General features: G+C 38.2%; 1 protein-coding gene across 1 annotated transcript; it reads left to right on the top strand.

The window, feature by feature from the left end:
* Positions 1–66,126: 66,126 nt before the first annotated feature.
* On the top strand, positions 66,127–405,604 carry PDZRN4 (PDZ domain containing ring finger 4; the record flags this gene model as incomplete). Its single annotated transcript, XM_084876634.1, is given in 14 exon segments — positions 66,127–66,298; positions 66,301–66,600; positions 66,603–66,689; positions 66,692–66,759; positions 69,140–69,226; positions 71,079–71,186; positions 107,954–107,989; positions 338,987–339,243; positions 342,514–342,616; positions 379,171–379,269; positions 382,661–382,723; positions 392,996–393,097; positions 397,575–397,691; positions 401,163–405,604. Coding segments are annotated over 14 exon segments (3,123 nt in total). The 3' UTR covers positions 402,687–405,604.
* Positions 405,605–447,731: the final 42,127 nt, after the last annotated feature.

Genomic DNA, 447,731 nt, shown 5'->3' with positions numbered 1-447,731 from the left:
CACAATAACAAATTTGAGAGAGATCACATTCACATAAATTTTAATACAATATATTACTATAATTGTTCATTTTACTATTAGCTATTAATATCTTACTGTGCCCCATTTATAAACTAGATTTTATCATAGGTATGTATGTATAGGAAAAGCAGTATATCTCTAGGGTTCAATACTATCCATGGTTTCAGGCATCCAACAGGGGTCTTGGAATGTATTACCCATGAATATGGGGAGGACAACTGTACAGTGGTGCCTCGCATAACGAACGCCTCGCACAGCGAACTTTGGACAGGTTTTTCATGAAACCATCGGCCAAAAAGCAGAAAATGGATGAAGATGTGCAAGATTCGGTAGACTCTACTTAGTCTGTCTTAAAATTAAAAAAATGTGTGTTTTTTTTAAAAAAAAAAATTATGTTTTTAGATGTATCTAAATAAAAATATGTCATCTTAGCATATTTTTTTTATGTCATCTTAGCATATTTTATGCTACAGAACGAATTATTTTTTTTAACATGTATTGTTATGGGAAAACGCGTTTCACATAACGAACTTTTCTCATAACAAGCTTGCTCCTGGAACGAATTAAGTTCGTTGTGTGAGGCACCACTGTATATGGTTAGCATAAAACGAAGACTCTTAAATGATTTCCTGACAAGAATTTTAAGCAAATGAAGTTGTCACATCTGGCCAACAGGAATAACTAATGTATCCCTGTGTGTCTAGATGCTCTATTTCCATGAATTCCTGTACATAATACGTGTTTGTCTCAATGATGAATCAGAAGACATTTAAAAACAATTAAACTTAACATGTGTTTTCCTCAAAATACTTCTAAGCTAATTGAAGTAATGATAAAATAAATAGCTATGGCGAAGGTCACATATGTGCAGGCAATGACAACTAAGTCATAGTTGTCTCCTGGCTGAGAGCAATTGAAAGATGCCATTGGCCCAGCCAGCATGGCTCAGTCCTTGAGCATTGACCTGTAAACAAGGAGGTCATGGTTCCATTCCTGATCAGGGCACATGCCAGGGTTGCGATCCCCAGTGTGGGACATGCAGGCCGCAGCTGATCAATGATTCCCTCTCATCACTGATGTTTCTATCTCTCTTTCCCCTCTCCCTTTCTCTCTGAAATTAATAAAAATATATATTACAAGAAAAGAAAGATGCCAGTGATTATAAGATGTATCCCATTTTCAGAAATGTTAAGATGTAAAAGCATTGGGTTTGCTAAAAATGATAAAATATGGCATTTAATAGCTCTTGTGGACCAAATTTGGGTTAAAGAAAGTGAGAGTTATGCTTAGGTTAGGACATTAAATGATATTTGTTTATTTTCTGAGGAAGCAGGACTCTCACTTAGCTGGCTTGAATCCCAACAGTGAGCTCAGATGAGCATGGATGCCAAGGGAAATAGTTTCTACTTTTACATTTGCCATAAAGATAGTAGTCCAAAGGACTCCATCAGACTGGACTACGTTTCTTTTCATATTCACAGAGCGGCACAAGGCTTAGTATGTAATAAGGACTCAGTATGTACATATTGAATGAATTATTGAACGGGAAACAAGTTCTTAAGTTTTAAGTGTTTTAGAACACTTTTCTGTGAGTACTTTTCATATTACTTGATTGAAAATGTGCTTATTCCACATATTTTAATATGAGAGACCTTTAATAAAAGAGAGCAATAAGCTTTTGCCAATGTTGTGTTAGCAGACTGAGTTGGTGAAAACATCTGGGTGGGAATAGGTTAAATGAAGGGTCATCCTTGAAGAGGTAGATGTTATTCAACACGTGTATTCTCAGGAACTGGCCAGTACCTCCTTCTCTGAACATCATTTCTGGAAATCTTTATTTCCAAATGTGTGTACCTCAGGATCAGGTTGACAGCATCAATAATACTCTGCAATCTGTGGCGTACACTAATTGCACTGTCTAGGCACAATGTCTCTTATTATTATCATTTATTTATTTATGTTTTATTGTCTTTTTCTCTTCTGAAATCCAATTCCATTTCTGACATGCCTTTACTGTAACGTATTAAATGCTTGTCCCTTCAGTTCATCTTCTTTATCTTACTTACATATGTGCTATTCTACGAATGATAAATAGTATCATTATATTTGTTTTTTATTTACATAACTTATACTTTGCTGTATATATTATCTATAATAGTTTCCCATCTCTTTTCAATTAATGTTATCCCCCCCCACTAATTTATGCTGCTTTATGTAGGACTCATTTATTCCATGACTACTTTTTAAAAATAAATATTTTTATTTATTTCAGAGAGAAAGGGAGAAGGAGAGACAGAAAGAGGGAGAGAGAATTAGTGGTTGGCTGCCTCCCACTAGCTCCCGAATGGGGATCAAGCATGCAACCCAGTCATGTGCCCCGAGCTAGAATGGAACCGTGACCTCCTGGTTCATAGGTTGACACTCAACCACTGAGCCACTCCACCAGAGCTCCCTGGCTACTTTTATTTCATTTCTTCACTCCCATTCTGTTTTAAAATCTCCTTACTAGAGACAGTTTTATAGTGAACATCATTTTACATGTCTCTTTATAAACCTCAGTAAGAAGTTTCCTGAGTATATATTCAGTAATGAAAGTTTACTAGGTCATAGAATATATGCATAACATATTGTTTTACTCATACATATTCATTCAACAAGGATTTCTTCTTAGGGTTGGGATATAGCAATAAACAATATAAAGCCAGATATGTTTAAAAAGATTACTGCATTTTTCACTTCTTCCAGCACCTGAGGGCTTCCATTTCACTGTCTGAAATCAATGTTATGTAGATACTAGGGGCCCAGTGCACAGATTTGCGTACATTGAAAGGAACTGCAAGAGGTGGCTGCTGGCCCCAATCACTCCTCAGGAACAGCAGGAGGTAGAGAAGCCTGAGGGGTGATCAGGGCTGGCGCCAGGTGTCAGCAGCGGGTTTCAGCACCAGCGGGACCACAGTGCGTGGGAACAAAGAATTTCCAGTAACCACCAGAGCTCACCTCAATGACAGTGACCAGCACCCCACCTTGGTCTGGTGCCTCCACTCACCTGCTCCACCATCCCACCATGGCTGATGCCCGCCATGTTCCGCACTCTGCTGTCGATGTCCACCGTGTTCTATGTGTTCCCCCTGGTGGTCAGTGCACATCATAGCGACCGGTTATTCAGTTATTTGGTTGTTCTGCTGTTCAGTCCATTTGCATATTAAGGTTTTATATAGAGAGAGATAAGGTATAGCCAATCTGGTCATGTATGAAGTGTTTTAATTTATATTTCTCTGCTTACTAACTATCCTGAGCATCTCTTTGTATGATTACTGTTTGTATTTTCCTCTTTGATGAATTTCCTATTTATATATAATTATTTTAATATTCTATAGAAACCTTGAAGATATGCATTTCCTGTGAAGAAGAAATTTCACTCTTGGGTGTATATGACAGAAAAATGTGAGCCTGCAGATACTCAGTATCAGGGTGTTCATGTTAGCATTGTTAACATACCATATTTTCCGGCGTATAAGACGACCCCCTAATTTTACAGTTAAAACATAGGTTTAGGACTATATTCGCTGTATAAGACTACCCCCCACTTCAAAGAAAAGACTTACTTTGCCATCAAGATCTGCAGGTAATTTTTGTGCAATTTTGGTCTTTTGCCCCCAATTTTCGGTTGACTTTTTTTCGGTTCAAAAGTTGTCTTATACGCCGGAAAATACGGGTATATTAAATTTAGAATCAACTCAAGTGTCCATCAATATTATCAATAAACCTCTATGTTATTTTTATGTATAATGGAATATTACACAGTAATTCACATGAATATCCTACTGCTACATAACAAGAATAGATCTCACATGCATTTGTCAAATGAAAGAGCTAGGTGCAAAAGAGAAGTTCAAGATTAACAAGTTCAAAACCAACCTATTTCATTAGGAGTCAGGATATTGATTACCTTTGGGAGGATGGGTGAAGGTAGTAACTGGCAGGAAGTATGAAGAGACTTCTGGGGAGATAGTTTTTCTGATGTGGGTGAAAATCCATTAAACTATACACTTATGACTTGTGTGCTTTTCAATATGCATATTATACTTCAATAAATAAATTAGGTTAAAAAGTTCAATAATCCTATTGGTGCATAAGGCTAATTTCTAATTATGTCCTAAAGTAACACTGTAGGCAAGGAACTGACTATCACACTCATCTCCCACACAGATTTATAAAGTTTAGTGTCTTTGATAAATAAAAAAGACTGATTATTAAAAAAGAAATTATAATCAGGTAGGTACTGTAAGTCCCATGAGAGGGAGAATTCAAGATGCTGGCAGACCAGAGTGGGCTTGGCAATAGCCCAGGAATCAAGGGCAGCTCTGAGGAATTATGTTTAAGATGCTGCCTGGAAAAGGAAGAGGAAAAAGAAAAAAAAGAAAAAAAAAGGTCTGGGCCTTGCCCAGGGAACAATGAGGAGAAGAACTTGCCTGTCAAAGGGAAAGACCCTGTGAAGGAGTCTAGTTGAGAGAGACCAGGTGAGATTCAGAAATTGAAAGGACAGCAGCTGGAACATGAGGATCAAGGCTGGAATAGCACAAATGGATCCTGAGGACTTTGTGAGCCATGTTAACAAAATTGAGCTTTATCTTACCATAGCAGAGGGAAAATAAATGGTGAAATGGCAAGGTTTGCCTTTTAGATCTACTTCAGACTACATTGTAGAGAGTGGTTTAGAAATGAGCAGTATTGGTATGAGTGCAATTAGCCAAAGAGGGGACAGTAGCAATAATCCAGGTGAAAAAAGACTGTGGCCTGAAGTCCTCCTGTGATAGTGGAAAATAAAGAAAGTGGACAGACTTTAGAGATACCTAACAGGCCAGATGAAAAGAACTAATAATTTTATTGGATATGCTGAGTAGAAGAAATGAAAGAAGTTGGGAATAATTTATTGATTTAGCTATTTTTCTTAGAAATTAATGACTTTAGAAATGATACGGAGTACTTTTAAGTATTTACACTTAAAATTATAGCATTTATACTGTTCAAAGACATGGCTAGGAAAATAATAGAAAATCTGAGGACAGCTTAATGTCTGTTGTAGAAAAAGTCTATAATATCTTCATGAGACTAAAAATGCTTAGGCAAGCAGAAATAAATTAGTGTGTTTAAAAGTTCTCTAATTTCTTTTTATGACTTAAAAATAATGAAATTTCAGATTCTTTTTGAGAACATGGCAATATAGATATTTTAAAATAGGCTCACTTAATATTCCCCTCCTCGCTTTATCTGCTGTGCTTAGAAATACTGACTGATTGACTGCTTACATGTTTGCTATTTCCAAAGCCAAATATTGGGAAGACACTGCTGGTACTGTGTGATTTGAGAATTGCCAAAAGGACCATCTGTCTGATAGATTATAGACTTTTCTATTATCTCCTTTGGCTTTGTATCCCTTAAACTTAAGGAAAGCACAGCTGGAACCAGTCAAATGAACCCAACAATCACAAGCTATCTGTATTTACAGAAATTATGTATTAAAATGTTATATAAATATATACAACAAAAAATTAGTTATAAACTCCTGTACTTACAACTCTTACCAAAGCAAAGTTAAACATTATACAAAACTACAAGGCTAGTAATGTTGAAATTAAAAATTTATTTAATATGATCAATGATGTTGTTTTGCCAAAATTAATTTATTGCTCACAACTCTGGGTCAGATGATCAAATTATCCTCCCATTTCTCAATCCTAATTATTATAAAACCTTTTGGCAAGCAATGCTGACATTTGGGCACCCCTTAGTGCAACCTCATCATTTACCATTAAGTGCATGTCTGCTTATTATTTGTTAGTCTGAGCCAGTCAAGCCGTGCTACTTGCCACCAATAGAAATGTAAACACAAACTCCAGGGCTAGAAATTTAGAAAATAGTAAGCTACCCAGTAGCCATTGAGAAGATCCAGAACACACTATTTAAGATATCATCCGAAGATAATCATCAAATAATGAAAAGTTTTAAATTCTCCCTGAGAACTCTCCGAATCAGTGAGAAGCAGGCTCTTTGACTAGAGCCAGCTTGAGAAACTGTGGATTAAGACTCGATAGGGAAGAGTTAATGCAGATATTAACTGTATAGAATAGCATGCCACAGCTTTTCACAGTCTAACTTAAAACAATTTGAAAAGAGAAGGGAATGACCTTGAAGAAAAAGAAAGACGATCATTGTTGGCTGGAGTTAAGGGGTTAAGAAGTAAAGCATTTGTGCATAATGCATTTCTCATAATGCCAAGCTTTGGAAATGTACTAGATGACACTAGGTACAATTCAAAGTGTCTGTCATACAGAAGAATGATGATTAAAAAGGGTCTGAAGAAGAATCTAAAGCATAATATAAGCATTTAAAATATTGTTCATGATTTTAGGATAGATACAGTTTTATCATTCTATTCGCTTTAGCCATTCTCATGTAGAATTACAGTACTCTGGGAAGTTAAGATGCAGAGTTCTAAAACATACCATTTCAATCCCCGAGGAGTTATTTACACTGCTGAATGAGGAAAACAGCTTTCAGAAAAGAGTTACTGATTGGCCTTTTTGGCACAGGAGGTACTATTGATTCTGTATATTCATGTCGCTCTCTGATTTGAGTAGAATGCCTGTTTTTAAAATATTTATATTATGGACAGAGAGATTGTATACTTTAGAAATGGTTAATCTAGTATGAAATGGAATACTCTAAGCCAGTGGTCGGCAAACTCATTAGTCAACAGAGCCAAATATCAACAGTACAAGGATTAAAATTTCTTTTGAGAGCCAAAGTTTTAAACTTAAACTTCTTCTAATGCCACTTCTTCAAAATAGACTTGCCCAGGCCATGGTATTTTGTGGAAGAGCCACACTCAAGGGGCCAAAGAGCTGCATGTGGCTCACGAGCCGCAGTTTGCCAATCACAGCTCTAAGCAATCCAGTTGAGGGAGGATTTTAACATTTGAAAAATCTTGAAAAATACAGCAGCGTTGTGAAAAAAAAAGTTTACTAGGAGACTTAAACCATAGATTAGGCTCATATCTAGCAATATTGAGTTAGCTATATAATTCCTTTGGGTTTAAATTTTGTTCACTGTTATAGAAGGGAGTTAGTACCAATAATCATGCTAAAACTCTGTATCATTAAAACCTGCAGCTGAAGAAATTTCCTTCAAGCGCACCCTAAACCTCTGCAATATTAAACAAAAAAATAATTTCTTCCTCTAATTATTGAATTGGATCTCACATATAAAACAAGACTTTTTATATCACCCTAAATATGAAGTTGCTTCTAAAAGCCCGTGTGCTAAATCTTAAATGACAAAATATTTCTGTGCTTTAATTTCAAAAAGGACAATAATTACACCATATTTTTATAATACTGTTGTCATTATCTCAAACTTAGGGGAAAAAAATCATTCTGGGTCTTTCTTTGGTCACCCCCCGGGAAAAGAATATATCCCTAGGTCTTTACATTTAATTTAGTTTTTGTTTTTTTAGTATAATCAATCCCTTTTTAGTCAGAGAAGTGGTGCCTCGAGGCTTCTGCAGAACTATACAAAACCTTGGTCCATTAATGATCAAAGAAAGAATGTGACCTTTCTGAGTTCCCAAAATATTTTTTTACTAAGAATCTGTTTTTACTTTCTGTTTTGCTCTTTCTTTCTTCATTCCTCTTTAATCCTTTTTTTTTTTTTTTTACTTTTAATTAATGTAAAAATGTTTTTCCTAGTGATGAATCTACAAGGCAAGCAAAACCACGTTGGTTAGACCTTTTCTTTCCATGACATATTCAGTTGTCTGGCACTCAGCAAAGCTCAGTTTGGGTGGCCATTCTAGAGAGGCATAATATGCCATGTGGGTGGGCAAGCCCAAAAATCAAAGCATTGCCTCAGACTTCTGTCCCAGAATAGCCACAGGAAGCCCTTTGATCTCCAGCTTGTCCCATCTGCCTCTACCTACTGCAATAGGCTCTCCTTAACATTGGGTTCCTGAGCAGCTGATCGTTTGCTATTGACTCTTTAGACTCTGTTAAGGAAAGTGTCATCTTATCAGTCATTCCTTAGATTCTTTCATTTACCTGGATCTTCTGATAATACTTCTGAAGCACCTACAAAGGTTCTAGAAAATTCCTAGGAGGTTTCTATAATTTCGAATATAGTATTTAAATAAGCAGCCACTTGAAAAACTAAACCACAGACAATCTGGCAATTGCTATTTAAAAAAAGAGATTTTGAAAGATGGGAGGCTGAACTATTCTGGCTTTGAAAAAGTAGACTCACAAAATCAGGGAAGGGTGGCAAGTGAGTAAAGGAAACTATCTGCTTCTCCTGAGCTCACGGCATCCTGGTGACATGTTTAAATATTACAATGCAGACCCTTTTAAAGTCATCAAGATTATTTTCTCATTAATAATTTAAAGAATCTACTAGATTTGGTTTGATTAGGTTGGATTTTTAGTTATTGTATCCGGGAAGTTGATTCAAAAGGTTTGTAACAGGTATGAAGATAATGATAGACTTTCAGAGTGAATAAATTTAAAACCTTGGGAAATAGAGAGAAAACATTTTAGAGAAGCATTTCAAGAAAAAACTTCCTTCATGGAACAAACTAACTCCAGACCAGCACAATCCTTTAGAGCAGCAACTTTTAATATTTTCCATCTCAGGGTACACATAATTACTAAAATTCATCAGCACACCAAAAATATATTACTTTTTTGCCAATCTGACAAGAAAAAAAAGGTATCATTTTCATTCATTCACATGGGATAGCTATTGTATTGGCTGTTGTCATTTGTTAATTTGACAATTTAAGGGAAAAGCATTCAATGCCTCTGCCTAGTCAAGTCAAGTATTGCATGTTTTAAAAAATCTTGCCACACACCTTTGAAACTCATGGCATTAGACCATTCTGAGATGATGGAAATGTTCTATAACTGCACTGTCCCAAATGGTACCCTCTAGTTATTGAGCACTTGAAATGTGGCCAGTGTAAGGAGAAGCTGAATTTTAAGTTTGATTTTATTTTAATAAATTTAGATTTAAATAACCTAATGAGACTAGAGTTACTATGTTGGGCATTGCAGCTCGAGGCTGCAGAACACCTATTCTAATAACCAACTATCCTATATAGTAAAAGCTTAATGTGCTAAGTGTCAGGTCATCCATTCAACCAACCAAAGAGTAATATGTTAATGACATACTAAGACTGCTCAACCTCTCACTATGACTACTGCACTGACCACCAGGGGGCAGACACTTGCTGCTGGGGTCAGCTGATCAGGCCTAAACAAGACGAGCCAGACATGCCCTGGAGCCCTCCTGCAGTCCTTCCCCAGCTGGCCAACCTCCTGTGTCCCTCCCCAACCTCAATCATGCGCCAGTGGGGTCCCTCAGTCTGGTCTGTACCCTCTTTGCAATCTGGGACCCCCAAGGGATGTTGGAGAGCCAGTTTCAGCCAGATCCTGCAGGCCAGACTGAGAGAACCCACTGGTGCAAGATGTTGTGCACCAGGCCTCTAGTATGATAATCATAAGAGAAGAGAAACAGTGAAACTGAAGCAACTCAGCCCTTCTCAGTCAGAATAAATAAAGATGCTGGATTATGTGACCCCAAAATGGACAAACCAGCTGGTCATTTTACACCTTATCTTACATCAGACATTCTGCTAATGAATAATTCAGTCTCACTATTTATATGTGATAAACTACTACTGGTCCACCAAAGTAATTATGTTCACTTCTCACTTTCTCAAACAAAATACTTGTTAACACATTAGGCAGAGGTGTTTAAAAGGTTACCAACATCAACATGGTAAATATAGACATGAATAATCATGGGTCTGGCTTGGAGATGGATTTCCCAGACATACTCTTAGGTAATTGCTTACTCTAGAGCAATTGTTAACATTAAAGACTTAGAAAACATTTTGTAATTTGTATTTCATTACTCTTAAGTATAGTAATTCACATATATTTATTTGATTATAAAATGTGCAAGTTTAAAATATCTAAGCTATTCAGCATAAATTAAAAATATCATTCCATCACCTAGAAATAATTGTTGCTTAATTAATCACCTTAATGTCAGACATTTCTCTATTTTTACATAAACACAGAGGTATAGATATCTAGATTAAGAGACCAAATATTACTATTAAAATGGAACTGTACTTGCTTTTTATAATTTTCAAAATTATTACATGCCATTTTATGCTAATTGAAAAAGAGAAAAAAGCTAAATTGAAACTAAATGAATTATTAAAGTTTTGGTAATTGTTTCTCCATCAAAAAGCACACCATGACTGGCTTATGTGCCCAGAGTATCACAAGCTGAAATGAAGGTATTTGGATAGGCTGAATTCTCATCGAGAAGCTCTGAAGAAAAAAACAAAAACAAAAAACCCCAGCTTCCAAGCATTCTAACTGTTGGCAGAATTCGGACTTGGGTCCCTGTTCATTGGCTGAATGTTAGCTGGGGGCTGTTCACAACAACTAGAAGCTGCTCACTTTCCTTGCTACATGGAGGCTGCTCACCCTCCATCCTGAAGTCAACAGTGTTGCACCCAATCTTTCTCATGCTATCTCTGGTTTTAAACTTGCTACTAGTTTGAGAAAATGCTCTGTTTTTAAAGGTTCACATGATTAGATCCGGCCCACCTGGGTAATCTCCCTACTTTAAGATCAACTCATCAGGAATCTTAATAAGTCTGTAGAAACTCTTCACAGCAGTGCCTAAGTCAGTGTTTATTTGAGGAGAGGGGAGCAGGTGTGTATATAGTCAAGGCTGGGACTCTTAAGGATTCCGCTTACCACAGGTTTCCATAATAAGATTCTTTTTTCTCACAAGAAAAGGTCAGAAGATCTGTATTCCTGATTTCTGCAAACTTGAGGCACTTCTCTCATAACTTAGTAAACAATTCTTGATTTATACTTTTTTCTGCCAGAAAGCTGTAGACCTTGCCCTTCTGTGTCCTGCTTTAGGTCTTGCATTGCTCTTTTTGCTACTAATGCTCTAGTCATTTTCTGATTTCCGGGATTTAACCATCGATTGTTGGGTTTTCCTTCAAAAAGGAATCATGAGGGCCATATTTCCTTTGGTTTTAGCATGCCTGGAAAATCCTTACTCATTGAATGGAAAAATGGCTGGATGTCATATTCTTTGCTTTAAGACTTGGTAAACATGATCTGTTATCTCCTGATACTGATTATTGCTGACAATATTTTTTTCCTTTATTGATTAAAGTATTACATATGTGTCCTTATCCCCTCATTGCCCTCCCCACCCCCACCCATGCCCTCATCCCCCTGTTGTCTGTGACCACTGATTAGGCTTATATGCATGCATACAAGTCCTTTGGTTGATCTCTCCCCCTTACCCCCAGCCTCCCCTACCTTCCCTCTGAGGTTTGAGGTTCTGATTGCTGGCAGGATCTTAAAGACCAGTATGGTCTCTCCTATTTGTTGGTCTCTTGCTCTTTCCACTTTCATGACCGAAATAAATCTTTTTCTTTGAGGTTCAATAGCTTAGCCAGAACATATCTCAAGATTTTCATTTGGCCCTAACCGGTTTGGCTCAATGGATAGAGCATCAGCCTATGGACTCAAGGGTCCCAGGTTCAGTTCCGGTCAAGGACATGTATCTTGGTTGTGGGCCCATACCCAGTGTAGGATACAGCTGATCAATTTTTCTCTCTCATGGATGTTTCTAACTATCCCTTTTCCTTCCTTTCTGTAAAAAATCAATTATATATATATATATATATATATATATATATATATATATATATATATATATAAATTTTCATTTGTTTATACAAATTTATAAGAAGTAAATTCAGCTCTTTTATTAAAAAGTTTTTCTATCATTTCCTCAACTAGCTACCTTTTATTTTAGAGGGTTTCTGCTTAAAGAGTATCAATTGCTGTTCGGAAGCATACTTGTCTTTTTTCCATTCAGGACATTCTGGAGTCTTCTTAGGTTATGAATTGAATTTTTCCTTTCTGTGTTCTCTCTTTTTCCTCAAATTCAGAATGAAGCTCTGGAGACTGCTGAGCCCTGGTGATAGCTTTCTGTGGCTGCTGGCATGCAGCAATGGTGAGTATGGACTTGCACGCTGTTTCTTCTTGGTTTTCCTTCAGGCTGCCTATTTGCCCCTGGGTCCACTTCTCTTCAAACTGTAGAATATGAGAAACAATTCTCAGAATTTTCCAAATTTCTGATACCACATTCAGGGGTGGTATGTGGATGTGTTTAGGGTCTGTACTAAGTCGAGTGAGAACACAATGGGTTTTTTCCTTTCTATTAGATTTTGGAAAATGATATTAAATGTACCCTTTCGTTATTTGGTTTCTTCTGTTGACATTTTTTTTCTAACTTTGTTTTGTTGGTTAGTTTGTTCGCATTTTTGCTTTTTGTTGATCATATGAGACATGAAGAACAATCAAAATGTAGCTTTACAACTCATTGGATTATTACAATATGAATGGTTTTGCTGGGTTGGTATGGCTCAGTGGTTGGGCATTGACCTATGAACCAGGTGGTCACAGTTAAGTTCCCAGTCAGGGCACATGCCTGGGTTGTGGAGGACTTAAACCCCAATGGGGGTGTGCAGGAGGCAGTTGATCTATGATTTTCTTTTATCATCCCTCTCCCTTCCTCTCTGAAATCTATAAAAATATATTTTAAAAAAACAATATGAATAATTTTCGCAAGAAACAGATGATGTTAGGTGACAGGAAGTACTCCTCCCCTGATTCCTACCCTTGCTTCTCACTGAGGATAACCAGTATTCTGATTCAACATAATGGTATCCCTGGACTGATTTTAAACATTATTATGAATGAAATAATAGGATATGTACGTTTCTTCTTTCTATCAGACAACATAATCTTTCCTAATTTAACAAAGCATAACATTTGTGAAATTCATCCTGTTGCTGTGTATAGTTATAATTTATTTATTTTACTCCACATAATATTCTAGAGTTTGAGTAGTCCACAATGAAGTCATTGTACTATCTATGGGCAATGAGATTTTTTTTTCCAGACTGTCTATCATAAATAATACAACTGTGAACATGATCCTTTGTACATGGTTTCACACATTTTTGTTTGTGAAAACTCATTCCAATTAGGAGTGGAATGAATCATAGAATTATATACTCAACTTCACAAACAATGCCAAATGATTTTCCTACGTGATTTTACCAATTTACACTTCTATCCACAATGAATAAGAATTGCTACCATTCCAAATATTAAAATACACTTAGAATTGCCAGGTTTTTTTGTTTTTTTGTGTTTTTTTTATATCTGGTCATCTGATGTGTCTGTAGGACACCAGTTTGCAGGTTTACTTTGATTACCAATTGATTACCAATGAGGTTGGACATTGTATTATCTGTTGTCATCCTGGCATCCCAGCCAAGATATTTTCTACCTCACAGAGGAGAAGTCAGAGGTTACATTTCCAAGAACTTTCTGTCTGTCTGATTCTGTATGGAAGTCCAGAAAAGGTTATTTCTCCAGAGGTTGCTGTAGCCACATTAACAGGCGGCCATGAGATTGTCAGCATTGTCTCGATGGTCTCTTGAGCACTGCTCTCCTTACTGAATTAGACAGGTGGGAGCCCTCCTGAGCTTTATACCCTTGCTCTTTAAATGTTTATAGAAGCTCCTAATTCTCTGTACTAAAACTCTTTGTATCTGATATACATAATGCGGCTTTTATTTTTCTATCCAATACTCTGATGGTAAGGATACCCTTACACATATGTAACAGAATTAACCCTTGAAATTTTTTTGTGAAGTGTTTGTTCTAGTCTCTTGCATTTTCCCATGTTGGGCTGTCTGTCTTTTAGTTATGGATTGGTAATAGTCTTTTATATTATTTTGGGGCTCAGTTATAGGTAATGTAAATACTTTCCCAGTTTTGTAGCCTGCTTTTTTACTCTCTCACATGGTGTTTTTTGATAAAACATACTTACTTTTAAAGTAGTCAGTTTAATCAATTATGACTAATGAGAGGCCCGATGCACAAGATCCATGCAAGAGGCTCTGAGGGCTGAAGCAGTAGCCCCAGCTTTGAAGGTCATCTGGAAGGATGTACAGGAGGACATCGGTCTAATTAGCATAATACTCTTTTATTATAATATTACAGATGTGTTTAAGTTTTATTTTTTAAAAAAAAAACTATTTTATACCAATAATCTTGAAGATAGTCTATGTTATCTCTATTTTTAGATATATAGAGATATATGGGTCTCCTTCTGGGTTAATCTGTTTTGTTGCTTCAGCCTATTTGTCTATTCTTCACTTAACCTAACTCTCTCTTAATTATTTACCTTTATAACAAGCCTTAAAATCCCTTAAAGCAAGCTTACCCTTTCTTCTTTTTCAACACTTTCTTAACTACATGGTCTTTTGCATTTTCATTTACATTTTAGAATCAGATTCTCAATTTCCATTTTGAAACACTGTGAATCAATTTGTTTTATTCTGAATTGTTCTGTTTTGAATTGGTTTTATTTGTGTGTGTATGTGAGTTGCAAGGGGGAGGAGGTTATGCTGTGTTAAATCTGTATTACCTGCTGCCAGAGCTAACTAATGAACTAATATAATCTCACCCTTTCAATTTTGATTTTTAAAGTCACCCTGAAAATAAACTATAAAATACTTAGACTGTTACACTGTTATATAAGACCCTAAATTGACTTGTTCTTGCCTTCATTTTTAGCCATGACATTGGCCACACTCATCCATCATATGACATTTTAAAAATTTATTATACACCAAGAATAGAGCTTGAGAACTTCAAGAACAACCCATCCAGCCAGTTCCTTTATTTATAATGTGTGTGTGTGTGTGTGTGCATGCGTGTGCGCGCATGCTCCTGAGGATTAGAGGCCTGGTGCACAAAATTCATGCAGGTGTATGGTCCCAACGTCTGGCCTGCAATCAGGGCCGTTTTCTCCAGCTGCCCACAGTGGGACACACCCCCAGCGAAATCCACTCCCACTTCCCCATTTGCCATTGGGTGATCTGTGCCTGCTGGCCAGGGGAAGGGACAGAGAGGTCAGCTGTTCCCACCTGTTCTCTGGCCCCACCCCTGATGTGGGTGGCCATGAGGTGATCGGAGCCCGCCAGCTGGGAAAAGGGACCAAGAGGTGATCAGTGCGCCTCATAGTGACTGGTCCAGTGGTCATTCTGCTGTTAGGGTCAATTTGCATATTACCCTTTTATTATATAGGATAGAAGCCTGGTGCCCGGCTTGAAGGGGGCCCCGAATCAGGGTGGGGGACCCAACTGGGAGGTGGGGCCAGCTGGGGCAAGGGGCTGTGGGGTTTGCAGGCAGGCCATGCCCCCAGCTTTGTTAGGAAAGATGTCCAGAATGACGTTTGGTATATCCAGCCTAATTAGAATATTACACTTTTATGAGTATAGATTTTTAATCTTAGAGGATGTTCAGTAAAGCTTGGAACAGTGAAACAAGAAAGGACCAGGGAAATGAGCCTAGGCTTCTTTGGCTCACTAAGAAGTCAGAGATAAAGGGAGCCTTGAGGACAGGTTCAGGAGGTTTGTCTGGGATAAACTGCTGCTGCACTTTGCTGACCTGGTTGCAAGTCTCTGGGGATCCCAGATGCAGTTTAGTAGATGCAAGCCTGTTGGGGAAGCGGTCTGGGGAGGTAAGGGTTTGCTGCTGGGAAACAGAGCTCATGATGGGTCCTTTGTCCTAAGGCTTTTATTTTTCTCTTGCAGAGAGAATCTTAGGGGAAGTCTCAGGGGAGAGTTTCCACAGAATATTCATCAGTTTTCTAGGTGTGCTCCTTCAGGGTCAATCTCCACTGATTGGTCAGCTTCACGGCAGGGAGTCTTTAGTCATTGCTGCTGGTCCTGGCATCTCCCAGATGGAGCTGAAATATAACTGAGGCCTAGATGGTATCTCTTGGGAGATGACCTTCTATATCTGCTGTAAATTGCTCTGCCAGTTTGTTCAGCTCTCTGTCTCAGTTTCCCTCTTCCACTTGTCCTGGCTTATTGGCCTATCTTAGATATTTCCATCCCTTTGATTTTTCAGAGGTGATGAGAGAGGAGAGTCTGTCTTCAGTAACTGCTTCCTGCTGACAAGGGCCATGGTCCCTGCCTGTGCAGGTTATGAAAGTCTCTCCCTGACTGATCTAAAGGAGATAAGGGGATGGGAACAGAGACTGGACCTAAGCTGCTAGCTGATTCATCCAAAGTAAGGACAGGCTGGAATCTTGGAAGCATCATTGTATGTATGGAATTGTATCATTCCAAAAGTGAAGCCGACAGATTGCTTCATATTTCATTGACTCAATTATTTACTCTTGAAAATAAGTCAGTTCAGTTAAATTGTGAGTCTCATTTCAGGAGGTGGTGATGCATCTGGACCTTTAAAGTGATTCTCGTATTGTGTAAATAAGTTATCATGTATTTAATAAGGAGTATGCCTGTGAAAATAGCAGAAAAAACAAAGGTTAATGATTATAAGAAATTATAAACCAGTCTCTGAGTCTGTAAGACTATCAACCAAGTAGGCATTGAGTTTCTTTTGCTGAAATAAAAGCAAGCAGGGACAATCTGACAGATCCTCTTTATCTTCAGTTTAAATATCTCTGGTGATGCTATCAGATGCTCAGGTAAATTCTTTATGGTTGACATTGAATCAGTTGTTCTCAATAACCCCAAGTGAAAGGATGGGAGAAAAATAAATCATCCGTTTGGAGGACTTCCTTTAGATATTAACCTGGGTGTCCTGTTTTTCCACAAGTCTCTCCTGAGTCCCTCAAGCAAACTAGGGACTCTTTTCTCTGTAATTGTACAAACCTCTATACTCTACTGCCTGTATATTACTCTGTAGCCTTACAATTATTTGTATATTATTCCCATCTCCCTAATAAGAGAACAGAACAGAACTTAATTTAATCATATGGAATAACAAACATTTCAGGGAAATTATATATAATATACTAGTATGTACATGTGTATGTATTTGGAGAGAAAGATTTGGCATTTCAGCCTGATATATTAGTTCACACTATTTTTCATGGTCTGGGGATTCCATAGGGAAGTGGTTCTGCCATGGTGTCTGGTGATCTCCCACATCTGTACATAAGCCCTGCAACCATCCTTGGCCATTGTCTAATCCAAGTTTTGGTGAACAGTCCTGTGACTCTTTTGGAGCAAGAAGAAGTAAGTCTCTTAAAAAATAGTCATGAGGCCCTAGGCAGTTTGACTCAGGGATAGAGCATTGGCCTGCAGACCAAAGGATCCCAGATTCTATTCCAGTCAAGGGCACTTACCTTGGTTGCAGGCTCCTCCCCAGCCTGGGCCCTGGTTGGGATTGTGCAGGAGACAAACAATTGATATGTGTCTCTCACATCAATGTTTCTCTGTCTTTCCCTCTCTCTGCCACTCTCTTAAAAATCAATGAAAAACTATCCTTGGGTGAGGATTAACAACAAAAACAAAAAAGGAATAGTCATGAGGCTGTTTCTCATCCTAGTCTGGTGGAAGACTGCTGCAAAGCCGATTCCCATCCATATCCCCAGTTTCATTTGAGCACAGGATATTTTCCCTCTGGTCATCCCTCAGAGTACAGCTGCAGGCTTTAATGTAAATTTATGAAACTGGCTGGCTGCCAGTTAGAGGCTGCTGTGCAAGGCAGAGTGATCCTTCACCTGTGTCATCTGCCACCTGAAACCTCTGATGAGATCAGGGACATGGTGAGCTGGCACCATGCTGACCTTACTTTGCGTTTGTATATGTGCTAAGCCATGCTGCTGAAATCTAGGGAAGATGTCAAGGCAACCTAACAATTACAGTAGTCATACTTGTGGCCCTGTTACCACCATGCTGCTGCCTTTGGGAATGCTTGCCCACTTGATCAGTTCTTCTTAAAATATCAGCTGGTTAGCAAATCCTGCAGTAAATTCTACCACCTGTCCAAAACCTACTTATAAATATGCTGTTAAAGACAGAAAGCTCGCCGAAACCGGTTTGGCTCAGTGGTAGAGCGTCGGTCTGCAGACTGAAGGGTCCCAGGTTCGATTCCGGTCAAGGGCATGCACCTTGGTTGCGGGCACATCCCCAGTAGGGGGTGTGCAAGAGGCAGCTGGTCGATGTTACTCTCTCATCGACGTTTCTAGCTCTCTATCTCTCTCCCTTCCTCTCTGTAAAAAATCAATAAAAATATATTTGTTAAAAAAAGACAGAAAGCTCATGATATTAAAAAGAAGAACCTATGATTTCCCTGTTGAAACAGAAGCCACAAAATAAACAGCAGTAAAAAGTACAGTGGCCTCTGTGTATCAGGTTCACTTGTAGGGAAAATCATGCTTCATGTCTACTTCACTGCATGGTTTCCCTTACATAGATTTGAGATCTATGTGTCAAGTAGTTCTTCTCTCGTTTAGGGCATTGAGCAGACTGCATTCCTTTTGGTCTGTTCACCATGCTGCTCTCACCCAACAATCACATATACATACATCACAGTTATTACTGCATAAACTACAAAAAGTACTAGAAAATAATACAAAATCTCATCTTGAAAAATTCTAAAAGCATCTTTTTCTTAAGAAAGATAATATAAATCTTCAAAAAAAAAAAACCACAAAAGTATTTTGAGACAAATGGTTGGAAGAAAAAATTTGCTTCATAACAAAAAAATTACAATCAGTATTTTTATTAAACCAATAAAATAGAAAAGAATAAACCTATATAGCACATACCAGACATCCATCTAGAAAAATAAAAGACTGTGGACCTAACTAAACTCAAGTAATAGGATCCCAAACTGGAGGAATTTATTAATATATGTGCATCAAACATACCTTTTTAAAATCTACTCTATTTTTAATCTTCTATCTAAAAATGTTATAGTTATATTTTTCCATTACTCATAAAACACCATTTTATGACCAAGCTAAAAAAAAAAGTGTTTTTTAAAAATATATATTTTATTGATTTTTTACAGAGAGGAAGGGAGAGGGATAGAGAGCCAAAAACATCAGATGAGAGAGAAACATCTATCAGCTGCCTCCTACACACCCCTCACTGGGGATGTGCCCGAAACCAAGGTATATACCCTTGACTGAAATCGAACCTGGGACCCTTCAATCTTTAGGCTGACACTCTATTAACTGAGCCAAACTCAGTTTTTTAAAAAAAAGTGTTTTAAATACCCCAGATATCATTAAGGAAATGGAAGCAGCCCAGTGTAAGCAAAATTAAAAAATAAGAATAGAAAATGGAAAATCATTTTCAAAGAAGTTACAATAATATTGTGTAATGCTAGTATATACCTTAAGGAAACATGTTTTTAAACTGTATTCTGAACTATTTCAGAGGAGATTTGCTAAAAATTACCTTGATAGTTTTTTGAGAAATTAATTATTGGCAGTTTGTCTAAGAGTTAAATAAATACATTATAGAAAATAATTAAAGGATAAAAGAGTAAAGCAGCTGTTTTGCAAGTAGCATAAAGCCCAAAATAAACAGAATAGAATGTTGTCTAATTTTGCCCACCAGATTATAATTATAGTCAACTTTTAATCTATTTAATAATATAGGCACACTTTATTATGTGTTCAAGTTAAGTCATGTCAGTTCAGAGGTCATAAATCATTAGGTATTTTTCCTGGACAAAAAAAATGGATATTGTAAGAGAACAGCATGATCTCACCACCAAGCAAAACAAACTACTATGATTATTTTGTTATAATGCCATCCAATAATTTTTCAAAGATTACTTCACTTATTTGTAATCATTGTTATTTTTACATTAAATAATGAGTATTTTTTCATGCACCAACATTGTCTTCATAATTATTTTAATAGTTACTTAATATATCATTGAATAGGTGTGTCATAATTTTCTCATATATCTTCATTTTAATATTCAAGTTGCTTTTTATTTTTGACAACAGTAGGAAACATATCATGCACATTGTTATTACTTTATTATTTTTTAAAATATTTTTAATGAATGTCACTATATTATCAAAATGTATGAATTGTGAGTCTTGATTTACATTGCCAACTAAAGTATGGTTTTGCCAATATGCATGTATGAAGAATACCAATTTTGCTTCAGGTTTATGATCGCTTATTAATTTTTTTAAATTTGAAATATGTGTGTATTATTTTTTAAATATCTTTAAAAACTATCAAAATTGAAAATTATCCTTATATTTGCTTATTAGTTGTATTAAGTACCTATATCTGAAATCTAGGAGAAGGATGCATCAAATAACACGACCTAAATGAAGCAGTGACATAGTAAAGTCAGAGATGACCTAAATATTGGAGTTTGGAAATCTTCAAACTGTTGTTAAGAAAGGGCAGAGCCTTTGTTCAAACTATCGCCTACTGTACTTTGGAAGGCAGATTGCATGCCAACCAAGACTATGGCCTCAGGTAAATAAGTGGGAAAAAGCAGAATGTTGTCTGATGTTGGTTGCCTATTGTTTACTGACAATTCTATTGTAGCAAACAGTTTGGTTAAAACATGTTCTGCATTAAATTCATGTTGCAGTGAACCAGTCTGCACACAGAGACAAAGGCAATGCAGTTTGGTAAAAAAGTAAATAAATAAAATATGGCCTGTGGTCTATAATCTAAACAAACTGAGAATCCTGGAATTTGAAATCTTGTTGCATAAAAATATCAATTATACCAAATCCAAATTGAACCTGTTAGACAAGCTACCCTAAAAACTTGGTGATACTGCAGATGAAAGCAGGATTAGGGTGGTTGTCTTACTACTCCCATCCATTATCTCAGAGTTGGGGGGGGGGGGGGGGGGGTAAAGAGAAGAGAAGAGAAGCCAGACAGGAAAATACCGGGTCTCTGCCTAAATAAAAGATTTAATGTGGTTATCTCTGTCTTAATCAGTTCTGGCTTCTATAACAAATAACCTGAGAGAATTCTGAACAGGAGTTTATTTCTCACAATTCTGGAAGCTGTAAATTCATGACCAGCATTCTGGTATGGTCAAGTTCCTGTGAGATCTTTGTTCCTGGTTTCAGACTGCCAACTTCTCATTGTATCTTTACCTGGCAAGAGCAGAGAAAGGAAGCAAGAGCACTCATGATTCTTAAAAGGCCACTAATTCCACCCATAAAGTCACTCTCTAGACCTAATCTAATCCTAATTACTTCCTAAAGGATTCCTAGGTGTCCTAATACCATCACATTGGAAGGTAGGATTTCAACATATAAATTGGGGAGTGGGAGAGGGGGATGGAGGTGGTAAGGAGAGGGCGGGGGTCACAAACATTTAATGTACAATAAAACTTGTCCCTGAAATGTTTGTGTCCCTCCAAAATTCAGGTTCATCTCACATGCAAACACATTCATTCCATCCCCACAATTCCAGAAGCTCAACTCATTTCAACATCAACTTTAAAGTCAGTCCGAAGTCTCACTTAAATTTCACCTAGATCAGGTGTGGGTGAGACTTGGAAGTACTATTCATCCTGAGGCAAAATTCCTCTCCAACTGAGGACCTGTGAAGCCAAATAAATTACGTTTTCCCAAAATCCAGTGGTAGGACAGGAATAGAAGAGATATTTTCATTCAAAAACGAACAAACAAATAAACAAAAAAACAGGAAAGGAGGATGGGGGGTGACACGTGCCAAGCAAGTCCAAAACATAACAGGGCAAACTACTTTAGACCTTAAGGTCCGAGAATAAATCTCCTTTGGCTTTGATGATCTGCCTTCCAGGCCCATGAAGTGTTGATTCTACCCCAACAGCCCTACATCTCCAGGGCTCTGCCACACAGTCCCACCCCAAAGACTTGGGCAGAGGCCATCTGACCTCTTGAAATCAAGGTGATGGTCCCCCCTTTTGAGATCAAGGAAGCAGCATTAATGATCTCTGGATAGCCTTCAGGGTCATTCTTTCCTTGTCTTGAAGATAATACAAGTTCAGAGCCAAATAGCTCTATGAACCTGTCCTTTAAAATTCAAAAAGTCTGACTACCTTCATTCCTTCCTGTCTCCTTACTCTTCACTTCAAACTGGAAGTTTCCTGTTTGAGCTGGCTGATTGAGTTCCTGATTCAAATATGTACTAATCTACGTATCAAATAAATGCTTTGTCACATCTTTTGTGTCCTCTTCTGGACAAGATTTCTTTTTTGCAATATGGACAGCCTGAGAAGTTCTCAGATTTTTGAGTTTGACTTTTTGCTTAACAATTTCATCTGTAAGTCACTTCTCACTTCTTGCATTTTTTAAATATATTTTTATTGATTTCAGAGAGGAAAGGAGAGAGGGAGAGAGATAGAAATATTAATTATAAGAAAGAATTATTGATCAGCTGCCTTCCGCACACTCCACACTGGGGATCGAGCCTGCAACCCTGCCATGTGACCTGACCAGGAATTGAACCATGGCCTCCTGGTTCATAGATCAATGCTCAACCACTGAGCCACACTAATCAGGCTTTCTTCTTATATTTATTTTACCATAAGCAGTCAGAAGCCAAGATGCAGCTTCAGCATTTTGCTTAGAAATTTCCTCAGCTAAGGATCCAATTTCATCATTCACAAGTTCTAACTTCCACAAAACATGAGAAGACAAAGGCAATCAGACAAGTCGTTTGCCACTTTGTAATAAAGATCATCTTTCCTCCAACTTCCCATAACATGCTCCTCATTTCCATCTGAGATCTCAATCAAATGGCCTTTATGGTCCATATTCCTCCCAACATTCTGTCGGGGATTACTTGACTATTCTCTAAGATGAAGACTTTCCCGGACACTTCCCACTTTCCTCTCATCTTTCTGAGCTCTCACCAGAATTGCATTTCAAAGTCTGTTCATGGCAACATTGTGTGTGTGTGTGTGTGTGTGTGTGTGTGTGTGTGTGTGTGTATGTGTGTGTGTTTGTTTGATTTTGTTTTTTGTTTTGTTTTCTAGCGCACACCTTAAAACTCTTCCAGCCCCTACCCATTACCCAGTTCCATGGCTGCTTCCACATCTTTGGGTATTTGCTACAGCAGTATTCCCACGTTTTGGAACCAATTTCTGCCTCTCTCACTAATCCTATTCATAAGAGTTCCAACCTCATGACCTCTTCTAATTTTAATCGCCTCCCTGAAGCCCACCTCCTATTAAGATTACATTTCAGAGTAAGGTTTCAACAAATAAATGTGGGAGGGACACAAACACTCAATTCATCATACCCTCTCATGAAAGTAACCAGCAAATTCTGATTTTTGGAGCAACATACAATGTTACCTTGTCTTTACCTGCTTTATCAGTTTCATCCATCACTGCCATCTTTCCATTCCCCACTATCTTATACAAGCACAAGACACCTTTTATTTCCTAGTGTGTCTTGCTTTAATAAAAGTCCACTTATCTTCATAGGTAGCTCACTGTGACTGTCAGTTTCTTATCCTTTTGTCCTGATTAAATTTCAATTTATCTTGACATCTATAGTAGTATCTCACAGTGCCATAAATAAATAACATTTTATAAGATTTAATTAAAACAAATCACCAGAGAAATGTACCTCCTTCTAGTGATTGATAATAGTAAAGGGGGCTCCTTAATCTAAGTGAGACTGTTTCATGATATTTTCCCTTTTAAGTGAAGACTCAATACATATTTTTATCTTGCTAATTTATGCTCACCTATGGAAAAAATAAGGGATTTTTTTCTCTTTCTCTCCCCTACCATCTATTTTCCCTCCTCTCTCTTACACACACACACACACACACACACACACACACACACACAACATCACACACACACACACACAAATTATACTTTATGCCCATTATTACATGAATCATGTTAGCTCATTGTAAATCGCATGCCCAAAATTCCACTACCAACAAATTATTTTAAAATCACTTGAAATAAAGCCCAGTAAATAACTGGTATATAATGGTATATGATTTCTTGCCCATACATCTGATTTTTCTCTCCTCTTCCCCCATATTTTTATTTTCTCAAGGTATTTTCAAGACAACATGAGGGAATCTCATAAAAGCTCCTTTCCTTGGATAGGCATATAAATTTCATGTAAGCAAACAAATGACACAGCATAAAGGGTTCAGAATTACAAATTTTATCCCATTGCCAATATAGATCTATTCCCTGTTCTTAAATGACACTGTCCCTTTCACAGAATAGCAGCCAAATGTGATTATTAGCAGCAGGATAAAGAGCATGTGGAATGCTAAACAAATAATAAACAAAAATGTAAATGACACTGGGCCCTCTGCCTGCAAAACAGAATCTGTGTGCAAACAACACATATTCATGCCAAGTGTTAGACCCTTTGAGAGGCCGTTCACTTGGCTTCTAAGTATACAGCCAAAGAGAAAATGGGAGAATTCTCCATCAATATACAGTGGGGATGTATAAGATCCAAAGATCATAAATCTGTTCTAAGAAAGCCTGAACAAAAAGAATGAAAAACCAGCCAACCTTCATCCCTAATTTGACAGCATGACATGTCAACATAGGAATAATCACCATCACCCAACAGCAAGTCCCAGGAATCATTTCATAGCTGAGCTTCATATTTTGTAGTTCCTTTTGTTTCTTCAAAGTCTGTTTTGTGTTTTTTTTGTGTGTGTGTGTTTTTGGTGTGTGTGTGTGTGTGTGTGTGTGTGTGTGTGTGTGTGTTTTAATGGTCTGAGAGACCTCAAAGGTTATAATTGGTTTTAAATGATGTGTCTGATTTCAGGTTATTTGATTGGATAAAAGACTTTCTTCTTGTCCCATCTTTAAAATAAAGTAACCATTTCACAAAGTCATAGGTATAAAACACTATGGACGGATATTGTTTGAGTTATTAAGGAAGAGAAAGTGCATTCCAGGCAGAATGATCTCAATCAGGTTGCAGATCCTAAGAGTGGCAGGAGAGAGTAGCCTGGCCCACGCAGAGAGACAAATAGAGCATCTCCCTCTGGCTGGTCCAATGAACTTCTCAACTCTTTTTTTATGCTTCCTGTAGCTATGAGTTGAGAATAACCATCTCTTCTCCATTTTGATGGCTTCTCCAACATTACCTCTTCATAGGCAGCTAACTTATTGCTATAATTTTTATCTTAAGATTAGGAAAACCAACCTTCTACCTGATCTGAGGTCCTCTGACCTCAGTTTCTCCCATTTCAATCAATCGTGTCAACATTTTTCACATAAAGTTTTCATGTGCCTGCTGTAAAATGCTACAAAAGTTCACTACAAGAAGCTCACTGTTTGAGAACTATTCACTACCAGGATTTCAAAATCCTTTCTCATCTACCCCCACTCAAATAACCTAAGTGTATTTTCTATTAAAATCTGGTCAAAGCAATGCCTTCATTTCTGGAGAACATTCTCAACCAGCCCCACTCCTCCAAGGCTCAGTCTCTTTCTCATCCTGAAATTTCTTTCTTCTCTTCCTGCCTCTTCATTCTTTGCCCACACATCAAGGGCTGGTAGTCTTCAATTCTCTGCCAACTTTTACTACTCCTGTGAGTTCACCTAACCTTATCCAATGATTTCACACCACTTAACACTTGATTATATTTTGTCACATTTAAGACGACCCAATTAGATTTAAATTTGGTGCAGGGAATTTTGCTTTTTTTTCATGCATAGTAGATGCCTTTACATGCAACCTGGTTGGTGTGTTTTAACTGATTGAAAGGGAATCTGGAAGGTGACTCAGAGGTCTGAAGATACAACAAAGCCACTCCAATTTCACATTCAAATTCACAGACTTGCCCACTATCTCCTTTGACAAAAGCCTATTGGTTTAGGACTAAACCTCAAAAATGACAGACTATCAGTGGAGATAAAGAAACTTCTCTGGGATAAAATCTGTAATCTTGAGCCACCCCTGTAAAGGAAATAACCTTGAGAAAAATGAATTGTCTCTTTTGAGTTTCATGACAGCATATGCAACAACTTTCCTCTGAGGGTTAAGATCTGACTTAAATGTATTAGTGATCCACAGGGGGCTCCTCTGAAATCAGAAAGATGGCTTTCTTCCTAAAATTGAAACTACCATCTGTTTCAGTATAAATGATGTGGTAAGTGCATGGTAAGCATGACTTATTTTTAGTATTTAGGCTTTACAAGGACTGAAAAAAAGTCATGTCACACCTAGAAAGGGTGTGAACACTGAATGCAATAAATACCTCGGGAACAGTCTGTGCCTTTACAGTCTTTTTCATTGTCCTAAGCTACTGCATTTTTTGACGTTACCTGGCTAGTGAAATATAAAGCTCATGTAAAGCCAAATGATTATTTAGAATTTTTGCTAAGTATATATTTAAAAGTAAAGCAGCCACATCTATTATGCTTTCTCTGTTAATGGAACGACATGTCGTTTCATGCAATTGAATCTTTTGGAAATAGATGTTGCTGACTATGTTCAGAGAAAGTGTTCCTTCTAAAGGCCCTGATTTGAGGGACTGTATTTATTATTAATATTTGACTTCACTATTAACCTTGTAAGTTCAATAACCCTGTGTTTAATAAAAATAAATCCTTTCTGTGGATATGCAGAACACTGTTTACTGAAAGTATTTACCATCTCTTTCTAAAATAACCTTAGGCCTGACCAGTATGGCTCTGTAGAGTGAGCATCATTCCATGCACCTGGGTTGTGGGCTTGATCCCCAGTAGGGGGCGTGCAGGAGGTAGCCAATTAATGTTTCTCTAACATAGATGTTTCTATCTTCTCCTTCTCTTTCTCAAAAAATAAAATAAAAAATAAAAAAACTTTTAAATAACCTTAGGCCTGGTTTTTATGGAGAAATATAGGGAAAGTTGAGGAATAGAGGCTTCAGCCGCTGAAAAGGGCATCACGCTGTTCCTTCTGACAATTTCCAGTTTTACAGCTCTAATTTGATTTATTTTAAAGGTCTGCTACATAGTATCTGGCAAAAAAGATTTATTATGCAGCTAAAATACTGCATGCCTGTGCCTTGAAACATGGGGGATTCCTTTCTTAGATAAAATAATCCAAGCAGCCATTTGGAGGAGTGTAACAGCCTGGATTAGAGCAGGTGATATAGGAAGATTTGCAGAGGCTAGGCTGAAAGTGTTGGGTGAAGGAAGGACAAGATGGAAGGGAGGGCAGAGGGAGAAGGAGCTCAGAGGATGTATTCTCCCTGTAGCACCCCATTTCCTGGCAAGAAGCTCCATTGGGGAAACCAGAAGCTTAAAGCCCAGAAATAAAGGGAATGGTGAGCAGTCCACTGGATTAGAGTTTCCGCAGTGCTCGCCTCCTACAAAGAACATTTGTTCCCATTAGAGAAACAAAAGCACATTTATATCCACCAACTTGCATTGCTTAAACTCCCCTGCATTCTATCGATGGACTACATATTTACAGATTAAATATGATGGGTGCGGATATCAGTAAATGGCTGCAAAGTTGAAATAGCAGTGGCGGTGTGATATAAGGTAACACTAACTTGATCTGATCCACCTGTCCATGCCAAGAACCCGGGAGTAATTACCACATTACAATCCCTGCACCTGGATGCTGTATTGAATTTCAGGGGACTTTTATATAAATTTCACTTTCATTTAATACCAAGACCATGAGATGAAGTCACCCCGAATGCACTGTGTCGACTCAGGCAGGTTAGATTCTTTGATCTGATACTTACAGTTATGTACATTATCAAGAGTAATTCAGAGCGCTTGTATTTCTGTGCTTATTCTCCAGTTAGTCATACAAAATCCTGATGTTCATAATCTTCCCAAAGGAAACTCCCATTTCATGGCATCATTTAAAAACTAATGGTCGTCGTACCTGTGATTTATGAATTTGGGCGAGCCGTGTGATATATGTGACATTAATTAAGCTGGATGAAAGCCAGAAGCAGTCAAATACTCATCTTTCCATCTCGACACAAAAGTTCTGAATTCTGGCCTGCCAGAAATATTATTTATTAGCGCATTAGATGCTTCATGCTCTGAACTGCTCAAAGGTCTGTCAGCACTTTCTGCTTAAACCTTTGCATGCTCTTCTCAACGTTCCCCCTTTCCTTTATTGTTGCTCTGTCTGCTTTTCTCTCTCACACACACAGAGAGACACACCTTATGCCTTGGTTTGCAATGCACTTGCTTTTGTAAATTTGAATGCTCAAGGCAGTTTGGGTTACATTAATTTTTTTATTGTGATTTAAAAAGTTTGAATAAACAAGCTCCCCATCAATACTTTGCCTTTTTACAGAGCCCAGTTTGCATCTCGTAATGTCTTTTAACTCCAAGGGAGAATATAGTTAGCTAGTCTCTGTTATGAGACAAGCACTGTTGTCAATACCGTTTGGTATGACTTACACAGATCCTTTTAGAGGCGTTCAACTTTCTTTCCTCAAGCTCTAACAAAGGGCACAGTCCTTCCCACAGTTCCACAGGTCGGGAACTGCTAACTTTTCGTTGACGAGGGCGCAGAGAATGACTAAGGGAGATTCAACTTAGTAAGTATTCTGTATACTTTGCATTAAAAAGAATTAAACTAGCTTGGATCCCTAGCTTTGTGGGCATTTGTAATTACAAATCTGACTGAGTGATCAGTAGCTACAGTCTCACACAGATCACCTTTGGCTTGAATTAGAGCTAATTAATAGTATTTTGTTGTTGTTGTTTATTTTATTACAAAACCAGCTCCATTCACTGCTTGGCTTCACTTCAGATCCCTCTGCTGCCATGCCATCCATCATAAAGCCTGTGGGCTGTGACAGGAGTTTTTCAGGGGTTTGTAATAGTACACCCATGAAATACTTCCTTCTCTAGGTTCTTGAGGAATGTCTTTGGTTCATCCCTCCTAGGACTTGCTATATACCAACTGTACCCTATTGGCTATTCTCCCAATTGAGTATAGTATTATTAAAATGAAAATGGTACCTAATGTATTTTGAACACTCAATATGCTAGGCACTGTGCTATCCCTATTTTACAGATGTGGAAACTGAGAAAAATAAGGAAACTTTTCCATGGTTAATATTAGCTAATTAGTGTCAAAACTGGGAGTTAAGTTTAGATCCAATGCCAAAGCTCATTTTGTTAATATTTTGATTATCTGTTGCCTCTATATACCCAAACTGTGCTATTACGTTAGTTCCATGGTCAGCAAACTGCAGCTCGAGAGCCATATGCGGCTGTTTGGCCCCTTGAATGTGGCTCTTCCACAAAGTACCATGGTCTGGACGAGTCTATTTTGAAGAAGTAGCGTTAGAAGAAGTTTAAGCTTAAAAAATTTGGCTCTAAAATGAAATTTCAATCATTGTACTATTGATATTTGGCTCTGTTGACTAATGAGTTTGCCGACCACTGCATTAGTTCATTCATTTGTTTGACAAGCATTAAGTACCTACAATGAGGCATTGAAACATAAAAATGCATGGAACAGAGTATCTGTCCTCTTGGGCCTTTCCATATGGTAAGAGAGAGAAAAATAAAATAAACAAATATAAATTGATTAATTAATTAAATGGGTAGGGGGAAAACTCGATTCAACCAGGATCTAAGGATAAACTTCTCAAATGAGAGTGACATTGAAATTAATTCTTAAAAGGATGAATAAGAACTTGGGATATGAAAAAGCATGTTGGCTTTGAAGAAGAACATCAAGGCTGGATCACAAAACTGGCAAAGCTTGAGAGGTAGGCAAGATTATATTTTGGTTAGCATTCTAATAAGAATACATTTCATTTCAGATGTTGCTAAAGTGTAAACATGGAAGTATTTTAAGGATAAAATGTTCATAAGATTGAACTTTTATGAAGATTGCTATACATAAAACTGGGAAGAGAATTAGTAAGCCTCCTTAAAACTGGTTGAATTCTGGATCTCAGTTTTGGAAATCCCCTTTCTTCTAGAAAACAAATAAGTTATTTTTGGAATAACTATAATCTTAAAGTGCTGATATTTGTTTATTTCTTTGATCCCATTTATTTCTTTAGAGTTGGTTAGGAAGTTTAAAGAAATTGAAGAATCAACAAACTTCTGAAGATAAGTTTTCTCTAGGATATTTGTGAGTTCTAAGAAATACTGGGAATGTAATTAGAGAAAGGGATCTGATTTTTGCTTCCATTAATTAGGAAAGTTCTTTATTCTTTGTAAAAATGGGGATATTTTCCTCTATCTATCTCATAGGAATAATTTGAGTTTCAAATGATCATATCTGCAAAAGTGCTTTGCGAATTATACAAATATCGTAGAAGGTGTGAACTTGAGTGTATAGTGTGTGCAGATGTTTGAAGTGGCATTCTCTTTGACTCTGTCAGACAGCTTTAAAATTCTAGTGTGGTTGCCATGTGGTACTTGTCATGAATTAACACTGATCAAAATAGGTAACTCTACTTATAGCTAGGAAATGTCTTCCATGGTGGTGGTAGAAACATCTATTAAAATAAGAAATAACTCATAAAGTAAAGGAGAGTTTAACAAAGGAAATTCTAACAGCTTTTCCTCTCACATGTATGATTGGTTGTCAGTCTTCTCAATAATAAGATAAGGGTCCCAATTGATTTTGGGACCTCAATTCTATACAAAGGATTTTCCAATATAAAGCTTTGCCTTTGGAATTCTCTTTCCTCTTGAATGTGGCAGAACAGACTACAGCCATCTGACCTTTACAATGGAGAGACAAATTAATATAAGCTCATTTCAATTTATTTGGTGCTATTACTTTCATCCTTTATGTTAAAGGCTGAATTGTGCCCCCTTTCATATATTGAAGCTCCAATCCCCAATGTGACTACATTTGGAGAGAGGGTCTTTAAAGAGGGAATTAAGGTTAAATCAGGTTGTAAGGTGGGTCCCTAATATCTGGTGGGACTGGTACCATTATGATAAGAGGAAGAGACACCAGAGGTGCAGAGGTCAGCCTGGCCCTCACCCTCGCCCTCAATCTCCTTCCCTCTTTCTCCTCTCTCTCCCCTTCCTTCACTCTCCTTCCCTTTCTCTCCCCAGAATAAAGGTCACCTGAGATACAACAAGAAGCTGGCCTTTTTTGCATCCTGAACTCATATCCCATTCTTCCCATAGAAAGAACCTATATATTTTCTCCCCAGCTACTGTCCCAATCAACTTGCAAGTACTTCAAAGAATAACACCTTTCTCTGCCTTCCCCTGCTGTTTTATATCTTAAGAAACTCCTTGCTGATTATTCAAAATACACAGAACATATATCTAACAGAGAAGACAATTTCCCATGTAACATCTTATGTTATTAAAAAAGACTTACTTTATGAGTATTACATTCAAAATATATCTACGAACAATGAAAACAATGCACTTCAAGTGTTGGAAGGAATGTAGACTTCATTGAAAATGGAAAAACAGGAAGGACATTTTTAAATCTACCTTAGAGGGCTTTTGTGAAGGTCAATGAGCTCATGTTTGTAAAACACGATGAGAATCTGATTTTAAAAGTACATTACAAGCAAAACATTTTAACAATATCACTTCACAAAGATTTAAAATTACAGATTTAAGTGTGCACAATGGAAAATTTATGGCTCAATTTGAAGAGTTCTCAATTAATACTCCATCGCCTAGGATCAACATTCAAGGTGCCTAGCTCAATTCAAACAGTGTGCTGTTAAACCAGTAAGAAGAGAGCAAAAGTCTATTCCCACTTTGCTTATTTTTATCTTGGACTCATTAATGTCTAAATATTTTAAAGGAAACAAACTGGTTTAATGTTTTGCCACCTGGCTGCTGCATTAAAGTAGAAATATTTGCAAATGTTAACACTAAGACTCCTGTGAGGAGGAATTATGTTTATTAAACTTGACTTGTTTGGCTTCTACAAATAAATTTCTGTGTATGTTTGCACAATACAAAGATGAAAATGCACCACAGAAATATATCACACCACTTAACTTCATAACTAGAGTCAGCCTAAAGTTTCAGCCAAGATTTCACTTATCAAAACTTTGCCACAGGGAGATAAAAAGATTTCTAAGTAAAATACAGTTCTACTCAACTAATCTAAATCTTTGATGACTAGACAAAGAGAAGAAAGGAGAGAGGAGAAAGAATGGTAGCATTTATTGCCTATTTGATATACATCCTCTCCTACAAGCCTTTTTTCCTTATAGATAAGGCAATTTACCTATACTTTTTCTACCTTATCCCTTCCTACAGGGAACCCTTTTCTATCTCCATGTGTTCTTATTGGGACTGTCAATTATGATGCTTCTCCCAATTGTAGAGATGTGTGTGAGACTAACCAGCAGTTATGTAGTCTTGCAGGATATAGTCACTACTTACTAAATGGAAGGTATGTGATTAGGCTAATCAGAGTCTTTCTAAAAAGTAATAGAGAGGATCTTAACTCCTATGGACTATAAGATATAAGAATGCAAGTTGGAGTCTGCCAGCATCCTTCTTTTTGTCCACATAGAAAGAGGATACCTAAGATTTAAGCCCATAAACAAACCTCTGTAATATTGTTCAAGTCTCTGGTACTAATTCTCATTGGACTAGACATTTACATGAATAAATATCTTTTCTGTTTTTTTTTTTATTTTTAAACTTGGCTAATTTTTGTTGAGTTTCTTGCAATGTAAGGTATTTTATTAATAATTTTTCTCAATGAATCCCTCAAAAATCTAATTTTATAGATGAAAAGTTAGAGAGGTTAAATAAATTATCCAGGTTACATCTAGGATATGTCACAGCTAGAATTAAATCCATATAATTCCTTGAACAAAATGCCAATGGTGTTAAAAAGTCTGGACCTTGTGGGCCTGGCATTCAGGAGAATCCCACTGTTTTTCGTTTTTCTTTTCATTCATTCTGTTGCTTATTTTGACTAAGATTTTTTTATTTTTCATTTTAATCTTTCATTTTAATCTTTCATAGAAATCCACATGATTCAGTTTGTCTCTCAGTAGGAAAAATTCACCTTCAGTGAATATAAGGACAATGTTGCATATATAATTTGATCAATTGAATTATTTGCACTGATAAAGAACAATGGCATAGTTATCAACTTATATCACTGATATCATGCAATTTTTAAGGACTAATCACAATTCTGGAATTTTTTTCTAAGTTATTTTAGGGAGATGTTGAAATTGCTAATCAGAAAATGATTTTCATGTGCCCAATATGCCCCATTGTCCTGTCACTAAATCCAGTTTGTTTGTTCTCTATTCTACCCATGAACTCCCTGTTCCAATGTCATGATCACTAAATCTCTGCATATATAAAACAGAAACTTTCTTTTCCTAACTCTCTCTTGTTCTTCCTCTTTGGTCCTATTGTTTCTATTCACTGCTCCCAAACTTATTAAATGGAATGTAATTTTCTGCCTGCTTATGAACTCATTAGGGCCTTCTACTCCGGTCAGCATGGATATGTAAAAATTATGACATGATCCATTGCTTTAAAAAGCAATATGTTGAAAAGGCAGACATGTTAATAAAATTCTATAGAGAATTCATTAGCTTTATAATATAGTTACATAACATTTACAAAGGGAGCCCAGATATAGAAACAAATAACACAGATAAGGCCTGCAAAGTCATTGTTGGAGAGGGAGCAGTTATGTCAAACAGAGGCATGCCAGACAGATGAAACAACAGGGACAAAGTCATGAGTCATAAAGGAACTTAGTTTGGGTCACAAAGATATTTTTGGAAAGTCTACCCTGATTATCAGCATCACCATCCCTTGAAAGTTTTCATCCACAGTAGTTGATCCCCCAGTGGCCATATTTGCACCATATGTCTATAACTAAACACTTCTGATTATGATTCAGTAGACTAGAGTACTTCCTGATCCAATTTGAATGAATAAGCATCTCTTCCACCAGAATTTAGAATTTGGCATTAAAGCAAGTTATAAAGAGAGATGTTGAGATAATGCAGATATAATTTGTGAGTATTTCTAGTGCACTTGCTATATGAAAGAAAGAAGCAAAGAAAGCCATGAAGCCAAGAAGAGAAAAATGGAGCAGAGAGTCCTGAACCATATATATATAATTTATTTTAAATGGAGAGTAAGGGAGAAGGAAAGATAGAAACATGGATGAGAGAGAAACATCCATCAGCTGCCTTCTGCACACTCCCTATTGGGATTGAGCTCACAACCCTGGCATGTGTCCTGACTGGGAATCAAACCGGTGACTTGTTGGTGCATAGGTCAATGCTCAGCCAATGAACTACAAGGCTGGGCTGAACCATTCATTCTTATGTTGTGAAGGTTCAGAGAACAAAAGGGTAAGAAAATAAAATGTAGGACCTGCTCTTCTGAAACCAGTAGTCTAAGACATAGGATAAACAATAAACAAAGAACAGATAGTGAGTGATTAAAGCTACAGAGAATTAAATCAGGCAGTGTGTTAAAGAATGTCTTTGGGACTAATTTGGATTGGGCATTCAGAGAAGGTTTCTATAAGGAAGTATCATATAAACTAAGATCTTAGTGATAAGAAACACTGGTGAAAATATGAAGAGAAACTTTCTTCACTGAGGATATAGGTGGAGTAATATGGAGAAACACTTTCCTAGCTGGGAGTATAGGTGGAGTAAATTTAGCGCATTAATTTACAGAAAGAAGGTCAGAATAATTGCAGCTTAGTGAGTGAAGTCAAGAATAGCAAGAGGTAAGCTAGATAAGAAACAGGGACCAGATGAGGTAAGACATTTACGCCATGTTAAGGATTTGAGATTTTATTTTAAAATCATAGTCATTAAATTATAGTAAGTAGGCCAGTGATATGCACTGATTTAAGTGTTGGGAAATAACTTTAACTTGCAAAATGGATTTTTATAAGGAAAGAGGGAAGCAAAGGAAACCAGGTCACAGATAACCCAAAATAGCTTAAGTTAGAGATGAACATTCTTATCACCAGACAGACTGATAATGATATAGATAGAAGGACATTTGGAATAAAGGGTTTGTTAATAGATTAAATATAGAAGATGAAGTAAAAAGAGATAGCTAGGATGATTCCTAGGTTTTGGCTTAAGCAGTTAGGTAGAGGAAGATAGATAAGACTGAGAAAACAAGTTTTGGGTTGAGAGGTATGAATTAAGACTTCTGTTTTGTTTAGTAAAAATTTGAGATGCCTCTTAGACATCCAGGTAAATATATTAAGTGGGAAGTTAGATATTTTAATCTGAAGTCCAAGAGAATAGTCTGAGGTAGATATATAAATTTGCTGTTCATCATCATGGAGATAGTTTTTAAAATCCTGAGTTGGAGGATAATACCTAGACAAAAAACATAGATAAAGAGCTCCAGCCAATTAGGGATTAGGATCAGAAGAAAAGTTAACAAAGAAAACTAAAAAATGCCAGAGTGGTAGAATGAAAAGGCTAGAATTTGATATTTCAGAAGCCACAAAAAGTAGCAGTATCTAGAAAGTGAGAGTATTTAACTATATTGAATAGTTTATGAACTTGAGTAAGATAAGGATGTAAGTTTAACCACTTGGTGTGGAAATGTGCAAGACTCACACATTGACAATGTCAGTATCAGGACAGTGATAGAGATAGAGTAAGTTGAGGAGTGAATAGGAAATGAGTTAGCGGAGAAATTAAATTGGTATCATTTCAGAGAAAGGGAAATGGAGAGAGATAGAAACATCAGTGATGAGAGAGAAGCATTGATTAGCTGCCTCCTTCATGTCCCCTACTAGGTAGGGACTGAGCCTGCAACCTAGGCATGTGCCTTAACAGGGAATAGATCTGACAACCACATTCCTCTCTCTCTCTAAAATAGCAATAAAAACACATTTTAAAAAAAGTTATCTCTTATAAAAAGCATAATAACTAAAGAATTAAGAAGCCAAGGATTTAGATAGTTCATATAAGCAGCTAATGAGTCAGCAAGAACTGTGCCAGAGTAAACGCGGTGAAGAAAGGTAGCAACTACTGAAGTCATCATGAATGAAAGGGGTGTGGCCGGGAGGGTGGCAGATGAAACTCAGAAGGAGGGGTGGCAGCTGATAAAGTCTGTTGGCATAGACTTCAAAGAACCTGGAGTACTTGAATATGAAGGATGGAGACAGGTTGAAAGCAGCACTGGTGAATGAGAGACACTCGTGCCTTTCCCTTTTCTGAGCCTGGAGGTATATGGAGGAAAAGCAAATAAAAAAAAGCTCTCCACTCCAGAGCTTTTTGAGAAGTGCAGCATCAGCAGGAGATGGCAGAATTCATTTAGGACAAGAAAGGAGAAGGGATGTTCAGAAAAGAAGTTATTGAAAAGGGGCAAATGGCTGATAATCAACTCTATGTTCCAAAGGGTCCAACAGAAGAGATTGGGAGGTGGAGACTGATGACAGATTGGGTCACACTAGCCTCTGCAGCATTAGATTGTGATCCACTTCAGGAGCATATTTTACTAAATATTTTGCAGCTCCCATAAACATATGTAACTGAAAGCAGTTTCACAAAACTACATTCCCTTACTTAGTATGTGTGATGTACTACTATGACCAGGTATAATCACTTATATACAAAGAAAAGGCCATTTTGAACCCACTGTATCACTTTACCAGTCTTGAAACTCCTATAAACCACACAGTGTTTGAAAAAACCGGATTGATTCCTGCTTTTTCTTCAGGTGTCAGAGGTTTCCCTATCCTTGTCTAAAGTGGCCTGCTCAGGTCATATTGATCGTCTTTCATTTTTAATTATCTTTGTGATATGTGGAGTCTATAATTATACAGATTATCTGCCTCATTAGTATTGCCCACCTCCTCTCTAAAATGTAAACTTGAGGAGGGCAGGGGCCTCTCTGTCTTACCTGTCATTTCACTCCCAGCAGAACACTTAGCGCACAGCACACTCCAAATAGTGACTGGATGAATTCTTTAAAGAATACCAATTTTAGATGTTCTAGGTTAGAAAATATCATGAAAATATTCCATTATCACCACACCAATGTTATCCCTTCAATAGATAAACACTTGCCAACTATCTACTATGTGCCAGGCTATGTTAAGCACAAAGTCAAACAGGTCACAGGGCCTGCTGTCAGGGAACTTATAATGTTCTTGTGGAACTCTTAACCTATGTTTGGTACTCAGAGTAAAATAAAGTTTGAAAGCCATATAATAAAATACAAATATTTAAGTTGGGAGCACTAAAAAGCTAATTGGAAGTTTTGTGTATGTAGTGGTAAAACTTAACAACTGGTAAGTATCTCAGAGAGTGGTCTGGTGGTGACCTACTTCAGTGGGAAACTACCATATATTGGGAGAGTAAGGAGGTAAGTAGGTGTACTGATGTATATGCTTAGCTGTGCTTTTCTTCAAGCCTCCCCATTATTTGTTGACTTCTACCCAATTTTTCTGTTTAAGGACAAGATTTGAGCTTCCCAATTAAATACTGTGAATGGATTTCAGATTGACCATGATATTTTAATTTCCTAAGCCCTTGAAATGGCCAGATGGAGCCTGGATGGGGCCAGGGTGGTATAATCACATTTGCAATTAGACCCAACAGCCTTTGTTGACACCAGTTGCCCCAATGTAATTAGTCCACCCTTTTACTGTTAAAGGAGTCCTGGTTTGGATGATAAATTATCTGGTCACCCATCTGTCACCTGTAATAGCAGCAAACAGCCCTGGCTCAGGGCCTTTTAAAAGGCTCCCTCTAATCCTTCCAAGTAGCAAGCATGATGAACAAATTCAGCACCGGTTGACTTCCTGGGATGCATCTTATTTCTTTGACAGTTTCAGCAGCCAGCTGCAGAGTGTCCTACTGACCACTGTAGATGAGAACCCCATGGAGCTGATGGAGGAGTTTGTGTTCTGTTCACCAGGGGGTATCCTGGCAGGGACTGGAGAATAGGGACACCAGAAAGAGACTCCCAGCAGACACAGCTGCAGGAGGTAGTCAGACTTTTTATGTTTATTTATTGAAGACTTTATGTGCAGTTAATGTACTTGTATGCATGTTTTCAGGTATTAGGACTTCGCAATGCTTTTCAAGCTAGCTGATGGTTCTAGGAGTTCATGTATCTTCTACAAATTAGAGCTTCATTATTTTGTTAAAATACTTCGTATGAAAAGTTAAATTATAAATCAATTTTATTCAAAATATCATAAGTAACTAGCATTGCACTTGGTAATGAAAGAAAAGGAAAGTGTGATTAATTATTTCAACTTCTAATTTTTGAATGGTTGCAAAAAAAAATATGGTTTTATTTTAGCAAACACAAAATGATCTCTTATGATAATGGCAGGTTATGTAAGTTGAATCAACCAAGGAAGTTGAAATACATTTTTTTAATTTAAAATATTTTAAAATTTTGTTTTAAATGCCTCAAAGAACAAACTAGTAAATTAGCGTTTTTTTCTAATACTATATTTTACTTTTATTTTTATAATATATTTTTTATTGATTTCAGAAAGGAAAGAAGAGGGAGAGAGAAACATCAGAGAATTATTGATTGGATACTTTTTGCACACCCCCATCTGGGGATGGAACCCTTTACCCGGGAATGTGCTCTCGACTGGAATTGAACGTGGGACTCCTCAGTCCACAGGCCAATGCTTTATCCACTGAGCCAAACTGACTAGGGCCCTAAAATTACATTCTAAGTCAAGAATATAATAAAGCCATTTTAATACACATTGATTAAAAAAACATGAATATTCAAAATGGCAACCTTATTCATATTAAAAATTAAGATATTTTTCATGCAAGTCTTATGTAAAGTTAACATTTAATATTTTCCCTAATACTTTGTATTTTTTCTTATGATTAATAAATATAAGTAAAAATATTGAATGATTTATCAGACTATCAGATTCATATAGATACTTGCCAACTGTCCTGTAGGCCTTATATCTATGTTTATTTTATATTTGCAGCATGATATGTTAAAAATACAGGGTTCAATCTTTCCACATGACAAATCTGGAATTTTCCCCTATTTTATCCCTACATTTATGAGCCTTTCCACAGTTCCATGGTGTTAATTAATTTGCTCTTATTTGATATTTATATCAACTTTCTCCTCTCTGGCAACAATTTCATCTTTTTTTTTATATTCTAAAATGTGTTGACATCTTTATATCACCATTTCACCATACCATTCTCTCTTTACTGCATGTTTTTGCATTTTTATTACTTTATCCTAATTTTGGTAAAGTACTTTATGGGAAAAGATGTAAAAATCTATAGTCATTATGTGATGCTTGACTGGATGTCCAAGGTTTATTTTTAAGTCTCTATACATTACATTCAAGAAAATGACATAGCACTTGAGATCATTGTTAGGAATCATACATTTTGTTTGGTATTCTAGCTCTTTCTTCTGTTGGATGATTCTAGGAATGTTGTTTCACATTTCTAAACCTGTCTCCTTATTTGTAAATATTAGTTCTCATCTCCTAAAGATATCATGGTAATGAAACAGTATAGTGTATGTAACATACTTAGCACAGTGTTTGATAGCATAATAGGAACTTCATATGTGCAGACATGCTAGTGAATTTGTACAACTTCACACTATATCTTATACCAGATGAGTTGCTATTTACCTTATGTTTTTTAGATGCTTTATATTAAAACAAGAAGCCCAGCACATGAAATTTGTGCACAGGGGCGGGTGTCCCTCAGCCTGGCCTGAACCCTCTCACAATCCAGGATCCCTGTGGGATAGGGCCAAAACTGGAAGTCAGATATCCCTCTTGCAATCCTGGACCTCTAACTCCTAAAGGCTCTCCTGCCTACCTGATTGCCCCTAACCACTCACCTGACTGCCTGATCCCCCTTAACTACCTCCACCTCGTCCTAGCTGCCATGGCTTTATCCTGTAGGATGTCCACGATGACATCTGGAAGTTCATTCGGCTGTCTGGTCTAATTAGCATATTATACTTTTATTACTATAGATGTTTAGTCACCTGGTGACAAGTTAAATACACAACTAACTTTTTGATTAAAATCTCAAGTAGCCTATAGCATTACTTTTCGCTAAGCAAAATGCTGCTTTCTTTCCACGTGCACGTTTGAAGGCCAATGAGAAAAATTATGGAGAGATAATATAAGAATACATAAAAAGTAATATGACAAAAGATAAGAGCAAGCATGAGAAAGTATATCAAATAATCTATGTCAGTGGTTCTCAAATCTTAATATGCTTTGTTCAACTTTCAATATGCTTATAAAAACAATTTATTTCCTGCCTCATAGGTGTGGCTCAGTGGTTGAGTGTTGACCCATGAACCAGGAGGTCAGAGTTCAATTCCCAGTCAGGGCAAATGCCCAGGCTGTGGGCTCAATCTTCAATGCGGGGCATGCAGGAAGCAACTGATCAATGACTTTCATTACTGATGTTTCTGTCTCTCTCCTTTCCTCTTCCTCTCTGAAATCAATAAAAATATATTTAATAATAATAATAATAATAATAATAATAATAATTCCTGGATCTAACTCCAATAGATTTTGATTCAGTAGTTCTGTGTTAGGATCCAGGGACACATATATTTAATAAGCACCCTATTTGGGCATCAGGTGGCTAGCAGACTATATTTTGAGACACACCAATCTTTCAAGGGCAGGACATGAAAACTGAAGACAAAACGCTCTGGCTTTTATTCTTTGAAGATGTAGAGTGTGTGTTTCCAGCTGTGAATGAGAGATCAGAGCTCCATAATATAAATACTGAAAGATAAAGAAATGCAAAACAGTACATTGCAGTCGGAGTGTGGGAGGGGGGCTGGCACTGTCAGCTCATGAAAGCAGAGGCTGCAGGAGCAGGACTGCCTTGAGACGGGGCTGGGAGCCACAGTGGGAGGGGCAGGTGGGGCACGGAGGATGGGCCAAGACCCACCTCTGTGCCCACCGCAGTCTTATGGTCACAGTTCCTTTCAAGGGGCTCAAATGGGCCCCTAGTATTCTAATAGCTATGTAAGATGCCACGTGTGTACTGGAAATACTAAAGGGAAAACTTTGTAAGGTATATGATTATCTAACTACTATGCTGTACCCCTTAAACTAATACAAAATAATCTTATATAATAAAGAGGTAATATACAAATTGACCCTCATGCCCTCGCACAAGATTGCTGCCCCTTTGTAGTCAAAGAGGGCCACCACAAGGTGGCCAGCAGGGAAAGGCAGTTGGGGGCAACCAGGCCTGCTGGGAAGGGCTGTTGGGGGCAAATGAGCCGGCAGGGGAGCAGTTACGTGTCAATCAGGTCAGCAGGTGAGTGATTATGGGGTGATCAGGCTGACAGGCAGAAGCAGTTAGGTGCTAACAGGCAGGCAGGCAGGCAGGTGAGCAGTTAGGAGTCAGCAGTCCCAGATTGTGAGAAGGATCAGGCCTAAATCATCAGTCAGACATCCCCAAAGGACACTCCATGAATTTCGTGCACCGAGCCACTAGTATTGAATGTAACTGTAATTGAAAAATTAAGAAAAAAAGATTTTTAAAAGTTTTAAAGAAACACATGGCAAGAAAAATGGCAAACACTTTCACCTTTCAGTTTGTGCCAGTAACTGATTTAAAAATTTATATGAGTTCATCCTCACATGGACCCTAAAATCTGGGTGCTTTTAACAGTCTAAAGATGAAGAAACTAAGGCATGGGAACATTATGTAATTATCCGGAGGACATACAACTACTAAGTAGCAAATGTAGCCAATCTGTCTCCAGAGACATGGTCATGATTTTCATATGTAATTTGTTTTCTAAAAGGAATAAGATGAATTGACTCCAATTTTAATAATTATTCTTGGTAATGACCATGTGGCTTCATGTATCATAATGAAACTAAGGCTTATGTTTTCTTTTAAACATATCTTGTCTTGTTTCCAGTTTCTTTTTCCCCACTTTTCAAGTTAGCATTTTTTAGTTAGTGATGAATACCAAAGAACAAGTTGAACCCAGGTTTTCTGGGAGAATGAGCAATGTTTGGCTGCTAATATGTTACAGAAAAACAAACATGATATTCTAAGTACTTTCTAAGATTGATGAAGTGCTCTGTTCTAACAAACTGGGTTAGCCTTCCATCACACTATGTCATGTTATGATCACACACCATCAGAACCTGTATTGTTAGTCTGTGGAATGCTGAATAGCCAGTGTATGGTGTTCACATTTAGCACTCGACTTTACTTTTTTATGGGAGAAAAACATAATTCTTATTTTTTGAAGCTGAAGCTGTTTTTCTTTATGATATACCAAAACGGTCACCAAAACAATGACTTTTGCAATGATCATTTTTGTTTTTGAATGAATATGATTGCTGTTTCCAGAATGTTTAGATTAACGTGCAAATTCTCTTTTTCCTTTTTCCACTATCCAACTTTTCCTAAGATTGATGATGTTTTTTGATTCAACAAATCTACTTATTCTTGTCTTTGTTTCCTTTCCTCATATGGCACCAATGAATGACTATCTGTTGAGCCAATATTATTTCCTATCTCACTCAAACTGCCTTGATATTGTTAACTTCTTACTACTTTTAGAGCCTAAAATGAATAATTTTCCTGCATCTGTCAAAGCCTATCATTGTATTTCACATAGCATTCCTTACTTGGTTCTTTGTTTGCTCAAGTTTGTATATATTCATAATTTCAACTATAATTTTAGTGCTAATAGCTACAAAATGATGACTACATATATACTTTTGCATTGCATTAAACTTTTGTGCCCTAAACATTTGGAGTACACAGTTGCCTTTTTATGTACTTGCTTAGCTAAGTTTTTATGTGCTCATTTAGGAAGTCAGTTTTAGGGACAAGAGGGACCCCTGAAATGCCTTCCATTCATATATCCTCTAAGTTTACCTTCTATGCAATGTTACCCTATATAATAAAATCCTAATATGCAAACCAACTGAATGACAAAACAACCAGCAGAACAACTGGTCACTATGATGCACACTGACCACCAGGAGGCAGATGCTCAATGCAGGAGCTGCCCCCAGCCGCAGGCCCCAGGCTAGCCAGGCTAGCCAGTGGGGGCCCCGCTGGTCACCCTACAGATCAGCCCAGATTGCTGACCAGGTCTAGGAACCCTACCCGTGCACGAATTTCATGCATTGGGTCTCTAGTTTTCTAGTAATTTCAGCTCACGTAGTTCTCCTGTCTTTAGATATCATACATACTAGTTGTATGTATCTCCTGTTTTTAGTATTTCATTTTTAGCCATTAAGCTTTTGCTTTTTGTTTTAAATATGCTCATTTTCTTTACCCAAATATATTATAAATACATGAGGAATGTAGATTATGTCCTCTACCATTATATCCCCTTGAGTGCCCTTCTCTGGGCACTGGCTAAGTACTCATTAAATACTCATTGAAAGCATTTAAATCATATTGGTGGGATTTTTCCCATACTTTTGATTCAACTCAAACATAATTTAATACCTATTTTTTCTTACTAAAAAAATTACAAACTTAGACATTTTAATCTGGTTACTAGCCTTTAATTATGCTAACTGCCACTATTAAGTTGCACTGCTGATCCAAAGAAAATACTGACTGTTGGTTATTTTCTGACTTGTGATTGATGAAATGTTATTGAGTAACATTAGGTCATATTCTTTGTCAGAATGTGAGTTGGTATTTGGCAGCTACACCATCAATTAGCAATACTGCTGATAACATCTATTTTATATAGCAAGTAATTTGTTTTTCCATATGAGCTGGGAGAAGGAAATGATAGTTGCTCATTGCCACAAGTCATCGGTAGTAAAAATATTATATTTTAAAAATATTCTTTAAAGATTTTATAAAAATATCTTTAAATCTTTATGTGGTTAAGTACATATATAGACACCCATATATGGCATCTTGTTAGGATTTCTGATCTCCCATTAACTATTAGTTAATTTTTATTGCCCACTTTTAATCTAGCTATTTGGTACTTCATTTCTTACCTAAATGTTTGGATCAGAGTTAAATACTCCATATCTCCATAACAAAGTTCCAGGAGCATTCACATTGTCATACTGAAAAGTGACAAACAACTTATTTTCCCCTCTTTTCTGAAATGCATTTCACTGAAACAAACTCAGACCTCAATGCTTTTACTCCACATTCTAAAGAAAATGAGGAAAAGCACATATTTAATGTCTACTATGTGTCAAACAATGTGCTTGGCATTACTCATAAATTTATAGATGAGAAGAAAAAATAAACCCTGAATAACAGACCAAAATAATACATAGTGTATAGGTACCAATCAGGTTTTTAATTTTTCAATCTTTTTCTCTTCCAAGTCCAATTTCCAGCTATTGCTCTACCACTCAGACAGGCATAAACTTCCTTCTGTACAATTCTGCAATAATAATTGACATTGATATTCTAGTATATACATTAAATAGCCATTCTTATGAATGTGTACTAGTACAAGATCATCCTGTGTAATGTTGACTAAAAAATATTGCATTGGTATAGAATTACTTAAAAAGCCTAAGAAAGAAAACTCCATTTCAGTTGTTCTACGTAACTTATAATTTTTATGCAATCCAAAAGAATCATCTAGTTCAGAATTAGTTTTCAAAATTATCTGCATTAGTGGCATAAGCTCAGTTTCATTTTTTTCCTAAAAATAAGAATTTGAGATTTTTCACTTATGCAACCTCTCTTTTATATTTTCCAAGACTATGAGTTGATGTGGAGAAATATAAATTTAATATGAATTTCTAAAAAGTAGAAAAAATATACTCCAAGATCAACAAACAATAGCATATAGAAGTAGGCAGGATGAGGAAAGTTTGTGCGTTGTTTTATGAGAACCGAAGCACTTTGGGTAAGTAGTAAAATACAGCAGTTTTTATCTAAGAAGTCATTATTTCAAAAATGTCTAAACTGATGAGAGAATAAAGGATTGATGGCTTACAGTCAGATTTACAAAATCTAAGATGCTTCTATAACTTGTTTAATGCCTCTATATACAACTTAATATATTTTAAAGATAAAATTAGCATTATTCTCAGTCACTTTTACTTCTTAATGCACAGTAGCCAATGAATAAATATTGACCAACCATTCTAAAACCCATACTTTTCAGTATTCGCCTCCTGCCATGCCTATAGACCCATGTGCATTTTTATTGGTAATCTAGGCATACAACCAAAGCATGGTGAGGTATATGTAGGCAGACATGAACTTACAGAATATACTAGTAAGTGCCGTCTACAAGGAGTAATGAGTATAAAGTGCAATGGGAACAAACACACTCCATGTAATTTGATGGTGGAGGTGGGGAGTGGGAGTGTGCTTTTTTCTGAATAATAACTGTGTTCAAATTCTAAGTTATAATTGTTCTAAACAGTTATTATGAATGACAGTGAAAAAATCACAGCCAAGCAGTAAGTTTAAGAATGAGGTAAACACTTTTTCTGCATTTATTTCCAAGTGACCCTTTATACAAGTACACCTATCTCTTGTTAATAATTTTTGTTTCTGAAAACTCTTCTGCTAAGTGGAATATTAGTGAATGAAAAATCACTTCCATTAGTTCTAATGGGGAAAACTATTAGCATTCCATCTCATCCAAGATACCCAAACAATTGTTTATAGATAAGGCATCTGTTAAATAAAACTGGTTTACATAAGATAGAAAAATTTGAAAGTAAATAAATACATTTTTACATTGAAATCTAATAATAAAGTTTTATTGTATTCATCAAAAACTGCTGGGTAATCAATAGTAGATTAAGACTGGTGGAATTAGTGGAAGAAAGGTACAAAGGAGTCATTCTTTGGAAAATGGTACAAATTCCAGCAATTGCCTTGTGGACAAGTTTTCAACATGAGAGTCACATGTTCTTAATGATAACCATACATTAAAATCAACACCCTTTTCAGCACGTTGAAATAGCATGTAATTAAACAGATTGAAGAGTTTAGAGGGTACTATCTCTTCCTCTCCCTACTGGCATACATTTGCAAAATAAAACATTTTAGGTTCATCCAAATATGACATACAATCTAAATTTGTTCCAAATGACTGTCTTTGACTAAAAAAAATTGTTTCATATTAGATGGTATTTGAGTGGGAAAAAAGTATATGAAATAATTGTCCAAAAGATGTTATATTTTTCAAGCATGATTAGGCAAATAAAACTAATTAACTGAATAGCCCTTGTGTGGAATAAGTCTATATAATCCTATCTATTGTAATAAAAGAATAATATGCAAATCAACTGTCACTAAAACACACAAGATGGCTGCCCCCGTGTGGTCAAAGATGACCACCCCCATGTGGACACAAGATGGCCTGCAGGGGAAGGAAGCTGGAAGTGACCAGGCCAGCAGGGGAGGGCAGTTAGGGGTGACCAGACTGGCAGAGGAGGGCAGTTGGGGGAGACCAGGCCTGCAGGGGAGGGCAGTTGGGGGTGACAAGGCCTGCAAGGGAGAACAGTTAGGGGCAATCTGGCTGACACGGGAGCAGTTAGGCGTCGATCAGGCTAGCAGGGGGCATGGCTAGTCTGCAAACCACCACAAGCCCCTTACCCAAGCCACCCCATGTCCCAAGGAAACCCCCACCCTGATCCGGGACACTCTTCAGGGCAAATCAGCTGGCCTCACCCATGCACCAGGCCTCTGTCCTATCTAATAGAAGAGTAATATGCAGATTGACCATCACTCTAATGCACAAGATGACTGCCGCCATGTGCTCAAAGATCCTGCCCCCATGTGGATGCAAGATGGCCACCACAAGATGGCCTGTAGGGGAGGGCAGTTGAGAGGTACCAGGCCTGCAAGAGAGGGCAGTTGCGGGGTGATAAAGCCTGCAAAGGATGGCAGTTAGGGATGACCAGGTCAGCAGAGGAGGAAAGTTAAGGGCAAACAGGCTGGCCGGGGAGCAGTTAGACATCAATCAAACTAACAGGGAGTGGTTAGGGGGTGATCAGGCTGGCAGGCAGAAACAGTTAGGGGCAATCAGGAAGGCAGGCAGGCAAGCAGTTGGGGGCCAGAAACCCTGGATTGTATTAGAGATATCCAACTGCCCATTTATGTCCTGATCCCATCAGGATCAGGTCTAAATGGGCAGTTGGACATCCTTCGAGGGGTCCCAGATTAGAGAGGGTGCAGGCTGGGCTGAGGGATACATCCTCCCCCCATACACAAATTTTGTGCACTGGGCCTCTAGTCTACAATAATAATCTGCTTCATGTTGATATTTATTGCTGTGCTGTTGACAATTAAGTTGGGGTGCTTCAATGGGCTGGAAAAGTTTAGCTTAAACAGAAAGCAGGTCCAATTAAGCAAGTTCATTCTATATCTTAAAAGGCTAAATTGACTCATGCATGCATGATACATATAAAGCTCTCGCTGGCACCAATTGCATGTGTGTGTTTTGATCTGTCATTGTCAATCGTGAATTTAGTTGATATTTCTATTATAGAGAAAGGGTGAATAGAGATATTAAAATATTTCTTCTAATTAATTTCCTTTCAATGTCCCTGAATCAGTCTACTGTAACTTTACTAAATCTCTATAGTCACGAGTAGTGATGGAACCTCATTCTATTATAGAAGGTCATTTTACAATATAAATAAAGTTCTATTAAAATATATTTTGATTTTTCACAAATTCCTGTTTGCATACTGAAAACTTAACTAGTTATAGAAACATGTAAAAATGTTAGACTGAATTTATTAAAATGGCTTACCTAATTCTTTCTTGTGATTAATACTTTACAAATGTATGGTTAATTTGTATTTAATTCTACTTTGAAAACATTTTTAATATTTTAGTAAAAAATATAAACTCCTATTTATAACGCTAGCCTTTTCATTGTCCAATTTCTTTAATTTGATCCAAACACATATTCTTTTTCTGTTTTATTTTTTTCTACTATTCTAGGTCTGAGATATAATTGAAATTCTGTTTTCTGCTATGTGATATATCATGAACACTGTGCTGAATTTATTTTTAAAAAACATTGTTGCCTCCTTTTTAAAAATATGATTGTAATATTTAAGTTTCTTTATTAAGGTATTTCATATGTGTCTTTATCCCCCCATTGCCACTCACCCAACCCCTCATGCCCTCACTCCCCTGTTGTCTGTGTCCATTGGTTAGGCTTATATGCATGCATACAAGTCCTTTAATTGATCTTTTTCCCTTACCCCCACGCTCCCTTACCTTCCTTCTGAGGTTTGATGGTCTGATGGATGCTTCTCTGTCTCTAGATCTGTTTTTGTTCATCAGTTTATTTTGTTCATTATATTCGTAGATGAGGGAGATCATGTGATATTTATCTTTCTCTGACTGGTTTATTTCACTTTGCATAATGCTCTGCAGTTCCATCCATGCTTTTGCAAATGGTAAGAATTCCTTCTTTTTTACCACAGTGTAGTATTCCATTGTGTAGATGTACAACAGTTTTTTTTTAAATCAACTCATCTGCTGATGGGCACTTAGGCTGTTTCCAAATCTTAGATATGGTGAATTGTGCCACTATGAATATAGGGGTGCATATATCCTTTCTGATTGCTGTTTCTAGTTTCTTGGGATATATTCATAGAAGTGGGATCACTGGGACCAATGGGAGTTCCATTTTTAACTTTTTGAGGAAAAGTCATACTGTTCTCCACAGTCTCTGCACCAGTCTGCATTCCTCCCAGCAATGCACAAGAGTTCCTTTTTCTCCCCATCCTCACCAGCACTTGTTTGTTGATTTGTTGATGATAGCCATTTTGACAGGTGTGAAGTGGTACCTCATTGTCATTTTGAGTTGCATCTCTCAGATAATTATTGACTTTGAGCATGTTTTCATATGTCTCTTGGCCTTGCTTCTGTCTTCTTTCAAAAAGTGTCTATTTAAGTCCTTTGCCCATTTTTTGATTGGATTGTTTATCTTCCTTTTGTTAAGTTGTATGAGTTTCCTTTAAATGGTGGAGATTAAACTTTTATCAGTGATAACATTTGCAAATATGTTCTCCCATACAGTGGGCTTTTTTGTTGTTTTCTTTATGGTTTCTTTTGCTGTATAAAAGCTTTTTATATTGATGTAGTCCCATTTGTTTATTTTCTATTTAGTTTCCATTGCCCTAGGAGTGGTATTGGTGAAGAAATTGCTTCGGCATATGTCTGAGATTTTCCTGCCTGTGATCCCTCTAGTATTTTTATGATTTCCTGTATTATGTTTAAGTCCTTTATCCATTTTGAGTTTATTTTTGTGTATGGTGTAAGTTGGTGGTCTAGTTTTGTTTTTTTTGCATGTATCTGTCCAATTTTCCCAACATCATTTTGTAACATTTTAATGTGTACTATTTATTTTTTCTAAGCTGTATGACTAACAAAAATATTATAATCAAATTGATTTGAAGAGTATCAGTGGATTATATAAGGATTTGAACTCAGAAATACTCTTCCCACAGGGACAATGGGGTGTATGGCAGTCCTGTTGTAATTATACAATGTTCCAGAGTTTTTTCTGTAAAGGCCTATAGATAGTAATATTTTACACCTGGGATGCCAGACAGTCCCTGTCCCCATGCAGTGTGAAATCATCACAAACAATACATACACAAACAAGCTATGCTCTATTCCATTAAAACTGCGTTTTTAACTTAGTGTCAGGTCAGATTTGGCCACAGGCCATAACGTGGCAACCCTTCTCGAGAGAACCTGACTCTCAGCTCTGCTATGACCTTCACATTAGCTTGTGGCACCTGTAATGATACTTGCTCTTTATCATTAACAGGGTCAGAACTGACAGAGGAACACAGGAGTTTATTCAATCTTATCCTCTAAGTGCATGCTTTAGATTACCTCAGGAGTGTGAAACTCTCTTTGTAAAAGTTGTTTTGGCAATTCTACTCATTTAAAAGTGATTCAAGAAATGTTTGCATGTAGAGAATTCTGTAAGGGCAATATTTAAAGCTTTACATCACTAAGAACCAGCTAAGTTTAAGTTCATGAATGAGTATCTTTTATTTTAAATATTGGCAGAAAATAACCTGTGATTTTTTTGGTCTTTTTCTAAATATGCTTTTATTATCGACTTCAGAGAGGAAGGAGAGGGAGAGAGAGATAGAAACATCAATGATAAGAGAGAATCTGCCTCCTGTACGCCCCACATTGAGGGGTAGAGCCCACAACCTCGGCATGTGCCCTGTCTGGGAGTCAAACTGTGACCTTCTGGTTCAAAGGTAGATGCTCAACCACTGAGCCACACTGGCCAGGCTCTATGATTATTTTAAATTCAGGAGATATGTAGGAAGAAAAAGGTATCATGCAGAATTTTGAAATTTTGTAGATATGACTTATTCAGGGATGTTAGTGAGGTTTATAAAAAACATAATTTTAAAATGAAAATTAAAAATATATAAAAATAATGACTATCTTTAAAATAAATTTTCTTCTCAAATGTCAGAAATAATGACCCCTTTTAAAAAGTAAAAGTAAAGGGAGACCGTCTTGCCCTGCTTCCTCCCAGTCTGCTTCACTGTCCTTAATCCTCTGTTCCCACTTGCCTTCATCACTGAGTTATGTGAACAGTAGGAATTATGCCAAATAAGTGGAGGCATTGGAGTTGAAGAAAAGTGTGAAGAACCGGGAGGAAATAGATTTTATAAACTATGTTAATGACCCAAATCCTGCCTACATATCCCTGTTATTTAACAGTAGATAGGAAGCCAATTTCTTTACTAAACCTTGGCTTACAAACTTCCTTCCTTCATTCAACAAATATTTGTAGAGCATCTGCCATGAGCCAGATGCTGTTTTAGACATCAGACTTAGAGGAATGAATAAAGCTAGACAAAAATCTCAACCTTCATGTGGGCTCCTATAGGGTGTATTGAATTAGCAAACAAAACAAAAAAATAGTAAAGGTTAATATTCTGATGGACCAGAAGATAAAATTGTGTTAAGTAGAAAACTATGCCCCTTGTTTACTTCCCTATGAAGTAGAATTTCTACAGAGAGAGCCTAAGAGCAACTGGTATAAAAACAAACAGAAAAACAAAATCAAAACAAAACAAAAACAAACAATTGCAGTTATCTTGTTTCTTAATTAAGCTCAGTGATCCAGCTTATTATTCTGGATGAAACTTTATATCCTATTGAGTTGACTTAATTTTTCTGTATAACACTGATATTAAGAGAGACCTGGATGTTTTCTGGTCTTTCCTGCCTGATAGGGACTTTAAAAACAAATACTATGGTGGCGGGAAGGAATAGTACAGTTGTCACTATCTCAAAACAGGTTTTGTGAAAAATATAGGTTTAGTGGATAATACAAATATAACTTATTTTTTGTATAATTTCAACTTTGAGAAGATACTGAAGAAGCAAAAAGTTAATAATTCTTGGTGTCAGGCTTCTTAAAACTAAGAAGGATAAAAACTAGTTTAAATATGGGTGGGTGGGGAGAATCACTAATCCTAAAATTAGTTTATCAAGATTCAAATTCTAGCATGTGATTTTTAACAGTTAATTTCAAGGTCTGAGACTCACTTTTTTCCTGTGAACAACAATGATAATAATACCTGTCCTCAAAGTCCATGGTAAAGAAAATCAAAGATTCTAATGGATGCGAATGTGTTTTATAAATACTAAAGTACTGCCTAAATTAGAAGAATCGTGTCCTTAATGTTTATAATGTGACTAGAAGCCCGGTGCACGAAATTCATACAGGGGGATGTGTGTGTGTGTGTGTGTGTGTGTGTGTGTGTGTGTCCCTCAGCCCAGCCTGAACCCTCTCCAATCTAGGACTCCTCCAGGGATGTCCGACTGACTATTTGGGATTGGGTCTAATGGGCACTCAGATATCCCTCTCACAATCCAGGACTGCTGGCTCCCAACTGCTTGCCTGCCTGCCTTCCTGATTGCCTCTAACCACTTCTGCCTGCCAGCCTGATCACCCCCTAATCACTGCCCTGCCAGCCTGATTGATGCCTAACTGCTCCCCTGCTGGCCTGATTGCCCCTGACCGCCCTCCCTTGCCAGCCTAGTCACCCCTAACTGCCCTCCTTTGCCAGCCTGGTCTCCCCTAACTGTCATCCCTTGCAGTCCTGGTCACCCCCAACTGCCCTCCCCTGCTGGACCAGTCACCCCTAACTTCCCTCCTTTGCCAGCCTGGTTGCCTCTAACTGCCCTCCCCTGCAGGTCTGGTGCCCCAAAACTACCCTCCCCTGCAGGCCTGCCCCCAAAAACACTGCCCTCCTCTGCCAGCCCAGTCACCCCTACCTGCCCTCCCTGCTGGCATGATTGCCCACAACTGCCCTTCCCTGCAAGCCATCTTGTGGCAGCCATCTTGTGTCTACATGGGGGCTGCCATCTTGTGTGTTGGAGTGATGGTCAATTTGCATATTACTATTTTATTAGATAGGATGAGGGCAATTTTAATTTATTCATAGTAAGAGTCAGATATTAAATGTATTTGTTTCTTAACCTCCTTCACTTGTTCATTTCTTATTTCTAACTCCTGTCCAGATAAAAGACAAAAATAATAGGAAATGAAATAAAACTAGTTTGTTTTCCAGACATGTTTATTGATTTTTACTACATTTTCTATTTTGCTTTTAAAAAGACATGAGGGATCTTTTTTTTTTTTTTTTTTTTTTTTTTTACTTTTAGAAAGACATCTTGTATCTATGTCAAGCAGTAACACTTATATTCTCTTCACAGATCTTTAAGGATGCTTGACTTAGCTTGGGGTGAGCCAATTATATTCTAATGGAATGATATTTAAGCTACATTTCAAAATCTTAATTCCAAGATTAAAGTAGACATTCTGGAAATCTTCCAACATGCTATTTTCCCTTCATTTCTTTGCTTTGTGTTTGTAGCTGGCTTCTTTATATATCACACTTTGCTTTTCCTTCCTGTTAATAATGTTAGATTTTTATTCTTAAAGATATAATATTTAAAAATTAATGATAATTAAACAGGTTTCCTGAATGGTCTGACAGAAAGCCACTAAACAAAAATCTTAGTGTGGCTGCAAAGTTTCCTGTGGACACTTGAGGAATATCCAACAATCCACAATTTAAGTAACTAGGCCATTCTCCTGAAATTTCACTGTCCTGAATCTTACTTTAGTGGTTAATAATAATGGTGGTTTCAATATTCAATTACTCAAAACATTTTTATTAGCAATTTAATGTCTTGTAAAAGTGTAAGATTGATAAGTAAACCAAAGAAAGTCATTAAGTTTTGCTTTGTTGTCTATTTCCTGTGTCATTTATTTATTTATTTATTTATTTATTTATTTATTTATTTATTTTTATTTCTGGGATGTGCTATTAACAAAACTGTGAGGTAGAAAATGCTAGTGTTCTGGGAAGCCCTAACTCCTCTAACAAAACAGCACTGCTTTGTGGTGCCTACTCCACTTTGTTCAGGAAATCCAACTTGATGGCCAACCATCTGAGTTTGAATTCTGGCTGTAAGCCAACTGATTGAGCAATCTTGTCCATCTGTAAGGTTGGATTAATAATAAAGCCGGCTTCTTACAGTTGCTCTAAGGATTACATGATTTAGTAAGTGTAAAGCACTTAGGAAAAGTCTGACATGGGGTGTTATTATCATAGTAAGTGTTAGGCCTTTCAAACTCAGGCAACCAGAACTTGCTCTGCATGGCTTTCTAGGTGCCCTGCCCACCCCAGAGGCAGCCATTCTCCACTCTACTGAGTTCCCTGCCCTCTTTTTGATGCTGCCAGAGTTCTTATAGGCAATGACTGACACGATAGAATGATATCCCAGGGACAGGCACCACTGAGGATAAGCCAACTTGGAAAGAGAGAGGGCTGGAGAGCTTGAGAAAGATGGGTTCAAACCAGAGCTTGTCACTTATGAGCAATATGATTTGATGTCAATTACTTGATCTTTCAGTTATAGGGCCTTCATCGGAAAAATTAATATATTAATAGAGTCGTTAATATCTATTGGGAATGCTATAAATTCCATCAAAGAAGCAGAACCACTCTGAGGGAAGTGACACATTTATTATAGGGATCAGAACTTGCGTGATTATGGAAGCTGGTTAGTCTAAGTGTGTTACTATTGGACCTGAAGTTGTGCCTGATGTAGGCAAGGGCCAGCAGCAAGGAAGGAAAGATGGGTGTGAAGTGGGGGAAGCAAGGACAAACAGGAGCCTGTGAATAAGCTGGAGTTCACGAGGACACACTGGGCCCTGTCTCTCTCTTTCACTGGCCCCTGCATCCACCTCTCACTGCCTCTAAGCCTCCAACTTTGAAGACATTGGTAATGGAAACTGGCCCAACATTAGGAGGAGCTGCAGAAGGATCAATGGAAGCTGCAGGAGCTGCTGATCTGTGATGACAAGGAGAACCAGTAGATCCAGGACACCGGAGTGAGCCTCACAGCCTCTGACCCTACCCAAACTTCCCAGCCTAACAGCTGCAGTATCACTCCCCCTTCCAAACCTTGCACACATTACATTCAGGGCCTAATATAATCCAAACCATGCAGGAAAGGGAATCATCAAAGCAACAATCCAGCTTAACTAAGCCACCACAGAGGTGAAATAATGTCTAACGGTACCCACTCCATCTAAGATGCATTAATGGCAGCTCCTTTGTGTTCTATAACAGACATCTTCCTGTTCCTGAGCCTGGATCCCACAGCACTGAAAGGAGGAAGTATAGAAGCTTATCCATGAAAAGGATCTCAAACTATCTTTTGTGGGTAAAATAAATCTCTTTCAGATAAATGCCTAGTGGTTAAGAGTTTCTTCACCAACCCATTCCCACCGAGGACTTGTTCCCTTTACCCTGTTCTTCTGGCTGAGATGGCATCTCCCTATGGTGTTGAGTTTATAAGATCCTGTCAAGATAGAGTAGGGTGTAGGCCTCAGATCCATAGGTGCCCATGGTGTCCTGCTGGTACCTGCGACTGAATTATGAGTCTGTGGCATTGAATCCTAATTTTGGCACAGGTGAAACCTGAGAAGGTGACCAAATCACTCTTGTTTTCCTGGGGCTGTCCCAGTTTTAAAACTGAAAGTATAATGTTCCTGGGCTACCTCAGTCTGAGGCAAAACTAGCTGATTGGTCAGCTGGGGCTTGATGTTCCATCCCTGACTTCCCATCTGACTCTGCCATTGCTCAGCTCTTTTTAGTGCTACAAATAGGCAAACCTGAGACCATATGAATTATCTGGATGGGCCTTCTATGGCTGTTGGCAAGAATGAGTTTCCCTGGAGCTGTTATAGGGTGAGATTCAGTTTCTTGCTGGCTATTGGACAGAATCCATCCTCAGATTCTTGCCACAAGAGTCTCTCCCCAATATGGCTGCTTGCTTTAGCAAAGCCAGAGAGAGTCTGCTGGTAAAACAGAAATTACAATCTCACATAATCTAATCATGTACATGACAACCCATCACTTTTACCACATTCTGCTTCTTAGAGGCAATTTGTGAAGCCAGCCAACGCTCAAGGTTAGGGCATGAATACACACTCCTTCAATGCCTTCTTCCTCCGATATCATAACATTCTCCTTCTCTGATGGATCACACTAACCAACATGTAAACATGATTTAGACTATCTAATTTGAAGCAAAACCTGTGAATCCACATCCCCTTCCAGTTTCCAGCCTATTTCTCCTTTTTAAATTTTATCGGTAGCACTTTATACATCTTGCTTAAGAAATTTCAGTCTACTCTAATTTTTATGAGATGTTCTATGCTTTTTCCTATGATAATTATTTTTTTGTGTATCACATGTATCTTTCACCTTTAGAAATGTCACACTTAGAACATTGCATATGGCATGAAAGAGATATCATATCTTTTCATATTATTATCAAATTGGCCCATTAATGATCTAAGAAGTAAAGACCACCCTTTCACATTGTGTTGTAGTGAAACCTTTGTGATAACACATGTGTAGGCTGATAGATTCTTTTTTTTATTGAGTAGTCCAAATAAAACTATGGATACAAATTAAACTTTGTTTTGTTTTTTGTGTTAATCCACACCTGAGGATATTTTTTCCATTGAGTTTTTTAGAGAGAGTGGAAGGACGGGAAGAAACAGAGAGAGAGAGAAACTTCTATGTGAGAGAGAATCATTGGTTGGTTGTCTCCTGCATGATCAAGGTCAGGAATTGAGCCTGTAACCCAGGCATTTGTCTTCACCAGAATTGAACCCGGGGCCTTTAAGTCCATGAGCTAACACTCTGAGCCAAACTGGCTAGAGCTAAAACTTAAATTTTTAAAGTGATTTTTATATCCTCAAAGAGGTTATATTTACCCATAACAGGGCTTATGAAAGCCAGGAAATGTCACAAATGAACTCTCAGACACATGATAGACATAAAGACCTTCACACATACAAACACAGACACGTTCCTAGACATCTATATTCTCTCAATTATAAATTAACCTTTGCTAATTTATTAGACAAATAGTATTCTCTTATTGCTTCTATAGTTAGTATGTCTCTAACTTAAGTTAACCTTTTGTTTGTTTGTTTCTTACTTATCCATTTCTTTCCTATAAATGCTCTCTGCTAATTTCTATGTTGGGGTTTTAATAACTTTCTTATAAATATAAACCTGCATGTTCATTGCTTGATTTTGCTTTTGCTGTTAATATCCAGAAGGTAACATAGCCAAACCTACTGATAGTTTCATCTATTTTCTTCAGATTTATTTCTAGAAACTTTAATATTTAATTCTAAAAATTTATATTTAATACTTACGGAACTTATCTGCACAAAGGGAGATTGGCCAAAATTGAAACAGATTTTGTTCCATATAGCACGTGATTTTCCTAAAACTATTTACTGAATCATCTACTTCTTTCCCAATTCCTGTGCTAGATACTAACATCAGATAATTTAAGAAGTCTTGATTCATAGTTAACTCCTGTAGTGTTTGCGTGGAAGCCAATTCTCTACCCTGCCAATCGTCTCCCTTTCATTCTCTCCCCTGAACCCTCCAGGTCCTGCCCTATATCTTGGCAACTTCCTGTATCTCCATAGCACAGAGGGATGTTCTGTGTGTTCTGCGTGCCAGTGCTCTGTCTTTGCCTCTCAGCTTCTCTTACTTTTTACATCTGTCTTTAATTTAGCTATGCTCCCCCATAGTAGAACAAATAACTGAAAATATAATTTATATAATATCTGTGCACCAATTCAAGCATGCACACACAAACATATTCTACCCTTTTATTATTTAGGAGCTCACTCTGGCTGTGAAAAATAAGACTCATAAATTGCTGTAGCAACCATCCTGTTACAGCAAATGTTCAGCAGACTTAGTGGAGGACGCAGCCAGGTACAAAGGCAATTTGCTTTCCTTGTTTTTAATTTAAATATGGATTAAGTCCATCAATTTAATATCTCAATGTCCCTGTAGTCATGAAATGAGCCTACTAAAAGTGGGTATAATTAATGCATTCATCTTCAGGAAATATGTTTTGGTGATATGCAGGGATACAAATTGAATTAAAACCACGATGAACAAATTAAATAAGGGGAAGTTCTTAAATGGATATGCATGAAGTCAATCTGATTGTAGTTTTTTCCTTTTCTCCCCTTCCCTTCACTTCTTCTCACCCACTCTCTATTTTTCTCTTTTGTTTTTATGAGATCTTAAAAACAGAGAATTGAATGAATCATAATCCTCAGTTCATGATATACCATCACCCTTAGTCTGTGCAATTTATTTTCTCCCTTTCCCCGCTATTCCCACTCCCCACTCCCACTTCCTTCCTTTCATAGTCACCTATTCTAATGCATTTAACATGTGTCCTTGGATATGTATGTATCCTTGAAAAATGTGCATTTTTGTTTTATGAATATATCTGTTTTTAATTTACAAAAACGCTATTCTGCTACAGACATGCTTATGATTATTTTTAACTCAGTATGGTGGCTCTGAGTGCAGCTGCATGCTGGATGTGTATGTTGATCTTTGCTTTTGACCACTGCATAGCCTGTAGGCTATTTTGACCGCAAGTTAAATCTCTTCTCCTTTCGATGCACACCTAGGTTTCCCAGAATTCCCTGGTCCCCAGACAAAGCTTCGGCAAACCTCCAGAATCAACCTGTGGAAGAGGCTCCCCGGAGAATGCTGCTGGGTCATAGGGGTGCACATTCTTGACGTCACTAAGTGCTGCCAGATTGTTCTCCAGATTCCTTGGCTTATATTTCTTAAGTATTTTGGCAAGATTCACATTTAGTTGAAAATCTGGTTTTGTGCCAACATTTAGGGGGCAGGTTGAATTTTATAATTGTGTGCAAAATAAAAAAGAAATTGAATGTTTATAGTATTTCAACATGCACCTCTCTTTTCAATTATTTAACTGAAAATAAAAACAAAAAACCACAGCATTTTTGAGAGAGGGCACATGCAATATTTAGTTTTAGCCATATTTATCAATGTGGATCAGATTCTAGAAAAACAATCTGAATAAAATTATATTTTGTATCATTTTGAACAAGGGATAATATGTTGGATAATGTGACTTACAGGATAACTAAATTTTTTAATGATCATTGCATATATTTTACAGTTAAAAATGCCCTAATCTAAATTAGGTTTGCCCAGAGGAAGAACAAGAGCAGCCATTTAGTAAACACCACCTCTGTGTCAGAGATATAAGCACTAATTAGCCGAAACTGGTTTGGCTCAGTGGATAGAGCGTCAGCCTGCGGACTGAAGGGTCCCGGGTTCGATTCCAGTCAAGGGCATGTACCTTGGTTGCAGTAGGGGATATGCAAGAGGCAGCTGGTCAATGATTCTCTCTCATTGATGTTTCAAACTCTCTATCCCTCTCTCTTCCTCTCTGTAAAAAGTCAATAAAATATATATATATTTTTTAAAAAAGATATAAGCACCAATTTATTATTCTTCCCACAATCATTGTGTAATAGTTGTTGTTTTGCTCATTTAATATGTAATGAAATTAATATTCAGAAAGGTTAATTCCTTTACCACAAGGTTGCACAGCCAGTATCAAAGGAACAAGGATTCAATTCAAGGACTGCAGTAATTACAATGTCTAAGTCTTTACCATCGACTTAAAAAAAAAGACTCATATCTATAAACATACCATGAATAAATACTGTCCTTTCCCCTACCTTTGAGATTATGGTGATTAGAAGAATGAACTATTTCATACTTTCAGTTTCTTCTAGGAGAATTCAGTTACCAGAGGAAAATCAGGTTAAGTTAGAATAGTAGATACTAAAAGAGTAAAACAGAAAAACAGAAAAGTTTGAATATATGAGAAAAAATTATTGGAAATAAGATTACATTGGAAGGCATTGTGAAACAATATGAAAATGGGTTTAAAAAGATAAGTAACTGCTTTAAAAATTTGGAGAAAAGACAAGACTGAAATGAGTCAGAAAGAGATGGGGGAGACAGTTAACTCAAAGGGCTTGTAAATTGGATGATGATTATGGACCTGATGGGAGTAAACAGCATGGAGCTAGAAGGCAGGCAAGAAATACATGAATGGAATTAATCAGTCTCCCTATTACAATCAGAAATCTAGTGTGCAGTGGTGGGATGCCTCTGCAAATGAATACTGTAGACTCTGCAAATGAATACTGTAATCATAACCTTAAGTAGGAACTAAAATTGCACATAATTTAAACTATCATGTTTATTTAACATTAAACAAACATTTACCAAACACTGCATTGTGCATATGAAGTTTCTTTAAAAAATGAGGTCTTCATAAAAAAAAATAAAAAAAATGTTAGCATACCACATACCAAATAAAGGTAAATGATATCACAAAACTGGTGAACAAGATTTGTAACATTGATAAGATTTTTTGAGTGGTTTCTATCATCTAGTTGGAAGAATCCAGGAAGAAAGTGGTTTCCCTAACTCGTGTTCAAGGTTGCATTGAGGGGCACACTCTTCCTTTATGTAACGAGGCATACATATCTCTTCAGTGGATGTGGTGAGACATATACTAATACTACAAAGCAAAACCCCGCATTCTCTCCTCTTAACAAGGCAGTGATGATTGATAGTCTATGTTTTAAGATTCTTTCACAAGAATAATACATGCTCTTCCTTCTTCAACTTTCAAAGACAGATAATTCGAAACAGAATTTAACCATGTTATACAGGCTGATAAAAAGGTAGTATTCTGAATATATAAAAGACTCATATCAATTATTAAAAGACAAATATTATTATAGAAAAATGTAAAGAGTAAATCCCAGAAAGAAATACCTATGGTCAATAAACATTACAAATAATCTATGGTAAAAAAGAAAACAAAAAAAAAAAAGTGCAAATGAAAATGACATAGTAAGATTTTGGGGGGAGAAGGGGGGAGCACAGGCATTTAGGGTTTTGGGACATATACTCATACACTATTCTTTATGTGTAATTTGATAAAATATTTCTGGGGTGCAGTGATGAGGGCAAATACATAATCAGAACTATGCTGTATTTACTAACTCAATTACACAATAACCCAATAAGGTGGGTGAAATTATTATTCTCATTTTATAGATGATAAAAAATTAAGTCAGAAAAAGGCTAACTAAATTGGTCAAGACTAAATTGACCAGTTAGTGACAACACTTAGATTTGCTTTATGTTAATAAACATTGGGTACCCTGAATTTGGGAGTTTGTAATTTAAACTGGTGTCACATGTGATACTGTAGTATATGATCATTTTGTCTATAATTATAAATGGTCATTAAAGTATCCTAAACAAACAATAGATATTTTGTTTTATTCTTTAAAGATGTCAATTATTTTATTTTACAGGTGAAATTATACTGAGAGTAAATAATTCATGCCCAGACCCATGATGTAGTGCAACAAATAATGGCAGAAAAATCTCTCTGCTTCTTAGACCTTATAATAGTCAACAGAGTTTTCATGTGGAATTCCTATTCCTCTTATTTTTAAAATGCATGTTATCATGTAATAAATTACTAATAAATAACATTAACTATTAATAAATTCCTTCTGAGTTGCAAAAAAAAAAAAAAAAAGAGCAAAGTGGCTTCTGAAACTCCAAAGAATATTAAAATCTGATTAGTGACATTTTTTCAAGTTTTGTCTTCAAACCCTACTTACAACATTAGTTTTAGGCTGTGATTCTAACAATATTACAAATAGTAAAAAAAAAAAGTCATTCAACAAAATGCAACATGTTTATTTAATGAACTTAAAATATCTCAAAATTTTATGGAAATCTCTGAAATTTTGGAGAGACGTCTAAAAGATATTAAGTTACCAAAAATCTTCATTGAAGAACTAAACACAAAATAAAGTTTCAACCAAAATTTATTAAACCAGGATTTAAGGAATAGAGACAACTTATTTATCATATAGGAAGTTCCCAGTTATGTGGACAGAATGACCTAAACTTTTAACCACCTTGGTGTTACATAAAATAATTAATAAGGTCCAAATTCTCATTCAAATCAATTACTCAAAGTCCTCTAATAAATGTGACCCTGGAATTTTCCTCCTTAGAGAAAGGGCAGGGAGTAGGGGGAGTGGTATCTTTTACACAATGGAATTAAATAGACAGTTATAACTTCCATTCACATATCACAGGGTAATAGTGCATTAATCCTAAAATAACTCTTTAATAGAAGTGGAGGAAAGCCATTAGAGTGATAGTTGAATGAGGTAGACATTGGTTTAATCCCAAATTTTGCAACTTTCTGTTTGTATAAACTTGAGCGAGTTGTGGGAACAGTAATAGTATCTACCACATTGATCATTGGGAAAATGGGATAAGCTAGTGTAGAGTATATGCTATGCCTGTCACAGAGTGAATAATTATGGCATATTAGCTTTTGTAATTGTTTCTGATATTTTCCCTCTTTGTTAGTGACTGTGGCCCAAAAGTGATAGCACAAAATCAAGGTTAACTTAATACAGGATTTAATCTATTTTCTCATATAAACCATCTCTCACAACATTTCTCTCTTAAACGGATAATAAAGTTATCCTAATGTCTCAGTGAATTTAGAAGTCAGCTTATCATTGAATTGAAAGTTGCCACAATTTTTAATCTAATCTTCCACTTTAACTTGGCCTCCTTCCAGTGCTTCATTCTGTGCTGTCTGATACTTCATCCCACAGACACTGCATAATTACTGGAAATCATTTACTGTATTTTGCTGTACACAATAGTTTTGATTATATCATCGCATTCTTCTTGAAAATGGCATTCTGTACTGTCACGATGCCCCTTTAAATTCTTCATTTTGCCAAAGATAGTTGAAAAGGAAGGTAATAGAAAATAACTTCTGGTGGAGTACATGTTGACAATCAGAACTTACAATGACATAATGACGGATATTGCTCTATGTTCTCTGGGCTCGACCAGTTCTGTAATTTTCAGAGTGAAATGCACATCTAAAAGTGTTTCTTCCCTGACACAGAATGTTATCAGCCTATGTTGTAAAAATAGCTTCCTCATTATTAGTGAGCTTTCCAATAGCTCAACTTGAAGGCATCTTTTATTGTTTTAATCAAGTTTAGAATTTTTAAATAGTTCCAAGTTGATCTTATTATCTCATGCTTTATAAACCCATTTATTTATGCTACTAAGTGTAAATAATATAAAGATAAGAACAGAAATGAATGTTAACTTCAATAATACAAATAAATGTATCCATGGGAACTTTTTGACCTCAAGTAGCTGAGTATTTTTACCTCACCTACCAGGGTAATCTTATATAGATAGTTACAGCTTAAATTTGGGGCACTTTGGAGAAATGTGTATGATTAGTACTATCATGAAATGTGTCATGATAGTAATTCATGATTTCTGGCCAGGGATTCAGGGTAAAGGAAATATAAGTGATGAGATTTTAAGGTCTTATAATAGAAGATTTTAAAATTACTGTTTTGTTGAAAGTGCCAAAATGTATGAATTAAAGAAGTGCTTTATTTGTTTCTTTGAAGAATTTCTTCAAGCTTCCTGACTTCACAATTCTCAATCAAATGCATGAGACAACATTTAAAAAATCGCAAATGAGTTGACTTAAGGTATTATCTATGCATGGGGTGGAAAAAAAAGTATCTCTTTTTCCTATTCACCTCTCCATTCATCATTTCTGAGTCTTTGAATATAGTATTTCAGTATTAGGTCTTTTAGTGTTTGACTTAACAATCAGCAACTCTCAGATTCCCTATTCATCCTTGGAAGTAGGGATGACTCACACTTCTCACTGGAAACACTCACAGACATGCCCACGGTTCATTCCTGCTCTAGAAACTGGCCCAAAGAATATATCAAGTAAGTAAATTCTTTACCTGTTTTCTTGGGTATATGACCCCTGACAGTGGATTAAAACAAAAACTAGTTCCTATGCTGAAAATACCCAACCAAACAAAGGTTACCTTAAAATACTTTGAGTCCAGCCATGTTCCTTTGGCTTGCAGATGAAAGAAGCATATTTATTGTCTTCCCATTGAATCTCAGCTGGCAAAGCAAAGTCTCAGGTTCAGTCTGAATGGAAGGTTATGAGAAAGGTGACAGGCCTGGTCTTGGCCACAACCCGAAGCAAGAAGAAAGACAATGTTGCTTTTGAGCCTGAAGCTTGCACTAACCAAGGCTTCTTAACAGATAATTCTGATCAGTGAAGACATATGGACATGCCCAAGCTATTGATGCAAGGTGGTAATTTTTCTTATTTGGCAAAAGATATCTCTATGTTACTGAATCTATTTTGCTGATATATTCATGCATAATTTAAACTTATTTCAAATGCTTTCTTTGTTTACCCAGTTCCAGATTTCCAGCTCACCTAAGCTTTTCTGAGATACTACAGTTTTCCTAATATGAGAATAATCTTTTATAGTCTGAGAAGGGACATCAGACTAGTTAGTTCAACTGATGTTACAGGTTTATTATGCTGCCATGTTTTCAGATGGGAAGATTTCATGGGCTTCATGTAGGTGTGTCCATTCCCTTAGTGTTCGCCTCATGATGTTTTTGTCCTGGCAACTAACTCTCTTGGAAGCTCTCACGCTTGCCTTTTCTCAGGTAAAAGATTTTCCTAAGCTCCCTTTTGGCCTACTTTATTACTTGGCTTCACTTCACATGTTCTCATGTTTAACTCGTGATTCTCTGTGGACAAGGTTTTTGACATCCATCTTCTTTTCAACAATCAAAATGATATACATCCCAGAATTACTCATAATAAGATCTACTCATGACCCTAGTTTTGCTACAAGAATTACATAGGTTAACCTAACTCATCATAGAACCATTGTGATATATAGGTGTGTGTTTTTTTTTAATTTTTAACTAACTGCATATCTAAGTTTTATAATATCTCAACTGAACATTTTCAGATTTCACCTCTTCTCTCTCCTTTCTTAAAAACATTCTCTATCATCATGCTTAATGTGAAATAAATGTCAAGCCCTAGCTATAATCTCACAGCTATAAGTCACAGCTTTTTCTGTAACTAAAAAAGAAGATGGAACAGAACCCTGTGGCCCAGATTATTTGAATATATTCTATAGTATTTTCCTTTGTATAGCCTATGCAATTCAGAAGCATATGCTCATGCTACTAATGTTAAATGATTTCTTAATTACTTGGGAATTATTGTTTGTTTGTGAAAGGCCAAAGGGAAGGGGGAAATCTACAGCATTGTGGCAAATGGTACTTTATCATGATCTGCTAGTATATGTAGAAAATGTGGACTATAGCATCTTATTTTGAAACAGGTTTAGAAGCATATAAAATATCTGGCAAGTCAATCCAGGATCCCCTCTGCTGTTGAACTACTCTAATAAAATCTCATCTTTCAAACAGAAAGAAGGCCCAGAAGGTTCTTAATTAGCCTCTATTATTAGCCATTGCTAATGCTTCCCTTAGCTCCAAGGATTTAAAGGGCAAAGACTGGATGGAGCCTTGTTCCTGTGTTTCAACTGCTAGCTACTGGTGCTATCCATAAAGACACAGCTTTCCCTGCAAAACTCTCAGCTGGCGATGAGGAATCATCACAGATTAACTCAGGGAGCCCGTCCTGGGCCTCTGGAAATAGCTGCAGCGTAAGGGCAGGAAGTGGTATGTATTCAGGTGATAAGGTGGCTTTAAGTTCAAGTTTAGAAGATGGTGAAGGAAGCTGGGGAAGGAGAGCTTGGAGGCACTCCTTGCTGCATTTTTCAGTAAGGCCTGGCATGCTACCCACTTTGAAGAGTCAAACTAGGGGAGGAAGCACTTTGGACCTAAACTGCATATACAGGGTAAGTCGAGGGAAGCAACTAGTAAGATCTTATTTCTGATCTCACTGCTTCCTTTCATAATTCTTCTCTTTCATTCACCTTTCCAGGTGCCCAAAAAGGTCGCATTCCCTTCCCAGTGTAAATGCCTGGGGAAGTATCGATAGAAGAGGGATGGTGTGGTGATTGAACCTGGAATCCCAGTGCTTACTAACAGAGGGTGGAGGCCTTGAATGGTGGTTCAAGTTGTCCCTAAGAGCCAGGTTTCCTAAGGCGAGCACCTGACCTTTTCCCCATCCTGGCTGCCAGTCATCCTCCTGCCTCAGCCATCTATCTCACTGACTTCCCCATTGTGATTTGAGAAACCTGGCTCTGGAGGTGCCTTGCAGTGATTTTCCTAAGCTGGCAGACAAACCAGGCTGGTGATTTGGTAGTCGATTGCTTTGAAAGAACAAAAGTGCATCTAATTCAAACACATTGATTGCAGACCCACCTGACTCGGAGTGATGAGGAGTGGATGGAATGGGCAACCTCAGGGACAAAGATTCTGCTTCCCGGGGGAGCTTATAGAGTTCAGGTGGAACTGGAAGCTATTCCTGCTGGAAGACTGCCTGAAGTCCACCCTGCAGGCGAGGTGGAGCACCCTTCCCCTAGGTCTGTTGAGACCTGGCCTCGGCCCTCCGCGGACACAATTTGAAAGAATATACATTGCAGAGCAGCTAAGGGGGGGGGGGGGGGGGGGTCGTGGGGCATCACTTGAGGTGGCTTCTATTAGCGTCAATACGGCGGAGCCAGGGAACTTAGCTGGAGCCTGAAAACTTCACGCCAAACTCTGCAATCCCCCCCCCCCCCAAAAAAAAAAAACCACCTTCTCCTCCTGCCCCCCTCAGGGGCCACAGCGGGAGTGCTGTCCCAGGGGTACCCCGGGGAGACAGGGGTGCTCAGAGGAAGTGGACTCCGCACTCCTGTCCCCTGACCCCCCCCTCCCCCACCAGCCATGGGCTTTGCCCTGGAGCGCTTCGCCCAGGCCCTGGGCCCGGGTCTGGCGTGCGGGCTGTGCCGCGGGGTGCTGCAGGAGCCCCTGTGCACGCCGGGCGGGCACGTCTTCTGCGCCAGCTGCCTGCTGCCCTGGGCGGCGCGGCGGCGCCGGTGCCCGCTGCAGTGCCAGCCGCGGCGCCCGGCGAGCGGGACCGGGCGCTGCCTCTGCGCAGCCTCCTGCACCAGCTGCGCATCCAGCTCGGTCCCTGCAGCTGCGGCTGCTGCGGCCGCTCGGTCGGGCGGCGGGAGCTGGAGGCGCACGCCCAGCGCTGGGGGAGCTCCGGCCGTGCCCGCCGCCGGGGCTGCGTCTCGGGGCCGGTGGGCGGCGGGGACGTGCCCGCGCGGGGGGGCTACGGAGGAGCGGCGCCCGGGGCCGGCGGGGGCGGGGGGCTGCGGGGCGGCCGCGGCGGGCGCGGGCGGGGGCCCGGGCGCCAGGGCTCGCCGGGAGGCGGCGCGAGCGGGCGCTGCCGGCGCAGCTCTGGGCGCCGCAGGACGAGGCGCAGCCGGCGGCCCGCAGGTACCGCACAAGTTCGCCCCGTACATGGCTCACGCCCGCAACTTCGCCAGGGACCTGGGCGGCGGCCGCGGCCCGGTAAGCGCTGGGGGCTGGGCCCCCCGGGAATGGTCGGTTGGGGTGGACAGAGGAAGGCTCTTTTTGAGGTTCGGGACTCCCCGGGGAAGGGGATGCCCTCCTGATCCTGCGGTAGGAGGCATCCACCAGCCCGCCCGATGTTACTGCTGTTCCTATACTATTACTCGTCTCCCGGATGTCCTGGTATTGCAGTGAGCAAGGACTGCTCCCTTTCCGTTTATAGGAGGATTGGAAAGAGTTAACCAGTTTCTATGCCAACTTTTCCACGAAGAAGGGGGCTATCAGGAAAACTCGTTTTCTCACCCAGAAACCGTGTTCCCCCTCTTTCTGACGCCTGCCCTTACCCCCTCTGCCTCTATTTTTGTACCGTTGGCCCTTACCTGAGACCAGGAGGCAGGGACCTTGCCACCCTGACCTCCCTCTCCCACTGCACCAGCATCCCTGCCGCCTGCTGAGCCCCCTCCATGGGCTCCCAATGATTTGGTTTTCCTGTCGCACTGCCCTCATCAGCCACCTTCTGCTCAGTGCAGGGAAAGTCAGGGATGTGGGGAACTAGAGTTAAGAGATGATATATGTTTTTTTAGACATGAAGAGTTCTTTGCATCACTCCTACCTTCCCTAAATCACCCTTACCTGCCTTCTTGTTTCAGTGTTGTTGTTGGTGGTGGTGGTGGTGGTGATTGTGTGTGTGGTGTGCATGTGGTGTGTGTGTGTGTGTGTGTGTGTGTGTGTGTGTGTGTGTGACTTGGGGAACAGCTACATCCATCTGGGGTCAAAGCAGCCCTCCCTCCTCTCGCTTCCTCCCCGCTCTGCAGCGGCTGTTTCTCTTTGTGGAAGCTGCTGGCCCCAACTGAGCTCCGTGCTCGCGGGCTGCCCGCTTTTAGGCCGAATAAACAAGCCTCTTTGCAGCACCCCTTGTTTATAAAGCTGTCACTTTGCTTCTGGAGGACTTCTGCACAGTGTTTGACATTGTTGGTCGCTGCCATGGTGAGCAGGGGTTTAGGAGAACTTGCACTCCATTCAAGGAGCTGTTTCCATTCTTCAGTGTCTTGGGGAGGGGCAACCTGGGGTGCTTCCCATCTGGGACTCTCTCCAACTCAGGCATGGACTCAAGACGCTTCTGTCCTTGCACCTAAAAAAAGAAAGAAAGAAAGAAAGAAAGAAAGAAATGTGAAGGGCTACAGTGTTTCTACTCTGATAAACGAAAGCACACTGCTTAATTAAAAGACTGGATGCGACCTATTACTCTTTCTCTATCCTAGTTATATCCAGATACATTTACAAAATGAGAAGAGCTAGAGAGAAGCCAGAAATATGCTTTGTAGTGCCAACGCAGGTCTCAAGGTCTTAGGGAAGCAATAGTTGATGGAAAGGAGTAACAGCCAGAATTATGTGACAGGGAAGTCCATTCAAAAAGTCACGCTGTGGTTCTCAGAAGTGAGGGAAAACTGCCCATGATCTGCAGACTTCATTACCAGAAGGCTTCTCTGTGCTCCTCAGAAATGTTTTCCCACCACCAGTAGGGGCTGCTGTGCGCACTGACTGGGGAAAGCTCCTGGGGAAAGGGGTTGATGATGGTAGTAGCCTTAAAAGATGCTTATGGAATTTTTATCATTCTGAAGGAATTGCCCACTGCCAAATATATGATATCTTAGGATAGTGAACATCCATAACCATAAACAAAACAAACACCTCTAGTCTGGCACTACTTCATTTTATTTTTAAAATAGTCTCTACTAATAAACAGGTTGTACATATAATTCCTACTATGTGTTTAACTCTCCTCTGTTTTTTTTTTTTTTTAATTTAATCTTCAGGAGTTATGCAAAACCCAATAATAATAATAATATTTAAAATTAGGATTACTGTAACCTGTTATACTCTGCATGACAATGATAATCCAAATAGTACAGTGGAAAGAAATTTTTAAATAGTTCACGATTTTTTCAGACTTTCTGAGGTGAAATTTTTCACAGAGTAATTCTCAGATCCTGTAACAATTTATGTTACTCCTTTGTAATAGAGGGGGAAAATAAGAACACTTGCAAGGCTAAACCAGAATTCTGTTTTAAATTACAGTGAAGCCAGAATTAAACACTGAATGCGTTAGAATAAAAGCTGCTTGATGTGTACAAATGCAATGCCATTTAGTTGAAAATAGTTATTTTTCTCACATGTATGGTTGTTCCCTTCAAACACATACTTTCAAAGTGAATTTAGGAATAAATTAACCTTCTCTCAAATTCAGCCAGCCTTCATTGTAAGTTTTTCCCCTTTTTGAATGGTAATTTACTTACAGTGGGGAAAAAGCTTTACTCTAGAATTATTTAATTTTATGTATCTTTTTACAGAGTTTGCTATTTTATCTCCTTTCTTCCAGGGTGGAGAACATAAGCCATTCACCATCCTATTAGAACGAGAAAATGACACTTTGGGATTCAATATTATCGGAGGCCGGCCAAATCAGGTAACCCACCTTGCTAATTCACAGCTCTCAGTCTTTGCTTATAAAATAACAAATTAGTTTTCATTTATGGACTTTTAGTACAAAAGCATCTGGTTTGATCTTTAAAGTTATGCTTGTGATTAAATAGTTTCCTTGAGATAGATAGATAGATATATGTATTGGAAAAGCAAAGAAAAACAGCTAAAAACTTCGTTCTCTTTACTACTTAAAAAGAAAAGAGTACATTTCATATTTTATCTACCTTCTATGGATCCACTGGCAAATTTCTTAAATAAACCTATTTCATAGTAATGTGTATAGGCAATTTTTATTTAATAATATTAGGCAATTTTATTGCCTGCTTGCGCCTCCTATTGATTATGTTAAGTTGGTCAGTTTTCAGATGCTTACACAGAACAGGCAGTATATGCTGAGTGAATGAATGAGTCATTAAAATCAGTTTTGAAATAAGGGATATTGTTTTCACAGTTACATAGGAAATGACATGTTAAAGGACAAGAGCGGGTTTGAAATATTTTTGACTCCCCAAGTCAATTCTTTTATTTAATTGAATGAATAATACTTTCTACACTGATGCCAACTGTTTTCAAAACATGTGGGTTATAATCTTTTACTGCATACTGTGCTGTAGTTGCAAAGTTCTGTTGTATCCTTTAAATACTACATCAACTTAATCTTCTCTATAACTAGAAAAAGGTGGTGAAGCTTTAAAAGAAATCATGTTCTTTAATTTCCTCAATAAACTGCCATGAAATTTTTGCATCCTGCAATGCAGATGTTGTCCAGGGAACTGTCTTCGAGTTGTTGGCCATATGCTCTATTTAGGTCAGGATGGCAATGGCATATTTCCTCTTTGTGTTTAGCATCTGAAAAACCCAACAACTAATGACTGCTTTGCTTCTGTCTCTAGGACAGTCCCATTTATTATGGAAAAAAATACACGTCTTTTCATCATATCATTTTTGTTTCATTTTCCCCTGAGGTATATTGTTATGAATGCTAGTTAGGTGTTTGACATTTAGGTGACATTGGCCATTTTTTAGAGCCTCTTAAAATTCATGTTAAGGAAGACTAATTAAGGAGAAAAAATGTTATTTAACCTGCCAAGAAGTGAAATGGCATTTAAAATTATATAATGTATTATTATAAGATATCGGGCATTTTCCCTAAATAAGTTTTGCACTGTCGTTGGTTTCCTGGGACTGGCTAACATGTACCACTTGTACCATATCAGCTACATGTTTGAGGTTCACCCGATCATTAGCCTCATTACACCTGAAGTGTGTACCGATTAGCTTTGAATGGTTCTCTTGCAACTTAGAGTTGATCCTTTGGGATTTCACACCTCAGCAAGCTCCCAGTCTTCGCTGTGACTAGAAACAGCCAGAGCTACATCCCAAATCTGTCACTTCACGAGGTTAAATTATATTTTGAAGACTATGACCACCTCTCAAACCAGTTATATAGTAAGACTGGATATGCTTCTTGTTTTAGTTAACTTACAACCTTTTTCAGTTACACCCTCTCTTTAGAAATGGGATGCTTTATAAATCACATGGAGGAGCCTGTTGATATCGCCTTGTACATGCCCTTTCCCCATAGATTCTTATGCATACTTGAAAACAGAGGTAGATAGATAATCTGGCCAGAGATGCTAGACTCATTCATTAAAGCTGACATCTTGATGAATGACTGGTGTTAAGTAAGTTAAAATTCAGTGTCAAATCCCTAGCTAAGAAAAAGAGTTGCATGTTAAGGAGGGTTGGCAGTGAGACATTTACCAAATTGTCTTTGATCCAACTAAAAACTTTGTTTGCATCTTTCTTACTGCTAATGGTTATATTTTTAATAGAATGGTCAAGAAGAAATATCAAGAGAAGGAATTTATGTTTCAAAAATTTTGAAAAACGGACCTGCTGACAGAGCAGAAGGCTTGGAGGTTCATGACAAAATCATTGAGGTAAGACAATAATAAAACACAAATATGGTTCTTGGCAGAAACATTTGACATTTGAAATTTCCAAACTTACTGCTTTACCTTGGCGTAGTACTTATTAGAATGTATATTAAACTAGAGTATATAGTACACATCTCATCTATATTAATTATTAGATATTGGGATAAAAATAACCTAAATATGTTAATGTAGTTTCTAAATGTGTTAATGAATATCTCTGTTTTAATAATTGTCTCTCCCCATTAACTGTGAAGGTGATAATTAAATGCTATAATTAATTTTTATAACATTTCAAAATTAGGATGATAGATATCTGTTGAAGGACATTTTGTTGAGGAACTATTGCTATTTTTAAACTTGAGATTAGTACATTATGTAGAGTGTGATATAATTTATAAATGTCTTTTAATACTTCTTAGTTAATATGGTTATTTTCTTCCTTCCTCTTTTTTTACATAAAAATGAAAGAAAGCACTTTTTTTCCTATTGTGAAAACCTGCTGGGAACTCTTCATTTCCTGTAGTGTGCGTTGTAGCTGTATTGTTGTATTTGGGGTTGGCAAAGTGGGGTTGGCAAGTTATTGAAATTTGGGCTATTGATAATGGAATTTTGAGTCACACTGCCCTTCACCAACCCAGTGCTTTTGGAATTTTAACTGGTTGAGATAGTATTACTTAGTGTTGCTGAAAATGTTTAGGGTACTTTTGTCAATGGGGTTATTCCCAACGTATTAGTAAAGGCTAAAAAGAAATTTGGAAGGTGTATTTGACTCTGTCATTCTTTTGGGGAAATTCTATTTATTCTAGATTATATAATCACTAATGATATCTTTATGAATGCTTGTATAAAACTATCTTGATGAGGACTGTTTTTCTTTATTATATTTTGAATAGAATTTTAGATCTTCATTATTTTTTCATTAAACACTTGAATTTTGAATAATTTGACCTAGGATAAGGGTAAACAGTATAGAAGAGCCAATTGTTTTCACTTTTTGAAGGAAAAAAAAAAGATCTCATAGCATTTAGAAATCAACTGACTAGGCACTTTGAGGAAGAGAGAAGTTTCTTTGGCTGAAAAACTGGTTTTTATCTGAAGAGGCCTCTGGTAACAAGGTTTTCTCCTTCCAGTTTTATAGCCAAGAAAGGACAGACCTACTTTCACTGACGCTATCCAGGTTGTCTTGACAGTTTGCCTAGAGGAGACATTTATATGCTGCAGTTTCTAAAGTTAGAATTGTTCTATTTCTACTTGTACTTGTGCAGTATAATTTAAAGGGCAACATAATTCAAACAAAAACATTTGTCCTTTTTGCTTTCTGTCTTATGTCTAAAGCCTTTTGGTTTTTCCAGTTAAATGAAAAAGGAAGGCTTGCATTTGACACTATTTGAAGGGCTGGTGGAATTGAATACATATATTGAAGTAACACACAAAGTTACAGATACACACAATAGAAACATGCACTAGGGATTTAGAAAATAATTTATACTAAGTGACAGTGTTATGCATGCTTCATTAATGTTGCCTTCAAAAAGAGGAAGAATAATTTGTCTTATGTTTTGGTATAGTATTTTTATTAAAAATTTATTGGTTTTGCCAAAACCGGTATGGCTCAGTGGATAGAGTGTCGGCATGTGGACTGAATGGTCTCGGGTTCGATTCCGGTTAAGGGCATATACCTTGGTTGGGGGGAATATCCCTAGTGGGGGGTGTGCAAGGGGTGACTGATCGATGATTCTCTCTCATCGATGTTTCTAACTCTCTATCCCTCTCTCTTCCTCTCTGTAAAAAATCAATAAAATATATTTATTAAAAAAAAATTATTGGTTTTGTTAATGTAAAGAAGTAATTCTATAAAAACTATAGCTGATAAATGAAGTTCATCTAGAAATCTATCTCATATAATTACTAATATATATCAAAATAACCTTATATAAATCATCTATACTAATAATAGACAAATATGTAAATTGATCATACCTCCATGATGCCCACAGCCAATCAGGAATGAGTATGCAAATTAACCCAACAAAAATGGCACCTGGACACTGAACAGCTGGAGGTGGGGTTGGACGCCCCCCTCCGTGTAGCCTGGGCAACACAGTGGGCGTCCCCAGGACCCTGCCCACTCTGAGCCTATGGCCAGTGTGTGTGTGCCAGCTCTGAGAGGCGGGGGTCCCAGGGACACCACTGGAGTGTCTGGTCCTGTCAGCCTGGCCTGGGGGTGGCTGGACTTCAAAGTCCTTTTGGTTTCTGCAGCCCTGTACCTAAAATGGAAACCAAGAGCAAAGGGAGCACCAGGAATTTTGGGAATTGTAGTTCTGGTGCAGACCTGTTGTGGGATCTCCTAGACCTAGAGCAAAATGAGCCTCGAGCAAGTTACTGTTGTGGATGGGGGATGGAGGGAAAGAAAAGGTGAGAGACATAAATAAAGTCAGAATGTCAAGGAAAAATTCAAGGGAAGATATTCTGCAACTTCTAGGAAATCTCCACCAATGGAACAAAATTAAAAAAAAGATTTCTATTATTCTGTGAGCACCAAACCAAACTGGGTTGGGATGTCAGAAAATTTGCTATATGATTGCAAAGACAGACAGAAACTCCTAGTTTGGAGAGAGCTGCTCTGAGGTCTCCCAGAGTGGAGAGGTTTCAGGTCAGGCTGAGGGAACCCACCCTCCATGCACAAATCTTCATGCACTGGGCCCCTAGTACAAGATAAAGATAAAAGACATCAACCATGGGAATCTAAACTATGATTTAGAACCTGCTGTAGTAATGTAATATCACCTCAACATGCACATATTAACAGCAAGTGACAAGAGGTGAAATTTGCCTCATTGATAAGATTTATCAATGGTTCTTTTATTCAAGGTATATTAATAATATGCATATGTGTTATAGTTCTAGCATAGACTCATGTGACCGAATTTTCAGTTAAGAAATAAGTTAGACAATATGTATATTTCTGGAATGTTGTCTGTTAAATAGCATGAAATAGTTTAGGAGGGGGATTATTATAATAAATCTTTCATATTTAGTTGTCCAGTGATGCCATCATGTTTTCAGTGTAAATAGACATTTGTGTGACTTTATTTATATATATACTTTTAAACAAGTAGCATGTTTGTTCTTGTGCATATATGTGTGTGTGTAAAAGATCCCTATATACCAATTAAAAATATTTGATGCTTTTCAGTTATTTTAGTTCATCTGCCATTGTGGGGCCAGTCAACTTTTCACATTTTTTAGCAGTGGGAAACTGATAAGAAATATATTGATTTATTTTAAAATGTGCAGCTGCAGAAAAACAGATTTAAAATAGGGTTTTTTGTTTTGTTTTGTTTTGTTTTGTGCTCAGTGATGTGTTTACTGAATTAATGTGAATTTCAAATAGCCATGCTGATTTAACTCTAGTTCAACAAATAAATTTGTTAGCAGTATAAAGTGTACCAATAGTGCATAAATTTGTTAGCAGTATAAAGTGCACCAATAGTTCATATACTATGAAACTACTCATATGACCTACCTGCCACAGTCTGACATATGGCCAAGTGCTTTGAATTCAGTGATATATGACTGAAATTTAAAAAAAAAGAAACTGTTAGACAATTTATTTTTCCTTACAGTGAAGACATGCTGAAAATATTTGGGCAAATTAATTGCTTAAAGCACACATTACAACAGGTTATGAATTGTTCTTATAAAATAAAATAAAATTTAAGTCATTCAATTGAAGGAGAAAGGAGATATATTGTTAAAGATTTGTATCTATTGGTTAAAGATATTTTACTAATTCTAATAAAAATATTAGATATAATAATTTTGCCAAACTCTAACAAAGGCTAACAGATTCCAAAATAATATTTTTTAATAATCTGCATTCCATGGAAGCTGATCAAATAAATTCAAGAATCACAAAAGTAAGACAATCATAGTCATAAGGTAAATATATGTCTTATTTTTCACATAATACAAGGCAAATTTAATTTTGGAGTCAGTTCCATGAGAAACCACATTTACCACTTTCTAGTGGTAACAGAGGTTTACTTAGACCTGGAATTCACCAGAGCGCATATCTTTTTTTTTTTTTTTTTAAGTGTATTTTTCATGCTGTTTTCCACCCCTTCCTGACTCAAAGGACCCACTATCAGAGGCTCAGGCACAGTTCTCTAAGAAGGCAGTACCATTACTGAAGTATCATCATGTTAGATGCCCAAGGGGCTTGTGGGAGGGAGTTGAGAATCAAAGTTCACTGCTGCTGTCAGCAACTCTTCCATTATTGCTAGCACAGGTAGCTGGATGTTAATAGAGAAAGGAAGCAAAAGGAACCGCCCATCAAGACTGTTCATTGGCTGGCATTTCTGAGGGAGAGAGAAAACAGGGGGAAAGTCCTCTGCTGAGAGCATGCTCAGTAGAAGCCAGGGTGGCAGCCCTCAAGGGGAGGTGGCTAGCCTGGGAAAAGGGTTGGATTAGGTGAGATCTAGGAAAGGGATTGGTTAGAAGGAGGGCTGAGCACATACCTGCAAAGGACTGGAAAACTGATTGGTTATTTTGGAAAAGTGCCTGATCATTCTCAAGCCCAGATCCTGTAATCCAAGCTCAACAAAGCTCTGGAACTCTCTTTCTGCTAACACTCACATTTGCACATTAACATCCTCATTCTCTCTCCATTAAAACCATGTGGGACTAGCAGCTTCCTGGGACACCGCCCCCCACCCCCACCCCCCAGGAGCTGCGCTCCAAGCGCAGGCCTGGCACTGTTGAGGTGCAGCCAACAACAGACTAAGCTAGCCAGATGGGGGCAAAGACTACACTGGACTACCTTGACATGGTACGGGATTTTTGGACACTGGCTCTGTTTCTGGGCCTGATGAAGACAAGGCTGGGCTTTGGCCCCAGAGGGACAAGAGCTGAAGCCAGGCCGGGCCTTTGCATTTGCTGCAGTTTCAGAAATCCTTACCACTGCACCACAACCTCCCATGGGGCTCCCCTGAAATGCTTTCCTCATGATTCTGTGAAAGGACCCCATTTCTACCGGCCACATTATTTTTTCTGTGATGCTGAAAGCAGGCCGTGCCATCATAACCCCAGAGTGGGAAAGTGAATAGAAGGTTAGATGGTCATTCCTGGGTCTTTGTTCACACTTTCTTCTCCTTACACCTCCTCCAGCTCCTTGCTAAGTCTGTGTGATGTCTCTCAGCTACTGGAGGCCAGGGAGTGGGAGTGGAGGTCTGTACGGTCTGTTGGAAGAACAATTTGGAATAGAAAGCAGACTTCTTATTAATGAACATATTAAAATCTTTCCTCTGTATTGAGCTTGAAATCATGATGAAATGGCATTTTCATTTACTTTAGAAACTGTTCCCACATTGAACAATGTCAGGGTAGCACTTTCTAGAAAGTGCTGAGTTTAATACTTGCAGAAAGAACTTGACAAATGCAATGTCTCAACAGGGATTTCTTAACTATTCCAGATTGCCAGCTACACTTTCCCCCCCCCCCCACCCCTGTAATGTTCTCTCTTCTGCATTTTATGTGACTACTCTGTACGGCTAAAGTCAAAATCGTTGGTGGTTATCATGTTTATTCGCCTAAGGCTCTGCACAGTTCCATGACAGCTGTTAATGCAGGAAATTTAAATGCGGATCGGAGCTGAACAGGGAGGAGTGCTGTGGAAGCAGATCTGTGATGTGCCACAGCTGTATGTGCCTGATGGCACAATGCACCCTACTGCCTCTGAGCGGCCATGCTAATCTGTGCACGCATCAATAGCATTTGCGAGTTTCGTAGATCACTTGTAAATCTGGTGGAACATTAGTTGCTGTTGTTGTTATTTTTGACAAATTGCTGTTTAATTCGAACACATCATGAAACTCATCAATAACATGTTGTCAGTCCGTATTTTAAAAGTGTATTTTAACTGTTCAAACAACATTGACTGATTAGCTGAGAGACTTAAGAAAGAACCAACGGCAGTCATGTTAGTGCAAGTAAAGAATTACATTTTAATGAGATTTGTAATCATGACTAAATGTTACTTGCATGGAGTATATTTTTAACATCGTGATCTAGTTATTATATAATTATATGTTTAACGTCTCTTGAAAATTACTGTGGTGAAGTGGGAAGAGGATGAATACTGAAATTGAGACGATCTGGCTGGAGTTCCCATTCAGCCTCTCTCTGGAAATGTGTGTGGCCTTGAGCAAGCCAGCTGTGTCTGAGTTTGTGCCGTTCATAGTTACTGTGTGTGTGCAAAGTGCCTGGCACACGGCAGGGTTTTGGAAGCCACTGTTGTGAGCCTGATGTGTCTCATTCGATTTACGCAAGGTCGTTTGTTCTCCAGGGCACGGAGCCAATTCAGGGGTGGGTGTTTTTCCTTTTGTGGAGAATCCAGGCCACTCTCCCCCAGCCTTCAGTGAGTCCCATTTCCGTCGACACCACAATGTGGATGCGTAAGTGTAGGAAGTTTTAGGTTGTACAGTTGTCACATATTCATATGGACAGTCAGATGTAAAAAGGGCTGTTGAGAGAAAAACCATACACTCATGATTTAGCTCAGTTACTCAACAACTATTTGCTAAGTCCCTGAAGATGCCAGATGGCATACTCAGCGTTGTGAAGGAGCAATAAGACGTTTTCTGCTCCCAAGTAACTCATGTGGTAGAAGTCCTGTTTTCTGCCCCTGCAAGGCCAAGCAGGCTCTCCTGTGAAGCTCTTCTTCAGTTGTTCTGAACGTAAATGGTCATCACCATCTAGTTTTAGTGGAATGACACTGGAGGTTTGTTTGTTTATTTATTTATTTATTTATTTATTTATTTATTTATTTATTTATTTTGACACTGGAGGTTTAATCTAGTGTTCCTGTTCTCCACATAGTAGATCAATTTTTTAAAATATATTTTATTATTATTATTATTATTTTTATAGAGAAGAAGGAAGAGGGATAGAGAGTTAGAAACATGGATGAAAAAGAAACATCGATCAGCTGCCTCCTGCACACCCCCTGTGGGGATGTGCCCGCAACCAAGGTACATGTCCTTGACCGAAATCAAATCTGAGACCTTTCAGTCTGCAGGCCAACGCTCTACCCTCTGAGCCAAACCGGTTAGGGCTAGATCCATTCTTTTGAGAAAGCATGACAGGGGTAATTTAGGAAGATAGTAGAATATGTGGATATAAGATAGTATCGTCTTCTGTCAACTGTCCAAGTATGGTATTTTATGTTTAATATAGGGTGTGCCAAGACCTGTCAGTATCTCAGTCATTACCTAGATTCAGGCTAATGGGAAGCCAGATCCTTAACTAGGAGCCTTTAAGGTATGCAAATATATACAGTCCATGGGACAGCAAGTAGAAGTCCTGCTGACCACCAGGGCCAGGCGATCTATACAATTTCCCTGGGTGGCAGGTATGAAAATCCAGATGAGTATATACGTTCCTTTCTGGGAGACACTGAGGAGCTGCATCGAAGCAGAGAGAGCGTACAAAGATGGGCTCTCTGGCCTATGTCCCCTGACATAGCCTCTGGGTGTGTCCCAACCCAAGGCCTTCCCCTAAGTCCGAAACTCCAGGACAAGCAAGTAGGCCTCTCTCTTGGCAAGGCTGGGGGTGTTTCATCCTGCTTTCTGTGTAATGTCCTCGGGGTGGTAGCCTTCCAAGAACTCTCTCTCCATTGTTACAATCCCAGGAGACCCAAAAAGCATCCTCTGGACAGCAGCCACCCAAACTGGGGTACCTCACACACAGAAGAGTCACACTCGGAGAGATGCTGGAGCTCTGAGTACTGCAGAGCGAGAACATGAAGACAGTGCCTGCCCTCCAGGTCCCAGGAAAGGTTATATCAGCCCTCAGAGGTGTGTTCCATGAGAAGCTTCCCCTCAGGCTGCCCCTGGTGATAAGCCAATAGGCCTCTTTCACGGGAAGACTAATCTCCGGGTCCTGTTGCCTCTGGCTGTTTCCCCCAGGGAGGGGTGGAAGCTTAAGCACTCTTTCTCCACAGTTAGGGTCCTATGGGACTGGGAGCACAAGCCGCTCAGGCCATCAGACCCAGGCAATGGAGAGGTGTCCTCTGGGAGCAGCAGCAAAAATCGGGGTCCTCGGCAAGGGTTCCTTTCTGGAGGATGCCGGTGAGCTGGAACGAGGCAGAGAGAGGGAGCAGAGGTGGTGTCTCCTGGCCTCTGTCTCCCGAGAGCCCTTCTATGGTGGTGAGGTGCGGCTACAGTGTTTGGACAGGTTCACGCCTTGGACTGATAAGAGGGCACAATCCTCATGTGCAAGTCGAAGCTTGGGCTGGGCCTTTCCAGCATAATCATAGCCAACAGCTGTAGTTGTAAGCTTGAACCTATAGTCCTAACACTGGCCCCAACACTGGCCCCACGTGACTTAGTGATATAGGCTGCAAGGAACCAAAGCTTGATCAGGTGCATGCAACTGAGTAGGACTGAAACACAGGAGAATGTTGTAAACATCTTGACCACGCCCTTACTTTGCCCAGTGGCATCTGCTATAAAATAAAGGCACGGCTTGTGGGCGCTGGCGCTGTCTCAGCAAGCAGCATCCCCCTGAGATATTCTCTTTGCTTTCATTCTCTTGCCTGTCTTTTCTAAGCGTTTCGGCCGCCCCACTCAGGTTCACCTTGGCTGTGCTGGTGTGGCACAGATGGTCTCTAGCTGTGTACCCAACCAGCAGAATCCTTACCCTCAGGCCAAAGCTCCTGGACAAGCGACTGGGCCTCTTCTGTCTGCGCCCTGCGCAGTGCCCTGGGAGCAGTTATTCGCTAAGAACTACCTCTTGGATTCCGATCCCATGGGGCCCGGGAACATAAGCCTGCCTGGCCTCCAGAATCAAGCCATCAAGGGGCAGAGCCTCATAACAGCTACAGCAACCGAGTCAGCAGATGTAAAATCAGGCCGCCAGATGTGTGCACAGCTCCTCTCCGGGAGCCCCTGGTGCTTGGAGTGAGGCAGAGGGAGAGTGCAAAGATACTGCCCTCCGGGGAAATAAAGGGGAAGAAAAAAGAGAGAATAAAGGAAAACAAATAAAAAAGAGAAAGATGGTGTTTGCCAGCTTCTATAAGGCAGAGGGAGAGCGTGGCGGACGCCGCCCACCTGCAGGGCTGCTTCCCTGCTAAGGCCTGGGTGGGCACATCTGCATTCAAGCCATTTGTCAGCTCTTTCTCGTTTGCCAAGCCTTGCCTGTCGGTCTCATGAGCGTGTGCCACTTTGGTCTTCACAGCCAGGTGTTTTGGGGACTAGCCTCTCAGGTGCCAGTCTTAATAGTTGGGGTGCCCAAAGTGGGGTACAGACACTCACTGCTCAGGGAGAAGATCCAGGATTTGAGTTTCCAGTTGAGGGTCACTGTGCCATGGATGGAGTTTGTGGTAAAAAAAAAAATGTATCTCTGCCTTTGCTTCCCACTTCTTTGTGGTCCCCTTTCACTTACCCGATGCCTAGGGGTCTCTCCGCCATTTTTAATTTCTTGGATTTTTTCCCCCAGAGGAAATTGTTTCATATTCAAGTGTAGATTTAATATTTCTGTGGGAGGAGGTGAGTTCAGCCTCTTCCTACATTGACATCTTCAAGTGGAACTTCTCTAATACATTGCTGAGATTTATTTTAAAATGAGCTCTGAGTTGATTTTAGGGCAAATTCCAAAATAAGCATGCCTTAATGTCTTTGGCCCTCCTGTTTCCTTCAATTATCATAGTCATCTGGCATCTTCTTTCTTATTTTCTTATTTCTCTGTAGCATTCATCTTTAGGAATATATCAATAGATAGATGTTTGAGTAATAGATCTGCCCCACTCTGGGTATCTCAACTTGAACTGGAGAAAGTGCCTCAATGACTCTCAAGTTTTGATCATTTTCACCTTGACTAGCACAGTGGCTTTTGGAATAAACTTGCCTTTCACCCAGTCTCAGCCATTTGCAACTCAAGTTGCCTACTACTGTCAGGGTTGTCTTTTCTTTTTCTTCTTTTTTTCTTCTTCTTTTTTTTTATATATATATATATTTTATTGATTTTGTACAGAGAGGAAGGGAGAGAGATAGAGAGTTAGAAACATCGATGAGAGAGTCATCAATCAGCTGTCTCTGGCACACCCCCTACTGGGGATATGCCCGCAACCAAGATACATGCCCTTGACCGGAATCGAACCCGGGACCCTTCAGTCCCCAAGCCGATGCTGTATCCATTGAGCCAAACCGGTTTTGGCAGGGTTGTCTTTTCTTAGTTTTTCTTTCCCCTGCTTTCCTTAAGGACGTCATTAACATTAAATTGTCAACAGGATAAAATCAAATTTATTAAAGAAGTAAAAATGGCCCTTCAAAACCTTTATTCTTTAAAAAAAAAAAGGTTTTCCCTTTCAGACTCCCCTCAAGTATATTAACATGAAACTCCTCCCCTTTCTTATCTTCACGCCTGCCTGCCTTTATTCCTTTTTTTCTTTTTACCTGGTGTTCTCCCACTCCCATGTCTGTTCAGGAACTGGCAAGTTTCTGAGTAGCCTCAAAAATCCTCCACTCCCTGATGCCCCGCCCCTCAAATCCACCAATGGGAATTATTCTCTTATCTCTGTCGCCAATAGGTTTTTATACCTCTCACTTTTATTTCACTTTTCATATGCTATGTTGTGTATTTATTCTTTGATATGCTTGTCCTCCCACAAATGTAGAGGTTTCTTAAATGTGGTTTAAAATTTTATTGAACTTAATAGCTCCAGCACCCCTCCTACTCTTCGCATTGTGTCTGGCAAACTACAGGCATTCTGTTCATTTTCTTTGATGGAATAAGTGAATGCATGGACTTAGAGCTCGAAATTTTAGGCATTATGGTTAAATACAAATGCTTTTTAGGTGCCAGGTGGGCAGTTCTTGAAGGCTAACCCTGTTACATCCTATTCCTTCTCTTTGCATCTTTATCACCACGGAAGACTTACTGTGTATGTTTCAAAATCTCTGTGATCTAGTGATAATAGACTAAAACAATTGTATTTCTCCACAGTTGTTTCTTCTAGCTTGTAAATAAGAACTAGCCCAATTCTACAATATGTGTTTAATAATCTGCTTATGTAAATTCTTGAATGGGCTCTGAATACATGTGTGTTCACCTTCACCCTCATGCATAGTTTTGTTATTGAAATTGAACACTGGTAAAGCTGACTGAATTCACATGCTTGCCTGCAAAGCAGATTTGTAGAAAATGGCATTGGACCGAATCTGGAATTGAACAAAAACACGATTAACCACAGAGGAATGGGAAAGATGAAAGATGTTTTCAGTGGTTCCAAGTTTTGTAAATGGTTTGGTGAAAAGACACTTAGAAGCTTCCTAGATCACTGAGAAGAAGCCAAGGGAAATCTTTGAAGTTCTCTTGCTGAGAGCTGCTTGGAATAATTAACAGTAGCCCCAGTGTGAGGCTTTCTGAGGAAGAACTCAGCAAGCTTGTTGCTTGGAACTCTTTAAGCCAAGTTTAAGAAGACTGTCCTATTGTAGACTACAAGATGTTTTAGTGCTAGTAGATTGGGATGTGTTTCCATAGACAGGAATACAGACTTCTCCATTCTTTCTTAGAGGTTGTTCTTTCTACTCCAATGTGAAAGCATCACAAAGGAGAAAAGGGCATGGATTCGGTGCCTGGTTCTCTCCACCCTGTGAATTATTGTGGCCACTTCACAGTTCAGTGGCTTTATGGACAGTGCCTTTCAGCTTCCCTCTTTTTTAGCAGTTAATAGTGAGGGTTCTTAAGAAGCTTATCCTTTCATAATCAGCACCTCGGGTAATTCATTATTATCTTCAAGTAAAAAAACACCCCAGAGAATAAACATTATTCATTATATGATTTAAAATATTTTAAACAATTTTATTTTGCCCTAAGGGTATAGTAATACATCTTCAACTCATATGATTAGATGAGCAATTGACTGTGCTGCTTACTTGATAGGGAAGTAGTTATGTTTTATAATATAGATTAGAATAAAATTTAGCACTGAATAGCTAGAGAATACATAATATTAAAATAAATTTTATGGTATTGTTGCGTAAAATCAGGTAATTTGATAATTTACCCACATAATGTTTTATATTGAAGTAAAGGAAACAATATATTTACTTTATGAAATCATAATTAAAAAAGAAATCATTAATAAAATGTTAGTCAAATAAAACAATCCATTTTCTACTCTCTGTTTCTGTGAGTTTTATTTTTTTTGTTCTGAAGGGAAGTGATGCCATGAAGTATTTACCTTTTTCTGGCTAATTTTACTTAGCATAATGCTCTCCAGGTTTATCCATGTTGTGTCAAATGACAGGGTTTTTCTTTTTCATGACTGAATAGTATTCCATTATATATAGTATATGGTAGTTCCATTTTTAATTTTTTGAGGAACTGCCCTATTTTTCATAGTGGCCGCACCAATTTATAGTCCCACCAACAGCACACAAGAGTTCCCTTTTCTCCACATTCTCACCAGCATTTGTTATCTCTTATCTTTTTAGTGGCAGTCATTCTAACAGGTGTGAGGTTGTGTCTCATCCTAGTTTTGATTCGCATTTCCCTCAGGATTAATGAAGTTGAGTAAGAATTCTAGGGTCTATACCCTTAACTATCACCTGACACTACCCATTATTAAGACTTATATATATAGTGATTCAGGGTAGATAATGTATAATTAGTTAAAGTCACATTTGATGAAATTAATGGAAGGCATTTTATGTTTGGCTAAGGAGTTAGGTTCTTACAATATAGGCAATGAGGAGTCAGTGATCACTTTTGAGCAGGGGAATGACATGGGTAATGCAGTGATTAAAAGAGTAATCAAAACTTGACTTCACTGATGTTTAAATAGATTGGAAAGTGAAGGTACTAGAGATAGGGAGTAGTGGGTGAATACCCCTATATATGCAATAATAAGGGCCTGTAGCAAATACATAGAAAACTGCCCAAAGGTAGTGGCAACCCTGATACTTGATTCATCATACTTATATTAAATATTTTCCCATGTCTTCACTTTTCTACAATATGCTCATCTTAAATCAAGAGTGCTGCTGGATGCTTATGCATAAGTAGATTTTTACAGAAGAATCCCAAATCCTAAGTATCTAGGGCAATCAATGAGCATGAAGTGAAGTCACCCATGTAGCTGGCATTCAGATCAAGAAATATCATTACAGGCACTTCAGGAGTCTCCTGTATTCCTCCAAGTTTTGCCTATTTTTAAATTTTGTATAAATAGAATCACACAAGAGGTATTCTTTAGAATGTGACTTCTTTATTTAAAATTATGTTGGTCAAGTTCACCAATGTTACATCTGACTGTAGTTTCTTCATTCTTATACTTGTGTGACTATATGACTACAGCACATTTTAGTTATCAATTTTATCATCAGTGGCATCACTAGTTCTAGATTATTATAATAACATTTTAAACATTCTTGTATGCATGTTTTGGTATATATATATATATAGTTTTATATATATATATATATATATATATATATATATATATATGCATTTCACACACACACACACAAGTAGGGGTACATTTGTACAATGCAGAATCATGGGATATGTACATGTTCAGCTTTGGTTATTGCTGCCAAACAGATTTGTTAAATAGTTGTAGAAATTTACATTCTTACCAGCAGTGTCAAAGTATCAGTTACTCCACATACTTGTAAAGTCATGGTATTGTCTCTGTTTGAAATATTTAAGTCATCTAGTAAAGTGGTGTATGCACAATCCCTTGATGTCTAATGAAGGTAAACATATTTTGTGAACTACCTCTTCATGCATGTTAAACACAGAAATTCTAGCTTTTTATGCACCTTCAACACCTAATATACTTCCCAACACACAGTGGCACTCAGTTGTTTGATGAATGAATTAATACAGACATGATTATAAGAATAAAGCAAAGCTATTTGCATTGCTAGTAAATGTTATGCTTCTACTGTAAAAAAATGTTGAATGTAAATGAATAAAATTAAAAAAAAACTCTATGCCTCACATATGTGAGATGTGCAATAAATATGTACTAAATGGATGAAAAAAAGCCTTCCTAGGTTTCTTTTAAACGTAGATCTATCACAAAGCGATTATACCCTTCCTACCTTACCCAGTTTTTCTAAAAAAAGTAGTTTTGTGTTTCTTGTGACATTAGCACACACATCATCTTAGTGTACAATTTTTAATGTTACTGTTTTTGTAGGGTCAGTCTTATGATGTATATATCCCTTCCGAAGCCTTTGTTACAACGTCAAAAAGATTAATATGATCCCTAAACAAATACTTTTGGCCTAGATATACTGGGTTATTACAAACCTGTCACCTTACTGAATGTGTGCGTGTTATTTTTTCAGAAGCATAATTCTTTCCAACAGATAAGAATGATCAAAGAAAAATTCTTTTCTTTCCTAACCTGAGCTTTTATTTAGAGAAGATTTATTTTCATAAGCCAGAATTTTAAAATGCATATGTCTTCTTGGAGAGGCATAATTTCTCTTGGTCCACATTAGCACTCCAAGGGTGTCAAGTCCCCCTGGTTCAGAATTAGGTCATGGAGGCATACTAAGGCAGCCTTAAGACAAAAGTAAATCCCCAGGCACACACCTGATGAGATATATCAGAAGAAATGATGATGATTATTACCTTAGTAAGCAATTAAACATGATTTTCACATAAAAGTTAAAAGAAATGCTGAATACTCTAGCAACCTTTTACATAGCTAAAGGTTTTATATAATGTGGAACCATGAGTTATCAAATAAATTATCAAACTTTAATTTTTACATATATATCTGATACAGAGAGAACTCATAAAATGTATCTTAGCATAGAATAAAAATTACATACCAAATTGCTGTTTATTTTAATCATAATAATGATGACAATAATGATTTTAAAGACTAATAATAGTCTTTAACATTTATGGCTTCCTATTGTGAGTAAATGCTATACTAAAAGCAATATGTAATTAATATTTTGGTGCAGTTATAGGATACCATGAACAGCAAGTTAAACTTGTTAAGGTTCAATTTTATCGTAATAAACTTGTTTATGCCCAAGGAGAAAATATGGGTTGGTTTATTTGGAGGAAGAATGACCATGAATTGACATATAATAGAGACATATGGAGTTGATGATTCCAACAACTTTTTAAGCCAGGAGGTAGAGTTTAAATTAATTATAGTATTAACCACATGTACTGCTTACCAAAATACCAAGGAAATACAGTGATCATTATGTCTTTCTTGTAGCATTTAGATTTTGCAATAACTTTATTGTTAAAATACTCCAAATACATTTAGTGGAGCAAGTTATTAGACAGGTTCATTCTTTTCTTCTTTTAATATTTTTATTGAATTTATTGGGGTTACATTGGTTAATAAAATTATATGTAGGTTTCAGATGTACAATTATATAATTCATCATCTGTATATTGTATTGTGTGTTCACCTCTCAAAGCCTAGTCTCCTTCCATCACCATGTATCTCCCCTTTACCCTCATTTACCTGCCCCCATTTCCCATTCTATCTGGAAATCATACTGTGGTCTGTCTCAATTAGTGGATTTTTCTTAATCCCTGCACCTATTTCACCCAGCCCCCATCCCACCCCCAACTGTCAGTCTTTTCTCTGTATCTATGAGTCTGTCTCTATTTTGTTTGTTTATTAATTTGGTTCATTAGATCCCACATATATGAAATCATATGGTATTTGACTGATTTATTTTGCTTAGCACAATACGCTCTAGGTCCATTCATGTTGTCACAAAAGGTAAAATTTCCTTCCTTTTTTAATAGCTGAGTAATATTACATTGTGTAAATTTACCAAAGATTTTTTATTTACTCATCTGCTGATGGGCCCTTGGGCTGCTTCCAAATTTTGACTATTGTAAATAGTGCTGCAGTGCACATGGGGGTGGATATAGTCTTTCAAATCAGTGTTTGGAATCTCTTTGGATATATTCCCAGAAGTGGAATCACTGTGTCATAAGGCAGTTCCATTTTTCTTTTTTCCTTTCTTTATTGATTAAGGTATTACGTATGTGTCCTCATCCTCCATTGATTCCCAGAGTTTTTATATTCCTGATGTCTTTCCATATGAAACTTCTTAGCTAAATAAATTTCTATTCCAATCTTCGTAGGGTTAATTACTTTTTTAAAAATATACATTTTATTGATTTTTCACAGAGAGGAAGGGAGAGAGATAGAGAGCTAGAAACGTCGATGAGATAGAAACATCGACCAGTTGCCTCTTCCACATCCCCTACTGGGGATGTGCCCGCAACCAAGGTACATGCCCTTGACCGGGATCAAACCCGGGACCTTTCAGTCCGCAGACCGACGCTCTACCACTGAGCCAAACCGGTTTCGGCGGGTTAATTACTTTTTCTAAGAGATTTGTACTGCACATATTGGTAATATTTTTTGCATCACTTTATGGATTTAGCTTCTGGTATTAGTCACTTTTTAACCAGTAGTAACTGACAACACTTTAGCTTTTAGAATGACTACAATCTAATGTGGTTGCTTATTATCTTTTACCATATTCCAATTAATTTTTAGTACAGGGTGGCTTTGTAATATAAACATCTACAAAGGATATGTGAATTTTTTTGTTTAATAAAAACTTGAACCTCATATCTATAGGAAACATGCTCTATAGTCTTTTTTACTCTGAAAAGGATTCATAGTAATATGCTTGTTATTTATTTTCTTAAAAAGATGACATATTATGGGAAAAAAAGTGAAAATGGTTACTTTTTCCAAAGATATTTTTTTTATTCTTTGTGGGTTTCAATATTTAAAAAAATATTTTTTTCAGACAGTTTACATATAGAAGATAATGAATTCCTCACCTTCATCTTTTTATGCTCTAGGAGTTTGAAAGTATGCAGGTTGTTTCATGGGGTTAAGAAGGTGTGCAAACCTAGTGCATTTCTCTAATTGTGTGTATTTGTGCATGCATGTGTATGTGTGTTTACTCTCCCTTTGCCAAATCAGAAAGTAATGTGTCAGCACTTTGATTTCGATAAGGATAGTTTGTTGTTGTTGTTGTTTTTTAATATATTTTATTGATTTTTCACAGAGAGGAAGGGAGAGAGATAGAGAGCTAGAAACGTCGATGAGAGAGAAACATCGACCAGCTGCCTCTTGCACACCCCCTACTGGGGATGTGCCCGCAACCAACGTACATGCCCTTGACCGGAATCGAACCTGGGACCTTTCAGTCCGCAGACTGATGCTCTACCGCTGAGCCAAACTGGTTTCGGCTTGTTTTGTTTTTTAATTCTTACTTTGGAAGGAGCTCTGAGGACACAAATGTGTAGCTAAGGTAATGAACCATGTGATTTATTTTGAGTGAAAGTAAGCTAAAAAATCAACAGTTACTTTGTTAGGTTTCTAAGAGGAGATATGGATACTGATGAAGACATCTTAAAATTGGACATCACTTTATTTATCAGCAAGCACAGCATTAGTATTAAGTTTTCTATTGACAGTGTACAGAAAACAATATAAGAAGTACTCATTGTTTCACATTATTATTGATACCTTTTGGAATGGAAGTGTTACCATATATTTAAAATCTTACAACATTCTTTAAAAACGCAATAAAAGCATTGCATTTTGTATCTATTGCTCATTTTCAATGATTAGTGGATATTTTTAAAAATGTGGAAAATAGATGTTTTAATCTATTGTTTTTGTGTACGGTTATTCAAAAATTATGCCATAGTGTCATAATGTCATTTATCTGTTTTTTCTTTTTTGGGGGGTGTTTTCTTGGAAATTCTGAAGGCCAAGTATAAATGTGAACTTGTCCAATGCTCAAAATGTAAGCTCTGACTTGCCATGTTCTTTGTGTAGTTTCTGGTATTAGTTGATACATATGGATTTAAGGTCCCAGAATTGATTAAACATTTCTAAGATTTCTATTTTTTTCCCAAAAGTCCAAAAATTGTTAACTCCTTTTTATTCTCAAACATTGAAATCTATTTTTGCTAATTATATATAGCTCTTTTGTCTATGCCAAGCTGTTATTCAGATATAATCTCTAAAACATTGCTAGTTTTATAAATTATGTCTACAAAATGCCAGGGAGTACAAATAATTCTTAACTGAAAACAATAAAAATTCAATACTTTATTTCTTTTTTTAAAAAAAAATATTTTTGTTGATTTCAGAGAAGAAGGGAGAGGGAGAGAGAAATAGAAACATCAGTGATGAGAGAAACTCGTTGCCCAGCTGCCTCCTGCATGCCCCCACTGGGGACCGAACCTGCAACCCGGGCATGTGCCCTTGACTGGAATCGAACTTGGGACCCTTCAGTCCACAGGCTAACTCTATCCCCTGAGCCAAACTGGCTAGGGGAAATTTTTTGGCAAACACTATGGACCCTTGAACAACATGGGATTGAACTGTGTGAACCCACATATACTCAGGATTTTTCCCCCCAATAAATTCTATAAATACCGTATTTTTCGGACCATAAGACGCACTTTTTTCCCCCCAGAAGTGGGGGGAAAAAGTCCCTGCGTCTTATGGTCCAAATATAGCCTACACATATACTTTAAAAAAAAAGTTTTTTTACTTGCCCGGCTCTGTGTGGTCTCTGTGTGCTTGCCCGACTCTGTGTGTTTGCTGCAGCCACTGTCCATTCCTCCGTGCCCAGAGTGTCTGCCCCGCTCTGTAAACCCCGAGTGGTAGAGGAGTTCCCATGTATGGTAGTCAGCCTCCATGCCCTCGCTGCAGCCATATCTCCATGTCAGCCCAGGTGCGGTGTATGGTAGCTGCGTAATCGAAACCGTAATCATCGCCTGTACCCCTTGCTGGCCCGTATTCCGTGCCCGGAAGAATGCCGCGTCTATTCCCCAATCATTCCTCTCCGCCCTCTGTTGCCATGCTTGACTACTGGGTAGGCGTACTGTAGATCTCAGCAGAACCTTTACCATAAATCTTCAACTTTATTCTAATTTATTACTGAAGTCTCTCGTTATTGTGTTTTACAGTACATTTTGTCTTTTGCTGACTGTATTTGTTAATAATGGTTCTAAATGGTTCTAAATGCTGCTGTTTACTTTACAGGGTTGATTACATGTGTTTATGACTGTGATGTTGGGTTTTAGTGCACATAAAATATTTTAGGACACTATTTGTTTCAGAATCTTTTTTTCTTCATTTCCCTTCTCTAAAAACTGGTGCGTCTTATGGTCCGGTGTGTCTTATGGTCTGAAAAATACGGTATGTTTTCGTTATGATTTTTCTGAATAACATTTTTTCTCTAGCATACCTTATTGTCGGAATGCAATATTATACATACAACACACAAAATCTGTTCTAATGAACTGTTTTTGTTATCTATTGGGCTTCCAGTCAATAATAGGCTGTTAATAGTTAAGTTTTTGGGAAGTCAGAAGTTATATGGGTATTTTCAACTGTGCAGGGGGTTGATGGCCCTAATCCCTGTGTTGATTAAGGGTCAAATATATAATTGAAGATAAGTTATGTTGTCAATAATCTCAATTCCCAGATTTGTATTTTACACTAAAGTGTAAAATACCAGGGTATTTTACACTTTAGTAGCCTTATTGAAATAATTACTAGTATCCATTTATTCCTTGAGAGGAAAAATAGCAGAATGTAGGAAGATTCATAGATTATAGATGAGGGTTTTAATTTTCAGAAGCCAACCTGTCCTGGGATTATTCTTAGGCAATACCTTCTTTTTTATTTTATTTTATTTTATTTTATTTTATTTTATTTTATTTTATTTTATTTTATTTTGCTTTGGTATGTTTTAGGGACAAAATCCATTGAAGAATGTAAGGGAAGATTCTTATCTCTTTCCTATGTGTCTTTTTATTTCTGATACTCCATTTGCTTACAGAAAGTTGGTTAGGTTCTTTTTTCACTGGTTATTCTCTGAGGTGCTTATATAGTACTAGAGGCCAGATGCACAAAAATTCGTGCAAGAATAGGCCTTCCTTCCCCAGCTGCTGGCACTGGCTTGGACCTGGCTTCCCTCCTCTGGCTGCCAGGGCCCGGACTGGCTTCCCTTGGACTGCCCGCAGGCACCTGAGCTCTGGCTTCATCAGGAAAGACGTCCGGAAGGACATCCAGTCTAATTTGCATAGAACCCTTTTATTATTATAGATGATTGGCATAGGAGTGCAAATCATTTAAACAGACGGATATGATCTTAATCGGAAAACTATTATTCTGAAACTGCAACCCTAAAAAAATCAGAAGAAAAACAGGAAGAAGGCCACCTGTAGATACTTCTGATGATTCGATAATTGGATGCTTTAGGCAGCAGGCCCAGAAACCTGTATGTGTGAAAATATTTTTTTTGGGTAAACTGTCTGAAGATCAACATAGGCAGAGTAAAAGCCACCTATGTTAGCCATAATTGATACAAAAAAAATAGTTTAAGGGGTGATAGTTTTTAATGGGACCAGAGACTCATAATGACTTTAATGGTTTATTCGCCTCTGGATGTTTTCCTGTCAGGGCCTCTTTTTTTCTTAGTCCTTTTAAATACCAGTTTCCTTTATACACAGCTCCTAACACAGGCACATATGCCTTAAGTCGAATTTAAAGAAAATGTCGCTTGCACTTTTTCTCCCACATTACTGTACCCTAGAATAGAATAAACCTTTGACTGGCACCGTGTCAGTGGGCCCCACAGTGAGAGAAGCCCACTGCCACGGTCAGGTGATCTTGCCTCATACAGTATACATTCCAAAATCTCCCTCAGCTGTGATGAGACTGTATAGTTACTATAGGAGCATAAATTCCTATATAGATATTTAAGGATTTATTTTGCCCACACCAAAAAATTGCTTGCTATCATGTAGACTTACACTGATATCAGTGCAATTAATTATATTTTTCTTCCAACTATTTCCCCTAATTTGTTTGTCTTTTGTGAACTAGCAGTTTATAGAACAAGGTTTTTGTTTAGGTAAGTGGGGTTTTTCTTACCTCATTTATTTTATTTATTTATTATAATTTATTGATTTTAGAGAGAGAAAGGAAAGGAGAGAAAGAGAGAGGAGGAAAAAGCATAATTTGTTGTTTCACTTAGTTATCCTTTAATTTATTTGCAAAGGTTGACACCCCTCTGTTGTTTTATATGAGTTGTCTGGAGTCAAATCAGCACTCTCTATGGTGGGGGTGTCGAACTCAATCAGAGAAGGGGCCAAAATCTAAAATCCAGCCTAAATCGCGGGCCGAATGGTTTACTGAACAGTCATAAACTGACAATGTCATAAACTGACAGCGGAGTGCAGTGATGACAGCGCGGTGCGGGCCACATTGCAAGGCCTGGCGGGCTGGATTTGGCCCGCGGGCCTTGTGTTTGACTCATGTGCTCTATGGCATACTACTTGTCCTCTGTTTCTTGTTTTAAAAGATATTTATTCTCATTCATTCAAAGAACATTTACCCAGCTTCTCCAATAAGCAGCTAATGTGGTAGGAACTAGTTATACTATAACTTAAGAACTGTACTGTGGAAAAGTAATCAAAGCATTAATTAAACAAATGGAAAATTAATAATTGTAGCAAATGTCTTAAAGAAAAGTTTTAGATGTTGTTTGAGGGAATAAGGGGAGTGAGGTGAGGGTGGTTTTTATTTGGGGGGCTGGGGATGTCTTCTTTGCAGAGTGATTTTTATAGCACATCTTGAAACAAGAACAGGTATGTGTTAGGCAAAGATTTGTGGACAGAACTTTTTAAACAGACATAGAATTATGCCTATAAGCTCTGAGGTGGGGGAAATCAGTGTACTATAGGAACTGAAAGAAAGTTGGGTAGAAGAATGGCTCTCATCCAGGACTTGGGCATTTGAAGGGGCTAATTCATGCAATATCTAACAAGCAGACTGACCACACATCTGGGTTGCCCTGGGCAGCCTTGTTGATCTGACAAAATGATTAATAATGGCCCTACTATGAAAAGTACCCCAGTTTGATATTAAATTTATGGTCACCCAACCAAAATTAGGGTTTTTGTTTTTTTTAATCCTATGAAAAATAGGAACCCAATAAAGTTTTTAAGCAATGAAGTAACATAATCAAGTTAACATTTTATGAAAACTACGGTGGCTGAAAAGTAGTGAGTAGATTTGAAGAGTCAGGCTGGAGATAGGGAGACCACTTAGCCAGCCAGTGGTTCACATGTCAGATGGCAGATTGGATTATGGGTTTAGTAGTGGTGAGAAAGAAAATTTATAATTCAACATTGATTTTAAGAACAGGATGGTCATAAACAAAAGTCATCTCTATTGTTCTAACCAAACAGCACTCCCTTTCTTTGTTTCAGTAAAAGTCACAAAGGCATGCAATGCCCACATTGAAATTACATTTTAAGTGACTTCCTGTTTACATATAAGGGACTATTTCATCAAAATCCTATTTCCTGATTAACCTGCAGCAAGCTTTTGTCAGGAGTTGATCCAGGGAAACAGCATCCAACATTGATGTGGACCCCAGTCTCTGGAGTTAAGGGGCCGGGGTTGGAATCTCAGCTTTTCTACCTTTTGGTTATAGCATGGGAGCGCCACTGGTCTTCCCTGAATCCTCCTCTTTAAAATGAGCAAAATAACAGTGCCTACTCCATAAACTCATAATCAAGACTAAATGAGTTAATATTTGTAAAAAGCTTAAAGAAGTTTCTGGTACACAGTAATCCCTGTATAAATGTTGTTAAACATTAAAAATGGGTTACTCTGTGATTTATAATTTGTTCAGAGGGTTAGTGGGATAATTATTGTTCTAAATATCTTATATAATCTACTGATTATATATATATATATATATATATATATATATATATATATATATATAATCTATTAATAACTGCTTAGTCCCTTAAACATAAATAATAGATGGTCATCATGACTTGAACTTGATTAGGATTCTGGCTAGAATTAATAGGAATAACATTAAAGAAATAGTTTCATTTTTAAAAAGAAAACAATGTAGGCTTAATAATGTTTTTAGGATTAATTTCTTCAGGTTCAAGCATGGTTTTCTACTTCAACCTAAAATTAGATAGGTATTTATAGAAGTTTATAGTTAAAGGCCATTATAGATTACTTTTACGTGTCTTGTTTTGTTTTTACACATTCTTTTATGGTAGAGATGTAGAAACCAGGGCTTAAAAAACTAAGTGACTTGCCATTTTGAGAGAAAAAGAATGTCTGAAGAGCTTTAAGTGTTCAAGGAAGAGTGTTATAGTCAGAAAAGTCTAATATTCTCACTTTATAGATGGTTCTCAGTATTTTAAAAAGTTATGAGATGTATTTGTGAATTTAAAAAGACTCCTTGGAGATGCATGTGTTTTTCTAGGATGGAGAAACCGCCTTTAAACACAGCTATTTGGAAATACTATAGACTGTGATATCGAGAATAATGGCCCCGCTTCCCCAACCAAAATATTTCCCTTAACACCTATTGCCTGCATGGAGCTTCCACCATTAGCAATGCATTTCAGATCTTGAGGATTTCTTAGTGTTTAGGAACACCTTAGTAAAATGAACACTGTATATTGGGAAGTTTGTATCTAAGAGAGTGTTATCTAAGGACTTGTAGAAGTTTCTAAAATGAGAGTATAGAAATTACTATATAAGCTTCTTGAGGAATTTGTTCAAAATGCAGACTCCAGAGCTCAACCCCAGACCTACTCTTGAATCTATCTCTGAGCTGTAGACTCCTCGGATCTTTTACTATTCTCTATTTAGGTATCTCGAAAAAAAAAACCTAAATCTATGCCATAAGCTCTTCAAGTTAGACTTCTGTATGCTCAAGTTTGAGAACCACGATGCCAGTGTTGAACTCATGAAATGAGGGTGCAGAGAACTAGCGTCGCCTGCTTGAGGGTGCTGTTCACATCCTTTTTTAATATCACAGGTGTTACCAGTGGTGTATAGAGAGTTTGGAAACAAAACCGTGCACTCTTATTTCTATTCTTAGCATAGGAAAGCAAGTTAAATCAGCGATTTTTTTTGTGTTATGGCTACTAGTTCAAAGGCCATTTGGCTGATATTCATTGGAGTCTCAACAGATTGTCATTATGACAATATAAATATGTTAGGGAATTTTTTTGCAGATACTTAACATATTAATTTGAAGTATAACTTGTAAGTTTTTCACCTTATGCAAAGACGAGGATCCAGGGAAGACCAGTGGCACTCCCATGCTATAACCAGAAGGTAGCAAAGTTGAGATTCCAACCCCTACCCCTTAACTCCAGAGCCTGGGCTCCACATCAATGCTGGATGCTGTTTCCCTGGGTCAACTCCTGACAAAAGCTTGCTGCAGGTTAATCAGGAAATAGGATTTTGATGAAAGAGTCCCTTATATATTATGCCCCTTAGTCTAATTTTATTTTTCCCACTGTTCTCCCTTAGTGGTCTAATGCAATCTGAGTCTACAACATGCCTTCTCTGAACAAGTCTTATAACCATTCTAAGCCTCTATTTTTTTTCTCTCTCACGCTCTCCTAAATTTCATGTTGTTGTGAGGGTTTAATTTGATAGTTTTCATGAAAGCATTTTGTAATTGTAAAACACTGTAGAAATATAAACTATTCTTACTGGTTAAGGACCTGAAAATTCCTGTTACTCCAATGATCCTGTTGCATTCCTTCCTTCAGCCTTTTCTCTATCTCAAACTGTGATCTCAGTTATACTAGGTGACAAACTTATCAGGTAATGCTGGCCTCATAAAATGAGTTTGGAAGTGTTCCCTCCTCTTTTGGAAAAGTTATAAAAGAATTGGTATTAATTCTTCTGTGAATGTTTGGGAGAATTCATCAGTAAAACCTCTTTTGTTTGTTAGGAGAGTTTTGATTACTGATTCAATCTCCTTGCTAGCAATCAGTCTGTTCAGATTTTCTATTTCTTCATGATTCAGTCTTGCCAGGTTGTGTGTTTTTAGAAATTTATCCATTTTTTTCTAGGTTGTCAATTTTGTTGGTGTAACAAATTTAATTATTTTAAATAAAATTTCATCTCTAGTACTAGTCAGTAAGATCCTTGATACTGTTATAGAGATTTTTCTGAAAGAGAATATGAGAAGAAATACAAACAACTATAAAGCAAGATACCACATAATCAGTGCCATGAATGCGATAGAAAGTGCTGATTTGAAGGACTCACACATGATTCCATATGGACCTTGAAAAATTGGTAGGATTTTAGGAATTTGTTATCAGAAAGAGTCTGATGTGAATGTAAGGTAGAAATCATGTCTTAAGTCAATTTTAGCAGCAAAATTTTGAGATTTGAAACCCAGAAAAAATGGAGTATATTTTTCATTTATTATATGTTCTTTTAAAAGACATACATTTTGCTACAATAGATCTGAAACTTGCATATTCAGAATATAGAATTCATGTTCTACTTTCCATTGGGTTTTTCTATAGTAGTTAATATTTGAGTAATTATTACGGGCCTGTTGGTCTCATCTGCTCAATTTATAAATTATCTCAGAGCACAGAACCAGATATTTGTTGTGTGTTTTTGTGTTGTTGTTTTTTTTAGAGAATATATAATGATAAAGTTTTATTTTTAAGTCATTGGGTCAACATGCTAAGTTTAAATTAATGGATTTTTATGATTAAAAAGAAGTTGCCTGCCTTAGTAACATTTATAGCAAATGCATTGCATAGAAGAGCCCTGCTCATATAGAAATCCATATTTATTTGTCTCAGGAGGAAACCAAATCCCCAACAGCATAACCTTCTCCAAACAAATATGATAATTCAGTTTCTTCCCTGTGTGAAGAATGATCCTTTCAGCCTCCTTTCTCAAACACGGGCCATACCTGCAGTTTGGAAGCGAGTTTAAGTAGCAGATGAAGCAAAGGTGTTTCTCAAAGCTGGCACTGTGCCCCGACTTTCAGTTTAGAGTCAAGAGGCTCCTGAAGTAGGGGTCATTGACCCAAATCAGAGCAATCCAGCTAATCCTTTTCTGTCTTTGTTAAAGTCCACACAGAGTTCAAAAGGCCTCTCTGGCAGGGCTGGCTTCATTGAAGTCCAATTGTGCAGTCACACTTAGAAGGGCACTGTGCTCATTTTATTTTATTTATTTTTTATTTAAAAAAATACATTTTTATTTCAAAGAGGAAGAGAAAGGGAGAGAGAGAGAGAAACATCGATGATCTGAATCATTGGTAGGCTATCTCCTACATGCCCCCTACTGGGGATCAAGCCCACAAACCAGGCATGTACCCTGACTGGTTCATAGGTCAACACATGACCTCCTGGTTCATAAGTCAGGTCAATGCTCAATCACTGAGCCCTGCCGGCTGGGACCCTGTGATTGTTTTAATGCTCTGCTGTCACCACCTTGATATCCTTAGTAATTTCTTAACAAGGAGCCCCACATCTTTCCTTACTATGGTGTCATTTCAAAACGGGATGAAGGTATCAAACAAGTGCGTCATTAAATTTTTTTTTTTCATCACTGCAGGTGTGTCATTTTTTAACATGAAAATAATAGCAGGCTCTTGGAGATCCTCTCAGTTACAATGCTGAATGTTCCCTAGCACATTCTAATGAAAAGGAAACAGTTTACATTCGAAATACTCAAGGAAGATATGGACTTTTTTTTTTTAATTCAGTGCAGCAAGGGCTTCTGACGGCCTGAAGGAACTGTTCTCTGTGTGAGCAGACCATTTTGTCAGCCCACGTCCGTGTCCCCTTTTCCATTTTGCTGGTTTGTTTGCTTCTCTCTAGTGACAGGCAGGCACCATCTATCCCAGGTCTGCTCAGTGTGGACTGCCACTAAGATAGACAGTGCAGCATGCTGAGCCTGTTTCCCAGTGTGCGGGGGCCTCTCTGAATTCCACCCGTAACTTCAGGGAAGAAATAGCAGAGACCCAATTATTCACATACATTTCCCACAGCCACCCCCTTCCCAGTCCAGATGGGAAAGGACGTGGACAAGTCAAAGAGCAAAGCACTGAAACGCTATGAAAAAGAATTAATTCCCCAAATCGACACTTTTCTATAGGGGCGATTTTCGAAAAGCAGCTGCCACATCTCCCACAATTCAATTTGCTTCTCTGCCATAATGAACTGTTGAAAGGGGGAAGTCTGTTTTAGAAAAAGCACCTGACTTTTGCCTGAATTTTAGGGATGATTAAAGTAAAAGGCCATTTTCCATTTTGGTGTTGTATGAATCTACAGGACTCTGTTAGCTCATGGCTTCATTTGACTTGTGCTTCAATGGACGCCTTTCCCCTTCGCCCGGGGAGTGTAGGGTAAAGTAGCTGGGACAGTTGAAGGGAAATATCTTCTAAGAGAATTAAAAAAATGTCAAAGGCTGAAAAATAGGAGTAGTATTTTATAGCAGATCTGCTCACTAGTTTTGAAAATATTAAAGATGAAAAAGTTCTGTAGTATAACTTGGCTATGGTCACAGGTCTGACACTCACTTAGGGCATACATCTTGCATTCAGGTGCATTTGTTTAAGACTGTTTTCAAAGTGCTAGGAAACTATTTACAATATAATAATCTGATAATGGGCTTGGAAGAACCGGCACACTCTCTGTGGGGAGCACTGTGTTCTTTCAGGAATGGTCCTAGGAAGTGGAAAGTGACTCCCAAAGGAGGACTCTCAACCCAGCTGTGTCTGCTAAAGTAAAGTAATATAAAATAAATTTACTTTCGCCATTAACTATAGCTCATTTCAAGCAAATATGTATCACTTATGAAGGTTGAAGTATGTTCAAATATTTCCCATCCATGGCTCCTTGCACATTTTTAATTTAATTTTCTCCTTCTATGGTAAGTTCAAATATTTGGCTAAAAGTGAATAAGCCTTAAACTATCTATACAAATAGTTCTCAAATCATAAGCAGGTATCTAGGAATAGTCAAGTTTATTCTGTTGGGTGCATTCAGTGCTGCTTCACTCAGCATACATGAGCAGGGGTTCTTTATAAGTATACAGATACAGCCCCCATCTTTCAGGAGTCCAGGCCATCAGGGAACTGTAGCCCTGACTCCTAAATGCCAGAAGGGAGACAGAGAGAGGATGGAAGCATGCATGCCCCAGTTCTAGCTGGAGGTGGTGGTAAGAAAACAGGGGAAAAGCAGGAGGATGTGACCTCTGACCTGCATTTTGATGATTGAATAAGGAGTTGAGTAAGGTTAGAGGTGAGGATTGGCAAGGAGAAGAAAACTGGGTAGTCTCAAAGCTCAGATCATATTTATAGGTTTGAACAAGAGTAGGTTTATAGTTGTTTGTATTGAAAATTATGAACTAATAAATAATAATACAAGAATAAACTCTGTGTTTCATGTACTCACAACTGTAAATTTGGTTTTGCCCCACCCTGTATTTAAAATATTTTCTTTTAAAAAATATATAGTTTTATTAATTTCAGAGAGTAAAGGAGAATGAGAGAGAGATAGAAACATTATTAATGATGAGAGAGAATAATCCATTGGCTACCTCCTGCAGTTCCCCTACTGGGGATCAAGCCTGCAACCCAGCTGTGTGCCCTAACTGGGAATTGAACCATGACCTCCTGGTTCATGGGTCGATGCTCAACCATTATATTTTTATAGATATTTTACTATTATGGTAGAGATCAAGGAGAAGGAAAAATCCAATGATATGCTCTAGAAATTGAAACTTGGCTTTCTTTGCATAACTTTTTTTCTAATCTATTGTAGCCTTGGCAAAGTCCTTGAGAATCTGAAATTTAAATAACACAAATGCTTAAAAGAAATTGGGTTAGCCTAACTGATGTGGTTCAGTGGTTGAGTGTTGACCTATGAACCAGGAGGTCACAGTTTAATTCCTGGTTAGGGCACAAGTCCAGATTGCTGGCTTAATCCCCAGTAGGGTTCCTGCAAGAGGCAACCAATCAACGAGTCTCTCTCATCATTGATGTTTCTATCTCTCTCTCTCTCTCCTTCTCCTTTTCTTTCTGAAATCAATTTAAATATATATTTTTTTAAGGAAACTGGATTATATGTTAGGTGAAGTGTTAAAGCTACTAACTGACAAAACTGAACTTTCCTTGAGAGACGAAGTTTACTGTTAGACAATACTTAAAGTAGTGCCTCATGAGTGTACTAGTCAAAACCAGAATCCTTGACATGATATTGAAAAATAAGCTATAGCTATTTCCTGCTTTTGTGAAAAATTGAATCTTCTTTAATGAATATTTTATGTCTATAGTATGCTTTCCAAAAATGTTATTAGGAATTCCATCTGTTTTAGCACATTTTTAGATACGTGTAGCTTGCTACTAAAATAACCTACAATATTGCAAAGATTTTAGAGGTTCTTCTATGTCAGTTTTTTGGAGGATCTGTCTGACTCTGGTGTCAGAGGATGAACTAGTGTGGGCACTGTCCATAAAGGCTGCCAATGCACATAGGATCCTGAGGGACAGGACTAGCTGGGAGTGGTGTGCTAAGTGAAGGAGTATAATAGAGAAGAGCTGAGAAGCCAAGCACAAAAAGTACACAAGGATTTTTATCTGTTTTTGTGTTTTGTTTTTCCCCTATGTGATATCTAAATTAGTTTATTATGGCTACCATAGCGAAGTACCACATATTTGGAGGCTTAAGCAACAGAGATATTTTTTCTCATGGTTCTGGAGGCTAGAAGTCCAATATCAAGGTGTTGGCAGGGTTGGATTTTTCTGAGAGTCTTTCCTTTGGCTTTTGAATGGCCATCATCCTTTTTTGTGTGTGTGTCTTCACATGGTCTTCTGTGTTTGTTTGTGTCTTCACCTCCTCTTCTAGAACACCAGTCACATTGAATTAGGGCCCACACTAATGACCTCATTTAACCTCAGTTATCTATCTAATAAAAAAGTTATATGCAAATTAACCATCACTCTGCTACACCACACAACCCATCCAAAATGGCTGTGGCCACAGTGAGAGCAGGAAGGAGGCTTGCGTTTCCCCAGCGATGGAGGAAGCCAAGCTTTCCACACACCCTGACTGGCCCAAGCTTCCACTTAAGGCTACGAAGTTTCAATGATTGAAGATAAATAAATTCCAACAGAAATGGCTGCTACCACAAAGGGAGCAGAAGGCTTGACTGTGCTCCAGGCTACAAAGTTTCAATTGTAGAAGGTAAATAAATTCCAGATACCAGGGCCTCCCCTTGGGTTGCCAAGAGGCAGGGCCAGCTTGCAAACAAACTCAGGCCCCTTGCCCAGGCCACCCCACACCCTAAGGGGATCTCCACCCTGATCTGGGACAAGCCTTCAGGGCAAACCAGCCGACCCCTACCTATGCACCAGGCCTCTATCCTATCTAATAAAAGAGTAATATGCAGATTCACCATCACTCCAACACATAAGATAACTGTGCTCATGTGGTCAAAGATTCTGCCCCCATGTGGATACAAGATGGCCACCACAGATGGCCAGCAAGGGAGGGCAGTTGGGAGGGACCAGGCCTGCAAGGGAGGGCAGTTGTGGGTGATCAGGCCAGCAGGGGAGGGTAGTTAGGAGTGACCAGGCCAGCAGAGGAGGGAAGTTGGGGCAAACAGGCTAGCAGGGGAGCAGTTATACATCAATCAGGCTGGCAGGGGAGTGTTTAGGGGGTGATCAGGTTGGCAGGAAGAAGCAGTTAGGGGCAATCAGGAAGGCAGACAGGTGAGCAGTTGGGAGCCAGTAGTCCTGGATTGTGAGAGGGATGTCTGACTGCCCGTTTAGGCCTGATCCCACTGGGATTTAAACGGGCAGTCGGGCATCCATCGAGGAATCCGATTGGAGAAGGTGCAGGCTGGGCTGAGGGACACCCCACATGCACGAATTTTGTGCACCAGGCCTCTAATCTCTTTATAGACACTATCACAAATACAGTCACATCTGATTTACAGGGTTATATATACATTTGAGGGGGACACAGTTTAGCCCACAACAGAATCCTCAGTGCTTAGAGTGAGTATCAGACATATAGTAGGTCTCAGTAAACTATTTTTTTAAATGTTTGAGAGAATAAATAAAGATCCAGAGAGAAACTGATGTCAAAAGCTGTCTTGGATTGCATATAAAAGTAGTCTATGGCAGGAAATAAATGCTATTTTGTCAGTCAGTTCTGTAGCTCCCAAAGGTAAGAGAATGGAATGAACAAGAGAAAATGGAATAGACCAGACAAATCAGAAAAAAACTGGGGCACTGAGCTACAGAATGTGAAATATTCGGGAAAATGCTGTGTGTTGTATGCTGTTATATAAGCATTAATAAAATGAAGACCTTTCTATGGCCCACTCACTAACTTCATGGCTTTGCTCAGATAGTAGGTCCTTGGTGTGCACTTGTCTGACCACCTCTTAATTGCATCCCTGTCTCCCCCTTACCTACTGTGTCTCCCCAGAGCACAGCACTTTCTATAAAAATAGAAAAGCAACCATGCCCTCAAGGAATTTTTATCTAAAAGGGAGTACACAAAAAATAAGTAGCTAAGTGCTACATAATGTACTTAGCTACTTATTTTTTGTGTACTCCCTTTTAGATAAAAATTCCTTGAGGGCATGGTTGCTTTTCTATTTTTATTTTTATCTTGTTTGTTTTTGCTTCTTTGTTTGTTTGGTTTTTTGCCTTTGCTAAGAACTCCATAAAGTGGAATGGGACTGATACCTAGTAACTGTTCAATACATTTTGTTGAAGTAACAATGAATTAGGGGGCACATGGCTTCGTTAGATTCTACAAAGGACCCAGGACCTTAAAATAAAGGTAAAGAAATTCTGGTTAACCTGTTAACTCATAAAGTAAAGCATAAAACCTCCTGATATTAGATATTGCTTCAATGTATAAAATGGTATAGATCATAAAAATTTTGTCTGTGGCTTAATATTGGCCATGAGATTTCAGTTTGCAACCTATAGCTTAAGATATTACTCTTGCTAGTCACATTAGCATTTTAATAATGTTGAGGTTGAAAAAATTTTTAAGATCCAAAGAAAATACCAAATCATTAGAAGCTGGATACCATAATATCATGCACTGCGACTGCAGGGAAAAGATCTTTGCCCTCCCTCACCCTTGTCCTCTCTCCCCCACTCCCTTGTGGTGAAATCATCTCCTGCCTTTCAGATCACACCATCTACTCTCTAAAGGCCTATCAATAGCATTCTTGTGGCAGTCAAACCAACCTTCTCTTGACCATTTTGTATTTGCTATTTTTGCTGTTTATACTCAAGTAGTTTGCAGGTATAATATATCCCAATCGCAGATGGGCTTATGCAACTTTTTCTTAACTAAATTTATCGGGGTGACATTGGTTAATAAAATGATGTCTATTTCAAGTGTAAAATTCTATGTCATATCATCTGTTTATTGCATTGGGTGATGTGCTTACCACCCAAAGTCAGATCTTCTTTTGTCACCTTATATTTAACTCCCTTTATCCTTTACTCTCCCCACCCACTTTCCCCTCTTGTAACCATTGTACTCTGTGTGTATGAGTTTTTGCTTGTTCTACTTGTTTGTTGATTTCAGTTTTATATCCCGCATATGAGCAAAATCATATGGTATTTTACTTTCCCTGTCTGACTTAATTTGCTTAGCATGTTACTCAAGAGCCATCCATGTTGTCCACATGGCAATAATGCATCTTAAGTAGATAACGTTTCTCTACCCAAATTTGTGGATTCAAAACCTATAGACAAGTCATACATTTAGAACAAGAGCTATTATTTATACTAATGTTATATTATTTCTCACATATGGTAAATAAAATATACAAAACAGGGATTTAAAGGATATTTATGAGAAATTTAGAGTATGAGAACTTTGTTCCATCAAATGGTGGGCAGATTTAGCTCAAGGTTTGCTCTGTTTATCTCAGGATCAAAGAGCTAGGACCCTGATTTTGAATAACCCCATTGGTTCTCCTTATCTTGTCTGGATCAATATGATATTTGTGAATGACCTATTCAGCAGCAAAGTAGGATATCACAATCATCAGGGTCTAGAGTATGAACATATACTGTAAATGAGATGTATGCAGTGTGCTGTTTAATGAACTATATCCTACTTATCTTCTATGCAAAATATGATAATGAGAAACAAAATTGTCAGGAGTAGAGATTGAAGGGAAAAGCAAAAACCACATCTTTAAACAAACAATAATTGTCTTAAACAAGCAAGCAGACAAAAATGTACACACACAAACACACACCAATACACAATACACATCCCACATATCACAAGGTTGATTCTGTGTATGATCATACACTATACATATAATATTTTTTTTGAGAATATATTTGTTAGTATTATTTAGGCGGCCAGTTAAACTATAGAAGAAAAGGTCTTTGGTACTATTCATGATATAAATACAATAATATAAGGAAAGACAGTCACTTATGTGGAACTAATGTGGAGCCAGAAAGACTGCATTCTGTATCCACTTATTACCAAAAGCTGTATCAACCCTCTTCAGCACTGCCAGAGCCCAGCGGAGATGTTTCCTAGTGTTTCTCCAATCAGATGAACAGTGGTGGCCATTCATCAGCACATCGCCATTTATGTCATCATAATTATCTTAAGTCACAGAAGGAAATTTTATTAGGGTGTCTTTAGGCTGAAGGTTAACTGTAATTAAGTTCTGGGGCATAAGTCAGACTTACTGACTGCAGATTAATTTTTGTACTATGCTGAGAATTTGTGAGTATTCAGGAAAGTTCACAACAGTGTGAGTGTTATATGAGTCGTCTGTTTAACTTGGATATAATAGATAAAAAAAAAAAAAAAAGAAAGAATGAATGAAAAGAAAACCTTCAAAAAGCCCCAAACAAAAACTTCTGTCTTGAATTATGAAAGGCCTTTTGCCAGAAAAAGAGAATGTGCAATGGGTTAGAGTGTTAATTGGGGTAAAAAAAAATTCCCAGGAGAGTTGTATTATCTTCCTAAATAAAAAGGCTTCCTTGTTCAGGATCTGTCATCTTCAAGGGGCTATAAGGCACTGATTTTTATGAATTAGACAACTGTAATGCCATTGACAAGTATAAGTTCAGGTTGAGCTTTCTTTGAGTACTTCAAGGTAATGATGTTACTTTACCTGTCACTGAACTGTTTCTGTGAAAATCAATATATAAAATGAGACACAGTGCTTTTCTTAATGTTTTTGTGATTGTATGTAGAGCAAATGAATTATTTTCGTGAAAATAATTTTATAAAGTTTAGAAATTAGACAGAAGGAACATTATGCTGCAGTATCAGCCTCGGAGGGATTTAACACTTGGTTCCTAAAGAATTATGAACAATTCAGTTTGACATTCTTCTTCTCACCAATAAAATACTCCCCCCACTGAAATGGAATTAAACCCATGACCTCAAGTTCTGCATCATGGAGTGTTTGATGATTCCCCTAACATTAAATCATCTGACGTTTATCCTGGCAAACTGAGTCAGGTATGTGGGTTATTATGTCTGTTTAACTCACTGAAGAATGGTGCAGCGTGTGAACCTGAAGATGATCACTATGGCAGGCACTTGGAAGTCGGTTCAATGGAAAAATGAAAAGTTCACTATGACAAATGAAACATGGAGCACCAAACCAGATTTGTCAAAGTGTCATTATCAGCAATGTCAGGTTCAAGATCAGAAGCTGAATTTCTGCTGCTTTACTATTTCTATCACTTCTGTTTTCTTATTTCAGAGGATAATTTTTTTGGACTTTAAAAAAATTATTTAAAATTTTTAATTATAGTTGACATAAAGTATTATATTAGTTTCAGCTATATGACAGTGATTAGACATTTATATAATTTACTACATGATAAACATAACAAATCTGATACCCATCTGAACCATTGAAAGATATTACAGTATTATCAACTATATCCCCTATATTGTATTTTACATGCCTGTGACTATTTTGTAACTTCCTATTTATACTTCTTCATCCCTTTACCTTTTCACAAAGCTCCTCCCCCCCAACTGAGATATATTTTTCAAGTGAGTGTGTGGAGCTTGTTAAACTTGTACACTAACTATGTTAATATTGGTAGAACTAGGCTCTAGTCTCTCCGAATTTGACCTTTCCCTTGTCCTTTTTTCCATTCCCTATATCAACAATTTTCAACTGGTGAGCTGCAAAAAATTTAAAAGATGCAATACCTGACTATGTAGTAAGGACACTGTCTTTTCCCTTACATTGTCCAATGAAAAATGACAACAGCCAACATAACAATCACCATCCAGAGTGAATAAATAAAAATTATACCTATTTTTTTTTACCAGCAAAAATTATAGTTTGGGGCATGCTGCAGAATTTTAGTAATTACTTTATATGGGCCATAAGATGTTAAAAAAAAAAAAAAGGTTAAAAATTGATGTTCTATATTAAAGTGTAGGAATAGATACATTTCTGTATCTTTTCATTTAAGTTCATATTATTCTTAAAAAACAAGGGTAGGGAACATCCAACCCCTGAGCCTTCTAAAACCCTTGAAATCATTTGGTCTGGCCCTGCCAAGGTATTAGGGGTGAAATCATATTCTGGCCCTGCCAGGGCATTAGAGATGAGTTAATTAAATGTTTGACCAAATATAACAGACTCATTTTTAAGTTAATAATTTTGTATGGCCCACGAATGATGTTATACATATCCAAATGGCCCTGGGCAGAAAAAAGGTTCACCACCCCTGCTTTATAAGAACCCCATGACCTCAAGCAACCATTGCTGTCATTGAATTTCCACGTGTAACCCTTCTCATGCTGGGCTCCAGGAGCCTTGAGAACACTGAGACTCTCCATTTTGTTAACAACCTCCCTTTTCCTCAGGGGCCTGGGAGAATTGCCTCTTTGCTTGGGCTGGAAGCCCAGGCATGGCCCAACTTGACATTTTTTTTTAAAGGTATAATAATTTTGGTTGTGCATAAGGATGGTGCTCCTAGTGATTTCCCCCAAGTTTCTACAAGTGGTTCTTAACAAAAGCAGTTTGCTTTCATTGCTGTGTTAGGGGTTCCCTAGAATTCAAGTGTAATTGATTTTCACAATCATCCCTGTCTCTCATGGAACCCAGAAATCACAGAACCGACAATGTTTCCAGCGGAGTAGACACTGCTGCTTGGGAGAGCACTGTGTTAGCACAGGGAGAACCATCTGCGTTAAGTTGGTCTGGTAACGTGCATATCCTAGTCCAGTTCTGGGTAGAGGAGAGTATGGCCCATGTATATAGTAGAGTGCTTTCTGTCTCTTGTATTATAGGACACATACATCTATGATTTCATCAATTGCAGAATTTTTACCCCCACCTTCCTTTTCAAATCCTCTCTCATTACTGGATTTAGTCCAGACAAAAGGACTTTATTGAACATTAATTAGTGTGAAGAAAGTATGAGTGGTCGTCTTCTAATAAAATAGAAAATTGAAATCATACAGTTTATTCCAAAAGAATTATTTTTGATTTCTGGGATACCAGTTTACTGGGTTATTTTTACTTCTGCTTCTCTCTGTTGGCATATAGCCAAAAAGATTTACTGTCTCCTTAATAACAAGTTATAAATGTAGGCTGTTATGAACAAGGATGACTTGTTATAATAATAGGGTGAAATAAATAATGTCCTATTTGGCAATCCTTGGGAATGTTTGATTCCAAGTAATGTGGACTTGGAAACTCATCTTTTTTTAAGTGATTGTTGTTGTTTTTTTAAATGGTGTTTTTATTTTAGACATTGTCTTTCATTTTTAACTCTTCTGCCGTTTTGTTTTTGTAATAGTCACATATATGATAGTTCTTTTAACACATAGCTATATTTTTTTTTACCCAGGAGACAGGAAAATCTGTATTTCAGCCACATTCAAAAGTTAGAATATACTCTGTTTTGTCTTTGAGTTGTCTAGTTCTCCCTAGGTAAGATTGATTTAGAGTAGTTTCTGTCACTTCCCTCTATGGTTTAATGGAATGTTTAGGTACGTGTGTGTGTGTGTATGTGTGTGTGTGTGTGTGTGTGTGTGTGTGTGTGTGTGTGTGTGTGTGTGTTTTCAAAAAGAAAATCAAAGAGATATGGAACAGGAGTCCATTCATGAACTCACATTGCTTCCATTAGTTGCACATTCATCTTAAAGGAGAAACACTGACTAGAGCTAAGAAGATTGGAGCTGATTTGTACTTGATAAGCCCTTGCTTGAGCAACCAGACTGCTGCTCTACTGTCATAAATGGGTTTTGAAAAAATTTCAATTGCTTTTTTCAGTGTTTTTATTAGGGAAATAATATGGATGTTGAAATTGCCTCTGTGTCATCAGCTTTCAAAACCCATTTGTTGGCATTTATATTATCTTATTTCCCAATGACGTTGATCATTGAAGAAAGGATTAGACTTGTTCTGTTATAATCTAAATAAAATAGCAAAAAAAAAAACCTGCACTATAAGATAACTAACTTGCTGATCTGTTTAATTTTACTCCCCTGATGATTGCACCCCTAGCTTTGCTATATGACTATGAGCAATTCTCACACTGTCTGAGCTGTGATTTCTATATTTGTTGGTTGTGGTTGCTGAATTATGACCAGTTCTAGTATCAAACATTTATGATTCCATAAAAGCAAATTGAAAAGTCTTAATACTGAAGTTATTCTGAAAAAGGCAGCATAATTGTATGGAAACATTTTCAAAATACTGCTGTATTGCTTAAAATTGAGTTAAAGAAGTTTATTAAATGTAAAAAAAATCATAAAATTATAATTGTTTTAGTGAATTATTTAAAGAAGTATTTATACTTTTTCTTTACTTCTTAACATAGAAACATTTGCCCTATTTCTAAAGGGCCATTTTAGAAAAAGCAGAGGTTATGGAATGCCATCTGCAGCCCAAAGCCACTCGGCTCACTAATCTGTTAGGGAACTGCACATTAAGAAACACGTACTCACTGAAATCGGTTTGGCTCAGTGGATAGAGCATTGGTCTGTGGACTGAAAGGTCCCGGGTTTGATTCCGGTCAAGGGCATGTACATTGGTTGCAGACACATCCCCTAAGAGGCAGCTGGTCGATGTTTCTAGCTCTCTATCCCTCTCCCTTCCTCTCTGTAAAAAATCAATAAAATATATTTTTTAATAAAGAAAGAAAAAAACACGTGCTCAAATTTGAATTTCTAGGTTTTGATGAAGTGCTATATTCATGTACTGTTGCTGAATATTCACTTTTATCATGAGGCAGATATGGATTGATGTCCAGGTAACCGCACATACCCTTCTGCATAGGGAGATAGAGAGAGTACATTGTCGTGCACTTCTTGACTCACTATGCCATGAATGTACAGGTGACAACACACATATACGGGTTTCCATAGGCTGGTACTGTATATGCAAGGGAATGTTTATCATCTGTGTTAACAAGACCTAGAATTTGACAACACATTGTACTGTTTACTTAGCTTCTGGATAAAGGTGCTCCTATCCTTACACGTATGGCATATGAGGAGATGAATAGCAAAGCAACATCTTTTCAGATCCAGCAGAGACCCCCCTCTCCAATTGGACTAAAATATAGAGCAATGTTGTCCCTACAAAGACTATTTATTTTAGTGAGTTTACTGATCCTTCATTAATGGAATTCCAAAAAAATTAAATAAAGTGTAGAATTTGCTTGGCAATATATCTTGACATTTTCCTTTTAAAATTCCAAAAGTATAGGGTTGTCTATAATTTTACCATATGATAAAACAAATATTTTGAAATAAAATGAAAATTTTGCTGAATTATATCAACATATGATGTAATATAAATATATTAATATGCTTTTATAATTCAGATTATTAATATTCTCACTCTATTTTACAAAATTATTTTGGCAAGCATTGAGACCTGTGATTTTTATTTACTTCCACAGGATGTATCATTTCTTTGCATGCATACAGATAGAATTCTCATGTAGATTATGAATATGAGCAGTCAGGATTAGGGCAGAAACTCCAAAACTTTGATCAGAAAAACCATCATAGAAAAATTCAGATATATTTTTCAGAGTTGCAAAACAGAAAATTCCAGGTCCTCGGGTTTGGGTGGATATCATTTATGAAGAGGGACATGTATCATTGCAGTGTGGATGATATTAAGAGGGGTCAGAGCCACACATGAGTAGCAGGAAGTCTCTGAGGTTCATCTTCCCGTGCTTTTGTGTCTTGTAGGAGATGGAATAATGGCATTCACAAAAACCCGAGTGGGACAGTATTTTCTAGGTTGCTCTTAGTTGTTATAGAAATGTGCTGTTTAAAAGTTGATTGGATCAGAGCTGTATTTTCTAGCTCACTGAATCTCCTGAAATTGGAGATGGTTATTTAGCCTTATGACAGATGGAGACAGCCTGTCTCAGCCTTCAAAAATGAAAAGTGAATGAGCACAAGAAAGTAAATGTGAGACTAATTGAGGTGGACTGCCCGAGAAACTGGGAAGGATGCATTCCTGGCACTCCCCAGACCCCAGCTTTGAAGCCAGCCACCAGTCTGTGTAAATGACCCTCCTCACCTCCACTGGAAGGGGTTAGAGGTTACTTAAACACACAGTCCTTTATAAATCTATTGGAAACACCTTTCAGGGCATTAGCATTCCTAAATGTGTCTGGTCTGCCTTATCAACTATAAAGTAAGGCTTAAGGAGGACTGGTTTTCAGATGACCACTATAACTTTACGTTGTCCAGATATGAACATTTAGTGTAGTAGAATCAAATATTAACTCTTTATGTGACAACAAAAGTGACACTTCAAACTCTGCCATCTTCTCACCTGACCGATTCATATGCCATTTTGTTCATTTTGCAATATAACATTCATCTTCTGAAAGAAATAAGGAAAAGGCCAAGCAATGACATGAAGTTGAACACAATGTGGCTTCAAAGTCCAGCTTTATGAATTATAGCATTTAATAAAAATGTTAAACCAAGGAAGAAGAAAAACAATTATGTTAACCAGGGCCACCGATTCCAAATGTATAGAAGGGCCGGGAAAATTCTATACCGGGAGTAAGTTCATTTGTATACAATGTGCATCTGAATGGTGAGGATTTTGGAAAATTAATCACACATGTTACTTTATAAGCATGTAGGCCCAGAAGTGCAGGATTTTTTTTTCAAGAATGGTAGAAATCTAAATCTGTATGTAAAATATATCAATGTTTAAGTGTTGGTTCAAAAATTAAAAAAAAAAAAATTTCTATGGGCCAAACCGCATACATGTGTGGTTTCAAGGGCCATTTGGCGCATGGGCCACCAGCTTGCAACCTCTGATGACATGTATTAATATGCCCCAAATTAAAGCTTTGTGTAGAATAGAAAGTGCAAATATAGTTTTTTTTTAATCAGGTAGAGAATGATGAGGTATCAGAATTACAGAATTTCACTTTCAAGTATAACATGTTTATTTACTCATTATTCAATTTCCAAATTAAACCTATGTTAAATGTATTCAATTATGTAAGTAACTTAGTCATTTCAGGAGTCAGTATTAATTCTTCAGAAATAAACAAACACACCTCTAAATTAATTTGAAATGTTTTTTCACAATCCCATTAACCCACATGTATTGAGTATTCAGATGAAACTGCATTGAAAAGATTACTGAAATACAGATCCTAACCAAAGTGGTTTGCAAGCCATGGGATGAGAAGAACTAGCTTTATATAGCACAGACCAAAGCAGATGTACAAATGTCATGAGAGAGAGAGAAAAAATGATCTCCTTTGTGCCTTCATAGTACAAAGGGAGAAAAGATTGATTCTTTGTAGAGATCAAAGATCTCAAGGAAAGCATCCTGAAGGAAGTGGCACTTCAAATGTGTCTGAGGGAGTGAGCCATTGCAGAATTCGGAGGAGGGAGGAGGGAGGAGGGAGGAGGGAGGAGGGAGGAGGGAGGAGGGAGGAGGGAGGAGGGAGGAGGGAGGAGGGAGGAGGGAGGAGGTTCCAAATTCTTAGCCTGAGTAATAGTTAATGGTCTGGTGTGGCTGGAGCACAGAGAGACCAGAGTGGAGGTGGGGTGGGGAGCTAACTTGAGTAGCATACTGGCATGTTTTGGGATTTTATTCTGCAGAAGTGATTGCTCTAGGGATTTTTTTAATAACCATGGTGTCTGTTTTAGAGGCTAATGCTGGTGCATTGTAAAACACGGACTTGATATAAAGGAAAAGAAACTTAAAACAGAAAGAACAGGTCGGAGATTATTTCAATAGTGCAGACTACAGATAATGAGGACTTGAGCTGGTGTGGGGGCAGTAGAATTTGAATGTCGTACTATATTACAGTCCAGGGAGTGTGAGTGAAATAGTTTGACCTAGATCTCAGCTTTTTTCCTTCTCCCACTTATCAGCTCACCATTCTCTTTGAATTTCAGCATAACCAAAAGAATGAAAAAGAAATGATAAGACAATGGGTATTTGGTATTTGGTACATAGTTAATGACAATTCCTATTTTTAGCTTCTGGGTGTGTTTTCTTTCATAAATGAAATTCATTGAGGGGGAAACAGAGAAGGTAGAAGATATTCTGTTCTGTTTTTACTTTATGCTCTGAAGGTGGAAGGCTGCTAACATTTCAAATGTGCACAGAAGTAACAGTTAAAATAAATGATATTAGAGATTACAACACAAAGGCAAGAAGGATTAGAATTCCCAAAACTAACGTGCAACATTGGAAAAATGAAAGGTGAAAATGAAAACACAGTCAGGCAATAGCATCTTCACATCATCACACCTTCTTGGTGATGGTGTCCCCCTTGTAGGAGCTTCTTAGAAAAGAAGGGAAATCAATACCTTTCAACTGAACAGAGTCTGCAGTAGCGAGACAAATGATGAAACGAGTCACTCATAATACTTCAAAAGAAACCTAGTCCCTGCTTTTTCTTTATTAAATGGAAGTATAAACATCTGGTGAAATCAAGATAATGGAATACATTTAGAGCAAATATTGTTTTAGGATCATATTTTCATTTGGCCACGTTAATTGCTATAGATGTTCAACTAAATTGTTCCATAATTGTATCACTGTTACTAGCATGTGTTGCTGTGCAAAGTAGAGTAAAATAATTTCATTTAATGATTCAGGGCATGAAACTATCACCTGTTCTGCTTCCCAATTTTAAAATAGTTAATGACATACATAGGGAAATGGGAACCTTTTCTCATCTGCTGTGTTCAACTCATTTACCAAGAAATTGACCTAGCACCTTCTAAGTAAAAGGTACCCCATGCTGCTGGGGTTATAAAGGTGACAGAAACACTGAATAAGCCATTTTCAAGATTATTTTCAAGCTTTGGAAACTCTTGTTAGCCTCACTTACAGCTTTCCTGCCAATTCACTGGGAAACAGGTATACTGGAGAACTTAGAAGAGTGAAAATAAAAAAGTTACCTAACTATTTTGAGGAACATTCAAGACATTTAAAAAAGACAAATCTTAAAAATAAGAACAAAAAACAACAACATACAGAGGAGTGAATTTAAAAGTTTCCAGAGGAAGAGATATCCAAATGATGTTTTAATCTCAATATATCCATTATAGGAATCATCTTTCCCTTTTAAAGAATTCTAATATGAATATTTGGGAAAAGACACATATTGCACACTTGGGGAAGATGGAAAAATCACTGAAGCAGGCAGCAGCTCATACTGCTGAAATGGTGGCCAATTGTATTACTCATTTCCTATTCTGCCCTTGCTAGTTGCTTTAAAAAGCTGTCATTGCATTATTATTATAGTTGAATTCAAATTAATTGTAAGCACCGGATACATTTCTAGCTGGTGGTTGCCAGAATTACTTCTGTGGGTGATCATTCATAAATATTTGTCTCTTGTTATCTCCATCAATTACATAATCCAGATGGGAGGCTCACATGTGCATCTAAAGGTCACACTAAAGGCCCTTTCTTAGAACATAAGGAGTATGATACCTGTACTTTTGTCAGCACCATACTAAAAGGTAAAAGCTAAAAGCTAAATTTTGGAAGTACATTAAATGGAAGTAGCTGAAGAGCCAACTAAATGCACATGTTGGTTGTAGCTGCCTTAGGCTGCCAGGCGGATGGATTTATTTGAAAACCAGTGGAAACATCAACAAATGGCTCAAACTGGCTGCCAAGTCAACTGTTTGCTGATCTGCTAATTCTGTATAGATTAGGCCAGTGGTCAGCAAACTCATTTGTCAGCAGAGCTAAATATCAACAGCACAATAATTGAAATTTCTTTCGAGAGCCAAATTTTTTAAACTTAAACTTCTTCTAATGCCACTTCTTCAAAATAGACTCATCCAGGCCATGATATTTTGTGGAAGAGCCACACTCAAGGGGCCAAAGAGCCGCATGTGGCTCGCTAGCCACAGTTTGCCGACCACGGAAATAGGCAATCCTAAAACAGACTAAATTTGGTATCTAGACACCCTACTCCCTCTTCATTGCTTTTAACTCTTTCCTTTATGTTACACAGAGAGATGCCAGCAGGGATAGTAACCTGGAGCTATCATCTGCTCTTCTGGGTTGTTCTGACCTGCTTTTATTCACAACGCTTCTGACACAGAATATATGGGTTTTCCCCTCCCATAACCAATTCTTTAACTCTCTGAGCATAAGCTGGGCATTGTCCCCAACCTGAAAAGTCATTGGTTCAATTCCTGGTCTGGGCACATACCTGGGTTGCAAGCTGCCTCCCCAGCAGCGATTGTGCAGGAGGCAGTCAATCAATGTTTCTCTCTCTTACCAATGTTTCTCTCCCTCTCCCTCTTTATATAAGTCATTAAGAAAAATATTTTAAAGACAACAACAGCCCTAACCGGTTTGGCTCAGTGGATAGAGCATTGGCCTGCAGATAGAAGGGTCCCAGGTTCAATTCCGGGCAAAGGCATGTACCTTGGTTGCGGACACATCCCCAGTAAGGAGTGTGCAAGAGGCAGCTGAATCGATGTTTCTCTCTCATCGATGTTTTTAACTCTCTATCCCCTTCCTTTTCTCTCTGTAAAAAATCAATAAAAATATATATTTAAAAATAAATAAAAATAAAAAATAGAAACAACAACTATGCTGCAATATTGTGAGGATTAAAATGATATAATAGTAAAGCACGAAGTGTAGTTCAAAACAGAAAAAGTTTTCTACTCTTGCCTTATAAGCCCTGGTATGACCTTATGCCTCTTAAGGCAAATGAAAATAGGATTTATTAACATTTACTCTTTTATTGCGGTTACTCTGAGCACTTCCTGGGACCATCCTGCATTGATGATATAGTCTCAGTCACTCTTCAAATTTTACAATACCACTGTTAAGCTCAATTAAACTGGAACTACATCTCTCCATGGGGGTCCAGGAATTCTTAAAAGTTATTATTATTTTAAAATTATTTGCTTCATCTCTAATATCTCTTATAGTTCTTTTTGTCTTGCTTCATGTAGAAAGTACATTAGATAAAACTCTGCAGGAAAGATCCTTGAGGGTGGAGAGCAGCTGTCACTTGCTCTCAGCCTCCAATGCTGTGGAGTAAATACACTTGGCAAGGCCCTCAGTGCCATGCTCATCACACTCAGTGTAGCCCTTGTCCGGAGTAAATGAGGTTGTCAGAGCTTCTGTTTCTTAATAGATTCCTGGCTCCTCATTTCCACCTAATTGCAGTGCTTGTTCTAAACGTGTTTTCCATATCTGATTCTAAATAAGAGTCTTTTCAGTATTTTACCTTGCTGCCTATTCTTCTGTTACATTACTTCTGCCCCAAATATATATTTGAGTCAAAAAATTTTAAATGTAGAATGAAGAAGAGTTTCCCCCTAAATACTTCCATCTCTTTACCTTACCTATAGAAAGTTCTTGCTGCCACCAGCAGATTATAATGGAGTAGAAAGCATAGTGAGATATAGAGACATAGTCAAAGTCAGATTTTTATAAGAAATATTTTTTTTATTTAACCATTTGAACAGATATTACTCCCTAGATTTGTTTTAATTGTTAACATCTGGCTCAGTTTGGTTTATGGTTTTGGTACTACAGTGAATAAGTACAAATGTAAAAGTTAATAAAGTGCAGTTTTTGGTAAAACAAGGAGAAATGTAGATCGTGAAATGTTCTAAATTTATAACCATGTCTCATGAGTTGAGACAATATAATGGCAAAGCTACTAGTTGAAAAAACAAACAAACAAAAAACATTATCTAGGTAAGTTATCTGATAGCATATGAGCAAATTAAAATTTTTAAATTTTGATTTATTGACATAATTACAGATGTTCCCATTTGACCCCATTTGTCTCTCTTCGTCCAAACACCCCCATCTAGCCTCCATCCAGTCTTCACCACATTGTTGTCTGTGTCCATGGGCTATGCACATGTGCATATATGTTTTTGACTAATCTCTTCCAGTCCCCTCACCCCCACCCTCTGAGATCTATCAGTCTATTCCATGTATCCATGCCTCTGGTCCTATTTTGTTCATCAGCTCATTTTGTCAATTAGATTACACATATGGTATTTGTCTTTCTCTGACTGGCTTATTTCGCTTGGCATGATAATCTTTAGGTCCTTCCATGCTGTCAAAAGGACTATAATTTATTTTTTTACTACTGCATACTATTCCATTGTGTAAATGTACAGCTGTTTTATCCAGTCATCAACTGGTGGAAATTTAGGCTGTTTCCAGATCTTGGCTATCTTATATAATAAGAGGCTATAATGCAAATTGCCCTCTCTCCTAGATGTTCAACCAAGGGACTGGACCAGCCAAAAGGCCCACAGCCCCTCCCCCCAGCCTACCCCGCCCCTGATCATCCTCCACCCCAATTGGGGGCGGGGCCAGCCTGTCAACCAAGTGTGACTCCTCCATCCTTCCCTCTGCTGCCTGACCCCACTTGTGTACGAACGGGGTCTCTAGTTGTAAATAAACTGATGTGGGTATAGTAGTGCATATAATCTTTTGGGATTCTTAGGCTATAATCCCAGAAGTGGGATCACTGGGTCAAAAGGCAGTCAGTCCCACTTTTAATTTTTTGAGGAAACTCCACTGTTTTCTACTGCACTGTAGAGTCTGAACAGCAGTGCAAAATTTTTGACTGAATTCACATTTAAAGCTTGAATAGATTTATTGAAGTAATTTTATATTTATAACTCTGATAAAGTAAAATTATTTTTCAGATTTTAATTTTGGGGGATGCTTTTTTTTTACTATCTATAGCAGATTTAGTACTTTTTAATTTCTATATAGGATAGTGTTGCCTCGTGTTCAATTAACAGCAATAGAATATATTCCTATTTACAATACATGAGATATAGGATTTCACATGTAGAGAAAATATCTCTACAACTAACAGAATATGTATCTAATGTTCCTATCTTGTAACCTTAGCTAAAATATTCACTCACACAGCACCATTATCTTCTCTTATTCCCTACCTCACCTCTTTTATATTATCTATCTAATGTGAGATGATCTAAGCCAAACCCAAGGCTGAACAGCCTTAATGGCTCCTAACATGTTATATGTATTCTGACCTCCAACCTAAACTCCATCAGCTTTCCCAGCATTTCCAATGGGACATCTCATAGGCATCACATTTTTCATGTCCCAAAACAAACCTTTGATTTCTAACTCCCGGCCTCCCAGCCAAGTCACTGAATGGAATTCTGTCCTTCTGGTTGCTGAGGTCAAATCCTAGAGTCAGCCATGTCACCCTTTCTCCTACATGGCCTTCTCTCTCCCCATCTGCACTAACCCACTGTCTCTCCTGTCCAGAGTACTGCAGCAGTCTTCCAACTGGTGTCCTTCCTCTGCTGCCCCTCTACAGTGCATTGCCCATGCTGTAGTCAGAGAGTGTCTTGATGTCAGAGGGTCATGATATTCCTCTGCTCCAAAGTAAATTGTATCTCATTTAGGAAAATCTGGGGTCCTTCCCATGGCCTTAGCTCTGCATGATTCCCCCTTTCTGACCTCATCTGCTTCACCTCTCCCCGTTGCTCACTCTGCCCTTACCAAACCAGCACCCTTCCTGTTTCTTGAGCAGGTCCAATTGACTCTCATCTCAAAGCTGTGTGGGTCCCTCCCAGGAAGTCCTTTTCCTCGATGTACTCTTTTTTTTTTTTTAATCCTTACCTGAGGATATATTTTTTAAAATATATTTTATTGATTTTACACAGAGGGGAATTGATAGGGACAGAGAGTTAGAAATGTTGATGAGAGAGAAACATCGACCAGCTGCCTCTTGCACACCCCCCACAGGGGATGTGCCAGCAACCAAGGTACATGCCCTTGACCAGAATCAAACCCGGGACCTTTCAGTCCGCAGGCCAACACTCTATCCACTGAGCCAAACCGGTCCCGGCCTGAGGATATTTTTTTAATTGATTTTTAGAGAGAGTGGAAGAGAGAGAGAAAGACAGAGAGAAACGCATTGATTGGTTGCCTTCCACATGGGCTCCTTGGCTGGAATCAAACCCAGGACCCTTCAGTTTACAGATTGGTGCTCTATCCACTGAGCCTAACCAGCCAAGGCTTCCTAGATGAACTCTTGACTTGATCCTCACTTCACACTGGTCAATCAAATGTCTCCTTATCAGAGAAGTGTTTCTGGGTCATCCCATCCAAAACCGCATCCCCACTTCACACCTCAGGTACTTTCTAGCCTTGTCTTAGACGTTATTATATTTCAAAGTATCCTCACCACCTTCCTTGTTGTATATTGATCAATTTATTATTTCCCCACATTAGAAGAGAAGGTTCTGAGCTCAGGAACTTTGCCTGTGTTGTTTCTGACTATTCCCAGGACCCAGAACAGTGCTGCCTCCTATTAGGTGTTTAATAAATATATGTGGAATGAATGAACAAATGTGTTGCCAACAAACACATTTTGACTATATATCTCTGACATTATTTCAATTGTCGGGAACTCAAATAGGAATAAAACATGAATTTTGCCTTCAAGTGGAAGAAAAAGACATGCAAAAAGTTAACATAATGTGTTGTGACTACTGATAGAGTGAAGCATTATAAGAAGTTCCATGCACACTGCAATATTTATGCTTGACATGATATGATATCTAGGATTAATTTCAAAATGGTATGGATGGGAGCATGTGATTTATGCAGGATGTCTCAAAAGTGTATACACACTTTGGATAGTTATAAAGGCAGTGTTTATTAAAATACATTTCACATTTTCAAAATGTAACAGCTATCAGCTGTTAAAGTGTGTATACATTTTGGGGGGACACCCCGTATATGAAGAATGTGTTAAAGCTGGGTTATGGTTACATAGGGATTCATTTATTCTCTATACTTTTAAAAGTATTTGACATTTTCCAGAACAAAACATTTGTTTTTAGATCCTAGGATAACACAGTGGAAGCAGTAACCTTTCCTCGGGGGCCAGGGAGTCTTTATAGGGAACACAGTATTTAAGCCGGCTCCTATAGGAGATGAAGCAAGAACTCATTGGGCTGGTGAGTTGAGAGGGAACTGCACCCCACTGCCACCTTCTGCCATGCAAAAGAAATGACGAGTGCAAGGACTTGGTATATTTTTTTAGTATATTTTTGTTTATTTTGGAGAAGAAGGTAGAGGGAGACAGAAATAGAAACATCAATGATGAGAGAGAATCCTTGTTTGGCTACCTCCTGCTCACCCTGCACCGGGGATTGAGCTTGGGTATGTACCCTGATTGAGAATCAAACCATGACCTCCTGGTTCATAGGTCAACCCTCAGTCACTGAGCCATGCCGGCCAGGCAGAACTTGATATTTTAGGTGTTACTCAAATCACACAAACTAATGAAGTGATTCAGAGGGGTAACTTGGGGGGAAATAGTCAAGAACCTTGTTTGGAATAAGAAGAGGTACGGAATTATTCTACAGGGAGTCAAAAGAAGCCAGATTTCAATACTTCAGAATTTAGGGTGGTAACTCATAGCATGCACATTGAGCAGCAATTGGTAGCCAGGAGACATGTACCAACTGCAGAGAGATTTCTCTAATAGCATGTCTTTTTGACAATTTGTTCTGAGTGTTATTTGCTTGTTTTATCACAATAGTTGATACGCATTCTGCCTGCAGATCAGTTTTTAAAGATAATAACTGTTTTGTCATACTGTACTTGTCTAAGTTTTTAAAGACTATAATTGTCAGTGTATTTCAAAACACACTCTAGATGGAAGAGCTGTGATTACACGATACATTTTTGCAAAAAGATTAGCTGTGTGTATACATATAAATGGACACATATTTAAATCTGACCCTCCTGAGGAAACATTTTATATTATATTATTGGGTTCTTTTCTTTTCATAGGAAATTTTCATCCCAGATGTTTGGAGCATGTTGTCTTGCTACACTTGATATCGTGACTATAGCTAAGCTTTGCAGTTTGTTTGTGTATGGTTGGCTAAAGGGGTAGATTAAGTAACAAGATGCAGGCACTAAGATGACATCATCTTCACATCTGATTTCACTATGGCACTTGATTTTATTCTTATCTTCTTTATCCTCTAAGGCTAGGCCAGTGATTGGCAAACTCATAAGTTAAGAGCCAAATATCAACACTACAACAATTAAAATTTCTTTTGAGAGCCAAATTTTTAAAACTTAAACTTCTCCTAATGCCACTTCTTCAAAATAGACTTGCCCAGGCCGTGGTATTTTGTAGAAGAGCCACACTCAAGGGGCCAGAGAGCTGCATGTGGCTCGAGAGCCACAGTTTGCCTACCATGGGGCTAGGCCATCTCACTCTGTGGGAGTTGGAAAGCAGCCAGCTTCAGTTCAACCCCTTAGTCTTTATTCTCTAGGAACTTGGCATAATGGGCCCTGTTATACCATAGAATGTGAAATATAGTGTACAGTTCTAAATTGCTTAAGAAGCTAAAAGCATGACTTTGCATAGAGAGGTTATACAATCTCTTCCCCTTTTATTCTGCAACATAAGTTGACAATTCTATAGGGAGTCTTCAGTTAGAATATGTTACTCACTCTTTTAAGGTCTCCAGAATTCATACATCCTACATTCCTATATTTTTAAACTGAACAAACATATTGAGATCTAACATATCTAACATTCTGACGTCATGAGAAATACAATGCTGGTGAAACTGTAGCCCCAAAGAATTTATAATTTAGTAAAGGGATTTATAGATACCCAAATCATTATGGTCCAAGGTAGAATATGGTCAAGTAAGGAAAGTTTTGGGAGTATGTAGGAATGATGCATCATGTCTAGTTGAGAGCTATAGAAAGAAGATGCTAATCATATTACCTAAGACTTTATCTTCTGAGTGTGGTATGTGTACTGGCAGAATCAGCATTCTGTGAGAACCTGCTCAATATGCCAATTCTCAGACCCCAAATCAACTCACTGAATCAAACACAGTCTTTGGAAGTACGGCCTCCCAACCTGTTTCAACGTGCTGGTTTTTATGCATGTTACTATAGGCCACTGACCATTGCAGTGACTCAATCGCAGTGGATTTCTGGTTTGGGGGTAGGGAGTGGGGATTCCTTTTAAATATTTTACATAATGAGCACATGTCCCTACTCTGTGTGCGGTAGAGTTCACTGAGTACACCATTTGCCTCACTATTGCCTTGGGCTTGGCTTTGTTTATGACTAGTTTGGGAAATATGATAAATCGTTAACATACTGATTGTTACATGTTTCTTGACATAGTAGGCTGGATGAAAGACAGAAAGTAAATTGACAGAACAAAAATGTTAAAAGTGTTCCCTCATTATAAAAGATACATATTTTTAAAGATTTTTTTAAAAGGACTCAAAATAGCTTTTTTTTTGCTTAGAGCAGCCAGTTTAAAATTCTGATATTTAGAAATTGTTTTGGAAGACCTAGGCTCAAACTAAGACTTTATATGATTCAGGTTTATGTTAAGATTATTAGGGCATGGGCACAGGCATTTCAGCTACAGAAAGCACTGGCATTAGGCCACGTGCTGGGAGAGTTCATGGATGTGGAATTTTCCCGCATGTTGTTGTAGGCAGTGAGGGTCAAACAGGAAATGGCCCACAGGCAGCAGGCTGCAGTGAACTGAAATGATGCTAGTTGTTGCAGGCTTTCTTCACCAACTCCTTATGATATTTAAAGGGATGTTGTCCAGAGGGCTTGCAACTAATTTGTTTTGCCTTTTGCTTCAGCAAATAATAATTTGTGAAAATTATGGATATGATTCCAGAGACACGTTGTTGAGTACTCTTTTAGTCAAATGAGACAAAACCCAAGCGCTAGATACAATTTTTAAACCTAATTCATGCATTATCGAGGTTTTCTGTAAGTGAATCCGACATTGTTTGGCTCACTTCATTTTGTCACCATGAACATGTACCATTGGTCTTATGAATTGCGAATGATATGCTGAAAATAGGACTTAATGCAAATGACAAGAAAAGTAATATTTAAATTGCTTGAAAAAAGTTTTCTTAACATCAAATAGCTAAATCCAGTAAGTTAGTGTATAAGGGACAGTCATAACTGAGATTTTTATCCTCCTTCCCAGGAAATCCAGTGTGAAATTGTGGTTTGAGAATGGCAGCAATTAATCATTATGGTAGACTGTCAAAAAAGAGCTCAGGTCATTTATGTTAATGATTGCAGTGTGCAGTGTTTGACATTTACTGTGAGCCCTAACATATTTCATATATAACAATTAACCAAAACGGCAAACATCTGGAAAACGGTCTGCCTGAATGCTTGGGAGAAGTGGTATAAATTAGTTTGTACATTTAAAAATATTAAAAATTATACAATGTTATATTTTCAAAACATATTTTAATAAAATACATGTTTTATTAAAATGCATGTATTAGAAGATATGTTAGTGTTGAATAATTGCATTATAAAACAGCATTTTTAATTGGAATTTGCACACAGGTAATTTATGTAACATGAGGTGATTTTCCACAGAGAAATTTATGTAATATCACCAATAACCACAACCTGGATTACACGGTGATATTTGTTTGGTAATAACCAAAAGCCATTTAGATGCCATGGTTATATGAACCACGTATGCATCTCACTTAGGCCGATTGGTGGACATTTCCACTTTACCACTATTTGCTTTAAATTGCTTTGAAGTAAAGTTTTGATCATTAACAAATGAAAATGACTATAAAATCCAGATTGTACATGCATATACACGCGCGCACACACACACACACACACACACACACAAATCAATTCCAAAGAGGTATAATTATTTCCTAAGATTCAATTCCTGAACATGCAAATGGAGTGAAAAGGGTATTGTGAAATATGTCCTACCACAGAAAGTACAAGTTCATTGTTAGTACTGTGGATACTAGACATATTCCTCAAGGAATTACTTTGTTACCAATTAGGAAAGATTTCTATGTTGAGGGTGACTTTTACAGATTGTACATACATAGCATGTCAAAATAAGTTGTTTTAGACAAACCAAATTTGTAACTAGGAATTTTCACACCCATTGAATCCTCCTGGCAGTATGGCATATCTATACTAATAGAAGCCTATATGGTCGACCTCACACCATAACAATCCATCACCAGGAGGCTGTGTGCACAGTGGACGCACAGGTGGGCAGGCTGCATGTGCAGCAAGGTGCAAGGGGTGGGTGGGGACTTGATGCTTCATGTGCAGTGCAGAGGTGAGTCCCGTTGGCTCTGTGTGGTGATGCTGGGGGTCCCACAGCTCCACATGGCACAGAGGTGGGACCCCCAGCTCCAGCTTACCTCTGTGGGGCAATCCATCGAGGAGCCCTAGATGGGTGGGTGGGGCCTACCTCTTTAGGGAGATCAATAGTAGGGCTCCCGGACTGTGAGAGGGCACAGGCCATGCTGGGAACCCCTCCTCACTGAGTACATAAATTTCACGCACCGGGCTTCTAGTCTCTTATATAAAAGCCCAGCAACCAAACAGTGGAATGACCAGAATGACCGGTTGACCAGTTGCTATGATGTGCACTGACCACCAGGGAGCAGCTACTTAGAGGGTAGGTCCACAGTCACTTGGCTGACCAGGATGAGTGGCACTCCCACAGTGGGCCAATCCCTACAGGCCCTGACCCCCACCAGTGCATGAATCCATGCACCGGGCCTCTAGTACTAGTATGAAACATGTGGTCTGGTTTTATAACTGAATTGTGGGGATTTGGGTGAAAAAGGCAGCTGAATGAGTGTCTTTGGAGATAAGTCAGAAGTAGAGTGAGGAAGCAATCATGATGTTCTGAACACATTATTTCCTTGCTAATCCAGGTTCCATTAAGCCTCAGTTATTTAAGAAGCATAGCAATGGACTCACCACCATCCAAGAGTGCTTTGAAGATGATTTGCCTGAATTAGTACGTAGCCTTCCTCTACTCTTAAAGACTTCTCACTTTTTGAAAAAATATCCTGTTGACTTATTTTACACAAAGCTGAGAATAACACAAGATAGTAGGGAAATAAAGTGGAAGTAGAGATGACTCAGAGATACAGTATCTGGATTTGGTAACTGAAGCCTTGTTTTTATATAGGAAAGGTGTGTGTGTGTGTGTGTGTGTGTGTGTGTGTGTGTGTATGTATGTGTAAATGTGTCTGTTTATATCAAGTATCCTGGGAATCAATCAAATTTCCCCACAATTTACTTCAGCAAGCATGGATGGAAGACATAAATCTCATTTTTTATTTAGACTAATCTTTTTATAAAGATTTCTAGATGATATCGATTATGATGGAGACAATGGGTAGGATAACTTGTGTACTTTACTTATTTGCTTTCAAGCTTTTGATTTAGGTGTGCAGACAAGTTATCATACTGGTAGATACATTACAAAACAGCCTTCTAGCCACCTCAGACCCACAAAGCATTTTTGTAACTAGCTTCTATTAATTCCATTTTCCAGCAAAAATGAGCTATTGATTTTCACTGACATAGTTCAGTAAAATAGGAAAGGCAGTTGCTACTGGTATAGACTTGGCCATATGCTCACCCCAGAAAACATTTTAGGAAAACTGGAAGACTCTGTTTGAAATCCCCTAAACTTAGAAAATACTAAGAAGTTTATTGATTACTCTACCATCTTCTTGTTTTATTTTTATATAAATGCTCTCTGATAACACAGTCAGATCTCCATCTTCTCTTACCCGAGCTATTCATAACTGTCTTGTATGGCCAAATTACAATACAGATCAACACATCCTTAAACAAAACTGTAAAATTTAAGAAGCAAAGTAATTATGTGTTAGATTTAAAATAAGCATTATAGTAATACTAATTTGAAAAATTTGGGCAATATCTTAAAAAGTTATACATTCTTTATTATATAATCAGTCTTCCACCTCAAGTTATTTTTTAGAAAGAAATGAAAACACAAATGTATGCACTCTTTTCATAATAGTGCAATCTTGAAGTAATTCAAATGTCCACCAACAGATAAAAGGAAAATCAAATTTTAGTATGTCCAAACAATTAAATACTACTCAACAATAACAAAGAATGAGCCACTAATATGGGCAAATTATAAATACTGCCCTGAGTGAAAGAAGGCAGACACAGAAGTTTTGTTTATTTAGAATACTTAAGCAAAACAAATCTATAATAATGACAGCAGATTAGTGATTTCCTGGGGCTAGGAAAAGAATAGGAGGGATTTACCCCAAAGAAGCATAAAGAAATTATTTGAAATACTGGACATGTTTCAGATCTTGATTGTGGGGATGGGTTATAGGGGTGTATATATGTGACAGACTCATCAAACTCTATACTTAATGATGGTGTATTTATTCTATATAAATTTTACCTCAATAAAATTTATTTTGAAAGAAAAATGAAACAAGTTTGTAGGAACAAATGAATATATAGTGAAAATTATGTTGCAATCTAAAATGGTAGGAAATACCCCTAAGAGAATGAGACTTTAATTTGTTTTTAATTGAAAAATTATTGAATTGAGATAAAATTGTAGAAGTCAGCATTTTCTTCTACACTGCCAGAGAAATCAGAAGCCGCCGAAATTTGTTATATAGCACAGTGCAGACAATATACTAACTACTTTACAAACCTAATATCATTTAATCCTTTTCAAACCTCCATGAGATAGGTTGTAAAAAACAAAGCTTACGGGGACAAAAGTACTCAAGGCAACATGGCTCACGAGTGACAGGGCTGGGATTTGAATTAGATTGACTCAAAATTATAAATGCTTAAGAGTTATACTCAACTAATCCTTTAGGAATCATAGTTTCTTGCATCATTATGGAGATGCTAATATTTAGAGTTGTTCAAATAAAATATATATATAGAAGCATTTTTGCAAACTAGAAAGTAAACCATGGAACCTAGGCTCACTTATTTAATAAATATTTGACTGTTTACTATGTACCAGAAATTGTGCTAAGTACAGGGAATATGACAGAGCTCCTGCCATTGTGAGTTTAAAGCTGTGGGTAGTAAAGCAGAGAAGTTGAAGTACTGAGCAAAGAGGGAGGCACGGTGCTGTAAGACCATGTTGCATCAGCAACTGCGCTATTGCCAGTGGTGATGTCTAAGTGGGAGCGGATGGATTAATAAGAGTTTGCTCCCTGGATGTGGGAACTGGGAGGAGTGTGGAAGGGAGAAAAGTTAAGAAAAACATGTTCAGTGGGGCTGGAGGATAAAGTGCAATTTGTAAGAGGGGTGGGTGGTAAGAGAGAATTCTTGAATAGGTTTTTGTTTTTTAAATTCTGACACTATGTCTTCATTCGAATATTCGACAAATATGGAATGCCTAAAATATGCTCTAGGAGAGCTCTTAGTAACACACTGATCTCCCTACACCCAATAGAGATAAGCTTAAACATTATTTGTTAAGGAGTAAACATAAAAATCTTCACAAAGAGAATATTTTGGCCAGACTGAATACTTTATAATTTTGTAATTATTTCACAAATAAGTTTCAATCTAGAAAGCTACCTTTTTTTTTTTTTTAACTAATCAGCTTAGTCTTAGCTATTTCTGTTGATATCCTTATCAATGACTATATCACTTACTAGGATTATAAATTTAATTTACTTTGCAAGTAAATCTACAGAAATTGACGTGTCAGTTATATAAGCCTTTTTTAAATCTATAGTTCGGATAAGGTTCAGAAAAATCTGACCTTGAAGAAATAGATTAGACTTGTATTAGGCCATTTTTCACTTTATTCAGACTACAGCTTGTGAACTGGCTTGTTCAGAATATTTGAAATTGTTTTTATATTCAATTGATGAAAACAAATTAGATGCATTTTCTTTCAAAATATTAAAAGCAATTAAATATGAATTTTAAAAGGATCTTTTGGACAGCCTGTTTTTTGTTTTGTTTTTATTTGGCAAACTCTGAATAATATTTTTGGAAAGATTTACTTGTCACATTTTGTTTTGATGTATACGTGTAGGAATGCTAGTATTCTGTATGCAACGCTTTCTAACAGCACTGTCATGTGATTTCCAGGATGACAGCAGAAATGGGTTGAGTGTATCCATTTTGGTACAATTTCTATGAAAAATGTGATTTTGATTTTGATTCCCTTTTAAGCAAAGGTTCTAAGAAGTGTCATATTCTGGGTGGTCTCTAATTAAACAAGCTAGTGCTATTGAGTGCAAGTGTCATAGTTTATTTTAATCTGAGAATAAGATAAACCCAAGGCTTAAGGAAATTCAGATTGTAGCAGATCCAAGTTACCATCAAAACTGTGTATGAGTTCATAAAAAATTGTTTCCATTTTTATATAATAGAATTTATGTAGCCAGTGTTATCTTATGTAACTGTTAGTAATAAACACATTACTTGATAGTATAACATTGCTATATACTACATTATGAACAAACAGGAAGGAAAATCCCAGTGCATTAGTTCCATCAAAATTTAATTGAGGCTAGTTTATATCCACCATGAGGCTAGGCAAAGTGAGGTTGTTTCATTAAAAAGGAAGTAGAAAGAAGCCTGCATAACCTTGTGATTCATTGAAGTCAGAACATGGATCTTCTATAGTTTGCATTTCCTTTCCTTTGTTTCACTCACAGAGAAGCTTTAGTATTTCTCACACTTTTCCACTTGACATATCTCTAATGACAGAAAATAAGAGATCCTGCTGATTGACTTCAAAGTAATCCCCGTAATCAAGCTTTTTTTTTTTTTTTTTTTTTTTTTTTTTTTTTTTTTTTTTAAATCTTGGGCTTGTTTTTTTAATTACAAACGTAATCAGTCCTGTGAATTGAGTAAAACTGATGATCCAGAAAGATGCACTGTCTTTATTTTGTTGCTTCATTAATTCATGGTACATCTTAGTTTGAAAAGATAAAGAACTCTATATCCTGTTAATTCAATAGGGGATGTACAAAAATGTCCAGAGGGTCCAAATTTCCTGTAATTCCTCATGCTCACAGTATAGATTTTTATCACAAACTAATGTTAGATATTTTAAAAATGTATTGAGCATACTTGTGAAGCATGTAAATTGCATAACTTAGGAAGGAACAGTTACTGCTTTCTTTAGGAAACACGGGCAAATGGGCAAATTCCATTCTACATGGTTTGTTGAAAATCTAATAACTTCTGATAAATAAATTACGCTGCATCAGAAGTCACAAGATTGGTCAAGATTTAGGAATTAGAGGACTCAGATCCCTTTCTTCTACAAAAGTAATCAGATTAGTTACATTTTCTTTTTATTGTGTGGGACCTTCTGAATTTGAGCAAAATAACAGTTTATAAGGAAGTGTGATGCTCCAGCAGATCCACGGCGGAGAACTTGGGAATGAGAAGGGCAGTATTCATGGTGGTAAGCAAGGCTGGTAGAGCAGAGTGATAAGGCAAGGGCAGACTTCAGTGTGAAGATGGACCTAATGGCCCCCACTGAAATCTGGACATTTATCCTGTGATTACAGCCATCTTCTCCCTTCTCCATCCTCTCATTGCCTCATCCAATGATTCCATTAGGACTCCTTCAAGTCTCCCGGATGCTTGATCCACTTCCCTAAATTAGTGTCACCTTCAACATCAGGACTCTGGAACTCTATATTTCCAGGGTGGTGATGACACAGTGCTGTAAGGTGTAGCAACTATTACAGCTTTGCCTGCTGAAGGATTATCATCACACTCCATTGTATGGTATAGTTTTGAGCTAAGCAGTCACCCATGTGTGCACAGAGCCAATTTGCAGGTCCTTGTCTGATGTGCTGGCATGCATTGGGTTCTTTTTAAGATGAGTGTCTTTATGATATGTAATACCTTTGGGCTGGGTACACAAAATAAGTAAGACAAGCTTTGTGATCTTTAGAAATTTTTAATTTAGTGAGAGAAATGGATAAAAACATTTTCAGTTCATTGTAACATGTACAGTTCTTACAATAATTTTTTATGCAATAGAATTACCCTGGTCTTAAAAGTGCTGTCTAGAAAAGAAAGTAAAATGGTGGTTGCCAAGAACTGAAGAAATGGAGAGATATTGATCAAAGAGTATAAACTCCCACCTATAAGCTGAATACATTTGGAAATCTAAAGCACCGCATGGTCAATTATATATAATAAAGAGCTAATATGCTAATTAGACCGAACAGCAGAACAACCGTCCGGACAACTATCCGGACAACTGTCCAGATGAAGCCGGGGCTGTGAAGGTGAGCCCTTTGCACAAATTTCATGCATCGGGCCTCTAGTATTTAATAATACTACAGTATATACTTAAAAGTTGTAGAAAAAGATTAGATTTTAAATGTTATCACCATACACCCACCCCCACACACAAAAGATGGTGATTATGTGAGAGGATTTATAACTAACCTAATATGTTAATCATTTCTCAGTATAGACTAGTACATGTATCAAATTATCACATTGTGTACCTTAAACTTTTATGTGTCAATAATATCTCAATAAAACTGGAAAACTGTTAAGTGCTTGCTAGAAGACACTGGAGACACAGCGTTCCTTGAGGAAGTGACATTTGAGATGCTCTTGTAGATTGCACTAGATTCTGAAAGGATGACATTGCTGTTGGTTACTAGCCACCAGGGTCATCATTGGCAGAAGACACACCAAGGGAAGCTGGTCATAGACTGAATACTATTTGTCCAGATTTAACACAAGTGAATTTGGAAAAATATGAGCACAGTGAGAATAGAGATTAACTTCCATGCTAACTTCAATCAATTGATAGTAGCTGCTCAAATAATCGTACTAAAGAAGCTCAGGATCTTCCAGACTCTGCAGAAAGAAGGATCCCAATAATTATTGATTCCTGCCTTACGTTTGAGAATTGAGAGGAATTGGGTGTTCATTTAATGAATGATTAATCCATGGTTTAGGGTTAATTTATCTACCTTTGCAAAGCATTCCTGACATGTGCTATATTTTTACTAATTATATCTCATTTTAGATTGATTCTAGTTGAAACAGGTTACAAGATAAATGTATATCACTAAAGTAAGGTAAGGGGTCTGCATTTTTAGAATTAAATGGAAGGCAAGGCTTAAAGATTAATAAATATATCATTTGATTTGCTATTTTAGCCTGACGTTTTTTTAATAAGGGATTAAAAAAAAAAGCACAAATACATATTGACATTCTAGGCCACATTGTATATACTATTTAGTTAAAATACTCATAGCATCTGTCTATGTATATAAAAACCCAGTGACCATTATGGTGGAATGACCAGAATGACTGGTTGATGTGCACTGACCACCAGGGGGCAGGCACTCAAGCAGGAGATACTGTCTGGTGGTCAGTGTGCTCCCACAGGAGTGCAGCTCATCCAGAAGCCAGGCTCATGGCTGGTGAGTGCAGCTGCGGTGGCGGGAGCCTCTTCTACCTCTGTGGCAGTGCTAAAAAGCAGCCAGCCAAGCAGTAAGTAGCGAGCAGGCAGGCAGTTAGGAGAGAGCAGGCATGCTGTAAGGAGCAAGGGGTCCCACTTTGCGAGAGAGATGTCCAACTGCTGGTTTAGTCCACATCAGCCTAAACCAGCAATCGGACATCCACTGAGGAATCCTGGATTGCCCCCCCCCGCCCCTCCACCATGCACAAATTTCATGCCTCAGGCCTCTAGTTAGAATATAATCTCATGCTTCCAATGATAAACCACAAGGGACTGTGGTCATTTGTGTTTATTAGGTAAAGGAAGTCATGAAAGGGGCTAATATACTCACTTTAATAATCCCTTAACATTATTGCTGAATCCCATAGTGACTCCCAAAGGCAAAAAGAATATCTGCATGTGTGTGTTTACACATGTATGTATATCAATAAGACATATGAAGTGGGCTATTCAGCCATACTAATTTTATTTTATTTATTTATTTTTTTAATATATTTTATTGATTTTTCACAGAGAGGAAGAGAGAGGAATAGAGAGTTAGAAACATCGATGAGAGAGAATCATCGGTCAGCTGCCTCTTGCACACCCCCTACTGGGGACGTGCCCGCAACCAAGGCACGTGCCCTTGCCCGGAATCGAACCCTGGACCTTTCAGTCCGCAGGTTGACTCTCTATCCACTGAGCCAAACTGGTCCGGGCCAGCCATACTAATTTTAAAGCTGAAGGATTAAGAAGTACAAATTGTTTTTTAAAAATACATTAATATAGCCATCTTTAGTGAATTATATCTATATCAATTTGAAGAAAATTAAAATAGTTCATCAACTAGGTAAAGGTAAAATGCTGCTGGGGATGAAAAATTAGCAATTATATTAATTTTGTGCCTATATTAAATTTTAAAAGACTTATTAGATTACATTATGCAACAAAATTACTTGCCAAATGTAATCCCATAGCTTAAAATACAGGAAGAAGCCTCCTCCCTTTCCCCTAGATTGGTAATATCCTTATAGGTAATTAACATTTGTATTGGTAATTAATACTTACTTTTACATGTGTGATCAAGGACTACCTCTGATGACAAGTCAAGCTGTGGCCAAAGAAACTAATTGCCCCTATAAACCCACACCTTTGACCTAATATCTTAATCTTTCCTATTCTCAGAACTATTTAAAAGTATAGAAATATAGTTAGGAATATGTGCATATTTACAAATACCCTTATTTAAGGAAAGGGGAAAAAAATTTTAATATATATTTTATTGATTTTCCACAGAGAGGAAGGGAGAGGGATAGAGAGCTAGAAACATCGATGAGAAAGAAACATTGACCAGCTGTCTCTTGCACACCCCCCACTGGGGATGTGCCTGCAACCAATGTACATGCCCTTGACCTGAATCGAACCTGGGACCTTTCAGTCCGCAGACCGACGCTCTATCCACTGAGCCAAACTGGTTTTGGAGGGGAAAAATTTTTTAAATATATTATTTTCCTGCTATATAACTAAACAAAGCTCTAGGCATAATGAGTACATTGTTTCTATATAATAAAATAATGAAAGGATTTCATTGGCAGAACTGAGAATGATATCTAATTGCAGAGAGGATCAAGTGACTGTGGCTGTACAAGAGTAAATCTTAAACTGATCATATACAATTTACAAGGTGACTTATCGTAATTATTTTACAATCATGAATTAAGTACCATAACAATAGGAATTAAGACTGCCCTTATATTAGTTATAGCTCTTTGAAATTTGCTTATCATCACTAAAAGACATTATTTTTGCCATTTTCTTGTGATCTACATAGTAGTTTGTAGTGGTTCAAAAATTCCATTAGAGGGCAATATAATATTGCTTTGAAGCCGAGAAAAGGTGCCTGCGAAGGATGTAGGTTCTCCCTGCCTCACTGTGTGAGTTTTGAAAATAGGCTCCTTAATAACAAAAACAAATTATTTACTGTTGGCCTTCTTTTATTGCTGTTTTATATTTCTGAAAAGCAAAACCTCCACTGCATTTTAAGCTTTTTAAAATAATTTACAGTTATAAACGAAAATAAATTACACTAAATTTGGATTTCTAGCTTGCATCTGTTTTCAATTTGGTAGCTGCAAATAGCACAGTAAATGTCTTCAAATTTTATTTTGAAGGATTATTTAACATAATAAAATGTAAATTCTTTAAAAATAAATAATTCCTTTGAAATTTAAAAGTTTAGGGAGTATATGTATAGGAAGAAATCCTGGGCTTCTTTTTAAAGTTGATTATTTATATTGAAGGATATATTTTACATATATGATTTATAAATAGAGGCAAGCCTTGTACTCAATCATCAACCCAATTTATATTTGTAAACTAAAAATACATCTTAATTCATATAACCAAGTGGTTTATATAATTTAATATATCCTTAAGTTTTATTAATTTAAAATGAATATGTCATGAATATGGTTTTACTTTAAGAAATGGTTCTATGTGACATCAGAGCACAGCAGGTGCCTATCTCAAATCCCGTCTTAAATCCCATGGATTAGGTTTATGTTACCTAAAAAAAAAATTTTGAACATTTTAGGTACACACTAAGCATTAAGGAATTACATTAGGATTTCTGTTTTCTTCCAGAACTATAATGGGTCCGGTCTAGATTCTTCTTTGCATAAGGATAGCTGCTGACTGGACCAAAGATGGGCATCTGAATGACACAGATAGCCCTTTCATTTAAGAACTAGTGAGGGTCTGAACTCTCCAGGAGGATGGTAGTTACTAATCCATTAGATTTACGCTGTTTGGAACTTGCACCAATGCTTCTCAAACTTCTGGCCATATCCTTATACCGCTTGTACTATTATTTTCTTCTTTGGTCCACTTTTTAAACTTAAACCAACATATTATAAAGGATGCTATTACCATAAATGGACATCCAAAATGATGTGCCATAAATATTAGGGAACAATAAAAATAAATAAAAGAAAGATATTTTTAATGAAATTAAATGATCGAAAGAAACTATAATAAGTCTACTATCTATACAAAAATGCATAGGAAATAAAATATTTAATGCAACACTTTTTTATTATCAGTCATAATAAAGGGATTTGCTTTGGCCCATTGTTACTTAGTTTATGATTTAAGATGAGCTTTTGAAATGAATGAGATAATTCCCTTTTTTCCCTTCCTGTTGATATTAACTGGAACATAGAATCTCATTTCCCATGTGCATTAGTTAGATATTATGAGCCAGTCCACAGCTTACATTTTTAATTATGGGAAGTGGTCCTTTAAGCAGAGGGAAGAAGGTAGGAAGCAGAAAGCTAGCTCTCGGGTTACTATTTGACTCAGTGAGGTACCCACCTCAGGCAAAGATACTTAAAAGACTGTGAAATTATAGAGTCTCACTCTTCCTCTGCTCCTACCATCTATACTTTGCAAGCAGCATTTCTGTGCCCGAAGTAGAAGAGCCCCAGCGTGGGAAGGGCCTGTGGCTCACCCCGCACTTCTTTGTTCTCTGCTTGGTCCCTGACCCAATACATCATAAAAATCTGCATGCCGCCAATACCTTGCATGTGTGAATCAGCCACATGTAAGGCTGCTAGGCTGAGATTCAAGGAGAGAAAAGTTCACAGCAGCCTCCTCATCAATCTCATAGAAGGACAATTATTTATCCTTATACAATCAAAAAGTATTTTATTGGCTTACATGATCCACATTTGGAGAAACCCCGAGCCATAGAATGCAGAGAACATTAGAAACGTAAGAGTCGCCAAAGAACGGTGCAGAGACCAGTGCCGGTGAGATTGGAAATGTAGCTGGTAGCTGGTCCCTGTGAGGTTTCAGCTTCCTAGGTGCAGTCCGCTCTTATGCTTAGACTTACCCGACCCTTACATCAGTACTCAGAGCTACTTAGTAAACACGCAGAACTTTGCTTGTTTATTTGTTGGAAAAGGAAAGCTATTTGTTTAAAAATAGTAAAATGCTTTGGGGGAATGTATCCAAATATCCTATCACTCATAAATGTTGTTGTCTTTTAATTACAACATGTCTGTTAGGAGTTTAAGAATAGTTTTTAATATAATACCAAAATGCACAGTGCTCTTTCAAGTATATTCACGGATTTTGTATTATGTACTCCCAGAATCCTGTCAGTCTCTCTGTCCATCTGTCTATCCAGAGAGTTAGACAACAACCCTGCAATCTCAATGCATCAAAGCATCATTTGCTCCTGTAACACTTCAGCTTGGGTGCCAAACAAGCTGTTAATTAAAAACAATTCAGTGCTGGTCTATGAACTCTTGGAAACAAACCTGCATAGCCTTTGGCTCTCATCTTGTGTGGGTATTGTAAAAACTGCTTGTGACTCTCAGCTTATAATGAAGCAGGCATGTAGATGTGGTGGGACATGGGTAGGGATGGCAAATACTTGGCACATATAATTCATTTGCACCCTCCTGTGCCTATGGCAAGCATTGCTAATTGATCCTTCCTACTGAACCTGATCAGAATCCATCCCTAGACATCTATTACCAACCAATTGGAGCAAGTATGTTACTTGAAATCTCCATGCCATTCTTTTATTTGGAGAATGAAAAAGAAAAAGGCACAGGTAAGGATATGGTACAAAAGAAACAGGAAGAAGTACCAGTGTTTCCCAGTGAATCAGAAGTTAGAAATGTCTTTTCTGTGTTCTAATAGAAATTGGAGTTCAAACAAAGGGAAGAAAGTTATTCTGATAATTCCCTTCACCATAGATAAGAATCCTGCACAAAATAGCCAGTTACCAAAGCTATCGTTGCTACCATGGTGACCTGAGAGAAAGCTAAAAACCTCTACCCTTGACTGTTTCAACTTTATTAACTTGTATTGCCTCACATGACCAATAAGATAGTTGCAGTTGTTTTTGTTTTTTATTTTTTATTTTTTTTATTTTTTTTAAATATATTTTATTGATTTTTTTACAGAGAAGAAGGGAGAGAGATAGAGAGCTAGAAACGTCGACGAGAGAGAAACATCGACCAGCTGCCTCTTGCACACCCCCTACCAGGGATGTGCCCGCAATCAATGTACATGCCCTTGACCGGAATCGAACCTGGGACCTTTCAGTCCGCAGACCGACACTCTACCACTGAGCCAAACCGGTTTCGGCTGTTTTTGTTTTTTTAAAGGCATGGGCAAAAGTAGGTATTCAGCTTAAGTACACAAAACACAAGTTTATTTTTATATTAATATGTGTTAATTATTGTATTATTTTCCATAAGAACAACTGTAACCCTATTTTTACCCACCCAGGATATCTCTGGGTTTATTGAAACAGCAAAAGAGCAGAGATGGTTTTGCCTCCTGTTCATACAAATCATTTCTTTAGAAAAACCATAGAGTCTCCAAAGGACAAGGATTTTAAAAAAATATATCAGTGACCAACTCTTGACCACCTATTCTGATCTCACTACTTATATACTCTTTAAAAAAAAAAATACATGTCTTTATTGATTTTAGAAAGTAAGAGGAAAGGAGAGGGAGAAAGAGAGAAACATCCATGAGTTGTCTCCCCCATTCTCCTACTGGGGATCAAGCCAGCAACCTGGGCATGTGCCCTGATTGGGAATCGAACTGTCCACCTCTGGGTGCATGGGAGAGCGCTCAACCAATTTAGCCACATTGGCCAAGGTACTCCTTATACTCTTGAATTAGTTTCAGATATGAGAAACTTCTACCTTTTTCCCCTCAAAAATAGTTTAGCTAATTAGACTTTATTGTAAATATACCGGTAGTTTTAGACACTTAGAGCCAACATATGGGAAAATAATGTTGTACTTGCCATTTAAGCATATCATTCTTTTCCAATACAGTGTAAAGAAATTTGGATATTTTGGAAACTCTATATTTTTTTTAGCAATGTTAATATTATTTTAATTGAGCCACCCTTTATTCAAAGAGACTGGGGTATTTTTTTAATTCAAATTAAAATGGTGGAATGGACCTAAGAGGAACATGATAAATGAATTATTGAAGGATAAAAACATGGAAAACTGCATGACTGAAACAAAGGCACTCCACTTTGTACCCTGCCTTATAACTTATCAAATGGATAATATGATTTGGTATGGTAAGCCTCTGTCATTAATTTTTCACTTCAAATGAATTACCTGCTTCACCTACCTGCTTGCCTTGAGCTTGGAGAGTGCAAACAAGGATATTTGGTTTAGCCTAAAGGAACATAAAATGAAATGGAGTAAAATCTTCTCCAGATCTCTGTCTAGCTGGTGGCCTACAGCAATCCTAGTTGGGGTTATAATGGTTCTAAAGCTAAGACTGGTATTGCTCTTGTCCATGAAAATGGAAAGCAGCTATAAAAATGATTGACGCATCCTCTAAAGTAGACTTTTGCTGCCAATCTTCTCTATATGATTCATTAATCATTCTATAAGCATTTGGCAGCTGACTGACAGTAACATATTCTCCCCAGAGAAAGCTCTATGGAAACTTAAGGGCGCCTTATTAATGTTGATGCTTATTTAAGCCGGATGTTATGCAATGCACAGGAAGCAGATAGCTCTTTGCCACCCATCATAATTGATTCCAGCAGAACTTCTCTTACCAGTGTGTGCATTACACAGCTTCTGACGCATTCCCAATTAGAGAAGGGCTAATTGGTTTTATGAAAATCTTTTTCACAAGAGGGAAAAAAGACGGTCTAAACCACCTCTGATCTAAATAGAACAAATGATTTAAAATAGACTTTTTCTTAAAAATGTGTTTTCAATTTATTTTAGCATTGGAGAACCTTGCTATTATAAAACAAACCTTATGTGAGGCCAGTATCTTTTCCTCTGTGTGCCATCACAATGTGTCGTGTCCAAGGTCTCTGAAATATATATATATATATATATATATATATATATATATATATATATATATATATTTCAGAGAGGAAGGGAGAGGGAGAGAGAGAAATACCAATGATGAGAGAGAATCACTGACCAGTTCATCCTGCACACCACACATTGTAGATTGAGCCCACAACCTGGCTATGTACCCTGCCAGGGAATCGAAGTATGACCTCCTGCTTTATAGGTTGACACTCAATCACTGAGCCATGCTTGCCAGATAGGAACCAGTGCCTCCATGTCCCACTGTTGTTGTTTTTCCCCCCAGAGGATTCCAAAGAAAGATGCATGGTCAAATTTTAAATAAAGCCCAATATTAGAGGGTTAAGGATGTAATAATAAAGACTTATTTTTTTTTTTTTTAGTTTTATTGTTAACACTATGACAGATGTCTCCCATTTTACTTCATTTGCCCCTCTCCACCCAGCTCCCACCGCATTGTTTTCTGTGTCTGTGGGATATGCATATATGTTCTTTGGCTAATTTCTTCCAGCCCCCCAGCAACCCCTCACCTCTGAAATACTTGTTTTGCCTAGGCCCATGGGTTATCCTTGGCAAAGTTATCAGTCAACATTAAGTTTTGAACTGTAGTAAACATTCTGCTACACACACACACATACACACACACACACACTCACTCACATATGCACATGCACATGCAACATTGCTGTAAAATTTCTTGAAAGTTAAATACCCCATGCTCTCTTCCCTCCCCTTCTTTTTCTCAGGGTGTTTTATGTGTGTGTGTGTGTGTGTGTGTGTGTGTTTCATAACTTGTAGTTGAATATTGTTGCAGAGTGGAGTTAGATATCTATACAGACCTGGATTGAATCCAGGTTTCAAGTTTTGCTCATTTAATAGCTATGGGTGAGTCAGTTATTTATCTCTAAAGTAGTGATAATTATTTCTCCATCCCAAGATTGTTATAAATTAAATTAGCTCATAGCTGGAAGAGTGCCTGCTGCTCAGTTAACATTAATCCAGGTTCATTTTTGGATCATAACTATTGTTTGTGTGCACATGTGTGTGTTTAAAATTAGATTTTCAATTATATAACCTGTTTGTAATTTAAATGATTTATCGAAATTTAGACTCGATAAATGTTGCAGCTGGTATGGGTTAAAGATAGTCTAATTCTCCAATTTAATTGTAAGGAGACTAAGTCACAAAACATTTAAATGGCTTGCCTAAAAATGGGTTATTTCTTCAAATTTTCAAAGAAATTTTGTCCTGGAATTTTTATTGTTAAAAGTATTATAGATGTCCCCAGTTTTCCCCCCATTGACTGTCTCCACCCAGTCACCCCCCATTTACCCCCAGGCCTTCACCATACTATTATTGTCAGTGTCCATGGCTTATGCATACAAGTTGACCTAGAATTTTGGATTTTCTCAAAATTGCTGCTTGTTTTCAATAAATATACAAGGTTAGAATCTTTTCATTTGCTTTTTTAAAAAAAATATATTTTATTGATTTTTTTATAGAGAGGAAGGGAAAGGGATAGAGAGTTAGGAACATCTATGAAACAGAAACATTGATCAGCTGCCTCCTGCACACTCCCTACTGGGGATATGCCTGCAAGCAAGGTACATGCACTTGACTGGAATCGAACCTGGGACCCTTTGGTCTGCAGGCCGATGCTCTATCCACTGAGCCAAACTGGTTAGGGCTCTTTTCATTTGCTTTTATCTTGCCATCATTGCAGTTTAAGAACCCATGATTCTAAACTAATTGATTAACTTCATAATAAATTTATTCACTTTTGTAGTAATTATTTATTAATGTTTTATATCCTAATAATATAGAATAGAGATTCATCCAAGTGGAAACTGTGATAACAGATTTCATACAAAACTCATTCATTTCTTTATTCAATGGTTCAGTGAATCAGAAATCTCAAAATATTTCTTGCATGGGTACTATATTGAAAGTATAAAATCTCAATATATGCAGTTGGGGAGTAATATTTTGAATGAGAAGAGCTTTTTCCTATAGTATGTCTTATATTTATTTTTAGATTATGTGACAACTTTGTATTTAAAATAATAACAGTATAATAAAATCAATTATTAAAAGATGAGAACCTTGTTAATTAATGCAGGATAAATTATGAAATTATTATTATTACTAGAGGCCCGTTGCACAAAATTCATGCACAGAGTGGGGGGGGGGGTGTCCCTCATCCCAGCCTGCACCCTCTCCAATCTGGGACCCCTCAAGGGATGTCCACTGGGATCGGTTCTAAACGGGCAGCCGGACATCCCTCTCACAATCCAGGACTACTGGCTCCCAACTGTTCGCCTGCCTGCCTTCCTGATTGCCCCTAACCACTTCTGCCTTCCAACCTGATCACCCCGAACCACTCCCATGCCAGCCTTATTGATGTCTAACTGCTCCCCTGCCAGTCTATTTGCCCGCAACTTCCCTCCTCTGCCGGCCTGGTCACTCCTAACTGCCCTTCCCTGCAGGGTTGATTACCTCCAACTGCCCTCCCTTGCAGGCCTGGTGCCTCCCAACTGCTCTTCCCTGCTGGCCATCTTGTGGTGTCCATCTTGTGTCCACATAGGGGCAGGATCTTTAAGCACATGGGGGCAGCCATCTTGTGTGTTGGAGTGATGGTCAATCTGCATATTACTCTTTTATTAGATAGGATAGAAGCCTGGTGCATGGGTGAGGGCCAGCTAGTTCGCCCTGAAGGGTGTCCTGGATCAGGGTGGGGGTTCCCTTGGGGTGTGGGTTGGTCTGGGCGAGGAGCTTGTGGTAGGTTGCAGGCCAGCCACGCCTCCTGGCAACTCAAGCAGAGGCCCTGGTATCTGGAATTTATTTACCTTCTACAATTGAAACTTTGTAGCCTGGAAGTCCTAGGCTGGCCAGGGTGTGTGGAAAGCTTGGCCTCCTCTATTGCTGGGCAAACCCAAGCCTTTCTCCTGTTCTCTGTGGCTGCAGCCATATTGGTTGGGGTTAATTTTCATACTTGCTCTGATTGGCTGGTGGGTGTGGCTGGTGGATATAGTGGAGTGATGGTTAATTTGCATATTACTCTTTTATTAAGTAAGATTATTTGAGAAATCCTTAAATGAAGTCTTTATAGAATCATATCTAGTTTTCTAGAACTATAATAATCTTATTTGACTTTAAAATGTGCTTTAATATCATGTTTGCTCCTGTGTTTTATATTATTTTAACTCAAGGAATAAGGTACATTCTCATCTCATCAGATTATAATAAAATAGCTATTTGTTCTTCAATGACTATATGTAGATTTTTTTAAAAGAGATTCATTTAATAAATTTACCCTACCACCCACCTTCACCAATAAGCAGAACATAGAGACAGGATACATTAAATACTTTCTAAGTTTATTGTTTTATGAAGAACTGATTATCATTATACTTAGCTACTGTCCCTTAGGAATATAAGATGTGGGTCAAGTTCTATTTTCATGGCCTTATTTTCACTACTGCAGGGAGCATATTTAAGTATCCATGGCATTGTTTTAAAGATATCTTTTACATAAATGCATGCCTTTTTACATCACTTTTCTTTGCATTTTGCATAATTGTTTTCTTACAAAACTCAGATTTTATTTAGTCTTTTCTATTGTAAACATTTTACATCTTGCCAATTAAAATGCTAGCCTCTTGGCCCTAACTTCCTTTCCCTCATCCTCAGCAAGCATCTGTTTTCCACATTCTTATATCATTTAACTCAAAATGCCAATCAGTGATGATTGATCACATTTTCAGACAACAGCCTGGACCCTGATTCTGCACTCCACATGCATTTGCCATTTTGATTAATGAACATAAATCAGGTGTGACTATTCACATTTGCAAGTGGATGGGAAGAATGATCAGAAATGCAGTGTGTTAGAAAGCTGGAGGTCTCCTTCCTTCTAGTACAGATGCACTGAAAGCAAATACATGCCCCTTGAAAACCTGTGGTTATCACTGGGGAATATCTGAAGTAAGGAAACAAAACACATGCTGCCCAGGCCTGCTTTTATTATTTTGATCTCAAAAAAGATGTTTATATTTCACTGTGGCATAATCACCAACTGATTTTGAAACATCATTTCGGTGTCTACATAAGCCTGTAATACATGGACATTCTCAAAAAGATGGCTTCTTTATCTACCAATAAAGGGTTCTTAATTTTTTTTATATAAAATAGGAGAGTAAGCAGACATTTAAACTTGTTTTCTCAATTCAAATAAGAAATAAATGATAATTCAATGAATTATTTGCTTCTTTCCTCTCTACCAATGTTAACTTTAGGAACACAAAATTCATAATAAATAATATATTTTAAAAGCAAAGTGCTAATATATATAAAATAAAATTATCGAGTGAAAATACTATGAAATATTTTGTTTTCTTTGATAAGAAAATGTCTCACCTAATTGGAACCCAATCTGGAGTTTCACATAAAATATTCCTAAGTGGCATCCATATAAAATGCAATTCACAGACCATATGTATTGATTCTAACAGTGACCTGCTTGACATATTAATTTTAAAGCATCGTAACTATAATGTTCCATTCATTGTATTAAATGAGGGTTAAATCTTTACAAGTACTTAAAACTGTTTTTAAAGGATCATGGATCTAATTGCCCCACAAATATATTCCTATGCCAGCAGTTACTCCCATCTCCTTCAGAAGGCTAAAGCACTACAGTGTTCAGTAAGTGTGACCCAATCTCCTGGTAAAACTTGAATGTGCTTTTAAAGCATGTGTATCAATACTAGCAGGAAAATGTTTACAAACTTCATCACCATTTGGAAAGTTCCGAAAATATTGGTCCTACTTGGATTAAGTTTCTAACTTTATTTTATCACTAGTAGCCCTGCACACAAATCTGTGCACCAGTAGCTCGCCAGTAGTTCGCTGCTGCCCTCCAGTAGCTCCCTGCCCATTGCCCTGCCCTCCTGTAGGCCCCCCGTCCCCCTCATAGCTTTCTGTCCTGCCTCTTCCTGTAGCTCTCCGAAGCCCACTTGTGGTTTGCTGCCCTACCTTCCTGCTGATCCGTGATCTGGTTGTTATGTGGTCGGTCCTTACGCTTCATGGCGTAACGACCATTTGAATATTACATCTTTATTATATAGGATAACATAGTTACTTAGGGAATACTTTCTTCTCATTCTCATTTGTGGCAGTCAAATTGTCCCTGAAGGCATCTAGAATGGGCATGGGAAGAGTTAGTTAAGTTGTTACACATGTGAAAGAACAGCAAACGAGGTGCTGTTCAGTTCATCTTAATTTCCAGAAGTTACGTTAAAGTCCTACTAATCAAAACATGTCGAGGAAATTAACTTCTGCAACTGCTGCGAACTTGATGATCTCGGGCATTCCTGAAAGCCCACTTTCTTGGTATCTTGCTTGAACTTTTCTGGATCTTATTTAGTAGGCTTTTCATGTTAAAAGAAAGCACTAATGGGCATGGAAAGTGAACAAAGTGTTGAATGTTCGTTTGGATTCTTTTTATTCATGCAGAAAATATATTTCAATACGCAATGTATTAAATGTTGCAGATAGAGATAACACAGAGTCTTAGTTTCTGCTTTCAAAGATTTCTTAATTTAAGGAGGTAAATACTCATGTAAGGAAAGTTAGTTATAATCCAATTTGATAAGTACAAGGTAGGCAAAAGTAGGTCAACAGTTGTTCATATGAAAACAATATAATATTTAAAAATAATTACATAAGAATAAACTCTATGTTTTATGAACTCCAACTGTAAACCTATTTCGCCCACCCTGTATAATAATGGAAGTGTGCATGAGACAAAGTTTTAACAGGAGGAAGAGTGGTCACACCTGATTGGTGGTAGCGGGGACTAGATGTCATAAAAGACATTATAACTAAACCCTGAAAATACAGTTCCCCTGGCATGTAAAGAAGGAAAGCGTATTATGAAAAACAAGAAATAAGGAATTCAGAACGAAGAAGAATGAAATAGAGTGGTGTAATATAAAACTACAATTGGCTTTAACTGCAAATATACATAGGCCATAAAGTAGAGATGGGGGAGCCCTGACTGGTTTGGCTCAGTGGATAGAGCATTGGCCTGAAGATTCAAGGGTCCCAGGTTCGATTCTGGTCAAGGGCATGTACATTGGTTGCGGGCACATACCCAGTGGGGAGTGTGCAGGAGGCAGCTGATTGGTGTTTCTCTCTCATCCATGTTTCTAGCTCTCTATCCCTCTCCTTTCCTCTCTGTAAAAAAATCAATAAAATATATATTTTTTTAAAAAGCAGAGATGGAGGAAATGAAAAGAGACATTAATAAGGAGCTTCAGAGAATAGACATTTTTCTAAAAGTGATACAAAAATAAATGAGCATATTTCACTGAAGAAAATGTTTGCTTTCCACAAGAAGTAATTTAAGGAATTTTTGGAATATCTAACAATAACAGAATCTTAAATCATATTTTTAATTACTAAAATATTGTTTCAATTTATCAGCAAAAACTATGGTTGATTTTAAGACATAACTTATTGTACTGAAAAACCCCCAAATGCATGCAATTTATCATTAAATTTACCTTCACTGCAGCAGATGCCAAAGAACTAGTTCAGCAATTATGCCTTAATGTCATCCCATTATCATTTATCATTTTTCTCAATGCATCAAGCCTTAAAGTGTAAATCCATGAAGGCAAGCTTGGTCAGCAACCATAGAAATATGGGGTTCATACTGCTGTTCCTTTCCTTTGTCATAAAAGGGGTCTTGCCTTCTTATATGTAGGACATGGCATTTAAAGTTAAGTTCAGATAACCTTTTAAGTGAATACATTTTTTCCCCCATTTTGGACTTGGATAACTAACTATATCACCAGTAAGTGGTAGAATAAATTGTAACCACATGTCAAAAGTAGGTCATCCTAATGAGTGTGGGTAGAGCTGGCATTTTCCTTTAGGAAATATCAGTGTGTGTGTGAGTGTGTGTGTATGTGTGTGTTTTCATAGAACAGTAATATATTTCTAAAATAACTTCTCTGTGTATTGTGCAGTTAAAATTATTGACTTTATAACTTCTTTAATACCAAACATTATTTAAAATAATCAATGCTTTCAAAGTTAAATTTTCATGGCATCAGGGTGCAGTTTAAATTGAAGTATGTTGATTTGATGCCTATAAATGAAAAACCTTTGAAGTGCTAAGCTTGTTTGATTTAGCTGGCACTTTAGTTGAAACTGGAAAGAAAGAAAAAAAATCACCTCGATTTAGTAAATGACCTGAATTACAGAATACACTGGAAGCAAATATGGACCCATGGACTCCCAGGGACATGAGAAGTGACCCTTCAACCACCACTTGACATCTGTATGACATTCACAGCTTCTCTGCCTATTGGCTCCCTAGATCTCATCAGCCTTTCCTTTATACGAGATCCCTAGATGGACTAGCCACCAGGGAGTTGTGGTAGACAAAAATACTTGGGATTCAGCCAAATACTTGCAGAATCTCTCACTGAATTATTATAGACAGAAAATGTTGGCTGATGTACAATATATTGAACTAAATGCATAAGCAGAGGTTAATTAATGGGTCAGCACGTGGCTTGGATGCTGTGTGGGTCAGTGCTTTAGACTGAGATGCCCAACATTTGATTTCATGACTGAGCTGAGGACCTTGATTGACATAGGATCAAATTCACATTAGAGGCAACTTGAGAGAGAGAGAAGGGGGTAAGGGAGGGGAGGATACACTTAAGGACGTTTATACTAGAGAATTGTGTGTCTCATTTTCTCATTTGTATTCAAATCTCTTATAAGTTTTTTTTTTCTAGATAGGCCCTAGTCACCTCAGACAAATGAGTATTCTCCCCATATCCTAGGTCTCTACCTGCTTCATTTTTTTCATAGTTCATGTCATTACTTGGTATGTTGTATATTTATCAGTTTACTGGAAATATCCCTCTACTAGAATGTAAGTCACAATATTTTTTTTTATTTTTCATTGTGAAAAATGCAAACATTTATTTTTTCCCATTAAATGATTTAATGTCCAATAGTATGAACTTTTCAATAGATTGAACAATTAAATTCGAAAAGCTCATAGAATGACATGGTAGAGAGGCAGGAAATAGATCCCCTCTGATACTCTTCCTTACCTACTACATGCTAGGGTCTATTCTAGATGTTTTATGTTATTTTTCACCTCTAAAATTGTATGATAATGTGTTATAGACATACAAATACAGAAACTGAGAGATTTTTTATTTTACATACAAGTGACCCGGTGCACGGATTCGTGCACATAGAAAAGAAATTAGTTAAAAGGTGGCTGGCAGGGCAGGACTGGGTAGGATGGGCCAGACATGCCCTGGAGCCAATCTCCTGCAGTACCTCCCCAGCCAGCTGCACCTAGAGTGGCACCCTAGCGGAGTGAGCAGGGTCCCTTTGGCAGGTGGGGTCCCTCAGCCTGGCCTGTGAGGATCAGGCCAAAACTGGCTCTCCGACATTCCCCAAGGAGTCCTGGAGTGTGAGAGGGCACACTGCAATGTTGCTGATGTACAGGTGTGGAACGCAAATGCAAGTGTGCAGTAAGCCAGATTCGGGGCCAACAGTGCAACCCAACCCATGGCAGAAGGTGGAATTGCAAGGCCCTATGAGGAATCAGGCTTCCTTCTCTATAGTTTCGGGGTGCATCAATGAGAACCATCGCTGCCAAGTCACTGCTGCTCAGCAGCTCCTACATTGAGCATCTACCCCCTGGTGGTCAGTGTGCCAAATCGGCAGAGGGACACTTAGCATATTAGCCTTATATTGATAAATAGAAAGATGGTAGGTAGGTAGATAAATAGATAGATAGATAGACAGATAGACAGACAAGGTTATAGAGAGCAACTGAAGGAGATAGGGTTCAAACTCAGATGTGACTGTCCTCAAGAGTAAGAGGGATCTTTATAATATCTGAGCTTTTTTAAAAATAAAATTTTTATTAATTTCAGAGAGGAAGGGAGAGACAGAAACATCAGTGATGAGAGAGAATCATTGATTGGCGGCCTCCTGCATGCCCCCTGCTGAGGATAGAGCACATTACCCAGGCATGTGACCTGACTGGAAATTGAACTGTGACCTCCTGGTTCATAGACTGATGCTCAACCACTGAGCCAAACCCACGGGCTCTGAGCTTTTGAATCAGGAGCACTGTGATATGTATAAGGCAGACTTTATTGTAAGAAAAAATGGAGCATAATTGAGCCTAAGGAAATCATTTAGAGAAAAGGTAAGGCTTTATGAGAAGAATGAAGGTGATTCAGAGGGATGTGAGTTTGGGTACTTGTGAGTTTCAGAGCTGGGTAATGGTTACAGGCACAGGAAGTCCACATTTACATATTTCTATCTTGGTGAGTGTGGTTGGCAAGCAGCACTTCCATGGGTTATTAAGAGGAAGGGTGAATGGTGTGATAAGCCTGCAGTACTCTCAATAGGAATGATTATCAGCCCTAAATGGATAAAAATGGTCTTGAAGGGCACCCCCCCCAAAAAAAACAACAACAACAAAAACACCTAGATATTACAATCATCTGTGGCCCTCCAAAGGACCTTGATATAAAAAAAGCTGTAACATTATATCTGTGGTATTAGGATTTCATAGGAAAAGTGTGTGTGTGGGGGGGGGGGGGGGGTGATGATAATGAGAAAGAGAGAGAGACCTAATACAACAGAGTAGGAGAATAGACACCATAAAAGAAAAGAGTTTACGTGAAGTAAGTAGGCTGTTCCACAGTGTTTCAGGAACTATCCTTAGTATATTATAGTGGCTTAAGAAGTATACTCTGTCTTTAGCTAGACCTGGTTATTATTTTCTGTTTAATATGTGCCATGGACTCTTCTAAATGTTTTCCATGTATTCATTGATTAAAACCTTGCCATACATTTATGAGTGGTTATTTGAACGCAGCTTTCCCAAGGTCACACAGCTCTCAATGTTAGGGTCAGCATCACTCAGAGTTTTATTTGCTTGATTGGTAAAACGGGAGGACACTGTAATACCTATTTCATTGGTTGCTGCGAGAATTGCCTGGGATAATGTATGTAAAGCAGGTGTCACAGTGCCGGGTAGGGATGTCAGTGACTGCCATCACCCACCTTTGGTCCATCACCTACATTTGTGCAGGTAACCAGAGTCAGCAGCATTTGCTATTCTTAAAGATCCATTTCTACTTTAGTTAATAATAACGCATCGATATTGTCCATGTGCTAAATGCATACACTCATGTAAGATGCAAACAATGGGGGAAACTGGGCGTGAGTAAGCAGGGACTCCCTGTACTTACATTCACAACTTTTCTCGAGATCTAAATCTGCTCTCTCTCTTTTTTTTTTTTTTAAAGATTCATTTCTAGCAATGAATTGAGTGTTTCCTTTTAAGTTGCAGTGTTTAAAAATTCAAACTTTGTAAATCCAGCTGAACAATGAAAATGTCAGAACATCCCAATCCTGAGAGCCACGGAGATGCTACATATCCCATAGTTAAGCCAGCAGATGGCAGAGTCCCCAAGCCTCTGAATCTGCACCTGAAATCCTGCTTTCCATCAAAGGAAGCCTTTTCCTTTTTCATGGAGTTTTGGTTAATTAACAATACCCAAAATATAAAATCTTCTTGTCTCTAAACAGGGTGTTAGTGGTGAAAATAAAACGGGCATGCCTCAGGGTGGGTCCTCAGCTCGGAAGCTCTGTAGCTGTGAATGTGTGAATGCCCGCGGTGGGAAGAGGCAGCTTTGATTCAGGACGTTGTGAGCTCAGGTGCTTATTCACAGTGCAGGTATAGTGGCCATAGACAAACAGCAAGCCCTCTCAGCTTAGTTTCTTCTTCACCTTCTGCTCACCGTGGTGATTTCTCACCTGGTTCAGGTGGGTGGGTAGTAACTCCGTGGACCAGAGTAGCTGGGCCAATCAGTGGTCTCCAGCTGTAGCGACCCTAGTCCAGGCTTGCTGCTGGGATGGAAGTGAAATAGGTTGGGAAGTGGCTCTTGTTGCACCCACTGAGGACACGCTGCTGCTCTTTGGTGTGAAGGGACAGCCATGTGCGGTAGAGGAAATCAATTCCTCTTCTTCCATAGATTAGCAGCCACAGACAGAATTCACACAAGAGGTTTTTTATAGATGAAGATATTTTTCCCCCTATGTCCAGGAGAGGAAGATAATTTACATGAACAAGTGAAAGGTAATGTAGAATAAAAGGGATATTAGTTAGACATTTTAGTCCTCAGCGAAGAATTTAAAGCTAATGGCCTCCATCTGATCCACAAGCCAATTATGCTAATGGTGCTCTTAGATGTTAAAGCTGTGGCCTTCAGTCTGCACAGACCTTTGGCACGTAATATGTTTGCCTGGACACTTGGGCGATTCTTTTCCTCCTGTTCCCTGGTTGCACTCAGAGTTATAATTATTTTTACCCTTTGATATATGCATTACCTGTGAGGCAAAAGGACTGAGTGGAGGGCAGACTCGTTATAAAGCCACTATTGGGTACATCTTCTCAGCTGAGTCTTTTGGTATCTTCAAAAGTGATGAAGACAAAAAGACACACAAGATGCAGTGAAAAGTTGTCATCTTTCCATCCAGGATGATGTTTTTACCAGTTTCCGGTTTCTTTTGTGCAGAAAGTCAACCGTGGAGATGGGTTCATGTCCAGGTATCAGTTCTTCTTAGCCTTGGGTAAAGGAGCAGGTGTACTGACTTCACAAAGGTTACTTTGTGGGACAATTACCCTAAAGAGCACAACTCAGTGGAGCGCAAGGAAAAGCAGCATTTTTCCTTCCAGGGTCCCTAAAACTCTGCTAGGCAGGCCCGCTGTTTCTGCGAAATGTCAAAGCAGTCCCGCAGCTTCAGTGATGTCTAATTATAAAAAAGGTCTCTTAATAAGCAACCCCCCACCCCATGTCACTCAAAGTTAAACCTTCTTCAGCATTTCTCCTAAAACTCGTACTAATTGAGAAGTGAGGGAACAGTGAGAAAATGGTGCAACACACCAAAAACTCTCACCAAAGAAACCCTATCCCAAATTGTCCATTTCTTGACTCCTCTGATTTCTTTTAATTAATTTAAAATTTTTATCACCATTTATCCCCTCTATGCCCTTTTCCACCTCTACCCATCCCCCTCTTCCTTCCGCCACCACCACACCTTTGTCCATGTCCATGAGAATCCTCTACTTTCTAAATGTCTTCAGAGTATGGATTGAGTGAAAGAACAGATTGAGTTAAAGTAAGGGTTGAGTTGAGGGTCTGGCTGTTTGGTTTTGGACATCATTTCTTCAAGCCCTGCCCAGAGAGCTGGCATTCACTCAGGCTGTGGAGATAATGGCTCCTAACTCAGCCTTCCTGCCTTCCCTCAAACCTGAAGTGAGAATGGAGCCATTTAAATATCCTGTCCTATTGGCGAGCCTGGGGGATTTCTGGACACTAAAAACAAGGCAGTGTAATATGAAGGTGCAATGTTCTAGGATTCTGTTTAGCAGGTAAGGGTTAATTCCCAGTAATAGACAGCTTATTTTATTTTTGTGGATTTTTTTGTTTGTCTGTTTTTGTTTTTTGTTTTGTTTTGTTTTGTTTTGTTGGGGGGGGGGCAATGGTGGTGTTTACTTAAGACTCTATGTTTCCATATGAAACAGTTAACTGACCCTGGGTTCAGTGTGTGGGGAATGTTTACTTCTAAAACTGAAAAATCTGGAAATGAAACATATTACCATTTACATGTGGATGCTAATGCTTTTGATGGAGGAAAATGAGACTTGTTGAAACAAGGTAATAGAGTTTAAGATAATTACATTAGTATTTAAGATGGGATAAAAGCGACTGTAATGATTAACACTATAATGATTCATGGAAAGGACCCCTGCAAAGCACACACAAAGATTTCTCTAAAATCTGAAGACTCCTTTCTCCTTTACTCTGAAGGACTATCCTATTAAGTCGAAAACAGCAATATGAATTCTGACTTAGGTTCTAAAGTCGATGCTAATTAAGGATGCTGATAGCTCAGGAGGTCCCATTTCTCCTTCACAGGTAGTGTTTTGCCTGGTGGGAGCTCGCTGGGAACTTCAGCAGCCATGGGAGAATGGCCGTGCCCCACCCCAGCCCTCTTAGAGACTCTTAACAAAAATTCACCGGCTTATCCCTGACCTGGTCTGCAGGATAACCTGGGCACAAATTCTAAGATCTATGAGGGGGGTTAATGTACAGTGGTGGTTCTGCAAACTCATCTCATTGAACCAAGGCAGGCTCTCTCTAAATTAAGTTCCTGGTCTCTCACTGCTCTTGGAGGCGCAGGCAGCTGCCTGATGCGTCCATGGGTGTGTCCACACCAGGCCCACAGAGTAAATGCTGGGTGCTCAAGGGAGGTCTTTGTCCTGGGCACTGCTGTTTGCAGAAGACCCACAGGCAGTGAGAGAGCACTGTACGAGCATGACTTTTATCCCAGCAGGTGAGGGTTTCATCGTGGCAAACGGTCCGGTAACATGATGAGACAACCCCCCCCCCCCCCACACACACACACACATGATGACCATTTATATATTTTTATATACGGCATATTGTGTCATATTGATCTTTTAACATGGTGGCCTTCTTTTAGTAGTCTTCATGTTATTTAGGTTTTGAAATGATGTCTCTTTTATCCAGATCAGTAAGTTCTCTTTACTTAGACATAAAGGCACATCTGCCGAAACTGGTTTGGCTCAGTGGATAGAGCGTCGGCCTGCGGACCGAAAGGTCCCGGGTTCGATTCCGGTCAAGGGCATGTACCTTGGTTGCGGGCACATCCCCAGTAGTGGGTGTGCAAGAGGCAGCTGATCGATGATTCTCTCTCATCGATGTTTCTAACTCTCTATCCCTCTCTCTTCCTCTCTGTAAAAATTCAATAAAATATATTAAAAAAAAAAAAAAAAAGGCACATCCCAGGGAGCTTTTGCAGTCTTCTCCTTCTAGCTAGCCTCTGCGGAGGACCCAGGCGGCAGTGCCTTTTGAAGTTGCAATATGCAGAAATAGATTAATGGATTCAAATGTTATTTAAATCACTTAATTATATGTATAAACATTATTAAAGTCATCTAATCATTACATACATACATATAAATAAAATAGCATTTTTAACTCTAAAAGGCTACTTGGAATAATAGAAAGCCTGGATTAGAAGACAAACCTGTTTCTCCCTGTGACTGCTGGAGGCATAATCCAGAACAGATCACCTGCTGTACAAGCTCAGATTTCTAATTTGTGAAATGAGGTAGTTAGACTGATGCGATCTAAGATCTTCTCCAGTTCAAAACTTCATCAATTCTTGATGTCTAAAAGAAATTTGCCCTTATTAAAAGTATCAATTACCCCAAATTAACTTTTAGTCATTACATTTAAACTCATCCTTGGTACATGGGGGGGGGGGGGGGGGGAAGGGAGAGAAAGGAAGTGGCTAGATTTATTTGCAAAGATCCAAACACCATTTGGCTATGCAGTCTAATGAGAAAATAACTTGAAAAACTGCAAAGGAAGTCTAAGTTTAGGAAAAACCTTGATTTTTTTGTTAAGGGCCTTCTCAGAATGTCTTTAGCAAGAGGCACTCACCATTTGAGGCAAGGAAAAAAAAGAGAAAGAGACCAAATAAAATAATAGCTAACTCTGACAGAAACTGTCCATTAATTAGGATTTCTGCTCATGGCTTAGGCCCCATATCGCCTGCAGAAGCCCTCCTGTTTCAGACCACCCCCGTGAATTCGGGTAGGAAAGGATCTCCCCGGGCTTTGGCCAAAGTTTCTCCCTTAAGTCGCTCTGACATTTCTGCAAATCCCCTCTAAATATTATGAGAGACAGAAGTGGCTTTTTATTTGAAATGCTCATTGTGACTTAGGATTATTGGTGAAGCCCCTTTGTTTGGGCTTTATTGAAGCATGTCAACAGCTGTCAGCCATAACACTTGCTCCGCCTGCCGCAGTGTGATGTATTGATATGTATACAACAATACGTTATAAATTGAAGTAAAATATGCATTTTTTCATAATTTATCAGCATTATGATGGCACAAAAAAGGCAGTCTTATGAATAATACAGAGCTCTTCAGCGGGCATTATGTACTGGAGGTAATAAACGCAGCCTCTCCCCCGGACTGCCAGGAGAGTTGTAAAGCAGAATGCATTAGTTCAGCCCTGTGATAATAAATCATTCCGGTGTGTCAGGAGGCGCTGGCTAACTTTTACTCCTGAGGTCTGAAAGAATAGTGTGCCATACGGCCCTGGATGGCTTCTGAAGTGTTTAGACTGGCTCCGGTCCTCCTGGGTGATGTTTTGAGTGAGTGATATGGTTAGATAACAAGTGGCAGTATTTCTCAGGTATCGATATCGTGATGCCTCCTGTTGTTTTATTGCCTGGAGTGCCTGATTTTGTCCTAATTGGAACTGTAGTTCTTCTTTGTGTCTCTATTTGCAAGATGGTGCAGTGTTTCTTTTAAGAATAAAAGTTGTTCTGTGATACTGTGCCGCCGCTCTAAGAGATATCTCCCTGCCTCTTGGTTATCTTTGCATGGATGAGAAATCAATAAGTCATTTCTGTTCTTACTTATACTCTTAAAGAACACAGATAGCCTGTAGGAACTATTTTTCTGGGAGCTTTAATGACCCTTAGCTCAGCATTACTTCATAGGTTTTGCAAGATGACACCCCAGCCTAGTTCATAGCAAATCTCAACTGATTGTATATGATTTAAAGAAGCATATTTACATAAATGTTGTTAGCATCTCCAAGGCTTCTGTAGATATTAATTTCTCCTAGAATAACAGCAGGGATAATGGTTGGTATATATGTAGAAGAGGCCCAATTTAAAACCATTCTTTTGGCTGAGAGTACTAGTATACACTTCTTTAAAAAACATGTTATGGTTTTCTCTTATGGTAACAAATATCTGAAATATTTCTAAGAAACACTAGGTGGAAATTGACAGCTGTTCTGAAGGAGTTGAGACATATATTTGATTTTACCCTGGTTTCCTTATGTCACAACTATGCAAATGAATTCTGAAAATAACTTTAGCTCTTTTTAATGCATAAGGTTGCTTACCAAGCCTCTATTGTCTTGACCTAAGTATCCATACTTGAACTTCACACTGATCTCTGAACAGTTAAGAAAACAGTGATTAGATGCATCCAACCAGTATCATAGTGCTGTTTGTAACTTCAGTGCATTTTAAACTTTCTAACTAATTAAAATCATCTATATATATAAAAGGCTGATATGCTAAGTTTCTGATGGCTAATATGCTAAGTGTTTGTCCAGGTACTGATGTCACGTAGCAACACTTGGCTTCCTCTCCCTTATGAACAGCCTCCTTGGAGTTTCTTCAGCTCAGGAACATGACTTGCAAACATTTTATACTTTAACCAAATGTCAGTGAAGCATTTTCCCGGTCCTCGTCACATTTGATCCTCATGGAAGTCCTGGAGTAGGTAGATAGGAGACTCAGTAGAGTCCTATTTTCTTTTCATTAGCCAGAATATGGAGATTTAGAAAGTTTAGAAATGAGCCAACTGAAAAGAAGAAATGGTGGACCTTGAAAACGACTTCAGGTTTTCTCACTGTGCAGAATATAGTCAAACACTGATGCAGTTAAATATTTTTTTCTTTTGCCCTGACTCATTTGGCTCAGCAGATAAAGCATTGGCCTGAGGACTGATGGGTCTTGGTTTTGATTCCAGTCAAGGGCATGTACTTTGGTTACAGGTGCATCCCCAGAAGGGGGTGTGCAGGAGGCAGCTGATCAATGTTTCTCTCTCACTGATGTTTCTTAATTCTCTACCCATCTCCCTTCCTCTCTGTAGAAAATCAATAAAATATATTTAAAAAATATTTTACCCTTTGTTCTCCCTGTGTGATCTGCAATAACAATCTGCATCATGTTTATATTTACTGCTGTGTTGCTGACAATTATCTGAAAGAGAAGTTGGGGTGCTTCACTGGGCTAGAGAAAGTTTAGCTAAATCAGAAAACAGGTCTAATTAAGCAAATTTATTCTATATCTCTAAAAGGCTAAGTTGACTTGCTCATGCACAATACACATAAAGCTCTCCCTGGTGCCAATTGCACGCATGTGTTTCGATCTGTCATTGTCGATCATGAATTTGGTTGATGCTTCTATTTTAAAGGGCGAATAGCAATATTAAAATATTTCTTCTAATTAATTTCCTTTCAATGTGCATGAATAGGTGCACCAGGGCACTAGTACAACTCTAATAAAAGTGTAGTTTAATCCCCTGGTATCTAAACCAATGTGGGAGGAGTCGTGCTTTTCATACAAAAGGTTCTGAGCGAGTGTTGAAGACTATTTGGGTTGAAACAGGTGAGAAATGACAGTTTAGGCCACTGCTCCTTCATGTCCCTGAGATATAAATGTAGGGACGATTAGCAGCAGCACACCAGCTGAGCTGCATAAATATGGCCAATTTCTAAGGGAACCAGAATTTATAACACATCAACCCAACTTCATCTGGAAGCCAATATGTGGCTGGTACAGCTCACGAGGCACAGCATGGCTCTCTCACATTTCCAATGGCTTGTGCGGCCTCTGTTCTGCCCCAGCGGGTCCTCAAAACTCACTGTCCCAGAAGAGATTGCTACCGTCCAATATAGGAATTAGAAAAGCACACAACACTTGTGGCTGCAGCAGTTCTGAAGACAGATACCTGCTCTCTGTCTCCAGATTGGAGATAGTGAATGAAAAAGCCATGCCAAGCTTTTTTCCCGTCAGCTTACCTCTTCCTTTGGCTCTGTGAGTGTACCTTGAGAAGAAAATGGAATTCTGATGGCACCAGGGAAGCTGGATTTCCAAGGATTCTGATGAAAGAGTTGGAAATGTTGATGCCAAATAAGGCATGCCTTCCAGTACTGAGCTTAAGAGGATCTACTTATCTGTGAAAAGCCACAGTGGTGCATAGGAAATGCTGGTGATGGGGCTTTCCTTTGGGTTCATGTGTAGCTAGAGATTTATTTGATGTTTGAGATCCATTGTGCTTTGCAATAGAATCCTCTTAGCATCCTTACCATAAGCTCAGATGAAAGATGACTTAAGTGCTGTGGTTGGCTAAAGCATGCATTGCTTTTACTTATGGGAGACATTTTTTTTTTAAATAAAACAATTTCAAAGCACAATAGCAAATATGCTTTAGTAGGAGATTTTGTATATCACCGAGTGTAGGCTTTTCTTAAAATTCTTTTATTCAAAGATATCTTTTGTTTAGAAAATAGAAATTCTGAAGCTGGTTGCTCTGTGTCATGACACTTAAAAATAAAAGTAAATAGCTCACTCACTGATTTATCACATTTTCTATAAAATTCCTCTAGCCATTTTTTAGAAAAGTATAAAAGAAACAAAGTCCCTTCACATAGATGTGAAAAAAAAATCATCCTTTTAGAAAAGCATACACATTCATACACATGTGTTCCATAGCATACATACATTCTGACATCTATAAAAGCACTTTAACTTGGAGGAAAGATCTAGAAAGTAGAAAATCCAGGATTGATATCACTTAATGAACTTCAATGGAATAATAATGCTAGAATTGATTATGATTAAATCTATGCAGGATAATTTCATATATTTATCTTAATCCCAGGAAAATAGGTATTCAAAACCTTTCGCAGAAAAAAAATAACCTGTCATTCTTCACAGGCTTATCAGAAATTCATTATTTTTCTTGGGTCTAGCAAGGATAGTTCCTCTCTTTCAGCCTTTTCAGCTTCATTTCTAAAAATGTATAATGTTCTAATTCTAAATAATATGAATTATTCCATTAAGTATTTTTTGAATTTTATGTTTATAGTTTTCTAAATTGGACACAGCATAAATTTCAGTGAGAGAATTAAAGCTGGTTTTTTGTTTTGTTTTGGTTTTTTTCTTTGTTTTTTAAGAATTGGGATATGTTTTGTTTGTTTTCAAAGTTGTTGTTTTTTTGTCTTTTTATTACATGCAAAATTAACCTGGGATAATGTAAATTGTGACATAGGATTTACAAAATATTTCTAATATATCTAAATATTGATATCCACTTGCTTATAAATTTTTTAGAGATCTAATCTAAAGAAAGACATTGGTATCTATTTTACTTGGTTACTAGGAACATTATGGATGTTAAAAGTATTGAATACTTTCTGATATGTTGGTGATCAGCAACACTGTAATTTGTTCTAATAAAAAACGCTTTTAAAGTATACAATTTAAGTGGAAAAAAACAAGAAAGTTATACCCTACTATATCTTTGCTTTGATAAGCTTTGTCAACACTGCAGCATTTCTTGGATGTAGGTTGAACTACCTCTAACCCTCAATTTTATCATTTACCTGCTATGTAAACTTGGATATATTACTTAAATTTTCTGAATCTCAGTTGAATCATCTGTAATTGAGAATTATAGTTCTCAGTTTCTGTAAGATTTGAAAGTGCTCAATAAATACCATTTTCTTTAGTTGTTGTATAGTTTAAGATATAATTTAGCCTGATTCTGCCAAAGCCAAAAGTAAGTCCTCAATATAGCAGGTGCTCAATTTACTGTAGTCACGTGATGTGCATAGTTATTAAGACCAGGACTCTATGAGTCTTGATTTGTATGAACAGATCTTGCAAGTGAAATAAGGAGATAGACAACTTCTTGTACATCTTGAGATCATGAGGAATGTCTATTGCAGGGTAGGCAAATATTGTAATTTCTTCTTCTCCATGAACTCCCTTGCCCCCATTATGTCAAACCTGGTACATTAGATGCAGCCTCACTAAGAGTCTCTTCATAGGGACCTTGAGCACAAAAAAATGAGAGGAAGCAGGAGGGGACAGCCAGAAATCTGCTGGCATTGGGGAAATAGTCAGAGTGGTTTACCTATGTGTTCCCACAGTCTTCAGGATGTGTGAAGTCATTAGCAGTAGGCAGACAAGCAGAAATTAAAGCATGAGTATTGAGGGTTAGAGAAAAATTAGGGCGGGCATGAAGGTTCTTAGACAAGAAAGAGATGTTACTCATAGTTGCGACTATGCTGTTATGAATTACAACAACATAGGGACAGAGAAAAATGGGCCGACCAACAGATTTCAGGAACCAGCTCTGAAAAATGGTTAATTTCCACCACAATGCTCAGAAATTCTTACCAAAGGAGTAAAACTGTTCTGCAGCTTGGCCTTCCCAGGGGTCATGTGTGCAAAGAGCTAGATTCATGTTGCAGATCATGCATGTGCAGGAAGCACAGACCATGAGAATAGCAAATATACATGAGTCAGCCAGGGAGGTGGTAAATAGCCTAGTAAGAGAGTGCACTTACAATTTTCAGTACATTTCAGAAGCTGTCGTTTGGGACTTTTTCCCTCATTTGATTGCTCTATCTCAGGATGCCTTCTCTCTGTGTTTTCTTCCTTCCGCTGCTACTTTGAAAAGAATTAGTGCTTCAAACCTCAAATGGCTCAGAAATACACATTTTTAAGGATACACTATAGGGCCTTAGATACCACTGAAAGCATTTTAACCTTTTTAATGGTTAAAATGACTTTGTAAGTATGATGCCAGCCTGTTTCCCTTTGCCCTTAAGGAATTGGAGAAGAATGTGGCACTTAGTGTGCATTGAATAGGATTCAGGAACCACTGTAGATAGAGCCCAGAGGGTTGTACGTCTGCCCAGTCTGAGGAATGCTTGAGACTCTGTTTTTGACACGATTGGGTATGGGTGATAATAAGCAATGGTCTCTGTGGCCTAATCCAATAAATGTTTACTTCTCATGAATCATCCGGTGTGAATGTTCCCTGTCAGGCAGCCTTCCTGGGTTGCTCTTGCATGGGCTGTTCTTAGGGTTCTCATCAAAGCAAAGTATTAACTTATTTATTTAATACTAGATTCCCGGTGCACAAAATTCATGCATGGGTGGCTGCCCCTCAGCCCAGCCTGCAAACCTCTCCAATCTGGGACCTCTTGAGGGATGTTCTGCTGCCCGGTTAGGCCCGATCCCGGTGGGCAGTTGGACATCCCTCTCACAATCCAGGACTGCTGGCTCCCAACCGCTCACCTGCCTCTGCCTGATTGCCCCTAACCACTTCTGCCTGCCAGCCTGATCACGGGGTCCTTGTGTTTTGTGGCTGTCCTGACACCTGGGTGTCCTTTGCTTCCAGAGGCTCAATCTGGATGGCGTGGAGGTGATTAGTAGGTGGGAGAGGCCGTGGGAGATGCAGTTCCCTCAGACTCTTTTGTGGGCAGGCCTGAGAAAAGGCATTCGTAACTGCCATCCACATTCCATCAGCCGGAAGTTGTCACGAGGTCCTGCCTCGATGGACAATGTCCTGGTGCTGTCCAGAAAATAAGCTGGTTGGGGCAAACATACTAGTGTACATGCCACAACCTCTGTAAAGTTTAGCCACTGCCTCTGAAGTGACTGGACTGTGGGTTTTTTCCCCCTTTCCCATCCCCTACATTTTCTCCCCTTCTGTCTATGCGTTTGCTTAAAGGAAGTCTTTACACCCAGATGCCTACAAAGCCAGGGGCCCCCACCCCCACTCTCTGCTACTATTTAGAATAAATGCCATGGCATGGTGCTGGCATCAGGAGGATCTCCTTAAAATCCTTAACTGCTCCCCTCCTCTTTTGAAAAAGTAAACTCACCATCAGTGCATATCCTGGGTATATTGTACTCCAAGTAGTGGCAGACATAACTCATCCTGGCAACAGGAAATCATCCTGGAAATGACCAGAGGGTGTGACATGGGTTATTTAGTGTAATGACTGAAGGTGTTTTCAGTAAAATGCAGTGCGTGCACCCGTGTTCCCTGATCCCATTTGTCCTCTTAAAATTAATTTCTGTGGTGTTTCACAGTTACCTGTTTAATTATTCATTCTGAATGTCACATGGAATGACACAGTGCTGCAAAATAAAGCCAATAAAACAAGTTTCTAATGCTAAGTACCGAAGCTGGAAAATATGACCATTACAAATAAATAAGGATCTGTTTTCCCTTTACATAAGTATTCTGCAATAGTCATGCTCTGCAATAAACAATAGTGTTGCTTGGATTAATTTGAAGATGTTTGCATAAATATGCTCTGAGTTTTATAGTTTTGTTTTCACTACCTTTATTTGTATCCCAAGAGTATGTGTTTCCCAGGCAAAACATTCACCTCACTCTTTCACGCCATTGAAACTTACACTTCTCTTTGCAGAGTTGTGTTACAGAGAAATGTAGCTTGTTGAGTCAGATAGATATGTGTACAACTCCTGGTTTTTATCACACTTGATGTGCAAGGAACTTGCCATCTCTCAAGCTGTTTGTAATGTTATTGTGTGTATTAAACTAAATGGTATTAAGCAAAACCTAAGTTTAACCTACTGAATTGCCTTTATCTTAAAAGTGATTAATTTCTACTAATAATTTTATATGAATTATAAATAACAAGATTTGATTTCAAAGGAAAATATAAATAATAATAGTGTGATAATTGTTATGACTTTATGAAGATTATTAAGTGATATAAAGGAATTAATTCATTTTAACTATTTTACATTTGAAATTATTACATTAAAAATAGTATAAATCAAGTAGGTTGACCTAGAAACTAAATTTCTTTATTAAATTAGAGATGACCCAAATTTGATTAACTTACATATAATCTCTTTTCAAATCTGAGCTCAAGGAATCACACATGCTCTACCAGAAAGAATACTCAGAAATTAAGGCAGAGCCATTGTATATTAAAAACAGTAGAACAAAAACAATTTTTGAAAAGTTTATTATAAGATAGGGAAGATAAAGTTGAAGAGGTCCTTAGAGAAAAAAGACAGTGAAACATAATTCATCTCAGGAAGTAAAATAATCTATTCTTTTAAAAAATTCTTACTCAAGGATATGTTTATTGATTTTTTCAGAGAGAAGAGAGAAACAACAATGTGACAGAGGAGCATTGATCAGTTTCCTACTATGTATATATCCCAACTGAGGATGGAACCTGTAATCTGAATATGTGCTTTGACAGGGAATCAAACCCGCAAACTTTCAGTGTATGGGACAATGCTACAAACAACTGAGCCACACAGGCTTAGGGCAGAAAGTCAAATATTCTTAACATAAATTCTGAAAATAAAGAAATGAGTATATGAAATGGAGGGAATGTTCAAAGAAATCCTAGAAGAAAATTTCCTATAACCATATAGAGACATGAACTTTTTTCAATGAGCCTAAATTCTTTCAGAAGGGTAGCCATAACAAATATATAGAAATTATTCTAGCGTCTGTTTTCCATTTAGTAACCCTACAAAGAGAATGAAGCAATCCTTTCAAATTTTGAGGGATAATGATTTTCAAATGAGAATTTTATACTCAAAATATCCTGAAACTGTGAGGTCAAAGTCAATACAGTTGTAGAAATGTAAAAACTCAAAAAGTTTACCTTCTACTCACCATTCTGAGGAAGGTCTTTCAAGGTGTACTCCAGACAAATAGTCATGAAAACCAAGAGGATGGAAAATTCGTGATATAAGAAATATCGGAACCTATCTATTGATTTCAGACATGAACAATTCCCATATTGTCATCTGTAAATTAAAAAGAGTCCTAAGGTCAAACAGAATACATAGAATTGAGGGTTTACAGAGTAGAAAATTGGTCCAATTCAAAGATAAAATGACTAAGGGGCTAGAAACTATTAACTGTGAAGACATATGTGTATTTTTCCTGAACAAGACAAATGAACAGAAATATACTACCGATACAACCCTGCAAAACAAAAACAACCTAAACCCCATAACACAAGTATGGCCCAAAATACATTAAAACAAAATATATTTTGCTTTTGAGTAGATGATGTAATATAACAAAAATTTTGATCATATTTGAATATTTGAATTTTAAATAGTATATAGGTAATAATATTAAACTAAAAGGGAAAAAGAAGGAAAAAAATGAAATTCTAAACCCAGGAGATGACATGTCCCTGTGGCCCTGGTTGTGGCCCTGGCGTGGCCCTCCACTCCAGCAAAGTCCATAATTAATGCCTTTGATTGTTCCTGTGACTTTTCATCAACTATTATGCAAACTAAAGCCTGTTCCCTGAAGCTTATTTTAAACTAGTCCTCACATCCTTCAAAGTTGGGGCAGACAGTAAATTAGTGCTGGCTGGCCTAAACGTGCTAGGACACTAAAGAAAATGGTTTGTTACACTCCAGGTTGCTTACCTGGTGTCATTGGTGGGACACATAAAATATTCCTCTTCAAAGGGGAGAGGAGAGTCCTTCCTTTCCCTCTTTCTCCAGCCAGCCTCTGTGGAAAACTGTGTCTCTGTAATGTGTGTCCTAATCCACATACATGGGACACCTAAACAGTCATTTATTGGAATAAAATAATACAATGGTTTTGACTAAATTCACTATTAGTTAGGTTAAAAAGAACATGTGATGTTTAATTATAGACAATTTTTAAGAGACACAGGGATCCAGGATGGGGGAGAAAATCTAAAAATCTATGAAGCAACTTAGAGCAGCCTAGAGAATGGCCCAGGTTAGATTTATTGCCATGTAGTGACAACTTTGTAGTCTTCTAAAGTAGTTGTCAGTTTTTCACTATCCCTTTCAGGCTCCATTCCTAGTCTGCCCTATAGAGTAGAGAAACCAATGCATATTTCCTATTTTAAATACATTTTTTAACTTTAATGATCATTTTTAAGTTGTAAAAATAATGGGTACTAAAATTCCCAATTATCCCACCCTAGAGAAAAATGAAATTAACAAATATAAGTATTTAAAAACAATTTTAAGAATTGAATTTCAAGCCTTGGCCGGGTGTCTCAGTTAGTTGGGTCTTTGTCCCATACACCAAAGAAAGGTTGTGGGTTCATTCTCTGGTCAGGATGAATGCGGGAGGCAGCCATTCAGTTTTTAACTCTTTTACATTGATCATTCTCTCTCTCCCTTCCTCTCTCTCTAGAAAACACACTGAATATATCCCCTGGTGAGATTAAAAAAGATAAAAAGTTTAAAAAAGAATTTAATTTCAAGATTGTTCCTGTTATGGGCGACCCGCGAATGAGGACCACCAGTTAGCCAAATTGGAATTTAGGAAGCCTTTATTACGAACTCGAGTCCGGGCTCACGTCTCAACTGACACAGCAGCGAGCAACGAGAGCCCCGACCCACTCTAAGCATGCTACTTTTATCCCCGTCTTAGGGATGCCTGGCAGATTATGATTGGCTAAAAGTTTTAACAAAGAAACGCCAGTTATAAGTTATAGAAAAATTCCACTAGTACAGTAACATTTAAAGTTTATACAACACCTGGGGTGGGGGTTTATTTTCAGCTTAAGCAGTCTCTGTTTGACCTGGTTTGGTCTGTTGGTCCTGCCTTGCGGCTACTGGAAACAGGACGGGCCTGCCTGGAGGTTGAGCCTTGCAACAGAACTATTTTATGACTAACAGTTATGCTACATTCTTTGTTGTGGGTCTGGTTGCTCTTTCCTTCCCTGGCCTGCAGGCCTACCTCGACAGGGCCTTGCTAGCCATCTGGAGCCCCACCTCCACCGGGTCTTGCCGGCCACAACAGTTCCCAGTGACAGTTTAGAGTTTAGGATTCTTTTTGTGTATTTACAAACTTCACTCTTTGCATATTGTCTCTTCTTTTCTTGTTTCTGTAGCTAAGAATGTGCTGATGGAATAATCCCAAATTTATAAATTTGAAGATTTAATGATGCCATAGCTGCATTGCCACTCAAGTGTACTTTCTGCTTTAATTTGAAGTTTGCATAGACCTGCTAATCCATGTTCCTATTGTACATATTTATAAGCTTAATTGTATTTGTTGCCTTCTGAATTTTTTCAATTAGGGTACACTTTTCATTATAGATTTCCTCACAAATTACCTGTTCAGAATTGGATGAAAAAATGGCATATACTGGAGCTAGGATATAAAGAAGAATATAGTTAAGTTGCATTAAAATGAACCAAACTATTGAAATACAATCTTTCAAAAAGGGACATAAGTGTGTCAGACTTCAATGAACATTTGAATTTCTGTTATTTATTGACTAAAAAGATTAATTTTGGGGGAAAGTATTTCTTTTTTTCTTTGAGAAGGCAGTCTATGCCCCTCTGTCCTTTGAACTGGTTTTGTGGAACTCAGTTCTCTGAGGAGCAATTCCTCATTGCTGTTCCAGCCCTAAGCCCTACCAGTGTGCTTAAGTGACCATGCAGCTTCTCACCTCCCCCCAGTCGTGCCCCCCCCCCCTCCACACACACACCTCTGGCCTTGTTTTCTCACTCCTATTGTTCTGCTGCCCCTTTTTCCTGCCAACTTCTAAACAGCAGCCTCTCAGAGGCTAGTGCCAGATGCTCCATGCATCCTTCAGTAAAAGCAGTAATTGGCAGTGACCCTGGGTTCTCAGAGGAATTCTTCATTTTATAGAACATTCTAAGGCAAACGAATCTTAAAAGATAGATAAGCAGAGCCAACCATCTTCTCTAGTTGCTTTAACCGCTAACTAGCATAAATCAGAACCTTTCTATGAAATGCTCTTGTACTTGGTTTTACAGTAGAAAGTCAGAGAGGGAGCCAGGGAGGGAGAAAAGAGAGAAATTTTCTGCAGTTAGAAAACTGTTCTGGACATTCATTTCTCAAGCTTCCTCTTGGACTGCCAATTTTTCTCCTCTTCTGTAATTTGTTAAATCATCAAGATTTGTTCAATCTCAGAATGCTCTTATTGGACACAACACTTCTGAAGTTATTATAATTATTGATTCTGACTTCAGAGACTAATTGAGTCTACATATTTTCTTTCCCAGAATTTATTTATTTATAACCCTCAGGTTTTCTAGGCTTAGATGATATCTTTATAATCTTTTAATAGTGAATTATACTTCATTATTCAGTGACAGGATCACTAGTATTAATTGGTTCTTAGAGAGTAGACCTTACAGAGTATATATCCAGGTAGTAAAATTATTTAATATAATGTTATGGGAAAACACCTGTAAATAATCCTCCTGTGCTTTTACGTTTTCACATTGAGTTCATTTTCAAAGCATATTTCACAGTATATTTGTGTTTCACAATAACAGACTCAGCATATTCAGCCACAAAATGCCATTTAAGTATATTTATATATTGAGATCGTGTACAATTTATATTTTTCATCTCTATAAAACAAGAATCATATTTTATAGATAATGATATTTTATGGTACTTTCATGAGCAAAAGTATTTTTCAAAAGCAGGTGCATGTCACCATACCCTATTAAAAACGGACTTAATGCATATATTTTTATTTAATTTCTTATCTATCTTGACCTCTGAATAACCTCTACCAGTATTGAAAGCAAAACATATTCATTCACCTATATGTTTATTTATTTGTATCATATTTTACTAGTATATATTAAATTATTATATCATCTTTATGTATACATTATTAATAAATATGTTCTAAAAAGAAAAATACTACTCACAATAATAACAATGCCACATTACTCTTGCATAGCTCTTTTAACTACTCTTTTAATACGTATTTTCTTCTATCTACATAAAGCTTTGGAAATAGATTTATAATCATGTACACTCATTTTAAGAAACTGGGATACTGTATCAACAAATAATATGCCAGCATTACAAAGCCTGATAAACTCAGAACTAGAATAGTTTTTCTGAATCAATTTAATGTTTCAAGTACAGAGAGTCCATAGTGCAGATTAAAATAACTTTAATAGTTTTCATTCAAATGTGTGTGTGTGTGTGTGTGTGTGTGTGTGTGTATTTATGTCAAACAGTTCAATAAGCTTTCTGGCACACCAAAAATGCCCTCAATTAAAATTGAACATACATTAGAAATATTTCATAATATGTAGGTTTTATTTTTTCCCTTGTGATCATTATCTCTTCTTTGAGAAATGGCCTCTAATAAAGATATTCATTTGACCCCAGGATATGTGTACATTAAGGAAATAAAAGCCTCGGAGAGTTCCCCCTTCCCTATTATATCTGTAAGATATTTGTCAAATATCCCTGGGGCCTCTCACACACTGGTCAGCCGGCAGTGCACAGAGACCATTATGAAAACTTGGCGTAGCTTTGCAGTATAACTTTGTGATCCTTCAGAGCTATTATATCTTCTAAGACTTCCTGTACTTTATTGAAAGCTTCGGGGGAAATAAATATGTCTTCCTAGACCCAGAACTTGAAATGACAGCAGTCTCAAGAGATCAAGGTTATCAAAACACGAGTTCTGTGTTATGGCCTCTGTTTATCAGCAGCAAAGCTGCCAAGGTGAAAGGGGTTGTTGTTATTTTTAAAGCATAGAATTATCTGGATGAGGGATTTCTTATCGGGATAGATTTTTTTGTTTCCAATTCTAAATGTTGACCTTATTTTTGATATTATCTCTGTCCTTTGACAGTTATTAGCTGATAGATGATCGCTGGATTTCTGCAGAATAACTCACAGACCTGCACACCCAGGGGGTTATTGGGGATGTGTGCCAGCTGTTTGCTGTCAAAGGGGTTAAAAAAAGAGAGAGAGAGAGGTTGAAAAGATGAGAAAAGAAACAGGACAGACATCATACCCTTTAGAATATACTGTCTCGCTTTCCAGGTTCCCACTTCCAGGATCGCCTGTGTTTTATATTTAACACAGTTAGCTTTCTCCAAGCTCTGGTCTTTGAGGAGTTCCCTTTGTCTTCAGTACAGCAGTGGAATATCTGTATTTGTGCCACGGTGAGGATTGCTGTTTTTGTTTTGGCTATGATAAAAGAAAATCTGACCATATGCAGGCTTTATGACCTTTCCGTCATTCTTAAAAAAAAGGGAAGTCGCATGATTGGGGCTCTATCTCCTACAGAACATAATTCTGAAGTTTTAAATATCTCACTTAATTCAAGGGCCTTTTGTAAGGATTCATTCTACATAGTATCTTAACCCAAATAAGAGATAATGCTAACTATAATATCTGGGCTATAAGTGATGGTTATCAAAGTTTTTCCTTTCTTTTCATTGCAACAAAATAAAATAATAATAAAAAAAAAAGGTTAGATAATGGTTAGCAGAGTTTAGGTATTAGGAGTCCTAACACCAAACTGTGGGTGGAAAGAGCTGGTATTTGTTTGGGGGCCTCAAAAATCAAGGTGTAAAATCAAACCTTGAAAATGCTTAGCCGTGTGGTCTTAGGCAAGTTATGTAACTCCCTCAAAAATCTCTAAAAGCCATCTAATACTAATTTTCAAATTTGTTGACATCATGATTAGTTAGTATATGGATATGCATGCACATATCTTATTCAGAATTTGTTTACTGACCTCAAAGATGCTATTTCTTTGAAGTTTTTTTTTTTTATTTACATACATTTTGGATTCCTCACCTTGTTATGTATTTTAATATTAAAATACTATCTTCATACTCAACCACATTTTAAAGTAAAATTGTTTACTTCAAAAGATGCATGATATTGATTTTGAGGTTTCTTGCGCCTTTTATTCACGGGTGCTTATTCAAGGAAAAGGGTATATACCCGTTTTCAAAGCACAACATTAGGTGATATTTTGAGAATTTGTGGACAGAGGTTTTTTTAAAAGACGTGAGGATACTTTTAAGAGCTATGTAACCTATATATTTCGTCATAGACACTTAAACTATCCAGTAGGCAGTGAGTTTTTATAGAATCAGTTTCATAATCCAAAAGGAATTAAGTCAGTTTCACTTATGCCAACTTTTATAAAACAGTGAATTCTGGGAAAAAGTTACTTTATGAAGTGAAAAGTTTTCTATGTATTCAATGCAGTATCACAGCCTTGTAGGAATATTTTCCCATTATGATTGTTCATAACCCTTAGTTTATCAGTTGTTCATTTTTCCCCTCCTGCCCTCTCCATATGGCTGACATCCCAACATCGGGTGCAGCTAATCCCAGCAAACCTTCCTGTGTATCCCAAAGGGTAAGTCACATGGTTAGAATTTTGGCCTTGGACTAATTTAATTGCAGGCCTTGACTTATTTATGTGAATCAGTGTACTACGTATATAACTTGGTTAGTTGAAAATTTCAAAGCTGCAAGTATTTAGTTCATGACAGTGATAGGCATCGAGCGGTGAAACACTCGCACTGAGGAATTACCCAGAGGGAGCAAGGGAGCGCAGGGCAGGATAAAGATGGCCTCCAGGGAGGCCTCCATGGCAGTTACAATTATTGCTCCAAGTCTTCCATTTTCATAATGTTGTGGATGGCCAGTAAATCAGCGAAACCACCAGCCAGACCATGCCCTTGGCAAAATATGATGCAGCATAATTACAGAGATTTTTACACCAAAATCCCCAGAGTCCTTTGTGCTAAGTGCCTCAGGGGTTTTTCTGCTGGTCTATGATTAGATCCCCGGCATGCACACATCTCCTGCCTCTGGGCTTCCTAGAAGTTCTCTCTACCCATAAACTACACTCCAAAATGTTTATATCTTCAAGGTATCCCACAATAATGTATACATGCTTTAAAAGCTGATAGATCAATGTTAAATGGAATGTATTCAACTAAATACAGCCTGTGAAATTATTCAAAGTATGTATATACATTTCTGGGACACCCTATATATATAAGACGAAAGGCTTCAGGCATTCAATTATAAACAAACACTGCTTATAAATAAAAATAGTGAAGAACCTGCCTGTTTCTTCTGCACATCTCACATGCAATTAGGTTCCAACAAGATTCAATCTGGTTAAGCACTGAATGTATTTTTTTTAATTTTATTTAAATGTAGAGTAGCCACATCGAATCTTGGTTCCTTGAGAACAATGTGAATACTGAAATTATTTCATGATATGATTTGAAAGGTTTTTGCAGAATTGTGGCACGCATCTAGGGCAATGCACATCCACCAAAGGCAGGTTTCATTAGAGTAGTGGTTCTCAACCTTCCTAATGCCTCGACCCTTTAATACAGTTCCTCATGTTGTGGTGACCCCCAACCACAAAATTATTTTCATTGCTACTTCATCACTGTAATTTTGCTACTGTTATGAGCAGTAATGTAAATATATGTATTTTCTGACCGTCTCAGGCGATGCTGCTAATGGTTCTCAACCTGTGGGCCACGACATGAGGAACTGTATTAAAGGGTTGCAGCATTAGAAAGGTTGAGAACTCTGCATTAGAGGATGTTATTTTGCTTTTCCAGATCAGCTCTTAGTTCTGGGTAAGTTAGGTGGCAGCTTCGTCATTGCCACTTTTCTGTACCAATGACAGCAGCACTGGGGAGGCTATATTGTCACAAATATGAAAGCGTTTGACCTCACATTCTTCCATCAGCTTTTAGAATTCATTTGGTTCTCATTTCATTACCTACTATCCTATATAATAAGAGGCTAATATGCAAATCGACTGAACATTGGTCGCTATGATATGTATTGACCACCAAGCGGCAGACACTCAACGCAGGAGATGCCCCCTGGTGGCCAGTGCACTAAAACAGGGGGAGCACCACTTAGCCAGAAGCCAAAGCTAATGGCTGGTGAATGCAATGGTGGTGATGGGAGCCTCTCCTGCCTCCACAGCAGCATTAAAGATGTCATCAGTTGGACATCCCCAGAGGGCTCCTGGGCTGTGAGAGGATGCAGGCTGGGCTGAGGGACCAGCCCCTCTCCCTGGAGTGCATGAATTCGTGCACCAGGCCTTTAATATAGACTAAGGCACAAATTCTGCACTCAAAATTCTATGCTCCAGGTAAGGACATATAAAGACATTATTAGAGTAGAGATATATGCAGTAGAACAGTTTGCCATTAAAAGATCAGGATATTATTTTACACAAATGAATGAACAGTTGTGTGGTAAGAAGTTGCAGAGTAGAGATGAAGAAAGGAATTTCAGTGGTATAGTCCTGAAGCATGAAAGAGTATGCTATTTAGTATGTTTGAGTTTATAGTGTTTTCAAATACTATATGGTATGCTTCCATCTCTCACCAGTCTAGTATAGTCAGTATTACATCAAGAGAAGTTAAATGCCAAGTGCCCATATAATAAATGTCAGTAGTAGTTTGAATTAATAAATTATTTTCTTAAAAATATGTATGATTAATCCTAACCAGTTTGGTTCAGTGAATAGAGCATTGGCCTGCGGACTCAAAGATCCCAGGTTCTATTCCAGTCAAGAGCATGTACATTGGTTGCGGGCATATCTCCAGTAGGAGGCGTGCAGGAGGCAGATGATCGATATTTCTTTCTCATAGATGTTTCTAATTCACTATCCCTCTCCCTTAACATATGTATGATTAAAAATAATAAATAAACCTTAATTTTTTACTTCAAAGTAATGTTCACAAACATTTTTTTCTCCCATTCTCACTCTACCTAAGGTAGCTTTTGAGACTTTTTTTTTTAACCTAATTACCTTCCCCCTTGAAATTTTTGATATCTCAGCCTGTAAATCTACCTCTCTTATACTGCAGCTCTTTGGAAGACCATAACCATTATAAGAGCTGAGATTCTTTTCACTCCCTTCCCAAGAACCATGTTTTGCTCCCTTGGGTGATATCCACCTCATTGAGAAAACATGCCTTAGAGACATTCTGTTAAATGCTAAAATATATATAAATTGATAAGATATGGCCCTTTTCCTTAGTCAGTTTTTGATGTCTATGTTAACATTTCAATTTGTTATTTCTATTTAAAACTATACATAAAAGTAAATTCCAAATGGATTAAAGGTCTACATTAAAATGCAACATACCTCTTAAATACAATACTGAAAGAAAATATAGGATATGTTGTTTTATATTCTTTGAGTATAGAAGGCATCCTTAAGCACCAATAGGAACAAAAGTTAACAATTGAAAATGAGAAAAAGTTATTATAAGCAAAATTGAAGTTACAATTATGACTGAAAAAATTATTTGGTTAATGTCCATAATATGCAAAGAGCTGATACAAATAAATAAGGGAATGTTAAATAATCACCCCCTAAAAAATAATCAAAAGGTTAGGATCAGGTAATAGTGAATAATGGTAAACATATTTTTCAAAATTATCTCATACTAATGATCCCATAAATGCAAATTATCATTTATCAAAATAACAAAATTGAAAAAATGACAATATCTAGTAATGTTGAAAATATAAAGAAAAAGCAAATTCTCCCTTCTCATTACCTGAGACTGAGGAACTTTTGTGTGTTTGTGTGTGTGCACTTAAAGTGTTATTAAAATTTGAATATCATAAATGTCTATTTATGGATTAAAAATAATAAAGTGATGGATTTTACATGCTAACAATATCTAGAATTTTTTAAAGATTATGTCATGCTCTTAACCTCATCCTCCTTTTTCTCACCTTGTGACTTGCCGTATTAAAGAGTTCTACTCAGTCTCTCTTAACCCCTTCCAGAATTGGATCATAGTCCGTTATAACTGCATTGTGGCTCCATTACTGCAGCTTGACCACTCTATGCTTCAGATGGTTGCTAAGTAGTCAGCGTCAACTGTTGCTCTTGAGAACAAAGGACAAATATTTCTTAATCAGAAAGCTTTATGAAAAGGCAAATGGTACCTTTCCTGCAGTATTCTATTTCTAAATCCTTTTCTAAATATTCATGAGACAAGTTCTTACACATTTTCTGTCACTTTCTTTAGTAACCTTACCTTGGAAACCATTTACATTTAAGGCAAGTGGTTCTAGCAAACATAAAAGCATTCTGTGCATGTTCACAAAGTTTATAAAGGTTTATGGGAAATATAGTTCTAGTGTTGAATCTCATGAGTATATAACTATTAGACTACCAACTCTATCTGATCTGGAATGTAAATTAGGCCTCCTGCTAATAATATATTTTCTTCAGCATACATAACAACGATTAAAAATGTTTTTCACACATCTGCAAAATTTTTTATTGCACTGAATCATCAAAAATAGATGAAAGCAATGAACAGTTTGAATATTCTTGTCAACAATTTAATATGCTATATGTTCTTGCTCAAAAACTAACACTACTAACACATCATTGGATAGCTTAATTTGGTCTCAGTAAATATTTTAAAATTCATATCAGTCTAACAAATATGTATTCTGAGTCTGATGCCATAGTCAGAGAGGGATTTATTTAAAAAAACAAAAAAAAACAAAAAAAACAAAAAAAAAAACAACAACAACAAAACACACGAGGGCAAGACTCTTGTTATGTGGGGAAATTACACCCTTGCCTATGGAAAGTATAAATTATCAATACACGAGACATTATAATTGGGGGGCAGTGTTGTGTGCTGGAATTTTCAGGATGTAACAATACCTCTTTGGTTTCAGCAAATTCAAGTGGATCTCAATATCTATAATTTTAAAGGTCCACAAGGTGAGGAAGAAAAGTGGCTGGTTCGATTCCAGGTCAGGGCACATCCCAGGTTGCAGGTTCAATCCTGGTCCAGAGTTTGCAGGAGGTGCCAATTAACATTTCTCTCTCACATCGATGTCACTTCCTTCCTTTCTCTAAACTAAAGAAAATAAAATAAAAGAATAAAAATGTCCACAAGATGATTTTGATATGCCTCTTGGATTGAGAAATACTTCATTCCAGCATGTGAAGGCTGAAATATTAGGTATTGTTGTGCAGAAATTTCTGCACTTCAGCAACTACTCTCCAATATATTGCCTGGTCTTATAGTACACAAGATATCCTAATAAAAATGTCAAAATTCAGCCTCATCAGGAAATGCATACACCAACATTTAGATTTAATAATATGAATGAATCATTTCTCAATTTGTTTTCCTTGTTACATGGGATATTGGTTACCTATACAAATGGAAATAAATTTGTAGTAGGTATAAAAGAATACTCATTTGACAAAGACTCAAAAGGTATAAAGTGGATTTTAAAATAAGATATATTAGAAAATGATTATGGTCATTACAAAGGATTTCTTAGCTTTATAAAATGTTAATGCAATTCCTTTTACACAGTCAACATAAAAATATTTGATTTTCAAAACTGAGCAGTTTATATTTAGAGAAGACAATCACTGAGTATGATTTGGCATTGTGCTTTTTACAGCTACCAGCCAGATGGAAAGCTGGGATGTTCCCGATGCTAAAATCAGATTTCCCTCAATCAGCATCAGGTGGTTTTATTCCCTTCCCTGTTCAAACACCAGAAACTTAAATAGAATAACTTTAAACACATTTTCACTGTGTGTTTAGTTTTGTCCAGTATCCTCATAAACCTGACATTTTATTTGTTCTTTTTAACTTTTTCTGAGTATTTTCATGTTGATGTACAGTCTTTTCTCTTTGCCAAATGCTTTCATGAGGGTGGGCGGTGAGAAGCAAGCACACACATTTTACATTCCTCTGTAGCCACAAACAAACAAAACAACAAACAAAAACTTCCAGAAGCATTCCATTGAAATGAGAGCTTGGCAAAGGTTGGTTTTATTCTTTTAACAGATTCATCTGCCTACCTGGAGACAGGCAAGTAAGCTCCTTCCTCCTTTTTTTTTTTTTTTTTTTTTTTTTTTTTTCTTCCTCTACATTCTGCCCCTGGGCAGGTTTATTCTCTCTACATTTGGGGAAGATTGGAAAATTTGTGTGACTAAAAAGCCATACTTCGTAAAGGGTTATTATTTGTAAGTTAGTTGGTCTTTGTCTTATTTTGGTTATCTTTAGTAAGATTTTTTTTTTTTTTAATGTTTTCCCCATTCAATTTCTCTTAATATTGTGATTCCCAGATTCTTCACTGTGTCGGTTTCCCTCCTACACACAAACATTTTATCGCAGTTTCCTATGTGCCTGGGCCAACCTAAGTCTTCACAAAGAAACAAAGTGCTTCCTGGGAGATTTTAGAGTTTAGATATTCATTAAAAATAATTGAAAACTAACCTTAAGTCACTCAGAATGGTAGCTCATGCAGGCCAAGATCATGTGGGAGAAACTATGGCTCTCAGTGATCTCGTTCTCTTGGGTTAGGGAGTGTGCACCAAACCATAGGCAAGCTCCTGAGCCTTCAGGAGAATGCGTCTGCATGCAGTTTGTCACCCCATTCTGAACTCTTCTCTGTTCTATTATCAACATTTTCAACCTAAAAGCATAGGAAGCCAAACCTAAGGAAACGAGTGAGCATATATGCCACTGTGAAGGGACATTTTGTGAACTGTCTGTGTCCATGAAAATGCATGCCTACTTCATAACAATGAAAACCTCTCTGCCTGCCAGTATATAAAATTCCGTTTAGTTTATTCTTACTACTGTCATGGTCATGATAGTGAAAAAGCCAAATGACATTTGATTTTTCCACTTTTGTTTATTACATCTGATCCACACCACTGGCATTTGACCTTTGGATTAATGAAGATGTATATGAAAGGTGTGAGAAGAAATGAGCATTATAATCCCTTTGTTTGAAGTAAAATATAAACAGTGAAATAAACATAGACATAAATATTTTTATGTCATTATCATTATCATTTGACTTTCAATCTTGGTTAATAAAAATCCATAATTCTTTTGTTTATTTAATAAATTGTAAATGAAATTTTGATGTGAATACATTTTCAACTTTGGAAAAATTAAGGATCATCTGGCCATAGGATTTGTAACAATACTATACAGGGGTGGTAAAATACAGTAATTGTCCTGGAACCATATAAAATACTATTTAGGAGCACTGCCCTTATACTAAGTTATTGTACTCATTTATATTGCATTGCAAGTTATTTTTCTTTTGTTGTCGTTCATGTTTTTTTTGTATTGGGAAGGTAGGAAAGTCCTGGTGAGAACTTAAATTTGCAACCCAACATAAATCAAAGCTCCATTCTCCCGTTTGAAAGCTCCTGCCCCCACCTTCACTCCCAGTGACCCTGTGAATGTAATCTTTTCAGAGTGAACCTTGAATGCGGTATAGACAGCATGTGACTTATGAACTGAGGTAAGGTGAGGTGTCCAGGGAGAGAGGCAAATCCTTCAGAAATGAGCCTCAAAATAATGGATTTTTCTTTCTTGGAACCCTAAAATACGTAGAACTGTAACCCATTTTCCTTTTTTATAGGAAAGCTGCTTATTCAGATTGGACTGCTTTATCTGCCTTTCACTATACAGGCCTACTGATCAGGGTCCACTATTACATTGTTTCTGCTTTTCATTTACTGAACCCTCTGGTATAGAGGACAAGTCAATATAAATACTTAATCTTGGGTAGGAGAGACATGTATATTAAAATCAAGACAAGGTAGCAAGGAGTAAGAATCTGCTTTTTCCTTCTTAATTATTCAAATGGTGCTTTTGTTGAATACATGGTAGTCACCAGAATGAAATAGTAGAGGCAACATTTCTCATAAGAACTTCTGAGGCTGGTATAATTACTACGAAAAAAAGTAAAACATGTAAACGGTAGTCCAAGACAGTGAGTTCTCTACAAGAATAGATTATACCTAGATAGTATTTACTTTAACTCATGAAAGTCATACAAAGGTCCGTTTCAAGAGTATTCCAACTACATGGCATCATTGAAACTGATTGAGTCACAAGAGCACCTGTTTGTATGCCTCATAAGATCGCTAACATTCTGCCTTTAATTAATCTGTTAGTATTTTAAAACAATTTAATGCAATTGGTTTCTGCAAGAGATTGGAATCGTATTCCACTTGGCATTCAGGAGTCCAGTTTGGTAGTGTCATTTTCATCCCTAATTCTGTCAGTCAGTCATTCAGGTTCACGCATTGTCTCAGCCTTTGCCAGAAACACTGGGCTCCATCTCACTAACCTTCCTCGGGGCCTCTGTTAACTCTGCTCTCCTACCTCATAGCGTAAAGGGGCCAACACAGAAGCAGTAATCATCTCACTGTGGTGGAAAAGTTTTAAATCATCTAATGCCCAATATCATTTATTCACTTTTTATTGTTTGGGGACTGGGAGGATATAGAACAAGGGGAGCGGAGCTTGCCCTTTGAGAAGCAAAAGCAAAGCGGAGCAAACAGATTATACATAGTATCCCTCTTTGGCCAATGAAACATTTCTCTAGGGTTTTCAATGTGATGTTTTTGGACAGCTCACACAGGGTCTCAGCCGGGCTGTACCATTTCCCAAATTCCCACACCGGCAGAACTGAACACAGTGTGACATCAGAAACACTGATTCCCTGTCAGGCTGCTTTTCAGCCATGTTTCCCATTTTCAGCCGCTGGTGTACCTGAAGCTGGGAGAAGATAGCAGCAGTGAGTGCAAGATGTTTATGCAGGCTCATAGGTTAATAAAAAACCTCCTCAGATAATTTTGATGTTCCCCATAGAGGCAGAATAGTATAGCTATTCACCCTTCTCGTGGCCCTGTGCCTTAAAACAGTACGTCATTTATTTATTAATGTATATTTTATGAAATTGCTAATTTAATAAATATTTATTATCACATTACAAAACCACATAAAAAGTTAATATCGCAGCAAGAAAACTGTTGTTTTGATGGCTTGTTATTACCTAGATTTGGGTACTGGGAGCAGTTCTCAAAGGACAATCAAAATGAACTGAGATTTAGTGTATTTTTTCTATCGCTATGTTTATTTAATTACCTGCATATACTTCTATTTACAACCTCCAACTAAGACCACTCAATCTGAAATGATTTCCGTATTACCGTAAACATGAAATCTCAAAATAGAATCAGCAATTAATAACTATTTTTATGATTAGGAAAGATGCAGGTTTATTGTGGAAACAAAGAAGGGAGTAAAAATTGTCCATGATCCCAGCACCCAGAGAGAAATAAAAATTAACATTTTGATGTCCTCATTGAGCTGCTCTGTCTGCTGCCCCTCCTCATTGCCCATATCTGCTGTCTTCCCATAACACCTTAACACAAACCTCTTTCTTCCTCCTTCTGCCCAAAGGCAAAAGCCCACAAGCATTCAGACCCTGCCCTGGATAACCAGCTCATCAATGTCAGGGTCAGCGGGAGTTTAAATTCCTCTGGGTTTCTTTGTTTTGTTTAGTTTTGTTTTTATCTCTCAGGCCATTTTGATAGGACATTTTGGTTCATTCAGAGAAGGAAACAAAGGTTGAAAATAACTATTAAATATGCATAAAGTAAAAATGACTTATTCATTTCACCTTCAACCCTGTGATTCATTTGCTGAAGTGCATAGTCGGCCCCTGCTTTTTTTTTTTTTTTTTTTCCTCAGCAAAATATTTTATTTTATTTTTATCTCAGCAAATGTTCTTATTTGGCACCTGACTGGTACCAAACCACAGACCTCAGGCCAACAGATGGGAGCTGAGACCATCGGCAAACTTCCTGCTTCCAGGTCTCAATGACTCTGAGGATCAGGGCACCTCTTCCCCTCTCTAATCCCTTAGTGAGGCCTAAATCCCTCAGTGAGGTCTTGGGTGCGCTAACAGCAGCCCCTGCTTCTTAATCTTAGGGTTGTCCTACCCTTTTCTGCAAAAAGGAGCTACTCTGTCTCTGACTCTGCTCTCACGTTGACCCCGGGCTCTGGCTCCCCAACAGTGGCAACTGTGCAGCCTGGCTTTAGACTGTGCGTCTGCACATCCTTAGGCATTTATTCTGCTTCCTGGGCTTGCAAGCACCCTGCTCTCCCCTGTTGTGCAGGTGCCATAGAGTGCCCACTGTTAAGCCATCTTCAGCACAGTCCCACAGGCCAGCAGGGGAGAGCAGTTGGGGGGTGAGATCAGGCCAGCAGGGGAAGGCAATTGTGGGTGATCAGGCAGGCAGAGGAAGTTAGGGATGATCAAGCCAGCAGGGGAGAGCAGTTGGGAGCAAGATAGGCCAGCAAGGGAGAGCACTTGGGGGTGAGATCAGTTCGGCAGGGGCAGGCTGTTAGGGGCTATCAGGCAGGTAGGCAGAGACAGGGGCGATCAGGCAGGCAGGCAGAGGGTTTAGGGGCAATCAGGCATGCAGGCAGAAGCAGTTAACAGTGATGAGGCAGGCAGGCCGGCAAGTGAGTGGTTAGGAGCCAGTAGTCCCAGATTGTGAGAGGGATGCCCCTATCCAGCCTAAATTGGCATTTGGATATTCCCCCAAGAAGTTCCCAATTGGAGAGGGTGCAGGCAGGGCTGAGGGATAGCCCTTCCTGCCCCGTGCACAAATTTCATGCATCAGGCCTATAGTTTTATATAATAGATGCATGAGTTTAACTTTGGAAATACTGACTTTACTAGATCCATTTGAAACATTCTTATTGTAAGGAATCTGGAATCTGATCATTTTCTTTTGCTTTTTTTGGTAAACATTGAGGGGGAAAAGGTTATTCTTTATATGTTGAAAATAGTTACCTACTGTATTGCTAGGATAATGAAAAACATGGCAGAAGGCAAATCAGGCCAATGCATTAAAGAACTGTGTTTTCCATTCCACTCTGTCTGACTAGTGATGAAGGTGGCTAGATTAGTTGCTGTATTACTTTTGTTTAGGACTTTCTGGATCTTATCAAAATATTGCATTTCTTTTAAGCCCCGAAGGATAAAGCACTCTACCCCATGGTTTGCATCTCAGTTGCAGCCTCAAATTCACAGGAGAACTATGCTGGAACAATCTTCTAGGGATAGAGTATGCCTTAAAGGAAACATCTAAATAAAATAATTCCTCATTCTTATTGGAATGAAAAATCAAAGTCAATGTTCAAAATATAAATATTTTAGCTTCTTAGTCTGATATGAAAACATTGACTTCATCCTGGAAATTTACATAAGACCTTTAGTTGAATTTGATATAGGCATCTAAAAAGTTATATGATAAAAGAACAATAAAATAGAATAAAGTATAAAAGTAATGAAGCTATTGAAATTGAATATTCTTCAGGTAAACAGAAGATGAAAAGGTAATATTTTTGCTAGATGAAAAGATAGGTCTTCTTATTGTATTGTTGAGGCAAATAAAAGCAAGAAATAATCAGAACCAAGTTATAGAATAATAAGATTAAGATACATTTTCATATATATTGAAATGAGAGTATACTTTAAATCAGTCATAAAATTATGTTATTCAAAGTATATCAATAACACCGTAACAAATGCTATAGTTTAAATATTTAAATTTATCTTTACTTATTATGAGTTATAAAATATCTATATACTAAACACTGTATATTTTTATAGTGATACACATTAATTTTGTTATTAATACTTTATAGTGATACAGTTTCATTTCATTAATAAATCTGGCTGTACAATTTCTCATAGAGATGTGATTCATATCAATTTTCTAAAACGTTAAAGATACTTCACTAAATACAAGTTAACCTGGGTTAGTATATTATAACATAGTATTAATCTCAAACAGAAAGCATGTTAAAAAACATTGGCCATAAATTTAGCTGTAGAGTTCTTTTAGAAAAACTGCTTAGGGTTTTTTGAATTCTGGGTATTTAGCTATATTAGACATTCATATTCTTGTAATTTAACTTCCATGAATCATTTATTTATGACTATATTTTCAGGAATACATAAAAAATGATTTTTTTTCTCACAGCTAATGTTTTTACTGTGTCATAATACACTATGCCATAGAAAGATTGTTTGAATAAAAGTATTGTCTAAATAAAAGTGACTTAATTTTTCCTTTTTGTATTACTCTGCAGGGGATTTTGCAAGAACCAGCAAGTTCTTAAATATTTATTTAACCATTATACTATTTATATCTCACTTTAAAGATACATTTCATTTAAAAACCTGCAAACTTATAAATAAAACAAATTTTGAAAAGTAGGCCATATTTTTTTTTTATATATTTTATTGATTTTTCACAGAGAGGAAAGGAGAGAGATAGAAAGCTAGAAACGCTGATGAGAGAGAAACATCGACCAACTGCCTCTGGCACACCCCCTACTGGGGATGTGCCCGCAACCAAGGTACATGCCCCTGACCGGAATCGAACCTGGGACCTTTCAGTCCGCAGACCGATGCTCTACCGCTGAGCCAAACCAGTTTCGGCGAAAAGTAGGCCATATTTTAAAATCAGAAAAGAAGTCACTGTTTTAATCAGTTATTATGCAGCTTGTTGACTATTGAAACAATTGAATATTAGAGTGCTTTCTGTGAAACATTATGAAAGAGCAGAAATTTTACAAATTATATGAACACATTGAGAAATAGCCCATCCATTAACAGTTTTTTGTTGTTGTTTTTTGACTTTGGAAAAATACCATTATTTTTTCATGGTAGACCCAGATTATTATAATCCAGATACTGGTTTTCACAGATGCATCCATTCCTAACCATTTTGGCTCAGTGAATAAAGCGTACGTCTGCGGACGAAAGAGTCCCAGGTGTGTTTCCAATCAAGGGCATGTACCTTGGTTGCGGGCACATCCCCAGTGTGGTGTGTGCAGGAGGCAGCTGATCAATCTTTCTCTCTCATCGATGTTTCTGGCTCTCTATCCCTCTCCTTTTCTCTCCGTAAATTATCGATAAAATAATTTTTTAAAAAAAGAATAACTGGTTTAAAGGAGTTGCACAGAAAATATTCCTACAATTCCAAATAGCAACCTTTCAAATCTGTGCTTCCCAATACAGTAACCATTAACCACAGATGGCTATTTGACTAATTAAAACAGTGCAAGTCAGAATTGAGATTTGTGGGATTTCAAAAACTTAATATAAAGACACCTTATTAGTTTTTATATTGATTACATGTTGATATAATAATATTTTGGGTTAAGTAAAATGTATTCTTAGAATTAATTACATGTGTTATTTTTTACTTTTTACAATGTAGAAATTAGAAGATTTAACATTTGAAATTACATATGTGGCTGTCATCTGTGTTCATATGATTTCCTTTGGACAGTGCTAATCTAGATACCTCTAACATATCTATTTTATAAACTAATATAGGAGAGCAAATACCTTTCTTTAAAGTGAGGACCAGCTATCAAGATCCTTAAATGTACTTTATTGATATTATATAATAATCTTTAAAATATTATAAAGTAAGCTTAAAAATAAATATCCCCATGCTTGGGGTTTTATTTATATGCCATATTATTATGTGATGGCATTTGAATTCATACTTTCAAATATTAGAAAACCTTATGTTAGAAATGTCTCCTAGGAATTAACATCTCTATGGGCGCTGTTTGTACCAATTTATTTAGCATAATGTAACTTGGAGATATTTCTGAAAATAGGATGAATCAAAACTAGTTTGTATGCACCAATTATTACAGTATCTTCATGCATACTATTTTAACTGAATTCTCAGAAACAGTATAATCACTGATTTTAAAATGTCCTAACAATGAGTCTCTGAGGAAATAAAATGAGATGGGCTCTACTCTGGAGGACACCAGGACTTGGTAATTTGTAAAAACTGGTATCAGTAGGAAGAAGGCTGACTGTGATAGTAAGCCAGAGAGGTCAAGGCCCTTTTCTAGAGAAATCAGTTCTGTTTAGCTGGGGAGCAATACTAAGACCCACAACTTAGAGTTTCTGCCAAAGATGACTTGTTAGAGAGCTTGACTTGCCTCAGTTAATTGTTATTTCTGAAGGTCAGATATTGTGAATACAGAAAGTAAAAGTGATCCAAAAAAAAAGAGACATGTAGCGAATGTTTTCATTCCTAATTTAGAACATAGAGTACCATAAGAAATAAGCAGGTTTAAAGCTTATATGTTTTAGAGAAATTGAATATAACAAACATCAAATAAATTGTGAACACTCTCTAGGCTAATTCCATTTGGAATGTTTTTGACTTTTTAGTTTCATGGATATGTCCTTCTGCAGTAGTGACTGTCAAAGTTTTTGGACCTTGACCAGCAGTAATAACATTGACTTCACAACCTACACACACAGAGTTTACCTCACCACATTTACCATTTTTTTCAGCTGATGGATTTTGATATGTTCTCTCTACTCTATTCCATTTCATTTTCTAGTTATGAGCTACTAAATTGACCTCAGAACACAACTCACAGACATTAGATCAAAACACTCCTCTATTTGAAAAAAACATACAAAAAACTGTTCTATGTACATGTTAGGCAACAGGAGTTACAAGTGAACAGCAAAGGATTAAAGAGCTGTAGGAGAGCTTGGGATTGACACACCCCCTCCACCGCACGGGCAAGGGGGTCATAAGGCTCCACCCGCCAAACACCTGTGATCAGGGCCAAGTATGAACCTGGTGCAGTGATTTTCTCCCCAGCACGTTTTCCCGCGGGAAACCAAAACAGCCCTCACTAGGTGCACAAGGCAATACACCTCCGTGCCCAGAGGTGGGAGATGGGGATGCAAGTAATTTCTCACAAATGCAGATCATAATTGAAATTTTTAAAGAAAGGAAATAAAGTATCACTTGCTAAACTCAATAGTTTTATATAATATACAACTTAGGATATCCAGATACTAATAAAATACATGAACAAATTAAATTTTTAATTAAATTCTAAATTGAAGCAGGAAAATGAAAGCAAACAAGACTGAATGATGTATTTTTTGTCCTACGTGTCGGAATTGAATTATTTCTCTCCCCATCTTTTTAATCAGGTTTCTCTCCAAGGGAATATGGTCATTTATAATTTCTATTTCTCTTGAAGGTACAATCCACATTAATTTTATTTCCCTCACTCTCCTCCTGTTAAGAAGGCATTTTTCTTCCTAATTTTAGTACACACGCTCCTTTGCTAAATTGGGGTATGGGTGCAGCATTGCTCTTTTCATGCCATTTTAAAATTTCTCTCTATTCCTACCATTTCCTCCCTTCCCCCCATTCCCCGCCCCCCCCCCCTTTTTTTCTTTTCTTTTTAGCTGGTAGTGATTGGCAGAATCATCCACCTGTGTGTTGTTCCTCAAGAGACTTTTCTTTTGCAGTTAATCCATGGGACTAAAGCACAGGCCCTTCTGTACACTTCTGATGTTACTTCTTTGCTAAATCCTTTCCCTCCGTACCTGAGATACCTGAACTGCATAGCACATTTGTTGGAATTTAAAGGGCAACGCTCATCCCTGTTGGAGTGTGCAACTTCATTTCTGCTGCTGTAATTTGGGGGAAATGGTTGTAGCTGTGAACATCCACCAAGCTGAAAAACCTGTTGAATTTGAATAAAACTTTGTGTAGTTTGTGATGGCACAGGGTGAACAGGCCCCGTGAGTTTCATCATATTCCTGAGCCAGTGGGTAAGTTCAGGGGATTATGATTGAAATGGCTACTGTCTCTGTTAGCCCCCTGTCGGTACAGAGCTCAAAATTACTTCAGTAACCACTGTCTCTCCAGTGTTGTCATCTTTAAAAGTGATAATTATATGATATATAACTGAGGTATTAGGTAGTGTTAAACTGCTCTATGTTGGTGTGTGAGTGTGTGTATACAACATGAAAATTGTATGCCTATATATGTGAGATCCCTGACATACCCATTTTTCTACATATAGATATACAATCAGATATATTTGTTTAAACTTACTGAAATAATCAAAATGCATATTATTTTCTGTGTATGCTGAGGCATGTTTCCATGATATTCACACAACTACACTAAATGAGACAAATATGAAAAAAGGGTAAATATAATTATGAATTTAAACTGTATTTAATCTCACTTAGAGGACAGGAAGAGGATTTATGCAACTGTATTCACTATGCACTTCAAAAGAACAGTGGGAAATATAAAAGCAAGATCTAAATTCCAATTATAAAGATAGTTGTTTTTAAGCTTTTATCCCAGCTATTAGTATTGTATAAAATGCAAAAATTGTAATGTGTTCCTTGTATTTGATGGTAATACACTAATTGAAATGTGTTCAGAAAAATATATATATTTTTTTTTAAATATATACATAACATTTAAAAACATATAACTACAAATTTTGGAAATTTGTTATAAAGCAGCTCAACTTTTGACAAAGGTTATTTGGTGTATACTTGCCTGGATTGCCTTTAAAAAGATGTGTCCAAGTTGTTTTAAGAGCTCACCAGCCTAGAGAATGGTGCCGCTTGCATGGATGAGACTTACCCTTTCCACAGAGCAATGTTCTTTCCAGGGCAGGATAAAATGTACCCTGGGACTCAAAGCAGACACATCCAATGAGTCTTATGAGACCCAGGAAGCCAGTACACCAGCACAAGGAGCATTTAGGCAGAGGCAAGTGGGTTTTATTTTGTGACTGGGAGTGAAGTTTCTCTGATTTTCTACCTTCTTCAGCCAGAGGTGAAGACTTAGAGTATTATCAACAACACTCCAAGGAGCAGTTTCATGGGGAGTTCACTAATGGATTTTGAAGCTTGAGTAAATTTGGACACAGTGAAGCAGAATGTGAACCAACCTGATGAACTTGAGATGATTGACTTCCTTTTAGATGGCAGACTTGCTCCTCAATTCCATTTCAGCTTTGAAGGTCTTCATCCCTAAGTAAATGTGTGGAATTATTCTGTGTATTCTTTTTTTTTTTTAATATATATTTTATTGATTTTTTTTACAGAGAGGAAGAGAGAGGGTTAGAGAGTTAGAAACATCGATGAGAGAGAGTCATTGATCAGCTGCCTCTTGCACACCCCCTACTGGAAATGTGCCCACAACCAATGTACATGCCCTTGACCGGAATCGAACCAGGGACCTTTCAGTCTGCAGGCTGACACTCTATCCACTGAGCCAAACCGGTTTTGGCTATTCTGTGTATTCTTTTTTTTTTTTTTTTTTTTAATATATTTTATTGATTTTTTACAGAGAGGAAGGGAGAGAGATAGAGAGAGTTAGAAACATCGATGAGAGAGAGTCATCGATCAGCTGCCTCTTGCACACCCCCTACTGGGGATATGCCCGCAACCAAGGTACATGCCCTTGACCGGAATCGAACCGGGGACCTTTCAGTCCGCAGACCGACGCTCTACCACTGAGCCAAACCGGTTTCGGCTATCCTGTGTATTCTTGATGGCATCATCTGCTAGTTATTTGGTGGTTCCTGCATTTGGGAGCCATTGGAGACGGGAACCTCCCTGGAGTTAATCCTGGTTGCCTATATTTTTAAACACATTCATCCAAAGTAGTTGGGATTATACTTAATAGAGGGATGTGTTTTCAATCTGTTCATCCATGGCTGAAACCAACATTAATATCCTACACATTCTATCCTAATACTTTATTATGCTAACACATGAATAAGTTTTTTTTTCTACATTGTGCTTTTAAAAAAGTAAACTGATCTAATAGCATATATTTTTTTTTCAGAAAATGTGTTTTAATATCCCATGGTCACGAGTGAAATTTTTCTTTTGCTTAGTTATGTCATTTTAGTCACCTCTAATCAATCACTGAATCATGTTTTTAAAAGTCAGTTCAGCATGCTGTTCAAGACAATAAATATTAGATATATGTTGTCATATTTAGGGTGAGTGTGTGTTGTAGTGTAGTGTTGTGTTGATGGGCATTTTTCTTTAATACAACCACAGAATAATGCTAAAATAATGACTGTTAAGAAGAGCAAAATGAGCCGAAACCGGTTTGGCTCAATGGATAGAGTGTCCGCCTGCCGACTGGAAGGTCCCAGGTTCGATTTCCCTCAAAGGCATGTAGTACCTTGGTTGCGGGCACATCCCCAGTAGGGGGTGTGCAAGAGGCAGCTGATTAATGATTCTCTCTCATCGATGTTTCTAACTCTCTATCCCTCTCTCTTCCTCTCTGTAAAAAATCAATAAAAATACATATAAAAAAAAAAAGAAGAGCAAAATGAGTTTTAATTGCTGACTAAATCTCTTTTCTAGCTTCTTTAAGTAAGAACTGTTTTATCTGCCATTTTTTTACAAATTCAACTCCATTAAACATATGAGAAAATATAATATATAAAATTATCATGCAAAGAAAGTACTTTTGTAGATTGAACTATCTCTCAAGTCAAACACTGTTTTTACTCTAGTTACTAACACCTGACCCCTAAAGATGAACCACAATCCTCCCCTATAATCTTTTAATCCTGGTACTCTCATGATAACACAGGCCAGTCTTTGTCTGAAGGCCAAACTTTGATTAATGTTGGACTTAAGGCATTAAATGATATAATGTGCTTTTTCAAGTTTCCTTAGGAGATAAGCTTGACTATTTAAGAAGTTTTTGTTAGGTGATTATAATAAAATGACTAATTTAGGATTATTATATAATGTTTAAAGAACTGTTTTCTCTTCATGCATCTAAGCTAGCAGAATGAGTTATTCAGGATGACAAAGTACAAAGAATTATCTGATAAAATCTGAATGAGTTGAACTATTGATAACCCAGTGATGCAGAACTCAAAAGTTATCATTGATCAAAGTCTCCCATTTTAAGGGAAAAAATATTTCTCTTGATATTCCATGTTGCTAAGATGCCACTGGGATTTTAGATTCTCTAGTTCTTGAGTCTTACCAACCTGGGTATGACACAAGCTTTGAGTAATCAACTTCTCTCTGTACCTCAGTAACCTCATCTGTAAAATGGGGGTATTAAAATTATATTAAATTATATAAAATTGCAAGTCAACAGATGAAATATGATTTTAAAAATTGTAGAAACAATTTTCTATGGTTTCCCCTCAAAGCACCACAATGCCAAATAAGCTAGAGTGAGCTTCTATAAAATGTAGTTATTATTATTAGAATTTAAAAATCCAAGAATTATTTGATCATTCTGTGAGCGAAAGAAATATATTCTAAGTGATACCATCAAGCAATGCAAAGTAATTTATAAAAAAATAAATTATTTGCTTATATTTGTCAAAGTCAGAATAATTAAAGTATTTGCATATTTAGAAAGGAAGTGTTTTTGCAAAGTATGCATCCACATGATTTGATATGCATTCAGCGCAAGAATCTTTGAAGAAATCACCTCCCAAACATTTTTGCTACTATATTTGCTCAAGCATCAAAAAGTTTTCAGTATCCAGCTTTAAGTTATAGCATATTGTACAGTCTTAATGTAGCTATTTTTATCATTACCATTGAGACCAAAAAAAAAAAAAACCTGAAAATTACTGAGATGCATTCAAACCCAAAACATCTAAAAAAATAAATAGGCTTCAGGAAAAAAAACAATTAACATTGCAAATTGCAAATTACCCCAACTTATTTGAGAAAAGTAACCATCCAATGAACCCAATAAAGTGAGACTAGGGGATTTTTAGACTTTGAGAACTTCAATTTGATGACTATGAAAAGCAGAGAAACTGCTGGTATATTTGGACCATCCGTATTCCATTTATTTTTCTTTAAGAAGACCTGTCTCATGACTTTAAATTGTTAAATATTTTTAATTATTTCTTACTAGAGGCCCAGTGCACAAAATGTGTGCACTGGTAAGGTCCCTAAAAGCTGCTGGCTGCCTGCCTGGTACTCCCTCCCTTCCCCAGTCAACCCGGTCCCCTGGTCAAACTCTGGGACAAACTCCCTGTTGAGGGGACAATTTGCATACTATGCTTTTATTATATAGGATACTTTAGTATATTACCTGGTCATTTACAGATGAGTATGCCTAAGTACAAATATATCAATAGTCACATAAACCCAGAAATAATTAGACCTTCAAAATGTTTGTGGACTTGATGAGCTAAAACTATTGGGTCAAAGAAACTAGATTAAAAAGCTTTCAAGAGAAGCCAAAAGGAATCAAAGCAACTGTGAAGGGATGAAGGGATTGGCATTTACATTTCTTAGATATAAAAGGAGGGCAAAAGAGAAGATCTGTAAGTTTGTAGATCTGGTTTATAAGGATCTTGGCATCTGGTAATGTCAATTTTTACAATAGAATGTGAGGTAGGACCAGTAGCTAAGAGTGACCCAGAGTTGGGATAGGAAAGAAGAGAGAATGATACATGAAATAGTCATCTCAGAACTGAGCTTAATTGAGAAACATGGAGGAATCACTGAGGAGCATTACGAGCCCAGTTGAGATGGCAGGTCATGACATTAAAGTAAAAACTGTATGCCTGGTTGTGTAATTTTCTCAAACTACTTTCAGCTACAGGGGGAAGAGCATTAAGAAAACAAACAGTTGTAACGTTCACCAGGCATTGAGTTTTGCAAGGAAAATACAGTGGAGGACGAGAGAAGCAATGTAGTAGATGTTATGATTATAATGTTAGACTCTTGCTTGTAAAGTTGCAGAAGTGAAAACAGAAGATGAAAGAAGGTAAAAACTCAGTGGGCCCAATGCCCTGTGGACCATAATGTTATAAGGAGAATGCTATTTGAAGAAGGAAGAAAAGGGATAGGAGTGTTCGCATTTCAGAGTTGGAAGATTCTGATGATGCTGGAGTCCTTGCTGTGATCAGGAGAAAGGGTACTTGCGATGTTGGGAAGGACAAGATCATCTGAGATCAGGAAGTTAAGAACCTGAGGGTCTGCTAAATTGGAAGGATCATCCCTATTAATGATGAAATGACATTTTCAAGACTGGCTAGGGTTTGTATGACAAGGAGGACTTTTAGCCCAGAGGTAAAACAATTTGTGAATCAAGAGAAATGACCAACAATAGCTTTGAAGAAGTAGTGAGGGAAGAATGGCAGAGACAGATAAAGAAATCTTCTGGAAGTGGAAATGGAGAGTAGGGAAACCAAGGACAGTTTCTCCACCTCCTTTCCCTGAAGTACACAAAATAATAGTGGTAGTAGTAGTAATAATACTGACAGCAATGAAACAGTGATTGAGAACTTACTGTGAGCCAAGATACTATTTTAAAATGCTTCACATTGATTAACTCATTTAAATATTACTATATCCCTTTGAGAAGTAAAAGCCATTTACAATATCCCTGTTTTAGTGAACCGAGGCTTCAAAAGTTTAGGTAACTTTGCCAAAGTCACATAATTAGTAAGAGATGCACTCAGAGTTTAAAACCTGGCTGCTGGACTTCAAAGCCTGTGCCTCAGAACCCTCCATGACTGCCTTAGTCTTTGGCCAGAAACGAAGAGAATCAACACTTCTGTAGGAGAATGTGTTCATGGGGTTTCAGGTTGCTTTGCCACGATTGGCGACCAGTGGGCTATGACAGTGGTCGGCAAACTCATTAGTCCACAGAGCCAAATATCAACAGTACAACAATTGAAATTTCTTTTGAGAGCCCAATTTTTTAAACTTGAACTTCTACTAATGCCACTTCTTTAAAATAGACTCACCCAGGCCTTGGCGTTTTGTGGAAGAGCCACACTCAAGGGACCAAAGAGCTGCATGTGGCTCGTGAGCCGCAGTTTGCCGACCATGGGGCTAAGGCTCCTAGATAGGAAAGTATGAATCTCAGGGTTTCCTGCTGCAGGTACAGAGAGGCAGAACAGGGCTTTGTAAGCCAGTCTTTCTCTGCTGCCACATGTTCCAGCACAGCAGCTTCTCACTGCCACCCCATGAGGGACCTATGTAGAACCCCATCTAGCACTCTGCATTGTGTGCTCTGTGACTGGGGAGAGTGTTGCTCTCAGGGGTCTGATAGCAGGTTCTGCACTTGGTTCTCTCACTATAGCTTATTGTTTGTATACTGGATCCTGAGTTTCAGTCTCTGACTCTGCCTGTTATAGTCTTCAGCCAGTCCAGATCTTAGAGAGGTGGGGGAGAGAGAGAGAAACATTGATGTGAGAGGGAAATATCAATTGGTTGCGCCCACATGCACCCCATCTGTTCTGACTGGGAATTGAACTGGTGACCTTTCAGTGCATGAGACAAGGCTCAAACAACTGATCCACACAAGCCAGGGCTTTGGACTCTGTCTTATTCTGCCTTCATTCCATTCCTCCAGGGGAAATCTTAGTATGGGTGGGTAGTGATTTAACAAAACATCCTTTATGCCTAAAGCATACCACCAAAAAATTCTACAGTTTACATTGACTATGGCAGTGGTTGGCAAATTGTTGCTCGCGAGCCACATGTGGTTCTTTGGCCCCTTGAGTGTGGCTCTTCCACAAAATACCAAGTGCGGGCGCACACTTACAGTGTGATTGAAACTTCGTGGCCCATGCGCAGAAGTCGGTTTTTGGCTCTCAGAAGAAATTTCAATCATTGTACTGTTGATATTTGGCTTTGTTGACTAATGAGTTTGCTGACCACTGGACTACGGAGCATTTCCTGTTTCCAAATCCTATTAAAAAAAATACATATTTGTGAAGAGATAAGTGAAGGAAAGAACATCATGGTTTATGTGGTTTATCCTATTTTGCTTTGCTTTTATCTGAGTATCAGGATTCTCAGAGAATTTTTATTGGCTCAATCAGGATCCGCTTTTCATACCTACTTATCTTTGTGTGAGGCAGGAACAAACTGAACATTTGGGCAATTAACCATTCCAAAATCCTTGTCCAAAGAGGAATTTCCCTCTTCCTAATTCCACTTGGCTCTCAAGTTTCTGACAGGGACCCCTCTTGCTAGCTGAGTAGCTACCATCACTCCATTGGTAGTTTTTTTGTTATTGTTATTACTTATGCACACCTCCTGGGCAAAGGCCATCCTCTTCTCTGGAAGACTCCATTAAACCTTTGCCTCCCAATTAGCATTTGAATCTCTGTGAGCCTATAAGGAACATCTCACCAATCCCAGCCATCAGAATTCAGACTTTCACAGGCCCTCTTTTTGCTGCCCTTGCATTATTCTCAGTGCTTTCTGGTGTTTTTGTTTTGTTTGCTCTTGAACACCAAGAGTCTGTCTTTAGTAGCACACTAAATGAAATGAAGCTTTGGAAGTATTCAGTGAAAAGTTGGCGGGGGGCGGGGAAGAGAGAGAGAGAGAGAGAGAGAGAGAGAGAGAGAGAGAGAGAAATTCGAAGGAAGAAGTCAAAAAAATTGATGACTGTTGTTCTAAATGCAGATGGCACTGATTAGTTTGCCAAGAGATCCTTCTCAGAAATAAGCTCAGCACTATCACCTTCTTATCTCAGCATCAGCCTTCCTGCCAGCAGTGATAGCTGGAACAATGCAGATGGCTCTCAAGTGGGAGCTTCCCTCGGAGCCCAGCCCTTATCATGGCTGCCACTGGCAAAGGCTGTCACTCAGGCTGTCACTCACAGTGGGTACACAATGGATCATGTCTGCCTTGCACATCATAGATAACTAGACCAACTGGGGCTGGATTTAATTCCTTGGTTAAAGAAGAGGAGAAGAGATAAATCATTGATTATAGAGTATCTGATTTTCCTTTAATTCACTTGTCACTGAAACGGTAACCTTGCGTTCTAGATCAGTTCAATTTGTCAGCGCCCCAAATAGAAATTGCCACTGAATACGATTTTTTTTCAAGCTACCATATACTTAAAAATCTATGCGTGTGACTCTTTCAACCCTGTGTCTATGTGGCAATCTTTTCTTTGAAAAACAGCAAAGTGGTTTTGATGTGCTTTGGCATTTTTATCCTAATATTTTAAAATAAAATGAGCATGAATGATCTTGATAGAGCATTCTTGAAAAATAATTGGCTAGGTAAAAATGGAAATAATAACTATAATGGCATTTTGAATGAAAGGCTACAGTTTCTACAGTATCTGACATGGTGACAGCAGAGGGTTCATTTACACATCTAAAGTAGCTTTGTATATTGACAAAGCAGCTGTTCAAGACAGCACCACCACAATAATCACTGTGCCTATTCACCACCATTGTATGTTATGCATGTCACAAACATTGTGCTTTTTATATAGAAATAATCTGATAAAAGGAGAAATAATTCTTAGCTATGTTAATTATTGCATTTTTAAAGCTGATTAATGATTTCTGACTTGATTTATTTTCCTCTTGAAGGGATGTGTTGAAGATGTTAAGATATGCAAATACTCATCTATATTAATAAAAGGCCTGTGGCCATAACACCATAATGACCAATGACCGGACTCACCATGAGGTGCATTGCTGGGTCCCATGGTGCTGGCAGGGCTTGACACTGGTTTCCACAGTGCACCAGGTCTGAGTGTCTCACAATTTTGTGCGCTGGTCCTCTAGTTATATAATAAAATATATTTCTAATGTCTGCCAGGATATTAGTTATTTCACTAGGTTACAACACTGAGAATAAAGAGACTAATATTACTTTATGAATCTTTTTCTTGATCAGTGGTGGGAAAATAGCCACAATGTTCAGAAAAACACATGCAATTGATATGTTCAACATGCATACTTATGAATTTTCTGGAGCAGGAAACTATGAACTTGACTCTTCATATCCTAATCAAATCAATGTAATAGCTTTACCTAGGCTTCTAATTTCTAGTGATTTTTAAAATATTATTGCTCATATTTATTTATATTAACTATAAAAGAACAGTGTATAATTTAAAATGTTAGCTAGAATAAAAAGAGTTCCTTTCAGAAATAGCACCTTGTCCTCTATAACAACTACTTTTAGGATAAAGCATAAGAAAAAGTATTCTTTTAGAAAGACTCATAGCTCTTTCTAATGTTTATATCTGCATGCAAATTAATGAGATAATCCTCATCCTTTAATAATTCTCATTCTTTGCCTATGCAAAGATACGATCTGGAGCCCTTATTATTCAACAAATGTGGATAATAATATGCCAAGTTACATAAAGTATCCCCTGGAATAATGTATGTGTCAGCTAAGGACTGGTTCATCTTGGCATGCAAAGAACAGAGAGAGGGGAAAGGAGGAGCAGATAGATTAAAGCTTTGGGAAAAGAGAATAATGCACTGCTTTCGTAGTGACAATAATAGGTGGCTGTCCAGCTTAGAGATTGATTACCCTTGAGTCAGATAGCACCCCTATCCAATCCTCTCAGTCCAATAAGTGGCCAACTTTGTGTAAAAATTACCCTAGAATTCTTTCCCAGAAAACCATGCTATGCACAGGGAAGTGTCAGCCAAAAGAAGAGGATGAGCATGACAGTCATGTGACTGATGTGTTTAGAACATAATTTCTCTTTATATTTGCAAATAAGACTCTGGAAGAATTTGAGAATTTGTAAATTTGTATTCATACTTTCAAGTTCCTTATCCAGTACTCAATGTAGACGCTGTCCAGGTCAGAGCTATGTCCTTCAAAGAAGAATGGCAGTGCCACCTGAATGCCAAATACAGGATATAGCAAAAGTAGGCTTACAGTTGTGAGTGTGTGAAACACAGGGTTTATTCTTGTATTATTATTTATTAATTGTATTATTTCCCATATGAACAACTATGACCCTCTTTTTGTCTCACCCTATAGCATTAGGCCTCCAACTTTGCCCTAGGTGAGCTCTAATCAGGGATAACACACAGCATTCAGAACTCCAAGGGTGGACAAGCTAGAGGAGCAATAAAGACGTCCCTGGATTTTATTACATATGGAAGTAGATTCTTCAGAAAAAGCTCAGAGGAGTTTCAGAGCCTGTCCAGGTGTCATGCAATAATTGTCATCACCTGAGTTTTCTTGGTCTCTACTCTTTCTTGTTTTAACCATGCCTTTGTTATCATGAGCACTTATCAGATGGCATTGGTCCCAGGGTTCAGTTTCCCTTGCCACCTGTCAGGGTGAGAATGAAATCATTCCTTGGAATCCAATAGGGTTAAGCCATCTTTCACCCAGTCCACTCCTGGAACAGACCAAGACTATAAGGGATGCAGGGCTACTACTCTAGATGACTTGATAAAGGCCTCTTGATTAATTGTCTTCCCATGGTATGTCTTTATAGTTTCTTGCTAATATGTAAAATTAAAAAATAAATCAAGAGTAGATATCTATAACCTTGTGGGTTTTTTAAATTATTTTAGAGAATATACCATTTCTAGATATGTGGTTATAATATATAATTCAGTTATTTATAAAAGATTAATTGATATTTGTTTTAATTTTTATTTTGACACTAGAGGCTCAGTGCATGAAAAATCTGTGCACTCAGGGGGCAGGGAGGTGGTCCCTCAGCCTGGCCTGTGCTTTCTTGCAGTCCAGAACCCCTCTGGGGATGTCTATCTACCAGCTTAAGGTCACGCCCCAGAGGATCAAGCCTAAGCTGGTAGTCAGATATCCCTATGGCAGCCTGGGAGCCCTTGGGGGATGTCCAACTGATGACTTAGGCCCGCTCCTTGCACGGAGTAGGCTTAAGCCACAGTCGGACAACCTTAGTGCTGCCAAGGAGTCAGGAGAGGCTCCTACCACTAGCACTTGCAGCCATCACCCTAGCTTGTAGCTGAGTGGAGCTCACCCTGTGGGAATGCACTGACCACCAGGGGGAAGCTCCTGCATTGAGCATCTGCCCCCTGGTGGTCAGTGCATGTCATAGTGACCTGTTCATTCCTCCATTTGGGTCAATTTGCATATTAACCTTTTGTTATATAAGATACCATATACTCAGAAGTGAAATATAGCCTAGTAATACAGTGAATTAATTTATTCATTCACCTGGTATTTGTTCAGTGCTAACTAGTCCAAGTCTCCTGAATCTCAAAATTAGTGAAGTCTGCAAGCAATGCATGAAGACTAGCATTATGAACTTATTTTAATGGAATATAAATGTTCCAGTAAAAGTCTTATACCCTTAATTTTTCAATTTTGAATAGATTTCAAAGGATTCTTTATAAAGTAATGCAGCAAAAATGCCATGCATCACAATAGATCAGTCACTTTGGTTTGTTTGGCTTTGGGTATTTAGCTTATATAGGCATAGCCCTGCATTGGGGAAAGGAAGCAATTACCCATAGCCGTGGTTAGATAATGGCTGAATTAACCATGGCCCAGTCCCATTACCCAAGACAAATAAAATGTTTAATGGCAATGGAAATTGGGCCCTCTCTTTAGCACTATACCAATTCATCTTGGTTACAGCAGGAACTGTGTAGTTATCATTCACTGCATATCTTAGCAACTTGAAACAACAAACACATTCTCTCACACAGTTTCTTGGGGCCATGGACCTGGGAGCAGTTTAGCTGGGTAAGGCTGGTTCAGTCTCATAAAGTTGCAGTCAAGATGTAGGCCACGCTTGATCATCCGAAGGCTTCATTGGAGCTGGAGAATCTGCTTTCTACCTCACTCACATGGCTCCTGACAAGAAGCTGCAGTGTCTTGCCGGCTGTTGCTTTGAGGCCTCAGTTCCTTGCCACATGGGCTTCTGCATAGCGCTACTCAGTACTAGGAGGCTGGGTTGTTTCAGAGTAAATGATCCAAAAGAGAGTGAGCAAACCACTAAGAGCTACAATTTTTTTTGTTTGTTTTAATCCTCACCCTAGCATATGTTTATTGATGAGAGAGAGAGAGAGAGAGAGAGAGAGAGAGAGAGAGAGAGAGAGAGAGAGAGAGAGAGAGAGAGAGAGAAACATGGATGTGAGAGAGAAACATCAATTGGTTGCCTTCCATGTGCACCCTGACCTGGGATCAAACCTGCAACCTAGGTATGTTCCCTGACTTCAAATCAAACCCACAACCCGACCAGGGCCTACAATGTTTTTATAAACTCTTCTCTGAAGTGACATATCACCACGTCTGCCATATTCTGTTATTAACACAGACAACCCTGTTACCGTGTGGGATGAGATTACACAGGAGCACAAATACCAGGAGGCAGGGATCGTTGCAGGCCATAGTGGAGGCTGAGATCAAAGTCTTCTGATCCAATTCCCGGCTGTTTTCTGGAGAAGCCTGACCCAATTAGTCCTCCCTTTAAAGCTCTGACTCTCAAAAGAGGATGAAAAGGTATAGAGTTGGAAAAGCATGTTCAGTATTATAGTGTAATTTTACATTTTGAAGTGATAAAACACTGTTTCTTGAATAGGAGCTACAGAAAATTAAACCTAACCATTGTTTCTTTTCTTATAAGGATGTATATTAGTGATTCTTTAAGGGAAAATTATCTTACAATCTTGGTGTGTGTGTGTGTTTCTTTTTTTCCCCCAAGGAGTACAGTATTTTTAATACTGAAACTACTTTAAAACAAAATTAGAACCTTGTGGTGAAAATATAGACCAGTTATTAGACTCATTATCAATTTTTCTGTTTAAACCTCAATGAGGTCAGGCCACATGTTTCCTAATTCTTTGATTAACAGGTTTTCTTCAGGGTTAAGAAAAAAATTAGTTTAAATATTTTTGACATTTCATGTAAAGATATTGAGGACCTCTGTCAGCCTTAAGGTGTATGGATCTAAAAATGAATCAAAAATTACATTCCACAATTACTTCAGCCCTAAAAACAGCACGACAAACATTGTAAACTACTGTACTGCTCCTCCTTATGAACACAGGCATCTTATATTTCATTTCTCCACATTGAAGCAGCTTCCCTGGGTGGGAATCTGCACCAGAGATCAAGGCAGCTGATTATATCATTCTGCTGTGGCGGAACAGCAGGCAGAGTTCAATGAGGCTTTTTATCTTTAAATTATATTTTCAACTTGACCTCATTAAATTCTTTCCCTTCTGTTTGTCATTGTTAGACTTACTATTTTTCATATTTCCTCTCGGCCCCTTTGCCATTTTAAAATTGTCCTTTAGAAATAGCTCTGGCATGGAGAGTTCATTATTTCTGATGGTGACAACAAACTGAATGCCCCAATGCACTGATTTCATTGTGCCGCCTGACCTTCATTTAGAAAAATTCAGGTAGATTTCCTTTTCCTAGTTGCTGATCATTTTCTTAGAAAATCATTAACATCAAAAGCGATTTTCATGTTTATTCATGTGCATTTTCAAATTTATCTTTGAACCATCTTTAGGAGTGAAGTTAGTATAGTCCAACAAATGAAAACAAATACCCCACTTTTCTGCCTAGTTTTGTTTTGTAGAATGAAGAAATAAATGGGAAATGGGAAAATGTTTTTATTCTCTCTAGCATATGACCTAAATTTCTGTTGCAATGAAGCTGATCTATTTTTTAAATATAATGCCTGTTTCTGTGAATTCTTGTAGTAGGTAATCTATTCCTTAACTACATATTGTGTGCGTCATGTGTACGTAAATATATACTTTACCTATTTTACATACGTGTCAATATGGGTGTAATTTTGATTTGAGTATAAAGTAAGTTATTCTGGCCCTTACCGGTTTGGCTCAGTGGATAGAGTGTCAGCCTGCAGACTAAAGGGTCCCATGTTCAATTCCAGTCAAGGGCATGTACCCTGATTGTGGGCACATCCCCAGTAGAAGGTGTTCAGGGGACAGCTAATGGATGTTTCTCTCTCATCGATGTTTCTAACTCTCTATCCCTCTCCCTTCCTCTCTGTAAAAAAATCAATGAAATGCACATTTTTAAAAAAGTAAGTTATTTGGAATAAAGTGCAGCTTCCCAAGCATCCTTTAAACATGGGTGGGGGCTGTAACCAGAGGCACTAGCATGAGTAGACACAACCACTGTAAAGACGAAAGCAAGTCATGATGAATTAAAAAAGAAAAGGGCCATTAAACTGGAGAATCCCAACAATCAAGGGGCGGCATTTCAGGCTCCTTAGCCCTCGCTGCTGGAATAAATATGTTATCCCACTCGCCTCTTCTGAAAGGCTGTTACATTTTTACTAACTTTAATCTGTTTCCTTTTTTGTGTTTAAAGGATGGGAGTTGCATTAAAATAAAAATTCCATTTGGGTTATTATCTCCCCAGCTGTCTGTACAGATCATGGGGCTGGCCAGAGAATATTCTCATTATGTGTGTCAAGCAGTTACTCCGTGATTGATGCTGCATCAATGCAGGGCACAGACGCCTTCCTTTTGTTACTGAATATTAGACAAATTAGCTCTTACAAATTCATGACCCACCCTCCCCCTCCCAGTTGGTGTGTCTTCCTCCTCCCTCTCTCTCAGCTCCCTACCTGCCCCCACGCCTTCTGCTGGGCACCTGGCTTGAAGAGAGTTCACATGGCTCGTAACCCTCCATGAAAATAAACCAATGCCCTAGGAGGAGGAGTTTGACAGAGGAAGAGGCAGAAACAGACACAGGTCCTTCCAGTCAGACACTGTTTAATGAGGTTCTAGTCATTTTCCAGGACACCGCCATGCGGTGATGACAAATGAATGTTTTTTGTCACAGTCCCAAATTAGTTTCCCCTCCCCCCACTTTATTCAGGGAACCATTTATCTTCTCAATTACTTTAAAATTTACTTTTATCAGGATAAGGAGAGATGAGTCATAATTTTTTTGTTTTTTATTTAGACAGGTTTTTGTAATCCATGAGACAAAATATGGGAATGGATATATGCCTTTATTCCTTAGGCCCAAAATGTTTGTATTGGAATTCTTCCTGAAAACCTTTGAAAGGCAGTTCATATATGAAAACTAAAAAGTGGATTTCTGAGCATGCCCAATGGTTTCTAATTGAATGATGCATCATGTCTCTGTGTTTTGTTGTGAAAAGGGATGCCAGCAATTACCAAATGTTTAGAGTTGAAAAAAAAAATATCATTACATGTGTATTACTGAGAGAAAATGTTCTGTGTGAAACTGTACTGTTTTTACATTGAGTTTTGAAAATGGCAAATTTCTAATGATCCAGAAAAGGAAATTGAAGCCCAGGTTAAGTAACTTGTCTGATGTTACCTAATTAACATAGATCTTGAACCTATCTCTTGTAAAGTGTTATATAGATGATATTTGGTTTGCTAATGAAAATGAATTAAAATTTATTTTGTTTAGCTATCCTAAGGATTACTTTATATAATTTCTTTAATATTCTTTTTTAATTCTTTATTATTTAAAGTATTACATATGTTTCCTTTTCCCCCCATTGACCTCTCCCCAGCTACTCCCACCCCCAACATATTCTCTCACCCCTCTAGTGCCTGTGTCCATTGGTTATGGGTATATGCATGCATACAAGTCCTTTGGTTGATCTCTTAAATGCCCCCTCATCACCCCTGCCTTCCCTCGAAGGTTTGACAGTGTGTTCCATGCTTCTGTGTCTCTGGATCTATTTTTGGTCATCAGTTTATGTTGTTGATTATATTCCACAAATGAGTGATATCATGTGATATTTATCTTTTTCCAACTGGCTTTTTTAGCTGAGCATAATACTCTCCTTATCAATCCATGTTGTTGTAAATGGTAAGAGTTCTTTTTTACAGCAGCATATACAACCATTGTGTAGATATATCACTGGTTTTTTTTTTAATCCACTCATTTGCTGATGGGCACTTAGGCTGTTTCCAGATCTTAGCTATTGTACATTGTGCTTCTATAAACATAGAGATGCATATATCCTTTCTGATTGGTGTTTCTGATTTCTTGGGATATATTCTAGAAGTAGGAGTACTGGATCAAATGGGAGTTCCATTTTTACTTTTGAGGGAACTCCAAACTATTTTCTACAATGGCTGTACAAATCTGCATTCCCACCAGCAGCACATGAGGGTTCCTTTTTCTCCACAACCTCACCAGCTCTTGTTCTTGTTGATTTGTTGATGATAGCCATTCTGACAGGTGTGAGATGGTACCTCATTGTTGTTTTGATTTGCATCTCTCAGATGACATGGGACTTTGAGCATGTTTTCATATGCCTCTTGGCCTTTTGTATGTCCACTTTTGAAGAGTGTTTATTTAGGTCTGTTGCCTATTGTTTTTATTCTATTGTTTATTTTCCTTTTGTTAAAATGTATGAGTTTCCTGTAAATTTTGGAGAGTAAACCCTTATCAAATATAACATTGGCAATGTTCTCCCATGCAGTGGGCTTTCTTATTCTTTGGTTGATGGTTTCTTTTTCTGTCCAGAAGCTTTTTATTTTGATGTAGTCCCATTTGTTTATTTTCTCCTTAGTTTCCATTGCCATAGGAGCTGTTTTGGTAAAAATATTGCTAGAACATATGTCTGATATTTTGCTTCCTATGGGTTCTTCTAAGATTTTTATTGTTTCCCATCTTACATGTAAGTCCTTTATCCATTTTGAGTTTATTTTTTTGTTTGGTGTTAGTTCATTTCATTGTTTGCATGTATCTACCCAATTTTCCCAACACCATTTATTGAAGAGACTATCTTTACTCTATTCTATGATCTTGCCTCCTTTGTCAAATATTAATTGAGCATAATTGCTTGGGTCAATTTCTCAGTTTTCAGTTCTGTTTTGTTGGTTTATATGTCTGTTTTTGTGCCAGTACCAAGCAGCTGTAAGAACCATGGCTTGATAATATAGCTTGTTATTTGGTACTGTGATCCCTACAACTTTGTTTGCAATGGTTATTTGGGTCTTTTTTATATTATTATTATTACATATGAATTTTTGGAGAGTTGTTTTCGGTCTGTGAAATATGCCATTGGTATTTTAATGAAGACTGCATTGAATCTATTGATTGCTTTTGGTAGTGTGGACATTTTAATGATTTGATTCAACCAATCCATGAGCATGGTATTTTCTCCCATTTGTTTATGTCCTCCTCTACCTCTTTTTTCAATGTCCTGTAGTTTTCCGAGTATAGATCTTTTACTTTTTTAAGTTTATTCCTAGGTATCTTATACTTTTTGTTGCAATTGTAAATGGGATTTTTTAAAATTCTTTATTGTTTAAAGTATTACATATGTCTCTTTAATATTCTAAGCTTTTATAATACAGTAAGTACCGGTTTATAAATATTGATATAGTCCATCTAACTAAAAGCTTGATGGGATCCTGAATATTTTTAAATACATAAATTAAATTGTTTAACAACCACTGCAATGTAATTATAGGACATTTGTGCCCCCCTTAGAGAAACCTTATGCCAACAGCAGTCACTTCCCATTTCCTTTCAGTATCTTCCTACTAACCTACTTTCTGTCTCTATAGATTTGCTTATTCTAGATGTTTTATATAAATGGAATCATAAAACTCATACAGTGTGCATGTCTCTGTTTGTGATCTCCTCACTTGGCATAATACTTTCAAGGTTCATCTATATTCTTGCACATATTAGCACTTCATTTTTTAAATTGTTGCATACTATTCTATCACATAAATATATCATGTTTTGCTTACTCATTTATCATCTTGTTTATCAGTTGATGAACATTTAAGTGGTTCCTGCCATTTGGCTAGTATGTATTATGCTACAGGGAATATTTGTGCACAGGTACTTGTGTGGACCTCATTTGATTTCATTCCTCTTGGGTTTATACACCTAGGAGTGGAATTCCTGGATCATATTGGTGCAACTGCAAGGCTGTTTTCCATAGCAGCTGTAGGACTTCCCATTCTGACCAGCAATGTATAAGGGTTCCAATTTCTCTACATCTTTCCAACACTTATTATTGTGTTTGTTTGTTTTATTTTAGCCATCTGAGTGGGTGTGAAGTGGTATCTCATAATTGTTTGATTTGCATTTTCCTAATAATGCTGAGCATTTTTTCATGTTCTTATTTGCCATTTGTATATGTTCTTTGGAGAAATGTCTATTCAAATCCTTAGCTTATTTTAAAATTAGGTTATTTGTTTTTTTAGTGTTCAGATGTAAAAGTCTTTACACATTTTGGGTAAGTCTTTTATCAGATATGTGCTTTGCAATCATTTTCTCTCATTCTGTGGATTGTCTTGCATTTTCTTGATGGTATTGTTTCCAGTAACATTTTTAATTTTGATGTAGCCCAATGATATTTTGCTGCTTGTGTTTTAAGTGTCATATTTAAGAAACTGTTGCCTAACTCAAAGTCACAAAGATATATTCCTATGTTTTCTTTAGCTCTTATATATACATATATTGTTAAATTATATCTGAAACACCCTATAAAGGACACCTTGTGATATAGACCAGTTCCTTTTGGTTTTGCCAATTACAAAGGCCAATTCAGAGGATATTTATTAGTGACTATTATATATTGAAGATATATATTCTAAATGATTTCTTGGAATTTGATAAGTTCTATACTGAAGGAATTTTGCTTAATAATGAGTAAAAGACATAACACAAATAACTAAAATATAAGGTAGAAATGTGACAATATGTGTACTCCATTCCTAGATGAAAAGGAATGGAGTACACATCTTGAGAGTTCGGGGAAGAAAGATTATCCGTGGTTGTGGGAAGGGATATTAATGCTTGATTTGATTCTTTGAAATAAAAATCAAGGCAAAGTTTTTACAGATTTTCCCTGCTGTAATAAAGACTAGGGGCATCCCTGATTAATCCCACTTGCCTCACAGTTTCTGGAGTGACCAGTATCACTGACCTTGACCATCCTGTATCAAAGAGCAGCAGTTATAAAAGTATGGTTGGTAGAGCCCTGAGAGTCCCTGAGACGCTTACAGGTGGACTGCTAGGTTGCAACAATTTTCCTAATAATATTCAGACATTATTTCCATTTTTCATTGCATTGACATTGTGCTGATTATGCAGAAGCGATGGTGGGTAAAACTGCTGTGCATTAATGCGCATGAAGGCAGTGGCACCAAATTGTGCCAGTCATCATTACATTCTCGCTGGCACGGATTTGCAGAAAAGGTGGAAATGAACTAGCTGAATAAAATGCCAGTTTCACTGAAGAATATCTCTTGTGAAATAGTATAATTATTAATTTTATTATATTTTGACCTTGGATTCCATGTCTCCTTGGAAAGTCACACCAAGCACTCGGCTGTGTACTTCGATGACCAGGTGGGCTCTCATGAGTTGTTGAAACAGTTATTTTACTTCCTAACGGTACAGAGAACAAGCAGTTCCAGAACTAGTGTCAATGAATCTGTAACTGCTGTGACTTTGGTGCCTACCCAAGATGGCACAGGGCAGAAGAGTTGTTCACAGTACATCCTGATAAATCCCTGTAGGCAAACTAGATAAACGGTCCTTAAAGAGCTCAAAATAGATTAAATAAAAAAGATGCTCCTGAAGGTTCAAAATAACCTTAATATTTATAAAAGCCTACAAACTGAATACATTGAATTGGAAAAAAAAATGCTAGAATTCTGGAACAAAGACAAATACATTTTAGCTTAAATCGTGTGTTAAATGCCTGGTTCCTGCCTTAATAAGCATTCCTCAAAAGGAGATTCAGATAAAACATAGTTTCCTGCAAAACATTTAGGAAACAAAAACAACTTTCTGAAATCCTATCTAATAGAGTAATATGTAAATTAACCACCACTCCATCACAAAAAGATGGTGGTGCCCATAGCCACAAGAGGGCGGCACCCAGTCCCCTCAGCCCCGCCGCTGGAGTGTCCAGGCCTATTGGCCAGGCAGGGGGTGAAGGTGGAGGGCTGCTCCACTGCTGCTGGAGTGTCCGAGCCTGTCTGCCTGGCCAGAGGCCACAGGGGCTGAGCAGTGAGGCTAGATCTGCTGCCAGAGGGGGCAGATCCAGCCTCACCTTTCTGTTGCTGCTGGAGTGTCCAGGCTGACAGGAGAAGGCAGTTAGGGACAATCGGGCTGGCAGGAGAGGGCAGTTAGGGGTGACCAGACTGTCAAGGAAGGGAAATTAGAGGTGACCAGGCCAACAGAGGAGGGCAGTTGGGGGTGACCAGGCCTGCAGGGGAGCAGTTAGGTGTCAATAAGCCTGGCAGCAGAGTAGTTAGTGGTTGATCAGGCTTGCAGGCAGAAGCAGTTAGGGGCAATCAGGCAGGCAGGAAGATGAACAGTTGGGACCCAGGAGTCCTGGATTATGAGAGGGATGTCTGACTGCCTGTTTAGGCCTTACCAGGATCTGGCCTAAATGGGCAGTCAGACATCCCTCTAGGGGTCCCAGATTGGAGAGGGTACAGGCTGAGCTGAGGGACACCACACACCCCCCATGCACGAATTTCAAGCACCAGGCCTCTAGTATAGTAATAGTAGCTTAGAGTTTTATATAAATTTTTGAATATATCCCCCAAGTCATGTTAGATATGTTATTATCAGATAGACTTTTCAAATGTTATTATAGCTATATTGTGAATGCTATTATGTCTACTTTATTTGCAAATGTGGGAACTGAGGAACTGAAACCAATCCAAACTGGGTCTGGATTTGTCTGACCCGGAAGCAGGTTTTCTGTCAGGTAGAAGCAGCAGCGCCGCCATCAGACCCGCATCTGGAGGTACCTGAAGGGTGCATCCTTCACAACCAAACTTCGACTGCGAGTATCAAAGCTTTATTCTAATTCCAGGCAGGATTCAATAAGTTATCGATACAAAAGTCTGATCTGAAGGAGGTGAAATGGGTATATTTCTTTTAGGGTGTGGGGTGATAGACAAGATTCTGGTAGTTAGGAGCACATTAAGTTTTTAATGACAAAAAGTTATCAGTTGAATATGTGACTTGGGCTCTAGAGAGAAATCCAGGATGAAGATATAGATTTGAGTCATTGCCTTACAGGCGTAGTACCTCTATGACATGACATTATATAAGACATTCAGGAGGGAAATTGTGATCAACTTCATTTTAACGAAACAGCTGAGGAGTACTCCCTGTTAGGGAGCAGCTGACCTGGTAGGTGAAACAGCTTTTCCTGTAAAGAAGCTGCAAGTGAGTGTGTAAGGGGCTCGGATATATAAATATGATAGATGGAACAGTAAGAGAAGAGTAAGGCTAATGGCATTAGTTTGGAGAACATCCAGTTTTTTTATTTTTATTTTTTTCCAGCTTTATTGAGATATAATTGACATAAAACATTGTGTAAGCTTAAGGTGTACCACATAATTTGACACATTTATCAAATTAACTACTTCTGAGGATTGAATGTAAAGCTCAGAGGTCATCCAATAGGAAAGAGGTGGATTGAAATAGAGGAAGTCTTTTGCAATTTTTTTTTCATTGGAATAGAGAGGAAGAAAGAAAGCTGAGAAAGAAATTATCTGAAAGCTAAGGAGGATGTGGGCATTAAAAAAAAAAGTGGATGTGGGCATTGTATCTAATGACGCTAGTGGTCCCAATATGTTCTGAAAAAGGTACACGGGAGTGAGCAAATGAAAGCTACCTGGTGAACTCTGTATTAGCAGATTAAAAGGAGTCGTGTCACTAGCTTGTATGGTTTGAGGATACAAAGACAATGAGCACAGGCTCACACTTAAATAGCATCGCTGTGAAAGGACAGAGAATGAGGGCGAGTGTCATCCTGCAGAAGGACAGACTGTCAAGAAAGTGCTTTTGTTGATTTAGACGGGACAGACGTAAGCATGTCAGGAGTTAATGGTAAGAGCCAGTGGCAAGGGTGGGTGATTTATTTGGGTGACTGGCAACTCCTATTCTACTCAGGATAAGAGACCTTGAGTTCTTTTTATTTATCATGGCATTTCTGACCCTGATAAACTTATTGTTGTCAATTCTCCTACTTTATGTCTTATAGAAATTTTGTTACATGGTTTAAAGTAAAACAAAAAAAGCAATCATATGGGAACAAAATATTCTGGAAGCTTCTTATGATAATTCTTTGATTAACAGGACATCAGCTAACTTATTAACCCAAATTCTCCTGCACTTACCCGTTTATGTGGATGAGAAAGTATGTGGAGGTGGGTGATTAAGAATTTAATTTAAAACCTACTTCAGTAGGGGCAGAGCAGGCAATCAGTAGGCATTTATTATGTGCTTGTCTGCCCTCCCAAAGATATGATGATATGTACTCGAGTTGATACAAAAAATTATAGTACATGGTCTTTATTATAATGAAGGTTGCAATCTCTGGGTATAAAACTGCATACATAAAAAGATAGCTAACAGTGTGACAATATAAATGATAAACACAAAAATGAATGATACAGCCCTAACCGGTTTGGCTCAGTGGATAAAGCGACGGCCTGTGGACTCAAGGGTCCCAGGTTCGAATCTGGTCAAGGGCATGTACCTTGGTTGTGGGCACATACCCAGTAGGGAGTGTGCAGGAGGCAGCTGATTGATGTTTCTCTCATCGATGTTTATAACTCTCTATCCTTCTCCCTTCCTCTCTGTAGAAAATCAATAAAATATATTTTTAAAAAATGAATGACACAGATTAAATGTAATAGGAATTTAGAAAAGATGGCTAACACTGAATGAGAGTGTTCTGAGATAACTGCTTGGCCAAGATGGGTTCAAGCAAGTCCTTAGGTTCGGTAGATGTGGAATTAGAGACAACAGCATTTGAACCGGTAATGGAAGTAGTACTTTCTCATGAATTAGGAACTACTATTTGGTGATATATGTTTAAGTATGGATAAGCATAATTAATTTGATGATTAATGAAGGTGAGGAGGAACAAGATATGTTTCGGGGACTAAATGGCACCGCAGATAAATGGAACGAGTTCATGGTTTGATTAGAACATTACTTAGTCAATGTTCTCCCTGGCATCTGAATTCACTACCCATGATTGGGGAATTCTCTCCATATGAGCCCTGGTAGGAGGCAGACTTGACTTCTTGTTCTAGAACTTAGGGAGTTCAGACACTTGTTTTTCCCGGTCCCTTACATATAGGGGAAGTTCCTGGCTCCCTTACAACAAACAGGTTGGCCAATTAGAACTGTCTGGAACTTGAAATAAGGAACAAGTTGCCTTTGTCCTGAGGCATCCATTCTGGCCAGCCACATCCATTCACTGCAGTAGCAACGGCAGGGCGCCTGGTGCTGATGTCTAGCAGGGCTGGAGACAGGAGGTGGCAGGCACAGTGATCAGGGGTGAAGGCAGCAGTGTTCTCAGATTCAACAGCACGACTTGGAGATAGCTGCCTGGCCTATCTTCTTTCTTCCATTTTCTGAGCCAGGTTCTCTTGCTTCTCCAACAATTTTGCAAGCAACCCAATAATCCTTTCAAAAATTCCTCTTCTGCTTTAGCAGGTTAGAGTTGTTTTCGTTGCTCGAAACTAAAAATTATTAAAAGTGCAAGACTTTGGGGTAGGATTTATGAGGCTTTTAATGTCAGCCTAAGGAGTTTGAACTTTATACAAAATATCCCACTATTGAAGAGTTTTGAGCAGTAGGATGATATTATCTAAGGGATGCTTATTAACCTAGTATTTTTTAAGTGATGACTAATGTCAGCCATCACTGAGAGAGACTATAGCTTGAAAGATAATAAAAGAGAGATGTGTCATATTAACAAGAGAGTTGGTTTGCAGAGGAAGAGGTTAGCCAGGCTGAGTTTGAGTGGACGCAACAAATATATAATTAGGCAATAACATTATGGAACTAGACATAGATTAGAGAAGTGTGAGTCAAAACTTTAATAACAAAAAGTTGTCTGTAGAGGGATTACTGTTCTAGGCAAAGGGATTATGACTTTGTTAAAGAACTATAGAGCATTGGCCTTCCACATAATCTACCCTGAGGGCTAACACATTTGAACAGTGATTTTGTTGTCAGCCTCATTTCACTTGTGGTAGCTACTTGCGGGGAGCAGGCAAGCCATTCTATAGAAGTCTATCTTTTAGAGTTGGGGGTTGGGGAAGAAGAGAGATAGACAGAAACAAATATAGGCTACACTTGTATTGTGGGCTGATAGAATGAAAAGGAATTCATAAAAGAAGGAGGGCAACAACCAGGGATGTGTCAGAGTTGTTGGAAGTCTTGACTGTTAAATTCCACCTGCCTGTTTCAATACCCAGAGCCCTACACAGAGTGAGACAGGGCATCATAAGCAGCAAGAAACACAAGGCTTAGGTAAAGCATTTTCTTTATTTCATATTTAAAATTATTGTACACCTTTCAGTTAGGATATTTGAATGGTAGTTGCTCATAAAGGACACTCCTCCATAGCACTCTTGTAAAAAAAAAAAATTTCAAAAACACAAATTTCTTAATCTTCCAGAGCAAAGGGCATGTGATGCCATAAAAAGAGTTTAAGATGCATTCCTTCATTCCTGTAATGAAGTGCATGGGAAACAAGGTGAAGCCCATCTTAGTAGAGGCAAAGCACAGAGATTAGTGGGAAAGCCCCATACCATTTAGTCAAGACTCTTGTTTTGCCCACTGTTTGCTTTGAAGATTTGCTTGCCCTCTCTCTGCCTGGGTTTCCTTATCTCCTAAGTGAAGAGATCACTGAGGGCTCTTGGGGAAAGGAATTGAGAAACTGGAGCTATTGTTCGGGAAACTAAAATTGGCTAGTGGAGGGATGAACAGATGATGCTGCAAGATGAAATTGCAGCCTTCAGAGCAGAAGTTGAGAACAGTTGCTACTTTCCTTAAAGGTCACTGCTCCTATTCCAATAGGAATGGGTGGTGATGGCACATTGAGAACCTGTTATCTTTGTGCAGGGTGGGCCCTACCTTTTCTAGCAGTTATCTGTTTACCTTTTAATATAATTAGGCAGATCAGATTGGTATTTAGTCTTGTTCTGACAATAGCAAATTAGGCTTAACTCTTTAATTACAATGAGAAGGAAATCACCTTTCTGATATCCTTCAATTAGCTCAAGCAGCTGTTAAGTTATAATTAAAATTTCACATGGATCATTTGAGTTCTTGGAATGTTTCCATTTAATAACAAAACATTTGCATATATGCATTCAGTTTTCAACAACCTTTTCAAATCTGTCAATGGTAAACCAAGAACATTGATATAATATTAAACAAAATCTTTGTAGTCTTCTAAGCCGACAGCTGGGGTCCACAAAATGAAAAATGAAAATGGAAGAAGATGATCAAAAAGCATTAGTGCCTCCAAGTTTTCTGGAGCTTGTTCAGAGAATTACACTTTTGCCTTATTCATAGTTATCTAAGAGCGGGTGGGAAAGCTGTCCAGGATAGGGTGGTTATGTTGTGCTTAACAAATGAATGCCTGCATTACATCCATCCTATTATGCAACACAATAATAACCTCACTGTTTCTTTATAAATGGATTTCTGCCTCCATAGATTTTTGAAAATAAATATGAGATGAAAAATTGCATGTGGAAATTCAAATATCCTATTTTCTTTTGGTTTTTATTTTATTCTGAGAATTAAATTGAATAAAATGATTACTCTCTTTGAGTTGCTTTGGCTAGTGTCTGTCTGATATGGCTATAGATTCAAGTATGTACCACCAAGATGGAAGACATATTTTAAGCACACTTATAATTTAGCTATTGAAGGACTTTGAAACACTAAATGTTGGCTAAATGAAATTGAATCCAATTGAAGCAACATAGAAATCGTTTTAAGATTGTGTTTTGTAATTTAAAAGTATAACTGTTGAATGGCAGAAAACTGATGCAAGCAAAGATCTTAAAACTGTTTTCTCCCCTTTCTTAGATTTAATTTGTATCATCTATTCTTTCACACTGGTAGGAGGAAGTGACAAAAAGACATGTTGTGAGTTCATTAATAGCCGTGTTGGGAGGTGATAGCTTCTACAATAGAATCTGTGCTAAGATTCAACGCCCTAAGCTATTTTTAAATTCTATTCATGCTTACTCATTGAAAGGTTATATTGAAACACAGTATTCTGTATTGACTAAGAACCTAATGATGTCTTCCCAACTATCAATCTGTAATGTATATTATTGAATTTCAACCACCAAGATAATTGTATCCTTGGGAATTGAAGAACACACGGAGAGAAAGAGGAGAATTGAAAGAGCAATGTCTGATATCATAATTATACCAGTGTACACCCATTTGGGGGCTACCAGCTGTTATCAGCTCATTTTCCGTCTGCCTTTACTAATTTTATTATGACCTTTTGGAACTGATTTCATATGGTAGACAGTTGGCTCTGACACCTTCGCTGAGATAGTTTTATCTTTGAACAACTAAAGGGAAGAATGAGTAACAAGTGGCATTCTCTTCAGGAAAATGTTCCAAACTGATACTTCTTTATTCTTTTGTTGGGGCATCTCATTGTTGAGTGATTTTAAGACATTTCAAATACTTAGGTTTACCAATCTGCAAATCCACAGGTCACCTTAGGCCAGTGTTTCCCAAAGTGTGGTATGTGTACCCCCAGGGGTACGGGAAGAGTTTGGTGGGGGTAAGCGTTGCACCGGAGTTTGGTGGGGATATGCACTGCACCGTGCTTAGCTGCACCTAATTCTATGTTCTCATGAGTACGAGGGGTACTCAGCGTTATGAAAATTATGGAAGGGGTACACATATGTCAAAAGTTTGGGAAACACTGCCCTAGGCAATCGGAATTAGATCTAAGCTCTCAAGCAGTTTTCAGTTCAGTGTTCTTTGGTAACTGTTTGTTTAAAGAGGTTTTTTTTTTTTTTAATATTTTATGCAAATGAAATTTTGAGCCCTAAAAAGGTGATTTACATTATTCTGACCTCCAAATCTAGGAACATTTACATTAACTTTTATCTTCACTCATATTCTCTCCCTTTCTCTCTCTCTCTCTCTCTCTCTCTCTCTCTCTCTCTCTCTCTCTCTCCCCCCCCCCCCTTTCTTTACAGTAAATTTATAGTTTTCATCTTATAAATTGATTTACACAGTGAATAATTTCTGGACATTCAAAGGCTTGAGCTCTAAGCATATGCTGAGTGTGGTGTTTGATGATACTGCAGAGGCCTGTAAGTGGCCACGTTAGCCTTGGCTTGCCATGTGGTGGTAGCAACAGCTCTGCAGCCACAAAATGTTTCAGGACCCAGCCTTTAGAAACAGGATCAGCTTTCTGGAGGTCTCTTTCCTCAGATTTCCAACCTCCCCCCCCCCCCCCACTTTCACCCCATAAGGCAGAAACACCCTCTAAGTAAGGATTGGGCTGCATGAAACCCAAGAGGAAAGTTTTGATGTCTTTCACTCCCACCAAGAAATAGTGCGATATCCTTACTCTGCCTCATGCTGAGGGGCAATCAGGAGTGAGGAAGGCAAGGCGGGAAACACGGGGACAGTTAACAGGTCTGAAAAGTGTCGTTCTGAACAATGTGAATTTTCTGATTGATGGCTATGCCTCAGAAGGGCTGTTCACTTAGTTGGATTTGATATTTAAAACACGAGGAGTGTGGAAAATAGCACGAAATAGGCAAAAACAAACAAACAAAGCAAAAACAACAAAAAACCCAGAGCCTCAAAATCATAGCCCTTGGTATACCAGCAGCCATTCCCATCTAACTATCTATGCTGAATAGAAGAAGTTTAGTCAGGATTGCCAGAACTTTCATAGAGTTTCTTGGCATGGGAAGAGGGTACTATGATTAAACACCATGTGCCAATGTTTAACAAATAATTTTTCTGTTATTTTTTTTAATTAATAACAGCATTATTGCTATTCTGCCCCATATCGAGATAATGTGCCAGATAATGTTCTATCAGTCCCCCATCATTCAGTCCTCACACCCACTCCCTTTTCTCCAGTGAACGGAGAAGGATGCTGAAGCTGAGAAAGGCTGATGGACTTTTTCAGTGTCCCCCAGCTAGTAAGTGGCAGAGACAAGGTAGAATTGGGGTCTGATTTAAAATTGCTTACCTTGAACTAATCTGAGTGACAAGAGGGCTGTCCTCCCCCAGCTGCTGTAGGAACTTGCTTGTATTTAGGGACTTTCAATGCATGTTATGTTTTGCTTCGATTCTAAAGCACACCTCCATGGGTTAACCTCTATGTATAGGTATTTTCATCTGCCAGTTGTTTGAGGGATTTTCATGCTAATTTAAAGATTGTGAGCACATGTCAAAGCTAGATTATAATCTTGTCTTTTAGGAACAGCCTTTCAGTAAAGAATTGTTTCTCTCTGGGTTCCATTATTTAATATTCTGAAATAACTAAGCCTTTAATTATTTAATTTATTTAAATTATTTAACAATTAAGACTTTGATTGATTTGTCTGAGAAAGTTTAGATTAATGAGCTAACTGGTGGTAACTTAATGATATGACTTAAGACTTCTATTCCTATAATTGTTAGTATTTATATTTTATTGCTAACTGGGTGACTTACCACAAGATCCTTTTATCTCTGAGCTTTACATTCCTCGTACAGAATAATGTTCCTGATGCTTTCTTCAAAGGCATTTCCAATCACCAAATCTCTAAAAAAAAATTTGTTTTAATTCTTTGAAGGAAGAGCCTGGTTAAATTGCTTTACGGTTAACAATAGTTTTCAGAAATCTATTAAGTAGCTACTTTCAGTTAGAAAAGGGACACTTCTATACTCAAATTACTATATTAATATATTTACTGATTTTCTCACCTCCAAATAATTTTTAGTTCTCTCTTCTAAAACACAATCTGATACAAGCAGATTGGGGTTAATAAACCAAACCTATATCAGATTAGAACTACCCCAAGTTAATACTCACAGTTAATATAGAATAAAAAAGGTGCCAAGCTTTGTGCAATGGGTTTCTCCTAGTCTTGTGTGATAATTTTCCTTAAAAGTTTCTAAGAAGCAGCAGTGGATTTTCTATTCAGCAAAAATCTCGATGAAGATTTTCATAGGGAATGGCCCACCCATGCCTGCACACTCATCCCTTCTAGTTCTGTGGCTTTTTTGGCATGTATTTAAAGCATCATTTAAGATGAAATTGTACTACAATATTTAATTAATACTTATAGTTGTGTATTTTTCCTACTGACATGATTAACTCTATAAACATAGGAACTATGCCTTGTACTTTTTTATATTCCCCCACAATACGTTATATGGAGCTGAACATATAACAGTATAATAAATATTTACAGGATTGGATAAATTTATGTCATAAACATTGTTGATTTATTTTGCTTAAAGCAAGAAGTATCTATAAGTAATACAGTTATTCTCATGGTGCTGCATATTTCATAGAAGTGCTACATCATCCATTTTAAATATTTTTTTAGGCAACGTTTAGATACAGACCTTCATTCTTCATGGTGCATTAGCTTTCACCTGGGGAACCTTATAACAGAACCTAATGCGGAAGTCTGGTCCCCACTCACAGAGATGCAGTCTCAGCATCCTGGGGGTAAGTCACAGGCATCATTACCATTAAAAGCACCACAAGTGATACTGAGGTGTAGCCAGAAGTTGAAAACCCCTAGTTGAGGATGACCAAAACCAAGTATAGGAAATTGTCACAGGACATTGCATAAGATGTTATATAGCTTATTTGGTTTAAAATTTTTAATGAATAATCAACTTGCTTTTTATATACTTTTTAAAACTGACTGGACTAAAGACATAATTGTCACATTAGTATACTATTTGAAAGAGATTTGATTAAATATCACCCTTGTCTTATTATAGACCATAAAATACAGGGAGAACATGCAAAAGTTGGCATCTGAAATATCTAATGTCCATTGTTAATTATCTGCCTTATGTTGCACATGGTCTTCTACCAACTCAAGGGTTAGGAAATTAGAAGAAAAAAAAAACAACACCTACATATTGTTCCAAATATATATATAATTTATATCTACACATACGTATATATAATATATACAAACACACATTTGTTTATGCATTAAGAACTTTCTTTCAGGTATCTGATACATTGGGATATTTTTCTTTCCCAGTTGCATGAGAAATGTGTATGCTAGTTCCCAATTTGTATGCTCATGTGCAGTTTATAATTTTCTCTTTTAAGACTAGTTACTCAGTAGAGAAAAAGACATATAATAAAAGTATATAAATAATCAACTCATCAAACCAGAGTGGCTTCCAGCTATTAACTTTCCTAACCCCTTTCTAAAATGTAAATGCTATTCCATTTAATTTTAATAGGAAGCCGTTGGAAATGCTAACCAACTATATTTGTAGGATTCCCTTCTCAAGTAACATGGCAAAACAGCCAAGTCCCTGCAACAAACTCACTTTTCATTTTTACTGAAAGCATGCAGAAGGGGAGGCTTGTCCGTGAATTGGTATTGAGCCTGCTTGCGATGAATTATGGATGTTTTAGCAATAAAATTTGGCTTTCTGGAACAAATGGATGTTCGAACCTGATTTTATTAGTGTAGCTGAACATTGTGGAACTAAAACAAGGAAATTCCTGCATATTGCCACAATTTGAGCCCATATGGATCATAAACTTTTCTATTTATTCTTCACTGGTAGACATAAGTGGCATTATCTCTGCAGGAAACAAAAAGTGCGGGGGTGGGGGGAAGGGGGAACAAGGAATACACAACTTAAGTTTGGAAACTACATCTTGTGACTGAATGTCAGATGAAGGTGAAGCTTTTAAATAGAAGGCCCTTGATTTAGCACCTTTAATGTGCAGAGAAAAGGATGTGCAGGGAGCATCATTAGTGTGACGGGGTGAAGGGGGCAACACGTTTCTTCTGTTCGTCTGGGACGGGGATGGATCTGGCACAGCTCTGATGTCGGAACCCCCGTCACCTCTCTCACAGATGATGTAGATTTTAATTGTACTCGAGACCGAGGCGCGTCGCACCAGCTCCTACGTGACACTGAGATAGATGAAGCCATTTGTTGGCATTATCAGAGCCAGCTGTGTGCTTGGCTGTGGCTACAGTAGGCATTTTATCTCATGCATAATCCTCTCACTGAGAGGGGATCACAGGCATCTGAACCATATGGCAAATAATTTTATTATGATCAAAAAAGGACTCTTGAAGCTAGTTAAACAGAAGAGTCCTTGAAATTCAATCAGAAGTTTCATTTTCATGCCACACCATCATCCTAAGTTAATTGTGAGTACTAGCGCCCCAGTCAAATACAACCAAGATTCCCTCATCCCTGCAAAGTGAGACTACATTTTAAAAGTACTTTGTTTTGCCTGCACTTTTTTTTTGGGGGGGGGGGGGGGGGCCTTCTCCATTTTGGAGAATATACGTGGATCCATATTACAGAAAAGAATCTGAATTTCTAAGACTGAAGCCAGCCTCTGATTAATAATAATAATAATAATAATAACCTATCGAAACACAAGAACCCCGGACCAAATGAGACAAGCTTGAATTGATGTCCTTAAGGCTGTTCTTCTGAAAGCCACATAAGACGGAGACTAATTTTTTTTTTTTTCTTTATGAGAAGGGAAGACTGAAAAGAAAGAAGGAAAATCTATTCTTTCAGAGGGTAGCCTAATGATCCCGTACATTTAGCATACATCTTCAAAGGGGAGAAGCAAACCAGTCTTTTCCACATGGCGGGGTTTCCTGCACCTTGTCAAGGAGATGCATGCGTCTCCCTAGTGAAAGCCTACAATCCCTGCCCTTCTGTCTGGGAAAGTGATGGGAAGCAGCTGTTCGAGGACAAGGCGGGCTCTGGCTGCAAGGAATTGTGTGAGGCGGTGGCCAGCAGCTCTGCAGCTGCATCAAACCGGAATGGCTTCCAGCGATGATATCCCTCTGTTAATTGTGACTTTTATTAATCACAAAGGATGTTTCAAAACTCTGGTTCAAATGTTACAAGGCCATAAAACGGCAACTTGCCTAATCTTACCTCGTGTAGTAAGTTCTGTTCTTTTCTTATGATTTTTCTTTCCAGGGGAGAGTATATAAGGTTTGGGCCTTAGGGCACCTGTTAGTAATGTAAAGGCATTATCAGCAACTTCCACACCACAGTTGGAGAACATAAAGCATCCCAGGGTCCACATGGCAACAGCTGCCTTATCTGGAGACCAGTCTTTTATTTGGTGTTTTATTGACAAATAATAAAGCTAGTAATTGGACTGGGAGAGGAATATAGCCACCTAATTTACAGGGACCTTAATTTTCTACTGCTAAATGCCCGAAGCAGTTTTTTGTTCTTATCACCCCCTCAAGACTAAATCGGGCTGAACTGTTAGAATAGTTTAAATGTGTATTTTTCTCTTCATTATTTAAGAGCTTGTTGCTTACTATGAAATATGACAATAATTCCTTAAAAAAAAAAAAAGCATCCTATGATGTCGATTATAAAGCCAGGACACATGTCTGGAAACTTTCCTAAGTCCCTGCCACAGCTAAGGGCTGTGGAGCAGAGCTGTGCACACTGGGAGACAGGCCTGCAGGACTACTGGCCAGTAACTGCCATTTGCAAGCTTCCCACATCAACCAAGTGCTAAAGGTGTGCATCTCCCATCCTTCCACCTTCTTCATCAACTTCACAATTCAAAAGAGAGGAGAAAAGGAAAAAGATCATTATTACATTGGGCCCTTAGTCTACTTGCCTATTATTGAAGTAGATGCTATTAGCTCCATATTGCATTTCTTTCTTTTTTTTTTTAATAGTTTTATTGATTTCAGAAAAGAAAGGAGATGGGGAGAGAGAATCATCAATGATGAGAGAAAAATCATTGATCACCTTCCTCCTGCATGCCCCACACTGGGGACCGAGCCCACAACCCAGGCATGTGCCCTGATGGGGAATTGAACACATGACCTTTTGCTTCACAGGTCAACTCTCAACCACTGAGTCATACCAGCCGGGCCATATTGCATTTCTTTGTGGTCTTTTCAGTCTCCATCATGAATGACACAGGGAGGACTATAGAGATTTAAAAAGGCATTTGGGACCTTTTGTTTCACCCAGGTGAGCTTTGTCAGAAAGAACAGCCAATGTATTGCCCGGCTACGTGAAATGTATGATTTTTGTTTGGGATAATACTGATTCTTTTGAAACGTTTGATGTTTTCCCATCCAAAACAATTTATACACCATTGAACGATTATTATCCACTATGATTTCTGAAATGTTTTTGCCAAGTGGCAGAAACTATCTTCAATGCCATACTAAACTTCACCAGCAGCGAAGGCTGTAGATAAATAACGGATGAAGAGGGGTGACGGGGGCCTGAGCACTTGGGGCTTGACCGAATATCTTGTGATGTATTATAGCTACATATGCGTCAGTGTCACTGCATTTATCCAACAGTGAGAGTGCATGACTCTTTGAAGGTAGATTTATTAAGAGCTTTGCTCATGTCTTAAAACTTAGAATTGGTTTTTGAGCTTCTCTAACAGCTTTCTAAATCACTTACCCTTCACTTAAAAAAAAATAGCTTATTGATTTTAAGAGAGAGGAAAAAAAGGGAAAGAAAAACATAGATGTGAAAGCACAACATCAATCGGCTGCCTACAGTGTGCCCCCTACCAGGGATCAAGCCCACACCCAGGCATGAGCCCTAACTGGCAACCAAACCGGTAACCTCCTGGTACACCAGATACCCAACCAGCTGAGCCAAGGCTACCCTCTATTTTTTTTTAGGATGGAATTAAAAAAATATATATTTGCTAAATGTGTTAAATATGTGGTTGGATATTTTATTTGTGTTCAAGGCAGTTGTGGACTGACAGGTCATCTTGTCACCAGCTGGCTAATAGACTGAATAGGCCTCTGAGAAGAGAGAGCATAGGATGTAGTATAGGGATCAGAGGGCTCCTTAATGGCCAGAAGTGGACATTCTAATGAAGAACATTCTAATTTTCCATTAGAAATCTTGCACACATGCATTCCAAGTAGGCATTGGCTTATTCTTTTTGCAAAAGCGGTGACAGTGGGGAGGCACATATAAATCCTGAATGTTAGGAAGCATTTTTAAACAGGACCCTGTTTCTCAATAATTTGCATGAAATGTTCATAGCTCCCTGGGGTGAATTACATTAATTAGCAATGACCCATGTGCCCGAGCTCTAAAATCTGGAGGGCAGTTAAACCTCATCAGCATTGTACAACCTATTACTTCTTGTCTCTGTTTCACGGAGCTTTTGCTTGAAAACTTAGATTTGTGTTTCTCTTCTCATAGAGCTCAGTGACATAAGAAATAATAGAGAATATTGGGAATGGCTAATAAGAGAAAAATTACTGTTTCTAAACGTGAGTGAAGCACATACATATTTATTGTTATGGAGCCAACTTTCTAGCAAACTTTTTCTAGCGTACTCTAGATCATGTTAAATCAGGTCATTGAGAACTTATTTTCCACATAAGCACATATGTCATTTCTGCTATTACGGTATATTTTTAATTGCATGTTTTATGTAAAGAGGTATTTCTGAAATAATCTACATGATTGTAGGACTCCCAACCTCTCTGGCCAGAATACACCTCACTTTAGAGGAATTCAATTCTAAATTTGGTGAGACCCTCTTGAATAATCCATCATTATAAAATAAATTGTCTTGATGCCCTCTGATTTTTTTTTTTTTTCCAAAAGGCTACAAAAATAGGAAGGACCCAGAATTCTGGAGATTATAAAAACTTTCCCTTCTTGATTCTGAGCCCAGAATGGTCTCTCCAGGCGTCTGAATATACAAACACGCTTCTCACTGTGGGACAACTTTTACATTCTTCAGATAAGGACTCAGCCCAGTTTGGGGTCAAATTATACTAGTAGCCAAACTGATCAGAGCAAACAAGGTTTGCGAGGATTCACTCACTCTTGTAAAAGCTGATTATAATTGATGAACGACCAGCTTGCTAGACCCTGACAGGCTGGTTGCCTGGCCTTTGCTCTCTGCCAGTTCAAGCCTTACAAGTGTGAAATAGCCAATTACTGGAATACCTATTGAAAGTAATAGGCCAATGAGCAAATTGCTACTGTGGGACACCGTGGCAGTGTCGATGGAAGGAGGCCAAGATAAAGTTCTGCTCTGAGCAGCTGCTCCCACCCCAGATTGCTAATACTATCGGATGACCAGGAGATGAGAGCAAGGTATTTTCCCATTCACACTGCAAGTGTCCTGCCTTGTATTGACTTAAAGTTTATGATGCATGACACCATCTTGTTACCCAGGTCCTAATTTTCAGAAATAAATCCTCCTTTTAAAAGGTAGTTAAATAGGTAATAAGGATAGTCATGGCCATAGATTTTGTGCAAAAGCATTAAATACAATTTTTGCGGGGAATGAAAAGTCATATAGTGTGCAGAGTGTTAATACTTGCCAGCCATTTGCTATTGACAGAACAATTTATCTTGATAAAGGACAGTGAAAAATTCCAATCTATTCACTGACATCACATTATCAGCGGTAATATATGACTGCATCTAAATATAAGGTTGAGATCCGATACAGTTGGGAAGTTCCTGGTAATTTTCCTGTAAATATATTGTGTACTGGACAATGAACCAATGACACATTTGCCATGTAATTAGATAACCTATTTTTATGTGAATTTCTAAGTTTTGCTGTGTTTAATGGAATAGACCGCAGTGTTTCCTTATGGAGGTTACCTGTTTCCTTAGTAAGAATTTAGCAATGAGTTGGATATCATTGAGTATGACAGAGAAGAAAGGATAGACAAAGAAAGGTAAATTGTAAAAATCTGTACAAGACTGCAATTCCTCTCAGCATTTACTACCCAAAGAAAAATACCTAAGATTTTAAAGTATATTGCAATTATGATAATCACTTATACATATCTTTTTGTGATATTGGGAAATATCACAAAAAGATATGTATAAGTGATTATCATAATTGGGAAATAGTGAATTGCTTTGGACATGAATCTTCTTTGCAAATTGCTTTAGCACAAGTCTGTCTGAAGTATCTGAAATGTGCCTTAATGGGTCAGAATGCAGTAAGTTCAAGGTGGGGTCACATGGAGCATGAATGGTTTTAGGGAAGGTGATTAGACCTACGGGGAGCTTTTGGAGTTTCATTTCTCCTTAGGTTATAGGACATGCAAGTTCAGCTCAGTGAGACCACAGCAGGCAGGTTAGATATGCACAAATCACCTCTGCATTCCTATGAGCAGCACCTTTGCCCCTGCATCCTGAGTCTATGTGTGTATGAGTCTCAAGTAAGAAAGAGTCAAGTCCAGTGTTGCTTAAGATCTGAATCTTGAATTTACTGGCAAAAATATTATGTTTGCCAGAAAACCTGTGTAAATGCCCATCAGTGCATTTTTTTTTTCTATTTGTTTTTCTTGAACATTTTCACAAAAGAAATGAGAATTTGCTGTTATGACATAAATTGGCTTAGGAGTAATACGTGTGTTCCATTTTGGGTGATAACTATGGAAAAATAGAAATGGTCTACTATTTTCAAAATATGTCCTGCCTATTTCCAAGAGGATTTGATGAAGCTTTAATTAAATTAAATCATAATATAAAATCTCTTATCTAGTTATTAAAAACAAATAAAAATAAGAAAAAATCCAAGAGCACATACAGGAGGCAGAAGAAATGATTGCTATCAGGCCCTTGAGAAAAATTTTATACCATAATGGGCACCGAGTTTGACAATTTGGTCTGAGCTTACTAGGACAACAGAAGCAACCTGCATGCACAGCAGTGTAGGGAAAATGTCAGGTGTCTTCTATTTCTACCGTTACACTTAGACCAGTGGTTGGCAAACCGTGGCTCGTGAGCCACATGCAGCTCTTTGGTCCCCTGAGTGTGGCTCTTCCACAAAATATTTTGAAGAAGTGGCGTTAGAAGAAGTTTAAGTTTAAAAAATTTGGCTTTCAAAAGAAATTTCAATCCTTGTACTGTTGATATTTGGCTCTGTTGACTAATGAGTTTGCCGACCACTGCCTTAGACTATTCAAATATTCACTGTAAGCCCTTAAGCTACCTTCTAAACTAATCGACAAGATACTCAGTTTTCCTCTTTCTCTCTCTCTCCTTAAAAAAATAAGTAAGTAAAAAGTCAAAAAGCCCAGTTCAGCTTTCAGAATTAAGGCTGAAGAGAGAACTGAAGAATCAGATCCATCCTCATGGTTTGACTGCCTTTACTGTTGTCAGCCACAGTGTGGCTGTTGAAAACAGGGGTCTCCTTGTCCACAGCTGTGACTAAGTTCTTGTGGACCTGGGTCCCTGTGCAGGACAAAACGGTTTCCCTGGAGAAGACAGTCCCGCTTCATCCACAGGTCAGTCATTTTCCTCTCTTGAGTTTATGCTTCCATTTCAACCATTCCCCCAAGCATACCAATGCTGCTAGAAGACAGGGTATAAAGAGGCTTCAGACACATGGTATAGGACAGAGCTAGAAAATCAGACTTCCTCACTGAGTGTGTGAGGATGAGCATTTGATGAATGTTAATGAATAGTATACACACACACTTAGAACAGGGGCTGTTAGCTGTTATTCTTCTTCTTCTTCTTCAAAAAAACAAACAACTCATTACACCTTGGACCCAACCCAGCCTTCTCCCTTTCTTTACCTGTAAGTTTTCCTTTGGGGGCCTCTGGCATCTTTCTTGTCTGCAGATTTCAGTTGGTATTATCTCAATCCATTCAAAAGAATGTAATAATAATAGTCCTTATAAAGGAAGTTGAGCTCTTTATCTACTGTCCGTGCTTCTGTATATTTTATCTTCTCCTTAGGGACTGTCAGTACAGGTGAGGGCAAGGGGCTACTCTTATAAAGAATATAAAGCCTTCACCCTAGATGGTTTGGCTCAATGGATAGAGCATCAGCCTGCAGACTATAGAATCCCAAGTTTGATTCTGGCCAAGGGCATATGCTTGGGTTGTCGGCTCAATCCCCAGTAGGGGACATACAGAAGGCAGCCGATCAATGATTCTCTCTCATCGTTGATGTTTCTATTTCTCCCTCTCCCTTCCATGTATATATATATTTGTAATCTTAATGGTTTAACATTATATAACTGAGGGAGGTTACTCAAGATTTAATTGCAGAACTAATCTGTAAGGTAATGCTCCATTTTTACTTTAAAGAAAGCCAGCCAACTACTTTCAAGTGTTAACTTACATGCGAAAAAGTACTGCCCAAATTGTATTCACTTTCTTCATGAGAAATTTTCTACAAAGATGGTTATTTTTATAGTTAAATTTAATTATTAATTTGTCATATAAAAAGGGTATTGAGTAACCTAATGACTCTATTTTTTTTAATATATTTTATTGATTTTATACAGAGAGGAAGGGGGAGAGAGAGAGAGAGTTAGAAACATCGATGAGAGAGAGTCATCGATCAGCTGCCTCTTGCACACCCCCTACTGGGGATATGCCCGCAACCAAGGTACATGCCCTTGACCGGAATCGAACCCGGGACCTTTCAGTCCCCAAGCCGACGCTCTATCCACTGAGCCAGACAGGTCCCGGCTAATGACTCTATTTTTATTATGGCATATGCAATGAACTTTGTAGGGGAGGGAAATTAGGTTTCTAGATTCTGTAAATAGTACCTCATTTTATCTTCACAGCCCTCAAGGGAAGTGGTATTATCCTGGTGTTTCAGGTTAAGATTCCATATTAAAAAGTTTATGGTTCATGCCCAGAAATCGCAGTTGGCTGAAATAGCTTGTACTCATGGAAACCAGAATTCAAACACAGGGCACTATACAATTTTAATAAATTGATATTACATACATTGAATTTGCTGAAATCTTTTAATAATCAATACATTTGTAGATCCTCCTGGATTTTTCATTCATATAAATATATTATTTGCAAATAACAAGCTTTTTGTTTCTCCCTTTCAATTCTGTTACTTTTTTTATTACATGAGCTAGGGCTTCTTGTGTAATGTTAAATTCATCACAATAAAAAAAAAAAGGTGACAAACATCCCTGTCTTACTCTTGATTTTAAAGGAAAAGCTTTCTGCTTTCAAAATTTTAATTCTAAAAATATGTGCTATACATTTTTGTATCTGAAGAACTTAAATTTTCTTTTTTTTAAAAATATATTTATATAAGTAAATGTTGATTTTCTTTAAAAATTATTTTATTATTCACTAAAATTAGCTTGCACAGGTAGTTTTATAATGTTAACTTGCTAGTAGGAAACATGTTTAAAGATCATTCTAATGTTAAACCAAATTAGCAAACCTAGATTCAACACGACTTGTTTATAATCTATAATATTTTTATATATTTCTGGACTTGTTTTGGTAGCAGGATATTCTAGACTATTTTTCTATTTTCTGCACCAATTTGTTAGATATGGCAATTATCAAGTTTGGTAAAAAGTTCTCCTGTAAAACTGGGGCTGGAGATTTTAAGTAGGGTTTCTTCTCTACTAATTCAATATTTTTATGTTTATAGCCTTAGTTAAGTTTTCTTTTTTCCATTAAACCAATCTCAGTTTACTATTTTCATTTCATCAAGCATATGTCCACTATTTACAATGTCTATACTGATCTGGTATTGAAAAAAATAACTACTTCATTAATTATATATAGAAATGTCCCCAACTTTCTACCATTCTATATATTTTTCTTTTCCCCCCCCCTAATTTAATATTGCAAACCGTTTGTCTATTTGACTCATCTTTTATATCTTTATTTACTACTTCTAATCTTTCTTTGTTTTCTATTTCAATAATTTCTACTGTTACCTTTGTATTTCCTCTTAATTCATAAGTTAAATATTTCACTCTTTTTCAGACTATACATTTTCTTTTATATACTGTACTAGTGCCCCAGTGCATGGATTCATGCACATTGAAAGGAAATTAATTAGGAGGTGGCCAGTAAGGCAGGACTGGGAGAGATGGGTTGGACAAATCCTGGAGCTAACCTCCTGGGTTTCCTCCCCAGCTGGCTGCTCCTGGGGCAGCACCCTGGCTCAAAGGATGTTTGTGGAGTGAGCAGGGTCCCTCCAGCAGGTGCGGTCCCTCGGCCAGACCTGTGGGTATCTGCCGAAACCAGCTCTCTGACATCCCCCAAGGGGTCCTGGATTGTGAGAGGACGATTCTCAGGTGATGCACCCTGAAATCAAGCTCCTTCCTCTATGGTTCCGGGGTGCATCACCCTAGAACCACCACTGCCAAGTCACTGCAGCTCGGCAGCTCCTGCATTGAGCGTCTCTTAAACAACATATAGCTGGATTCTTATTTATTTTATTTTTTACTTATTAGTCCTTTTTATTTAATTTTTTTAAATTTAATTACAGTTGACATTCAATGTTATGTATATTAGTCTTAGGTATACAGTGTAAAGGTTAGACATTTATATAATTTACAAAGAAATCACCCCCATAAGTCAAGTACCCATCTGGCACCGTACATAGTTATTACAATAACTACTATTGACTATATTCCCTATGCTGTACTTTACATCCCCATGGTTATTTTGTAACTACCAAGTTGTAGTTTTTCTTTTCTTTTCTTTTTTTTTTTTTTTTTGTTAATCCTCACCCGAGGATATTTTTTCCATTGCTTTTCAGAGTTAGTGGAAGGGAGGGGTTGGAGAGAGAGAGATAGAAATGTCAATGTGAGAGAAACATATTGACGTTGTCTCCTGCATGTGCTCCGGAACAGGGACAGGGAGCAAGCCCCAAACTATTAGTAAGCACCTGCCCTTGACTAGGAATCAAATCCCCATTCTTTGGTGTGAGAGCTGATCTCTAACCAATGAACAACACTATCCAGAGAAATTTGCACTTCTTAATCTCTTCATTTTTTCACCCACTTCCCAACCACTCTCCCATCTGACAGCAATTAGTTTGTTCTCTGTATCTATGAGTCTGTTTCTGTTATGCTGATTTATTTTTTTCTTTAGATTCCACATAGGAGTGAGATCATTTGATATTTGTTGTTCTCTGATTGACTTACGTCACTTATCATAACACCCTCTAGGTTCAGCCATGTAATCACAAATTATAGAATTTCATTTTTAAAATATATTTTTTATTGATTTCAGAGAGGAAGGGAGAGGGAGAGGGAGAGAGAGAAACATCAATGATGAGAGAGAATCATTGATTAGCTGCCTCCTACACATTCCCTACTGGGGATTAAGCCTGCAACCCAAGGCATGTGCTCTTGACCAAAATCGAACCTGGGACCTTTGAGTCCTCATGCCAATGAATCAAACCAGCTAGGACTAGAATTTCAAATTTTAAGGCTAAATAATAATCCATCATTATATATATATATATATATATATATATATATATATATATATATCTCACATCTTCAAAGTGGCTATTGATATATATTTATTTTGAATCTAATTTCTGAATCCTTGACTTTACTTATACACTTTTAAAATAAAGTGTAAATGTAAACCAAATGTCTAAAACACTATTCTCAATGCTTTAAATGTACTAACTTCTTGAACATAGGAATTCTATGAACCAGGTAGTAGTATTATCCTTCTTTTAAAAATGAGGAAATTAAGACAGAATTTAAGCAACTTGATTATGATCACACAGCAGCTAGTGGCTGAGACTCTCAGATCCATGCATTTATCTACTGTGCATTGAACTAAGGAATGGGACAAACAAGTGACAACCAGGGGACAGAACTTGAAATGCAGGAACTAGAACCTCATTGGATTTTGCTGAAACTCAAGTTTCTTTTATTCATGCTTTTCACTCACTTGACACATATCCATTAAAAGCCAGCCCATAATCATACCACAATGTTGATTCTTTTTAGGAACCTACCTTGCAAAGTAGCCTTTGCCTTTATACAGATGAGGATAGTGGAAATCTAAATTACATGGCAAAGTTCACATAGGGATTAACCATCAGTTTCTCTGCTTTTCAAATGTGCCCTTTTTTCATTACACTATTTGGCAGCATTGTGAAAGTCTGGATCAAAAGATAGGGCAATTCAAGTATAAAAAACACTGTCTATATATATATATGGTATTTTTCTATAACTACTTATAATTTATATTTTAACTAGAGGCCCAGTGCACAAAATTCATGCACTGTGGGGGGAGGGTCCCTCAGCCAAGCCTGCCCCCTCTCACAGACTGGGAGCCCTCAGGAGATATCCTATTGACAGGGAGAGGGCCTAAGCCACAGTCTGGCCTTCCTCTGTGGGAGGTGACTGGGCTGATTAGGGGAAGGCGCCAGCCCCATCACCCTGCTGCTGCTGCCACTGTCACAGCCATCAAGGTCTTTTCATCAACACGGTCTCCAGTCCCTTCACCATGAAAAAATGACAAGTTACTTAAGGCACTTTAAAGATGTGTCTTTTATAGTATATGACATTTCTTTTCTTTCTTTTTTATCCTCACCTGAGGATATGTTTCCATTGATTTTTAGAGAGCTTGGAAGAGAGAGGGAAAGACAGAGAAAAACATCAATGTGTGAGGGACACTTTGATTGGATGCCTCCTGCATGAGAACTGACCCGGGCCCTGGCCAGGGAGGAGCCTGCAACCTAGGTACATGCCTTTGATCAGAATCAAGTTACCAAGAATACTGTGTGAGGCAGTTTACAGGGAGATTAGCCAATGAGCCTTCAGAAAGGTGTTTCTGCCCTAACCGGTTTGGCTCAGTGGATAGAGTGTCAGCCTGTGGACTGAAGGGTCCCAGGTTCGATTCTGGTCAAGGGCATGTACCTTGGTTGCGGGCACATCCCCAGTAGAAGGTGTGCAGGAGGCAACTGATCGATGTTTCTCTCTCATCAATGTTTCTATCTCTTTATCCCTCTCCCTTCCTCTCTGTGAAAACTCAATAAAATATATTTTTAAAAAAGAAAGAAAAGGTGTTTCCTCTGCAGCTCATGCACAGAGGACCCCCTGCATTGTGTCTGCAGGGCTTCTGTGACTGGACTGGGGGCATGCCCCAAGCCACACTGCAGGGGGCTGCCAGGGGCATGGCCCCAGCCCAGTGGCCTCACTTACTGTCAGCTGGGCTGAGGGTGTGTCCCAAGTTGTGATGCGGCAGCTCTTAGCAGCCCAGGCCCAGCGCCCACTTTCTGTCAGTTGGGTTTCTGTCTGCTGGGCCGGGGGCGTGTCCCAAGCTGAGAGTTGGTAGTTCTGAGCAGCCCCAGGCCTAGTGTCTATCCACTTGGCTTGTCCCAAGCAGAGGCTCAGAGCTCACCCCTGCCCAATGCCTACTGAGCTTCTGTCTGCTGGGCCAGGGGCGTGTCTCAAACCAAGCTGTAGCAGCTCAGAGCTCACAGCTGGCCCAGCAGCCCAGCATACTCTCTGCAGCCCTTCCTCCCTCTGAGGCCTGGGAGTGGGATACTAGTGTCCCACCCTGGCACTATGGGCGCTGCCATCTTTGTAGCAGAGTGATCATTAATTTGCATATTACTCTTATATTAGATCAGATTAATAGCTTTATATCATGAGCATGCTAAGAAAAGACTAACACTAAAGAAGAATGTTTCAAAAAAAGTACTCAGTTCATTTACTAACAAATCATTTACACTAACAGAGAATGAAGTTCAACTTGTTTTGTCAGTTATCATTTTATAGACACAAATATGTGATTCATAACCCCCCATTCCTATCTCTCTTCATCGGGGTTTCCCCCCAGAAAGAAAGTAAACGAATATAAGCACAACATAAGTGAATTCCTTTTTAATGTTGTGATTTTGTAATGCATAGAGTGTAACACATTGAGCTTCAACTATAGTCCCTGCTGATGCATTGAGGTCCTCATATGTGGGAGACAATGAAGCAGGATCCTCGGTGCCTTTCTGCTTTCATTACAGCAAGTGAGGACTTTGGTGCCTAATTTGGAAATTTGAAGCACGCTCCTTCAGTTTTTGCCATGTAGATGCTCCAGAAATTTGCTTCCTTTCTGCCAAAGAAATAACTCCAGCAAAGCTGTTCTGTGAAAGCACTCTGGGGTAAACGGCAGAAAAAAGGGGATCTGAGAAGCAATGTGATATGCTGTGCATTTTAAAGTAGTTAGTTAGAAGCAATAAGCACATTTATATTTTTGTGGCTAAAGCACTAATTTAAAGAAAATATTTATGACTGTTCAGAGTGCATGTGTAAGAAGCCAGTCATACTGAGTTTTCATGATTAGCAAAGATACAAATTCCAGGACTTTGGAGTCCAAACTTATTTGGATAAACTTCTCAAGAGCAGCTCAGGTAATCCCTGCTCTGTAAAGCTTTCTCTTCTCACATGGATTAATCACTCTTTTATAAGTGTTTGCTGTTACTTTGTGCATGTATATTATAATATTTATTCATTGTACTATAGATAAATACCTTCTCATAGATTTTAATTTTACTTAGAACATGTTGGGATCCTTTGAGCTTCTTTATGCTAGCCCACCTCATAGAAGACTGATACATACCTCAAGATGTTACTAGATTTTTCTGAAGAGTATTGGAGATACATGGAAAAGCCTTTTAATAGAATAGAGTACTCTATTTCTGGTCATAAAAGTACTTCTTGGGGGTTTGTGTGTGTGGAGAAGGGTGTTCTCTAGTAAACAAAGGTGATGTTTCATGGTGTTGGAGGAATCAGAAATTTTTGTTCATATCAGTTTCAGAGTGGGGACTGTTTTAAGGGATGTATACAGCACCTGTTTAATGTCAGACAAGATTTACAACACTGATCCTACATCATTTAAAAAATAAAAGCTGGCCCTATTCAATTTGGCTCAGTGGATAGAGTGTAGGCCTGCAGACCATACCTTGGTTTGCAGGCTCCTCCCTGGCTCAGGCCCTGGTTGGGGCTCATGCAGGAGGCAACCAATGGATGTGTTTCTCTCACATCAATGTTTCTCTTTCTGTCTTTCCCTCTCTCTTCCAATCTCCTTTAAAAAAAAATCAATGGAGCCGAAACCGGTTTGGCTCAGTGGTGGAGCTTCGGTCTGTGGACTGAAGGGTCCCGGGTTCGATTTCGGTCAAGGGCATGTACCTTGGTTGCGGGCACATCCCCGGTGGGGGGTGTGCAAGAGGCAGCTGGTCAATGTTTCTCTCTCATCAATGTTTCTAGCTCTCTATCTCTCTTCCTTCCTCTCTGTGAAAAATCAATAAGATATATATATTTTTAAAAAATCAATGGAAAAATATCCTTGAGTGAGGATTAACAAAAACTAAAACAAAATGTGCATTCTAGTGGGGGGTGGAGTAGACAATGAACAAAGTAATTTTCTTTTTTAAAAAATATATTTTTTTACTGATTTTGGGGGAGGAAAGAAGGGAAAAGAGAAACATCGATGTGAGAAGGAAATGATTGACTGCCTCTTGCATGCTCCCTACTGGGGATCGAGCCTGTACCCCAGGCTTGTGCACTGGTGAGAATTAAACCAGCAACCTTTTGGTGCCTGCCGATGACGCCCAACCAACTGAGCCACACTGGTCAGGGAAACAGCGTAACCTTCTAGAGTAGGAAATGAGAAATGCTATGAAGGAAAACAAAACAAGCTAAGAAAATGGAGAGTTTAGGAAGGGTTGTACATTTAAAAAGGAAGATCGGATAAACAAGAAGGTGATATCTAAGTCAAAGAATGAAGAAGGCAAGGGGCCAGCCATGCAGCTGCCTGGAGTAAGGATCTTCATGCAGAGAACACAGCCCATACATAATGACATGGGCATAGACATGGCATATTTGAAGGTTACTGTTCTGAGAAAATGTAAAGGATATGAGTTCTCAGAAGTCTCGGGGACCAAATTGTGATGGGCTTTGTAGGCCACTGTCAAGACTTACTCTCAACTAGAGTAAACGCCATTGGAGGTTGTGTAATCCTGTTGTATAGCTATTTTTCCTTTTGTCTCTCTGGTTGCTCATGTGAGGATGGGCTCTAGGCAAACAAAGGTTAGAAGTGAGAGAACATTTAGGAAACTATTGTGATAATCTAGGTGAGCAGTTACCAAGGGGCAAGGAATGGAGGTGGTGAGAAATGTTCAGATGCTGGATAATTCGTGAGTCAGAGCCAACAGGGTTTCAGGGTTTCAGATGAGTTTAATGTTGGATGTGAGAGAGGAAAAGGCCAAGGGTATCTATAGCACCTTTGACCTCAGTAGCTGAGCAGATGGTGGGAGCTTTCATTTAAAGAGAAAAGATAGTATATTATTTTCTTGTCATGTGCACTAGTGCTACTTTGCTCTCTGTATGCACATCAGCAATGACTGATTGACTGAGTTTCGTATAACTTGTCAGTGACATTGATTAAGCTTGTCATAAAGTTAGCTGTGATGGCTGAGATCATTTCAATTCATAGTCATGGATGGTTATGGTTGGGTTGTTAAATATCTCTGAAGATATTTAAAATTATATGAAAAAAGAGGAAAAATAAATGTTCACACTAAAAATGTTGACTGCTTTTAAAATTCTCAGGTCTAATATGAAATACACTTGACAGGTCCATGATTTTATAGAAATAACACTATAAATGAAAAAATTAACACACTCCTTGTTGAAGAAACACCTAGTTAAAACCAGTGAATCCAAAGGAATATTCGTAAAACTGGAAAAAAAAATTTCTTTATTATAGAAATGTTTTAAGGGCATTCTCTAGGCTTTTAAAAGAAATCAAATGAAGCCCTAATTTGGAACCAAAGATGGTACTTAAATGTAACTAAATATACCTGTACCTCTATGACAATTCAGAATGTATAAATGAAAGGGAATTTATAAAATATCTAGTTTCTCCTATTACGTTTCTATCTGAAATACTAAAATAAAGAGTCCAGGCAAATTGGCCAAGCTCCCATGGCTAATTAATGGCTAAGGGAGGTTTAAACTCACATCTACTTGTTCCTGTTCCAATGGTCTGCATTACCATGTTTATGTTTTGGCTTCAATTGTTCTTTTTTTAATTTACAGGGAATTTAGAGTGCAATGCTCTCAGTCTCCCTACAGCACAGACATAATTTTAGAAATAAAGTGCTTTGAACACTGAGATACTTAACCTTATCCTCAGTGTCTTATGGATCCAAGTGTCCATACAACATGCCCTGGTTTATGGACTATGGCCTATAAATTCTCAACATCAAGTCCTCCTTTGCCTCTGCCCTTTATGCTGGCCAGAGGTCCAACAGAGCTGATGAACATCTCAATTTCTGGGATCTTCTTCTGGATTTCGTTACTTCCTGCAAAATGCTGAATGTAATCATCACATTTGCCATCATGCTCGGAGATAATGCAGTCTCGTGCACTTGGGGATTTCAATAGCATCCTGTGTTTGATAATGTTGAAAATGACTGATTATTGCTCAAATAAGATAAATAAATGGCTAAAAGCCAATAAGTTAACACTTGATATGTCAGCTATAAAGAAAGGATGTAAATCTTAGTTTGACGCCTGAGATTAAAATCCTTTTTATAGTTGAGGACAGTGTGTTTTTTTTTAATAACATTAATTTATAGTGGACAAGCTGTAGATTTTTAATACTGATAATACAGCCATTTATTAGACTTTAAGAGCAGGGATAATTATTACTTCCCAGAAGAGTTCTGTGGTGTAATTTATAGCTGTGGTGGGTATAAAAAACTTAACTTTTTATGTTCAGACAGATATTAAGTCTTGCTTCATTAAATGCATACTGGCATATTTACATTGATGCTTTCCTTATACCACTTCATTTCCCACGTTGTTTGGGTTGCCTGTTTGATGACGTTTTGTTTTGTTTGGTTCCCTATCCCCTGAACATCCCAAATGAACTTCTAAGTGGAGAGAAGGATTCAGAGGGTATTTCCTGAAAGAATTATGCACTACACTCTCTAAGCAACATGGAATATTCTCCTGACAGATTATCCCATTGATAGGTTAAATATCAATGGGATAATCTGTCATTATCCCATCCCATTGATATTTGACATATTTTTATGTCCCAGTAAGTTGTTTGAGAAGAAAAGTAGAACAATGATCTGCAGGAGGTGAAAATTTATAAGTCCCTGTGGTGCAAGCAATTTCAGAAGTGAGTGAAACCAAAAAACTAATGCAAACAGGTTGGCAATCTATAATAATAAAAGCATAAAATGCTAATTAGACCGGAAGTCCTTCCGGAGGAAGCCAGGGCTACCAGGGAAGAACGGGTCCCAGGTGCCTGCTAGTGGCCGGGGGAAAACCCGGGTCCCAGTTGCCAGAGGGAAGCTGGTGCTGGCAGCCAGGAGGAAGGAAGGCCTACTTTTGCATGAATTTTGTCCATTGGGCCTCTAGTAGTATATATTTTCATTTATTTTTAAACAAAAAAGAAGATACCAAGGACACCCTTATTTTTTCTAATTCTAAGCATAGGTCTCAGTTGCAGGGAGAAAAAAGATGATTTCCTTATGAACAATAAAACAAACTTTGTGCCCTCCTGGTGTTGCTCAGTGGTTGAGCATTGACCTATGAACCAGGAGGTGATGGTTCGATTCCCAGTTAGGGCATATGCCTGGGTTAAGAGCTAGATCCCCCAGTGGGAGGCATGCAGGAGGCAGCCAATCATTGATCCTCTCTCATCATTGATGTTTCTATCCCTCTTTCCTTTCCCTTCCTCTCTGAAAGCAATATATATATATATATATATATATATATATATATATATATATATATATTTTAAACTACAAGTTCTATATTATAGCTAAAATTATGGCCTCTCCCCGCAATTATCACATAATTAGATGTGCCATTTCAAATGTCCTAGTACTATTGCATTTTCTACCCCCTAAAAAAGTCCAAAAACTCGGTTTCTTTCTTTCTTTCTTTTTTAATAGAATAACGGCATCCATGATAGATTCTCATGAATGAACAAGGGCCCTTTATTATTTTTTTAAATTTTTTTATATTTAAATATATTTTATTGATTTTTACAGAGAGGAAGGGAGAGAAATAGAGAGTTATAAACATCAGAAGAGAAAGAAACATTCATCAGCTGCCTCCTGCACCCCCCCCCCCCCCACTAGGGGTGTGCCGGCAATCAAGGTACATGCCCTTGACGGGGATTGAACCTGGGACCTTTCAGTCTACAGGCTGACACCAGGGGTCCTCAAACTTTTTAAAGTGGGGGCCAGATCACGGTCCCTCAGAGAGCTGGAGGGCCGGACTATATGAACTACTAATTCCTACTGTAACACCTCGGCTGCGCTCACTGCCCAAAAAACCTGGCGGGCCGGATCAGACTCCTCTGCGGGCCGCACGTGGCCCGCGGGCCGTAGTTTGAAGACCCCTGCGAGCCAAACCAGTTTCGGCAAAACTCGGTTTCTTATTAAAATTCTATAAGAATCCTATTTCTTATGTCTGTGTCTGTTATGTCACCCTCACTCTTGATAGAAACTTTTTTGGAGAATGTCTGGAAGCAAAGCATCCCCTCCTGAAAAAGGTTAGGGATGGAGGCACTCTGTCAATACCTGGCAGGTGTAAATTTTTTAACGTGCCAGCAGCATATGAACATACAAATCACCACAGAGAGCCAGCCTACAGCAGACTGAAAGGCTGTCATAAGCAATTTTCAAAAAGCATGAGTTATCTGGTTCCTTTCCAGGGAGATCAACTCTCCAGGCATAAATTCATGAATGGTACTTGACAATCTTAACAAGTCTGCTCTCTCCGGGATAGGATGTGGACTTTCTGCTCACCTGTATTCTGAGACCAAGGGAGAATCGGCATGATAACCAGGAAGAGCTTGAGCCACCTTACGTACTGAGGTACATGTCAAGGAATAGATAAAACATCCTCACAATCTGGGGCATCTTGAGGCAATTTATCTGCCAATAGATTATTTGTGGACTCTCCTCATGCACATTAACTCAATGAAGGTCATAATATTAGGGGAAATGGTAGTCTTTGAAGTAAACCCGTCCCCCCAGTCACTAGTTTATATGCCCTAACATTGTAAGATTTTTTTTTTTCTCTTTGGCCTTGGGTTCATTGAAAAATCTTTACTAACTAAATAGCTTTCTCCCTGGTGTGAGAAGGCTGACTTTAGCAGGAGTGTATGATTAGCAAGTCAGTTCTAATTTAATGAATGTCAAGGTCAAAAACCAACAAGTGATGAAGATGAGGAAACCCTGGAGTGATGTTTGTTTCAAATCATATTATGTCTTTTTTAGTAGCATAGGGCTTTAGGGAGAATATCTAAAATTGAAAAAGCAGGAAAGTTACGGAATAGTTCGATTCTATAGAAATTATAGTCACTAAAGTAGAGAAACTGTATTTTGTAGTTCTTAATAAAATCAGGCCACATAAAATGTAGTGAAATCAGAATTCTTGAGAATTCAGCGCTTGGGGATGAATAAATCACGAATGTGTCCTGAAGGACTTGCTTTGATGAAAGAGTAAAATAAAGGTTTTGGTTCTTATAATTCAGGTTCCCCGTGGCTTCTGCTGATATTCCCCTAGGATAGTGGTTCCCAAACTACTTTGATCATATCCCAGAGAAAAAAGAGATTATTCACTGGGGCTCAGTATACACTCATATACGCATAAGCACAAGTGAAATAAATATTATTCAAAAGAGACCTACTCCTATCTTACTGTGACACGCTTTGATTATCCTCTCCTCTCCTATCTTATTCTATCCTATCCTATCCTGTCCTATTCTTCTATTTTAATATTTGACCAAAAGGTTCATTACATCACACCAACTTGATGACACAGCTTATCAATGGTTCACAAAAAGCTGTTTGAAAATTGCACTAAAAGCCTCCTTATCCACAGAATACGCTATGCTTGCTTTTCTCATTGAACCTATGTTCCTATTAGTCCTTCCAGTATGCCCTCCCTTTATCTAAATCCCAATTATCCTTGAAGTTACCTATAAAGAGAATTGCCACCTATTGAATCCTAGTAGTAATAGATCTAAGACTAACGGTATATGGGACACTGGAACTGTATCCTTCACCAGCCTTTTCTTTCAGCAAGTTTCCTAAGGGAACCACATCCTGTACCTGCAAAAGAACACCAAAGGTGAGAAAGCCCAAATCGTGTAGAAAAACTCCTTTACCTAAACTTAGCATTAGCCTAGAAACAAGAATGGAAACAACCCTCCTTTGTCACTGTATTCTACATCACATGCTATATGCATTTACTCAGAATTCATCCATTCATTCAGAAACTTTTTTTTGGGTGCCTGCAAGGATCCCAGACATTATGTGTTTACTGTGATAATACTATGAGAGTGGTCTCACTACGTAACAATGATTTCCTTTTTCAACACTGTAATTGGTCTGAGGCTAATACTCATTTGTTGGGTAAATGCATGAACTATAAGATTTATTTTAAAGACTTACATTACTGTTATGGCTGTTAGTAATGGCTGTGTAGTCCAATAAGTTTTAGCAAGTGCACATTTAGGAAATTGAGTGATAGGACTCTTATTCCTAATTTTTTATAAAACTGGTTTTAAGGGGTCTTATGAACTTAGGAAAGACTTTGAAACTCTTCTAATGTAAAAATGGTTGTTTTTCTGGTTATGTATTACTGTGTAACAGAATCTTTCTTTTAGAATAAAACTGGTATATTTTCTGGTTATCCATCAGCTATGTAAAAAGTTTTCCAAACCTTGTGGCTTAATACAATAACCATTTTATTATATCTCATGATTTTGTGGGCCAAAAATTCAAGTGAAAGAGAGAGAGACACACCCAAACCCTACACTGGGAGTGGGATAGCATCATTTATATTTTATTCATTAGAAGCAAATCAGTAAGTGTGACCCACACCCAAGGGGAGGTAATCTATACTCCTCCTCTTAAAGGGAGCAAAATGAAAGAATTTTTATAACCACTGTAGTCCAATTTCTGGCCCTAATTTATTGACATTATTCCTACAAGCAAAATGCACCTACCTTTCCCAACCCTTCCCCCCACCCCCAAATCTTATCAATTATAGACAGCATCAGATCTAAATCCAGATCTCATTATCTAAATTGGGTATAGACATGGATGAGTCTCCTAAGCTATATAGATCCTTAAATAAAGCTTCTTAAACTCAGCTCCTCTTAATCTACATCTGCAAAACTCAAGAGGCAAGTTATCTGCTTCCCACACACCCAAAATGCAATGGCATCACAGGTAACTGACCTCACTCCCCTTCAAAAAGTGAGGGAAATGAGAGACATGAAGGAGTCACTGTTCCATGGTAATGCTGAGATTCCTTCCTTGTTTTCAAGGATCTCTTTCCTGCAAGTTCAAATCACTCTCATCTTTTTGTTAATGGAAAGACTTTGTGCTCAAATAAAACACGAAGAAAATATTCGATATTAGAATTACTCCACTACTTTCCCTCTTCTTTCACCTTAGAGTTGTGATTTCTATCCTACTTTCAATCCAAAAATGCTCACAGAAGGATTTTTTCTTTGTCCCATGCTTGTAAATGACTAGAAAAACCAGCATGTTTTTTAAAGCAATTTCTACTATTATAGCAAGCTGGGATCAAAATGGCCAATCAGTAATAAGCCAACCCTTATTAACTTGCAATAAGTTATTTTCATTTGGCAGATAAAGTAACCAGTTTTCTACTTTTAATGAGAGTTTGGTCTAATAGTATTGACAAGTCAAGCTGGGAGAAAAATGCTGTATTCAATTGCTTTTAGCATTCAGCATTTTTTGTTTCAGTAGATTCCATTTTGAAAAAGTTCTAGAGAAACTTGAAGAGCCCACATTTTGTTGTCCAGTTACTCCTACTCTTAAAAATCAAAACACCTCTATCCAATGATCACTTTTTTTAAAGTTGTGTTATTACACATCTATCCCCTTATAGAAATTAGCCTATTAGAAGGAAATAATTTATTTTTAAGCCAATTGTACTTTTATTTACTCCTCTATTGCAAGAATATAAGTTATTTTTCCCAGTGAGATTGTATCTTGTTGTAAAAGACACACAAAATCACAAGTTATAGAAAATAAAGGCAATACAGTAAAAACAACAAATACAGACTTGAGAAACGCAAGTTCTCAACTTCAAATCCTGACACAGCTGCCTACTAGTTCGGTGACCTTGGGCATGTTACCAAACCTTTCCTGTATCTCTGAGAAGTTGTGAAAAGTGGAAATGTAAATACGTAATGCTTCTAATAGAATGCCTGGCACATAAGATACGTTCTGTGAATTTTAGTTGTTATTACAATAACTACTCTTTTCTCAATATCCCATCTCCTGCCCACCCACATTACCCAGATCCCAAGTCAGACTGTCATTAAGAAAGAGAAGGATAAACAGTCATAAGCCTAGAGTTTTCAATTAGGTTAGGTGGAATTTTTAATGCCTTAAGATAGGGCTGGGAAACTATGGGATTTATAGGAGGTGTCATTAAAGGATGGGACAGTAGAACAAAGGACATATGAAGTCAATGTTTGAAGAAAAATAACTATTTTAAATTTGAGAAGGAACCATAGAGAGCAAAAAGAGATGTTATCTCTTTTGTAAGAAAATTATAGGTCACCACTTAAAGAAATGAGCAGGTCAGATCATAACCAAAATGTGCATGATAATGTCTGTAGCCATTCTAATTTGAACTAAGAATTATGACTTACAGATGTCATAAACTATAAGTTCTATGTCACTTCCATTTAGTAAACTTTTTTGTGTATTTTGTCAAATATTAAATGTTATACTATAAATATTTTAATTTATATTGAAATTGAAGCATAGTCAATTTCCCAGAGATTAGAAATTCAAAGAGAGAGATTTTTTTCTCATTTCTTTCAGACCTGATATAAATAAATTGTAATCCAAACATATTTATTGCAGAAATTACAACAGTCCCTGACATAGTAGGTGCTCCAAAATATTTGTTGCAGAAATTAGAACAGTGCCTGACACTGTAGGTGATTCGTAAGTGTTGTTTGGTTGCATGAAAGTTGACAATTAATTTGAGAGTCTCCCCTTAGTGTTAAAGGTTCTAAGGTGATGTTATTAGATTGAATTCAAAGAAACTATTTCGTCTGCACAAATTTTTCCATAAAACATTCTCAGCTGTGAAACAAGTACTTGCAAGGACAACATATTGCAGAAATTTTATTTATTTGCATAATTTTTCAGAGTTTGATTCATTAGATCTAAGGAAAAGTAGAAAACTTAGAAAGGCCTAAAAATAAATCAGAATATGCAATTCAGAACTGCTGTTATTTTGTTTGATCCATTAAAATGTATGTTGTTTTGCCTTAAATGATTTGGCTCAGTGGGTAAAGTGTTGGCCTGCGACTGCAGGGTTCCAGATACAATTGTGGTCAAGGGCATGTACCTTGGTTGCAGGCACATCCCCAGTGGGGGGGGGGGGGGTATGCAGGAAGCAGCTGATCAATGTTTCTCTCTCATCAATGTTTCTAACTCTCTATCCCTCTTCCTTCCTCTCTGTGAAAAATCAAAATATATATTTAAAAAATGTATGTTGTTTTTATTACACAAATAATACATGTAGATTGTCAAAAGCAAAAATACTCAAGGTAGATAAAAAGAAGAAAGAGTCCTTCCAGTGTGGCTCAGTGGTTGACCATTGACCTATGGACCAGGAGCTCACAGTTCCCTTCCCAGTCAGGGCACCTGCCCACGTTAGGGACTGCGCTGGAATCCCAGTAGGGGGCATGAGGGAGGCAAACAATCAATTATTCTCTCTCAATGATGTTTCTATCTCTCCCTCTCCCTTCCTCTCTTAAATCAATAAAAATATATTTTCTTTTAAAAAAGAAGAAAGAGCCGAAACCGGTTTGGCTCAGTGGTAGAGCGACGGTCTGTGGACTGAAAAGTCCCAGGTTTGATTTCGGTCAGGGGCATGTACATTGGTTGCGGGCACATCCCTGGTAGGTGGTGTGCAAGAAGCAGCTGGTCGATGTTTCTCTCTCATCGACATTTCTAGCTCTCTATCTCTCTCCCTTCCTCTCTGTAAAAAATCAATAAAATATATTAAAAAGAAGAAAGAAAAAATGATCTATACTCATTCAAAGAAAATTACCATTAGCTTATTACATGAATATATAAACACATAGGCTTATATTAAAATGATCAAAGATATTAACATGCAAATAGTAAATTGTATCTCTTTATTCTATATCTTATTTTCTCTACTTATTTGCCTACTTGCCACAATTGTCTTCCTTTTTTTTTTTTTTTTTTTTTTTTTCAGAGCTACACACTTAAATGTTTTCATATCTGTAGGTTTTTAAATGATTCTAACTCATGGTGATATATGATATTGATGTCAAAAGGAGAAAGAAAAAAGTTATAATTTCCTATTGTATTCCTTTCCATGGGCCTTTCAGTCTTAGGGCAAAATTCAGTTGCTCCTGTTTGGGTAGATGCTTCCACTTCCTCATTAAGAAGACTCCAGACATCCTGCAAAGGGCACAGGAACAGGCGAAGGCAGGAAGAAGGACAGAATGCCCAGGCAGTCTGTGCAGACTTATATGTAAACAGGTGTTCTCTTTTAAGCTTGGGCTATTGTGCAACTTTTCTAAGGACGTATTGGAGCAGCCTGCAGTCACGGAGCAGGTATCAGATCACTTGGATTCTGGTTGCAGGACTCTGAGAGCATCACACAGGGGAGTTCTCTTTGTTTCTCGAGCTACTGAATCTGCAGTTCTGGAGCAGCTTTTTCCCCCTCCCTGCTGTGCTTTTAACTTAAATCTGACAGAAACCGTGGATGAATTGTGTAATAGACACGACTGGTCCTTAAGTCCCAGAAAGGCACTTTGGATCAGCTAATATCAGCAAAATTTTAGTGAGCAGTTGGGGAATGATATAGGAAACATGTAATTGGCCTCCATGTGAAATTGTCAACTAATGTTCTGATGGAGCCTCGAATTCATCTAAACCTAAATAATTTGTGGTAAGTGATTTGCATCCCATTCGAGGCACCATCAGGGGTGCATTTCGGGCAGAGGCAGACTTTAGAAATCAGGAACTCGTGGGCTATTTTCTGTTTGTTTGGAAATATACTACATATGTTCTGTTTTGCTCTGGGACTGTCACACAGCCCTAAAATGTTTACAGCTTTCAGCGAGGGGGAGGCATAGGGGTGAGTGAGTAGATTTAACGAGGGGAAGATAATTCCATAAAACTGCCCCAGTGCATCATTTTACCCTCTCTTACAGTAAAATCTACAGTACCTCTCACTGAAAAATAATTTCATTAACACCTCTTCTGTAAGAGTACCTTACAAACAGATGTTTCTTTGCAAAAAGCATGATGCAGGGTTTTTTTTGTTTGTTTGTTTTTTGGGTTTTTTTTTAAATGTCAGAGAGGCTAAAATAGTCTTGGAGAACTATAGCCTCCTTGGCCAAAATTAGGCCTCACTCCATTGACCTGTATCCTTAGTGGTTTTGAGGTAGACCTGAACCTGACTGTAATTGGTCTCTTCTATTGTGTTCCTAAGGTCCCACACTGTATAACAGAATTGGCTTTCACATTTATTTAGGATCTAAGCATTTTTTAAAATGCTTCCTAATGACTTAAATGTGTGCATTTGAAAGACATTGCTAACCATAATGTGCTTGGTGTGTAGCTAAAATCCATTTACAGGCAAACCAAATTTTCTGTGTAAATATTAAAAGTTTGTCCTTGTAATTCCTTTGATCTGCTTGCTAGATAAGTTTAAAATTTTGATGAAGCAGCAAATTGTCATCAACTTGACACTTTTCAGGCCTATAGTCAAACAAATGAATGTACCATTTTCCTTATTCAGGAAACATTTTATTAAAGTCTACTGAGACTAAGGGAAGGTATTTGAAATGGAAAGTTTCTCTCCAATAGCTCACAGTAATAACATCAATTGCTCTAACATCTATCATACACGTGTTTCAGTTGTTTCTTTAACTTGCCCTTATATTGTGTGGTGTGCTGAATCCCATAGTTCTGTTATGAATGTGTAATTTATAAAATGCTCTTTTTACATGCATTCACTATCTATTAGTTATCTAGTTGGAAACCTCAGAATCTATCTCTTTCTCTTTCCCAATCTCATCCAAAAACTGTTTTGGGGAAGATGATTTGTGTTCAATGATTTGCCACATATTTGAGGCACCATGAAGGGTGCATTTTAGACAAAAGGTAGACTAAAAATTAGGACCTCGGTTTGTTTGTTTCTTGTTCATCCTTCAATGAAATAGATTGTTGCCTTCACGGGGCTTCTTAAATCATCCTCATCTTTGCCATTGCCACTCCCCGCAGGTACCAGACTCTTCTCATTCCTTATCTAACTTATAATAGCCTCCAAATAGGTTGTTCAGTCCAATCCCTTCAATGTTGCCAGAATTTCTGCCTTCCAGGATAACCCATCCATGCTGCTTTTCCTTGATACCAACTCCATTATCTGTAAGATAAGTTCAAAGTCTACAGAATATCACATAAAGACTTTACAGTCTTGCCTGGTTGGTCTGGCTCAGTGTTTGAGTATTGACCTATGAACCAGGTGGTCACAGTTTGAATCCTAGCCTAGCACATGCCCCGGTTTCTGGCTCAATCCCCAGTAGGGGGACTGCAGTAGGCCCAGTGACAGTCACTAAAAATGTAACACCAAACAAAACATAAGCCCAAGAAATGGACAAGTAAAAATTAATATGCAATGAGTCATACATGCTAGGAAAGGAATAATAACTGTGTAGAGATATGAATAGCATGGGATCTTTGGGAGTGTATGAGAAAGATTCCAAAGCTGTCACATGGAAGCTCAGAGACAAGTTTTCAAAAGGCATCATCTGAAGGAATTATGAGTGCACTAATCTAATCATTATCACTGAGGAGCTTCAAAATTGTTAGGTGCCTGCATCTCACCTCTAAGACTCTGATTCTCTTAGGTTTCAGACATTACTGGCTTTTTTCACTTTACTGGTTGCTTTTTAAAATTTCCCAAGCTCTGAGTAGATGATTGGTATAGTTGAGTGCTAGATATATGGAACTCATTCTAAGTCAGATAGAGAAAGACAAATACCATATGATTTCACTTAAATGTGGAATCTTTAAAACAAATAAGCAAACTACACAGAAAGAAACTCATAAATACATAGATACAGATGGGAGGGGGTTCAGGCAGGGGATGGGAGAAAAAGGGAAAGGGGTTAAGGAAGCACAAAAGGCAAGTTAATAAACCATCACAGGGATGTAAAGTACAGCATAGGGAATATAATCAAAAATATTGTAATAACTATGCATGGTGTCAGATGGATACTATAATAGATATATATTGGGAAGGGGGATCACTTGGTAAAGTATACAAATGTCTAACCACTATGCTGCATGTGGGATGCCTTAACATAACCCACGTGGTTCAGGGCCCACTCAGGGTCTAGTTTCTGGAGGAGGCTGCACACTGAAATGAAGAGAGAGACTGGAAAAGAGTTAATTTGGAAAAATGGGGGGCCAGGCGGGAGTCAACCTCTAGTGGGAAGACTACCACTAGGCTCTGGCCTTGCTATCTTTTTTATTGAGGCTATGGGATACACCCATTACCCTTAAGCAGCTTTGGGAAACACCCATAGCCCTTAGGCAGGTAATAAGCGGATTATCATATCAGTAAGGATTTACATGATTACAAGATGGGGAAGTTGCCTCAGTTACCTTTGTCTCAATTAGATAGGGTGTGGTTGGCTCTGACCTTTCAGAGCTTCAAAGTTGACCAGCCTCTTTCTATTAGTGAGACAATGATTGGTTTCTGGCAACTGCACATCTGAAACTTACATAATATTGTATATCAACTATAATTGAAATATTAATAAAAGAAGCTTCCCTATCTATGAGTTGGTGATTTTCATAGGTGAGAGCTATGTGTATGGGGCTCATTATACTATTCTCTTTACTTTTATACATGCTTGAAATAGTCCAAAATTTTTTAAAAAGTATAGAAAAAAAGGAAGAAGAAAAACTCTCCATATCACTCAGATGTGCTATCAATTTTGCGACTCACTGAAAAAGACTGAAAGAGAGGAAGTTAAAGAGAAAGAAATCTAGATACAAATATCAAGACATATCACATAATAAGATAACTTTTATTTTGAATACACTTAATTTCTACTTAGAACTTCCTCTTCTGCGTGCTGAAAATTTAATCTCAGTCAATTAAGGGCCTTGCCCCACTTCTTCGATGTTTAATAGCATCAATTAGGTGAATGATGCTACCATTTTTTAAAGTATTAAAAATAGCAATTGATTTGAAGAAATGGTAAGAGCAAGAAAAATTAATTCAATGAATTCCATATTGAACATGCTAAATACTGTGTGTCTTTTGGTCATCTCAATAGATACATCCAGTGGACCATTGGCTATGTAAACCTGGAGCTCTACAGTGCGAGTGTGGAAATCTCCAGAGATATAGAATCTGTCTGTTATCAGCATGTATAAATATAAATTTAATTTCCAGTGATTCAGAGTAATTTAAATTTGGAATAGCCAAAAGTTTATTTAAGTTATGACTTATGGGAACTTCTATTTTATTTTAAATCTTTACCCTAAACTATAGTGATCCTAATAGTCAAATTTGGTCAAAACTAGTCCCACCCTACCTGATTTGGCTCAGTGGATAGATTGTCCACCTGCGGACTGAAGGGTCCCAGGTTTGATTCTGAAGGGCACATGCGTAAATTGCAGGCTCAATCCCCAGTAGGGGGCGTTCAGGAAGCAGCTGATCAATGATTCTCTCTTATCATTGATGTTTCTATCTTTCTCCTTCTCCCTCTCCCTTCCTCTCTGAAATCAATAAAAATATATTCTTAAAAACTAATTAGTTTCAAATGATTGTAACTGTGGCATATTATCATTACTTGCTTTATTTTGTGAATGGCATGTATACTTTTAAAATTTAAGATTAATTAAAACTAATTTTATTTTAGGTTCCTCCCCTTAAAATAATAGAATATCATAATACTAGGATTGGGCATCTCTGGCCTAAAATATCCACTGGAGAATTTGGAAACTTGAAGATGAATTGCTATTACATATTAAAAATACAATCTTTCATATTCATAATCCTAAAATTTCTTCTATCAAATACTGAATGGATGCAAATTTCAACCCAACTTATGTTCCCTTGCACTGATGACACATTCTGCAGAAAGACTAAAATGCAGATATTAGATAAGCCTAATACAAGTATTCCTGCAAGAATACTAAATACTTATTAAGAATACTAAAGCACTTGAATCGTAGAGTGTTTTTAAGAGCAATGTTATATTTATCAAGAAGAAAAGGAAATGAGAAAATGAAGCAGTTGAAAAGTTTAAAAAAAAAAAAAAAAGAGAGAAAAAAAGAAAAAGTCAAGCCTACTTATGGACAGCAGGTTGGCTCCCATCATCTTGACCAAGCTACTATGATGTCTTAAATTTGTTGTTTTGATATGAAATTGTTGTTTACACTCACCAGTACAGCTCATCTTAACCACACCAGCTTATAAGTCTTTCATTGCCAATATGCTGAATATGAAGCCAAAAGTTAGGAAGAAACTTGTTAACTAGGAAAATCACATTTAAAATGTTTAATTTAGAAAGATCATTTTACTTTGAAAATGTTATTTTATTTTATGTGTGTATGAGGTAGAGAGAGAAAGAGAGAGAGAGAGAGAGAGAGAGAGAGAGAGAGAGAGAGAGAGATGCATTGCAACTTTAAAGTGTGAATGTTGCAATGACAAGAAATGTTACAACCTTAAGTGTCCAAGGAGTGACTGATTTGTGAGCACCATTCCTCCTAATGAGTTGTGTGTTGTGATGCAGAACTTATATTCCCTGTAGACCTTGTGCCCTCAGAACTATTAATTTATCTTTTGTGAATTAACACTGCCTTTGTTAATCGCACAGGGTTCAGCCATTGTCAAAGTCCTCATCCACTTGGAGAAAAATAACGAGCTACAATCTCAGTGTCCTTTAGGTTAGCTTGGGTAACAGAGTGGACTCACACAGCAAGAAAACCTTTCTTTTCTTTATAAGAAAGCTCCTAAGTTCTGTGATTTAACGTGAGCCTGTAGTAAGCAGAGAGTTATTTGATGCTGAATTCTGAGCAAAGGGTTCTTTGTGGGAAGGTCTGTCAAACAGCATGGTTACCATGGCAACCCTGGCTAGATAACCCATTTGGGAAAATACTAGTAGGACCTAACACTCTATCATCTGTCATTCAATAATTTCATGTTCATAATAACTAGGAAATCAATGGCTCTCCTCTGAGACAGTTTGTGGAAAGGGCAGGCTTGCTATTGGCAGCTCGCAGCTTATATTTGCATCTTTTTGTTGTGGTTCCTGTGCCAGGTTAGGAGTGTGAGAAAGAACTTGTTTGTTTGGACTGGCACAAAGATTAAAGGCAGGTTCCGTTTTGCAATCTAATTACAACTGTAGTGTTTACATGTACAGAGGAGAAGGAACCAAATGGCATATTAATAAAGCATTTCCTAGACTGTTAGGAAGTAAGGTTCACCTAATATTAACATTTCACATTTTTAAATTCCGCAAGAAGAGAGAAGCCCAGGTTATCACGTGACTGGCATGAACAAATTCAGTAACATAAACGGCATTTTTCTTATCTTAGCTTTCTAATTAAACTCCTTATCATCGTAGAGGCGGTGCTACCTGGATGCTATGTTCAGAATATAAAGTGATCATAGGAAAGTAATTAAAATTCTTAAACATGCAACCCGTTGACTTTACATACAATTAGTTTTTAGAGTGTGAGGCTTGATAATAAGGTGAGCTAGCTGAGTAGAAAAATATACACTTAATAATTGCCTTGACAGTATTTATCAACTGGAAAAAATGCCAGGAATAATTTCCGTAAATGGATATTATAAATAAGAAAGCCTGATAAACTGAGAGCACCAAGGGAACAGAAGAGAAAAATTAAGCATTTTGTATTCTATAAAGGAAGGGCTATTTCACCTTCATGGAAACATTGGCAAGGTACTAATTCATACATTATGAGAAGCTCGTTGTTTTTTCAACTTGGAAGGGGTTTGAACCAGAGTGATAAAGATGTTTGTAAATGACTTTTCTTCCAGCACAACAGGTTTGAATTTTAAGCGGCTCCCAGTGAAGTACTATCATATAGACAAGCTGTGTTTATGTAAGTTTACAGAATTCAAATTTTGTCATAGTGGATGTGTGGAAGCTGATTACCAGTAAAACATCAGCTTTTTTTCAACATAGGAGATGAAGTTTTCTAAAGAGAACACTTTGTGTTCTATTCAAAAGAGGAGTTCTCTAAAGAGCTGTGCTGAATGTGAGCATATAACATAGAAAAATTATAGGCCCCTCTTTGTTCAAAACCTGAGGCTTACTGTAGACCTTTAAAATCAGGATTTTAACCATTTTTCCCAATAAACAATATGTTGTTCTTGATGAATTTTCAAAGATCTGGTTGAACAAATTTAGTGTTTCTCTCTTTTTCTTTTTCTTTATTCTTCCTGAACTTTCTTCTCTCTCTCTCTCTCTCTCTCTCTCTCTCTCTCTCTCTCTCTCTCTCTCTCTCTCTCTCTCATATTCATCTTTCTTCCTATTACCTCCAGATATTAATTTTTATTACTAATACTTTTTTGAATGAAAAAAAGTGAATACTTTGGGTAGCTTTTATTTGAAAAGCATCTGCAGTGTTCCAGGATTTGTGGGTACATGGAATCCAAGTTGTATCAAAGGCAAAACTATTTCTATTATGGGATGAATTTTGGCTCCAAGTAGTTTTACATTTAAGAGAGGGTTGATCATATTTCCAAATTCAACAACGGAGATAAGAAATATAACAAATGTTCAAGATGGCAAAAAAAATAATAATAATAAGTCACCCATAGTCTTTATACAGAGGGATTTGCTGTACTTTTGTTGTAGGAAACCAAATTTAAATACCTTTTACTTTTTAAAGCAGTTAAAGTCTATGCTATTTTGTTATTCATTGGTTTAGTACATATATTCATTGAGTCTATCAGATCCCCAGGCACTCAACTGAGTACAGAAGTTACAAAAGGGCAAGACTCAGTCTTTAAGTATAACTCAGTCCATTGGGAAAGAGATAAGTAAACAGAGGGATTCAGCGGGAGGCTCTTTCTAACAATATTTTGTGACATTTCATTTACTTACTCCTTTATAATCCAGGATTCAGAAATACCAACATGTGAAATGTCTCTGTATTCTCAATAAAATTTAAATAGTAAAAAGAGATACTTTTCAATATTTTCAATGACATTCAAAAACAACTAGTGTTAGTGTATGTGTTAATTTCACAGGGTTACCATAACAAAATACCATAAATTGGGTGACTTAAAACAATAGGAATTCGCTGCCTCACAATTTTGGAGGCCAGAAGTCCAAAATCAGCGTGTCAGCTGGTTCATATTCTCATTGGAGCCACCACTGGAGAAGGAGCCTTCTGGATCTGATACCCCAAGGCCCCCCTTGTAAACACATAACTCTATTGTCTCCCTCTGCCTTCATGTGGCATTCGCCCTGCATCTTCACATGGCCATCTTCTCATGAGGACACTGGTCATACTGGATGCAGCGGTGGAGAATGTCCAGCCCGAGGGCTGTATAAGGTCTGGCCCTACCCAGGCATTAGGGGTGAGCTAATTAAATGTTTGACCAAATATAGCCAGGTAACTTTTAAGATGATAATTTTGTATGGCCTGTGAATGATGTTATAAATATCCAAATGGCCCTTGGCTGTAAAAAGGTTCCCCACCCCTGGTAGGGGCTCACCTTACTCCAGTGTGACCTGATCTTAACTAGTGACATTTGCAATGACCTTATTTCCAAATAAGGTCACCTTCTGAGGTACCGAGGCTAGGACTTCAATGTAGCTTTTAGTTTGGGGTAAGGGAGGGGGCACAATTCAAGCCACAACAGCATATAAACTTCTATTCCAACTTTTTACCTTTAGCCAAAAGGAAACACTATAAAAATAGGAACCATGGCACATATGTTTTCTTCCAGAAAGATCATTAACACTTTTTTTTCATGTTTTGGGGGCATGGTCACCTGCAGCCTGATGTACTTTTTTGGTTTTAAACCATAAGCATAAAGATTTTCTAAAAACCATGTTCATCCTCATATGCTGAAAAATACACACACACACACACACACACACACACACACACACACACACACACACATTATAATGATGGTTCTTCTGAAGCTTTTACATAACAAATCAAACTCAGTCTTTACATACATGCCATTGTTTGGAATTCTTTACCACAGGTAGTTCTGTAATAAACATATCTACAGCTACACTATTTGACTATTGAGCCTTCTGTTTTTGTCTTAGGTTAGCCTGAAGTGAAATATTGAAATATTATTTGTGATTTAAGTGATGCAGGCTTTTTCTTTAGTATGTAGAGTATCAGAAGGTACTCTGGCTAGGAAGAAAAAAATTGCTACAGTGAGATCTAAAGGAAGACTGATTTAATTTGGAATCTTGTTTTGGCTTAATGGCTCTGACTGCAGAATCTGTCTTGGCTTTAATTCCCTCATCTTTAAAAATGGAAGGGCTGTTGCCAGGATTAAATGATACATGCTGAGAGAGTGCCTCTTTCACTGTTGGGCACATAGGAGGTACCTGGAAAAAGAGAGTCAAATCCAATTGGGAATTCACAGTAAGTAGAGCCTAGGCTTTCACAACCTTGTGCCTAGAAAGTGAGAACACACAGAAGCAGTGTTCCCCCAGATGTAAATACAGCTGTTCTGTTTGCAGTTCCCATCCTCTTTCCTAGCCCTATTCCCTTCAACTTCCCAGATAGGAAAAGTGAAGGGGAAGTAGGAAGATGGCAGTCCCCATGGCCACATTAGAGATATATATCACCTCCCTGGGTTCCTCGATTTTCAGTCATGGGTTAGATCAGAAAACCTGTACCTGTGAGTGAGGAGTAATATTGATCAGACTGACTCCTCTCACTGGATGAAAGACAAAAAATCAATTGATACAGAAGTCCTTGTTTATCAGGCATTGATCAACTAAAACACAGACATTTCATCTTGGGCTTGAATTTTTAGCATGTTAAAGAACTTGGGAGGATAAGCAAATTATGGCTTACTTTTTTCCTACTGGGTTATTGCTTCACCGAATGCTGCTTAATTGAAGCAGGAATGCTATTTCAAGAAAAAAGGCATCAAAAGGCATTTCATTCAAACCTAGTTAATGCTTTACAAGGCCCTACAGGTAAACAAAATAAAGCAGCTATGTCCTTCTGTTTCACCTTCTCCTATTAATTTCAGTTATTAATGTGATCAGCAGCTTTTTCTTTCAGGTTGTTCAGCTAAAGAGAACTGTGCTCATTAACAGAAGGAGACAAAGACATTGAGAGGAAACAATAGGAAAGAGGGGTCCAAGAGCTTAAGACCTCAGACTGGTCCAATGTTTGCTGTACATGTCTGCATGCTCTTACACAAGACAGCTTATCTCCGGGGCAATTTCTTTAGATATAAAATAGAGTGCATTCAATCAACTATAATATTTTAAGGTTTAGAGTTCCCTCATTGAAAACCTTATAGATTTCTTTCCATCATACCTGGATATATATATAAATACAGTTTTATGTGTAACACAGTAATAAGAGATGCCCTTGAACCACACATATGGGCATATCTGACCTCTACCCCCAAGTTCGCTTCATGGCCCAAATGACTGTTTCTTCTTCAGTCATCATGTTTACTTTATTTCTGTTGGAAATATAGCAGGAAGGAGAAAAGGTTGTTGAAAAAAAGGGAGCAAAGGGCATGAGCCAGCAGTGACTTAAGAAAATTTCCTGGGAGCCGCCACATAACATTTTGTTGCCATTGGCCATACACTTGGCCACACTTGAAAAATGGTACCAAGTTAAAAATTGGGAGTTCTTTTACTTGAAAAAAAAGGAGATGTAAATGACAACCAGCAAACTCCACTATAGAGACATAGACACATACTGAGTAACCAACAAAAATAAAGATCAACATTAACTCCAGGGAAAACAAGATTTTGTAGAAGAAAGAAATAATATGCCATATGACTCATCAGTGAATTGTATATGTATATAGTTGTGATGACAGAATAACTGACTATCCATTTAAGCAAAGAATGTGATAGAATAATTAACACCAAAAATGTTAGAAGGGAAATAAAGAGCTAAATCCTCATTATCCACTATAGAATTCCACTACTTAATATCTATAACTCTAAAATCTAGAAATAAGAGTACAGAAGATAAGTATTAATCAAATTTTCACAAAAATAACCAAAATGATAACTAAGATGATGGGAAAATAACACAATGCTACAAATATGTCTAACAGACAAATGATCCCATTTTGAGCCTTAGAAAAGGAGTTCCAGAACCTGTGATATGATAAGATGAGTAGACATTTGTGGTTCAAAGAAAGAAAAGTGTTCTTCATTCAGAAGGACTAGCATAGCCAGAGATCCTAAGTAACAGGTAGCAGGGCAGAGCGCATATAAAGAACTGAATGCAGGCTAATGACTGAAGGAATTGCAGCAAAAACTGAGGCTGGAAAGGCACAGATCTAATCATGCTGGGCCTGCAAACAGTATATGGATTTAGGCACTTAGCTTTAAGCCACCAGGAATTCATTAAAGGTTTAAAGTAAAGATGCAGTATGACCCAGTTTGCATTTAGAAATACACCTCTAATCTGGATGAACAGAAAACATGTAGGAAGTGTTGGAGAGAAGCAGGGTATTCGTACTAGGACCAGTTTTATACAGTTCAGATTAAAGATGATGGTAATTTCACCTTGGTTGTATGCAGTAAAACAATATAGACATGTGAGTGCAACTGAGATACTTAGAAGCAAAAGTCAATAGGACCTGTTTTTTTTTCTTTTTAATCTATGAAATATAAAAAATTAAAAATGTCTAACTTTGTAAAATGCAGTTACTAATTTAGAACTTTGCTTTTTCCTCCTAAAGCCTAGCAGTATATATTTCCCATATATAAATAAAAATTGAATGAATAAACACTTTAGCCTGTGTATAGGAAATTTTATAAAAATTTATACTTATAAAATTTATAAAAACTAATAGCCTTTGTTATAAGGCGTCCATCATTTTTTGGTGAAATTTTGACTTTGGGAAAATGTTGTTGTAGTAAGGTATAGAAATGTTTTTCTTCAATATTTAAGGGAAGACACTGGATATCTCATGGCAGATAAAACATAATTATTTGAAAATGAGGAGTTGTGTCCAGAAGGCATGCTTTACCATAGCAACCTTAATACCAAGTTGCAGTGTGTCTTTCAGTTTTACAAAAGGGTAATTTATCACAGGAGGAATGTGCTGAATGTGTCGCATTTTACTCTCTGCTTATTTAGTTAATAATCAAGATCTTGACTCTGGAAATAGAATTATTCTAAGTTTGGTCTGTTTTCTAGCTCGCAAATATAATATGTGTCCACATATTTATTTTGTTTTAAATATATTGAAATTGACTAAGTCACCCAAGCTTATACAGGTCCTAAAAGCAAAGCCTTATTTTCACTTTTCTTCTGTGACTTTACAGCTGCATAATTGATAGGCGACCAAGTATTTACCTCTGAGACTGACAGACATATTTTCCTTATCTAAGTCATGAAAATTTGAGAATTTGCACATAATTTAAATTGAAAAGGATGATTTGAATAAAAATGTGAATAAACGTGCTGAATTTATTTCCGTAGTTGTCCCTATTTTCTCCATGTACTTATATATCTATTATATTTTAAAGTCTAGTTAGTTTTTATTTGAGGGATATCATTTTCTTTCATTGTAAATAAGGTAATCTTTTTCTTCTTCCTTGAAGACCAAGAATGACAAGAGAGAGACTTACTTCCTGATTAAAAACACTTAGCCATTTATTTTCATTAACATGTATTTTTATATACAGCTGGAAATGTGGACCAGGTTAGCCATGGGAGATGGCCACAAGGCCAGGAATGAACTGTTTGCTTTCCTCCCTGGGTAGATGTTTTAGTTTGGGGCAAGTTGATTTGAAAGTGTGTGTTGAATTAGGCTTGTCTTTTACACATTGCAGCAGAGCGCTCCTGTTGAGTCCAAATATGTGTAAATTTCTTCCAAAACACTACCATAACACCCTTACTTAAAAGCATCATGCGCCTTGATGTTTAAACTTTGTGATAAGAGCATCTGTCTTAGTCCATTTCGACTGCTATAATAGGATACCATAGACTGGGTGGCTTTTAAACAACAGAAAATTATTTCTCACTGTTCTGGAGCCTGGGAAGTCCAAGATCAAGGCGCTGACAGATTCATTATCTGCTGAGAGTCTGCTGTCTGGCTGATAGACAGCCATTTTTCTCACTGTGTCCTCACATGGCAAAAGGAAGTCAGGGAGCTTTGTGGGGTCTCTTTCATTAGGACACAAGTCCAGTTCATGAGAGTTTTTACCTCATCACCTAATCACTTCCGAAGGCCCCATCACCACTTTCAGCACACTGAGTTTTTATATATTTGGGGGGATACAAACATTAATTCTAATTTTGCAGCATTGAAATTATATGTTCTTGCCCTAACCGGTTTGGCTCAGTTGATAGAGCCTATGGACTGAAGGGTCCCAGGTTCATTCCAGTCAAGGACATATACCTTGGTTGTGGGCACATCCCCAGTAGGGGGTGTGCAGGAGGCAGGTGATTGATGTTTCTAACTCTCTATCCCTCTCCTATCCTCTCTGTAAAAAACAAAAAAACAAAAAAATAAAATATTTATTTTAAAAATTATAAGTTCCTCAAGAAACAGGAACTTGACTTCCTGTATGAAGTAAAATTTTGTCATGTATGAGATCATATTTTGTTGTTTATTAAAACAAGTAAAGATGTAACCTCTGTTTGACACTTCCAGAAATGGAATATTGAGATGAATGGTATAGCCTGACCAATGGTAATTTTTAAATATTCTTATTTGAAAAATAAATTGCCATATTTCCTCAATTCTGAAGAAACCCATTTTAAAATATTTTCACATTTTCAGAAAAGTAAAAAAAAAAAGGGGGGGGGGGCTTACAATTTATACATGCCTTTAATGTTATAGAGTGTGTTTTTTCTCTCCCTCCCTCTACCAAAAGCTGATATCAAATTGATGGTAGCTTTATAGGCAATGCCATCTTTAGCCAGAGAAAATTTGGTATGTGCTCACATCAACACAAACTAATTAGCATCACCTACTTTAAGGGACAGCAATTAGGAAAACTACTGACAAGGCTAATAGCTTGAGAGATTTGTATGTTTTTTTCCTTATTGGCCACTATTTTAGTTTCACACGTCTTATTCAACCATCCATCAGTACCTATTGAATGTGTGTTGTGTGTCGGGCAGTATTCAAGATGGAGAGGTGGTGCTTGTCCTGTAAGATGTCACAGTCCAGCAGGCAAGTAGGATATAATGTCAGAAATTTCATAACAGCAATAGCTACAAAATGGTGCGGAGGTACAGAAAAGGAGCCACCGGGTTCTGCTTTAGGAAGAAGGGAAATCCTCACAGAAGGGGTAAAGTTTGAATTCTCAGATGGATTAATAGTATTCAGAGTAGGGGAAATAACATCACCTAAAGTACACAGGATAAATGTATATGAGAATGCTGGATAATGGCAAGACTATACAGTGTACGTCAGAGGAGTAGAGGGAGTTGAAAGTTGAAGCTGTAAGGCATATTGTGTGAGTCTCAAGGTTTATCCACATTTTCTGAATTTATATTACATATACATATAAGTATATGCATATGTATGAGTTTCCTTAGAATTGAGGAAATATATGTATATGCGTATATGTATGTATATATATATATATATATCTATAAAATGACAACATAATCAAACATATTAAGTTCATTGATAGTTATATACCATGAAAAACCCCAACTCACTAATTTTCTAATTATTTATTCTTACAACAGATAATAGTCTTTATCTTACGTATGCATCATATAACGTGTAATTACAGATTTGTATAATTTTATTTTAAAAAACTGAATAGTGAATGACAAAGTAGGATTTATGCAACTCTAATGGGGTTACTTTTTTTTCTTTTTCCTATAAGCATTCTTCCACAGCAGATTATCATTTATTTGAATTTATAACTGACAATGACAAACAACAAAAGTACATGCTGTTCACATGTATTCACTTTTTAAAAATAGCAACACGCTTTAAAATCTAAATTGAAAAACTTGGAAGCATTGCTTTTATTCTATGGAACATTAATTGAAAGTAGACTGTCATTCTGAATGAATCATTGGTATCATTTCTACTGGTACATTATCTGGAAAGAGTAACTGGAAGAGAGATACTGTGAAATACATTTTCAAACTGACAAAGCACTCTAGCTTGCATCAAAACAAGGAAGTAATCGTAGTTACTACATATAGATACCAACTTTAAAAACTGCCCTTCGGGAATTTCATTCCTAGATTATAAAAAAAAAAAAATCCCTGACTTGTTAAAAAATTTTTGTGTGATCATGCTTCATTCAAATCTAAAGCAAACTGCATCTCTATAAATAGTCATGACTTTGCCTATTCAAAATGGTTAAACTAGAGATTGTATGAGATTCACTACATTTTGCCTGTGGCTACTTTTCTACCATGAAATTTCAGAGTTGGCTGTTATGTAAAACAAAGCAATTTCACTGCAGTCTTCCTTGGAGGACAGCTCTGATGTACGAAGGAAGCGTTGATCTATTGCTGTTTCTCTGAATGGATACAAAGGCAGCCAAAAGAGAAGGGGTTTTGGCTGGAGAAGAATGAGTTGGGTGACCAGCGTAGGGTGTAGGTGTCTGTGAGGTGACTGCTGTCTTAGATCAGTATCCAGCTGATGACCCACAGTCTGAGAGCCAGCCAAATGTGACAAATCTCCCCTTGCAATTTGAGGGGATGCCCTGCTTGGCTTCTTGGAGCTAGAAGAAAAGCAGATTTCAGATTGAAGCTGTGGAAATCCATTCCGAGATAAACAGGATTTCCTATGCTAATTTGTATTATTTTCCATAGGAAATGAGACTGAAAGAGAGAGCCTTTGTGAAATAGACATTAGCAGGAACCCTGTATGAGGAGCCTTCCTTTTCCCCTGATCTTGAATGTTGTTTCATTTGGGTGTTTTGGTTTTATGCTTAAAAAAAAAAAAAAAAGTATGATGGCTTCTATGAGAGTTTCCATAAAGCCGTGGTTGGACAAACAAGTACCCACTGCCAACCTAGTGGTTCCGTGAGCTAGAATCCTGTTAAGTACCTGGACAATAGTGCAGCAGCTGGTGCCAGCTGCAGTCTGTGTGTCTGTGTCTATGTTGGGACTTGGAATCTAAATAGACAGTGAGCCAGGTCAGCTTAGAACAGACCTAAGCACCCCTCCGACAGCTGGCCCAGTCACTACACACTAGCCAGTCTTGGGAGAGAGACTCATGGAGTAACATTAATTTTCTTCTCCAGCAGACGGTAAGGTAACCAAAGCCAGGTTGATTGTGCTGCCTTGGGATTTTTACCTAATGATCTTCTGGAAAGCAGGTGCATTGGCAGGGATTTTTAAGCTTCTGAAAACCCAACTACTATTACAGAGTAAACCTTTGCTGCCGTGGGGTTTTTATAGGAGTGGGGTGCATTAGTGTTAGATCATTACGAAGCATTTTGCTGACTACTGCAGAATTAACGACACTTTTATGACTGGCGGGTAATGACTGTCAAGAAATAAGAGTTTATATCTGTTCAAATTGTAATTTTAAATCAAACTAGCCAGCTGTTATTTGCATCGGACGCATGAGGAATTCTTCTTGGTAATGTTTGGTGTTCCTCTTGCATCCATCATGTTATTAGGCTATTACTTGGAACCTTGGAATTGTTTTGCATATGCTCGATGCAAATTTTATCATGACAAAAGCAAAGCAGGTTGTCACTTCTAAAAGGCAATTTCTAGGTCCCTGTGGAAACTTAGCTTTCTTCAGCATTGAAATACTTGAAGTTACTGCTCTTTGTTGAATACCTGTTTGTTTGTTTTTAAGTAATATTGTGGAGTTTTTTTTATTTTATTATTTTACCTCAAGAAACTGCACCCTTAGTTCCACGTCATTGAATGCAAGGATAACTCTTCTTCCTTCCCACACTTATAAATTGTTTTTGTCTTCACTTTCTCTCTTGTCTGAAAAAAAAAAAAAAAATTCCTCCAATCAATATCCATAGCCTTTTCTGTTTCGCTCTCTTTACTTTTAGCTACTCTATATTTGTTTAATCTCTCATAAGCATCTCCAATCTCTTCTTAGAATCATACTATTTTTCTTTTTTAAATGTTTTTTTCAATTAGAGTTGGCATCCAATATTATATTAGTTTCAGGTATACAGTAAGGTGCTTAGACATTTATATACCTTAGAAAATGATCATTCTAGTAAGTAGCACCCATCTAGAACCATACATAGTAGCGTAGCCAATATAGAAAAAATTTTAAAATGGCACTACCATATGACCCAGCAATTTAACTTCTGGGTATTTATCAGAAAATTCAAAAACACTAATTTGAAAACATATACTACTATGTTCCTTACAGCAGTATTTACGATAGCTAAGATATGGAAGCAACCTAAGTGTCCATCCATAATTAAGTGGATAAAAAATACTTGGTACATATACACAGTGGAATATTAGACTCATTACTGTTTTTAAGTGTGCAAACAAAGAAACCCTCTCTTGATCCTGCGGTAGTCCACAATATCATTTTAGTTTCCCCTTCTTTCCATTATAAGATTCTTGAAAGAATAGTCATCTGTTAACACTTCATCCCTTGCCCCATTTTTTTGTTCAACTCTGTGCAGCTCTCTCTGGCTTACTCTAAGCAGCTCTCTCAAAAATGACTGATGTGTCCCAATCAATAAATCCACCACTCCTTTCACTGCACCCCTGCCTGAAATTCTCATCACATCTGACCCTACCAAAGAGCCCCTCATTTTTGAAACTGTATTTCTGTGGATTCTCAACTCCCTTGACTCTTGCTTTTCTTCTCTGGCCCTTCTTCTTCTTCTGATTTCTTTATCTAGGGATACACAGAGGTTCAGTTCCTGATCCCTTTTTAAAAATATTGTTTTCTTTGAATTTCCAACTCATTACCTCAGTTCCAATTACGTATTGGTGACCTTCACATTCATGTCATTATCTATGTCTTCTCTAATCAAAGCAGTCTTTCTTCTGAGAAGTACCTCAGTGTCATCATACCCAGCTCCAATCTGTTTACATAGTAGCTCTTCCTCTGGACTTGCTTATTTCTATTAATGACATAGCCTGTAACCCAGATACCCAATCTTATAGATGGGCTCATTGTTGCTTTCTTCCTATCCCTTGCCATTGAGTTGGCAAATAGTTGTCTCTATTCTGTAGCATTTTGTTTTTCATTTATTCTGTCTGTATACATGATCTTTCCATTTCCCCTTTTCAAGACCACTCACATAATATTATTAAAAATATTTTTATTATTAATATTGTTATTAGATTCCTGTTTGTTTCTTCCAGTTAAAGAGTTGAGAAATTAAAATAACCTGCATTTTGGCACTCCCTTACACAGAAGTCTTCTGTAGCTCTTTATTACCCACTGTAGAAAGAACAAATAGAGATCATTAAGACTCTTCCCATAATAGTCAAGTTCATCTCTCCTGAGAGGGTTCCACACTTCACCCTTCTGACTAAATTACATGCCAAGCCCTTAATATTTTCACGCTTTCTCAACCATTCATCTTCTTTTCACTACTTTTTCCACTAGCCATTTTTCTTCGATTTCTCCACCATTGCCTGCTAAGTCTATCCCACCTCACATTTTTCTGAGGAATAGTCAAAAGTCACCAATAATGAGATACATATATATGTATCATTCATATAAAAATAGATTTTGTAACCAGCTAATATCACACAGTGATTAGTATACAATATAACTCTGGAGAATTCTGTTTAATGATTTATTTATTTAATTATTTAAGGTTAGCAGATTACCCATGTGTATCAATAAATACTTGTTGAGTGAGTAAGTGAATTTAACTGATTGTTTTTAATTAGAATCTCTTGGCTCATTACCTTGGTATTTCTTAGGCCTGACAGAGTTATCAACTTTGCTTTTATTTGTAGTTTTATTCTCACTGACTTACACATTGTTTTATATGTTACACCTATGGGACTAGTTAAATAGGTTTATCATTAAAGCCAAAAAAAAAGAGAGGCAATATAAATGTAACTTATTTTGATATTACTAATTAATATTAAAATAGAGTATTGTGTATCTGCTATTACAGGATAGAAATTGTAAAATATACACCGAGTGGCCAGATTATTATGATCTGGCTATTCATAATAGTAAACACATAATAATCTGGCTATTCAGTGTAAACCCTATATAATAAAAGGCTAATATGCAAATTATCTCCTTGACCAGGAGTTTGACCAGCAGTCAGGCTGGCCAACTGTCCATGTCCCCTCCCCCTGGCTAGGCTGGCCGGACCCCACCCATGTACTGAGCCTCTAATATATATATATATATATATACACACACACACACACACACACACACATACATACATATATACACATACACTGAGTCGCCAGATTATTATGCCTTCAGAGATCATAATAATCTGGCCACTCAGTGTATTCTCAGTGAAATGAACTGTGTGTCACAGGTAGCTAACAGATTTTCTGGCACTTCAAGGACTTTTGTTGGTTATTATTATACATTTTCAGCAACAAAATCAATAAAAAATCATTACTAGTATCCAAAAATTTTAAATACACACATGTACATAAATATATAACTACACACAAAATACACATCTCATTCTCCGTGTGTGTGTGTGTGTGTGTGTGTGTGTGTGTGTGCGCGTGTGTGCACGCGTGCGTGCGTGCGCGCGCGCGCGCGCATGCGATGAAAATTTCTCTTGGCAGTGTGACATTTATCCGAAACATTTACAAAATGATTAGCCCAGCTCCTATCCTACAGTAGCTTCTTTCCTTTTATGTGAGCTGGTTCTGGTGTTCCTAAATCATTACCTTATGATTGTCTTTATTCAGCAGCTCCTTTTTGTTTGTCAAAATTTGGCAACATGTGCTCACCTCTAGCATTTGTTGTTAATGTTATTTTGCACTCTTCAGCATTAATTTAAGTTAGATAAACTTTTAAGATTCATTCTACTAGGACAATCTTCCCCAATTCTTTTCTGAATCTATGTAATCTGATGCTCTGAACTTATGCATGTAAAATTGTATACTACCGTGGAAATTTTGCCCAGCTTTTAATATCAGTTCCATAGTCCTGATTCTGTCCCCAAATCAGTTTTCATATTTCCATGCCATTGGATTCCCACCCCATGCCCCAGTACCTACAAGGTTGATATTAACTTAGCTGTTAAAATTTTGTACAAGGTAGTAATTGTAACCTATTCAAATCATTCCTAAAGTGGTAAAACTCCTAGGAGCTGGGGTAGGAAAAGATGGTCTTCTCTGAGGAACAGTATTTCATGTAAGCCTATTAATGATGCCATGAGGCAAAAACTACTAACTTTGTTGCATTTATGGGAAACTGAGTTCAAACTGTAGTGTAGAGCTACAATTTAAACCCATGTGTTTTTTTTTTTTTGTTTGGTTGGTTGGTTGTGTTTTTTTTTTTTTTAAATATATTTTATTGATTTTGTACAGAGAGGAAGGGAGAGAGAGAGAGAGTTAGAAACATCGATGAGAGAGAGTCATTGATCAGCTGCCTCTTGCACACCCCCTACTGGGGATATGCCCGCAACCAAGGTACATGCCCTTGACTGGAATTGAACCGGGGACCCTTCAGTGCCCAAGCCGACACTCTATCCATTGAGCCAAACCGGTCTCAGCTAAACCCATGTTTTTTATTGTTTTTTATTTTGCAGCCCATGTTGTTGCACTACCCTTTCTGTAATGAGCAGTTCCTTGTGCTCTGGAAATTCCTATTCTCTAAACCACATTAAAAACCGTTCATCCCTTCAGACCCACTCTCCTTCATTTAAAAAATAATTTATCACTTGATTTGGAATCATCTTAACCTACTTATGCTATGTTTGTTTGCTATAGAGTTTTGTCTTAACCCAATTAAGATGCAAACTTATTACACTGCTAGTGATGAATATTCAGTCAATTATAACAGGTCATGTTGCTGAATATTTCTTTACACAAAATTGCTAAAGAGGCCCCTAGAAGCCATCATAACCTGTCATTGAGTCATGATAAGTTGAGCTTTTTTGTGCTAACATTTAAGTGAATAATTTCAGAAGTTTTGTCTTTGAGTATTAATCATGCTCAGGTGATAGTTTTCAAATCCTTTGTGGTTCGATGAAGTATAGGTGCATTCATCCTTCATAAAGAGTTGGATACATGCCGAAACCGGTTTGGCTCAGTGGATAGAGCATCGGCCTGAGGACTGAAACGTCCCAGGTTCGATTCCGGTCAAGGGCATGTACCTTGGTTGCGGGCACATCCCCAGTAGGGCGTATGCAAGAGGCAGCTGATCGATGATTCTCTCTCATCGATGTTTCTAACTCTATCCCTCTTTCTTTCTCTCCTTAAAAATTTTTTTTAAATGAGTAAGATATATATATATATATATATATATTATATTAAAAAAAAAAAGAGTTGGATGCAGGTGTGGAAGCTCACCTAAATAACTTTCCCCAGGTAGTGAGTCAGGGATCTAGGCTCTTTTCACCATGTGACTCCACTACATTGATGTCTTTTGTTTGCAGGTATGTGGTGGATACATTTGGTCTTTCCCTACTGGATTTAATCGCTAGACTGCTGGGTGTACTTATGCCTAACTAAGAAATAGGCTTACCCATAGCTCGATTCAAAACACCAACAATTTTAACAATTTCAACCTGAAACCACAATTTCCAAAGTATACTCTCCATTACCAATCCTTCAATACCATATACTTTATGACCTTAATCACCATAAGTGCCTCATCACTACATGCTGTTCCTTTTGAAACATACTTCAAATGCAAGCAACTAAGCATCGTGGAGGTTGAATTTGGTGTCCAGAAACACTAAAAATCAAAGAAGAAGACTATATTTTATCATAGTAGATGTATTTATACATTTCTTGATCAATTATGGCACATTATGGAAAATCCTCTCATTAACATAGAATTCACTAAGCGGTCACTTAATTTCCTTTGCCTGGCACCAATACCTAGAATTGGGCCACTCACTGTCCCACTAGGAAATGGTGGGCTCTTTATACTTAACCACATCCCTGATCTCAGATGCTAACACTCAGCCTTGCTGTAGGTCTCATAAGACATTGCTCATTACTAAAGCCCATAGGTAGGACAGGTTTGGTAAAGTGCAATTGGTGACAATGACTTTGATCTAAGCACAACCTTACTGCAAACTCTTTATTCATGGGATACAGGATTAAAGACACTGTGCTATATGAAGTGGATCTTTTGTCTTCCTTAATGGACAAGGCAGAGTCGGAGAGTTCAGCCCATCTAGATTTAAATCTCAGCTTTGCCACCTATCAGCTGTGTGACTTTGATCAAGTCACATACTACTATCCTGAGCCTTAGTTTTTTATGTGAAAAATAACCACATATATCTCATAAAACTTTTGTGAGACTTAAAGCACTTTTGATGCAGTAGGTGCTTTGTAAATATTAGTTTCTTCTGTAAATTAGTAACAAAGACACAATGATATTCATAATTGTATAAGTAACCATATTGGAAATTATAGTGATAGGAGGCATTCAAGAGTGTGTCTGGTTTAGCATCTTATATCTAGGTTTGGAGGAGGGAAAGGGATGCACACATTTGAATTTTTTTTTGCACTGTTTGAAAAATGCATATTCCGAGGACCCAACCAGATCTGCTGACTCAGGGGCCCTAGGATTAGAGCTTGTGTAATTTGAAAAAGCTTCACAAGTGAGTCAGATACATACACCTAGCTAAGTGCCATGCTCTAGAGGCCCGCACAAAGTGTGGTAAATAGGAGGTACTCAGCAAACATTTTGGAATTCAGAGGATCCATATCTTGGCCCAATTCCTACCTCCAATAACCATAGCTCCTTCCTGGCTACTAGTCCCTGTGAGGTCAACCATCATTTATCTTAGAGGAATCCAACCCATCCCAGAGGAAAATTCATGTTTCAAAGTATATATCCATCCATTTACAAAAATGCAGACACAAAAATAATATAGCTGCCTGCATTTTTGGATACCTTCACAATAATAGAATTTAGATCCTTCAACAAGATGAAAATACAAGCTGTAATAATATTAGCTAATATTTATTGAGCACCTACATGGAACAGGCTCTAGGTAAAGCAAATGTTCACAAGATCCCTTTTTGGTAGGTACTATGAATATCTTTATTTCACAGTGAAGAATTTGAAGCATCTAAAGGGTGACTAACTTGTTTAAATTCATACAGAAAGTTTTTAAAGTGAGGTTCAAAGAGCTTTTTAGATGTCTTCAAAGTCTAAAGAGAATTCAGGTGCTCATTCTGATGATAATGGTATCCCAGACTAGCATTTGTAGGCAATCAGGCATTCTGTACCATCAGATTCACAGAAATTGATTTGTATTGACATATTGATTAGTAATGCTAATGTTTTAAACAGCCATATTAGGGCCATTCTCATGATAAAAACAAAAGTAGAAATGGGATGGGATAAATCTGAAGATGCTGGGACCACAGTAAAAAAGTAATTTCTCAGGTGGAAAAGACTTGAACATCCTATTAAAATAGCTCATCTCTTTGCTTGCTATTGCCTTCCCTGCCTTATTTTTCTTCATTTATATGTACTTGATTCTGTATATGCATGTATATTAGCATCCAGGGAATAAAAGAGATAGTAGAAGTTATAAAATATCCAAGAAGGCCGAAACCGGTTTGGCTCAGTGGATAGAGCGTCGGCCTGCGGACTGAAAGGTCCCAGGTTCAATTCCGGTCAAGGGCATGCACCTTGGTTGCGGGCACATCCCCAGTAGGAGGTGTGCAAGAGGCAGCTGTTCAATGATTCTCTCATCGATGTTTCTAACTCTCTATCTCCCTCTTTTCCTTTCTGTAAAAAATCAATAAAAATATAATAATAGTAATAATAATAATAATAAAATAAAATATCCAAGAAGGATGACCGTCTTACTGCCCATCACATCACCCTGGTTTAATTCCCTGCAGAACCTCTATTATTGCTGAGATGTTTTATGTAATGATTATCTGTTTATTCCTTTCTCTCACTATATGAGATTTGGGATCTTTGTATATCTTGAATATCATTATGATAACTGAATAGGTATACAGAGCCCAAGGCTGAAAGAGGAGAGCTCAGACAGTGCCAGATGGAAAAGTAGAGTCTAGAATCTATTAAGGTTATGATAGAGAAAAATAAACCAAAGACATAAAGAGTTGTGTTAGTAGAGAAAAGACCTATGTTCCCAGGGAAGTGAAGTTAAGAGGGCTTATCCATGTGTGTTTGTAGGCAGAGAGAAGCAATAACCCAACAGTTGGCTCCTTATACTATTGTAAACTCCAAGTGCTCATGAGTGAAGGAAAGACCCAGCTGAACCTAGGAGAGTGGTCTGGGAAGAAAGAAAGAAGAGATTGGCAGTTCAAATTGACAGTGCTTGACCATTATGTATAGGGAGAAGAAAGAGCTGAAGGAGATGCTCAGAACTCAGACATGAGCTCTGAGATAGGCCATTCTTTGATGCAGAGCACAAGTAGAGCAGCAGTTGCAAGCGAAGAGAATTATGCCTTAAGGTTTGGTATGCTGAGTTTAATGTACTATGGACTGTGCTAACAGCCCATATGTTAATGAACTAGTCAGTGAATAGGTGGCTACAAAGCTTAAAAGAGAAAATAAGTCTGGAGATTCAAATTTGGAGTCACTAGCAAATCAATACCTTTATTTTTCTCAGAACCTCCAAATTTACCTAAGTTGCTGTTGATGATTATTCCTTAATATAGAGGTATGACCACCCTACTATTAATATATATATTTCCTACTATAATAAATATTAAGAAGAAAACATATTCTACAGTTGATGCATATTCAATGCAGCAATACCCCATCACCAGTGGAGTGCAGTAAGGTTATGAAATTGCTTAGATTTATTCAATCTATTTTATGCAGCCAAGCTTGAGGACACAACTTGGAACCTGGGAGTTAATTTTCTACTACATTCTGGTCCTTGGGGAAATTTTCACATTGCTGTGTGCTACAACCATCTCCAAAATACTTCTTCCAGCCATGTAGAAATTTGTCATAATGTTGACTACCTCTGAATGATAGGCAGTATAAAATCCTGCATAAGCAATGGATCTAGACTACTTGGGTTTGAGTCCTAGCTCCCCCATTTCCTACTAATGTTACTACCCATATCAAGAGAAGATAGTAATAGCACCCAAGTCAAAGGGTTAATATGTGGATTAAATGAAATCAATAACTTTCAGTACTAAAGTAATGACTGCTATTTTTAAAATTCTAAATAAATGTTAGCTCTTATTTCCAAAAATGTTTATGGATTATTACCATGCTCTACTTATAGTAATGTTCACTAAATACTGGTTGAACAAAAGTATTTATTGATCATTTACTTAGGCCACTTTTGTAGAACTAAAAAATGGAAAACCCGACATACTACCTAAACCTGAGACATGACCAAAACATGATACCTGTGAAAGTACATGGCCAGTTGGTCTATATATGGTTAAATCTAGAAGGGCAATATTATACTGGGCTAGATTAATAGTCATTAAAACTCCTCAAGGAAATATCATTGGACTACCTATTCATAATTGCATAAATATTGCTTCATGCTGTCATTCACTTCTTGCATACTTATGTCCATATTATGCATTAAAAGAAATAAATAGAACTTCAGAGTTATTATTTTGAATGTATTACATTACATTCTTTACACAAAAGAAGTATGTGTGTATGATATTTATAAAAATGATTGTCTCCTATGTCACTATTTTTTTATATGAAAGACTGAGAAGCCTTTTAGAATTTTTTTTAATGATCAGCGTGTGTACAATAGCAAACAAAGTGGACAGAAGTATGAATATAAAGTTTCAATGAAGTAAATGTCAAATAATGTAGTAGAGACTTATTATCACAGCAAAATTAGAAACAGATCACCTGGAACTCTAAACTAGAGATGATGATTATTATACTCATATTATTATGATTATTATTAGCTAATATGTATCAGGTACATACTATATGCCTGATATATTTGATACATGTTATCATCACAACAATTTTATCCCTTCCAATAGCTGTTTGGTAGATCCTGTTATTATCCTTGTTTTAAAGATGAGAAACCAAGAAACAGAGAAGATTAAAAAATAATAATATCTTGCCCAATATCAGATAGATAAAAATTAGGGAAACTGAGACTTGACCTAAGAGAGGCTGACTGTAGAACTTGTGCTGAACTATCACACCAATATGGGCGAAAGGCTTTACAATTTATGAGTCCTTTCTCATGTATCTCATCCCATCTTTACAACCTGCCTGCAGGGTCAGTGCTATTTTACTGTGTCAGTTGCAAAAATCTGCACAGGTAATAGTGACAAGGCCCAGATGGGAACTCTAGTTTCCTTTGCAATACCACTCCCTTTCTTCCCATTATAGTACAGTCTAATAACATGACAATTCTTAAGAGTTCCTAAATCGGTAAAGCAAACAATATATGCAAAATGATGATGGTCACCTAATCAATACAATGTGAAAAGGACGCTTTGTTACACATGATTCTGTTGAACTATAACCAAGCAAATGGATGATACATGGTCAGTATCAGAAGAGTTTTTATAAATCCATGCTATTAGTAGATATTCCATAGTGTTGTGCAAAACAACCACTGGATTAGAGTCAAAACGGTGTCTTATTGTGAAAGACACCTTGCTAACAGTTTTAGAAAGTCAAACGTCAATTGACTAACATCCCAGTTTACCTGGGACTTAGGCTACCACTGCCCTTACATGTATTAGAGTTTAATAGGGGGGAGTAAAGCATGTATATACAAATGATACAAAGTAGAGGTGATGTGATAGATAAAAATGCACTTTGAATTCAAAAGTTGAATTGTCTTAAGTCCAGGAAAGACAGAGCATTTAAACTGGACCACCAAGTTACAATAAATTGACACTTATTCTGAAAATAAGATAGATGAGATATTAATAAAATCTGGGGCAGAGCTAGGAAGATGGGGACCTATATACAGCAGTTCAGTTTTTTTCTTTTTTTTCTGGATCCTGGAAAAGAAAGTGTGCATTCCAGTGACCAATTTGCTCAGGATAGGGTACCTTCCCAGGATATGGAGCTTTGAGTGCTAAGCTAGGAAAGTCCTGGGGATAATTTAGCCATTCCTATTGTGCAGTCTGGTACAGTGACTATTGACTGGTTATTGAGGATATTAATTGAATGAAGGTCTTTAGCTGTGACATATAAAACTATTTCAATACTATGATAAATGAAGTTTACATTTTAACCACAACTCACTTGCCTTATTTTAAGCTTGATCTATCTTTTTAAAATTATTCTCTCTTTCTCATTTCAGCAATTTCCATTTCCTTAGTCATCAGGATCAGGTGAAGGCATATTGATGTAGCTCTAGCTTCCTCTGCAAGAAAGTTAGCTCAGCAAATTAGCTCTAGAATTCAGCAATGGAATTTGTAATTGGAGAACTGAGTTCAGATCTCTTTACTCAGTTTGACCTTGAACAAGTCACTGTCTCTCTGAGCCTCAATTCTTTGTCTTCTGATTGAATATAAGAATAAACTTTAGAAAATGTAAGGCAGCTAAATGATTACTCAGCATGCCCCAGGAGTCTCTAGCTAGAATTCAGGATAGAGAGTAGGAAGAAAATGTTCAAGCTAAGTGTCAAGATAGGTGATAGACCTCGTTGGAAGGTCAGATGACTGAGACAAGGACTTGGTAGAGTGGAGTTCAGTTACCTACTGAACTGCCGGCAGAGGAAAAAGAACATCAGAGCCATTGCAAAGGCAACAGAGAAGACCCACAATTTGGGGCAGCTTCACAGACTCAGGAGATTGATAAGTCATGTTTAGATTGACCATCCCTCTGAGAGTAAAGATGAAGCTTAGGTACTGCCTTGACTACCAGGATGGGACATAGGCGCAGCCTCTTTGTAAATTAGTTTTTTAAATGTAGCAAAAATATAGAAAACACATAAAACAAATGTTGATTATATGAATTAATGTAATTGTGTAGTGAAATGCTACCCAGATCAGGAGTTAGAATTTTGCTAGCCACACCTAAATTTTCTGGTGTCCTTCCTAATCACAGCCATCACTCTTCCCAAAAAGAGTAACCATTTTCTTGACTTTTTTGGTAATCACTTTCTTACTTTTATTATTACCTAAATGATGTGAATACCTAAAATATATAGTTTAACTCCTGTTTTTAAATATTCATAAACTCTTTTAATCTATAGATTTCGTCCCCATCATATGTATCTCTAGTCTCTTTCTCTCTTATTTCCCTCTTTTTTCTTTCTTCTTTCCTTTCCTCTATCTTCCTCTCCCTTTCCACCAGTTTCTTCCCTCCTCCCCCCTGCTCTCTTTCTCTCAGAAACTAGAATAGGGGTCTATTTGGTTAGTTGCCCAGTCTGAATCTGTTAATTAAATCTTCATGGTATCATTTAATATGCTCCACTGTCCTCTATATTTTATGTAATTTGTTCACTTTTGAGAAAGGTTCTTTAAAAAGTGGTGTTATTTTCTCCTATCAAGTGGTACATAATGTCCAGTTATCAATGTGTGTGTGTGTGTGTGTGTGTGTGTGTGTGTGTGTGTGAGAGAGAGAGAGAGAGAGAGAGAGAGAGAGAGAGAGAGATTAGCAACCATTAATTATCAGTACCTAGATCCATTAATTAATTTAGGATTGCTGACATGGGCATGTTTTATTATTCCTGGCTGGCTGGAATATATAAGCGATCATAATGACCTGTCGAATGAAATGACCAGCCGACCAGTTGCTGTGATCACACACTGACCCTAAGGGGGCAGATGCTCAATGCAGCATCTGTCCTCTAGTGGTCAGTGCACTCCCACAGTCAACCTCTCGTGGTCCCTCCACTCCAGCTGGCCAGCCAGCCCAATTGGCCCCAATCAGGCCCCAATCGCCGGCCAGAGTGAGGGACCCCACATGTGCATGAATTCATGCACTGGACCTTTAGTTATTCAATAAAAAGAAATGCTCTCTCATCTACTCTTTAATTACACACTTGTACAATTTATATAGGAAAAGCAAGATAAATGCTGAATTTATTTTTTATTTGTCTCTTACTTAGACCTCTTATATGTAAGTCTGGATCTTGACAAGCATGACCTATTTTAAATTCCAATCATTTTGGGGGGTTGTAAATGACACAAAGGCAATTAAAATAATAATATATCTTGAAGTACATACCCAATGTATGTTTTCACACTTTGGTGCATTTTATGCCAAAGGTATTTGGAAAGTTAGTAATCTATTCTCCGCTTATTTTTTAATCCATATTATCACAATTATTATTATTGCTCAAGATATTATTACTGCTCAAAATAATCATTTATATTTTTAAAACTTATCCAGTTAAATATTATTTTCCTATCTATTTCAAACTTACATTCTAACTAGAGGCCTGATGCACAAATATTCATACAAGAATGGGCCTTCCTTCCCCTGGCTGCCAGCACCACCTTCACTCTGGCTGGAGTAGCCTTTCTGCTTTCCCACACTGCCCTGAGGCCTGGAGCAGCTGGGGTGATGTGAAATGCCTGCAGCCCACTCCAGTTGTTCAGTGCCCATATATACAAATTAACCCACCATCTTTGTTGGGTTAATTTGCATGCCCACTCCTGATTGGCTGGTGGGTATCACGAAGGTATGGCCAATTAGCATACTACTTTTCTATTAGTTAGATGCCAGATTTTGCAGTTCAGTCATTTTAAAAACCTAACCTTCACATACTAATGAAATTTAGAGAACTTTGGAATTATGAGTCATCACCCTTCAATTCTATGATTTGAACCCATTAGTAGCAGAAGATTGAATCTTTCCAGGATACGTGGGCCAGAAGCAGCATTTGATAAATTATTAGAGAAGCCAGCTTTATTTCTTGAAAAAGAATAGGAGGTTGAATAAGTGAATAAAGAAAAGAGAAAGCCCTAGCTGGTTTGGCTCAGTATATAGAGCATCAGCTTGCAGACTGAAGGATCCCAACTTTAAATCTAGTCAAGACACATGCCTGGGGTTGTGGGCTTGATCCCCAGTAGAGGGTGTGCAGGAGGCAACCAATCAATGATTCTTTCTCATCATTGATGTTTCTATATTTCTCTCCCTCTCCCTTCCTCTCTGAATATTTTTATTTTATATATATTTTTAATATATATTAAAAAGAAAAGAGCCAGAGAAATTCCTGATAGAATAACTAATTTGAAATTGCTAACTTCACTATAATGTTCATTCTTTACTTTCTGATGACTAACAAAATATGTTTTAAAGCTGTGATTGTTTAATTTTTCAATGAAAGCTAACTATGAAATATGAGAAGAAAGCTTCAATAAGCAATGATAACTTAAATAATTGTTTCCTACTTAGCTTTCAAACCGTGTCACATAAAGAGGTTTTATCAGTGGAGGAAATAAACACTTTCACTGATACATGAGTGAACCATCCTTGCCTTACTGCATTCTAATTCCTTGATCTGACTTTTTAATGTATAGAATTTAAACACCTGAAAATAATTCCTTCACAGCCCAGCAATACAGAATCCTTCAAAGGGATAGGCCGTGCTTACATATAGGATGTGAACTCTGACATAAGAACACTTCATGGGAAGTAGTGTAGAGACTCAGAGAAAATTAAAGTTTTTAAAACACCAAACAAATATATTTTACAGCTGCCCCTACTTGTGACCACCATTAATTTTCATAAAGATCCCCTTAAATACCTTCTTGAAAGCATTCTTTCTATAAAGGAGTCAAAATAATATGACTACAAGTGGTGTCTAACTTGCAGGAAGTGCTGGTGAACTTTGGTCACATGCATTGCTCCCAATTATGATGCCACTTTTCATGTAGGTCGCTCAGCTTGGCTTCCATCCAGGCCGTTAGGTGAAATTAGGCCCAGGAAATCGGATTATTACATCCCAAGGGAAAAGTCTGATAAGCAGCAGATGATTGCTCATCTCCTTGCTCCTTGCTGGTGTTGAGGTGTTGCTAGTTGCAAAGCCAATTTGTTAACAATTAGTACTCATTAGAATCACTTCCTGCTATCAATTCTAGGCATTTGACAAAGCACTTTTAGGAAATGGGATCCCCAAAACTAGCTTTCCATAAGGGTTGAGCAATTAAAAATCTACAATATCCAATGCGATTCCTAACCAGAGTCATCAGTTTCCAAGTAATTATTTTTACTTTGGAACCCACCTGCTATCCTGTCCAGTTTAAGGATGTGCGGTAACAAGGATATACTTCTTAATTAGCAGAGGTCGAAGATAAGTCAGTAGAAGAACAAAAGGAATTTTCTTTCATTATCTGCGTTAGCTGTTTGTAGTATGTCTTGAAGAGACAAAAATTGCCAGTTTGCTATACAATGTATATATTTGTGAGTGTGCAATTAAATGCATTATTTCTGTTATTTAAATATGTAAGCTTAGTTTTTAAGTCTGCGTTCACCTTTGTGCATTATGAACACTAAATATAGAATCATAAATGGAGTCATTGTGCATTATGTTAGAATTTAAATATTGCCAATATCAGCCTTCTGAAATGTTATATATGACTTTAATAAAATTAGCATAAATACTATATGCAATTAAACTTTTTTCAGAAAAGGCATTATATTTATCTACAATATAGATCTACATGCATTACAGTGCTTCAAATTCATATTCAGTAGAAGTGCTCTTATTATCTAATTAAAATATATATTATTGCTACAAATATCATCTCATACCTGCTTAAATGTTCTTTATTTAGACTAAGAAAATATCCCTTATTTTCTTTCTAAGAAATAATGGTCATTACATAGAAACTATTCAGCTATTTTTTAGGATTAGAATTAAAACTGAATGACACCTCCTATCTCCTGTTCATTTCCTATATCACTCCCCAAATTTTGCCTCGCCTCTGTGTTTATTTTATAAATTTCAATAATTGCTCTACTTCATTTTCCTTTAGACTTAATAATGCTGAAAAATTCTCCTAACTGTTGCAAAATACAGAGATGTGAACTAAATACGTTTCTTCCTTTAAATTTCTCATCCCCATATTAAAAGCTTATATCGATGGAGAAATGAAGTGTTATGTTCTTTTTCTGAAATGCCCTATGCTCACCCCTCTATCCTTAATAAACAGAGATGGTATTGACACAAGTGAATTTTGTTTAACCACACTACATTTGCTTCTTAATTAGTGAATATTCATCTGTCATCAGCAGCAGCTATGACACCCCTCCCTGCTAACATGTTCTGTCATAAATAATCAATGAGGCACTATTAATATTCATGAGCTGGAATCTGTGTAGTCATGTGCACTGATGCAGAGACAGGGGGAGTGTTGCCATGAACTGACTGGAAACTCCGTGTGTGTGTATCCGTGAGCGCACGATACTTAGGGAAAGCGGAGCAGAGAATGCTGCTGCGCTCCCGCCCGGCTTGTGCTTCCAGCGAACAGCGGTTTGTCTGTTTCTGGACTGAAGTGACTGATGAAAAACAGTAGTCAAGTCTGGAGGGTGATTCCCTTTCAGTTCACTTGCCTTTCAGTTCTGGGGGAATTAGAAGATTGGCTCTCTCCTCTCTGCTTCTTAGAATGGGCTGCAATTTGTGCACTTTTCAGAAAAGAGAGGAACACTACAAACTGCTGTATGAAGTTTCCCAGGTGAGTGCAGGGTCTGAGACCAGCAACTAAAGAGCCAGGCTTTGTGTGTGTCTGAAAGATGGTCAGTGAATTGTTGCTAGCTTTATGTTTTCTTTCAGGAGGCTCCAGAATTGAGGGCAGACTTGCTGCTTGTGGGATTTTTATTTGGGTTTTGGGTGGCAGTTTTCAGCTTCCTCGCCACTCCCCCTCCACAGGACTTCCTGTGGGATGCTTTTTAACATTTTTTTGGTATCTGCTGCCAGGATGTCAGTCAAGTAAAAGAAGTAACACGGAGATCCGTGTGTGTCATATTTTGAGACCCCTCGTTCCTTTTTGGAATAGTTGTTGACATGTAAAAAGCAAATGGATTATGGTCTGCATAAATACTGGTGTTTAATACGTCTGTGGGCTCAGTTATTTTGAATAGACAGGAAAAGTTTCTTGCCAAATCTTGTTAGCCAGAGGAATTATTTGATTAATTAGGCATTTTTGCTTTGGTTTAAGAGGAGGACCGGGTGTATTTGTATTATAATGAGAGGAGAAACATCTGATGTTTCTTGGCTTAAAAGGAAGATAAAGAAATTTTCTTATCACTTGTTCTTGGTTTTTGTTTTTGTTTTAACAATGTTTGCCTGTTTAGTACTAAGAAATTAATTTCCAATCTTGTTGAATATCTGTATGTGTCTTTCTTAAGCAAAAGTGTATAAATTCAGATGTCTCTGTAGTGTATATCTGAGGGCTTTACAGAGTAAAAATAAGAAAACTATATCCATTGCCTTCGTAGTTTTTATAGAATTGCATTAATTCATCATATTATTTAGGCAGGTTATTTTTTCTGGAGGTGTAGGCTCATTGTCCAAATGTCTTGTTTGTCAAAGGAAAGTTTATTTCTCCATTCTTTCCGTCTGTCCAGATGTGACATACTCTACTCTTGTGTTTAGACCATATTGTTGATGAAAGACAGTGTTTGGGAAGCTGGCAGACTGGGCACAACAGCCACCAAGTGCCCACAGCCTACTGGTTCCCTCAGATTTCCCCCTAACGTGATTCATTTCACAGTGGGCTAATTACAAAGTGGATTTGCTGCACATGAAACAGCCTCCTCAGTTGCAGTGTTAATGCACATTTTCATGGTAATGTGATCAGAGGCTCATTAGCCAGTTTCCAAAATGATCCTCTGCATTAATTAAATATAAAAATGACTCCTTTATCACCATAGAGAGGGAAGAGAAGATTAACATTGTTAATTACACCAGAAGCAGTACCTTTTGGCTTCTTCTTTTTTTTTTTTTTACTACAAACTTGCAAGGATAGGCTAAAATAATACTCACTTCATAGATAAGCTCTCCTCCACTTGGACTCATGAAAACAGTCTCTAGGTGGAACACTTTCCTTTAGTTTGGTTTGTTGGAGTTGGAGCACCAGTATTGTTTTGCTTTGGATAGGAGAGGAGCAGGGGAGTGGTTTAATCAACGTGTGTGTGTGTGTGTGTGTGTGTGTGTGTGTGTGTGTTTTCCTTTGAATTACTAATTTGACATAAAAGTGTAATGCGGGAGAAGTGGTAGGTGGCATCCTCCCTGAATTTGCCTGCGTTAAGCTGTTTCTATTCTGCTAAGAAATCAAGCAGGATTACTGCATCCAGAAAGGACCACGCTGTGTTTGTTAAGGTGCAGGAGCCTTTGTTGTGGGTTTTTAAAATGCTTGCCTGTGAGTTTTTGGCTTTAAGTGCTTCCTAAATCTTGTAAAAATAGATAAGCCGTGCTCTTTATTGCCTCCACCTGTACCCCTCCACATATTTATTTCTCTCTCTACTTCTGAGTCGTAGTACTTATGATCTTTAATAAAGGGATTGGAAAATGAAGTATTAGCGCCCATTGAACTGGCTTTTATGAGATAAGTTTAAACCCCAGCTTAAAGGGCTTGCATGTCTTTTCCAAGGGGAGCCCTCCTACAGTTTGTCCCCAGCGTTGCGTCCTATTTTATTGAGTTAATGGAATAGATAAGATATCAAAGGGAACCAGGGATAGGCTCCACTAATACACTGAGCCCCGTGCGGTGCTGCAAACTAGGTTCTATTTTTGTTTGGAGGAGAGGCAGCTCCGAGCGCACATGAAAGTGAGCCTGTTCTTAACCAGGTGTTCACAAGGGCACATAGCTGCCCCCATTAGAGAGGATACTATTTACAAACGTGACTTGAGATCGGAAGCCTGCGTGCCCCTAGCTGGTACGTTCAAATGAATGAGGGCACAGAAACATTAACACCTGATTGTCCAAATCCTATGTGCTTGTGGACTTGGAGCTCTCAGATCGCCCACCCTTCTGTTTCTTTTGTTATTCTTTCTTAAAAAGCCAAGGCGGATGAAAGTTTATCAGGGCACGTGGTACATGTAAGATGAGCAGTGAATGCTGAGTGCATAGCCACGAGTAACATGTTTATTTTTCTGTAATAGAATCACGATATGACACTTTTCCCATTTTCTCCCTAGATTTAGCAATCTGATGGTATGGGACAAGGAGAACACAATTTCGGTTTTATAACTGCAGTAAACAAAAGCAAATGTGCTCCCTTGGGAGTATGGTGGAGCAATCAGAATGATGTGCTGAGGTGTGAAATGAGGTCAAGTTTATATTTTGTTGCCTTTTTTGGTCTCTCTATTGCTCTTATATGGAGCTAAGAATTTCAGGTGGCAGAAGAGAGGGGATGTCGCCTCAACAAACTTATTTTCAGCTGGAGGTGAGCCAATCGGGCTCCAGGATAAACACAGATGCAAGAATCTTGGGTTTGGGTAGAGCCACCTATTTTCACACGAGGCAGTTTTCAAGCCTCTTTATACATCTGCTTTTATGTGTGCCATAGGTACAAGTGTAATCTGCAATGATTTATTTTATCCAAAGTAGGTTACCTATTAATCTCTTCAGAATTAATAAGTGGGTAATTTGAACAATGCCTTTCTGTTGACTCAAAAAGGAATTGCCTGTTTTGTGTTAATCTGATTAAATAGCCAACTGGGCTAAGAGAGCCACAGAGCTTGCTAGCCATTTCTGACCCAATAACAGATTCATTTCTCTGAGAGTGTTTGGTAATGCCTAAATCTGCTGATTTTTTTTAAAATTAGGTTTTTCATAGATAAATCAAATGTAACTTTTTGATTGATTAAATAATGGAAATTACCAATGGGGTGGTCATTGGTGTTGAATAATGTCAAAAATGTGGGCAAATAGTTAAAAGCTCATACTGTAAACATAAAGCTGTTAAGATTTCATTAAAATCTCATATTGTGATGTGCAAGTTTCTTCTCTTATTCGCTTGCCAAATCAAAGAAAAGAAATAGCCATTAACACCAGGAAAATCAGGAGTAGAACAGAGCTCACTGTCCTGGCAATGTCACTGATGTGGCCACTGCCCTCTTCTAAGTGGAGACTATAGCATCATGTAGTTGATTTACTCAATTGGCTGGTTTGGTTCAAAGGTCTCCCCACAGCCTGCTCCTGTGAACCAGTAACATAAAATAAAACAGAACCTGCAATGAAACTAACAACAATCACACTATTGACAGCAGGCAGCGAGCACTGGACACTTACGTCATGCTGGGCACCGTGCTAAGCACTTTTCCCTTGAGCATCATCTTATTTAATCCTCACAAAAACCCAATAAGCATAGCATCCCACAATCTTAAAATATGTTAAAGACTCCTTTATTCTACAAAAAATTCCTTGAATCTCATCATCCTTCTCTAGTACACCCCCCATATCCCTCAGAAATTTATTTTGTCATATACTATGTAAACCCAACTGGTAATGTCTTAACTTCTTTCTCCAAAAGTTATCCTTTCCCCATATTGCTTAGCAGAAGTGAAGGTCTCACTGTCAATAAAACACATAAACACTGAGTTAAAAAGGGGATACTTCTGACTTCTTTATCCACACAGTGACCTTCTGGCTATTGTGTTTCTGCACACTGCCCAGCATCAACTCCTGCCTTATCTACAAGCATTTTTTTTTTTTAAATCAGTTCTTTGATATCATGGGTAATAGCTCTCCCACTTAGAATTAGCCAATCCACCCCAATTGCTATTGCTGGAATAATATTTCTTGAAAGAACCCAAAGGCTCTGAATTCCTATAAAATCAAGTACAGCTTATTACATTATATTCAAGAACCTCCAGAGCTTGTCCTAGGTTCCTTTCCAGCTTTCTCATTCACCAATCTTCCCCTAATGCAGTTTATAATCCCTCCAGATCATTCTTTTTAGTTTTCTCTTTACGTAAGTTAGTTTACCAACCTGCAACCTTATAACTTAGTTCTTCCTCAGCCTCTGTAGAACACCCTCTATATCTACCAAAGAGAAAGAGAGACTTTAAGTAGATTGGGTAACTTGGAGGCCTATGCTCCACTAGATCTAGAAAGAGCAGATCTTCAGAAAGAATCAGAGACACTTGAGAAATAAGGACATGAGCCATGAGACAGAAAACCCCAAAGAATAAATTGTAGGTCTTCAGAGGGGCTTATTTTCCCAGTTCCATTACATTCCTATAATAAATCCATATTTATTTTAATTTGCTTGGATGATATGTCTGTTTCTTACAATCAGAAGAACAAATGAGGACACATTAGCATATCTTGCTTTTGTCAATCACCTGGTGGGTGCCTTAAATTCTGGACATGCAGTTCAGTTCAATAAGTTTTCAGTAGGCTCCAGTTGCCACTATGTGCCAAGTCCTGATCTTTGCCGAGGGGAATGCTAAGACAAATATGGCAGTCCTTGCTTTTGAAAAACGGGCACTCTGGTAAAAAAATAAAAAATAAAAATAAAAGAGAGAGAGAGAGAGAGAGAGAGAGAGAGAAAGAGAGAGAGAGAGAGAGAGAAGACACATATGCAGAAAATTTTCATATAACATGTTAAATAAAGCCGTGAGCCAACAGGCATCTATAGTAGTATAAAGGTACTCAACGCAGTGCGGGAGGGGTTGAAGAGCTGCTGGGGAGAAAAATGAAAAGATAGAAGGGTGAAGAAGTCCATGATGTTGAGTATGGGAACTATAAGGGATATGTGTTCTCTAAACCTAGAATGATCTGAGTAGTGGACAAGACTGGACTCTGGACTGTCTCCTATGTCCTTAGTGTTGGTTGTTTTGTTTGTTTTTAAAACAGAGAGATTACTCTGATAATAGTTTAGAGTATGGACTTGGTTGTGGTGTGTGTTTGAGGGGCTGATTGGGCTTGAGTTGGGGATGGTGTACTACAGCCAGACCACAATGAGAGAGACCAATTTGGAGGGCTCTTACAAAGAGTAAGTTAGTAGTAGAAACAATGTAAATGGGAGGACAGAATTGAGACCCATAAGGTCAATTTCTTGGGTTTCTGGCTTGTGAGACGGGAGGTAGAGTAAATTTATGGAGAGAAGAAATTGGAGGTGGAAAATGAGTTCTAAGGAAAGGAGAGAAGTCTGTTGAGTTCACTTATGGGGTATCCAAGCAATGCCCTGCACACAGTGAATGTTTGAAACAAAAACTTGGTGTATGTATGTTTGTTAGTTGAGATCACCCAGAAAGATGTAAAAAGTGTGGAGAAAAACTAAAAACTGAGAGAGTTGTGAGCCAAGTATATAATATTAAGAAACAGGCAAAGGGGAAGAAAGAAAAGGAGAAATAGTGTAATTATTATAGAGTGAGATGGAGAATGAGCTGTGGGAGAAACCAAGAGAAGAGAGTTTTTAAGAGTGGCTGGTGTGGTCAAACACATTAGAGTGTATGACGAGTTAACAACTGCAGTGTCCAGTTTGGCTCAGTGGATGGAGCATCGGCCTTTGGACTGAAGGGTCTCGGGTTCGCTTCTGTTCAGGAGCGTGTGCCTTGGTTGCGGGCACATCTCCAGTAGGAGGTATGCAGGGGGCGGCTGATCAATATTTCTCTCTCATTGATGTTTCTATCTCTCTATCCCTCCTATCTCTCTCCCTTCCTCTCTGTAAAAAAAAAAAAAAAAAAAAAAAAAAAAAAAAAATCAATAATTTTATATTAAAAAAAAAAAATAAGAAGAAGAACTGCAGTGTCTCTGGGTTGGAAAGATGTCAATGGCTACTCAGGCCTCTCCTCAGCTACTGAGAGTGATATCAGAGGCACTCTCTTAGCTGCAGGGAGCACCCTCTCTAAGGTTACTCCCTTCCCAGGAAGCCCACATCCAATGACTGACTGATGCAAGGGCATAAAGTCCGGCCATCTTTCCCTGAATAGGGACACTCTGAAAGGCAATTCCACCTCTACAGCTTTTGGCAACTCTTGGGCCTGGATCACAATTTGGTTCTTCTGCTCAAGGCTGCTTCCTTCTTCTCCTTTCTACAAAGGAATAACTCCTTAACAAACATCTTGCACACTAAACTGTATCTCAGAGGGCTGGCTTTGGAAAATGTAACCTGGACAGAAGTCAGTGGTAACAATTACATAGCACTTTAATCAGAAAGGTGAACAAAATCCAGAAAGTGCTGGATAAAAAAAAAAAAAGGCACACTGCACTTTGTAGAAGTTTTTCTGAGATATGACAGTTTATCAAAAGTAGAGTCACTGCTTATATTTTAGTACAGTTTCACCTTTTTTTTGAAATGTAAAATGATATAACATTGCGAATTTTAAAAATAAAACTCATCTTTAATTAAAAAGGTAATATAAAAGAACTGTTGGCCCAGAAAGGAACTCACTACAGACTGATTCATTTGCCTCTCAGCATAGGTTCTTAAAAGGGTATTTCTTAGATCACATGATCTCACATATCTAGAGGAAATAATGAACAACATAAACTGATGAACAAATACAGACCCAGAGAAAGAGAAGTAGCGATCAGACTCTCAAACCTCAGAGGGAAAGTAGGGGAGGATGGGGGTAAAGGGAAGAGATCAACCAAAGGACTTGTGTGCGTGCATATGGGCCTAGCCAGTGGCCATGGACAACAGGGTGAGGGCATATGTAGGGAGGGGTTTGGGATGGGAATGGGGGGATGAGAACAATTATGTGATACTATAATCAATAAAAAAGTAAATAAATAAATAAATAAATAAATAAATAATAAAGCTATAAATCCATTTTTAAAAAAATAAAATAAAATGTACATATGGGTAGAATCTTCCTTATCTAAGACTTACTGGTATACAAAAAACTTTTTGTGAAGATAAATATTTTAATGATTGCAACTAATTTATAGGTTTAATAAGTGAAGTGTGCTTTCCTACTAGTAGAATCAATAGATCACATATTTTATTAAAATGAATACATTTAACTTCATTATATTTCACCAATTATTGATCTAGGCATCGAAGATCAATTGTCTAATTGAAATACTATAAGAAAGCATTTTTATAGACTTCATATCCTAGCTAATAAAGAAGGAATATGATAATTGACCCCCACTCCTTCACAAAGATGGCAGTGACTACAGCCAATAAGGAGGGAATAAGCTAATTGACTGCCCCGCCCTCAAAGATGGCAGCACCCACAGACAAGATGGCAGTGCCCAGTCCTCTCAGCCCTGCCAGGATGGCAGGTGCTCCATGCACCTGCCTCTGGAGTCTCCCAGTCTGCTCAGCTCCCCCAGACACCCAGGGCCAGCCCGAGGCATAGGCAAGCCTCATATGGCAGCTGCCCAGCTCCCCAGGGCCACCCGAGATAACCAGGGCTGGCCAAGGCTTGCATTGCCGGCAGTGGCAGTAGCAGAGGTGTGATGGGGCATCGCCTTCCCCTGATTTTTCCAGGTCACCTCCTGCCCCTGAGGGCTCCTGGACTATAAGAGGGGTCAGGCTGGCTAAGGAATCCCCCTCCAGTGCATGAATTTTTATGCACCGGGCCTCTAGTTATATATAAAGGGACATGTTGTTAAAAGCATAGCTCATATACATGCTGAGAAATTTGACTCTTCAACTTAACCTGAATGCTGGTTAAGTAGGATAATCTGATTAGAAAATGCTTTAATTTCAATTTTTGTTGAAAATTTTTCTAAAACATATTATCTTATTTACATAATTACTTAACATATGCACATTTGTTATTCATGTTCAATCACATTAGACAGTAACAAATGAGCCTCAGAGCTTTAGCAAAGAGTCATTTCTGAACTTTGCAAGTGGAACTATTTTTGAAGATTAATTGATAAGAGAAAAATTCTTCCACAACAGCCAATTATGGTCCAGTACATCTATTTTACGTAAGTTTACATTTACATATTGAATGTTCACAAGTCATTTAATAGACATTCAGTCAACTTTATTAAATGATTAAGACAGGCACAAAAATTAAATCACTAGGCCCTCAAGTAGAGGCTCCTGGATTGTGGTTCTATGAAGGACCTCTACCTTTTAAATATTTATAATCTATGAGGGAAAGACTAACAAGGATTAGACTCAATCATTTAGTCTTTCGCAAACACTACTAGAATATTCTCCCATTATCCATTATAGCACACATAGCATAAGGATTTTAGGTAATAGTCTTAATATATGTTGTATTCTTTTGACATGAGAATTTAAGTACCATTGGGTGCTAATTTTTTCTTCGAATTTAGGATTCTAGTCAATTCAAGTGCAGCTGAATAGTGTTTCTCAGATCTAACTGCAACATTTCCCAAGTCATCCACATAGCTTGTCCCTTCTCTATCTCCCTTCCAGCTGTATTCATTTATTCTTGCTTAATTCTATCACTCTCAGTGTGGAATAAAAGCTTTAAAAAGGTTGTTAGGAAGAATTCATTGTTTCCTTCAACAAAAAGCTAAAAAGGTAGCAGCCCTATATTCTCCTGTGTCTCAACACATAACATCTAATTGCTAATTTGTGCCATTCTGTAACAAGCTGTAAATCTTGCTTTATGGTTGTTTGGGTCCTGGTGAAGTATTCTCCCCCTCCACCCCTCCCTATTTCTGCTTTATATAGCTTTTTAGAAATACTGTAGGAAATTTTTTTAGAAACTTACTCTCATCTCAGTGGAAATTAGGTTTTTCTGAACTAACCTCTCACTTCCAAGCCTCTTAGGGGTCTGTGTCAGATATCTTTATTTATTATTTTTAGAGATTCTTTCAAGGGTAGGTGAACAAATAAAATTTCGAAAATACTTAGTATGGTGTAAAAAATAATGAATTCTCAGGTGAACAACTACTATTGTAATCACTGACACTATTTTTTCCCTTTAATTGAATCACGGTATTTGATTCAGATACTAATATTTCTTAAATAAAGTTTAGAAACCAATTACTCTGCGTCTGCTTTGTGCTCAGTATTGTGCTAGATAGCAACAGGGGACAAAAAAAGGCCTAAGCTAAAAGGCCAGTCTTCAAGGTGATGTATTATCATGAAACGATTAGAGGCTCAATGTGGAAATGTGTGGCCCTAACACTGTGGACATTGCAGAGAAAGGACAGCTCTGTAAGGGTCTTGTGGAACAGCTTAACAGTAGTTCTCATTTTGAATGGCTTATGTTAGGAGCCCAGGTTCATGGGTATACTATAATAATTCAGCATGATTATTACAGTACTAGAGGCCAGTGCACGAAATTCATGCACTGGGGTGGGGGTGGAGGATCCTCTGCACCCTCTTGCTGTCGGGCATCCCTCTCACAGTCCAGGCAGGATCCCTCTTAGTCTGGGACCACTCATTCTTTACTGCCTGCCTGCTCACTGCTCCTTACCGCTTGGCTCACTGCTCCTTAGCTGTGCTCACCAGCTATGAGCTCAGCTTCTGGCTGAGCAGTGCTCCCCCCGTGGGAGCACACTGACCACCAGGGGGCAGCTCCTACATTGAGCATCTGCCCCCTGGTGGTCAATGCACATCATAGCGACTGGTTGTTCCGCCCTTGTTAGGTTGTTCGATTGATTTGCATATTAGGGTTTTATCATATAGGCTATAGATTAAGTTGAAGGTAATATGTTTGCTGTTCAGGATGTATTATGAAAGCAAAGTCATAGAAAGGTGACTAATTTCTATGAATATATTTGAGGGGAAATGGGAGAAACAACCTGACTAAAACAGGATATGGAATGAGGGTAGTTGATTGTCTTGATCTCTATGCAAAAATGAATGGATTTGGTGCTATAATCACTACCGAGTACTATACACCCTGAAGTTGCAAAAATTTGCAATCAAATAGAGTCTCTGAAGTCGATTTAAATAATGGAATATGTGTAAATATTGTTTGCTTGGTGCTTTATTCAGAAGAGCACAACCATGCTGATTTGACCCACAATGGATAGATCTTGCCATTCACATCTTAAGTATGCTGTATACTTCCTTGTCAACTCATATTCATGTTTGAAATTGGTTTTGTCTATGTGATTGTGAGCCTCAATGTTAAGACAACATGAAAAATAGTGAAGATATTTTACTCATTTGGCACATGGGGTGTTACTATTTGGTGAGTATGCTAAATACCAATCACAATGGAATCTCTGTGTGTAGAAGAAAGAACAGAGTCTTTAGAATCAAGTACAGCAACATTCATTTCCCCTACAATGGTGAGCTAGTTACTTAACTGCATTTAACCTTTATTTAATTGATTAATAGTCCTCTTGAAGTGTTTTGTTGAGCATTAAATTAGATTATATATGTAAAGGGCATAATACAGTATACAGGAATGCCATATATGGTAGCTTTTGAGGGTAAGTAAGACCTCATTTCAGTCTAACAAGTTACCCTGGCAATGGGTAATATTGTCTGGGTTTACAGATGAGAAAATTAAGGCACAAAATAATCAAGTGGAAAATTCATATTGTCAGCAAGTAGGGCACTTGGAATTCAAACCGGGATATAGCAAATGCCAAAGTCCATGTTTATATTTTTATAAGTATCAAATATCCCTCCCACTTTGAGCTCTCCATCTTTATCTGCTTTCCTGATCCATAAATACCAAGCAATTAGCACATAGTAGGCAAAGAGTAAATATCTGATAAAGGAAGAAGGAGAGAAGAAAGTTAGACAAAAATGGGAGGATAGGAAGAAAATAATAGATGCTATTTAAATTTCTCCTTGGAAGGATCTGTGGAGAAGCAGGTCTCACTTCTTCATTCCTCGTATATCTTAACCACTTAAGGCAAATGATCTTACCTGTGAGAGCCCATCAATAGGAAAGTGATTTGTGCCCTGACCAGTTAGGCTCAGTGGATAGAGCAGGGGTCCTCAAACTTTTTAAAGTGGGGGCCAGATCACGGTCCCTCAGAGAGCTGGAGGGCCGGACGATATGAACTACTAATTCCTACTGTAACACCTCGGCTGCACTCACTGCCCAAAAAACCTGGCGGGCCGGATCAGACTCCTCTGCGGGCCGCATGTGGCCCGCGGGCCGTAGTTTGAAGACCCCTGGGATAGAGCATCAGCCTGCAGACTGAAAAATCCCAGGTTCGGTTCTGGTCAAGGGCATGTACCTTAGTTGCGGGCACATCCCCAGTAGGAGGTGTACAGGAGGCAGATGATTGATGGTTTTTTTTTCCTCATAAATGTTTCTAACTTTCTATCCCTCTCCCTTCCTCTCTGTAAAAAAACAATTATATATATATAAAGTGATTTGTCATGCCCACTTTGGAGAGCTTGAAAGGCTTTCCTCACTTGTCCACAATCCATGTCTGCATGAGAGATCCTGCACAAGCTGCCATCTTTACTGATGCTCTCCTAACAACCCAAAGTTAAGGTAAACCCAGCTATAATTTTCTTCGAAAACAATATGAATGTTTCGTATCTTTACCTTTTAACCCAATGTCCCTTTGGTCTAGTGTGCTTTACCCATCTTCCCTTATAACTCAGTTCAAAGGTTGCCATCTGGGAAGTCCTCTGTGAACCAGACAGTTAATCACTTTTCCCAATGCTCCTATTCAGTGATACCTATTCAGTGCTCCTGTTTCACAAGTTGAAATACAGTCAGGTGTTTCTGTGTTTGTGTTTAGCTTTCTCCTCAACTTTACAGTTCTCCCATATCATACAGTGCCTGGCTGAGAGCAGGGTTTTTTTTTTTGTTTGTTTTGTTTTTTTAAATATATTTTATTGATTTCTTACAGAGAGGAAGGGAGAGAGATAGAGAGCTAGAAACGTCGATGAGAGAGAAACATCGACCAGCTGCCTCTTGCACACCCCCTACCGGGGATGTGCCCGCAACCGATGTACATGCCCTTGACCGGAATCGAACCTGGGACCTTTCAGTCCGCAAACCGACGCTCTACCACTGAGCCAAACCGGTTTTGGCTGAGAGCAGGTTTTTAATATAATCAAAGTCAAGGAATAAGAATGGGGATATAGATACACCTGCATTCATAAAAGGAAGCTTATGTTGTTATTCTTTCCAGCATTCACTGAGTTGTCTTTGAAAACAAGGTAATTCAGGAAACTGAATAGTCTATATTTTCTTGATTTTGAAGATGCCATCTCTTTTCAAGATACTGTTCATTGTAAAGCTGATCATCAGATTTAAGAACAGCTGGGTTGACAAGCTACCACCTTTAAGATGCATGTTGATTGCAAGCTGCATCCCAATTTCAGAAATAAGAAGATATTGGAGGAATTTATAGCTTGGAATCCAGAAAGAATTGTCATTGCTTTGGAAAAAAAACACACCCCAAACCCCCCCAAAACTCTATTGGCCCTTCCTTGCCCCTGTTCAGTGACCTCTTCTCACCAACTGAGGATATTATTACTCAGATGGACCCACCATATCAGATCCTTATCTCAAAATCTCCATTCAGCATAGATAAGGATATAATTTTTATTCCTCAATTATCAAACTAGCCTATAAAGCAATAAACATGGCTATTTTTTGTTTTTGGTTTGTTTGTTTGTTTTGCTCTTAGAATTTCATCATGTTCTTCAACTCACTAAATTATAGCCCTCCTCAAAGTGTGGGTCAGATATGACCTTGCCCAGAAAATCTTCCCAGAGTTTGTGAACTTGAGAAGGACCCCTCTTTTCTCCTTCCAAGGTACCCAGTGCTTACCTCTGTAATAACATGTACCAACTGGTATTGTTTCTCAGTTTACCTGTTTATGATTTCCCTGGTCTGTGAATCTCTGCAGGGCAAAAACCCTATCTTCAATCTAACCCACTCATATAGATATTTCTTGAGTAAACACTAAATGAATTCTGTGTACAGGGCAATATGTTCAAGATGATCAAAAAGCAGAATAAGATGGGATTTCTGTCCTCAAGGTGTTTACTGTCCAGCATGCTTCAGTAAATGAATTACTTGTTCACAAAGAACTATAGCGCAAGGGATGATATTCTATGAGAGAGAGAAGTGGGGGGGACGGAGAAAGGAACAAAGTTTCATGAGATGTCATAGTGATGATGATTTGCTGCAGTATACACAAAAATTAAAATGAAGTACCTAAAGGAGAATATATTATATGTGCATTATATAAAACAAAAGAGTGCTCTGTGTGATTAAATGAATTGATTATTGATTTAGTAACTGTTATGTTTCTTCATTTGCTGCCTTCTATGCTGTAAAATTGGATTAGCTATCTTGTATAAAAATGCCTTAATATGTGCCACATTTTATTTTAGATTATTTATATCCATCATTGAAATAGAAAAGTATGGCTGAATTATTAAACTATTCATTTTACATATATTTCTTCTTACTATCAACCAATTTTAGGTGATGATTATAAAATATACTGGAGCACACCTGAATTTTCCCTAATGATGATGAGACTGCCTTTGGGTTTTCTAATTACTTATACTAAAATAAGAATTCTCCAAGTGCAAATATCCCCATCAAGATCACATAAAACAAAGAGTAGTCTAAGAAAATCATGAAAATCATTTTTAAACCATTTAAGTTCTCACTGAAACTGGCGTAATTCAATAATATGCAAAACACTTATTCTTCTAATGATTCAAAAACCACATTTATTATTATTTATTATTACTTGGAAAAGCTAGGGTAGTCTATGAGCCATGAAGAATATGAGTAAAAATAATCCCCTTCATATACCCAATATCAGTGTTGCTTTTCGGGAAACTATCAAACTAGGTGGCTCACTGATAACTTAAGGTATGAAATTCAAAGAGGGTGGAAGTTAAGTTGTTTTTTGGTGTGTGTGTGTTTTGTGGTTGTTTTTTTTTTTTTCTTTTTTCATTTAACAAGTTCCTTTTAAACCAGGATTAATTTCCCATTTCCATGAAAAGTAGTTCTGAATTGTGACCTAAACGCCCAACATATTTAGTGACAGGTTAGAATCTCATCCAGCTTCTTGGTTAATCTGATGGGAGTGTAGGAAGAAGTATAATTTTACTGTCTTTTTGATGGTGGACATTTTCGGAACTAAATATAAGGGTGATGTCACTACCTGATTACTTGACCCTCACGAATTTATAAAAATTAAGTAAAATGTTTAATTTTTTTCAGAATTGCATGCAATATAGTTAATGTAGTTAGTAGAATTAAGAGAAAGACAAGAGTAATATTCTATTCAATATAGCAATATTTCACTGGATGTGAAATTTAGACTTAAAATTCTTGGAAAATATCTCCTTGGATGTGAAATTTAGACTTAAAATTCTTGGAAAATATCTCCTGAATTGGCACAGACTAGATTGCCTAATTTAGTCTTTTCCATTTTCACCTTTTGAAATATCTCCAATAAATACCAGTAATTTCGGCAAATGTATAAAATATCACAGATTCATTGGTGTAATGGTCACATGCACAGTAGGTTATCCCAGATCTATTTATGCGGAGTCTGTGACTGTCATTTCTTTTTTCAGGTTTGTGGATCCATTTGGATACTATTTTTAAAATTTACTGAAGCTAAGTTAAATATAATTTATCAAGACGTGGCCTTACAAATCATTTATGCTATCATTCCAGTCTCTTGAAAGCAATGTAACTAAGTCCTAGATTTCAGGAAAATGAAATTGTGGTTTCATAACTGATTACAAGCAACAGTGATGGAATAATTTAAAGCAAATAGTGTACTTAAAGAGCCTCCCCAGCAATTTCTGTATGAGATTCCCTTCATGAAATATACTTCTGAATGGATTATCATTTTCTGGCTGAGCAATTGACACTTTTTCAATTACTGTGACTGATGAACATGACTCGCTAACGTTATGGAGCACACCCAGTAACAGTATTAACGTGCTAATGACCGCTTCTCATTGCTTTTCTCCTCTTCCTCCCACTGTAAATACCCAATTCTCACCTCCACAACAACCAGGAAAACATTTTAAAATTGGCCCCTCACTTTGAAGTTTGTTTTGATAGCTTTGAAGTATGCAGAGCTTTCCAGCCAATAGCATCTCTGTATCATAGATCACTGAAAATCCTGAGAGAGGGAAAAACACGGATTAATTTGAGAGCTAGTAGAATCTTCTTTTGATATTTCTCAAGTAGCTTTAGTTTCATTTTTAATATTCTGTAATACATTATTGCCTTTAGAAGATCCATATGAGACAAACAGGACCTTGGGGAAATATCTATTTAAATGTTATTAATAATATCACAGCATTCATAGATAGGAACCATTAGATGTTCATACAATACCAACTGTTGCCTTGAATCCCTCAAAAAGGAAACTGCAAATGGTACCTTAGCCCCTGAATGTGTTAATACACTTTGATTAGTTGCTGTTGTACATAGGGTTCCACTAGAATCAAACTACTTAAACTATGAAATGTAATATGTCTTAAATGCTTTTTAACTGTTATATAAAAATGCCTTTTTGGGGGTCTGTGTAAGTTATAAAAAAAATAGTATTATGTTATTTACCAATTTGTGAACCTGAATATGCATAGTTGTTTTATTTAGCCCATTTAAATTATTTAATTATCTTAATTTGCTGCAAAGAAAAATGAATGGCTTGGAAACAGGCTCTGAGACAGACATTTGCACGTGAGATTTGCACATTACATCGCCCTGGAAAAGGGCTCTGAGACAGATTTGTTTGGCGAGTTTTCTTGGAAACAGCACCTTATGGGAGTGGAAGGCAGTAGGATCAGGCAGAGGAAAGCTTGGAACTGTGATGCAGACTCAACAGAGACCTCAGCTGGTGGCAGGGAGAGCTGTGAAGCTGGGATGGCCATGCCTGAGCACCCTCCATTGTCTGTCTGGCCTTTGATGTGGTAGCACATGAGGAGAGAATGCAGCTTTTCTGCAAGGCACTCCTTGGGCTGAGGACAGTTCCCTGAGCAGGACAGAGCTATGAGGCTGCAGCGCCCGGTGCCCCCAGGCCCCGGGACATGGGTGCCTCTGTCCTGAAGGGGCATCTTAGTGCTCAGCCAGCATCCCCTGCACACACCAATTCACCCTGGAAGATGTGGGCATAATTTCTAGGCTATAATACCCCCCCAAAAGGAATGTTAATCACTTATAAGACAAGGTTAAGGTGAAAGTGTTCTTCTCCTCTCTATCCACTTTGTAGCTTGATTTAATCATTTCCTGGAATTAAGAGTGTCATTGAAGCATATTTTGAGAATGTGACTTTGCAAGTCTGACCTGTGGGAACGTGATAAATTGTGTCTGGAGATTGATTTTGCTGAGTGCTAATACCAAATTGTAGAGCCATGCACTTTCACTTCCCGAATTCTGCCCAGGCCATATTGTTGAACTCTGCACTGCCACGGTCACCTCATCAGGACGTTTTCTGTCTTGTGACTAGTGACTTCAAATGTACGCATCCATCTTCTTGTCCCATTACGTTTTGTGTGACTGATGTTCTGCACCCATTAAAATTGATGGGAAAGAACAAAGAGAAGAAAAATGTGCCCTTCAATTGATTACTTCTCTGAGAGAGCAAATGAGAATTCTCTAGTACCAACAAGAGATTTAGAGTGGTAGCTTTATCCCATTTATTAAGTGCTTTAATTAGCTAGGTTTACCAAACAGAGTCTCCTTTTTATAAGAGCACATCATTCAGGGTGCTTTAAAATTCAACCTCCTTCTGAAATGTTTGATCTTTATAAGATGAATTTAATAGCTGTTACATTGTTTATAGTCAGGAGTTATTTTGGTGAATTCTCAGTACAAGAACCAATTAGATCAGATGCCTTGCATGTCAGATTTATTTTTTTCTGCCTGCTGATGAGCTATCATAATGGCTCATTTATGTTCTGTGATGGCTGATAATTAAATTGACCATTATTGTCAACTGAAGCCAAAATCATCGTGATTTTGGAAGGCCCCGTCTTCCTAGGTTTTTCTTGGATCAATCGAATGTTATCTTTCGTGTTCAACAAATTGCAGAACAGCGAGATATTGCTGCACTGCTCACAAAACATTTGTTTAATTGCAATGTTTAATGTGTTGAGGGGGCGATCCTCCCACTGGCAGTTACCAGGCTTTGGCCTCTGCACCTCATCTCTCCTCATGTTCCTGTGTTTAGTTGGAGGGAACAGTGTGGACTTATTTCTTAAGAGACAGGAAAGATTCACATTAAAAAAAATAAAATAAAATATACAAAGGAAATGTTTGACCAAATAATATGAAATAAATGATCCCTGACTGCCCAGGGATCTATGGGGTAGTTTGCCTAGGATAATATGGTCCCTTGAGAGACAGGAGAGAAAAAAACATCCTTCTCTCTTGACCTTGGTCACAAGGATGGCAGGAGCTGTCCTGGGACTTTGACCACAGGAGTATATCTGTGAACAGCTGTCAGATTGAATGTGGCCTGGCTGGTGTACATTCCCAGCAATATTAATGATCATGTGCTATGTAAATACTTGGGCCAGTTGTGGAAAGCAGAACTATCTGACTGTTGTCTCAGCTAGCAGTATAAAATGGAAATTTTCGTTGATGGAAATGGGTGATATCTATATTGTTGAATATAGTTGCTACGAGCCACATGTGTGTATTTATTGGTTAAAATATAACTGGAGTTACTGAGGAACTGAATTTAAAAGCAAAAATAAATAAAATAAAATAATAAAGCAATAATATTAATAACTATATGATTAGGAAGCAGTTTGTACTGAGCCTTCTTTTACACTCTCCCCCAATTGGAGGATTCTGCCCATAAACCATGTACATCAATCTGAGATAGTTATGAAGTGCTATTTCTTCAAAGCCCTTATTAGTCCATTTTTACTCTAATAATAATCTCTTTTATGTGAATATTATTTTCTGAGTACTCAGTATTTACCCAAGATATGTGCAATTCAAACTCATCATTCAATAGTAAACTATTTCCTTTTAAAGGAAATTTTCTCTTTTTTCTTGGTTAGGGGTATCACAAGTCATTCATTCACTTTAAATCCTAATTTGTGAGTCATCCTCTTACTCATCTCTGTTCCTCATCTTGTTCTCCCAACCACCACATCTAAATTGTCAAATTCTATGATTTCTCCTCTAGGACTTTTCTTTCACTCTCCCCCATTTTTCCTCTACCACCAATCTTCTGGACCTCTCGAACCTACATTTTCTCTCTACTGCTAACCCATCTTCTTGCTTTTAGTCTCTGAGCATCAAGCCATCTTCCATGCAACTGCCAGTACATTCTTTTTCTGACATCTTTGCTCCGAACTCTGTAGTGATAGGCTCCCCGCTATATGCAAATAAATAAATAAATAAATAAATAAATAAATAAATAAATAAAATTCAATTATCCAACTTACAGGAGCTCAGAAGAGAACACTAAATCCTGAAAACTCAACTGGAACCAACTTCTCTCTTCCCTATGTTAGTTAATTGTATTTATTTTTCAGAATAACTTCAAAATGCATAAAGGATTAATTCTTAGAGATTGCAGAACATTTTCATTGCTCTACCTCATATTTAAGTTTCCCAGCAATTATATGATCTAAGGAGGGCAGGCAGGATTGTTTTCCCATTTTGGAAAGAAGAAAATCAGCAGAGTTCAGAGGTGAAAGAATAATCCAAAATTATACAGTCAAAAAGTGACCAAACGTCTGGATTCCTTCCATATCAGTAAGATACGTGTTTTAATACAAATGAGAATATTCCCAGTACCTGTTTAGCAACCTGGTGTATAGTAAGTGTTTAAAAAAAATGCATGTTGATTGAATGAGTGAATGCATTAATTATGGCACATTGGAGAGGGCGTTTGAATATCCTGGCTGGTGTTGGAACTGGATTAACCAGACAATGAGCAGTCACAGAAGCATGTGGGCAGGAGGAGGTGCAGGTAAATTTGAGAGGACAGTTAGGAAGTTATGTGGAAGGGAAGCCTCATACAGTGTGGCAGGGACCCAAGATAAAAAGGTCAGAGAAAGAGATATTTTAAATAAAAAATTAAGAATCATAAATTCTTTTTTTAAAAATATATTTTATTGATTTTTCACAGAGAGGAAGAGAGAGGGATAGAGAGTTAGAAACATCCATGAGAGAGAATCATCGACCAGCTGCCTCTTGCAACCCCCTTACTAGGGATGTGCCCGCAACCAAAGTACATGCCCTTGACCGGAATCGAACCTGGGACCTCTCAGTCCGCAGACCTACGCTCTACCACTGAGCCAAACCGGTGCCGGCAAGAATCATAAATTCTTGACACTAATTGAGTGTGAGGACCAAAAGAGAAGGCAAAGTGAAACATTCAGCCTCTGGTAAGAGGGGTGCCCATCCCGGAAAGGGCCATGCCTAGAGCAGGAGTTATCTTCCTTGAGGGTGGAGAGCCTTGATCTGTCCTTTGTCACCAGATTCAACTATATATTGTCTCCTACTGTTCATTGACTCCCTTTCTAATTAGTCATGTGAGAACATGTTTGTTTTCCTCTATCTTTTAATCCTTTATTGTTCCCATGGCATCTGAGCAGAGGTAGACCTCCAAGAAGTATGGAAATTGATTAGCTTGAATATAGTATTCCATTTAATTATGCCATATACTTCCTGAAAGTTTAACTTAGGCACAAGTTGTACAACTGAAAAAACTATTTTTTAAAAATAGCTTGGCTGGGGTGAGGGAAAGTTAACTATTAACAAGGTAAGTGTGATTTTCATACTAGTTTTTGGGAGTAGAATGTTTTGTGTGTGGTTTTTTCCTCCAAATGAAATAAGGAACTTGGTTATATAAATCAGAGTTTGCCTGGCTGAGGGTGGGGAGCTTCAGAGGATAGACTGAGTATGGTGGGCTCCTCCAGGTGGATTGGTTTGGTAGGTAAGTGAGGGAGACCAGAGGTTAACTGGAAAATCAGGAGACATGAGAACAGGGGCTGGGTCTGGCATGGAAAGGTGGCTGAGAAAGGGAGTCAGGCCAAACATCATGACGTGATGATTGGTTCCAATGGAAGGAGACAGGGAGGGAAAGAAGGCAGAGAAGTTGCTGATGTGTCTGAGTGGAGCACTTGGGCAGAGGGCAGTGGCATTAAGATGGGAAATTCGGGAGACAAAAGAGCTAGCAGGTCTTGAGGAGTAGGTGTGGGACCTGAGTTCAAGGCTTGTAGAACCAAGGGTGTCAAGCATTTAGACAAATATCGCTGACTTCACTCCTTGACCTGGATGTGTAGCTATCTGACTGCCCAAAGTCATGCTGGTGCAGCCCAAGTTCAAGGGGGGGAGGGTGATTTGTTTGTATTGATTGCTTGTCTTAAGGAGTATATCCTGAAGCTTCGTTAAACTGATTTCTTACACCAACATTTCAAACCAGCTTGAGAAGGTACTAAAGGAGAGTCCTGACACCTGGGATAGGATACAGGCTGATGTAACAAATTGTAAAATGTGTTTTCATGGGCAAGTTAACAATGTGCAGCTTAGAGAGTAGTTGAAACTCCATATGCCTCTTTTGGCCAACACTGTAATGCAGCTTGCGGAAATATAAATGAACATTCAAAAACTGGAAGCTTGCCTTTGTCTGAAATCTGGGACATATTTAATCCTTTTTACATAATGCAACCTTTCCATCGGTAGCTACCAGACTTAACTGTAGAAGCATTTAGCGGGCACTGGATCTTCATCCTGTCTGTGGCTGAGTCAGATTCCATGACTAAAGAGATGCCATGTTTTTAATAGCCTTTATGAATAGATCCATGCAGCCCAAGATTCTGTTATTTCAGGGAGCTGTTATGAACAACAAGGCTCTAAATTCTGAATGCTTGCTAGACACTATAAATCATTTTGCCTTGCAATAACCATCAATTAAATGTACTTCATGTGCCACAATGCGTGGAACAGATTGATTCTGTGGACCACACGGCCCTGTGTTTCCTACGTACAGGGGTGCAGAAAAAGAATACCCATTAAATTAACATCAGCTTAAGAAAAATGAAAACTTCTGGGACAATTACAGCTTTACTGTTTTGACTGAAGGGGGGAAAAATGACCTTTGTTCCAAGAGATGTGACTTGAACAATGCTATTCTGCCTGAAGTTGAGAAATTGCCAATGTTCCCCACCTGACAGATAGTGTGCATGAGTTCTTAGTTCTGCTTCATTAGGCTCTCGTGAATGAGTGGTAAATTTTCCCTATTTATACATTTTCTGTCAGAAGATCATAAACATAGCCTGCCTAGCACATGTTTTTGCTGCTGCCTTTTTATTTTTATATTGGTTGCAGCTTTGACAAAGAGTTTGTTCCCAGAATGGGTAAATAGCTCCCTTTTCAAATATTTAGGTAAGTATTAGGAATAAGTAAAAAGTGTTCACTTGCTATTTTTTTTTTTATAATGTTGCACTTTAAACATGCAGTCTTTAAAAGGTCGTAATTTTTCAATTTGGATGAAAATGAGCTTCTATTTAACTGGCTTCAAACTTTCTAATGCATGCATTTGAACATGCTGGAAATGAGGCTTAATAGGAAGGCATTTCCTAAATGAAAGTTTTTTTCTTATTCAATTGGAACAAAGCAAGTCTGTAGAAAGCGAATTGTTCACAGATGAATTCAGTGGGGATTTATTTTGAGGGGGGAAAAAGTAAAGCAAGCTGTGAGTACTAGTGTTCTGAGTGCCAACTTGAATACATTTTTGTAATATTCCAAATGAGTCTTAGAAATTGATCGTATTTTTGCAAGTAACATGTTATTAATAATTGTGTAAAAGTACTTAAAGTTAACAAACTCCTGTGTGTGTGAGTGTGTATGTATACAGAAAAAGAGAGAGGGAGGAAGTATTTTCTTATAAATGCACTGTTACTTTCGTTCTGCTATGCTTTCTTGAGTGGGAAAGAAAAGAATAGAGTTATGTCTTCCTTTAAAATGCACATATAACCCTAGGTGAATAGTTCATGGAGATGTGTCTGTCTGTCATGACTATTCACCTTCATGTTGCTGGAGTGAACATCAACATAGTGGATTCCAAGGTTCATTGGATTTCCCAATTGTCCAGTTTGATTGCTTCATCTGCAGGGGATCTCTCCTATTTCTGTGGTTGTCCTTCTCAGGAACAGATGCGTAAAATTTCCCTCTACATTGGATGATGCTCTGAAGAAAATCCTGTGTAATAAAGTGGGCACCTTATCTGGGCTATTGTCTTTGGAGTGACTTCAGTCATTTGATTGGGGCTGTTAGCCACCCACTTTCAACCACACCTCCTCATGTTATTCCCAAGTCATAGCTTACATTTAATATAGATATATTAAATATCTACATTAACAAAAGGAAAATATGCAAATTAACTATACCTCCATGACACCAACCAACCAATCAGAAGTGAGTATGCAAATTAACCCACCAAAGGAAGTAGGTTTATTTGCATACACAGGTACAGAGTGGCTGGGTAGGGCAGGACACCTGCTATGAGGGGGAGGACAGGGGTCAGAGGGAGCGAAGACTCCAGCCAGAATGAAGGCAGAAGGCGGCGGCCAGAGCAAAGGCCTGGGTCCTGGGTGCCAGAGGAAAACTGGTGATGGCAACCAGGGGCAGGAAGGCCTATTCTTGCACAAATCTTTGTGCAATGGGCCTCTAGTAATATATAAATATGTTAAATATAATATATATCTATATTAAATGTCTCAACAATTAATATAGATAATTATTAGCCAGATTTTATTCATATAAAAATATTGTAGAATGAGATTGAGATGATCTTATTTCCTTACTTTTAAAACTCTGTCTCACCTTCAAAACTCAATTTAAATGTCACTTGCATTATGATGTCTTCTCAGAGCCCTAAATAGAATAAATAGATTCTTTCCCAAAAATCTATAATATTGTTGATGCCTCTCTTATTGATCTTCTGGCAGATGCTTTGTATTTTAGTTGAGTGTATATCTGTCTTTGTCCCCTATGACAAGGCCTGCCTGTTTCATATTTTTCTCTCTCCCCCACCACATCCCAAATCTTATAGAAGGGTGCTTTGCACATAGTAGGTGTTCAGTCAAATAACATTCATGTTCACACTCAATATTAACTTGACATTGTGATCCCAAGCGCTGACTACATTCAGTCTTTGATAATAGCACTGATTACATTCAGTTATTTTTTTATATAATATATTTAAAAAATTTTATATTTAGAATTAGCCTGCTGAACTCAGTTTAGGTGATAACTTTTTTTGCAATATCTAAAGCGTCATATACTTTCTTCTCAAGCGTCATATACCTTCTTCTCTTCATCAGGACTGACAATGTCATAGAACTTTTTCACAGCCTGTTTGATCTGATGTTCACTGGCCTTGACACCACAATGAACACAAAAGCATCTCTTTCTTCCATCTTTTTGGTAGTTGACTTGATAGAGGGAATTTGAGGATGGTATTGTGGTCAACCTTGTTCCTTCTGGGGGTGCCTTTGGAGACACAGTTTCTTGGGTGATGAGAATGTAGATGTGAGGATTTTCTTTTTTTATGGCTGTGGACACCTTTCAGCACTGCTTTCTGTGCCTTCAAAGCCTTCACTTTGCTTTCGGCTTTGAGAGGGCTAGGGGCTTCCTTCTTCACTTTTTGTACCATCTTTGTGAAAAAAGCTGATTACATTCTGTCTTATATGACTATGCAATGTCTATCTTTTCTGCAACCAGTAGTCTAGTCTAAACTTGATTCTGAAACCTATTCAAAACATAAATAAATTAACTTCTATACTGAAAGGTCCTTGAGGGAAATATTTACTTTTTATATATCATTTTTGAATCCCATAGAGTTGCTTAACATGGGGCTTTTAATAAAATAGATATTCAGTGTTTGTGGAAGTAAATCGTTAAGTCAGGGATACCTATAAAACTCACATGGAGTCTCTTGACTGCTGAGCCTGCATTTCTTATGTATATTTCTCATAGAAAGTTAATGTACCAGGAAGACTTCATTACGTTTTCATTATGCTTAACTCTAAAAAGGTATCGACATGGTTTAGAAGTCATTGATCATTAGTCACAAGATGCTGCTAATCTCTCTACATGAGTAAAACAAATGAAGCCATCCAGGTAAAAATTGGCCATCACTTAGTCATTTCTTCAGAAGACTTCCATATTTAAGGCTATGCACACAATCATCCCTGCCTGGATTCTAAGATCTGTTCTATCCAACTTATAAGAAAATAGGCAGAAGTGTTGATTTTTCAAGCTTTTCCAGATCAAGTAAAAAAAAAAAATAAGTAAATTTTGGGAGGGTGGGGGTTGTTTCTTTGCAACAGAGAATATGTCTCCAAAAAATTAATGAACATGATTGTTAGTAATTTTGTCACTTTTTAAGAAAATGGTCTTATAAAATAAGAAAACAAGTATTACAATAATATAACAGTGATATTAGCAAGGGCATTTGGCTGGGTGTAAAAGGACATTGGGTCTGTCCACTGCCAGACCCCGGACACATTTCAGTTTCCTCAAGGCCTAGATGGGGTCATGTACCCTGAGATCACTTCAGTTTATATGATTCCTGGCCACCCCATTGCCAAATTTGTATTTTTAAAGAATATCTAACAATATTCCCTTGCTCAACAATATTTAGAAGCTCCCAATTATCTATAAAATTACAAAACCAGGTACATCTGCTTAGCAATATAAATATTATAAAAGTTCTCTTAATCCATATTGACCAATGCTCCCAAATATACAAATGCCAAACTGGATAACTGCCTGATTTCTGAATTTATTTTGCACCTTGCCCATTCTCTGCATTCTTTGCTGGAAACATGTTTTCCACCTCGGGGATCTCTCCCCAGCCCTGAATCCTTTTCTGAGTTCCTCAACCATACTTTCTCAAGTATATACTAATTTATAATGAAGTTCTTCACACTCTGACCTATACTAGTTATTCAGATTTTGAAGGTTCATCCATATAATTGTCTTTAAAGAAGGAGCACTGCCTTAGATTTTGTGTCTCCCAGAGTATCTATCTAGCACAATGCTTTAGTCATTATGGACATAAACCACATAATCTTTTAAATAAACAAATGAGAATCCACAGCACCTTAGAAAGCACAGTACACACAACAGAATCATAGAATTAGAATATTATATTGTCATCACCACATTTATATGCAACATGTGACTCCCTTGATAAATCACATAGTAAAATACACTGTGATATATTTAAGTTAAATATAGAACATTTGCATTAAAGTAAATTTTTATTTCTGTTCCTGTCAAATTGATCATCAGAAAGCATGTAGACTTAGACACTGTTGCTAATAAGATGGGCAGGATACTTTCCCTTCAGTAGTAAAGATCTTGTATCAGTAAGATATAGGAGGCTTGCCCTAGCTGATTTGACTTAGTGGACAGAGTTTTGGCCTACTGACTGAAGAGTCCCTGGTTTGATTCTGGTCAAGGGCATGTACCTTGGTTGCAGGCTTAATCCCCAGCAGGGGGGGTGCAAGAGGCAGCCAATCAATGATTCTCTCTCATCATGATGTTTCTGTCTCTCTCTACCTCTACCTCTCCTTTCCTCTCTGAGATCAATGGAAATGTATATATATGGCTTCAATTTGGCCAAACATAGAGGAGGATTCTGGGAGCTCAGCTAACCCAGAGGAGGCACCACAGCGGTGGGGCCCAGAGGATGGCCAGGGCTCTCAGGGCTTCCACAGTGAAGTTGTTGTGAAGGTTGGATTTGCATGTCCAGGGACCCCATAGGAATAGAGTTCAGTGACTTCCAGGGGTGGCTGTTTTATCTTCTACACTCCATAATACCAGCCATATTCAACTAGCATAGTCAAGCAGCCATGTGCCAGCGTAGTCTTGAATGAACACTGGAGCAAAACACCTTCAATAGATGATACACTGGCTCTCTTTACAAATCCAGCTAATGCCAAGAGAATCATCCCAGTTCTTGGCTCCCACTGCACTGGCTTCCAGAGAAAAGCATTGGCTCTTGTATGCTGGTCAGTTCTGTAAGCCAGAAGAGCTCAGGAGCAAGTGAACAGAATGGCCACCTGAGCCTACTCCTATTTCCATTATGATGCCATTCAGTGGAATCACTCACTCATTCAACAGTGTCTAGAGATGCACCACTTTAGACTTGGCCCCAGAATATTTAGAAAATCATGAATACAATTAATATGCATTCTGAAATTGTAGTTGCCATAGTTTTTTTTTTCCTTAATCTTATTTTGTTTTATATTGTTACTTTTTCCTCTTCTGAATTAAAGACCTATTTGGCTATATGGTTTACTCCATATGAGAATTCTTAAATAAAAACAGCAAAGTATTAACTTATCTACTTTTCTCTTTAATTCACTCATCCCTCTTTTTTTTAAAAAAGTAAAGACAGAATGTGATAAATGAGAATATTATGTGATAACTGGAACCTGTAGAACCATTTAGATGGAATTTCATTGTTACACCAGTGAATGAATGTGATGGTGTCTCTTTTACTTCTTGTCCACTAAGATCGTGAATGAGTGTGAATGGACAGTTGTCATATATGTCTTTCTCCCTAAAGGAATGAAAGCAACCTTCGAACATCTGCCTACATAGTCGTACGCTATACTGTGGAGGGAAGAGGGACCACATATTGAGTCAATGTAGGAGAGAGAGATGCTTTCTCAACATCCAAACACATCATTAAACAACCACAAAGATTTTACTTCTAACTCACTAAACATCTGCTAACTAAAGTTCTTTTCCTTTTCCCCCCAAAAGTATTTTTTTCTAAACCAAAAAACTATGCATGTTTCTGGGGGGGAAATAATTGACCAAAGAAAAGCTATGGGGAGATACTATGTTAACAACATTAGAAAGGGGAAGCTTCTATGTTGAAAAGGAACAAATATGCCCTTTTGTTTACAGTTTATAGCAATATAATACCAACATCATTTATGGACCCTTTTGTGCTCTGCAGTTCCTCTTGCCCTAGACCTGTTCTCCCCCTTTCTTTTTCCCACTGCCATAGCCTAGCTTTCAGCCCGGACAGTCCTGGCTCTAACTGGTTTCTCACCCTGCCTCTACTTCATTTGATCTTTGGGGATGGAGAGGAGAGGAATGTGAGAAGTGTTTCCTTAAGACTGTTTCCATTTCCTGCCAACTGTTAACTTACAGAATGACACCCAGTGAGACTTAAATACAGCTTAGGTTATAACGCCACGGTGTTTTCAGGAAATATAGGCATGGCCGTTTTACTGTTCTTTTCAAAATGGCCTTGGCTCTCTCAATGCCATTATCGGCTCATTATCAGTGCATTGTGCGTTTCATTGTCCAGCAACCGCTATCTGATAAAACCGCTAATTATTAAGTATCTGATAATACTAGCCAAACAGCTTTAATTACAGCATATCTCGTGCCTTGTTTTTATTACATTTCATGCCAGGATGAACCTGGCCAGCATCTTTAATAAGGCCATATTAAATCCAGGCTAAGAGGTTAACACTCACGAGGCAGCCCGGATTCCCTGCCTATTGTGTGGAGAATCTCATCAGAAAAAGCCCCCAAACTTCATTAAAGACTGCTGGACGGGGGCCCTCCTCTATTGCCATTTACTTTAAGGGCTATCACTCAGGGGCAATTATTGGTGTGCGCCTCATGATCCCCGTTATATTAAGGCAATTTCTACACCTAGGTTAGGCATTAATACCGCCATTATCTCCAACACAAATCCCCTGACAGCAGAAAAGCAGGAGAAATTACAGGCGGATTAATCTCTAGTGCCCGTCCAAGAAGCAAACCTTCCCCCAGAGGATGGGGAAGGCTGTGTTGAACTCGGTTAAGCTGTGTTCGATGTAATGAAAAAGAGCCCCCTGTGCCCGCCTCCGCCGGCACCGTTAGATGACCTTTCCTCAACTTGTCAATATCCCTCTTGGGCGTGCCTTCTCCCCACTTCTCCTAGGCCTCTCTGAGTCCTGTGGCATCTTTAAATACTTATGTTTGTGCTTAAAAAGAGAGAGAGAGAAAGAAAGGGGGAGAGAGAAAACAATCAGGCTTATCCATGTGAAAAGGCTGGACAAAGTAATCTATTTCACACAGAAAGAAGAGAGAAAAAGAGCCTGGTGTTCTCACAGATCCTTTACATTCTCGGTGTGTTTTCCCCCAATGTGTCTGTGGGTCTCACATCACCAACCAGGCTGGGAAAAGCAGATCAGAGGATGAGGACAAAGACTCTCGCCAGGCACAAAGGCGCAGGGAGACGGGAGGATGCAGAGGCTTGGCAGGTCACTGGCTGCGCATCCTGACTCTCCCGATAAGGGTACCTCTGACAGCGGCTGATGCTGGCGGTGACGCACCGAGGCGCCTGCCACCGGATCGCTGGGGTTTGGGGAAGGCATGATAAGGAACACAATGAATAACTAACAAAGCTCCTTTGATGAATGCAGGCATTTGCATGACAGCGCCTGGAAGTAGCAGCTTCTCTCCTGTCAGGAGCACATAGCACGCCTCACCACAAACGTGGTACCCTTCAATGACACAGAAGGGCAACTGCAGATAGGGTGCGAGTGGGGTAGGTGGCAAGTTTTCATTCATCGTAGTGAATTTGTGTAGGAGCCCAGGCCCCAGAGAAGAACGTTGGTATGAGTATTGGCCTCAAAAACGAATGAGGTTTTTCTTTGGGTTTTGAGGGGAAATAGCTGTCCTAAGAATAGTACATTCTTTCAAAAACCAGGATAGTTGAAATGGATAGCCAAGGCATTCTTTATAGCAAGGTATGAAGGGACGGTTCACAATTGAATTTGCCTGGGTGCTACAGAAATAACCTCCCTGTATGGCTATTCTATTTGGTGGGGGGAGGGGCGAGGTTTTTATTGGTGAGGTCCGATGGGAGGGACTCTCTGGGTTCCAAACCCTTTCGGAGGCAGCAATTGAGTCTATGAGTCAGTACAATGCAGTTTAGCATTTGCCCAGCACATAGCACTGATCTGCAGATTGAGCCTATCCACTCTTATCTTACCACAACCCAGAAATATAAAGCTGTGACCCAGAGCCAGCCACCAGCTGTAGCTTCACCCAAGTTTTGATCTACTGCTGGTGATAACTGGTGACTCCCGACTCATAATGTGGGGAGCCCCAGGACACTGGGCACTTTCTGGCCAAGTGAAATCTAATATAAAGTGAGGAACCACTCATTTCACAAATCACTGCTCGTTCATCATAAGCCTCCCCCTCCCCCCCACCTGCTTTTTTTTTTTTTTTTTTTTGGTTGATAAATTAGTTGTTATTCTTCCTGAAAGGTTCTCCGTCCCTTTAAATTACTTTAATTGGTGGATATTTTCTGTAACCTTTGAAATTCTAACATTCACTCAACAAACTTAATGTTCATATATGTGTTGGGCAAGACAATTCATGGATGGGAAAATAGAAATAGCATGCCTTTTCTAATGGAGGAAGAAAAGGCATATTTGTGGCCTAATTTTAGTTATGCTGTCATTGAAATATAAGTAAAATACTCTGAGGATTCAGAAGGAGGGACAATTTCAGAGAAGGTGCAGCTGATCCCTGGAAATGTGGAAACTAACAGTGAATCAGTGAACATTTAGAAAGACCTCCCAACTTAATGCCCCATCCCTCTGATAGAGTGATTGGACCATAGGAGTTATTTGGGGTAGTGTACTGTAGAATTGTATACCTGAAACCTATATAAGTGTATTAAGCCATGTCATTCCAATGAATTAAAAAAAAAAAAAAAGATTTGGACCAAATCTTCCAGGGATGTATGTGGGCATTAGAAGGGAAGCTTTCTCACCCTTGGAAATGCAGGAGTGTTTTCCCTTTAAAAGACTTGAGTATTGTTGCTCTCTGATACTAGTTAAACATGAACTAGTGACATCAAAAGAGATATTCTTGACTGAACTTTAACTAAAAGAGAAACCACCAGCAAGACTAAAATGTCCATTTCCTTTGCCCAAAATGGACCTTCTTTGCTACCCCATTTACCCACTACAAATATGATTCTTAAAAAAATAGCCACACTTTCCTAAATAAGTTTGTTTTTTTTTTTCCTGCTTCTTCCTTTTGAATTGTAGGAACTGTTACTACAAATTTTTAAACTTTCTTGGTGATAATGGTGATTAGAAAGGTCAAAATCATTTTGATAAAGAGCCTCAGCAGGAGAGAAAAATTAACTCCCTATAGGATACTCTCTTCTGTTGGTTGGGAGACCTTCCTCCATGTGATTCCGGGACCTAGGCTCCTCCATCTTATGTCTGTCATCCACTGTGGTTTCAGAATCCTCTGCTTCCAGCCAACAGAAGGGGAAAAATCAGAGAGAAGAAAACCCCTCTCACTTCCCAAAAGTCCTGACCAGAAATGATTGATCCCTTCTGCTCTTACTCTATGGACAAGAACAAGCCATGTGTCCATGGCTGGACACAGTGGGGGAGTCAGAAATGTAGTTCCTGGCTCAGCAGCACCACAGCCATAACCCCACACTGGGACAGCATGACTTTATGGTAGGTAACTAGCTGCCTCAGCCACAGGTAATAACCTGGAAATCTGGAAATGAGGGAAAACTCACAAATAGATAAGAATACACACAGGGTAAAATCATCTCGCTGCACCAGTATGCAAATTACCTACATAATAACATTCATGATTGACTTAATGCACTCAGTATTGCTTTCGGTAATGGTGGTGGCTGGAAAGGATCCCTTCCCCAATAAAAAAAGTTGCACATGCAGAGAAACTGTCTTAAGTGGCAAAGTGCACCCATATGGCAGCCTCCATTAGACAACTCAGATGTTAAATTATGCACGTGGCCAAAGAACCAGAGTAATTTTTGAAACCAATGCATGTTCTTTTCACTCTCGTTTAAGTTATGCACATACACAATTGGTTTATTTGACCATTTACTACTTTTTTATTATTTGCTATTTATTGTCACATCTAACTTGATATCAAGGAGACATGTGAAACTCAGGCAATTTCAAGAGTAAATTGGGTTTGATAGTGCATGTGAGTTGGGCTTTAAAAAAGGGTTTATTCTTTACTTTGGGAGAGAAGAGGGTTCATCTATTGGTTTGTGTTTTGAATCACTGCCTCATAGATAGTAGGTGTCGAATAAATATTTTATAAATTTAAATAGGCTTTTTGATGATGTTAATGATGATGAGTGTGATGATTTAAAAAAAAAAAAAAAAAAAAAAAAAAAAAAAAAAAAAAAAAAAGCCCAAAAGATTTAAAAGAATCTTTCCAAAAATTGGGACCTTTTTAAAAACATTGTGGGACACAGGACAATTTGTTAAAAATCGGAACTGTCCTGACAAAAGTGGGACGTCTAGTCACCTTAATATATATATATTTCAGATAGGAAGAGAGAGGGAGAAAGAGAAACATCAATGATGAAAGAGAATCCGTGATTGGCTGCCTCCTGCATTCCCCCTGCTGGTGTTTGAGCCATCCACACAGACATTGTGTCCTTGACCTGAATCTAACCAAGAGCCCTTCAAGTTCGCAAGCCCACACGCTATCGATTGAGCCAAACCGGCTGAGGTGAGCGTGAAGATTTCTGTGCAGGAACACAGAGATACTTGTATGGATTAATGAATGCTGAGTGAAATTGTTTCAGCTATTACAATGAATTGTATTATAATAATAATCATTATAGAGTGAAGATTAAAAACATAAATCATTGATAAAAATAGGTCAGAAATATACTTATATAAAATAAAATGTTCTGCTTTTATAAAAAAAATTTTATAGAAGCCAATTTGCCTTTTTAAGAATACATTTTAATACTTAAGATTCCTTTGAGCATACTTGATTATATTGCTAATAAACTGATATATGACAAATAACATCATCAAAATATTTGTACAAGTAATAATAAAAGCCCCTACATTTAATAATTCTGGAATACTTAAAAAAAACTAATTCTATTTGAAATATTTGATATCACACAGTGCTATTTGTTTATCAACTGTGACACTGGCATGGATTTATATTTTTGCCAGAGCACATCTTACTTTCTCAGGCATTATACAAAGCTATTCACTTTCTGTGAAAGAACTTTAAGAACTATTATACTACCATTTACTTAGCTAAGAATTATTGAGGCTTTACCAAGTACCAGGTGTCTCTCTCAGGGTGGTAAGCATATTAACTCATTTGGCCTTCCCAATAGACATAAGCGATGATAATAATATTACTTCCATTTTAACAGTGAAGAACAGAGGTATAGAATACTTAGATAACTTGCCTGTAGTCATCCCATTGCTCACTGGTGGTTTAGGACTTAAACCCAGGGAGTCTAATACCAGAGATGTTCTCTGAGTTACAACAAAGCAGCCTCGCTACTAAGAACCAAAATGTTGCTTTTTAGGGTAATTTTTATATAATAGTTTGTAACGTATTCAAATAACTATGATATTACTGAGCAACCAATAATCGAATGGAAGCATATGTAGTTTATCACTATATATAAAAAACAGAAATGAGAGTACCCATTATTTCTCCTGATTTGAAAAATGTTTTTGATCATAGAAGAATCAGTATAATTAATGCATGAGGAAAGGGGGGGAGGGGGGAAGTTGAGTGATCTTAATAAAATTTGTAAGTTAACGAATATTGTAGTTTTTTAAAATTAAAGCATCCTAGAAAAGACAAAATATAGTAAATTGAATCATATGAAATTGCCATTATTTTTATAAGACAAAAAATGGTTATATATTGGCAATTCCATGTAATTCAAAAAATCGCCAAACGAAGGCCACAATTATTTACTAAAGAGCCTGTCAGAAATCATGATATGAAATATGCAAGTATTCAAAAGAAGTTATACATGGCCCAACCTATGAGGGCTTACAGTGTGAGTGTAGGAAAAAAACATATACACTGAGTGGCCAGATTATTATGATCTCTGAATGCATAATAATCTGGCTACTCGGTATATATAATCTGGCCCGGTGCATGAATTCATGCAGTGGTGGCATCTGGCCAGCCTGGCCAGGGGGAGGGGACATGGTCCGGCCTGCTGGTCGAACTCCTGGTCCAGGGGACAATTTGCATATTAGCCTTTTGTGATATAGGATATACAATGAGTGGCCAGATTATTATGCATTCAGAGATCACAATAATCTGGCCACTCAGTGTATTCCTGTGAATGTAAATGATTTCACTCAAGAGCACTTACAGAGTGAAATTGTGTTCAGATGCCAGGCTCAGAGAACTTGCCCTGTAAAACCAATACAGATACAGGGCAGGCAGGACTTCCAGGTGTTCAGAAAAGGCCCTGTACTTCACTGTACCTGCCAAGAACACTTGGAGTGCTCCTGCCTTATTCCACTCACCTCTGCCCTTGACCCCAAGAAAACTGTCCACACTGAGTCTTTTCTTTTTGGCTTGCTGATGTCTGTAGTTATGTGCTTAGCCTTTCTAGGCCAGGAACTGGTAACCTGCCCAATCCCCAACCACTGGCCCCACCTCTAGCATCTGAACTTTGTCTCTATCTGCTTTATACACTGTGACTGTTACCCCTACCCATGCCGATACCTTGATAGGACTCAACCTACTAGGTGGGCAACTTATATTACATAATGAAGTCTTTCAAAGTAACCAAAACAGTTAGCATTGTAATTGTAAAACTGGAGAGTCTTTGAGAACCAGAGTATTTAGAGAAAGCATCACCGACATGGGTAAGCCTTGAAGGGAGATTTGAACGGCTGGTGGAATCGGGATGAACGGAGAAATAGGATATTCAGGCTGTGGAACAGTGAAATGAAAAGAACAACACAGAGGGGCCCACAGTTCTGTGGAGGGGGTCAGGAATCACCCAACCAGAGTGAAGATTTCACTTAGTTGGAGATAAATGAGAAAAATGAATTAAAATAATGTCAACTTTTCAATCCCAGGCTGAGGGCTTTGAGTCACAGCCAATAAACGCCACCACACACTGAGTACTTCCTATGCGCTGAGTGCTTAACACCTGACATCTTTAATTTTAGCAAATTAAAAACTCAATTATTAGTTATACAGATAAGCAGAGATCCAGGTAGGGTAAGTGTCTTATCAAAGGCTAATTTTTAAATCTTTGTAGTTAATTACTTTTAAAGCATTCGCTATATAATAGGCTCAGATCCAAGTGCTTAACAAAAAGGAACTCATTTAAAGTACACAACTACCCAATGAGGCAGGTGCTACGATTATGATAATTCTCGTCTTATATTAGAGCTGAAAGAAGAACCCAGGGGCTAACTGATTTGCTCCAGGTCTCAACTTAAAAGCACTGGAGCCAGGATTCAAACATAGGACACCTCACTGCAGGCTCTGTGTTCTCAGGCACTCTGCTAGTATTGTAAAACCGAGCAGGGTGGCGAGGAGCAGAGCACTAAGGGTTTGAGCTGTGTAATTACATAGCCAAAGTGAAATGTAAGTGTTTTTAAGTACTTCTGTGGGTGATCAGGTGGGAGATTATATCTTACACTGAAGTGATGGAGATCTGGAGTGAGCAATGTGATAAGGACAGAAAAAAGAAAAATGTGAGAAATGTTATGAATGGAGAATAAAGCAGATGTAGGAACTAATTAGATAGAAAAGGTAAGTGTGAAGGAATGAAATTAAATGCAATCCTGACAATGTACACCTGACTAGCAAGAATGATATGAAACAATCTGAAATAGGAAAAAAATGCATGAATCATTTGAGACAGATTTTCCAGACAGACTTGAAAATGCAAGTGAAAATATCCAATAAACTAACAGAGATAGATAACTGAAATTCCCATTTTACGTGGGATGAACTTTTATTGTATTCAGTAGTGTGTTTCTATTTCTGTTTCTCCTACCTAGATGGGACTTCTAAGCCCCCATCCTTGAACCTGGTAATATAGTAGGTGTTCAATAAATATGATTAAGTAAGAATTATTCAGCTAATAAGGATAGCTGTGGTCTTGCAGCTCTAAAGAAAATCTATATATATAAAAGACTAAGCAACCATCCAACGCCTATCTGACAGGTACCTATGATGCACATGACCACCAGGGGGGGAAATGCTCCAACCAGTAGCTATGATGCACACTGACCACCTGGGGGCAGACGCTCAATGCAGTCGCAATCTGAGACCCCTCAGGAGTTGTCAGAGAGCCAGTTTCAGCATGATCCCCGCAGGCCAAGCTGAGGGACCCCACCTGCCAGAGGCACTCCACAAATGCCCTTAGAGCCACAGCACTGCCCCAGGTGTGGCCAGCCAGCGAGGGACCACTGGAGGTTGGCTTTAGGGCATGCCTGTTCTGTCTCGCCCAGTCCCACCCTGCTGGCCACCTTCTAATTAATTCCTTTCAATGTGCATGAATCCATGCACTGGGTCACTAATAATAGATAAATGAAAACCATATATTAGCTTCTCTTTATTTCTTCTGGAAACCATGGCTTCTCTCGTATCTATTTTTTCTCAATAGAATTTAAAACTTGCAACCTATGATAGTGCAAAGTAAAATAAATCACTACATGTTAAAAAATATTACCTTAGAATTATCTTAATGGTTTAGTAGTTGGAATCAATACACATCTATTGCTTTCTTGTCTTTAATTATGTTTATCTAGAATACTTGATGGTGAGGCTGTAACTGGTGTGGAGAAGCAAATTTGTTGCAATTCTAAATAGCACTGTAGGAAACTCTCCTAAGAACACTCTGGTATTGCCCTGGCTGGTGTGGCTCAGTTTGTTGGAGTGTCATCCTGTACACCAAAAGGTGGGGGTTTAATTCACAATTGGGGTGTGTGTAGGAGGCAACCAATTGATAGTTCTCTCACATAGATCTCTCTTCTCTCCTCTTTCCCCTCTCTAAAAATTAATAAATATACTTATAATATATATATATATATATATATATATATATATATATATATATTACTATTGTACTTAAAATGACTTTTATTTCTTGATTATTTTAATAGCAATGTATTTTGACCCTGTGCTCTTCTAAATCTAAACCACCCTGAAAAGTAGATGGATGACAGTTCAAATTTTATGTTATTTATTTATTTCATACATAATATCATGAAATTTATGATGATTCTTCTATGCTTACAATGTTTGGGATATGTTCAGCACCTGGAAATCCTGTGTGGTGTCTTGAACAGAATACTTTCCAGAGCATTTTCTACTATTCCCTTTGCTCCCATCTCCGTTTTCTTCTGTTGGCCTCCAGGGGTATATGTTGTTTGTACTATTCACTTGATGCATGCCACTTGGTATTTTCAGCTAAACCTTCATGCATAGAGAATTTCAGCTCCTTGAGGATATTGTATTTCAAGCTTCCAAGGATTCTCTTCAGCACCTGCAATCCCTCTATGCACACCACACCCCTGCACCCACAGATACTATTAATGGGTGAAAGCCTTTTGATATTCCCAAAGTGCCTTGAAAATAGTCTTTTAGTGTCCCCTATAATTCTGACATTTTCTTATGATTAAAATGATTGAGGAAGCCGAAACCGGTTTGGCTCAGTGGTAGAGCGTCGATCTGCGGACTGAAAGGTCCCGGGTTCGATTCCGGTCAAGGGCATGTACCTTGGTTGTGGGCACATATCAGGTGGGGGATGTGCAAGAGGCAGTTGATCGATGACTCTCATCGATGTTTCTAACTCTCTATCTCTCTCTCTTCCTCTCTGTAAAAAATCAATAAAATATATATTAAAAAAAATTAAAAAAATAAAATGATTGAGGAAGCATTGTTCATGAAGAAAGAACCAAGATATGCAGGTGAAAACTACCTGTCGAAAAATGTGGTTGTAAGACAAAGTCAGTCTTTTCAAGGATTACTCCAACACAATTCATATGCCTAATTTGTTTCTCTTTACAAAGCTGACTTTGAATTTGTAATAGCTGTTGTTCCCTGCAAAACTGACTAAAACCATTCATTTTCACAGTACATATGTATTGCTGAAGAACCAGCATAGCAAACTAGAGACAGAATCACAATTCGAAATTAAAATTAGAATGTTGGAATCTCATTTTTATCCTAACTTGTTAGATGAGACCCAACATGACCTGGTGTATCAGTGCCATCCATTACAAAAACTGAATTAGGGGATCACTCAAATCCAAAACAGATGAGCCTTTCGCTGAACTATTGCTTTACCCATGGGGTCCTCTGCTAACATTTGTTTTCCCCAGGCAGAAAGTCCTCCTCGGCCTCCCCTTCAGACTGTTCCTTTCCCAAGAGCACACTGAAAGCTTTGGTCTACTCTGAGAGCTTTGTTTGTTTTACTTATTAAAAAGCTCCTCTTATCCAGGTGTTTCCTGCTTGCAGGAAGGTGGCACCTTGTTGACAGCTCTGCAAGTGAAGGGAAATTGACAAGCCTGAGCACCACCGAGTGTCCTCACAGTACCTGTTAATGACTGTGGTGCCCCTGCCTGCCTGGCAGCCACTATCTCTAATTAAGCATCTGTGGAAGCTGGAAAGCAGGGCTCTTAATTGGGAAGCTGAAGATCAAGGCAGGTTGCAATTTCTGCCAAGACATGTATCTATCTGGCCAAGCTTCATTTACCAGTCCTCACACTTCCCTTTGTGTTTTGTTATTCTGCAGTCTTCCCCCCACCCATACACACACACTGCCAGACAAAGAGGCTATTTGGCGAACATCTGAATATACAAAAGTCATTTTGCATGAGGAACTTTTCGCTCTATAAATAACCTCCTACTGAACCAGGATCTGTGGTGCATTTAGTCCTAATTGCACCTATTCTCACCCTTCCTCCACGCGTCCCATTAAGATATATAGTCTAGGACACATACAGGAGATCAGTTTGCAGCTATCTTTTACATAGAACTGATTGTTTAATTGCAGATTAAAGATTAATGCAAGTATAATGATTCCATGAGGACACTTCAGACAAAAGCATCCTGCATCAGGCTGCCTGCCTCCATTTTTCAATTTGACCATAAATTTGGCTGGGAATTAAATAGTAAGTAGCCGTGATTGCAACTCTGGTCTCTGAAGGCACTCACGGGAATGAAAATAAATGAACAGGCTCTCACACAAAGCATGTTTCATTATGGTCATTAGTGGGCAGATTCTCAGCAGTATGAAGGTGAAAGTGTCTAGAAGAGATGTTGGCATGTGTCTGTTAAGCACAGCTGAAAAGGGTGGTGACAAGGGTGGAAGTGGCCTTGGTTGGAGAGAGATGTCAGTGTACTTTTGGAATTTTAATTCCTTTGGTTTATTGCTAAGAGTTTAAAAGGTTTTAGGCATCAGCAATTGGTTACTTATACCACAGAACCAGATAAATGTAAGCTTGGTCTGTATAGGTTCAGAATTGGTGTGATGTAGAATATGAATATAAATATAAGTGATAGTTATTTAGCAAATATACCAACTCTGCATTAAGCAGCCAAATAAAAAATGTTAGAGATAAATGTGATATCATGAAAAGCCCACAAGGGCCTTTCCTGTATTTGTGGTAATGATTTTGATTGGGAAATGCTTAACTTTGAATTTCTCTAGTGTTTTTCAATTTTTGTTTTGTTTTTTCTTTGTGGTGTGTGTGTGTTGTTATTATTGTTTGAGCCTTTGGGTTTGTGAGAATGAAATCTATTTAATCACTTTATTTTCTTACTTTTCAGTGAGCAAATTAACCTACATGACTTAATAAAAGGGGACAAGTCGGTGTGGGTCGGGTCTTTGTTTTTTTTTGTGTTTTTTTTTTTTTTTTTTTTAATTGATTTAAAAGAGAGGAGGGAGAGGGAGAGAGAAAAACATCATTGATCGGGAGAATTATTGATCTGCTGCCTTCTGCATGCCCCCTATTGGGGATTGGCCCAAAATTCAGGCATGTGCCCTGACCAGGAGTTAAACCCTGACTTCCTGCTCAGTGACCTCCTGGTTCTTGGGTCGATGCTCAATCATTGAGCAACGCCAGCTGGGCTGGGTCTTTTCCTTTTGACCATTGGTTTTATGCTCCCAAATAACATATTTCATCCCATAGACACTTTCAATGACAATACATAATTAAATTTGTTAATTTAAAGATCCCTAAAGTACACTAGTTTATTTGGGTAATGCCCTCATTTGGGAAGCTGGTTTTTACTCTTTATGAAAGAATAAAAGAACAAAGACTGTTCCTATTATGATATGTTGAAATATTTAAAACATTTCTTCCTGTTGATAATTTTCATGAAGCCAAGACATGAATTAAAGTCTGATAAGACACAAACTTACTCATGTTCTTCTCAGCCTACTAGAAGTCGTATTTCATGAAGGAACAAATAAACCTAAAAAATTCCCTGTATAAATATGAGGTGTTATTACAATCAACTCATTTCTCTTAACCTGGTAAGCTGATCCTTATCATCCACAAACCCCTGGTAGTAAATGGCTAATCTAAGTAGGACAATGCAATAGATACTAGTGAAGCAAATAGGTACAAAATATGTTTTCTGTAATTTAAGATTTCATTTTAGTATTTATATTTTATTTGCCTCACATCATGAGTCTTCTCAGTTTATAAAAAAATACTTATGTTTTGAAATCTACCTTTTCCATTCTATCCCCTGTTGAAATTTTATCGGCCCCTCGTTCTAAAGAATATCAGGCTTGTCGACCTAGAATTCCCATTTGAGTAGAGCAGAACACCCATATGTATAGATCTCTTTATGGAAATAGACATGTCCCCTTGTTGAAGGATTCAATAATTTTTACATAAAAAAAAAATGAGTCCAGAAAGTGTAAGAAACATGGGAATTAACATATGCACACATTAAAAGCACATTTTTCCACCCTTAAACCCACTCACTTGATCCACCTCACCGTTTCATCAACTCAGAGCTACTTTTCTAGTAAATGTGAATCAACATCACTGATCCATAACTTTCTAGATCTAATGGCCCATGTAATTTTGATGAACCAAGATAGTTCATCTCTTGTGACCATGGACAATTCCTTACAAATTTTGAGTTTGTATGTTTCATGTTTATTACACATTGGTGCAGAATTTTTGTTCTCTGAATTAACTATTCCAATTAGAAGTTCAAGGACATGATTTTGGATGTGTCCAAAGTTCCTTCTGTCAGTCACAATAGCCATCTCTTTTACCAGCCACCTGTAGAGAGAGCAGCTGCCCTATTTATTGCCTCAATGGCCTTGATAGCCTTCTGAGATAAGCCTAATTTATCAGTCCCATTCTAGTGTTGATCCTGTTCATAAGACATGAGACTGACATTAGCCTACTGCTAAGTCACCAGATGTTTGGGATATTTTACGTAGTCAAGTTAAATTAGAATTGAAATTTAGAAATCTTAAATAAAATTTACTCCTTCCCCTTTATTTTATATCTACTGGACTAAGACCATAGAATGTCAGTGGAGTAACAGATCTTGCTGAGATTTTGATATTTTGAGACACATATAGATTGAATGTCAAAACATAACATGCTGTAAAGATATAAATTTGTTATAACACACATAGTAGGTTTCCTGCACAATGTAGCATTATGGGAAGGTATCCTACTATGTGTGTCATCTCTGCACAATGTAGCCTTAATACAGGTAATAAAAAACAATATTGCTATTTAATTTTTCCCAGCATCACCCTCAGCTACCAATAGAAACTTTTATATAAACATTTTAAAATTTCTTAACTCCTCCCTAGAAGATATTCCTTCCAGATAGTGAACATAGAATAAGACAGAGGAAGAGAAATAGAAAAAGACACTCTGCTCTACTCAAATGGGAATTTTAGGTCGACAAGCCTAATATTCTTTAGAACGAGGGGCCGATAAAATTTCAATAGGGGATAGAATGGAAAAGGTAGATTTCAAAACGTAAGTATTTTTTTATAAACTGAGAAGACTCATGATGTGAGGCAAATAAAATATAAATACTAAAATGAAATCTTAAATTACAGAAAACATATTTTATACCTATTTGCTTCACTAGTATCTATTGCATTGTCCTACTTAGATTAGCCATTTACTACCAGGGGTTTGTGGATGATAAGGATCAGCTTACCAGGTTAAGAGAAATGAGTTGATTGTAATAACACCTCATATTTATACAAGGGAATTTTTTAGGTTTTTTGGCATAAAGTAATAAAATAACCCACCAAAGGTTGAGTACATAATGTTCACAATCATTTTGATCACATCAGACATTCCAGGACTGTTTTTTCCCAGCCTGAATCAGTGGGTCAATGATATCTAGGCATTGGGTTAGCCTCCCTGTCTTCTCTTGGCCTCTCTTCATTGCCACAAATGGCTACCATAGTTCCAAGCATCACATGCTCACACAGCGAAATCTAAGGAGGGAAGACAGACAAGGTGTCTTTCCTTGCCATCTCTCTCTTTTACCAAAATGGAAAATCCCCCAAAATATCTCAGTATATTCCCCCAGTAGATACTCGTCTCTGAGCTATTTGAGAAATTAGATGTTTCTGAAATATTTTTCCTCTTTCATGGGAGCTAAGGTTCTACAAAAAGAAAGAAGGGGATGGCTCTGGGTGGGCAACAGACAATAGTATCTGTCACCAGGTAAATTCAGAGTCAAGGAACAGTCATTCAGTGCCGACAGCACCAGGATCTCTACCACCTGCTTTCACACATGTTGACTGGTTGATTTCTCATAGTATGATTGTGAGACTGATCGTATTTTCCATTTTACAGATGAAGAAACTGAGGAACAGAGAGTTATCAGAACGAATGAAGTAGGAGAGATGAGGTTTAAGTCCTTCTTATAAGACCAAGGCCAGGGTATTTTCTACTGCAGCTCAGCCAAATCTCAGAGCTGAAAAACTTAATGATAGGAAAAATGAAAACAAAACCTTACCAGAAAAGATAGGGTAGTGTGCCTAAAATGTAGTAAGAGGGGAACAGGGCAACACATTGGCCTTCTGACACTGAGACTGCTTATGGAGGGTGGGGGAATTAGGAATATGCATCAGATTAGCCCGGTATCAAATCTATTAAAGAGTTTGAAGAACTTTTCAAAAATATACAATTATTTCTATATATAAAGAGAAATATTACTCTTTTTTTTTTTTTAGAAAATTCAACCTGGTATTGAATATAATGCATATATAATATTTGAGAAGCAGTCACGAAATAGAGTTTTTTAGGGAATATCATTTATGTAAAATCTGAAGAATCACTTGTGTTTCAGCTGAGGTTTCTAAAGATTTTTTTTTTTTTTTTTTTAAGAATTTTTGTGTTTATTTGAGCCAAACTGTCGACATATGATGGGAAGCAGAACCTCAAGGAATTGAGATGATGCTCCCAGATTTTATATTTTATTATCCCCTCTGTCAAAGGGTAGATCTCAGGTGTGCTCCATAACCAAGGATTATGATTGCTTTATTTTTTAACTAGAGGCCTGATACACAAAGATTTGTGCAAGAATAGGCCTTCCTTCCCCTGGCTGCCAGCACTGGTTTCCTTCTGATACCCAGGACCCTGGCCTTCACTCTGGCCACTGCCTGCTGCCTTTGCTCCTGGTCAGCTGCCGTCATCTTTGTTGTGTTAATTTGCATATTCCCTTCTTATTGGCTGTGGGCACCACCATCTTTGTTGTGAAGTGACAGTCAATTTGCATATTCTGTTTATTATATAGCATTTCCTTTTTTCAGGTGATCCCAAAAGTAGCAATCTATTTTCATTCATTCAATAAGCTTACCCAAGACTTCCAAGAGAAGAATCTCAAAAGTAGTAAAAAATAATCATGTCTCTTTTGAGATTTCTTTAGATCACATGTGTCAAACACAAGGCCCGCGGGCCAAATCCAGCCCACCAGGCCTTGCAATGTGGCCCGCACCGCGCTGTCATCACTGCACTCCGCTGTCAGTTTATGACATTGTCAGTTTATGACTGTTCAGTAAACCATTCGGCCCGCGATTTAGGCTGGATTTTAGATTTTGGCCCCTTCTCTGATTGAGTTCGACACCCCTACTTTAGATTCTCATGCTGCCTTCGGACTTCTGGAAGCATCCTAAACATCTCTCCCTTTCCTTTTTTTAAGCAGTTGAGGAACAGAAAGGAGAGGGTGGCTATAATTTTCCCTCCCACCCCCTAGAGAGCTTCAGAGCAGTGTGTAGAATTGATGTATGACACGCCACTCCTTTGTAAAAGCATCAAGAATATTAAAATACTCTTATTATCTGTGCTTAGCCTCAAGCCTCCTTTAATGATCCTCTCAGATCTTGCAAGAATGCAGACTAAATCGACTATGTGAGTTCAAATAGTAGCAACACAGTGACAATTAATGGTTCTTGTCAGGATCCCTAAATTATGGCACCTAACTATGAGATTTTTTTTTTTACTCTCTCTTAAAGGTACTTGGGCAGCTTCTTAAAACATCTAACCTTTGTTCTGGAATGCCTTCTCAAAAAAAAACACAAAAAAAAACAAATAGACTAGAAATTCTTTGTGGTTTAATTCAGAGTCTAATATATGGCATGTATATGAATAGAGCCCTTTTCATCTGTCATTTCAACTTATGTTATTTTCACTTGGATTTCTTGTGCTTATTTTTTAATCTCTGTTAAATTTTGTTTTTCATTCAACTCTGAAAAAATGCATTCTGAAAGTAGCTAAATTGATTTTTAAAGATACCTTAAGAGTTTATGTGTAAGATCCTGCTCTTTCTGATAGACCCATTGAAAAAGTTCAACAACTTATTTTTAAAAGAGAATAATGCTCTGTATATAGAGAACTTATGAGTGTCTTGTAGCAAAATTGAAGTAGTGTTTATAAATGGTGTGTTTTTTCCCCCCTTACCATAATGTGAAATTGAAAAGAGATATTTGAAAATACTCAAATTACCCTAGAGATCAAAGAAAATCCATGCGAATTTCTAAACTTAAACCTACCTTAATCATAACTGTGGGATTGAATAGGTCATTTCTGGGCTGGGTTCTTCTCACTGAGCTAACCAATGCCTTCTCTCATTTTAGTACAGTGATTAGCAGTTTGGGTTCAAGTCCTGACTCAGAGAACTAGCTATGTGACTTGAGGCAACTCACTTAAAATAACTGCATCTGTTTCTCACCCACGCGAAAAGTATGATTCAAGGATTATCCCACCACAGGGAACCTTTTTACCAATTGTGTTCTGCATGCACATAAGAAAAATATTTACCAGTTGATGACTACTAAGTGCTAAATAAATGTGAAATATGAACTATTAGAATCATTGCTCATATTTTCATCTCACCTAGTATAACCCTAACCAAACCAAAAAGTGCAAAGATCTATCAGGATCTATTACCTAGATTTGCTACAAACTCACTGTGTGAGGTTGGGCTACTCAACCCTTATGATTCTATTTCTGTAACTCTAAGGTGAAGTTTGTGGTCTAAATATTTTTGGAGGGTGCATTGGCATTTTACTTTGAAGTCATCGTAGGACGGAAAACAACAGAGAAAAGCATGTGGGAGGTCAGTTGTACCTACATGCTACTCCATGCAGTGGCCTTTTGTATTCTTTCAGACTGGAACCTCCCTCTGGCCAGCCAGCACTGATTCCTTCCTTGCTTCCAGAGGCTGACTCCCTACTCGTCCTTCTCATGCCTCAAAACTTCTCCCTTCTCTTCAATCCCAATGTCTTCCTGGAAAAGTGTATTCACCTTGAATCCAGATTTCTTCATATCTAAATCTGATTAACTCATCTATAGAAAAGTGCAGTGAATGTCAATATATTAATATTCCCAAGCAAGATATGTGTTGTTGGGGGTGTTTTTATAAATTTAGGGAGAGGAGAAGGGGGTAAAAGAAAAGAGTTCCAAGCTCTATGGCAGGGAAGGCCATTGAAGGGACAGGAACAAGTCTATCTTTGGGCTGGCAACGTTTACATTATCCTGTACTTGGTGCAAGCTAAATCCAACCGCCTGTATCTCTTACTTGTCCTGAAATGACTAGATCCTAGAGAGTGACTATTCCTGTGGGTTAATTCTGGCATGGAAACGACACATCAGGAAATTCCCAGCATGCCAGGATTCACTGGAGGTGTTACTCTTTTTCCTGTCACCTGTTTCCTGTGTTGCCATTTGTGTTTGCTTTGAAACAGAATTAGAGGCAAGGAAGTTTAACCATTTCTACATCTGCCTTTGCTACAAAGTCTTAAACAAAATCTTGAAACAAAATCTAACAGATATATACATAAAGGTATGCTATAGAATTATTTTTTAAAAATTAACGCTAATGAATCAAACTAAGATAAAATGCTGTTGAGAACTGAAAAGTGACAACCATTTTTTAATTTTGAAAAATCACAGCGAATAGTTTCAAATCATATATAAGACAGAACAATGGACTATTATGTTCCTATGTTATAATATAGTTTTCTTATTTTTAAAAAAAAACATATCAACTTTTTGTTGCCTAACGTTTTCATATAACCACTTGGTATAGAAGCTATAAGAGATATTTAAATATCGAGGAGAGGTTAGAATGTTAGAATGACATACAAGGCCCCTTCTAACACTAAAAAATAATTTTGGTAAAACTCCTCTTCTGTTAAATTCACTGTTTTCAATAATTCTTGAATCTAGTTGGGAATAGAAAAACCAGGAAACAATATAACTTGGTGGACAAAGTTTAAATTTGGGGTCAACTTAACTGGGATTCGAATCTCATTGCTTACAAGTCTTTATTAAGTAACATAAACAGAAATATGTAACCTTTATCTCTTCTGATCTGAAAAATAGGTGCACCAATAATGCTCAATCTAGAGAGTTATTGCAACCATTCAATTAACTATTTGTATGCCATAAGCTTCTTTAGACGCAAGTGGCCTTTTTTTTAATTAAATTCAAGATACCATGGCAGTTAATTGGTTAAATGAAATTGGGTCTGATGCATCACATTTGACACAGTGTACCAAGAGCTCAATGAATGAGGCTTTACTGCTTGTGTGGATAGTCTACTTGAAGAATGAAAGAGGAATGGCAATAGCATGGCAATAATTAGGGGGATATGAGGAGTCAGAGAAGGAGGAGGTGGATTGACCAAGATATAAGAGGAGAGAATGAAAACGGAAAATAAACCAAAGAAAGAAGAGAAACCTTTTTTGAAAAGAAAACTAAGGGTCAAAGCCCAGCCCATAGAATGGCCTAGTACGTGTTCAGTAACTGTGAGTTCATCTGACTCTCTCACCTGCTCACACTTCTCCAGGTCCTTTTCCTCCCCTATGTCCTAAATGCATAGAACGCTGCCACAGCTAAGCCTTTGCAATGGCTGTTCTCTCCTTTAGTTCCTCCAGATAGACAGCTGAATAGTCTTTTATCTTTTAATTAACTCCTGCTCAAATACCTGGCACCTTCTCAGTGAGACCTACATTGACAACAAAAAGGAATTATAACTCTCCTCCTCCACTCTCAATCCACCTCTATTTTCTTCATAGTTCTTAACAAATGGATGAAGAATTTATTATATTTATTGTCTGTTTGCCTCACTAAAATGTAAACTCTATGAGGTCAGGGATTTTGTCTAACATGTTCACTTATACACTGAGTGGCCTGATTATTATGATCTCTGAATGCTTAATAATCTGGCCACTCAGTGTATAGCCTATATAATAAAAGGCTAAAATGCAAATTGCCCCCTCAACCAGGAATTTGACCAGCAGGCAGGCCAGCCAACTGCCCATATCCCCTCCCCCTGCCCAGACTGACTGGACCCCACCCAGGCATGAATTCATGCACCAGGCCTCTAATACACACACACAACACACACACACACACACACACACACACACACACACACACTCAGTGGCCAGATTATTATGCATTCATAATAATTCATAATAATTCAGTGTATTACCTCAGTGCCTACAACTGTCTGGCACATGGCTGCTGTTTAGTAATTTCTTTCTTTTTTTTTAAATTCATGAATGAAAATTAAAAGAAAAAAAAGAAAGAGGAAACTAATCTCAGACTCAAGAAAGTTATTTTCTTATTTTTATTTTAATTAGCAGTCCCAGTGCTTATACACTAAGAAGATCTCAACATCTAATTATATTTTAAACTATTATCATTAGCTTTGAGCTTTAACAACATCATTCACCTTCTATTCTACTATAACTAACTCTAAATAAGTCTAGAACTTGAAATATTGTAAGCAGGGCACCTCAACTTTATGTATTAAAATGTTTAATATTGTAAACTCTACGAACATGATGGTTTTGAACAATTAGCTAATTATGCAAAACATCTATTTATATATGTGGTTATTTACCAAAAATATTCTTTCATTCATAAGGCTTGTCTCTTGAGATGCAGTAGAAATATCTAAAGTCCTGATATCTAGCAATTAAAATTATAGTGGAAGCAGCTAGTGTAGACGAAGGACAGATTTTGTCACACTTGATCACATTTTTCTGCATCATGCTCAGCCACCTAATGAGGGAAGATGAAAAACATCTGCTAGCTAAGAGGTGGCTTCTCAAATCAGAGTTCTAAAGCTGAGAAAGTGCTTCCTTGTTTCATAAACATAGCAATTGACTTTTATAGCCTTTCAGAAAATGTATATGCATCCTTCTTAAATCTAGAGAGAAATGCATCACAAATGAATAAATGAATGAATGAGATATGCTAGTACATCTGCTATGTTACTTTTCATCAGCATCCAAATAACAGTATGCGGTCATGTCAGGAACTCCAAACAGTTAAGTACTATTTCCGGAACAAATATTAAAAGAGATTGTTATTAATCTGGTGATGTCTCACAGCCATTTTTACTCCTGTGAAGGTATGTTTGTCATCCCTTCACCATTCCTTTATTCCGCATCCTAAATCCTGTCCCAAGTCAGCAATCCAGTGAAGTGTTCAAATAATCAACATAGAGAAGAATATTTCCAGGAAGAGCATATGGAATTTCCAACAATTTTAATTCATATTTGTAATGTTTAGGCTATTGTTTATTAGGGTGCATATTACAACCATAGGAAGGCTTCACTGCTTGAGGAGGATGTGAACGCTTTTAGTAAGTTTGGAGGGAGTTATAAATGGAATAGAAAATAATGTCTATCAGGAAAAATTAAAGGAACACAATATTTATTAGACTAACCAAGCAGCAGGTCATCTGGAATCCAGTTATCCTTGTCTTCTCAGTCCTTGTCACATGGCCATCGCCAACAAGTCCTGATTTTACCACTTTAATGATAGCTCAGAGAATCCAGGATGGAGTAGCTGATGAATGAGTGGCAGCTTCTGGGTTTCTAACCAGGAGAACATCGTGGTGGAAGAGCCTGACAATCACACTTACCTTTTCCTGGCTGGCAGAAAACATAAATGGTAATATTTGCTTGCTATTTTATTCTGATAAGTTCAGGCCATTTTCCCCTTAAAATATGATGATATGTAAGTGTAAAATTTAAAAATTAATCTATGAAACAACAATTAACTTCTGCTCTGCAACTTCTATGTTATTTAGGTTTCCAATTCTCTTATAATAAACTCTGGTCTCTGTTAGGACAACATTCTTCAACCTTCATGAAGTAAAGTGTCATTAAAATGTGGCCTATGACTTATTTTATAACTGGAAGTTTGTAGTTCTTAATTCACATGGATGTGATGTACAGCACAGGGAATATAGTCAATGATACGCATAACTTTGCACAATGGCAGATGGTTACTAGACTTAGTGTGGTGATCACATAATAAGGTGTATAAATGTTGAATCACTCTTTTGTACACCTGAAACTAATATAATATCATATGTCAGCTATATTTGATTTTTAAAAACCCATGCATACAAAAATGAAACCTAAAATGGTGTTTTTCAACTGGGTATGACCTCACTCTCTAGGGGTCATTTGGACATGTCCAGAGACATTTGTGGTTGTCGCAGATGGTGGTAGTGGTTTTGGTGGTGGTGGTGGTGATGCTGATGATGATGGTGTGTGTGTGGAAGAAACTACCAGCATCAAATGGGTAGAGGCCAGGGATGCAGCTAAACTTTCTCAATACACAGGACAGTCCGCCACAACAAAGAATGATCAACCTCAAATACCAGTAGTGCCGCTATAGAAAAAGCCTAGCCTAAAGAATTTGTGTTGTTCAGCGGTTCAGCAACTTAGGAAATCATTTCCACCAGCTGCTCCTCTGGTGCACCCTGTATTAGAGTAATTGTGGGGGTAATGGAGCAGTAGATGTGAATAGAACTTACCTCCATGTTTGGAATCTCAGTAATTTACACACAGTATTCATTTGAAGCAATGAGAGCAAGTCAACTTGCTGTTCTCTAAACTAAATGTATGTTATTTCACTTTCTCTTGAAAGACTTAGACCTTATAAATTTTGGGTAGTTTACTGAGGTATTTTTTTTTCTTCCTCTTCAGTACAGAACTCTTTTTTTGTGAAGCTGTCATTGGATAAGTGTAGGACCGTGGTCGGCACACTGTGGCATTCGAGCCACAAGCTGCTCTTTGGCCCCTTGAGTGTGGCTCTTCCACAAAATACCCCGGCCTGGGCAAGTCTATTTTGAAGATGTGGCATTAGAAGAAGTTTAAGTTTAAAAATGTTGGCTCTGTTGACTAATGAGTTTGCCGGCCACTGGTCTAGGGCATTTGTAAAAATTTAATAGTGACACCAATTACCCATAACCCTCAGTTTCTAAAATGTACAACTGAATATGTCAGACGGATCTCATTTAAATGTTTATGTGCCCTGGTTTTTAGTTCGCTCCAATATACTTATATACTTATGAGAACTTGAAAAGCAATAATAGTTTTTGTCCCCTCGCTAACATTGCCTTCTTTGATAAGCATTTTAAATATATTTTTCATTTATTCAAATTTGTTATTTATTAAGACCTGCACCACACTTATAAAAAGATAATTCAGTGGGGTAATTATTTTTTTATTTATTTTTATTATTGACACTATTACAGATGTCCCCCATTTTTCACCCTTTGTCCCCCTCCATCCAGCCCTCACCCCAGGCTTTCACCAAACTATTGTCTGTGTCCATGGGCTATGCATATAAATTCTTTGATTAAGCATTTTTGCTGATAACATAATATTTGGATTTAAATTAACAACAATTTTCTATATCCTGTACAGTGATTAATTAACTGGTTGGAAAAAAACACAGAGATGTCTTATGATGGGATAATAAGATTGCTGAGAGGAAGTCAAGCTCTTAATCCCAGCTTTACCACTTGTTGTGTGACCTTGGTAAAAATCAATTAAACCAATATTTACCTCTTATTTAAGATGTGGATAATACCTCAATCTCCTGTGAGTAGCTAGATAAATGTGATGAAGCAATTAATGTATAAATTGCTAAATAGATTGCAAATATCAAGCACTTACTCCCCTCATCTGTAATGACTTCACATATATTCGAAACTTTTTATGAACTAAGATTTCCAGAACTGATTTTCCAAATCTTCATTGGAAAAAAATGGTCTAGAATTGAGGTTCAAGTCCTCTGACCATTAATCCAGTGTTCTTTTTGTATAAAACCTTCTACTTCTTCAAATTGGTTCTATCTGAAAAATCTCACCAGCAAGCTTTCTTGACATGTCTTAATATGCTGAATTATCACTCACTGATAAACATTAAGTAGAGAACTCTTTGAATGCATATGCACATACATAACAAAATATTATAAATATGTTTCATATTTTTTGTTGAATATCTGTTCTTCCTCACATATTGGTTATTTTTTCTGTATTTTCTCATTACTTTGCATAACAACTTTTAGAGGTTAACATTAATATCCCAGATGTATAGAGGATGAAATCAAAATTCAAAAAATGAGTGGTCAGTCTGAAGTGCTACAATTGCTAAAGGGCAAAGCTTAGAATCCAATTTAGGGCTAAACATCCATACATTTTCCCCCTTTACTCTGTCTTTGTGTGTTATAATGGTATAGTAATATATTTTTGTGTATTACTTAAGCAACCTAGACCCTCCAAACAGTACTTCCTCTTTATCCACAATTCTTTCTTGTCTGCAAGGATGTCATGTGCAGCATTGAACTTAAAGAAAAACAAGGTGTGGCTCAAGCATCTCGTTCTCTCTTCTTCCCTCCTTCCTTCCCTCCCTCCCTCTCTCTCTCTCTCTTGATCTTTTCCCTCTCTGTCTCTTCCCAGTATTCCCTTGTCATGACAAGAAGTTTTCAAGATAGTTAAAGAAAATAACTTAAGAGGAACACAATTAAAATGAAGAATAGCCTGGCCAATGCTGATGTAGTTCAGTGGTCCACTATAAACCTATGAACCAGGAGGTCAGGGTTCGATTCCCAGTCAGGGCCCATGCCTAGGTTGCATGCTTGATCCCCAGCTCGGGGGTAGGGGAGGGCATGCAGGAGGCAGCCAATCAATGATTCTTTCTCATCATTGATCTCTCTCTCTCTCTCTCTCTCTCCCTCTCTCTCTCTCTCTCTCTCTCTCTTTCTCTCTAAATAAAAATACGTTTTCCACAGTCCAGGTGAAAAGGTTTCCTCTTTGCTTTCATAGATCATTTTAGTGGGACATTGGGAGAGGCATTGTCAGGAGTGGTTAACTAGACACAATTCTAAACAGAAAAGGCCAGTGCAATTTTTAAACCATTGTCTTTAGCACTTTTGTTCTCATCGGAAATACATATTATAGTGTATTTGAAAAGTACTACTTTTGATTGCATGATATATATGAAGGCTTTCAAGAAACTTGCACATTTTCATCACCGTATTTTATTCTGTTCTTTGTCTCGTTCCTAGACCTTTACTAATGCCCAGTATCGACTGAATAAAAATATTTTACTTGATATAATTCTAATAATCTAATTCATATCTTTTTCTTTCATACATATTCATATGAAGACCACATAACCCCCAGAAAAATAGGACTTTGTCCATGAATTGATTAGCATATCAAGCAATTGTATCAGATGCATACAAAAATGTGTGTTCTCCATGATCTTAAAACATTTTCCAGCTAAATATTTACTTATTCAACAACCTGTAACTTCTACACATTACTGTAAAAATATAAAACAGCAATAACTGGAGGGGAGGGGTATGGGTGGATGTGAAAGAGGGTATTGGGGGAGGGGGGGTGTAAAGTGGTAGTGGAAAAAAAATAAAGAATCCAGAGAGAGACAGAGAAACATCTAACAGACCATCAAACTTCAGAGGGAAGGGGGAAGGTGGGAGCGGAGGGTGGTGGTGGTGGAATAAGAGATCAACCAAAGGGCTTGTATTCATTCATATAAGTATAACCAGTGGGCACAGACATTAGGAGAGTAAAGGCATGTGTGTGTGTGGGGGAAGATGTCAGTGAGGAAGAAATGAATCATCATCATCATCATCATAAAGAAAAAATGGCAATAGCAAACTGATAATTAATTAAATTTCTCTTATTAAAATATCTTTAAAATATGGGAAAAGCCTATCCTCCAAGATTAATATATTGTTATCTCCTTTATATGCAAAACTCTTGGAATTTCAATCTTGCTTGCAGGAAGAAAGTAATCTTGTATTATATGAAAAGCATCTGACAACCTCCCATTAGAGAGTTTTTCTCACAAAAATTAAGCAAAGTGTCATAAGAACAAAACTGTGCTATGCTTGGCATGGATTCTCGAAGAGCAGAAAGGGTGTGTGCTGTGTGTGTGTGCCCATGTGTGCACTCTTGGCGCTTAGAGTAAAAGCTTATCATGAAAAGCGGGTGTTTAAACGTGGCTGTGTGATTTGAGCATTTTACCAGGCTGCAGGTGGTGGAAACCTCTGAGTCTCACTCTGCCATTTAAAAGGAAATGAACAGAAGGAGCTGTTTCATGCAGCATCTCACCACCCTGGCATTCATATGAAGATAGAGCTACCCAAAGTTGAAGATCTTTATGGTGCAAGAAAAATCAGACCTCATTTAGCATTCTACTAGCCACTCTTTTTGGATTATTCTTTACACCTTTGAAATGTCTAAGTCACTCTGGGATAGCTATTTGTAAGCTGCCACTGTGAGATGACATTTAAAACGAATGAAAGATACAGAAAACATCCTCTCTAAGAAATAAACAGAATCCGCCTCGGCTCGAAAGCTCGTGTGGCAATGCTTGATTTCTGTCCCTCTCTTCTGTGCATATGGCATTCTGGAAATTATAAATTCTATTTTACAGAATCACAATATTTATTACCAGAGGAAAATAGATTATTAATTACAGCCAAAGGCTGCTGTGATTAAATATACAATTAATTAGCTATGCTAAGCTCATCCGTCCCAGAGCTCCTAATATTTTCAGCCCAATGATTCTTCTAGTACTTTTAATTAAAATTGTTTTAAAAAGCCACAAGTTAGCTTCATGTGCACTTAAAGTGAAGTTATCTCCTCAGTGTTTCACTGGTTTCCGTATGCCATGTAATTAATCTTTAGTGATTAAATGTACATAAAATCATGGAAGATGCAAGGTAATTTGTGCAGACATGGAACAAGGAAGAGCTTTTACTGGGCCTTGGCAGGATGGTTTTATCTGCCAAAAACTATTTCAAAAGCATGCAGATGGCAATTGTTTATAAAAAGTAGTCCCTCTTGTCCATTCTTCCAAACAGAGTGAAGTAAAATGAACAGTATTCGTACAGAAAAACGTGTGTGGCAAATTACACTTAAGAAGATGATGACTCCATCTGCACTCACACTCACTCTGTTGCTCTTATTTGCTTCCCGAAGGAGACATAGAGGCATGTAAAGTAGTTTTTCAGAAGCTCCCCCAATACTGGTGTGTGCTTGAACCCGCATGCACTCAGATAAACCCAGAGCTTGGAGTTGGCTGCAGCTCTCCATACAGTCCAGCTGCCGTTTTGGAGAATTTCTTCCTGTGTGAACCCCTCATTGTGACTGTGTCCACTGAAGTCAAAGCAGGAGAGAACCCAGGTGGCCTCTTCCCCTTAGGAACTTCTCGCATCTCATCTCGACAATAACAATATCAGATCACACGTGGGCAGGGCGGGGTGGGGCCTTAAACTGGGAATCTTATGGTAAAAGTTCAATAACAAGTACACAGGTCTTTCAGCCACCTTCTTGTCTGAGCTTTACCTGATTCACTTATAGAAAATAAAGGCCTGTCTGTGGAAGGGGTGAGGGTCCTTTACCAAAATTTTAAGTAACTTCAGGGGTTGTATAAGGAAAAGTGGTTATTCATGCCTATGCACATTTAAAAAAAATACATTTTAATTTACTTCATGGAGGAAGGAAGAGGGAAAGACAGGCAGAAACATCAGTGATGAGAGAGAATCATTGATTGGCTGCCTCCTGCATGCCCCCTGCTGGAGGTCAACCCCATAGCCCAGGCATGTGCCCTGATTGGGAATCAAACCTTGACCTCCAAATTCATAGGTTGATGCTCAACCACTGAGCCATGCACTAATCTGTTTATAAATATAGAATTAAAAATTATTTTTCAAAATGCATGAATTTGAGGAAGTTGGAAGCATGGTAATAGCAAGGTATGGGCATAGATTCAAGTGGTTTTAATTGCTGGTATAAAAGCTTGTGAATAACCCTGGGAGCTTGGCCTTTTTACTAGTTTAACATCCTCCACTGAGCTCTACAAGAGTCAGAATGAATTTAGATAGCAGAATTGATTGTTAAAATGATTTAAAACTCCCATGTCTCCTATGGGGATGTCTATTTGTTCAGATTTTTTCCTGTCCTTTCAAACTGGTATGACATAGCTTTCATCTTCTAGGCACTAGGTTAGAGATACTAGTATTGAAAGAATTATATATTATGTAGGTTCTACTTTCTCCTGTTAATCCTCATGTTCTAAAACTACTATGTATTCACTTGGGTAAAATACTTTTCTAAGTTCATATCCCACACAAGCTATAAATGATTCAGGTGGCAGACCATAGAAAGTATAAAAGTGTTTATGTGTGTGTGTGTGTGTGTGTGTGTGTGTGAGAGAGAGAGAGAGAGAGAGAGAGAGAGAGAGAGAGAGAGAGAGAGAGAGAGAGAGAGGACGGAAAAAGAGGAAGAGTGTGTGTGTGTTTTTTTATAGTGTGACAAATGCTCACTTGGTTATGTGGGTGCTAACTACACTGGAAGAGTTTCAGAACATTGAAACTAAAATCACCACCGAAAATATAAATCTACAGGCGATGGGCACATCTATGCAGAATGCCTTTATACTTAAAATTCAACTTTTACAGCTTGTATTTCTGCACAGTGTGTATTCAATTCATTGGTATGGAAACTGGGGTTAGGCTGTTGTGGAAAATATGCCAACTGGGAAGGCCCCATTGGAATACATATGAATGAGAGCATCAGCATGCCATCTTACAACCCTCTCCCCTCCTCCAGCTGGGCCAGAATGCTGTCACTGTCTTGATCTAGGCACTAACCATTTTTGTCCTAGTAACTGTGGGGGTTTCCTGCTTCCATTCAGCTACTTCTCACCACAGCCTTCAGAATTATCTTCCCAAAGCAAAAATAAGATCATGCTACTTTTCAGGTAAAAGGTGTTTTTTTGAAACAGATACCTCTCCATGGTCCATTGAGGGCCTTGGAACCTGTATCCAAGCCTCCTTTCAAGCCTCTTAGCCCAATGCTTCCCCAAAGCCCCCCTACTCGGTCTCACCAGATCTCTCACTGGTTCTCAGAAGACCTACTCTTTTAAGCCTTTCCCTAGGATTCCTTTCCTTTCTCCAACCTTTACAACTTATGACATTCTTCATCTTTTAAGAACCACCTGAAATGTCACATTCTGGAGTCAAATCTCAATACTCTCTGGCAGACTTAGCCCTGTGAGCTCCCTGGAACTCTGTTAGTATCTCTATTTCAGCTATTTGCAAGTTTGCTTCCAATTATAGATGGGTATGTTATTTTTCTCTGGAGGATCCTCAGAGTAGGTGCCTTCCCTTACTCAACCTGTTATACCTTCTGTTCTTCAGCCTCCAACTTTCAAATGGAGATAAAATTCTCACCTCACATGATGGTTCTTGAGTGTGATTGAGATAATATAAGCCAAGCCTTTGCTAAGCTCCTGGCACTTGGTAAAAGCTCACTCAGTGCTAACTGGTATTATCACTGTTACTACCAGCACTGTAAGAACAGGTCTTAACATGTATCCCCAGAAAATTGTCTAGTCTCTGTCTTTATAGAGTTCCTCAGGATGGGAGGAAGGGAAGGAAGGAAACATGAGTAAAAATTATAGAACTCTGTTAGCTGCCTTAGTTGTAGTATTTATGTGACACAATCCACAACTCTGTGAGTGGGTGTTACCATCTTTTGCAGATAAAGAAACTGAGGCATAGCTAATATTATGAACTGTGTTGAGACCCCTCTTCCAGATCAGTCCTACATTTGTGTTCTTTTATATTAAAACATTGAATGGCCTGGCCAATGTGGCTTTGAGTGTCAATCCATGAACCAGTAGGTCATGGTTTGATTCCTGATCAAGACACATTCCTGGGTTTTGGGCTCAATTCCCAGTAGTGGGCGTGCATGAGGCAGTCGATGGATGATTCCCTCCCTCTCTCATTATTGATGACTCTATATCTGTCTTCATCTCCTTTCCTATCTGAAATTAATAAAAGCATATTTTAATATATTTTATTATTGACTAGAGGCCCAGTGCATGAAATTCATGCACAGAGGTTAGGGGGGTCCCCCTTAGCCCAGCCTGCACCCTCTCCAATCTGGGACCCTTCAGGGGATGTCCAACTGCTTATTTAGGCCCGATCCAGGGGATAGGGGGATCAGGCCTAAACCGGTAGTCAGACATCCCTTTCACAATCCAGGACCGCTGGCTCCTAACTGCTCACCTGCCTGCCTGCCTGATTGTCCCTAACTGCCCCCCACCAGCCTTATCACCCCTAACCTCTGACTGTTGGCCTGATCACCCCTAACTTACCCCCTCCATTGGCCTGGTTGTCCCCAATTGTCCCCCCACCATCCTGGTCACCCCTTACTGCTCTTACCACCAGCCTAGTCGCCCCCTACAGCCCTCTGCCAGCCTAGTTGTCCCCGCCTTCCCCCCTCTGCCTGTCTGGTTGCCCCGCACAGCCTGCTATTCAGTCATTTGGCTGTCCCTCACTAACCCCCCTGATGGCCTTGTTGCTCCACGCAGTTTGTATTTGGTCAATCATCTGTTTTGTTTGTTTGTTTGTTTGTTTTGCCTTTGGTCGTGATGGCCCCTGGCTTTTTATATATTAGGATAGTATTACCCATATCTCTCATTCCCTCCCCTTTAATAAAAAGCATATTTTTAAAAACAGCAATGTTGAATGGTCAGGGGGGTGGGAGAGAGGGCTTACTAGCACATTTGATACCTTTGCTTGCCACTCAAATTATTTATACAATATATTTAAGTAAAAGGAATAACATGGATAGCTGGGCTATGAAACAGAGCTATGTAGTGAAAGGAACACAGTCAGCCTGTAAACACAGATAGCTATAATGAAAAGTCCAATTTCATTTATTTTAACGTGGATCTTGATAGAGAAATATATGGAAATTTCTTTAACACATATTTGTTGTCAGGTATGTAACACACGTTTTTGGGTCCTTAAACTACAGCACAAAACAAAAGCAGTTTCCTATCGTTTAATGTCTTTTGCACAGAAGTATTTAAATAGTACAGCATGAGATCACTTTCATAGATAGTATACAACCAACTTCTGGTGAAGATGTCCTTAGCACCTTTGATGTTATTTTGAAAGATGCCCTGTTACAAATAATTCAGTATATCAGAGTCTCTTATTAGGAACTGTGTGGAACAATTTTATTCCTTCCATTATCAGTTGGTTATTTTTAGCACTTCTTTGGCACTGTGCTTGTGTGGCTAGGAGCCAGGGTTATGCTCTTGATATTCATATAGGCTCTTGTAACAAACATGGGACCAAGAGATCTTGTCCAGGGCTAAGAGAACATTTCCACTTGTTCTGTGGTTATGAAAAATGAATAACTCTGTCCAAGATCTGTTACTAATACTGCTTATATTAATCTTTTAAAGAATATCTGGTTGCTTTATTACAATGAAGTTTCTTCCCAATGAAACAGTTTGCATTTGTTTTAACAGCATTTGCCCTATATATGCCTTATGTTGTTACACCCTCAGGCCCGTTGCAGAAAATGTTGTCTCCCTGAGAATTTTTCATTCAGTTTAACATACTTAGATCTGATATGTCAAAACTCGATGGATAGGTGTATTAATAATCAGCTACATCAGCTTAGTATTATCTTAGGAAGTAAAAGGTCAGTAAGTAGTTGTTATCCTACCATTTCATCAGTGGACTCTCTCCAAAGACATTATTCACTGCTTATAGAGTCACTTGAGATATAAAAAGTCTTTTTATAGTAATGAAAGAACTCCCACAATTAGCCAGAAGGCAGCCATCTATCTTTTTAAATAGCTCAGCTTGGAGGAGAACAGGATTTCAGGTGATATTCAGAAGATGAATTGTTATGACAGTGATAAAGTTGGTGATACCAATCTCTGTGATTTTTGCTGTAGGGATGTGTGTGTGGGTCCCACTCATAAAAAAAAAAAAAGACATCAGTGCAGAGTAGTGATTTGTTTCTCTAGAGATATGCAAATACAGAAACACACTCTGAGGAAGCTCTATATCTGTCAATTTCTCATAATTATTATGAACTCTATCATTACAACACACTTCCATTCTAAGCTAACAAAATATAACAAAAATTTGAACATTTCATTTTGACAACTTTATACTTATCAAAAGTTGCAGAAATAGTACAAAGAATTCTCAAATACCATTCATTTAGATTCCCCAAATTTCAACATTAACATTTACATTATTTGCTCTCCTTCTCCCTCCCTTCTTCTCACTCTCACTCTCACTTTCTTCCTCTCTTTGTCTAAGTCATAAAGGTTAACATCATCAGTAATGGACAAATTTATATTACTAGCTTTCTTATAGAATAGATTGAGAAAGATCTAACACAACTTCTAAACATTCTTACCAAAAATTCATAGCCTGATTCTAATCAAGAAGAATCACTAGACAAAGGCAAATTGAGGGATAGTCTACAAAATATCTGTACATGTCAAGTATCTGGATACTTTACATTTGCTAAATGATCTCAATAAAAGTTATATTTTAGTTCTCCCTTAAAAAATCTGTAATTTTTTGCTAAATTTGAGAAATTAGAAATTATATTTTTGATGCAAATAATTTTGCTAGTTGCTAATTTGTAAAGATGATTATTTGTAGAAATGGTAGCTTTTATCATATTTTTGTTGCTATTGTGTAAATCAAGGAATTTCATGTGTAGTTGTATCAGGCAGGGTTCCAGAAGGAAATGGAAGCCACACTCAGGGGGGTTAATTAAAGACATTACAATGACTGAACAACTTAGAGAGATGTGAGCGGAATTAAGAGGAAGAATGTAGGGAATAGCAATAGAAGGAGAAGCCCTTGCTACCCATAGACCAGAAGGGGGCAGGTGAGAGGGGAGTGTGAACCTAGTAAGAGTTTGGATCCTGAAAGCCAGGTGTGAGGGGGCTGGGCAAAGGGACAGAATACTAGCTCTCTTACCACTGGCTGAACCAAACAAAAGTTATAAATCAGGAAGCCTGGTGATGCAGTGTACAGCGTTAGCATCCGGGGCACAGAGCTGGGTACATCTGGGGAACAAACCAGGAACCACCAGCTCATGAACCAATGAGGAGAAACTTCGGGTTTTTTTTTAGTAAGGTGAGAGGAAATAAATGTATTTATAAAGAGGTAAATGAAACTATGTTGTGTATACTTTAATTTTTTTCCCTCAGTAAGAATCAAAACATACCATAACCCGTCCCTTAATAACAGAAAAAAATTACATAAATAAACACTTCTCAAATTTGTTAAATTCCCAATGGGGAAACTTAGAAGACTGTGGCAGTGGAAAGAAGAAAAGAAACCAAAAAATACAAAGGGAGGAATACAAAAATAAAAGAAAGAAAAGATAATGGAGGAAAAGCAATTGTGGAAGATGTATCCCCAAGAATTCCTATAACCAAAATTATAAATTGGTTCAAGACAGTTTTGATACACTTACACATATGGGTCTATAGCATCTAAATAAGAAAAGCTGAGCCCCCTCTCCCTCTTAGGAGCAGGTTCCTGCCTTTCCCTTCCTCCTTTTCTTACCCAAAGCTCTTACCGTGGCCTTTTTCTCCCCTAAGCTCCCAGGGCCCTTCTACCTCTGTCACTTATTTCCTGAGCCCACGCAGCTCGGCTGGCTGACTTCTACTACCTCCATAACTTTCAAAATAAGCTTCCTTTCTCTTATAATCTGAAGGGGGGAAAAGAAAAAGTAAGAAAAGTTGAAGTCTTATGTGCATTTGGGAATCCGACATCATCAAAGTGTCCTGTGAAAGAGACGAGGAAGCAGCATACTGTCCTTCTGTAGTGACCTGTGTCATAATCAGTTAACTAAATGTAATAATAAGCTGTCTAAATATCTCATTGGGTTACTGGGAGTCTTCAATTCATTACTGTTATATTTGTAAGCATTTCTAATATATTCAAGTCTTTAGCTTGCCAATGTGTATTATGTCACATACGGTTAATAATAGCAAATCCCACAAGGTCATGAATTATAGGTTAGGGGACAATCTTTATTGGCGAAACACGTAAGTCAGGAGTCAGCAACATAGTCGTGCACGGGACTTGAAGTTGCTGGACATGCAGTGGGCCTGTATTCCAGAGGTGGGACTCCATCCCTATGCTGTTGCTCTCTCTTCTTATGCCAACATTGTCAGTAAGGAAACAAACCACCTGAGGTTCAGGCTTCCTGGGTTAGAAGTCTGTTATTTCTATTTGTCCGGGAAAGCTAGCTGCCTGGCACCTGGGGAATCTGGAACACAGAGGAAAATACACACACACACACACACACACACACACACACACACACACACACACACCAGGACAATGAAGCTATAGGTCCCTCCCAGTCCAGACAACCTAAAAGGAACTGCAGGATCACTTTTTTTCAATTTTGTTCATTGAAAACATTTTCAAAGGTCAAAATTAATTTTTGTCAATCTCTAATTAGATTTTCTTCACATAATTTTGTGCAATTTTTATTCTGTGAAGTTTTTTTACTTTAAATACTTTTTACAATGTGCTATGCTCAATTTATATAACAGATGTCCACATAGAATCAAACATATCAATGCTTAGGAACAAATATGCTAAATTTCCTTAAAATTAATTTAAAGTTATATATGACAAGTGTTTTAATAAATACAGGTTTTGGATCATTTTATATATATATTTTTATACCAAACTTTTTAGTAACAATTTAAATAGTTTCCTCCTTCTATAAAATATTACTAGGCCATGTTTTTGCAACACCTCCCTAATTATCATGTAGAAAATTTGATCATCATTCACAAGGGACTTCAATCAAAATTAATCCTCCAGTTATTTGTAAGGGTGGGAGAGCTTATAAACTGCCATGCCCAATCAGAATGATAATACTCAGGTCTGATGATATGTAAAATATTGCTGACTATAGACAATAACACTATCCTATATAATAAAAACCCAGCGACAGCAATGATGGAACGACCAGAATGACCAGAGACCAGAACAACCATAGCCCCTCACCCCGGTTGGCTGCTCCCATCAAGCAGTTAAGGGTGATCAGGCTGGCAAACAAGCAGTAAAAGGCAATCATGGAGGCAGGGAGAGTGGTTAGGGGCTATCAGACAGTCAGGCAAGTTGTTAGGGGTCAGTGGTCCCGGATTGCGAGAGGGATGTCTGTTAGACATCCTTCTGGGGGTCCTGGATTTTGAGAGACTGCAGGCTGGGCTGAGGGACCATCCCACTCCTGTGCATGAATTTCATGCACCAAGCCTTTAGTATTATATAATTGAAATTCACTAAGAGAGTAGAACTTAAATGTTTCCACACACACACACAAAAGGGTAAATATGTGAGGTATGAAAATGTTAAAACTAGGTAACAGGATTTCTTTCACAATATATACCTATATCAAATCACCATGAGCTGCACACTTTAAATAACTTCCAATTTTGTTTGCCAACTATATCTCAATAAAGCTGAAAATAAGTAAAGGAATGAATGTAAAAATGTTGTAATCATATAAAAAACAATATTCAAGTGCTTTCTATATATTCTTAATTTGAAATTGGGTTGTATTGATTGCATACAATCTTTGCTTTTTTATGCTTCTGTTGAATATTATTACACATAATTCTCCCATGAAAGGCATAGATGCTTAAAAATACCATTTTTTTTTTGTTAGAGGCACAGAGACTTGGAAATCCTCATCATTCCCAAACAGCTGACTCTAGAAATGGCAACTCACCAGGGTGACTCGGTTATTCATGTACTTGTTTGCACTTCAAAGGGGAAGAGAAAGCCTGTTTGTTTTCTGATACTCGAGAAAATTTTGCATGAGGCTAGATTTGGAGGAATAATCCAAGCAGAACAGCTCATATACAAGCTGAGGCCACCAGTCACTCTTGGGAGGTTGTTGATGAGTGGCCCAGATTTTGCAATTTAACCAAAAGGGTAGATTGTTCATTAAACAGAAGCTTCATCAAACATTGCTGTGATATGCTTTACATGAGAAAAGCTATAGTCTTCACTTAACATTCACAAGCTGCTTATGTATTAATTAGTCCATCTGCCACAGCAAATGTACTCACCCTTCTTTTGTATTGATTGCTGAAAAGTGCCTACTTTTCTTCTATCCACTTATCCCTATCAATAAAATGAAAAGTAGTATTTTTTTTTAGAAATAAGACTCTTCTTTCATATCTGTTAAGAGTATATTTTTCAGCTTACCTGAATTGATGAGTGCAAGAAGCTGTAGCTTCATTTTTCTGGGGTGTGTGGTTGTAGATTCCCTTGAGGTCAGGATTCCCCAGGTGCCTGGCAGCTAGCTTTCCCAGACAAATGGAAAATGGTTTTCCATGACCAAATATTTTTTTAATTCATCAATTGTTTATTTGTTAGTTTATCTGAATGTCTTATAACTGTTTCAAGACTGACATGACTAAGACGACCCCTTTTTATTTTCATATTTCTTATTGAAATATAGTTGGTATGCAATATTATATTAGTTTCAGGCGTACAATATAGTATGTACTTTACAATGTACCTTACAATGGGATCATAGCTCTGTCTTTCCCCTTGTTTTTAATCTCAATTGTACTTTCTTAGGAGAAGAACCACATGCCTCTGTTTATTCTAGAATTCCTGCCATTGGTGTCTTCCTTCCCTCATTTATGCTATTGTCAATTTTCATTACCTCTATATGTATAAACATGACTGGTTTCTTACTTAACTAAGTCAGGTGGTTCAATCACCATCTCAGAGTCTAGTCATTCCACTTTGGGACCCTTATCAAATATCCATCACCTGAGTCTTTTCAGTTTTGCTCTTGTTGCGTGGTAGCAGGAGAACCAAATCAGTTTTGGCCACAGTCATCCAAATTCCAAATGTTATAGTGATAGAGGGAATTATCTCATATACTCCTCATGTTTATTATGACTCTCCATCCTCTCACCCATTCCATTTAACAACGACTTTAGAAGAAGTGTCATTCTCTAGACCATGTTCAAATAAAATTTCCAGCCCAGAGAGTGCATTTTAGCAATTGAGCATTGGCCCAGGAACGAGGAGGTCACCAGTTCCATTCCCGGTCAGGGCACCTGCCCAGGTTGTGGGCTCAATTCCCAGGGCATGTGTAGGAGGCAGTTAATCAATGAGGCTTCTCTCTCATTGATATTTCTTTCTCTCTCTAAAAATCAATAAAATATATTTTAAAAATTCCCAACCTTCTTGAAACCTCTATGCACATAAACTTCAAACTCGAACCCTATAATACATGGGTATTTATTTTTTAATCTTCAAATAGCCTTTCATCTCCTCTCACCAGTTTTGCTCCCAACCCTCTTCATCAGCTTTTCCTCCTGAAGTCAACTTCCATGGACTCTTTTAGCAAAAGAGCTCCCCTCCTTTCACTGGGCACCTTGACAAGTTTGGGCCTACACCCTGAACTACCTGAACTAAATGGCACACCTGTAATAGAGGGCTTTTCTATCGCCAGTCTCATTTCACAAAATGCATAAAAATTATATGTGGCCAATACAGAACCATAATTAAGACTGAGACGAAGAGAATAAAGCGGAAGAAAAAAGAGAGGGAGGAAGCAAAGGAAGGAAGGAGCCAGAGGATATGATGGAAAAGAAATATATGGCACCATGAAATATCAAATACCTTGTTGGTTTAGGGCACATGTGTCAAACACAAGGCCCGCGGGCCAAATCCAGCCCTCCAGGCCTTGCAATGTGGCCCGCACCGCGCTGTCATCACTGCACTCCGCTGTCAGTTTATGACATTGTCAGTTTATGACTGTTCAGTAAACCATTCGGCCCGTGATTTAGGCTGGATTTTAGATTTTGGCCCCTTTTCTGATTGAGTTCGACACCCCTAGTTTAGGATCTCACCATTTTGGAAAAAAACGAACTTTTGCTATTAACTTATTTGTTAACTTGCTATAAAATTTTTCTATAACATTAAAATTTTAGATATTCTCTCAATGTCATTCTTCTCCCTAGCTTTAACTAATGATAACTGAGCAAAGCCACTGCCAGAAAACTCCAATTAAGCTATTCTTTTTTCTGTTGTGAAAGGCATAATTTATAAAATGGTGACCTTTTGGTAGGCTAACAGTATGTTGATGAACTTGAAGTGAAGTAAAAGAAAAAAAAGAGTGTTTTGTATTATCAGTGCTTACATTTTCTAAGGAATCACATGAGGCAGTAGAGCTTTTAAAGGTCATAGACTTCTTTACTTTGAGAGTTATTAAACAGCTTATGAAAATAGAGGTCAGCTACATAATAACTGGAAGAAAAGAGCATTCCCCAATGAAAAAGTAAGATACTAGTGATTACATTGACTATCCCTTTTCAAGATTATATTTGATTGTCTCTAACCTTCCTCCCCCAAATTGTATATAAATGCCATGATTGTAAATGAATGAATGTACAGGTCTTAAGATCAATAGCTATTGATCTTGCAGGATGGACGCTAATATGGTCAGCATATACTAACCATTACAATAAGAGCTAATGATCTCACAGCCTAAATAACTCTTCAGTAATTTTTATGTTTCTGCAGAAATTTTATACATTTCTGGATTTTGCAAAAATGACCCTAAGTAGCTACTAGGAACATAAAATAAATAATCATTATCAGTAAGAAACTCACCTTTTAGAAATTATTTTTGCTTAGATCACTAAAACAAATAAGAAATAAGAGAATACCAAGACTAGGTTAACATGTAGGCAAGGTACCTGGCCACCTTAAAGAAGAAATGGATCCTGACCAGTTTGGCTCAGTGGATAGAGCGTCAGCCTGCAGACTCAAGGGTCCCAGGTTCGATTCCAGTCAAGGGCATGTACCTTGGTTGCAGGAACATCCTCAGTTAAGGGTGTGCAGGAGGCAGCTAATGGATGTTTCTCTCTCATCTCTATTCCTCTCCCTTCCTCTCTATAAAAAATCAATAAAATATATTTTTTAAAAAGAAGAAGAAATGGAACAAGAGTATTTTGTCTGTTCACTACTTAATGGCACACAATGTATGCAATAGTAGGATTTCATCTATGGACTGGAAGAAACCCTGGCCACAAGTTATTTCTGCCTTTACCCTAACATATTGCTTGAAGTTATTTTTAAAAGAGCACTGTCTTCCATTCTGCTACTGTTGGCAAAGCTTATAAGAGAAGGTAACCTATTGGCATAGTTTTAGTAGGTTTTAAACAGTTGATAAAGTGACCAAGAGTTCTCTTTAGAGAGGGAAGGGTATGATACTTTGCTAGCTCAGATATTCACTAAATAGAAGAGACACAAGGAAGTGGGAAGCCTATGTACCAAAAGGCAATTCTTCCGAGCTGACAGAACATTCTTAGCTGCCCCTGGATCAGTTTCTATACCCTGGAATTTATAAATACTGATCCTAATATAAAACATGGAGGATGACAACACTAAACATGAGAGGCTAGCTTTTAGGTCCTGCTTTTTCACCTGGAAGTTCTCTTATCTGCTGACAACATGTCATCAGGGAAGTCAGTGGTAGCCTCAGCCCAGAGTGCCTGTCATCGACAATAGCTCAAGGAATAGATGAGTGTGTTCTGGGCATCCTTTGTCTACATACTCGTGTATACCTAGAGTCATCAAGACATGATGTGCCATCAAGGCTGTGCCAATAAAAACTTGGTGATTATTTTCTTTTCTTTTTTTCTTTTCTTTTTTTCATATATTTTATTGATTTTTTTTACAGAGAGGAAGAGGGGGGGATAGAGAGCTAGAAACATCGATGAGAGAGAAACATCGACCAGCTGCCTCCTGCACATCCCCCACCGGGGATGTGCCCACAACCAATGTACATGCCCTTAACCGGAAGCAAACCTGGGACCTTTCAGTCTGCAGACTGATGCTCTATCCACTGAGCCAAACCAGTTTCGGCTGGTGATTATTTTAAAATGTAGTCCATGGAGAAAAGAATCAGAGAGGGACTGTGCAGATTGGTGAGTTTGTACACGCTAGTTGGCACCCACTCAGATCTTCATCTGAAATGTCTTACTAGTGATCCAAGAATTGTACTGGGACATATTTTGCTGGTGAGGAAACTCAATTGCTCCATTTTTGATGGCACATTAATTCTTTCAGGGCCCATTGAATAAATTAGCTCCTCTAGGTCATTAAGCCTATCTCTACAGGACATGACAATTTCTACCTGGCATTGTATCTTTTACCCCAAAATCTCCCACACTTGCTCTGAGCACACACATATTCTTTGTCTACTCAGGGAAAGAGAATGTGCTCATTCAAATGTCATAATTGCTCTACAATTGCAACCCAGTGATTCACTTTGCTTCCTTTCAGGGATCTTTAAGGATTTCCTGGTGCATGGCTGTCAACAGAGCCTCACTGTCTGAGTTGTCTAGAAATGGTATAATTTCAGGGGTTGTAAATACAGTATTGTGTTCCCAAGTGTCTTTTCCTATATGCAAAAGCCAGCATTACATTATTTGGGGTAGGAGTTGGGAAGCTACTTCAGGATTCCATAGTCCTTTATTAAAACAGAACTCCCATTAAGAGACTGTGTTATCAGGACCCATTTCAGGGAAATAAATTGACAACTATTTGAGAGTGGCCTATACTGACCCTCAAGAGGGTGTTCAGAAAAGCGTGTGGTGTTTGGGGTGCCACAGAAGCTGGAACATCGTGGCCCTCAATAAGCAGGCAAGACAGAGTCTTACAAAAAATAATATTTCTCTCCTAAATACCAACTATTAGCCCTACCGAGAAGCAGTTTTGGAGGCAATGGCAAATGTCACCTCTTTCTCTGCTGTGTTTAGGGCTACCTTGGAATATCATAAATTAATATACATTAAAACAGATAAGGATACCTCCAAAGAGACACAGTATTCTCACTCAGAGGTGTTTCAGAGCAGTGTTCCTTTCATAAGCATCTCATAAGTAATCTGGGATCGTTTTAAAAATGTCAATTTTGATCCAGGAGGTCTGGGTAATGCCAGCTTCTTGGCATTTCTAATAATCCCTTAAGTGATACTATTTCTGTTGGTCCACAGAACACGCTTTGACTAGAAAGGATTTATGATAAAATGCACATGATCTTGGGTAAAGCATGGTCTTGGATAAAAAGATGATGAATATGAAAGAAATCTGACAGTATCCTAAAAAAAATAAATTTTAGGCCTGGAAGACTTTGAGTAAATGTTGAAAATCTCACCAAGAGGCCTGGCCAGTGTCATACAGTTGGTTTGGCATTTTCCTGTATACTGAAGGGTTGCTGGTTCAATTCCCAGTTATGGCACAAGGCTGGGTTGTGGGCTCAATCCCTGGTAGAGGATATGCAGGAGGCAGCCAATTGATGTTCAACTCTCATGTCAATGTCTCTCTCTCTCCCTCTCTCTCCCTCTCTCTCTCTCTCTCTCTCTCTCTCTCTCTCCTTCTTTCTTCCTTTCTCTATTAACAAAATCAATAAAATGCCTTTTTAAAAATCCCACCAAAAGATTGCTAAATCATAAGAAAGTATATACTGAGCATTCTTACCTATCTGAAGGTGTTAGTGAACATTTTCTGATGGCATACTTCCTGAAGACACCGGAAGTAATTGTTTTCCTTATCTCCTCCCGTTTCTCCAGTTGGTGAAGCATTCAATAAAAGTGTCAGCCTCATTAAATATTCCTTTACAAAATGCATAGCAGAGCTGGCTCAAACATCTCCTCCCTGCCTTTTATTAATCTGTCACAGCAGCCTCTGTTCTCTCCTCTGAGGTGAGCAATGTCGCTTTATCTTCACAGGTCAATGGGAAGGATCTCTCCAAGGCCACCCATGAAGAGGCAGTGGAAGCTTTCCGAAATGCCAAGGAACCCATTGTGGTCCAGGTGCTAAGGCGCACGCCTCTCAGTAAGCCAATCTATGGAGCGGCTCCCGAAGTGCAGCTCATGAACGCCAGCACTCAGACGGACATTACCTTTGAGCACATCATGGCCCTGGCTAAGCTCAGGCCACCTACCCCTCCGGTGCCAGACATCTGTCCCTTCCTGCTCTCAGACAGGTATTTTGCTGTCACTTCTCCCAAAGCCCTGCTTCTTTTCATTCATCATTGAGAGGACGTGTTGGCAAGAGTCAGTCAGGCTAGCCAGTTGACAATTATTGAGACAGGTGCTCAGTGCTGTTTTGGAAAATGTCTCCACTGTGTCTACATCCAATTAGTTGTCAGCTGTCCCTGCTAGCTACTTCCCCTGGCCCACGCTGTTGCGTCTCCTCAGGAATCAGACTGGTGGAGGTACAGTGAAAAATCCGGGCTCTGATTAGTTCATCTTTGTAATTCCAGTCATCAAACACCTTGTGCTCCTCATGAGCAATGGTCAGGGAAATAGCTTTTCTCACCAAAGCTGCCAAGAACCTTATTAGGACTGACACAGAAGTGTCATGTTGGCACTGTGTCTTCCACTGTGGGTCACCTCTTGTTCTCGTTTTTGCTTTTCTCTTATTTAAAGGAGAAGCTAAGAAATTAATTTAATTGAAGTGTAATTCTCCAAAGAAAGCAATTACTCAATATATTGAGATGTAAACAAAAGGTTTTGGCTGTCAGAGAAAAAGTATCGAACTACGAAATAAAGAACTATTGAAGGAATCTTTCTTCCCAATTTTTACCTAATGTAAAGGCAGAGGTATTTTATTCAAGCAATCCTACTTGTATAGTCTTGGAAGTATGTTCTGCCCCATACACTTTGTCCTATGACCGTTTAAGCAAATAGCCAAACGTTATTAAGATTTTGGTTTATAAGAGCAATAGTCTCTTTAGACTGCATTTTCATTGCCTACGGGTCCTTTCTCCACTTGGTAAAACACAGATCTAGTCAGGCCACCTCCCCACCCTTTAGTGGCTTTGGTGAGTCTGTTTCAGTGGGTCACGTGTGTGCATTAGAATCACCAGGGAGCATGGAAAAGAAATACCAATTTATTGCCCAAGTCCCACCTCAGGCCAGTTAATAAGAAGTTTGTAGAATGAGGCCCAAGCATTGGATTCCTTCAAGAACCATCCAAGGGCATTGTGATGGGAAGCTGTATTTTGGAAACTACTCTTTGAAACCTCCAATTCCAGGAGAGTAGAGGCTCTATTTGTCTTGCTTAGGAATTTATTAATTCACCCATTACTTATTAAATAGCCACTTATGTCAATCAGTAGGACTTGGTGCTGGCCATGAAACTGGGAACAAAAATAAAGTCACTGTCTCCTGGAGCTCACAGTCTAGAGGGTAAGATAAACAACACCCAAGCACACCAATATTTAATACTCATTAGCATAGCCTGATATTAGAATAGCCATTCAATCAATACTTTCTTGAATGAATAATAATAGCTTACATTTATCAGCTTTCTTAACATATTTTAGGTAATGTTCCAAGTGTTTTACCTTGATTAACTCATTTAGTCCTCACAAACCTTTGGAAGGTGTGTATTATATTATTGCCATATCCATGTCACAGATGTTGAGTTGGCCAAGGTCACAAAGAAATGACAGGGCCAGGCTTCTGAGCCAAAGAGGTCTGATGGCTTCTTTAACCAGTGCTGCTCTTCCTAAGTCACAGACACAGACCTTATCTTAGAGGCAACTCTTCTAGCAAACTTCCCGGGGCTGACGTAGGTCCATCCCCATCATGTGCTCTCAAGGCTTCTGTATTTCCCCCTTAATTATCACACCACTAAAATTCCCACTTTGCTGCTTTACCCAGTTCATAAGGCAAGAATTGGATGTTGCGCACCAACCTATTCCCAGCAGTTGGCATAGGGCCTGGCATCTGGTAGACATGCAGTAAATGCTTATTGAATGAAAAAGGTGTTCCTCCTGGCAGGGCGCCCTTCTTACTAACTAAAGGACAAAGGACAACACATCCGATGCCCCAGATAACAAGTTTGACTTTTTACCAGCCCAAATAGGCTTCGTAGAGCCAGTCCAGATTAAACAAGGAGGCTTTACCTGTTAGACCCACAGGCAATGTGCTTTTATTATTTGGGCCCACATTCTTTAACACTGTATGGAGCTGACAATAGTGAGAAGAATCTGGTGGAATTTTTACATTGTGTGAAGATACTAAGATGGTCCTGTCTCTCTTGTCAACTAATGATGAGAGAATTAATTTATACTACTAATTCCAATATTTCAAGAACGCCCACACTGCCAAGACTTAGAGGTCTCTCTTGCAGTGAACCTGATTTATTGCGAGTAGACTTGTTCATTGACTTTTAGAAATAGAGATGATCGCCCTAGTCAGTGTTGCTCAGTGGATAGAGCATCAGCTGCGGACTGAAGGGTCCTGGGTTCGGTTCCCTTCAAGGGCACATGCCTGGGTTGCAGGCTCAATTTCCCAGTAGTGGGTATACAGGAGGCAACTGATCAGTGATTCTCTCTCATCATTGATCTTTCTATCTCTCTCTCCCTTCCTCTCTGAAATCAATAAAAATATGTTTTTTTTAAAAAAGATTTACAAATAGAGATGACCTCATGCCTTTGCTGTTGAACTTTGCTTAGCCTTTATATGGTGTAATATATATTCTCTATCATAGCATATAACTGGAAAGCACTTCTATCAATTCTTTAAAACTACTTAAAAGTTAAGGGATATATAAAAGTCATGGACAGTGTCTTGGATCCCCCTCATTTCCTTTACTTAATCAGCTCTGTCCGTCTCCAGGAATTTTCCACAGGGATTATGGAACCCTATGGCTTATATGTGCCCTATATACAAGGCTTTCTAATGAGGTATCATCGTGAATGTCATGAATATTTGTATACATGCCCTTTTTCGAAGAGAAGAAAATGTGGGTTATGAGAGAGAATGAGGAAGGCGGTCTTAAGGAATAGTGTTATGAAAAATGTATGCTTTGAAAACAGAAGTCAAAAAACAGTTTTGGGCTCTATATTATGAAATAGCATTTTGTTACAAAAGTACTCCTTTTGGGGTACACTGCTATCGCAAATGCCGCACACCCATGTATGGGGCGAGTCCCATTTGGTGGAATGGTAGCAGGGCCAGAGAGTGGTAATAAAGCCCCATGGCCTGTCACAGAGCTCACATCTGCCTTCAGGGAATACAGCTCTGACCAGGGGCTCTTATCTCAGAATTCTTTCAGAAAATCAAATTGATGGACTTCATGTAGAAGGAGAAAGAAAAGCAATGGGTTATCCTGAGCTGTAGTTCATTAGATCAGTGAGGGTATCATTGCAAAGCAGAGAAAACGAAAGTGAAATTCTAAATCAGTTTAATCTCAAAAACAACCCTTTTGATCCATTCCTATCATCTTGCTACATTCCCCATAGCTGCCATTCTCTTCACCCGATGGAGCATGAATTTTATGAGGACAATGAGTATATCTCCAGCTTGCCTGCTGATGCAGACAGAACAGAGGACTTTGAATATGAGGTAAGATCATTTTCACACCGCTTCACATTTCTTCATGAAGTTACGGTTGAGGCGTTTTGCATAAAAAAGAAAAAAATTAATTTATTGCTGTGTGAAATGTTATCTCTAGTACATACCTATGATAAGGTCTTATAAATATTTTTAATATTAGCTATTTGACTCTAGTATTATAAGTATATGCGGAAACATTTTTATAATGTAAGCTTAAAGATAATTTGCTCGCATTTCTTGTTGCTCTTGATAAATAGTATTATGGCAGCCACATTTTTTTTCTCCTTTCCATAATAGAAGAGAATTTCCAAGTACTGTTTGGAAAAGAAATTGTATTAAAAACCAAGATGGTACTTTCTATTTTTACTCACTGTATTGTATTTTAATTTTAATTGATTAAGTTTTATTATATTAATTCTCCTTGGCAAATTTAATATTCACTTTATTTGTGACCCAAATTTGTACTCCAAAGAACAGTTCCACCAACTTTCTAGAAAGAGAGATGCCTTCAGACCCTTTGATATTGATGGTGTTTAGCCTTCACAGAGTGTACCTCAGAGTGTCTGTACTGTGATATGTAACAATTCCAAAAGCCCATCTGTTAATTATTTAAGAGCTTTCACAAAAGTTAAAGGATTTATCCTAATATTGCCTCTGCTCCTGCCGTCTGTAAATCTTGGAAAGGTTTCAGCCTCCTCTGACATTTGGAAATAAAATAGATTGAGGAGGTAAAGAAGGTTTGGTAAACAGGCAGAGAGCCCATGATTACCTGCCCTTTTAATGCAGTAGATGATGTCATACAAGTTCAGCAAAATGTTCTTTTCCATTTTACAACCAGGAAATCCTGAAATCTCTTCCCTTAGGAGGATGTGAAATCAAATAAAGTCGATTCAGCGAAGCTCACCTAAAGCAAATAGACGTTTATTTGAAATCTTCCCCCTGCAAAAGTCATTTCGGGGGATTACAGAAATCAGTATTGCTTTTCGGCCAGCATCTAGACGTGTGTGCAGTGATGCCTCGTATCTGAGTAGACAGTTTTGTTGTTGTTATTGTTCACATTAATTTTATCCCCATCCTCTCTGTTAAGTTGATTGAAAAGTTTTATTTTATGAATCCACTCAAGCCCTGGTATGCACTGAAATATCCATTAAGTTTTGTCTATTCATGCAAAATGAATTATAAAATTGAGTCATTTATCCCAATAATTTAAGATTAAACAATGTATCTCTTTCAGTTACTGAATACTTTGATTTTGGGGACTGGAATTACCTTCAACTTTTCATTTAGCTTGTGCCTTGAAGTTTTATTAAAATAAATCTACGAGCTGGAGGAGGGTTTGGGAGAGAGACTTGCTTAGGCCAACAGGTTAACAGTAAAAAAAATTTAAATAAATAAATAAATACTTTCAATTAATTAGCATATCATTGAATATTACATTAAATACAGATTTCCTTTCATTGCTATAGGGCTACTGTAAGTGAAACACATCCTCATTGTTCTTGTTTATCCTCATCAGAGGATATGTTTATTGATCTTAAAGAGAGAGGAATAAGAGCGAGAGAGAAAGAGAGAGAGAGACCTTAGATGTGAGTGAGAAACATCAGTTGCCTCCATACTCTCTCTGACCTGGGGATCAAACACTCGAACTTTTAGGGTACTATACGAAGCTCCAACCAACTGAGCCACCGGCCAGGGCACATCCTTTTTTCTGAGGGACGTGAATCACTAATAGATGCAGCATCAGTGTGATGACAGTGGTAAATGCTCAGACAAGTCCTCTGTAGCCTGTAATCTCAACTAATCACGGCATTTCAGTCATTAATTTGCTGTCAGCTGCGATTCTTTTGCCAAAGGCACCTGAGTGATTGAAATAAAGAATGTTCCTGTGAAATTTAAATAAGAAGTATTGTGACAGGCTTCCATCATGAGAGGGGATGCAGTGGAGAAGATCATGCCTGGTTCATGGTGGGGATGTAGACATGGAGATCATTAACAAGTTGGGGAGGATAATGGTTCCACCTAGTGCTTCCCAGCCTGTTACAGAGGTGCACGCACCATCCCTCACGGCTTCATCGGATGAGGCTGTGGAATCTAGTCAGTCCACCGCTGTCACCGGAGCTGACTGTAGCCACCACATTTAAGGGGAGATTTAGAAAGGCTAATCCGTCTTTATGTACAGTTAAAAAAAAAGGGAAAAAAAACCTAATTAATTTTAAATTAATTAGCATATCATTGAATATTACATTACATACAGTCCAGCAGAGATGACCCCGGCTCCTCCAGGAGGTCTATCCCAACCCAGCAGCTCCAGGGACTCGCTCGATGATCACCTTCAGGAAGACCCACTTTGGGCCACTTACAGTGCATTACAGGGAACTGAGATCTGACAGCCAAATAAAGGGCTTCATCTCAGAAGGAGATACCCATTCCTCCTCAACCTAGATGTGAACTCTCTCCACCAGGCAGTTGGGAAGTGGAGAGAAGACCCCTTTCCATCTGCTCTCATTCATTGGCACCATAAGTAATTATTGAGCACATAAAGATGCCAGGTTCCAATTGAAGTTTAGGATTGATGAAGCCCCTGCCCTAGTGGATCTTAACCATCAGGGGGAGAGAGAGATAGACAATAATCAAATAAGTGACAATGTAGCATGTTATGTGGTGCTCGGTGCTAACAGAGAACAGCCAGCATGGGTACCTGAGAAAGAAATGCGTGGTGCTAAGATGGGGTGTTGCTATCTTATTCCGGAGGTCCAGGAAGGCCTCTCTCCTATGAGTCCTAAATGCAGGAGAGCTAGCCATGGGGATATCTGAAGAGGGGCTTTCCAGATAGAAGGCAGTAAAAGGACATGGAGCAGGAGTGTGCTTGGTAGGAGGGGGTGTCAGAGTGAGTAGGGGCCTATCTTGAGGAGCCTGTGGATTTACTACCAGATGTAAATGTGCTGGAGAAGAAAGATCAGGGCGGTGTTGTGAAGCCCTAGCCCCGGGCTGGGGAACATCTGGCCCATGGGCCATAGAAGGCCCACGGAACCATTTGGCCTGGCCCTGCCAAGGCATTAGGCATGAGTTAATTAAATGTTGGACCAAAGAGAGCAGGATAATTTTTAGGCTGGTAAATTTGTATGGCCCTTGAATGATGTTATAATCATCTAAATGATTGCCCTTGGCAGAAAAAAGGTTCCCCACCCCCGTGCCCAGCCAGATCCCTCTAGCTACTGGAATGAAATTGACAGAGCGAGCCAAGGCCACAGCTCAGCACTCGGGTGCTAAGGTGAGGCGGATTGCATCTGGATGGGGATGGAGGAGGCACTAAGATGGTGCGAAGGACATCAGTGTTTCCACTACTTGCCTCATAACTTCAGTATACTTTATGCTATGGTGGTTTTCCTTCTTCCGACTTTTTTTAAAGTAAAATGTCACAGGCCAAAGAGTGAAACACAGCTTCTGACATCCACAGAAACTAGCGTAGTAAATCCACTCTTTAAGAGACTGAAAGTGTTAAGGAACTGGGTTTCTGAACTTGCTAAAATGCAAACTATGCAATTATGTAGGTCGTTTTTAAAGGCATGCTTACTATTGGCTCAGTGAACCAAAGCTGATCTGGCTATCTTGTGAATATTTAGTTAGGGAATTTTAGTGCTTGGATCATTGACCCAATGGACCAAAACATACCTGACTGTCTTGTGAATACATATTTGGGGACTTTTTAACTTGCAGATTGCTGCACTGATAGGGTTGTAACAGCCCCCTTCAGAGCCGTGGTGGACCGCAAAGGCTTCTTTGGAGATGTGATAGTTTCAATGTTCTGGGGACTGTGGTATGTTATGGACCTCTGTAACATTTTAATGACACCCATATCTCACCATAGGCCATCACCACTTTACCTCAGAAAATTATTTGATTGGGTTTAAAATTTCCCCACGGTGCTTCAGAAAAGTCTCCAAAGACCAGCCTGCATTAAAAGACTCACAGCTTGAAATTTATTTTCTTTAAAAAAAAAAATGATGGCCCTTGTTCTCTAATTAAAAATGATAAAGGGGTTTAATTTTATTTTTGAGAGGAAAAAAGTAAAATACTGTTAAATTTAAACAATACAACCATTCATGGATGTTTATGCCACCGAAATACCGCTGAGTATTTCGTCCTCTCTTCTTTATTTTCAACTTTGCTCATTTGTTCCTCCAGAGCCAGCTGAAGGTTGAAATAAATCATAAATAGCCCTTAGCAAGTCAGAGGCAGATCTCAAATCCAGCCTCTACCAGAAATAATTTAAAGGGGAAAGCTTTGAGAAATATAGTGCTTTCTTCCAACTCCTAATAAAGATATGTTTGCTGCTGCTTTAGTTGCAAGATGAATTTTTGCAGTATTTGCCATTAACTCTCAAAAGTCAGTGCTGGTTGAGGCAAGACAACTAACTTTTGATAGTATTAACCAAGACAAGCAAATAATTTAAGCAACATTTCTGAGCCTGCAGATATTCGCCACTTAAAAATGCTATTTGAAATCGTTTTTCCTGCTCACTCCAAGCTCAGGCTGAAGAAGAAAACATATCCAATAGCCTAAATTAAGTACCCTTAAGGGTTCCCCTTATGTGTGCATTGTCATTGGAATGAAAAGGAAACAGCACTTTGCTTGAAGAGGTATTAAAGGTGAAAAGAAGGACTAGTATATGTCAGAGTTCTGTGAACTGTTAACTGAAAACCAAACCAGTGTCTATAAATAGAAAAGAGCATTTAGCATATTAATTAGCTTCCTCTTGGCAGTTCTTATGCAAAGCATAAGTAAACCTTTGTGCTATGCTGAGAAGTGTTCTTTTGTAAAATTTAGCTGGGTGCCTGCAAATATGTGCAAATTTTAAGTATATAATCTCTCTCTTGAATAGTTAAGGAAAAGAGAAATATGAATCAAGGACCTGTTCTTTCAAAAAAAATTAACAAGAGAATAAGCCTTAATGAGATTTCAGTCATCCATTTGAGCAGCATTAGGATATGTGAAGCCAAATCTTCCCTGTGTGCATGTGGAGAGCTTTGTGGCTCCTTTCTAAGTTGTGAGGGCTGAGGCCTTATCTGCCTTGTTCATCATTGCATCACATCATCTGTTTCACAATGTGTGCTCAATGTCCATGAGCAAATAAATGAAGAATCCCCTGGCTGTCCACATGGACCCACTTCCGAGCACTGCGGTACCTTTCCTCTTTTTTTATATAAGGGAATTGGAAAGGAACTGAGACCTCCATGCAGGGACAACAGATATCCCCTTTCTAACAGGTATATATTCTTTATGACAGGGGTTCTAATTCCAGAACCATATTTGTTTCCATTAAATACTTCAAAAGAAGGGCCGGGGGGGGGGGGGGGGGGGAGGGAGAGGAGAGACATGGAGAGATAAGTAAGGAACTGGAATTTGAATGTTCTCCATGAAAATTCATCTTTATGATTATTCTATAATAAAGAGGTAATATGCAAATTGGCCATCAGGCCCTCGCACAAGATGGCCACCCTCATGTGGTCACAAGGTCACAAGATGGCCACCACAAGATGGCCAGAAGGAGAAGGCAGTTGTGGGCAACCAGGCCAGCAGGAGAGGGCAGTTGGGGGTTACCAGATTGGCAGGGGAAGGAGGGCAGTTGGGAGTTACCAGGTTGGCAGGGGAAGGAGGGCAGTTGGGGGAGGGAACCAGTACTGCAGGGGAAGGCTGTTAGGGGTAATCAGGTTGGCAGGGGAGTGGTTAGGAGGTGATCCGCTGGCAGGCAGAAGCAGTTAGGGGCAATCAGGCAGGCAGGCAGGCAGGCAAGCAGTTGGGAGCCAGCAGTCCCGAATTGTGAGAGGGATGTCCGACTGCCAGTTTAGGCCGGATCCCACAGGACATCACCCGAAGGGTCCCAGTTTGGAGAGGGTGCAGGCTGGGCTGAGGGACAGCCCCCCAGTGCACAAATTTCATGCATCAGGCCTCTAGTTATTTTATAAAATCACAGTATCTTATATATAGTATGAATTTGACATATTCTCTAATCTACCCTGAATCCCTTTATAATTTTTTCACCAAGGGATAACTTAGCAAATTTGTGAACCACTACAATGGATGGAGAATTGAGTGCCTCCCCAAGTAGCCAATTCTGACTGATGATCTCTGGTTACTGAGAGAAGGAAATGTATCAAGGAGTTTGAAAATCAATGATGGAAGGAATATATTTGGAAGAAATATATGAAACAAAACCCATAAAGAGCACATATATTTTCCTTACATTGTGGTGTATACTAGAGAAAGAGAAAATAGTTTGTAGAGTATGAAAGTGTAGAATCCAGCATTTTTTTAATTCACTAAGTGCTTTATAGTTCACAAGTCCCTTTTCTTCCACTTGCTAGTCACATTTCAGAATTATTAATGAAATATCTAAAACAATTTTATACCACTTACTACTGGGGCAATAAAATCATCCATTTAAGAAATCACCTTCATAAGTTTCATTCTTTGGGAAAATTTATTGAATTGAAAAGTGATCTAGATGAAGTGTGAAAATATTTTTATTACTTGAACATTTAAGATAAGATGATGTTCACAGTCAGTTTGGAGTTGGTTCATTGAAATGTCGATTAGTGACGCCACCATTTGCTCTATTATGTCAGATTTAAATCTTAATCATGGAAACCAAACCAGTCAGTTGTCGTGTGTGTGTGGTGTGTGTGTGTGTGTGTGTGTGTGTGTGTGTGTGTGTGTGTGTATAATCTCCAGACCCTTTGAGTCCTGCTCCTCCTTACTATCACCACTGACTACTCTTTGACTACTCTTGTCTAGAACATTGCTCTAGGCTATTTATTGATCTCCTCAAGGCCCTCACTCCATAGTCTCTGTAGTCCAGCCTACTCACCACTGTCAGAACAGTCCTCCTCAAGGGCGCTTCTCATTGGATCTCCCTGTTCACCATCCCGTATGACTCTGTTCTTTGGATTAATTCTAAATGTATCTGCCTAACATTGAGGACCCTTTGTACTATGTTATTGCTTGCTTTCCCAGGCATCATGGAGTCAAACACTACAGGGCAGCAACACTCAAAGAAAGCCATGTGATTTCTTTTCTCTGTGCCTTTATTTTAGGGCTTCTCTTCAACTCAAATGCCTTTCTCAAATTTCTTTCCCACCACTGAACTCTCATACCACATTCTGTAAATATATATTTTTGTCATTATGCCTTGGGTTATAGTATTTTACGTACTTATCTTTTTATTCTAAATAGTTTGTCTTCCTTAATAGAAGTATCTAATTATCTATCTCCTGGAGAGCCTAGCACAGGGGCTGGTAGACAGTGGGCACTCAGCAGCATTTGCAGGATGAGTGAATGAACTACTGGGTCCTTGCTGCTATCTCTCTATATAAAAGGCTAATATGCAAAGTGTCCCCTCGGGAGTTCAATCAGGAGACTGGGAGTTCGATCTCTCACTATGATGTGTACTGAACACCATGGGGGCAGCGTGGAATGAAAGAAGGCCCCAGCTGGCAGCCTGAAGGCCCTGATCAGCCCTGATTGTCAGTCAGGCCTAGAGACCCTACCTGTGCACAACTTTCATGCACTGGGCCTCTAGTTCTTATAAGTGTCCTAACAACCAATACAAAGTGTTCAATGGGAGAAAAGGAAAAGAGAGCTGATGGGGAATCAAAATTTGAATTAAGTGTGAAAGTTTTATTTTTCTTAAAATAATTCAGTTAACAACCTAGACAGTAGAATAAGTAGACCCAAGCATATACTTGTGCCAGATTGTAAAAGAAGAAAATTTGCATTTTTGGTTGCCTTTCCAACATGGAAGATGTGCATGGAGAACCTAGTAAATAGACTTGCTAATGGACATAGGTAAAAAAATGATTGGAGTTCTGTTCATGTTAGGATAAACATGCATTCTGGTTTGCCCTAAACCTCCTCCATGTATTGCTGATGTTCCAGTTTATTTATGAATAGCAACCACTTTCACCTTCAGAAATGTCCTAGCTGCACAATACTTTGTCCTAGTTTTATACTTGTTGACCCTCAATCTAGGCTGAGATTTTGTAGTCACATTTTATATAACCCTAGTACTCTAAGCAGAGATGACTCAGAATTTATTAATTTGTTTACCCATATCTATTAAGTTGAACAATTTCCCTAAGATCTTTCTATTTAAAAAAAAAAAGCCCTCCTTAAGGTGTGACTAGAAAAAAATGCCACAAAGTTGGAAATAGTCATCAAAGTTATTGTAATTCTTTTAAGTTTCTTACTGAAAGAAATGAGATTAGTATTGTTGTTAATTTGGTCATGTAATTTTATAAAACAAACATGAGGCAAATTTATCTTTCGCCTCACTGATTATGACAACACGAAACCTTATTTCCTAAGAAAACAATGACAAATCAATTTAACTCTCCAAGCTGATTATTAAACAATGTAACCATAGGTTCATTTATTTTACTAGGAATCTAGATATAAAAAGGAGATTTTTTACATGATGTATATGAATTTTATCAAAATGCCGACATTCAGTGTTTGTTTGTAGATACTCATTGTACACATTGGGATAATTGCCTTGCATTACTGAAAGGTGTTTGCGAGAGGTTGTGTTTAAGGTGAACATTTGCATTTCAAATCCCTTCCCCCCCCCCCAAGACTTCCCTTGTCCTTTGAAAAACTGTTTTCATAGGGGCAAAGAATGGAGAGCTGTCTTTTTCAATATAAAGTAAATCACCAAGAATGATTTCAGTGTTCCTTCCAGAGGCAATATAATCCAGTGGAAGGATTCTAAACAGGGAGTCTGGTCCCAGTTCTAAATCTTGTCTCTTGAAGGGACCATCTACCTCTTGAATCACAGAATCCTCACATGTGAGCTTTGTGGGGGATGTCAGTGTTAGTATGGAATGACTTGTCATCATATAGTTGTCCCATGGTACTAACTTAAAATGAGACAAATTCATAGACAATTCCTTAAAATTTTTATAAATATTTTAACATTTCAAATATATCAACCATATTTTAGATTTTTTTTTTATAAAAAGGGAACATACACTCATATGGATATACATTGGTTATTTGTCTGATACTATATTACACCAATTGTTACCAAGTAGAACACCTCTTCATATTATCTCTGACTTTAGTTTTAGTGTTTAGACCAAGTTAACTCATACATTTGCCAATTAGAAATGCCTCCAGCTCTTTTCTTCTTTCTCAAGATGTTACGATTGCATACAAATGTGGGGGGATTGTTCTATTTCTGTGAAAAATACCACTGGAATTTTGAAAGGGTTTTCATTAACTCTGTATGTGGCTTTGTATAATATGGATATTGTAACAATCTGAATTTTTCTGATCCATAAACACAGAATATCTTTCCATTTATTTGTGTCTTTTTCAATTTTTCTCATAAAAATCTTATAGTTTTCTGTGCACAGGTTTTTCACATCCTTGGTTAAATTTAATCTTAAGTATGATCATTTTTTATGCTATTGTGAGTGGGATTATTTTCTTTATTTCTTAGCTATTTTTTTTTTTTTGTTATTGTTAGAAACCAAAATGATTATCATACTAGAGGCCCGGTGCATGTATTTGTGCACCAGTGGGATCCCTCAGTCTGGCCTGTGGGGATCCAGCCAAAACTGGCTCTTTGACATTCTCCAATGGGTCCCATATTGCAAAAGGGCAGTTCTCAGAAGATGCACCTCAGAATCAGGATCCCTCCTCTCTGGTTCCAGGTGAGTCACCTGAGAACCACTGCTGCCAAGTGATCTCAGCTCCGCAGCTCCTATGTTGAGCACCTGCCCTCTGGTGGTCAGTGCATGTACTGGTCGTCCAGTCTTTTATATATATAGATTAGAGGCCCGGTGCACGAAATTTGTGCATGGGGGGGGAGGGGGTTGGAGTGAGGAGAGTCCCTCAGCCCAGCTTGTGTCCTCTCGCAGTCTGGGACCCCTTGGGAAACGTCCACCTGCCAGCTTAGTCCCACTCTCCATGGGGATCGGGCCTAAGCCGGCAGTTGGACATCCCTCTCGCAGTCCGGAACCACTCTCTCCTTACCACCCACCTGCTCGCAGCTCTTTACTGCTTAGCTCATTGCTCCTTAGTGCTGCTCTGGAGGCATGAGAGGCTACCTCCACCACCGCTGCACTCGCCACCCGTAAGCCTGGCTTCTTGCTGAGCGACACTCCCCCTGTGGGAGCACACTGACTACCAGGGGGCAGCTCCTGCATTGAGCATCTGCCCCCTGGTGATCAGTGTGCATCATAACAACTGGTCATTCTAGTCATTCCACTGTAACAGTCGCTTAGGCTTTTATTATATAGATGTTGATTTTGTATCCTGTAATTCTGCTGAATTTGTTTATTAATTTACACATTTTTTGGTGGGATCTTTAAGATTTTCATATAAGATGACACATGCAAACAAAAATTTTGCTTCATCTTATTTGTTTGGGATGCCTTTTTATTTCTTTGTTTTGTCTAACTGCTTTGGCAATAGGGAAACTGAGAGGGAACACCCTTGTCTTGTTCTCATTTTATAGGAAAAGCTTTCAACCTTTTACCATTGAGTATGCTAGATATGGACTTGTCATATTTGGCCTGTATAATGGTGAGGTAGAATACCCAATTTGTTTAGAGTTTTTAATCATGAAAGGATGCTGAGTTGTATCTAATGCTTTTTCTGCATCTATTGAGATGACCATATGATTGTTATTTTTTATTTTATTATATTAATAGAATGATTTGTATATGTTGAACCATCCAGGCATCTCAGGAATAAATCCCACTGGATCATGCTGTAAGATTATTTTAATGTGCTGTTGAATTCAATTTACTAGTATTTGGTTGAGAATTTCTGTGCCTATATTCATCATGGATATTGACCTGTATTTTTCTTGTTTTTTAGTATCTTTACCTAGTTTGGGTATCAGAGTAATACTGGCCTTGTAAAATGAGTTTGAAAGTGTTCCCTTCTCTTCAAATTTTTGGAAGAATTTGAGGAGGGTTGGCTTAATTCCTCTTTAAATGTTTTGTAGAATTCACAAGTAGAATCATTGATTCCTGGGTCTTTGTTTTTGAAGTTTTTGATTACTGGTTAAATCTCCTGCTTATTCATCTGTTCGTGCTTTTTTTACATCTGCATAATTAAGTCTTGGTAGGTTGTATGTTTCCAGAAATTTTTTCATGTGTTCTAAGTTATCCAGTTTGTTCTTAGCAGTTTCTTTTTTTTTTTTTTTTATCATGTAATCAACAGTTTTATTTTTTATTCTTTTTTTCAATTGTTTAAAGTATTACAAATAGTAGTACATATATCTCCTTTCTTAGCAGTTTCTTATGATCCTTTGTATTTCTGTCATCTCAATTATAATGTTTCCTCTTTCATTTCTGATTGCATTTATTTGAGTCTTCTCTTTTTTTTCTTGATCTGTTAAAGGTTTGTCAGTTATGTTTATATTCAAAATGTCAGTTTTTACCTTCATTGACCATTTCTATTGTTTCCCTGATCTCTATTTCGTTTGTTTCTGTAACTTCCTTCCTTATAATAACTTTGGGCCTAGTTTGTTATTCTTTTTCTAATTCCTTAGGTTGTTTATTAGAGATCTTACTTTGAACTTATTATAGGCTTTTAACTTCCCTCTTAGGACTGCTTTTGCTGTATCCCATAGGTTTTGGCATGTTGATTTTCCATTTGTTTTAAGCAATTTATTTTCTTTTCCTTTTGATTTCTTCTTTGACCATTGGTTGTTGAACAGTGTTTTTTTAAAAATATATTTTTATTGATTTCAGAGAGGAAGGGAGAGAGAAAGGGTCCGAGAGAGATAGAAACATCAATGATGAGAGAGAATCATTGATTGGCTGTCTCCTGCACACCCCCTAATGTGGATTGAGTCACAACCCCAGGCATATGCCCTTATTGGAAATTGAATCACAATCTCCTGGTTCATAGGTTGACACTCATCCACTTAGCCACACAAGCTGAGTGAGCAGTGTGTTTTTAATTTCTATATATCTGTGAATTGTCCATCTTTTCTCCTGTTATTGATTTCTACTATCGTATCATTGTGGTTAGAAAAGATAATTGATAGATGTTAATCTTCTAAATTTACCATCTTGTTTTGTGAACTTACATAGCACATGATTTATTCTGAAAAATGTTCCATATGTGTTTGAGAACATCTATTCTGCTGCTATTGGATTGAATGTTCTGAATATGTGGGTTAAGTTCATTAGTCTAAAGTATATTTCAAGTGCAGTGTTTTTATTAATTTTCAATATTTGCATATTGATTTTCAATGTTTCCATATTGGTTTCTAATTAATTACCTATCTTTTGTTAAAGTTTTCTATTCTTATTGTATTATTGTCTATTTCTCTTCAGAGTTTTCAGTATTTGCGTAATATATTGACCCCTATATCATTATATAATGACCTTCTTTATCTATTGTTACAAATTTTGACTTAAAGTCTATTTTGTGTTATAGAAGTATAGCTACTCCTGGTCTCTTTGGGTTTTCACTTGCATAAAATATATATTTTATCCCTTCACTTTGAACCTATGAATGTTCTTAAAGCTGAAGTGACTCTGTTTTAGACATTATATAATTGGGCTTTATTTTTTTTAATCTATCCAGCTTTTTTGGGCCTTTTGATTAGAGAATGTAATCCATTTTTCAAATTAAAGATAGTATGTAAGGCCTAATTAATGCCATGTTCTTAATTGCATCCTGGCTGTTTTGTACTTCAATTTTACCTTCTTCCTCATTTGCTGTCTTATTTTATAAATTGATGATTCATTGACTTTGCAATGGAGGTAGAAATAAGAGCATGGGGATAAAAATGTTGCTTTAACTGTTAAATAATTGATGATTACAAGATATTATTATAGTTATTTGTTTAAGTGAGCACTAGGTCTTGATTTCTGGTGCCCACATCCTTCTTCCCTTGCCTCATTGTATTATTATTATTTGTTCTCACTTTGGACTCCCCCAGAAGTCTCTAAGCTTCTTTAGGGTGGAGGCCCTGGTACTGTGTATCTTTGTCTTTCCAGTACCAAGTACAAAGTAGAATGATTGAAGCAAGGACTAAATCTTAAATATACTTGCAAGCTTGCAAATCTAAAGTTTATGTTTTTAAAGAGATTTAAAGCTAAAGCTCTTCAGATGCTCTCATTTTTTTCATACAGTTGTTTTATTCTTCTAATTAAATATTAGGGAAATGTCATAATTTTCTCTAGTTAAAATTAGAATTATTATTTCCTATTGTAGTAAACATGACTAAAATACACACACACACACACACACACAGTTACAAAGCCTCTGACTTTGCCTCTTCATTGGCTGGTAGGACATTTAGAATGTAGTGATGAAGCAAATAAATATTTGAGTTCATTTGAAACTCAGAGAAAAATGTCAATAGTAATAACGATGCTTACAGATGAAGCACTGGACAGTAGTATTTAGAAATATAACAAGAAATAGCCTGCACCTATAGTCATCATTAACAAAAGAAATTGGGAAAATTTGAAGATGAAGGGCACAAAATTGACCAGATTTCCTCTCTTAGGACACAATATTTAAGGCAATCTGAGTTTGTACTTGGTGTTAATGAAAGTTATAGAAGCCATTGTTTTGGAACCCGAGCCTATGTGAGGTGGAGATCTACAGCAGAAATTATTCAGCACCAGAGCTAAAATGTGACCAGTCTCACAAACACTCTTTGGCACATGCTTTCATTTTACTATTTTTGCCCTCTTATAGATATTTCCTTTTTGTGTTTCTATTTATTTTTTAGTAGCAACATGTTGAAAGTTAAACCTATACATTTTTTCTCTTTATTCTGTAAAATACATTAAAACCATTATTCTTTCACTCTCCTGAGAAGACCAAGTTTTAAAGCCACAGATTCTTCCCAGTAGGAAGTACAAGATTATATAGAAAGCAATAACAGAAAAAGAATCTCCTACCTACTATTAAAATAAAATAAAAACAGTATGACTTTCTCTTTTTTTAATTTTTAGTTTTATTTTTTGTTTATTTTATTTTCCATCACCATTTATCCCCCCCATACTCTCCTCTACCTTCACCCATTTCCTTCTCTTTTGCCCTCGAAATCATCACAGTTGTCGATGTCCATGAGTTCTTTCTGTTTTTTATCTTTTTGCTCAATATCTCCCCAACACAACTGCCCACCAGAGCTGTCTGCCAGCTCTCTAATAGAAAAAGAATTGTTAAAAGCTCTCTTTTCAAATACAAAAGGAGTTTTAGTAATCAAGTCATAATAAGGGATATTAGAAGCAGAACTTTAAAATGAAAATTGGATAAAAAGACAATAATTAAGTGGTGTTTAGATAGAAGAAAATGTTGACATGGTAGAATTGGAACCATAAGAAAGTTATAGAACCACGCATGATTTTGACAGAGGAAAGTAAAAACCAAACCATGAAGGTTAAAAGATTTATCTCTCACAAGAATGATAAAGGTGCTCAACAAGAATTTCTTTTTCCTTAAAAAAAAAAAAAAAGACTGTTTGTGATTATTAAAGTAATAAATAATCATTAATTTCCTTATTAATATCCCCTTAGGCATGTAATTGATTATGTGTTCTTCTCTAGAGTGTATAATTGTCAAGAGTATATAATATTTCACTTTCCTCGAATAACCACACCAAAACGAACACATCCTACAAAGTGTGATTACCTGTGATTTCTCTTATGAGAAATGTCTGAACCTCCTAAATACCCATTGGAAGGGCAGCGCTTTTCCAAGAGGATGTTTATGAGTAACTGCAGGATCCATGAACAGCTGTTCAGCCTTTTTATAGCCAGGAAGCACATAATCCTTAAAGAAGTTTTCCTTTCATTGACTTATACATGACTACCTGCCGCATAAACACAGTGGTAAATCCTTTTAAACAAAAGTTTTAAATATGCTTTAAGGAAATGTGAGCAATTTAGTTGGGAAATTGAAAGGAAAACTGAGTCCCTGAGTGAAGACACTTCTGTTTCTAGTTAGGAATGAATTAACTACTTCCTGTCTGATATTCACAGAAATTAACAAAATGTCTTCCTTTACAATGAAAGTTGATTAAACTCCAAAATTGTGTTTCTCTACTTCATATAATCCATATGACCTACAGAATTCCCATTGCTTGCTTTTTCTTCTGGGCTAATTTCAAGTTCTGTCTGAATTTTTCAAATGATGTGCTTTAGGATTTGTCCACCTTAAATATTTTAGTAATCTAATTTAATGCAATAAAACCCAATGTTGAATGGATAAACAAGTTCACAGACCAAGTGTAATTCAGATAGGTGGCAGCACCTGTGAATATTCAATTAGTTTTACTGGCTGACTCTGATAGAAGAAAATGTATTAGCATTATCCCATTTCTAAAGCAGACTGATCATTCTAGATTCATTTCTATTCTTTTTTGTCTGTCAAAAGCCATGAAAGTCATATGTTCTCCCAGGGACTTCTCTCGGGTGTGGAGACATTATTTTTGGAGTCATTTCCTGTCATTTTCTGTAATGACCTTGAACACATGTATAATTGTAGAGCAGCCATAAAACAAACTGTAGATGTCTGGAACATGATAATGCAGGGTGTGATCTGATACTCAATTACTTAAAAAAGATTCTAGAATATTTTCTGACACCCACATTATTTTGCTTATTTTCCATCTATATAAAGTAAATTGCCTTCACAAAGTCTTCATTTATTGTTCCCTACAAATACCTACCCATTCATTTGCAACAAAACCCTTCAAAATTTGTGTTCCCAACAAATAAAAGTTTTATGATAGCACTCTGGTTATAAGGAATTTTTTATTTAGGTATATTTAGAATAAGCCCATCAAAGTTCACTGTTTAGTACCTGTGTGATCTCTCTGAGCCTTGGGTTCATCATCAGTGCAAAGAGAATATTAATAATAAATATTGCTTAATATTAAATGAGATAGTATATGAGAACATGTAATACAATGGCTGGGAGGTATCATTTAACCATTATAAGTCTCAATTTTATCACCTTGATTTAAGAATATTTTAGCAGAAAGAAGTAAATGAAACTTCAGGAGAGAAATTCTATGTCCTATGGATTGAAGGGTCTAAATACAAGTACTTGAAATATCAACTGTGAGCTGCCTACAAGAAAAAAATAATCTGAGTGTCACATCAGGCCCAAATAGAGACGTGTCCTTTATTTAAAAAGAAATGCTTAAAATGAATCCTATTTGGATTTTGGACTTCCATCTCCTCTATTCTTTTTCCCCACCTAAACATCTTAAAAGAATATTTTTATTTTGTGCCACTTTTTGAAAATCTCATTTCATTTCTCTGCCCATTAAAATATAATTTGAGGATGGAAATTAATAACTGAGTGACCAAAATCCAGTTACACCACCCACTTGCTTATCCTTTCAGCAGCATTTGGTGCTGTTAACCATCTGCATCTTCTTGAAATGCTCTTCTTCCCTTGTCTCCCTAACACTCCTGCCTTACCTCCTAACCTTATGACAGCTCTACCCAGACTTAATTCTACTTCATATCTCTAAGTTTGGGGCTACTACAGCCTTATCTCTTAGGGCTATGGGGAGGGTAAGCAAGCTGACCTGTGGCTCGGCTTTCTGAGCTGGCAGGGAGAATGGAGCTGGAGGAGGAATTCCCACTGCACCGCCACCCCTCAGGATGTCTGGAGCTCCAAGCTCAGAGCCTTGCTGGTTCAGTGTTGCTTTCCAGTCAACCCCTTGGTCCTCATCTTATCTCGTTTGAGCTTCATGCTTTAATATAATCCCTTCTGCTTTTCATCTTACTGAAATTTCTTAGTTTCCAGTCCACCCAGGCTTCCTTTTCTTATCTTAAAACATCATTGTGATTTTTAAAAATCACTTTTCTTATACATTCTAGGGTTTGGAACAGGAGAGGAGATGATAATCTATGCCAGCATCAGTGTATGTTAGTTTCTTCCATTAAACTTTTGGCTCCTTTCTTCCAACTTCGCATGTCTCTCATTAGATATGTGTTCAGTATATATCAAATAATTTTTTTTGTGTTTTAAAAATAAAATGAATAAAGTATTAGATATTTTAGACTGGAGTAAGGACAGCCCTAATAATAGCAGTAGGAGCAGCAGTAGGAACAGCAAAAAATTAAAGACAGGGATAGATTTGAAGCATGTATTTCAGAGGCAAATTTGAAGAGTTGGCAATAGTTGGAATGTAGAGGATTAAGGAAAGTCCTGGCACAATATTATATCTTTTATTAAACATAAATTCCTGCAAATTAAAGAAATTTTTGCCAATATTAACTAAATTACTTAAGTGTTTTATTGCTTTTCAAGTTTCATATATACCGTACATCCAAAATTCATCTCTGTCCTTAGTTTTACAACTTTATATACAATTGTATTCTTTTCTTTAAAATTGTACCCTAATAACTGTTAGTGGGAATATATATTGGTGCAAACTCCAATCTGAACAACAGTAAAAAACAGTATGGAGATTCCTCAAATAGTTAAAAATACAACTATCATATGATCCAGCTGTCCTACTTATAGATATATATCCAAAGGAAATGAAATTAGTATCACAAAGTGATATTTGTACCTCTATGTTCATTGGAGCATTGTTCACAATAGCCAAGACATAGAAACAACCTAAGTATCCATCCTATCTAACAAAAAAGAGAGAATATGCAAATTGACCATTATGCCATCACAAAGATGGCAGCACCCAGAGCCACAAGATGGTGGTGCCCAGTCCCCTCAGCCCCACTGGTGTCCCCCAGTTCCGGGGGACCACTCCGCTTGCCTGCCATCAGAGTCCCACATCTTTTCACAGAAAATGGGTTGCCTCAAAAGTTGGTTAAGCTTCTTAGGACAAAAAGCATTCAAAATTTTTGAAAAGGGAATTCCAATATTTATAATAGTTTGGACTAGACAATTCAAGGGTATTTCCATTACAACCTTCTATAATTTTGTGATATAATATGCAAATCAACTGAATGATTGAACAGCAAAACGGACCTTCCAGACGACCATGCTATGACATGCACTGGCGCCAGGCCAGCCAAAACGAGTATGATATGATTGGGGCGGGGGCTGCTATCGCCCCACAATTGCCCTGCAGAGGGAGGCCCAGGCCACCCTCTGTGCAGCAATCAATTGCAGAACCCCAACTGGAGGGCAGGGCCTTCCTCTGCTGGGCAATTAATTGCAGAGCCCCACGACCCATCACCCCACAGAGGGAGGCCTAGCCTATTGGCCAGCAATCCTGTGGTGGCTGTGCGGAGGCAGCCAGCGATTGCTCCACAGAGGGAAGCCCAGGTCAGTCATGCAATCACATCCCATGCCTGTTGTCTACAGAGAGAGGCAACCAGTGGTGAGGGAGGGGAAGCAGCACTGCACAGATGGCAAGCAGTGGCAATGGGCTGGGGGAGGGGGGAAGGCAGCTGCTGGCAGCTGGGGGAAGGAAAGCCCTGATAGTCCCTGATCATTTGCCAGTCTAGGGACCCTATCTAAGGGGTCCCAGATTGTGAGAAGGTGCAGGCTGGGCTGAGGGACACCTACCCCCACCCCGTACACAAATTTTGTGCACTGGGCCTCTAGGGGACAGATAAATGGATAAAGAAAATGTGGCCCATACTGGCACATAGAATAGAAAAGATGAAAACCCTGCCATTTACAGCAATGTGGATGGACTGAGGTCAGTATGCTAAGTGAATAAGCTAGACAGAGAAAGATAAGTACTATATGTACTCACTTATATGTGGAATCTAAAAAAAAAAAAAAAAAGTAAATCAAAGAAATAGTAGAATGGTATTTGCCAGGGACTGTGGATTGGGGCAAATGGGGAGATATTGGTTAAAAGGTACAACTTCCAGCTATAAGATAAGTAAGTTATGGGAATCTATTGATGATGATAATTAACAGTAGTATATCATATCCTTGAAAGTTTCAAGAGAATATCGTAAATGGTTTCCCCACAAAAACACAATTATGTGAGGGAATGGAGGTGTTAAGTAAGCTCACCGTGGTAATCATTTCACAATATATGCATATATTAAATCATCACATTTTATACCTTAAAATTTCCTGTATATCAATAATACCTCAAAAAAACTGGAAAAAAATAAGAAAAGAAAATCGCACTCTAAGTCCTCTATCCTTCAGTAGGCGAACACAGATCATGGTATTCCACAATAAATGATTACACATGCAGGCTTTTTATATTTTTTCATATTACGTTAAATTTTCTTTTAGACCCAAAGATTTTGAAATGACTTCCACTTCTACTATGATGCATATTTTCCTGTTAGCTCCCCAATAGCCATGGGCATTCAGATAAAGTTAGAAAAAAATAGTTTTGAGCATTATGATATTTCAGGCTCTTATTTTCCATCAAGCAACTCAGAGTCTAGATGTGGAAGCAGGAAGACATATATAATTACATTACTGTGAGACTCACAGAATAATAAAATACACAAGTAGGACAGAGAAACAAACCAGGGACTAATTCTTTGGGGAATGGTCAGAGGGGACATGTCACCTCAGAAGAATTTTCGAGCAAGCAGATATCTAAAGCAAGAGCTAGGGCAGACTTGTGAAGCATCAACAAGCACAGCGGGTTCAATGAACAGCAGATAGCTCAGACTAAATGGGCAGTACGTTTTGAGAAGTGAAGAAAGATACAGGATGGGGCTGAGCAAGTATGAAGGGGCCAGATTAGGAAATGGCTTTTCTGTGATAATAGAAACTTGAGCTTTATACTATAGGCAACAGAAAGACACCCTGTCAAAAGAAGCGTGATGGAGTCAGGTTGGTATCCCAGATCGACCCATTTTTGTAAGAGGGTGGACAAATTTGGAGGAACAAAACCCAAAGAAGAGAGACAAATCAGAGGCCAATGTTTATGGTCCACGTGTGAACTGAAAAGAACTTGGATCGAGGAGGTGGGAATGGTATAGATTCAAATAAATTCTTTTAAATGAATTTCCTTTTTAATAAGCAAAAAAAAAAAAAAAATTATTTAGGTAGACTATCCCCTTTCCCCTGAATGATGAGTGGTTATGAGCCCTATGTTCTTTATGGTCAACTGCTAACCAACGTCATTCCGGCAAGCTCCACACTCGCTCGATTTGTCCCCTTTGATAAATGTTCCCGGGAGCGGAGACAGTCACCTGTCAGAATTGATAAGTGAGACGACAGCGGGGAAGGCAGGCGTGTGTGTCATGGCCCAGCTGCCCGCGCCGGCAGCCTGTTTACCTCGAGACTGGTCTGTCTCGCTCCGAGACTTTTCTATTTTCGCCCAAATAGCCCCAAAACACATCGAGGCACTGCCTACCTATGTGAGACGTTCTTTCCAGAATAGCCTGCGAGTGCAGGAGGAGGATAAGGAGGCTCCTTTCATTAGGCTGTTTTCACAACTGAAGCGTTTCAGGAGCTTTCACAGAGAAAGCATGCGCTGGACTGGTTCTCTCCAGGCATTTAGCAAAATGGGCAGTAAATTCTGTGAAATAGAAAAACCCGAGGGATTAACGCGAAGCGTACTTCTAAAATCCTAAAATGTTCATTACCTCATGCATGGAAGGCATCTGAGGAATTAGGAGCCTCTTTTTGATGAAACGGACTTAGTTCTGAACAATAGAGTGGCTGATATTTTTAAATTAAATACACAGGAAGGCATTTAAACTTCATCTGTGTTTGGGAAGTGAAGAAATGAAGGTCTCAGAGGACCACCCAGCACTAAAGAGAAGTCCGAAGTATCGTTCTGTATGATAAATGTTTTCTTTCTTTCCTCTTTGCAAATGGGATTGTGGGTATTGATGTACCTGAGTGCATTGCTCACGCAATCTTGGAAAGAAAGAGCCGAAGTCTAGGAGCAGCTGCAGGACTGAGGTCTGCCCACAGTGCGGCCATTAACAACACTTCCATTCAGGGTGGAAAGTTGAAGATTCTTCAAATGAACATTTTCTGTAAATGAGATGCGTGCAGTAGTTAGGAAAACTACTGATGGCAGACAGCCCGCTGTTCTCATTGCTAGCCCATCCTGCATCACACTATTTACTCAGGAAACCATAGTTTGAAGGTTAAACTGATTTCTCTCCCACCCCCACCCCCCCCCAAGAAAGCAAATAGATTGAATCTTTGAGAGGACAGTGTCCTTCCTCTTCCAGCACACGGTAGTAAATTGCAAGGTTTTCTCGGTCTCACATAAGTTTTCAACGATGGTCGTAACCCTGGAATGCTCTAACGGCCCTGCCTTCCCTCTGCTGCCGATGTGTGCCCGCTTGACAGTTAAGACCGGTTTTTCACTGAGATTTTTAAAGTCCTTCTCATGACACGGCCCTCACATTCTCCTGCTGAGATCATTCCAAGATCTAATAGACTCCATCATTAGAAAACATTTTATAGAACTCAAATGGACTCTTCCTATGTTGCATTTTATCTCATTTTTCCTCTCCATTGCCCGTTACAGAAGTAATTTGCAGAATTTCTGCATTTTAGTGGGGGGCACTCAGAGGGAGTGAGTAGCAGTGCTGGGTAGCAGTGGCATGGCAAGCAGGAAGGACAGAGTCTTGTAGGGCCCATGTGTGTTCCAGAGGCTGTGTTAGCGTGGGTGTGTTTCCGGATTTTTGTGTGTGCAGAAATTACTATGTCTCTGTATTACACGTGTCTTGCCCCTTTGTAAATTCATGGACACACATGCTCTGACAGACCCTTTTACTCACATAAAGGCTTGCCCTAGATTAAATATTGAGTTAAATTCGGATGCACCTAATGGTATTAGAAGACTTTTGGAACAGCACGTTAGTGACACAATAAGTCACGTGCCTTCTTTGGTTTCTGAAAGTGGTATCTCTAATGCCTAGTGTCAGACACAAAGTTGTGTTTATAAGAGCTCTGTTAGAGTTTTGCATTCACTCAGGCAATATTTATTTTTATAACATGTAATAGAGTATTACAGTAAAAGAAATAATCTCTGCCCTCAGTATTAATGTCTGTTATCCATTTTAAATACACTGATAATAGTCACCCAGTTTCCTTCGAAGATGCCTATAGTATTTAGTCACCCCTCAAAATCCTCCCAGAGCTTCTGGCAATCCTTCGAATATTAAGAAAATTAACCAAGCAGTAATATTCCAGATGGATTCGGGAGGGTTAGAAAAGGTTGAGAAGAGAAATGAGAACCAAACCAGTACAACAACAGAAGGAATAGAAAGAATAATTTTGTAAACAATGACCAATTATTGGGAAAAAGCCAGAGTCGGAGACTATGAGATAATCCTGAAGACTGAAAGTAGCTCGATTAGCACAGTGGTGACATCATGAATCGGGTTGGGAAGATGATTAGATTTATAAAGAGTCCTTAAATCCGACCTGTTCATCAGGTAGAGACTTGGCCCCAGTACAAGCACAGAGAACTTAGGCACGGCACTCCATAGCTGGAATGCTTGGCTGTCCTTTGGGCTTAAAAAAACCTGAGGTTTAGCATGTTTATCTCCTTTACAGTAAGGCAAAATAATATTTTAAAGCTATGCATCATTTTAAAATTGCAGACTCTGAGGCACTGAGAATTCTTAGGAATTGCCTGCACGTTCTTTTTTTGTTTGTTGTTTGTTTGTTAATCCTCACCTGAGGATATTTTTTCCATTGATTTTTTAAGAAAGAGTGGAAGGGATGGGGAAAGACAGAGAGAGAGAAACATGGATGTGAGAAACACACATCAATTGGTTGCCTTCTGCACATGCCCCTCCCTACTGGATCTGGGTCACCTGCAGCTGAGATAGGTGCCCTTGACCAGAATCAAACCTGGGGACCTTCAATCTACAGTCTGATGCTCTATCCACTAAGCCAAACCAGCCAGGGTTGCATGTTGTTCTTTATTTATTAAATAAGGCCTCAAGACAACTACTCATTTTCCAAAGACCCTATTCTATTAAGTAGTTTTCTCTGTTACTCATGGATTAGGTGAGACATGCCTGTATAGCCACTTGAGCTTTTTACTCACACATGGTGGTTTTTTGACGTTTGTGTTTAGTTTCTTCTTACTCTATTGAATTGATCAAATTACATTATTTTCTTGCTTTCTAGTCAATGTTTTCTACCCAGTCACTAGAAGGGAAGGAGTAGAGATCTGCAGCTTCATGACGTACATAGAATTTATTATTAATTTTTTCAATAATTAATATTTGCATTTTAAAATAATGCTTATTTCCTGATTCTAAGTAACTAAATGCTCACAGAAGATGTGTTTGGAATTAAAAGGATAGATTTTTTTAAAAAATGGAATCATCATTATAATAACAGCAATTCAAGGGAACTAGTCATATTTTCTTCCAGGAATTTTTCTTTGATTAGAAGACTGAAAAAAGGGGGATGGGAGGAAGAAAGATTATGTTACATAAGCTTGTGTGCTTCTTTATTATGTAGTTTTATCATGATCATTTTCATATACTGTAAAAGTTCTTCAGAGTCACAAAACTCACCTTTTAGAAATTCCCTTATTTATTCAAGAACTCTGATAGTTTGGACATAGAGGGCATTTATGATACTTTGCTATTATAAATTATGTAGTAGTGAACAGATGCTGATGTAGGTCAGGTTAATTTTGATGATTCATGTTCTTATGTAGTTACCAAACTGAATACATAAAGCAATGATTGAAATTAATTTCCAAGTGGCCAAAATGATCAGACTAATCTCTGTAGTAACAAGTAGAGAAACATGCATACTCCACAAAAGCCCAAGGAAACAGCAATACATAAAATAATTGAGTAAATAGTTGAGTAAAATAAATTTAATATATAAATATGTTAAATAAAAATTTTAAAATTAACCTGATTATTTATTCTATTTAATTATCTATCTTATGTCATAAAATGCTACTCACATTCCTTTAAGATGATACAAGTTGGCATCCTGATTATACAAACGTACAATTACATACCTATGCACCAGTCACTGTGGAAATTAAACCATCTAGAATAAATTGATAAATTGATACATATGTGAGAATATATATATATATATATATATATATATATATATATATATATTCTTACGGAAAGAATATATATATTCTTACGGAAATTTAAAAGCTCACATGATAGGATAATATCTGTGATAAATATTAGTCTATTGTTAATTATGATGCTACTAGAGGCCTGGTGCATGAATTCATCCACAGGTGGGGTCCTTCTGGGTGGCCTGCAGGGATCAGACCAAAACCTGCAGTCCAACACCGCCTGCAGCTCCTGCCTGCTGCTCCCGCTCATCCAGGCCCCACTGTGCCTGCCATGGGCTCGTGCCAAATCAGTTTCCAATCTTAAGAAGCTTGTGCTGCCATAGCAGCGCTCACTAGCCATGAGGCCTGTATCTGATGCTCTCCCAAGGAGAGTGGCCTGTGGGATAGGGCTGAAACCGGCTCTCCGACATCCCCCAAGGGGTCTCGGATGGCAAGAGGGCGCAGGCCAGACTGAGGACCCCACTGGTGCACAATCAGGCCAGGGAGGAACTGCGCGAGGGCTCCAGAGTGTGTCCGACCCATCTCACTCAGTCCAGATCAGCTGGACCCCAGCAGCAAGCTAACCTAGTAGTCTGAGCATCTGTCCCTGGTGGTCAGTGCACGTCATAGCAAGTTGTTGAGGAGCCTTAGCATATCATTACATATTATGCTTTGATTGGTTGTTCCATTGTTCTGCCTTTTGATCTATTTGCATATTACCCTTTTATTATATAGGATTATTATATAGGATGGGTACAGATAAGGAGCTCTAACCAAATTTTAAAAATATGCAGACATGCAATTTGCCTTTAAGTAATGTTATATACATTTTGAGGAAGCTGCTGTAGAATTTAAGAATGTATAGTACCTCCCCCAAATGAACTTTCCTTTCTAAGACTGGGCATGTTTAAAATGCATATATTGCTTCTTGAGTAACAAAAACAAAAGCACCTCATCAAATATTTTGAGTATTTTGAAGAAAAGGTAAAAATGTTGAGTAAAACGCAAAGCTTTTAGTTCCACATTTTATGACCTTTTGTTATATTTTGTAATATATCTATTTTAGTATTAGATCAGAAATATCTATGAGGGAATGTGAACCTATTTAATTATATGAAAATGCTACTTTACCAAACAAGAAAAATAATAGGCAAAAATAATGTGGGACAATTTTTATGACATTTATGGGATCTTAACTGGTTTTAAAGTCTTGTACTTTTCCTGTTTTGATGACCATGGAAAAAGCTCCCCACCCCCCACTATGAAAGAGCTTAGAGAAAACTTGGAATAATAGCCCAGCCACTTCATTAGAAAAGCCTATATTTCCTGCCCCAGTAACCAGCTGATGGAAATAAAGTTCATCTTGTCAACAGGTTTATTTATTTCCCCTTCTTCTGCTGCTTTGTTAATCTTCCCTTTATGTTTCCCTAATAACACTTGCTAGAAAAGTTCCTGAATGGTTTTTAAATAAGGAGAAGTTCTGAGGCAGATGACCAATTTCTGTTGTGTTAACATAAACTCAGGCGTCTCCTAGTCTGGAATTCAATGTCTAATATCTGAAATAGATAAATGTAGACCCTCCTTTCTCATTCATCAGATCAGGAGATATTCAGGTCTACTAATTGGTTGTAATGCATGCTATTAGAATTTTATTGCCAGTACAATAAGGATGTAGTGCATTTCATGTATCATAATAGACTGGCATTAAAAAGGAAGTAGGAGAGCCAGCTCCAAAAAGAAGAGACAGAAAAATCTGAAATTTGTGCTATCAAATGAACTCTTTGGGGGCTCAAGGCCTGTGGCAAAATGTAGAACCTGCCAAATATGGTAAAATGCATGAATCCAGAATCAGTTAGTTACCTTCAATTAATCACTATGTATTTACAAATTGATTTGTGATTTTACACTGTGATACTGATCTTGGGATGTGGAATACCAGCATCTTTGAATAATTAATTTTGTGGATCAAGATTCTTACTGACCATCAGATGCTACAACAGAGTACCATGTTTTTATTTTTATTTTTCAAGTATATTTTATTTATTTTTTACAGAGAGGAAGAGAGAGAGATAGAGAGCCAGAAACGTCGATGAGAGAGAAACATTGACCAGTCGCCTCCTGCACACCGCCCACCGGGGATGTGCCCACAACCAACGTACATGCCCTTGACCGGAATTGAACCCGGGACCTTTTAGTCCGCAGACTGACGCTTTACCACTGAGCCATACTGGTTTCGGCAAGAGTACCATATTTTCAGATGATCATAGTAAGGCAGACAATATTATGGGTTTTCATAACAGGAAAATAAGTTCATTATTTGATATTTTCAACCAATGTCTTAATTTTGGGTACGAAATTTAATAACATGAAACATTTCTTTCTTTGATCCATATGGGTACAAAATTTAATAACATGAAACATTTCTTTCTTTGAACACAAATTTATTCTATGTAATGTTTTGTAACGTAGGATTTGTGTTACTTTTACAATTAATCTGACCCACTATAAATAAAATAGTATATTTATACTTTTGTTCACACACACACACAAAAAAAGTCTATTGCATGTTAACATACTGACCCGACATGACACATAATAAACGTAGTGTTATTTTATAAATTTATATAAATATCCATTCAATTTCGAAAAGTAGTTTTTGTTAACATGCCCCGCATTCTTTCCTTTCATTAAATTTTGGCCCAAATTCATAGTAAATATTCCTCCTAAACTTTATGCCCTTTGGAGCAGTCTTAATTATATTAAACTAAGTATACTCCTTCTTAGGCTTATATTAGACTGCAATCCTTGTCTCTTCATTCTGCCCTTTTGGCTTCTTTGTCCCTAACCATATATCCTACAGCTTAACAGGCAAGCAGGGTCTCAACTTTTTTGCCAAATATTTAACAGTCCTCCAGTATTCCAAAATGATGGCTGCTGATGACATTGTTATCCATTAAATAAATAATGATAACCCTTACCAGCATAGCTTCACACCCAATGTTGATATTTATAACCTAGTTCAGTCTGAGTTTACTAAATTCCCTTGAAGATACTCTTGAGGATAATTTATTAAATTTATAAGAGAGAAAGAGAGAAATGGAAAGAGAAAAATTGATTTGTTGCCCCACTTATTTATGCATTCATTGGTTGATTTTCCTATCTGTGCTGACCAGAGATCAGACCCCCAACCTTGGCATATCAAGACAATGCTCTAACATCAACTGAGCTACCAGGCCAGGTTAGAGGACCATTTTGTTAATGTTTTGATTTTGCTTTATTCTTCTGTAATGCTTATTTTTTTTTCACCCAGAGTACTTAAATGTTGTCTATATAGATTCTTATATTTAGGAAAAAGATAGATACTTTGCCTTTCTCAAGTAAACGCCTGCCTCTTCAAAATGATGGACTCTTTTGTTGTTGTTGTTTACTTTAAAACAACATCCCAAAAGTACATGGCATCTTCTTAAATGAAAACATAGCCAACTCAAAAGCATGGCAATGAATGTCATCAAGAAGGGCAGTCATTGAATCAGGGATTTTCAAGGCACAAAGTCGCACCCTGTCCTTTTGACCTTTTACTTTGTGGAGAGCACATAGCTAATCTCAAAAGTAATACTGTTAACACTTTCTTTTGAAAAAGCTATTTTCAGTAATTCAAAGAAAAGACAATTTACAGATGCCAGGAGTGGAGATACAATAGCCAGGAGGACCAGGTGAAAAGCAGTACCATCAAAGTGACAATAGATGTTTGAGCCTCTCAGAGAATGGACTGTACGCCCATGTAAAAGTTCGGTGTGCTATTTCTCCTTTTTAAATTCACTGTGGAGTGGAAAGAATACCAAGAAACTTTTCAATTTAAGCCCTTCTCTCCTAGAGTCCTGTATTAATCACCCTGACTCAGTTTACATTACAGCAAACATTAGCTTCTCAATCTTGTTCTTGTCTCCAAGCGTCTTACCGACTTAACATGCTTCTATCAGGTTCTTTCATTTCAAGCAGTGATTTTTGCCACCCCAACACACTCTTCTCCTGTAAGTCCTCCAATACTCCATCCCAGGTGAGAATTAAAGAACCAGTAAGATTATTGTGCTAATGCTGAAGCCATCTTTCCAAACTACAAATCAGACAGTATTTTTTTTTTTTTTTTTACAATGACTCCTCTTTTACTTTTGCAAAAAGTCCAAGTTACTTAATATGTGTGGTCATCCTTCCAGGGTATGGCCCTTGGTTACCTCTCCAGTTTTATTTTTCACCACGCCCTCTCATCTACCCAAATCTTACACCCTCAGCTTCACACTCATTATCTACTCATGCTCCTCTATTGTAACATGCTATTTCCCATCTCTGTCTTCTTTCATGAAGAGGTTCTCTGCTTGGAAATTTGGTTTTGATGAACATCAAGGTCAATGTATGATCTCTTCCAAGGCGCTTTTATTAGGTTGTTCCAACAACCCCAACCTAGAGCTGATCACCATCTCTATTGGATTTCCTCCTAGCCCCCCCCCCCCAATGTGAGTTTATTAATGCTTTGGGGAGGGGGATGGTTAATAGCAATGAAAATGCTCTAACAAGACAAACTGATGACATAAGAGAAAGGGAAGAAGTAACTCCATGAGGAAAAACTCTTGAAAAATAAAAAAAAATAAAAAAAAGAAGAAGAAGAATAAAGCATGAGGGGAGGCATTGTCTTTTAATAGAATTGGGTGTTAATCTTTTATTATAATAGAGGGATAGACAGTGAGGTGGTTACAGATGAATTTATATTGCTACTCTGACTGGAGGGAAGATGCACTCGGTTCAATTTCATCTCTCCCCCCACCCCCATATAGCATGGAAATGGGTGATTATCTAAGAGTAAAGAGAAAGAACGCACTGTAGCAGAGAAAAGGGGTGTGAAATATCAGTCTGGGAGAATAGAAAGTTGAGGTGGCAATTATCTACCAGTATCCAATGAACTATGAGGTGAGGGCATCACTGAGAGAGGGTAGGGTCTGCAGGAAAATTGAGAAAAGAGGTACAACTAGACAAGTAATGAGTTTACAGTGGTAACACATTTACAGTGTGATCAGCATGGTTCTGTATTTTTCTCGAGGACTACACAGCTGCTCAGGTAGGAATAGAGGAAGTGAATAGTTGTACTTAACTATTATTGACTGGCCCTTTACTCAGTGATACTGTAGATGCAGAGAATAAGGAGTTATGGATATTTATAACAGACTTATAGGAATCCAAAAATGCTGGATTTCTGGATTCCTATAAAGGTAAATCACATGATCCTAATATCTAAAATCAACTTCAGTTTTCTCAAAAGATACATAATCAAAATAGAAAAAAAAAAAAAAAAAAAAAGAACCTATCTGAAGACATAAAGTGTTTCCCTTGTTGCCTCCCATACTTTTGTTCACGAAATTTATGCATGGATGGGGCTCTCAGCCCAACCTGCACCCTCTCCAATCTGGGACCCCTTGGGGGATGTCCGACTGCTGGTTTAGGCCTGATTCTGGGGAGTTGGACATCCCCAGTAGGACATCCCTCTTACAATCCAGGACCACTGGCTCCTAACCGCTTGCCATCCTGCCTACCTGATAGCCCTTACCTGCCCCCCCACCAGCTTCATCAGCCCCAACTATTCCCCCACCAGCCTGGTCCTCCCTTACTGCCTCCCTCCCTGATGGCCTGGTCACCCTTAACTGCCCCCCACATGCCAGCCTGGTCGCCCCTCACTGCTCTCCCCTGCCGGCCTGGTTGCCCCTCACTGTCTGCCCTTCCTCCTTCCCCTCCCCCTCCTGCTGGCCTGGTAACCCCACTCAGTCTGCTGTTCAGTTCAGTCATTTGGTCATCCCCCTGCCAGCCTTGTCGCCCCATGCAGCCTGTTGTTCCGTTGTTACTGTGAGGGCGTCCTGACCAATTTGCATGTTACCCTTTTATTAGTATAGATTATTATGACTGAGGATTCCCTGCTGGGCAAGGAGAGAGGAAAAGGCCTAATGGAATTGTTGAGAGTGAAAATTAGAAGGGTCATTAGGTTCCAGGTCTAGTGGAAGAACAAAGAGTGGGAATGAGCTGATCAGAGAGTGGAGTGTTTAAAATGGATGTTTTAAAAGTGAAGCTATTGAGGAAATGATATTTTAGAAATAATCTATTCTACACATTGCTTATGCTATATTGAACTATTTTGATGGAGCTAATGTATAAATCACAAAATCTGGCCACAAATGACTGGATAGTTAGCAATGCATTCATTAATAAGCTAACAGATGATCATTTTAATGTTTGTTCAAAACTTAGCAGTTAATGCCATGACTAATGTGGCTCAGTTAGTTAGGCATAGTCCTGTACAGTGAAAGATCATCAGTTCTATTTCCGGTCAAGGCACATGCCCGGGTTGCGGGCTCAATCCTCAATGGGGGACGTGCAGGAGATAGCCGATCAATGTTCCCTGTCACATCAATGTTTCTCTCTCTCCCTCTCCTTTCCTCTCTCTAAAAATCCATGAAAAAAATTCTTAAAAAACAAACAAAAACTCAGCAGCCAAATATAAAAATGCTGGATTTCTGGATTCCTATAAAGGTAAATCACATGATCCTAATATCTAAAATCAACTTCAGTTTTCTCAAAAGATACATAATCAAAATAGAAAAAAAAAAAAAAAAAAAAAGAACCTATCTGAAGACATAAAGTGTTTCCCTTGTTGCCTCCCATACTTTTGTTCTTTGATTTAGAGCAGGATTGGGTGAAAGCCCATTAAAGGACAGTTAGCCTGATTCTCTAGTTGGCACTACAGAAGTAACAATATAAAGCTGCTGTACCATCTCTCACACTCACCAGATTTTCTGTTCCTGGCCCAGAACTCATGACATTAATTAGTGCTATTTCTTTTTGTAAAATATAAAATTTATTCAAAATGAGTAATTCATGGCTTCCTTAGGCTGTGGTCAGCAAACTGCGGCTAGAAAGCCACATGCGACACTTTGGCCCCTTGAGTGTGGCTCTTCCACAAAATACCATGGCCTGTGAGTGTCTACTTTGAAGAAGTAGCATTAGGAGAAGTTTATGTTTAAAAAAATTTGTTTCTCAAAATAAATTTCAGTGGTTGTACTGTTGATATTTGGCTCTGTGGACTAATGAGTTTGCCGACCACTGGCCTAAGGCAATGCAGAGCCCATAGTGAGAAGCAGACACCTAGGTCTAGAAAAAAAAAAAAAGTGTCAAATTTATTTCCCAAAAGAATCCAGAAAGTTTCTAAGAGTAAGTATTTGGGAATTAAGCACTGCCCACATTTCACCACAAAATCATTGAAAAAGAAATAGTTGAATTAAAGGTTGGGGTTAGGGATGTTAGTGTTCGCCACATTGTTTTTGCTTTCACTGTAATGTCTTATGAAATGTGATTTAGTTACTAGTTGCGGCTACTTGTGAATGTTTGGAGTTGGGGTGTATGGCCTGAAGTGCAGTAATAGCAATTTGAGTACTCTAGGACTTTTATTATTTATTTCTCACTAAGTATTATACCTGGTTTTTATTATCCAGGAGATGGTAATATTAAAGTAATATTTTCACAGATGAGCAGCGATTTTCAACTGGTGTGCCAAAAAAATTTTTCAAACATGTAATACCTGACTATTTAGTCAGGAGCACTGCCCTCTTTTCCTTTCAACTGTCAAAATAAAGAATGAAAACAGGCAACAAAACAAGTCTCCCAGTGTGAATGAATCAAAATTATACCTGTTTTTTTAATTGCCAGAGAAAAAATATGATATATTTTTTGGTGTGCCATACAATTTTAGTAATTAGTTTATGTTCCATGAGATGAAAAAGGTTGAAAATTGCTGCTGTAGAGTGTCTAGGCTTCTTTTAGCTGTGGGAGTTAAAATTTTCATATTTCCACTTCATTTTTTTAAGTAAATATTTTATTGAAATATCTAAGCATGGATTTTTTTTCTAGTTACTAATCAACATATAAAATGTAAGCCCTAGCCAGTTTGGCTCAGTGGATAAGTGTGTCAGCCTATGGGCTGAAGGTTCCCAAGTTCAATTCCAGTCAAGGGTATTTGCCGGCTCGATCCCCAGTAGGGGATGTGCCAGGAGGTAGCCAATTAATGATTCTCTCATATCATTGATGTTTCTATCTCTCTCTTTTCCTTTTGCTTCTTTGAAATCAATAAAACTATATTTAAAAAAAAAAAAATACAGAATGGGCCCTAGCCAGTTTGGCTAAGTGAGTAGAGTGTCAGCCTATGGACTGAAGGGTCCTGGGTTCAATTCCAGTCAAGGACACATGCCCTGGGGTTGTGGGCTTGATCCCCAGTTGGGGGCATGCAGGAGGCAGCAGATCCATGGGTTTCTCTCATCATTGATGTTTCTATCTCTCTCTCCCTTCCTCTCTGAAATCAATAAACATATCTTTTAAAAATACAAAATGTACGACAGTGATTAATACCAAACTTGTATAGTAGCCCATATGTTGTCTGATAAATAAAAAGCAGCAAAACAAATGAAAATAAAAAGAAAGGTATGGACACAATAGCCCCTCTCCCCCATGATTGTCAGTGAATATCAATGACCATCTTGTCTAGCTCTGGCTCTTCTCCAAACTTGAGTAATTCCAGCAGCCTCTGAATTTTCTCATTCAGGGGAAAAACCTCTGTGGCGCAGACCTCTGAGCTCTTTGGAGTTTAGAAATAATTTGCTTAAAAAGCCATGACAGGCAGCTGCAAGCCTTAGTTCTTCCTCCAACAGGAGAGTCCTCTCTAGAATGCCAAAGCAAGCATAATTTTTTTTTCTTTTTAAGTTCCTACTTTGTCCCTAGATCCAATTATAAAAAATATATATAAATTTCCCAGCATGGCAGTCTAACCGACTGATGTAAAATCCCCCCTCTTGTCATTCTAAGATTGGAAGGATGATTCACAACAAGCTTTTCTAACTTCAATCTCAGACTCCACCCTCAACCTCCACCTAATCAGTTTCTCACAGGATTACATACCATGATTTGATTTTTTAAGGGACTTTGTACATATTTCCGACCATAGCATCTTAAAGCACACTGAAGCCAAAATGAATGTAGTTTCCCCAGACCTGTGAAGTGCTTCTCCCACCGCAGTCACGAATGACTTATGGATGGGGAGCATCCGCTCAGCTTTGATTTGTATACGCCCCCGAATCGTCTTCCGTGCAGAAAATGTGCAGAAGGTAGCATTTCACTTTTATGTTTTCCATCAAACGGCTTCCCTGTGACATGGGGAAAGGTAGGAGCGTTGTTAGGGAAAGCATCCTCTATTACCAGAGGTGGTTTCTTCAGAAATCAGAGTCGGGGCGCACTGTGAAGGGAATGCTAAATGCAACCCGTGCCTGAGCATTCCTTTCAGAGAAGCAGGCTAGAGGAAGCCACCCTGGCCTCCTGCACACAGCATGCTCTACAGGTGGCTGCGTGTACGTTATGTTGTCGTAGAATTAAAGGCACTTTGATTCTAAAGCTTATGCTCCTGGGCACTAATAAGAAATGTGTAGTCTGAGGCATTCTCCACTGGAGAAAGAAATGCAGGCCCACGCTTGGGACTGGTGTGCAGTGAAGGTTTGTGGCATCCGGGGAATCTCACTTGAGTTTCCTTCAGAGCCTGAAATCGCAACACCAAAAAGTTTGTCTTTTAATTGAAAGCTTGGTATTTTTCGGTATTTATTAGTATGTATTGACCCCTGGATGGCCCACATTTTAAGAAATTTTAATGATGATCCATTTAAGAAATATGGGTTTATCAATTATATTTATGATTCAGAGGCTGCCTTTGAGAGAATGGAAGGTCATACCAAAACCCAGGTATTTTTAGCAGACAGGTCCTTACGGCAGCACAACCTGGAATACCACTGGCTCCCTAAGAACTTCAGGGAGATCAAAGGAAATCTGAGGGTGCTGTCTATAAAAAGGAGGCACTGAAAACAACGGTGCTGTATGGAACATTGAGACGTGTTTCTCCCCTTCGCTTAGGTCCAATATGGTGACAATATTGAAAAGTTATTTTGACCTCAGGATCTTAGTCTTCTTTCCCTGGTGATTCTTGGGTAAATGCTTTTATTTGTGGTAAAGGGGGTAGATTCTACTCTTTTAATTTTTAAAAAATATTTTTATTATTGATTTCAGAGAGGATGGGAGTGGGAGAAATAGAAACATCAATCATGACAGAAAATCATTGATCGGCTGCCTCCTACATGCCCCACACTGAGGAATCCAGACCGCAACCCAGGCATGTGCCCTGACCTGCGAATCAAACTGTGACCTCCTGGTTCAGAGGTTGACGCTCAACCACTGAGCAACACCAGCGAGGCAGCCCTTTTATTTTAATGCACTGGTTCCACTTGATTGCACAGTATTTTGATATGCATCTCCTAAACAGTGATCAAGCCAGGATGCTCCACGGAGCAAGTAGAGAACACAATCAGGAAGGAACGCCCCCTTGGGAAACATCTGCCCGCTGGGAGGGACTTTGTCCTGTGCTGAAGGCAGGACATTAATAGCCAATGGATTTGAGCTTTGACGAAGGCTCTTCATTTGCTTGAATTTAAAGGCCCCAATTCCAGTTCTTTATGGGTGTTTAGATTTCCTTGTAGGCCTCTTAGGAATCACAAGCTTCTTTACTCCTCAACTGTGCACTTCACTGCTGTAATTGGAGCTCTTTTGTTGCGGTAATTCCTTCCTAATGTCCCAGTTTCAGTCAAGTAGTCTTTCCCTCTGGAGGCATTAATTATTGCCAGTTGTGAATATACCCTTGTTTGGTATTACTTTTTGCTTCTGGTGCCAAATCATATCACTCCCCCCCCCCCCCCCCAATTCTTCCTTTAGGTGAAAAGATTTTTTTGTCTATTGTCTTTATTGTTCAGCATACACCATGCCCTTTTTAATCATTATAATGTGATTTAGAGTATATTTGCCCACCAGTTAGAAAGTCAACACTCATTGTTTTATGTATTTCACCAATTTGAAGGGCATGTCTCAAGATAGGAGATTACAATTTTATTTGATTTCATATTAGCTGTGAAATTATTGGTCACTGGAGCTTATGATAGTTTATCTTTGCTAAGGATTTACCTGTGGTTGATAGCATGTCATTAAAATAAATGATTATTATTCAAAGACAAAGACTTTACTGAAATATAAAATTGAAAGGGAGGATATTTCAAATGTAATGCAGGATACACTGGAAAGTATCCTCTTGTTTAAAATAAAGTGAAATTTTCTTTATTTAGTCCTGGTAATTATTTCAGATTATATAAAGATGGATTATTTATTAATATCAATCTTTGAAATATTTTCACACACAAATACACACAATCAACCTTCAATTATAGGCAATACTGCCCTCGAGGGTGTGGCTCAGTTGGTTGGGTAGAAGGTGTGCAGGAAGCAGCCGATCTATGTTTTGCTCTCACATGGATATTTCTCCCTCTCCCTCTTCCTTTTTCTCTCTCTAAAAATCAATATAAAACATTTATTTAAAAAAAGAGGAAAGATGACTTAATTACTGCTTCACAGAAAGTTATAAGCATTTAGGATGGATTTTGAAATAGAATCAATCACCCTTCAACCAGTGTCCGCTCTCTGTGCATCCCTGCTGTAGATCATGGAGAAGGAGCAGTAAGCAAGACAGGCATGTTTGCAGTTCCCACAGAGCCCGAGTTCTAGAAACGTACTCCAGACATCCGTTTCCATTAAATGTACTTTGTTCTTTCTCATCTGGTAATTTGCTAAAGGGCCTTATATTCTCCATCCAACAGGAACAGCTGCTCCAGGATGAGAGTTCCAATTTGTGTTTTAGTCCTTGGAATTATGCAATTTATCTGAAAGTCATCTGCTGCTGAGAGTAGCACAAGTCTATTGCATGATATAAAACTGAAATACACTGAAATTTATTATTATTTTGCTGAACATAAATCAGGAAATAGATTCAATATATATTACCTAAAGACTGGCTTTTTAAGCCTGTTAGCCATGTGTTTCAGTCAATGTGTTTCCTTGTTCATTTACTGCTGCATTTTGAATCATTGCCTCTGCCCACGTGACTGTTGATGGGTCTCTCCCTTCATTCTGGATGAACCCATTTCATCTCAAGGGCGAGAGCTTCTACCAAATAATAGAATCCTTGACCTGAGCCACACAAAATACTTGCTTCCTAATATAGTCTTTTTTATTTGAACTGTATTTTATTAAAATATAAATAAAGACACAGTGACTCTCAATATTTTAATGAACATTTTGCCTCCTGCTTGGACATTCTCAAATATGTTACTGACTCCATCATAAGGACGTGTGCACATTTATTTATACTTTATTGTGTGATTTCTAAGGTGTTTTAGACTTTTGATATCATGCAGACAATGCACATTCCCAACTATACAATGACATTGGAAGCATTAGCTTGAATATGCAGAAGTGAACGTTGAAGGTCTATTTTGATGATTTTGGTAACGACTCAATTTCAAAAGTTGGGCAATCGTTATGAAAACATCCCAGGGAAACTCAGAGCATCGGTGAGTTCTCCGTTCTGCTGTGGGATTCCTCTCGGAGATAAATGTCACTGTGTGTGCGTTTTCCTCAGGAGGTCGAGTTGTGTCGTGTTAGCAGTCAAGAGAAGCTGGGCCTGACAGTCTGTTACCGCACGGATGATGAAGAAGACACCGGCATTTATGTCAGCCAGGTAAGAAAGGCCGCGCAGCGAGGTCAGAGGAGGGAGACTGTGAGGAATGGAGTGAAGTGGCTCACCATGAGAAAATCCTTGGGACGCTTGAACGTGAGGAATTGGCCATGTTCCAACACTTGTCACTTTCAATTAGGAAGGTAAATGATGTTGCCCACATAATGTAATTATTATCAGCTTGTTTAATGTGGATCTTTCACCACAGAATCCCAGTAAGGGGAAAAAAGCAAAAAAGAGTAACATTGTCCAAATTTGAATAAATGCCCATAAGTATGCAGGAAGTCAAGCAAAGTTTTTGATCGGCAAACATTTGTCCTTCCATTCCACTGTGTCTTCTATCAGCGCTGCTAACAATAGCGTTGACTAATTGTTCTAAATCTAATATTCACAGCAATCATATTTTACTCTGCTGACAGCATTAATAAATTTGAATATTCAAGGCATGCATCTATTAGTTTGTTTTATGCAACCCCATAATTACTATTTAAAAAATGAGGTACTTGAATGTGAAACACCCTTCGTGTTAATTACTTTGAAAAATCGTGAAGCAAAATTTATTATTATAGGTGATTTTTTTTAACTCCCAAAAGAATCATTTTATGAGAAGCGGTAAGGTATGATTTATTAAATTATATATACTTAAGATTAAAAATTACCTCATTATGTAAATATATGTATATATGCCTATGTACATGTATATATTATATAAATCCTCCATATGTGCATGTATAAATAAATGTACATGTGTGTATATGTATGTGTGCATATGTGTATATATATATATATATATATATATATGCAGAAGGTACACAGACTAGATACTAATTGCTATTCCAAGTTTTCTTGACCATGATCTTGAAAACATTACCTGAGTTACTGAGCTTCAGCTTCTTCAGCTAGAAACTTAGTACAACAATGCTCATCTCATTGTTTCTATAGAGATGTTTAGAAAACGTAAAAGATAATGTGATTAATGTACTTAGAAAACTATACAGCTCTATAAGTGTCAATGTTACTCTTTATCACTTTACCAAAGAATTTACTGACTGGCCAGAGAAAGACAAATATCACATGATCTCATTTATATGTGGAATCTAATGAGAAAAATAAACTGATAAAAAAAAAAATAGGCCCAAAGACATTGAAGCATGCAGCAGACTGATAAATCTCAGAGAGGTGGGGAGAGATTAACCAAAAAACTTATATGTGTATATGCATAACCCATGGACACAGACAATAGTGTGGTGAAGGCCTGGGGAGGGAGCAAAGAGGGGAAAGGAAGAGGACATCTGTAATACTTTCAACATTAAAGATAGTTGTTGTTGTTTTTTTAAAGAATTTACTGACTGGCTTTTGCAATGGAAAAATCTCCAGCAAAAATCTAGTTTATATACATCTTTTAAATGTACAGCTATGATAATCCCTGCAATTATGGTGAGGAAGTATAAGGAAAACACCTGCAGGATTCTCTTGTGTAATATGCACAAAGGTACAAATGTAGAAGTTTAATATTAGTTTAATAACAGTTCTGAAGACAAAGTTTTAGATTGTGAATGGCTTCTAAACAGGTTACCATTGATTAATTAACCCTCACTTCCTCCTAGTAAGTCTCTGATTACTATTTAAATATGTCAGCTTTAGAACTTGACTTTCCAGGGGTAGTAAGTAAGCCACAGGAACTGAACACACGTATTGGAAGAAATATTTTTCTTATACTTCTTGCATGTAATTACAGTGTCCTTTTAGTTTTGATTGACCACTTAAGACTCATTTATTAAGTGCACCACCTAATAAACAAGTACTATCTAACATCTGGATAGGATGGATCAACCTCATGCAACACTTGAAATAGGTTGCTAAAATAACAACAATAATTACAACAAACAACAAAACTTTGAAGATATAAATGGTTTGAAGCCATCCTGTGAAATGTGATAGGTGGAATTACCCCTAGTAAATTGTAAGTCATCACTCAAGTTTGGCGTGTTAAAATATTGATAAACTCTTAATTGTGCACTAAATATATATATTTATTCTAAAACATTTTAGTTAATATATTTCACCCTATATGTAGTGTCTAGTAATCTACATGGTAGGACTTTTTAATTTTTAAGCAACATAGATTATAAATCTCTTTATAAATTAATGTGCTCAACGAGACAGAAATCCTTTAAAAAGTATGGACTGACAGTATAGCTATCAGCTTTTCTAAGACAGCGAAGGCAGGATTTAAAATCACTCTAGTAGAAAGTAAATTTTCTTGGTCCAGAGAATCCTAAGTATTAACATCAGCTGAAGACATGTATGACAGTTGGGGAACAGAAATGAGTGAATGGATATAAAAAGCAAGAACAGCTAAAGGAAGGAAGGCAGGAAGAAAGAGAGGAAGGGAAGGAAAAATGGTCTTCAAATCAAGGGTTCTCTAGTCTTTTTAATTGTATTATCATTAATTCTAAAGCAGTTTATTTACATTTTTAGAATCAACTATTTTTTCTTATAATTTTTTATTGTTGACACTATCAGATGTCCTCCATTCCCCCCCCCTCTTTTACCCAGGTCCACCCAGCCCCTATCCACCCTCCCTCAGGCCATCACCACACTGTTGTCTATGTCCATGGGCTATGTTTGTATGTTTTAAGGCTAATCTCTTCACTTTGTATCTTCCAACCCCCTTTCCTCTAACTTCTGTCAGTCTGTTCCATATATCCATGCCTCTGTTTCTATTTTGTTCACCAGTTTATTTTGGTCATTAGATTCCAGATATGGTATTTATTTTTCTCTGACTGGCTTATTTCACTTACCGTGATTATCTCCAGGTCTATCCATGCTGTCGTAAAGGTCAGAGTACAATGAGATATCACCTCACACCTGTCAGAATGGTTACCATCAATAAATCAACAAACAAATGCTGGCGAGGTTTCAGAGGAAAGGGAATCTTCATTTGTAATATTGATGGGAAAGCAGACTTGTGCAGCCTCTGTGGAAAACAGTATGGAGTTTCCTCAAAAAATTAAAATAGAACCGCCTTTTGACCCAGCGATCCCACTTCTGGGAATATATCCTAAAAATCCTGAAACACCAATCAGAAATAATATATGCACCCCTCTGGTCATAGCAGCATTCTTTACGATAGCCAAGATCTGGGAACAGCCCAAGTTCCCAGCATTAGATGAGTTGATATAAAAGCTGGGATATATTTATTTACACCATGGAATATTAGATGGCTATAGAATCAGTGATATTTTTTCACAGAGAAAATTTTGAAATGTACTCTATAAATCAATAGAGAATCGTGAACCAGGTTTGTAGAAATATTTTTTAAAACCATAATTTTAAGTTCTTGGGGGGAACTTGCAGATCAGGTTGAAGATGCATGTCCTCTCTGTTGCAGGTAGATCCAAATAGTATTGCTGCCAAAGATGGCCGGATTCGAGAAGGGGATCGTATTTTGCAAGTATGTGGTGTGGTTATTTCCTTCAGTTTCTTAAAATTCTTTTTGTTTGTTTTGTGTTGGGTTGTGGTTTGTTTGTTTGTTTTTGGATATTTTTTCCATTGCTTTTTAGAAAGTAGCAGCAGGGAGGGAAGGAGAGAGAGAAGCATTGATGTGAGAGAGACACATGGACTGGTTGCCTCCCCCATGGGCCTGGCCAGGACCAGGGACAAACATGCAACCCAGGCTCCGGGAATGGAGCCCAAGATCCTTTGGTGTGAGGGCCGATGTTCTAACCACTGAGCCCACCTGCCAGGGCATGTGTGTCCAAAGTAAAATTTTAGAGAAAAGGATTTGATTTTGCTTTGGGTAGTAACATCTACAAAATAAAAAAGGTATTATTTTTCCAGTGAGGATGGTACCATTTATTAAGAATTATTAGCTAATAATTAGTGATGAGGGTGCCCTTTCTGAACTCATATAATTTAACCCCAACTTCCATTTCCACACTTACTTGAGCATATTACTTACACTCTTGTAAGCCTGTTTCCTCATCTTAAAAAAAATATAATGATAAGACATTGCTGCAAAGGTTAGATGTGATCATGCATGTGATATTCTTAGCACAGTGCTTGGTGAGGGATAAGCATTCCTTGCTGTTATTACTAGCAGCAGCAGCGGTTATTGCTACCTTTTCCAGAATAATTTAGGTGACAGATCCCAATGTTCCATTACTATATGAAAGCCTAGAAGGCTTGAAGTTTTAACTATTTACTAATAAGTTGTTCAAGACAGGAGGAGGAGATCTGCTTTCTTCTTCACACAAAAACAGAAACATTGCATTTCAGCTGAATGAGAGAAGAGGTAAGTGGATCATAGGGGGACTACAGAACTAGAAAAGTTTAGGGCCAAATCAGAGATAACCTTGAGAGTCAAAGTTCCTGTCCCTCCCGAATCCTTTCCCAGGAAGAATGACTCCAGAAAGCCACCCGGGAAAGCCAAGCTCAGGCCCTTGTGAGTTGAGTTCCGCTGCAAAACGAGAGGGAGGACACAAAGGACAAACTGGGGATGCTACCAACTGTTGAGTCATCTGCAGAACGTTTCGTCCTTAGGGCAAATCTATGGTTCCCATTTGTTCTTACTGCATACAGACCCCAGATGATGTTTCTTTGAACTCAAACATTTGGCTTCAACAAGGTGCCTAGAACAGGATTTCAAAAATAGACAAGATGCCATCCCAGCATTTGGGGCGGTCCCTGTGTAATTAGGAAGACGGCTGCCTACACAGCTGATCACAAATACATGATGAAGGGTGTGCCCCTGCCACTTCAGGCCAACACCCAAGGGGTATCCCGCCCAGCCTTCTGCTTTCTTCTATCCCGTCTTCACGGTGATGCTCACTGATCACATCGCTTCTGTACAGTTTTCCTTCCTCTCGCTGGATGCCACAGAATTCCTTTTCCATCGAGGACCCTTTACTAAGGCTCCAATTTAAAAAGAATAAAAGTATGAATTAGTCAGGGTCCCATTTGTTTTTAGAAAACTTCCAGAATACATACGTCGTTTCTACTTCAGTGAGCTCCCTACGTAGTGGCCTGTGGTTAACAAACTGGACTGTGTCTGGCATTGGCTGTATCAAGGGAAGGACAGTGAACCTGGAAACCAAGGCTGAGTCTTGCTTAATCCCATATTTTTAATGTCTTGTCATGCACATGGAAGTAAGTGAGACAGACATATTCAGTGGAGAGAGTGATTGGATAGCTTTATTTGTGTGGCCTCAACAAGAACTAAGGGTACCATTTGAAGGTATCATTTAGATAATGAAAGCTCCAAAAATATTTTAATTTTTTTTATTTAGAAAGAATTTTAAATCTAGTTCACTTTGTTAATATCTCCAATTGAGTACACTAAAAAGGATGTAACCTTTTTTGACACTCAGGGTTGTGTTATGCCCAGTAATGCTATAATAGAGTGAAATGCTCAATGACTGAAAGGCCTGGAAGATTTTGTGCCCCATGTGACGTGACTCTAGTTGCCTACATTTTCTGATATGTCGGGTCTCTATTTTGTCATTGTTCTCTCGCTGTCTGCCACTGTCACTTCTTCCTTTCACATCGACATGCCACACCCAGTACCATCTGCACCCGTACTGACTCCCTCCCTGGTTTTCAGGTAACCACTTTCCCATAGGCTAGGTCAGTGAGCCACGGTCTGCCGCTCTGTTGACTAATGAGTTTGCCGACCACTGGGCTAGGTCCATGAATACAGCTTTTAAAATTACATCTGTGAATTCTGCGACTAAAGTTAGATAGGAATAAATACATGTGTTTCCACATACACATTCTGTATGTTTTGACACTTCTTTATTCTTGGCTATATTATGGGCAGAAAATAAATATCAATAATAATAAAAGTGAAATATGCTATAATATGCTAATTAGACCAGATAGCCAAACAACCTTCCGAATGTCATTCCAGACATCCTTCCCAATGAAGCCCCAGTGGCAAGGTCTGAGGCAGAGGCAGTTAGGGGCAATCAGGCAGGCAGGCAGGTGAGCAGTTAGGAGCCAGCATTCCCAGATTGCAAGAGGGTACAGGCTGGGCTAAGGACACCCCCTCCCTTGTGCATGAAATTCATATGCCCAGCTATGTATATGTATGAATGATTTGATTTCAGAGAAAGGGAGAGAGAGAGAGAGAGAGAGAGAGAGAGAGAGAGAGAGAGAGAGAGAGAAACATAAATGAGAGAGAAACATTGATTGGCTGCCTCCTAAATACCCCCTACTCAGGATCGAGATGGAAACCTGGGCATGTGCCTTGACCTGGGATCATACCGTCACCTCTTGTTTCGTTGGAGGATGCTCAATCACTGAGCCACGCACCCAAGCAATATGGCATTGCTTAATGGAGTTGGTTCATGGAAGAAACATCAGCAGAATTGATACAGTGCTATTGTCTGTCCGGTTACTTCATATTCAGAGGAAATATGTCACACTTAATGAATAAATACATGTCACATTAAAAAGCCTTGAATTCAATTCTATCTGCACACACAGGAAACAAAGAGTCTTAAGGGTGATAATGAAATTATATTAAAGAAAACTGTGGCAAAATTGTACCCATAGACAAATAGCTCCCACATGGCTGATGGGGAGATTATGGGATACCCTGTAATGAAGAATTAATGACTCCTTTCCCAGGGAGATGAGCATGGGAGAAAGGAAGGATTTACTTCTTATCCTTCCAGTTTCCTGGCTGGCTTTTATTTAAATGAATCTCTTTGGAGCTATTGTGATTTTAATCTCCTGTTCATGAGGACCTAAGTAGAGTACCTCTGTGATCCTGCCCTCACTGTGTAGCTAAATTTTTCCAAATGACTTAAACCATGGCCCTCCCTGTTAGATGACCTCACCCAGTGACAACATCCACACACAGATACTTGGCAGGAGGTTGATGCAGGGTGGGGATTATGCAGCAGCGAAAGCATGCGCTGACTTCCTGAGAACATATTCTGGCTTTCACCTATGTGTTTTCTCTCCACAAGTGCCTGACAGTCCTATCTGCTGTGCCATTGCCACGGGTTTGTGGTATCAGATGCATCTTTGGGAATTCATAGGGGGATGTCCCCTCACAAAATTGCAGCACCAAATAAAGACCAGGCATTTCGGAGCCAGAGGGGAAGGATTAAATGCCACCTGTGATCATCTTTCCAAAGGAGAGAGTGCTATATTTTCATTGTCTCCTTGGGGTAATACAACTGAATATTCTGTGTAAGCAGCCTAATTTCGTGTCAGCCAAGGCAGGCGGTTGTATTCCTGAGGACTGCCTGGTGACAAAAACTGGCAAAAACTCAGACAAGTGGGACATCAGATTCCAGATGAGCCCTCTCTTTATTTTTCTCCCCTACACACAGAGTGGTCCTCAGCATTTCTTCTTGCTCATCTTATTTTCTTCCTTTGTGTAACTGTTTTGCACCAATTTCTGTTTTGCCCATCTCTACATTTCTATACTTCATTTACCTTCTTCCTCTCCACCTTACAATATGAACCCATTTGAAATGAATCATTTCTCTTCTGCCTAAGAGTCTTGTATTTTTCAAATAAGAAATTTCCTACGTGACTGGATGTCTATGATTTTAGTTGCCCAGCTGCATCTGATATACTAAAATGGGAAAACTGAAAATTGGTATAGTCAAGCAAAAAAGCTACATTAAACCTTTTCTAGGATTTTAACTCTTTACATACACACACACACACACACACACGATGCTCATGTGCACATACATATAAGAGATTGGGCACAAAATGAGATCTTCCCTGATATATCTTTGTAATTGCCACACACCTCCTCTCAGCAAAGGCAATACTCATTTTGAAACTAATATTTGCATATGGCCATCCACAGAAAATGAGATGGATATATTATCTAGCAGAGTTGTTCTTCATTTATGACAGAAGTTGCATGTTGCCTTCTCCTGGTTCCCTCTCCTTCTCTGTTTTAAAAAGGGAAGCGTCCCATTAAATCTCAGTGACATGCCTTTCATCTGTCTCCTCCCCCGGTTTCGGGGTCCTGCACCTTTATGTCTGCTGGTGTTTGCAGCCACTCCCCACAAGCAATCCTGTAGCTTAAGCCAGCATGTAGGAATAAGAGCAAATGAAGGGTGAAAGTTCTAGCTGATTCCATTCCTCAGATCTTCTCATTCCTTGAGAAGCATCTTTGTTGAGACCCGTGGCTGCAGGTCTTGCCCCAAGTCAGTCAGGGAATCAAACAAAAGTCCTGAGGACAACAGGATCTACCAACCAGTTGGCTAAAGTAGCCTTTGTTTTGAAAAACAACCAGGAATCACCACAATAAATCACTCTTTAATGCCAGATTCCAGTGACAAGTTCATTTCATTCCACATGATTCTGAATGTGAAGTATTTCTTTTTAAAAAAAATATATATTTTATTGATTTTTTTTTTTTTTACAGTGAGGAGAAGAGAGGGATAGAGAGCTAGAAACATCAATGAGAGAGAAACATCAACCAGCTGCCTCCTTCCACTCCTTCCCAACTGGGGATGTGCCCGCAACCAATGTACATGCCCTTGACCGGAATCGAACCTGGGAACTTTCAGTCCGCAGACCGACGCTCTATCCACTGAGCCAAACCGGTTTCGGCAGAATGTGAAGTGTTTCTAAAATGTATGATCTGATAAGTGCCTCCCCCCAAAAAAAACAAGGACTGACTTCCAGGTCCGGAGACCAAAGCTCTAGGTCATTAGGACTTCATAGAGGACAGAGATGCATGTCAACTGTAAAAGGACTTAAGATGAAACAGAAATATATTGCTTCTTGATGGCTCTCTAAGAGTTGTAAGTACATGTGAGATACATTTTAAAATAGAACCATGTTTACTACTATGGACTTAATTGTTGTGGCATGAATTTTATTTTTTTATTTTTTATTTATTTTTTATTTTTTATTTTTTTTAAATAAATTTTTATTGTTCATATTATTACAAATGTTCCTTTTTCCCCCCCTCACCATTGCTCTCCTCCACCAGGTTTCCACCCCACCCTCTGCCCTTTCCCCACTCCCCATTGTCCTCATCCATAGGTGCACAGTTTATGTTTAGTCTCTACCCACACCCCCCTCTCCCCTTTTCCCCAAGAATCATCAGTTCACTCCCCTTCCATACCTCTGATTCTATTATATTCAACAGTTACTATTGTTCATCAGATTTTTTTTTTTAATTTCCTTGGTTTTTAGATTCACTTGTTGATAGTTACGTATTTGTTGTTCATAATTTTTATCTTTGTTTACTTTCTCTTCTGAAAGAACCCCCTTCAGCAATTCATATAATTCTGGTTTGGTGGTGATGAACTCCTTTAGCTTTTTTTTATTAGTGAAGCTCTTTATCTGACCTTCGATTCTGAGTGATAGCTTTGCTGGATAGATTATCTTTGGCTGTAGGTTCTTACTATTCATCACCTTGAATATTTCTTGCCATTCCCTTCTGGCCTGCATGGTTTCTGTTGAGAAGTCAGCTGACAATCGTATAGGTGCTCCTTTATATGTAACTACCTTCTTTGCTCTTGCTTCTTTTAATATTCTCTCTTTGTCTTTTGCTCTTGGAATTTTAATTATGAGGTGTCTTGGTGTGGTCCTCTTTGGATTCCTTTTGTTTGGAGTTCTGTGTGCTTCCTGGACTTGTAAGTCTAATTCTTTCACCAGGTGGGGGAAGTTTTCTGTCACTATTTCTTTCAGTATGTTTTCGATATCTTGCTCTCTCTCATCTTCTGGGACCCCCATAATTCTGATGTTGGTTCTCTTGAAGTTGTCCCAGAGGTTTCTTACATTATTTTCAATTTTCTGGATTCTCTTGCCTTCTAGCTTCTGTGGAGGAGTGTCTTCTGGCTCTTTATGTTCCAAATCTTTGACTTGATTCTTGCGATCTTCCCTTTTGTTTTTAGGACTCTGTAAAATATGTTTTATTTCAGACAATGTATTCTTTATTTCTTGTTGTTCCCTTATCATTTCTTGATGATCTCTTTTCATATCCTCATAGGTCTTATCTATCTTTTCTAGGAAATTCTTGAAAAACCTTATAAGCGTGGATTTGAACTCTATATCCAGACGCTTTTTGTCCTCCATTTCTTTTGTTTGTGATTTATTTTGTTGTCGCATTTCGCAGTTACAGATGGGATGGGGTTTCAGGGTGGAGCCTGCAGCTTTGGCTTCCGTCAGCCCCGCCCTATGCGGGTCCTTCAGTGCTCGCTGCCGGCGCCTCTGAGAGAAAGGTGCCCTCGATTTTCGCCTGCTGCCAAACTGTCTATGCTCTCCCCCAATGAGCCTGGTATTGGGGTTCAGTTCAGTTGGAAGTGGAGTTGGAGGTGGCGTTCACAGCAGTCTGGAGCCCCAGTCTCCTTCCCGTCAGGGCAATCCCGTGGCACAGCCGGCCGGCCCTTCTCTGCGCGCGGGTGTGCACGCCGCCGGGACCTCCTTTCGCCGCGGCTTCCCCGGGGTCCCGCCTTACAGCCCGGCTCCCTATGGCTGAGCCTGGGTCCCCGGGGTCTGGGGAACTGGGGTTCAGAGCAGTCAGGGGCCCAGCACAGTCGGAGTTTTATCTCCTTTCCGCTAGGGAACGCCCGCCAGGCACTCGGTCTCTCCCTCCTCTCTGGCTCCGTCCTCTCCGCGCTCCCCGTCTCCATACCTTGGGCTTTTCCAGCTCCTCAGCGCCTCCTTCTGGTTTTGTCCTTGCTTCTCGCTGTAGAATTTCCAGTCAGTCAACCTTCCTGTAGTTCTGGGCAATGTCCGTTTTATATTTTAGTTGTATTTTATTGAAATTGTTGTGTGCGGCTGCGGCTAGGTCTTCACCTGGGCGCAGCCATCTTTGTGGCATGAATTTTAATATATTTGCTTTATTTAGAAGAAAATAATTTTCCTGAAGATTAAAATATAAATAATGGCAGTAATAACAGCAATAGCATCAACAGTAAAGTGTTCCAGGCACTTATTTAAACCCATATTTATATATCGTAATTCATTTAATCCTTATAACAGCCCTCTTAAAAAAAAAAAAAAAAAAAAAAAGTATTATTAGCTATTACTAGGGGCCCAGTGCATGAATTCGTGCACTTTGAAACAAACTCTGGGCCACAAGGCTGTTGTGGGTACACATGCAGGTCTTGGCCCCTCCTGCCATGACCCCCCATCCCCTGTCTGCCAGTAACCCTCTCCCACCACTGCTCCCACACACTGATGGTGCCAGCCCCACATGCATCCACTGACAGTGTGGAGCGATTGGGGCCAACACCAGCAGAGGGTGCAAGTGGGGCCAGCACCATCAGTGGGTGCCGCCTCTATCACCTCTCAGGAGCAGAGGAAAATGGAGAAGCCCTGAGGGGCAATGCCAGGTACCAGCAGCAGGTGCGATCAGGGCCAGGGCCAACAGCAAGTGTGAGTGCCAGGCCGGACTGTGGCGTGCGGGAGCAAAGCATTTTCAGTAACCTCCAGAAGTTCTCTCCAATGACCTGCTTTGGTCTGGCACCCCCACTCATCTGCTTCACCATCCTGATGCAGTCGATGCCCACCATGTCCTGCATGTGCCCCTGGTGGTTACCACACGTCATAGCTACTGGTTGTTTGGTTGTTTGGCCGTTTGGTCTATTTGCATATTTGCTTTTTATTATATAGGATTATCTGCACTGTAATATTGGGAATATAATAGAAACATTAAACTAACATACATGAAAAAGTATTTAGATTACTGGAAAGTGAAAGTTAGATGAAGAATTTGGCAGTATGTGTAAATATTGAAATGGAGAGTAGGAGGGAAACGTAGTGAGAATTTTATTTTAAATAGAAAAGATGAAGATAAGCTATGTGAGATCATCCAACTCAATTCCCTTTGGATCAAATGTGCCTCTTATAGAGGGGAGGTGACTAGGTCCATGACTGACAAACAAGTAGATGCATTGTACTACTAAGAATTTCTATGAAATGAACGTTAATCCTCAAAGTTCAAAGAAAGTAAAAGTTTTCAAACTACACTTAATTGGGGGTGGAAGAGACATCGTGGATTCCATCACCTCCAATGTATCTTTATTTGAGGGAAAATGGCCTTGGATTCATTAGGAAAAAACCTCTTCAAATATATATTTGGGGGGAGGGGAGATATGCTGCCCAGTTATTAGTCTCTGTTTTGGAATCATAGCTTCTATTTTCTAACTTAATAAATGTTATTTATGAATTGGGGGGAAAAAAGGAAAAGAAAATGCACTTGAAACTAATAAAGTCAGAATTTCTATATACAAGTAAAAAACCAATGGATATTCCTTTGATCAGAGTAAGAAAATACAACATGTGTTTGTGTGACTTTCCCACCTTTGCCTGATTATCTGCTTTATTTCTTTATTTGTGTTAAGTATATAACAGTCTAGGAATTTGGATCGTTTACTATGACTCAAAGTTGAGATTTCCTGGACTTTTCTTTCTTTCTTTTCGTTTTTTTTTTTTTTTTCTTTTCTTTTTTTTTTTTTTTTTTTTTTTATAACTAAGTCTGTCTTCAAATATCAGTCAGAATCCCAGGGACCCACAACAAGAAAACCTTAGCAGTCTACTTCATGCTTTTAAGCAGAAATCCTTAGTGAAAGATGTTAGGTTAATTATTGAGGGGGGGGGGGGGGGGGAAAGATGGTCAGTGCAGCCACATTTTAATTTATTGATATAATTAATACTTATTTGAGATAGAATTGGTCGACCTCTTCAACTGAAATTTATTTTCATATATTTTGATTAGATGTTATGGGTGAAAAATCTCATTTGTCATTATGGATTTGAACAATCAATAAGACAAAACAAATTTAAAATATCCAAGGAAAAGAGTTGGGTTAACTAAGAGCTAAATACATTGAAGCATGAAAATGTAGTTTCACATGCAAATTTTAGAGACCGTATTTGCTCTGTCAGTAGAACTTAGAAAAAGAAAGAGGGGGGGGGGCGGGGGAAGATATATTTTAAATGCCACCGGAATCTTTCCTTTTTCGTCAGAAGCTTACTCAAGCTTGATTTCTTTCACAAAGCATTCCTCCGAAAAGCTCATTTTACTGTGTTACTTTTTTTTGAGCTATTTTAAGTACACTTATAAGAGGTGAGTCTTAAGATAGTGCATCATTTTTATTGTTTTAGAATTAGGATAAATCTTAGAGAGGAACTGGAGTATGGATGAGGATGTTACCAAGCGTCCCTTCTTTTATTAGACTAGCACCGAAAGACATTCTGAGAGTAATTTGGGACAACTGAGTCAGACCCTCACAGGGCTATGAAATGATTAAATGAAAATGCAATCAGCAGTGGCCTGGGCACGCGGCCTGGTGAGAGATAATGCCGCAGCTCTCTAATTGGCTCGCAGCGAGTGTGCGGGATGACGGATTTCAGTTGTGGTATTGCCACCCTGCTTCCCCCAGCACTATTATCTCAGAGTGACACTTCCATTACTCTGAGCGGAGAAAGATGAACGTCACCTGTCAGGGGCTGGTTAATTGTGTTGCTAGATGTATGTTGCCAGGGCGCAGGTTGGACATTTATGAGCATAACTGCTTCCTCTGATGTCCGCCATCCTTCAGGGATCGATATGGCTCTTACAGTAAGCGCGTAATTGAGTGAAGGCACTTACCACTGAGGGGCAGAGGATGAGCCCATTGTGTGAGCTTCATTGTCCATACATTTACCATAAATGAGCTGATATTTGCCATTTATTGTGTGCAGCATGGTGGAAATGGAAACTAATGTGCCACGTTTCTATGTTTTCTAGATAAATGGGGAGGATGTCCAGAACCGAGAAGAAGCAGTGGCCTTGCTCTCCAGCGAGGAGTGCAGGAGAATCGTGCTGCTCGTGGCGAGGCCGGAGATTCAGGTCAGAACAGAGAGCACAAGTCTCCAGACCGAACTTTATATCCATTACCTGCTATGCTGTATCAGATCCATGTCATGGCTATTGGTAAAACCAAATGTACAAAATACAGTGGAGTCATCTTTTCTAACTTGCCAGCCTGATCCATCTATAATAATGAAAGTGTAATATGCTAATTGGATCTGACTTCCTTCTGGACAATTTTCCAGACGATGCCGGGGCTGCTAGGGAAGCCTGGGTCCTGGGTGCCTGCCAGCAGCCAGAGGGAAGCCTAGGTCCCAGGTGCCAGAGGGAAGCCCAGGTCCCAGGTGCCAGAGGGAAGCCAGTGCCGGCAGCCGAGGAAGGAAGGCCTACACCTGCATGAATTTTATGCATTGGGCCTCTAGTATAATTATAAGTTAAAATATTCCCTTATATTGCTCCACAGAATGGCAGCCAAACATCATCTTTAAAACACACACACACACACACACACACACACACACACACACACAAAATTGAGTCATTATTTTCCTCTTCCACTTACCAGTTACTTAAATGAATTCATAAATGAAAAATGGTTGACTCTACATGATGTTCAATTCTGTGTGGATCCTTGCTGAAGGTTTTCATCTAAAATGACTTAATTGGCATTTTAAGGTACCTTGAAAGAATCTCTAGTGAGAGAAGCATTATCATATCTAGCTATCAACTTAAATCTTTTTAGAATAACTTTACGAAATAAAGTGCCTTACACAGCATGGAGTGGTTCCGGGTATAGCAAATGAATTTTTTCCAAGTTCAGTGTGTCAAAAACATCTGTCTGTCCCAAAACAAACTGATAGCTTCTAAAGGAACTTTTTAAAATAACTTTACGGGGGGTGGGGGTGGGGGAATGAAAGTAAAGGAGAGGTAATGGTGGAAGAAAAGTACTATTGGTACTTCCTTTTATATCCTTTTTACACCCCACCACCATGCAGAAAGGACATTACATTGTCATCATTCTCTCCATCTGTCAGGAGTTTGAATGAAGTGGGTAATATCACCATTTGTCTCCTGGGTTATTGATCTGATCTTTTTCAGACTCAGTAACTACATACTTTCTATAAATTACATTGAGTAAGTATATTTCAGTGTCAGACCGAATCCTGACTTGAATATAGTAGTTATAAAAGATCACCCTTTCCGCATGTATTTCCTTTATGCCCTTGACCGTTCTAAATAGTTCCCAGAAAGCCTTCCATAGCCCAGGGCAGGGTACAAGTTACACCAGAGGGCTTAGCAGTGAGGAAGTGAGTCCATGCAACTGTCTGGACGGCCTCTTTAAGACTGAATTGTTAAAGCGCATATGAAATCGCACTCATTATCTGGAAATATCACAAATCCGTTCATCCTGCTGGTCCCATTTTCCCGGAAAAGAACAATGAGGCTAGATACATATTAGTGAAATTCGTGGTAAATTAAAGAGCACGCAGTAGTCATCCCTGTTGTAGAGAGATATTTCGATGTTACAGTGTGGTTTCCCTGCCCTTTCCAGGGGACTGCTAGAGAACTTCATTAATTTAGAAGGAAAGCATTTCCTTCCCACATAGCTATAAAGGGCTTGGGAGAGAATAGGAATCAGTGACATAAGACCAGCTCTTGTTCATCTCAGGTGGAATACATATGCTAGCTAGAACCAGTGACATTTTCAAATGTCTGGCTGCACCCCTGACCCAAAAGAATCAGTGTTGAAGGATGCATTTTCAAACAAGACTTCCTTTCCACAGTTGACAAAAGATGGTCGTCTGACTCCGTAGTATTCGTTCTGCCTGTCAAAATCAGCATCTGCAGTAGTTCCATGATTCTGGCCCTTTAGCCTTTGCCACACTGGAGTGGAGCTAATGGCCTTTAGAAAATCAGATTTCCAGGAAAATAAAGGAAAAAATGCATTGGAACATCACTCTTTAAAAATGTAATTTAAGCAGTACCTGCTATAAAGTGGCATTAAAAAAAGATTTTTTTTAAAACCATTGTCTTTATATCACCTATATTTTTATCAGTTTTCACATATCTCATTATTACATTTTTTTTTGCATGTATATTTGATTCAGGAAGAATGTGGAAGCTTTTCGAGTGCTTTTTCTAGCCATTTTTTAAAAATTTTTCAAATCCTCTCTACATTCTAGGGAATGATCTAGAGAGTTGCTAGGGGCAATATTGTGCAACTGTGCAATATTTTTAAATAACTCATTTCTTTCATTCCCTGTCAACTTTCTTTCATTTTCTGCCCATTTTCTTCCTCAGACCATTAGTGATATTGCTCTTCTCTCTTCCCCTGGGGACATGGGGGCAGAGAGAGCTCTCATAAGAATTTGTAGCCCCTGCTTTGGTGACAGTTCAGGTTGCTTCTTTCTCTGCGATGCCAGCGTGAGACCCACTGTCGTGCAGACAGATGCCCTGCATCACAGGGACAGTCCCCCCTTCCCTGCAGCTCAGCTCAGGGTAAAGTTCTGTCTGCTGTGGCGCTGGGCGGACTGCCATGAATGCACATCTAGGTGAAAGGGAGGGGAGTGAAAGGGAGTGAGCAAGAGGAATCTCTCTTTATTGTGTGTCTATACTTCCAGCTCAGAGGAAAGCCGTATCATAGTGGTCACACACTGAAGGCAAAAGGCAACTCAGGGATCTGTGGGGTTCGTTAATAAGAAAAGAGGTTTATGGGGAATCATTCATTTCCACCCTGTGGTCTCCTTATATTACCCACCCCTTCCTTTAAATTTCAGAAGGAAGTTTAAGTTGTTCCATCATTCATTGTGTCAGTGTCAGCAAATATTTTATTTTGACCTGATTTAAGAAAAATTCCCCAGTGTGCCTATCAAAAGTAAACACTTCAAGCTTTAAGTCATTTCTTTTGGAGTCTGCTGTTTGCAGCATCTTAAAAGGGATTAAAGAATGTCAAACTTGCCCTGGCCAGTGCAGTTCAGTGGTTGGAGTCTCAGATCCACACTGTCTTGAGTTCTGTTCCTGATCAAGGGCACATGCCTGGGTTGCAGGTTCAATCAGCAGCCCTGGTTAGGGGTGCATGCAGGAGGCAGTAAGTTGATGTTTCTTTCCCCCCTCCCCTTCCCTTCCTTCCACTCTGTCTAGAGAGCAATAGAGAAAGTATCTGAGGGTGAGGATTTAAGAAAAAGCAGAAGAATGTGAAACTTGGACAATTATAAATTGGACTGAATTTAAATTTTTAGTCTGCTTAATTTTCATAGTTCATCTGCATATCACAGTCAGCAGGGTGGAGCTTAATCAAGTTATTAAGGCTACATTAAGATAAATGAGGATGAATAAATGTGTCCAGGCTCTTGGCCCCACATAAAATTTCAGGTAATTTTAGTTCTAAATAGCCTTTAATAAATACCAAGAAACCTATGATTGCCTTCGTCTTAATGAACATGATACATATACAAGAATGTCTCTTCTGGTGCCCTTTAAAGTCTTTCTGTTAGACTTGTTTTTAAGTGTTAGATTTACTTATCTTTAAAAGGTTGCTCTGCCCATTTGTTTAGTGGTGAAAACCCCTGAAACTATTGTCAATTTGGCTCACTAGCAAGCTGCTGTTTCTCTGTAAGACAGAGTGAAGCAGAGATTTGCCAATCATTCAGTTAATGTAATCAGCACAGACAGCTAATTTATGTAATCCAGCTCCAAAATCCACTTGGAGAAAAATTATCTGTATTGGCTGTCAACACTCATCATACTAGCAAGGTAACCACCAGTTTTTCATTTCACTTTGTACTGAGAAGCCAAAGGGATCCATTCAGTGTAATTGGTGTAAGATGTCCACAGGAATTCCCGGGTTCAGCGCCCACAAAACACAGCCCTGTGTGCTCACTCCACCACCCTTAAATGCAATGTTTGCAGCTGGGCCTGAAGAATGGATTACAATAAACATGACATAGCATCACTTTTTTGGTTTTACTGTTGTTTTTGAGAAGAATAACTTAGACTTTTTTTCCCCCCAAATAAAGATGTCTGTTTGTGGCAAGCTGCCACCTGGTTAACTTGGAATCCATTCACCTAAAACTTGAAAAGCAGCATGCGTGGGGAGGGCACTTTGTAGTCACATGGGGGGAGGGGGTATTGTTAAGGGAAAAAGTCCCATCGTCTCGTGGCCCTATTAGTACCAGTGCATTTCTTCAACACAGGGCTGGTTGGAGGTAATGAGATGACAGCTGTGGATGGGACCGGGGGCTTTTCATATGCTATGAAAGACAGTCACGACTGTGCTGGGAGATCCACTGGGTTATGAGAGAAAAATCTGTAGCCCTGTCTTAGGAAAGGATGAAAGGCATGAGAACACAATTTTAACACCTTTTCTTCCTTCTGAGAGGTGAACTATCACAGGCCGGTATTCTAAAGAGAATCATTATGATAAAAGGAGCTGGTCGGGCGTCGCCATTTAAGTTTCCCCTATTTTAGCATGAGTCCTCACTAACCTAATAGAAAGCACTAATGTATTCTTGTGCAGCTGGACGAAGGCTGGCTGGAAGATGAAAGGAACGAATTCTTAGAGGAGTTAAACTTGGAGATGCTAGAAGAACAGCATAATGAAGCAATGCAGCACACCGCCAATGAGGTGGAGCAGGTAGGGCCAACAATTTGAACCATATCATTTGAAATGTTGCTACTTCTCTTTTTTAATATATAACCATAAATGGAGTAAAAAAAAAATCAAAGCGTCTGATCAAACATATCTATAATGGTAATTTTGAGAGCAAATGATAATCTCAAATGAAGCAGACGGAATGCATACCATTTTATTCTATAAAGAATATTTGTAGTTTGGGTAGCTGAGGGACTGTTGTCAGTAGAGTACAGTAGTATTCAAATGCTGACCCAGATACTGTTCAACCTAATTCAGAAATTGAATAGTAAAAATGCATGTTGCCTCTCAGTATGCCAGCTGGAGACAAACTACAACTCCTAAGGTGACCCCCTCCTCTCTTCCCTGAAATAGTCATTTTATACTTTAAAATTAATGTGTGTATTTGAATATTTAGGCAACTAAGAGAAGATAATGACATGATGTAGGCCATCGATTTTAGTTGTGTTTTTGGCATCATGATGATACCTTTATGATAAAAATAGGAGCAATTCTACCTGAAATTATTGACATCAAATAGGCTCACCTATTTATTCGGTGAAAAATTCTGAGCTCCACACGTGTTCCGAGCACCACACGATCCTGAGAACACAAAGAAAAATGAGCAAAGATCCTGCCCTTAATTAATTTGTAACTAGTAAAAGATCACACCGTGGTTTGGGGAAAACCAAGTCATTTCATTTTTGTTGTTGTTTTCTTATTAGATACAGACAAGATCAATATGTCCTAGATTTTGTTCATGACATTCATCTGCCTAATATATTTTATTAACACTTCTGCTGTCAGTTTACTGATTTATTTAATTATCATCCTATTCGCAACATGAATCCTTAACACATCTTAAAAGACAATTTAAAAAATATCCTGACAGGGTTAGGAGCATAACACATAAACATCCTATCACTTTACCAAGCTGAATGATGAAATATGTTGACATGCTAGCATCCCATAACACAGATGTAGTGCATCTAGGTGCACATGTCCATATACTAAATAAATCATGAGATGGCAAATGACAGTGTCTACATAGGCATGTAGGCTCTATACTCTCCCCTGGTCATGGATGCTCATTGGCCACCTCACAAAGAGTAGTTCATGATTAATGCAGTGCTGCTACTATCGTGGTCCTTTTCAAAATAGAACAGTCTGAAACTTGAATGTATGACTTCAACACTGGCCACAAATAAAGATATTTTGGGGTGGCCGCTGCTGGTTACAAGCAAGAAAGACCTTGCTCCAGGGCTTTTCTCTCTCAGATGCAAAATGTTGCCTGATGCAGAATTCAGAATTGACAGGGAGAGAGATGTTGGAATAAAGAGAGAAGGAGAGATCCTGCCCAGGTGAAGCGATACGGTGTCAGATGCTGCCTACTCATCAGATATAATACAAATGCTAGGTCTTTTGAGGTAACGCTAGATGTTCCTGAGGTTAGATTTTTATTGTGTGGAAATTTTTCTTCACCAGGAGACTGAAACATGATGAGAAGTGCAGAAACCCTTAAAAGTCCTTTGCCCTTATAAACAATAATACTGCATTAGGAATGTCCTGATGGAAACATTGCCTGTCACTATAATAATTCTGTAGGGAAATGATAAATGATGGAGTAGCATTGCCTCAGAAACTAGGAATTCTGGGTTTGAGAATAAAAAAATAAAAATAAAAACTCCTTTATTTTCTCATTTGGTCATAAACCCATGACAAAAGAAAGGGAACTTCAATTTTAAAATGCTTATCCATATTTAAACACTGAAATACATCACCATGTGAAAGTTTCATTTCACAGGCTATACTTGGTCCTGTAGCAGCTCTTGACACATTATATAACATCTCCCATAGTTTAATTTGTTTATATCACTAATACTGCATGCAGAATTTAAAAAATACTAGTATTCTTGTATTGGTTTCAGCTTATCATTAGATATAGGAAAATATCAATGTAAACACTGTGGTACAGAAACTCAAATGTCCAATATCAGTACTATTCCCTGGGGATTTCAGGAAACAACATGCAGATGTCACCACATTTAATATTGTTATAAGCTTATAGGGAGGAACATAGGGATGTAACAGGAGTTCCATTGTTAGTTACAATGACTTACAGCATTATTTTTCATCAATAATACATTTAAAATCAATCTCAGTATGTTTTTGCCAAATGAGGAATTGCATTTTAGGGAAAGATTGAGAATCCTAGAGTAACATGACGCATGGCCACATTCTCCCCTCTACATTTGTTACATTTTGTTCCTCATTACTTTTGGGGAAGAAAAGAAGTATCTGAGGAGGCCCTTCAGACCTGTTCTAGAATACCTTTTATTACCCATTCTACCCTTCTTTTTAACATTAGCAGGATTAATTATATACTTACTCCTGCTAGAGAAAAAAACTCAGACATAAGGAAACTATAGTCTAGAAACTGCTAGGTAGACTATATGAGGAATTGTGGGAAAAAGCAACTTGGCCCACTTCACAGAGAAAGAACTAGATATAAGGAGATGCAGTGGCAGTTTATTAGTCTGTGTGAAAGCCAAAAATTACCATACGTATACCTATGTGTATATATACACCTTTGTGTATATATCAAAGTATATTTTTTATATTATGCCATTATCTGGCAATGAGAGTGGCTCAGACTTTCAAGGGAACTGTTATTTTACACTCCGTAGAATAGAACCTTTGAAGGAAATTACTGGTTTAGCGTGGAAGAATCTTATGCAGTACCCCCAAATGAGTCCTAAGACATTACTGTTGCTTCTGAGCCACATGAGTTGGAGATGCACTGAGGTCAAAGCACATGTGTGCAGGAATGTGGCATTCTGGACACTTAAGAAAGCCTGACACTGGGCGACGGCCTTGCCTTCTAGACCTCTCTGTCACCAATATGCTAAACCCATCTGAGGTTACTCTTCCTCATCTATAGATAGAAAGTCCTAGGCTCCAATACTAACCTATTCCTGAAATGTTGTGATGTTCGCCTAACCATTACCAGTCTATTACTAACTAGATCAATAGAATGTCCTCTGAACTTAAAATTCAGGGGGGAAAAAAAATAAGGTTATGAGGCTTCTGAACTCTAGGCCTCCATACTGCTAAGGACCATAGACACTCTGTGTTACTCATTTTTTGTGTGTGTGAATTATCACCCCAGAAACTCATAAACATACCTTCACACCAGTTTCCCAAGTAAGAGAAATCCTTAAGAATCGCTTATATAACTGTGTCCTGTTTTATTTATCCCCAAGTGAGTAGCATAGCCACGGTCAGCTTTTGTTTCCTGTAATTCATGGCATAAAAAGCCGCCTTGAGCTGACTGCCTTTATGTCTAATGTTGCTGTGGATACTGAGAGTGCCGCAGCTGTTTAGGGCCCACACTTTTGCCAAGAAGCATTGTTTGCACAGCGAGTGTTTCAACAATCCGTGTTTTCTTTGTTTCCCTCAACACTGTTTCCTTAGCCAAAAAAACAAGAAGAAGAAGAAGGCACAACAGACACAGCCACATCCTCGTCCAACAACCATGAGAAGGACAGCGGAGTGGGCCGCACGGATGAAAGCTTGCGGAACGACGAGAGCTCAGAGCAGGAAAATGCGGCTGAGGATCCCAAAAGCACATCTTTGAAGAGCAAGAGAGAGCTGGGGCAGAGCCAGGACACCCTGGGGAGCGTGGAGCTCCAGTGCAACGAGAGCTTTGTGTCAGGTGAATACATCGACTCAGACTGCCCTGGCAACCAAGACGAGGAGTGTGAACGATTCCGGCAGCTCCTGGAGCTCAAATGCAAGATTCAGAACCACGGAGAGTATGACCTGTACTACTCGAGCAGCACAATAGAATGCAACCCGGGGGAGCAAGAGGGAGTGGAGCATGAGCTACAGTTGCTGAATGAAGAGCTAAGGAACATTGAACTCGAGTGCCAAAATATCATGCAAGCTCACAGGCTCCAGAAGGTAACAGAGCAGTATGGAGACATCTGGGCATTGCATGATGGAGGATTCCGAAATTACAACACCAGCATTGATATGCAAAGAGGAAAGCTAGATGACATCATTGAACATCCAGAAAAGTCAGACAAGGACAGCTCCAGTGCTTACAACACAGCCGAAAGCTGCAGGAGCACCCCACTCACTGTGGACCGTTCCCCCGACAGCTCTCTTCCAAGAATGATCAACCTCACCAATAAGAAAAACCTGAGAAGCACAATGGCGGCCACTCAGCCCTCTCCTGGACAGAGCAGTAAAGAGTCTCCCTTCCCCAAAGCCAAACCCACTGAAGGTTGTGGCGTTGAAGGCAAGGAGAAGGTCTCAGAAATCAATAAGCTTTCTGATCCAGAGAAGACGGGCAGCGAGCACGTCCCTTACCTCTCTCCTTACCACAGCTCCTCATACAGGTACGCCAACATACCAGCCCATGCCCGGCATTATCAGAGCTACATGCAGTTAATTCAACAGAAATCTGCCGTCGAGTATGCCCAGAGTCAGCTGAGTTTGGTGAGCATGTGCAAGGAGTCCCAGAAGTATTCAGAACCCAAGATGGAATGGAAGGTGAAGATTAGGAGCGATGGGACCCGGTACATCACAAAGAGACCAGTGCGAGACCGGATCCTGAAGGAACGTGCCTTAAAGATCAAGGAGGAGCGGAGCGGCATGACGACGGATGATGACACCATGAGCGAGATGAAAATGGGTCGCTACTGGAGCAAAGAGGAAAGAAAGCAACACCTGGTTAGGGCCAAAGAGCAGCGTCGGCGCCGAGAGTTCATGATGCGGAGCCGGTTAGAGTGTCTGAAGGAGAGTCCTCAGAGCGGCAGCGAGGGCAAGAAGGAGATCAACATCCTTGAACTGAGTCACAAAAAGATGATGAAGAAAAGAAACAAGAAAATTTTGGACAACTGGATGACAATCCAAGAACTGATGACCCATGGGGCCAAGTCTCCGGATGGCACACGAGTTCATAATGCCTTTTTGTCAGTCACCACTGTATGACCGAGTGAATGGGGATGGAATACAGCTGATTTTAAGGGGGTGCTACCAATTTGGGTAGAGTATGATTGCCTCGTTCAATGTGGCGTTTTTATATATATTTTCTGACTCTTTATAGTTTAAATTTTTGTAAGGCAAAAATACCTGGTAAATTTTCATTTGTTTTTTTCATATACTAGTACCTTTTATTTTTATTTTATTATTATTATTATTATTGCTGAGAACTTTCTTTAACTTGTGATATATTCATATTGTTCATTTATATATAAAAACAAAAGGAAAGAAAACAAAACACACAAAAAAAATCTTGAACAAAAATTCTAAGGAGCCAATTCATTTCCTATTTTATTGTATCTATTGTAAGTTAAGATCTGGATTTATTTCTCTAATTTACTTATTTTCTACTTTAATAACAAGTCAATGCCAAAACATTTCTATACTTGCTTCTTGGCATAATACATGTTAAATTGAATCTGTTAATAAATCATGTACCACATCTTATCTTATACATAAAAATCACCTCAGTTTATCATCCTGTTGTACATTTGGCACATAAATGGCCATTGTCTTTGTCTCAGTAAAGTGTAGGTGGACAATCTTCCTGTGATATGTAGTGACATTGGTCATGTAGCTAGATGATTGTGGTAATTGTGACAATAAAAGAGAAATAAATTATTGATTATCCTTAAGAAAAGTTACCAAGGAGTGTTTTATTTTCATTGTCCACTGTGGTTGTCAGATATAAATTAGTTATATATGTATACTATTTAGAAGACTCCTAATTGTGGGTTATAAAATGTGTACAATTTCTATTACTTTTCCCCCCAATAAAATTGTCTTGAAACTCTTCTTATAGATCATGGTGTCAAATATTCTTGCCAAGGTTAAATTAGGTAACAAATATAGAACATCTTATAGATGCTAGCAAAAATTTAATAAATATTGAGCTCATGCTTCCTTTGCCTACCATCCATATAAGGAAAAGCCAAGGAAAATTTAGGGAAAGATGTGGAAAAGAGGATCAGTGAAGTGTCTGAGATTGTTTTTAATGATACTATGTATTAGTCAGCTCAAGGTGCCATAACAAAATTCCATAGACTATAAGGCCTAAAGAACAGGAATTTATTTCTCAGAGCTTGTGAGACTGGGAGGTCCAGGACCAAGATGCTGGCTAATTCAGGTCCCTGATGAAGGCTCTCTTCCTGTTTTAAAAATGGTCATCTTCTCATTTTGTCCTCACAGGGTAGAGAAAGGAAATTCTCTGATGTCTCTTCTTATAAGGGCACTCACTGGTGCCATCATGAAGGCTCCATCCTTTGTGACTTTATCTAAAATGAATTACCACCCAAAGGCCCCATCTCCAATAGCTATCACATTTGGGGCTAGAGCTTCAACATATAGTTTGGTGGACACAATTCAGTCCATAACACTATGTGCATTTATTTATTCAGTCATTTGGGAATAAATTTGGGGGAACTATCTTTTTAATCATTGTCCACATAGACAATTATAAATGCCTTTTATGTCAGTTTATTAAAAAGTGAGATTGTTAGATTATCAGGTAGGCTATTAAGTCTAGTTTTTCATCATATACACATAAAAACCATATCATGTCAAACACGATGCCTCCACAGTGAGAGCCAGGTCAGCCCTGTGTATACAAACATGAGTTCAATAAAATTTTTATTAAACCCAAGAGATAGTTTTAACATAATGGAGATACAATGTGTGAATATTTTTGAAGCTACTTTCCTGTTTAAAAAAACTACAGTGGCTCCTTACGAGATCTTGAATCAGATTCTGATGCCTCAGCCTCTGTTAACGAGCCCTCCTTGCCTATTGTGCTTCTGCTGTAGATCTGCTCTAAGTTATTACTGGCTTGCAAACAACTTGCCCATTTCTGCTAAAGTTACCTATGCTATTCTACCTGGGATTTGTGTGCCAAATCCTATATCTTTCTTAGAGCACAATTACATATACATGTTTCTCTTTAGTACCTGTTTTGATGACACCAGATTTTCTCGGCATTTTGTCATATACTTAGATACAATACATTATTGGAAATTTTATTATTTTGTTATTTGAATCACATACATAGAACTTATTGTCTCTACGTAGATTTTAAGTTCATGGAATTCAGCCCTGGCATCTCCCTTTGTCTTTGTATACCTCTGGTAGAATGACATTTGAATAATAATGAATGCTAGTTCTTTTGTTAATTTAATTTTCCTCTATCTTCCACATATTAGTCCCTTCCTTTGTTAGTGTTTTCTTTATTCTTCTACCCTTCTAAGTTATTAGCTATGACAGATTATTACATAGATGGAAAGAAATGAACCTTATTTGCCTGTAATGAAAAGCTGGACTCAAAAATTTTAAGATAACGATAGTAATAGCAATCTAAGGCAAGTAGAAATTTCATCACTTCTAACTTTAGCCATTGTTAATCCAATCAATAAGATTACCTTGAGTGTGCCAAGAATTAACTTATTCAAATGGTTTTAAGAAAGAATGCCTGTCTGTCTGAAGAGCTCAGTTCTTTCCTGACCTGATGCCTGTGGTTATTATTTATCTTCTTGACACAACTGAGTTTAAATATGTATTGAATTTGTATTATTCCCATAGATAAATGTGATTTAGAACAAACGTAAATTTTTCCCAAGGAAACATGTACACATCTCACAGAATGCTGTGTTTCCAAAGCTACCAGTTTAATTTTATTTTTATTAAAGTCAAGTGTGCTTGCCAACTTTTTAAAAATGTGAGGATGGTGTTTTTCATGTCTGTGTTTATATAGTTCTACCACTTGAGAAATGTTGTTTTCAAAAATCAGTGGAAATCTGAAAAGTGTTATGCTTTATCTTTCTACAGAACATATCTTTGTGCTAAACATGTTTTTTTAGTAAATGAATAATAAACCTGTTACTCAGCAAGAAAAATGATTGATTATATGTGGGATATTTTATTTCAGTTCAGAAAATATATGTGGGCATAAAGAGGAAAAGTATTTTCTTTGGCTTGCCTTTGAAATTCCATATCGTCTAATGCTTATTATATTCAATATATGACAGAAGTTGGTGTTAGGATCCATATGTGAATGACTTGAGGGGGGTGAAAATAATGTATGCTTAATGGGCATTCCTTCTCTGCATGCCTTGAGGGGGGCTATTGTTGTCATCTTATTTTGTGCTGATTGGGCCTTTACAATATGTGTGTGGTCTGAGGGAGAACTCTTCTAACAAAGCCTTTCCATAGCTACATATTAATTTAACCCATGTCTTGGGTGTCTAAATCTTCCAGATCAATACATCCTTTTGATCCCTCCAATGAGCTTTAGCTCTCTGCTTCAAACTCCTTGTTTTGTGAGTTCACCTGCTCTTTCATGATGATCACTCATGTCTTCTCAAAATTCTCTTTTATCTGATCAGTCACAAAGCAGTGTTAATTTTTCTTCAGAATGTGTCAGATCATCTTTATTAAATATAAACTACTTTGTGGCTGGATTGTTACTATTTCATGCCTAACTACTTCAACAGTCTCTACTGGCCTCCCTGTACATCATCTCCAGTCCATCCTATATATGGTGGCAACACTTGGACTACTTTTGCTCACTGTGTACCTTCAGGAGTCTTTTCCTGAGAAATGGGATAAAATCTGAGTCCATGAGACTATTCTTCAAGGTCTTTGCATCCCCCACTTTATTCCATCTGACATTTCTCTCCAAATAAGACTTGTAATTCAGACCTCAAGAACACTCCATCTTGAGTAGATGAATAATTTGATGTTCCTTAAAACCAATGTTCTTTATTTTTAATTAAATTTTATTTTACTAATATTCTTCATTATCAATTTCCATTTTTTTATATTTCTATTAAAAACTATTAATATAATTTATATAATAATGTGTAATTATTAAATAATTTCTCTTAATTTTAATTAATGAAGTTGAACACTGTAACAGGGTCACTGACTAATTTACTTCTTTGAAAAAGAAACACAGGAAAAAAATGTTTTCTCAGCCAATTTTTTTCCATTTATTTGAAGGTTTTCTTCTCCCTTCAGTTTTCTAGCAGTATTTTCCAAAATGTATGTCTTTGGAGGATATTAAAGATCTTAAATGTTAGCCCAGCCAGTGTAGCTCAATGGTTGTTATTCCATGGACAAGGAGGTCCCTGTTTCAATTCCCTATCAGGGCACATGCCTGGGTTTTGGGCTTGGTCCCAATATGGGATGTGCAGGAGGCAGCCAATTGATGACTTTCTCTCATCACTAATGTTTCTCTCTCCTTTCCTCTCTCTGAAGTCAATAAATATATATACATATATTTATTTATTTATTTTTAGAAAACTTCAAATTTTGATAAAACAAACCAAACCATTTGCTCCTGTAAACATGCATGACATGGTTTTAGAATTTCAGTCCATTGTGACCACAGGAAGCCACTGATAAATAATTGACCAAGAGAACCATCTATTAATGAGCACTTTGAAAATTTTTGTTCTTTTATTGTTGTTGTTATTGTTCTTCGTTTGTTTTGTTTTTTGCTGTTTCCATTCAAGTGTACTACTCTTTCACCCAGAGCAAGACCAGTTCACACTGGAGCAGTTTTGTAGGAAGTCTGCTGGGGTTCTTGTCCCAGCATTAAGAAGGGTTTCAGCAATCTGGAGAAAGGCTGTGCATAGATGAAGTAGGAGCTCAAAGATGAAAGATAGTTTTGAAAGGCATTGGGGATCAGCTAAAGGAGGTAAAGACTCTTCTTTGTCTCAGGACCCCTTGCTTTTTATTAACACAATTTGTCCTAAGGCAAGGTGGAGATAATACACTTCAAAGGGTAGGGTTTACAGAAGCATTGTCAGATTGGGGAATAGCTTACAGTTATTCAGGTATTTGGCCAACAGGAGGCTTAATAACATGTATATTAAGATGCCCTGAGCTGTCTGGCAGTAAACAATCATCCTATTCAGGTTTGGTGGAAGTGCCTTTCCAGCCATTCCAACAACTAATTACATATGTGACTCAGCCCTTGTTGAGTCCCCAAGTTTCATCAACCTTTTGATAAAACTCTTGTAATTATGACAGGAATTTCCAATAATAGACAATCAGCAAGAATTTACATATGATTAACAGGTGGAGGTTGCTTTAACTACCAATGTCTCAACTAAATAATGAGTGATTAACTCTGACCATTCAGAGCAATTAAGGTTGACCAGCCTTCTGGATTTCCTTTTCACATTTCTCTATTAGTGACAATGATCAGTTTCCAGCACATAAGGTGTCTGTCATAAGTATAGTGTGCTCCACTGTTAGTAACCATTGCCACATATGTTCTCCTGGCATTCCTCTGTTTAAACAACAGCTGCTCAGGATTGGGGTGCTGTGCATTTTTCACATATTCCAGTCAATGGTGTTGTATTGCAATAAGCATTGCTCATGGATTCATGCATCAACAAAACTAGTCCTGCTTGTTATTCAGTATCCTACTACATGTTTTTAACTTATTAATATTCACTACTTATTTGCTTCTCCCATAAACCCCACCTCTTCCCCCTGGCCCAGCCTTGCAAGTTCCTAGATTTGTTTTCTTAGGCAAGTTAGTTAAGCTTGCTGCTGCTCCGTACAGTGGAGATAATGATAACCTTTTTCATATGTTATGTTTAAATGGATTAATATATATAAAGAAGATACAGAGAGTCCTTGGATTACATGAAACTCAATGAACTTTGTTTCATGGTTATGTTGCCATCTCCCATTTATTTATTTAAGAAAAAGTTCTGTCATTTTGACATATTTACATATGTGTTTTATGTTTTTTTTTGTTATTTATTTACCACAAGTAAAGATCAGGAATTGTTATCTTCTTTTAAATTATTTTTACTGTTTCATTTCATTACTGCTCTGTGTGTGCTCTATGTGAGTGACATGCTTATGTAGGCGGGTCCCAACTTACAGCAAAAATAGTGCTATGTGGTGCTGTAGGAACGGATCTCCCACATAACCCGAGGACCTACTGTATATGAGTTCTGTTTTAAAGTGGGAATTCAATAGATTTTAGCCATTATTTTTATTTTCACATAAGCAAACTGTGGCTAATATAATTTTATTAATCTGCCACAAATTCCACAGCTACTAAACAATAGATTCTAGATTCAAACTCATGATGGTCCCCTCCCCAAATTTTTCTTCTTTCCATTACTTGCAGCCTCCACAGTGAGAGTGGATTTTGGAGCTAATAGCAACTTGTTCACTTAAGCTCTACCAGTTCTGCTTCAAACAGACATCCAGACTCTGACACCATTTTCCATGTGTCATCAGATGTGCTGATTTTTTTGTTGTTGTTGTTTGGTTGCACTGTATCAGTCAGCTTATTTTTTGAATTGTATGTTACCTACAATTGGGGAATTATGGTGGTAGATTGTTTTTGATCAACCAATGAGCTTATGATTGTTTCTCTAGAACTAACATTTTGCCTCAAATTTATTATCACCTCTTGTCATTGTGCTGCCTACCAGTCCATGATCAGAAATGTGACTTTGTTGTAATGAGCCTCTTGGATATCCATTTGTAGAACTGTTTTAAATAGGAAGCATAGTCAATGCTAGCTATTCATTTATTTATTTTTAAATAGATTTTAGTGATTTTTTTACAGAGAGGAACAGAGAGGGATAGAGAGTTAGAAACATTGATGAGAAACATTGACCAGCTGCCTCCTGCACACCTCCCACTGGGGATGTGCTTGCAACCAAGGTATGTGCCCTTGACCAAAATTGAACCTGGGACCCTGCTGATGCTCTATCCACTGAGCCAAAACGATTTTGGCAATGCTAGCTATTTAATAAACCAAGACAGTGATTCAACTTCACATCTCTGGTGGTGATAATAGATTAAATGGGATACAACTTTCTATCCTGTCTTGGAATGGTTGTGAGACACTCTAGAAAGCAAAACCTACTCAGATGTTCCATAAAACCAGGCCTACACTGAAGTTCTCATTATAGCAGGGTCAGTGAGTATAGCATAGATTTCTATTGGTGTTGATTTAATTTACCCTGATTTAGTTTTTGAAACACAAAGATAATCAGAAAATTAATCTAATGGAGAACACACAAAAAGTAGAAATGATACAAAACAGTCAAGAGAAAGAAATGTGTTTGAGAATCCACAATGTTCACAGTGTTAAATGCATTACAAGGGTCATTAATAAACTTCTGTCTTGGGAAGATCAAATATGAGTACATGAAGAGAAATGTAACTAGATAAAGCAGTCAGTGCAGAATGATGGAGCCAGTGAGGAGCTCAGGAGGGTGAAGAGGAATGAGAGCTTCCTACAGGCTGTCGTCATCTTTAGGAAGCCTTCTCTAGTCTCACAGCCTGGAATAATGACTCACCCATAGGATAAGTTCTCATCAATTCTGTGATCCTGAGCAAGTTGCATCCCTCCTTTGAGCTTCTATTTTTCTCATCCATGAAATGAGAATATTGGAATAAATGATCCTCAACACCCATTTTATTTCTAACATTCTAAAAATTGCCAATAAATAATGAACATTTTGTTCCAAATTTCCCTTTGTTGTAGCCATACCACAATTTGTTATGGAGCCGTCTTAGATAAATTCATCATCTACCAGTGAAGCAAATAAGGACATTTTCCAAAGGAAAAATAAGAAAGCAATCCATTGGTGTAAAATAATGCCTAGCCCCTCTTTCCATTACTCACCAGCTGCCACATCATGTACTTTCTTTCGAGAAGCCATTTTTCTTTTTTTGGTTGTTTTAGATAGGACATTCATATTTTATTTCTCCAGTGACATGTTGAATACAGTTGAATATAAATTTAAGGTCTGCTTGCACACCAAAACCAGGTCCTTTGGGTGGTTCAGTGGAAAAGGTGAGACCCACACCTGGCTCACAAGAGAAGCATCTATTCCTTGGCCCAGGTTTTGGAATTTTACCAGCCTTGAGTTCATCAATAATTTCTTCACTATTTATAGTTGTCAGTATCCTCATAGTTGTCATTTAATTGAACCATTGGTGCATTTACACAGGCCCCTGAACATTCCACCTCTAGAAGAGTGAAAATTTTGTCAGGTGTAGTCTCCCCAAGCTTTTTCTGAATGGCCTCCACTATGCTGTCAGTTTCAAAACACACAGGGTAGTAGTGCAGACATGAATGTGATACTTTCCACGTGGAGAAGTCAGTTTTTCATGATGGTTACTGCACTCTGAAAGACTACATGTGTGTTCTACATTCTCAGAACATCACAGAGTTGTGCTCTGGAAGAGAAATTGGGATATTCTGACATGTTCGTAGTTATAGAAAAGATGGGGAGGGGAAGAGATTGTCCACTATTCAGATAACTCTTAGTTTTGCCCTCAAGATTACTCCCCTGCTGGCCTAAGCTTGTTGCTGGGCTACTTGAGAGTTTCCATGGTCAGCCAGCAGACACACTGGCTAGTTACTTCAACAACAAAAAAATATCAATATATAAGTGGGTGATAAATTAACACATTTATGGTTCAATAATACAATAGAATTCTATTCCCTTTCAAAAGGAGAACAAAAAAACAATAAACTTTTTATGGACTTAAATGGAATATTAAGTAAAAAGGGGTTGTTCTTATAACTTATATGACTGACATGTAAGTTACAAGATGGGTGGGAGAATTAGGTAGAAGCTAGGTTATGAAGGATTTCATATTTAAAGATGTGAAGGAGCTAAAGTTATCAAGTTTATGTTTTTGAAAAATCTGTAAGCAATTTAGACCTAATATTGTGTAAAGAAATATTTGGAGGAAGAATAACCAATTAGGAGGTTGTTCCAGTGATCCAGAAGATAAAAGAGCTTGAACAATGAGCCAGTGAATGTCGAGAGAAGATTTGACATATGTTAGAAACTAGGACTGTAGATTTAGCAAATAAAAGTACAGAGCACCCAATTAAATTTGAATTTCAGAGAAATAATGAATAATTTTTCAATATAAGTATATATTTGGAACATACTTATATTTAAAATTAATTATTATTTATTTAACTAAGCGTCTTGCATTTTATCTGACAATCCTATTAAGGAAGTATAATATAGCCAGGTCTTGGGGAGATTAGAACAGAGGGAGGAAGAAGACAATGGGAGATTAACAGAGGGAGGAAGAAGTTGGGGATGTGGTTCAGGTTTCTGTTTGGGTACTGAGTTAATGATGGTACCACACAGCAGAACCAAATTAGCATGAGAAACATGTTCCGGAAGAAAAAGTGTTCAAGTAAGTCTTGGGCATGTTGATTTAAAAGTGCAGGTAGGACAATCCAGGGAGAGATATCTAATGGGCAACTAAAAATATAGATATGGAATTTTGAATATTAGACTGTCCTTCCTGCACTTTTGTGTTGTGTTTACCAATAGAGAGTGGGTTTTAGAAACATTCCCACAGGCATCTAGGAAAGCACTCTACAACCAAATAGATAAATATTTCTTCTGAAAATAGCCCCATGAAAGTTCAGGTCAGGTTTTGCAACCCAATTATTGCGAGGGGATAAAGTGGCTTTCCCCTCCCCCAGATATTTATGAATTTTAGAATTTTAGCTTAAGGATTACAAACCTTACTTGGATCAGTAATAGAAAACTGAACAATCCCTAGTTACTTAATATTCCAATTTAATCCATAAAGAGTTTCCTTTTTTTGTTTGTTTGGTTTGTTGGTTGTCCTCTTTTTAAAAGGTAATAGTATTCTGTTGTATTATTGAATCACAAATATGTTAATTCATCACTCATTTATGTATAGTATATTTTTATTGACTCTAGTCTCCAACTATTGCAATCAATGCCTTCATTAATAAGCTTAGAAATATATACCATTTCATGCATGAGTGAGTATATCTCAGATAAGTTTCTGGAAGTAGAAGTGCAAGGCCAAAGGGTATGTATATTTTTTATTTTGATGGTTACTATCATAAATTCTGTCCTTCACAGAGCTGGCATGATTTGAACTTCTCCCAGCAAAGAATGAAAGGATCTACTCTTTCTACTTCTTCCTGTGACATTTTGGGCTTGTTTGTCTCCTGGCAAATGTCCATTCCCCTATTGGCCAAATCCCCACTCTATACACCCTAAGCTCTCAGTCGATGGACTCAGTCAAGGGAGGCACTGACAGGGGAATGGAGGACAGGAGGAAGGAAAGGCATGGTGTTTCCCCTTCCAGGAAACTATGCAGGTTTTGTGAGGCCTATGTCTTAAATTTTCAGATGTTCTAATTTAAAAAATAATAATAATAAATTATGAATTCAAAATTTGGCACAAAACAATTTATTTATGTGAAACACAAAAACATATCCCAATAAATAAATGTATTCTCAACTCATCTTCTCTTTACTCTGAGCCCCAAAATGTCCATGGAAATTCTATCACCACCCGACATGTGGGGAAGTGTGAAAGGAAGAAACTGAGTGAAACCAAGCAGCAGTCTTAACTGATCACAGCTATAATATCTTTATTTAACAAATTTTATAAAAACAGGTGACCATGTGAGTACTTTGACCAAGCCCTCCCAGGAACTGAGAGCAAATGAGAGCAAATGAAGGTCAACCTTCATTGAGTCCAACTTCCATCTACCTCTGGCAGCAACTCTCTGCCTGAGGCAGCAGCTTTGAAAAAAAGCGTGAGTAGTGCTCCCAAATCTGAGAGCCTATAAGACTTACCCAGGATCATTCCTGGCTTCCCACTATTTCTAATTTCTGGATTGTCCCATTCTCAGCTTTTTTATACTCCATAATGGATTCCCTTTATTAAACTCTGTCTTAGTTTTTATTTTATTTTATAAAGTACATTGTTATTGATTTCAGAAAGGAAGAGAAAGGGAGAGATAGAAACATCAATGATGAGAGAATCATTGATCAACTATCTCCTGCATACCCCACACTGGGGATCAAGCCCACAACCTGGGCATGTACCTTGACCAGGAATTGAACTAAGACCTCCAGATTCATAGGTCAACGCTCAACCACTGAGCCATGCTGGCCAGACTAAACTCTTACTTAAAGTAGTTCTGTTTTCCGCCTTTAACTCTGTTCTTGGTAGTAGATATGGTCTCGGTAAACAGATTCCCAAATAAGATTTTAGAATGGAGTTACTCTTTTGCCTTTATATAAACACATTTGTGAGCTTGAAGATAGAAAAGATATCTTAGAAATGCGAGTGTGCAATATATTACCTGCGTTTTTACTTAGGATTAGGTACATATTGAAATCAATATTTTAGGAAACTAAATAGTTGCTACATTGCAACATTTTTTCAATAAGAAAGTAGGATGATTACAAAGAATGTAGGGTAAGGTAATTTTGATAGCACTAGGGTTCTTATAATGGGGAATAAAGGTCTGTTTTTAATAGTAACCCATCTATGGGTCCCAAAATAGCTACTGACAAACTACGCTACAGAATGCCTAAAGTATCATATTTCCCTTCTAAGTAGTTTTTTTTATTATTTACTAATGATTTATATTTTAAACTTTTGTATCAAAGTAAAACATACATGTGAAACTATAAATTATCACAAAATGCTCATGTCTGTGTAACCAGTATCCAAGTCATGACAAAGAACATGGCCAGCACTCCAGAATCTACCCCTAAATATTACCCCCCCTCCAACTGTAAACAATGTCCAGGCTTCTAACAGGTTAATTTTGCTTCTTTCTGATGTTTGTATAAATGGGATCCTACAGTATAAATTCACTGAGTCTGGCTTATTTTATTCAGTATTTTGTTTGTGAAGTTAATCCATGGCTTTATGTGTATTGTAGTTAGTTGATTTTCATCACTATGCAGTACTCTATTGTTAGATTATCATAATTTATATATCTATTCTATCATTGATTAAAATGTGCTGTTTCCAATTACTGATTATTACAAATAATACTATGAAAATTCTTGTATGAACATGGTATACACATTTCTGTTGGGTATATACCTATCTATAATTCCTGGGTCTTAGATTATGCATGGGTTCAACTTTAGAGGTATGAAACAAGTGATTATTAAAATTTTTATTCCCACTAACAGTGTTTAAGAGTTCTCAGTGTTCTGCATCATTACCAATACTTAGAATATATTTTTTAATTTTGGGCAGAACTTATTTTATAAAGGTGCTACTTATGCCAGCTCAAAGCATCCAAAGATTATAAAAACTACTTATTTTTAGTAAGCATACAACCCAATATAGTGCCTAATTACTTATATAATGTCCTTTATTGTTCTTTCTCTTTTTAATTTTTTCCCGCTTCATTGAGACATAATTGGCATATCACATTGTATAAGTTTAAGGTGTACAATATGATGATTTGATATGTGTATAGATTGCAAAATAAGCCACAATAAAGTTATTTAATACTCCCATCCCCTCATATAATTTCAATTTTGTGTGTGATAAGAACATTAAGATCTACTCTCTTTGTAACTTTCAATTATATATTACTGTACTATTAAGTATACTCATCATGCTGTACATTAGATCCCCAGAACTTATTCATCTTATAGCTGGAAGTTTGTACCATTTGGCCAACAGCTCCCCATTTTTTTTCTATTTCCAGCCTCTGGCAACCGCTATTTTACTCTGTTTCTTTGAGTTTGGCTTTTTGAAATTTCACATTTAAATGAGATTATACAATATTTGTCTTTCTCTGGCTGGCTTATTTAATTTAGCATAATGTCCTCAAAATGTATCCATGTTGCTGCAAATGGCAGGATTTCCTTCTTATTTATGGCTGAAATCTATTCTAGTGTATATATCTATTTATGTGTATCACATTTTCGTTATCCATTCATCTGTCAGTAAATAATGAGGTTGTTTCCACATCTTGGCTATTGTAAATAACATTGCAATGAACATAGGGATAAAGATATCTCTTTAATAAACTTATTTCATTTCCTTTGACTCTATACCCAAAAGCGGGTTTCCTGCATCAGGTGATAGTTCTACTTTGAACCATTTGCAAAATCTCTATTCTGTTTTCCATAATGGCTGTCCCAATTTGCATTCCCATTAACAATGCACAAGGGTTGCCTTTTCCCTCACATCCTTGCCAGCACTGTTATCTCTTGTCTTTTTCATGATAGTCATTCCAATTTGTGTGAGGTGTTGTCTCACTGTGCTTTTGATTTGCACTTCCAGGTAATTAATAATGTTGATCACCTTTTCATGTACTTGTTGGCTATTTCTTTTTTAAAATGTCTATTCAACTTCTTAGCAGATTTTTAATTTGGATTATTTGGGTTTTTGTGTTTTGTTTTATTTTGTTTTTTGCTATTTAGTTGTAGTAATTATTTTTCATAGGTCACCTTTTGGTATGAAAACTCACCCCTCACTGTAGCTGATTGGACAAGAGAGTCTATGTATTACTCAAGGTTATCCAAACTTGAGGCTAGCCATCTGCCTAAGAAGTGACCTGGAATATTAGCATTGTCCAAACAAGAATACTAATCATGTGGATCAGTCAAATTTGCTAGGAATTTGAACTGGAGCTCTGGGGAGATCATCAGTTAGTTACTAGCTAATGATGAAGTCAATAGATACTCAGAGAGAAAGAAAAACATCTCCATAATGGTAAAGAACTAGAATAGGAAATATATGCATTCTCAAGATAGGACAGTTTTGTGAGTTACTATCTAGTTCCTGTCTCCAGAAAGCTTGATTCTTTCAGTTCATACTTTTTTGTGATGACCGTAATAAGATTTCTTCTGGTTTACATGAGGACTAGCTGTATGATTGAAATTCCTATATCCTTTATCTCTATGTGTAACTTCATGATAAGCCACCTGTTATTATAGTAACATGAAGTTTCCATTCACTGCACCTAACTCACCTAAAACAATATCATTATAAGCATATTTTTATGTATATATGATTATATTTTTACAAAATCATATCATATGATGCAAATTGTTTATGTCCTTTTTTAGTTAAATTATATTTTAATAGCTATGTATAACAATAAATGTGTATATGCAGCATTTTCAGTGTTTACAGTATACATTATATGGATGAATCATAAGTTATTTTATAATCCCCTTTTTCCTTTCTCTTATCACTTGCTGCTGCTTAATCCTATATAATAAAAGCCCAGCAACCAGAATGGCAGAATGGACAGAATGACCACTTGATCAGTCACTATGAGGTGCTTTGACCACCTCTCGGTCTCTTTCCCTGGCCAGCAGGACAGCGAACGGGGAAATGGGGTGGGTGGCGGGGCATTCGGGCAGCACCAGGCCAAGGCCCCCACCCTGCCAGTCACCCCTCACACAGAGGTAGACCCATGGTGGGGATGCAGCCAGTGAGCAGATGGGAATGGCCAACCTCTTGGTCCCTCCCTCCTGGCTGGTAGACTCTGATTGCAGGGTGGCGAATGGGGAACCAAGGTTGGTGGCGGGAGATAAGGGCAGCATTAGGCCATGGCCCTTGCCCCACTGGTCACCCTGATGGCAAAGTGGGAATCCAGGTGGGTGATATCTGGGGGTTGGGGAGAGATGGCCCTGATTGCATACTAGGCCAAGGGACTGTAGCCATGCATGATTTCGTGTTCTGGGCCTCTAGTAAATAATAATGTAGTAAACACATTTGTTCATACATCAGTGTATACTAATTTGATTATTTCCTTTGAACAAATAACCAAAAGTAAGCCTGCTAATTTAAATAATATGATCATTTATGACTTTTAAATCAAAGTCTTAAAACACCCTTCAGAAAGTTATTAACAATTGCATTTTCATCAGCAACCATGAGAATGTGCAATTGCATGAAAAAAATAAATATTTACCTTAAAATCTCTGAGGCGTATCCCCAGTTGTAGTGACTACATATGCCAAGGGAAGCCTATTATTGAGGAAGCAACATCGAGGTAAATAGGTCTATTGAACATGAACATACTAAGTAGCTGGCCAAATTTTCAATTATAAAAAATTATTTTATAAATGTACTTGCTGGAGACACTGCTTTCTATACACATTTTAGGAAAAATCATTTATACTTCCTGGAGGGGTAACCAGAGTTTCATGCATAAATGGGTTTTGCTTTCCTATATAGTTTGAAAGTTCTAGTAAATGTTTATTTTCCTTTCAAGACAAATTTCTAATGAAATGAGATATTATTAATTTGAGGGTATTCCAACTGTGTGTGTGTGTGTGTGTGTGTGTGTGTGTATTTTTTTCTATAAAAAGCATGTGTGTGAACAGAAGACTGTACATTTGATAGTTCTAAGAGGCAGTGAGATGTGGTAGAAAGAAGGCTGTACTACTAATCAAAATACTGGACCCATATCTCTATGAACTTTGTGAACTTGAGCAAATTCCTTGATCTTTAAGAGTTAGTATGGCCCTGGCAGGGTAGCTCAGTTGGTTAGAGCATCGTCCTGATACAAAAATTACAGGTTAAATCCCCAGTCAGGGCATATACACTAATCTACCAATGAATGAATAAATAAGTGGAACAACAAATCAATGCTTTTTTCTCTATGTGTCACCCTTCATTTTTCTCCCTTTCTCTTTCTCTCTAAAATCAACAAATTTAAATCCTAAAATTAAAAAAAATAAACCTCTAAAAATATGAGTCAATAAAATAAAAGAACCAAGCAACAGGATACTTGCTAGTGTTTAAGTTATAAGAAATGAACCAGCGGTGATTATTAGAAGGTGACTAGTGCTATGAATATCTTGAGAGGACTCAAAAATTTTCAATGATTGAATTTGTGATCTGTGAAAGTTATGACTTGAGAAATTGTTATTCTAGGTGACCATGGCTTAAGAAGTTGTCATTTTAGGACTGACAAAACTTACGTGATAGCTCACAGTGAGCAAGAAGACTGTTCCACTCTGTGGTCCCACAGCGGCACTGGCATCACCCAGGCATTGTTGGAAACCTTTAACTTCTCAGTGAGAATCATGCCAAGAGGGCTGCGTGAATCCTCGGGTCTATTGTTTACATTTAGTCCAGAAGATGTTAAAAAGCATGCAAATAAAGATCCGTTCATCTTCTCTCTAAATGAGGAGTCATATGCTGGGCATTAAATTTTCACGCAAGAAGACAAAAACGTTGACACCATATTTATGATGGCTGGACTTTATTTGGCAGTAACCGCAGGAAAAAAAAAATTGAAGCAGGAAATTGAGCATCAACAAGCTCGTGAATTCACTGGAGATCAAAACAGCCCCTGGCGGCACGTTACAGGCTTTTCTCTTATTTTCTGAGGTTATTTAACCTTACTGCCAATCTCCACGGTGCATAAATATTTTTGTGGCTTTGAAATCACCATCTTAATGGCACATAGACGCTATGTTGGGAGCAATATGAAGTGTATAAATATTCATATCAGTCACGATGCTGTCACATCTTTGGCAGGAAGGATCTCCAAAATTAAAATATGAAAAGGGCAAGTCCATTGCCCCTACCTTTTTGTCTTTGACTTCATACTGAAATGAATAGTGAGGATAAAGAAATGGACCCTGAAATTCATATCAAGGTTCAGGTGTAAAAAATTAAAACCAAAGACCAGTTCAACCTCAACAGTTTAATTTACTTCTCTTAAGATCTTTAATACCAAACTTATCAGTTCTCTCTGGTAGGCATTAACTTGTTAAATGAGTCTTAATTATACATAAGCAGATGGAGATTTGAATTAAAATTACCTTACACTCGAGTGGCTTTAGTTCATTATAACATATCTTCCTCTTAATCATTTAGGCAGTCTCATCATCTTTCATATAGGAAGTTATTAAAATATTCCAATTTCCATATTTCTTCAGATACAGCCACTATTAAATGGCAAGTAATGCACATTAGTAGGTGACTTATACCATCCAGGAATAGGTGAATTATTCATGTCAGGAGCAATTTTTGTGCTTTTCTGTCATCTGTAACATTTTCTTTTAAATACCTCATATTTACCTGATTCCTGGAACTTCACCTCATTTAATTTTAAGCACCAATTTTAATTCCATTTCATTTGCAGAGGGATGATGAAAAGGGACACCATCTACTTTTGCCATGCTTTGGTTCTCCAGCGTATGGAAGGTAGATGTATGGGAGTATATTTCTTGAAATGTCATCCAATGGTCAAGACGAAGTACTTGTTAATCACATCAGCCCTCAAAAAGACCTCTGCATTCGAATACAATGCACCCATTAAAAAAATGCTTAAAATTAGTTCCCATATTGCTAAATGTTAAGAGATATGATCAGTAATACTTTTACTCCCAGAAGTCAATATTTCCTGATTGACTTAATAACCAAACCTAAGATTTGTTCCATTTTCAAAGTTTGCTAAGAATATCGAGGCAATCATCCACCCAGATATTGTTCTAAGACCAGGAACTCCAGTGTACAAGAAGGCTAACTTAGGCCAAGTAGTAGCATTTAAGTCATCCTGGAAGTGATAAATTTACAGCTATTCCCGTAGGAATCCTCTTCAAAGCCCGACACTGGCATGCCTCCCTTTAGAAGTAGAATTCCCCTTAGGCTGGTACTGGACCCCCGGAGTCAATCAGTATCCCATAATGTTCTGTCCCACAGGCATCACTGCACGCACAGACAGCAGTGACAGTGGCAGCAGAATCAAACCAGACAGCTGACAAGAGTGGAAGATCCCGAGTGTTGGCTGAGTCATGAAGACGAAAGTTCACTCAGTCTGTCAAGCACTGTCATATTTTCTTTATGAAATAAAGCAGAAATGTTATTCTTAACGTTTGACAAAACTCAATATTCAGCGGACTCTTTCTGCACTGCTTAGCCTCTGTGAAGGAAGACCAGTGATGAGCATCAGGCCCTCCTGTAATTTGAAAAGTGGAGTAAACAAAAAAGTAGTCAGTCTGAGTTACAGAGGATTTGTAGCAACCTCCAATGGAACTCAAGAATAGTGATTCTGAGAGATTCCTTTTTTAATGGGAAAAACAAAACAAAACAAAACAAAAAACCTTTCTCCAAGAAGTAGACAAGAGTTATGCTAATTTTTAATGGCAGCATATTAGCAGTTTGACATCACAACTTGCTAATGCATGCTTCTATAGGAATGTAAAAGTAAAAAGTATAATCCCATATATACTTGGAAAGCAAATATCAAGCACATAAGATGTGATTAAAACATTAATTCCATTCTGATTTGTTGTGTTGTTTTTTTTAACAGAGCATCCACTTATATACAGGTACAAACACACACACACACACACACACACACACACACACACACACACACACACATATTCCTTTGCCCGTCCTCATTGAAATACAGAGTTATTTTCTAAATAGGCCTGTTTTTTTTTTATTCTTTTTGCATTTGTTTATTTCACCTACTGTTATATACTACTGAGTTCCTTAGGAAACAAATATATACATGTAATATGCTCTCAAAAGCAATTTAAATTGCTCAATAATCCTTAGTGGTTTTGACAACTGTCCAGCCAGGATAGCTCCCTGCCAGGGATGGTAGATTTAAACCTGATCACATCTCCACTGAAACCCATACACTGGGATTCCTCCAGCCAGCTCATGCTCGGGACTCCAACTAATTAAGTTTTCTGCTTGCTGCCATTGAAAGCTTCAGTCAGGTATAATTAAAACTGAGCCAATGACAGCAGTGGCATTTGTCAGAATCATCCAGTGGTTCAAATACCAGTTCTGACAGAAATGTCAAACTGATAGCACTCCCCTCCTCCCAGTGCATGCCAGGGAAAAGCAGGGAGGACTTTTATTATAAATGCTTGGCTGATAACCTTTTTGAATCCCAGGACACCAAATGCTTCGCATGAAATTTCATTATCCTGGAAAAGAATTCGGCTCATAGATGCTCTCTTCTCACGAAGTAAAGCTCTATCTAATTCCATGGTCTTTACTTCTGTTAGGCCTTTCAGAGAAATTTGAAATAAACAAACAGAACAGAACAGATAGATAGCCATGTGGGAAGGAACATTCTAGGTGCAGAGATTACAATCTCTTGAGTGAAATTTTTCTCAGAATTAAAGCTGGTGTTATCCATCCAGTCTCTAGATACATTGTTAGATCGGATATTTGTCTTTTGTTTCCATGATAAAAAATCATCCAAAGCTGGTGAAGGCACCATCCTGAAAAGGATGAAGCTACCAACCCCTGGCACTGACCATCACTGACTAATTTTATGATCAATTACCTAATATAGTTGCTGGCGAGGCTCAGAATATGTTTGGTGAGTGACTAAATGAATGAATATCACACAAACTCTCAAGAATACAACTGCTAAATCACAGAATAAAAGTGGTCATAGAGAAAAGGTAACTTTGTGATTATTTTTAGAGATGAGAAATGTGAGAAATAGAAGCAGTGATTTTCCTTCTCTTTCTACATGAGTACATGGTACTGAAGATTGGATAAAGTAATAAATGTAAAACACTTTCATTAGTCTTATGGCCAAGAAAGATATTTCTATGTGCACCAGTTAAACAATAGCAAATATAAAATGCTTATGTTGAAACACTTAAGCTAGATTGCATCTTAAAACAAAAGATTCAATATTATACATAATGTCATGACTGCATGCTTTTGTCCACCTGGTGATATGTTCTTAGTTATATCCCAAGATAAAGTGTTGTTTCTATTAAAAAAGATTTTTAAATGCCCACCTTTGTGTGGGAAACAAATTAGAAAAAGCTACAATGGCACAGAGCTATACCCCTAGCTCCAAGATAAAAACTCAAATCACCACTAATATGCCTGGCACATGCCAGGTGCCTGATAAATACCTGTTGACCAATGTGAAAGAAAAAAATAACGGAAAAGAGGAATTTATTCATAGCAGAGCTCAGTAAGCCCTTCACGAGTATGAGGTGAGATCTTAGTTGATACATGGGAACAGGTGATGACTAAGCCACTCTCCATGGGATAAAAACAGGAAGTATGGGATGGAGAGAGACTTTGAAAAGAACAAAGGGCAGAAACTAATGGGCAGAGCCACATGGTAGGAAATCTTGACAAGAGGTGGCCCGTGAGAAAATGAAGGGACCGATGAACTTGAGAACAAGAATTTCAAAATGTTTTAAAATTTTGCTTTTCTATGCCTTAAATTCTTCAACCCACCCAACCAACCCAGTGAAGTCTACCATGCACACTGAGCAGGACAGATAATGCAGGAGCCACAACTACTTTTACATGTAACAGAGGGAAGAGAACACTCTTCGAAGGTGACATGTGAATAAGATCAAGAGTTCAATGAAAGCAGAAACCCAGACCCAGAAATGAGTCTGAGAATATAATCCCCAAGGAACTTATGAAAATACTAGAGGCCCGGTGCATGAAATTCATGCACAGGGCAGGGGAAGGTCTCCTCAGTCCAGCCTGCACCCTCTCCAATCCAGGACCCCTCGGGGGACATCCAACTGCTGGTTTACACCTGATCCCTGGAATCAGCCCTAAACCAGCAGTCGGACATCCCTCTCACAATTTAGGATAGTTTGTTGCTCACCGCTCGCCTGCCTGCCTGCCAGATTGTCCTTAACTTCCCCCCACCCCCCCTACCAGCCTGGTCACTCCCAACTGCCCCTCCCCACCAGCCTGGTTGCCACTAAATGACCCCCTTTGCTGACCTGGTTGCCCCTTACTTTCCTTCCCCTGCCAGTCTGGTTGCTCCCAACTGCCCCCTCTGCTGACCTGGTTGCCCCTCACTGCCCCCACCTCTGCCAGGCTGGTCACCCCTAACTGTACCACCCCTGCAGCCTGGTCACCCCACACAGCCTGCTGTTCAGTCATTTGGTCATCCCTCACTAACCTCCCTGCTGGCCTTGTCACCCCATGCAGCCTGCTATTCAGTCATTACTGTGAGGGCATCCTGATTAATTTGCGTTCTATCCTTTTATTAGTATAGATTAGGACAGGAATCTGATTTCTAAAAAACAGAGAGAGTATTGAGTCAATTGTGGATAAGCAAGGGCTGGGTGATTTCAACTAATACCTAGGTTTTGCAGTGCGTAGTTAAATTAATTAATTGTCAACTCTTAATTATGTTATGTATTTTTTATAAATTATTTTATTTAATGGCCACACAGAGAGAATTGCTATACATAAATGTTAAAGATATCTGATATTTAGAATATCAGATATCTTTAAAAACAAAACAGATAAAATACAAAAACAGTTGGAAGAGCTTCAATTCCTTAATTCCTTTGTCAAACTAGTTAATGAATGCTAAGATGACCAAAAAAATGTGATACTTTACAGCAGGGTTTCTTGAAAGTATTAATCATGCTGATCTCTAAAAGAGAGGTTATATTTAGCAGTGTTACCTAAGCATATTTAACTATAGGCTCCTATTAAAAGACTCATCAGTGTTCTTTGAGAAACACTAGCCAGCCAGTGTTTATTGGATTGACCCAAGGAAAAGAGATTAGCCCATTTGAGGATATAGATGCCTTTGAGAACACCTCTAGAGCTTTGGTTCTCCACTGAAAAACACCCCATTCATGTACAAAGATATATAAATGTGACTTTGTAACAGGAGTAGGGAATAAGAGATCTTAAAATGCAGGGAGCTTTTAGATATTTAGAGGTTATTTGTTATATAAATACTAGAGGCCTAGTGCATGAAATTCATGCACAGTTGGGGTCCCTGGCCAGCAATCAGAGCCTATTGAGGCCATCTGGGCCAGGCATCACTTTCACAATCCAGGACTGCTGGCTCCTAACGACTGGCCTGCCTGCCTGCCTGATTGCCCCTAACTGCTTCTGCCTGCCAGCCTGTTCTTGTCCCCAACCATGCTTCTCTGCCAACCTGGTCACCCAAAACTGCCCTCCCCTGCCAACCTGGTACCCCACAACTGCCCTCCCTGGCCAGCTTTTTTTTGCTGGCCTGGTCACCCCCAATTGCTCTCCCCTGCAGGACTGGTCACCCCCAACTGCCCTCCCCTACTAGTCTGATCGCCTCTAACTGCCCTCCTCTGCTGGCCTATTCGCCCACAACTGCCCTCCCCTGCCAGCCAACTTGTGGTGGCCATCTTGAGACAGCCATCTAGTGATGGCCATCTTGTGATAGCCATCTTGTGACAATGTGGGGCAGCCATCTTGTGATGAGATGTAAGTGCGAGGGTGAGAGGGCCACCTAGGCTTTTATTAGTATAGATGCCACAATTTATTTAGACATTCTACTTTGATGAACAGTTGAATTATTTTTAGTTTTTTCTATCTTCCTATCTAATAAAAGAGTAATATACAAATTGGCATACCTCCGCTATACCCACAAGCCATGCCCACCAGCCAATCAGGAGCAGGGTATGCAAATTAACCCAACCAAGAAGGCTGCGGCCATGGAGTGAGCAGGAGGTTTGGGTTTCCTCAGCAATGGAGGAAGCCAAGCTTCCTGCACACCCTGGCTGACCCAGGCCTCCACTCGAGGCTACAAAGTTTCAATTATAGAAGATAAATAAATCCCAAGAAAAAATGGCTGCAGCCATGGAGTGAACAGGAGGCTTGGGTTTCCTGGCAATGGAGGAAGCCAAGTTCCTGGCCTGCCCTGGCCCTGGCCTCTGCTGAAGGCTACTAAGTTTCAATTATAGAAGATAAATAAATCCCAGATCCCAGGGCCTCTGCATGATTAGCTGGGGGGGGAGGGGGGGTGACTGGCCTGCAAACCACCACAGGCCCCTCACCCAGGCTGCCCCATACCCCAAGGGAACCCCCACTCTGATCCAGGACATCCTTCAGGGAAAATCAGCTGGCCCCCACCCGTATACCGGGCCTCTATCCTATCTAATAAAAGAGTAATATGCAAATTGACTGTCACTCCAACACACAAGATGGCTGCCCCCATGTGGTCAAACATGGCTGCCCCCAAGTGGACACAAGATGGCTGCCATAAGATGGCCAGCAGGGGAGGACAGTTGTGTGTGATCAGGCCAGCAGAGGAGGACTGTTGGGAGAGACTAGGCCTGCAAAAGAGGTCAATTGGTGATAATCAAGCCTGCAGGGGAGGGTAGTTAGGGGTGACCAGGCCTACAGGGAAGGCAGTTAGGGGCAATCAGGCTGGGAGGGGAGCTGTTAGACATCAATCAGACTGGCAGGGGAGTGGTTAGGGGTGATCAGACTGGCAAGAAGAAACAGTTAGGGGCAATCAGGAAGGAAGGCAGGTGAGCAGTTGGGAGCCAGCAGTCCTAGATTGTGAAGGGGATGTCCAACTGCCCAGTTAGGCCCAATCTTATCAGCATCAGGCCTAAACGGGCAGTCAGTCATCCCTTGAGGCACATGTGTCAAACACAAGGCCCGCGGGCCAAATCCAGCCCGCCAGGCCTTGCAATGTGGCCCGCACCGTGCTGTCATCACTGCACTCCGCTGTCAGTTTATGACATTGTCAGTTTATGACTGTTCAGTAAACCATTCGGCCTGCAATTTAGGCTGGATTTTAGATTTTGGCCCCTTCTCTGATTGAGTTCGACACCCCTACCTTGAGGGATCCCATATTGGAGAGGGTACAGGCTGGGCTGAGGGACACACACCCCACACCTCGTGCATGAATTTTGTGAACCAGGCCTTTAGTTAAAAATAATGTTACTATGAACATACATGAACATATCGTTTCAACATATTTCTGTTGAAAATATGAAGTGTAGATTGTATTCTGGCTTGTATCATTTCTGTTAACTTTCATCTCTCAGCCTTATTGCTACTACTTAAAAGGTATTATAACATTATCCTCTAGCTTCTTTTAGAAAGTGTGTCTATTCCCCTTAAGTAGATACTTCCAAATACTTTTTCTAAGATCTGGAAGCTATATAAGTAGATCTATACAAGTTTAGAATTGTTATACTATAAGGTAAAATGACACTTTTATGGTACTGTAGCTCTAGATTACTCTTACCTCAAAGTTTATTTTGTTTAATATTATTATGAAAATACTGACATTACTTGAAAGTTAATGTATGCAAAGTTATCTTTTTCCATTTGTTTATTTTCAGTTTTTACATGTTAAACTAAACAGCATCTAGCTAAATATTGTTGTTTTATCTAGTCAATTATATTCAATATTATCTTTAATTGTTAATAAAATGTTTAGCCTTATTAATTCAAATATAATTAGTAATATATCTTGTATTAAAGCTACCATTTTATTACTCATTTTCTCTTTGTCCCACTTGTTATATGTCCATTTCCTCTGTTTTCTTGCCTTCATTGGAATAATTTATTATTGTTGTTATTTTCTCCTATATGCTATTATATTTATTATTTTAGTCCATATTATCATAGGGCTAAAATATACAATGTTAACTTATTAAAGTCTAATATATCTAACACTTCCAAACCATGGAAGGAACTTGGAACATTTAACTTCATTTACCCATTTTTATGTTGCAGTTTATATGTGTTAGTATGTGTATTTTAAATATCCAATGGCATTGTTTTTATTGATTGTCTTACAAAATCATTATCCATTTGGACTTATCCACATATTTATCTTTTTTTATTATTCTTCATTCTTTTTTACACCACTCTGTTCCATTAAGGATAGTTTTCCTTTCACCAGAACAAACACCTTTTAGATTTTTTTTTTAGTTCAGGGAATAGCGATGAAGAATTCTCTTATTATTTTATATAATGCTTCCATTTGCCTTCATTTTTTTAACAGCTTAATTGAGATATAATTGACCAAAAGCTGAAGATATTCAGGATATAGTGTGCAACTTGATAAGTTTTGAGATATGTATACACATATGAAACCATACCACGATCAAAAGAGTAAATCCATAAATCCCCAAAGTTTCCTTATTTCCTGAATTATGTCCTTCCTGCCCCTAACTGCTCTTCTATCCCATCCAACCACTACTCTTCTCTTTGTCACATTAGCTTGACTTTTCTAGACTTACATATATATATATATGGAATAACGCAAACATATATTCTTTTTTGTCTGGCCTCTTTCATTCAGCATGATTAAGAGCATCTATTTTTTATTTTGATCATTGATTAATTTGAATTACTGAGTAATATTACATTGTACAGATATACCCCAAAGTATCTATCCATTTACTGTTAATGGACACTTGGGCTGTTTCCAGTTTAAGGCTAATATAAGTAAAACTACTCTGAAAATCTGTGTATAAGTATGTATATAGGCACTTGCTTTTCATTTTTTCTAGGAACATAGCTAGGAATAGAATATTTTATTTATATTGTATGTATATGTTTACTTTCTGAGAAACTGTCAAACTTTGTCTAAGTGGTTATGCCATTTTATAATCCCACCATCATTGTTTGAGAGTTCCAGTCATTACATATCCTTGCCAACACTTAATATGATTGGCTGGTTTAATTTTTGCCATTCCAATAATATTTTAGTGAGATATAATTGTGATTTGTTGTTGTTTTTAATATTCTTTTATTGATTTTTAGAGAGAGAGGGAAACATGGATGTGAGAGCAAAACATTGATCAGCTTCCTCCTACCAGGGACTGAGCCCTCAACTTGGGCATGTTCCCTGACTGGGAATCAAACAGGCAGCCTTTTGGTTCAAGGGATGACATCCAACCAATTGATGGTCACTCCTCAAATGATTAATGATGTCAAGCTCCTTTTTATGTTCTTACTAGAGACCCAGTGCATGTACCTTCTTGCATTCTAGGAACTCCCAGGGGATGTCTGCTTGCCAGCTAAGGCCCAATCACCAGAGGAAACGGGCCTAAGCTGACAGTTGTGGGCACATCCCCGGTGGAGGCTGTGCAGGAGGCAGCTGGTCAATGTTTCTCTCTCATCAATGTTTCTAGCTTTCTATCCTTCTCCCTTCCTCTCTGTAAAAAAAATAAAATACATATTTTTTAATAAAGTGGCAGTTTATTCACATTGTGGCAAAGACACCTTCAAGCGTAACATAAGTGGGTAAAGTCAGGGCCAAACTGGGCCATTTCCTCATCCAATCTCTTAGAGGCGCTTGGGCAAAACCAACTCTCAGCTCTTCCCTGGACACTTCTGGGGTTATTTTAAGCCTAATGGACAGTAGTTTGTCTCCATTCTTGTTCTTTGGAATTTTTTCATCACCAGATAAAAGGATACGTACATTGGGACCAAGAGACCTGCCTTCCAGCTGCTAACCAGTCCCCACCACACCAGTCATTCCAGTTCCCTGTTAGCCATCCCCTGATCAGTGGGAGCCTGAGGGACAGGGGAGGGACCAAGCAGTCTGTCTTCTCACCCATTTACAAATCACTGATTCATGGGTTCATTGGAGCCTGAGGAACCCAGTTCCCCCATTAGCCATCCTCTGATCAATGGAGCTTGAGGGCCAGGGGATGGACCAGTGGTCCATTCAGTTGTTACAGACCCTGGGTCTTTATATATTAGGACTTGTATACTAGAGGCCCAGTACACAAAATTTATGCACAGGTAGGGTTCCTCGTGGCTGCTGCCTGCTAGCAGGGGCTTTCCTCCATTCCACGTGTCTCTTCCCCTCCTCCCCCCAACCCCCCGGTGGACAGTGCACATCATAGTGAGCAATCAAACTCCTGGTTGGTCAAACTCCCAAGGGACAACTTTGCATATTAAGCTTTTATGTATATACTACAGGCCCACTACACGAATTCGTGCACAGATGGGATCCCTAGGCCTGGCTGGCGATCAGGGCCAATTGGGGCCATCTCATCCAGTCCCAATCCAGGCTGGGCCAATCAGGGCTGGGCCAATCAAGGTCTTCTGGCTGGGGGAAAGTACAGAGGGTAGGACCTTCGGAGGTTGGCCAGCCCCAATTGGAGCAGATCAGGTTCAGCTTTCTGGGTGGAGGGACTGGCTGGGGGGAAGGGATCAGGGGAGTTTGGCTGGCCACAGGGAGGTTGTCTGTGGGAGTGCACTGACCACCAGGGGGCAGCTCCTGTGTTGAGCATCTGACCCCTGATAGTGCGCATCATAGTGACCAGTCGACTGGTCATTCCGGTCTTTCCAGTCATTCAGTCATAAGGGTCACTTAGGCTTTTATATATATAGATAGATCTTTTTTGGCAAAGAATCTGTCCAAATATTTTACCCATTCTTCGTTGGGTTATTTGTTTTCTTATTATTTTTGAGTGTCTCTCTTCCCTGCATTCTGGGCTGGAAAGGTCAAGGCATTAAGCTGGATAATCAGGGTAGTGACCTCATTTGTTTCTCATCTCTCAGGGGTCACGCTTTCATGACTTAATGTCCTGTGTCTGCAAAAATTTTGTTTTTAATGATTTTTGTCCAGTTTCTTGTTGTTTTTCTTCCAGGCAGGAGGATAAATTTGGTCTCCGTTACTTCATATTGACTGGAAGCACAAATCCATATCTGATTTGCTTTAATGAATGCATTTTTATTCCTTCCTTTTTTTCCTGAACATAAAAACCTTCAGCATTTTTGAAGATAATATTCATTGTGTCTGGCTTGAATCATTGCTGTTAATGATCTCTCATCTCTTAGCCTATTATTGCTACTTAAAGGGTATTATAACATTTTTCTCTGGTTTCTTTTAACATTTTTTCCTCAGACTTTGGTATTCAGTAGTAGTATTATAATGTGTTTTTATACTGTTCTCTTTGTATTTATTCTGCTTTGAAATCTTGGCACTTCTTGAATTTGTTGCTTTATATTTTCTTTCATTTGGACAAGTTGATGACATTAATCTTTTAAATATTCTTTTTCTTCCTAATCATTCATATTTTCTCTCTCTCCTTCTCTCCCTCCTCCCTCCTTTCCTCACTCTCCTTCTCTCTCTCTTCCTTCTATAATTCCAATTACACATATGTTACACTTTTTATTGGTATCTCATATGCCTCTAATGCTCTTTCCTGAACTTTCAAATCCATTGTCTTCCTTTGCTTTAGTCAAGATCGTTTCTTCTGACCTCTATTTCACTTCAATAATTTTCTCTCCAACTAAATCTAATCTGCACTGATGTATTAATTTGGGGTAATAATTTGTCAGTTGATTTTCCACTTGAATCTGGGAAGGGTATATGTCTCCTCTCTTCTGAAATTTTCATCTTGTCTTATAATTTCTGGAACTTACGTTAATCTCACTGCTCCAAAATCAGTATTTCCTATTGACCTATTTCTATTTTTCCCTCTTGGTTTCAAATTTATACCATCTTTACCTTGTTTTTTTTAAATTCTAAGTCACACTTTTTTTTTCTTTTGTAATGAACTACAAGAACACTTGAGAGTCTGGATGATGTTATATTCTTCAGAAAACATATACTTTATCATCTTGAAAACAGTTAGTTTGGGGGATGATTACCTTAATAGAATCTTAAATTGAGCTGATTCGAAACTGAGTCCTTTACTTCTTATTTCCATTCCATGAATGCTCATTAGGAATTTAAGTGAATCCATTTAATTGATTCCATGTATTCTCACAATCTAAGAAGGGGGTTCAAATTTTGGGAATCTCAAAAGGAATGACAAATGCCCACCTAGCATATTATCTAAAAAATGTATAGTCTAGGAAAGTATGTATTCTACCAAGTCTCAAATACAGGTCTAGTTAAATGTATAAAAGATAATTCGATCTGGTCAGAAATAGCTGACCAATGCTTATCCTGATAACCTGACAGATTCATCAAGTCTGTGATTCAAGATTTATGAAAAAGGAATGGTAGTAGAACTTTTCATTTTCCTAACTGTGAACCTCAAATAATACAGTTAAAACAGAGAAAATGCACATTTTTCTGAACCATAAATAAAAATTAACATTAGGACCTAGAGCCATATATACTAACCTTTAGGTGGGAAATATGGACTTATTTTTTGAGCCAATGAAAACTATGGGCTCTCCCTCCAAAAAAAAGAGAAACACACAATTTGCACTTACATTCCGCATTACATACAGCCTTTCAGAGAGCTTAGAGCCCAAGTGAAGCTCGTGAGTGGGCCCACTATTAAGAATTCCTGCTGTAGAACAAAGAACATTTATTCTTTGCCTTAAAGAATAAACAAAAATACAGCATTGAAAAATCATGAAATGCTTTCTTATTCAACACTTCTCAATTATGTGCATCATAGGATCCATATTCTATATTCTGCCTTTTATTTTATCAGAGACTTGACTATGGAGAATCTCTAATCAGAGAAGGGGAAAAACTTACTTAACCTTTAGATTAAAAAAATATAACAGTACATAATAAACACCAATTCTGTAGGTATGTGCCCTGAAGAAAGGATACCTACCTTCCAGCAAATCAATTTCAGAGAAGCAGGGGAGGGTCAGGGGCAAAACCCCAGACCACAGTGGGAAACTATGATCCTAAGGCTGTGTCTTCCTCACAGATAGTCCTTGTTAGCTCCACAGTCATCGCAAACATGTAAATTAACTGTGCACACATAGAAATTGGAAAATTTCATGCATTTTCTTTTCTGTCTCTTCTTGAAAATTCAGGAGATACAGAATTGGTCTATACTTCTATGTAGCAACACCAATAAGGGCTGAGAGCCACTACTTGTTTTCCCAGTTCACCGCAATTCCCACAAGCATGGACTCCAGGGTTTCCCTCATTTCTGGTATGTGGCTGGCTTTCGTAGCCCTGGAGCACATGACCCATGATGGCCAGCCCTGGAATAAATGAATGTTGACCCAGGGTCCCGGAACACTGCCTGCTGAGCACGCCTGCTTTCTCCATTCCTCCCAGCTTCTAACATTGCACCCAGCTCCTTGAAGGGGGAGATTCCAAACGCATCCCATTCTCTCTGAATGCATCTCTACTCATTTTTTTCCGGAAAACTTCCAGCTGACCTCCCACCATGCTCTTCCCAAGAACAAAGCTTCCTTAAAGAATGGAGAAATACTGTCCTTTGCAATAATAAGGCTGGATCTTGAGAAAATCATACTAAGAGAAATAAGTTGGGCAGGAAAAGTTAAGAACCATATTATTTCACCCATATGTGGGATATAAAAATGGAAAGCCATAAATGAACAAACAAGAGAAACAAACAAAAACTGATACACACAGACAACAGTTTGGTGGTTACCAGAGGGAAGGGGATTATGGAGTATTCAAGAGTAAAGGGGCCGAAACCAGTTTGGCTCAGTGGATAGAGCATCGGCCTGCGGACTGAAAAGTCCCAGGTTCGATTCCGATTTGGGGTCTGGGCTAGTGTCTTGTTATCTTGGTTGCGGGCACATCCCCAGTAGTGGGTGTGCAAGAGGCAGCTGATCAATGATTCTCTCTCATCAATGTTTCTAACTCTCTATGCCTCTCTCTTCCTCTCTGTGAAAAATCAATAAAATATATATATTTTTAAAAAGAGTAAAGGGGACCAAATATACAGTGATTGAAGAAGATCTGACTTTGGGTGGTGGGCACACAATGCAATATACAGATGATGTGTCATAGAATCATACACTTGAAACCTGTATAATTTTATTAACCAGTGTCACCCCAATACATTTAACTAAAATGAAAAAAAAAAAAATGAATGGAGTGAGGACTGTGCCTGGAATGTTAACCTCATGGTTAACAATTTCCACGGCGCTCCCATTTCTTTAGACCACTTTTTCTTTCCTTGTTTTGTTTTTAAAATTTGACCTTCTTTAGACGGGTTAGTACACTTCATCAGGATACTTAGTGCTGAAAGCCATGTCTGAAAGGACTATATTTCTCAGTGAAATGTCTTAGCTATCATGGTTAGTATCTGTAGCAGAGCTGGGTCAAAATTAACATATTACAAGAGCTTGTGTCAGCCTGGGTGGCAAACTTCCCACCGGAAAGAGTAGGCACAAAGGTCACGCTCATCAGCTCATACCGCAGAGAACTGCAGAATCCTGAAAGATGGTTTCTCCTTTTTCTATAAATAAAAGTCGCCGATTTCTTCTTGCTGCAGCCACGGCCTCCTCCTGCCCACACACAGGACTCCCATAGACACCACTCACCCTGGCGCCTACAGCTAGTTTCTCTCCTATCCGTTTCTGTGAATTTGATTTCCTGGAGTCAGTTCCCAGCTTAGTTACCTGTGTTACCTTTTTTGTTTGTTTGCTCTGACGGAAATTATTATTTAAATCACTAACAAGACACTAGCACAGACCCCAGTGATGACTGGTTAACAATGCAGAGTTCTCATCTGCAATACATCCCAGGTGACCTGTGCCTGTGGCGGGAAACTTCTTTCACACCTCACCCCCTTGTGTAAATACCACAGAAGTGCATCCCTGTTTCAGCCACTGACGTGCAGGCGGTGGTCCCCAGTTGCACATCCCAGCGCACAGCCTATTGGTGGGATTGCTCGAGGGTCGAGGGCCACAGGTTGCTGTGGAGATAGATGCTCAGCGGATTCTGCACTCGATTAGAAAGCTGAGCTTGATTGGCCCCTCAGTCAGCGTGATGTCAAAAGGACAGGTTATTCTCTGTTACTTGTCGGCTGCTGTTGGCGTTATTGACCCTGAGGTTGGCGACTGAAGCATATACTTGACCCCTGACAATGCTGCTGCACAAATCCTTCCAGGTGAGAGTACAGAATCTCTGAGAGCCAAGCAGTGTCCTCAGAGAACAGAAGAGGAAGAGAACGTCAAGCACCGGCCACCGGCTTTCTCCACAGGCTCCGGCATCCCACCCAAGAGCACTGGCATCTTCAGTTAGAAGGCTGACTAAGAGGTGCAGCCACTGGGAAACATTATTTCAAGCTCCCAGTGTCTCAGTGTCTCAGCCCTTCATGTCACCAGATATATTTGCTTAGGCTACCTGAAGAATGACATTTGAGTTTGCAAAAGGCTTTCTTATTCAGTGAGATCTCACTCCTTTGTCCCAAACCACCATCAACTTATATTATACTGTGTCTCTAAAGTACTATTATTCTCTCTCTCTCTCTCTCTCTCTCTCTCTCTCTCTCTCTCTCTCTCTCTCTCTCTCTTTCTCTCTCTCTCTCTCTCTCTCTCCTTCTTTACAAAGCATGCTGTCTTTCAATTAACATAGTGATGACCTATTGTTCCCCGTTACCATGCTAATCCTGAGCTGGTGTGAAATTACTTTATAATAAACACTATGGAGTTCTGACTTTCAATTAATTTTTCACATGCCGCGCTAAATCAGATTAACTCTGCCCCCACCACCACCCCTTCTGACCACAGACGTAATTCTTTCCTTATAATGAACTCGAGGATTAATTTATATGGAGCAGATCTGTACACATTTGCAAATAAATGTAAAGATAGACTTTGTGCCACATTTGCACGGTGCACAGGGCTGGGTCTAATGCAGACTCTTGGAGTGGATTAATTTTTTGTGTTCACTGGGGTGGGGAGAGATATTGCCAAGTTGTGGTTTCTCTTTTAAATTCTAACTAAATGCCTCCATGAAGAATAAGCAAAGAAACGCTCACATGTGCTGCAGAGCTGAGAGCCGAGGACTGCTCCAATAAATCGTACAATGCCACATTAGGAGAAGCTGAAGGGAAATGTAAACACTGCAATGGAAACAATAATCATTAATACTAAATTGATTGGCGCCCTGCCTCCATGTGCACACTGGCATTCATCCTCAATGAAGGGGGGGGGAGGGTGGCTTTTTAAATGACCATTAAATGGAAGGAATTTGATGACAATTTCAAGCAAATGATGGCTTGTGCCTTCTTAAAACTAATATAGCCCCGGCACTAAATTATATTTTTGGCGAAACAATTATTTTCCGTCTCTGAAACTCGTTATTAGAACGGAGTGATGGAAGATGAATGGGGGCACACACTAAATGAACAAATTTGTGTTAAAAAAATTAATCATACAACCCAGATGCTGGGCTATATGTTTTCTTCTGTCAGTCTCCAGTGTATTTCATTCAGCTTATTTCATTACTACAAAATATTGATAGAAAAATTTCCCCGACACATATTTCCTTTCTGACACCAAATGAGAGAAACTGCCAGAAGAACTAAAGGTACGGCACATATAAAAGATAAATGTGTACTTAGCAAATCCTTTAAACCAATCTTTTGCTAACAACAGAAGAAATAAAATCTTGTTTAGTGTTGCAATAATGAAAATACTTTCCATTGAGTTATTTTAAGGCAGACCGGGCAAATTACACTTGGCAAACACAGGAAATTTATTTATGCAATTATTTAACAGGTATTTAATTGATTCCTGCTATGTGCTAACCACTACTTTCAGTACAACTGATAAGACAATGAACAAATTTTCCTGCCCTCATGAAGAGTTCCACCTACAGAGATGCATTTGAAATTACAGAGTCCATCACCACCATCAGGATCACTTTAAACTCTTACTGTATGCTCACCATTGTGCCACATGGTTTCCTGTTATATATTTGAGTTCTTGTTTCCTTCTAGTTATTATACATACTTAATAGATGAATAACTAAAGCTCAGAAGTTAAGTAATTTGTCCTAATCCCACAGGTATAAAGTGGAAGAGCTAGAATTCAAAACCGCTATATGGCCTCTGACATTCCTTGTCCCAAAAGCATATATCATCATCTGGTACTTATCCAAATTTTATTTTTTTAAACCATGTGGGTCAAAATAGGAGCAGAAGGCACAATCCCTCACCTAAGGAAATGTCCAGTCAGTTGGGAGAAAATTGCACAATTATGAAATAACTATCCTTAAAATGTCTTTGCAACAGATAAATGTATAGTTGTTAGACCTGAAGTGTGCATTTTGATGGGGGGATGGGTAGTATTATTTGCTGACATTTATCTCTGTTTAAATAATATATTCAACTTTACAACATTGCTTATTTTTTATCTTTATTGTTGAAAGTATTACAGATGTCCCCCCTAATTGACACCTTCTAGCCCACACTCCCCCCCCCCACATTATTAATTTAATAGAAACTTTTAAAGAAAATGTGAAATAATATGACATTAAATGTGGCCCTTATATGCTACACAGTGTGTGCTGGTTTGAATTCCACAGAACTGTGCAAAGCTTGATTCTTAAAGTTAAAGACGTACAGCAGCATAAGAATAAACTGTTCATTCAAGGCTAAAAAGATTTCACTTCGAATCTATATGAACCTAGGCTAGCATATTTTATTTTTATATTTTATATTATAGTTGATATTCAAATTATTTTATATTAGTTTCAGGTGTATAGCCTAGATAATTATAAAATTTACTAAGTGACCACCTCCCAATAATTCAGGTACCCACCTAACACCACACATAGTTATTGGAATATTATGAACTGTATTTCTTTTGCTGTACTTCACATCCCCATGATTATTTTATAACCTGGTGGAGTGGAGGACTATAGAGGTAGTTGGGCCTAGCACATTTTAAAAGAGGGTTTTCTGGATCACTCTGGTAATCTCTTTAATGGTATTATTACGTTTTGTTATTATATTTTTCTAGATACCATATTTATCCAAGTTTTCTAATGTATTATCATAAATGCAATCAAAATGTATCTTTGTAATTCATTTAATGTTTTTAAAATTTTAATCCTCACCTGAGGACATTTTAAAAATTAATTTTAAAGAAAGAGGAAGGGGGAAGGAGAGAAAGAGAGAGAAAGAGAAAGAGAGAGAGAGAGAGAGAGAGAGAGAGAGAGAGAGAGAGAGAGACAGAGACAGAGAGAGATGAGAGAGATGAGAGAGAGAGAGATTGGTTGGTTGCCTCCCATATAAGCCCCGCCTGAGAATCAAGACCTCAACCTAGGTTTTGTGCCTTGAACCTGAAGCTTTTTGCTGTACAGGATGATGTTCCAACCAACTGAGCCACTCCACCAGGGCTCATTTAATTTTCATATCTGCAGTTATTTCTAATTTCTAATGCTTTCTTTTTCCTATTTTTGTTTTTTCTCTTTTAATTTCATTGGATTCACTAGTATCTTATCTCATGTACTGTCTTTCTGTTTATCTTCTTTACAGTTCTTTAAAGAATCATTTTATTCAGACAGCCAATCTTACATGTGTTTTTCTTTTATTTTTTTAAATATATTTTATTGATTTTTTACAGAGAGGAAGGGAGAGAGATAGAGAGCTAGAAACGTTGATGAGAGAGAAACATCAACCAGCTGCCTCTTGCACACCCCCCATCGGGGATGTGCCCGCAACCAATGTACATGCCCCTGACCGGAATTGAACCTGGGACCTTTCAGTCCGCAGACCTGGGACCTTTCAGTCCGCAGACCGACGCTCTGATCCAAACCGGTTTTGGCTTACATGTGTTTTTCAATGTTAGAGTTCTTTATTTATTAATTAATTTATTTCTGCTTTCAGTTTTATTAAGTTTTCTACCTGCTCTACATTGGTATATTTTTCTTCTTTTTATAAAATCTTGAGTTGAATGGTAATTTGTAATTTTTCCTCTTTAATTACTGTAAATTTTCCTCCAGTGTTGTATCTTATGATTACTTGCCTAGATAGTCTTTTTTTTTTTTTAAATATATTTTATTGACTTTGTACAGTGAGGAAGAGAGATAGAGAGTTAGAAATATCGATGAGAGAGTCATCGGTCAGCTGTCTCTTGCACACCCCCTACTGGGGATATGCCCGCAACCAAGGTACATGCTCTTGACCGGAATCGAACCTGGGACCTTTCAGTCCCCAGCCCGACGCTCTATCCATTGAGCCAAACTGGTTTCGGCATAGATAGTCTTTATTGTAGACAGTTTTGAGTTCCTTTTTTACCTAAAATATTTTTTTTAAGATAATATTTTCCAAATGATTCAGGTTTCTTTCAGTGTGTTTATAGTTTCAGTAATTTCCTAGGGGTTTTCCTTTTTATTAAATTTACTAGAGGCGCAGTGCATGAAATTCATGCATGGGTGGGGGTCCCTAGGCCTGGACGATCAGGGCCCATTGGGGCTGGCCGATCAGGGCCAGGCTGTAGAGGAAGTGACCGTTGCCAGGCTGGGTGTAGAAGGAACAGATGCCCAATGCTGACACTACTATCACTGGTGCTCCACCACTGTGCTGTTCTCCACCTCCCGCCTTCCTCCTTCCCTTGCCGCTGTGCTATCACTGCAAGGGTGGGGGGCGGGCCAATTAGGCCTGCCAGCCAGGGGGGGTAATGGGGCATGGGAGGTTGGCCGCTGGCCCAGTGAAGAGATCCGGCTTGCCCCCTCTCACAGACTGGGAGCCCTCAGGGGATGTCTTACTGATGGCTTAGGCCCGCTCCTCATAAGGAGAGGGCCTAAGCCACAGTCTGGCCTTTCTCTGCAGAGGTGACCAGGCTGATCAGGGGAAGACACCAGCACCATCACTCCACTGCTGTAGCCACTGACAGCCACTACAACTGCCAAGGTATTTTCATCAACACGTACTCCAGTCCCTTAATGACAACTTTCTTTAGGCATTTTCAAGATATGTCTTTCATAGGATATGACATTTCTTCCTTCCTTTCTTTCTTTCTTTCTTTTTTTCTTTCTTTCTTTCTTTCTTTCTTTCTTTCTTTCTTTCTTTCTTTCTTTCTTTCTTTCTTTCTTTCTTTCTTTCTTTCTTTCTTTCTTTCCCTCACCTGAGGTTATGTTTCCATTGATTTTTAGAGAGTGTGGAAGAGAGAAGAAAAGACAGAGAGAAACATCAATGTGAGAGGGACATTTTGATTGTTTGCCTCCTGCATGAGCCCTGACCTAGGCCCCGGCCAGGGAGAAGCCTGCAACCTAGGTACATGCTCTTGATCAGAATTGAATCCAGACCCTGGCTGAGGCATTATCTGCAGGCTGCAGGCTGAGGCATTATCCACTGAGCCAAACAGGCTAGGGCAAGACTTGAAATGTCTTAGCCTTCCAGCAGCAGACCTTTGTTTTTCCTCTAGGAGTGAGGTGGAAAAACCCTAGATCACCTTCTTGGATTCTTATTATCCAAGTTAGCAAGAACATTACCAGTGGCATACTGGGAGCTACGCCAATAAGCAGTCAGAAAAGGTGTTTCCTCTGCAGCTCATGCACGGAGGCAGGACTGCTGGCAAGCTGAGGCTGGCACCCTGCCCACTCCTCTACCCCCTGTCTCCAGGCCTGCTCAAGCCTTCGCTGCAGCTTGGGCAGGGCTCCCCACTCCGCTCAAGCCTTTGCTCTGGCTCTGCTCAGGCCCTGCTCAAGCCTCTACTGCCCCATACCTGGACACTCAGTGCCAAGGCCCATAGGCCAGTAGTGGCCAGGGTCGTTCTGAGACCCTGGCTGCTCATGGCCTACAAGCAAGCCTACAGGCTCTGAGTGGCCTGGGTCCTGAGGATGTTCCTGGGACCCAGGCTGCTGGGCGCCTGCATATGCAAATTAACCCACCATTTTTGTTGAGTTAATTTGCATACTCACTCCTGATTGGCTAGTGGGTGTCATGGAGGTATGGTCATTTTTGCATATTTTTCTTTCATTACTGTTGACAGATAGGGTTAACAAAATTATACAGGTTTCAGGTGCACAATTCTACAGCACACCATCTGTACACCACCACAAGCCAAGTCTGCATCTATCAGTCCATCACCATTTAACTCTCCTTTAACCTCTTCCACTTCCTGCCATTCCCCAATCCCCACCCACTGGTCCATGTCCATGAATTTTTTCTCTCAATCTCTATACTCCCCTCACTGAGGCTCATCCACCCTCACAGATAACTATCTCATAGATAGAAAGCAGGCTAATGACAGACATAATTTCCAGTTTTAATAGAAAGCAATTCAGAATGTTGTCCAATGTTTAATCAAGAAAGTGCTTGAAATAAAATGCATTTGCCATTTGTGTAGTATAAAGTTTGATGAATAACAATTTAAACAAGTTTAGTTATTCAGATTATTTATGCTCTAGTTATTACTTGAGCATTTTATCTGAAAATAACTGAGCGCATTGTCTAACATTTTTAATGCTTCTAAATAATATTTCTGTTAATTCTTTTTCTTGTATTTGCTGTAATTTTTGCTTCTAAATATCAATACTACATTGCTCAAGATGTAAAATATTCATGGTAGTTGTGTCTTCAGCAGTAAAGTTAACCCTCTGGTCTCATTTAATAAATCAGTGGACAGGGATATTTAATGACATATTATGTGTAATAAAAAAATATTTGAAACAATCTGAAAGCCCATCAATAATGGATTAGTCAAATAATTTATATACATTCATAAAACCAAATATGTATACTCATTGAAAATAGTGAGGAAAGCCTACATGTACAAATATATAATAATATCAAAGATCTATTTCTAAGTGAATAAAGGAAGGTGCAGGATAATGTGTAGAGTAGCTATATATATAAAAGCCAAGTGACTGGAACGACAAAATGACCTGAACAACCAGTTGCTATGACGCGCACTGTGGTGATCAACCAGCCCAATCCCTGATCAGGCCCCCTCACAACTGCCCATGGCCCCTCTTCCAGCCTGCCCTGCCCCCAATTACTCTCCCACACTGATCAGGGGCAGAACCAACTGACCAATCACTTATGGCCCCTCCCCAACAGCTGGCCTGGCCCTAATCAGCTGGACCTCACTTGTGCATGAATTTGTGCACTGGGCTTCTAGTGTTATGTTATTAGGTCCATGGAAAGCAGGGTACTAGAATGGTAAGAACTCCAGTTCTTGCATTAACCTGTTTGAAGGAATCCTCATTCCAACTCCTAATGGCTGGGTGACTTTAGCAAGCTACCTAACATCTCTGTAGCTTCACTTGTAAAATGATAACATGAAGTAAGTACCTATATCCTAATGTTTGGAGAAGAGTTAAATGAATTATTCAAGAAAAGTACCTAAAATATGGTCTGGCAGCATGTGCTCAACAACTGATAATATTTAAAGCAAGAAATACTAGTATATCTATCACATACATAAATAGACACATTTATATGTACATAATGTGTTTTTTGAAACTACAGTGGATTGATAATAAAAGTTTCTCTGATCCTTTACCCCTCTCCATACCCATGCCTTTCCAAGGTGATTTTATAGTTCATCCCTTCAAATAGTGAAGTCTATTCCCTCACCCCTTGAACTTGGCCTGAGCAGTATGTGGCAGAGATTCTGGTTTGTCAATTCAGAACCTATGCCTGCCACGAGGCCCTTTGTGTTTCTGCTCTTTCACTCAGCCCCCTGCCATTGCTGCCATGAGAAGAAGCCTGGGTTAACCTGCTGGATGAGAGTCTTCCTTAGAGATTCTAGTTACCCTACTTGTCCCATTTAAGGTCATCAGAGGCCAGCCATGGCCAGACCAACCCTCTTAACCAAAGAGGCATGCTTGATCTTACATGAGACTAGAAAACTTTCCAGGTGACTCATCCTATCTAATAAAAAGGTAATATGCAAATAATCCATCACTGCATCACAAATATGGCAGTGCCCATAGCCATAAGATGTCAGCACACAGTCCTCTCAGCCCACCAGAGCCCCCCAGTCCTTTGAGCCATGCCACTTGCCTGCCTCTGGAGTCCCCGGTCCTTTCAGCCCGCCAAAGCGAAGGCAGCTGGAGTCCCTAGTCCTTTTGGTTTCTGCAGCACCTGGACCGGAAGTTGAAGCCGAGAGTGCGGGGAGCACCAAGAATGCTGGGAATCCTGGTTCTGGTGGCAGACGTGTTGAGCAATCTCCTAGACCCTCCAGCGAAGTAAGGCTGGCGCAAGTTCCTGTTGCAGGTGGAGGAAGGAAGGAAAGCAAAGGTAAGAGACATAAGTGAGAGTGCTGAAGAAAAATTAAAAGGAAAATATCCTGCAACATCTAGGAAATCTCCACCAACAAAGCAAAGAAATATAAAGAAGAGCTCTTTCATGCTGTGAGCACCAAACCAGACTGGGCTGAGATCTCGCACAATTCGCTCATATGATTGCAAAGACAGACAGAAACATCACTCTTTCATGTAGCCAGGCAGATACAATGCACGGCATGCACGTTTTCATGGAAGAGGACTTAACAGCATGGTTTGCTATATACCCTTTGGTAAGTCACCTTTTTGGTGGCCATCTGTGTTAGTTAATTGCCATAATCAAGAGTAAAAATTAAAACTTTTCTATCTCTATGACAAGCATTTCCATCCCCATCCAACTATACAGAAGATTCTTAAGTGACACATTAAAGAGGCATAGATTAAGAGTTTGTATCACTCTTTAGATGTACTACCATAATGATAGTATAATCCTATATAATAAAGTAGTGATATGCAAATTGATCCTCACATCCTAACAAGATGGCTGCCTATGACCAGGCTGGCAGGGATGTTAGCGAGGGATGACTAAAGGACTGAACATCAGGCTGCTTGGGGCAACTAGGCTGGCAGGTGGGGTAGTGAGGTATGACCAAATGACTGAATAGCAGGCTGTGTGGGATTACCAGGCTGTCAGGGGCAGGGAGGCGACATTTAGGAGCAATCAGGCTGGCACACAGAGGCAGTGAGGGGAAATCAGGCCAGCAAGGCGAGGGGGGTGGGGGGGAATTAGGGGCAACCAGGCAGGTGAGCAATTAGGAGCCAGTGGTCCAGGATTTTTAGAGGGATACCCAGCAGTCAGACATCCCCCAAGGGATCCTGGATTGGAGAGGGTGCAGGCTGGGCTGAGGGGATTCCCTCCTCCTCCCCCCCCCCACATGCACAAATTTCATGCACCAGGCCTCTAGTTTTCATATATGATTAAAAATAAAGAAAGAGAAAGAACAGTTGAATTTCAATTATTTTAATTTATTGATCTTATAAAATCTTATATATTACCTGAAAGTTCTTATTTTGATGTATTAAACAAAGTATGAAAGCTTGTCTCTAATATTTATTTTTCAATGATTGGATTGAATGATTGCTATACAGCAGAGTAAGATGAGCACTCTGAATTATTCAGAGTATAAAATATGATCTTTATCTTCAAGAAACAATGAATGGATAATCATAAAAACAATGTCATATTTAAAGTCTCTTTTATTACACTTTCATGAATATTTGTCATTTTTAATCTATAGCTTTATGTTCTTTTTTCAGTTTTATTAAAGTATCATTGATAACTAAAATTGTAATATATTTAAAGTGTACTACAATAGTATAATGTGATTATTTGATATATGTATATATCATGAGAGGATTCCACAGTCCAGCAACTAACACCTAATCAATCACCTCACATTATTTTTTTTTGTAAGAACACTTAAATTCTACTTTCTTAGAAAATTTCATTATAGAATACAGTGATATCAACCACAGTCACCATGCTACACAATAGATCATCAGACCTTATTCATCTTATAACTGAAAGTTAGTACCCTTTTACCAATCTCTCTCCAGTCCCCAGGTTCAGCCCCTGGCAACCATTTCACTCTGTTTCTACAAGTTCAACTTAATTTTAGAAATACTATAACTCGAAATACTATAACCAGTTAATTAAAAACCAATGAATAATAAAAATGAAATCACAGAATATCCAGGAGTTGGCATGAGACATGGCATAACATGACATTATATAACATTTAACAACTAAATATGGCATGGTCATTGCCAATAAATATTGTCTGAGCCTCTTCTATATATAATGAACTATATTTCAAAAATATGGGACATGATTCTTCCCTTGACAAAATTAACAATCAAAAATTACTATTGAAAGAAAGTAGTCTTTTTAGCATTTTCTATGTGCCAGATGAATAGAGCACAAAATAACAGGTATAAAAGTCAAAAAGAAAAAGCATTTGTTCAGTATGGAGGGAAAGGGAAAAACTAAGTTTAGAAAAAGTTTAGAAAAGTAAGGTAGGATTAGGCAAGCCAAGCAATAAGGGTAGGGTATTATAAGCTGAGGGTGCAATGAACCAAAGGCCTCTGGTAGGGAAAATGTTTGTGTGGCGGACGGAGGATGGGGTATGAAGGAGGGAGCAATATGTGAAGGTGTGTGCATGATATGAAAATCCACACATGTATATAAGTATTCATGCTACTGAAATGCATGCATATAAATATATTGATATGTGTATTCATTTATGGTAAGCCATTTGATTCATCCACCAATCTACTAGACTCAGCTCCTTGATACCTGAAACCCCATATATGTCAGGAGCTGACATGATACATATTAGGCACTCAATAAATATTCATTGAATGAAAGAAAGAATGAGGGAATGGGCACTGCAGATTAGCTATGAAAAACCTAGGGCCCGAAGTGTGGCTTTGTCAAATTTAAGGAATTAGCAAAATGCACTCTGACAGTGTTTTCTCTATTTCCTTTTTACTCACATTCATGCATGGACCACCAGCAGCAGCAGCAGCACCTGGGAGCTGAGAGGTTCAGAATGGCAGGCCCTTCCCACACCTGATTCAGAGCCCACACTCTAACCAGAGCCCTGGCGACCCACTTGCACATTAACTCCGGAGAAGCATAACACCACATGGCATTACATTCTGCAGGAACACGAAGATGAATTAAAGAATTCTGAAGGTTTGTGGAGGAGAGAAATGAAGAATAAGTGGGACACATGGACCCTGACTGGTTTGGCTCAGTGGATAGAGCGTTGGCCTTTGGATTCAAGGGTCCCAGGTTAGATTCCAGTCAAGGGCATGTACCTTGGTTGTGGGCACATCCCCAGTGAGGAGTGTTCAGGAGGCAGCTGATTGATGTTTCTCTCTCATTGTTGTTTCTAATTCTCTATTCCTCTCTGTAAAAAATCAATAATATTTATATTTTTTAAAATGTGGACAGGTGGGAGTGTAGTGCTTAGAGGAAGGCCATGAATTCAAAGCTGAGGAATTTATCTTATAATCCAGGGTTTCCAAAGGACAGTGACTTGGCCACAAGAAATACACCAGGCCATCAATCCCCTAGCATGTGGGAAGAAATTTGAGAACTCATTAATATTTAATTTTTATCTGAAAGCAAGAAAAGGATCTGACTTAGCTAATATTTAATGTTCAAACAGACTGCTGCCCCCTCTCCTGGCCTGCTTTTCAGGTGACAGTGCAGATATGCCGCAGGGAAACCAACTTTCCAGCAGCCAGCAGTACTGTGTTCATACCCTGGGTATTGAAATCTAGGCAGCCTTTACTTAAGAAAACGCATGTACTGATTATGTGGTTTTAATCAATATAGCCTTCACCAGCGGTTTTAGGTGATTCCCAAGCATTAGTGTGCACAGGTACGAATGCGCATGCACACACGTGCACACACACACACACATGCACACACACACACACACAGAGCATCACAGACGCAGCCCAAGCAAACAAGAACTTGGCCCAGCTAATCCTCTTAACATCTGATAAAAGCTCTTAGCCTCGTTACAAGAGGAAAACAATGGCAATCTCACCAAATCTGACAAGAAGACAGCCAACAAAGGAGAAATATGACTGCTTTTCAAAAGAGACTTATGTCATGATGTCAGCATGTCAAAAAAGGGATGTCTGGAAATATACCCATGAATTGGATTTTTGTTGATCACAATAATGTATGTCTTCTATAAAAATTTACATATCTGCATATTTAAAACTCTTGGAAATAAATTTCTACTGTTAAAAACAAAAGTTTAAGTACAACTACGTTGGTTTGAACCAGTGTAAAAATTCACCATCTTCTGTTTAGTGTGTGATAACAACTGATTGGCATTTGGAAGATGAAAATGTATGAGCTGGCTTTCAGCAAAGTCGTTGGCTTCACTGTTGGTTGGTATTGAATAACTGTGATTAGGTGTAGCCCGCTTTGAACTACAGTTCAGATGTACACAGTCTTATGAAATATCCTTCTCAAATGAGATAGAATACCAAGTTTATTATTAAATAAGTGGAAATATTATTAAATAAACTGAATTTAGAGATGGTTGTTACTTGCAAATAAACCTAAAAATGTAAAACTGATGAAACATTCACCCGCATTGTTCTCTCCAAATATAAAAAGTTTTATGTCACTCATCAACCTTAAATTAACATGCTTAAATATTAACTTTCTCAACATAAAAATTAATTTTTACCTTTATGTCTGTTTTACAATGTTTGGTTTCATATGTTACAACGTGTCACTGTATTTCATCAAATACAAGTTGCCCTCAATTAAAATAGGTTACATAATTATATGTTCCACTAAGAGAGATGAGAACACTGTAATTATAATTGCCATTAATTGTAAGAAACATCCAGATTTTAGAGATGGTAACGTCTGAGGTGGGAGAGAAGTAATTATGATGAAGTGTGGCAGCTAATAAGAACAACAAAACAAAAACAACGGTACTCTTCACTGCTTTGTGGCTTCCACCCAAGCATCCCTATGCCTTTGGTCCATGGAGCCCTGCTCTCACCTATTTGGGATTAATTTTGTCTCTTAAACATCAGTCGTTAATGACATCTATCCTGATGTCTACCCAAGTTAGGCCCCCCTTTCGGTTAGCTCCCGTGTTCTTTCCTTCCCGGGTCTCATCGCAGTTTGACATTATGCATCAGTCTGTGTGTCTGTTTAATGTCTGTGCCCCTGGCGGCCCCCAAACAGCAAGGACTGCTTCATTCTCATGTGCTCGGGGCTCGGCTCGGTGCCTGGCAGGAGGCAGTGTGGGGTGCACAATCGCTGAGGAGCCAGTTAGCTGACAGTTACTGAGCCTGACTCTGCCAGACATTCTTCTCAGCTTTGCATCCTCGTTTAGTGCTCAAATTCTACTCGGTGGTTCCTTCTACGAGCTGTATTTTACAGGTGCAGACACCAAGGAAGAGAGGTGACATCACAACCCAAGCGTCGCTCATTTCCCAGATATTCTTTGCACACTTACTGAACATCTACTACAGCTTCAAGCACATTGGCTGCATCCATTTGTTTACAAAATAAATAAAAAAATCCCTCCCCTCGGGAACCTTGCCATCTTGTGGGGCAGTGACTCTGGAGCCGGAGGGCTTTCCCCCCTGCCATCCTTCTCCCTCCACTCTCTGAGTGAATGTGGTGGAGAGAGGCCAACGGCCATGTCTTTTTGAAAACCACACTCACCTGACTTCATTCAGGTTCTTCATTCATTCTACTTTCAACTTGTTTGTTCTTAAGTGTCTCCTAATTTCTCAAGGAAAAATGAAATGTATTATAAAACTCAGTGTAATCTCCTACAGACACAATTCCTCTTTATATCCCCAGTGCTTTGCATCTGCTAAGCACACAGTGCCACCAAAATACACATGTACTGAATGAATGAATGAATGAATGAGTGAGTGAGTGAGTGAGTGAGAGTGAGCAGCAATACATTGTTCTCTCCTGCGTGCATTGCTGCCTGATCG

The sequence above is a fragment of the Pipistrellus hanaki genome (genome assembly GCF_964339955.1).
Source record: "Pipistrellus hanaki genome assembly, chromosome: 3".
In the NCBI taxonomy this organism is placed as follows: Eukaryota; Metazoa; Chordata; class Mammalia; order Chiroptera; family Vespertilionidae; genus Pipistrellus; species Pipistrellus hanaki.
The sequence above is the reverse complement of the archived record's forward strand: the minus strand, read 5'-3'. Positions and strand labels throughout refer to the sequence as shown.